The sequence below is a fragment of the Eublepharis macularius genome, chromosome 6 (genome assembly GCF_028583425.1).
Source record: "Eublepharis macularius isolate TG4126 chromosome 6, MPM_Emac_v1.0, whole genome shotgun sequence".
Lineage (NCBI taxonomy): Eukaryota > Metazoa > Chordata > Lepidosauria > Squamata > Eublepharidae > Eublepharis > Eublepharis macularius.
The window spans coordinates 23559492-24068569 of NC_072795.1; the positions used below are offsets into that span (position 1 = coordinate 23559492).

Genomic DNA, 509078 nt, shown 5'->3' on the forward strand with positions numbered 1-509078 from the left:
CCAAATTGCCACCCCAAGTGGCTTTAACCCCAATTAGAGAAAGTTTCCGAGTGCTTGTAAGTTTTAGTTTATCTCCCCCAACCATGTCCTTTGAACTGCAGTCTCCACAGCCATAAGCTGTTTTTTTTAAAGTCTGAAGAAAAGCACAGAACTACACACAAATGTAGTTTTGTCCTGAGAAGCAGATTAGGGCTGAGTGGGCAGGCCAGACACCAATTCCCCTCCTCATGCCTAAAGCCATCTACCTGCAAGTTCTGTTGTCACAGGTGCCACTTTCTCTACACGTTTGCTAGTCTCTGGGTTGGCAACTGGGTTGGCTCATCCACGTCCCTCATGGTGCTGGAATTGACCCAGGGTCCTCCAGTTGCCAACTCCTATCAGAGAAATGTTGTGAGAAGCAAACATTTTTAGAACGCCCTGGAGAAGACGAGTGCTCATGCATCGCCACTAAATTCTGTCAATAACAAAACGGGAGACAAATCTGGAGATTCCTGCTTGGAAAAACTGAGGATTTTGTGGGAGCCTTACAGTGCGATCTTGTGTAGAATCTCAACAGGCATAGATCAGAGTAACTCTGCTTAGGATCTCACTGTTAATAACTGATAATAACGTTAGCAATTCCATAACCTTCCATTTTCTCAAGGAGGTTTAGCATCTCATTGATTATTGTTTATGGTGCAATCTATGGGTATTTATACCCATCAGTATCTCAGCCTGCTTCTTATAATGTCTCTGACTCTTTGGGCAGTTGACCAATTAATCTCTGAGATGCCACAACATAAAACAGTATATAAAATGTCAAAGGAGTCATGAAATACTAGAGACAGTGACGAGAGAATCCAGCATTAATGATATCACAGTCTTTTTTTATATTGAGTGAAGATTTACTACAATTTTAAAAAAGTATTTTACACAACTCCCAAACTGTAAAACCAAGTCTTTTATTTGCAATTTATCTCACTTGGCATCTGTATTTCTTCCTTCTTCCAAGACAGGCTTCTCTCCCCTCCTGCTAAGTCCATCCAAAACCAGCAGAAAATGGTGTGAATGCTCCTGGCTTCCTTTGAAGTGAATTAACTACCTTACCAACCCACGTGTCAGGTTCTGAACAATGAAAGCGCCACCACTGAACACATGAAACAAAAATGAAATTAGCCAGCAGTAGGAAACTACAAACAGCCAAGGCATTCAATTGTTAGCCATTTGAAGGATTAACTTCTAAATCATGTAGAGCTCCCTTGATAGTTCTGCTAGTTGGGCACTCAAGGGTATATAAAAACACACTTTAAAGTAGAAATGTATTTCTTCACCTATAAACCAGAGATTTACTGGCGGGCTGTGATATTATTAATACTGGATTTTTCTCACCACTGTCTCTAGTATTTAATCACTCTTTCTTTGACTTTCTCTAGACTCTTTTGTGTTGGGGTCCAATACAGATAGTGCATATGGCCTCTCTGTCTTGAGACTGACGGTGCCAAAATGAAGACGTTTGTTTTAACAATGTGCCATTTAAAACAATTGTTGAGTAACTGAAATCTTGCATGCTGTGTGATGTCCAACCCAATTCCTGTGCAAGCTTATTTAGAAGTAAAATCCTGTGGAGTTCGATGGGATTCTTTCCAAGGGCCTCGGGCTGCCATTCTGTCATGTGAACACTTACCTGGGAAATTAGCATGTTGAACTCAGTTAGACTTACTTCTGAGTAAGCATGCATAGGATCAGGCTGCCTCTTTCTGTGGCTGGATTTTTTTTTTTAAATTCACCTGGCAGGCTGAATATCTTGCTATTATATTTTCATTTGATTGTTACTCTAAACTCTAATAATATATATGTGGCATATTGCTTGCTACTTTGTGTACTAGACTTGAACACACATATATCTAAAGGACTTCAGATTTTTTCTCTTATAACAGGCCCTTGAAGGCATGCCAGTATTATCCACATGCTGCAGATGCGAGATGGAGGTGGAAAAAACCCGACTTCCCTAAGACCACCTAGTACGTTAATAACAGAGATGAGACTGGAATTGGGCAACCTCTTAGATCACTTGCACGGCCTCTGACAGTGCCATCCTAAATAGAGTTACACCTTTCTAAGAGCTTAGGATGGCACTGTTAGTCACTGTGCTGCATTAGGACATTTTTAATCCTAGAGCTAAATTTTAATTGGCATGGCTACAAGGGCACACATTTCTTTTTGATGCTGTTTTAGTTCTGTGAAGTCCTGTAAACAACATACTCCCTTATGAACCTATCCAAACACTACAGTCACCTTTGGAGGCCCTTCTAAGATTAGGCAGGTAGCAACTCGGGTCTACCTCCTTAACTGAAAATTCACTTTTTCAAATGTTCTACATCAAATGTTTTTATTTTTATTGTATATCCTCCCTTTCTGCCCTCTTAAGGCCACCAAGGTGGCCAAAATATGCACCTGTTCCTTCAAGGGGAGTGCAGCCCCATCCAGCATGGGTGACACCATAAATCCTGGGCCAGACCTTTCACTCATGAGTAGAACTTCCATCTTGTCAGGATTAAGCCTCAGTTTATTCGTCCACATCCATTCCAAAACTGCCTCCAGGCACTAGTTTCAGGTTTTTAAAGCCTCCCTGGGGTTGGTCAGAAGTGTGAGATAGTGCTGAGTGTCACCCACATATTGGTGACAACTCAGCCCTAATTTCCTGATGACCCCACACAGCAGTTTCATGTAGATGTTACAGAATGGAGGGGACAAGATGGAACCTTGCAGGACCCCACAGGCCAAACGCCAAGGCGCTGTACAGCAGTCCCCCAGCACTGCCATCTGAACCTACCTCCAAGTAGGATCAGAACCACTAAAGAATGATTCCTCCCAATCCCAACCCAGAAAGATGGTTCAGAAGGGTACCATGATCAATGGTATTCAAAGCCACTAAGAGGACCAGGAAAATCAACATAATGGCACTTCCTCTGTCCGTCTTCTAGTGCACATCATTTATCAAAGTGATGGAGATGTTTTCCCTCTCCTATGCATATACAGTTTGTAAGCGCAGTTGCTCACATTAGTGCAAAGGCAGGGAGGAGGGGCCAATCCACTGAGTCACAGATGAGTTCTTCGTCCCCTAACCTGTTAAAGATGAGATGTTTTGGAGGTCTTTCATTCATTGGGTCGCCATAGGTCGGAAGTGACTTGACGGCACATAACACACACACACACAGATGAGGGGTGGGCCTACATATTAAGTCCCACAGTCCGTCCGTACATATTGATTTTTATCCACAATCTTGTATGTCCTGGACTACTGAAACTGGGGATAAAAATATTAAACTATTAAATATAGTTACCACTATGGGCTATTCTCAAGTGGCGTTGAGCACTGTTTGGCTATTCAAGGATAAGGCTATTCAAGCTTCTCTAATAGAAGAAAAAGGCACAGATTTTTGATAAGATGCTGGTGTAATTGAAATTAATTGATGTATTGAATAATGGCTAAGTTAAATAGTCACTAAAAACCTTCTGTTAGTTGGCAACTCTATTCTGTAAAGGAACAACTAGATTTCCAGGGTATGAGCTTTCAAGAGTCAAAGCTCCCAGAATTTTCAAGGCAAGAAATGTTCAAAAGAAGTTTGTCATTGCCTACCTCCATGTAGCACCTTTGGCCTTTCTTTGTGCTTTCCCATCCAAATACTGACCACAGTTGACATTGCTTAGCTCTCGAGGTAGATTGGTCTACCTGGACCATCCAGGTCAAGAACAGCAGTAATTACTTACACATCGTGTAATGTTCAAAAATATAGAAGCAACAATGAATGTGACAAGTGGACATTTTCTCTCATCTGTATATCGGAAAGAGTCTCTCTGGTCTATTTTGAAATACATTAGAGGAGGCGCCAATATTTGGGTTCATATACTATTTGAATTCAGTTGATTTGTACATAAACAAGAGTCATGATCATTAATCAATAGAGTCTTCCTTGATTGAGTTATCCAGATAAGACCCGGATATTGTTGTGTTTGTTCAATCAAAATGAACAAATAGGCTTGAATAACTTTATAGGAATTATTTAAATCCTCCCCCTCCCCAAAGAAAATTGTTCTACTGAGGCATCTCCTATCCCTTTCATTAATTTATGGAGACTTTATCGTGGAATGAGAGAAGGAACCTATTTATTATTATTATTTGAATTATCTGAAAAAAATCAACAATAAGCAGAGGTCACATGTTATTATTGATTGGCCTTGCTAAGCTGATACAAGTTTCCACCGGAGACCAAAGTATCAACCAGATATTGGCGTAATATGTATGCTGTTCCAAGTAGCTCCATCTTTTGCAGTTCTGTAGGTGTTATGTCAGAAAGCTGCAGTTTTTCCATATGAGTTGCAAAGCTTTTCGAGATGGTTCCAAGTGCCCTGATGACATTATTATTATTGATTATTATTATTATTATTGTAGTGATTTTAGGTGTGTGTATCTTTAAATGCTTTGTGTGGTACAGATGAAGAGTGGGGGTGAAAGAGAGGGATGAGTGAGCGAGCTGATTGGCTGATGACTGAGAGTGGGCGGAGTGAACTGCAGTTTTTAGTTACTGTGGGAGAGAAAAGATTCAGTCTAGGCAAAGCAGGCAACCTGTGTGCAGCCTGAGGGTGTTCTGAGAGAAATATTGATTCTAGTTCACTTAGACAACTTGTGTGGAAGTCTGAACTTTGTGTGTCTGTGAGAGAACATTCTGTCTGAAGTAGGCAAACTGTATGTGCACCTGAGAGTGAAAGTCTATGTGTATTTGATTGAGAAATTGATATCTGAAGCAAGCAAACTGTATGTGAGCCTGAGAGAGAAAGTTTATGAAGATCTGTGTGACTGAGCCTATGAAGAGAAACTTTAAGAGCTTATAACTAGCTTTGAAACCATCAAGCTTAATTCACAGTCTGAAACCGATATGCTTCTTGTAAAAATAAAAGTTTATTTTGTTTGTTTTTATTCATAAGAGAGTATTGGTCATTCCTATATATCCCATTCCTATCCTCAAGGCCAGATAGTCCCAAGAAGGAGCCTCACATTTGGGCATGTTATTAAAGGAGAACTTTAAGTTACTTTGGAAAATAATTCCTGGCGGCAGCAAACTATCCCGGGCGGGTGGGGGGGGGGGGAGAAGAAGAGGGTTAAAGGCAAAATCCAACTAACTACAAAAGAAAGGGCTCATTGTTGTTGTTGTTGTTATTATCATTATTATTATTAAATCCAAGGCGGATTACACAGTGCAAGTGAAAATACAATATAATCAACAGCTAGGACATTCACTGAGCAAAGTACAATAATGAACAACAGTTAGAACACTCAGTGAAAGAGATCCAATAGTGTATGTTAGCAGAAAATTTGAAAAACAAGCATAAAGCAGGTGATATTGATATTACAGGTGATATTGATTTAACAAAAGATTTAGACCATAGGGCTGTTTTTTAAAGGAAGGAAACAGGGAAAAGAAAACAAAATAAAAAGGGCAAAAAAAGGGGAAGTGGAACCACTAAGAAAAGCCAAACAAATAAAGTGCAAACAGAGAGTGACAAGCACACCCAGTTCCTGGATTGGTTATGGATGAGACGACAAGTATATGATGAAATTAATGACCCTCTGTCAACTTTTTAGATCTCACTTTTAAAGAGAATGGACCAAAAATCAATAGCCCCCAAACCACAAGTACTCCAGTGAACCAGTCTTTCATTTATCTTACTGCTGGCACTCATATAGAAAGTGCAGCCAAGCACAGCGTAGAACTTTCATTGGTAGCCCTCATTACAAGCAATGTTTGAACACTCTGACTAAAGGTCAGAGGTGTGCAGCATTGCCCCTTCGAGATGTACCTATTGGAAAACATCAACACTTTGGCACACACCATATTTATAAAAAATGCCTTTAAAAAAAATGTGTATCAGGTGTCTTAGGGCACACATGTTCTTTCCCCTGCCATGTTTCAGGCTGTATTTTCTGGGAGTGTTACTTCTGGCTTTTCTGTATTGCATGGAAAGTGACACATCTACATGTATCAAGAATGCCAGCATGCCTCCAGTACAAACTATCAAAAAGCAGTGGGAGGTGGCTGTTTTTTAAAATGATGTGCAAAACTTGTCCCTTCACTTCTGCAGCTATTTCCATCTTTGTGCTCATGCTTGGGACACTTATCTGCAAATAACAGAGAGATGGTTTTGCAACGCAGATCCGAATCTTTACCAATCGTGTCCCCCATGAAAAACACAGACGTCACTCTAAGGAGCATTGGAATAATTATCATGTATTGCATGCACGATTGGCTTAATGGCTGAACATCTTGCACAATCAGCAATCATTCCCCTCTTCTGTGGTCTGAATAATTTCCAACCTGCTGCCTTTTCTGGACACTTGGGGCAACTGCAGAACTACAGTTTTTTTCATCAGAGGCATCAAATCAAGGATAGTTGTGGCATTTCTAGGTTGTTTTTTAATTCCATGTTGTTGAAGGTGTTTTACTGCTAATAATGGGTGCACACATGTTCATCAGTGAGTAGTAGAATGAAAGTCATTTATGTGCACATTCAGAAAAATCACAGCTAACAGGGTGTTGTGTGACCTTGCAAACCCACCTAACGTTTGGTGGGAGCTGAGATCTGTACCTCAGCAGGTCTGCCATGTAAAGTCGAGTAGATGTTTCCATTGTAGCCAGTACTTCTCAAAATATTATGTCTCGGTTCTTTCCAGTGGCACCAGTTTGACAATTGCTGGTGTTCAAGTTGACAGGGCTGATGGAAACCATACTCTCCCTGACTCCCAGCCCCAAATATTTGAGCCTTGTCATACATCTGGTATAGAGGTGACTATTTATTTAAAGAAGTTTGAGAAAGCAATGAGCAAGATTTAGAATGGAGATCTAATATCGCAGGTAGCTAGACCTGTGGTGCCTACACAGCATGAATGAGAATGTACACATGTTGTTTTGAGATGTAGGGTTAGTAGGGCTGGGGGAAAGGGCCTTTGTGATAGCCTGCACTAGATCACTGGAGCTTAGAGAGCTGAACTTGTGTTCAAAGGCAAGTAGGGCACAAAAATATGAGGGGCATTTTTTTGAAAAGGAAAACTTGGGTTTACTATTGTTTTTGAATCATTTGCTAAGATTACCAGGTTCTTATTTGTTCTTCATCATGCCCACAGCATGATTTATGATGAAATGAGCTGACTAAATAACAAAATCTACTAATATAGATATGGTATATATCCTAGAGTATTTTCTTCCATTCTTCTGATGTATCATTGTAATAATTTTGGAAGAAGAGTTTAAAATTCTTGTAAGAATTGCACTTGCAGTTTAAACAAAACATCTCCTTCCAAGGGTGATATTTTAATTTTTTTAATGTTATAATCTGCCTTTCTAACAATCAACAGCAATGACATTCAATAAACAACACAATAGGGTATGCAAATTTGCAGAGATTTGAAAATAAGCAGAAATATGATACAGAGCTGAAACAATGCTGAAACAGAGCATAAACAATCCTAAAATTGACATATTAAATAATGGAGAACCTAACTAGTAGAATCATACTTACAGCAACAGACAATACATAAGAGCAGGGTTTTTTCCACAAGAATGTGGTGGAACTGCATTCTGGTACCTCTAGAAAATGGTCACGTGGCCGGTGACCATTAAATTTTGAAAAAAAAAACCTTGCTCCAGCTGACTGCCGACAGTCAGCTGGAGCAAGGCAAGAGTTTAAATCACTCTCCAAGCTGGTGCAGAGGGCGATTTAAACTTTTAAAAAACCCTTGCTCCAGCTGGCAGTCAGCTGAAGCAAGGGAGGGAGTTTAGGTTGTCCTCCGCGCTGGCACACATCAGAAAGGGGCATTTAAACCCAGTTGACTTGCTCCTAATTCTTTAGAGAAAAGCTTGGCCTCCTTATCTTTTGTTTTTATATTCTCTGTATGTTTTTATATCCTCTGGGGGTGGATCTGCCCTGCGTGATGATGTCACTTCCCAGAAGTGATGTCATCACATGGTCCCAAGAGTGCGCATGCACAAAGTGCACACGCATATGGTACCAGTTAGTTCCACCACTTCTTTTCCCAGAAAAAAAGCCCTGCATAATAGTACAATCTGCAATTCCTATCCCTTTACCAATGCATCTCTTTGAAACAACTTCCTTATAGTACAGCCCTCCTATCTGTGTAAAAAAGCTCTCTTGAATAATTTGGTTTTGCACAGTTTGCAAAAAGCCAGCAGGGTGCAAGCTTTCCTGACCTCTTCAGGTAGGCCATTTCATAACAATAAGAAACATTCCAAAATGTTTCTTAAGCATAAACTACACACACAAATAAATGTAACTGTAATTTAAACCCATTATTGCAAGTTCTGTCCTCTGTTGCCAACAGAAACAGCTCCCTTCACTCCTCTAAGTGACGGCCTTTTAAATACTTAAAGAGATCGATCATGCCTTCCCTCAGCCTCCTCTTCTGCAAACAGAACACTCTCAAGTCCCTCAGTATTTCCTAGTAGGACTTGGTCTCCAGGCCCCTCTCCATCCTGGTTGCTCTCCTCTGCACCCGTTCCACTTTGTCCATGTCCTTTTTAAAGTGAGGCCTCCAGAACTGCACACAATACTCCAGGTATACAGTAACTGTAGTCTGAGGATTCATTTTAAGCTGAAACAGCTGCTTCAGGAGAGGACATCTTGGACTGCAGGGCCCCAAATCCTTAGTTAATTCCCCACCCAACATTTCTCCACTATAAATTGTCCCCAATTTGGTTTTCCTTACACAAACTGTGGGGTGAGTGGATTTGGTGTGAAGAAACAGATAGGAAAAATGGTGGTCACCTCCCAGTTCACCTCATGTCTGTTTGGAAATAGTGATCATCATGAGACCTGAACATTTGAATCTGAACAGCTTAAACATGTCTGATTGTTGAAAATAGATGACAGTGCAGACACATTTGCACACTGCTTTGTCATATTTGCCGCCACCACTATTTCCAACTTTAAGGCACATTGTTAAAAGGGGAAGTACCCCCCCCCCAAGTTGGCTTTTGAAATGAGACTTACTACTTTGGTATCTCTGTGTGCCTTAAAAGGTAATAATTTGGTGTCCATCAGTGGTGACTGAACTGTGCAGGTTCAGATCTATTTGCACATGCTCAAAATGAGATGGCTAGACTCAGTCCTCCAGTTTACAAGATCTGAGCAAGTCTGTTGATGATAGGACATTTTGGAGGTCTTTCATTCATAGCGTCACACATTCTGGCATGGCCTCTCAAGAAATGTAATTCTCCCTTCCCATCCAGTAGTGGGTAGGGTGTCAGACTAAGATCTGGGAGACCCAGTTTCGAATCTCCACTCTGCCCTAAAAGCTTGCTGGGTGAACTTGGGTCAGTCCCACACTCAACCTAACCATCCCCCCAGGGTTGCTGTGAGAATAAAGTGGAGGAAAAATGTAAGCCACTGTTTGGGAGAAAGAAAGGGTATAAATTAAATAAATAAATAATACGTAAATAAATTTATATATTTTTAAAAAATTGTTGCATGAATTAAAGTGTTGCATCATGGGGCTTGCTGTGCTTCCAGTGCAGAATCCCTGTCCTGGCACATGGTGCCCTTACTGACAACTAAAAGAAAAAGCGGCTGAACTTTCCCAAGCAGGACAAACGTGCACAATGCTGATTATGATGCTGAGGCCACTAGGTGTGCAGAGCTTCCACACACATTGGATAATGCACTTTCAATGCTCTTTAGTGATCATTTGGAACTGGATTTTCGTGTGTGAAACAAAAGATCCACTTCCAAAGGATCGCTAAAGTGCATTGAAAGTGCATTATTCAACATGTGTGGAAATGGCCAGAGTGAACTGCAATTGTCTGCTCTACAAGTAGGTCCCTTTATTGACCTGACTATGACCCCAAGGGATACGCGCTTTCTTCTCTGGTGATTGAGAAGATCTTGCTAGCCAAACATACAGGCGCAAAAGTACTGCAAGCAGCAACATCTCTACTTTATTTGTATTTACTTCATTTATACCCCTTTTCTAAGAACATAAGAACATAAGCAAAGCCATGTTGGATCAGGCCAGTGGCCCATCCAGTCCAACATTCTGTCACACACAGTGGCTAGAAATCCAGTGCCATCTAAAGGACTGTCAGTGAGGCCAGGACACCAGAAGCCCTCCCACTGCCTTCCTTCCAGCACCAAGACAACAGAGCACCACCTCCCCACAAAGAGAATACCATCTATCTCCTGTGGCTAATAGCCACTGATGGACCTCTGCTCCATATATTTGTCCAGTCCCCTCTTGAAGCTGGCAATGCTTGTAGCTGCCACCACCTCCTGTGGCAACGAATTCCATGTGTTTATCACCCTTTGTGTAAAGTAGTATTTTCTTCTATCTGTTCTAACCCGACTGCTCAATAATTTCATAGAGTGCCCACGAGTTCTTGTATTGTGAGAAAGGGAGAAAAACACATCTTTCTCGACCTTCTCTAACCCGTGCATTATCTTGTAAACCTCTATCATGTCTCCCCTCAGTCGTCTTTTCTCCAGGCTAAAGGGCCCCAAGCGCCTCAATCTTTCCTCATAGGGAAAGTGTTCCAACCCTTTAATCATTTTAGTTGCCCTTCTCTGTACTTTTTCCAGTGCTATGATATCTTTTTTAAGGTTGTGGCGACCAGAACTGTACACGGTACTCCAAATGAGGCCTCACCATCGATTTATACAGAGGCATTATGATACCGGCTGATTTGTTTTCAATCCCTTTCCTAATAACCCCTAGCATAGCATTAGCTTTTTTTATGGCAGTCGCACACTGTGCTGACGTTTTTAGTGAGTTATCTATCATGACTCCAAGATCTCTCTCTTGGTCAGTCTCCGCCAGTTCAGACCCCATCAACTTTCTCCTCAATGAGGACCCCAAGTGGCTTACATTGCTTGCTTCTCTTCCATTTTTTCCTCACAACAACCTGTGAGGAAGGTTAGGCTGAGAGGGTGTGACTGGCCCAAGGTCACCAAGCCAAACATCCTGGCAGAAGGGGGATTCAGACCCGGAGTCTCTCACGCCATAGTACAACACTATACCATGCTCGCTCTCACATATAAGTTACAGATATAGCTTATTCGCCAAAGAATGGTTGAGTCCCAAAGCTGCTCATTGAGCAGCAATATCAAGGTTCTCTTGGCTTCTTCCCTCACCCCCTCTTTTTCCTCCAGGCATTTCAGTTGCCCCTTGTGTAAAAGGATGTAGGCATCCGTATCTGCTGCTCTCTTCATCCTATCTACTTCCTTGCAGAAAACATCCCTTCTTCCCCACGCTCTGTCCTCCCAGTGGCTTGTCTGCAATCCACACAGACATACTGCTCTAGAGGGCAGTGGGGCGTACAGGTTGCCAGCCTCCAGATGGAGCCTGGAGAGGTCCCAGAATTACAACTGATCTCCAAACTACGGAGATCAGCTCTCCAGAAGAAAATGGCTGCTTCTAAGGGTGGGCTTTATGGCATTATATCCCACTGAGGTCCTTCCCCTCCCCATGTCCCGCCTCCTCCAGGCTCCACCCCCAAATCTCCAGGAATTTCCCAGTCCAGAGTTGGCAATATTCAAACACCCTAGATAGAAACAGTTGTGGCTTCTGCTGTGGCAAGTGCATGTTTGAACTACCATACCTTATTTCATTTCATTTGTAGGCAGTATGAGATCAGACTGGTTACATTAAATCAGCAACTACCTCTCTGAATATAATTATGACAGCTGCTGTAGCATAGTGGTTAAATGGCTGGGCTATGAATCAGTGCTCTGCTAGTTCGACTCCCACTACTGCCATGACTTCTGCAGGTGGCCTTGGGTAAGCCATTCCTTTCAGCCCCAGCTTCCCAGCTGTATTGTGGGGACCATGATAACACTGACTTTGTTCACTGATCTGAGTGTGGCAATAGTCTGTCCTGAAGGGTGGTACGTAAGCACACTTGTTGTTGTTGTTAATATTTGGCAAAGGGTGCCTGCAGAAAGGGCATCTAGTGAGCTATCCCTACTGTCCAGATCTCTGGAGAGAGGGCATATAAATTCTGCAAATTAATCAATCAGTGTGGCTTCTACAAGGCTGGGTGTGCAATAACAGGCTGGACTAGGTACAAAAATCCAACAGTAGCCTCTCTCTGCAGGTGAATCCACTCCCTGGACTCTTTCTCATATGCACTCTACCCTGTCAGCAGCACCACTCTGTGTTTCATGTGTTGGATCTGTGCAACGTTGCCTGAAAAACGGACACGGCAGCAGTGGAGCAAGGTGCCCAGCAAACAGGATGGAATGGGGGCGGGGGGCGGGGGGGGAGTGGTGGAACCCTAGACCGCCTTCTTTTTCAGCATCACCCCCTTGCCCTCATCTACCACTCAGCGATAGAAGCTGCCATTGCTGAATGGCAAATGAGGGGAGAAAGTGTGGCGGAGGGAGAAGAAAGCCAGCCCAGCATACATTTTTCTCTTGCTCCTTTGAGCTAAGAGCCTCTGCTGCCTGCACCTGCAGTTCTGGGAGCAGGAAGCTGGTATGCATGGGAAATGTGCAAAGATTAGTATCAGGACAGTGAGAGACAGAAGTGACAAGAAATGAAATGTAACCAGAGTGTTTCTCTAGATACACCCTTAGGACCAAAAGGCCTTTCCTAGAACTCCATTTCCAAGACATTTCATCATATTCACCTTTATTTGCTGGAAAACTTACATAGGTATATACAGTCTTGGTCTCTTAGGAAAGCACTTTCAGTATTCCTCACCGACGACATTGCACTCCACTGTCTTTTCTATTTTCTGGCGCCCCCATCTTTCCGGCAATATATTTCCACATCAAGGCTGGAAAGCCCTCCTGTTCTGTTGAAAAATTTAGACCCGCTGCTGCAGTAATCAAAAAGACCCATAAAGTGTCCCTGGTTCTAGGAGGTGATGTGGGATGGAAGTGGAATGAGATATAAAAATGAATCATGAGGTGAGACAGTATTGCTCCGGCAATCGCTTTGAAATCTGACTTCTGCCAAGCAGCCATGAATGCTTCAGAAAGGTTTGCGGGATCCCAAAGAGAACTGCAAACTTCTTGGGAGGATGGTTAGGTGGGAGGGTGTCAGAGCCACCCAAAAATCAGTTGGCACACATCTCGGGGAAGTTCCAGGTAAACAGAACTTTCAGCTGGTGTAAAACTTACTTTGTTTAAGCCAGGTTTAAAAAACAGCTCACATTTAATGCAGGAAGCTGTCTGAGGTGTAAAGAATAGCTAAGTAAGTGAGTTGGACACAATTAATCTTGGTTTGTTTCGGCACTACATCTTTAGCTGCTGGAGGTAAAAAAAAATGTGCAACACCCTCTCCCTCTCCTAGCTCATAACCTGAGTGTTAAAACTGATGTCTTCCCCATTAGGGCCTCTAAACTCATTAGCACATGGCAATTTATCCTCTTTTATTTCTTCTCAATTATCCTATCATCCATTGTATCTGGATCTGATTACCCTTTCGCGGAGTCAAACATTATCTTGTAAATCATTTGCTTTAAGTCTAAGCCTGCCATTGCATTTGCCCAGGATTTGCTTAGGCAGGTAATAAATCAATTAGCATTAAACTGGTGGCATCATCAATTTTCTTTTCTTGGGACTGGGGTAGGGGGAGAGAGGAAGGTTGGGAGGGGGGGGGGAGAAAAGCTGAACTTTGCTGCACTTGGAGCAAATTTCTCCAAACTGTCTGGGCAGATATTTCATGGGTGTATTTAAAAAAAATTAATATTGATGTCTGTGCCAATGGCATTTTAACAATTCATAAGCTGTTATCATTAATTATTGATATGATTAACATTGATCTTGAGAGCAAAACACACAAAGCTGTCTTATTCTGAATCAGCTCTTTGGACTATCTGGCTCAATATTGTCGACTCCAATTGGCAGTAGTTGTGCATGGAAAGCATGAGTTTAACTGCTGAGCCAAGCTTGTCCCCTAAACATATACAAGGCATGTATATGAAGTTACTTCCAAAATGCTGTTATCTGGGCAGCGACCCCTGGATGCAATGGGGGGCAGACACTTTAAAAACCAGTGTTGCATGGTGTTGTGATGTCACTTCCAGTTTCAGACCTGGAAGTGACATCACGGGGCCAGTGATGCTCTGGGAATGTCCCAAATCTCTATGGTAAAAACCATAGAGATTCGGGAAATCCCTAGAACTTCATGCAATGCCACAGTATCACTTCTGGTTCCAAAACCAGAAAAGATATCATAATGTTGTACAGTGCTGGTCTTCTCTCTTTGCTCCTCCTACTTGACAGAGCAGCAAAGAAAGCACAGACCCTCAGGACAGGAAGTTGCCAGCCATAGCAAGCAACCTGGAAGCCTTACCTGAGATCCTTTAACTGGAGATGCTGAGAAATGAGGTTGGGATGCCCTCTCCAAATCTCTTGAAGATCCTCAAAGTTCAATTATATGATAATATCTGTGATAACGTTCTTAGTATATTTGCATTTAACGTGCAGCACTACTCTTCCCCTCCAGCCTCCATTCAGGTGAAGAGTCTGAACAGATCTGTTTTGATCACAAGCCTGAAAAGTTGTAGAAAAGGAAGCAAGTTTTTTTTTTATGGGGCTCTTGTACTGTAAAATTCTTGCTTTCTCTCTGCTTTTAAGGGTAATAAAATGTTGAATTTCTACTAGATATTTTAATATTGTGTAACATTGAGATAATTTTGGATGAAAGAGTGTTGTGTTGTTAGATCCTTTCTTAGGATCTAACTTCACATTACATTTTCCATGGACTCGGATTTATGCTGCAGGTAGGGTAGCCAATCTCCAGGTGGGGCCTGTTGATCTTCCAGAATTACAACTGAGCTCCAGATGACAGAGATCAGTTCTACTGGAAAAATCGCAGCTTTGGAGGGCAGAGTCTATGGCATTATACCCCTCTGAGGTCCCTCCCTTCCCCAAACCCTGTTCTCTCTAGGCTCCACACCCCAAATCTCCAGGAATTTCCCAACCTGGAGTTGACTACCCTAGCTATACCTTATGACAGAAGAGCTGCAGCAATACCAGATGACGCAACAGCCTCGGACATTATCCTTTCCTGGTAGGCAAAATTAGACTGATAACAAACATCATATGCTGCCTTTCTCCCTGATGAGGACTCAAAGTTACTTACATTCTCTTCTTCTTATTTGATCCTTACAACAACCCTGGGAGGTAGTTTTGGCTGAGAATATGTGCCTGGCACAAGGTCAGTCAGCATTGCTTTCATAGCATAGTGATGATTCAAACCTGGGGCTCTCAGATCCTAGTCTGGCATTCTAACCACTAAGCTACACTGGCTCTCATAACTAAGGGATGTTCTTCAACTCCCTCTGCTTTGTAAAGGATGGGATATATTCCACCAGCCAATCTGTGCTGCCTGCACTTCCCTATCTTCTTATTAGTAAACCTTTGTTTCCATTGCAAATAGCAGAGTGATGTTTTGGAGTTTGTCAGGATGGTTCAATTCCCTTCATTTAGAGCACTAAAGTAGAAATGGGCACGGACCACAAAAAACGAACCATGAGTTTCGTGGTTCGTGGGTTTTCACGAACCAGGAACCACGAACTGGGGCAAGTTTATGAACCAGTTTGTGGTTCATGGGGCTTAAATACCCCTTTCCGGCCACTTAGCAGCGGCAGGGAAAAGGGCATTTGACAGTTTAAAGGGCCCTTTCCTGCCTTGCAAGTGGCAGGTCCCTTTAAACTATCAGCTGGCAGGCGGCAGGGGGCATCCTGCCACCTGCCCCTTTAATACGACCCAAACGAACCAGTAGACCAGTTCGTGGAAGTTCGTGGAAACAAGCTTCCAATGACCACTGGTTCACGAACCACGAACCGTCCTGTTTCATGCATTTTTTTGGTTGTAATTCGATTCGTGCCCATCTCTACACTAAAGTACCATCATCAGGTGGCCAACTTTGAGATGCCCAGATTTATTTCCTGAGGAGTTATGCCTGCCACAGTCAGTTGTAACTTCCAGTACAAATATGGGGGGGGGGGGGTGGCTAGTGATCACCTGGGCCAGGATTTTCTAATTCCCATCATTTTGGACACAGCAACACCCAACATCCTCTTAAAGCTAGAGGCCAATTTTGAGGTTCCGTGCTTTATTTTCTGAGGAGTTATGCCTGCCACAGACAACCATAGCTTCCAATGCAAAAAAAAGGGGTGGCGGTGGTGGTATGGGATTATGCAGGCCGGGATGTTCCATGTTTGGCATTCTGATGATCATCACCCTCAAGCCAGTGGCCAATTTGAGCCTCATAGCTTTATTTGTGGATGGGTTGTGCCTGCCACAGACGGATGGACAAACAAGAGTCTTTTGTTATTATAGATAAACCACTTTGTGGACTTTTTTCTTTAGTTGAGAGTCTGTAAATAAACTAACTGGCCCACTATATAAAGCCTGCAAGGATTACCCTAATGACATCCCCTTGTCTTCCTTTGACATTTTGATAAAGTGCAATAAAAAAATCAAATAAGCTAGATCTAACTGTACATTTGTACTCCTAAAATTTAATAATCCACTCGTGTTTCTCTACTATCCCTTCCAGTTAGAGTTGCCAGGTCCCTTCACCCACCTGGCAGGAGAGAGGGACCTGGCACTTACCTTTTGGTTCTTCTCTTGGGTACATGCTTCCGGCAGGGTGCCATGATGTGATTTCCAAAAGTGACATCATCATGCCTGGTGGTGGATAAGTTCCCGTGGTTCACAGGGGCCAGTTTGGGGCCCTTGTAGGGTTGCCAGCTTCCAGGTGGTAGCTGGAGATCTCTCAGAATTACAACTGACCTCCAGGCAACAGAGACCAGTTCCCCTGGAGAAAATAGCTGCTCTGAAGGGTGAACTCTATGGCATTATATCCCACTGAAGCCCCTCCCCTTCCCAAACCCTGCCCTCTCCAGGCTCCTGCCCCAAATCTCCAGGAATTTCCCAACTTGTACCTGGCAAAAAACCCTCCTGCAATAAGCAGTTCCTCACTTGGTAACTGTGGGCTGGACAGTGAAACCATGGCTCCACCCTAAACGCTCACATAGAGAATGGGAGTTCTCTGGTTAGCAGCCAGAGCTGCCTATCAAGGTTTTCATGATTAAGACTGGTGTGTTCCAAAGGCAGCAAAATGTCTGCAGGTGGCTCCTACGTTGCCTAGGGAATTGATTGCTCGGCACTGGGATGTCTGCATTCATGGAGCAATGGACACACAGACCTGCCCAAAAGTCGTGGCTCTGTGAAAAATGCACCTCCCACAGGCCGCCTGTTCACAAACGCTGAACAGGGCAAGTTCATGTCAAATTTAGGTCTGTTTTCCGGTCTATGCCCACCTCTAATGGGGAGTGATGTCAGTGCATTGTTACACTGCCTAGCCTCCCCCCAGTTTCCCAGCTGAGTGTTGGCAGGAAGACTAAAGAACAGCAGGGATATGAAGTACAGTCAAAAACTCTTCAATTAATATATTTAGAATGTGTTAAAGTGCAAAAGTGCAATACAATACATTCAATAAATACAATAAATATATCAATAAATATGTCAGTAAATATTGCTATGCAAAATCAATTCAGGATTTCTGGTCAAGGGGAGAAGTTGTTGATCACAGGGAGAAATTGCAGGAGGAAACTTCACATACCTTGAAGTGAATGTGCATTTAATTTAATTTAATTTATTATATTTATGTGTTAGGGATAAGCCGTGACATCATCTCCCCACCCCAAACATTCCATAGATATATTACGCAAAGAAGCAGCAGCAGCAGCAGCAGCAAGGAAGGATTGATAGAAGATGGGTATGGAGTGAGGTTTTCATTGGCTGACCCAGAATTATAGGACCTCATCTTAAAAACTCATTGAAGCCTGAGCATGAGAATATTTCCCAAATATTTCAAGTCCTTTTTTTTATGTAATAGATAACTTTTGGGCCTAAGCTAGAGAAGGTTGGTGTTTTGTCTTTTAATTTTTTTCCTAGCACAAAATCTGGATGTCAGCTATGCACTTCAATCATAAATAATAAAATACTAATAAAAGAGAGTTCTGACTGGATATCCCAGGAGAGCCTGACCTCATCAGATCTCAGAAACTAAGCAGGGTCAACCTTGGTTAGTAATTGGATGGGAGACCTCCAATGAAGACCAAGGTTGCAGAGGGAGACAATGGCAAATAGGGTTGCCAGCCTCCAGCTGGGGGCTGGAGATCTCCTGGAATTTCAACTGATCTCCAGGTGACAGATATCGGTTCCCTTGGAAAAAATGGCTGTTTTGGAGGGTGGACTCTATGGCATTATACCTCTCTGAGGTCCCTCTCCTCCTCATACCCCACCTTCTCCAGGCTCCACCTCCCAAATCTCCAGGAATTTCCCAACCCGGAGCTGGCAGCTCTAAGGGCAAACCACCTCTGTTAGTCTCATGCCATGAAAATCCCACCAGGGGTTGCCATAAGTCAGCTATGACTTGAGAGCACTCTTCACCACCCCCAATAAAAGAGAAACAGATATAGTTTTCTTGAAAGGAAGGTGTAAAAAAGTAGAAAGTGAGGATGTTCTCATTAAAAGAAAAAAATCCCTCCCCTCAAGACAGTTTCAACTATGAAACCTTTTTCTAGGACTCTTAAAGGTCATTTGTTGAAGAGTTTCTTCTACGCATATGACAAATTATTCCCTTGGCACAATAAATGATACACAAGCCCTTTAATTATAATATAGTACTCAATATCTTGAGGCGTTCAAAATGGTGCTTGTGTATCCTATGCATTTCATTAAAACAAAAGGTTGAGGAGAATTATAAGACACCATCAACAAAAATACATCATGCTAGCCAAGGTTTGCTTGGTAACCTGTAAAAAATAACTTGGGCACTTGCTAAAGAAGTGAACATGATGGAGAAAGCAAGGAAGGAAAAAGAAATCTGCTGTGCTCCAAAAGGAAACCCTGAAAGCTTTGAGGAAGCAAGTGTACCATCTTTGGAATACTTAAGTCAAATCGAAACACAAGGGGTTGAAAACAGTGCACAGTGGAAACATCTTTCATCACTCTTCACTGTTGGGGTTTTATTTATCTATTCCTAGTATTATTTTGCAAAAACAGGCAGCCTAAAGCCCAAAATATGGTTTATGAGAAACGTATGGCTGTTGTCGTCTCCAGGACTGCTGAGTGACAACAAAGACCCCAGACAAAGTTTCCTCTCACACCACTTAACCTAAGCATTATGATTTGTGAAAATAAACCACACTTTCTCATCTGTATGGGCCCCCAGGGTATTCAGGGGTGCTGGAGTTTTGTCCCCTGTTGCCTCCCCTCTCAGCAGCTCTGCTCATCTCTGTGGTAAAGGTTAAAGAAGAGACACTGGAATGATCAGAGTTTATTTACTTCATTTATTTATTTACCTCATTCTCTTCTCCATTTGGTCCTCACAACAACCCTGAGAGGTATGTTAGTCTGAGAGTATGTGGCTGGCCCAAGGTAACTCAGCAAACTTCCATGGAAGAATGAGGATTTGGACTTGAGTCTCTGAGGTCCTTATTTGACACTCTAACCAATACAGCTTACTTCCATTTGACTGACTGTTGCCTGCAGAAGACATGGACATTCAGATTGTAATGACAGCAAATCATACATTTAATGAAAACTGAGGATCCAGACTAAGCTTTAGGAAGGCACTTCCTTCAACAGAAAACAATTTCCTGCCTCCCACTGCAGTGCTTCGATCTCAAAAAAAATAATGCTATTCTTAGGGAACAGGTGGGGTTGCCAGCCTACAGGTGGCTAAACCCCAACGAGAGAGCCACGTGTTAGGAATGGAAAAGCATAAGCCGTGGCCAACTAACTAGGAAGATATCAAAAAGTGTATTTGAAACTGGTTTCAGCAGTTAGTGATTGAATTTATTGTATTATGACCTTATTGGCGTTGTGATTTGCCCTTACATTAACTGTTGCACATATTTGTAATTGTATTTTGCTGTACTTTTTTTTTCCAAATCGGGCTGAGTTCAGAGCCTAAAAAGAACTCTAGGGTAGCCTGTGTTACCCCTTCGTTCGACAGGGTGGAGAGGTGTTTACCGGGGCTTCCTTAAAGAGTGGTATTGATTGTGACATAGGAATGATTATTGTACTTATTGTATAATTCACTGTGATAGATTTGTTTCAAATACACTTTTTGATATCTTCCTAGTTAGTTGGCCACGGCTTAAGCCTACAGGTGGCGGCTGGAGATCTCCCGGAATTACAGTTGATCTCCAGATGACAGACATCAGTTCTTCTGGAGAAAATGGCTGCTTTGGAGGGTGGAATCTACGGCGTTATACCCTGCTGAGCTCCCTCTCCAGGCATCACCCCTCAAATCCCAACCTAGGAAGCCTAGGAACAGGAAAGATGTGAGGGACGAATTGGGGATCTGCAACAGAAAAGGGAAATTGCCATAAATTACATCTTCCCTACCATCCGTGGAAAATTTAGTCTGGATCCAACTGTAAACATTTCTAGGGAGAGGAGGCAGCTGAGCTGTACTACCCAGCTTGAAAACAAGGCCTTAGACATTGGTTTTCGACTTGGATGATGCTGGGATGCTACATGATAGCATGGGAGGGAGGAGGAAGAGGAACCCACAAGAGGAAAATGTAGGGAAAAGAAAAGGGGACATGGTGGGATAAGTGGAGAGAAAAGCATCATTGCTTTTGTTAACGCCTTGTTAATGATGTGGTTTTTCTGTCAATCAGCTGTGAAATGCAACTGGTTGACAAACCTGTACCTGGTAAGATAAAGGACTAAATCAAATATTTATGGGCGGGGGGGATGGAGGAGAAGGATCCAAATCAAGTTTCGATCTCAGCGGAGTCTTGGATAAGAGAATTTTTATGATCCACTGCTTTTAGCCCTTATTTACCATCAAGGCCATCTTGCCACAAGCATGCTTTTTAGTTCTGACAGCTCTGACTTATGACCATTGTGGGATCCTATCTCATTAACTGAAATGGAAGAATAAAACATCAAACAATCATAAAAATAATTTGGCACTGTGAAACCACTTAGGAGCAGCTGTCAAACAGGTTGGAAGATAAAGTTCTAAATAAAAAAAAAAAAGATTCCTAGGGAGGGGAGCAATGTCCGGCCATATGCTTCCTCGGCATTATAGACTCCTTAATATTATGAAGTGCCTCCGTTTATGCAGAATAGGCCAGAGACTCCATATATGATATTGATTATGCCTTAACCCCAATTTAGTAAAGACATACTCCTCCTTTTCCCTAATCAGATATTGCACGAGCAGTTTTCTGAAAACGTCCCTAATGCCAAGACATATTTTATCTCCGAAGGCTGCGTGGCAGGAGATAGGGGCTTTGTCTTGCAGGCTCTCGTGGCTCTGAGCCCAGACTGAAGACAGCAGAGCCCCACTGGGGCTTCTCTTCGGCTGTTTTCATCCCGCAATTCAAAAGCATACATCTTTATCAAGCTGTTATTGTCAGGCAACGTTAGATAATTAATAGGCCATTTGTCAGCCTGCACAAAAACGTGTTAAAATCCCAAAGACAATCAGGATAAATATAGTTGCCCAATCTCTGAAGGCTTCCTCCCTCCCATCCTCTTTCCATCATGCAGGCACTGCAGGTAGATACTTACTATTAAACGAGACTCATTATTAATCATGTTTAATGTTAATTAATTAACCACCTCTGTGCATCCAAGGCTCTCTGTGATTTTCGGTTGTTTTAAGAAGCTAATTGTCAACTTAGTATTTGCATGTAAGGGTTTTTGTTTGTTTGTTTCGATTTATAGAAAATCTTCCTTTTCTTACATTTTGAATTGCCTTTCATGAATTAATTTTAAATGTACTCTCCTTCCTACACCTAAAAGTCAAATACATTAGTAATATGTATAAGTCTCTCCATACATTTGAAGTGCTAGTCATTATCTTTAAGGACCTAAATGGTGGGGCCAGGCCTGAACTGCCTCTTCCTGTGCTGGCCAGCCCACCTGTTAAGACCCCCCATCATAAGCCCTGCTCTCTAGAAACAGGGCCTTTTCAGTGGTGGTATATTTGTTTGGACAGTTTGCCTCTAGCCTGAGAACAATTTTGGTTGTAGGCTGCTAATATATATATATATATAGAGAGAGAGAGAGAGAGAGTAGAGAGAGAGAGAGAGAGAGAGAGAGAATTATATATAAAAATGCCATATATATTGTATATAAAAATGCCATATATACCATAAACATGTGAACATTTGTACCAACTTTTTTTGCTGGCGGTTAGCAGTGCAGTCCTAAACAGAGTTACACTCATCTAAGCCCAATGGATTTAGAAGGGTGTAACTCTGTTTAGGATTGCACTGTATCAAAGCTCTGACCTGGGAGTATGTTCCCATTAAACTGACTTGAAAGATTCTGGGCAGACTTGCATAGCATTGCTCTCTCAAGAATCTAATTAAGCTCCATGCTAATGTCTGCACGCCCCGCCAAATATTCAAAGCTGTCCCAAAGTCTGTCTGCATCCTAGGCAGGCCAGCCTGAGTGCCCCCTTTCCTCCTTGGGCACACCCTGAGCCAGCAGCTGGGTGGCTTGGGACTAGAAAGCGGTGTGTGTGTGTGTGAGAGAGAGAGAGAGAGAGAGAGAGAAAGAGAGAGAGAGAGAGAGAGAGAGAGAGAGAGAGAGAGAGAGAGAGAGAGAGAGAGAGAGAAAATCTGAAAGTATTCTAAGACAAACCACACATTTACCGAATGGAGGAGTGTGCAAGTTTTTCTTCACACTATCAATCCTTAGGTTATGGGAAAAACCCATTATTTCTTTGGACACACCTGCTCTTTCCTTTAAGTCCTTACTGCTAATCCTTGCATCAACTGGGGATGCTCTTGTGCATAAACACCTCTAAGTCCCCCCCTCACACACACCTCCCATTGGTTGCTGGGCCAGACTAATCCAAGAACTAAATGATTTCAGTTACCAGAGAAGAGGCAGTATCCTCTGGAGTCACCGCTGGGTTCTTAAGTTATCTGACTTGTATTGTAATGCACATTGCTTGTTGTTCATCCCCATTTTGTTCTTGCACAGACAAGTGCATTCTTTAATTGTGCACATCCCATAGATTTGCACAAGAACTTGCAAGAACTGATTGTGAGCAGACATCAAAGGTGAATAGAAAATCTAAGTAATAAATCTTAACTCGGTTTTTTTACTATGTGCTTTTTAGAAATTGGAGGTGATGGCAGATTGGCAGCCACATTTTTTGAGGGGGGGTGGTGCTGCTGCTGCTGCAAGGAAGCAGTCGGCTTATATGAGAAAGCAGTGTGATTGTGCAAATTCCAGTTAGCTTGGATACATCTGAACAGCTCACTGTACAATCAGCTCCCTGCTGGTGACTGGTGGTGAGCAGGATGTAAGCAAAATGGGCAAGTGATGTAGTGTAACTAGAAAAAATGTTTAATGTGCATTTTCTTTTGCTGAGAAGAGTTCACACACTTCATAAAAGCTTGTGAAAAAGTATTTTAAAAGGGGATTAGCTTTGCTGAGGTTACTTTGTTTAACACTTTAACAGTGTAAGACCCAACGTAAACAACTGTGCCTAGGATTTCACCATAGATATCGATGGTGCTTTTGCTTTCAGGGTGGTAGAGCTGGGGGAAGAGAAAATATTGTTTAACTTATTACCAGTGATGGCACAGGCTTGGTCTTCTCATACAGCCACAATACTCAGTCCTAAGAGCCTCTCAAATTATACATACTGCCATGGGGGGGGGCTTCCCCCCCATTCTGCTAACATCTAGCAGTTGGCTGCCCGGTCCCATGGACTATTGTTATTGTTGGATTGTGCATTACGTGTACCACTGCCTTCAGAAATTGTATTTTGGTTTTATTTTATTTATTTATTTCTTTTATCGTATTTATATTCTGCCCTCCCTGCAAGCAGGCTCAGGGCAGATAACAACATTAAAACATTTAAAACATTTCATTAAACATTAAACATAAAACATTAAAAACATTGTATAAAGATATTAAAAATAGCAGCACTCTTTTCTTGGTGTTTTATCTGTTTTTGAAGTCATATGTTTATGTTATATTACATGTGTTGTGCTCCATTCTGAGCTCATTGCAGGGAGAGCCTATTAGAAATGCAATAAGTAAGTAAGTAAGTAAGTAAGTAAGTAAGTAAGTAAGTAAGTAAGTAAGTAAGTAAGTAAGTAAGTAAGTAAGTAAGTAAGTAAGTAAGTAAGTAAGTAAGTAAGTAAAGTTCTCTACCTGAACTTTTTTTCCTGTTTAGAAAAAATGTTTCTAAGGGGTGTAAATGATGGACATTTACAAAATGATGCTTGGTGTGGAAAAGTAGACAGGGAGAATATTTTCTCCCTCTCCTAAAATATTAGACCTAAGAATCACAAAGTGCAGTTCCTGAGCACTCATTCAGCAGTTCAGCGCAACTAAAAGGGAGGCCCACCTTAGGTCCTGAGATGGTCAGGAGAAAGGCAGGTTTTGGAATACTTTGAAGAAATAAACCCTTTTGAACACAACTGTGAACTTCTGGAACTCACTGCTGCAGGATGATCAATAGCATAAGTGGTGACTTTCATGTTTGGAGGAAATTTTCTATGAATGCCAGTTAAAGGGAGAGGGCAATAACAGGTGGATATTTGAGCCTCTGTGCCCAGGCTTCTGTGTCCAGGCTTGTGGGACTTTGGGGGCATCTGGTTGGTCACTGCGTGAGACAGGATGTTTCCCTAGATCGACCATTGGTTTGATCCAGCAGAGCTCATCTTATATTCTTTCCTGCAGAATTTTGAAACGCAAACTACTCCGGGTGAACATATTCCTTGCCATTCTTTCATACCTTGTACCAACCAGAAGATGCTAGGCAGCCCTCAAGAAGCCATGGCATAGGTTACCAAAACAGTGCAGCTTCTCAAATGATGATTGATACAACAGCATACAAGCCAGAGGCGTAGATTTATGTGTGAAGTGTTGTAATATAACGTCCTCTTCTTTAAGTGTCAAACTGCACTCTTGGCTTGAACTCTCTTCCTTGGTATGTCAGGAGAATGGCATGTCTATATTCGTACTGCCAACCACCTATTCTTAGAGGTGACCTTAAATTTATCTTGGCATTGAGTATGAACTAGAGAGAGAGAGAGAGAGAGAGAGACTTTTTTCCAGAAACATCAGAATATTTTTAACTTTGCAAAAGGATGTAATTGAGAAGGGTGGGGGGAGTCATGTCCTTCCTCAAGGATTAGTGAGACTTACTAGTACATGCTGTCTTCGGCTCGGTGTCCAACTTCATTTTCATGTATCCGTCACTATGAGAAGCACTGCTTCTAAGCGGAGGCCTTCAGTCAAAGATCTGGCTGGCTTTTTAAGATCAATATGTGCTAACTTCAGGATGCCTTACTGATAAAGCTCTTGGCCAAATGCATCTCTCCTCTTTGATCCTTCTCAGTCCTCCCCCCCCCCCCCAATCCCTCTTTCAGATTTGTTCTTTTCATGCTGGCCTCAGTCCTTTGGCTCACCTCATTCCAGTAACTTTTTCTTTGCCCCCACACTCCCTTTTCGGGCCTGTTTTCTCAAGTCTTCAGCCTCTCTTTCCTTATGCCCTACTCTGTCTTCCTTGACCCCACCCTTCTTTAGGATCTGACCAGCTCAGTCAATGGCAGCCAGAGAATCTTCTCCTTGTCCTGTCTCTGTGGCATTGGGGAAGTGTTGCAAATTATTGCCAGAAACTTCACCACTGTTACAAATAATTTATGGTGTTATAGTATAGATGACACTGAAACTGTTCCACTTTCCTTAGTGCACTTTGACAATTCCTATTCTCCCTCTTTTTGGGGCTGTGTGTGTGTGTGAACTCAAGCCCAGAGGGAGGGGACAAGATGACTGGGTGTGCATCACGACTACCAGTCTGACTGAGGACCCATCACTGATATTCCTCTAATTCCTTTTGTTCATCTTCACTGACAGGAACTCATGAAGTTGCTTCATACTGAGCCAGACCATGGTCAGTATTTTCTACCCTGACCGGTAGCAGGTCTCCATGGTCTGTAATACCACGTCATACCTGACCCTGTTTATAATTGGAGATGCTGAGAATCGAACCCGGAATCTTTCAGTATTCAAAACAGGTGCTCTACAACTGAGCCACAGTACCATCTCATGCTTCTCTGGTGTTTCATAAGAACAACTTTCTTTGTTCGAGGCAAGGTCTTGTAGCAAATAAAGATGATTTCACCATGGCTCTGAGCCTTGGCTCATTCTTCACCACAGTAACCTCTTGAAACTTGGTTTGTTCCCGGTCCCCAGGTCTCTTTCTCTACTGCTCACTGTCTAGCCTTAACACTGGAGAGGTAATAATTCTGACTCCTCCTCTTTATGTCACATGACTCTGATGTCATATGCTTGTACCTCATTGGGTTCCATGCCAACACCTTGGAGTCAAAAGTGACGGAAAGATTAGTTGCACAACTTCAGAGAGCATGTGGGGTAAATCAGATGTTTGTCCAATTGCTTTTCACAATGTAGGTGGGGATTTGTATGTGGCTGTGCATCCAACTGTGCATTCCACTGAAAAGAACAAAGCCTAGACAGATTATATCCACACTTGGAGGCATATTTGGTTTAGTCTTGGCATTCCTGCCAAAGTGCACTTCAGTCCATGAAAGTTTATGCTAGAAAAACAACTATTGGATGCCATAACACTCCTGTTTATTTTTTCATGCAACAGAATCACATGGCTATCCCTCTGGAGTTGGTTCCTAATCTGGCAAGTGATAAACAGCTGGAAAGATGCTTCTGTACACATCTGTTTAGCTGAATCAGATAAGAAAATGTGAGTGGAGTGTGAAAAAGGAGACTAAAAGGAGGAAATGTTTCCTCTTTGTCCGGCTTCTCATCTTTAGCAGTAGGATATAACAGAAAAAAATAAATAAAGAACAGGTATGCTAAAAAATGTCATGAAATTTTTTCATGCGTCTCTAATCTATAGCGATTATTAACAGTTTTATCCAGGGGAACACAGAGCCTAAAATAATTCCCAGATCTTATCTGATCTGCCACTTTGCCTGTTGTAGAAAACAGGTGCTGAATTATGTCCTTTGACAGCAGTATTGGGTAATAGCCAAGAATATTCCCTCTCTCATCCTAATATGCATTCACTTACACCCATGGAGACTTTTAAAAAAATATCCAAACTTCTTGCAGTTGAAATACAGAGGTAGCACATTTTCAGACTTTTCTTGTAATCGAGTATAGGTGCATGTTTGAAAATGTATGCATGAATTTCATTCTGTTGAGGAAATACCCCAACAATACCCCTCCTTCTGTGGGTCTAAATTCCAAACAATCTGTTTATAAGCATAATTGTGTGTGAGTATAGATTCCTGAGCAGTCACACATGGAATAAAAAATAGATTCTGCACAGTATAACTGCAGGCCTTAAATTGTTTTATCCCTACTGAAGTGCTGATGTTGAATTACACGTAATGGCTGGATTGAGGAATGACCCCTAGCAAACAAAGACTTGCGCTCGAATTCAACTGAAACCAGCGTTAGTGATATTAGGGGCCCTGGAAAGAGAAATGCTGTCTGAAGTTGTGTTATGGTCTCTGACAATAAGGCCAGCAATACACTTCAATCAAATACACTTCAAAAATATTATTTATGAGGCTCCCCTGCCCCCCACCCTGCAGCCATATTTGGAGACAGTTTGGTTATTGCTTGTAACTGTAGTTCCTTATACTGTGGTTTTGGAAGAGTTGCAGACCACACATCTTTAAGGCACATTCACCCAAACGTGTTCCTGGAAACTGTTGGACCATCTACATCAGACGTTGCCAAAGACCCCAACGTAAGCCAGGACAGAGAGTCTAGGCTATCATAGCCCTAACTAATTTACATCTAGCTCCATGGCCCCCACCAATCCTAGCGTTAAAGTCCTTTCGAGGGAGGCTCCTATCTAGTTTAAGTTAGGTTCAACTACCACTCTCTTCAGTAAGGAGCCAGGCAGCTTGACCCATTTAAAATCCAATTGAAAAAGAAATGGTGCAAACCAGCCTATGTTAAGTACTGGAAGCCCCACTGGTTTCATTGGAACAGCTCCTTCTCAACTCTCTCCAATTCAAAACACACTTTTACTTTGACCGGATTCTGTCCAGATTCTCTAGATGAAGATAGACATGAAATTAAAACATGACTCATCATGGCAACATCACAAGGTGCAGTGCAAGCCTGACTTTCTCCCAGGTTCACAACCAAAACTCTGATTCCCAGCCTTCAGGCAGTGGCTGGAGATCTCCTGGAATTACAACTGATCTCCAGGCCACATAAATCAGGCCCCCTGGAGAAAATGGCTGCTTTGGAGAATGAACTCTATGGCACTATAGACCTCCCAAGAACCCGCCCCCCCAAATCTCCAGAAATTTACCAATCCAGAGTGGGCAACCCAAAACAACAGACGGACATACCAACAAGCCAAATGCTGATTCAGCCATCAAAGTTGCTCCTTTGTTGTAGTTGGTGTCTTTCTTTACTTTTAAATGTGCCCTAGCAATGTCCATAGACTTATCCATTCACTGATTACCTCTAAGGTCAAAAAACAGTTACCTTTTTAAAATACAAATCTTCTCTCTGGCTTTGGAAAGGGTGTCATGGTGATATCACAGAGGAGGCAACCAATCAGTGCTGATGTGAATTTGCATCTGCTTCAAGATTTTATTTTTCACAGTCTGACCTTGGAAAGGAAGAGGTACACTGAGACTGAACAGTCAGAATGCTTCCAAAGTGCACCTGCTGGTCAAAAAATGTTACCTGTCTCTTCAGCCACTGACAATCAACCTCAGCTCCCATCAGATATGGTTCTGCCACTGTTTGTCTCTGTCCACCAAGACTGAGCTGAGAAATGCCGCTGGGTGTCATTTTGGATCTTGAATTTTAAAAATCCCTGTAATGATGAAAGGGAGGTTAATAGGGAAGAATTAAGAGACAAGATTTGAGGAATTTACACAAGATAAAATGACATGGCATTAAAGCAGAATTAAAAAAAGACGACTGTCATGAAAATATTAAAGTGCTGGTTCTTAGAATGGATTTTGTAAAGAGTTCCTGAAAGTGAAACATTCAGAGTCATTTTAAGGATACGAAGGAAGAAGTAATAAATATCTGAAAGGAATTAGGCCCATGTATGGGGCTTGTCATAACATAAGCTTGACTGGTGTGCTGCTCCCATTGTCTGCCACCTCCAAGCCGCAGCAGGGGAAATTAAAAAAAAAAAACGTTACCAGCAGCCGAAGCATGATGATGTCACTTCTGGGGAAAACCTAGAAGCAATGGCAGTAGCTCTAGGAATTGCCAGAAACTCTGTGGTAAAACGTCATTACATTCTATGCCACCTCCTCCATCATGTCCCCGCCTCCAACACTCCTGCCAGTTGCCAGGCTCCTTACTGAAGATGCAGCATGAAATGGCAGATTGTGTACTGCTTGGTGCTTTAATGTTCATGCACTGATATTGACTTTAGGGATGATGCATTGACTCCTCATTCAAAGTTTTTACTGCTGGAGGAGACCCTAGGAATAATAATAAAAATAACAACATTTGATTTATATGCTGCCCTTCAGGACAACTTAATGCCCACTCAGAGCGGTTTACAAAGTATTTTATTATTACCCCCACAACAATAATCACCCCATCAGGTGGGTGGGGCTGAGAGAGAGCTCCTCGAAGCTGTGACTGACCCAAGGTCACCCAGCTGGCTTCAAGTGGAGGAGTGGGGAATCAAACCTGGTTCTCCAGATTAGAGTCCTGCCACTCTTAACTACTACACCAAACTGGCTCTGAAAGAAACCTGAAGTTGAACCTTTAAGTCTAGTTTAAGTGGGTAGCCGTGTTCGTCTGCAGTAGAACAGCAGGATTGGAGTCCAGTGGTACCTCAGAGACCAACAAGATTTTGAGAGTCAGAACTCACTTCTTCTGACACAGGTAGGAATGGAGATCCCTTTGGCTCAGGGGGTCTCCATTCTTACTTGTGTCTGAAGAAAGGAGCTCGGACTCTCGAAAGCTTGCACTCTGAAAATCAGGCATCCCCTGAAGGCCTGAGTCCACTTGTGGGGAGGGCGGGCTATAAATAAAATATATAATAATAATTTTAAAAGGCAGAAAAAGGGAGGAGTGAAAATATCAGGGACCATTAGGGACTGGTTGAGTTAAATGGGGCCGGTTGAAGTATGTGCAATGGGGGTTTAGGCTCAGAGAGTATCAGAGTAAATTAAAAATCCAATGGAGGTTGCGGTTCATTTAGAAGGGAAAAAACAATTCCTGCCTGATTCTGAAATAAGCGGTGTGCACCATTCCCTCATTCTTCTCCTATTTTTTATATCCTGACCCCTTTCTTATACCTGCTATACCAGCATATGCTTTCATCTGCCTCTAGGGAAGAAATCCCCCAAATATTGTCAATTCTTTAAGCTCCAGTCTGGACATTTGTCAGATGAGCATTATGAATGCATGAGAATTAACCTGTGTTGGCTGTACCATATAAACATGGCAGCAAGGATTGGCCCTGGTAGGGCTCCCCGTTGATGAAAATGAACATTTCCTCCCTGGAGCATAATGTTCTTTCTTCCTTAGCACCCTTGCTGTCATTTTCCCTTGTGCCGAAGATGTAGGCTTGCTGTTGTCTAAAGAGAGAAGACGAAAAAGTGTTTTCTCCCCCTCCCCTTTGGGATGTTAATTTCAAGGCCGAGTGATTTCAAGACACCAGGCTTTGCTGGTGGTATCACTCAAGGCTTGTGCGCAGGCAGCTGGGGACCATTTGTCTCACCTGTAGGCTACATAGCCTCGGAAGATAGGGAGAACTTTCTGAAAGCTTTGGAATGTGCACCTGCTTTGCTGTCCGTGTTTATCTTTTAATCCTCAACCTGGGTTTTCTTACTAGTATTTTCAGAAAGTGAAAATAAACTGTCGATTTCCGGCATAAGGCTACAAAAAGGATCAGGCTTAAGTGGTTAAGTACATTTAAGGCAAGTATTTTGAACATGACTCATAGCTTAAAAATAATGTTTGCATTGGCTTGGGGTGAGTAAATATACAATACAGATAGAAACCAGAGACATGCTTTTAAAAGCAATGCTATTTTTGAGTCAAAGGAGTTATTCTCTTTGTCAAAGGATGCTTCTTATTTGCAGGGGTTACTAAATCTTTGAGGGAGTGTAGGCGTGTTTGTTTTTTTAAAATCGTTCCCAATCCCCCTCTAGGGTTGCCAACCTCCAGGTAGGGCCTGAAGTTCTTCCAGAATTACCACTGATCTTTGGTCTACAAAGATAAGTTCCCCTGGAGGAAATGGGTGCTTTAGAGAGGGTGGTCTTAGAGTTACCAACCTCCAGGCAAGGCCTGGAGATCTCATGGAATTACAACTGATCTCCAGATGACAGAGATTAGTTCCCCTGGAGAAAGGGGCTGCTTTAAAGGGTGGTGTCTATGGTATTATATCCCAGTGGGGTCCCTCCTCTCCCCAAATCACACTGTCCTCAGGCTACCCCCCTCCCCCGAATTCTCCAGAAATTTCCAAACCCGGATTTGGCAAACAGACTCAGTCCATAATTTCCCTTTAATTCTCCTAGTCTCTGCCCCCCATTCCATCTTCTCCTGGCCTGCTCCGCTGCTTCTGTTTCTGTACCTTCTACCACAGGCATTGTGTCATAGCAACCCAGAGAGCCTCTCTGTTTATAGCAGTCTCACAGAGAAGAAAGAAACCGTTGCAATGACTTCTCTGATTTCTGTATTCCCCTGGTACCAATGTCTATCTTCCACCTGTCTGCTGGAGCAGGCCTGGCTGGCAGTATCACTCAAGACTTGCAGGCAGGCGGCTGGGGACCATTTATCTCACCTATAGGCTACATGGCCTCAGAGGACAGGGTAGCAGGTCTGAAGGCTTCAGAAAGTACACCTGTTTTGCAGTCAGTGTATCTTTTAATCCTCCCACGGGCACAGGCAGGCCTCTTGATTCAATTCCCAGTAGGCAGTGGTGAAGACAGTACAATGAGACTGGAGGAGAAGCAGATAAGAAAAGGTACCCCTGCACTGTTCTTGACATCTGCTGGGATATCAAAGGAATTAGAAGACTTTCTTGCTTGGAGCCTGAGAGTCCTGAACGTTGCTGTCTTCTTGGGCACTGCACTTGCAAATGTTTTTGGCCTTTTGAGTCTGATGAAGCTTAGGCTTGAGCTTTCCCCAAATGGAGCCTTTTGCCATTGAATTGTATGATGGTCAGCCGAAGCTGTCCACCTCACTCAGCATGTATGGACTTCTGCATTCTTAGGGTCCAATGTATACAATCAAACTGGCACATTGAAAACATGGTGATTAAAAGTTACCACATTGAATAAGCAGTTGTGTGATAGCTTTAGCATACACACTGCTAATGACTTGCCCTAGGCTGCCACACAGCTACCACTAAAAGGTACTACTAAAAGGGTGATGATGTAGTATTTAGAGCTGGGTTCCCCAACACGGTGCCCATGGGCACCATTGTGCCCACCAACACCTTTCCTGGTTCTCATGAAGTGTTTTTAGAAAGTGGGTGGGGCCCGATGAAGCTTTTGCTAAGCATGGCTTCTGATTGGCCACCGGAGATTGGCTGTGCAGATTTTAAAGAATACTACTTTGGCAGTAGCTGCTTCTACAGCTCGAGGATTTTCATTGTGTGGCTGGAGGTAAGTTGTAGCAGTCATTTTGTGGCTGGCTCTCCCTCCTGAAGCCGCCATTTTCTGGCAGCCATGTTGTCGCTATGTCTACCACACTGTGTCAGAAATTCAAATGTGCTAAAAAAGTTTGGGGACCCTGATTTAGAGTTTTGAATTTGGATCTTGGAGAGTCAAGTTTGAATCCCCACAATGCCATGGAAGTTCCCCTTTTCCTAGTCTTTCCCAATCTAACCTACACCACAGGGATGTTATTTCGAAGATAAAATGAAGAAGGGGGGAAATGGGGGGAAAGTGTGATATAAATATTGATAAATATATTGATAAATATTGATAAATAAATATAAACAACACAATAGATGAGCTTTAAGTTGCGAGATGGGCAAATGACAACCCAGGTGTTCCACTGCCACCTCTCTCTGTACAGATCCAGATAGCTCATATTTTGCCTATGCCAGTTTTGGTTATGATTTTGTACTGAGATCCACGGTACCCAAAATGGCTTCAATTGCAAATATGTTGTCTCAAGAAGATTGTGAACTGTAGCCAAAAAAGTCAATCCATCAATGACGTCTTCCATGCAAGGTCTTCGGGAAGGAATGAGAATAGCACCAAGCAGTTATATAATTTGCAATGCTGTCATTCATTTTAACAGAGCCTGTACAGGTATTGAATTCCCAACGGGTTACATCCGTTGCTGACTCCCGTGGTAATCAGTAATGATCTTCCAGCAGTTCCGTGGAAACTTAGAAGGGAACTTGATGGAAGAAAAAGAGATTGAAGGATATCTGAAACCTGGGGTTGGGGTGGGAATCTCTAGCCATTTCAAAACAAAAATAGTCCCGTGCAAGGGGAAAAAAATGTATTAGATTGATTGATTATTGTATTCTAATCCATATTAGAGCTTCAAGTCTTTAGGTGTGGCTCTTTAGTTCTAACATCTCATAAATTATGGCTATAATGAAGCAGTCATTTATCCTGAGCTGATGATAAATGGCTTGCCCTAGGAGAAACTAAAGAATAGGAAAGTAGATCATTTTCATATTTGGTGAAAACAATATTAAGTACCCAGGCCTGTGTGATTGCCCTAATAAATGAATAATCTGAGGTGAGGGGCTTGCAGTCAGTGTAAAAAATAACCTGAGCTTTCTCTGTCATTTGTCAGGCTTTGCTATGACAGCATGCATTATGGGTAAATGAGCAATCAGCAAGAACTCTGTTATGGCTGGGATGTTTTGGAAGAATTTATCATAGGCATTGCTTGGTACCTTTAGGACCTTAAGGCTTAATAGCTATCGTGCATGACGGCAAGAGAACACAGTTCCTATTTACCATCTCACGCTTCATTTCCACCGGATCCCCTTTATTTCTAAACCTGGCCTACGTATGTGTTTATGAGTATGACCTTCAATTAGCATTGGTGTTACTCAGATAGTGTTTTTCCGAACCTTCTCTCTCTCTGTGTGTGTTGGGATTATACTAAAAAGTCTGTTAATTACAACACTGCTAGGATGCTTGATGGAAGTCTCTTCTGAAGGTTTTGAGGGGGTAGCAAATATGCCTGTGCATATGAAACACGCACCTTGCATTGGACATCATTTCAGGCAGGAAACACAAAGGACATGTTTATCAGTGTGGTAGATGGAGTTGCAGACTTGGACTCAGGAGATCTAGTTTCACACCTCTTTGCTTCTGTGAAGCTATGTGAGTTACCTTGAGCTTGTTTCTTAAGCTAAAGGTGTTCTCAGGAGCACCTGGGGCTTGAACCAAACACTTTAGGACTAAGAACTCTGCTGCTTTATATGGAGAGCCACTGAGGCTGCAAAGATGATAGTTCCCAGCGGGCTTGAAAGCAAGATGGTACAAAGTGCTGGGACCAGAGTGGCTGAAGTGATACCTCCCATCTTCTGCTTCAAGACCCCAAAGACAGACAGTACCAGTAAGAAATGTAAGTTCATTGTTGGAACTCTGGTCCACTCATACATACACCTGCAGTAGGAAGCGCTATCAGTATTCTTGTCTGGTCAGCACAATCTGTTCATCCTAGTGAATAGATCCACCTTTTAGTTCCCCTGGTTACTTGTTTTGGCTTTCTTTGTAACCTTGGTTCCTGTCTTGTGATGTCTAGGGTTAGATCCAGCCATCTTTTCAGCTGATGATAAAGCAAAAAAAAAAAAGGTCTCCTTTGACTACCAAAAAAGGGTATGCTAGGAATCCTATGTTGTGGAATGGTCTTTCTGAGGCTATTAGGAAGGCCTTATGCTTCTACAATTTCACAAAACGTGCAAAACAGAAGGAGGGCATTCTCATAGAAGGAGTAAAATCTCTGGTGTAATGCTTCAGCTCAGGAAACGACTTTTTATTAGGGATAAAGTATTTCCTCCACTGATCGTCTTGTTGCCTGAGCAGATACTTTTGCATGGTTATTCCCCATTCTACAATCCCAGCACAACTGAATTATTATATTTTACTAGGAATCTTTGTTATCAAATGTTCTCATATTTTATAATCCATTCACTGATTGACTAAAAAGTTTTTTTTAAAAAAAATCATAATTGTAATCCGCTTTGGGTCTATAAAGGTCTATAAAGAACTGGGAGGGATTGAGTGAAAAGCTGACAGAATCCAACCCTTGTCTTCTGTTTCTCTGGTACTTACCTGTGAACTTTCTAATGACTGGTTTCTGCTGGGTGGCTCAGTATCATCTGAGCTTCTGCTTAAACAATGCTGATCCTTGTACCATTCCTTCTTTGCCAGTTAATGCCCACAAACATGGCCCTGAAACTGGCCAACATGTGCTCCTATAGCTGTTTAGCAAATATCTGGCTTTGTCTTCTTTTAATCAACTTGTAATCCTGGAGTATGTTCTTTTTCTTCTTTGATCTTTCTAGAATCCCTGCATTCACTTTGGGCATTCAGTGGTTCCTTTATATAATTGACTATAAAGTATGCTGATGTCCCAAGAAATTTGGAGCAGAGAGCTAGATTCTAACATGTCTCCAAACTGACAACATCTATATAGTGCCTTCAGTATTCACTAGAGGTGGGCATGAACCAAAATATGAACCAAAGCTCATCATGAACTGGGTCAGTTCGTGGTTCATGAACCGGCAGATCATAGGAGCTCATTTCTCACAAACCATGACGAATTTTAGCCTGGTTCATTTGGTCGTATTTCAGTTCGTCACTGCAGACAGCCTGGCGCCAATCAATCAGTTTCCTAGGCAACGGGGGGGGGGGGCAATGGGCTCTCTGTAGACCTTCTGCTAACCCAGAAATAACATTTTCACGAACTGAACGAACCAGTTCACGAACTGGGGCAAGTTCGTGAAAGTTCGTGATTCGTGAAACATGATGAACCATGAACCGCATGGTTCAGAATTTTCCCAGTTCATACCCATCTCTAGTATTCACCAACATTATATCCTTGCAGTTCTTACAACAACCTTGTAGGTCGGTTAGTATTATTACCCTTATATTGTAGATGGGGTGAGGAGGAAGAGTGAAACTGTAAGTGGCTTAATAAAGGCTACTTTGTGAACTCATAGAGCTGAAATTTGAACTGGAGTCCTCCAAGGACATAGGTTCATCCTCTTAGCTATTATCTTTCACCAGTTCCCAGTGACAGTCTGTTCTGTGTAATAGTCCTCCTTCCTTTGACCTTGAGTTCCTTTTCATTTATAATCATATTGCAGTTTGCAGTTATTTGATGCAGCCTGATTGAGGGGGGTGGGGAGAAAGTGAGAATACCATAACTGGGTATCTGTGCAGCATATTTGGTTTGGCCCAACCAGTTCACAAGCCCTGGAGAGTGATTGGAAGGAAATAGGTAGATGCATACATTTCATCTTGCTCTTTTTCTAAAGAATCTATGGTTTTTGCAAAAAATTTGGGTAAAATATCACTTTTATTGAAATCAGTCGGCAAGCACAATGAAGTATGTGAGCCTTCCGGTAATGCAGAATTCTTTCTTAGGCTGGATATTTCTGATGGCCAACTCTCACTCTGCATTTGTGTGTGTGGACACTCCCTTGACTATAGATACTTGAGTACATGCTCCACTGGACTCTTGTCAAGAATGTTTTTGAATATTCAGTGCATGCTCATTTAGAAAGCAGAGACAATCTTTAGATTTATTTATTTATTTGTGTTATCTGTTATGTGCCCTCAAGTTGCCTCCAACCTTTCGTGACCCCATGAATGAAATACCTCCAAAATGTCCCATTGGAAACAGACGTGCTCACGTCTTGCAAACTGGTGGACATGGCTTCGTTTATTGAGTCATTATTTATTTTTACATCATTTAAATTCTGCCTTTTTCTCCTAAGAGGATCCAGAATGGCTTCCATTTTTTTCCTCTCCTCCATTTTATCCTCATACCAACCCTGTGAGGTAGGTCTGTGTGACTGGCCAAGGTCACCCAACATGCTTCCATAGCAGAGTGGGGATTTGAACCTGCGTCTTCCACATCTTAGCCCAACACTCTAACCACTACACCACACTGACTCTTCTGACTGCCACACCTGAGCTCTTGAGAGCATACAGATGTTGAATGTTACACACACACACCCTTCATACTTCATGTGTTTTCCACTTAGGCATCCATGCCAGATTACAAAATATACAGAAAGAACTGGCATTGAAGACCTTCTTAGCCTTATAGAGAGGTTATTGTAAGGGTTTTGGGCTTCATATCCAGCCTTTTGGGATCAGTATCCCTGGATAAACATAGGTGTAGTAATTGCCTGATGTCTCCTTTTGTAGACTTGGAAAAGCAAGGTTTCACCTGGCCTTGAAATCCGGGTGATCTGTTGCCTGTCATAGGTCTGTATGAAAGAAGGCTTTATGTAAAAAAGCAAGGGAGAGAAATGTTGGAGGCAGATTTGGCAGCCATGTTTAAATTGTTTTGCTAAATAAAGTCTAGCCCATTTTGCTTGATTTCCTGTTCTGGGGTTTTTACTATTTCTTTTCATGCTTGTGTTTTTTAGCCTTGTGTGTGTCTCCTATTCCCCTGCGCGCCCCCCCCCTGTCTTTTGGGAGTAAGGTGAGATCATTGATCATTGTGTTGTGACTGAAATAATTTATATACATTGCCTGTTGTGTCTGCAAACAATTCCATACAGTCTTGCTGTCTGTCTTCAGCAGGGGCAACCCCAATTTTAGGAACCCACCACTGGAAATGCACCGTCCCTTATATGGCCTTCGGGGAATGCTGGTTGGGTGAGCTGCCAAAATTTTCCAGGGACATTTCACTTGTCTCTAGAAGTTAACTCTCTTAGTGGTGAGGAATTTATTTTGTCTCTAGTCTATATGTGTGTAAATGCACTTTCTTAAACAATAAGTCCCCATGCAGAGTACGGCTTGGCAGTTCTCGTATTATAGATGATGAGATTTATTTTGAACTGTTGACAATGTATTGAAAGACAGTGATATTTGTCTTGTATTTGGTAACCCAAACTAGCCTTTAAGGTCAGGCTACTGGAAGAATAAAGAAATTAAGCATGCGGTAAGTGATTGGAAAGAAGATGGAACAATGTATAATTGAAAAGAAGGGGCTCAGGCGGTGAACTTTGGTTTAAGGACTGGGGTAATACAACAGGATGCAGAGATGGCCCTTGGGATTAATGGCTGTAACAGGTGATTGGACAAGTTCATGGAAGATTGGGCCATCAGTGGCCATTACCCATAAGGGTTTCATGTTCTGAATGTCAATTGCTGTGGTCAACAACAAAGGGAGATAGGGTTGCCAACACTGCCTCAGGAAATGCTGGGAGATTTTTAGGGCAGTGCTTGGGATGGTGAAATTTAGGGGGAATGTGATGTCACTTCTGGGTGACAATCTAGGAATTTTCTCTAAACTCTATGGTAAAGACCATAGAGACATGGGGAAACTCCTAGAGCACCACTATGGTGACTGTTTTCGGGCCATTTTTTATCCTGCTCCTCAGTTTCTTGAAGGCAGTATATTGGGGCTAAGGGTGGAGGTTTACCTAACTCAAGCAGGAAGTGATATGCTTAGAAGGGGACTGTCCTTGACTTCTGTGCCCCTGCGCATGTGGCTTCCAGGGCATCTGGCTCCTATAAAAAACAGGATGCTAGATTATATGGACCACTGGTCTGATCCAGCAGTACTCCAGTGGGCTATGATTAAGATGCTACTCATGTATTATATGCAAACATTTCCTTTTTTCCATCTGTGAAGTGTTGGAGGATATGCAGTTTTTCCATTTAGTTTATGTTTATGTTCCATAAACATTTAGTTTATGTTTAATGTATCTTTGTTTTTTTATCAAAATCTGATGGTGTTTTTTAATAGGACACATGAAGTCAGGTGATAAATGGGAAGGATTTTTTTTACTTAATAAGGTATGTTGTTCCTAACCTTTGTTTGTAGCTTTCTCGTAAAATGGTTAAGGATTCCTTTGTTTCCCTTCATTGTATAGGCTCTTCTTCATTTCCCCTTATGTTTATGCAGGTGAGTATATGACTATGTGGAGAAATGTTAATGTGAAGTGGGCTGAGGTTTTGATTGGTGATATCGATAGAAGTAGGATCACTTCACACATTATATTTTTAAGCCAGACATTTGGAGGAATGCATGAGAAGGTAGAGGGTGGAATTTAGCATACTTGTCTGCGTCTAATTAAGAGATTGGTCTTCTAAAATCGCTTTATAATGCGCTTCTAGCTTGAGAACTGTTTTATGAGACTCATTTTTAGTGCTTTGTGCTGTATTTATGCTCTGGCAGGGTTTTTGATGCTAGGTTTTAAATAGTTTGTCCATTTTTAACAATTTTATGCTGTTTTCTTATCATGTCTTATTTTGGAAGCTGCCTCAAGCTGGTTCTCTGGGAAGGCTGGGTAGAAATTTCCTAAACCATGCATTCAGCAGAAGATTTATTTTATATTATTTACTTTGTTTATACCCAGTCTTTCTCCCCAGTGGAGACCCAAAGCAGTTTACATAATTTTCTTCTCTATTTTATTCTCATAACAGGTGAGAACCAGTTCGGTGTAGTGGTTAAGAGTGTGGGACTCTAATCTGGAGAGCCGGGTTTGATTCCCCACTCCTCCACTTGAAGCCAGCTGTGTGACCTTGGGTCAGTTACAGCTTCCAGGAGCTCTCTCAGCCCCTCCCACCTCACAGGGTATTTTGTTGTGGGGATAATAATGACATACTTTGTAAACCGCTCTGAGTGGGCATTAAGTTGTCCTGAAGGGAGGTGTATCAATAGAATGTTGTTGTTATTATCATTATCATTATCATTATCATTATCATTATCATTATCATTATCATTATCATTATCATTATCATTATCATTATCATTATCAGGTTAGGCTGAGAGTGTGTAACTGTCTCAAAGTAGAGATGGGCACGAACAGAAAAAAAATGAACATAATGTTCATTGTTCATTGCCATCCACGAACAGGGACTCACGAACAACCACGAACATGGCCCTGTTCATGAACATATTCGTGGTTGGCTGTTTGTGGGGGGCAGCAGGCTCTCCTCCAGCCATCATCCAAGTTTGGTTAAGATCCCTAGTGCATCACTCCCAGAAACCTGACCTGAGCAGGCACCAGGAAAGGTACCAATAATAAATAATAGCTTGTCCCAGAACCTGGCAGCAGCCCTGGAACTTAAAGGAGTAGATCCCTATCCCACCACACACAAAGAAAACTCAAGCTCCAATGCACTCTCTCTATCAAAATGCCAACAGCAACTGTCTCTCCTTCTCCACTGTCTGCAAACTAAGCCAGAGCTGGGAGCCCCCCTCCCCCCTGGTCTTTGCTCCCTTGTAACAAATTTGGAGCTCCACACTTGAAAGGAAGCCTATCAAGCTACCTGCCTATCAAGCTAAATTGGGCTTAGATTGGGGTTTCCAGGACAACAGCAGGAGTTCAGACAGAGTTCAGACAATCCCTGCCTAAGTTGCCAAGGGAATTGATTGCAGGTGCCAGACTGTCTGGCTCGACAAACAGCAACGAACAGCAACGAACGAGGCTTGCAACGACCACCTGTTCGTTTAGAATGGGGCCTCACGAACAGCTTGTTCATGAACAGCAGATTGGGCTGTTCATGGGGTTTTTTTTGTTTATATTGCTGTTCGTGCCCATCTCTGTCTCAAAGTCACCCAGCAAGTTTTTGTGACAGAATGGGGATTCAAACCTGGATCTGCCAGATCTTTGTCTAACACTTTAAGCCCTATACCACACTAGCTATGAGTGTGCAAATTATACACGTGCTATCTCATCAGCAGCCCTGCTAAAGGCAGGGTCCTCAGTTGGATAAACAGTGTACCTGCATGTACTTGTACATATGTAGAATTGGTATAGACCTTCCATGAGTGCATTGAGATCAGAGGGCAGAGCCAATAGGTACAGTCAGGTTGGAGAGTATTTCAAGTCTGTTTGTGAATACCATGAGCTTACATTCAGTATATCCTGAGTGGCAACCCTGGGTTTGCTGCCATGTAAGGTATGAAATAAGTCGTAATGTGTGCAGCGTCTAGAACATAGGTACAGTACTGATGGAGGTCAAGGTCAAAATGTTAAAATGTAAAGGCAAATTCACAATGTCATTTCCTTTTCTCATGTCTGTAATTCAAATCTGAAGCTTACATTGGTCAGAATGGACCTTCCAGCATCATCCAGGCTTTGACCCCTGTGAGGTTTCTGGTTGTCATGACTCCCTTTGCCGTTGAGGGTTAGTTATGACTCAACAACAATAACAACAACATTCAATTTACATACTGTCCTTCAGGACAACTTAATGCCCACTCAGAGTGGTTTACAAAGTGTGTTATTATTATCCTCACGACAATCACCCTGTGAGGTGGATGGGGTTGAGAGAGCTGTGACTGACCCAAGGTCACCCGGCTGACTTCAGGCAGAGGAGTGGGGAATCAAACCCAGTTCTCCAGATTAGAGCCCTGCCGCTCTTAACCACTACACCAAACTAGTGTCAGACTGGAACCTTAAATGGGATATGTTGCTTCAGCAATGTCTCACTAAAATGCAAATTTTAAAATAAGAAAGAGAAGCCAAAACAAAAATTTGCCCCAATTCAACATTTTCCACAATTTCAAGTTTGATTTTTATAACGTTCTGTTCTTGTTTTTGAATTTTTCTTTAATTAATTTGAGTGCATATGTGCTTCCTTTCTTGAAAACAAGAAATTTACAATTTTTTTTTAATGTTGGTAACAGCAACCAGCGCATTTAAGCAAAACCACATAATATAAATGCAATTTAATCTTAATTGGTTGTTGTGGGTTTTCCGGGCTGTATTGCCGTGGTCTTGGCATTGTAGTTCCTGACGTTTCGCCAGCAGCTGTGGCTGGCATCTTCAGAGGTGTAGCAGAGGTGTAGCTACACCTCTGAAGATGCCAGCCACAGCTGCTGGCGAAACGTCAGGAACTACAATGCCAAGACCACGGCAATACAGCCCGGAAAACCCACAACAACCATTGTTCTCCGGCCTTCGACAATACATTAATCTTAATTGTTTTAAACTTGAGAGAAGCTCATCTTAATGAGGTGCATCATATGCCTTGGAGTAAATGTTCTGCATTTGCTATGAAAATTGAACTTTTGTAAGAAAAATGAACTTCTGTAAAAAAAATCGAGACAGTCTTCTTGGACATAAGTCCCATTGAACGCAGTGAAACTTACTTCCAAGTGAACATTGCTAAGGTCAGGGTGAAACACCCTTTTCTGTCATGTGTGACTTTTTAAAATGGGAGTGCACAGTAATAAAAATATTTACTCAGAAGTAAATCTTGCAGACTTCAGTGGGGCATACCATAAAGTAATCATGCATAGAATGACTACCTTAGGTACTTTGTTGAACTATATATATATATATGTATAGGTTGTTCCACTATATATATGTATATGTTGCACTATATATATGTATAGGTTAGTGCAGAAATGAATTTATTTTCTTAGACTAAAGCCATATAGTAGGCAAACAACTTTGGAGCAACTTTGGATAATATTAACACTATTAAGAATAATTTGACTATACACCTTTTATATGAAGGGAATATCTTCAGTGTATTTAAACGTTTTTGCAAACGCAACCTCCTTGATCCTTCCCCCCCCAAATATTTTTTTAAAAAAATGCTACAAAGAGCACCCTGACTTGCAAATAAGTTCCGATTATGAAAATTAGGGATGTGAACACAGAATTTGAATTCTTGCCACTTAATTGCTTGTATTGATCATAAACAAATTCATTGAAAGGGGGTGAGGTGGGTGGTGGTTAGGGGAGGGTTGATTATACAAGCAATTCCCTGTACAATCCAGAGGCAAAATTCCTCCACTTGATGGGACTCTCTCTTTGACAGTTCTCCTAAGGTAGGTTATTTTGGAGAAAACATATGTTTCCATTTTCTCTCCCTCTGCTTCCCTTTTAGTCCCCAGGCTCCACAAGGGTCACAGCAACATTAAGGCTTTTGTCAGTGTGATTAATAGCTCTTTAGATCATCTTTAATTCACTCACTAATGACTGAGGGTCTTTCTGCTCTCCAAGTAATCGGGTGATGTATGAGCCGATAGTACACCTTGTGGCAGAGGTGAAAATCATTCAGGCAATGCAAATATTGTCACGGGGACAAATGTTTTCCCTGTTAATAAAAATTAATGAATTTTACCCAGAAGCTAGTTACAAAAGCTACGGCAGAAAGAGATCCAAGCTCAGCACAGGAGGGAGGGAGGGGGGAAAAACAACAACCGAGTCCCCATTTCTTAGAACCATTTGTTTTGTCTTTCAAGATATGTAAGGATTCGTATTATTAGTATTTCTGCATCTGCATAATAGATGAGACAGTGGCAGGTTAATTAAATTATACAAATAAATAGCAGTGTGACCAAATCTGTCTTTCAGTGGCTTAGGCCAGCTCGCTTGTTCATTCATGTCAATGTCATTATTTTGTTTCAGCATGTGGGAAAGAACCACAGATTTCTGTCTCCCATCAGAATGGGTCTGGACATTAATTATGGCATTTACTGATGAGCAAAATCCAGGAACGTTAGCAATATGATGATATACGTTGGTGATATAGCTGCAAATGTGCAATGAAATTTAAATTTGAAAAAGACACTGCCTATGATTCCTAAAAAGAGAGAGAATGAAACAGAGGAGAAAGAGATAAGAGGAAAGGAATGAGGAGTTGCAAGGGAGGATAAAACAAGCTTACGAGGTTTTATCACAATTATTGAATCCATCAAACTATGTGGGAGAAGGTCAAGGATCTATCTGACCCATCAGGGACTAGCCAGTTACCCTAAAAGAAGATGTGATGGCAACAATCATCATCCGTTGTTTGCCTCCATAATGTGAGTCAGAGGTATACTGTCTCTGGACATGGAGGTTCCATTTAACTGTCTGGCCGCTCTGATAAACATCCATGATGTAAACATCTTTCAAAGTCATTTATGCCAGTAGCCTTTGCCAGATTTTTTGCTAGAGAACGTCAGAAGCCAGTGTGATATGGTGGTTAGAATATCAGTTGAGGTTCTGCTGTCCAAATCCTGACTCTGCAGTAAAGCTTGGGTAACCTTGGGCCACTCATTTGCTATCAGCCTAACTACCTCACAGGGTGGTTGTGAGGATAAAAGGGGGGGGGAACCATATGTGCTGACGTGAGCTCCTTGGAAGAAAAGCAGAATAAAAATGTACTATAAAGATCTATTTCAAAACTAAAAGAGCTCTAAATACTTAACTTCCTCCCATCCTTTGGACACGGATATTTTAAAAAAAATTTCTGGTATTTTGCATTGCGATAGATTCAGTTTGCAATAATTTTGTTGCCTGAATGTCAAACTAATAAAGCACACCCCCTGCCTGATCTCTACCCACACAGGACTTTTCTTTAGTTCACACGGGCATATTCTCCCCCCACCCTGGGATCCACCTGCATTATCCCCTCTCCTCCTTGTGGTTGCCCAGTAAATTTAGAAAGGTGTATATTGTTTACTGATTTGATATATGCCAAGCCTAAATCTACTGTTCTTTTGGTTAATTTTGATAGTTCCCGATTCTTTCTTCCAATGACAAAAGCCATTGTCTCAGTGGACTGCTTATTTCTGAAATGATTCCCAGATCCTAGCCTATCATTTACATCTTGGAAAAAACAAAATGGCAAACTTTTAAGACAGTTTTACCTCTCTCTGCAGTGCTTATCTACAAACAAACATATTACTGGGGGGAGGCTCCACTTGATACTATTATTTCTGGTTGACACCCAAGGAGAATAGCTAATTTGTTCCTCATTAATGCCAAGGACAAGTGTTTAAGGGGCTGAATTATGCATTTATTTCCATTGTACCTCTATAGTAGCTTCTTAGAGTTTGCCCACAGAGTTCCCAGAACCTTTATTGCGTGTTTCATGTGATAGTGCTGATTAATTAATATTGCTCTTTTTTAAAACCTGAAAGATGTTGATGATTATATTCATTCCCTACCCCACCCCCGAAAACAGATGGACACTTATCTCCAATCAGGCTTCCCTTTTGTGTTGAGTTCATAGTACTTCTTCAGAAATTAATTCAAGGAGAACTTGACAAGTGACAACTAAAACCTTGAGTGTTTTCACACGTCTTTACCCTCACATAAAATTGTGTAAAACTCATGGAACAAAGATATCTTCATGGCACGATTTCTGATGTCACCCCATCATGATTTCATTTCATGGTGTGATGATGCACCATGAAGACGCCCTTATTCCGTGAGTTTTGTGCGATGTTGCACGAGTGTTAAGACATGTGAAAACGACCCTTGAACCCCAAATCTGATAGAAATATACGGGCACCTGCAACTTGGAAGTTGATGTCAGCCTTAGAACCACACAGATGGTCTTTTTCTTTAGGGTGATCTCAGCTCTGATGGCTAGTGTGGCTTGCCTCATATTGTCTGATTATCTACGCACACTATAAATATAATTTATTAATCTTTGAAAATCCAAAGTATTGGATACAAATACACTTAATTATCCAGAAGGCTCTAAAGTCTAATACACAAATGAAACCAGAGGCTTTCTTGTTGGGACTAAACGACAAACAGTTGGAAGTTACAAAAAAAGCACACTTTTTTTGTATATGACAACAGCAGCAAGACTGTTATATGTTCAAAAATGGAAGGCTACAATACTACCTACAATAGAGGAATGTCTAGAGAAGATGAGTATGCTGAGATAGCCAAACTTACGTCTCTGATTAGGGAAAAGTAGCTAGACAAATCTAGTTGCATCTGATGAAGAGAACTGTGGTTCTCTAAAGCTTATGCTACAGTAAAGTTGGTTAGTCTTAAAGGTGCTACTGGACTCTTTTCTAGATAAGTATATTTTTACCTGGAAGCCCCTTATAGACTTTTTGTGGAAACAGAGGGAAATGAATGGATGGTTTGTGCATTTGAAGATTAGGAAGTAGAGAAAAATGTTTTAGAGAGGAAGGAGATGTAGTCATTTAGGATTGATTTGTAGTTAAGATGTAATATTAATGGTAAGGGTAAATTTCAAGTTAGGATATAATATGTAATATTTATATATCTTTTCACAGAGAAAATTGTTAATTATTTCTAGTTTCTTTTTTCTTTCTTTTTTAAAAGTAGATATCTGTTTTTCCTTTCTTCTTGCTGTCTTTTCATTAACTTGGAAAAAATCTTTCAAATAAATTTTTTTATAGATACAATCCAAAGCAGTATGTTTTGGTTCCTCTAACCTCAGAATTCCAGAAAGTCCAGCTGATCAACATATGGCGCTGCCGTATAGCGAATCAGATCGTTCATCTCTCTACCTGTGCTGTCTGTTCCATTTGTTATTTGCGGCACAGGATCAAAATCGGAAGCACACTTCAGTCAACCTACATTCAAAAGTATACACTTCCTTACTCAGATCAGTGTTATCCTGATCAGTGTGTGGGCTGAGTCAAAGTCAAAACAGATGAAGTGCTGGGAGATCCTTGATGGGATCTTCCTAGCATCTTTGCAAAGGAAATTTCAGATATCCACCACCATAAATCAGATCACGGCAAGAGGAGATGGAGTATAATCCTTCCACCCCTGAACTGTTTTTCCTGTTAAAAACCTCCTATTATTCTTTGAAGGAAAAAAGACAGGTGCCTATTCCTCTTCTCCATTCTTAGGCTCCTTGCAAGAGGAGTTCCAGTGAGTGAAACTAGGGAAGGAGTAAGGGTTAAACCTCCTTCCTGTATGACCCCAGTCTGTATGGGGACTGAATTTTACTTGTAAAATATGCTGAGAGAAACATTTCTTTTCCTTTAGTTTGGTCCTCAGGATATTTGAATATAATTTTATTCCCTCTGTCGGGCTGGTCTCACTGTCAATGCACTGGCAGAGAGAAGTAAGGAGGAAATCAATGCTGCAAGGCACTTCCAGTGGCTATACAGTGGTGCAAGCATCAGACAAGGTGATTTAATTTTTTCAAATGTTCTCATGGCACACATTTTAGGAATCACTGGTCTACTCATGCCAGCGGTGTTCTCCAAGGTCTGGGATTGAGGTCTTTCCATGCTTTGCTACTTGATATCCTTTTAATTGTAGATGCCAGTTTCAATAACTGCGATATTCTACATGCCAAGTGTGCGCTCCACCACTGAGTGATGGCCCCTCCTTAATGAGGCCGTATATTGTAGCATTTGAAGTCACTCAAATTGCTGAAGGCATGCTGAACACAAAACACAGAACACAATTCAAGTTGCCATATTTTATGACTGAAAAGTAGATGAAAGGCTTTAAAAAATTGACATCCTAGCTAAGGTTCTTGCAAATTTTGTGTTGAACCTCTGAAAATTTACCTGGTTTGGGCTGCAATGGATACAGACTGTCAAGGTCACCTGGCACAGGTTCCTCAAGGGCAAGTCATGTCAGACTAATCTTATCTCCTTTTTTGAGAGAGTTGATACTGCAGTGAATCAGGGGAATGCTGTGGACATAGTTTATCTTGATTTCAGTAAGGCTTTTGATAAGGTTCCACATGATATTCTTGTTGACAAGTTGGTAAAATGTGGTTTGGATCCTATTACTGTTAGGTGGATCTGTAATTGGTTGACAGATCACACCTAAAGACTGCTTGTAAATGGTTCCTCATCCTCTTGAAAAAGAGTGACAAGCGGGCCTCAGGAATCTGTCCTAGGTCCTTTGTTGTTCAACATCTTTATAAATGACTTGGATGACAGGATACTAAACTGGGAGGGTTGCAAATACAGTAGAAGAGAGAATCAAGATTCAGGATGATCTTGACAAAATGGAAAACTGGGCTAAAACTAAGAAAATGAATTTCAACAGAGATAAATGCAAAAATCAAATGCATAATTATAACATGGAGGAGACTTGTCTTGGCAGTAGTATGTCAAAAAGGATCTAGGGATTAGACATGGGCACGAAATGGAAAAAAAACCAAAACAAGAGGTTCGTGTTTTGTCATGTTTCATGAATCATGAATCATGAATTTTCATGAAATTGACTCGTTTATGAAACGATTAGTTAGTTTCATGATTAATCAGAACCAGGGGCATTTCAACAGCTCCCTTCACCCAGAGATGCCAGAGAAAGACAAAGAAAGAATAAATAAGAGAGGCCTTAGTCAAGCTAGGCCCCAAAGCCAGGCACAGGCCAGAAGATGGGGGGTTGGGGGTTGGGTTGGAACTTGGAGGAAAAAAGGCACCATCACCCTAAAGACCTTCCCAGCAAGCTCCCAAATCCACTCTCCCTCTCTTCCCAAAAAGCCAAATGCTTCCTATTTCACTCTCTCTTCCCAAAAGCTCCCAAATCCATTTTCCCAATTCCAGCAACAATTCCTCCCTCTCCCTCTGTCTACTGGAACTGAACCATGAGGCAGAGAGAGCTGTGCCTTAAATAAGAAATGCTCACATAGAGCAGAACAGGAGCTCGCTGGTGGTTGGCAGACAGACCTGGCCATCAGGGTTTGTAGGGAAGAGATTGGTGTTCCCATGGCTACAGAAGGCCCATCTCCTCAGTTGCCTAATCCCCTGCCCTTTGCTGTATAGGGCAAATTGGGAGATCTCCAGTTGGCAGGGAGAGCTGCCTATCAGGGTTTTGAGGGCTAAGATTGGGGTTTCCAGGGCAACGAAAGGTCTGCAGACTTTCCTGGCCTCCATTGCCTAGGGAATCAATAGATTGGTGCCAGCCTGTCTGGCATTACAAATCAACCATGAAGCTTACAAATTGGTTCCAAAAGTAGTGGATTTCATGTAAAAAAAGTGGCCCTATGAATTATGTTTTTGCAAAGCACGAAACGGCCCGATTCGTCACAAAATTTGAGTTGTATTTCAATCTGTGCCCATGTCTGCTAGGGATCTTAGTAGACCATACACTGAACATGGGTGAGCAGTGTGAGGCAGTAGCTAAAAAGGCAAATGCAATTTTAGGCTGTATCAACAGAGGTCCAGATCACGCGAAGTGATGGTATCTCTTTACTCTGCTCTAGTTAGACCTCACTTGGAGTACAGTGTTCAGTTTTAGGTACCACCATGTAAGAAGCATGTTGATAAGCTGGAATGTTTCCAAAGGAGGGTGACTAAGATGGTGAGGGGTCTGGCGACCAAGTCCTATAAGGAAAGGTTGAAGGAGCTCGATATGTTTAGCCTGGAGAGGAGATGATTGAAAGGTGATTTAATAGCCCTTTTCAAGTATCTGAAGGGCTATCACATAGCGGATGGAGCAGAGTTGTTTTCTGTTGCCCCAGAGGGTTGGACCTGAAACAGCAGGTTAAAATTAAAGCAAAAGAGTTTTCAGCTAAACATTAGGAAGATGTCTTTACAATTAGAGCAGTTCCTCAGGAGGTGGTTAGTTCCTTGAGAGGCGGTGGGTTCGTCTTCCTTGGAGGTATTTAAGAAGAAGCTAGATGGCCACCTGACAGCAGTGCTGATTCTATGACTCAATATGACTGTACACAGATCGGGAGAGGGAGACTACAAAGGGATTAGCCGGTACTGGGCTCTGATGACCAGGGCTAGATCTTGGGTTCCCAGCGCCGGGGACAACCCAATTCCAGCTGCCCTCATGCGCGCGTGCAGTGCGCACATGCTCCCAGTGCTGCTTGATGATGTTACTTTGTGACATCATCATGCAGGGTGGCGTGCCGCCAGTGGAGTGGCAGCAGCACCGGCAGCTGGGAGGCCACCTGCGCCACTCGCCTGCCCGGCTGAGGGGGCAGCCAGCTTGCTGCACGCTTCCTGTCCTGAGGGGCAGGTGAATGGCGTGGGTGGCCTCCCAGCCATCTGTGCCACTCGCTTGCCCAGGAGGACAGGGAGCGTGCAGCAAGCTGGCCGCCCGCTCAGCTGGGCAGGCAAGTGGCATGCTGGGAGGCCGCCTGCGCCATTTGCCTGCCCAGCAGGACAGGGAGCGCGTGGCAAACTGGCCGCCCCCTCAACAGGACAGGTGAGTGTCATGGGCGGCCTCCCAGCTCTCCATGCTATTCACCTGCCTGGCTGAGGCGGCAGGTAGCTTGCTGCATGCTCCCTGTCCTCCTGGGCAGGCGAATGGTGCGGGCAGCCACTCAGTCGCCTGTGCTGCCGCTGGCGTGCTCCCAGCGGCTGACAGCTGCGCCTGGTGCCCCCTCTTTGGAGGCGCTGGGGGCAGACTACCCCCCTGCCCCCCTCGATCCAGCCCTGCTGATGGCCCTTTGTTACATGCTCAGGGTAATGCCGATCTCCACTTTGAGGTCAGGAAGGAATTGGTTAGGTATCCTGGAGATTTTTTCCTTCCTCTGGGTATACAGCAGCAGTCACTGGGAGAGATGAGGGTGGAGATGGCTGCATTGTGAATTTCCTGCATTGTGCAGGAGGCTGGACTAGATGAGCCTTTTGATCTCTTCCAAGTTCCAATGCTATGTTTCTATGAGCCAATCATGCATCTGTTTGCTTTGACAGTGAATGACTCAAACACCTACCAAACAGGTTTGCACCCCGCCCCCAAAACCTGAGTATGTACCAAAATGATGCACCAAAGTGCTGCTGATTTGTACAGATTTGCAAATATTAACATTGCTAAAGACATTGAACAATATCAGGATGAACGATATCAGGATTGTTTTTTAGATACTATGTTTATTTATAACTGATTTATATGATTTGTGACTGACTTAACTGTATATATAAAGTATTTCCTGCCTAGCACAGCAGTAGTGTAGTAAGAGGAGGAAGCAGAACTCAAGAAAAGTGCGTGAGAATGCACATGCGCAAAAAGTCAATTGCACTGTACTGCACCATTAGGAACGAATATGGTGAAACAATAGCCACAAATGGGCCAAGGAGCTGCCTTGCAAATGATGGGTAGGATATAAGCATCCCATAATCCCATTATGGGGTCCTTCCCATTATGTCATCATCACCCAGCAAACAATGAGGAGAACAACAATAATTCAGTTAAGTACAGGTGCAGTTAATCCTGTCCAACATTACTTTAGTAGCCATGGAAAAAGACTTCTTGCATTTCTTTGGTAGCCTATGAGGGAACCGTCGACATTAAACCTAAAGAGCAACTGAGTTACAATGTTTGGCCTTACTTTGAACCTTCTGTAATAAAAGCAAGAAATGAAAACAAAGGTAAAAAAACTATTGTTTTACTATGAACGCTTCCAGTAAAGGGGCCTGTTATCTAATGATTGGTACTAGATGGCTGGAATAAATCGTGTTGTTCCCTGCACTTGTGGCTGAAAAAGCAAAGGGAAAAGAAAATCAATTGGAAGCAGCAAGTAACAAATGACCAGTCTTAAGCAAGCATAAAAGGTGGGGGCGAGGAGTAGAGTTGTGAATACACATTGCAATATTAGGAAATACAGAGATGGCTTCTTTTTTCTCATAGAAAGTGAAGCCAAACCCCCTTCCCCCAGAATTGATAATATGAGTAGAACATGTTTGTAATAGGAGGGTCACCAGTTTTGCTAATTCTCCTGTCTATCTGCATCCCTATAACTTATCCCTCTTGCTCTGCAGAATTGGGCTTTCATATACTTGAAAATAGAATTTTTAAAAACGTCAAGAGCTCTTTTTAAAGAACTCCAAGCATTTGTCTGGTTTGGCCCTTAGTTGAATTCAAACCCATGAACCTTCTAGCCTCTCTTAGCTCTCTCCTTCGTACAAGGGAGTGATTATGCTTGGTAGATGAGGGTGAAAATGGAGTTGAAGTTGCTTATTTTTTTAAAACTGCCTCAAAGACCAGCGCTGAATATACTGTGTTATAGAAGGCTGCCATTTTGTTCAGAAGAAAGAAAGCAAAAAAACCCATGCAAATGCTCATCTTATTTCTTTAAAACGTATGTAAATTGCCCATTTGTTAGCACTGGGACTGAGCAAAACAGCAATCTATCAGTCGATCAATCAAACAAAACCTCACCAGGAGGCATGAAGTACAGAAAGCACATTGAAAACTTTCTCTTCCCCCCCAAAGAAAGATGGAAAACCGCTGGAATTGGTTAAAAATCAAATGACTCAGAGTGTAACAGCTCATGTTCGAGGAAAAGAGGCCCAACAGAAAATGCTTCTTTAGAGTCCATTGGATAGTTGCTGGTATAAGGGGGCTTTACTGAGTCACGGTTCATTTGCAGTGTCTGTTTCCTCTCTCAGGGAATGGTTTCTAACAGATTCAAGGAGACTCCAACCTTGTAGCATGAATAAAGGCGGCTCTGTGAGTTAAAGATTTGTTCTATTTAAACAGAAAAGTTGCCAGCCATGTTCCACATATTGTGCCCCTGCTGAAGAACAACCGCCCCCTTTCAAACCGAGGAAGAGATGAAGTCCTGTACAATAGGTACTGGCAGTGTGTAAACGGAAAGGTCACAATACGTGATTTTAGTAGAACTGGCTGCTGGCCTGTAAGACAAATCATGGCAGTACCCTGTTAGAAAGCATGGCTGGAGTCCAAAGAAAGGACATGCACGCTCGGGAGAGAAAGCTTTGCTTTCTATTTTTGCCAAAGCAGTTCCCACAGTCAAAGAGACAAGCCGCTTGGCATTGTCAGTGCTGTCACATCTGAGACCTAACCTGTTGTGGCCAGGAAGGGGCTGCGGTTGCTATTCCTTAGCCTTGCTAACCTCTAGATGAGGCCACTCCAGACTATAGAGACCAGTGCCTCTGGAGAATATAGAAGAAACTGAGGTCCCTCCCCAGGCACTACCCTCAAATCACCATGAATTTCCAAGCCAGAACTGACAAGCCTATTCTTCAGTCCGGAGTGCACAGTTCCCATCCATCGTTCCTGAAAGCCAGTTGCTGGGGGGACAGGGGACACACCGCAGTGCAACAGTCGGAGGTCAGGCAAGGGCAAGGATTTGGAATTTTGCCAGACTAAGCCAGAATTTATTTTAACACGTAACTGGGCATATTTTCAGCAGTGGGAAGATGATATCTGTATAGTGGGAGCTAAGCTGTTTGTGCAGTTTGGCTTTAATAAGGCGTACTAGGGCTGATTCCGCACACGTTGGATAATGCACTTCCAATCCTCTTTATACATCATTTGGAATGGACTTTTTTGGTGTGCGGAACAAAAAATCCACCTCAAATGATTTATAAAGTGCATTGAAAGTGCATTATCCAACGTGTGCGGAATCAGCCGTTGTTTCTTGAAAATAAAGAAGAAAAAGAAGATGATAAAGACACAAAAATTACAAGCATTTTCTCTTCTTTTCCCCTTCCTTCTTTCCAGCCTCTCTTTCATTGTTATTTTGTCTTCCTTCTTTTGGTTAGAAAAACATGCCAGTATGTGTGGTTGTGGATTATGGATGGTTGGGTGGTTGGAGGTGCTAGTACTGATTGCTTGTACTACAGTAGAAGAGAAAGCTAAGATGAAACTCTGGATCAGTCCTATGTAGGTGCTACATTCTACCTACAAGTTTCATGGCTAATTTTGCTCACCCGTTTCAACTTACCAAGCTCTAAGTGGGGGCCTAGAATTCTCCTGGAATGAGAACTGATCTCCAGACTACAGAGATCAGCTCCCCTGGAGAAAATGGCTGCTTTAGATGGGCGACTCTATGGCATCACCTCTTGCTGAGCTCCTTCCCCAAACTGCCATCTCCAGGCACTGTCCCCAAATCTCCAGAAATGTAAAAAACTGGAGTTGCCAACCCTATCCCCATAACGCATAACCATACACACATTACCCCACGTAAACTACCAGGCTTTCCTGAGCTTCAGACCATAAAGTTCCTAATTTAGTTCCTGGAATCCCTGAGAGTTGGTTTTCTTCCATGTTCCCTTTTTCAATTTCAGCCCATCAGATTAGGATTTTTAAGGGAGGTGAGAAAGATGACAACAGAACACATTTTCATGAACTACGAAAATAACAAGAAAGTCAGAACAAAGTGTAGCTTTGAAGAAGAAACATCTCAGATCTTGGTTGGATGGCTTGGATGACTTAATGAAGAGAAAAACTATTGCCAGCTGGTTTCCTAAGAAAAGGATTGGACCCGATGCTGCAAGTTGTGGGATCAAACCCATCATCAGATATGGTCTATGGCAGAGCCAGAAAAACAGATCTGTCTTCAGCACTGGCAGTTTCCTGTAATTGCTTCCTAAAAGGAAGCTGTCTTGGATATGATTTCTGCTGCAGTAGCCAATGAGGAAGTAACATTAGACCAGGTTCTCACACACAGAAACTTCCAAAGAAGAGGTTTCCCCCCATATCTGGAATTTGAACTAGTTTCTCAAAGGCTATGTTCTGCATTTGGGACTTATATCATCCCTGCTACTTCCTTTGGGATGTATATTATTCAAATTAAGCATATTCATATTTTTTTCTTATTTTGCCTTTAAGCAATGCAGGGCACTGAAAACTCACCCATCATTCAATGGCTAGAAATGTTATTAAATCACTTTCGGATTTAACAGATCACATCAGGCCTTGCCTGCACACTTTCAAGTCTACTTTTGAAGCCATAAGGACAAGAAAACTATTATTTTGAGAACTTAAAAGCTGAACTTGCTCACAGTTGTCGGGCTGCACATGCGTATTATAACAGAAGCTAACTCTTCATCTTAAAAGCTACACAGTCACGCTGAAATTTCTTACTGTGACATAACTGTCAACCAATCATGTTATAATTAATTGTCATGATGTTCCGATGTCGTAAGTGCTATAAAGGTTGTTCCGCTCAAAGGAGGGGCAGAGGGAACCAATTTTTTTGGCATCAACTTGCCTAAGATTCTCTTCTCCTCTTATTGCAATAAAAGTGTTGAAAATTACTCTCCCTACTCCGTCCCTTTGTGTCTAATTGGATAGGATGCAGAGGTTGAGGTGTTTCAGGCATAACATAGTTATGAGCTTTTCCTATGCTTGTGTGTACAGTAAAATACACTGAATCCCACATGTAACAATCCATCAATTATTTAGGCTAACTCATCAATTCACTCTACCTCACTAAAGCCTCAACAAGTCTAGTTAAGTATTTTCTCAATGGGACAAGTTTTGTGTATGGCAATGACAGGTATCTGCTGGGGCCCAAGAGGACCCACCATTTATCTCTGATGCACCATTATTCACCAGCAGACATTGCCACCATAAATGGCTTCCTTGATGTGTTTGTGTGTGTATTCATTTGCAGTGGCAATGGCTTGTGGTTCCTCCTTCCTCTGCTCCTCTGCCAGAAATCAGAGGAAGAAAAGGGAAGAATCAAACACTCCTAAAGAGTAGAGAGAGGGAGAAGCAGCAACTTCCTACTGTTTGGGTCCAATTGGATGTGGCAGGTGGGACTCTCTCCTGCTGCCCTTACAGAGGTTAGTGGTTAGACAAGTGAATATTGTTTCTAGGTGCCATTGTCGCATGGCGTACAGCTGTGGCTCAGTAGCAGAGCATCTGTTTTGCACGCATAAGGTCCCAGATTCAATCCTTAGCATCTTCAGTTAAAGTATTAGGTAGTAGGTAAGGTGAAAGACCCACACCCCAGAGAACAGCTCCAGTCAGAGCAGGCAATAGTAACATTGATAGACCAATGGTCTGATCCAGGATAAGTCAGCTTCATGTGTTTGTGTGTCTCAGAGCTAAACTACATGAGATGAATTACACAAGGATGCTGAAGTGAAGGGAGATGCAATGTTAGCCGGGAAGCATAGTTTGAATTTCACTTCTCTCTACAGAGATGGCAAAGATCGCTCCTTAGAGGGTTCACCTCTCTAGAGAGCCCCCTCTCAGGGCTGTTGTTAATAATTGACAGAACCTTTAGGGAGGCAAAGAGGAAATTAACAAACCATTTGAGGTGCAATCTTTGCTGGCTCTGTAGAGAGAGGTGAAATTCAAGCTGCGCTTCTTTGCTAACATTGCGTCTCCCTTCACTTGAGCGTCCTTGTATAATTTGTGCAGTTTAGCCCTCAGCTGCTGACCTGAGGCAGACGGATGAGCAGTAGTGGCTATTCCTTATGTCTCTTGGCCCTTCACCATGTGTGTGAGCAGATGAGTAGCTACAGCAACTAAGAGCAGCTTTTCACTGGCTCATCCTCTCAGGCCTCCGCTGTATAGCTCAAGTGACCCACTCCTGCCTTTATGCGGTGGTGGGAAAGTAGAGAATGGAGTGCCCACATGTGATGACATGAAGGGCCCCCATAATTTGGACCCAGCCCTGTTTCTAAGCAAAATTATAACTGACAGGAGGGAGTTGGTCCCTCTTCTTCAGCAGTTTTTCTCCTGGACAGCCAACACACGTTTGTTAATAGGATTGTGAAAAGTGAAATATTGCTGGGAAAGTTTTCAGGGGGGAAAAATGAATCAGAGGCACACCTCTCTGAGGCATCCTGAAATGTCGGGATCTGGCCAGGAAAAAGAAGCTGAAGACCTAGTTCCATAATGCAAAGTGTCAGGTAATCACGGAAGATCGGCTGGTGCTTGTTCTTCTCTGGGTTCTGCGCTTGGAGCACAAGACTTATTTGGGGGGACGGGGGGGAGGGAATCTGAAAGCATTTCAGAGGCATGTCATATATCAGCAGACTTTTCATTTTTCCTATTATTTAGGAAGTTCTCTCTTTTTTTAAAACGGTCATTTGGTTTTATGCCTTTTTACCCTTTTGCTGTATTTATTCAGGAGGAACAACTTTTCATGATTTCCCTTTGGAGTGCATGTTCTTGAGAGAGAAAAAAGAACTGATCGTTTGAGGATTCACAGACTGGTCTTTGGATCTTTGAGCTTTGTAAAGGCAATAGAAATCAGGCAGTATCTTTCTTTTTGATTTTTTGCAGATGTGTCTGTAGATCATAGCAGTGGGTTGAGCTTTTAGTCTGTCACTTGAACTAAGCGTGTAATTGATACGGCTGTCTAGGAATGAAGCTCTGCTTAAATGTTGATCTAGCCTCTTCTGAGTGTATTCGGCTGACCTGCCCATGTTGGGCTTTTGAAATTACCAGCTTGCTACTTTGCACCACAGTAGAGCATTGGAACTGGGAGTATGTTTGCCAACTTTGTTGCCAATTTTGTGTGTTGGGCCTTGTACCTGTGTCTTTAACAGCAGCTTGATCTGCAGATTTGATCACCAAGTTATGGAAGAGCTTAGCTGCTGATTTCTTTCATGTCACAGGAACACCAGGCTGGTTTTTTTCCAGGTTGGTCAGTAATGCTTTTGGGGAGTCGTGAGATCAAATCCTTGCTCAACTATAATAGGTCCTGCTATCGGATTTCCTTTCTTTTTATACGTCTTGTATTAGCCACTATTGAGGAAGCGCAGTTGGGCTATGGGACTAGCAAAGACAAGGTGGAATCCTTTCCACTATACCATTTCCCTATTTAAATCATGCCCCTCAATAGTGTTTAATAGTTGATATCCAAAATGGTTCATTGGTTGTCAACCTCCAGGTGAGGCCTGGAATTCTCCTGGAATGACAAGTGATACCCAAGCTACAGAGATCAGTTCTCCTGGACAAAATGGCAGCTTTGAAGGTTAGACACTGTGGCAGCATCAGATCCCTGTTGAACTCTCCCCTCTATTCCTCCTTCCCAGTCTGCATCTCTGAATCTACCAGAATTCCCCAGTCCACAGTTGGCCATCCTATTAATCGGGCATTATTTTGGCTCCTAGAGGGCTGGCTCCCTCCTGATTTAGTTCCTGGAGAAAAGGAGGATATGAATATATTTTAAATAAATATGCTGCAATTTGCACCGAGAGGGAAAACATTAAAGTACAAATAGCAGACTGGGAGGGGATTTGCAACAGGAAAATGGTACACTGAGAAAGAAATAACCCTCTCTTCCCTCAGTCCTAAGTCTGGGCTTTGTAGCTGCTCTTAAAAGCAGTTTCAAGAAATGGGAGCTTTGATCACTGTTCTTAAACATCTTTCTCGCTGAAGTTAGCCCTCACTTGATGGCCGTGGACCGATGAACCAATGGCATAGTGAGTTGGAAAGACTGTGCCAGCCTTACTCTCCTGACCTATGTATGTCACATAATTCATGTAACTCTTCTAGGAATTGATGCCAGAGGTACAGAAGCTGTTTTTTTGTCAGATTGGAATCATATGTGCTTGAGAGCCATCTCAGGTCCGAACATCACATGTTCTGAAGGGAATTCTGAAAGGAGACAGCTTGGCGGAATGTTGGACAAGTGATAGTTGAAAAGTCCATTGGACAGCAGTCGGAGAGCCAAGCTGCAAGACCAGGATGCCTACATTTCCCATCAAAACTTGAGGGAAGCTGACAGGTGTCCAACCTGTGTCATTTGTCACTTGTAGCTTGGCCCTGAGAGTGAATTCTGAGGGAGTTCTGGCTTTGGGCCTTCAGAATTTTCTGGAAGTAATTGCCTATAAGCTGCTTTTAATAGAAGCTGTGAGCCTGGATACGTGCCTCTTAGAAAACTGGAAACAACACTCCTGAGACTGAATGTGACAGCAATTCAGGTGGGAATAAACCCCACTGTGCCCCTGGTGTCATGTAGGCCTATTGGCAGCTCCACAAATTACAGTTGCTGTGGGAAATACTGTGTTTCTTGTAGCAAGCACCTAAAGCATGGATGGCATTTTTTAGGATTGCTAACACTGGCTTGGGAAATTCCTGGACATTTGAGGGTGGTTCCTGGGTGGAGTTTGGGAGGGAGTCAATGCATGTTCACTTTACAAATGAAACCAGGGACCCATATTTGGTTAAACGTGCAGTTTCAATCACATGTTGAGCTGTTCATGCATTGAGTATAACATGAGCATTATTCAGTGCATATGTAAAGAAATAGCTAGTGTGCATACATGGATTGTTTGTGCTTTCACTGTAACATGTGAACAGTGCTAGTTTGGGGATCCAAGCATTGATCCCTCCAAGCCGTATGTGTTAGGGTTGCCAAACTCCAGGTGGAGTCTGTATTATAACTACACTCCAGGTGACAGAGATCAGTTCCCTTGGATAAAATGGCTGCTTTGGAGTGTGAACTGTATGGCATTATACCCTGCTGAGGTCCCTCTCCTCCCCAAACTCTACCCTCCCTACGGTCCACTCCCAAATATCCAGGAATTTCTCATCCCAGAGCTGGCAACCCTGTTGTATAAACACTCATGTGCATGCAATAGGAAATCTAGCTTAATTAATCTTCCCAAAAGCACATACAAAGGTGTTCAGAGAGGCATAGCATCCTCACTCTCTGGGTGTGCTCTGTGAGGAAACACTGGCGTTTCTTACAGCAACTGAAATTTCCCTGAGTTTTTTCTTCTTCCTCCTGTATTAAATGCATGAATTTTCTTTGTAAAGTTGCATCCTCACAGGGTTTGGAGAAGAAAGGGATGGACTGTTTACCTCACATTTTAAGAGATTTCAATTAAAGGCACAGTGTCAGTTCCTGTGTGTCTGTGAGTGTAGTGGTCAGAGACTAGAGGCCTCCCCCTTTGATGGTAACATGGTTGTCAGGTGTGCAATCACTACTTCTTTGTTTTGGTGTGTAGTGGTTTAAAGGGCCAGCGTGGGGCTGAGGAGACAGGTTGAAATGGCCTTTCAGCTGTAAATGTCAATAGGTGACCGAGAGCCATTTATTCTCAGTTAAACCTACCTCACAGGGTTGTTATTAGGATAAAATGGGGGGAAGGGGAAATATATCCAAGTTCCTTTTAAAAAAGACATGATAAAAAATGTAATATAGTAAGGGCTGTGCTTTATAAGGCAGACAGATATAGGATTCTTAACATTTTTGTAATGTGTATAAAATATTTAGACAGGGAAGTCAAAGTGAGAGGGGCTGGGGATGGGAGCTGGTGCTGTTGTTCTACTTTGCCTTTATCCTTCCCACTTCCTCAAATGTTTGAATAGGCCTCTTTTCTTTTCAGCTTGCCTGCCTTTTCTTTAAAATGGGAACACTCAGGTTGTCATTGATAGTTCTAAGGCTATAATTGACAAAGCTTCTTTGTGCCCTAAGGTACCCCTGCACGAGGGGTTTGGTTGGCAACTAGATTTGGCTGTATTTTTTATCGAATCTGTTCTGATTTTTAACTCTCTGGATTTTTTTTTAAAAAATGTGTGCTTGGTGGATTATTTTTAACCTTGGATTGTTTTAAACTTCATGTTGGATATTTTATAAAGTTTCTGTGTCCTTATAACTTTGTGCTGCTTCATTAGCCACTCTGAATCCAAGGAGATACAAATCTCCTTGGGGTACAAATATTTGAAATAAATAAGGGTAAATAAAACCAGCTGTATTTCTGTAGATTTGACTGTGCAGAATCCACCCAGTGAATGCCTCTATCCATGTTCAGTACTTGCCACTTCATGAAAAATCTTTTGAGAAGGGTATTGAACTAAAGCATGGTAGGTCATGATGTGTAGACGAATTCAAGTTTTCAACCGCCCCCCCCCAGAAGATTAAATAAAGTTTCCCTCAGTTTCTATTAACTGCCATTAAACAAGGCTCAATATTCCAAGAGAAATCCATGCAGGACCCCCAGCTGACCCTCTTATTAACCTGCTGCTGGGTTAAATAGTTCTGGGTCTATCCTAGCATGCCACTGGTCTAATAAATATTAACAAAAACACAAAGCAGTATTACTCCTTCAGCCTAATCACACACAATCACGATTTTCATGTAAATATTTTGCCTCAGACAAGTGAACATTGCATACCTCCCTGATTCATTGCATTTGTGTTTTGAAAATGGATGTTAAAACATAAACATGTCTATCAGCATTTTTTTGAGGAATCAAATAATGGCCATTCCCATCATGACCAAAGTTTGAAGTCTATCTACAAATGCCTGATTAGATTTTTTCCCCGATAGTTCATTATTTATTGTGCGACCCCAGAAAATTACAACTCCCCCAATGGTATACATACCTCCCAAAATATACATAATTCTAAATCAATCAACATTTTCATTTTTTTTCTTTTTTACTGATGGGTTGGAAAGGGATCAAAACAGAGAGAACAAAAAGGGGATACTGTGGTTGTGTTAGTGAGTATGTAACTGAGGAGCCAATTTATACACAGGCTGGGTTCAGTTATCTTGTGTAACAGTCACACATGTGCCTTGATTCCCACACAAGAAGGGGCTTCAGTACTCATCCTGTCAACATTTTCCTTACCTGAAAGAAGACAAAAAGGGGAGTGCTATTTGGCTCATTGTATTCATGTTGGTTTCCCCAACTGCCCCCCTGAACAGTTTATTTTATTTTTATTTTACTTCATTTACATCCTGCCTTTCTTCCCACATTCAATTTATATAAAATTTATATTCTTTCCACATTCAAGTCATATACTGCCCTTCAGGATAACTTAACACCGCCTCAGAACTGTTTACAAAGTATGTTATTATTATCCCCACAACAATCACCCTGTGAGGTGTGTGGGGCTGAGAGAGCTCTGAGAGAGCTATGACTGACCCAAGGTCACCCAGCTGGCTTCAAGTCGAGGAGTGGGGAATCAAACCTGGTTCTTCAGATTAGAGTCCCGCCGCTTAACCACTACACCAAACTGGCTCTCCATCTTACATAGTTCTCCTCTCCTCCAATTAATCCAGTCACAACACTGTGAGGTAGATCAGGATGGGTAGCTGTGTTAGTCTGTCTGTAGCAGTGGAAGAGAGAAAGAGTCCAGCTCATACTCTACCATTGATTTTGTTAGTTTTATAGGTGCTACTGGATTCTTGCTCTCTTCCACTGTGAGGTAGGTTTGGCCAAAAGAGTGTGACTGGTCCAAGGTCACCCAACAATCTTCCATGGCAGAGTGGGGATTTGAACCAAGGACTCCTCCAGGCACGACACCATACTGGCTAGCTATTTTTCAGGTTAGAACAATGGCGCTGAGGGAAGGGATATCGGAAGCCCCACTTCCACATGTCCTGCAGCTGTGATCCAAATCAGGCACCATGTGCATAAGACTTGAGGAACTCCCGTCTGACTGTCACACAGGGTTGGGGCCCCTGGATCCCACCTGTGTACTCCGTAATGTGTAAATCAGCCTCGTTGGGTACATAGAATAGCAGTGGTGGTGAAGCAATGGCAGGCCTGGATTGGGGCAGAATAAAATGCGGACACAGAAGCTTTGGGAGAACAGGAATAGTTGCTGCAGTCAAGTGATGTGTGTGTTTATAGTTTCTGACCATTTTGACATGTGGCTGTAGCCTTTGGAGCTTTGGCTATCCTAGTATATATAAATAATATTAGTTGTTCCAGTTACTGATTCCAGCAACTTCTTAGAACAGGAGCATTTGGTAGCTGACACATCTGTGGATGTTTTAAATCATAAGGGCATCTACTCTATTCTGTTTTTTCAAGTGTTGGCCTATGAAGTTCTTTGTCATTCCAGACCCACCTGTCTGGGAACACAGAAATCGAAAACAGGAGTAACTCTCGAATTTCACCTTCATTTAATCCATCACAGAAAGCTTGTGTTTCTTTTTTCCCTTTTCTTCCCTCCCTTTTTTTGCTGTATAAAGAAAAAAAAAGGCAAGGACATTTAAACAAAGTGACACAGATCATCAGCAGATCAACTGAAAATGACAGCCCAATCAAACAAATGTATGTTGAGAATTTCCACAGGGCAGCTTTAGCTGCAGCCAAACCAAATTTGTTTAGTATACATAAGTTAGCTGCTTAGAAACATTCAGCAGAGATGCTAGCCAGATGATGACTCTTCTAGACAAACATCTATTGAACTCAATATCCCCATCCTTGACTGTGTTAGTGTTTAGATGTATATGATGGGCTTTCTTCAAAATATGACTTCATGTCAATAACAGCCAGGTACCAATTTGACCATATGTTGCTCAGGCAAAAATAATAGCTTGCTTTCAAAAGGTAGAAATCTCTGACTAGGAACAGAGAAGGGAATAGTTGTATTAGCCAACTATCTACTCGAGGCCATACCTTTAGGGGATTATATTTTCTGTGGTTGAAATTAATCTAACTATTTTAGTAGATTTGGTTATGCTGACTCAAACTAGAGCAGTGGTACTTACTAGGGATATATGATTTGGTGTATCTGATTCAAAAAATATACTTGAAAAATACTTTTATCAGTATTTTTTGGATCTATTTGGAAATCCCGATCATATCCAGAATTTTCAAATATTTCTGTCCCGATTAATCACAGCAATATCCAGGAATAACAGGGGCTGCCATTTCAAAGGTTGCAGCAGCTTATTTGTCTTACTTTTGTATGTTTCCCAGGGGAAAAAGAGGAAGGGGGATCAGAGGAGACTGTCATGCGCAAATGGCATTGCGTGTTATGGGGAACTTAACTGTCTGTCAGATCATGATGATTCTCTCATAGATCACATGAGAGAATCATTGTGATTGGACAAACAGTTGAGCTGTCCCTAACGGGTGATGCCACTCGCCTGTGAGACTCACTTCACCTCCATCCTTCCTACTTTTTTTGCCCAGAAAACCACCAAAGGGGGGAAATACTAGCGTCTGCATCCAGCTGCAGCATCAGGAAGAGGGTTTTTTTTTTTTTAGTGCATGCTTTCTGCTGCCTGCTGCTATGTTGTTCTGTTGGGATTCTCTTGTTTGGCATTGATTCTGTTGGGCTTTCATGGTTCTTTTTAGTCAGTGGTTGCTCTTGTGTGTTTGGCTAAGGGGTCTTTGCCCTGGAGAAAGCATTGGATTTCCCCCCATAGGAAACAGTGGAGAGTAGCTGGAGGCACCTTGTTCAGGGGCTCATAAAACTGGACTCTTTGATCCAATCTTTTCGAAACTTGGAGGTTCTTTAATGTACGGGCAGCCCTCACTCTGCTGCAGTGTTGGTGTAATATGCACAAAAAACAACTTCTCCAGCATCCTGGAAAGATTCCTCCATTGAGAATAATGTAAGAGTTAATTTCAGCTAAGTCATTATGGGCAGACATGTGTTGGTGCTTATACAGGGATGTGCACCCAAGTAAGATGAGGAATGTGAACAACTAGCCCCTTTATTTCCTCTCCCATCTTCCCTTTGATAATCCTGTGTCCACAACAAGAGATGAAGATTTTGCCCTTTGTGAGGACTGGCACTTGTGGCTGGGTAAGGATATGAGCATCCTGACCTAGGTAGCCTAGGCAAGCGTGATCTCGTCAAATTCAGGAAGCCAAGCAGGGCTAGCCTTGGTTAGTAACTGGATGAGAGACCTCCAAGGATGTCTTGGGTTGCTATGCAGAGATAGGTAATGGTCATCTCTGTTAGTCTCTTGCCTTGAAAACCCCAGCAGGGGTTGCCATAAGTCGGCTATGACTTGATGGCACTTTCCACCATCGCCACCTTGCTGAGTGGCCCCTGTTGTGCAGCCTTGTAGCAAAGCAAGGGCCACATGTCTTGGCTTGCTCCTGGGCCACTGTAACTTCCCATTCTGCCCCTGCCTAAAGTAGTAACAAAAACAACAACAACATTTGATTTATATACCGCCCTTCAGGACAACTTAATGCCATACTCAGAGCGGTTTACAAAGTGTGTTATTATTATCCTCACAACAAAACACCCTGTGAGGTGGGCGGAGCTGAGAGAGCTCCTAGAAGCTGTGACTGACCCAAGGTCACCCAGCTGACTTCAAGCGGAGGAGTGGGGAATCAAACCAGGTTCTCCAGATTAGAGTCCTGCGCTCTTAACCACTACACCAAACTGGCTCAAAGGTTACACCAAAGGTTAGGGCCTCAGTAGAGTAATGGCGCCTTGAAACAGAATGGGGACAGGGGAAAGGGTTGGACTTCTCACTGTTGCTTATCAATGGAGATTGCCATCATTATGGCAATGACAAGAGGAGGAAGTGGGGAGGAGAACCCAGCATGCTCTCTGCTTTCAATCTGCCTTGTCTGTCTTTGCATGGGACCGCTGCAATTTGCCATCCACATAGGCTTACCAACCTCTATGTGAGGCCTGGAGACTTATCGGAACCCCAAATCATCTCCAGACTGCAGAGATCAATTGCTCTGGAGAAGATGGCTGCTTTGGAGGGGAGACTTCATGGCATTATATCTTGCTGAGGTCCCTGCCCACCCTAAAACCTCACACTCCCCAGGAATGTCTCAACACAGAGTTAATAATCCTGCTTCCACTACAAGAGATGAAGATTTTGCCCTTTGTGAGTATTTTCACAAACAAGCTTTTAGACATGAGATCGCCTTATTTGCCCAAAACGGAGCAAAGACTGGCGAGAAAAAAAAACAAAGAAAACAAATAGGGCTGTAATAAATATACTTAAAAAGATACCATAGTAAGTCATGACATACGGTAGGCTCTTAAGATTCATGACTTTTCTAATCAGCTAAGTATGTTCTATTTATTATTGTTATGACCTTGGAGAGATATGATGATGGCAGGCTGGCTGAAAAGTAGAGGTATGTGTGGGGGGAGGGAGGGGGGAGGTCGGAATTTCCCACGCAAAATGAGTGGCGGAAACTATGCTTGCTAGAGTTTGACTTCTTTTTTAAAGCTAATGGCATTGTATGGTGAAAGTATCATTTGATAACATTTTCCTGATTGTGGACTGGTTTCTCGTTTTTAAAATAATTAATTCAAAAGTTTAATTGTGCTGTAGTGTTCTTGTATCCAAAGATAACTAAGGATCTGTTAGTGTGATATTTTAATTAAAGAGGGCCTCAACTAATTTTCCTTGGCTCTAGGATCCAGTTTAAAAACTTAGGAGCTAGACCCATTTTTCAACCACCCAGGTTTCGTATTTGAATGACTGTTTTCTAATTATTGCTACTACTAAAATTAATCCTAACCACAGTTTCTTGTAAATATGTTAAAGCAATGACAAAATTCTGTACTATATAAAATATAGAGGTAACCCTGGTTGTTATCATCACAACAAAAAGCTAACCTGTAATCCCTTTCTAACTTCTCACCAATTTCTCATAATTCCATCATTGCTTTAAAAAGCTGCATTTAATTGACTCTGAGAGCTAACACACAAAGCAGCTGGTCAAAAAATGGATTTATCTATTACCACAGAAAGGTATAAAGTTAAGTTTACATGTAAACAATGATTAGCACTTCATGTACATTTTTATGGCATGCAACAAAATAGTCGGATGCAAAATAATAAATAAGCTTTGTATTTCCACTGAGCAATGCCAAGATATACTAAAATAAAATAATTATTGAAAATACTAGTCATCCCAGTGAAATGTTTAGGTAATTTGGTTATCTGGCACCTGGGATTTGTAACACCCTGAATTAAAGACTTTCTAGTGGGTGATAGTAAGAGTCCAGTAGCACCTTTAAGACTAACCAACTTTATTGTAGCATAACCTTTCGAGGACCACAGTTCTCTTTGTCACATGCATGTGACAAAGAGAACTGTGGTTCTTGAAAGCTTATGCTACAAGAAAGTTGGTTAGTCTTAAAGGTGCTACTGGACTCTTTACTATTTTGCGACTACAGACTAACACGGCTAACTCCTCCGGATCTAGTGGGTGATAGTACAACAGCTATATACTTTGCAACTATATCTATGATATACTTTGATATACTATATACTATGATATATATATGATATATCTATGATATACTTTGCAACTATATCTATGATATACTTTGATATACTATATACTATGATATATATATGATATATCTATGATATACTTTGCAACTATATCTATGATATAGTTGCAAAGTAGGGATGCCAGTTCCCCCGACCCTCCTAGTGGGAGGGTGGGGGACCCAGGGCTTACCTCTTTGTTGTTCCTGTGTGCTCCTTGTGTGTATGTCCTCCCATGATTATGCCACTTCCAGGAAGTGACATCATTGCATGGGCATAGGAGTCTGCACTTCTCAGAGGGCTGATTCAGGCCCCAAATGAGCCTTATTCAGCCCGTTTGGAGCCCAAATCAGCCCACTGAGAAGTGCAGGAGCACTCTCAGGGGCAGCTCGATGTCATTACTCCCAGAGGTGACAACGTGCCACCCTGAGAGCATGCCAAGGGCAGCATTCCCCTACCTTTCCTCCCTTGCCAGTCAGGTGAGTGGCCACAAGGGGCAGAGGGTGGGAGTGGAGTATCCCTCTCCCCCAATGGGGGATTGACATCACTATTGGAAAGTTATATAGGGCATATCGCATGACTGAAAAGCAGTAAAGCAATCCGGTTTGATGGCAAGTTGGAATTCTGATGTGCTCTCAAATGCTATACCATCACCAGTGCTGGATGTATGCAGAATTAAAGGTTAGGGCCTCAAATTAAATAATAAACCTTCCTAAAATGACTAAATTACAATTTTAAAAAAACAATGCAATGGGCCCTATTAAACTTATCATAGCATAAGGCCTCAGTAGGTCTTAATCTGGCCATGTAAGAAATTAATATACACTTCTAGGGTCACCCAGTTTGTACATTATATCTGCCCGTGTGTATGGTATGGTTGCGTGAATCCTCTCTAAGAATTTCAACAAATATTTTCCCTCACTAATAAGTGGCATTGCATGCTTAAGAAACTTAGGCACTTTTTGCAAGGGTGAGATTTCTAAACAGTTTTCTGGAGATGGTCATAGAAATAAGAAGTACACGGTGATGAGAATCAGTTGACAAAGGAAATGAAATTGGTTTGGTATCTATTCAATAGATATAGCTGGAAGGTTTGCAGTTCAGAGTCAAATTTGTCAATCTCAACCTTTGACCCGGGGGTCCTGCCCCTTACCTCATGATGGCTGGAGGGAGAGCGGGAATGGCTGTGGTTAGTCTGTGGTGAGGGAAAAGTATTCAGACTGTGAGGGTCTCTTTCATCTCCAACTATCCTGTAAAGGAAGAACAAATAGTTCCAGCTGCTATGGTCACCTCATCACTTGATTACTGCAGTGCAACATCCAGTAATGAATTGCATATGTGAAAGAAGACCTTGCAAATAAAAATGTTTGTATTACTTCACATTACTTCAAATGCAATGCTTTTCACTGGAGTAGGTGCACTTTCCATTGCAAGACATCAAGCACTGAGCAAGCTAATGATGAGAAATCAGGTGAGGTAACTGGCCCTCAGATACCATTATTAAGCACTGGCCTCTGAAACAGAGTACAAATCCTCAAACTCTGACTGATATTAAGTGTTGTCTGTTGTTCTAGCTGTGAAAATATCCTGATGCCATAAACCAAGTCAGGTGATATATTACAATATTTTGTGTTGAAGTGAAAAAGAGAAGGCAATACTAATCCAAGAGCAACAGACAACAGACCTCCACAGGAGTGCAAAAAAGCAGTACCACTTATTTAGACCCAACACATTTTAAAGGAATAATGTATTTAGCATGCACTTGTGTGTGTATGTTTCATATATACCATTTTCATGTACAGTATAAAATACCTGTCATAACCATAGACGCAGGGCTTTTTTTCAGCTGGAACGTGGTGGAACAGAGTTCCAGAACCTCTTGAAAATGGTCACATGGCTGGTGGCCCCGGCCCCTGATCTCCAGACAGAGGGGAGTTTAGATTGCCCTCCGCGCCGCTGAGTGGCGCGGAGGGCAATCTTAACTCCTCTCTGTTTGGAGATCAGGGGCCAGGGCCACCAGCCATGTGACCATTTTCTCCGAGGGCAACCCACTGAGTTCCACCTCCTCTTTCCCCCCCCAAAAAAGCCCTGCATAGACGTATGTCATTTTGTAATATAGACCAATACATATAAAACTGAGACAAACTTCACTCAGTTGACACAAATACTAACAGTACTTTTTTATTCTGATGCTGTAAATCTGAATTACCTTTCACCTGTAACTTCTTTTAACTCCTTTGTAATTAGGATTAGCATTTCTCTGCTTCAACAAATCAAACAATTTTGGTTAGTTCTTACCAGCCAGCTCTTTAAACCACTGATGGCGCTTAGAGAGTTAAACTCCCTTTTGCTCTTGCCTAACAAAACTTCATGCCCTAGCCATTATTTCCCCAAACAAATTACGCTTTGCTTCATTATAATGAGGGCAACGCATTTGTGTCTCAGGACTATCCACTACCATATCCTGACATGTTAAACATCTCCTGTGGCTTACCATACACATCACAGATGAGGACCTCCTTCCGTTTTCTCATTATGCCAAATAGTGAAATGTGGAAATAATTCTAATCCTTTCGTCTATGCCTGTGGTAGTCTGAAAAATGTGATAAACTGAATCCAATTAAAAGTCATTACTGCTACAGTGCTTAGTTACCATCGCTAACCTTTGTTTTATAATTCATTCTATCTGTCTTTGCTGTAACTTGGAGGAATGATTATCTTTGATTACAGCTCTCTTTTAAATAGGAATTCTCTCGATTGCTTTGTAACATCTTGGGATGACGTTGTAATAATTCTTTTTTTTTTTTAAGTATGCTTTTTATTAATGCCAGGAGATAAAATTTAATTTGCTTATAAAATGTTTCACACGTTAAGTCAAAACAGTATTAAGCAGTGAATTATTGCAATGACATTAATGCAAGACCAAGTGCTTGATCTTTTCAATGGCTTGTCTATTGGGCTTGTTTGGTTTGGATACTTCTGTATTTTCTTTATAGCCTATATGAACATGGGTACCACAAAGAGCTCAAACCGTAGTAGTAATAGTAGTAGTAGTAGTAGTAGTAGTAGTAGTAGTAGTAGTGATGATGATGATGATGATGATGATATAACATTCAATTCATATACCACCCTTCAAGACAACTTAATAGCCACTCAGAGCAGTTTAGAAAGTGTGTTATTATTATTCTTATTATTAGCCTCACGATAATCACCATGTGAGGTGAGTGGGGCTGAGAGAGCTCCAAAAAGCTGTGACTGACTGACCCAAGTCACCCTGGAACTCTGAGGGCCAAGCTAGACATAAAGCGGACTTGTTTCATCCCCATGTCTGCTGATGCCATTTTTAATGGATTTGTAGTTCTTTAGCAGAGCTACGAGGCCCCAATCTAGAACAGGTGTGTGGGCTTGCTGGCCAGCTGGCTATCCTGGCAGTGTGGCCACCCTGCCTTGCCCTAGCATGTTGAGGGGGTGGGGAAGGGGAGGGATTGCCCCACAGTTCTCTGCCTGGCCACTGCTGTCTCTGCCAGCTTCTTGCCCAGCTCCCCCTCCCGCCGCATTCCAGGTGTCTGCGCAGCAGTGACTGCATGGCTGGGGGTGTAGGCTGTTGCATGTAGCCTTCCTCTGTCTCTCTCCTGGTTTCCCAGAAGAAAGATGGTGAGGTGGCCGTCGAGAGCAGAAAGATGATGGCAGCAGTGGGGCCGCATGGGATTTCTGGACAGCTTTCTGTATCCCTGCCGGGAAACCAGGTGAGAAGCAGGCAGGGGCAGGGTGCAGCAGCCTGCATGTGGCTCTATGTTAAAAAACTACAAATCTATTTAAAATGGTACCAGCAGACACAGCCATGAACTCATGGCTGCTGTCATGTCTAGTTTGACCCCGAGGTATGCATATGTTGAGGCAGGATGGCTTGCTGTCTATGATGCAGAAACCAGCTTGTCCCTCTGCCTGTTTCCCAGCCAAGTGGACTACAGGCAAAGCATTCTTTAGACTTAGTAATACTAAGCTTTTAGTTATTTTTGGTACTTTAACACACTTATTTGCCAATTTTCTGCCCTGAAAGGATACTAAAGGTCACCATGACATAAAAACCATGAGTTAGATCCCGTGGATCCATTTATATCTATTTAGAAAAAGTTATACAGAACCTGTCCAAAGAACTGCTTGAGATGGCTCACAAAGTAAAACATGATAAAATCATTAAAACAATCATTAAAATTAACAAACCATTAAAGCACAGCCATGAAAACCTTATCCAGGGCATAAAAACAGCATATAACAACATTCAGCAGCCTAAAATGATCCCCATAAAAGCAGCTAGGAGCATAATGTAGAAACAATTTAAAAAAAATAAAACCTATACGAGTCTCTGCAGCATCACATCTCTGCAGAGCTCCTTTCCCTTCCCAAACACCTTCCTCCCCAGGCTCCTCCCACAAACCTCCAGGAATTTCCCAACCCAGAGCTGGCAACCGTTGGCAGTGCATTCTGCCACCTCTGACGTCAGCACTTCATACTCCTTCATGTGAGGACCTCATCATAAATGGACAACTGCGCCAGTTACAAGGGAATCCTTTCTGTGCCAAGCAGGGCAGAATTGTACTGCTGTATTCAACGTTATTTAAAGCAAGGAGAAATCTGCTTAGTGTCTCTCAGCGGTGTTCAGGGTTCAATTACTTAATTAAATTGGATGCAATGGAGGCCCAAAGTGGCTTACAGCATAGTTCTCCCCTCCTCTATTTTATCCTCACAACAACCCTGTGGGGTGGTTACTGTTGAAGAGAGTAACTGGCCCAAGGTCACCCAGCAAGCTTCCTTGGCAGAGTCTGGATTTGAACCTGGGTCTCCCAGATCCTAGTCTGACACCCTAACTACTATACCACACTTGCTCTGACTTCCCTTGTGTTAAAAAGGCCTTGTAAGTGCCCCTGATCATTGTATAAAGGCTTCCCAGAGCTCTCTCAGCCCCACCCACCGCACAGGGTGATTATCGTGAGGATAATGACAACACACTTTGTGAATTGCTCTGAGTGGGTGTTAAGTTGTCCTGAGGGGCAGCATATAAACTGAGGTTATTATGATGTAGTGTTGTTTTCATGAGAACCTGCATCTGACGAAGTGAACTGTGATTCTCGAAAGCTTATGCTACAATAAAGTTGATTAGTCTTAAAGGTGCTACTGGACTCTTTTTGATTTTGCTACTACAGACTAATGCGGCTAACTCCTCTGCATCTATTTATTTAGAATATTTCCATGCCTTCTCTTTTGCGTCCTGCTTGAGGTGACTTACAATGAAAACCAAACCCTGCATAGCACCTTCAGCAGAATATGATGATGAGCTTTTTTGCATCCAGTTGGCACAGTAACCTGAACTGAAAAATTAAAAGCCAGTATGGTTTTATCTCACTTATTTCAATTAAAGGCTTATTTTGCTAGTTTCCAGCTGAATGCCTTCTGTGACAATATGTTGAACTGTTTGCAATATAGTTAGAATGTTACTCATTAATAAGATAATAAGAAAGTCAACAGTCGTATACACAGAACAAGAATCTAGAAGTCCAATGAGCCACTAAGCTGATGCTTTGAAGCACAATAACAGTGATTTGCAGCAGTAAGCATATTTTTGTTTGATTAGAAAACTTCTGTCTTTTCTTTTTATTAAAAAGTCACACTCGAGGTGGGAGAGAACAATTCAGAGCTAAGGTAACTATTGCATGTCAAAAAAAAATCCCAGAAACAAAGCAGTTAAGTGCAAACCACAGCAATTCTACATAATTTAAATTTCAGAGCAAACGGTTTTGTTTTGGTCATGGCCTACTAGATAAAGATCAGTACCTTGTGGGTAGGGTTTTTTGTTGTTGTTCTAGATATATATCTAGTATATAACATACCTTTACTTGGTGCAACACAGTTCCTCTGATTTACTTCTACTGATTTAGCCCCATGCTATATAAAGCCTAGGAATTGCCATTTTGCATCTTCTTTAGGGCCCCCATTGGTTTGGATCATACATTCTGAGATCTCTGCTCATGGAAGGGGTATTTTCCATCGTCTCCAGTCTCTTACCGTCTACCACCACCCCATAAGAAAGCCTCATTGCTCGTGAACATAGTGATGGCCATAAGCACAGGTTATTTTAAAGGGGGAACAGACAGATCTATGAAGATGAAGTCCATCACTGGCTACTAGCCATAGAGACTAAAGGGAATATTTGCATTCAGAGGCAGTAAACCCGTGAATACCAGTGGTAGGAAGCAACAATAGGAATGGTCTTTGCTTCTATGTCCTGTTGGTTGGCTCTCCAAGGTAATAGGGCCACTGCATGAAACAGGATGCTGGACAACTGGTCTAATCTAGCAATGTTCTTATGTTTAACCTTTAAGAATAGCATGGAATGAAGCAAGGGGAGCTGCATTTCAAGTGGGACTTCTGTTAAAATGAAGGACTCCTCCTTATAAGAACTCATGCTGGGGCATTTTATAATCCAGCAATCCATACATTTCCCAGAAGGGAGTCTGAAAGTCAAAAACGTAAGTATTCTGTTGAGCAAACTTGATCAACCAATGCAAAACTTTTACTAGTACTCCGTGGGTGATATAATGTGGTAGTTCAGCCCTGCTAACTGCCAATAATTTCTCAACAATGTTTATGATTGCAGCTGAGCTCTTAGCACAGGAGAAATACATACAGTATAAAGACGCTGACCAAATTTAGCTGGGTTGGAACTGTAAATAAAATGAGATTCAAGAACAGCAAATAAATTCAGTTTGGTTGTTGCCGCAGGAATTTCCATAGTTTTATATGGAATGCGGCGGGCTTAATTCCACATCGAGAGAGGCAGGTGCAGCTCCTGCTAACATCAAGGAGAACAGCACCCATGTAATTGAAAAGCAGAATCTGACCCGGAGTCTTTCAATATTGGCCCCTAATTAAAAGAGAGTGCCTGGCGCATGTCAAATGCCTTAGACAGTGTTACTCAATTAGACACAACTGACGCTATCCAGATTCCAGAATGCTGCTAGTTATTGTGCAAGCTGATATTGACATGTTCCAGAAACAATGTGGAGTTCTCCTGCAGTTAGCGTATTATTGCACAGTATAACTGCTAGCCTAGAATGACCGCTTTACTAATATAGCAGTGTTCTTTTTTTAAGCTGCAGCTGCACCCGGCTAGGCACAGGGGGGTTGTGTTCATTTGGACGAAGCGCTTGTGTTTACTTTCTCTGCTGTTCGTTATGCCTCTTCGGTAGCTCAGCTCTTTTGGGGGGTGATAGTTTGTCAACACTTTTGCAGGCCGACTAAGCTGTGTCAACCAGAAAGGCATCATGGGTGGTTTATGTACTAATAATGATGACGGTGGTAATTCCTAGTATTTAAATAGCGATTCTACCCTTCCAAAATGTTCAAAGCACTGTATTTCAGTAATCTTTAGGAGAAGAAAGCAGGCAATTACTGCTAATGAATGAACATTATAAGTTGAATTTTTAAATTGAACTTCAGAATTTTATAGTAGAATTTTGAATAACATTTCTTTCAGGGGTAAGTATGGCTACAATCCATTCCTGGGGTTAAGCTGCATGGAAAGAAGAATGTTGGCAGTCCTACACGCAATGCGAAAGAGAAATTTAGGGAGCAAGCTTGCTCCCTAAATTTCTATTCTGGCTTGCTCCCTACATTTCTCTCTTTTGCATTGTGTGTAGAATTGCCAACAATCTGGTGAAAAAAATGTCCTGCCTAGGGCTGCCAGGTCTCTTGGATTGGCAGGCGCCCTCCTGCCAGCAAACCTCTTTCCTGCTGCAGTTCAATGGGCTGGGAGAGGAGGGAATTGGCAGTGTCATGGTAATGTTACTTCTGGTACAAAACAGAAATGATGTTACCATGTAAGGGTAGCATTCACCTAAAATTCTATGGTTAACTTTGTGGTTAAACCATAGAGTTTGGGGCAAATGCTAGAACATCACCCCTGCATGGTGACAGCACTTCTGGGTCACGCCAGAATTGACATCCCGGCAGCATTGCACGTGATGTTATGACATTGCTGGACAGCATCCCGCCCCCCCCCCCCCACCCGGTGTGAACTGGTGACCATAGTGCTACCCATTTACTGGAAGCTTTGGGGGATGTTATTAATACCTGTGCAGCATGAAAAGCTTCTTCTGCTTATTTGCACATATTAAGCCTCTGTTGAAGGGCTGAGACATTTTTTCTCCAGGTTTGCAACCCTAATTGTGTGTGTGTGTTAAAGTTGCCAACGGAACAGGGGGGAAAGTCCTGTCCCTTTAATCAAGGAAACCAGCAGTTGAAGCTTTTCATGGCATGAAGATAAATATCATCACCTGGTATTTGCTGCAGATCAAACTGATATCAAAACATTGGCAGCCCTAGGGGCTGTGGATATGGGGAGGGCAGAGTCATCTCCAGGCTTTGGGGCGTTTGCTGTTTCCTCATTCATACAAAGACAAGAAGAGAGACAGTGGTTAATTATTAATATTTAGCACCGCTGCTGCTGCTTGCCAGCCCAGGTTCTAACTATGAACTAACCATTGGTTCTCCCTTGCCCAGCAAACAAGCAACAGTGATTCTTAGGACCACAGCAGTCACAACTGCAGAGAGATGGGGAACAGGGTCCTCCTGTGACATTTTCTTGAAAAGCAGGAAGTGGCTGAAATGATCCACGCTCTGGTCATCACCAGTCTTGACTACTGTAATGCGTGGTACATGGGGCTACTTGAAGATGGTTGAGAAACTTCAGTTAGTCCAGAAGGCAGTGGCAAAATTGTTAGTTATTATGGATTAAAGAAGCATGTAAGATGTAACTCCAGTGCTGAAAGGATCTCCGTTGCTGCTGGTTCATTTCTGAATGTCATTCAAGGTGCAGGTTTTGAACTCAAAAACTCTATACGGTCTGCATCATCAGTATTTCGTGGACCGTCTGCCTCCATAGCCTGGATGCTGCTTTCTTTATCTCAAGCCTAACTTCGTGTCTTCAGTGAAACAGATAGCCACGAGGATTAAGGCTTTTTCACTAGTCCTCCCCACCAACCTTTGAAATGTCCTCCCTTTCTCTCTGTCTGACACCATTATTGTCCATATTTTAGCACCAGCTCATTTTTTTTATAAACCAAGTTGCCTTTTATTAATGGTTTGCTATTTGGTTTATTCTCCCCCTTTTTGTGCCCTGCTGTTTGTTTGTTTTTGTTTTAATCAATTGTAATTGGCAGTTTGGGGTTTTTTTTGTTAATTACAGCTATTTTAGTTGCTGCTTTAAAATTTCCATCAAGATACATTGGTGCAAGTAATACTCTTTGTAACAAACAGGAGAAACTTTATAGATTTCAGCTAATGACAAAAATCTGATTTTAATCTTACTTACATATATACGTCAACCTTAAAGCAACTCCATTGACATTTTCAACTTGTACACCAGAGTGAGTATTATCAGAATTTGGATTCGTATAGCTCAATAAAATCAAACACTGTCTAGAAGGAGGTCATAACTCACACTGAGTAATATTAATGAGGTGAATAGTTTTCTGCAATTCCACAGGGATTCTGGCATATCTAACCAACTTCTCAGCACAAGTAGCAGTTTTTGAAATTGTATTTTCAACTCTTGAAATTGTATTTATTTTGTTTCATTCATATTAGGCTCACTTGACATGAATATATAATGCTGGCAAAATACCATCATTATAATGGTTGGAACAAGGAGGGAAAACGTCTCGTGGAGAGGCATTGAACAGTTTTTTTTCCTGGCCAGCACTTGTTTATCATAAGGTTTCAACAGGAGAGGAAAATTTACATATACTTCAAGTCTAGACCTACCAGTTCAGACATTTACAAATGTTGAAATTTCATGTTGAAATAGATGAACAGAAATAGATGAACAGATAGATGAACATAGATGCAGAGGAGTTAGCCGTGTTAGTCTGTGGTAGCAAAATCAAAAAGAGTCCAGTAGCACCTTTAAGACTAACCAATTTTATTGTAGCAGCTTATGCTACAATAAAATTGGTTAGTCTTAAAGGTGCTACTGGACTCTTTTTGATTTAGATAGATGAACAGTCAGACTCAGGTTTCTGATCAAAATTTAAAATACAAAATTTGGGTTCTAAAATTCAGAATTTTAATGTTAAAATGTGAAAGATTGATGAAATCCAAACCAACCACCTTTCCTCTACCTTGGTTTAAAATGGTTTTCATTGATTGTAGTCACAATTTATTCAAATGTATGGAATTTTATGTTCCATACTTTTCAAGCTTGTGCTTGTGACCATTCAGATCACTGGTATTTTAAAATGCTTAACTTTGGTTGGCTGTATGGGAGAAAAGATAGGAGAAACCCAGCTTAAAAATGGGCAGATGATTCCCTCTCTTGCATTCTCCCTTCCATGATCTCTGTGTGTGTTTTGTGCCATCAAGTCGTTTCCGACCTATGGTGGCGACCCTATGAATGAAAGACCTCCAAAACGTTCTTTTTCATTTTGGACTGGCTCATCATAGGGTTTTCAAGGTAAGAGATTAGCAGAAGTGGTTTACCATTGCCTTCTTCTGCTTCGCGGTACTAACCAGGGTTAGTTGAAGTGACACTGCCATTGTCTGTGAGAGATCCTCCGCCAGTGTCACCTTCCACTACTGCTGCTGCCCAGTAGCTAGCCTTCAAGGATTCTTCCACTCCCATCACCATTGGAACATTCAGTTGTCTTCTGCTGATGTGACCGTTGATTCCTGAAGGGGGTGGATACATCTTAGTCTGGTATCTCAGCTTTGACCATTCCACCTTGAGTGACTCTTCCAGAAGTTTAGACTCTTGACTAAGCCTGTGCTCCTGGCGGTGTTGCTCTCGGCTTCACTGACACACTCAAACCCCCTCACCACGTTAAGGTGTGTATCCAAGAAGGGCCTCCCATGATCTAAATTGGTAAAACTGGAATTTTTTGGAGGAAAAAAATCCCTTAACTCCCTTCCCCCCCTTCACAATGATGTGGGAAATTATTTTAAAAACAAAGTTTTAAAATAATGTTGTTACAGCCAGTTTACACAACTGTAAATCTCTGAGATTCAAGGTGCAGGTGATGGAATTGCTGAGGTGTTTGACTAGTTCAGGACTCCCCAGCCTTTTCAAGTCTGCGGGCACCTTTGAAATTCTGACACAGGATGGGTGCAATCGTAAAACAGCTGTTGCAGGAGGTGGAGCCAACCACAGAAGTCAGTTCCCACGGAGAAAATGGCTGCTTTGGAGGGTGGACTCTATGGCATCACGTTACCTGCTGAGCTCCCTTTCCCCTCCAACTGCCATCCTCTCCAGACTCCACCTCCCCAAATTTTCAGCAATTTCTCAACCTGCAGCTAGCAACCCTATGCTTTTGAGGTTTCCCATGTGTTTGGAAAGCACATGGTAAACATCTCAAAAAACTTAAGTATTAGAAGCGTCCAAGAGAGAAATGAGAGATTCTCAAGATACTGAGTTTCGTACCGAGTCCGGCTTTCATCACTGGCTTGGTGTGCTTTCGGAACTGCTGAAAAGTTACAGTTCCCGCCTTCCCTGGCAGTCAGTTTTATCTGCTCATCCCTTGCCTGTCTCCTTATTTGGCTTATTAGCTACTGCAGTGGAAGGTGACGGGGTAATGGCTGCTTTAAATTCCCCAGCTCTCACTCACACGCTATACCGTGGTCTTTTTATTGCCATTGGAATGGAAAAGCATGTTAAATGGTTAAGCATTTGTCCAACTGGAAGGAAGTCTGCCCCCCTCCTCCTGTTCCACACAGAAGCCCAGGTTACTGTTTAAGCTGACCCTAGGCTCCGGAGAGGTGAAATCTCTGGCATCAGCTTTGGCGCTGAGCTGCCCTATCATCTTCATCAGGGACATCCCAGCACTGGCCGTATGCATTCTTTCCTGCCAACATAACAACATTTGTGCCGAATGTGCACACACCGGTGTCCACCCTGATCTTTTAGTAGCAATTAACCTTTCCTTCAGGGTTTCCTTTGAAGCTTGCTCATGTTTTTATTACAAAATAGCAATGAGGAGTGGTTTTTTTTTTTTTTTAATGAAGGGAAATGTCTAAACTTCCAGGTTTCCTAATCTATTCTATTACCCCCAGTCAGACATTGCAAATATATTAACCAGATCCTAACAGGGACAATTTTATGATCTTAAAGAGTTCTGCTCAGAATTCAAAACTACAACAATTGTGTATACGAATGTGTCTTTCCTTCCTGCGCTTAGGTTTTGCGGGGCTTTTTTTCTTCGAGTGGAGATAAATTATGCCGAGGGAGGAAATTAAGGATGCTTGCTTCCTAACATCTGTTTTCATCATGGTTGGGAAGCAAAATACTTTTAGCACCCATGAAGAATTGCCTCCCATTTACAAAGGTAGCAGGATGCTTTCTGCCAACAAACAAAGCCTCTCCTTAACAGAAAGTGTGAAGGAGCATTTTCCTCGGACTTGTGCGGCCGTGGAGATTTGGAACATGTTTAGAACACAGTTATAATCAAATTAAATTATATGAATTATTACAGTTGCCTGGAAAACATTCTTCTCGGTGTTTTCCAAGTACTCATTTGCACCTGAATGCTATTTTTAGTGAAATGGTAGCAATTAGATGTTTCAGCAAACTAAGAAAAGTATTATATTTAGAATGGGTTGGGACATTCCTGAAGATTTGAGCCTGATGAGGGTGGGTTTTGGGGAGGGGAGGGAGCTCAGCAGGGTATAATCCAGTCCATTCTCCAAAGCAGACATTTCTCCAGGGGAACTGATCACTGTAGTCTGGAGATCAGTTGTAATTTCAGGAGAACTTCAGGCCCCATCTGAAGGTGGCAACCCCACCTTGATACAGCAGATTAAGGCTCCTCTGATCAATGACTGCCGTATTTATTAAACATGTAATTATCAGTGATGCCAAAGGCAGGAAGATCCAACGTTAAAAAAAATACTTAAGCATATGATTGGATCCAGAGGGCTTCTTGACAAATGGAGGGCACCTCTGCTTATGAAAGTGGGATCCCACATTTCCACCAGTTTTCCCTCCCAACTACAGAACTCTTCTTCACTGCAGCCCTTGCTGTTCCAGAGGTCCCATTGATTTTTGCCTGTGTATGTTTGCTCTCCAGTTGCAACTGACTTACGGAGACCCCAGCCAGGGGCTTTCAGTGCAAGTGAGGAGCAGAGGTGGTTTGCCATTGCCTTCCTCTGCAGAGCAATTCCGGTCTTCCTTGGTGGTTTCCCATCCATGTACTAACCCTGCTTAGCTTCTGAGATCTGAAAAGATCAGTCTATATCAGACTATTCCATCACCTGCACAGTAATCTTCAGGACCCCCTTTATCACAAAAAATGTTGTAGCTTGTCTGTTATCTGGGAGAAGCCATTCTACTTACAATTACACGTGTACTGAAGGCGCTGCATTGGATACTGATTTATTACTGCACTCAATTCAAAGTGTTGTTTTGGATCTGTAAGCCCTCACCATCTGCGACCCTCAGATCTGAAGGACAGCCCCTCCCAATATGTGCCCACCTCCCAGTTACACTTCTTGCAATAGATTCTCTTGGCTGTCGCTTTGTTATAGGAAAACGAGGCCAGTCACATCTCGCTCCAGGGTTTTTCCTGTGGACTAGTCTACCCTTTATGTAGTTCAGTCTTGTAGCCTATATTCAGAAAGAGTTATCAAAGCATTTTGTTTTCAGTTTTTGTAGTTTTGATTGGCTGTGTTTGTATTTTTTTGATGCCTGAGTTCTGATTGTTGTATTTTAGACTGATAGTATTGTGCTGTTTGATTTAAATCTACAATGCTGCAACATCACTTTCATCATGAACCCAGAAGTGATGTCATCATGTCGGTGTGATGCTCTAGAATTCTCTATGGTTTTATCCTGCAGTGATACTGCTTCTAGGTTCCTGCGAGATAGTGTGATGCCAATTTCCCCTCTATTTCACCCTTACCTCTCTACTGAGTGGTGGCAAAGAACTCAGGCTGTTGGGTGGGACATGTTACACTAGAGCTGGAGACCCGGCAGCTCTAGATCCAACCCAGAATTAGCATGGAATTCTGTGCTATAAGATGTGAGGATGGTCTCTAGCTTAGGTGGTTTTAAAAAAGTAATTGGCCTATCAACAACTACCAGCCATGACATCTAAATGGAATCTTCATGTTCAGAGGCAATACACTCCTGATTACCAGATGCTGAGTGAACAATGAAGTTCCTGTTGTTCTCATGCCCGGCTTGTGAATTTCCCAGAGACATCTGTCTAGCTTTTGGAGACAGAATTAAAGATGAGATAGAACTTTGGGCTGACCCTGCAGGGCAATGGATGTTTCATGCGTCAGCTGCTCCACACGAATGCAGATTTTCTGGAAAAATATGATTCTAGATGTGAATCAAGACATTTTCTGAACATTTTTCCAGTGCCCTTAAAAGAGCACGATCTGATTTAGTATATTTAATTTGATTTAAATTTAGTAAAGAAAATTTTAGAAGTACCTCATGTTAATTTTATATCCCAATAGCAGGTGATACGTGAACTGAAATATTTGATTAGGGGGAAAAACAAACAAATCAAGCGCAGTTTAAATGTTATATTCGTACAAATTCAGAGCTTTATGTGGAAATTATTTTTATTCGGATAACACATAAAAATTTAAAGACAACATAACATTTGCCTTTCTTTACATTGCTTACTAGTGCACTGTGGTAACATTTTCTGTGAGTAAACCCTATTGAATAAACTTCAATATATTTCTGTTCTTGCTTAGGATTTCTCTCTAAATGTAAGGGGAAAAAACTTAAAGGGACTGAAAACTATCTAAATACTAATTTAGCACTCCCAAAGAAGTGTGTATGATATGCCATGGGCATGGTTATCCACTTGTCTGTTTCAACATAATTTAACTTTCTTCCATCAAGGTCACAACAGCGACTTTTCCAGGGTATAAAGCTTTTATGAGTCAAAGTTCACTTTGTCTGATTTCTGTGGCAATACTTGGTGCAAATAGTTCTCTAGCACATTCACTCATCCTGCTCTTAATGTTTGGAATCCTTTTCAGACAATGAGTGTGTATATGAAAGCTTCCCTGAAATCCCTTTGGAAGAAACAACCGAAAATGGTGGTGAGCCAAGCGCTCTGTCACTCAGCCTTCATGAACAATCTTCTCCAGCAACATCGAGTGAAGCCTTCACACCAAAGGAAGGGTCTCCTTACAAAGCTCCCATATACATTCCTGACGACATCCCAATTCCTTCAGAGTTTGAGCTTCGAGAATCGAATATTCCTGAAGCCGGATTAGGTATATGGACGAAAAGGAAGATTGAAGTAGGTGAAAGATTTGGGCCATATGTAGGAGAGCATCGGCCAAGCCTTAAAGATCCCAGTCATGGATGGGAGGTAGGACAATTCTATATTTTACGTATGTGTATAATAGACAAATTTGTTTGCTTTTGTTTCATCTCTGATAAATGCAAATATTTTTGAAAATAAAACTTGGAGCATTTAAGCACCGGTAAGAGTGGACCCCATAATATGTTATTGAAAGGAAATATACTTGTACTGAAGAAGTCTCCATGGATTTCTCATTTTTCTTTGGGCCTTTGCAAATTCAGATGTCTTCTTTGAGATAAATGGAGGAGGAGTGGAGGACAGAGAAAGGACACTGTTATCTGAATTTGCCCTTGATTGTTTTGTGGATTTTTGGATTTTGATGATATTTTGAGTGTGTCGTGTAATGGAAAAAATAATGTATCTTTCCATGAAAACAGGTGGCATCCATTTGAAAAGTTTAATCATCAGAGTGAAGGAACTTTCCTTTTTGTATTTTGTGCGCTGTCTTGTAAAGCCATGATATTTTGTGAACAAAACTGACAAATATTGTTCTTTGCAATAATGCAGGCTGCAGGGAAATTACTGTAAATTTCAAAAGAAGTTCGAAGACTTCTTTAGCAATGCACGTGAGCAAATAAGTAGAGTTCCTTATTCTTAGGAGTTCTGAACATTATAATGCTTTATGCAAACTATGAGAACTTCTTAGAATTTTGGTGTAATCATTGCTGGGCATAGCAATGCATTTACAATCTCCCTAGCAACACTGGTCATAATTTATGCCACTGCAGGCCATGCATTAAAATGGCCTGCCTGCGCCCCATCCTGGAACTGTTAACCTTCAATTATCCTTCCTTCCTTGTCCTGTGGCTTGTGGAGGCCTTGTGGAGGCCTTTGATTTCTCCTCATTTTTACTGCTGCATTAGCCCTCTGCCCCGACATATAGTCTTTGACTTGTCTGAATCTTCCATGTCTCTCCTGTGATGCTTGGATGTGGCTGACACACCAAACCTGACCTGCCTGTTTGAGTCTCAGTTCTGTGACCTTCCTCCAAGGAATTGATGGGTCTTCCTCACTCAGGCCCAACTGTTGCTGGGCACTTTTGGTTCTTGTCTGCTCCAGTTCTTCCCTTTCCAACAAGAAAGCTTTGGTGGTGGGGACAATGAGGACTAGCATCTTCTCCTCAAACTCTGGTACTCTAGCTATTGTTGCTTTCCTTTCTCCCTACTAGAAGTTGACAGTTGGAATCAATCTTCTCTGTGTCCTTCTTCCTGTCAGCAACAAGGAAGCTTTGAGAGGCAAGAAAGTATGACTATGATAAAAGTCCCCTCCTGAAGCATCCTGCTGACATAACTGCTGTAACTTTTTTTCCCTCAGCATCGAGACTTCTTTTCTCACATCACACGCTGCTGGGGAGATGTGTGCTTCATAAGCATTTTGCAGAAAGAGAACTCCTCCCACAACTTGCTGTGGTAAAAATGGAGCAGCCAACAAAACGCATAAGCCTTATGGTATTCTAGTCAGAATACGAGGGACATCACCCCTGATTGGATTACTTTTGAGAATAGCTCCGATAATGAGGAACTCTTCCACGGTCTCTTTGCATATGTATAAAAGCCACAAGATGACTGCTGTATTGCTTTACGTCTTGATTCTTCTTATTTTGGCGTAGTAGAAAGGTCAGGCCTTCTCATCACCACACAAGTGCCTAGAGTGCCACCTTTTAAAAACAAATACATGGAATAAATAAATAGATGGAAGTGGTTCAAAAAATTCAAAATTCTACTCATTCATTTTTTAACTGTTTTCTCTCGTTCTCTAGTTTTTCTCTATATTGAACATGTGTGTGGGGGGGGGGGGAGTGTAATCAAAGTCATAGTTTGCCTTGGATAGGCCCTGATCTCAAGAGCATATTCTGGTACAGTTCTTATATGAGAAGCTCTGCAGCTGGTCAAACCTCTTCCCGTTTCCATTCCTGCTCTTTTATTCCTTTCACTAGCCAATGGAAGAAATGTTCATAATCGTATCTCCTTATCACTAATGTGAAGGTCCTTAATTAAGGCTTGACTCTGAACAGTCCTACCCATAAGCTCGATTTAGTCCAATGAACCCCTATTAAACCCCACTGATTTTAAGCACATGCTTATCTCTCCTGCTGAAATCAATGGGACGCAACAGTCCAGTCTGAACTGTTGCTCAGAAGTAAGTTGTGTTAATTTTAGTGAGACACAGTTTGCAGTAAATATGATTAGAGTTGCAATGATAAACATGATAGATATTGGGAAAATTACTGTATTAATATTATAAACAGTTAATGACACAAGTCATATTTGTAGGTGCATATGCCTTATTGAGCCAATAGTTAATACATGTATTTAGTTTGGAGAATGCATAACTTGAAGTGGGTTGTTTAAAATTGTTCTATACAGGAGACTCAGGAGAGTAGATGGAAGGATCTAAAGTGACAGTAACTGAAAGTTTTAAATCTTCATTGTGGAATATCATTGGACCTCACACTTTCCTAGCAAGGTCCATGAAAAGATTTGGCTTGGATGCATTATCCAAGAACATATCAAATGTGCTTGTTCCTCTCCTTCCATCTATGAAACGTTTTGTGGGACAACAAAGAATTTGTCGTGATGTACTGATGTGCCGGGTCATAATTAGAGTGCTGTAGAGCAGCTAAATGAAAAGCTATAAATTTGAATTTTATCTCAGTTTGTGGGTCTGAAGCTGAGCATCGTCTAATCAGGTATTGGTTGGCTAAAGCACCCGATCGAACAAAAGGTCAACATGCAAGGGCAGAAGGGCAAGCTGTTTTGCAGTTTGTCACAGGAGGTTTCAGTATTTGCCAGCAGTCCAATCCCATGTTGGAGGCCAAGTATCTGTAGTTCATTGAGAAAGAGAGCACTTCTGGACCAACAAAGAAAACAGATAAACAACAATTAGTTCAGCAAAAGAATACAGCATTTGTGACTGCACCAATCTTTCCAACCTGGGAAAGATGCACAGAGCCTTAACTTAAAAATGTTCTGAAGGAAGCCGTTACATACCTCTTTTATATATTTTCACAGATGCACACACTGTACTGTAGCTTGTTGAACATGTCAGTTCTTTCTTTGTTTTGTGGTTCTATGGATTTAATTGTTATATACACGGAGATACAGTTTGGAGGTGTATTGTATACTAGTATACTATTGTATACTAGCTCTTGGGTTAAGTATTAGGAACAGGGCATTGGATGTGAAATCTGTATATATAAAGGCAAGTGTCCTAACTGACTCATCAACACCCAGCCCAAACCCCTGGAACTAGAAACATGAAGTCTGGGGAGAAAATTTCTTTCATGATGTAAACACACACTAAGAAGGGCTTTTAAGAAATTCACTCCCTAAGGGGGGAAAAAGGAGTAAAATGTGTCTTCCCAAAGGGATACAGCTTCCTTGTGTGGTTGGCAGGCTGCTGCCCACTTGCGCCCTGGCCCACTGCCAGCTCGGCCACTCTTCCCTGATTGGGCCAGCTTTTCAAGGTCATCTGCATATGCGAGCTGATTGGGGTTCACAACATTCCACACCTCACCCTGCCCCCAGAGACAGTTGGAACACAGAGGTCATTTGCGTATGTGGCCTGATTGGTCCTTACCCCCACATTCTAAACAGTATGCAGTTGCTATTGGGAGTCATTGAATGTGTCCTGAGGTAAAATGCACCTCCCAGTCCTCCCCTAAAAGTTCATTAGGGTTACCAACTCAAAACACACACACACACACACACACAAACCAAAAAATGTTACATATCCCTAAGTATTATAACTGGATTTAAAGTACTTAAATACCATAGCAAAGCACAGGTATCAAGCTAGTATATATATATATAAAAAGAAAATATGACCCAAAGTTGGGGTAAATGGCTTGTACCATAAATTGGAGAGCTGTGGATACTTGTCATGTTTTAATTAATAATTTCCCACCCTGCTACAAGGTCTTTGGCAGTTTTTAAAATGAAAAAAAAAAGTTACATGGCACGGTTTAAAATATAGGAACTGCAAATGCCATCTACCAAAAGCAAGCCCGGACAGAAAGAACTGCTCTGACTTGTTCTTTGGCAGTTCACTAGAACAGGGGTGGCCAACTGGCAGCCCATGAGATGACTTTATCTGTCCTCCAAGACTTTTTGTAAGAGGGCAGCATCACTTCCCTTGGATGCTGTGTCACTGAGAGGAGAAGTCAATGAATTTTGTTCTTCACCCATTATGAACAATAGCTAAGAAGGGGCTGGAAACAGCAGATTGCCCTGTTACCAGATGATGGTTAGGTGAAGCTCCCAATGTCCCCACTCCTGAATGACAGCCAGCATGGTGGAGTGGCAAGAGTGTTGGACAAGGATCTGAGACTGCCGGGTTCAAATCCCCACTCAGATGTGAAGCTTGCTGAGGGACCTTGTTCCAGTTACTCTCTCTCTCTCTCTCTCTCCTTACCCTACCTCACAGGGTTGTTGTGACAGCAAAATGAGGAGAGGAATCACAGACACTGCCCCAAGCTCCTCTGAAGGAAGTTTGGGGTAAAAATCTAATTAATTATTCTGCCTAAAAGAGAATAACACCAGCTATTTTGGAGATGATGACATCACCTTTGGAGGTGCACCAGTGGACCAGCCCTGGGTGTATAGCAATGAGAATAAGAACTGCACCAGTATTCCAGATATATTCCAGAACCCACCCCAAGAGACATCTTTGGTACAAGCATGCCATAAGAGAATCTCAGAGTAAGGTTGCCTTCACAGCACTGGGAAATTCCTGGAGATTTGGAATTGGAACCTGGGGAGGGAAAGCTTAGTAAGGGGAGAGGAAGGGCCTTGGCAGAGTATAATATCATATATGCCAGCGATGGCGAACCTATGGCACGCGTGCCATGGCACGCAGAGCCCTCTCTGTGGGCACGCGAGCCAAGTCTCCAGATTGCTAGTTCCAGGGCTCATTTGGAGGGGGAACACCTGGAACGGCATTTTGAGCAGAGATCACATGGGTTTTGGCCCTGCCCACGTGATTCCTCTTCCTCAAGGCTGCCTCCCTGCTGCCCATCTTTTTAGCAGCAGGAAGCGGCAGCCGAGCAGCAGCCGGGCTGCTCGGGCTGGCTTTCTAAAGAAGAGTAAGCTGCTTTGATTTAACTTGCTTTACTTTCAGTTGTGGCTCTTGAGTGAGGGAGAGAGAGAGGGAGAGAGAGTGCTTGCAAGCTGCTGGTCTAAAGAAGGGTAAACTGCTTTGATTTAACTTGCTTTACTTTCAGTCGTGGCTCTTGAGTGAGAGAGAGAGAGAGAGAGAGAGAGAGAGAGATGTTAATTAGTTGGGACAACTGTATGAGTTGTTTTTTCTTAACTAAAACCTCAGTATTCAGGTTTAATTGCAGTGCTGGCACTTTGAAATAAATAAGTTGATTTTGTGTTGCAGTTTGGGCACTCGAGCTCAAAAAGGTTCGTCATCACTGATATATGCCAACCTCCAAAGCAGCCATTTTCTTCAGGGGAACTGATCTCTGTTTTCTGGAGATCAGTTGTAACTTCAGGATATCTCCAGGTCCCAGCTGAAGGTTGGCAAGTGTAACATGAAGCCAGAGCTGATTGAAATATGCAACTCATTCAGGTTTTTTGTGAATGATTGATGGGGGATACCATTAGCTATCATAAAGTTATAGCCAGATCACAGATTTATGCAGAGGTAAACCAGGTTTGCCACCTACTCCAGTGAGGAGCTACAGCCAATCACATTTCTATGACAAGTGTGCTTGTACAATCATACGTTTGCAAATATATGTCAATTCCTATGGTTTCCCCATAAATGATGTGGCAGCTTCCTTCATAAACACCCCCATCTGACTGTCTGCCAGTCAGCCAGCTGTTGAAGTCAGGAATCCTCAGGCTTCACTCAGTGCTAAATTACAAGAGACAAATTACACGAGGATGCACACGTGAAGGAAGTTGCAATATTAGCCAGGAAGCTGAGTTTTAAAAGACAGATCAGAAAGCTTTGTCAATTTCCCCTCTCTACAGAGCTAGCAAAGATGGCTCCTCAGAGGGTTTGTTAATTTCCTCTCTGCCTCCAGAAGGCCCTGTCAGTGTCACCTCCCCTTCTAGGGGGTGAAGAAGAAATAAACCCTCTGAGGGCTTTGCCCCTGTGTAGAGAGAGGAAATTGACAGAGCCTTCCGATCTAACTTTTAAAACTCAGCTTCCTGGCTAATATTGCGACTCCCTTCATATAAGCGTCCTCTAGTAATTCATCTCTTGTAGTTTAGCTCTCAGATGGGCAGGGAAGGGAATTATATCACCGTTTTCCTTCTCCTGGGAACAACAGTGTACTCGAGCTAACACTTCCCTTGCCTTCCTCCTCAAACCTCACAGGAACCTGCCTTTAAAAAATTGCCCTTTCCCATCTCTCTGGGTTTCTTCCCAATCCCCCCCAGCCCCCCCAGTGGCCCTTTCCCCAGCCTATCCAATGGGAAGGCTGGGAAGACTTTGCATCTCCCTGGCCCCTCCCACAGAATCCCAGCCTAGAGCGGAGCATCTGCTCAGCCCTCTACCTGGCCTACCCCTGCTGCTGCTGCAACTTCTTAGCAGCTCCTTCAGTGGCCTTGGGTCTGTGTTTACCCCAAATGGGCTGCCAAAGCACTCCTGTGGGCCTGGCTGTGATTGGGCAGCCTGTGCTGCTACAGGAGGCAGGTGAATCTACTGCATGGCTGGGAGTTGTTGCCCAGGGTTGGGCATGGGTGTCGGCAGCTGCCACTGTGACAAGGAAAGTGGCCTGGGGCTCTGGGGAGGCACCTGCAGCCGAGAGGCCAACAGAGGAGCTGCTCAGGCTTGGGAAAGGTGCTGCTGCTGCAGTGCTGGTGGGATTGGTGGGAAGGAGAACAGCATTGCCAGGCAGCGACAAATCCAGTTTTGCAGCCAAATGTGCATTTGCCAGGGAGCTGCAGCCATTTCTGGCTTTCAGGGGCTGCACTGAGATGTCAAACCCACACTGAGCCTGAATGTGCATGAGAACAGCCTCTTGCCATGGTTGCACATAACTTCCTTCTTGCAATGAAGGTATCCTGGTTTAAAATTAATTCTGGTTAACTGTGTCATATGAATGCAAGGATGTGGCTTAACTAGAGTTAGTTATGCCTGCCTTTGTATATTGCTAGGATTCTTAAACTGCATTCCTTGTGAACAGGAAAGGTAGGCTTGATGTCTGGATGCCGGCTGAGTGTTTCTGTATGATAATCATTCCCAAAACTGTTTGTCTCATTCACATTTATTTTTAGGGTATGAAACATGTTATGTATACATCTAAAAATGTAATGTGTGAATTTTAAAGTTCTAAAACTGCAAAAGATGGGGCCAGAGAAGATAACTTTTCACTTTCAAGGCTATTCAAGTTTTAATGGAATGGGATGAGACCAAATGAAACTTGTGTAAGCCACACAGGTTCACGTAAGTGAGGGAGAGAGAGTGTGATTAACTACAGTTATTTATAGCAGACACTGACACAAAATAATACATTTAATTTACTAAGGCCCCTTGAGGTTGGCACATTATTATTTTTTTTCAAAATATTCATAAGCATGAATCATCTCCTGAAACAATGCTAGAGCCTGGCTCACATAACTACTGGCATTTATCACGCTACTAATGTCATTTGGTCCAGTCCACCAAAAATTTGCTTGTCCAAGGCCCATTGGAATGAGATGAGATTGTGCAAAAACATACTTCCTGTTCTTGCAAATGCAGTCTATATGTGTGTGTGTGGGTGGGGTGGGGGGAAGCTTTGGAACATTTTTTCAGTGCTAGAAGGTCCTAAAATGGCCCCTGAAAACCAGTGCTGCAGGGGGGGGGGGTGTGGAAAGGCTTGCAAGTTTGGCCTGCAGAGGTGATAAAGAGAGGAAATGAGACCCAAGGGACTGTAATGTGTGTGTTCTTTGGGGGCGCATAACAAGAGGGTGAGGTGAGCATGGGGATGAAAGAACAGGAGGGGAGTTAGTCAAGGGCACAGAAATTAAAAAATCTTGGGAGGTTTGATGGCTGGAAGCAAGGGGAAAAATGAGCTGGGGAATGGACTCCAAACAGAATAAGAGGATATGGTGTGGTGGGTAACAGGATTTTCCCTCCACTATTTGTCCTAGGCTTTACTGCTTATCTTACTCTAAGTCTTAAGCATAGACTGAAAGTAAAGTGAGACACCCTCCACTCCTGCAAATGACTGGTTGTTAAACAGGCCATTGCTCTCCTCCTCACCTAAATGTGGTGGTGTATCTAATCACTTTGGGGGAAACAAAACTAGAGGAAAAGAAGATTGGGGGCTACAAATGCTTATGGGAAACTATGTTATAATGATGTCCTCCCATTGAAACGTTGTGTGTTTTGTTTTGCTTCATACCATGCAGTGGCAGCAGCAGGCAGGCAGGCAGGCACTTAGGCAGAAGGATCTTGCTTTCCTTATCAGCATTGTCTACCAATCGGATCTCAAGGGGAGAGAGCTGTTATGTTATATTATGTGGAGTGTGGAGAGTGCCGTCAAGTCATAGCTGATTTATGGTGATCCCTGGTGGGGATTTTCATGGCAAGAGACTAACAGAGGTGGTTTGCCATTGCCTGCCTCTGCAACCCTAATCTTGACAGTCTCCCATCCAATTACTAACCAATCCTGCTTAGCTTCTGAGATCTGATGAGATCAGATTCACCTGGGCCATCCAAGTCAGGGCATGTTATGTTATACCACTTAATTAACTCTGTTAGTGGGGCGGGGGTATGTGCACAATGCACATGAGAGCCTTCCCCCCCCCTCCAACACACTTGGGCAATGGCATTGACTTGCTGCCACTTGGGTCCTCACAAGTGGAGGAGTACCGACCCCTCTCCACCTATTAGCTTCAGAAACATTCATTTAACTTCATTGGTGGGAAGGGAGAATGTGCACTGCTTGGGCAATGGCATTGTTTTCCTGCCAATCAGGTCCTCACAAGCACTTCCAAGGGGAAGGGTCTTACAGCAGCTTCAGCCTCAGACCCTTGGTCAGCCCCTGCTGCTCCTTCTCTAGCTGCAGAGTCTGCCACCCACACCCACCCCTCTCTCCAGTTGGCCATGTTTTTCCCTCCCTAGCAAACTGGCCCAAGCCTGACTCAACAGGATGCACACGTCGTTGTGCCGATGTGCATGTCTGTTGGTTGCTCCTCTTCTTCAATATTGCCAACAGTGAAAGATAGGAAAGCACCTTTTTATTTTGAATGTTTCCCCCCAAAATACAATGACATTTATGTACATTGACGGGGAGGTGCTCAACCTTATAGGGAGGTGTTTTCCACTCTATGTTGAGGGTTCCTTTCTGCTATGATCTAAGACTGTATGCTCTTTTGTGGGAACAAAACTACAAAGCACAAGGCACCATGGCAGCAACAGGCTACAGCAGGGCACAAAGGTAATAATGACACTATCATCACTTAGAACAAGAAAAAAGTGAAAAAACAGGATTTTTAAAAAATGTTACTGCGCCGTTTGGCATACTCTCCTGATTGATTGCTGCCCTGGTCCTCACAAGCCCCACTACTGCTTTGCCAGTTTCCTGCCAGAATGTGTACCTGCCAATACTTGCCTTCTTCATGGTCTGTCGCTCTGTGTGTGTGTAGCGTACTTGAGGAAAAACTCAGTGGATCGATGGTTTAGAGGAAGGGGGCTAATGGTCAATGAGTTTTTGATTAAGTGAAAAAACAGCTTCCTCAGAGCCTCATTTCCCCAACACCCCGCAAAAGAACAGTGTGTGCATGCACGGCCAACACTTGCCTTGATGCCTTCACCAAAGATTCTTCACAGTTTGTAAAACCAAACCCTGTTGTTGTGTGTGCTCAAACTCGGAGGGCCGATGGAAGGAGGACTGTGCTCGGTGTGATTTTGGTGCTGTTAACTGCCAAAACAACTGCCTCCAAAGCCTCGAAGGTCTCATTGCAAAGGATGGGCCAAAACTCATGATAATGGAAAAAGCCAAATGGATTTGAGCCAAACCAGCAACACCCCTCCCACAAAACACTAACAATGGTAAATAGTTCGTTTGGAAACCCCGGATTCAAAACTGAAACAAAAATTTTCTCAGTGCGCACCTCTAGTAGAAATACAATAGCTGCAGTCTAAGAGCCTAATGAGACGTTACAAACTGTACGAGTTCACCATGGGAACTTGCTGCTATATGGTAGCTGCTAGTTTCTGGTGCAAGTTGTGAGTAAACATACAACAGGGTCCAATTCAGATGGGGGCAGTTGCACAGGACAAAAAAAAATTCCTGTCCCTTCCTGTCCTATGCTGTCCTGTGCTGCTTTTGGTGGCTGAAACAGCTTGTGGGGGGGGGGGCACTGATCAGGGGAAGCGCATTATTTGCTCCATGGGGATCCAGCATGTGCACTGAATGCTTGCATGTGTTGACTCCCCCAGGGAAAATAACACTCCCCACCCCGTGGCCCCTGGGCTGTTTCATCCATCAAAACTGCACAGGGAAGAAGGCAAAAATTCCTCTTTCTCCTGTGTAGCATTTATTCACAAGTTGCTGCTGGGAAGTAGCAGCTACAGTAAGCTGCAAATTCCCTTGTTAAACTCGTGCTCTTTGTTACATCTAGTTAGGCTGCGAGACTGCTTCTACGCAGAAGTTTTGCTCCAGTCTCTTGTCTGAACTGAAGTGGGGTCTTTTTGGAATACCTACTCAACATTGTTCACTTTCTGAGTTTCTCCTCACTCTGCTGAAATCTTTCCCAAATCTCATTTGGTATGATCATTTGGGAAAGATTGCATCCAAAGTTCCCTTTGCACACTGCATGGAACATTTTGGCAGATTCTCTCCACATCAGTGTCAGATTCCTGATGAAAGGAGCTTTGACTCTTGCAGAGCTTATACCCTGGAAATCTTGTTGGTCTTTAAGGTGCTACTGGACTCGAGTCTTGCTTTCCCTGTAACTGAAGCCCCATTAGCTCTAGCCTTTTCCCCTGGAGCAGCAGAGAATAAGTTTTCTTTCGAGTGAACTGTGCTACAGTTGATTGCAAAACAGCTGCAGAATTTCAACCAGAATGAAATATAAAACATTTTATAGGTGTCAGATTTTTCTAGCCAAAGGGCAAATCTTAGTAAGGAAATGTCTAGCAAACCAATTATAACCCATTGTTTAAGCCACACTGATGAAAGGAGCTTTGATTCTCGAAAGCTGATACCCAGGATATCTAGTTGGTCTTTAAGGTGCTACTGGGCCTGAATCTTGCTCTGCTACAGCAATCGATTCCATTGGCATTTTGCTGAAGAAGGGACAAGGGAAGAGCGTGAAACAGCCTGGCGGAAGGATGGGAATATTCTAACACTAGATAAAAAATTGGCTAAAGACCAGAGCCTCACAATTTTTTGTTAACAGAAAAATGTAAATATTCTTCAGCTTCTTAGGAAGATAATATACAAAAGCTTAAGCGGGGATGGGGGGCAGAATGATCATAAAACCAAATTAAAGAAATCTGACAAACAATCATAATTCTTCCCATTAAATAAAAGCATGATAAAAAAATTTATTATGAAACGACACATTATGCAAGCCAGGATTGGAAGATGAGTTCCTTGCGTTAAGTACAGTAGATGCTATTAAGGAAAACAGTCAATATGTCACTAAGGCACAGCCTGTAAAATTAAATTGATTTGGTAAATGTAAGTAAGATAGATCTGTTTGCTTTCATCATCAATTTTGAGGGGGTGAACAGGTGATGTCACCAACCTGGGAGCGATAAAGATGCAGGACCATCTGGAAAGCTTGGTGATGGATGGGCAACTGCTTTTGGATAGTGACAGTGCTGTGGCACTTTGTCACTTGGGATGCAGTACTTAATAACTTTTCAATACCATCATAATAAATTTCACTGCCTTATTAATATAGAAATGGTGAGTTATTACTGTGATGGCCATTGTAAATAATAAAGAGATGCCGCTGTCAAAAGCTGATTGTTCAGGCATGTTTCCTTAAGCAGTGCACTTGACTCAGGATATTCAGCGCATGGCTGTAGTAAGCAGAGTTTATTGTTCTTGTCAAATAAGAGGGAAAGGGTTCAAAACTTGCCCCAAAATTATATCAAGTCCCTCCTAATAAAATCATATTTAAGACATTCTCTGACTTTTTCTCCAAAGGGACATAAAAAAGGATGCTAAATCATCTTTAATAACTTCATTTAATGTAAAATAATATCCACAGACGATAGCATGTCTTTTTCTAACTGAAACAAAACATGTCTTTTGGAGGGTTTAGGGCATTTGTTCACTCATCACAACACTAAGAAAAGGAATGAAATATCCGCTTTTCATTAACTGGTTACCTTTGATAAAAACCTGCCGTTTTCTCAAATTGAGCAGGAGGGGAAAAAATAATTGAACAGATGTAGCTAATAGCACCCAACGACAAAGAAATATGGGTGAAATTATAACCATGTGTAACAAAATAGTGGGCAGGAAAGATCATCTGGGTGTGTTTGATGAAAGCTGAGGACTGCTTCATGACATGGACATCAGCCCGATGCCTTGAAAGAAACAAAATGTGTAGATAGATGGAAGGGGAAGATGAATGACCCAGATCCATCATTTAGCACTATTCAGCTTGTTATGCCATTGTTCCCTAGGAAGATAATTAAATCAGTGATGTCTTTCTTATTTGTTGAAAGGGTGGCCCAAACTTGTAAAGAATATCAAAAGCACCTCAAACATATTATTCTTTTTTGTGTGTGTGTGAAAAAAAATAGTATACTGACTTCGCTTTTCAGGCTTGGGCATTGTGAGCCTTTAATTAAATGTCTTTTCTTAGCATTTCTGTAACTGCTGAAAAGAGAGCCAGCAGTCTATTAACAGGCAATAAAGTTCAGGAAGCCGACAACTAGTTTCTTGGGTCAGAGGTGAAAACTGCATGCAAAATGAAACAAAGGTGTGTTTTGATGGCTCAACAAGCAGTGAAGAGACAGAGCGCAAGTACGCACTGTGAGAGTGTGACATTCTTAAAGAGAAGCCCAGGGAAGAACCCGCCTTGCTCAGTCAATTTCCAGTGAAATCTAACCAACAATGGCATTCGCTGTTCTTTCCAGCCAGAGGGTTGGCCTTTGGATGCATTGACAAAATATCAAGTAGTCCTTCTCCCCTCCACATCACATCCCCCTCCTCCATTTATGTACCAGGACTAGGGACTCATGGCCCCTGTTCCGCCATCCAGACTATCCCTGGGGTTTGTCAAGCCCCAACAGGGCCTCTGCCATGCCTCCCCCTCTTCTGTTCCCACAGCTGCACGAGTCAGCTCCTCCCAGACACTCAGCTAGTTTCTCGTCTTAACGTCCTTTCCCATCACACGTTGGAATGAATGAGGATAAGCATCTGTCTTTATGAGACTGACTACTGCAGGATCTCATTTTGAAAATTCACTGTGTGATAATTGGGGAGGGGGGTACAGAATCATAAAAGATGACAACCTCCTCTCAGAAATGTAATATTATATCCCATAGAGCTATAAGGTAGCAGAGGGTCTGGTGCTTGATGGTTCTGCTAATGTTTTGTTATTTGTCTTATATCCCAGTCCTATGAAGTGTGGTGCTGACTGGGCACAAGGAGTCTTGTATCAGAAAAACGCCCACAGCCTGTAGCAGTGAACTAGTTTTTGTGAGCCAGCCCAGTGGCTCCCAGGCAGCATTGCTCACTGAGGCAGATCGCAAAGTAGTTTTGGAATGTCTGAAGTGGATATGATGGGAGAGAGACTGCAGATTATGGACCCTTTCACATTTCCATTGAACTTTGTTGTTATCCATTGCTGCTCCAATTCATGTAAAGTGATGTGGGGGAGGCAATTTCCAACAATGTTTATAGTCATTTATGAACTGAATGTGAATTGCTGTGGTCATTTCAAACAGCTCCACTTTTTCTAGCACTAGAAGTGGCTACTCTCCGTCCCTGGGCCATCAGGACATTCACATTTTTTAAAAAAAAATCAGCACAAAAATATTGCTTTAGTGCTATAACATTGCAATGAGAGATGTTGTCTGAATTCCAACTTTCATTTTTTTAAAAAAGTAATTCTCTAGCCCCTTCCTTTGCAGAGGTATAATGAAAAAGGCATATTTTCACAATGGAAAGGGCTAGAAACTTGCTTTTTAAAAAGATGAAAGCTGGGAATTCAGAGAACCTCCTACACTTATCATTACAATACTGTAGAGCTATAGCACTAATTTATATGCATTCAAAAATAATGCAGGGGAATTGGGTGGGGAAATGCTGTTAGAAGCACTATGGACGTTTCAAATAGTGCTCCACTGTGAGTATTACATTTGTAAAAAAATATATGTTAGCAACCAGCAGCAAACCAGTTGTGTCTGGCACAAAAAATCCACCAGCAACCAGTATTCAAAATGGTTTATAAAGGCTGTGAGAAAAGGGCCTATATGATCACCCTAAAGATCTCTCTTTTTCAAAAAAGCTTTTTTTTTTACTTAACTGTTCTCTTTTTTTTTTTTTTTTTTTTTTGAAAAATTTTTTATTGGGTTAGAACATTTTTATTTTTACATTACAATCAATTTTCCCCTAATTTTTCGTTTCTAACCCCCTCCCTTTCCCCCCCTTTTGTTGACTTCCAACAGCTTTCCCACCCTCTGTCCCTTTTCCCTTACTTCTATTAAATTCCTCTGTCTAAAACAGATATACATTCTCCATTATATTAAGCAGTGCATCATTAACTCCTTTAATTATTATACACCCAAACTATACGTCTTTAGATAAACAATTTATCCCATTTTCCAGTTTTGAATAATTCTATATAAACCTATATATCATAAACCATAAAAATTTCCCACATTTAAATCAAACAATTTGATTTGTTCTCTATATATTACTCATTTCAACTTTTTATGGTAATTCTATATAACTCCTCAGATACTCAATCAATTTAACTCTTCTATACATTCAGTTTGGTGCATATAAATCTTGTCAAAGAAAGAAAATGTTGTTAGTTAGTCAATCCTCATGTTTAAACCTTATCATTAATTATTCTCTATCAGTTGACCTATACATATCTATATATATCTCAATCAATTAATCTAACTGCTTATAAATTCACATTTCTCTTCCTCCCCCGGTAAAGTCACCCCTCTCTTTTATACTTTTATTATATTTCAGTAGTTCTCAAACTGCCACAGTTTTCCTCCCACCTCCCATTTCTTCTCCAGGTATTGTTTCAGCTTCTCCCAGTCTGTGTTGAACTGCCCTGAGTCCAGATCTCTCAGTTTTCTTGTCATCTTGTCCATTTCAGCCATATACAGCAATTTGTAGATCCAATCTTCAATAGTTGGTACTTCTTGTACTTTCCATTTCTGCGCATACAAAAGTCTAGCTGCTGCAGTCATATAAAAAATCAACGTCCTATGATGGGCTGGAATTCCCTCCATTCCCAAGTTTAGCAGCAGGAGTTCTGGGTTCTTATTTATTTGAAACTGTAAAATTTCACTCATTTCTCTTATTATTTCCCCCCAGAACTGCCTAGCTACCTCACACGACCACCACATATGATAGAGGGAGCCCTCATGTTTCTTACATTTCCAGCATTTATTAGAAGTATTCAAATTCCCTAGCGCAATCTTCTTTGGTGTCATGTACCAACGATAGATCATTTTGAAAATGTTCTCTTTAATATTAATACATGTCGTTGTCTTCATTGTAGTTTTCCACAAGTATTCCCATGCCTCCATTGTTATTTCTTTATTGAAATTTATAGCCCATTTCACCATCTGTGTTTTAACTATCTCATCCTCAGTATACCATTTCAGCAATACTTGGTATACCTTGGATATTCTTTTCTTGTCTTCTTTAAGAAGGGTCTGCTCTAGTTCCGAGTTCTCTGTTCGTATGCCCCCTTTTGCAAAGTCTGAGTTATATAAGTCTCTGATCTGTCTATACTGAAACCAATCATAGTTAGGTGATAGTTCCTCTTGCGTCTTTATTCTAAGTTTAGATACTTCAATCTTAGTTATTTCTTTATACGTTAAACATTGTTGTTCATTATCCACAGCTCTCGGATCTATCACCTCATATGGAACCACCCACAAGGGGGTTCCTTCTTGTAAGTAAGTTCTATACTTCTTCCAGATTGTAAATAGACTTCTCCTTACAAAATGATGCAGGAACATCGAGTTGACCTTTACTTTGTCATGCCATAGGTATGCGTGCCATCCAAAAATTTTTTTATATCCCTCTAGGGCTAATAGTTTCTTATTCTTTAATGTCATCCACTCTTTTAGCCAAACTAGGCAGATTGCATCATGGTAAAGTCTCAGATTGGGCAGTTGCATTCCGCCTCTCTCCCTTGCATCTTGTAAAACTTTTACTTTCACTCGAGGCTTCTTGCCTGCCCAAACAAAATCTGATATTTTCCTCTGCCATTTTTCAAATTGTTTAGAGTCTCTGATGATTGGTATTGTCTGTAACAAAAACATTACTCTTGGTAACACATTCATCTTAACTGCTGCAATCCTGCCCAACCATGACAGGTTCAATCTATTCCATTTGATCAAGTCTCTCTCTATCTGAGTCCATAATTTTTCATAATTATTCTTGAACAAATCTATATTTTTTGCAGTCAGCTCAACTCCCAAGTATTTCACCTTACTAGTTACTTCACAATCCGTTGTTTCCATTAACAATTGTTGTTTCTGCTTAGTCATGTTTTTGCATAATATCTTTGACTTCTTTTTGTTAATGAAGAAACCTGCCAAATCTCCAAACTCCTTGATCTTGCCTATCACTTTTGGCATGTTCTCCAGTGGGTCTTCTACAATTAACATTATGTCGTCTGCAAATGCTCTGACCTTATATGAGTAGTCCTTTATTTTTATTCCTCGTATTTCCTCATCTTGTCGAATTTGTATCATCAGAATCTCCAATACTAAAATGAACAACAATGGAGATAACGGGCAACCTTGTCTTGTTCCTTTACTAATCGTCAATTTTTTGGTCAATTCATCATTCACTACAATTGCTGCAGTCTGGTCTCTATAGATTTCCTTGATTGCTCTGACGAATCTTTCTCCCAGTTGTAGCTTTTCCATAGTGGCAAACATAAAATCCCAGTTTAAATTGTCAAACGCTTTTTCAGCGTCTACAAAGAAGAAACCAACCTCTTTGTCACAACGCTTGTCGTAGTATTCAATAGCATTGATCACTGTCCTTAAGTTGTCTCTTATTTGTCTGTCTGGCAAAAAGCCTGCTTGTTCCTCCTCTATGACTTCCGAGAGCCACCCCTTCAATCTCTCCGCCAATATCTTCGCAAAAATTTTATAGTCATTATTGAGTAGTGATATAGGCCTATAATTTTTCACGCTAGTCAGATCTTGGCCCTCTTTTGGGATCAATGATATATTCGCTTCGCTCCAAGTGTCTGGAATTCTTTGATCCCTAAAAACTCCGTTCATCACCTCTTTTAGGAATGGTGCCAGTTCATTGGCCATTGTCTTATAAAATTTAGCCGTAAGTCCATCTGGCCCTGGCGCCTTTCCTAGATTTGCGGATTGTATTGCCATATTTATTTCCTCATCAGTTACTTCACTGTTCAACTTATTTCTCCAAGCTTCCGAGATCTCTGGAAGTTTGGTTTTCTCCAAATATGATGCTATTGATTCTTTGTTTACTTCTTTTTTATTATACAGCTTAGCGTAAAATTTATAAAAGGCTCTGCTAATGGTAGTCTGCTCCAAATACGTTTTGTTTTCTTCACAAATTTTATTTATTATTTTCTTTTCCCTTTTCTTCTTTAATTGCCATGCCAAATATTTCCCAGGTTTATTAGCACCCTCAAAAGCTTTTTGATTCAGTCTTTTAAGGTTCCACTCCAATTCTTTGTTACTCATTGCTGTTAACTGTTCTTGAAGAATTTTGATTTCCTGATGTATTTTCTTTTTCCCTGGTCTCTTTTTTAACTGTACTTCTTTGGCCTTTATTTTCTCCTCAATCTCTAGTCTTTTCTCCTCTTTCTTTTTCCTTGCTCTACCATTTAAGTCCATTAGTATGCCCCTTACAACCGCCTTGTACGCGTCCCAAACTTTACTGGTTGGTACTTCTTTATTCACGTTGTATTGTATAAAAAACTTAGTCTCTCTTCTCAGTGTTTCCATATTCTCACTTTCCTGTAACAGGTCCTCATTTATTCTCCAGGCTTTCCTTTTTCTCCTTTTTCCAAATTTCCACATAATTGGGTTGTGATCTGAGCCTACCATCGGCATTATTTCTACCTCCTTAGTCCATAGCGCTAAGTCCTTTGAGGCCCAGATCATATCAATTCTTGATAATGTAAGATGCCTTGCAGAATAAAAAGTAAACTGTTTGGTTTTAGGATATTCTCTCCTCCATACGTCTTCGAGAGTCTCTTGTTGAATCAACTCAAAAAAAAGCTTTGGCAATAGTCCTCTTTTCTTTTGTGCTTTTGTAGTCTTTTTGTCTAATTCCAAATCTGTCACTCCATTGAAATCTCCAGCAAGAATTATCTGGTCATATACAAGATCGTCTAGGTGCTTCCTTAAGTCCTCAAAGAAGCTTTCCTTTGCACCGTTAGGTGCATAAAGTCCGACTACCAACACTCTCTTTAAGTTCCAATTACATTCCACTGCTACAAATCTAGCTTCCACATCTCTCATAACAAATTTTGGCTGCAGCTCCTCTTTTATATACAACACCACTCCTCTTTTTTTCTTGTTGGAAGCCGCTACAAATTCTTTGCCCAATTTTCCAGATTTTAAATATTTTACATCCTGTTTTCTAATGTGGGTCTCCTGCAAACAAACAATATCACATTTTTGTTTTAGTAGCCAATGAAAAATATTTTTTCTCTTATTCGGTGAGTTTAGTCCATTTATATTCCAAGATAATACTTTACACTCCATATTCATGGTTTTGTTGGTAAGTCTTTTTCATTGTCCTTGATAAATCTCTCCATCTCCCGCTCAGATCTGATACGTTTTTTTGCCCCTCCAAACTCAAAGGACACTCCTTCCGGTAACTCCCATCTGTATCTGATATTCATGTCCTTCAAAGTCTGAATTAGCACTCTATATTTTTTCCTGTCCAATAACACTGATCTGGGCAGTTCCTTCATTATAATAATCGTCTTGCCATCAATCTCCAATGGATCTTGAAATTGTTTGGTCACAATCCTCTCTTTCATATTTCTAGTTGTAAACTGCACAATCACATCCCTTGGTAGTTTCCTCTGGGTTGCAATTCTCGAGTTCACACGATACGCCACATCTAGGATAGCCACAATTTCCTCCTCCTCCTTCCCCAGGTAATCAGCCAACACCTCAGTCATCTGTTCTTGCGCTGACTTCCCTTCCACTTCTGGCAGACCACGAAAACGAAGCTGCTTCTCCATGTGTTTAGTTTCTGCAACTGACATCCTCCCCTTCACCAGCCTCATCTCTGTTTGTTGCGTGTCTATTAAATTCTCCATCGCGTCTTCTACTGTTTTAACTCTCTGCTGCGTTCCTTGTAATTCACTGCTAATCGTTTCCACACCTTTTTTCACTTCTGACAGCTCCGACTTTACTGTCTGTGTAACTTCCTTGACCTCTTTAATAAGCTCCAATTTCGTGTCCTTAAGTTCTTTCATCATGTCTATAAGTTTTTTGTCCAAGTTTTCTATTGCCGATTGCCACTCTTTTTTCGACATCGTGGGGCTTGCTTTAGCTCGCTCCCACGAATCTGCTCTCTTCCTCAGCTCCGTGGCGTATAATTAAACGTTTTCCTTTTTTTTTTTTTTTTTTTAAATGTCCCAATCTGTGCCAAAATTAATTTTTTATATCCAAAATGTCGGGCGTCTTTTCTCTATGGTTTCTCTATGTTATTATAATCCAAGATGGCCTACTTCCTCTTCCGCTGAAGCCACGACCCTTCCACTTTCAAAGATGGCGATTCCCCACTTCCTGTCCTTTGGCAAGGGCCGCTTCCCTCCAGCCACTCTATTGTTGTTACGCACTTCCTGTCTCCCGTCTTCCCACAGCAGGTCTCGCGATGGTGTCTTTTTCCCACAGCTCCAAAACCACAGGTATTCAAAACAATAGTCCGATTTTTGTAATAACTTCTTTAAACTTAGTCTCTTTTAAAATACAACTCCTGCCGAGTCTTCACCTCCTTTTCGCTAGTCTGTTGCAGTTTAAAAGTCTACTTTCTTTCCTCTCTGTTTTTGTCAATCTGTCCCGTTTCAAGAGATAGCGATCTTTACCTTCTCTCCAGCTTTCTCGGGTTGTAATCGCTGTTTCGATCTTAAATTCTCCTCTCGACTTCCCTCCCCGATCGAAGCTTGGGTATGTAGGTCTTATGCCAGCCGAATTGGCCCCAAAATTGCCGCAGAGATTATAGCCGACCCGTCGCAAGGTGGGACCTCAAGGATCGGGGGGGAGACTCCTTGTGTAGAGCCCCCCCTCGTCCGAGATCTAACTCACCCTAGGGTCTTGAGCGTTCTTTGCCTGCTCCCCGCCTGAGAGCAGTCGGCCGCGGGTTATTTTCACCCCTCCGGCCGGTTAAAACGGCAATCCGGTCAGCTCCACAAATGGAGCTGCGTTAGACCTCCATGAATCCCAAACCGGAAGTCCCTTAACTGTTCTCTTTGATTGCATGGCAGCAGAAAAACACCTCCCACATTTATTTTATTAAGTGAATTTTTACTTCTTGCTTCCCCATAAAGGCCCTTGAGATAACTTATATAAATTACAATTTTAAAAAACTTTCTTTGAAAAAAACAACCATTAAAACTATTTAGTCAGCAATGATAAAGATCAAGAGAAACAATGAAGAAAACAGAGAACAGCAACAGAAGCAGCAAAAAACTACGAAAGCCCACAGAAACAAAATTATTGTAATCTTCAAAAGGGCAAGAAGAACTTAGGTGTAAGGAAGATGCTCTGACCAGAAAAGCCCTGTTCTTTGAGACCCTTAACCTCTAACTTCAGAAGTCTGAAGTATTTGAAGCAGGGAGTCATGTAAAGATTTCAGCACGAAGGAAAGTTCATTTACAGACAGGTGTTCTCTTATCTCTGATATTCCCAGGCTAGAGATCTGCAACCTATGGCTCTAGAGTCAAATATGGCACAGTACAGAACCTAATATAGCTCTTTCTAAAAGACTATCAAAGCTTTACAGTGTACTGGAGGGCTAGGTGGGATGTTCAAATAACCACTATGTGAAGGGAATGACAGGCAAAGGCCACTTAGAGATGCTTCATAAAAAAAAAAAAGGGAAGTGATAGAGGTGAACAATCACCAAATATAGATACTGTGCAGATTTCTGCCAGTGCACTAAAAGAGTTGCACAGAGTGTTTCTGGGTATATTTATTATTTATCGTGATCCCTTGTATAATAATAATATAATAACAACAACATACAATTTATATACTGTCCTTCAGGACAATTTAAAACCCACTCAGAGTGGTTTACAAAGTTTGTCATTATTATCCCACAACAACAATCACCCTGTGAGGTGGGTGGGGCTGAGAGAGCTCTGAAGGAGCTGTGACTGACCCAAGGTCACCCAGCTGACTTCAAGTGGAGGAGCAGAGAATCAAACCCAGTTCTCCAGATTAGAGTCCCATCGCTCTTAACCACTACACCAAACTGGGTCTCCAAATAAAGGCCACTTCCTAATAAAGGATTTGCAAATAGAGATGGGCACGAACCGAAATACAAACCAAAATTAAGCACGAACCAGGCTGGTTTGTGGTTCGTGAACCGCAGTTCATCAGATCCCATTTCTGATGAACGGCCATGAACTTTAGGCTGGTTCGTTTGGTTCGTTTTTTGGTTTGTGACTGCAGACAGCCTGGTGCCAATCAATCAGTTTCCTAGGCAACAGGAGACGGACTTCCTGCAGACCTTCTGCTGACCCGGAAGTGGACTGCTGCTGACCCGGAAGTGATGGTTTTCTGACCCGGATGTGCCGTTTTCACAAACCAAATGAATCAGTTCATGAACCAGTTCGTGAAAGTTCGTGGTTCGTGAAATTTGACGAACCACGAACTGCATGGTTCGGTTTTTTCTGGTTCATACTCATCTCTATTCGCAATCAGTATCTGGGCTGCAGAAACTGGATTATCAATCAAGATGTCAATTATCAGTAATATTATATTGTATATTTTCAAGTATGGAAAAATACTGGCCCTTTTGCATTTCTTGATCTGAATTTTGATGTTGGGTGATTGTTAATTATAAAAGGTTACTGACCCCAGCCCTAGACAGTAGTTCTTCTTTTGATAGTAAGGTAATGTTGATGATCCTGCTATTATGATGGACTGTTTTAACTTTCCATATAAATATTATTAACTCCCCTCCCATATCTGTAGGCTAAAATAAATGTCCTCCCTTTGACAAGAGAGGCAACACCCAATACTTAGTGAGCAATTACTAGTTAATGTGGTGGGACCATCATTCCTCATTCATCTCTGACTTGAGTTGCAATTGTGAACAGAGTTGAGGTGCAGGGAAAACTGTATCCCCTACCTAAGATCATGCAGAATCAAGTGACACCCCCTTTATAGCATTCCAGTTGCAGCACTACAGAAACCTCTTCAACATAAGTCACGGGGAACCAAGAGAGTGAATGAAAACTCTGAGGCAGATAGAGAATGTAACAGGTCTGGAAGTATTTTTCTCAAAAAACTACAATTTCTCATCTTCCTGTCATGATTCATATGGAGACACGAGAGTTTAGTAACTTTTTCAGTGCGTACTAGCCTTTATTTTTGGTTGAAATATAGGCACTTTCTTCTCACAGCACTGGGTTCAATTATATGACTTTCAAAATATGTCACCCCCCATACTTACTGAAAGTATACTGTGAAACTTTTCCTAACCATCTCTGCGTACTGTGCTCCCCCCCCCCCATCATATGGCATCACTGCCAGTTTGTACAGTTCTGGAATGATACGCTGCGGTTAGGAAGTTTAGGATTGACAGGTTCCCCATAATCTTCTTTGGATCGCTTTCTGTGGGAGAAATCAGTGAACCCATTTGTGTTCCATAGAAGAATTTTACGGAGATCAAATAAGATACTCTGTTGAGGCAGGAATTAAGCTTGATCTCTGATAGTTAACTGTGTTAGATTCTGAGGAAAGTTGTGATTCCCCTCTCAACAGTGTTTATAGATTCTAGCCTGCATTTTCTTCTATAGGTTTTAGTCAGATCCTTTCATTTCTATGGGTGATGGAGAGCCAGCAGCACTAGCAGAAATTTAAAGAGCCACAACCAGAGAATATCATTAAGGGGGCGGGAAATGCCATCCTAAGCAGAGTTACATCCTTCTAACTCCCTTGAAGCCAGTGGGCTTAGAAGGGTGCAACTGTGCTGAGAACGGCACTTTAAGTTTGCTTGACTCTTAGATCAATTCACATACACACACACTCAAACTTTTGGAAGAGGATGAAGTACTAGGTTGAATTTTATACTGAACACTAGCTTTTTTTTTTTTTAAACACCATTTACATATTTACACTTCTCTGAAAGATTGATTTAGGCTCCATCTCTGCTTATGTCCAAATCAATGAAGTCAAGTTTGAACCCTTAAAACAAGGGGATGATGGTAGTCCAAGCCAAGACAGTAACTCCAGGGAGCATGCATAAGGCAATTTAAACTGATTGAAATCAGGTTGCTCATTTATGTACTTGGGGTAAAATGAGTTGGAAATCTCATTGAAATAAATGGCATCACTCAAAGGCATGGCAGCTCTGTATATCCGTGCCTCCACATTCCAAGCTGCTGACCCTAATTGTGTTACTTCATAGTGAGGATCCACTGCCTCCTATAAGTCCAGCTATTGTCTGGGCATTCCCCCAGCCAACCCAGTTTCCAGCTGAAATAGCCACAGATGTTCACATTAGGTTGGACTTGGGGCCAAGCTACAATTGACGAATGACACTTGAACGGCAAGTGAACAGACTCGCGTGCATTCCTCCCTGTTCACTTGCGCAAGTGGAGTGCAAGTGAACAGGGAGGAATACGCGTGAGTCTGTTCACTTGCCGTTCAAGTGTCATTCATCACTTGTAGCTTGGCTCTGAGAGCCAAGCTACAAGTGACGCCTGACACAGGTTGGACACTTGTCTGCTTCCCTCAAGTTTTGATGGGAAATGTAGGCGTCCTGGTTTTACAGCTTGGCTTTCCATTACAACTGCAAGACCAGGATGCCTACAATTCCCATCAAAACTTGAGGGAAGCTGACAAGTGTCCAACCTGTGTCAGGCGTCACTTGTAGCTTAGCACTCAGTGATCAATAAGTGCAAGGACTGTGAATCTGACCCCCTCCTACACTCACACAGTGGTCTTTTCTAACTGCACTGACAGAAGAAGCAATAAGTTTTTTTTTTTATCTCCTTCCCCCTCCACTTTGGAGCCCTCCCCATGTCATGTAGTTATTAGTCCATGTAGGTTCCATAACCCTATCAACGTTCCCAAGGTCAGAAAGAACAGTCAGGTAGAGGGGCGCATGGGAAAGTTGGACTTTTGATCCTTACATAACAAGGGAACTCTTCTAATGTATGTCTCAAAGAGTTAATGAAAAGAACATTAACAATATGCTGTACTATCAAACATTTTAAAAGGGGGGCATTAAAAACCAATTTGCCTGTATTTGAACGGGCCCCCCATTTGTTTTTCTTTGAACCTTGGAAAGGATGTGCCTGATGTCCCTTAAAAATTCTCTCGCTGCCTTTCTCTCCCTGGCAGTGTTGCGAATGCTGATACTCCACCAATAGGGGGAAAAATGAGAGGGAAAGACGCCTTCGCTTTAGTGTCGGGAATTATAAATAATTTGATGCAACAGGTTTAAGTTACCCTTTCTGTGGTGAAAAGAAAAGCTTAGCATGATCCAGATTTTCCTTGGTTCCCTCCCATTCTTGAGCAGAGGAGAGGTATTCACATTTCTTTGTCTAACAGTTTTATAATGTCTTAAGAGATTAACAGTGAGTCTGAATGAGGGTTGGAGGATTAGGGGGGGGGGAAGCTCTTCCATCCAGTACCTTGTTTTCAGATTTTACATTTTTCTGCATTGCTGAGTGAGTATAGAAACCAAGAGAAGATAATACGGACCAGAGTCCCAAAAGTGTTTAGTGATTCAAAAAATTCAGATGACATGTCAGAACCGACAGAATGATGGAACATTATGTGGCAGGGCCTACTCTTTTTTTTTGGTCTTATGCTAAGCTTTCACCCTGAGTGAATGCAGATGTTATCACAGGATCCCAGACCAACCGTCAGTGAAATGTGACAAGCTGTCAGCAAAGTTACACTACGTTGCGTTTGTTAAAATATCCCAAAGCTTTATATACACACTTTTTATATAAAGTGCTTAGCTCAGTCTATCGGAGGTAGGAGAGGGGGGCTAGTGGGAAAGGGGGGGACCTCTTTGAGTAATTTCTATTTTGTCATCCATTGTATGATCTTGAACACTTAACCCTGCATTTTTCTTCCTCTGAAGGGTTATGCAGCTATCAATAATGTTTCTAAAATGAAAATCTAGTTCAGGGATTCATGGTATGACTGTTAACCAAATGCAGTGTCAGTCATTCTCGCAATGACTGAAGTCTTTACCAGGGTTGCCGGATCAACATTTCCCAAACAAGGAACAGGTTGGAGCCATTGTGTCTGAAATGAGGGGCATTCATTATGTTCTAGAGGACTCTGATATTCTGGAACCAGTGAATGAAAATTAGAGGTGCCCCAACAGTGACAGTATAGGGCACGTACAGAATTTGTTTGCCTTAGGAATATGAGTGATCATAACAAAGCAAAACAAAAGCAATTTCTTCCCAGTAATTGTTAACAATGCTCAGCCACTTTTATGAAATTGTGGTGCGCATTTGGTTCTCCAAGCAGCCCTTGCACTGCAATCCTGAACAGATTTATACCCTTCGAAGTCCATTGACTCTGCTTAGAATTGCACCGTTAGTTTATTTAAGTAACTCTACCAGAAAACAATCCTTTAATGTTCTATAGAACTTTCCTTTTGGAAATCAGTTCTCTGCAGCTTTTACCACTTCATTTCATATAAAAATAGTCAAGTCTTCTCAAAAGTACCATTATTGGTCATGAAAAACTAATGAGAGGGCGGGGAGGGGGGCGGGGAAGAAAAAATAAAGAGATTGAATGGCAGCCTTGCTGAAAGGTTGTGTGATGTAATTAAAACTAGATGCACGTAATAGTATGATTACGTAGGAAGGGGGAAAAGGAATGTTGTTTTTCCTGTCTTTATGAGGCCACTGAAGATCTATCTGTAGGTGTCTGATTTGCATGTGCTGCACCGTAGGGTCACTTTCATTTAGCAAAAAAGGGTAAAACAAAAGCAATGTGCATCTTTACATCTATGGATTATTTGTCTGCTAAAGTTCGCATAAGGATAGGCTCAAATAAGTTTTGTGAAGTGTAGATCAATGTTAGGATAATTTAATAGCTGGAAAAAATTATTTGCAGTGTCAAACCCTGTCTTGGAAACAATTAAGAAGCAGAATTATGGCAATACTAATTGTAGCACATTTCATGGATTGGTTTTTTAAGGCTATGGAGGAAAAACAATCAAATGAATAGCTCCTGGTTTGAAACTCATGAACCAAATTGCACACCTGTTTTGAAAATAATTATACAGATCAGTCACAAGAACCTCTGGCAGTGTGCATTTCTTTTCCCATTATTGTTAGCGTAAACTGAAATTTAATGAGGGAGCTGTTTGTAATGACGCAGACTCATACATTTCCCTGATACACGTAGTTGCAGTAAGTTTATTTTCTGTTAAATAATGTCAAATAACACACATGATTTAGAATCAATTTAAGCCTCCCTGGGTATGAGATGATCTTGTATTATTACTCCCCATACATTAAACGGCATTAATTCACTTCTCAGAATCGAGAAACATAACAAGCATTCGTTTAAGTCCAATTTAGGTTGGCTGCCAAGCCTATTACCAAACAATGAGCTATGGTTTAAAAAAATGAAATACAAAGACTCCAAGCAGATAAAAATCTCATACTCTTATTTAAGGTCGTTTTGTTGCTCCTCTAAGATGCTCCTCAACAATCACTGAAATTATGACTATTGGCGAAATGATTTAGAATATGTTTAGCTCCCTAATCGCACTCATGCTGAAGTTTTGAATTTCATCTGTCTGCTCAGATCTATTGTGATCTATTAAGTGGCTTCTCTCTCTCTCTCTCTCTCTCTCTCTCTTTTCAACCCAACAAACTGAATGCTGCAACGGCAAGGAGATCTTTTGTTCCTTTAATTCAGTCAGCATGGAAATGATTTTCTCATTTCAGGCCCTTTTCTGTCCTCTCTTCATTGTGTCAATAAAATAGAGTTGTGCCAAGCTCCTCTAATCAGCTTAGAGTGCTAATTCATTGCACTGGGATGCTATCTTGGTCTGGCTACAGGTGGACGCTATAAGGGGTGAGACTCCAAGGGAGTGTAATTGTCTGTCTCCTGAGGCTTGTTTGCAGAATAACTAAAATCTCAAGCTTGAGCTAAAGGGGGACGAGAGTGGTGGTGGAGGCAGGGGGGGAAAATAAACCCCAGTACAAATGCAAGGAAGTACACGTAACTGCTTCAAATGCAAGGAAGTACACATATAACTGCTATGCTACTACAACATTCACTAGCACAGCTAGAATGAGCATTTCTTTCTCCTTATGCTAGCAAAATGGGAAGGTATTTGACCTGGGGCAAAAATGGTTAAATATATACGTTTTAATGGTAAGGAGATGTAAAGATGGGAAGGGGGCTTTGAACACTATAGCCTGTTTGGAGTCATGGAAAGTAGTTTGGGACTAGCAAGGGCTGTTTACATTCAGAGCAGCTGTGGCTTGGGAGGTTTTACACTACAGAATACTTTGTGCTAGGGCAGCATTCTTTACATAGCATGAGAGCATGTTGATTATGGTTGCTGTTGGCCTGGGACTTTTTCAGTTTAGTTGAATGGATGCAATCAGGTCCTTGTAATATTAAAACAGATGTGAGTCCTAAAATCAATGGGCTGATGTCCCATTAATGCTTGGTAATCAGTGTGGTGGTGCTGTTTTAGGCTAACTCGTCAGGGTGACATGCCAAGAGAATTGAGGCTATCTTTAGATCCAAAGACACTGCTTCTCTATTAGAAAAAATAAGGCACAGAGTGAGCCCATGTCCCCTCCTTTGCTTCTTGAATGGGAGAGGCATTTGTCTTAGCCCTAATAAGAAGGGCACAAGGCAACATTCATACCTCATTGGGACATTTTAAATAAAATACACTCCAGAGTGTGACCGCACACAGCCAATTCAGCTCTTGGCATGCTCTGCCCTTCCTCATTCTTCTACTAGACATGGCTTACTCACCCTCTCTTCCTTTCGACCAGGCAGCGCAGGTGTGAACTGGTCACTTTGGAGCAAAGTGGGAATTTTTGACTCCAGCTAAGATGTTTTCTAGCCACTGCTCCAGATCGTTGGGTGGGTGCAGAGATGCCTTTGCCCATGCTGCACTGCCCTCTGCACAAGACCTTTCTGGGAGCTGAAGTCATAAATATCAGTAATTTTCCAGGATCTGATGTCATAATCATTAGCTGGCTAAATTCAGACTGAGGAGAGGGTGCACCAAATCAGGACAAACAACAGCCCTAAGATGTATATTTAAAAAGTCAAGGTGAGGCAGGGTGCTCTCAGATTCTGGGGACTCAAGGTGCAGTTGGTAGCTGATTTGAGATTGGTGTGTCCCTCTCCATTCCCATGCTTCACTGTGCAGAGTGATCAAGGCCAAGTTAGAAACTACATTTAAACCCCCATGCTGCTGTTCTTTAGTAAAGCTGTGTCCTTGTAAACCCAAAGTCATGTGTGACATGGGAAGTCTTGGAAGTAGGAAATCTTTTTTTCATAGACAACTTTGCTGTTAAAATAGCATGAATACGCTCTGATCTGGATCAGCTGTAATATAGGCAAGATGGAAGAAATGCTTAGTACACCATCCGGTCTGCTTATGGGCCATTGATGGATATTAGCAGGATCCTGGCATATGTGAAGGCCACTGCTTGTGCAGTGGATCCTTGTCCATCTTGGCCACTAAAATCATGTAAACACCACATAAATGAGCCCATGATGTTTATCAGTCAGTAGCCCAAGACATCTTCCCCTGATCACTCAAAGAGGTGGTCATCGACCCACTAATTTAAAACTATCCCTAGGCAAAAATTATCATCTGGTCTCTAACTGCTTTTGATTGAGGGAGCAGTAGCAGACCAGTTAGATTCCATTAAGAGTCCAGGGATTATACTGGATCCAGCATTGCTGCTAGATAAGGAAGTTAATGAAGCTGCTTTCCTCAAAGTCAACTCAGAGACTCCAGTGGGTGCAGAACACTGCAACTCAACTATTTTCAGGAAGAGGTAGGTGGAACATGCATAACATTCCCAAACTGCAGTCAATCCAGTGGTTTCCCATCAGTTACCGAGCACAGTTCAAGGTTTGAGATATCACATATAAAGACCTTCATGGCTTCAGCCCCTCATATCTGCAGCACTTCCTCTCTCCCTAAGAGCCAAAAAACACGTTAAGAAATACCTAGGTTCAGCACGTGTTCTCTTACCTCAAGGTTTGCTGGGATCTGTAGGCGTCCTGGAAGCTTAAAGTTTAGCATTTACAGAGCAGCAAAAAGGGAAAGGGAAATACAGGCGCCTGTATTTTAAGCTTTAAGCTTCCAGGACGCCTTTAAGCTTCCAGGACGCTTAGAGATCCTTTAAGCTTCCAGGACTTTAAGCTTCCAGGACCCCTACAGATCTTTAAGCTTCCAGGACGCCTACTTTAAGCTTCCAGGACTCCTACAGATCCCGGCAAACCTTGAGGTAAGAGAACACGTGCTGAACCTAGGTTTTTCTTAACGTGTGTTTTGGCTCTAAGCTCCACCATGGTAGCTTTGCTCATCTGAATAGGGCCTTCTGCAGGTACCACCCTGCACATGGGCACAATCAACACCTGTCCATACACATGCATTCTCTATGGTGATCCCAACCTTATGGAATGGCCTGCTTGACATGGTGAGGAAAGTTCCCACTCTCCTGGTTTTCCATAAGCTATGTAAAACTGAATTATTCAGAAGGGATTTTTTTAAAACAGGTAATAAGGCTGTGCTGTAAGAAAATGGCTCAGAGTGATGCTTTGGGAAAGGGATGGGGACTTTACTGCTTTATATGTTCTGTTGCTGTAAGAATAGTACTGGGTAGTTTTCACGTCATTTAATATGTCATTTCAAATTGCTTATGTTTTGTTTTAGCATTGTTTACAGTTCTGTATCCAAAGACCAGAGTCGCTATTCAGGACAGGAGCAGGCAATGGCAGACCATTTCTGTTAGTCTCTGTTAGTCTCTTGCCTTGAAAACACCAGCAGCGGTTGCCATAAGTCAGCTACAACTTGATAGTACTTTCCACCACCACCATTTGGATTTATGCTTCTTTTTCAAAGTTCTGTGATCCATACTCTATTGTATTGTCTATTGAATGTCCCAGCTGCTGGTCGTAATGAGTCTCAGTGAGAAAGGCAGACGTTAAGTAACATAAACAAACTTCTCATTGACTGTGAGTACTTTTCACACACTGATGCGTACCAATGTTCAGTTACACAGTAACAGAAGCATGAGTTTTGTGATGGATCAACACCATGGTAGTAACATTTGAATTGGTCCCCGAAGTGTCGTTCAACTGTGTTTTATGTAATTAATCCATGTTAACTGATACTGTGGGCCCATTTTCACAAACTTCACACCACATGGAAGCTATGAGTTTGAGTCAGTCTGTGCACGACAGGCACTATGCACAGAGGTGCAGATGATGTCTCAAGCAGAATTCAGCACAGATCAGATTTTGAAACATGGCTGCAACCTCTCAAGTGTGCACTAAGCTGATCCATGCTGAATCAATACTTTCTTCACTAATGACAACACACTTAGTATGTTCAAGAGACAGAATACTATGCTGGATAATGTACATCACACCAGATGGCTCAGTGCGTGCCACATGTTTAGGCCCAATTCCTACGTTATTTGAGCAGTAATGTATCCCGCTGTGGTCCTGTAACATAAGAAACTGTGAAGTCATGTGTGAAGAGGTGGCACTGCCTCTCCCATACGATTTCACCGTTGTTATCATCACACTTGCAAAGTACTGTGGGGCATTTAAAGTATCTGAGATACTACAATCTCAGTAAGATGTTCCGCTGCCAGTATTATCTTGATATCGAGGAGAGTGAGCCAATGTAGTGGTAGAGCATGAGATTAGGACTGTGGAGATACAAATTCATATCCCCACTCAGCCCTGAGGCTCACCGGGTGATGCTTGACCCAGTCACTCTCTCTTGGCCCATCCAGGGAGCTGGAAGGGATTGATACAGCGGAGGGTGGGAATGCTGTGTACATGGGTGGGATAAAAATGTGATATATACTATTACAGGTGGGACAATAATTTTCATCCCCATTTTGTAGATGGAGGGGAGGGGTTGAGGTTGGGAGAAGCTGGTTGTTTAAGGCTACCTATTGGGTTTGTGGCTTAGGTAAGATTTGAACCAAGGACTTGTCATTCCACGTTCTTAGATGAAGAGACAATTGGTGCAAAAGAAAAGGAATCTTCAATAATTGTACAACCTCTACATGTTTCACATGCAGCTTCATCTGGGAGAGATTATTTTTAGTTCCGTTCCCCTACATACACTTTAGCAGAGTCACAGAACTAAAAAGAGTCTGGTAGATTCCCTCTGATGAAGCTGCACACAAAACGCGTAGAGGTTGTACAATGATTAAAGATTCCTTTTCTTTTGCACCGATTGTCTCTTCATCTTCATTTTGCCTTGGGGCGCCCCCTCCCCTTTTCTTCATCCTACATGCTTAGCCTTAGGACTAAGCATGCTTGTGCCTTAGGACAGCGATGCCTCACCTATTACTGCTCAAGCTCATGGTCCTTGGCATCATCTTATATACACTGTGAGGTTGCTCAGAAATGCAAAAAGATGTACCTTTTGCATTTAATTGCTTCTGGACTGTTTACCCCTTTTCCCATTTATGCCAACATAAATCTTTTAGTCTTCATGATGACACATTTTTTTTAAATTCATTGTGAGACCCTTATCTTAGGGAGCCATACGGAATAATTATGTCATTGTAGAACTCCTTTCAATTTGGTATATAAGGCTGCTTCTTCGCCATGGTCACTGTCCCTGTAAAATGTCAGTAACTTCCTGCCAAGAGAGGTGCTCCCTAGAGATGCAGAAATACTTTAACTTTCTGGATTTTGTTTTGTTAAAAGGAAGAATATCCAAGCCTCCTCCTTTGTGCGCGAGACAAACTTGCCGCTATGATGAATCAAGACAGCTGCTGAGACAAAACACTCCCCAGGAAATCTTAGCAATTTTATGTTTCTTGTGAGTGGGATTTTTCTGTTATCAAAAACCTCCCATCAGAGGAGAGGAAATTAACTTCCTAATTAGACAGAGTCCAATGGAAGAGGTGGGGAGCAGAAGAGACGAAGAGAAATCAAAAGAAGGTTGATGTGCGTTTCAGGCTAATGATAAGAAAGGAAATAGTGGAACGTGAAAGGTCACTGACCTTATTAGACCACGAGAAAAGTGGTAACCCTTCAAAAGCTTTTTACCTTGGATAAGTTGACAATGTGCAAAGTTCTGTGGGTAGTTAGATATATAAGACATTGAACGAGCAGAAAAGAAACTGGAGAATGTTGCAGCCACTACCGTGGTGAATGTATATTTCAAAAAGCTGTGAGGAATGAATGGAAACACAGAGAGATCCATATATCTTTATTTCAGTAAGCTGTTATGATTCTCAACATGAGTGCTGTTAACCCACTATTGGTATAAAGCCAATGTCTCTTGTTTGACAAACTGTTCCTGATTTTTAATTGAAGCAATTGAATTGCCTAGAGAATGGGAGGAATAGATTAACATGAGTCTGTTTGGGGGCGCACTCAAAATGTGCTGAGTTTTCACCATCTGTGGACCTTATAATATAAAATCTAGCCACAAAAAACTAAATACAAATCAGAAGACCTCAAACATATGTTTTTAAAAACCTTATGCTTTGGCCATCAAAAAAGCTAGACAAAATAAAAGACTGGAAACAGTTGGGCCCGCCCTATAACAGTATACACAGTGGATCATTGGAACTTATTATCACAGGATATGATAATATGAACACCATAGCTGTTTCCCCCCTAAAGGATTATACAAATATATGGAAGACAGATGGTCAAGGTGTAGATTTTAAAGTTGCATGGTCAAACATTCATGCTTTCTTTTAATATCCTGTTTAAAGAAGAGACTGGACACTGGCCTGGGCCATTCCGTAATGAACGGAGCAAGTATGCCTTTTTCTGTCTTTAGGTATTTGCTATAAGTTTGTGCCATTTACTACGACTGATTTCAAGGCAATGCCTTCTTTTATCCATTGCAAACAAAATATTATTAACTTTCTACACCTCAAGGTGTGGCATTCCTTTCTATACCTTAAGGTGTGGTATGTAGTTCCAAAAGATAGAGACAGAGTTTGGGTGCATACTCAAGATGACTCGGTGCAAATTCATTATTCTTTATTGTCTTTCATCACTAATGGGTAGCTGTGTCAGTCTGTCAAAGTGATGAAATAGAAAAGAGCAAGAGTCCAGTAGCACCTATAAGACTAACAAAATTTGTGGCAGGGTATGCGATTCCCAAAACCAGAGTATCTGAAGAAGTTAGCTGGGACTCACTAAAGCTCATACTCTACCACAAATTTTGTTAGTCTTATAGGTGCTACTGGACTCCTGCTCTTTTCTATTTCATCACTTTGTCATACTCACAATGAGAATAGTTGAAGAGCAGGATAAGGATAGTCCCCCCCCTCCCTTAAATACATACTAATAAATGAAGGGAGGATTCTAATCCATATTATTGTCAGTATGGAATCAGAGTGGGTGCTTGCAATTTTTTCAGTTGTTAGTGCAGAGGACATGATTTAGTCAAGTGTATGCAAAACTCTGATTGTCAACCCACACCTTAAATTTAGCAAGATTAGGTTCTCTCTCTCAATTATTTGAAGAGGTGAGAGAAATTAAGTGCATGAAGAGTACAAGGGCTCTGCTCTTGAGGCCGACTATCATTTGGATAAGCTTTAATTCATTCCAAGAGAAGCCCTGGGATGGTGAGACGAGTCAGCTGTATGCACTCAGCCTGGAAGACAGTACTGGATATCCCAGAAGCGAAAGCACTGCATGCCTGAAGCCATAGGAGGGCTCCGCAGAAAAGCATTAAGGGTACTAAAGTTCCCAGAGAAAGAGACAGGCTGCCATCAGTGATTATATGTGGTTTGTAATAGTATCGTCCTGTTTTCACTCACTTCAGTAGGCCATTTCGGCTAGGCTAACAAGGCAGATGGTAATGAGAAACATGCCAAGGAGAGAGAAAAGAGAGTGCAAAAGAGAGGAGTCTAACCTATGCACAGGAAACAAATGTGATCAATTACCCCAAGTGTGGAGCTCAGAGATACCTTATCTTCAGGCTCCTTAAAATAAGAACTTGATTGTTACCAAATGCATCTCAGAAGCGGAGGATGGATAGGAGGCATTAATGGTCATGGAGTGGTGGGGTGGGGAGATGAAGTTACATTGGCTCAGGGAATTGTCATGGTATTTCAGTTCAAAACACATAGAAGGATTCACAGAGGTGGTTAGCGAGCAATCATGTTATTAACTTTAAAATCAGCGCAAGCCCCGCTGTTAAGCATTACACTGCTCTAAGTGCTTTGAAAAAGGCAATTGTTTTACCCTTAGCTAAGAGGTTGGTGCAGGTAAGGCTGTGGGTTGGAGGGCCGAAGGTTGGACAAGGCTGGCAACTCTGCATGTTTCCAGAGGCAAATGTAATTTGTTACAGTCTTCGGGCACAAGCCAAAAGGGAGCTTCTGTCTGTGCACCACCTCTCTGGTGCCTTGTGGAGTTCCCGTTCAATTCCCTCATGCTTAGCAAATAGGAGCTGTGGCTCTGTAGATCAGCACACACTTTACTTGCAAAAGCATCCCAGGTCAGTCTCTGGCATCTCCAGTTAAAGGGTGGTAGAGTGCAGGGGAAGAAATCACTCTGCCCGAGACCCTGGGGAGCCACTTGCAGTCAGGGTGGAGAGTAGCAAGCACCAGGGCTTTTTTCAGCTGGAACACAGTGGAACGGAGTTCCGGAACCTCTTGAAAATGGTCACATGGCTGGTGGCCCCGCCCCCTGATCTCCAGACAGAGGGGAGTTTAGATTGCCCATCGCGCCGCAGTGCGGAGGGCAATCTAAACTCCTGTCTGTCTGGAGATCAGGGGGCAGAGCCGCAAGCCATGTGACCATTTTCTCCGAGGGCAACCCACTGAGTTCAACTACCTCTTTTCCCAGAAAAAAAAACCCTGGCGAGCACACATCTGACTGGCCATAAGACAACTTCATGTTTTCATTTCACTGAGGTTTCTAGCAGGATGTGTTTTTTACAAGGAGCAATTTTTAAAAACTTCATAGATAATAGATGATAATAAATGATAATTAATGATGGTGGTGCTGATGGCCCAAGGCAGCCGAAATTTAGCACTTTAAGCCACTTCCTTTTCAATGGGAAGATGAAGCATACTGAAGTCCACAGGGCTGTAAAGTGTTTAACACGGGGCTAGATTGGGCTCTAGACTATTTAGGTAATTTAAAAAAATAATAGTAAGCTATGCAAAAAAACTCAGAGTATCAGGAATATATCAAAGGACAAGCAAAACTTAGTAATTTAGGGAGAAACTATGCCAACATATTGATTTCTGTGGAGGGGGAAATTAGGGAGTGACAGATCTTCACCCAAATATGCAAGATTAAGAGAGAGATTTATTCTTTTAATCCTTCAGCGGCATAGCTATGAAAATGTCTCTTCTTCCGGTTGCTTAAAGATGATTCTGTAGGGAGACTGGGTGGGTTTTATTTCCTCTCTGCAGGATGAGAGTGATAATGTTATAGTTCTGGGAAAGCCGTGGCTGAACTCCATTTGACATACAAAATGGAGCTCATTAGCTAAAGTAGCTGACAGACTGTGCTGCCCGCTGAAGATGCATGAGGAGCAAGCGAGAAATATGAAAGAGCAAACTCATGCTAGGGAATCACCTTGACATACAATTATGTGGCTCTGTGCTAGTTTTTAGCATTTGTCATATTTTCTTTTTTTTTTGGCAAAAATTACTACCATCCATAGAAATGTCATTCCCAGATGAATTGGAATACTGAGGGAAGCCACTGTAGGAAATAAAGCGCCTTCAGTCAATGTACCGACTCTTGTTGACATCTCAGGGAGTTTATACATTGGGCCCAGAGGCAATAGATAGGACCATAATCTCTGGAATTCTTTAATGCTATGCAATGAAGTGGTACTTCTGACAGCTCTTTGGATATATGGTGCTGAATTTTGATTCTTCTGAAGACAGGGGAAACTGATCTAGTGATTTTATTGAATGGCAGGATAAGCTCCTTAATGGTATTGTGAAGAAATCATGATGTGTTGGGGATTGGTTGAGTGGGACATAGGGTTGCCAACTCATACTTGGGAAATACCTGGAGATTTGGGGTGCAGCCTAGGGAAGGTGGGGTTTGAGGATGGGAGGAACCTCAGTTGGGTACAATAATGCTATAAAGTCTACCTTCCAAAGCAGCCATTTTCTCCAGGGGAATTGTCCTGTCAGCTGGAGATTAGTTGTAATTTGGGCAGATCACTAGCTACCATCTGGAGACTGGCAACCATAAGTGGGAGGGATCTGCACCAAAAAAGTGTGCAAAATACCGACGGTTGTAAGCAAAAAAGAAAGGTCCTTGCACCAAGGAGCTTACAATCTAAATCCTAAAGGTCTAATTCTTTCCCATGCATGTGCAGTGACTGTGTGCTGAGGAATACCTATATAGAACCCTGGTTTCCCTCCATATGCCCATATGTGTCTTTTTAAAAAAGTGTTGCTCATTTCCTAAAATGCAAATAAATGGCAATATGTCAGATGCAAACATCATAAATAAATGCAGATGTCAGGCTGATTTTAAAGCCATTCAGTTGAAAGCCAGACTTTGATCTCCTGCAAAACAAAACTGTGGATTTTCTAACTCCTTTGCACCTGCCATTTAGACCATCGCTGAAATCATAGGACACGAAAGCACTTGAAAGTGGAGTCTTTTTTCCTTTCTCTTTTTCTCACATACTTTAGGATAAAATTTGAACACTGCAAAAATTGTGAAGAATTAAGATGCTCTGTGTGCATGAACATGTATGCATATTGCATATTTTTTATCCAGTGCCCAACAGTGTCTGGCAGCCTCCTTTCCCTGAAAACTTTGTGGCATTTTCATTTGAATTTCACAATGTGCTGAACTGGTCATTAGTGCTATAGAAAAAGCTTGTTTTGTAACCAGGAGTCATTTTATCATCGTCCTGCCTTGTAATAATTTCCTAAACATGCATAATTTCTTGCAGCACAGTTGCTGCGCTTATCTGTCTAACATTTCTGGAAAATTTTCTTAGTTGCCAGGGAAGGGATACTTTTAAAGTTTGTTATGTGTGCTAACTGGAGTGGTACTCCCTACAAACCTGGAATGCATTTATTAAGTTCTGCACTTTAGCCTAAAGACATTTGCCAGTATGCTGGCTGCTTTAACATCCATGCACAAAAGTGGAATTTAACAGATTAACTTGCATTTGACCTACTTCAGCTCTCCTGGTAATGAGGGGTGCAGGGGCACAGAATTAATCTCTCTCAATTTGTGACTCTCAGGGGTGCTGCTAAATTTTAGAGGGCTTGCATTTTAAAAGTCTCCTGTTGTGCTGAAGAGTTTGTGGTGTTCAATGGAACTCAGTTCACCTTAGCAACTAAAGGGAAGGGCTAGTTGTATCTATTTGATTAATAGTGCAATCAAGCTGCGGTGTATCATTTAAAAACCCCAGATTTTCTGTACCTATGAAATAGTAACTTTTGCCTCATACAATGAAAATGAAAAAAACAAACAAGCCAATAATCAATTTGGATTGTGAATATTGAGAAAGATACATGCTTTCGCTGTTACGTTTGTTGAATGGGACTTACTCATGCTGCTGTGTACACTTTATAATATGAATGTGCTTCATGATATAATAAGAATGCATGTTTTAGCTGGGTGGAATTTAAACAAACTATGGTTTGTACTGATTTGTTTTTAAAAGTTAAAGAATAGCTGGGTGAATAGTGTAATAGACCTTTTTAGTGAAGAAATTTATATTCTTACAAGAGTGGCATTAAAGAATCTTCAATATCCTTTCTCAGTTTAGTTTAAAAGCTGTTTTATGTTCGTATCAATACATATAGGTTCTACATCTTTTTTAAAAAAATACTGACTACCCTTCAAATAAAACATGTTTTTGTAAAACCCATTAGCTACATGTCAGTTGTTGTCTAAAGCTAATTAGAAAATGGCAATTAATCATGGAAACAGACATATTAGGCAGCATTGATTGCATGTAGTATTCTCTGTTAGATAGACATATGGATGGACTAATAGATTGTGCCCAGATAAACTGTTTATAAAGCATGATCAATAGAGTTTTCGGAGTTTTCCCATTATCATTCAAATAGCCCTCTTTGTGAACACAGGATAATATGCATGCTGAGTATGTTTGCCACAGTTCTTGAGGCAAATGAAATTCCTTGATCTCTAAAGGTTTCTTACAGGACACTCCAAAATTGTAATAACATGTGGAATTTCATAACAAATTATCCTTTTCTATAAATTTTTGTAATGAGGCAGTACAATGTTTTATAGGCGCTAATAAATTCTATATGTTTGGCCTGTACCTTTTGTTTTGTTTTGAAAAGCGCTAGAAAGACTTCAAATGTAGTAAAAATTCTCTTTTTAAAAGATTAAACCTTAGGTTTTTCCTTAATGCTATAGCTACGTTGTTATGTGCTTATGGATAGTCATATTTAATGCAAGTGTATCAATTTAAAAAAGAGTCAAATGTAATACTTTCATAACTGTAAAACACCTCAGCATCAAAGGAGACTTAAGGCATGGTATTATGAAGTAAATATTTGTAGTGGACTCTAAGATTTTTTTAAAGGTAGGAACACATTTAGCTTTTAGTAACCTTAAAATGGCTGGGTTTTTTAGTCAGCCAAGTTAATAACATTTTATTTACAAAATAAGCTGATATGTGCTAGTTGCATGCCGTGTAAGGAGCCATTCATTTGGTATAGAATAAGGAAGGGAAAAATCCCCTCATACTCTTCCATATTCATCAATATACTGTGCCTAATGGATGGTGCAAGTTCTGTGATGGCTTTTATAAACATACTAAGAACTGCTGTTGTCAGAACTCTACATAGCAATGGAAAACTTAGGAAAGGTGTGTTGAGAGGGCATTTCCACTCTGCTTGCATGGAAATTACAGAGGCTGTGGAATTCTACTTTTAAATAGAATTATTTAATATGATCTTTTCCTTTGGAAATAACCTTCAGTGAACAAGTAAAGTCCCATGCTTAAAACAAGGGAGTCCAAAACTTTATGTGGAGGTAACACCCCACGATCTTTACTCCCTTGGGAGGGATTCAGAGGAAGTTTCCAACTCCACAGTTTCCAGCAGCTGCCAACATTGTCAGCCCCGATCTGTCAGAAAGGATTCCCCCCTGCCCCAGCCAAAAACTTTGAAGCTCCTTTCTGACATCCCCAACAAACTAATTGTTGTCTTCTGCCTCTGAGAGCCTCTGAAGTCCCAAAGAGTTAGTGTCTTCTCAAGAGATGAGAAAAGAGACTCGCAAAATCAATTTATCAGGCTATTACGCATTGTCATCGGCCAAAACAAAAACCCGCTAAAGACAGGAGAAAAAGTAGAAGAAATGGGTCTCTGAGAAAAGGTTACAAGACATCCATCTTCTCGTCTCTTCTGATTGTTTCCTTTCTTTGGCCATTTTCATACCCATTCCCCTCGACTAAAAGACACTTTATGACAAGCATTGTAATCTGTTTAGACCAGGGGGGAACCTCTTCTTTAGGACAGAATCTTTGCAAGGCCTGAGTGACAGCGGGAAGGGGGCCAAATGCCACTGTGGACATTAAGCAATAAATCATCCATCCCTGGCATTGGCTAGCTGGACTTGTCCCCACTTCCTGTGTGGCTACCAGTGCCTATATGTGACAAAACCACCATTGTCTCACTAAGTCGTGATCCTTGAATTCTCAGCGCCATGGTTTAAAGTTAAATTACAATGTACTGAATAAAGTTGGGAGGATATGGGGGAGGGGGTATATAAATCTAAGGTGCTGGAGACCAGCGCAAAACATTAACTGAGCTCGAGCAAATACTGCTGGTTATACCCTTCTGGATTTTATACTAATTTAAGTATTATACATAGTTTCAGAGAGACAGGTTGCTAGTTTGTTTTTCATGCTCTCATATTTCTGTTTACCTGGATTGTCGTAATTATTTTTGAAGTAATAAAGTAATGTAAGCTATTCAGTGTGATATGAATGTTAGACCCAACTGAGCAATGTTCAACATGGCATATATTAAAAGACAGTGAGCACGTGTTACTTGTCCAGTGGGATGCAAGCATGGTGGAGTTGGACATGAGCTGAAATCCATGCTATATGATGAAGTCCAGTCTGTTTTTCCAAGATTCTCCCGTGCTCTGATATATTTTGCAGAACTAAGATGGTGATAATCATTGTATATATTGTGAAACAACCATGTTTGATTTGAATGACAATCCCTAGAAACATGGTAGGTGTATGCATTTCCTCTTTCTCTGAACAAATTTGGCCCCCAAACCTCTTTGGGACATTCCAAAAAAGCAGGAAGAGAGGAAGTATGACTGATCTGAATTTCCTTATCTGACACTTATATAGGTCTTATTCAAAGAGGAAAGATGCACCTGTCCCCTCGGAAGACAAGAATGCATGTGTATCTCTCCGCAGGGGACATGTGCATGTCTTGCATTGCACTAAACTTGGAAACATGGGGAGAAGTGCAGACCCTTTCACTGCTTCTATTAAAAATACATGTTGTTCATTGCTGATTGCCTTCTTTACCACAGAGAAATGTAGAATTCAAGCTCGCTTTCCAGTGATGTGGCCTTTTGGTAGGAATGAATGAATGAATGAATGATTTATTACAGTCAAAGACCAGCACAAAAATATATCGGCTAGGTATGATATTCCTAAAGATCAAAACATATTAACATTTTAAAAATGCATTTTGTCTCATTGTTTTTATTCTTTTATCTGTCTGTCTGTCAAAATCATTTTATTGTTATTTTATTGGTTTTTTGCATCCCCTTGGGGACTCTAAGTTGAGTGGAAAGGTGAAAGTGATTTTTTATTTTGACTGTTCATTGCCTTGGGTACCCTAAGCTGGATGGAAAGGTAGCACAAAAATGTTAACAACAACAACAATGAATAGTAAACACTAGCAATGTTGGCTGGTGTGATATTATTCCACAGAAGCTTAAAAATCGGCCCATCTTTGTGTGAAAATGTCTTCCCAAGACCTTAGAAGTAGTATTGTTGTAAGGACAGGGTGAGGAAGAAATCTAAACAGTGAAGGTGGTGATACCTGAAACATTCCTAAGTCATATGAGCTTGCTGTGTAGAGTAGTTTAGTGGCTTGCCAAATTAGTTTTAAACTTTTAATGTAGAAGCAGCAATAATATGCACGTGTTGCCATGTGGCATGGCATATTCATTCTATGCATGATGGCTCATCTCAGAGCTTCTCTCTGTTGTGCATTCTTCATGTCATTTTAAAAAAATCTGTATATTCTTGGCTTGGTTTGTGTCCTGAAGGGTATGGCTTGGGCCTCTGTACAACTAGCAAACTTGGCAGAAATGGCAGTTAATCACCATTGTCCTCTCCTGCTGTGTATCTCATTGGACCCCTTGAGATGAAGGTCAAACATCTTTGGTATGTGTTGGAATGCCACCAAATGGCCGCATGACATTTATACAATGCAATGGGCATAAAATTGCAGTAAAGACAAGTAAAATAAATAACACGTCAAGCTTCTTCCAGTAGGAGGGGTCTTTTTTTTTTTTTTGGTAAGGATGTTGTCCCATGAAAGATAGCCATTTATAGATTGCTTATAATCAACATGAAGTAATTCATAGGAGACGGGGTAAAAGAAAGGATTATGGCAGGCTACGTCTTTAAAATTGAACAGCCTCAGAAGGTCAGTGAAAAATGAGAATATCACTGTGTTCATCACTGTGTCATTTCATTTCCATTGATTTTTCCCCCTTCTGTAGCCATTAAGGATGTTTCTTTTAGACAAATTAGCCATAGAATGCTAACCATATATTAATTATTGTTGATGCTGGCAAGATGGCCTGTTCCCTTTAGACTATCCCTTGCGTGAATACACTTCCTAAGTAGAAGATAAGGGAAGAACTGAGAGTGACTCTGGAAATAGAAACCATGAATTTGTTAAAATGGCCCGCACTTCTCTATTCTGTTTTTGAAGAGAGCAGTAAGTGAAAATCAGTGATTAACATCTGTTTCCAGATCCGTTTTTATTATGTAAAAGTAATTGCTAATATTATTTTCAGAATAATAGCTTATATGCATGGAGATATGAGAATAAAGATATCCTAAGTCCCTGCAGTAAGCTTGTTGTGACCTCCCTTAAAGAAAGAAACAGATTATCTGTCCCCCTTGCAAATGTCTACTATTCTGGAGTGTATAATTTTTTTGTTTGTTTGACTGAGTATGTTTTTAAAAGTGCTTTTTCATTATTATCATGGGGGGAAATGAGGGCATTTGGTTGCAGGGCTTTTAAATGTTCTTGACTGTTTTAGCAAGGAACTTGAATGTGTGCGTGTGTGTACGTGTGTGTTGTGGGGTGTACCGTAGCTCAGTCTTTAATAGCAAAGTGGAAGGACATGATTTCTATTCAATCTAGCCATGTGCGTTGCAACTACATTGTGCTGGGCCTATCATGCCTGATTGATAACAACTGGTTACAGTCCTAGGCTAGATGTCTTCTTTTTCTTTTTTAAATAATAATGTGCAGTGTGATTTAATGAAAAAGAAAAGCCTTCAAGGTTTTTTGGATTTCACAGTCAAATTGTTACAGAGAGTATATGAGACACAGGTTTTCCAGGCTTCATGACAGTTTTATCCCAGTTCATCATCTTAACTAAAAAATAATCCTATCTAACTTGAAATCCACAGCAGTCATAAGTAGAAAATAAATCCAGGCCACAGCTCAGACTTGTAACCTAACAGCTATCATAAATAATCAGAACCTATTTGAAGGTGGAAGATGGGACATTAGAAGCTATTTACACTACCACAGTGATCCCATCGATCAGTAACAGCAACCCGCAGATAAGACTCATATGATGTCATGGTTATTTATGGCGGGCATTGACAGTAAAACCACTATAGAACTTTCTCCTCGACAGCTTCATTCATTTCTGTTTGTGATGCATTTTGTTGTTAAAGAAGCAATCAATAGCAAATTCATGGTGATAAAAGTTATTACTGGTTAAATATGTGAAAAATTGTACCTGCTCTTGTATGTGTGCAAAGTTAAAGGGGAATAAGGCCAAAATTCAAAGTCAGAAAAGCATTTTTAATCATTTTTAATATGATTTGCCTATTGTGTTCTTATGAGATTGTGGACTCAGGAGGAGAAATGGTTTCAAACAGCCGCTTTGCTGTGGCTTCATTAGGTGTCTTTCAGTGCAATCCTAAATGTGTAAATCTCCCTGAGTTCAATGGAACTTGTTACCTAGTAAGTATTGCAACCTTTGGGTAACTTGTTTTCAGTTGTAGTTCTTCATCATCAACATAGGAATAATAATTATTAGATTTATATCACACCATTCTGTGTTTACAGAATTGGCAGTATTTATAAGATTCCCAGAAGTTCTTGTACAGACTAGACCCCATGTATCTTCAGAAAGGTTCTGTGTCATGTACCTTCAGTCCATAAAGCCATTATAAATTTACTCTCCCCCTCACCCCTATTTTCACTCTAACTCCTTTTAACACAGGGAGAAAAACAAAGGACAATTTCTGCGATTACCCATGCAAAGGTTTATCATGGAAGGATTATAGTATCAAGGGATGAGTTTCATGTGTAGAAGAGATCAAACAACAGCAGAGCTTTCTGATTGCCTGACTTCATACCAAACTTAGTATTTTTTAGTGGAAGCACTGAGAGCTTGGATCCAAAGTGCCCTTTCTGCTTCTGAGATTATGATTTTTGCTGGTTTTCCTATCTCATTGCAGTCCCCCTCCCTGATATTTCTTGACATCCACTGACCCAAGGGGGCACAATTTTGAGAGGGGTGGGGACAGAAGACTGCAGTAGAATAGGGAGGCAGGAAGGTCACCACTTATGCAGTATTAACTCTGCTTGCATAGGATCCAAGCACAAATATTCAGCTTCTGGGCATCATGTGATAAGCCAATGAATGATTCAGTGTCCTGACTGGATGGCTCTAATAGTTTTTGTTAATTTTTTAAAACAGTGTATTAATGCAGATCTCTGTGTTATACTTGCATGTACGAAGGTGCATTATTTTTGTCAGACTCTCTACTATGACCGTTGCAATCCTGAGCAGAGACTGAAATTTTCTATCCTTGCAACATCTTTTTTTAAACAGAAATATCAGGGACTGACTCTGGAACCCTCTATGTGCAGAGAAGCTTTTTAAATATATATGGACAAGCATCCAAACATGTAATCCTCTACCAGCAGTATACAAAGTGGTACTTTCCTAGAAGGGATGTACCAGGGTTTCCCTCCCCCCGCCCCCTGCCCTCTTGAATACCTACATAGGCTGCTGGATTTATTGGGCAGTGGGCATAAGTAGTTCTGATTGAAGCTGGAGAGTGGCTACTGAGAATGCTTTCTTGAAATCCCCAACCCCACCTCCATGTTTAGATGTCACCCACATAACGGGGGACTGGCACTAGAGGTCATGGCAGGACAAAGAGGAACGGTTTTGTGCATCAAAGCTAGAACCCAGAATTTTGTATGGAATGTTGTGCAGGCACTAGTACAATGGATTCCCACAGAGCTACCATTCTGGAAAAGCAGCCCCCCCCCCCATGTGTGCACCTGCTATTGATTCCAAGGTCAGCTCCTTGTATAATCGAAACATAGCCTTAGGTCACAAAGATACATTTTTTTAAAAGTTAATATTATGCCTTGTATATTTGTTGACTTAGTGGCTCATTCATGCTTTTCTTGTTGAGGGGCAGAAAGGAAGGAAACAATCATAAAAATCTGGGAGTAGGGGCAAGTGTATTAAAGAGATTGCACAGTTGCCATCCATAATGTTAGATAGACGTATTGCTTTGCTTCATTTGCCAGGGCTTTTAATGCAGCTTTTAACTACAGGCATCTTTGAGGTGAGGGTGTTATTTGGAGTTTTTGTTTGTTGGCTTTGAATTATAATGTTTTGAGACTTGTAAACCATCTTGAGCCATGAGAAAAGGGGAGACATAAATATTTTGATAAATAAATAAATGAATAAATGCATGATGCTGGGAATGAATTATACAATTGCACTCTTGATGCGAATGCATTTAATGATTTGGCAACAATCTATGCTAATCTATGATAGGGTTTGTCAAAACAGGAGAAGGAAGGATACATTCTTTAGTCAGGATTACAACCTTGGATGAATTAAGGTGAAAGCCTGGTCTACTCAGAAGTTAGTCTCATGCTATTCAGGGAGACTTACTCCCAGGAAGGTGCCTTTAAGATTGCAGCCTTAGTAATTTGTTACAAAGTTCTGTATCCTGCTCTGAGCCACAAGAGGAAAAGCTGGGATCAGAAATCAAAGAAAGAGATAAAATATTAATCCTTTATTGCAACGTTTCTTATATTGCTTGAATCTGAGCTCCCTTCTAAAGTTACTCTACCTTCCAGTGCTACCATGCTTTTCCATTGGCAGCCAGCTCTTTGGCTGGTGAGCCCACAACATTCTCATACACAGCTGTATGTATTTAGCCCACCACAAAAGGATCTGTGGACAGGAGCATTATAATCTGGCAATATCATTAGAAGAGGAACATGCGTCTCAGACTGTCTCTTAAAACCAGCCAACTATCATTAGTATAGCTGTTTTGGTGGCTGCAATGTAAAACCACTACTACTGGGATGTAAGTGTCTCTGTCTGCTATTCAATTTCCATTTTTCCTGGAACTTTACACTTCCCGGGAGCACCTATTTTGGTTCTGCTCAGTGAATGAATGACTTTAGTTGTAAACAATTCAGTGAGCCTATAGTAGGCATGCCAAGAGCACAAACCTATTTGGTTACAAAGGGGTAGCGGGGATCTTTGTTCATGTTGTTTGAGACATGATTAAGGACGAGTTACTGCTCCCCCACCACTCATGCATTCTTTTAAAGACTTATTTTCTAGGGTTTTTGTTTGTTTGTTTAGAAAAGCACTGTTTGGTGGCTGGTTGCACCCTTGGAGGTGGAGTTACTTCAGTTCATTTATTAGTGGAGTTGGCCAGAATACTCTGCCTAGGTTTGCAGTGGTACTCCTCAGGGCCGCTGGTATAGGATTGCACACTGTAAATCTGAAGCTCACTGGGACCTCCTTCTATGCACTCTTATTGCGCAGCTGTTGCATAGGGATATTAACGGTGCCATCCTAAGCAGAGTTACACCCTTCTAAGCCCATTAACTGCATAAACCCATTAACCTCAATGGATTTAGAAGCGTATAACTGTGATTCAGATTGCTATGTGTCAGGATTACATATAGCATACATTACATATTACATATTACATATAGCAAGCTATAAGCTTGCTATAAGTTAATAGCATAGCAAAGAAAAGTAAGACTATTCTTCCACCTCCAAGTGATTTCCTGCCATTTCTAACCCTTAGGTAAGTATGCATATTCAGGGCTCATTTCATAGAAAAAGAGCTGGAGGAACTCATTAGCATAACTCATTAGCATAACTCATTAGCATATGTCACACCTCTTGCCATCACTGGAAGTGTCATTAGTATAACTAATTTGCATATGCCACACGCCCTGACATCACCTATCCTGGCTGTTTTGGACCCAATCCTGGCCATTCAGGGCCAAAATTGGTCCCAAAATGACAAAAAGGGGCTGAAAATGGCTGAAAGGGGCACAAAATGGTCAGGATCCGGCCGCTGATGAGCAGGAGAGTGATCCACCACCCGTCAGAGGCCCGATCCAGGCCATTTCGGCCCCAATCCAGGCTGAAATGGGCCCAAAATGGCCAAGAGTCAGGTGGGCAGGGCCACCTGCCATGTGACCTCTTTGGGGAACTGCCGGAACTGCGTTCCTGTGCGTTCCCCCTCAAAATAAGCCCTGTGCATATTTATTATTTTTGTAAGCTGCGCTTCTTAATTAACTAGCAATTCAGCTTTTAACCCGGTGCAGGATCAGCAAGGATGATCTTTCAGCTGAACCTTTGATAGATCCCCTTCTCTATATTCATCCCAAAATGTTGTCCCTGGTGAAATCTGCTGGCAAGCTTTATTGTAATAGAGGTGAAAGTTGCCACCTAAACCTACACTTTAGGATGACTTTTCGTATTCCTGTTGAACGAAAAGCCGCTGAGGAATTTTGAGGCACGTCAAAACAGTTTTAATAAAACTAGAGCAATATCTAAGGGGTGCATGTTCCTGAATTTCTCCATTGTCACTTGAATTTTGCCTAAAAAGTGAAATTTTGAGGTAAATGTCTGAGGGCTTTTGAGAGGAAGGGAAAAAGTGGCAATAGGATGAGGGTTTTCTTGTTTGGGTTGTTCATAATGCAGACAAGAGATCACACCAGTGTCATTGAAAAGGAACCTGTAAGAATAGTGCTGGGATCACTGGAAGTCTTGCTCTTTGTGCTGGTGTAAGTGGTGTGTTTCTATGTTTGGGTGACATACTTTTGAGCAAAGGGACAGGATCCAAATGGAAAGTCAGAAGGAGGCATTTCAGAAAGGCTTTAGTGGAAGGTTACTATAATAATAACAGCTCTTATATACCCCTCTTCTAGACAGATTAGTGTTGTTATTATCCCCACAATACAGCTGGGGAGCTGGGGCTGAGAGGAGTGGCTTACTCAAGGCCACCTGCTGAGCTCAGGGCAGTAGTGGTATTCAAAACAGCAGTGTGCTGATTCACAGCCCAAGCACTTGACCACTATGCTTATAAAACTGCTCCAGTCCACAGCTCTTTTCCAGCTGTGAAAGCACGCTGAGTGGAAAGCAGGGACTGACAAAGCCTCACCTGCCTCTGCACACACACATCAGAGCTGTTTTCCCTTCCCCCAAACCATTTAGAAGGTGAGTGGGGGGGGTCACATGTCAAACTAGGGTTGCCAGGTCCGCAGACTTGGGGATTGGGGGTACGTTGGGGGAATTAAACTCACACGACCCCCCCCCCCACACACACACGTGCTTTGGCCGGTTAAGCAGTGGCGGAGGGCAGAGGCTGAGAGCAGGGGATCTTCTGCCCCCACTGGGGGACTGGGATCCCTATGTTAAACTCCAGAAAAAGAGGAAGGGGAAGAAAACCCTAAGGTTGTAATAATGGGGTGAGTTTGTAAAGTTTCCGTGTCTAGTTTTGAAGTATCAGTCTTTCTACAGGGAAGGGTTTAGGATGGTATTTTCTTATGCTATCAATTAAGGAGAAAAAGTTTAATTCACCTACGTATCCTACCCACATTTCTGGTGCTTACCTTACAGTTTAATATGTAGTTCAGGTTGGGGAAGGTTCTATAATTTCAAAGTGTTAATTAACATTAATCTGGTAAATAATATAATGGGGTCCTTTGTGGGATTTCACTTTTCTTTGGTGATAAAAATATTGCCCTTATTAATATTTCACACGTTTCATAGGTAATAACACTGTTTCTATGACTTCATACCGTTTCCCCCAAATGGTCTCTAGATTGTACTCAGGAAATGTTATTACAAGACTTTCTGTCATATTTTTTGAAAAGATGGTTTCCTCTGAATGGCATGGAACAGTGGGCTATTTCACTGGAATTTTAACTTCTCCATGGAAAAGGCCAAAGGGTCAGACATCACAGCTACTTTGCCACATAAACTACTTGTTGAAAAGAATTAAGGCAACAACGTGGGGGAAAAAATTTACGATAGCTGAATATTACACCAATGTTAATTTCAAACATGCAAGTTAGAATTATGCAGAAGAAATTGAGTAGGCGTTATAAAGGCCACCATCCTCCCCTTGCCAGTCTGTTGACGAGTACTTATTTCTGAGGCAAGTGGCTCCTTAAAGTTCAGGGCCTTTTTGGATCGATCCATAAGATATGCTGCAAGAAAACCACTTTGTTAATGGGATTTGACCTCTCCAGTACTGTGGTATGTAGAAGGCCATTTAGGGAAGGCAGGGAAGGGAAATAGTAAAGAGTCCAGTAGCACCTTTAAGACTAACCAACTTTATTGTGGCATAAGCTTTTGAGAACCACAGCTCTGATGAAGAGAGCTGTGGTTCTCAAAAGCTTATGCTACAATAGAGTTGGTTAATCTTAAAGGTGCTACTGGACTCTTTTACTATTTTGCAACTACAGACTAACACGGCTCACTCCTCTAGATCTATGACCAGGGAAGGGAAGTCACACTCACTGGTATTTCAGGCCATATGTGTATCTGTCAGGAACACCTATTTCTCTGATTACCTTACTGGTACTGAATCTGTACACTAAGGATAAAGCTAGATGCTTACAGATCATCCATCACCCTTTAAAGGTAAATTTATGGCAAGGATCAGGGGTCGAATAAGGAAGCACAGTTTTGTCTATTGAAACAATCGCACCGACCACAACTGGTTTTTTAAAGAAAAAAAAAAGATGGGCAAAACTGCATGGGAAGGAAGTGCTAATGTCCCTTTCCCCCAACTGCAGGGCTCCCATCTGAACTGGTGCCCATGTCGAGTACATTCTCAGTGATGCAAGTAGAGGCCCCTTGGCCGTCGACTGGGATGATATTAGATCATTTCAACCAACTCTCCGGGGATGAGATTGACAGGACCCTGCGAGCAGTGAGACCTACCACGTGCTCCTCGGACCCGTGCCAATCATGGCTGGTGAAGGCCAATGTAGATGGGTTACGGACTGCCTTGGAGGCCATTGTCAACATGTCCTTGAGCTCTGGGATTTTTCCTGAAGCCTTGAAGGAAGCTGTGGTTAGGCGTCTCCTGAAGAAGCCATCTTTGGACCCCACTGACCCGGTCAGTTACTGCCCAGTCTTGAACCTCCCGTTTCTGGGTAAGGTGATTGAGCTGATGGTAGTGGAGCAGCTTCAGGGTTTCCTGAATGATTCCTCATCCCTAGATCCCTTCCAGTCCAGCTTCCGCCGGGGACACAGGGTGGAGACGTTGCTGGTTGCCCTCATGGATGATCTCCACAGGCAGCTGGATTGCAGCGGATCGGCACTGCTAATACTACTGGATTTGTCAGCAGCATTCAATATGGTTGACTACGATCTATTGACCCACCACCTCCCTGATGTGGGGATATGAGGGACTGCCTTACAGTGGCTTGTCTCTTTTCTCCACGGTCGGGGACAGAGGGTGGCGCTTGGGGAGAAATTGTCATCCCGTCACTCGTTGGTGTGCGGTGTCCCTCAGGGGGCAATACTCTCCCCATTACTGTTTAATGTTTATATGCGCCCCCTCACCCAGCTGGTGCGAAGTTTCGGACTTGGGTGTCATGAATATGCTGATGACACCCAACTATATCTGATGATGGACGGCTGGCCTGACTCTGCCCCAGATGTCTTGGAGCGTGCCTTCGAAGCTGTGACTGGGTGGTTGTCTCAAGGTAGCTAGTTTGTAATACAAGCAGTGAACCTGCAAGGACTCACAGAGGCATCTCATTTTCCCCTACCCAACTATTTCCTCTTTCCCTTCCTTGAAAGCCCACACAGCCTCTCCCCTTCTCCTTCTCCCCTTCCCACCCACCAGCTACCTTTATATCTCTACCTTTATATCCCTCCTAACCTCCCCCCGCACCATATCCAGCTTTTTCTCCTTCTCTACCCATGGCAGCCTCTCCCTGGGAAGAACCTGGCCAAGATGCTCAGTGCTGGCTGCCAGGCCAGGCCCCTTTGCATGGTGGAGAACCTTCAAAGACTAGCAAGGACTTGCACCTCAGTTCCCCCTGCATTCCCTCTTCTTTCCTTCCCCCTGGCAGCTCCCTCTCCCTGCTTGCTTCTCTCCTTCCCACCTACCTTGTTCTGCCCCCCCATTATCAGCTACATTTATTATTTATTGATTACATTTATACAGCAGCGTCTTTCTCCACTCTGTGTACGTATATCATTCTCTTCCATTTTATCTTCACAACAACCCTGTGATAGATTAGGCTGAGAGTTAACAGCCACTGCTTCTATTATTTTGAGTTTTTTTTTAAAAAAAACTTTTTTTTTAAAGAATTCAGATTTTTCTGCAAACCTGGGGTTTTCTTAGGCCACACTGAGAATTAAATATATTGATATGATATATAAAATATATAAGCTGGTCAAAACCACAGAAAGGGAGAGCTAATGTATGTATATAGATATAGAGATAGATAGATATTGACAGATATTGATATAAATATAAAATATTTAAAATAAATAAATATTAATTAACTGCTCGAGGTGGTCTGGAGACTGTGAAAGACTGGATTAAATTAAACTAACTGAAACTTAATCCAGACAGACAAGACACAACTGTTTGTTAACTTAAGTTGCTCCAAAATGTAATGGCCAGTCTACTATCAGATGCTATAACTGTATCGCCCCTATCACAAAAGATATATACTAGCTACCAGCCCATCTGTTTCCAGGCACAGTTCAAAGTGATTATTCTTATATTTCAAGACCCTAAGTTGCTTGCAGTCTAGATATATGAAGAACTGGCCCTTCCTGTACTGTCCAGCCCATCAGTAAAGATCCTCCTCACAAATGGTCTCTGTGCTCCCGCCTTCAGAAGGGAAGTAGGAGGTGACTGGAGAAAGTACTTTTTCAATGGTGGCTCCTTGCCTGAGGTATATGACTCTAGCCCTCCCCTTTGAGTTTTCCTTGTGCGAACCTTACTCTCTTTTTGGTACAAAAATCAAAACATTTATTTTTATGTTGTCTAGCAACTAGCTGATTAGACATTTTAAAATGGCTTCTAGGCTGAGGATTGTTTTACAAGGATCATTGTAGGCTGCTAAATGCTGTTTTTATGCTCTGTATTTTTTTAAAGGCTTGGCAATTGTAATGATTTTATGCCATTTTAATGATTTTATCATGTTTTATTTTGTGACTTGCCACATACATTTTCTATCTAAATACAGGGCTCATTTCGAGGGGGAACGCACAGGAACGCAGTTCTGGCTGTTCCCCAAAGAGGTCACATGTCAGGTGGCCCTGCTCACTTGATTGTCATCCATTTTGGGCCCATTTTAGCCTGAATTGGGGCCAAAGCGGCCTGATCCTGACCATTTTGGGCCCCTTTTTGGCCATTTTCAGCCCCTTTCTGCCATTTTGGGCCCAATTTCGGCCCTGAATGGCCAGGATTGGGTCCAAAACAGCCAGGATAGGTGATGTCAGGGGGTGTGGCATATGCAAATCAGTCATGCCAGTGACACACTTCCGACGATGGCCAGGAGCGTGGCATATGCTAATGAGTTATGCTAATGAGTTATGCTAATGAGTTCCTCCAGCTCTTTTTCTACGAAATGATCCCTGACTAAATAAATAATATACAAGTGCTGTGGGTGGAACTGGGAATAGGCTTTTCACTTGTTCAAGAAAGATTTAAACTCCTGTGAAAGTCCAGGTTTGCAGCATCGGGTGCATCCAGATACTCAAATGTATTTGGACAGAGGTCTGAAGTTACCTGGAGTGCCTTTCACCTGAAAAGTTTAGTCTTCCAGCTGGTGCCGTTCATGGAGAAGCTGACTTGGCCACCATCCACATTAGATAACTCTAACATGCTCTGTGTAGGGTGATTGTCAAAGGAAATTTGGAAACTTTGGCTGGTGCAAAAAGAGGCTGCAAGGGTCCTTACTGGAACACACCAGAATTGTTCTATAAGGTAGTACAATTTCAGTTGCGTTCTGGCTTGGGGTCATAGTACCTGAAGAACCTCCTCTGCCTGTATCAATCTGCCTAGGTTTTGAAATTCACACATAGTGCATTCCTGGAGGAAAGTAAAGCCATAGCTGAAGTTAGGTTGGCTGAGATCTGTGGAACATCATAATCCCCAAATTGTGGAATCCACCCCCTCCCACACACACACAGAAAGTGAGATTATTGCTGGGCCTTCCAGAGTAATTTAAGCATTTGCTTTTCTGGAAAAGCTTTGAACCAAACTGAAATGCGGAGTTATACTTGTTGTTTAAATGGCTGGAGTTATTGTTTGTTTTTAGGTGATCTGTCATAATTTTTAAAAATAATATATTTCTTAGCTTCCTTGAGGACCCAGGACAAATACCTTTAAATGCATCCTTTCGTCATTCATAAATGAGCCTCTTCCATCACAAAAGCTATGGTTGAGGTGTTGCCAGCTACATGAGCTTTTCACTTTTTATAATACACATCTCTTTGTCTTGGGTGTATGACAATATATTGTGAACTGAGCCCTCAGCAGACATTCCATTCCATACTGTTCAGTTCATGCAAACTGGGATCCTGCCAGCCACACATACTGGGAGCACAATAGCATAGACCCTGTCCCATGTGAATTGCGCAACATGTGGATTTTCCATGTGATACAGCTTCCATTCATGTAAAACTCTGTTTTTTCAGGGTTCTGGTTTGTGGAGTGGAAGCTGTACCCACAAGGAAAACACACACGTTTCCTTATTCACATGAGACACTGACCATTCACAATTTGTGTGACTGTAATCTAATGTAACATCTGTGAACAGCTTTACAATTTCTGTATTGTAATTGAACACCTTATTCAATAATCTCATCATTTATAGCTTGATTCTGAACAAGCTTCAACAATATTTCTGATCTGCATCCTATCCAACTTTATTGACATGGTAGTTGGATTTTTTGGGGTTATTTTATGTCTGTAAGACCAGCCTTTCAGCATGACTGTTATTTTATGTGACCACTTTCCTACTATTTAATCACTATGTTCTGTTTAATATTTGGTGGCAGAGAAGAGTGAGGATTAATATAGTTTATACAGCCAAACCACTGCAGCTTCGAACTGCAAGAATATTGTATGATTCCTGCACACCAGACAATTTAAAAATCTAAACATATATATAGGACAGAAGAAATGCAATAACGTTTTCATCATATAAATTAGAATGCAAATGACAGCCATTGCATGCTTTTAAAAAATCCAAGTTTCATTTGTATTGAAATCCACCTTTGGGCAAGATACTTTGAATCTCATCTTTATTAGTTAAATGTTTGGAGAATCTATCCCTTTGGAAACAAATGAGCTGTTCTGCAAGATTATAGAGAGAATCTGAGCACAGATGAACCAAAGCCAGAGTGCTGTCTAAAACAATCCTGGACAAACAGTCCCAAAGTTTCCAAAAATGTTCTCTAATTCATATGTATATTCATTTGTACATATATGTCTGGATTTTTTTTCTTCACCTACTATAGAAGAAGATGGTAGGATCTGTAATTCTTCAATCAGGAATAGAGATGGGCACAAAATGGGGAAAAAACCAAAATGAGCGTTTCATGTTTTGTCACATTCCACGACTCACAAATCACAAACTTTCATGAAATTGTCCCATTTCCCAAAATGATTTGTTAGTTTCATGATTCGTCAGAACCCAGGGCACTTCAATGGCCCCCTTCATACCCAGAGATGCCAAACTTACAGGGAGACTTCAGCAGGCTCTCTTCCACCCACACTCCAGGTTTGGCCAAGATTGCAAAATGTTGACTGGAACCCACAAAGCTGGGCACCCTCACCCAACAACCCATCAAGAACAAATGCTCTAAATAAGAATATAAGCAAAGAAAATTAAATTAAAAAGGTAGGCCTCAGTCCCAGAGCTAGGCAATGCCTGGGGATGGGCGGGGTGGAGGAAAGAAGGCACCCTCACCCAACGATCTTCCCAGCAAGGCCAAGAGCTGAAAATAAGCAAGAGGCTTTTCAGTCTCTTTTAAAGCAGCAGCAAATCCAGCCCAAGGTCCCAATTCCACTCTCTCACTCCAAATCCCAGCAACAGATCCTCCCTCTCCCTCTGTCTACTGGAATTGAAAAGCACGAGGTAAAGAGCTGTGCCTTATATAAGAAATGCTCACATAGAACAGAACAGGAGGTCTCTGGTTGGCAGACAGACCTGCCTAACAGTGTTTGGAGGGGTGAGATCGGTGTTCCTATGGCTACAGAAGGCCCATCTCCTCAGTTGCCTAGGGGCTTAACCCCCCTGCTCCTTGCTGTATAGGGCAGAATGGAAGCTCTCACATTGGCAGGGAGAGCTTCCTATCAAGGTTATGTGAGCTAAGATTGGGGTTTCCAATGGCAACAAAAGGTCTGCAGACATTCCGGGTCTATGTTGCCTAGGGAATCAGTGGCTTGGTGCCAGCCTGTCTGGCATCACGAATCATTCACAAATTGAACGAATTGGCCCAAAAAGTCATGAATTTCGTGAAAACCGCAGCCCCATGAAACACATTTCGTGAAACATGAATCGGCCCAATTCGTCATGAAATTTGATTTGTATTTCGATTTGTGCTAATGTCTAATCAGGAACACCGTTTAGAATGGGCCGTTCGATAATGCAGTTATGATCCAAATCAGCAAAATATATGCAGTTTCTACATATAAGAACATCAATAAGATTATCTAAATTAATACTACAACAAATTATGAACTATCCTTGTTACTTGCTAAGCCACTCAAGGCAGAATCCATTTTCAAAATTAAAGGTTTCTAGACATGATCTACCTTCACATCTCTAGATCTTTGTTAAATGAATTAGCTGATAGGGATCTTTACTTAGCCAGACCTCTTTCTTAGGCAGAGAACTGGACATTCAGTATCTAGCAAAGACCAGTCAGGCAGTCATAAGGACATTTAAAACCAGCATCTGCATTCTCTTTGGGACTGAAATCTCATAATTCAGCTACATTGTCTTTGGATAACAGGAACACTTGATACCCAGTCCAAGAGAGATAGCAGAAGGGACTAGCAACTAAAAAATGTGTGCTTGCATGTACCGTTCTAAGTTAGGCAAGCTTAAGTCCCTCCAAACATAGTGAGAATAGACCAAGTCTATGAAAGTCTATTCAGAAGACCCCCAGTTCTGAGTGGGGCTTGAAAATAAGTTCAGCTGAAATCAATGGGTCTTTCTTCCAGGTAAACACATTTAGAATTGGGATAATGCATTTGCACCGACATTCCATTTGTTTGATTGAGACTTGAGCGTGTCTTACTTTTTCTGGATTGTGGCCAAAGGCTGCAATCTTCAAATCGCTTATTCCAGAAATTATCTGGAATAGCCCCAGTGACCTCACTGAGAGTTCAATGTGACGGTAATGTAGGATGACAGATAATAATTGGCAGATGTGATGTAATGAAGCTGGCAGAGTTGGGAAGGTGAGAAAAGGTCAGTCAAAGGAGGAAGAAAAATGTTATTTTGGAAGCTGTGTTGAAGAGGCACATAATGGATGAAGAAGGACGGTGATCAGATATAACTTTGAGGATAGCTGAGAAGCAAGTCACAAAGAGGCTGATTAAAAAATGCTAAAATGCAAAAAAGTGCTAAAAATGTAAAAAGCAGTGAAAAAGAGGCTTAAATTGAAAATAAGAGAAAATAGGAATTCAATAACCTTGTACTTATAAAAATACAAGGTTTGTATTTAAAAAGATGTCATGATAAACAATATAAAAATTACAAAGATCTCTCTCTCTCTCTCTCTCTCTCTCTCTCTCTCTCTCTCTCTCTCTCTCTCTCTCTCTCTCTCACACACACACACACACACACACACACACACACACACTCCTCAACCTGGTCATGAGCTCTCATGCAAATGCACTCATACTCTCTCTGTACTGTGACTTGTGGTTGTGTGATCTTGTGCAAGTGTAATTCTAATTCTAACAGGTAAACTATGAAATTAATTCAGATGTGGATTGTTTGAGGTAAGATTGACATTTGTATGTGAGCATGACGTACCATTTCATCTTTTAAAAGAAAGTATTATTAATCTAGAAACGTAGTAGTTTGTCCTTCACAAGTTAATTCTTATTTGTACCTATAGGAAAGTTGGTCCAGTACTGCTGAATATATGGTCTAGACTGGGCAGATTTTCCATTTCTGAAAACATTTGGTCATCTTAAAGCTAAATCAATAGCATTTATATTTTTACAGCATAGAAAAGAAACAAATATTTGTAGTTACTGTTTGTGGTTGCCATTTTTGTTTTGGTCTATATCAGGAATCCCATGTGGTCTCTTTTGGAATTCTTATACAAGGTGGTGGGTGCAACTGTAGAATGACTGGCACAGGAGCTGGGGCCAACCACAAAATGTTTGGGAGTAGGGTTGATGTTCCCCTGGTAGGGGTGGGGATTCCCTGCTCCCACTTTCTGCCCCCCCCCTACCAGTCACCTCGCTGATGGGGGGGAAGGTGGGGAACAGGCCTCCTGGGCACACTCCTGGTCTTATGTGATGACATCACTTCTGGCACCATCTTAGATCCACTGATAATTTCAGCAGATAGAAGTTTTGGGGAGAGGGTGTAGCATAGTGGTAGACCACTAAGCATACAGAAGGTCCCAGATTCAATCCCTAGCATCTGCAGCTATAAGGATCAGGTGATAGGTAATAAAAAAAACCCTCTGCCTAAGACCCTAGAAAGCTACTGCCAGTGTGAGTGAACAGTACTGTTTTTACAGGCCAATGGTACGATTCAGTATAAGGCAACCTCATGTGTCTGCGTAGCATGACTTCCTCTGCTTACCCTTTTCCCTAAAGCCTGAGAGGCTTCCCTCAGGAACAGCATGGGGGAAAGGGGAGGCTGTTGGTAATCTGTGAAAAATTTGGCTGTTTATTTATTTGATTTAAAACACGTTATCCTTTCTACCCAGATTGGACCCCAAAACAATGAATAGTTAAAAACATTAAAAACCAACTTTAAATATATCTATATAACAACAATTAAAAACATAAAAAAGAAAGAAGATCAATAAGGAATTGCCAAATGAAACATGAAAATTCTCACCCACTGGCAGAAGATAATGCTAAAGGGGGACAGATGAATCTCCCTAGAGAGGGAATTTCACAGTTTTGGTGCCATGACTGAGAAGCGCCTTTCTTGGGTTGCCAGCCACACAGCTAGCCCCAGATGATGGTGGCACCCACAACAGGGCCCATGTTAGAAATGGAACTGGTGATGTCTCTGGCTCAAACCTTCAAGACAAGAACCATAGAGTTAGAGAGATAGATAAGCTAGTATCAGTCTCGTTCATGCCTACTTTACTATCACTCACTTTCTCTGATTGGTAGAATGTAGTCCAAGGGAACTTCCTTCCTTCTTTCCTCTTCTTCCTTCCCTCTCTTCCCTGCATGCATCAGGAGAAGCAACATGGTATCTCCTCCTGGGACAAAAATGAAGCAGATGGCCTGTTATCAATCTGAAGCCATCCTAGTTAGCTAGATTAGTTAGTCACGTTTTCTCTCCACTGTACTTAAGTTAATGTACTTCTATAAATAAATAGACCATTATTGGTTCTTTAACTCAAGGGCGAGGCTGTCTGTGTGCAATTTGTAAAATAGTGTAGTAAATATTCGTTTAGGCCATACTGCTGTGCTGAAGCTCAGGAGGAGCACTCTGTTAATAAGGAAAGGAAGGGCTGTCTGTCTGGTCCAGCCATCCTTAACTAAACCCAACAGTCCATGAAGATGACTGCAATAGTTCATATGGGAGTAGAGGGTCCTTAAGGTACACTGGTCTCAAGCCGTATATTGCTTCAAAGTTTAATGCCAGCTCCTTGAATTGGGCCTTGAAACAAATTGGGAGCCAGTGCAGATGGAACAAAAATGATATGGATCCTAAGATTCTTGCTGCAGGTTCCGGATACTCTTCAAGGGAAGCCTCACATAAAATGCATTGCAATAATCTAATCTAGGTGTTGCCAGGGTATGCAGCACAGTGGCAAGATCTTTTTTAGGCAAGAAAAGCTGCAGCTGGTTTACTAACCAAAGCTGGTGAAAGACATTTCTCACTATTGCTTTCTCCTGCTTGCCCCCCTTCTACCTATGGCTATCCTCCTGCTGATCCAAGCTACAGAAAAAAAGATAAATAATATATAATAGAACATATCAAATAGCTAAATATTATTTTATTAATATAATAATCTCTAATAATTTTTCTCAATTGGTTCATTAGCTTTATTTTATTTATTTATTTATTTATTTTGACTTATAGTCTGCCCTTCCCGCGAGTGGGCTCAGGGCGGCTTCCAACAATATTCCAATAATAATACAATAAAAAACATTAAAACCACTTAACCCAGATGACATGAAAAAAAAAGTAGGCACCACTGATCAGATCAGGCTACTATAAAATCACTATAGACCATGGCCACCGCCATGATGTAACTCCGGGACAGCTACAGAAGGAGTACATGGCGGTCAGAAAGGGGGAGTCAAAGCTGGCTCCTAATCAAAGACCCAGCAGAACGTCGCCATCTTGCAGGTCCTGTGGAACTGTAATAGGTTCCACAGGGCCCAGATCTCCAGTGGGAGAGCATTCTACCAAGCCAGAGCCAGAAAAAAGGCAATGGCTCTAGTAGACTTTAATAACGATGATGATGATGATGATCCATTCTGGACAGATTAGTGCCATACTCAGAGCAGTGAACAAAGTTGACGTTATTATCCCCACAATACAGCTGGGGCTGAGAGGTGTGGCTTATCCAAGGCATCCTGCAGAGTTCATGGCAATAGTGGGAATCAAACTAGAAGAGTGCTGCTGATTCATACCCCAGCCATTAATATGCAAGTAAACTACAGCAGCTTACTTGCATATTGTCAAATCTTTTTTTTTATTGCCCGCCTTTCTTACTGAAACTCAAGGCAGATTACATAGTGTAAGTCAAATACAATCAACACCCAATAAAACTGAAATATTAAAGCAAATGTGAAAGAACTTAAACTTCACAAAAGGTGCAATTCATTCTTAATATTTTAAGACCACTGGAAAAAATTCATTATCTATTGCAGTGACTCGCTTAACCAAACTGGAAAAAAGAGGGATTTTAACTTGCAATCCTGATAATTTATCTGCATTCACATATTAAAATTGATTTTAGGGGAATTAGTTTTTGGGCCTAAAAATGAGAAATATAACATAAAATGTTATTAAAACACCTTTCACTGGAGGGAGCAGGGGTCTATTCAACTTTTGGAGTCCCATCAAGTATCTGATGAGTATCAGTTAAGAGGTACAATTTTATTGTATCTCCTCTAAAAATATTCTCAATAGGCAGATAAGGTCAAGCTCCATCTCCAGTGAAGCAGACTGATTTAAAGTGGCTGGGAATGTTGCCCGTGCTATTGAAATATGCCATTTATTCTGTTAGTGAGGTGCTTGTACAGATTCTAATCTCCCCGTGCCCAAAATGCCTCTTCTCTATTGAAACAGGTTGGGCAACATCTTCTCCACAAAGAAAACTTGAAACCAGGCCAAAAGCAGCGTGGTTATATAATTGCAATTGCCAGATGAATAGGCGCTCCACTGAGACCCGTAGACTCATCCTTTTGAGATTCAATCATCTGAATCAAGAAAAAAAAGGAGGGTAAACAAAGCATTGCTTCATTTTAACATGGGACTTGCCAGGAATGCTGCTCAGGGTGACTGCTGATCCAAATCAAATGATCAGGAAAGGAAATAAAATGTAGATGGAACTGGTCTGAACTGGAACTGAAACAGTATAAGGAATTTTTTAAAAAAAGATGACGGTGAAGTGGGCATATGCAGAAGGCTCCTCCTAGATCCAAGCAGAGGTGGTTGCTGACTTTTACTTTACTTTTTGGCCTTCATCAAAGCAGTTTTATTTTTCAAAGACCTCAGGGTAGCTCTATGAAAACCAGAATTAGCAGTCAACACACCTCGTAATTAGCATAAAGGCCTGGTTCAGTACAATAGGTCTCTTTCAGCTAATTGCCCCCTCCACAAGCGATTACCACAGGTGAGACATACAGCTCTGAAATAACCTTAGCTGAGATTGTATATCAGTTAGACAAAAGTGTCCCTAAACAGTAGTTATACATTACTCAAACTCTGAAATTGGCATTATTGCTTTTTCTCAAGGCTTACTTTCCTTTGGGAAAAAAGTGTCATGATTTCCTTCAGCTCACTAGACTTAACACATTTTTATCTCACCCTGTTTCCAAGGAGTTCAGGATAACCTACTCTGTGAAGTAGGTTCGGCTGAGAGAGTATGACTGTTCAAGTATTACCTGCTGAGCTTCATAACTGAATGGGGATTTTAACGCTGGCATTTTCTGGGTCTTCCTTACCCAACATGCTAATCGCAAATACCACCCCTTCCCATTGGAACATAATTTGATTTTCTAGAGTGGATTCAGAAAACAGCTGAGGTAGCCATGCCAACCAGAGGTGACTTTTTTACAGTCAGAAAAGGGTTCACAAATATAAATCCTGGGTTATAGTACAAAAAGTATACAGGAGGACTGGAGATGTCCATCTTCCCTTTCCATCTTGGAAAAGTGGAGTGAATGGGAATGCTACAATCTCATCAATGTCCCTACAATCTCCCTACAATCTCATCAGTATGGGATTGACTTTTCTGATATGTCAGAACATTAACTTGAAATACAGTCAAACATCTCATCTGTTTTGTCACAGCATGTGGTGGTGGGTATCCTATCTGGGCTTCTTTTTCAAGAATCAATTAGCAAATCTATAGTTAGATTTATCATGCAGTTTGTCAGTGCTGTTTTAAGTTAAACATTTGACAAATATTTAAATATTTTATTTTTGTAATTTGCTCTGCTCATAATTTTTGGATCAGTGAGTTTCCTTGGCTTTGTTTCATTCTTTCTCTGATTAACTGCATGGTGGCATCCTGGTCCACAGACTTTCCATACTGCTCTTTAAAATTTCTTTTTGTTCCTATTGTTTCACATGAAAATATCTGAGTGTGTATTTTCCTCCACTGTTCAATGTGATGTATTTCATATGTGTTTGGCTGAATGAATGCTGCAATCATACATTGTTTCTTGAGTGTGTCTCTGTGTGTGTCTGTGTGTGCGTGTGTGATTGTAGGTGATTGTTTGGAATGGGGGGATGAGAGTCAGAAAATATCAGCTCTGAGATCAGCTAGTGTCTGTGCATTTTCGCATCACAACCAGAGAGCTAAAGTCTATTACATAGACAAATATGTAATTATGTAACTAAAAGCATATTGGTGGTAGAGGGTGCCATCAAATCATAGCTGACTTATGGCAACTCCAGGTGGGGTTTTCATGGCAACATAGGTTGTTTTCCATTGCCTGCTTCTGCAACTCTGGTTTTCGGTGAAGATCTCCCATCCAATTGTTAACCAAGGCTGACCCTGCTTAGCTGCCAAGATCTGACAAGATTGAACTTGCCTGGACTATCCTAGTCAGGACAAATACATATTAAATATTTGTTTTCTAGGCTGAAAAATGAGGGGAGTAAAAAAAAAATTCACCCAAGTTCATTTCAGCTTGTCATGGATGGACTGACAGAATTCTCTACTGATGAAACTTAGTGTAGCAAGGGTGGACCGGGCAAATTATAGGCTAGTGTCTAATCTTTTGTTTGTAGGTAAGGTAAATGAGCTAGTGCTGGTAGGCTATCTCTGGACATACTTGAATGACTCATCTACCCTTGAACCTTTTCAATCTCTGACCTGCTTTTTGACAGAGATCGCATTAGTTCCACTGGTTTTCTTCTGACTTTGCTAGACTTGATAGCAGCTTTTGATACAGTTGTTCATGTTTGTTGAACCATCAGAACATAGTTTGAGCTTCTAGTTGTATTGTTCACAGCGGTTTAAGTTTTTTCTATTGGACCAGTCAGGGGATACAGAGATGTTTCCTTGGGAAATGAAGTGTGACATTTCTAGAGAAGTGTAGCATAATGTTCTTTTCTTTCTCCACTGCTCTTTAATATACACACGAGGCCTTGGAATAGATTATCTGGAGCTGTGGAGATGAGTGACACTATGTGCCGATGACGTCCATATATATTTTTCATTGTCTAAGCCTCCAGATGCAGCTGTCTGTGTCTTTAACCAGAAGCTGGAGGCCATGATTAAAACTGAACAAGATTAATCTGAACCCAAATGACAGTGATACTGGTTGGGAAAGACAGTGTTCTGAAAGGAGTAAAAATGCTGTTGGTGGATGGAATGAGCTTGATTTATCTAATCAAATGAAGATGTTGGGGTTTCTCTTGCACCAAGTCTGTTCTAGAGTACCAGCTTAGCAAAGCAGCTTTTGGCATCAAAGTCCCCTCTAGACAGCTGATCTGGCAACATCGATCCATGCTGTTATAACATCAGTGATGGATTACAGTGACGGATTTAATTGTGGGTTGCTCTTGAAGGTGTCCCACATACTTCAGTTGGTACAATATGTTTGCTGGTGAGAGTACATCACCAAGTAGATATTACACCTCTACTAGAACAAGTTGCTTATTTCTTTCCAGGCTCAATTGCCTGTAAAGCCCTTCATTCTCTGCTATCTATCGACATACATGAAGGACTGCCTCTCCTTGTATCAACCATGCACCACCAGAAATCCTTGTAACAGGAGTAGCTTGTTTGGTCTGCAGTAGGAAGATCTCACTCTTTTTCAGTTGTTGCTCACCCCTCCTGTGGAACAGACTACCAGAGGAAGATCATGTAAACTTTGTGAGGTGAAACTCTTTCAAAGATTTTTGTAGACTGTAGAGTGCTTTAGATTAATTGATTTTGGTGGTGAGGATAACAGTGGTGTGAAGTTGTTTTGTCTTGTTCAAAAGTTTTATTACAGTAACTTTTAGTTTCTAATTATTTTATTACGTACTTTGTTATACGATATATGTTCTAAGCTGCTCCCAACTTTGAACAGTGGAATTAACAAATGAATGAAATTAAATATGGTACAGTATTTGCTGTGTTGTTTTGAAATGTCCCTATTAAATTCCCTATCAAAAGTAAATCAGGTGTGAGCCTTGGTGGCGGTGGAGAGTCTTAGTTAGCATGTTCAAAAAGTAGCCAGTTCGTAACTAAGTTTCATTCATGATGGGAATCCTTTAGTGCAACAATGAGAATTTATTTTTATTTTATCTATTTATTTGATGTTTATACCGTTTCTCTTCAATTAAGAACCCGAAGAAATGATTTTTTAAAACACATCATCCTTTAAGTGAGAAGAAAAATAAAATAGTAATAACATTGAAACTCCTTGTGGTATTGGGATCAAATGTTGGTTAGGCAACATATAGTATGCAATTCCCCCTCCTCCTTGCCGCTGTTCACCTTAGAATCATACAGTTTTACCCACTTGAGGACTTCAGCCTGTGGAAAAACACCTCCCAAATCCATTTTACCGCATGGCAGAAAGCTTTCTTATAACCATATGTTTTCTGTGTAAATGTATGTGGTGACCTTGGAGCCATCCAAATCCCAGGACACATCTCAGTTGCTCACTCACACTTTTTTGGTGAATCAGAAGTAGAAATCAAAAGGCTCTTTGAGGATTACTGAAAAGGAATTCCACATGTGCGAGTGTGTCTACGCGCACACAGGGCATGCCTTTTCGAAGAATAATCTCGCCCAAATCAAATGAATAGTATCGGAACATGCTTTTAAAAGATTAAAACCCCAAAGATGAAACTGGAAAGGCTTTTTGAGTTTTTATTGGGTACAAGGCAATTTATGTGGTCCACCCTAGGACATTGCTTTTCAGATCAGTGTTATTGGGATACTTTTTTAACCTCACAGAAGAGGCATCCTTTTGGTACAGAAGCTGTCGATATTGGCAACACTGCTTTTTTTTTTTTTAAGTGTGATGCCCTCGTTGATGGAAGGCAATTGAATCTCTGCAAAATTGATGCTAACTACTAGAAGGGGCGTCTTACCAGAAAGATTGCCTTGCTGCATCTGCAGTGTCCTGCAATAAGGTTACTTTCCATCATAAAACTACACAGGCAAATACTTCCTCTTTCCAGCATGACCAGCAATTCAGGATACTCCTTATTTACAAGAGGGATTATTATTATTGTTGTTGTTGTTATTTATATCCCACCCTCCTTGCAAGCGGGCTTATAACCCCCTCCTTCAGAATGAACATCAGGAGAAATGTTAACAAAACTCCCTTCTTAATATTTATCTCAGCCTTTCACTCCAAGGGACAAAGGATCCTTTCTAAGCCCCTTCCCCTCAGCATAGCCAGTGAGAGGGGCTGTGTCAGAATTTTCTTTTGATGCACCACAGCCGCTGCTTCCTTGCAGAAGCTGAGACGTAGGTAAATAGAAGAGACCACAGAGGTCTATGACAGAACTTCCAGAGCTTTAGTTTGTGACCCACATGGTGAGGAGAAAGCTGTGAGCTCTTTGCCTGGATCTTGGGCCGCTCAGGGAGCCATTGGTACTTAACCCATCAGCTCTTCTTCAGTTCAAACTATGACCTCTGTTAAAAAGTTGCTGCTGACCAAGGTAATCTAGCGCATCAAAACTGCCTCAATAGAGACTCCTTCAAATGTCTGATAAGAAAACAAGGGAGACATATGGGATTCAAAGTGACCTGTGCCTCCTCTAGTTGTGTACACAAAAAATGAGTTAAAATTAGAACATGCCTGTAGCTAGGGTTGCCACATCTGCCAACACCTCCCCCCCCATAGGAGGACAGAGACCTGGCATCTACCGTATAGTTTCCCGGCTTGTGCAATGATGTCACTTCTGGGAAGTGACGTCACCACATGGGTCACGTCCTGCCTTGGGAGCAGTCCCGCCGAATCAGGCAATTGTGGCACACTGGAGCATGCCATGCCACCTGGGAGGGTGCCGCACCACCCAGAAGCGTGCACCAGGAGGCGCATTCCCCCCCCCTGCCAGCCAGGTAAGCGAAGGCAGGGTTGGAGGGTGAGAGTGGGGATCCCCTGCCTCTGGCAAGGGACTGGCATCCCTACCTGTAACAGCTCTCATTTATCCCTTTAATATATGGGTCCTGAGATGGATTTTGAAGTGGTGGAGAATTACAATGTTAGGTTACATTAACATCTTTATGAAAGAATTACATTATTATTTCTCTCATAGTTATTGAAAAAAATGCTTGGAAACCCAGTTTTTGCATTTGCCTCCTTTTTGTATGATTCTCTTGTGTTTTTAATCATGTTTTGTTCCTCATCTGTGATTTTTGAGGCTCCACAAAATAGCATGCAAGCCGACGAAAGCATTGAAGTCTCAGGAGGGGAGAGGGCCCTGTACAGTCCCTGAGCTGGTCTGACCAAAACCTAGGGAAGAGTCTCAGCTCAACAGCCAACATTTGATACAAAGTATTCCCTTAGTTATCATCCTTAACTCTGATTTTCTTATTCCTTTTAGCTAAGGTTAGTAAACAAAGATGATCACAAAAGTCTCTGAGTGAAATGTGCTTTTCAAGCCATTGGGTATTGGATTGAGAAGCTTCCCAAGTTTTGTCAGACATACTCATGGATCACGGGTTGCACATCGTGTGTTCTTCCCATGGTTCAGGAACATCCTTTGGCTTCCCCACTGTCTACATCCATAGTAGTTGGATTCCCACTTAGATAACAACAACAACAACATTTGAATTTTATACTGTCCTTCAGGATGACTTAACACTCACTTAGAGCAGTTTACAAAGTATGTTATCATTATCCGAACAACAACAATCATGCTGTGAGATGGGTGGGGCTAAGAGAGCTCCTAGAAGCTGTAACTGACCCAAGGTCATCCAGCTGGCTTCAAGTAGAGGAGTGGGGAATCAAACCGAGTTTTCCAGATTAGAGTACTATAAATCAGATGCACATCTGATTTACGCTTGCATCTCCTAATCCAGCAAGAAATGGGCACACATTGACTTTTGCAGTACTTTCAAGAAGCAGGGTCATAAATAGACATGGGCACGAACAGCAATACGAACGAAAAAACCTGTTCATCTGTTCGTAAACGGGCGTTTGTGAGTCCCCATTCCAAACGAACAAGTGGTCATTGCAAGCCTCGTTCAGTTCATTGCATTCAGCAGCCGTTCGTCAAGCCAGACAGTCTGGTGCCTTTCAATCAATTCCCCTGGCAATGGCAGGGACTGAACTCTTTCTGAACTCCTTCTGGCTTTAACCCTTCAGCTTCCAGCAGACAGTCCTGTTTTTGCCACTCAGAAGAGAAATAGACAGCAAAGCAGGGAAGGGGGGCCCATGGATCATACCATTCCCAGGATGCAATCTCTCTGAAACTTGGGGGGTCTTCAGAGGACAGAGAGGACTATGGCCCCTGCAAATTTGGTGGGTATTGGACATTGGGAAGGTCAATTTTGTAACCCCTCAAAGTAGCTTCCAACAGGCAGTACAGTTTTTGCCACTGTGAAGAGAAAATGACAGCAAAGGGGGCAGTGCCGGCAGGCCTCTTCATCCCTCTGACAGAGGGCAGAAGTGGCCCCACGGCGCCAGCTCTGCCCGCTGTCAGAGGGACAGAGAGAATCTCTCCATGCCTCTCGCACCTGGCAGCAGCAGCCCGGCAGTCTAGGGTGGGGCAGGGGCAGGGGGTGGGGGCTGGGGGTTGTGGGGTGTTTAAAGGGCCCTGCCCCTTGCCCCTCTGCCACCTGCCAGCTGATAGTGTAAAGGGATGTTTAAAGGGCCACGAACATGAACACCGAACATGTTCATTAAGGGGACATGTTCGCTTCTGTTCATTGTTCATGGATAGCAACGAACAACGAACATGGTGTTCATGTGTTTTTTTCCGTTTGTGCCCATGTCTAGTCATAAACAGCCTTCCTCACTAAGTGGGCCAGCAACATTTCCACATAGCCAATTTGTGAGAAGGGAATACAGAGTACTGGAGCCTGGTCCCCCAGGAAGTCTGAAGAAGTTGGTAGCCTTTGTTTATAGTTATCGCTTTCCCTGCTTGTACATCTTGTCGTGCTCACAATCACAGTAGGTGGAAGAATTTTTTTAAAAAATTCAGTAGTATATCTGAAAATAAACTATCCTTCTTCATGACACACACGAAAGGACCATTTTTTTTGAAAAATTCTTAGGTGAGGCAAAACAGTGTTCATGGTAGTGTGGTGTACTCACTGGCTACCACTTCATGAACAGCGTAACATCAAAAAATGTAAAAACATTGCATTTTACTATATATCTGTTCATTTTCAGCATCATTGGATTAGTATCTTTTTTATGAATTGTGGTAAGATGGTCATTGAGGTGGTTTCCAGTAGGCAAGTCTGCATTGAGAAAAGTCAGAAATGAACTTTTGTAACTGGCTGATTTTAATTGAGATGATTCCATAAGCCTTTCTCTGCTGCTTGGCTCCCCAAAATCCTCCGTGTGGATAACTATTTAGCAGTTCAGCCAGCCATTTCATGTTCAGTTCTGCAGATGTTAGACTTTTCCAGATTCTAAATATTTTCATGCCACTGTGGAAATGGTTGAGAATATTGACTGTTAATACCAACTTCACAATGAAAAGAATACTGGTTAATATTCTGCTTTACTATGTAATGTAGGAAGAAAGTCAAACATTTTTATAAAAGCAGCACGTTTTTGTATTTGAAGTAAAATAAACCAGGACTTTGTTTATCAATGTAATTATCCTCTGGGGAGGGAACGAGGAAGATGGAGGCAATTATTAATGACCTTGAATCCTAACCATTGAGAACTTCTGAATCAGAGGTTGATAAGAGTCCTAGCTCCACTTTAAATGAAGCTTAATTTTATTTTTTAGCTGTTACCAGTGGATGGCTACAGTGCCCATCTCTATTCTGTAATCCCCACATGTCACTTTGGAAGAGGTGGAGAATTGCATTCAGAATGTAGAGACCTTTGGGGGCAAGCTCCTAAAAAAACAGGGCTCTTGTTCTCAACCAGTACTGTTCCCCACATTTTCTGTTCAGCCCTAAGAGCTGGAGCTACACATTTAATATATTAATTAGCTGACTTTCTACCTTGCCGGAACTTGAGGCAGTTTACAATATAACCAGAATAACCATCTTGTGCTGAGTTGCTGTATTTGTACCATTTCAAGTTTTGTACTGAAAGATGTTACATAGTAGACTGTTCAACTGTGTGAAAACTTTCCCTGGTGCTTTAGGGCCATTATATCCATATTAGCTAGTTTTTTAAGGAGTCAAATTAGACATTATGCACAGAGGTATGTAAGATTGCCTTGGGGGGTCTTTTTGAACATAAAAAGGTCCTTCCATTCAGGCACCTGGAATTAATTGGGGAGGAGCAAGAAAGGGGAAAAAATGTTTAACCCTCTTTCTTTCTGCACCATTTTCCTGCTCCACATCATCCCAGAAAATGTAACTTTTTCCTGTTTAAAAATGCCTTATACAACAGTGCTGCATACATCTGCAATCTAGTTTGGCCCTTTTGGGTGTTTAAAGTACCGTCATGTTGCAGCCAGCTTTTGCCAACCCTGGCTGAATTTTTCAAGGCAAGAGACTAACATAGGTGGTTTGCTATTGCCTGTCTCTGCATAGCAACCCTTGTCTTCCTTGATGGCCTCCCACCGAAATACTAACTGGGGTCAACCCTGATTAGCTAATGAGATATGATGAGATCAGATTGACCTGGGCCATCAAGGTCAGGGCTTGGCCTTCTTCAGTGTAGAGAATTTTAAACATAGGAAGGCACTTAAACAAACAGTTTCCTATTGGCTACTTGGAATGATGCAGTCCAAACAGGACTGTACCCTATAAGTTTATGTATTCTGCAAATTATAAGAAACACCCAATAGTGTTGCATTGATAAAACATTCTCTGATTGGGACTGCTGTGAATACGGGTTGCCAACTCTGTGCTGGGAAATTCCTGGAAATTTGGGAGTGGGCTGGGCAGGGGGGTTATCTCAGTGGAGTATAATGTCATAGAGTCCACCCTCTGAAGTGCCATTTCCTCTAAGGGAACAGATCTCTGTAGCCTACAGATCAATTGTAATTCTGAGAGATCTGCAGGCAACACTGGAGATTGGCAACTGTCAGGTCTTGCGTAGCGGTGGGCATGGACTGGGAAAACTGCATGGACTGCCGGTTCATGGTCTGTCGATTTTCATGGACCACGAACTTTTAACAGACCAGCCTGGTTTGTGAACTGGTTCATTGATTTGTCAATTCTGGGGGCTCTGGCTCCGCTCCCTTCACAACCAGAGAGCCCAAACTTGCAGAGAATCTTCAGCAGCCTCTCCTCCAGCCACTCCCCAAGATTACTCAAGATTGCATTTCGGACGTCCAAGTTACAGACCCCCAAAGCAGCTGACCCAGGAAATTTCCATTAGATACTGGAGTCACAAATGCCAATTGACTCGCATTGGCTAGCAACACCAAAAAGTTGCAATGATGCAAAATCAAACAGAAAAGGCTGGGGGAAGAGCCCCCTCACTTGCCACACAGATGCCTTCCCACGCATTGCCTAAGGAAATAATCCTTGATCCTTACTGGCATACTGGCTACACAATGTCCCACTCTCCCTTGCAGACTGGGGGCTCTTTGTTTGGCAGGCAGAGCTGCCCATCAAAATTTCAAGGGCTAAGATTGGCTGCAGAACATCCAAGCCCTCCCTTGCAGAGCTGGGAGCTCTTTGCTTGGCATGCAGAGCTGCCTATCAAGGTTTTGAGGGCTAAGATTGGCTGCAAAATGACCCATGCAGAGCTGGGAGCTCTTTGCTTGGCAGGCAGAGCTTCCCATTAAAGTTTTGAGGGATGATTGGCTACAGAACGTTCCCACCCTCCCTTGCCAACTGAGGGCTCTTTGCTTAGCAGGCAGAGCTGCCCATCAAAGGTTTTTTTTTTAAAATAATAAATTTTATTTATCAACAAAACAATAAACAACTTCAACCATACAACTTGAACAGTAAATACAAAAAGTAATATATGGAAGTAACAATAAGATACTCTTCATAAATAAAATTGCTGACAGAATGCTATGATTTGCAGTTCTTACAGTTAAAGATATTATACAAAATTTTCTTGAAGCAACTTAGCTCATAACTAACTATCTAGTATTTTCTGATATAAATGGTTTGGAGAATTTGCTTCTGTCTTATCAATGTAGTCTAAGAAATGCCACCATTTTTCATAAAAGTTGGATTTGTGTGTTGTGTTGGTTAAATTGTCTGTTATTTTGTCTATGATAAGCTGATCCCATACTTTGGATAGCCAGTGGGAGATTGGTGGGGGTATTTGTTTTTTCCAAAAGTAAGCAATTGAAGATTTTGCTATAGTTAGTAGATTAATTATTAACTCTTTTTGCGAGGATGGTATGTTTTGATTTTGCCAAAGGTTTAAAAAGATTAAAAGAGGGTCCAGTGGTATTTTGTAATTCGTTATTAATTTTATCTGTTTTAGTATCTCTACCCAAAATGCATTTATTTGGGGGCATTGCCACCAAAGGTGAGCAAATGTGCCTATACTGCCACAATTTTTCAAGCACATACGCGAATAATTAGAGGTCATAACTGAAAGCTTCTTTGGGGTTAGGTACCAACGAGTGAGAATTTTAAACGATTGAAGTTTGATATTTATTGCTTTGGATTTTAATGTCGAGGAGGACCAAATTTCTTTCCATTGATACGATGAAATTTGGGCATTACAATCTTGTTGCCATTTGTTTTGGTATGCGTAATATTTTGGTTTTTGGGAGGTTATGATAGTTTTATAGATTTTAGAGATTAGTCCTCTTCTTTGATTAGTATTATTTTCCAAGAGATCTTCAAATTGAGTTCTTGGGTTCGACATAATGTCTTTCAGAGATATTTTATTTGCCATATTTGCCAGTTGTAGATATGAGAACCATGGAATGGTTGTGTTTAATTTTAATTCCAGTTCACTTTTTGTTAAAATTCCGTTTTGGGATGATATATCATATAGTTTTACGCCGTATAGGAATTTCCATTGTTTGCGATTAATTAGATTACAATCTGGTGGAAACCATTTTTGCAAAAGTATAGTTGAATTACGTGGTATCCTGGGCATTAATTTAGATTTGTAATGGTCTCATGTTTTAAGCAAACTTGTCCAAAATATATTGTTAGTGATTTGAGTTGGTCTGAGGTGATGCTTACACCATATTATCTCTTGGATTGGTATCGATAAATGCAATGAGTCTAAAATTTGTGACCATAACGTTTCTTCTGTAGATCTCACTATGTGTACCACATTTGAAAGATAAGTTGAATATATATTTCAACATCAGGGTAGTTGAAGCCTCCATTTTTGGGAGTTTGACGCAAACTTTGGAATGCTATCCTTGGTTTTTTATAGCTCCATAGAAATTTATTGAAAATTGTTTGCCACTGCCTTGTCAGTTTGCGAGGTATTGTAATCGGGATAGTGCAAAACAGGAATGTAAGTTTAGGGAGTGAGAAATTTTTGCCCATCAAAGTTTTGAGGGATAAGATCGGCTACAGAATGTTCGCACCCTCTCTTGCAGACTGAGGGCTCTTTGCTTGGCAGGCAGAGCTGCCCATCAAAGTTTTGAGGGCTAAGATTGGCTGCAGAATGTTCCCCCCTTCCCTTGCAGACTGGGGGCTCTTTGCTCGGCAGGCAGAGCTGCCTATTTAGTTTTTAAGGGCTGCAAAAGGTCTGCGGATGTGCCCTCCATTGCCCAGGGAATTGATAGATTGATGCCAGCATGTCTGGACTCATGGACAACGGACCAACTGGCCCAGACGCAGCAAAATTCGTGAAAAAGGTGAGTCCACGACCTGTGTGTTCGTGAACCACCAACTGGGCTGGACCATGCAGAATTTTGGTCCATTTTTTAGACTGTGCCCATCTCTACTTGCCAGGTATACCCCCCAAGCACTTCACTGCATCACTCAGGTGTATGAGTTAAAGTTTCTTTATTAAAGAAGAATATCAGTATCAAGATGGTCAGGCAGGATCATTGGGTGAAGTGACACAAGGTAGGAAAGCAAGGTTAATTATAGGGCAGACTCCCTGCCCCCAATGGGAAAGAAAGTCCGTTAGGATTTTGGCGCACTGGATCATGGAGCCAGGAGAGAGGGGAGGATGGAAAGGATGAGCTCTGCTCAATCTCTTATGAGGTTGATGTAGTCTCGGCTGGAACTTCAAGGCCACGTTCACAGGCTGGCCAGGAAATGGTAACCAAAACACCTACAAGATAAGCAGCTAGCAACCAGTCCGCAAAACAGGTTCCCTCTGCATGTTCTAGAGGTACACTACACTCTGCAGCAAGAAATTCATGACACATGGCAGATGTGCTGGAGGTGTATCTAACAGCAACCCTGTTGGGAATAAACAGAGGTCTGTTTCAGGGCGAGATATGTGATTGGTTTGTTTGGACAGACTGAAATGGTCATTCTTGGCACTGGGGTTCTCAGACTTTTCGTGACGTACACATGTTCAAACACACTCACTGTCTCCTTTGCAACACTGAACAGAAATATTTCAGAGGAAGGCCTGTTTTGATTCTGAGACTTATTTGCTCTTTACATTGAACTATAGGATCCAAACACAGATTTCTCATCATTTAAACTGGATAGAGTTGCTGACTCCAGGTGGAGCCTGGAGATCTCCTAGAATTACAACTGATCTCCATGAACGGAGATCAGTCCCCCTAGCAAAAATGGCTGCTTTGAAGGGTAGCTTATATGGAATTATACCCTGCTGAGGCCCTTCCTGTAACCCCATCATCTCCAGGTTCCATCTCCAAAACTCCAGGAATTTCCCAACGTAGAGTTAACAACTCTATGCTAAATAATTTCTGTTATATCAGTGGCTCTCCATGATCTCAAAAGGATATTATTTTCAGCCTTTCTACTTGAAATCCATGGAGACTGATCCTGGGCCCTTGAGCATGCAAAACATGTGCTATAATGTTGAACAATGGTCCTCCCTCATCTGGCCTTAGGAAAATTGACAAATAACACTGTGAGAAAAAAAAGGCAGAGATATACCTGCATGAAAGACACTCACCAGTGGGTGACGTGCATTCCTTCAGAATACTGGCATTGCCATGGGAAAGTTATTCTTCTCCAAGAACAAGCTCCTCCCATTACTTTTGTGGAGTTCCACCTCCAGTTCACGCCATTGTGTTCCGTACACAGCCCACCCCCTCAAGTTTTACTGGAATAGCACGGAGGACAAACGACAGGAACCGTCTTCAGTAACCTCTGCCTCACCCCTTTTAAGCTGTGAGTTTGAAGCTGTTTTTGTGTTGAGATATGTTTTTTCAAAACTGTCTTTTCAGCGTTATCATTTTTTTAAAAGCTTGTTTAACTTTTATGTATGCACTTGGCAATGAGTTACTATAAAGCAAATAAAACGATGTCCCAGCTGCCTGGAAGGAGTGATACAGCAGATAGCATTCACACCCTCATCTTTGTATTCCATTCCTTCAAGGATATCAGTAAGTAAACAGTACCGAGACGCTAATATGTTTAATAAAGAAACAATTTCTTGGGCTCCACATTGTAACTGTGGGAAAGGTAACGCATTTTGCCTATTTTTCACTCAGGTGTTTTTCACGGATACTCCCAAATTGGTATCATACTAGATAAACAGAGATTTCTGAAGAGTCTGGTATCAGACAATATCCTTACCAAGAGATCTGTAAAAAGTTACTAGTTGATTGACTTTTTCAGGTATTTAAATGCAGGTACGCTAAAGAAGGAGTTATCCGGTGATGTCTTAACATTTACTCTTTACAGCAATTGCTCTCAATGGTGCCAAGATGTATTCATGCTCAGAGCATCAAAATGAATGGGAGCTGCACCACAGTACTGTTTCTTTCCATCCATTTCAAGGGGGCTTGTGCAGGAAAACATCCCAGTGGATTGTGCTCTTTGAGAAGAGAGCTTCTTGAGGGACATACAGGATGTTGCTAGGGCAGTAGCATGCTCTTTCCTGATCACACCTAACATGCATCTTGGTGGGTAAGGAAACACTGTGCCAACTTCCCCTCCTAATCAGTGCAGTACAGCCTCCCACATGCCCATCTTGCCTAATTTTTATTTTGCCGTGCTACTCTAAAGCATCACCTAATTTGCAGTCTTTTACCTTTGAAGGGTCCTCTTCACACAAAACAGCAGGAGCAAAACAGCCAGCTTTACCTCTTCCAGAATCTCTCCTCTGAAAGTATTTTGTGGCTCCACAAGGACCCTCTCCTTCCTTCTTATCTTGCATGCAGTTGGTCAGAAAAATTCTTTTGCATAAGCCCCATTGAAATGATCAGGCACACCGCAGCACCATGAGCTGGTTGTGTCTGTTACTGCTTGGCACAGAGGGTGGTGCATAAGGCAATTATCCATTTGTTTATAGCAGAGTAAAAGATTATCAGTGTATTCAGTTTAAGATGAGCATCTTGTGTGACGGAATGGACTTTCAAAAGAAAGGTTTACTAAGTGCAGCATCCAGAGAGTAGAAAGTAAAGGGTTCAAAAAACTGTCTGAAGCAAGTTCATTGACAGGCTGTTCCCCCCTCTCTGTGATTGGCCAGTGAGAAGGTAACATTTGGTGCTGACAGAATAGTTGGAGGAGTTGAAGTCCGGAGTCTGACAAGGAGGGTCGGATTAGTACTTAGTGTACTTTGCATTTATTGTATATATAGGCCTTCACAATCCAAAACCATTAAAAAATGGAAAAATACAAGAATACATGCATATACATAAGATTACTGTAAAATGCATTTTACCTAAAATGTAAAAGTTAACATAATTAAAACCAAATGGTTTCTAGCAGCTTATAAATTGACAATCTATATCAGGTGTTGAGTCAGATTAGTAAATTACCCACTGTGTGAGGAAGAAGGGAAAGTTTGCCCTAACTGGAAGAGCTTTAGGTTGAAAGAAGAGTTTTAGATAAAGTATTTAAGTGTGAATGCCAGCCCTGGTTTACACAGACAAGATAGAACGGGGAGTGTGTTGTTGGCAGACGAAGTGGGTAGTGAAGAGACAGTGTTATGTCTTTTGTAGAAGAATAATTCCTGTCCAGTGTCCAAAAAGGGGGATTTGGGCTCTTAGGAGGACCCTGAGTCTGGTGTAAAGGGAAAAGAGTGCTATACTGAAGTTAGAAGAACATCTATGAAGAAATCTTGTTAATTTAACCTAAGTTTGAAGCTCACCTTTAGGAACTGTAAATATTTGAAACCAAACTATAAGAAGATTATTACTTTGACATATTCTATTCTACAATCAGAATTTACCTCAGCTTTTCTTTCCTTGCCTACCTATTTACCAACCCTGCCTGTTTAATAAACCTGCTGTTTCCTTTTGAACTTTACATATGCGCTAAGTGTGGGACAAAAAGATACTATCAAAGGCTGCCCAGCCACAGCTAACCATCATGACAGTTTTGGAGGAAAAATCTACCTCACAGTGGGGAGAGTAAGTGGGGCCTTATGCAATGTGAAGGTGTGAGTAGAGATCACAGCACTTTGGGGCTGAATGCTCCTGGCTGCATTGTGAGAAATCCTCTAAGATGTGCAGTCTCTAGCAAAAAGTAACATGACAAGGGAGCAGATGGAATGATGGGAAAGAAAAATCCAAAAGTGGGAAAAGGTGAAGGAGTTTTTAAAATCCTGGTGAAACCTAACTAATAGGTGGGGGGGGGGGAAAGAGATCTTGCTACATTCTTGGCCACCATTTTGAGGGCTGCCTAGTGATTAGAGGTGGGCTGGCCCGGTTCAGCATTCGCAGCGTTCACAAACAGGCAGGTCATGGAGCATGCATTTTTCATGGACACGACGACTTTTGGTCTGGTCTGTGAAACCAGACATCCCGGCGCCAAGCAACCAATTCTCTAGGCAATGTAGGGGAGTCACCTGCAGACCTTGTGCTGTCTTTGGAACACACCAATCTTAGCCTTGAAAACCTTGATAGGCAGCTCTGACTGCCAAGCAGAGAGCTCCCATTATTCTTTATTACAGCAAGCAGTGTATATAACACCCAGCGCTGAGCTGCAGTTTCAGTTTCCAGCTGGTTACCGAGGAAGGAACAGCTTGTTGCAGGAGTTTTTTTGGATTGTGCAAGAGAGAGGCTTGGAGCTTGTGTGCAACAAGGCTCTGGGAGCAAGCTTGTTGGGTTTCCTCGGCTGAGGGCTCACTCTTCTGTTTATTTTTTTTATTTCAATTCTTATTTGCTTGTGGGGTGATGGGCTAGCCTAGGACTCTGCCCCAGCCCAGTCTCAGAGTTGCAGTCAGGCTCTGGGAGCAAGCTTATTGGGCTCCTTGAGGGCTCACTCTTCTGTTTCATGTTTTTTCTTTCAGTTCTTATTTGATTGTGGGGTGGTGGGCTAGTGCTCTGCCCCAGCCCAGTCTCAGAGCTGCACTCAGGCTCTGGGACCAAGCTTATTGGGCTTCTTGAGGGCTCACTCTTCTGTCTCATTTCCCCCCCTTTCAATTCTTATTTGTGGGGCATTGGGCTAGCCAAGGGCTCTGCCAACTGCTGCAAGCCAATGCAAGTCAATTGGCATTTGCAGCTCCTATTCTATCTACTGGAAGTTTCCTGGGGGCAGCAGCTTTGGGGGTTTGTGACTTGGACCTCTGAAATGCAATCTTGGCCAAACTTGGAGGGTGGCTTATGAAGAGATGTGGGTTTGCCATCTCTGAGTGTGAAGGGTATGGCTCTAGGGTCCGCAGAAGTGATGGACCACGGTCCGACAAACCAGTCCACGAACAGGGAAGGGTCAGTGAAAACTTTGTGGTCTGTGGTCCATGAAACATGACAGACCACGGACCAACAGTCCATGTTTTTCCCCGGTTCGTGCACACCTCTACTAGTGATACCCTAAAAAGGCAGTAGTGGAAGAAGCAAGGAAAACAGTGGAAACAGAAGGGGTGGAGAAGGAAGTAGCTGCTGCAAGAGAGAGATGGTGTGGGAGGGAGGGAATGATGGAGGTTGCGGCAGGGAGGCGGTGGTAGAGGCTGTAAAGAAAGTAGGGATAAGGAAGAGGCAGCAGCGGGGAGAGTGAAGGAGAAAGGTAGCAGCGAGGAGGGTGGAGCAGGAGGAGGAAGCAGGACCAGTGGGGCACAAGCTGGAATTTCATCCCCTATGACTTCCTTGCAAGTTCCCACTTGTGTTTTATATTGACAACTTGTGAAAGTTTGTTGCAAGTGTCTTTTAATTCAGTATTTTGTAATGATTATGTCAAATGCTACCTTGGGTTTGTAACTAGAATAGTGATTTTAAAATATAAATAAATGATAAATGTTGAATGAAACTGCACCACTTTGGAATGCAGGAGGGCACCCCAGGTTTGAATATTCTTTTGCATTAAAAATTTCTGCAGACAGAATGCTAGCTTGGCAGAGAAAGAGCTTCTGCTCTTTCGCTCTCTCTGATGGCTGTGCTGTATACTATTTGCAAGATTTTTAGACGTAGCGAGGGAACATAGCAAAATGTGATTCTCCATGATCCTGTGCTTGCCGTCTGAAGTGGGGCTTTTGGTTCTACCATATCAACATTCCACCACCTTCTTTTGCGATATATCTGAATCAGACCTTGTACCAAGTTAAGGCAACGATCTAACCCCCCCTTCTCTATACCTATGTAGGGTATTTTCTTAACCTTATATGTTAAAAATTCCCCTAGTCTGACTCTAGTGGTGTTCCCAGGTCTGTTACTTGATTCTCAGAAAAAAGCCTTCATTTTCATTAAGGTAATGCATTTCATAGAGAAAAACCTGTTGTATTTTAAAACCTACAGTGTTATTTTTAAGGGAACCTCTCCTCACTGCTTTTACATAGCTTAGGGATTCCAAATCCATTTACTCAGATGAGCAACCTACCAGGACATTCCATCAAAGACTTAAAGGTCGCTGTAGTTCAACAGAAACCTTTCAAAAACAAAATCCAACGGGAGGCTGCTGAACTGGAATTCATATGCAAATTTGACTCTGTCAAGCTGGGACTGAATAGGGACTATGAATGGTTATCACATTACCACAGGTAACAGATTTCCTTTACAGAGGTGGGGTCTGGGGGAGCTCAGTGGTACCTGGCGTGGGCTTTCGGGAACCACAGATCTCTTTGTCAGATGCATCTGGCAGGGAGAGCTGTGGTTATCGAAGGCCCATACTGCATTGGAATTGGATGGTCTAGCTGTTTGGCTTCTACAAACTAACAGGGCAAACTCCTTTGAAGCCAACTGATACACACACCAAAAGGAGATGTTTACATATACTAGCAAAGGAATGTTTTGATTGTTCCCTCCCCCTCCCCTCCTAATTGCCTCTTCCCTCTGCTCTTCTGTGTTTGACCAGTCTCTGTATCAGGCATCTGAAGAAGAGAACTTGATTCTCGAAAGCTTATGCTAAAATAAAATTGGTTAGTCTTAAAGGTGCTACTGGACTCTTTTTGATTTTGCTACCACAGACTAACACGGCTAACTTCTCTGCATCAGATGATATAGTAAGCCTGTAAAGGCTTATCTCCTATCCAATGTAGCATCTCAGAAAAAGTTTTTCCCCCTTATACTGAAGGAGACCGTGAACATTTTTTTCATAGTTTATATGTTATGTGATTTGTTTAATGTTCTCATACCTTTGGCAAGTCTTAGAACATTATTTTTTTCCCCCCATTTGAAAGCCATCACCTTTTAGGTGATGCAAGGGAGTTGTTATATTTCTTTGTTAATTTTTTTCGCCTCAATATATTTACTTATCAATTCTATTTTCTGAATACTTGCTGAAAGAACAGAAGTTTGTAAATTATACAACCCTAAACAGTGAATCCAGTCGGTGGCAGCAAGCCCAGACAGTGTCAAATTTGTTTTTCCCTCTTCCTGGCTGGTTCTTGACAATTATTACGGATTACAGAAGTGTTAACATTTCTGTATTTAAACATTTTTGGTTGTTGTTTCTGTTAAGTGTACGCTGTGCTCTATTCTATCGCAAGTAGTCTTTCTTTAAACAGAGGAATGGTATCAAATTCTTGTATTTTTGAGGCTGAGAGACTGGGAGTTAAAAGAACCCTTGTCTCGTCTGTTTCTCAGTCCTGTTGTCTCCAGGGGTTGGGCACATCCACCCCCCCTCCAGTTTTTTGGTTCATTTGATTGGTTAAATTAAATTTGTTTTATATTTGTTGGTCTTCAATAGGAAACATATTTTTGGCAGTCACAAACAAATGTACACACACACACATTAAATTAGGATGAAATTCTCAATGATCATACTACTCCCTTAAGGGATCCTTCCTGCTAAACTTCTGGCAGATATTTGAAAACATCTCGATTTTACAGGGAATTAAAATATTTGCACAGTAGGCACAGCAAAACGTTTGGCAAATCAAGAAAGCAGGAAGCGTGGCAGTGGGCATCAAATATGTACACAAATGAAGTGCCATCTTGTGGGCACCAGTAGGAAGCCGTCTCTGTACCAGGCAGACCGTAACTGCTCCCCCCTCCAATTCTTGGAGAGACTGTTGTATGAGGTTTTCCTCAGAGAAATCTTCCACATGTTCCCATCTAATGCAGCAACAGAGGGATCTATTTTAAAACAAAAATGGATCATCTGAGTAAGAGGGAATTAAATCTTGCTTCTTCCCATACTTAATTTGGCTGTGCTGTGGTACTTTCAGGGTTTTTGCTACCCTAGTCGGAAGTAAGAGGCAGACACAGGCTTGGGTACTAAGGGCTACTTTATTAAAGCAACAACATAACATTCAACAGCGGCAACAAGGGGAGCTAACTAGCGGTACAAGTCAAGCCAGCGGTTGCTATGGGACCTTCTCCTTGAACCTGTCTGGGCGAGACCCACTGCCCTGGGTGCGAGCCATCCAACAGAGATGGCTTGGGCCTGGCCGGCCAGGTGAATGGTTCCCCCCATAAAGCTCCAAACACCCCAAGCCGTACAGCCTGAGGGAAGGACTTGTCTGGGAGGTCCCATCAGGCAGTCTGCCCTCACAGCTGGGCTGTGGAGCCACAGCTGCTCCTGACAGACCCCACTTCCCCACCAATGGGGATGTGCCAAGGGTACTCACCGGCCCGCTCTCAATTCCCAACTCTAACCTGCCACTAACCTAATAGGATATGGCCCACTAAACAAGTTACCATAACCACTGCAAACAGAACAAGGTAGGCGAAAACCCCCCTTCACCCAGGCCAATTGGCAAAAGGGGAAAAAAATCCTACCTGGTTCCAATCAAGGCAACCGGCTAATCCTGTCCTGTTACAGGGTGTGGAGGGTAGGCCGAGCTCAAGGGGCAGAATGAGGAAGGCTACAGGCGGAGCGTGCCTTAATGCTCCGGCTCCGCCCCTTCAGGTCCTGGAAGGGGAGCATTGCCTCCTCTCCTTCCAGGGCAGCAAAAATGCGGCACCCAGCCGTAATGGCTATGCTGTGACTGGGGTTGCCGTCTTCTCCCAGTCTGGCTCTGATACCAGACACAAGCCTTCGGGGAGGAAAAAAATTACTGAAAAAAAAATGGAGTACAACATGGTAAGATTAGGTGAGTTAAATCTTGCACTCCACTATAATTTTCTTTTAAAAAAATAGACAAGAATGGACACACGGATCTTTTCACCGCTTCTAGTATGACCATTAGCTTTGACTAAAGTAAAATTGCCTATCTTGTTTTTTCTCTTAACCAGCTCATAGGGGAAATTATCTGTGTGAACAGATACATGGAAAAGGTTAACTTGTCTGGTGTCATAGCCCTCCAAATCATCCTTTCTTAGGACAACTTTTAAAAAGAATTAAAGACAAGAGATCAGATCCCTTTGATGGTCCTCTTGTGTCTCATATGGGTTGGTTTGTCTGACTGGTGAGGTCTTTCACACTCGGTCTTTCCATCATCTCAGTACCTGGTTCACATCCCATGTTTTCAGCAGTTTCAGACTACCAAGGTAGTCACAGGATGCGACCACGCTCTTTGTCCGTTTTTTCTCCCTGCACACATAGTGTGACTTTAATTTTGAATCAGCTGTCCATTCGCGCTTGTTGCGATCAATGTCAGTATGAATGCCTCTTTCACTTTTCTCCCCCCCTCCTCTTTCTTGCTTTTTGATTGGTCAGTGTGGACCCCAAAGTCGCTCCCATCCTCAGCTCAACCCTGCACGCATTTGTGCAATTACATTTATTTTTAAATAGAACAAATACGCAGTAACGTTTGTGTTGTTTATCCTTCCTCCATAATCACATTTAATGGAGGAGCCTGGCGCCATTGTGCTGCGAGGCTGGGCCGTGGCCTGGAGCTGGGTCGCTCTGCGGGGCTGGGGGGGGGGGGGGAAGAGGCAGCAACATTCCAGCCCGCCTGCTCACAGCTGCCCCAGAGAAGCCGGGTTCAATCACTCTGTGAGGCTGGCAGGGAGGAGAAGAGGCAGCAACATTCTAGCCCACCTGCCCACTGCTGCGCTGCCCCAGACAAGCCAGGTGCAATTGCTCTGCGAGGCTGGGGGGGGGGGGGAGGGAAGAGGCAGTAACGTTCCAGCCCGCCTACTGCCGCGCCGCCCTGGAGAAGCTGGGTGCAATCGCTCTGCGAGGCTGGGCGGGGGGAAGAGGTAAGCTGCGCCAGGTGCTCTTGGCTGTTCTGTAGCTTTTCCAGCCAAAGTGGAGCAGGGTGCATCCTGGCGCCGCCGCTGAGAGCCACGGCTCATCTGCGCCCAGCAGGCTCCTGCTTTGCAGTCCTCCCTTTGCGAAAAGGTAGATTAAAAAGCTGGGGGGGGGGAACGGTAACATTAGTGGAGGTTTCAAGACTGTCCAGTGGAAGTTGACAGCCAGTCTTTGCATGAAGAGTCTTTGGGGGGAAATATCAGGACAATGAACTATCAAAGAACATAGGGAGGGGCGGGAATTCGAAGTCAAATGAGGTTGCAACATCACAGTGTTACTACGCATGCTCAAAGTTTTTAAAAAAAGAAGTGACGTGACATCCAAAGCCTGCAAAGCCCGCGACTGAACCGGTGCCATATATTTAGTATAAAAGGAACAACAGGACTCCAAATAAAACCGACACCTGACAGTATAAAATGCATGGGTGCAAAGCCGATTCAAAAGCGATCGGGGTGACATCTCGTAAATGGCGACTTTAACCATGAGTGTGAAATGGGCCTGGTGTCTTCGGCTGTTTCATAACTTTGACAGAAAACAGCCAGTGTAGCCTGCCATGGGTGGTGTGGCGTTAGCTCTTGTCTCTTATCCCCTCTCTCCAGTCTGCAGTGTTTCTTGGAGTCACAGGGGTGCAAACATTTGCCACTGTCTGCACCAGCAACAGTATTGGAAATGGGGGATTATACTGCTTGTCTCTATCCCTTCCTGTCTGCTATGCTGCCTGTATGCCAAAGTGCATAAGAAAAATATTTGCTCAGTTGCCACTGCTTGGTATTATTTCTAGGCATGATGTGTTTTAATAACTGATTTTTAAGGCGAATAGTATTTTATATGTTGTTTTTTGTCCTAAAGAACCCCCCAAACAAAACAACACCCCAAACCTAGTAGCAATTAATCCAACAAATTTACAATAATAATAATGTCATTCCAAGCAGATGTATACCATTCTAAGTCCATTGAAGTAATTGGGCTTGGAAGGATATAATTCTGTTTAGGATTGCACTGTAAATTTACAGTGAAAGGAAAGATTGTTTAACAACAACAACAACATTCAATTTATATACCGCCCTTTAGGACAACTTAATGCCCACTCAGAGCGGTTTACAAAGTGTGTTATTATCCTCACGACAATCACCCTGTGAGGTGGGTGGGGCTGAGAGAGCTCTGAGAGACGTGACTGACCCAAGGTCACCTAGCTGGCTTCAAGCGGAGGAGTGGGGAATCAAACCCAGTTCTCCAGATTAGAGTCCTGCGCTCTTAACCACTACACCAAACTGATACCGATACAAACATCAAGCACATCAAAATACCAGGCACCATCTTACAATCGGTCAGTTCAGTCCAAAGGCCTTCTGAGACAGAACTGTCTTTAATCTTAAGTGCAGGTTCCTCCAACTTGGGGCCTCTTCCCGGAGCATCTCTTAAGCCACGGTGAGGACAGGGCCGCTGTAGTCAACTCTCTCTGCAGAGTCATACACTTGCTACAAGAGATGCAATTTCATTAGATCTGCAATGTCTTCCAAAGGGCCTCTTCCAAAGGGTTAAACAAATACTTATTGTAACTTCATGGTTAACAGGACAAACCAACAACTGCAGCTGTAGAGAGATTAAGCAACCCCCCCCCCCCGCCCCCCAAACAGAGATAAGGCCTAGGAGAATGGCTCAGCTTAACTGAAACTGAGCTCCACCTCACCACCTACAGTGAGCCAAAAGGGCCAATACACTACAAATCCTAGCTTTATAATGTACTTAATTGGCTAATGAAGCCCTCCTATTAATTGTATTCATACACCATCACCATTTAAAGTCAGAGAAGAAGGCTTTAAAAATCTGTTCTGAACGACTGATTTCTTTGTTGTTAATGCCAAATGAATAATTAACCTAAAAGAATTTGTGCTCCGGTCCTCTCTCCCTAGTTTGTAAAAGTTCTAGGATGATTTAGGACTATAGTATGAGCATTATATAAATATTAGTGAAAGAATGAAGACAAAAATAAAAACAGATATGTCTCATGTTGTTCCAAATTCTTGAAAAGTCTGTATGTGGTGTTTTAGGGCTGATTTTTACACTGGTATGGACTGGGATGTTGAAATGGCCTAGGAGCAAGCCAAGGGGTCCCACCCTAGCTCAGTTTGGACCCAGCCTGCAGCAATAAGAATGATGGGGCTAGGCTAGGGCTGCCAGGCTCCCTCAATCTCCTGGTGGGGGACAGGGGCCTGGCACTTACCTTTGTGGAGAGGGGGGTACGTGCATGCTCTGTGTGTGCGTGCCCCCCCACAGGAGCAGTGATGTCACTTCGGGGGGTGACATCATCACACGGCCGGGCACTGCAGAACGCGCCCGAAATGGGCCATTCCGCCGCAGATCAGGCCCGGTTTTGAGGCGCTGCGGAGCGCAAGAGCCTTCCTATGCTACGCAGCGCCTCAAAACGGGCCCAATCTGCGGCAGAATGGGCCCATTTTGGGTGCTGCGGAGCACAGGAGCGTTCTTGCGTTCTGCAGCACCTCAAAAACAGGCCCGATCCACACCGCAACAGGCCCGTTTGGGGGCGCTGTAGAGTGCAGGAGCTCTCCTGCGCTCTGCAGCTGCTGAAAACGGGCCCGGTTTGCCATGGATCAGGCCCGTTTTGAGCACTGCGGAGCACAGGAGCGCCCCTGCTCTCTGCAGCGGTCCTGATCCGGGCCAAGACAGGCCTGATCCTGGTGGCTGCAGCATACAGGAGTGCGCCGTGCCGCAGGGGAGAGTGCAAGGAAGGTGTGCGCCCCCCCCACTGCTCCCTGGGCTAGGCTGGCCTGTGGCCTATTCTCACACTACCAGTGGTGGCTGTGTACAAACTGTACAAACCGTGGCACTGTCATCATCACCGGTGAACCTTGGCTCAGCTTGCTGGGGCCCTCCAGGACAACGGCCCATCTGGAACTTTCCTTGTTAGTTAAAGGACCAGGCTGCCCCTGTTTATATCTACATGCCTGAAACAAGTAAAAGGCCACGTGGTTACTGTGCTATGTGGGAAGTCATTTATCTGAAATCTGAAATTGTCACCCCCGCCCATCCTTACCAGCATTACCAGATTGAAAAGAGCAATCTAAGAGAAATGGCGTTTGCTGTTTTCAGTGAGGAACTTCTCAGTCTGTATCACGTTTCTGACTTCATAAGTTCAATAATGAGCTTTGCTGTAGAATCTTTTGAAAGGTTGTAGCCCTTGTGTTTGCCAAGCTTTCCCTTCATTTTCCTTCAATCCATAAATCATTTGCCTGACAAATATTCTTGCTTTCCTGAGGCAAAGCTGGGACATTTAGTTGCATTAACTGGCCTAACCTAATGAAATATCCCATTGCAAGATCTTGATAGACTAGAACAACTCTCTTTATGCAAGTATCTCTTCCTCCTTTATTGTCTGCTCTGTAGCCCAATGACTTGCCCGCTACCACTATTTTACATGCATTTGTGGTGTGGCTTGTAGAATCCTATAGTGACTTCTTGTTTTTCCACCTAGGATAGGGTTAGCAATGAAAGCAGATGAGTTTTGTGGGTAAGAATATCATAGACTGCAGTTTTGGGAACTGACACAGAGAACAGATCGGCATGGGGCTCATGCCACTTGCAGAATTTAGGGCAGTACTTTTTAAAGATTGTCAGTAGTTACTTTTCAGTTCAAACACACATGAATTTTATAAGAGCAAGTTTCGGGTCCAGCAGCACCATAAAGATTTCCAGGGTATGAGCTTTCAAAAGTTAGAGCTCTCTTAATCAAATATAAGGAGTGGAAAAAGCTTCTTCTACTAAAGACCAATACCCTGACCTGGATAGCCCAGGCGAGCCCATCTCATCAGATCTCATAAGCTAAGCAGGGTTAGCCTTGGTTAGTAATTGGATGGGAGACCTCCAACAAAGACTAGGACTGTAGAGGCAGGTAATAGCAAACCAGCTCTGTTAATCTCTTGCCATGAAAACCCACTAGAAGTCACCAGTGCCGGATCTAGATGCACGGGTGCCCAGGGCAAACTTTGCCCAGGTGCTCCGCATGCGCACAGCGTGTGCACCCCCCCAGCGCTGCATGATGATGTCACTTTCGTGACGTCATCATGCAGGGGTGGGAGGCATGCCTGCCTGTGCAGCAAGCTGGCCGCTCCAGCGCCCGGTGAGCCGTGGAACTGGTGACGGCGTGGGTGTGCGCTGGGGCGGCTGGCTGGCTTGCCGTGCACGCAGGACCTCCCAGCCCTGCGCTCAGCCACCTGCACGGCAAGCCAGCTGCCCCAGCACACGCCCTCACTGCTGCCAGTTCCATGGCTCACCAGGTGCTAGGGTGGCCAGCTTGCCACACGGTCGGCTGAGCGCAGGGCTAGGAGGCCCTCCGCACAGTTCACGTGCCCCACTGCCCTGTGCCACCCGCATGGCAAGCTGGCCACCCCAGTGCACAGTGAGCCGTGGAGCTGGCAGCGGTGAGGGCATGCGCTGGGGCAGCTGGCTTGCCACGCTGGTGGCTGAGCACAGGGCTGGGAGGTCCTGCATGCGTGGCAAACCAGCCGCCCCATAGGCGGGGCTGGCGAGGGTCTCCCAACCCTTCACTCAGCCTCCTGGGCGGCTGGCAGCCAAGCCCGGTGCCCCCTCTTTGGCAGCGCCGGGGGCAGGCTACCCCCCTTCCCCCCTCGATCCGGCCCTGGAAGTCACCAAAAGTCAGCTATGACTTGAGGACACTCTCTACCACCACACTAAAGACCAACATGGCTGCCCACCTAAGACTACCTTCATGAATCTTATAGTGGTATTTCCCACCAAAATGCTAGTGTGACTGAAAGTACCAAATATCTTAGAAGATCAGCTGTGTTTTTATGCTTATTTTATCATCGTGGGAAAAAATGAAATTTGAATGAGCAAGTGAAAGATAACTTCATACATCAGAGGCCTAATATCCATGATGTCTCCAAAGATCAAGAAGAAACAAGGCAATAATTCCATTTAGCTCAATTAACAGTTAAAATAATGGAAGCAAGGATCTGAGACACCCAGGGGGTTTTTTTTTGAGGCTAGATGTTCCAGGAAGAAAGAGAGGAAATTGATGTGTTTATAGCAGGAAGTTGTTTTAACTCGAAAGCAAGGTCAGTCTTTATCTAGCCATGTTTGCTGCAGATTTTACAATACAGTGGTGCACATGAATTAGGTTTGCTGCTAAAAATTCAGTATCATTCAGTTTTAGGAGAAAATGACCCTTGTTGACATGCACCTGAATGCATGAATGGTATCCACAAAGTGTGCTATGATGTACGAATGATGTGTGATTAGAAATGGCTGTTTTGGCTGTTGCTGGATGCTGCATTAACAATCTCTTGGTGCATGTGTGAACAGAATTGACAATTCTGTCTGATCGTTCTTTGCACATAATGCTTCCAGTGAGGAACAAGCAAGTCAGAATATCTTTGTAAAATGATAATTTGCTGCCATCATTAGGACCATTCTGAGAGTCATAGAATAATTTTGTTTTAATTTTGAGCCATTTCTCTCATGGTTGTTCAAGCATCAGACTTTAATTCTTGAAGGTAAAATATTTTGTTTATTTATTCATTCCTTTATAAATGTCTCATGCCTTTCCAAAGCTCAAAGTGGCTTTCAGTATGCATTAAAATATACCACGGAGCCCGAATGCGCAGAATGGTAAGCTGCAGTACTGCAGTCCAAGCTCTGCTCACGACAACCCGAGTTTGATCCTGGCAGAAGCTGGGTTCAGGTAGCTGGTTCAAGGTTGACTCAGCCTTCCATCCCTCCGAGGTTGGTAAAATGAGTACCCGGTTTGCTGGGGGTAAAGTGTAGACTGGGGAAGGCAATGGCAAACCACCCCGTAAAAAGCCTGCCAAGAAAACGTCATGATGAGATGTCCCCCCATGGGTCAGTAATGAATTGGTGCTTGCACCTTTACTTTCTTATCTAAAACAACAAATCACCAACCAATGCACATGCTGCTGTTTTAACATGCAGCACTTCTTCGACTACCGTTACAGTTTGTCTGTACCCTGTGATCCACTGAAACTTGCCCATTTGGGCTGAGCGTTAATTGTTCAGTGCCTCAAAGCTCTGTCATCGAATGCAGACTGCAGTTATTGTGAGAATACAGCAGATTTTTATCTCTATTGCCATGTACTAGTAAAATACAAAATACTACCAATTTGCAGTCATTTTGAAAATGTTTGTTTATAATGTGTTGTAGACCCAAGATCTGTTCTGCCAGTGGTTGAGCTTTCATCAGATGCAAAGCATCTCCCACTGCTACAACAAGGCTTACAGTGAAATCCGATACATAGTTACTCCAGTCTAAGCCGATTAATTTCAATGGGCTTAGACTGGAGTAACTCTTTTTAGGATTTCACTGTTAGTCCAGCAGCTGCTTACATTGGAGAAAGGCTCCACCATTGGCAGGAAAGTTTCTAACCAACCCAGTATTTCTAGAGTGGTGTTAAGCTAAAAAGACTTTTTCGGCAACTTACAATTTAAAATGTTAAAAATAACACCGTATTAAAGCATAGCAATTCAAACAGATTTGAGGCAGAGTGAAGAAGAATGTGCCTGGCAATCCCATCGACTGGAGTTCTGGGCAAGAGACAAGCAGAAGTAGTTTGCTATCGCCTGCCTTCCTCTGCCTAGCCACTGCAGTCTTCTTTGGTGATCTCCCACCCAAGTCCTGACTGTGGCTTAGCTCCTGCTTAGCTCCCAAGCCCCAACAAGAACAGGCTAAACTAAATTCTTACTATCTAGTGAAGATTAAGTTAAAATTAGGTGCCAGTTGGGAAAATGTGATGGAATAAAAGCATCTTTATCTCAAAAGAAGCAAGTGAAGGAGAAAGATGAACCTTGCGGAGAATTGTTTTCATAGTGCTGGAGAGACTATTGAAAGGGCCCTGCTCTTTGCGATGTCCTTCTTGCACCGAACTGTGATAAAATTCTGAGATCTTGACAAGTAGGAGGGTCCAGCTGAGACAATATACTCCCCAAGGTACTCCAGGCTCAGATAATTTAGAGCATTATAGGTCAAAACCAGAACCCTGGAACATATAGACAGCTATGCAGTTGTAGCACTGATATCTTGTCTGTGGACATGTGGCATCAGTTTAAACCAGTTATAGTTTTTCGACACTGTCTTTAAGGGCAGTCCCTTCTACAAAATGTTAAGCTAAATCAACTTGTCACTGAAGAACTGGGAATTCAATAATGTTGGGAAGAAATGATGGGTACTTTTCAGCATTTCTGAACTATCCGCATTTCAGTCTTAAAATTCTATGATCGTAAATTTTGGCAGCAATCCTAACTGACAGGTACCATCGTAGTGTTGAGAGAAATGCTTTTTTTTAACCAATAATGATAGATTAGAAAAATGACCCTTTCACAGTTATTACTAGGAACAGAGGCCAATTTTGCAATCAAGTGTTGAGATCATCTACGTATTATCTCCATTTTAGCTTACTGTTTTTGTCCAAGTTTATAATTGTCACCACATGAGGACAGCCAATGGTTTTTAGTGTCTTTCTCACAATATGTTTGAAACCTTGCAGATCCACACATGCTTTACAGAGAAACCTGCTTGTTTCATTATATGTATTTTATGATAAGAAGGCAGTGTAGTTTTTTTTTTAATCCATGTTTTAGATTTTTACTTAATCAGGGATGCTTATAGCGTAATGTTTCAGGAGAAATGCTTTCTGTACCATGTATTCCGAAAGTCAGCAGAAAAATATTGTTCTTGGCTACTGTCCTGATTAAACCAGACATTTTAATGTGCGTTATGATAGGTCATTTGATGGATAGTCACCTGTACCCTGTGATCCACTGAAACTTGGCCATTTGGGTTGAGTGTTAGTTGCTCCGTGTCATAATTTCCCATCTTTGCCTTGATTAATGTTTCCTTTTGTGATCTGAAGGGGAAATGTCTGGAGGTTTCTTTCTCCGCACAGCAACAACTTCAGGATTAAGAGAGGAGGATTTGAAAGAGAATGATGCATTTTGTGTGTGTGTGGGGGGGGATGTATAGAGCACACATGGCAGTAGGTCCATCGCCCTTTTTTTTGACTTAGCAAGAAAGAACTGTTAGCGAATGATCCGATAGGTATCTCTGGCTTTTCATATATGAAGATACCAAAAAAATGAAGATGCCAACAGTTGAATTTTCATGTGTGAGGTCATAAAATTTAAATTCTGCTTTGCTGTATAACAGTAGTCAGCAGCAGGATTAAGAACTGATTCGCACATGCCCATACATTATCCATTTGATGACTCACAGCTGAGCACATGAACCGCATCCACTACCTGTTCGATCTTGGATGACTTCAAGTCCATAGAATGAGCTGGAAACAAATTAATATGTTTCAGCCGCTAAAGTTGAGAGATTATGGGCTAAACCAATTGTTGGATGGGAGTCTTCCTGGGAACTATAATTGTGAGTACTCTGATTTTAATGGGGGGGGGGGATCAAATATAAAAGTCCTCAGTTGAAAGTACAGGCTTCAAGCGGTGACCATTCATCTGTGAAGTAGTCAGTAGTGGCTATTGACTTATGTATGGTACTTTAGAACTGAAAGTGACTTACAGATCACCTGATTTATCTTTACAGCCATCTGTAAGAGAGACCCTTAGCTTTATAGATGGGGAAACTCTGTTTGAATCCTTCTGGCTTTCCACAAACACATGTTTACAGATTTCAGTAGCTTCCCCATTCAGAGGTGTCTGGAAATTGGCAATATTGGGATAGCCAGGGCTTTTTTTCTGGGAAAAGAGGTGGTGGAACTCAGTGGGTTGCCCTCAGAGAAAATGGTCATATGGCTGGTGGCCCCGCCCCCTGATCTCCAGACAGAGGGGAGTTTAGATTGCCCTCTGCGCCGCATGATGCGGAGGGCAATCTCAACTCCCTTCTGTCTGGAGATCAGGGGGCAGGGCCACCAGCCATGTGACCATTTTCAAGAGGTTCCGGAACTCCATTCCACCACGTTACAGCTGAAAAAAAGCCCTGGGGATAGCCATAAGATACATGAGAGTCCTGTGGAGCTTTCTCTTGATCTTTTCTTCCTGTATAGTATGCAACTGTTCAGCCTAGAATTTTCTGTAGGAAACCCCCATGGTTTCTGAATCTTTGCCCTCCTGACGTTTTTCTGCTTAAAAGGTTCTTCTTAAAAGGTGAAGTGTTAGACATCCCCAGAACAAGCGAAAACTAGCATGGAGGGTGTGTGTGATTTTTAAGCAGAAGAAACTTCCATGGCAAGGTTTCAGAAGATCCCCTTCTAATACCAGTCTTTCTCTGCAGCTGGCCTCTTCCACGTCTGCAGTTAATGAAGGAAGAACTGAATGTCATGTGCCATTTTTCTGTGATGCATCTATTAAACACAATTCTTAGTTACATGAGAGGGCTGCGTTCAGGCAGTCACCCTTAGTTAAAAATATTTTTATAGAACTAGTTTTTAAAACTTACAAAAAGTATTTATTTTCCAAAAAACAAATTTCAGCACAACAAAACAGAAAAACTTCATATTAACTAAAATGGGAGACAATGCAGTCATGAGAACATTTTCCTGGGAGTAATCCGCATTGAATAGACTTTTGTAGGATTATGAATAGATTTGCTTAGGATTGCTCTTGAAATCACAAAAAGGAAAATATATTCTTAAATCTGCAACCAAAAATCAAATAATAAAAGAATGCAAACAAATTTAAATACCTTAAATCCTCTGCTAGTGTTGCCAGCTCCAGATCTGAAAAATTTACACCTGGGGTGGTCAGACTCAGCCATCAATCCTTGGGGGCAAAATGTAAAAACTGGAAGCAATGTCACTGGACACTCTAGGATTTCCAAAAAGTCTATGTTAAAACCATAGAGTTTTGACAATTCTAGAACATCCATGACTAGACAAGGGCACGAACAGAAAAAAACCTCCAAACAAGTTGTTCATTGTTCCTTGCCATCCACAACCAATGAACAACGAACAGTAACAAACATGACCCTGTTCACAAACATGTTTGTTGTTCGTGGCCCTTTAAAGATCCCTTTAAACTATCAGCTGGCAGGTGGCAGGGGGGATTCCCCCCTGCCGCCTGCCAGCAGATAGTTTAAAGGGCCCTTTCCTGCCACATGCAAGGGGCAGAGCCCTTTAAACACCCCAGAAACTGACCTTCCCAATGTCCAATACCCACCAAATTTGCAGGGGACATAGTCCTCACTGTCCTCCGAAGACCCCCCCAAGTTTCAGAGAGATTGCACCCTGGGAAAGGCATGATCCATGGGTTTCCCCCTTTGTTGTTATTTTCTCTTCACAGTGGCAAAAACGGGACTCTCTGCTGGAAGTACTTTGAAGGGTTAAAGCCAGAAGGAAAGCTACAAGGAGTTCAGAAAGAGTTCAGTTCCTGCCATTGCCAGGGGAATTGATTGAAAGGCCCGAGACTGTCTGGCTTGACAAACGGCTGATGAAGGCAAAAAAACAGGCTTGCAATGACCACTTGTTTGTTTAGAATGGAGCCTCACGAACGGCTTGTTCACAAACAGACAAACAGGCTTTTCGTGGATTTTTTTCCGTTCATAATGCTGTTCATGCCCATGTCTATCCATGACATCATTTCCTGGTTTTACTGGAAGTGATATCAGCACATCAGCACCCTCCCCAACTCCTCCCTCCCCATTTCCTTCTGCTGGCATTTCAGGTGCGGGTGGGCAAAGCACAGGTTTGCCTGGAGGTCTCCCATTGGGAAGCCTAGTGGAGCCTGGGGAGGGTGGAGAGGGGAGGAACCTCAACAGGGAATAATTCACCCTCCAAAGTAGCCATTTTCTCTAGGAGCCAAAAAGGACCATTGCAGAACAACCAACTTTTGTTTCCAATGTCGTTTTACTGATTTATCTCAGGCAACACCATAAACAACCAAGGTGGTGATGTCCGTACAGAGAGCGAACACCCACTGGGGGGGGGGTTCCTCCCGACGGGAGAATGGCAACGGGTATGCCCGGCTGAATATCCCGTTTCGCTATAAACACGCTTCTTCAAAAGCCTCCATATAATTGCCAATAAATTAGTTAATTGAAAAGCAGGAGTCGTCTACCATTAATTTCCTTAGAGGAGATCGAGAGAAGACAGAGGCTTTCAGCCCGAGATTGAATAAGGGAAATTAATGGTAGACGACTCCTGCTTTGCAATTAACGAATTTATTGGCAATTGTATGGAGGCTTTTGAAGAAGCGTGTTTATAGCGAAACGGGATATTCAGCCGGGCATACCCGTTGCCATTCTCCCGTCGGGAGGAACCCCCCCCCCAGCGGGTGTTCGCTCTCTGTACGGACATCACCACCTTGGTTGTTTATGGTGTTGCCTGAGATAAATCAGTAAAACGACATTGGAAACAAAAATTGGTTGTTCTGCAACGGTCCTTTTTGGCTCCTGCTGTGGTTAATTTCGTCTGTGACCGTTCCCCACCCTTGGTTTTTGGCCATTTTCTCTAGGACAACTCATCTCTGTCACCTAGGGATCAGTTGTAATTCTGAGACATCTCAGCCCCCTGCGTAGAGATTGGCAATCCTAACCCTGCCCCTTCTGAGATCAAATTACAGATGTTTAAGGGGTCAGATAACAGATCAGAACTGTTCCCTGGTCATTATTAACATCTCAATGAATGTATGTTAAGGAATATTTATTGAGTCTAAGCCAGACCACTTTGGGAATCCCAGTGTTTTCCAGGAAAGGCAGCAAAAGCATTCAGAACTCCGCTGCTTGATCTCAGTGCCATTTAGGTTGCCACTTCTGGCAGGGGACCTCCTTATGACGCTCTCTGTCCCTGCCCTCACTCAGTGGAGTGAAAGGGGGGAAATGGGGGGGGAGGAATGGTGCTAAATGATATCTGGACATCACTTCCTATTTTGGACATCATGATGTAACTTCCTGTGTCAAAACAGTAAGTTGTATTCCAGAAGTCTCTGTCTCCCTAGAACTCCTAGGGATTGCTAGCTAAGGCCTAGCATCCCTAGTGCTATTTAATCTTGTAGGTGAGCTGTTTCATTACACCTTCAAAGAAAAAAAATGGCTGCCTGTCATTTTTCATGTGGGGGAATTTTCAGTGTGCAAAACTGCACATGTGGAAGGATTAAACACCCTCTCCCTTCCTCACATGATCTCAGTCTGAACTGGGCCTCCGCTTGGCAGATAATTGACTTTAAAATATGCTGGTGAGATCCCAACATGGACTTGCCAAAATCTCATTTGTTTTGATCCTCATTCTTTCAAGCAAGAGTCTTGGATTTTGAATATCTGGCTACCACTGGTTTGGCTGTCCTCAGCTGAGAGTATATAACCCCTGAGCAGTACTAGGAAGATAATTCATTCCTTTGCTTGAAGATTGTTGTCACTGTAACAGTAGACCTGTCTTTGGCTTCACACTTCCTTGGCACACCTTGTTAGAAGAGATCATATCTTCAGTCATCGGGCAATCTCATAGCAATGAGTACACAGGAAGATTTGTGCTGTGTCTCTTTGCAATTCCACCTGTAATTTTTTTATAGTGTCTTGCAGGATTTCAGAGTTAAAAGCATTGCATCATTATTTTAAGAAGGAAGAACAAGAAGCCTTGTGACAGTTGAGCTGAAACAAGAACAAAGACTCCATAAAAAATGATCAGGTGGAACCCTGAAAAGATAAGGCATGAATCCTTCTGTGTACTCACTGCTATATGGTTATCTGATGATTGAAGGGATGACCTCTTCTCACAAGGTGTGTCAAGGAAGTATGAAGTAGAAATCTTATCTGTTGTTACAGTGCCAGCAGTTTCTTCAGAAAGGGGGGCATCCTTCCTTTATTGCTTCATATTGGTGCCAGCATTACACAATTTTTGAAAATACTTTTCATTTAAGGGAAAAAAAATAACACTGGCATAACTGTTAAGCAATCTGGGGTTGATTCAAGTGGCATCTTAGAGACCAAGAAGATTTTCAGGGTGTAAGCTTTCGAGGGCTTCTTCATATCTCCCTTCTCCTTCAGCTTACTTCCTCAAAATCTTTTTGGTCGCAAAGGTGCCTCTGGACTCAAATCCTGCTGTTCTACTGCAGGCAACATGGCTATCCATCTAAAATTATCTTCTGTCTAGACTCTACCTAAACAACTTGCACCCTGCCAATTTCAAATGCAGCCCAACAACCATGTACAGTAGTCTACCAGCTTGATAAAGCTTTTGGATTAGCTTCCGAGGGGCAGAGTAAAAGAGGAGGAGAGAGGTTGCCAAACACCTGGGCCGATTCCACGTGGCTTTCCTGAAGCCGGGACGTTGCGCTACGTTGCGGATCAGGCCGGGAAAAACGTGAAATATTGCGTTTTCTCGCATGAGTTTTGCGCAATGTTGCACAAAACTTGTGCGAGAAAACGCAATATTTCACGTTTTTCCCGGCATGATCCACAACGTAGCGCAACGTCCTGGCTTCAGGTAAGCCATGTGGAATCGGCCCTGGAAGGCCACAATACCTTGCTAGTTCTCTCAGTTCAGCTTGATGTACTACAAGATGTGCAGGCCTTACATAAAGCTTACATATCAGGATGACAAGATTAAACGATGAGGGAAAGAAAATATTCAGAGATGCAGGTGGTTGCTGGATAAATGTGTTCCGTAAGTCCCTCTGTTTTACAGCTCTTCTCAAGCTGGTCCTTCTGCACAGAATCCTAGTCCTACCACTCAGTGAGAGCTGCCTTCTGGTTTTTATGGGCCTGCTGAAGAGATTCTTGGTAGTCCCTTTTTCTGTATATACACAGGGCTTTTTTTCAGCTGGAACGTGGTGGAACGGAGTTCCAGAACCTCTTGAAAATGGTCACATGGCTGGTGGCCCCGCCCCCTGATCTCCAGACAGAGGGGAGTTTCGATTGACCTCCGTGCCACTGAGTGGCATGAAGGTCAATCTCAACTCCCCTCTGTCTGGAGATCAGGGGGCGGGGCCACCAGCCATGTGACCATTTTCTCCAAGAGCAACCCACTGAGTTCCACCACCTCTTTTCCCAGAAAAAAAAGCCCTGTATATACAGCTGGGTTGCTTGCAGATCCTTTTCCTCACTGCCACTGCCCATTAGGCATCACACACCCATACCTTTTTGGCAACCTAGGCCATTTCTGCACAGCCTGTTGTTCGCGCCTTTCCCCATGCTTTAGGTCTGTGTTCTGCTGAGTCGCCCTGACAACTTATCCTCGTCATGCAGTACACAGAAGCACCTGTGGGGTTGCATGAAAACCTCCAAACAGTACCAAAAAAAGAGGTTTTGGAGGGGACGTAGGGCACTTTCATCATTATAGCCTACAAGTGCCTCGCCTGCTTTTATTTATTTCTTTTACTTTGCACATGCATGATTTCGTGCAGCTACTGTTGCAAGCAGGCTTCCGCGGCTGAATGGAAATATGAAGAAGGAAGGAAAAGAGCTTCGGGGGCAGAACTGGGTGGAGATTGAGAGGAGTAGGAGGTTTCTTGAGAAGCGTTTTAAGCATTCCTATGCAAGAAAAATGCAAAAATGCAAAAAAAAAACCCCAAACCCACACAGTAAACATGCAACAAAAGAAAACATTGGAAAACATGCGGTCCTGGTAAATATGCAGAAGACCTGGTAAACAAACAATATGCATGTGGTTGGCAAATGATAACGTTTGCAAGCTTGGGGAAAAGCTGCTGCAGTTCCAGCGGTGAACCGTACCTCTAAAGATATACAGAAACAGCCCTCCTCAAGCTTTGGGCTGGCAGCCTAACTATTCTTCTGCTGACAGAAGGCACTTTTGATGCTAGAAGTGGCAGAAAGAGTAACTTTAGACTTCCTCTGTTCCCCCAGACCATTCCCAAGGGTGCATTGATCTCTGGTGGCAGGGTTTTGGGGCAGGACAAGCTGCCATCAAAGGTTAGAAAATTCCACAGCATGAGCATTGGTGTGCATGAATATAGTAATATGATCTCAAATACATTATATCTGGTCAGCCTCTGAGTCAATTGTGTAACAGCACAAAAATGGATTGTGGCCTACAACTGGCCCAAACAGAAGACTGAAAATCAGGCTTCTATTGGCTTCTGTTGCTCAGTGGTATATTTTGGTGGTGAAGAAACTCACACAGTAGGTTAAGTTGGCTGGAGGCCAAGTTAATGTATCTGGTTTCTGTAGGGTTGTCAACTCCAGCTTGGAAAATTCCCGGAGATTCAAGGGCAGATTCAAGGGGAGGGGAGGGGTCAGTGGGGAGGAGTCCACCCTGTGGAGCTGCCATTTCTCCCAGGGGAAATGATCTCTGGAGATCAGTTGTAGCTATGGGAGAACTCCAAGCCCCACCTGGAGGTTGACAACCCTAGATTTCTGAACGGTTTAACAGCCTTTTCTTAGACCAACGTTCCCCCAAATAGTTTTTCTGAGGTTCTGTAAATTTGGGGGATTGTACATTCATTGAGGTGATTCATTTAAGGAAATGTTAGATGAGATGTGGGATCCATGGATGGATCTGCCCAATGTTTTTAAAAAATAAACAGTAGCTATGGGGAGAGTGGAGAGTAATTCATTTTGAGATCCCAATAGTGTGTGTGTGTTGGGGGGGAAGGGACGTAACCATTCCCCTGTCATAGTGTCACTGATTGAAAAAGTCAACTCCTCTGCCCTTTTTCTCTTCTAGGGCTAATAACAGTTTAGGAGGTGCTAAACTGTGAACTGAGAGCCCTACCAACATGTGAACTGAGAGCCCTGCAGTTTACCTTTTTAAAAACTTTTGGGCAGATCCACTCTGGAGCGCCTCCTGTCTCCTCTTGTTTTTCCCCTCACAGTGCCTCCTGTCTTGATAAATGTATCTTTATGACTCATCTCACACAAGGCAGGGGAAAGTTTTGTGTATTTAAGCTCTTCCTGTAATCACTAGAGTTTGGAGTCAATGTGAGATACTCCAGTTCTTCATGTAACCCCTGCTGTTGGGCAGCCTGCTAGGGCCAGTTTAGTGCAGTGGTTAAGAGCGGGAGGACTCTAATCTGGAGAACTGCATTTGATTCCCCGCTCCTCCACTTGAAGCCGTTGGGTGACCTTGGGTCAGTCACAGCTCTCTCAGAGCTCTCTCAGCTCCACCCACCTCCACAGGGTGATTGTCGTGAGAATGATAACACACTCTGCAAATCACTCTGAGTGTGGCATTAAGTTGTCCTGAAGGGCAGTATATAAATTGAATGTTGTTGTTGTTGTTATTGAATGGGCTGCTGCAGATGCCCAGTGATGTTAGTTCTGAGGTTGGGCCTAAGCTCAGAGATACAATCATCTAAATGTCGGTTTCGGATGATGTGCTAAAAGTTGTCCTCCGTGTTTGGTGGGCTGCCATGGACAAATGGTTCAGCATCTAGAGTCAACGGCTCTGTTGTAGTTGAGACTTCATTCAGACATCAAGATAAACTGTCATTTGTTTTTAAAACTATGGTTGCCTCTCTTCTATATCTCAGCAGTGGGGAGGTCATCCCAGTACTGCTCTGTGACCAGGTGGCTGTCAAGGACAGTGCTACTGGAGACACTGTGCTTAATGAATTCGGACATCTTGATGAACCACAATTAGTACAAACTGTTTGTTAACAACCCGTGAGTCTCTCTGCATGAGCCATCTTACACAAGAACGCTCAGGTGTAGGGAGATGCAATGTTAGCCGGGAAGGGTAGTTTACAAAGACAAAGGCTGCTGAGATCACTCCTCAGAGGGTTTGTTAATTTCAGCTTTGCGGGGAGGTGAAATTGACAGAGCCTTTGGGCGGCGAAGATGAAGTTAACAAACTCTCTGAAGAGTGATCTCAGGAGGCTCTGTCTTTTTAAACTACCCTTGTGTAGAGAGGTGAAATGGACTGAGCTGAAGGCTCTACCTTTTAAAACTACGCTTCCTGGCTAACTTTGCATCTCCCTATATTTGAGCATTCTCGTGTAAGATGTCTCATGTAGAAAGACTCCCAGTTGCAAACCCACGTTTGAAATCCTGGTTTGTTGCCTGCCATCAGGTTTGTTGCTTGAGAGTGGCAGATTCTTCATATATGTACAGCTACACCAGATTTGATAAAAACAGCTTATTGTGATACCTTAGGGTAGCTTAGCATAAGCTTAATGAAGGATAATCATCTTTTTCCTAGGGAAAGACAGTTTCTAAAATGACACTAGCTTTACTGGCAATGACAAAAGATTCTTTAGAAATCTGGAGGCCCTGACTGGTGATTCATAATGCCTGGTACCTATTCATCCATTCTACACCTGATAGGAAAGGTGTGTGGCAAACAAGAGGGTAGTGTTGTGTTTCAGCATCAATGACTTATATTATTTGTATGTTTTTTCCTGCGATAGCTTATGTTACCATGAGTCATTACTTCCTTAATATTTTTTTTAGAAAAACACACAACTAAATGGGGATTTCAATAGAACTCTTAAGTGCCATTGTGCTATCTCTGGATAAAAAGAGCCATTAAGACGTGTCAGCGTCATCCAATAGAAAAATATTTCTGAACTTTGGATGCTGGAATGTTCTGGTAAGTTTCTTTTGTGTCACAGCGGACTGTAATCACAGAACTGTCAAGCAGTATCTCAGGTTTTACCTCATATTAAAGGTTTTGGTTTCAGCTCAATTCAAGAACATAATCATTTTACCAAGAGGAAGTGAAGGAATGTTACCACAAATGAGTGGTCTTCTCTAATCACACAATTGCCACAGGTTGTTTTTCTCTCTTACCTCCCCATCCATTGTAAACATAACTGTTCTCATCTTCTCACTCCAGCTATAGGCACACAGGCCGAGAATCTCCTTTCTCCTTTCTATAAGATGACAGAGGCCGTTTCCAGATGGCTTACCTAAAGCCGCTCCATGCCGCAATGTTGTGGATCGTGCTGGGGGAAACGCGAAATATTGCGTTTTCTCGCGCGAGTTTTGCGCGACGTCGTGCAAAACTCGTGCGAGAAAACACGATATTTCGCGTTTCCCCCAGCACGATCCACAACATTGCGGCATGGAGCGGCTTCAGGTAAGCCATCTGGAAATGGCCAGAGTGCCGAAGTGAGTGGCTGAGACATGGAGCACAGAGGCACAAACAGGACATGGGGGCTGAAAAGGAGGGAAGCAGCAAGGAGCAGGGAATGTTGACTTGAAAAGAAGGTCCATGTGCAAAGAGTGAGAATTACAGGAATGCACAGAAAATATAGTTAATGTGTGTCCGAAGCCACATAATGACGCACTAATGATGGTGCTGGAGAAGCATTCGTCTTATTTCAATCAGCACCACCTTCCTCCTTTGTCACGAATAGAGATGCTGTGAAGTTTAAGAACAAGGGATACATGAAATAACTTCTCCCTGCTCGGAATATAACTTGCATGTATGTATATATGTATGTATCAGAGCACCTTGGCCTGAACTTATTACTCCTTTTGCAATTTTTTAAAAATTAAAAATGTTGGCTTTTGCGATTCCTACTAGTTAGATGCTATAAGCTTGGCTTTTGTTGATGAAACAATTAAAGCTGAGATTCTCAGGTAACAGAATTTTAGGCACTGTATGACATTCCATGTTGATGTTGTTTTTCTATCCTTCAGAATACAGATTGTGCTGAGCAAGATCTTTAGCATATTCCAAAAGAATAGTATCTTTTTTAAAAAGTATCTAAAGATTGCCATTAAGTAATTGTGTCCAAAGCTTATCAGAGGAAATTCCATAACGTTAGTCATCTTTATTACAGGACACGTTGATTATCTTATTGGCCTTTATGATAGTGCCGTCTTCCTTCTAGAGAATTAACAACGTGTAAACATTCGAAATCTGGAACAGTGAGTTTGGTTTTTAAAAAAAACTAATAGAAGCCTGTGGCTTTTTGGTGATCTTTTAAACAAGTAGCTGGCATATTTGCTGGTTATTTTAGAATTTGTTATACACACAAAAAGTGCCGTTTGGTTTCTCTGTATGACCATGCAGTCATGTAGCTGCTCAAATGGAAAACTTTAATTGAAGCTTTTTTTCATGGAGGGAAGTTGTAGCCATTCCTGCAGTTGCGGTTGCCCTTGGTCATGCTGTCACTGTTATGGAAAGAACTTTTGTTGTCCCAGTATAAGTAGTCTATTTACACTAAACTTGTGTACTTGAATCTTATTCAGTAAGCACATGTCTACTTGCCTGTGTGGATGGGATCCATCTCTTGTATTCCTTTTCCTGTTGATGCTTTGTCTGTGGTAACTTCTTGTTCCTTTTGTAATTTTCTTTGGCTCACCTTTGTTATTAGCAAACTTGCCCATTCTTATCTGTTCCTACAGTTTTATGCAAATTCCTCTCGTATCTCTGGACAAGTCCATTCAAGTTTAAATCCCGTTGTTTCCTTTGCCCATTTGTGTCGTATCTAGTGCTTGAATGCTGACCTGGAAGCCACCCCTCTGTTTATGGATGTAATAATCTTTAGTCAGGGCGAGGCAGCCCTGATGTCACTGCTCCAGCCCATCTCTCACACAAAACCTCATCCTAGAACTATTTCTGAGGGGATAAAATTTCTGCTACCTGAGTCAAAGAGAGATTCTTACGTCTGGAGTCTGGACAGGACAGCAGTGCTCACAGTGGAAATTTTATATCATTTTTGATGGCTGGGAGTATAAATTGGATACATCCTGTTTTGGGTCAGCACCATCACTCTCACTAGGATCAGCTGAGAGGGATACAAAAAATCTGTGGAGTCTTGTTGTCATCTTGGGCCTTCATTTTAGAGCCCAAGTCATATGATTTGCTTTCATACAGAGTTTCATCTGGGTCTAGGATTTTCGTGATTCTGAATATCTCTGTTGTCCCTCTGTTTCACTGTATTGCTGTGAATATTTGGGTGTGGAAGCCAACCAACTTTTCACACTTCATGGGTTTTCATATATCAGTACTTGAAATCCATCCTGATCAGTACGAAATTGCACTAAACCAAAAAACATTCAAAATAGATATTATGTTGACATCGCTCATATTTATTTATTTATTTATGTACACACGTCTTTACTTCATTTATACTCCACCTGTCTCCCCAATGGGCACCCAAAGCATCTTACATTGCTATCCTCTCCTCCATTTCATCCTTACAACAATCCAGTGAGGTGAGTTGTTGTAAGGATGAGTTAGACTAAAAGTGTGTGACTGGCCCAAGGTCATCCAGCAAGTTTCCACCGCAGAGTAACTGCTACGCCACATTGGCTGTCATAGCAATTTATATTTATATTTAAAGGATGACTTTAAAATCTTAAAACATTCCCTCATTATATAACAGATTTGTACACAGAGAGCTACATTTATATGTTTTATAAGGAAGAGTCTTTGTGGGAAGAATATTTTATATAAGTTTTACTGAAGGGTCATTTTGTGGAGACAATGGAGGGCAAACAGCCAGCATCTCCGTTCTTCAACATGGACTCCCCAACAAGTCTTGTTACCAGAGCCACCACACCCATACACATACGCACGAAGCTGTCTTATACTGAATCAGACCATCATTCCATCAAGGTCAGTACTGTCTACTCAGACTGGCAGCAGTTTTCCAGGCTCTCAAGCAAAGGTCTTTCAAATCACTCATTGCCTGGGACCTTTAACTGGGGATGCCAGGTATTGAACCTGGGACCTCATAAAGCAGAATCTCTTCCACTGAATCACAGCCCCTCCCCTCCACCATGCCTCTCAGTTGCTTAATGTTGGCCATCCTCAATGGGGTTGGCTTTGGCCCTGCTTGTTGATCCCCAATATCTGACATCCAATCAAGGCATGATATGGTGATTAACTTCAGCAAGGCAGAATATGGATTGGCAACTTCCCAGTTGCTCTAAAGGATATTTGGAACTTTGTGCTATACTTTTAAACTATATGATTTTCAGCAAATAGAATTCACTAATGACCACAAGTTCAAAACATATCTGCTCACTTTAAATTGATTTAATTTTTACTGTGTGGGAGGGGGGGAGGTTGTTTTATTTATATCTGTTTGTTAATACACACCAATAGTCATTGTTTCCTTATCTTTCAGTGGGTCAGTGAACTCTGATATAAATCAAAACAGCAAAACTTTCTTTTCATCAATTCTATCTGGGAATGACCAGTACAGTTAGCTCACTTCATGGCCCATGTTAATCCATTCATTAAGGAAGATCTTCGCTTGTCAGATCATGTTCAGTTTGTTATTTGTGAACTGAGCATGTCAAAACCACTAGTTCATCTTCGTTCTTCTGTGCCTCCACACATGGGTACTGCGCACGCGCAGGCCAGCCGCCGGAAGATTTTTTTATATCGCTTTCCCAGCTCCGAAGGGGCCGTTTGGCGCGCGCCTCAGCGACCGTTTCCCGCCCAAACGGTCACATGCTCCTCAGCGGCCAACGGCCCCTTCCCTCAGTTCTCTTCTTGCCGCCGCTTGAGGAGAACGTTCGCTTGTAGCTCCGTGTTTTTTCCTGTGCCTTTGGATTGCTTTCTCGTGCTTGACTTGGATTCTGAACTTGACCTTTCTTCTGCTTCGTGATTTGGACTGACTGACTTGGTAGTGTATCGATCCGGACTGTATTTGACTTCGCGTTTTGGCTTGCCCCTCGGAATGGCTTCTACAGCCCTGTTTAAGCACTGTGCCCAGTGCCGTGCTAAAATGGCCCAAACGGATGGGCATAGCCTTTGCCTGCTTTGTCTGGGGGAGGAACATGTAGTCCCCACTTGTAAGATCTGCCAGGGCTTTACGCATAAAGCCAGGCAGGAGCGGTCCGCCCGCCTCAAGGCTTCACTGTGGCAGCGGGTCTTGGACGCCCCTGGGCCCTCCGAGGCGGAGAAACCTGGGGCCGCGGAGAAGGCTGGCCGAACCTCCACCCATGTCGGGAGCCGGTCGCGAGCGGGCTCTGTAGCCTCTTCAAAATCGGTGGCTACATCCCGCCCGGCGGACAAGCCTGCATCGAGGGCAAGCTCGGTGGCGAGGTCTGCGAAGTCCCCGCACAAGTCGGCGTCGGTGAGGTCGGAACCGGGGAGGTCGACTCCGAGGCCGGAACCGGGAGAGTCGGAACCGATACGATCAGCCCCGGCGTCGATCGAAAGGCCTGCGTCAGTCCCGGGACCGGAGGCTGCGCGAAAGGCGTCGACCAAGAGGACATCGGTTCCGAAAGCTTCCTCCGAATCGGTGCCGAAGAAGAAGGCTAAGAAGACCAAACATCGTTCTCGGTCCCCTCGGCGCCGGCCTGCAGAGGAGGTGGTCCTGGTGTCTCCACCTACGCCGTCGCCTCACCTAGACTCCCCTGACCGTCCCCTCCTTGAAGAAGAGGTGCCGGATCCCGGGGCCTATGTGGTCCTGTCGAGTGGGCGGCATTCGCCAACACCGGAATCGAGCCCGGCTCCGCGTCGTCGGATCCGAGAGGCGACCAGGGATCCTTCGCCTGCACAGTCTGCCCGTAGTCAGCGGTACTGGTCGGAGGGGAGTGTCGGATCCGAGCGAGTTGGATCCGAACGGTCTGTGGCTGCGCGTCATCGACAGGCTACAGATCTACCTGAGGCCTTTCGGTGCCAGTGGAAAGGGGCTCCGCCTGGCTTCAGATCGTCGGATCCGGGGCCGTCGTCGTCTAGCCGTCGTGAGTGGTTGCCCCCACCCTTCCCAGGAGACGAAGTATCAGCTCTTCCGTCTGATGAGGATGACGAGGATGTGGGGTCCGGCTACCACTCTGAGTCGTTCTCTGAACCATCCCCAGACGACAATGTTGGTCCATCCACCAGCTCTCCCTTCGAGGACCTGCGGATTTATGCAGACCAAATGGCCCGCATGTCCAAGGCCTTGGAGATTGACGTATCTTCCGTGGTCCCGAAGACGAAAGACAAGCTGCTGTGCAGAATCTATGGAGAGAACCCGGCTACAGTAGGTTTTCCTATGTTGGAGGGCTTGGAGGAGATCATCGACAAGGTCTGGAAGTCACCATCTGACCTGCCTGCCACGTCCAAACGCATCGAACAGATGTATAAGATCAAACAAGGGACGTGGCAGTCTCTCATCAAGCACCCTCCACCATCATCCTTGATAGCCGAGGAGATTCAACACAAGAGGTCGGGGTCCTCCTCCGTACCACCGGATAAGGAGGGAAAGAAAATGGACGCACTGGGTAGGCGTCAGTACTCAGTCGCTGCTTTAGCCCTCCGGATAGCCAACTATCAAACAATTATGGCGGGCTATCAGCTCTACCTATGGGAGAAGCTAGCCAACTATGTCACTGACCTCCCTGCTGACAAGAAGGCGGTGGTGTCGTTGCTGCAGACGGAGGCAGTACGATTATCAAAACAACAGATGAATGCTGGAAGTCATGCAGCTGACACGGCGGCTCGGGGTATGGCATCAGCAGTACTTCTGAGGAGACACTCGTGGTTGCGGTCAACTGCCCTCCCGCAGGAGGTGAGGGCCAAGATTGAACGTCTGCCCTTCGAGGGTGACTCCCTCTTCTCTACCACCACCGACGAGGCGCTTAAGAAGAAGAAGGAGGACCGGCAAACAGCTCGCTCCCTGGGGGTCACTCCGGCGGACAGGTCCACGTTCAAGTCTCGGTACTCGTCGAGGTATAATCCCTACCAGTACCGCAGCAGATACCAACCCCGTCCGTACTATCCGCAGTATCCTACTTCGCAGCGCCAGTATACCCCAGCTCAACACCAAGGCAGGAGGCGTAGGCCGTTCAAGCCCCGCTCGTCTCAACCTCCACCCCAGCAGAAAGATCCGCAAGGGGCTGGAAGGCAGTTCTGAAGACCCGGCCCTGCGGCAGCCCTGAACTTTTCGGACAGACTCAGTCCTTTTTTGTCTGAATGGGAGTCAATAACATCTGACTCATGGGTCTTAACAATTGTTGATAAGGGGTACGGGCTGGAATTCACTGAACTGCCGATGTGTACTTCACCGCTGAGTGCGGTGAATAATACCTTGGTTGAGCTGGAGGATGAAATTCGGTCCCTCTTGGCTAAGGGTGCTGTGGAAGAGGTGCCCTTTGTGGAGTCTGTGAGGGGTTTCTTTTCCCGGTTCTTCCTAGTCCCTAAGAAGGATGGGGGTCTACGTCCAATTTTGGATCTTAGGGGCCTAAATGCCTTTCTAAGGGTCACCAAGTTTAAAATGATCACACTGCCTGCTATAATTGCCCTTTTGAGGAAGGGGGATTGGTTCGCTGTCCTGGATTTAAAGGACGCGTATTTCCACGTGGGGATCTTGGAGGAGCACAGGAAATTTCTGTGCTTCGTTTACAAGCAGCGGGTATTCCGTTACAAGGTTCTCCCCTTCGGCCTTTCCACAGCCCCACGTGTGTTTACTAAGTGCGTGGCTCCTGTGGTTTCCTTTCTTCGAGAGCAGGGCTGTACCATCTATCCCTATCTCGACGATTGGCTCATAACGGCGAGCTCGGAGGCTAAGCTTCTGCAAGATGTGGCATTGGTGCTAGACACTTGCGAACGCTTAGGCCTCCTGGTTAACTTTGAAAAATCTAAGCTGACACCTAGCCGTGTTGTGCCTTATATTGGGGCAGTGTTCGACTCAGGGGAGGCCAAGGCTTTATTGCCTCCAGAGCGGGCACGTTCTTTGAAGAGACTGGTAACCCTGTTTAGACGGAATCGCTATCAGCCAGTGCGCATGATTCAATGCTTGTTAGGGCATATGGCTGCTGCGACTCCGGTGGTCCCTTTTGCGAGGCTGCGGATGCGCCCGCTTCAGAATTGGTTTGTGAGGAGATACAATGCTTTACAGCATCCTCCGACTGCTAAATTCTCTGTTCCCAGAGCCGTTATATCCTCTCTGAACTGGTGGTTGTCGGATGTTAATTTGTTTAAAGGGACCCCATTTGGTTTCCATCATCCCGAGTTCTCCGTAACCACGGACGCCTCTCTGCAAGGGTGGGGGGCTTTCTGTGGGGAGCTGTGTGTTCAGGATGTTTGGTCTGAGAGAGAAAGGGGTCTCCATATTAATGTGCTTGAACTGAGGGCTGTTCGTTTTGCACTTATGTCGTTCACAGCAATCTTGCAGAACCATCAGGTGCTGGTGCAGACGGACAACACTACCGCTATGTATTACCTGAACCAACAGGGCGGCACGGTGTCCATGATCCTCTGCAGGGAGGCCACGCTCATTTGGGAATGGGCAATCAGGAATGGGGTGACGCTTCGCGCCATTCATGTAGCTGGGTCGGACAATGTGCAGGCGGACACTCTCAGCAGGGTGCACATGCTGAATCACGAATGGGGGCTCAACGCAAAGTACGCTGGGCCGATCTTTCGGAAGTGGGGTCGCCCGAGCATAGACGTGTTTGCGACGTCGTCAAACACCAAGGCCGAGGTCTTTTGTTCTCGGGCAGGGAGCGATCCCCTCTCTATTGGGGATGCCTTCCAATTTACTTGGGCCCGGGGACTACATTACATGTTTCCGCCCGTCCCTCTCATACCCAGGGTGCTGTGCAAGGTGGAGAGGGACAACACGGACTGCATCTTAGTGGCTCCGTTCTGGCCACGGCAGCTCTGGTTCCCAAAGCTGCTGGAGATGTCCGGCCGAACTTACGTGGCCCTTCCGCCCCGGAGGGATCTCCTCCTACACGGGGAGCTCTTTCACCACGAGCCCAGGAAACTACACCTGACCGCTTGGCGGATTCGGCCCCGTCCCTAGGTTTCTCTGAGCCCGTCAGGAAGGTCCTACTGAACGCTAGGAAGCCCTCCACACGGCGTGCCTACAAGGCAAAGTGGAGTAGGTTTGAGGCTTGGGCTGCCTCTAGGAAGGTGGCGCCTATGGATAGCCCCTTGGGGATGGTCTTGGACTATCTCTGCGAGCTGAAAGACCAGGGCCTTAGTGTAGCATCTCTGAAGGTGCACCTTGCGGCCATCTCTGCGTTCCATGATCGGGTGGATGGCTGCACGGTTTTCTCTCACCATAAGTCTCGCCAGTTTTTGAAGGGGATGCTTAATCTTTACCCGCCTGTGTCACCCCCTGTGCCCCAGTGGTCTCTCTCCCTAGTCCTGGCCAGGTTGATGTTGCCCCCTTTTGAGCCTTTGGCTACGTGCCCTCTGGACTTGCTCTCCTACAAGGTGGCATTCCTCGTGGCGATCACTTCTGCCAGACGGGTCAGCGAGCTGGCTGCTCTTAGGGCAGACCCCCCGTTCCTTCGCTTTCATGCGAATAAGGTGGTCTTGCGACCGTGTCTGTCGTTCCTGCCCAAGGTGGTGTCAACCTTCCACCTTTCACAAGAGATTTCTCTGCCTGTATTTTTCCCTGAAGCTTCAACTAAAGGGGAAAAGGCCCTCCACAGTTTGGATCTGCGGAGGGCTTTGGCTTTTTATTTGGAGAGGACAAAGGTGTTCAGGAACAGTCCTTACCTTTTTGTGTGTTTCGGGGCGAAGGACAAAGGCCGCAGGGCGTCTGCACAGACGGTGTCACGTTGGATTGTGACAGCCATTGTGAAGGCCTATGCCACGGCTAAGGTGGACTGTCCTTTGGGTGTCAGGGCTCACTCCACACGGTCCCAGTCGACATCTTCGGCACTGCTCAAGGGTATACCTTTAGCTAATATTTGCAGGGCTGCAACTTGGTCGTCCGCCGATACCTTTGTACGGCATTACGCTGTGGATGTAAATGCCAATGAGGATGTAGCTGTTGCAAGGGCTGTCCTCCATTCCTTGTTTCCCTAGGAGTATGCTATGGTTAATATACTCCAATGGGGAGGTGAAGTCGCTGTATATGGTGTATATATATATATATTGATATGTATTTATACTTGCTGGATGTTGTGGGGTTGATATATTTTCTGTGGTAATATATGGGTATGTGTATATATGTTGTTTTTTGTGTTTTTCTTGTTGTATAATAAAATTGAGTTGGATTTCACCCCACCTTCCTTATTGTGTGAAGCTTGGTACTCTCCCATGTGTGGAGGCACAGAAGAACGAAGATGAAAACAGGGTTAACATACCTGTAACTTATGTTCATCGAGTTCTTCTGTGCCGACACACAACCCTCCCTCCTACCCCGCTGTGAACTCCAACACAGATCGCTGTACTATGGCTGGGCTATGGCTGTAGTCTTATCGGGGCTATGGCTCTGTGTGTTGGTTGAGCGGCGGCAAGGGAGAACTGAGGGAAGGGGCCGTTGGCCGCTGAGGAGCATGTGACCGTTTGGGCGGGAAACGGTCGCTGAGGCGCGCGCCAAACGGCCCCTTCGGAGCTGGGAAAGCGATATAAAAAAATCTTCCGGCGGCTGGCCTGCGCGTGCGCAGTACCCATGTGTGTCGGCACAGAAGAACTCGATGAACATAAGTTACAGGTATGTTAACCCTGTTTTCCCCTTTAGAAAAGGGAAAGTGATGTCCAGTGAGGTTGGAAGGAAACCAGAAAGTACCTGAAGGCCTCTGCTGATGTTCCATTTCCCTACTGACATGTTCACTTTGAACATTTGCGTCAGATTCATAAAAATGAAGCAAGCAGTTAGCTATGTATGGAATCTATGGGCCATGATTTATCTCATATCATGCTGGCAGGGAAAGGGGTAAGAATGGTAATTTGTTTTTAGTTGACTGGGTTTTTTCAAACAATTCTGGAATGCAAAACAGGATGAAAATTTACTAGCTGAAATATTTCCCCCTATAATTATTTATTATTTTCCAATTTTTAAATCAACTCTGATTTACTATAATTGGTCTTGCTATATTTGTGTGTATGTATGTTTATATTCTTACATAACTAAAGATATATAAGGTTGGATCCAGATGGTTTTTCTGTTGGTGAAAAATAGACATGGGCACGAACGGAAAAAAAACCCTGAACACCCAGTTTGTCGTTTGGTGCCATCCACGAGCAACGAACATGGACAAACATGAACTGTTCCTGGACATGTTTGTTGTTTGTGGGGGCCAGAACCCCCCAACCCCCCCACTTAGCCTCCCTCCCCTCAAACCCACTTACCTAGCCCTTTAAAGATCCCTTTAAACTATCAGCTGGCAGGCAGCAGAGGGGGATTCCCCCCTGCCGCCTACCAGCTGATAGTTTAAAGGGCCCTTTCCTGCCACGTGCAAGGGGCAGGTCCCTTTAAACACCCCACAAACTGACCTTCCCAATGGCCAATACCCCCCAAATTTGCAGGGGACATAGTCCTCACTGCTCTCCGAAGACCCCCCCCCCAAGTTTCAGAGAGATTGCACCCCGGGAAAGGCATGATCCATGGGTCTCCCTATTGGCTGTCATTTTCTCTTCACAGTGGCAAAAATGGGACTCTCTGTTGGAAGTACCTTGAAGGGTTAAAGCCAGAAGGAGTTCAGACAGAGTTCAGTCCCTCCCTGTCTCCGGTTGCCAAGGGGATTGATTGCAGGTGCCAGACTGTCTTGTCAAATGGCTGCTGAAGGCAACAAACAAGGCATTTAATGACCACCTGTTCATTTAGGATGGGGCCTCACAAACAGCTTGTTCGAGAACAACAGATTAGGCTGTTCGTGTGTTTTTTCTGTTTGTAATGCTGTTCGTGCCCATTTCTAGTGAAAAAGGGGGGGGTACCCTTTGACCACTAAAAAGGTTCTGCTGGTGATTTTGGAGCCTGCATGGTCAAAAACCGCATGGGACAGGATGTGTAATATGGAGCCACATGGGATAGGAAGTATAATGTGGAGTGGAAATGGGCAAAACTGAATGAAAAAGCTGTCTGGATCTAATTCATAACTACACAAAGACTCACACACACACATATAAGATGCATAGTGTATAGCGTCAGGGGATTTTCCAGGAATCTAATTCTGGTGTATAACCTGGCCAGCTGAGGCTTATCTGGGAGAGCGAGAAAACCATGCAAGGCTCTAAGCTGGCAAACCAGGCAAGTTTTATTTAGAACAGGGGTGGCCAAAGTTGCTTAATATAAGAGTAAACGTCAGATGTTTGAGAGCCGCAAGACATGATACATTGAAGTGACTTCAGATGAAGAGATGTGTTTGGGGGAGTGTCCTGAAAGTGACATCACAGGAAGGGATGGGGTTTGGGTGCACTATGCCAGAAATGACATCATCAGAAGAGGTGGAGCTTGGGAGGAGCCATCACCTGACCTTTGACTTGGAAGTGACATCACAAAAATGATGTCACATCCATGCTAGGCTTCACCTCCAAAGTCCCCAGGTATTTTCTGACCTGGCAACCCCAACATTTTTATTGAAAATATGAAAGACATGGAAAGAAAGAAGGACAAGGAGGGAGGGAAAGACATAGAAAGAAAAGAAGAAAGGGAGGGAAGGGAGAGAGGGAAATAAATTAAAATAAAATAAAATGTATGGCCATGGAGATACTCAGAGACCACCGGGAGCCACACAATATGTCTAGATGAGCCACATGTGGCTCCCGAGTCCCGAGCCACAGTTTGGCCACTCTTGATTTAGAACGATCATCCGATGCAAGCAAGACAAAGCAGCCTTACATAAACATGGATGGTAAAGTCTTTCACTTTTATGCAGTGTCGCAAGTAGCCCTGGCCCCCATTGTGGGGAGTCATTAAGTCGTAAATTGTGCCCTTCCTCTGCTGTTATCAATACATTTCTGTTAAGGATGTGTCAAGCTGGCAACATTCTGCATACCATCAAAAGAGATAAGGAGAGACAAAAGGGAGGACATCTCCTGTTGTAAAGGCAAGGGCTGTAAAGAACATCTCCTGTTGTAAAGGCAAGGTCACTTATGGTGCAGTCCTAAGCAAAATTACTCCAGTCTAAGCCCAGTGATCTCAATGGGCTTAGACTGGAATAACTCTGTTTAGAATTGCACTGTTAAGGTTCGATCTGCAGGGTCAGTAGAGTAAATCTATACTCACCCATAAGCCTTTGTGGAAGGCAGAACATAGTCTTCCTAACGTAATATTTCTAATTTTTCTCTAACATATAGTGCATTTTTAACTAAGAACAATACATAAGATTTACATAGAAAAATCAATTTATATTCATGCTACACATAAAATCAAATGAAGTGTAACAATCCTGTAACGAATGCCACATAAAGAATGTTGAATACATCCAGTTCCATATCACTTACCTACAGTGTTTACTCAAATGCAAGACTAGGGTTGTTTTTTACAGATATTCCATCAAAAAATGGGGCTGTCTTACATTTACATTCAAGTAATAGTCATGTGCAGTTATAAAAATTGATTTGTGTATAACATTCTTGGGGGCAGCATCTTACATTCAGAGTCATCATCCTTTTGAGTAAATACGGTATTATTCTTGCACATTGGAAAATAAAAAAGACGGTAGAAATGTGGCTAGGAGAAGGCCAAATGCATCCGATCTTTCCTTCTTGGCCAAAGACAGTCTGAAAGGGCTGCCAAGGCTCCACAGGCATTTTGGTTTTCTCTTTCTGATTTTCCCCCCATTGGCAGCTAAGGTTGACAGCTCTGGTAGCAATGTATCATAATTCAGTGGGGGTCCCGGGTTTTCAATCCCTTCATATAATTCACTTCCCAATTAAGGCAGCCACAACAATCCAGGCTTTTTGATATATGCTGAGGGCCCAAATGCCTGGAAAAATATCCTGATACAAGATGTAATACTGTAAATGTACATGCAGTGCATAAGGCAAAATTTATTTGTCTAATCACTTCTACCCACAATGAATGAATTACTTCATAACTTCAAAGCCTATGTAACAAATCCACCTCTGGGCTGACACTGCGCCAACAGAAAATGGATGCAAGTTATACCATCTCCCCAGATGTAATGGTTTAGTACAGCCCTCAAAATAAATGTTTGCTGTAGCATGGTTTCAAAGAGAGCAGGGTCAGGTAGGAGCGGTTATCAGGAATATATGGATAATTAAAAAATAGGCTGTACAAATATGTAGCACTTAGAACAGGCTATACAAATCTGCACTTTGACCAGTCTGAAGCATAATATAAATGTTGTGTGTACATGTGCCCTCAAGTCCCAATCGACTTAAGGCGACTTCAGCAAAGGGCTAGCAAGGCAAGTGAGAAGCAGATGTGGTTTGCCATTGCCTTCTTCTGCAGAGTCTTCCTTGGTGGTTACCCATCCAAGTACTAACCTTGTTTAGCTTTTGAGATCTGACAAGATCAGGCTATTCCATGCTGCCTTCCCTCCCATAATAAATGTTAAGTATTAAAATTAACAGAGAACCAGTTTGGTGTAGTGCTTAAGAGTGGCAGGGTCGGTAGAGTCAATCTCTGAGAGGGCATTAAGTTGTCCTGAAGGGCAGTCATTATCAGTAATAATAATAACAACAACATTTGATTCAGGACAACTTAATACCCACTCAGAGTGGTTCACAAAGTGTGTTATTATCCTCACAACAATCACCCTGTGAGGTGGGTGGGGCTGAGAGAGCTCTGAGAGAGCTGTGACTGACCCAAGTTCGCCCAGCTGGCTTCAAGAGGAGGAGTGGGGAATCAAACCTGGTTCTTCAGATTAGAGTCCTGCCACTCTTAACCACTACACCAAACTGGCTCCAATGGAGCAAGGAAAAGGGTGTTGACATGACTCAGTGGCAGAGTACCTGCTTTGCATGTTGAAGGTGCCAGGTCCCATCGCCAGCATTTCTAGTTAAAAGCATCAGGTAGCAGCTGATGTCAAAGGCCTCTGCCTGCTGAAATCCTGGGAAGATAGTGGCTGCCCATCAGAGTAGACAATACCGTCCTTAATGGACCAATGATCTGACTCAATATAAGGAAGATTCATGTGTGGAAAGTTACTTTCAACTCTAACGCAAAACATGAATGATAGAGAGCACCTGTAATACATGTAATCTGTATTTCTTCCTCTGTTCCATTTAGAGAAATATATTTGTCACGTTTATGCAATTTTGGTTTTGTTGGGTACTTTTATAAGCATTTCTCATTTTAAAAGCATTTTATAAGCTTTTCCGAGATTATTACTGTGTATGTCAAAGCCACAAGCAATCCAAACTAGTCATCAACACCAATTCTGCTTAAAGTGCCATAAAGAGGGAAGATGATATATTTGTTCAATTCTTTTTAGAGTACAATTTCTGCAAAGATAACCAAATGCAGTCCACTTGCTTCGTTGCTTTGAGCTGCTAATAGCACCCTACTCATCAATAAAGAACAACTTTTACAAATAACTTTTACAAAATTACAAATAACTAACAGTTAACATTTATGCCCACTCACCTTTTGTTTTCATACTTGGGTTTCCTTTTTGCAAATTATCAAAGGTGCCGGTTTGTAAACATCTCATAGTTCTAAAGGTCTTATCTTTGTTCATCCATTTGGCTACTCCTTTTGATAAATAAATAGAACTGATTTCTCTTTTCATATGCGTTGGCACAAATGTGAAAGGAAATTACAGTGGAAGCCAGTGCTCTTTTAATGCTGTAGCTCAAGTTCAAAACTGGCCAATAATTTCTGAAGTCTTTCATGTACAGGAAGGCTTCTTCGTTAGGGGTTATTCCTCTCTCTGAGCAATAATGGTTCCTCTTCCAATGAAAAGCATTAATAGTTGGCCCACTGTTTCTCTAGACAACATTTACTTTTCCAAGATGGACAAGGGTCTGACTTTCATGTAGGCACCCATATCTTTATAAGCCGAATGGTCTAGCTCCTCTTACAGTTTTGCTGATCTGGGAACAACTAAAACTACTTACTATTTTCAGCAAATAGTTTTGGTAGTCCCGAAGTACCTCTCACTTTCTGACCATTTCCCAGCACCCCTTGCAAAAACGTTTACTTAAATTGCCCTGCCACTGCCATTGAATGTCACTTCTGTCAGTGACATCATCACCAAGCCAGATCTAACCAGTTGTGCAGTACTGGGACACTATCCCATTATGATATCTGATTAAGTGGGACACAGGTCACTTAAGAAGAAGGAAGAAGCAGCAGGCAAGGACAAAAGGGGGCCAAAGTGAAAGCATCCAGGCAGAACAGTGGTGTTCAAGAATGTCAATAGTCACACAGCCTAAAATATTTTTCAGAATAGGTTTCCACTTGAGTACAGTACTGAAGTGGGAAAATATCATATTTTCCCAGAATGTAACACTTTCATTGATATAATCCAGTGCCCAAGTGATTTAACTTCTCTCCCAGAGCTCATGGTTTATTTACGTTTTTGGAGTTTCACGCAGTGCCCCTGGTAACCAAAATGAGAGCTTCGGTATTCCAGGCCCTTTAATGTGTCTGATGCCAGCACACCTATCTGCAATAGTGCCATTTAATTTTATTTAAATATTAAATTTTTAATATCCAACTCTATGTCCACAGTGAACCCCCAAAGGGACTTACAAAATAATATCCATTTTAAAAAAATATGTCAAGCTTTTAAATGTAAATAATTAAAAGCATTAAACATTTAATTCATTAAAAGACTAAAAACATTAGCTCTGGCACAATAAAACTCAACAAAACCAGCCAGATGTAACTAATTAAATCAAACACCTTCTTAAATAAAACAACTGAGTTCAGGTTATAAAGGATGGTGCCAGATGTGCCTCATGCTGGAGAGAATTACATTATTTTTATTTACTTCATTTATCCCCCATTGTTCTCCCCACTGGGAGCCCCAAATGGCTCACATTGTTTCCCTCTCCTCCATTTTTTCTCACAACAAGGTAGGTTAGGCTATGGCCCATGGCATAAGTTTGGCAAGCTTCCATGGCAGAGCTGGGATTCAACCCAGAGTCTCCTATGTCTTAGTCTAGCACTCTAACCCTTACTCTATGCAGGTTGTCAATCTGAGAAAGCCATACTGAACTTCAGACCACGGTGGAACATAAAGCTGGGCTTCACTAGATGATCGCAGTGTGTGGGTATGATTGGGTCTCCAGCCAACAGCAACTGGAACTGCACAGAACTCTAGAGCTGGGAAGAGTTTGCATGTTAGCTGGCTATATCTGTTAACAACACTAATCTTACCCCTCCCGCCCCCCCCCACCTCCAAATCAATCCATGCAGTGTACTGTGTACCAAATCAGATACTCCAGGCTAAGCAAATAAATTAGAGAACAAGTACAGTGGATACCAAGAACTAAGCCACTCGTCAGGGCTCTTTCAAGCTCACTTTCCAAAGTTTGGCTTTTCCACTTAAGTGGTTCTTATGGGACTGGAGTGATAGCAAATTTGCCTTCAATTATTCCGGGCTGATAACAAGCAGTTTATCAGTATTCACTTACAGCCAATATCAATAACGTAACTGTCAAAGGGTACAATCTCCTGCGCACATCCCATTGAAATTATGAGAGTTGCCTGAGAATGTTTCAGTCAGCTTGCTCGGGATATATGCTAACTGGCCTGTGCCAGCAGGAGGGCCTTATTTATCTTATTGCTACTGGTTTCGCTCTTTTTAAAAAACAAATCTGGCCATTCCGCACCAATGAGAAACAGAAGTGGATAGTCAATAATGGTTTTAATTGCAAAGATTTCCTGTGACACGTGTGTTAATGAATGTCAAAGCAATAACAGAAAAGACATTACTTGTTTAATGATTGATAGAATGAGAAAAAAGCATGAGGTATTTTGCAGGATAAATGACTACTGTTCTGTGTTCCTGTGCATTAACAGTATCAACACTTAAATCACATGGGAAGAGATCATGGCTCAGGTAGATGAATCAGAGGATCATAACCTGTTACTCAGTAACAGGTCAGTAACGATAATTAATGTGCATTTCATTGGATATTGCTTATTATGGAATAAAAGGTCGGATATTTGCCACTGAATTAAATAGAATTGGCACGGGCGTATAAAAGGGTTCCAGTGTTTTGCTTTCTCACCATTGTGGCTTTTATTGTAATATTTACTCAAATGCAAGACTTGAGTTTTTCATAGGTATGCCATCAAAAAAAGGAGTCATCTTACATTCACATATAAGTTATTCACATATAAGTTATATTCACATATAAGTTATTAGGTTGCATAATAATTTTTGTATGTGTATATTTTAAAGGGCTTGTATTGTCACCTTCCCTTTGAGTAAATATGATACATTATGTTCTTGGGAGGCAGCATAGTGTAATGGTCAGAGTGTCAAAATAGGATCTGGGAGACTTGGATTCAAATCCCTGTTCTGCCTTGACGTTTGGTTGGGTGACCTTTTGCCAGTCACTCTCAAACTAACCTATCTCACAATCTTTTTGTGAGGATAAAATGGAGGATGGGGGAGCAATATATGCTGCTTCCCTGAGCTCTTTGAAGGGAAAGATGGAATTAAAATGTGCTAAATAAATAAAGTTGACAAATACTGCTTTTTAGAACGTTGGCATTGCTTTCAAGCAGGCATGTAAAACTGTACCGATCTTTCTTACAAGCGATATCATCAACCATTTTACTAATATAAGTTCATATTCCAAGCCAATTAAATTGTCTGCTTAAAAAAAACAGACAAATGCGTTGCCTCAAGCTCCTAATTCTGCGAGAAAGATGTTTTATGAGGGTCAATTTAGGCTGCTAAATATTTTATGCCGTTTTTATTCTCTGGCTCGTTTTTTTGTAGTTTGTTAATTTTAACAAATTGAATTTTAAGAAACATTTTATCTGGTTTTATCTTGTGAATCACCTTTAGCAGGTGCTCTGGAGAGGCAGGATATATCTCTTCTAAATAAATAAATGCAAATTAAAAATGGTATAGAATTATTCATTTGGTAAAAAAAATCCTCAGTATTTATGCTTGGTTCTGAGCATACGAACAGAAGTTTCAGCTTTTTAAAAAAAGTCTGTAATATTGTAATAGAGAGAGGATGGGGGTGGGGTGGTAAGTGTGGGGAAAATGAAGCATAACCGGTCTCTGGAGAAGCAGCATATAAATTTTCTAAATAAATATAATACTGAACGGTAAGGGAAGAACTGTTAATCATGCAGGGCTGTGAAACTTGGTACCTGAGCAGACATTGTATTCATATTTTCAGGTATCTCCACTACTGGAACAGCTGCAGCCTTTTAAAAAAACTGTGATTTTTTTTTAGGGTGTGTGTGAAAGTCTACAGAAGATTTTGATCAGAGAGAAGAGACGGTCTAGTGTTTAAAATTTGCAAACACCACTTGAGCTAACTTCTGAACTGTGTACATGGGGTCAAACTTTGGGATAGTTGTCTTTATGCTGACTTTCTACCCATAGCAAAGAGCATAAAAATAGCAAAGAGCATAATAATGTAAAAAATAAAATAAAATTAAATGAATATATATAAAAATAATAAAAACAATTTAACAAAATACAAACATATAAACTCATAATTGGCAGATAAATGTGTAGATATTTCTGAAAAGGCACTGGAAACTGTTCCTCTGTGTCACGTGCACCTTAATTGTATGAATTGTATGAAGTATTGGATAACTCCTGCTCATGTACAACAAGGGCATACATTTTCTCATTTCATTTTTTATTGTGAACCCTGTCAGTGCACTGTATGTACATTTTGAGAATAAATGTTGCCCCTGAACCAATGCAGAGGTACCGCACTGTGGCTTTTACTTTTGCCCTGCGCACTTGGATCCATGCCTTTCCAATGATCCTTGCCATAAGTGATGTCTGTCACTTGGCTTCATTATGGAAAGCAACTCTCTTCCCTCTCAATGACTCTCTAAAGTTGCCGACGGTCCCAAGTTGTGGAATTTGCTGTCCCTGTGCTATTCCTCATTCTGAAGGTCAATGTGTTGCATTTCAGAAGCAAAGGGTTGAGAAAACACCAGCGCATTGTTTGTTGGAAACATGTTGAGGCACTAGCGGTGATTCTTGTTCAAGGAGCCTGTTAATGTGGTAATGAAATGCGCAAAGCAAAGAGGTTCATCCATATAAATGGCTAATTTAAATAATGAGGAATGAGGAAGGATGTGGCTCAGTGTCAGTTCTGATTAATTAGAACATAAAATAAATAACCTGCTTAACAGCACTGGCTGCTTCCAGTGGAAGGTACCCTATTAGTGGGAAATGAAGTTAATACCGCCAACAGTGTAATTACGGGTTTGTTAACTGGATCCATTATGATATTTTGTTAATTCCAGGGGCTTGTTAGCAGATACACAACATTACTTATTTACTTAATGATATCTCTAGCAAAGCTCCAAGGAAGATGTACACCGCTCCTTCCTATCACTTGCCTTCGCTTGAAAGCTTCCTCACTTGCAGCAACCCAATCAGGGGGATGCCAAGCACACTGACTAATTCCAGGGGCCCCTTGTTTGATGTCAGTGTTGATGTAATAGTCCACCACTGTGCAGTTATGAATAAGCACATTTATCTAATGCATGGCCACACAGGGAAATAACGAACAGATGTTAACAATAATTTTTAATGGCCACAGCTCTTTGGGTTTTTGAAATGTATGTTCAGAATGTATGGATGCTTTATTTATTAACTCTCTGAGCACTGTACACCCGACTGTATCTTGGCAATGTCTCTGGAGGGGTTCTGAATAACATTTAATAAAGTAGATCTATACTAGTAAACGAAATGCATCTTAAATTAACTAGACAGCTGGCCACAGGCTTTTCTAGTTTGGGAGTGAAAATGAGAGAAATACAAAATTCAGTTTTTAACTTGGAATTATGTTATAACAGAAACTTTATAATCAATATATTACCAACTTTCTGGGATCGGGTCAAATTCCTAGTTGATCTAAATCATCCTTTGCTAGGAATTCTGTACACTATGTGCTGAGGACTGTACTTATGTTACTGAGGTGAACAATCGCTGTGTATACACAGGGGGAATAAGTGGCATTGTGCCCAATACCAGCGAGCTCCTCTCACGCTGTACATAGAATAGTCTGTGCATAAACTCTTTCCAGTGCTAAGCTGAATGTGCATAAGAGTAAGAGGAGGGCCTTGTAATCCAGTTGTCTATCTTATGTATGTTGGCAGTGACCGACTTTGACTTGGATCCAGTGTTTCCATGAATGAAAATATTTTCTCTTGTGAAGTGTGACTTTCTTGCCTCCTGCTTCCCATTATAGCCTGAAATGCCCCTCAAAATGTTGTTTCTAAGGGTCTCCCCTGTCCCCTTGGAGCAGCATTTCGGGGGTCGGTTTGGGCTTCAGAGAAGGGGGAGGTGAAAAAGTTGCTGCGCATGGATGGAAATCCTTCTATCCATGGAAATCCGGTTGGAGCCAATCCTCCTTATGCTATGTCACCACAGGAGTCCAGTCAATTTTATTTCTTATAAATAGAATTAAAAAGTAGACTCTCAGAGTGATTGCAGCTCTGACACCTTTATAACTTGTAAGGGTTTTTCATTGAACTCATCTAAGCAGATACTTTACCTTCTACTTCCTATGTGCCCATCCTACATTTATAACTTCAGAGACAATTGGCAATCGTCAACAGACCTGTTTGGCATCTCACCACATGGCCTTCCCTTAAGGATCAAGTATGTCAGCCATTTGGTCACCTGGCTACCTCCTAACTGAGTTAATCAGAAAATAAAGTCAATGTAGCATAGGTTTTAAAAATAAAATAAGTTTTAAAAATGTTCTCCTTCATTCAGATACTTCCTATATGAGTTTGCTGCATGTTGATGGATCATGTTGCCATGTTGCCAGGCGAAGGAAAAAAATTGAGACTTGTCTGCTGTGGTTTTGTGTAAAATCTTATAGTCATTTAGTAACTCACCATGGGAAAAGTAGGATAAAACATGTTTTAAATAAAGAAATACATTTACATATTTGGAGGTATCCCTCTGCTCCCCGCCCCCTGGTATTACTTACTAAATTGGAAGGGATTCTGCATTATTACTTTGGTTTATTTGTTTCTAGCAATTCCTAGAGAGGAATTTTAAGATATTTTGGTACCACTTTTCCAGGGGAAAAAGTCCTGTCCAACGTGGTTTATTTGCTGCTCGCAAAAGAGAAGAGAATGAGGAACAGATAGACAGTATGTGGGCTAGAGGCCCACTGCTGAGATCTCACCAAGGGTAGAATCCCAGATCCCAAAGTGCCTTGGCTCTATGTCTTGAAGGAAGGATTAACAGATCTGCTGTCCATTTCTTTATTGAAAAGCTTTGTGATACTACATTGATCTCCACTTGTGAAGTACCAGCTTTTTGCAGATATAAGCAAATTTGGGTTTTTCTAACAGTAGGAGCTGTTAGAAATTCCACAGATGAAAATTCCCCCACATTATTGCAGTGATGGGGTGGGAGAATTATTCCTTCTGAATGCTCCTGCCCTTTAAAAACATGGCCTCCCAGCCCAACTTCGGACTGCGCAGGCCAAATATTGCTAGCCGTTGCCCATCCATAACAATCACTAAGGCTGATGTTTATATTTGTATACTTCTTATATGGACAAAATTAGCCTCTGTTCTGAGAGAGAGTGCACTCTTTCCACAAAGGTTTGTTTAAAAAGAAATGCTTGACAAACTATCCGAAAGCTCCCTTTTTGGTTTTGTTATGAGGTATGACATTGCATTTTTAGCATGAAGTCACTCCAGTGTTGTTATTATGATCTAGAAAGTCACTTTGAATTCAAATATGAAATGAGACCATCCATCATGTTAACAATTTAATTACCTCAGTATATTTTTTTTCCGGGGGAAACTAGGGGGAAGCCTATTATTTGTTGTGTATCTTATTACAGAGTCATTGCCTCAGGAAGTCCAGGGCTGTCAGTAGGGTAGGCCTTGTGGTTAGAAATGCCAAGATACGAAGCAGATAAGACATGCAGTCCTTGTGCCTTCTGTTGGGGTCTACTCTATTTTTATGTTCGCTTGGGGCCGTTACCTGTTAGATTCCCTCTAATCTTTGTTGCAAGAGTGGAATGGTGACTTGTAAAACTAATGAAGCATGACAAGGATATTGAAAGGGCCGAATAAAGTAGAAATGTGATATTTTCTATCTTCTGTGGACCCAGGAAATAGGACTCCTGTTGTTGAGTTGAGCTTGGGAAATTGCCATCACATTCCCCTACCAAACAAAAGTTGTTAGCTGTATTGTTTAGTGCTTATGGAAGAGACAAAGTAATCAGTGCAGGGAGGTTTATCTGATTGTCTAACCATCTGGTTTCCCAATGACTGGAGGTTAAGCATTGAGGAAACCAGGGGATTATAACTGGGGTGGTAGCAGAGAAGGGCAAAGAGCCAATGATTGGCTTTATTTTTTTAAACACAACATTATTTATAATGTATGCAATACTGTTATGCTCCCTTGAAACAACAAGGCAAATGTGATCCAGAGCAAGTTAGGGCCTAACTACACACCATGGGGACTGTTTTTCTCACACTGACCTGAGTTCCCCCCAAGACATTTCGCCAGTAACATTTGGTAGAAGAAACAAGTGAGGTAATGTCATAGTGTTCAATGTTTCCTTGTTCCAACTATAGTTCATTGGCTGCCATTTGCAGGTGGGCTGGGAACCTCTGAACACAATGATGTCATGTAATGTGTTTCATGTACCAATTTTATGGGGGACATGCATGGGTCAGCCCTTCATTGCACTTAGAGGCTGACAGAGTTATAGTGCAGATTTATCGTTTTTGTGAACTAGAGCCTACTTCATCAGCTGCCACAAGTCTCTCTCTCTCTCTCTCTCCTTTGCTCGGACAGACTGTCATGGCTGTCCTCTGGACTTTACATTTCATTAGGCCGAATCCTACAACTACCGTCTGCTACACGAGGAGCTTTCTGCACTGGCACAAACTTCCGTCCTGCAGAACAAACCTCCTCTCACTTAATGTAAGGGAACTGTAGAATCCAACCTGTTAAAATTAATGGGATATTGGTTATTTGCAACTAATTTGTGCCATTGATTGTAATGAGATTTCTCTGGATCGGTGCCTGCATAGTGGGAGTCCCACAAGTTGTTCAGTTTTTTTTATGTGACTGAATCACTGGCAAAAGTTGCATGAAAACGATTCAATGGATCAGTTTTACAACTGGATAACTTTTTAAAAAAATCACGGCCACTTCTGAAGAATATATTAAAAATAATATATGCATTTCAGCTGAGCTGAAGGATGCAGAAAAGAAGAGCTGTGTTAAATGCTCTTTCCTGCTTGCACATTTCATAGCATTTAATCCAAACTCTGAGGCATGTCTTGTTGTTTATATTCAGATTTGGTACCAGACAAAATTTCTTCTGTCCAAATATTCTGCACTGATGATGTTTTAAAAAGTGTGTGGGAATTGGTCATATCCCGTATTTCCTGGCAGAGCTGAAAGCAAAGGAGAATGTAGCCTCTCTCGTAACATTTTGTTTGGAATTCTATCAAAACGAGTGCCAAATGAATGGTGCAGAAAGGAATCGAGTTGTTACTTAAGTTCAGTAAAACTCTTTTAAAAATATATTAACACCACAAAGAATTTCACTAATAGGTTTGAAAAAATGTATTCTAATATCACCTTTTTTGTTTTAAAGAATGCATCGAAGTAACAGCTCTTTACCTGGCCTAAATTTTTTTCATATATATGCAAATGTATAAGTTATATGTAAGTTTCACAGTATGTATGATGGACTTTATATAGGTACTCTCTCCCAGTATTTGATCAGATATAATCCCTTATACTGTAATAAGCTGTATTTTGTTTAATTGTTAATTGATATTAGTATTAACTTCTTGAGTGTTTGTAAATTTTTGTGCGTTTAATTGTTACTTGTTACTAGCATTGACTTTTTATATGTTTGTAAACTTTTGTCAGTTTACTGTTTTGTAGTTTACAGTTGTGTTTTAGTTTTAATAAAATTTATAACAAAAGAAAAAAAGAAAACTTCTTTCTCCAAAGAAGCTTCACAATTTATGAATTTTTAAATTCTGCAAACCGACAACAATCTTAGTGCTAAACTAGTATATTTAACAATTTCCTGGGGCTCTCAGAATATTTATCTGCCCAGCACTGAGTTGCCAGGCCTCCCATTGTGGTAGAAGACCTGCCTCCAGCAACTCCCACTACCTGCTGCTGCTCTGTCAGCTGGCAGGAGAAAAACGCATTTAAAAATATCACTGGCATGATGGCTTTCCATTATTTCCAGGGGAAAACTGGAAGGGATGCCATGCCACTCTAGCAATTGCCAGAAACTCTATTGTTTTTCTTAGAGTTTGGCAATTCCTAAGAACTCCATTACACAGATAGCACCCCTGTGTCCCCACCTACACTCAAAGTCCAGCTAGCTGCCAGCCACTGGATGGTATCCTTAAAATATATTAGTTTCATTTGACATGGTTATCCTGACATCCTGATGCTCTCTGTGATAATGCACAGTGTGGCTTCTTTCTCTGGGCCTTGCAATAGCATCAGTGACAACCAAATGACAAATGACAAATTCCACTCTTACTAACGGGACAAATTCTACCCTCCTATTGCCACCAGTGGACAATATACTGTGTCATCTGCCTTGAGTCTCTTTGAGAAAGGTGGACTGTAAATAGCAAAAATAAAATAAATTATAAAAAGGTTTGTTGTCCATCTCACTATGGACTCCCATTTTACCCTCAATTTCAGGGAGGAATGGCAGTGGGATTGATAGGTCTGGATGGTGCCACTTCTTCTATGAGTGCTGCTGTGCTCTCACAACTTAGGATCCAAGCTACTGTGTGTGCATAGAGTGAACTCATTCATGCATGAACTAAATGCAGGTTTCCTGCTTTTTTAAAAACAATGCTGTGCTTTCCATGTTGAAAAAGCATAAAACACAATCAATGAAAGTTTTTAAAAAGTGTTTTAGCATGCCAGTACTTTCCATGAGCAACTTAAGTGCATCCAAAAGGGTGAAGCTTCTTCCAAGACTTTTCTGGGAAAAACACATCAGTCTGTTGTCCATTTGAGTCACTACGTGAGTCTCCATTGTTGGTATGAGGTTTGGAGTGATGTGTTGCTGTCTGTGGGATATGTGCAATTTCTTCATTAGTTCTCTGAAAAGGCAATCCCATGGAAATTCAAGTTCATTGGTGGGGGGGTGGGGTGGGGAGATTGCTGAGGTAAAGTTATATTGTAGTCAAGGGACCTCTTGAAAAGCCTAGCCTGCTGGCCTGTTCTGTACATTTACAGATTATAAATGAGTCACTTGTTTCTTTGTGAATTAAGTGGCAAAATTAGAAGGAACACATCAGCCATCGCCTGGTAGAGTTAAGGAAATTTTACACACACGCGAGCGCACGCACACTCATACACATGAGTTTTGGCAACAGGGAAGTAAGAAGACAAGAAATCTCGTGGTTTGAACTGAAATTGCACTGGAAGTTTCAGCACTTTCCCTACCGACAGTGGAAGAGTTTATTGGCTCGCTTGCTGAGGAGTATCAATAGTCAGCTATCCCATAGCAATGTAAATTTTAAAGGCACACACTTTTCTTGCAGTATGATTGCTCCAAAACATTGGATAGTTAAGGCAAACAAAATCCAATTAAGTTTATTGGATGATGTCACTGATGTTGGTGATGTATATGTTTGCAGATTTAAAAAAAGCAATCCCACTCATCTACGATTCCACAAACAGATTGTCAATAGCCAGATAAAATTTATAAGGGCTAGTGCTTTATTTTTCCACCTGTAGAATGAATTTAATTTTGTGAAGTGGAAAGGATGACAAGATGGGTTTATCTTTATTTTCTTTGGGCCCATGGTTTTTACAAACGATCTCCTTGTAATAACATTGGGTTTTTCAGAAATGTTTGGGAATGTATTTTGGGCCGAATTTTTCAGAGGCTAGCGAAATGTGCCCAGAAAGAATGCTGTGATTAAACCTTTTTCCAGTTCAAAATAAGAACTCATTCCCACAAAAAGGTTGTGCAATCAACTGTGTAGTGAATAGCCAGGAAGCGAGCAGTCCTGTTGAGGAAACAGAAGTTACCCATGCCAGCATTATCATGTGCAAAAAATAGTGAGTTGATGTGGAGAAATAGCTAGAATGTTGGATTAGCAGTGGGGGGACTCAAGTTCAAATATGTACTCAGTCCTAAAACTCACTGGTTGACCGGGGGCCAGTTACTCTTCCTTAGCTTAACTCAGCTCACAGCCTCATTGAGAGAGGATAAAATGGGAAAGGGAGAAGTGTGTACATTTTCCTGAGCTCCTCAGAAGATGGAAAAGATAGAAATGTTCCTCCATCTTGTTATACACATATGGCTTTCCCACTTCCTGGTTTACAAAGTGGGTATCCCTGGGTTTGACATGCTACAACAATCTACCATAGCAGAAAACACTAAAATTTGTGTACTATGTTAGGAACCATTTAATTTTGCTTTCTTTTTCTGTCAGCCTACAACGACATTGCTTTTTCTATACATTAAGATAAATGTTCCCAGGCTAAAGACAAATATAATCTTTTCAGATAAGACCTGCATATCTGAAAATAACACAATGTACCTTTTTACTTTTGTGCTGCTTTCTTTGGCTGAAGCAATAATAAAGTATTTAGAAAGAAAATACTATATCTAGAAACTTGCTGCCTTCACAAGTATCTGGAAGTTCAGAGATAGCTTGTGTTGTGTTGATGTGGTGATGGTGGGCAATAGTTTGTGAGATTCAGCCCCTGGACATAGTTTGGGTCTGGTCCCAGAAGCAATATCACAAACTAATGGAGCACCCATGAGTGACCTGCAATAGAAATAGGATTGCCAGCTCTGTGATTGACAGGGATATGATACGGCTGTTGGAGTTCTTTTGGGAAATCACATCTACACCCTCGAATGGATAGACTGCCCATCATTATACCTAAAAAGGAAAACTAATACATTAATGAACTGGACTTGAATTTATTGTACTTACCTGGATGCAACCTTCTATTAATTGACAACTGAATCCTGTTATTGAAATTAGGAAAAAGAATCAGTCTCTTATTGTATGAAAGGTTCATTGCAGTGTTACTGTCAGGGTTTTTTTTCTGGGATAAAAGGTGGTGGATCTCTATTATCACATGTGCGCGCACAAAGCACGCATGCCACCAGCAACACACGATGATGTCACTTCCAGGATGATGTCACTTCCAGGAAGTGACAGCACTTCCAGAATTACCTCACTTCCTGAAAGTGACCTCGCTTCTGGGAAGCGAAGTCATCATGCAGGGTGCAGCTACCCCCGAACCGCTCCCTTGATTCGAGCCCGCTCGCCTCCCCACCCCTTACCTGACAGCAATGTTTCCTCTAAGTGGAGCAGTGTTGTGAGTAGAGGTGGGCACGATCCAAAAAAAATTACTGATCAAGCTGATCAGGGATCAGTGCCAGCGACAACCCCAAATCACCGATCCACACCGATCATCTCCCATTTCCAATCCATGGATTGGGGGTCGGGGAGGCCAAAGCAGAGGGGTGCCCCGCTGTTCCCAGCTATGTGGGAAGGTGGGTGGTGGCAGCAATTGCTGGGCCCGGCGGGCACAGGGAGGCAGCGATGAGCCACCTCCCCTCAGGGAGGGGAACGTTCACACGCACACACACATCCTTAGAGCAGAGGGGGGGAAAGTTTTTAACCCAGCGACGAGCCGCCTCCCCTCAGGAAGGGGACATTCACACACACACACACACACACACACACACACACACACACACACACACTTAGAGCAGAGGGGGGGGGAGTTTTTAACCCGTTCCTGCCTCTCCAAATAGAGAGAGAGAGAGACACCCCGTCAACATGTTTCAGCAGGGACAGAATCCTTCATTCCTCCCCACTCGATTTTAAAAGCAAGCAGCCAGTCTTCCAAAAGCATATTTTAAACACATACACAGAGCCATGAATGAGGTTTTCCCACAAAATACAGTGTTTTAAAAGCAGGTTAAAAACAGAGAGTGACAGACAAAAAACAGCCATTCCTCCTACAAAGCCCCGTTTTTTTAAAAAGCAAAAAACGTTTGGAGTGCCCATGGCTACAGAACGCCCCCTTCCCCCTCCCTCCCCTGGCTGTCTTCTCCCAACTGGTGAGTGTGTTGCTGCTCCGTGGTTGGAAGGAAGCCCTGCTGATCAAGGAAACCTGGGCTTCCATTCGGGTTTCCAGGGCGACAGAAGGAGGGCAAACTCAGCTCAGGCATTCCCCTGGCTCCGTTGCCAGGGGAATAGATTGCTGGCGCCGGAGTGACTGGATCCCTGATCAGATACCGATCGACCCGATCAAGCCCCCCCCCCCAACTGCTGGATCAGTCGCTGTGGACGGCACCGATCCGCCGGGTCCCAATCGCGCGAACGCCATTATCATGGATATTTTTCTATTGTAATGCCGATCGTGCCCATCTCTAGTTGTGAGCCAGAAATCTACTTCGAGAGCAGCAAATTGCAAGTTAGATCAAGCCTTTTCCAAAACCAGAATCCATTTGATTAAAAGACTTTTGAATTAGATTGTCTGAGGCATTGGTATTGGGTGCCATCAATATTTTGATGACTCCCACTTATGCATGTGGTTCTCAAAAGCGTATGCCTCAATACAGTTGGTTAGTCTTAAAGGTGCTACTGAACTCTACTATTTAGCAACTACAGACTAACATGGAAAAGAAAGAAAGAAGGAAGCAAGGAAAGAGGGAGGGAGGGAAAGTCCAGAGAAGAGGCTGGGGAAGCAAGCAGCCGGGGAGAAGCTCTGCCCGGGGAGATGGCCCATGGGTCTTTGAGTGCTGGGAGCGGGGCCACCAGTCACATGATCTTTTTTCAGAGGTGCTGGATCTCCGATCCTGGGAGATCCTGCTGAAAAAAAGCCCTGGTTACTGTATTTATATATGTACTGAATATTTTTGTATAGGCTTTTACAATTACTATTTATTCTTATGTAGAGCACTGGCACTTTAATCATTATAAATAGCACTCTTTAGTAATTGTTTCGAGTGGTAATGACAACCACTGTCTCATGGGGTGGGGTGCTTAATCAGAAATGATGATGGAAGATCTGTGAACATTAGCGATCTCAAGTGCCCTAATTCTGATCAGGCCTCAGTGCTGCCCCACACTATTCCTCCTGGTGTGGTGTCTGCATGTTTTCCCCATCAGGCAAATAGTTACCCTTGGGGTAGTGCCTTGGCAGCTGTTCTTTGCAGATTTAGAAGAGCAGAAGAGCTGCACCGGAATAATTCAGAGAGATACTTTGGTAAAGGGACAGAACTGCGGACTACACTATTGTGTACTTACTGGGTAGCTTCTGTATCAGTTAGTATGTCATGCTAAATTGCTTATGCTTTGTTTCAGTTCTGTGCTGGATTTCTCCTGTATTCAGATTTGTGCAAAGCCATACCCTATTGCTTTGTTTATTGAATGTCCCAGCAGTTGATTGTATCGATTTACACTGTGTAATCTAGGGCTTTTTTTCAGCTGGAACGCAGTGGAATGGAGTTCCGGCACTTCTTGAAAATGGTCACATGGCTGGTGGCCCCACCCCTGATCTCCAGACAGAGGGAAGTTTAGATTGCCCTCCATGCTGTTCCAGCGGCGCAGAAGGCAATCTTAATTTCCCTCTGTCTGGAGATCAGGGGCGGGGCCACCAGCCATGTGACCATTTTCACCAAGGGCAATTTAAACTTTAAAAAACTCCCTCCTTGTTCCAGCTGACCCAAAGTAACATCATTGTGTGGTCCTGGGACTGAGCATGCACTTTGCTCACGTGCATGTGGTACCAGGGGCACTACCTCCTGCCAAGAGTTGCCCCCTGTGCTGGCAACCCACTGAGTTCCACCACCTCTTTTCCCAGAAAAAAGCCCTGTGTAATCCATCTTGAGTCTTAGGGAGAAAGGCGAATACATACATAAAAATAAATACATTCAAAGATCTCAGGTCACCATGTGCAGTTAAACCTTTAGCCTAGTATAAGGAATATAGCTGTTTGTATAATGAGCAAAGAATACATTAGGGATGGGCATTCAGAATATAACTAGACCAGTTCCGCGCTCTTGGCCTCTCTTCCCTCACAAGGCTCTTCTGAGGAGGAAATGGAGGTGTGGAGATGGCGAGAGATGCTTCAGACCCCTGCTGGGGAGAAACAGAGGAAAGTAGCATCCAGGCCGCCTCTGACCTGTGGGTGTTTAAAAAGAGCTTGTCTTGCAGGACAGAGAATCTTGAAGTGTAGGAAATCTAATTGGGATGATTGGACGTGAGATGGTGGTGGTTCTTCAGGTCAATTCTATATAAATGCTTTAATGAAGAATAAATAAAACCCTAGAGCTTGACTAAGGATGGGAAGGGAAGTCACTTTATTATAGTAAAGTATATATAAGGGGTATCAGGAGCACGTTCTCATTCCCTGAACTACAACTCCTAGAAGGCAACACCAGTAGGGTGTGCAAAAGGAAGCGCCAGAGCTGAAAATATACATAGAAATCGCTGTTTTGAATTATTACCTTGATTATCTGGAATGGTAACATAAATTCAAGATGCTTGCAATAATGAAAGCCCCTCCCCAGAAAAATCTGTTGTTTTTCTTCAAGTTCTGAAGCTTACCAGTCATGCAATAGGAGCACATTTTTTTCTCTGTATTGATTTCCTGGAAATGGCATTTCTCCCTTCCAGGCAAAGAGCAGCTGATTCAAACTGCAGACAGCTGCCATTCTCTTTTCTCCTGCTTCTTGTGAGCTGAAGATTTTTCCCTTGTAAAGTAGAAAAGCCTTGGCTTGCTCAGGTGCCCCTAAAATTCAAACTCCTGTTTGGTACAAGCCTCTTTTGCAGCCCTGAGCCCCTTGCTTGCACAAGTTGTAATTAGGGTTGCCAGGTGTCTGGTTTTTACTGGAATAGTCCACTATTTCAGCGGATTGTCCAGGGAAAATGTTCCCCAAATACCAGCCATCTCTCCCCTCCCCTCCTTCCTACTCCATCACCAAACCCAGCCACTCTGCCTCCTGTGGCTTGTCACCACTGCAGGTCTGGGGAAGTGGCCGGCCAGCCTGGGTTCCTGGCCTCCTGTGTGGCACCAGCAACAGCGGTCAATCTCCTGCAGCTGTGTGTTGCCAAGGGAGTGTATCAGTGTAGGGAATTGTATTAGTGCAATGATGTCATTTCCAGTAAAGAAAAATTACACATCTCCCTCATCTGGTATAATTTGGCAACCCCATCTGGCAACCCTAGTTGTAATTGAGCTTGCTGAGTTTAGCTATACTTTGCACTGGCTGAGATATGCTTTGCAGAAGCTGAGGTATGCTTTGCAGAAGGTTGATTCATTGCAGAGAGCCATTTAGCAACTGCTCTGGAGCTTATAAATTACTTTCTTGCACTTGATTAGGTCTGCAATTGCTCAGGTCTTTGCAAACTGCTTTTCTTCTAGGGCCATGCCCCTCCTCTGCCCCCCAGATCATTGCAAGGGAGGAGCCAGGTATCCAGTATTTTTACTCCATTTCACCAAGGCAGTACAAAAAATACTGGACTGTCCAGATGAAAACCAGACACCTGGTAACCCTATCTGCTGGCCCTATAGACCCCCCCCCCACTGGTTTCATTCAATTTGGTAATCATCTGTAAAGCCCTTCATGGCTTGGATTACTTCCCTCTCTTGATATGCTCTGCTACAACAGTGCTACTCATCTGAGCAAGGCCTTTTGAAGGTGCTGCCTTGCAAATAGATCAGATCAGAGGCTGCCTGAACTTGAGCATTTCCTTCAGTGGCCCCCACCTGAAGGAATAATCTAACTGGTAGGCCAGTTAGAGATAAAGAAAAGTATGACACTTCTCTCTATCTCTTAGCTACAAGTTTCTATCCAACTCCAACTCCTCCCTGTGTCTTTCCCCCCTTTCTCTCTCCCGCTGGTCTTAAAGAAGCAAGACCCTTCTATAGAACTACCCTCTGTGCAGGCTTGCAAGAGGCACACTTGTACTCCCACTCGTGTGCTGCTGGATTAACTGGCCATTTGAAATAGGGAATAATGATAATTAGATTAGGTTTTTATTTTTCTTCTGCTACTACAAAAATGCCAGTGAATGTGAATCAGCGTCAATAAAAGTAACTTTTATCTGTTACAATATACTGCCTTAAAGAGTATTTCACCACGTGTGATTCCATGCTGTCCTGCAAGTGCCACTTTGCTACAATACACTTTCTTCATAGCACATACTGTTGAGTGCCATTGGTGGTCACCCTAACCCTAGTTGGCATTACTATGTACAGCATTTACCCAGTCATGTTGCTGGCTCACTCACTTTGGGAGGGCTTTTCTTTCCATATATAAGCATGAACGCCAGAGCCATTCCAGCAATTGGGTATTAGGCTGGCCTGGTTGCAGGACCAAGCAATAGGGTTGCCAACTCCAGTGTGGGAAATTCGTGGAGATTTGGGTATGGAGTTTGTGGAAGGTAGAGTTTGGGGGAGGAGGGAGCTCATCAGAAGTGCAATGTCATAAAATCCATCCTTCAAAGCTGCCATTTTCTCTAGACTTAACGACAACAACAGTGTTCCATTTATATACTTATATACTTATATGGAGATCAGTTGTAATCTGCAAATGTCTTGGCAGTCTGGCAGATGTAAATCAGGAGAGAGAGCTGGAGGTTCTGGTCTAATTCCCTACCTTCCAAGAAGCCAAGGCATACACATTTCTAGAGCAGTTTCCCACTGCAATTTACAAGATATTGGAATGAAATTTAAATGAACAAACTCCAGCTCAGCTGAAATAAAAAATATGCTATTAGGTTCACATTTATGACATGACAAGGTTTAGGTTTAAGTTGGTCCTTAAGAGATACCTGAAGAAATCTGACCCCTTTTTTCTCCTTTAAAATTGGAAGCCCATTCCTCTAACTTGAAGGAGCCTGGCCCAGAATTAGTTGCCCATGCAGAGATGCAATGGTTAGTCTCCTCTGCTGTGTCTGTGTACTGGAGATATTGCATGTTCCAACCACACCTGATGCAGAAATGCACCATGGTTATCTGCCTTCAGTGGGGGCTGACTGGAAAGAATCAAGGCTGGAGCTGCCAAGATGCAAACTTAACTTACTCTATGGCTCTTAAGAGTCTTCAATTATTTAATTAGGTTTTTTCCCTTTGTGGCACATGAATATTTCTCTTGTGGTGCTTTAGTGTGCCCTAACACACAGTTTCGGAATTACTGTTTTAGGTTTCCTTAAAGATTTTTATGTTTTCTATTTTGGAAAATACAGTTCTGGTGACATGGATAACTACTCAACATGGTGGAGCAAAAAGGCTCAAGTCAACTCATAAGGTTCTTGTTGAAGAAACAGAGAGGCCTGTCTCAATACATAATTGCACATTGCAATTAAGAAATGATGTACTATATTGGAATTTGCATATCCTGATTGAATTAACTCTAATGCACGTGGGTTTCCAGATGTTTTGTGCAGCAATAATAGTTCATGCTTCTTCCTTGTTCTCAAGTCGCGAGACTCAGTAGAGTAAAATCATTTAAGATAATGGCATTTGGGTACATGTTGAAGAAAACAAAAGATCAATGGTTGCAATTTGCCATTGAGAGATCATGTGGTCTTCTGTTGTGCTAAAACAAAGTTTCATCCCTGAGCCTGGTGTTTCTATGGAAAATATGAATTGTGCCTGTTGGCAGAACACATAGTAGAGTAAACTAAACTAGGAAATTCCAGGGGGGAAAGGAACATTTGGTGCATGTTGGATTGTCTCTTGACTAAGATGCTTCTGCTAGCAAATAAGTAGGAATAAGAATGGAATTAAAAAATCCTATTAAGGCCCAGTTCAGGTTGATGTAATTTAAAATTAGCCCTGCCGTTGCATTTGCCTACCACAAATTACTTTTTGGATTAAACATAATTAATAGGACAAATATTGAAAATTAAAACTTAAGGTATACCTACCACTGTGGGAAACAACAAAAGTAAACCACAGAATTCCTTGCCACAAGATGTAGTGATGGTTAGGTTCTTAGGTGGTTTATATAAATGGAAATGACTAATTTATGAAGAACAGATTTCCTTTCAGTTGAGCCAGGACTGCTAAATGGAGCATCTGTGTGAGAACTCTGAGAACAGGGCTGCTGAGAGATATCTGCAGGGAAAGATTCCCTCTGGGCCTCTTTCACTTCAGCCAAATCCAACCCAGACATTATGCAAAAGTAAATCACATGACTTTCCCAGATCCATGCCCCACCCCCAGCAGGATGACCAGGAGCCTCAGAATAATGCCCTCCTAGCCCCCACGCCCACTGTCTCTAGCAGTGTACTAGATACTGGGTACTAGATCAAGGGTTGCCAAATCCCCTTACCCTCCAGGCGGGAAGGTAGGTACCTGGCACTCACATTCTCTGTGTTATTCATGCAGGGGTGTAAAGTGCACCTGCACGATGATGTCACTTCCAGTCGTGAGACTCTGTGAAACACAAGCGTGCTTCATAGAGGGCCAATTTGGGCCTCAAATAGGCCCAATTTGGCCTGCTTGAGGACCAAATCAGTCTGCGCAATGACATCATTGCCAGGAAGTGACATAGTCACGCCACCCTAGGAGTGCACCTGAGAGGCCCATTCTCACGCCTTTCCCCCCGCTGGCCAGTTGAGGGGTGGTGGGGCATGAAGGATGAAAGCAGGGGATCCCCCGCTACCACTAGGGGACTGGTAACCCTAACTAGATCCTTTCATCCTTTTGCAAACAGAACAAAAATCATTCACATTCTTGAGACAAATAACCTCCCCAGGGGCGGGGGGCGTCGGGGGGAGCGGCGCTGCCACGACCCCCGGGGGCCCCCGGCCCGCCGGAGGCGGGGCAGGGGGCGTCGGGGGGAGCGGCGCAGCCACGACCCCCGGGGGCCCGGCGGTCTTTGTCTTTGTCTTTGTCTTTGTTGCTTTTTGCTTGTTGCTTGTTGTTGTCTGGTTGCTTTCTCTTTCCAAATTGCCTCCACCCTTTGGACCCCAAATCAACTCAAAAGAAGTGGTATGCTTATGGGTACCTGTCTTCAATAAAAAAATTCTGGAAAAGGGGCTAGGCTCTATCTTCATTCAGAGCCAGTTAATTAATCTGGAAAGCTTTGAGCCCTCTTTGAATTTTCCCGCTAAGTGCATCTCCATGAGTAAGCAGACTCAGTACAAGCTACTGCAGATGTTTCATGAGTAAGAAGTTGGCTATGAATGAAGACTGCTGTGAAGCTCTCCAAGCAACCTCTGAGGAAAGGTCTGGAAGAAATGCTATTGTCACAAAGTAGAAAAATAAATAAGACTGCGTTGGCTCCTCCTTTTGGCTATCTTCCTCGTTCTGCAGTAGCGGGGAGGAGGAGATGTGCCTCCAACTTGTCTATTGTAGAGAGTTAGGATTTCAGTTTAATAGCACAGCTGTGAAAGGCCCTCCTCCTGAATGTTGGAGACCCAGTAGATACTGGACAAGATGACCTGGCCTGGATAGTCCAGGTGAGCCTGATCTCATCAGATCTCAGAAGCTAAGCAGGAATGGCCTTGGTTAGTAATTGAATGGGAAACAAAGACCAGGGTTGCAGAGGCAGGCAATGGCAAACCACCTCTGTTATTCTTTTGACCATCAACCAGAAGAGCCACATTACTTCCTAGCATGGGGCCTTCATCTCAAGGAGGTGCACAGACTTTTTGTTCCTCCAGCAGAAGATGTTTTAAGATAGGAACCGCCAATCACAGTCCTTACTGGGCTTTGCCCACTTTCCTGCCGCATTGAGGAGTGGTGCTCAGAAGGGCCACATGTGTCTCCTGATCGACGGAGTGAATAGCACTGGTATGACACATGCAAATGTCCTTACCTGAATAGCCCAAGTGAGCCTGATCTCGTCAGATCATGGAAGCTAAGCAGGGTTGGCCTTGGCTAGTAATTGGATGCGAGACCTCCAATGAAGACCTGCGTTGCAGAGGCAGGCAATGGCAAGCCACATCTCTTAATCTCTTGCCCTAAAAACCCCACCAGAGGTCACCATAAGTCAGCTATGACTTGATGGTGCTCTCCATCACCAATAATTTGCAACAAATGCACCAAAGATGAATTACAAAAATGGCAACAGTTTCAAGTGAGGAGATGACCACTTGATTTTTTCTTAAGGAGCACCAAAGACCAACATATGCTCCCTGTGCTGGAGATGCAAGTCAGGTATATCTGTGACTACTGAATCAAAAGGAGAAGAGTGATGGAGATGGTCAGAGAAGGAGACTCTTTTTTTACAACTGGTTGCCAAAAAGCAGCCTTGGGAGTCACTGTTGCTTTGGATCAGGGGTCATTTCGTAGAAAAAGATCTGGAGGAACTCATTAGCATAATTCATTAGCATATGCCACACCCCTTGACATCACCAGAAGTGCGTCATTAGCTTAACTGATTTGCATATGTCACACCCCCTGACATCACCTATCCTGACTGTTTTGGACCCAATCCTGGCCGTTCAGGGCTGAAATTGGGCTCAAAATGGCAAAAAAGCCCCAAATGGTCAGGATCGGGCCACTGCTGAGTGGGAGAGCGATCCACCACCTGTCAGAGGCCCCATCCGGGCTGTTTTGGCCCCAATCCAGGCTGAAACGGGCCCAAAATGGCCAAGAGTCAGGTGGGTGGGGCCACCTGTCATGTAACCTCTTTGGAGAACTGCTGGAACTGCGTTCGTGCGCGTTCCCCCTCAAAATGAGCCCTGCTTTGGAGGGAACTGATAGAATTTGAAAGACTAGTACTAACTGTCTGGGGGAATGCTTGTTCCCTGCCCAGTTTGTATATGTGACTACATTTTATTTATTTATTTGCATTATTTTATTTATTTATTTGCATTAAGGCAGATTACACAGTGTGAATCAGTACAGTCACCTTCAGAGGCATTTGAATAAACAATGTTTATAGGGTATATACGTGCAAATTTGCAAAACTTTAAAACCAGTAGAAATACAATACAGAGTTGAAGAAATGCTAAAACAGCATAAGTGATTCTAAGATTGAACATCAGAGGAACTACCCAGTAGGATCATACTTGCAGCAATAGTCCTAAAGTCACTCCCTATCCCTTTACTGATGCATCTTGTTGAGATCACTTTTATTACAGCCCTCCTATCTGAGTAACAAGGCCCTCTTGAATAATTCAGTCTTGCCTCATTTACAGAAAGCCAGGGCAGTGGGAGCTTTCCTAAAGTTGCATGCGATGCATGAGGAGGATCTCCTGTGGTGTCCAGTGTTAAAAGGAGTCAGAATGAGACTGATTGGACCCTGGGGTTACCAGTTCCCCGTCTTTCAGCCCCCACTCCTGCCCCTGCCTCCATTCACCTGGCCAGTGTGTGGGGGGGGGAGCACAGAGAATGGGCCCAGGAGCTCTTCCTTGTCACTCTGACAATTGACCTCATTCCTGGCACAACAAGGAAGGGAAGGCCCCTGAGGAGGGCTAGTTTGATGATACCAAGATATATATATGGTATATATATGGTATATATATGGTTGGAAGTTGCTTGGTGGATGCTGCCAGACCTGGCCCCAGTGAGTCCTCCCTCAAAGGCCAAAACAACCTGGGAAAGGGCTCTATCCCCCTCCCTTTTACTAACAGAAACCAGGCTGTCTGTTTGTGGTTGCCTAGCAATAGCCACTGAGGGCATTCATTTTTTTTTAAAGATTCAGGCACTGCTTCTGTTATTTGGAGGGGAGGCTAACCCCTCCTTTTTTTTTAGATTTCAGAGTTTTCTGCAAACCTCGGGCTTTTTTCAGGTCTGTAGAAAGACCTGTCGTCTTCCAATGGCTCCAGTCTCTGTATTTAAGTATCCACAGATTTGGCCATATTGAGTATTATATTGATTGATTTAAAAATCTCAGGAGATCCTTAGCATGGATTGCCTGGGTGATGAGTTATTCATTGCTAAATCTCCAGTATTCCCTGTCTGACTAAAGTTGCTGTTTTGAAACATTCTGATGTTTGTGGAGTGAGCATGTATGCAAGAACGTTTGTTTTACAAGAAGTGAAAAGTCATGGATGACTGTTACAGTGTCATGAGCATGGCTGGGGTATGATATCTGCGGGAGTGGGTAGTACTCACCCATTCTTCTTTCTAAAGGTGTTTGGACCATCATTTACTGAAGAGCCAAAATAATATTTTCAAGTTTGTCTTTGTATTTTATGAAATAGTCGCCCTTGGGCCCAACTTCATCTAAATGTTCATTCATTTTGGATGAATATTTCACATGCTCAAATGTGTGAGGCTCCTTGTTTGCTACATGTTCTATTCTATTCTATTCTATTCTATTCTATTCTATTCTATTCTATTTTATTCTATTCTATTCTATTCTGTTCTGTTCTGTTCTGTTCTGTTCTGTTTATTTAATTTCTAGCCTGCCCTCCCCGCGAACGGGCTCTGGGTGGGTTACATCAGAAATAAATTAAAACCGCAATAAAAACATAAATGTAATACAGCTTAAAATTTACAGTTGCAATTCCCAAGAAGTTGCCCCATGATTTTCATCAAGCTTTGTCCAAACACTAGATGGCCCTGTAAAATCATCCTCAGGCATATACTATTTTATCTTATTTTATTTTACATTTATACCCCGCCTTTCTTCCTCAATGGGGCTTACATCATTTCTGCTCCTCCAATTTATCGTCACAACATCCCTGTGAGATCGGTTAGGCTGACTGGCCCAAGGTTACCCAGTGAGCTTCCATGGCAGAGTGGGAATTCAAACCAGGGTCTCCCAGTCCCTAGTTTGTTAACTCTAGCCACTATACTACACAGCCCACTAGTGGCTTGCAACCTGGCAGGGGTCCTTTGGAGCTGCCAGATGAATGAATTCTGACCTCCATCTTGGCCTTATCACTTGTGACCCAGTAGGAGTAATGTGAAGGTATATTATGCATCAGTGCCGCTACCTGAGGTCTGATTTGCAAGATGTCATTGACTGTTTTTGTGGCTTGGCTAATCTGGAGGAGCCAAACAGAACCCAGGTCCAAGCCCAGCATTCAGACTGGAATGCATGCCTGTCTTTTTCCTCCTCCATGTTGGTATTAAAATGTCTGTATCAGCAACAGAAATGGTAGTTAAAGTGCACAAAATTAGTTTAAGATTTACATCTGAGAAATTTACAAGTGTAGAAAACATAGTGGAAAGTAAATCATAAGGCCTTTTTTAGCTTTATGCTTTTGTAGTATGGCATGTTGGCATGGCCTTTAAAAACAGCATACTACCAAGTACCAACAATTAGATGAAGGTCACACATACAGTTTGACCACAGTCACCACAGAAGAGAAAATAAACCTGGACAAGGAAGCTGTTTTCCTTGGATGTTGCCTAGAGCTGAGGAAGATTTTGAATTAAAAATAGAAAAGTGCCCACCTTTTCTGTATAAAATTTCACATGCTTCATTTGAAGTACCTTGGGTTTAATGCAGAAACAAGCTGTTGCGTCATCAGTGGGTTACTTTTTATTTTCTTTACAAAGTTTATGTAGCAGTTTGCCTGTGGGTGCCTATATCCTCAGCACAACCAGGAGCTTAATGATTTATAAAACTGTTCCTTTCAGTGATTATAATAAGTAGGGTCTTTGGAATTTATTTAAACCTAAAACCCAGACAGCCAGTTGGCTTGTTTTTAAAGAATTAACCTAGATCGATTAAGAATTCTAATAAATGTTTTTTAAAATGCCAATTAATCAGTAAACTACACTGAATAACGTGATAGAAAACATAGCTGCTTAGTAACCAGAGAGGATGTATGTCTGCTATCGACATTTGCTCGTAGGTAATGTTCTAAAATTGTCCCAGCCTTTTTTCCTTGAGTGCTTTTGATTATTCATAAATCTGTTGAGTGAGGTTAGCTTTATCACTCAGCTTTAATCTTCTAGAAGCAAACTTTGTAGATGAGATCTATTTACTTGAAACCAACTTGTTCCCCATAATATATACGTATTAAAGTTCTGAATAACTTTGTGGAAGAATAGTTCAGCTGCACAGGACACAATTTCTTATTTATTTTCTCATTAAGAAAAGTACAAGAAGATAGTATCATTGGACAGCTAATAGCAGACAACCATTAAAGAATGTCCTTCGGCTATTTGCACTGCCACTTTACGAAGGGTCTCCAAACAGTCTTTTCAGGTGTATTAGTCAGGAGAGATATCTTAAAAGTCAAAGGAAGACAAAGTTAATGTGTTTAGAGAAGGAGCTATTCAGATAAGGTTTTCTCCAAGTGTTTAGATTAGTTAAATATTAAAAAGATAGAGATAATAAGGTTGTTTGTCTTTATGAATTCCTTATAAATGGAGAAAGTAGCAGAGATTTTTTTCCCACCAGGATAATGAAAGTGTTAGTCATATCAAAGGTGTCCAGGCTGGGAATTCATGGGTGACTTTGATTTCATCTTGGCAAGTGATTATCTGCTTCTGTAGGTTGGAGAGCTCAATACAGCCTTCTACGGAAAGTGGAATCAGCACTGGATTTAACTGGGTAACACTGAGGCTCATGCTGAGCAGTATTATGGTACATTCCTGCTCTACAACTCTAGGGGTGTACATTATCCTCATGAAAATACATAGAGGCAGTCATAGAAAGACACGAGAGGTAGGGCTGCCAGTCTCCAGGTGGGGCCTCCCAGAATTAAAATTGATCTCCAGACTACAGAGATCAGTTACCCTGGAGGAAATGGCATCTCCAGATCCCAGAGTGTATGACATCACATCCCTACCAAGCTCCTCCCTTTACTCAAACTCCACCCCCAAATCTCCAGTCATTTCCCAACCCCATATTAGTAAAGAGTCCAGTAGCACCTTTAAGACTAACCAACTTTATTGTAACATAAGCTTTTGAGAACCACAGTTCTCTTCGTCAAGAACTGTGGTTCTCGAAAGCTTATGCTACAATAAATTCGGTTAGTCTTAAAGGTGCTACTGGACACTTTACTGTTTTGCAACTACAGACTAACATGGCTAACTCCTCTGGATCCCAACCCCAAATTGTCAATCCTAGACAAAGCTGTGCTTGGTGGGTGACTGCTTTGCTATAGATATCTGAAAATAACAAATGATTGCTTTTTTATTTGATAAGGCTTCATTTCCAGCCACTCCAGCCTTAATCCCTGCATGACTCTCCGTCGTTCTTTTGCCTGCATTGTCAACTTCCACAGCTTTAACCTTTACTGGTGTTATTGTGTTAGATTCCAGTTATCCTGATTTGTTACATGCCTGGTCATGACCAATCTAGAATATTTCAACAGTATCTGTGGCGTTTTGCAACCTTTATGTGGCCCACATATTGTAACTCTTGTAAAGGCAACTCACTATAAGTCTCTGAAATGGCCTGTAATATGCTACTTACCTGGTTCTTTGTTTATGTTTCAAAATGGTTCTCACTGCCACCAAAGGCTTTCAACTTAGACAAATTCTGTTTGTCATGTATTATAGGAAAGCTTAGGTATAGATAGTAGTATGGCAGTACTGTCAATGCATGGAAGGTGGCTCTGAGGTTAAAAAAAAGGGGGGGGGATCCTATGTTCCAAATGAAACAGGTGTTTTGCTTAACCAGAAATAGAATTTATTAAGAAGTACATATATGTAATGGTTGCAGAGTACTGATAAGTGCATCCATTTCAGAATAGGTTCATAAGCTTAGTGGTTTCAGGTTAGGTATAGATCTTTAAGTGTTTATTCACAGGCCCAGTCACAAAGAATAATTTTCCACACAGTTACCACTTAGGTTAGAAAAATAAACAGACTTAGTTACAAAGACTTATTTCCCACAGTTATTCACTAACAGAATAAAAACTCTCTTCATCCACACAGACACAGATTCACTCGAGCTTCTCCACACAAACTCACTGAACCTGACAGACTCTCTAAATGAAACTCTCTGACAGACTGAACTTGACTCCCTCCTGACAGACTAAAATTTTCCTCAGCCCTTGGACTAAAAATTGCAGTTCGCTGTGCCCCAAGGGTACAACTACCATCCAGTCGCTGCACTCTTTACTCTCCCTTCAGCCTAGGGTTGCTAGAGGTCCCACAGGCCAAAGGGGCTGCAGGGGGCATTGGAGCACTTACCTCCCATGCTCCCCCTTTGCACTAGAAAATCACATCATTTTCCAGCATGACAGAGGAGCTGCAGGGCACGCTGAAGTGCAGTTCAGTAAAAATTGCCCATTTGGAGGTGATGTTTACTGATCTGGGCTTCAGCATGGCCCATGAATCCTCTGTCACTGGCACAACAGAGGAGCACAAGAGCACATGCACATGCTTCCCCCCCCCGTGCCGTGCCCCCTGCCAGCTGGGGGGGAGCAGAAGGTAGGGGTTCCTCTGCCCCGGGTGGGGAGATAGCAAGCCTACTTCTGGCCCCCTCTGCTTGTTTTAGAGGCCTTCATTTATTTTTAACTACATTAACAAATATTCAAAACTCCCACATTAACCAGCAGAAACAAAACACAAACTATATTGCAAAATATTACAGTACTTTTGGTCAGATATGAACCCAGTCCCAAAGAATGATTTTCCTGCCTGAAATCTTCCAAAACACTGTGATTTTTGGTAGTTAATGGGAAAAGGGAGCTGTGCTTTAAAGCTGGATACTACTTGGTTGTAACATTGTTATGCTCACCTTCTGCTTTCATTGTTCACTTAACACAACCAACAAGTATGAATTAAATCTTTGCTGCATCCGAGTCAATATCCTTATGTCCCTGCCAGGCATTCCTGCAGAACTTTAGATCTCAACTATCTATCTAGAAGTTCAGTTTTAACAAAGTTTATCTTGCTTATCTTGAAAATGAGCCACTAAGGCTTACAAAATTTCCGAAGGAGCACTGAACTGTGCACAAAGTGCTTTCCTGTTATCTAGTGTCAGGGATTTTTTTTTTTGTGGTATGCGCCAGCACACAATACTGGCAACTCTTTTTGCGTTACCAACATGCTTTTTGACTGGTAAGCTTGGCCCCCAAGGTGATGAACACCATGAGTACCAGCATCTCTCTCTCTCTCTCAAAAAAGCACTGTCTAGCACATTCAACACTTGGGAATTTTATTTTTATGGACAACAGTACACCTTAGGAAACTGTAAATGTGAAAGTGAAACTTACCAAAACAGAGGAATGTTCAGATTTCAGAGTAGTAGGCGATGGAACTATCCTGAAGTGGCACTCACCTAGTGAACTGGAACTGTTAAAGTTGCCAGGCTGGCAGGTGGGTTGGCAGGAGGGTTGGCAGGAGGGTTGGGGGTGAGGATATGGGGCTGGCATTGCAAGCATGATAATGTCACTTCCAGAGAAAACCCAGAAGCAACAGTAGTAGCTCTAGGAATCACCAGAAACTCTGTGGTAAAGCCATAGTTTCTGCCAATTTCTAGAACCAGTAATGTCATTTCTGGGGTTTCCTGGGAAGTGACATCATCATACATGCAATGCTGGTGTTTTTTTTTTAATGTTTCCCTGCTGCCACTTGGTATGGTGGCTGGCAAGGGGCGGGAGGACTTGGTGGCCCTGGGAACTGCCTATATAAAGACGACTCAGTTGATTTCAGCAGCATATCTAGCATAATGTTTATTTGTTGTTATAGTTCATTGGGATGATTACTGCTCCAGATGGCTGAAACAGAGTAATACCCTTCTCAGTTCATTTAAATCAACTGTGTTTAGGATTGTGCTGTCTATCTCCTACTGCTACACCCTGGTCGACTGTATAACCATTTTCTACGGTGTGATAGTTGTTAGTAAACCACCTTGCATTTAAAACATTGGGTTGCACAAATCTGTGATAATGGAATATTCAGTTCCATGCTCACCAAAGAATGTTTACAGAACAGAATGAGTTGAAAGAGATCAGTGGTACAAAAAAGTCAGCCTGTTGAAGAAATCTGTGTATGCAAACTTCAGTTGTTCCCCTTCAGAGAAAGAAACAAATCTTGATCTCTTAAATATTTTGAGAGCTTATCATTGGGCTGAAAATTCCTATACTCTGATCCCTGACAGATGGTTGGCAAAACAGAAAGATTGCTTTTTGTGGGGAAAGGAGAGGGGGTCTTCAGCATCTGTTGATCTGAGGCTTTGGTGCAGTGCATACACAGTGTGATATCTGTGCATACACCCCCCAGAAGCTCGGTATTCCCTCTTTTTGCACGTGTGCGCCTAATTTGAAAGAGTGATTTGCAGGCCAGACCCTTTCTCCATGTGACACATTTCCATTGTTGGATCACTGTAGTACTGTTAAGCGAACAATGGCATTCTCATGAAATTAGATGTTAGGTTTTTTTGTTAGAAACAACATAATTGTCTGATGAGAGCAATAACTGCCCAAGTAGTACCTTTGAATGCCTAAAAAGAATATGTTGTTTTGACTGGTTTAAGCTGCCATCTGCTGGTTTGTTGTTTTCGGGCTCAAATGAATATTCCTTATTAATGTAATTTTCATTCATGTAAGCTTCAAGCAAGTGAAAAGGCATTTCTCCAGTAATGATCTGTTGATTTCCATGCAGAGCTAAGGTAACTTGCAGTGAATTTTTGTTTAAGACTAAGTGCAAATGTTATAGGCTAACTAGCCAGAATATTGGACCTCAGGAAATACAGTTACTTTGGGAAATGCTACATAGAGCAGAGACCCATTTAGTTACGTTTTACCTTATCCCTTTTATATCCCACTTTTCTTTTCCATGAAACCCAAGACAGGTAATATAAAAACATGAACCTCATAAGTAAAAAAATCAGAAAGCACAACAAAAATTATTTAAACAGAAGTCTCAATATAAACCAAGAGGATGAACTAAAGCTCGCCACATGCATACATGGCTCTGTGTGCAGGTCAAATAGAGAGGAAGCTCTCATGCTGCACTTCTGGAAAGGGCCTGGATCCAATCAGTTTGAGAGCCAGCACGCCGTAGTGGTTAGAGTATCAGATTAGGATCTGGGGACCCAAGTTCAAATCCCATCTCGGCCATGATGGAAGCTTGCTGGGTGATCTTGGACCGGTCACACAGACTCAGTCTATCCTGCCTTATAGCATTCTTGGGAGGATAAAGTGGTTGAGAGAAGAAATATGTGAGTGCTTTGGGTCCTGTCAGTCCTTGGCAGGTAGAATCCCTCAGGTCTCCACAGCAAACACGCAGGTGTATTGGTTGAAGTAACTTTATTAGAGATTCAGCAAGTTCAAGGTGCTCAGACAAGTGCATTGGCAGAAGTGACATAACTGAGGTTGGAGATGTTAGTGACAGGGAATGTTCCCGCCATCAGGATAAGGATCGTTAAAGTTTTTGGGCGTGAAAGAGCCAGGGGAGTTGTCAGGGAGAAGCTAGGTTTAGACTAGACAGAACAAAGAATGAAATCATCTCAGTTCCCAAGAAAGATACATTTCGAGCTGGCCGCAACCAGCCTTCAAGGACACTTCTGGAAGCTGTGGGGAAAGAGAAAGTAAATACTTGTGAGATAACCTACTGCCTTAACATCAGTAAGAAATTTCTCATGCCCTCAGAGGACCAGTACAGAACACAGAATGCATTCATGGCAGATATGCAGACAGGCATATATGACAGGTCCTTATTGGGAGAGAAAGGCAGTGCAAATTCTCTTCAGATGATCTCCAGAGTCAGTTTGATGTATAGGTTAAGAGCGAACCAACAAAGGGAACCCCCTGGCTATACAGACAACTCAGGCACAGCAACCAGGGTCACAAAAATTAATCATGCAAGGTTGATATAAATTTTTATATTATATCCAAAGTGCAAGAGTGCAAAAGTGCAATATATATCAAACAAGATTTAAAGTGCATATATATATATACAAGAAGAGGTAGTCTATTGGGTTGACAATAAATATATTTCTATATACAATAAATATTCTGGTGGTGGGAGAGTGTAGACAGATGGAAGCATGCACACGGAAAATGTCCATATGTCCAAGAGTGGAAAAAGGACGTGTCCAAAGACACCTAGCCATGTCTTCAGCATGGAAGAAAAACCAGAATTATTTCAACAACAGAGAACATTGGACACCCATTACACTACGTTATTTAACAGAGTCATAGAAATTTGGTTTTGGAGAGAGAGGGGGAGAGAGAGAATGAGTGAAGATATGGACCATCTCACCAATATCTGAATGAAAATGTGTGCATATGCTCATACTCCCCAGGGTACATTGCTGAAAAGGAACATGGAGCTGTGGCCTCAAGGGGGGAAAATCACATTGCATATAGATTTTAAAAAATGCTGGGCCCACTGTTAACACCAGTGCTTGCATGGACTGTTGGTACTCCTAAAACTCCGTTCTCTAATGTTGGACATTTCACTGTGGAATTTGCCAAGTAAAAAATGACTGCACATATGGACTGTCGGATTTTGTAACTATTTATTGTATATTTATTGCATTATTAATTGTAATTATAACATTGATTTATGCACTTTTGCATTTTGCACATTGATAAATTTGTGAAATAAGTATACAATTGCCTTTTGATTGTATTACTCCCGGAATTGTTTTTTCTCCTGTTCTGTTTTCCGGGTGGTCTCCCGTTGTTGCTTAGCCTCTAGGTGGTGGCTGGAGATCTGGAATTAGAACTAATCTCCAGGCCGTAGAGATCAGGTCTCCTGGAGGAAATGATTGTTGTGGAGGGTAGACTCTACGTCATTATACCCTGCTGAGGTCCCTCCCCAAACTTGCCCTTTCCAGCCTCCATCCGCAGAATCTCCAGAAATTTCCCAACCTGGAGTTGTCAAACCTATCACAGACATTAACCAGAACTGAAGCTTGATTTTACAGGAGGAAGATGAAGATGGGGGAGAAAGATGGACTTTTATGAAATTTTGAATGTTTCTGAAAAAGTTTACTAGAAACAATTTCCCATATTTCTCATAATATGGGAATTCGAAGTCACTGGTAAAATTTATTGGCAGTAGAGTCAGCATAGACAAAAAAAAAGTACTTAAATGGATGTCCTTCATTCAAAGTACGATTGCTTTGTGGGGGTGCTGCCTGATGTACTGATGATGACCATTAGCTTAGTTGTCTTTGAAAGAAGATTAGATAAATCAGTGGAGGACAAGTCCATCATTGGCTATGAGCCATAACAATTCAATGGAACCTCAATGTTCAAAGGCATTACGGTTGAGGGAGAAGAACGAGGGAGGCTTTGCTCTCCGTGGGCTGCTTGTAGGCTTTCTGGTGCTGTCTGGTTTGCTACTGTGTGACGCAAGACCCTACTCTAGATGAACGATTGGTCTGAACCAGCATGGCTGCTCTCATGTTCTTATTTGTTACTTCCTCACAGGATTATTAATGTACTTTAATAGCATTTATCATTAAAACCTGGGATTGCATAGTACTTAGAGCACTGGAACAACAAGGTTCAAATCCCCGCTCTGTCATGGAAGCGCACTGGGTGACCTTGGGCCCATCACCATCTCTCAGTCTAACCCACCCCACTCGATTGTTTCAAGGATAAAGTGGAGGAAGGAAGGAAGAAGGATGTAATAAACCACTTTGGGTCCTGATTAGGGAGAAAAGTGAGTTGTAAATTAAAAAGAAATAAAATACTCAATTTCCCTGCCTTTTCCACACTCAGATTTAAAAATAACCCATCTTATATTAAATTCTGAATTTGGATCCCAGCACGAGGAACCAAAAAATATGTACAATGGGGCCAGATACAGATAGCGAAGATATTTCTGCAAAACATCCCCCCCCCCCGCAAGCTAGATTTGCAGGAAAATTTCAAAAGGTTTTTTTTTAAAAAAAAAATGGAGGATTTTAAATCCTCCAGAATGGAAAATGCTGGTTGAGATCTTGCATATCTCACAGGATCACAGCTGGAATTGTACTATTGCCTAGTGACTCCAACAGAATAAGAGGCATTTAATTTGGAAAGGCAGAGAAAGTGGTGACTTGGGGAGGGGGAGTAGGAGCAAAAACAGCTATTGGATGGGACAGGGAGAGCAAGTAGCAATTAGGGAAGGGAAAGAGAGAGAAAGTGGGGTCAAGAAGGTATGGAAGACCCTCACTGCTGATGGCCACCCAAAGCAAGGCTTTTGCAGAAGATTCTAAAACAGTTCCATATTGAAAGAGGATTAGACAAAATCCTGCAAGATAAGTCTATAAATAGCTATCAGAGATGATAGCTACATTATTTTACGCTGCAAGAGATTAAGGTTGGCTTTGAAAACCAGTAACTGAGGGGTAAACCAAGATAGGTAGCCTGTAGCAGTACTGCTACAGTCTGTCTGTAGCAGTAGAAAAAAAGAGTCCAGTAGCACTTATAAGACTAACAAAATTTGTGGTAGGGTATGAATTGGGACCTAGGCTTCCTGTCTGATTACCAGTGCTGATTTCTGCACACCCACTACCCCTCTGCATACCCCACCCTATCCAATCAAACTTGCTATTGTCATTCACTGGCTATTATCATTCGGCTTTTGTAATCACTCCACTCTCCAAGATATAAGGACAGACCGACTTAAATTCTAGCTGTATCTGAAGAAGTGAGCTGCGGCTCACAAAAGCTCATACCCTACCACAAACTTTGTTAGTCTTATAGGTGCTACTGGACTGATGAATAAACATCACAAAAAACATGAGTTTTAGCTCAGTACTCATGGCAAGCTGCTGATACATGTTAAGAACAAATAAAATAAAAAATTAATATTGCAAACTTCATAAAAACCTGGAAAGGGCAGGAAACAACTTTGAAAAGCCTCAGATAGTTAGAAGCCATACCCCTTGTAACACAGAGATATATATCCACCTAGCCCCATCACTGCCTGCCATTTTATCCCATCCAAACAAATTATTGGCATCAACAGAAGACACCCAAGTCAAGTTGGTTGCAGCAATGCTCATTGCTTAGAGAGCCCCATAAATCTGATGACTGATGGGATGATGGCAAATAAATTCTCATTACCATGCTAACTTCGGTTCACTAAATAAATTAGTCATGTCGCCAATGTCGTCACTGCATTCCTGTGCCACAGCATCTGGGCTGCCACTGCTGTTCGGTCTTATGCTCCTCAAATCATAATACTCAAGGCAACTTCAAAGGGGGCACTGACAGAATTAATTACTTAATACGTGTGAAGTGCTTTGAGATCCTCAGATGAAAGGCACCGTATAATTACTTCTCCCTGCTTCTCCCGTTTGTGTCAGCAGCCAGCAGAGAGGGAAATGATGGAGTCCCAATGTGTTGGAACTGATTGCGTTGCCTTAATGGGGCTTGTGGTCGATTGGAAGGGATTACGGGGGGGCGGGGGGCGGGGGGGGGGGCGGGGAGAGATGGTAAAACCTGCTGTGATTTCAGCACTTGCCACTTTAAAAAAATAGGGTTGTCCACACTGCCCATAATCCACACATAAGGAGAAGGGAAAATGTAAAGCTGCACTCTTCCTTCCTTCCCAACCCTGCTGAAGATCACCTCCAGGAAGCATACATGCCACTATTGCGCATGTTGTTAAATGTCCTAAGATCATAAGAAAAGTCCTGCTGGATCAGACCAAGGATCCATCTGTTCCACCATCCTTGGATTCTGAGGTACTAAACTGCCCTCTCAGCCCTCCTTTTACTTCCTGGTTAAATGGACGGGAGAAGGAACATGATAGAAGGCTATGGAGATGGTACCCAGGCCTGCTTTGAAGTTCTTTGTGTGAGTAGTGGAGCCTTTTGAGTCATTGCCTTCTCATCTTTCTACTATCATGATCGCTAATGGGGAGAGAAAAAGGAAGGTAGAAGGAAGGAGACTTAATTCAGCCTAAGAACTATGCGCATTTGTTCTGCTTTTCTCAAGGACATTTCACGTGATCTGTTGAGCTGTCCTAGTCTCTCTTTGTTCTATTCAGCAGTCTGTTCCCTGGAAACCTTTTCCTTATATAGATAATGTTTAAGTGAATGTCTGAGCAGGAGTCTCTCTTCATTCTCCAGCTTCGAATTTCCTGACTAACACTTTCCTGACTAACACTTCCTGACTTATTCTGTCACTAGGTTTTGCTTTTTGAGTCTAGTGACTTGTTTTTAGCAGGTTATCGTTTCGTAGAATCCAACCTCCAAAGCAGCCATTTTCTTCAGGGAATCTGGAGATCAGTTGTAATTCCAGAAGATCTCCAGACCTGACATGGAGGATAGCAACCTTATTTACACATGAAATTCCAGCCATACATTTGTTACTCTCTAACTCTTTGATCTGCCCACCCCAAGCTCTCCTATATGAACCCATGCTTCTCAGTAACAACTGAATAGTTGAAGGCCATCTCTTAGTGTTCCTTTTGTTGATCTGGAGCAAGAAGGTCTCAGAAAGAATATCTATTGTGTAATGAATGTGGAAGCAATTGCTTGAACTATACTTTCTATAGTTGCTCAGGGTTCACCGAAAAGGAGGCATTTGCTTTTACTCCTAAACCTGTTCTTTCCTTTTCCATGTCAGCGGCTGGCAGCAACCACAACAGTGTTCTGATTGAGTAAAGATGTGAAACAGCCTATCTCTATGGATTCATTTGTTATATTTTACAGTGTGCGTAGCAATATTTTTATAGAAAATAAATATATATTGAAAGCTGCAGGATGTATGATTATTTATTCATGTATATTGTTCTCTGTGTTCATTACATATTAAAATATGTTTCACATAAAATCAATTCAGACTTTACTGAATGGATTACATTGCCTCTCTTTTTTATTCAGCGTTGTGTCTCATGGCATTCCTTTCCCATCAGCATGGAGTCCATATTTTATTGTAGTTAAATTTATTTGTGCTTACCTGTTTCATTGATTCAGTGGACACACTTGACCTTAGGCCTGCTGGGCTTCCCTGGAAGTTCTACCCACTTCCAGTGGAACACGTTCAGTGTTTGACACTGTCTGCACAAGTGGTTAAATGCTAGATTAACAGTGCCACCCTAAGCCAAAGGACACCTTTCTAAGTCTATTGAATGAGGCCTTAGAAGGATGTGCTTAAGATGGCACTGTAAATATAGGATTTTAGTGGTCTATATGATACCAACCCCATGGTAAATTGGGCTGTACAGGAACATGAGGTCATCCTCTTGTGTTGAAGGCAAGTCGGTCATGGAAGTGAGATACGCTCCCCTCTCCTTCTGCTCCCCAGCGCATACTAATCATGCGTATCATCTCAACTGGTTCTTCGCCATGTTAGCAAAGCCTCCACAAGGTAATTATTTTAGCTTGGTGGCCAATCAAGTGACTGATACTAAGCCTTTGACATGTCTTGAATTTGCTGTTCCTGGAAAACCCTAGACCAAGAATCAGGAGAGCTTTTAGTTTATTATTTATTTTAGAAATGTCTGTATCATAAGCAGAGCTGGGTGTTGCTGGCTGTTTTAAAAGCAGGTGTTCACATGGGGCACAATCCATAGAACCATGCAACTAGCTATACAATCCCAGCGGGGGCTTTTAACTTCTTTATTATGCAAGAAGTCCATTTTGAAACAAAGAGGAATGTTGAAAATCATTTTAATGGGGAGCAGGAAGTCCTGCGTTCCAATAGGAAACGCCAAGTCCTTCTAGGTGTGGGCAAGTTTCAGGTGCACGCTGATGTTTCCTGGATTGTGATCATAGTTTGGCATTAGCTTCGATGCATGATAGCTTTCCCCAATACCAAACTAAAGACAAACATCTGCAGCACTCAGAGCTGTAGCATTGACTTTTCTTCTATGTTTTACTTAGGCATGCACCTATTTAAGAGATATAAATGCTAATTTCCTCCACCCTGTAACTGCGGAAGCCTGATAACGACTTTAGGTTCTATGCCATGTAGTTTGTTGTACAAGCCAATAGCCAGTAAAGCCTGTGCTTCATACTCTCAGACTTAACCAAGAACAATGGCACTTTCTGCAACAAGAAAAACATTATATGCTAGCAGGCATGACTCCCCAGAGAGGAATTGGACAAACTAGAACAGTCTGTCAAAGATTACATCTAGATTTCTAAAGCAAGCATGAGAAGGGCTGATTTGGACACTTCTGATTAAAAATTAGACGTTGGTTTAAAAGTTCCAGGTAGGAAGCTGTGTTGGCCTGCAGTAGAACAGCAGGGTTTGAGTCCAGTGCCACCATAGAAACGAACAAGTTTTTAGTGTATAGTGTCAAATCTTCCTTCTTCAAATGCAGGGAAGAGTGGAGATCCCTATTGTATATAGTTTTCAGTAGTTTTGCAGAAATAATAGAGATCGGTACCTACATAAAAAAATAAATGGATATAAATCTGCAATTGACAATACTCAAAAAACAATGGGAGAACATATTAATCTTCCAGGACATTCCATTGCTGACCTAAAAGTGGCTGTCCTCAAACAAAGAATCTTCAATGGCAGATTACAATGTGAGATTGCCGAATTTGAGTTCATTTACAAGTTCAGAACAATGGAAACCCTGGGACTGAATAGAGACAGAGGAGTCTTATCTCCTTGCAGATGCTAATTTCTGCTCTAATCAAGCTGCATTCTGTTTTTACATCCTGAAGCTCCACTCATTCCTGTATCTGAAAAAGGAAGCTTTGACTCGAAAGATTATATGCTAAAAATCTTGCGGGTCTCTAAAATATCACTGGATTAGGAGTATGCATCAAAAATAGATATTATTCAGATCTTGGTATCTGTAATACCATAAATATTTGATATGACAGATATTTGGGTCCAAATATACTGGTATAGTATCTGGATTTGGTAATATTCAGGAATCCCAATTAATGAAGGAAACTATTGGGAGATGGAGGGCATTTTTCAAGCAAACTCCACCAGATTTGCTGAAAACCTAGTCCTTCCTGTCCACTAAAGACCATCCAAGTTTCAGAAATATTGGACCAAGGGTTCCAATTCTATGGCCCCCTGAACAAGGTGCCCTCAGCCACTCCCGTTTGTTTCCTATGGGGGAAGCATTTTCAAGGATTTCCAGGCAAAAGAACTGTAAGTAAAGGGGCAACCTCTGTCTAAAAGCCAGTCCCCAATGCAAGTCCCAATGCAAGCTGAGCCAATAAAGCCCACCAGAACCAAACTGAAGCAAGGGAATCCCGACAGAACCAAATACATGTACAGCTTTTAAAAATCTGGCTGGCTGCTATTTTCCTTGTTTCCAAGAATCATCTGGAGTGAACTGGTTTGATATTGGTTCTTTTTGGTTTGCAACAGTGTCCCTGATTCAGTTTGGTTCTGATGAGATTTTCTTTTTTGACATTAGGTTTTTTTGGATAGATTCTCTGGTTTCACATTGGTTTGATTCTCTGGTTCGACATTGGCTCTGGTGGTATTCTCTGGTTTACCATTCCCTTGCCTCAGTTTGGTTCCAGCGGGGTTCTCTTGTTTCAGTTTGGTTTTGGTGCGCTTTGTATTGGGATTTGTATTGGGGACTGGCTTCTGGACAGATATTGCAAAGATAGCCTTTGCTTGAGGCTTCCGTTTGCCTGGAAAGGCTTGGAAATGTTTTTCCCATAGGAAACAATGGAGAGTGGCTGTGGGCCCCTTGTTCAGGTGCCCTTAGAATTGGAACCGTGGGTTCAATTTTCCTGAAACTTGGGAGATCTTTAATGAACAGGAAGGATTAGGTTCCCTACAAATTTGGTGGAACTCGAATCCTGTTGATTTAGAAGTGAGTAATTTTGGAGGAGAATGTGGCTACTAATGTAAGAACGCTTTCCTAGGAGAAAGCCCCGGTGAATAAAATGGAGCCTACTTCTAAGTAGAAAGGCTTAGGATTGCTCCCCTTTGTGTGTTAGTTACATGGTCTGGCTTCAAAATATGGCAGTTCTTGGTTATAGAGATATTAACTCTCAAGAATCCTGATTGTCTCTGTGAGATCTATTGTATATAGTACTTATCAGTGGTTTTGCAGAAAACCGTTGTTCATTCTTACAGGTTTAAACACTGGATACATTATCACATTAGCTTTAATGATTCACGTTCTAGTCTGAATTTTATGTTTAATCTATGGCTCATGTCTGCTTGCACTCTTAAATGTGCTATGGTTATACCTTTGGGTGTTGAGAAGCAAAAGACAGGAGTATTAAGGACAGTGCGTGGTTGTTGTTGACCTGTCTGCTGGATCCAGTGTATTCAATGATGCCCCTGTGTAGTTATGTAACCCATATTATCATAAGCACTCATTGCTAGGTGTCTGTTCACTTGAATTGCTTAACGCATGATATAGACAGACAGCTGAACGCACTCATTGCCTTGGAGGTAATGTTGGGTATTATGGGAGTTCTGTCTGTGGTACTGAATCTGTCAATGGCTCATTCAACATGATGGCTCATTCCACAATCTTTATTTGATGTTGACAGGCATCGAGGGAAGAACATACGTTTGTAAACCAGTTTTAAGTCTTTTTATTAAACAAAGAACTGCCCCAGGAATTTGCAGAGCCATGAACAGATAACATAAGAGATTAACTGGATATTCTGATCTTTTTTTAAAAAAAGAATACTTAGCAGACTGTGTAAGTGGGAGAGTGTGTACCTTTGGAGATTTCTGGGCATCTGCCCTGAAAGAGCTGTAAGGTGCCTTTTGAAGACTTTAAAAAAGTACCATGTGTCATCCAGTCTGAGAGCACCGAGTACATCATTGGTGTTTTGCTTGTTGTTTTCACTAGGGTGGTTCATATTGCAGAACCACCCTAAACAGCTACTTTTAAAACTAAATAGCAGCTTATCTCGTTGCCAGTTTGAATTCCTACCAGGAAAACAACTACCAAATCCTCTGGCCATCGTTTCCTTTCCCCCTTATGCTGCATGCATCTCTTCTTTGTACCCCGTTCATAGCACGAACATCCCAAGCTTCCTATTTGTTATGCTACAATCAACCTGGCTTGCATGAAGAAAACTTAAAAAGAGGAGTGCCGTGTTGAGTGGTGGGTTTTTTTTGCACATTCTTCCCCAACCTGGTCCAGATGCATGTGCGTCCCAAGAAAATGAATGGTAGAGCAAGATTTTTGGAGGGCATCCGCATGTGACCTATTGGGTGCATCTCAACATCCTCAGGAACATTACAAGGGATGCTGAAACATACCTTGTGCCCTGTACATTGCAGCCACTTTAGGCAACAAAACGTTCTGAGCCAGCTCTTTTTGCTTCCCAATGCACTTTAACACCTGCTCTTATTCGAAAGTCTCTAAGTCTGCTGAACAGAATGGCAAAGGCTGAGAATGAATTCTGCTTTTTCCTCATTTTTATCTTTGTTGTCTGAAGTTATTCTTTGGCTTCAGTGCCAGCTTCAATTGGACATACTGTGTTTTTGTAGAACAGACCTACATAGCTCAAGATGGTAAAAATACAAGCAGTGTGTGTGAGAGAGTGTGTGGAGGGGGAGATTTTGTGCCTTCTCAGGCCTTTGGGACCAGTCTTTCTGAAGTCAAATGTCAAGAACTGTCGCTGCCCTGACAAATGAATCTTCTGGCAAGAGCAAGCAGACGTTTCAGTGCTCAGAACTGTTCGAAAGATTAAATTTCTTGAAGCGGTGTCTGTTGTAAACCAAGAATCAGAGCGCAAAAACTGTATCTGATTTCCAAGTTAGGACAAGGGGCCCCCCATTAGCAAATAAAATCAGACAGAAAGACTTCCATAAGTCTGGAGGAGGGTTACAGGGAAGGGAAGGTTGTCGAAATTGTTATGAAATGGAAATGTAATAGGGAGTGTGTATAAGATCCAGTAGTTGTATAAGACACAAAGGGTAGCCATAAGTGGGCTGTGGCTTGATGGCACTTTCCGCCACCATATTGTTAAAGGCACCGCCTGGAACGGGGCTGCACAACCTTTTTGGCCCGAGTGTTGACAAAAATCCTACCTTGACCTGTGGAAATGTGGATGTGGGGGGGGGGGGGTGGCTTAGGGTGCTACTGGCTCCAGCAGCACAACCAGTGCCTCAGTGGCTCTCCTTGGTTGCTTGGGTAGAGGCCAGCCTTGCATCCTGAGCTACGTGATCTGGCACTCCATTGTTTAGCATGCATGCTGGGGGTTGCCTGTACCTGACTTAGAAGAAACCCTTTCCACATAGTCTGACCAGCTTGGATGCAACCACTGAGACTGCGATTAAGTCCCTTGGGGTATACATAGAGAAAAAGTCTTTCTGGCCCCTAAAGGTGTTGAGATTTAGCAAGTGTTTTCATTTCAGTCAGGAAAGAGTTAAACTGTTTGTGTTACTTAGTTAGTAAACTTATTTGCATGTAACCACTTGGGGCTCAAGTAAGGATTCCCGCCAAAGAAAGAGGAGTCTCTAAGCTTAATGAAGTAGAATAAGGATTTTCTATTGGGCAACCTGTTTAGGGGGCGGGGGGCGGGAATTAAGTGAAGATATATACTGAAGTTTTATTGCTCTTTGGTCAGTCAGTATGTGAGTCTAAAGTTTACCTTCTACTAGCAAGTTACAGTCAGCTAACAATTTCTTATTTTCTGCCAATGTAACCCTACTTTTATCATTTATGTAGTAAAGTAATTTTACAGAGCTATACCGGAGTGTGTGTCTGTTCTCATTAATTCCAATGCACATTTCTGCTAAACTCTGCTAATTAAGTATTACGTATGAATCTCCTACAAAAGGCCACCACTGAAACATTAGAATGGAATGAAATCCAAAGAGGCATAACATATTCATTTCTCCTAAAACTTTATTGATTGAGGACTCGAATCCTGTGGAAGTGTAATGCTGTTTATTCCCCAGCATTATATTTTTTTTTATTTCTGGATGACTTACCCATAACCTTGAATTTCAAGTTCAGTTGAACAGACGAGGTATTTGTTTAGAGGGCAGAACTATTAAAGCCATTTTTTTCCTGTTTGAATTGGATAAAATTGTAGCAGATTCTTTACGTCACAGTAGCACCCTAGTGGTTATCATATTGCATTAGTTACATGAATTTTCGCTGAACATTATACAGTATATACGGCTTTCAGTAAATAGACCAGTCATACTTATAGTTACATAGAAAATGCCAGGAAATTCGCAATGACATTCCCTGCAGCTTTGTAATTCTACCCATTATTTATACTGGTTTGATTTGATTTTTTAAAAAAAATATTCTGGGGAAACTCTATGCTTGGTAGAATTTTAGCGCACTGAATGTTAGAAAGGTTTCAGCATGACCTGGAATGTAATAATAAATGCCTCGTTTCTTTTCAGTTACATGGCACAAATGAACATGATTAATTGCACACTGAAGAGGCTGGATGATAATATCCCTAAAAGCCAAACCAAATGAAGAAAGCTGGAGGAATGTTGGAAATGTCAGAGAAAAGTGGAAGGACAAAATGTCCATCAGTGTCAGAATGAGGACAGACAGCTTTAAAACAAAGAAGAGTAGATATTGGGCAAACATCAGGGAAGAAACAAGATGTGGCCTTACGGGAAACTGTAGGAGGGAGGCTACAGACAATCTGGAAAATTTCTCTTTGTACATCACCTACAGTTCCCCTTGCAGGATTCTTAGTGTTGCTAACCTTCAGGTGAGGCCTGGAGATTTCCTGGAATTATAATCTATCTCCAGACTATAGGGATCAGTTCCTCTGGAGAAAATGGCAGCTTTGGAGGTTAATAATGATGTCACAGGACTGTTGAGCTCCCTCCCCTCTCTGAAGTTAATCCTCCCTGGGCTCTACCCCCAAATCTCCAGGAATTGGCAACCCTGTGGGTTTTAGAAGTTCTCAGATATATGAGCGAGCTAATTTCCACAATGCTGTCTCTGTCTCCCCTTTAATTGACTCTCAACTGCTTTCAGTGCTGCGAGGCTGGTTGAATCCCCATCAGAACCTTTTGAGGGCCTTTCCCACTAAGTTAATGCTCAAAGCAATATTTTTTCTGTTTACCTGGGGAATTTCCTTATGCCACTTTGTGTGTGGCCTGGTTTTGCTGCATTTTGATTGGCACAAGCCATTCAGTTTATAATGAGATAAACTTATTCTTAGCTATAAGAGGCAACCTACACATGCAATACACATGCACAGTTGAATAATTTATTTTATTTATTTATGTCATTTATAGTCTGCCTTTCTCACTGAGACTCAAGGCAGATTACATAGTGTGAGATTACTACAGTCAATATCAAGGACATGTCCATAAACAATGCCATAGGGTAAATAAATGCAAGTTTACAAAGACATAACATTAGCAAAAATCTAATACAGAGTTGAAAAAATGCTGAAACAGCATAAGCAATTCTAGAACTTACATTAGACAACACAGAACTACTCAGTAGGGTCATACTTAAAGCAACAGGTAATACATAGGAACGCATACTTAAAGCAACAGATAAGACGCAAGGCAACATAGTGGTAAATAGAGGTGGGTACGAATTGAAATACAAACCGAAGTTCATCACAAACGGGGAGCTCATGTCCCATGAACTGTGACGAACTTTAGCCTGGTTCATTTGGTTCATATTTTGGTTTGTCACTGCAGACAGCCTGGTGCTGATCAATCAGTTTCCTAGGCAACAGTGGGTATGGGCTCCCTGCAGACCTTCTGCTGAGCTGGAAGTGATATTTTTTATGAACTAAACGAACTGGTTTGCAAACTGAGGCAAGTTTGTGAAAGTTCATGGTTTGTGAAATGTGACGAACAATGAACCGTACAGTTCGGAATTTTCCAAGTTCATGCCCATCTTTAGTGGTGAAGTCTATGGTCAAGTTTATGGTGAACTTGTTAGTGATGCATCTCTTTGAGACCATCTCCCTTCAATACAGCTCTCCTATCTGAGTAAAAAAACCCTTTTTACTTTAGACTGCAGATGGAGGATTGTGAATTTGGAAGAAGAAAAATTCCTTCCACATAGAAAATTATCAGTACAGAGAAAACACTAGGCCAGATTTATTCACCTCATGTGTTGTTTTTCTATGTGCAGAGGCGTTCAGCTAGAGAGAAGGTCCATAGTTGAGTGGTAGATTGTATGTTTGCATGCAGAACGTCTCAAGTTCAATCCATAGTGCCTCTAGTTAAAAGGATTTCTGACAGTACAACTGGTATTGACCTTGGTCTGAAACCTTGTAGAATCTTGCCAGCCCAAGTAGGCTAGAATGTCAAGTGGTTTGATTCAGTGGGTCAGATCCCGGAGAAAAACTCAGAAGAAGTTGATGGAGTTGATCGTTCACTGCCTTCGCCTTCCCCAAATATCCTGCCATTTATCAGAAATCTTCTCTGAGAGTCAAGAAAATAAAATGTACCACAGAACAGGGTGCTGCAGTAATGAGAGAAAATCAGGTAAAATCTCTTCTTTTACCCTCCTTGACTGATGCAAGCCAGTAGCAAAAGAAGGAGAAATAGGCATTGTTATCTGATAACTCTTCATCACTGCAGTGCCCTCTTTGAGGAAGGTGCCCTTTGTTTGCTGGGCTCTCCTAAATCTCAGACAGGAGCTTTGGGACATATAGCAGGCTACTTGGTGAAGGGCAATAAGTGGGGAAAGGTCTGCTCTAGAGATGGGCATGGACCAAAAAACCCCGAACTGCTTGGTTCGTGGTTCATTAATTTCTACAGAACACGAACTTAACGAACTCACCTGATTTCCTAACTGGTTTGAGGTTCAGGGTTCGGGGGGGCAGGACAGCCCCCTTCATGCTCAGAGAGCCCAAACTCACAGGGAGTTTTCAGTCCCCAGTCAGTAAGAAGAAAAAGAAAGCAAGAGAAAAGAAAAGAGGTTTTTCAGCCCCTTTTCCAGCAGCCAGAAGTGCAAGCCAAAGATCCAATCCCAATCCAAACACCACAGCCAGCCACCATGCCACCAAGCTCTCCTCCCTCTCCCACTCTAGAGAAACTGAAACCAGGAATCACACGGCTTCCCCTATTTATGGAAAAAGCCAAGAGCTTAAACAACACAGGAGCACTCTGGTTGGCAGAAAAACCTGCCTAACATGGTTTTGGAAGGAAGAGACTGGTGTTACCATGGCTGCTGAAGGCCCATCTCCTCAGTTTCCTTGGAGATTCTAACCCTCCCCCCCTTTACCTGGCTGGATAGGCCAGAGTGGGAGCTCTCTAGGTGGCAGGGACAGCTGCCAATCAAGCCTGGAAACCTCTGATTGGAGGCAAGCTAAAGACTGCCACCGTTGCCTGGGCCAGGGAGTGTTTGGCGCCAAAAGTGTCCGAACTGACAACGGAACGGTAAGAAAAGTTCGTTTGGTTCAGAAAAACACGGTCCCATGGAATGTGTGGTTCTTTGACTATGAACCGGCCATTACGTACGGAATTTTGTTCCGTAGTTCGTTTTGTGCCCATCTCTAGTCTGCTCTGCCAACTTCTTTAGCAAGCTTATCCGCAGCCTCCAACCCAGTAAATGGCAGTTTTGCTGTTCTGTGCCCTTAGCAGCTACCTGACAGACAGAAAATCTGCAAGTGTTCGTTTTCCCAACATGGGAGGCTGTGAGGAAAAGTTGCTGAATTTTGGCCTGTTGAGCATGCTTTGAAGCAGTGGGCTGTCAGGAAAAAATGTGGTGTACTTTCCTCACTGAGGACTATTGAATTTGAACGATTGTATTAGGAGATATTGGAATGGCTTTCATTTGTGCTTCCCTTTTAATAAAACACAAGCAGGAGATGGCAAAATAGGATTTTCTGTAGATGAAGAACTGTTGGATGACTCCATAGGTTTTGCTTCTGAATTAAACTTTAACCTTATAAATGCTTTCCTTACAAGAGCACCCAGTGTGTTTAACAGTGGTATAAAAACCAGACTGGTGTAAAACATGGACGTATGACTCATCTGTGCCAACTGAATCTTTTATTGTGTGTCTGCATGTGTATTAGGGATGCTATCAAATTTTGCAAGCTTGCTGGTTCAATTGAAAGATGTCTGTTTTGACTTTACTTCTCTTTTGCGTCAGTTGAACCTGTGGGTCTGTAGTTTTGTCCTATTTTTCTGTTTCCTTGTGCCAAATTTTCCTGTTAAAAGTATGCGTTCTACAATTATATTTGTACATCAGTAAATCAGCATTATACATTATACATATGCGTACAAATGACATACATTGCACATATTATTTGCTTTAAAAATGACTAATAGAAACAAATGAAGCATTTATAACAGCAATGAAACTTAGGGGATCAAAGTTACTCACAATGAAATATATGAAAGAAAAAAAGAAGCAAAAAGGGACATATTAATCCATCTCTGCTGTACACTCACACACACCACACTTAGAATTTGTTTAAAATTTTGTGCCATGTTTGCAGGGATCAGAAACAAAATAAACACCGTTTTGGAAGAATGGGTAAAACAGATGCAAATCTTATCTAGATCAGTGCCTGAAGCTCTGTGTAGATGGGAGGGGGAAAATTAAGGTGAACTAGCCACTGTTACTAAGAGTCAATTGACAGAATGCACGGGTCATTAATTTTGTGTCCCTTGTTTTGTCAGTTTGTTTTTGTGAGGCCTGGTAGAGAAAGTAAAGCCATTCAAGCTGAAAATTATCTGCTCTGTAGTTTATTTCCCCTCCCAGCATGCATTGACCCAAGGGAGTGGGCTTCAGGTCAACAGGCCCCCATTTTCCTTCCAAACACTTGGATTCTTGTGACTCTGATAACAGACACCGTTTTTGTTAGCTGCACACTTAATTCTGTCCATGGTCGGCTCTAATCACATGCAGATTTGTAGGTGCTGATAAGAATGAGACATTGCTTACCTATTTTAACTTCATTTTGAAACAGGAGGAAAAAATCTTTTTTGCCATTAAACACTTATCTCACACAACCTGTGTTGTGTAAAGAAAACGAAACTAAAGTTGATGAGGATTGGTTAATAACTCTTTACTCTCTTTTCCAAAGCCTCGTTCTCTTTCCCCCGTAACCACTAACTTCACCCCGTAAGTTCTTGTCCCATTTCTTGAGATATGTTGCCCAGATGTCCAACAACCATATCTACTGAATTCTCCCATTCAAGCTTTTTTTGAAATAGATGTGGCTGGCATGGGAGAACGTCCTGGTGAAGCATACTTTTTGTCAACAATAGGGCTGAAGAAGAAGAAAAGTACAAAAATAGGTTAAGCTGTAATCAGGGAATGGTTTTATAAGCAATTCCTTTGGATAATACTTAGTATTTATAGAACACTACTTAAAGGACTCAAAATACTTTACTGTAGACTCATGAATCCTTACAACAATCCTTTAAGGCAGGCCAATGTTATCATTTCCCTTTAAATGTGTATGAGAGACCTGGTTTTATGTGCTGGTCCCTTTAAAAATTAGACTGAAGAGGGGCAGGGCCTGTTCTATTGCGTCCACTGGAGTTACCGTCTCTGGGTTGGGAAATTCCTGGAGACTTAGAGGAGGAACCTGGGGAGGGTGGAGTTTAGGGAGGAGCATGGTGCCATGGAGTCCACCCTCTAAGGCAGTTCCTCCAAGGCAGAGGAACTGATCTCTGGGGGTCAGGGTAGCTGATTGGTCATAATTTTGGGAGGTCTCCAGGTCCCACTTGGAGGTTGACAGTCCTATGTGCCACCACAGTTGTTGAACTTGGGGCCACGCCAGATTTGTGCAGAGAGTTTCCTATCTGGAACTCCTAGTGATTTTTTAAAACGGGTATCTCAAGCAGGTAGAATTCCACAAGCTTCAGAATGGAGTTTTTTAAAAAAAACTGATGAGAGCTCCAGTGCATGTCTGGCTTGGCCTTCTGTCACTCAAAAGGATCTCATCTTTGTCTTTGTTACAAAGACCTGCAAATGCAGGTTTTCCAAAGGAAACATAGGTGATACAAAGGAAGCAGAATAATACAGGATACACATTGACAGAGAGAATAATAATAATATAGAGTTATAGATGGTATTTGTAGATAGCATGGAGGACACATTGTTGCTGTTAACAGCTGACCCTCTACATATCCTAAGCCTAAGAAATCAGCTGTGCACACATGGATCATATGTTGCCCTTCTCTGTGCAAAAAGATGTGCAGTCTACTTCGGGAAGCTCTGGAAACACTAAAAATGGCTAGAACTAGTACCAGAGCTCATCTGGCAAGCGGAGCAGAAAACTAGACCCAACTGACATTGTCCCAACTGGTGCAGCTCTTCCCTCCCCAGAGCTTAGATTGCACCAATTTGGGGCCCTAGAAAATAGCCCACCTCTTGCAAGGATCAGTTTGCCTGCATAATTCTGCCCAAACCGGACCTTCCCCGCTACCTTCAACAGTTCATGAAATGCTGCTGAAGTTACTTGTGGATATTGGGGCACGGCGATCAGTAGACAGGGGTCTGTTTCTGCATGAATGGAAAAAATAATTGGAGAAAAACTCATTTGTTATGTTAAGCGTTACAGAAGTGATGAATGGGAATTGCAACAAATAAATGGCATGAGAATCTGGTTTAGAGAATTCAGGGAAATCAGAGGAGGGTAGACACACAAGGAAAAGTGCTTTTTCTGAGCCTCCCTATGGAATTCTGTGTATCTTTCTGAGGGTAACACGTGCCAGCCTGTGCCTGCCCACTCTGTTGTTCTGCTGCTTGCCTTGCTTTTCTTGAAACGTGACCCTGTGTAATGATGTCTGCTTTCTGGCCAAACTTGTCCTTCTCTTCACTTTGTAATGTCTGCCTTCTTGAAGAGTCCAAATGCCTCCCTATGCCTGCTTTGTAATGACGCTTGCCTTGCTGGAGAAGACAAGCTCTTCCTGGTGCTTGCTCTATGAGAGTGCCTGCCTTCTGGGTCCTTCAGTTGTAGCCCATTTTGCCACGCAATGCTGCCTTGGGGGCATGTGTGTACAAGAGTTTCCTCACATTTCATAGTCTTTGTGTTAACTTACACTTAAAGCCAGGATCTTTTCTCCTATCTGTCTGAAATTTTATCCAAACTGGATTGAGAACAAAGAAATCACAGCCAGCAATGTGTTTCCCATTGAAACCAATGGAAATGAAAATGAATGTAATCAAGAAAACAAATGTGTGAGAAAGAATATTGCAAACATGAGTGACATTTTTGAAATTAAGTGGAAACACCCTCCCTCCTGTACATCCTTAGGGGTCAGTGACATTTCTGGAATAAGGTTTGGGTGAAGAAATTGTCACAAGTACTGAAGGAAGGAAGAAGAGACTGGAGCCACAAGGACAGGGAACAGAAGGAAAAGTCCAACTGGTGGGGAGTGAACTCCAATCCGCAAAGGAGGACAATTTGGGGTTGATTTTGTTTTGCTTTAAATTTGAGTTTTCAAACTCATCTGAGAATATAAGAAGGGATAGGTTTGGGAAGAGCGAATGTAGTAAGCACCAAGAAAGGTGTGGTGGTGCCCTCAAGTCATAGCTGACTTATGGTGACCCCGGTGGGGTTTTCATGGCAAAAGGCACTGTTGCATGCCTCTGCAACCCTGGTCTTCGTTGGAGGCCTCCCATCCAATCACTAACTAAGGCTGACTCTGCTTAGCTTCTGAGATCTGACAAGATCAGGTTCACCTGGGCTAGCCAGGTCAGAGCACCTAGAAAGGTAGTGTTTTTACATTTCAGGAGTAGAACTTAGGCTCGAGCCATTCCAACCAAATTCTGCTTCCACTTTACATGATACTGAAAACATTTCATAGAGACCAGCATCACAATTCCAATTTACTCAGGTGTAATGGACAGCATAATTTAGCCTCTTGACATCCCAGGCTGTGCTCACAATTTGGCCAGGAAACCCAAATGTTTGCTCATTCGTTACAGCCCATATGATTTTGGGCTTTTTCTTTTGGAAATCAAACTGCCACTGGGACTGAAAGCAGGTGACCCTTTTTATTAAAACGATCAACCCACACATAGTTGCTTTTCTCCATGAATGATACAGTAGTTGATGGAAAAGTAAGGAGATGGAGACATAAGATGCTCTGAGTTTGAGTTTTCCATATCAAGTGCAGCCACATGATACTCTCCGTCCCCCAGAAGTTGACCCATAATTTCCATTGCTATAGACAGGGATCAGTGTAATCATTTGTGTGCAAGAATTCAAAGATAAAATGGGAACCCTGCTACATCATTATATCAAATTATAGAGCTCCTCAGCAAACATGACATTTAGATGGGTGATTGAATTCCCCTTTTAGTTTTTTAACCCACAACAATCTTTTTAATCACTGGGCAGTATGCCAGAAAGGGGTGTATGTGGTCCAGTATTATTGTTAGGGCCTAGGGCCAACACCACTAATAAACAGAAAAGTGACATAATGTCTTTCATATAATGAGACAGCTTAATGCAAAGCACAACAGAAATCAGAGGAAACACACTGAGGAGAGCAATTAAGTGCTGGGATAATGTGCATCTCGCACGTCTAGTTGTCTTTATTCATAGGCTGAATTCCAGGATTAAAATGTTCGCACCACATCATTGTGTTATGAAAAATTAGGTCCACAGTTACTTTTTAAAAAAAAAACTTTTGAGGCAACTAACAAGCAATGAATTGAAGAATCTTGTAAAAAACATACCGAAATGGTGTTTAATAGCAGCCAAATGTGTACCAGTTTGACACTATCTTTTAAGATTTGGGATGTGCTGGTACTTGAGCTAGGAGCCTTCCTCTTAGAGTTGCCTGCTGTTGCTTGGGAAATGGAGATTTGAAGGTGATGCCTGGGAAGGGTGGAGTTTGGGGAAGGGAGGGATCTCACAGGGGATGTTACCACAGAGTCCACCCATTAAATCTGCTAATTCCTCCAGGGGAACTGATCTCTGTAGTCTGGAGATAAATTGTAATTCTGTAGTCTGGAGATCAGTTGTAATTCTGGAAGAATTCCAGCCCCCCACCTGGAGGTTGGTAACCCTTAGGTCGCAGGTCCTCCAGTGATGGCAGAGGATCCTTCATCTCTACTTCATCAGGCTGATGGTGTGATGTCATGTCTAGAAAAAATCTCTAGGAATCACTGAAAACTCTAAGGGTTTACCATAGAGTTTCTGAGGATTCCTAGAGAGGTGTGCTGTCACTCCTGGGGTTTTTCCGCTGACATTATGCCATTGCCAATAGCCACCCCCATATCCTTACTCCCACAGTCCCCCACTGGTTGCCACACTGAGCCTAACTGGAATGAGGGCTGGGGGCAGGACAAGGGGCATGTGGCTACAACCGAGAAGTGACAAAAAGTAGCTGTAGGAAACACTGGAAATTCTATGGTAAAACTGGTTGTACTCAAAAGAGGCTTAGAGAGATATTGCCAGCCTTGCTTTTTTACATTTGATTTGTCACCTGCTGCTGCTGAAGTGGTGGCAGGCAATTGGACTGGCCAGCAGGAGGACCCGCCATAATGAGAGGCCTGGCTATTCGCCTGATAAACCTAGGAAAACATACTCTCATTCCAAATATTGGGGACAGTATTGCTTCCCTGACATTTTGTCAGTTCCACCTGACAAAACTTAGCTATGAATGTTTCTGGGCAGTTCTGTTAGGTTCCTTTTTGGGGAACAAAGCTGCTTATAAAATTTGTAAATAAATTAAATAAAAATGCCTTTGTATGGCCAGCAGTGGGGACTCTATCCTTGCTTTGACTCATTTCTCAGCCTTACATGTGGCATCCTTTTTTCCTCTGCCATCTTCCTGCTTTTGTCTTCTCCCCAATTTGATGAGCTGCTGTTTGACTACTTACCTCTTGTTCTAGGAACCCTCCATGTGGGTTTTTCAGCTTAGACCCTGGATAGCAGCCTTTTCTGCCTCTGTGCTGACCCTTCTATGGATCTGCCCCAGTATTCTTCCTAGCTTTGATCCCAGTCCCACTGGGACTTGCATTTTGCCCTCCTGCCCAAAGGGACTCTTGCACACTGAGAGCCAAGCTATAAGTGATGCCTGACACAGGTTGGACACTTGTCAGCGTCCCTCAAGTTTTGATGGGAATTGTAGGCGTCCTGGTCTTGCAACTTTTAATGGAGAGCCAACCAGGATGCCTACATTTCCCATCAAAACTTGAGGTAAGCTGACAAGTGTCCAACCTGTGTAAGGTGTCACTTATAGCTTGGCTCTGAGCTTTCCATGTTCCAGAGTTAACAGTCAGAGACTCGAAATGACCAGAGCCACACTGAGATACCACTCTTTATGTTTGTGTGAGACTGCTGCCTTTTAAAAAAAATTGTCTTAATTTTGTATTGATGTAGCTGAATATTTATTTTGAAGAGGCTGAAACAATGTGTTAAATCATTTTCATGAGCCATTAAAACAAGGGGGGGAAAGGGCCGTTTCTGTGCTCCGAGCAAAGATAACACTTTTAGATAAACACCGTTTCCTGTTTTTTTACAGATCAAACTCAGACCTTTTCCCTTATGAAACAGATTAAGGTTTTAAAATACTGTATTTTAAGCCTGTGTTGTTACTTGTTATCTGCACATCAGCTGCAGAGTCTTAATACTTAAGAATGTTCTACCAACTTTTTTTTTAAGTGTTTGCTTTTATATAGGAAAAAAATTCTTGGCAAAGAAGTTAGAAAGACCAGATGGAGTAGGTTGTGCCACAAGACCCCCCCCCCCTTCCTTATTGATATCTTAAATTGAACATGTTCCATCTGTCTGCTCTCAATAATGAATAGCTACTTTTTGAAACTGTAAAGGTAACAAACTCCATATAGAACAAATTAATTCAAGCATGTAATGAAACGTGTGTGTGCTTTGATGGGCTGTGGTGTGGATTTTGGAATTCTGTAAAGGCGCACTGCAATCTAAACCAGTTCCTCGGAATCCATCTGGTAATGCTGGTGACAGGAAACTTGACTATCCAAGTTGTAGCTAGGAAACAGGAGACTACTGCTTTAATTAAACTTCAGACATTGTTCCTAGAAGCAGTTTGCTGTGTTTCTAGGAAAGAAAACAAATTCTGGAAAATATTTTTCTTTTCTCCTAAAAAGTTTTTTTTTCTTTTTCAAATGATTTTGGTGCCTGTGTCCCATTTACTATAAAGTTTCTTACAAGGCCATGCTAGGTAGATTTTTACACCCATTGATTTCTGCCTAGTATGGCACTGCTTATAGAAATATAAAACAGTCTCTTGAGCAAGAACCATACACTATAAGATTAGCTTCTCGAGAAGTGAGGTAGAGTGCCTGACTGAGCAATCCTATGCAGACTCCAGTCCAAGCTACTTGAGCTAGCCAGCATAACTGTGCGTGGATTTGCGCTGTTAAAGGAGAATTGGCTAGGATTCAAAGAACAAATATGGTCCTTAGGGAGACAATTGCCCCCTCCCCCCTCCATGCAATTGGTGGTTTCTTTTCACAGCATCAACTACTGCAGACGAAGAGACAAGCTGCTTTTTAAAGAAACTGAGCACTGTTCAAAATTGTCTCTTCTGCAGCTGGTGCATAAATAGATGCAACATTCTGGCTCCGTGGGAATTCTTTCTCGTATTCCTGGCTCTTCTTTGTAATTGGTCTTGTCTTAAGAAAAAAAAAATCCCCCCCCCCCCGCACCCACTTATTTTATGTCCTTTTTTATAATGATTTATGTTTCTCAGAGTTATCTTGATGTGTGGGGCAGCAAAAACTTGTGTACCAGATAGAATGCTGGTGTGTGATGAGCTGCATTCACATCCTTACTCCCCTTAAAGCTCATTGTTTGGCCTTAGGAAGATGGCTTTCTCTCAGCTTATCCTACCTCACAAGATTGTTGTGAGAATAAACTAAATGATTATGGCATATATGGAATACAAACATGATAAAATTCTTGAAACTTTCTTTCAAAGAAGTGTGAATGTTAGTATGAATTTGGGGATGACTTAATTTGGGAGCGTGGCAGACAAGAGAATCACTCATATATTTGCATGCCGTGGAAGATATAATGTGCCAGTGTAGAGATTCAGCCTCAACCGAAGTGGAATCCACATACAACAAGTGGACTACACAGAGAAGTTGTTTTCCAAGAATGTAAATGCTTGAATGAGGTTCCTTTGCCCTCTTCTGCAAGGTGGAAGCTGGGAGGGGAGGGTGGGGAAGAAATCTGGTATCTATGGGAAACACTTTATTTGCCTAATTAGAACGGGGAAAACCAAAGTCCAACTTAAGTTATTTTTGGACCTTCTGTGTAGTTTGGCTCAGACAAGTTGGCTCAAATGTAAGAACTGCTTTATTTTGAATCAAACCGTTGGTCAGCGTGGCCCAGGAAAGTCTAGCGGCAAGAGAAGAGAGACCTTTGGATCCATAGCGGAGCCCCCATGTGCTTGCCAGTGCACAGGCAAAGACACTGTCACATCATTAGGCTGAGTGTAATCAAGCTATTAGCCATTTTATCTTACTGAGCTTTAAGACATGAGTATGTGTGACACGAGACAACAGTATGAAGTCGAAAGAAGCAGCTGAAATATTACAGGGAACACTTTTATAGAAAGCCTCTTACAGTCCATTTCAAGCCATTTGTTAAAATGAATACACAACAGAAATGTATGTAGGGGCAGGTAGCAACAGCTTAATTGTCTGGGCTGAAGAACACACAATTGTTGTGCTTAGGGAATGGGGGAAGAGGGACAACCAGATTTTCTGGTGAGTGGAGAATGTGGGAAGAGGGCCACACCCTTGGCCTCATACAATAAATGCTACTTGACACACTTGCACAAATGGCGAACATATCAGACCTGCTGGTGTCTCTTTCCATTGAAAATTAAAAGAGGCTTCCAAAAGGCAATAGGAGTTTACTGGGACCTTTATGAAATCTCTACCCCATCATAGCTCCCTTCTCTTGCTCTTTGACCTTTGGGCCATTTTTTTCAGTGTATAATTCTCCCACAAATATCTCTAATGCAGAGCCAAGCTACAAGTGACACCTGACACAGGTTGGACACTTGTCAGCTTCCCTCAAGTTTTGATGGGAAATGTAGGCATCCTGGTCTTGCAGCTGTAATGGAGAGCCAAGCTGTAAAACCAGGACGCCTACATTTCCCATCAAAACTTGAGGTAAGCTGACAAGTGTCCAACCTGTGTAAGGCGTCACTTGTAGCTTGGCTTGCAGTGTTAGGAAAAGCAATACTCTTCTCTGTCTTTTATCTCCACAGCCTGGCTCAGGAGCCAGAACTATGGATCTAGTCTGTGGGTGTTCTTGAAAAATGCTTTTGCATCAAACTTGCATTATCCTTTGGTAATTTCTGCCACTGATGCACATTGCCTCTGCTCCCAAGGAATTTGTTCCAGTTGTAAAGGCAACCATACTTCTTTTAGAGGTATGGTCCCACATTTTCCTGTTCTGGAAAAGCTACTGCCCTGTGGCAATGATGATGGGTGTATTTCAGATCAAGCAAATAGGTATCAGGCCCCAAAAGTATACCCACATGTTGTTTCCTCCTTTCTTTAGGGAAGAGGCTATAGCTCTGAGGAAGAACACACACCTGTATGCAGAGGATCCCAAGTTCTATCCCAGTACCTTGGGTAGCAATTCAAGGAAAGAGCCCCACCTGACTGGAGAGCCACAGTCATCAAAGTAGACAGCACACAAGGAACACATAAAGCTGCCAGCTGAGTCAGGCTTTTGTTCTCTCAGGGACAGTATTGCCTGTGCTGACTGGCAGCAGTTCTTCATGTCCTAAGGTAGAAGTCTTTCACAACCTATTACCTGACCCTTTTAACTGGAGATGCTGAGGACTGAACCTGGAACTAGGTGCTCTGCCACTGAGCCCCAGTCCCTCTCCCGTACTGTGCTAGATGGACCAACTGTTTGACTCAGTATTAGATAATGGCCTCTGTGAATTATGTGTACTTGATTCAAAAAATAGATTCCTGCACATTCAAAACTGTTATAAGGAGAGTCACATGTGTATAACACGTGTCCACAATAACATGAGGGAAGCTGAAAGATGCCTTTAATATCACTTAAAAACATCCAGCTAGCTCTTTCAGACTGTGGGAGCAGTTGGTTTTGATTCTGTATAGTACTCTTACTGTGACGAGGATTTTTATCTGGTGTTGGAAATTACCCTTCCTTTATTTAAAAAAGTATTGATCTAGGCCGAACTTATTAAAGTCAAAAACAAACAACTCTGTCCTTTATGACATGTTGGCGTGCTTAGTCACAGGCTTTCATATATTAGATTCTGAAAATGGCACAATTTATGCAGTGACATGTCAGAAACCGGCATTGTAATTTCCCTTCTGTGTCGGGTCCCATCCCCGATGGAGAATTTAAGAAGCTTGTGGAAACTTAGGGGGTTTGCTGGGATAGAACTCCCCTGCTGCTTGGGTTGCAGAAGTCTTGCAAAAATTTAGTAAGTGAGAAGGAGAACAAAGATTCTTAGTTGGGGGGGGGGGGGGAAACTGGATTGCCTGTGGCTGGGAAGCTGATTGGGACAGGTAGGCACAGTGGGGTGTACAATAATGAGATGCATGGCAAATGTGATGCACAGATGTTAAGCCAACTGTAGCTATGGTTCCAAGAGTTGCGCATGCCACAGCCTTGCGCCTCAGGCTATGTCTACACCAGAACATTTGGAGCAGTAAACTACAGCAACATTAGGTTCAAATTAATCTATTACTCCTGAGCTGTGAAAATGCTGGTTGCTTGTTTTGGAATTACATTGCCTGTGGGCAAAATGTTTGAGGTAGATTTGAATGCACACTCATGGTTTGTGGAGCAGATGAAGAGGGGAGAGGGGAAATTGGAACAGTTAGGAAAATGGGGAAGGTGCACATTTCTGGTTTTTAAAAGGCTTAGGAAGGTATTACATATTTTTGCAGGCAAAGGTCTCCATTGGCCCACCTGCTGTGACTGAAATATCTCACATTGTCACAAAGGCAGGCTTGGAGAAACTTTTCAAATACTTTAGGAACAAGCACTTGAGGAAAGTAGCTTTTCCATCTTCTCAAGATTTGGATCCATTCATGGTACTGTCATGGTGGAACTCCAGTGATATTCAGTGGTGCCAGGAGTCCTAAAAAGAAAAGTTACAGGCCACACTCTATGGAAGTCTCTAAGGACTGTTTCACACATTACATAGTAAATCTGTACTTGCCATCATGTGTGTATTTGATAAGGAGCCCTTAACCCATGCCAGCGCTCTGCCAAACGTATAGCTGTAGGAAAATATAGCAGAGTTTGTGCAAAGATTGCAGATTGGAAGTAATGAGAATAGATTGACAAACACACACTCCAGTGTAGCTCTGTAAAAATACTTTACTAAAGGATAAAAATTAGGGTTACATTTGGAGAAAATAATAAATTGCTAAGTTGACTACATCTTGCTAGATAAGTGACTTAGAGTAGAGACAAGAAGAAGTAAAGTAGAAGTGAAGAAATGAACAAAGAGCAATAAAACTTCAGTATATAGCATCAATTAATTGCCCCCAATAAACTAACTGCCCAATAGAAAATCCTAATCTTACTTCATTATGCTTAGTGACTCCCCTTCCTATGGCGGGAATCTTATTCGAAGCTCTTAGGTTACATTCAAAGTATGTTTACTAATTAAGTAGGTAACACAAACAGTTTAACTCTTTCATGACTGAAATGAAAACACTTGCTAAATTCCCACAATAGCATCATCAACGTGCATGGTTTTTGTAGAGTACAAGAACATAGGTCTCTGCCCACAAAGAGCTTACATTCTAACATGAGAAACAAGGAATAAAACATGAAGGTAGAAGTGAGGAGAGACAGAGAAAGAATGTTTTAGCACAGTTTCAGTTGGGGATGGAGACTAAAGGGTTGTACCAAAGGCTTCATGGAGAAGATGTGTTTTGAGAAGTTGGAAGGAAGTTGGAAGGAAGTAAGAAGGTGGCATTATACAGGTGTTCTGCAAGGAAGCTCCAGCCAGGAGAAGCATTTAGAGACCCGAGGCTGATGTATCTGGTCTTGAGTAAAGATGCATCATGATGTGAATGCTGCTTGATACTCTTAGCCAGGGCTCATTTCGAGGGGGAACACACAGGAACGCAGTTCCAGCAGTTCCCCCAAAAGAGGTCATATGTCAGTTGGCCCCACCCACCTGACTCTTGGCCATTTTGAGCCCGTTTCGGCCTGGATTGGGGCCAAAACGGCCTGGATCGGGCCTCTGACAGGTGGTGGATCACTCTCCCACTCATCAGCGGCCCAATCCTGACAGCTTTGGGCCCCTTTTCAGCCATTTTCAGCCCCTTTTTGCCATTTTGGGCCCGATTTCGGCCCTGAATGGCCAGGATTGGGTCTAAAACAGCCAGGACAGGTGATGTCAGGGGGTGTGGCATACGCAAATCAGCTATACCAATGACACACTTCCGGTGATGGCAAGAGGCGTGGCATATGCTAATGAGTTAAGCTAATGAGTTCCTCCAGCTCTTTTTCTACGAAATGACCCCTGCTCTTAGCAAATGATATGTCAGTCTTTTGGGTGGTGGTGGAGAGTGCCGTAAAGTTATAGCTGACTTATGGTGATCCCTGGTGCCGTTTTCAGGGCAAGAGATTAACAGAGGTGGTTTGCCGTTGCCTGCCCCTGCATAACAACCCTGGTCTTCTTTAGAGGTCTCCCATCCAATTTCTAACCAAGGCTGACCCTGATTCGCTTCTGACATCTGACAAGATTGGGCTTACCTGAGCTATCCAGGTTAGGGTACATCAGTCTTTTTAGGTGTACATTTTAAAAAGTTAGGTATTCCCCTCAAGTAATATGTGAATCAGCCCTGAAAAGTTTGTGAGGTGCTTTTGACATTCTTTGAAATGCCTCTATTCACAACATGCATGTGCTGTGCTGTGTCCCATTCTCTTCCCGGCAGGCCACTGTCCAATAAGAGACCCAGCACACATCTCCACAGGCCATGATTTGTTCCTAATCAACAAAAGAGGTGTATGTACCTCTGCAAGGAAAATATCTAGTCAAACTATACAAATGAGCACTATTGTATCGTGTGGCTCTTGCTGAGTCATGCCAGTTCATCATGCTGCTGCATGAAGGGATGGCTGAACACCCCTTCAGCGGCAGAGGGTGGGGATCTTGGAAAACAGTACGACGGGGAGAAGTCTAGGTCTGTTTTCCTTGTCATGCTTTATATCTATATTTAGGAAAGTTTGTACACCACCCCCAACATACACACATTAGGGAGCATTTGAACTGAGTCGTGATCCTTCACTGGCAGACTGAAGTAGAACTTCCAACATGAGTTGCATGATATATTTCTGTTGATCCTGTTCTGTTCTTTATGTATGTTTGTCAAGCTTCTGGTTTTAGCGCATACTGCTAGTGAACTTCTGCTGCGACAAGTATCAGGGTGGAACCCACCCGTGGTGACGTGGCCTTGCCTGCTGTTATGCCAGTTCATATTTGACCAAACCATCCAGCATTTTCTTAAAGTTTTGGAACGTAATTATGACTGAGCTGTTAAGAACGAAACTGTTTCCTTCTTGTAACTTTCAGCGATCCTAGCAGAAGGAGTGAAATGTATTTGGGAATGCCTATCTTTCAGACTAGTTTTTAAGACCCCTGTCAATTAAATCAAGTTTTCTTCGCTCAATCAGAACTAGAACTGTTTGGAAACTATCTACAAAGGGGTATGTATATATATATATACCCCTTCGTGTGTGTGTGTGTGTGTGTGTGTGTGTATAGTTTACAATATTGTAGCTTTTCTTATAAAAACACTTAATTGAAATGCCTAAGAGGTGCCCTGCACAAAAGTCAATAAAAAACCTAGAATAGAGTTTATAGCGGTTGTCTATGTACATAATTAAATCCTTCAGGCACTTTAAAACTCGGCAGAATAAATGGTTATGCAAGAATGGCCTGCTGAGAGAAGAAATGCTTGTATCAGCTTTAAGCAGCTGGTTTATGCTTGGCTTTTTCTGTGTTGGAATGAGAAAGCTATTAGGACACTGGAAGACTGCAAGCCACATACAAATCATCTTTGTTACTGACACTTCAGGGAGTACTTTATGGTGGCTGTCAAGATCAATACAGGACTTGGTTTGCGCCTGCAAAAGTCAACCACCATTATTTCAAGAGGGGTTGTTAGTGACCAAGGCAACATCCGCTGCCAAAGAGCACAAAGGGCTTCGCGTGGTGTTCAGCTCCTTTGCTGCGATGGGAAGTTAACATTTGTGATAGGGATATGCCTGCGTAGGAATTCTGGGTCTGACAGTTTAGCAAAGGTTAATTGCTCAAAATGGTCTACTGCTGCAATAAAACGCGCCCCCCCCCCCCACACACACACACAAGAAAGAGAGGACTGTACTTGGATTGAGTTTCACCGTTCTGTAGGGAATTGGGTTTGAGGTGGTGGGATAGCTGAGGAAGTCATTCTAAAAAAAGAAGTGCTTAATTAATGTCCCCAATAGAAAAATCACAGGGTTTTGCTTCTTTCACTGGCCCTCAAAGTTATGATAAATGATAGCACAAGGAAAAGATAACCTACCATGAGAGTAAGATCACCAAGGCCAAATGCTAAAACTCCCAGCTGACTGTCCCATACACTGCGGCCTCTGTTCATGTTTATTTTTTCTGCTCACTCTTGGTTTCGTCAATCAGTATGATAGACGATAACTCCTGACTAGAGCAGCCTGCGTCCTGCTCTCTCACGGTGGGTAGCATGTTGTGGTTGGCGCCGTGCAGTCGGAGGATCACCCGCATCAGAAGCATCGGGGGATGAGGTACGGAGCAGTCTTCCAGCAGCCAGATCCTTGGAGAATAGGAGGCAGTGGTGTTATCAGCACCAAGTAGGATTGCCAAGAAAATGACCACACATTAGTAGCTTTGTTTGGGTTGAGTCTGGGAAGGGGGGCTCACCAGATTGAGACACTCTCTGTTAAATCATCCTAGTTTGAAGTGTGAAAAGACAGCTTGTTCCCAATCCCCCCCTCCCCAGATGCCTATTGCCCATGGCAATTCCATTAAGAGATTCCATGTATCTTTTTTCCCTCTTAAAACTCTAACACACTCTATTCTTTCTTTTAAATAAAGAGCAAAACACACTTCCATTCTGTTCTTACGGAAGCTATATTCTTGTGAGTTAAAAACAGCTTGTGTGTATGTGTTTTAAGAAAAACGCTTTATTTAAGAGATGTGGTTTTGAAAAAACACAACACAAAGCTGGAGTTAGCTGATGACATGTGAAATATTCTTCAGTAAGCCAACAACTCATCAAAGAGATGGAATTTCCTGAACAATATTCGTAGGGCACAACTGCCACTGCGTATCGGCTTAAGTGTTAGCAGCACCCACACAAATGCATATATGGTTATTTAATTGTTTTCTTTAGACGGTTTTAATTGTGTTTCTATAACTGGAGGGAAGTATTGCAGTGGGTCAGGTGGGCTAAGTCTGTTACAGAGGAACAAAAATAAAAGGGTCTGGTGGCACTGTTACAGACTAATGGAAAGACATAAGCTTTCGTCAACTGGATTCCACTTCTTAAGATGCACTCAGTATTCCTTCATCAATACACATTTACACATGCACACACATAGCCAAAGAAACTGTAAATTGTGGGCTCAAAAGGAAACTCAATACAGGAAGCAGTCTGTGATGTTTCTATGCAAAACTCAAATGTTCGTGGTAAGCTCAGGAACTGTTCACAACAGCAGCAATAGGTGATAACATAATCTTCTGAGACGATGTAGTAAACTAATTTTACATGCATGGTGTAAAAAGAACCTGTTGTCACAACTGAACCCAAGTTGGAAAGTCTCAAACTTCCTGATAAATTTTAAAATCAGCAGTTTACTGAAGAATGATATGTAGATCATATTGGTGATGTTTGCTTTAGTATTTGGGGATGGGCTTGGGAAAAACATCCTATCTGCCCCTCCCTTCAGTGGTAGGTCATGCAACCTGAGAATTACGTCATGCTGGATCGGACTTTCCAGGCTGCAAGTATGTTGCCCAGTGATGTCTTGGGGCCCCAGCAACCCTTCTACCATCTCACCAGGTTCTTGAGCTGGTTATACATTCTCATTTTCAATGCGCTTTTCCGGTCCATCTAGCAGGGGCTGCGGGGATCATTCTAGTTTGCCAAACTAGCACAACAGCCGCAATTTCTCTCAATGAAGGAAATAGCACATTCAAAATTCTTCTGATCAGTTGTAATGCAACTTTGGCCATTTATTTCCTGTCCAACATCACCTCCCCCCCAATCTTTAATTGTGATTCTTTGCTCAAGAAATGCTAGCAGAATATCAAATGCTTTCATTTTTGCTAGAGATTTCAATGAGATAAGAGGCTCCTTCTGCAGTCACTGTCCTCTTTTATCAGGTTCTGGATATATCGGTCCTAACGTGGAACAGCTTGAATAAAACACTTGGGGTGGGGGGCGGGGAGTGGAATTCTCACCAACATTCTCTCTAATAAATCCCTCTTCTGTGCAATCATGAAACTGAACACTGAAATATTAGTTTTATTCAAGCTAATTATCTTACTGCTAGCTCATGAACTCGTGGATTTAGGAGCTGGTCTGTTTCTAGTTATCCTGCCAAAGTTTCTGACTTGATGGAGGGGGTCTGCCTCATACTACTTGGCCTCCCAACCTTTGCAACCCCCCGTTTCCTCTCTTTTCTGAATCAGAGGTTTACCTTCTCCCCTCCTGCAAGAAGATTGAAAGCTTATTCGGCTACAAACTGGCTGCAGACACCAAATCATTGGTAGTTGTTTCAAAATAGATCTTTCTCCCTGTCCAAATATTCTCCTGAAAAATAAGGTAGAGACCATCGTGACTGCTGATAGAAAAGAATCTGGCTATTAATAAAAAGCAGACAAGGGGCTTGAAACAGGGCTTCCACTGTTACCAGTTAGACACTTTCTATTACTTTATTTAGTGCCACACCTGCAGCTGCTCACTATGTTCACGGCTGAAATAACCCAGGTCCCTGCAGAGAAAGTACTACATAGACTTTCATTAAATTAGTTGTGCTTACCATTTAAGCCTCACTGAAAGGGCAAAGTATTAGTTAAGTGCACAGGAGATAATAAAAAGAAAGAAAAGGGAGGGGGGATTTTTATGCATTAGTTTATGTTAAAACTGTCTTGCAATATACCCTGAATTATTAAGGCTTTGAATAGTTGACTAATTTGTAACAGCTTTCTAAAGTAGGCATTTGGACAATTTCCCAATAAATGTGTGTGGGTTCCTGCTTCCATAACAAAATTTCCAGATTACATAGCATGCGCATAGGATATGCAATCTGTGTACATTTAATGGGCAAGATCCTAGAGCTGCTTGAGTCTAACAATGCAATCCTAAACAAAATTGCACCCTTCTAATTCCACTGAAGACAATGGGCTTAGAAGGGTATAACTTTGTTTAGGACTGTAAATAGCTTCAAGAGCAAGATGCTGGAGAGGTCTGATTTTTTCCTCTTTTAAATCTGTGTCTGACATGCAGCTTTCAAACTTAATCTCACTTATGCTGTTTTCCCCACAATGTTTTTTTCATCCTGCTTGGACACGGTAAAGCGGTCATTTTGATCGCTGTACCATGTACTCAGATACGGGTTTTATTAACACGACCAGCATTTTAAGAAGTGGATCCATCTAAGTACATTGTGTATGCTCTGATGATAGCTTCACAAACCAGGAAACCTCCCCCCCCCCCAATCTCCAGTGTGCCACAATCAGAAAATTAGAACTAAAAAAACAAGGATTTAATACCAGTTTCTACTCAAGCTTGTGTTTTCTTAGAAAACCCCTTTCCACTTATCAAGGCATTAACAGTGCAATCCTAAATAGAGTTACTCCAGTCTAAGCCAATTGATTTCAGTGTAACTCCTAATCCTAAACAGATCTACTCAGAAGCTCACTCGGGTCTGTTCAGTGGGACATTCCCAGGACATAGATCCAGAGGAGTTAGCCGTGTTAGTCTGTAGTAGCAAAATCAAAAAGAGTCCAGTAGCACCTTTAAGACTAACCAATTTTATTGTAGCATAAGCTTTCGAGAATCAAGTTCTCTTCACCCAGCCCTTCCACCCAGGGCTTCTGAGAGAGAGTTTGGATCATGCATCTGATGAAGAGAACTTGATTCTCGAAAGCTTATGCTACAATAAAATTGGTTAATCTTAAAGGTGCTACTGGACTCTTTTTGATTCCCAGGACAGGGTGGCACTGTAGGTTTCAAACGAGAGAGACAAGGCATAGGATATCTCTCGGGTGGGCACAAGTAATGGGTCTAGAATGAAAGTAAGTTGGAGCTGCCCGACGTTCCTGCATGGATTTCCGTCCACGTGGCCATGTTAGAAATAGAAGTGGTGAGGATGTTGATGATATGTGACCAGGATAGATGGTAACAACTTGGGGGCCATCAGAGGTCCCTGAATTGGTCCTTGATTGGTGGGAAATGGATGCTCACATCTCAGTAGAAGCTCCCTCTCCTTCCCACCCCAGTGCTAGAAATGAAAAGGGGGAAGCTGATCCTCTGAAAGAAAGGTTGGTGAGATGGACACGTTCTTCGGTCAGCCTATCAGCGTTACCATGAATAAAATCATGGTTATCTTTTTAAAACATTAAGTACCAGAAGACTCCAATACGGCTTTGCCCATCCTTCGAAAGCACATTGTAGCCATAGAGGTCTTCTTAGATCACGAGTTCATTCAATGGATTGTTATTCCATTCTCCTCTTGTTACTCTGCTTCTTTGCAAGGACTCCGCCACTTTAGTGTGAAAAGAACCTTCTGAAGAAAAGTTCCATTCTCTGCTCAGATAGATGGAAAAGCACAGTGCTCGTTGAGACCAGCAAGGTGGCAGACCATGTGTCTATGTCACAGAGGGCAGGGCTCCAGGAAGAAAGTGAGAACAATTGGAGATGGTAGTTAGACTTGTACCCACATTGCTCCGTAGCATCTACTTATTACACAGCAGTGACTTAGATTAAGGGATAGGCTGTGACATCTTCCTGTCCAGTTTGATTGGTCAATGGCTGGGGGTGGGAAGTTTCAGGAGGATGGTGACCTTCCTTCCTTCTACATGAGATTATAAGTACAGGGATTAGGTGAGCAAGCTTTTGTGTCTTGTATGTGTCCATATAAAAACTGGGTGGTAGTGAGTGTTTCCAGCCTGAGGATTTCCCCTCTCCCTTCTTTGCCGATGGAGGAGTTTTGTTGGTCTCTCTTGCTGCTTTCATTGCTGTTATCTTGATGAACTGGCTATTGTGTCGTTCTCCTTTGCCTAGATGGTCTAGGGTAGCCCAATCTTGTCAGATCTCGACAAGATTATATAGTTATAAGATTATAGACTGTCGGGTATATTTATTGTTATGTATTGATGAAATTGAGCACTATGGTTGTTGTGGATTTTTCGGGCTATATCGCCGTGGTCTCTGAGAGATCTCTGTCTTTCGGTGCTACACCTCTGAAGATGCCAGTCACAGCTGCTGGCAAAACGTCAGGAACTACAATGCCAAGACCACGGCCATACAGCCTGGAAAATCCACAACAACCATCATTCTCCGGCCGTGAAAGCCTTCGACAATATATCAAATTGAGCACTCTTTGCACTTTATATATAAATTTATTATAATATTAACATTGTAACAATTTTGATTGAGTTCTCTGGAAAGGTGTTGCTTTGTAGGATCTTTGTAGTTTCCGGAGGAGCCCTTGGTGGTTTGAGATCTTGAAAGCTAAGTAGGGTCGACCTCGGTTAGTCATTGGATGGGAGACCTCCAAAGAAGGCCAGGGTTGCAGAGGCAGGCAGAGGCAAACCACCTCTGTTAGTCTCTTGCCTTGAAAACTCCAACAAGGGTCACCACCATAAGTCAGTCATCAGCTATGACTTGACAACAGTTTCCGCCATCACCGTTGTGTAGTTAATATTGGATTAGAACAGGGAGAACTGGGTTCAGATCCCACTCAGTGTGAACTTTGGCCAGTCATTCTCAAGGCTGATGTGAAGATAAAATATAGGAAAGGAGCCTCATATAAGGCACCTTGGATTGGAAAGGTGGGGTAAAAGAACATGATAATCTGGCTCTTACTTTAAAAGCATGCAACAGTGTCCATATCCCAGTTAATCACCAATCTCTTTCTCACCACCATTAACATTTATACGGTCCCTTCAAAGATGTAATGTGGACTTTTTCATGCAGACACTTAAGTCACTGGTAATGCAATCTGCAGCAGAGTCACATCTTTCTAAGCTAATTGAGATCGAAGGGTTTAAAAGGAGTAACTAACTCTTCTTTAGGATTGCACTCTGAATGTCTCATTTATTGATTATCAACCCCTTGATAGCTCACAGCTGGCTGCATAAACCAACTCTATTGAAAAACATTCTGTTCACAATGTATGAAAGTTCACTTTGAGATAGTTCATTCTCATATGCTAAGCACTACTTGACAGTCCAAGTGATCGCCACGCATGTGTGAACCATGCATTGCAGACAGGCTAAAGCACATCAGCTCTCATTTCTTAAAATTACACATGGGCTTTTTTCATTTAAGTTTGCAGGAAGAACAGTTTGGAATGACCTGAAAAGTAACATGCCTCGAACTAGCAATGCTGAGTGATCTGCTTGCATGTTAATATCCAAATGTACTCATGCCAAAGGCCATTTAGGCTAAATGAAGGCACCAGTACTAAGTTCCAGTAGGTGTCACACAACCCTTTGGTCTTAACTGCTCTAGGCTTTTAAGGTCAGGATGGAAACCACAAATTCTGAAACACTTAGCAAGATAAATTCTGTTCCACACTTGCCCGCATTCCGCTGGCCTCCTTGAAACTTGGCCTAATTTCCATTAAACGTTGTCGGGGCTGAGGTTCCTTTGTTCTAGCGAAACAGGGAGTTAAACAAACTGAATGTGCCCCTAACTTTATCAAATGTAGACAGGAAATTATCAGTAAATTGGGCCCATAGAATTAGAGGCAGGAAATAGAGTTCAGTGTCTCGGAACGGTAGCCAAATACTTCCTAATTGAAAAGCATGAGCAAATTAAGGAAGGCTGCTTAAGTTTCTCTGTTGAGCCCTGTAGCATCATGCTCTCTGGCTGCACCTATCGAGCTGACACAGGACCGATATTCTCACTATAAGTATAGGTTGCTGTGTACCAAATTGGTTTCTAACCTAGCTCTTGTTTGAAGAGATGTGTTAAAATCTCCTCCCTTATTAACTGGATCTGTCAACTTTTATATTTTTTCCTGAATATACAGTTTGCATTTTGGAAGTTAGAGGTTGTGTGAAAATATCAATATGTTCAATAGTGACACTTAAATGAGAAACGTGCTCTGTGGGCTGGAGAGAAAATTCCTTGGTGCTGCTGAATAATCTATCTGTTGCATTACTCTACCAATTAGCTAATGAGTTTAGGGCATTGTGTAGATAGTTTCAGATGCGTAGCTGTGTTCACCTGTAGTAGAAGAGTAAGATTTGGGTACAGCAGCACCTTAAAGACCAGCTGGATTTCTGGGGTATGAACTTCTGTGAGTCAGATACCTAGATTATAAGGATCCCTTTCTTTTTCCACTCCTCGTATCTGACACTCTGACTCTTGAAAGCTCATACCCTGGAAATCTAGTTGGTCTTTAAGGTGCTGCTGGACCCTAATATTGCTGTTTTGAGGCACTATGCATGGTTTTCCCCTACTCCATTTTACTCTCACAAGAAGCCTTTGAAGGCGGTTATGATGCAAAAAGGTGAAAGGCACCTGGATGAGTACGGATTTGAACCTGCGTTTCTCCAGTTCTAATCCAAAACTCTAATTGCCACACTGGATGGGCTGACCTTCAGCCTACACCTCTCATAATCCAGTGACTCTTTAATGGCTTCCTCCAACTTTTAGCTTCCCCCTCCACTTAGCTACCTATATAAGGATATTAACCAGGGCTCATTTCGAGGGGGAATGCGCAGGAACGCAGTTCTGGCAGTTCCCCAAAGAGGTCACATGTCAGGTGGCCCCGCCCACCTGACCCTCGGCCATTTTGGGCCCGTTTCAGCCTGAATTGGGGGCAAAACAGCCCAGATTGGGCCTCTGACAGTTGGTGGATCACTCTCCCACTCAGCAGTGTCCCAATCCTGACCATTTTGGGCCCCTTTGCAGCCATTTTGAGCCCCTTTTTGCCATTTTGGACCCAATTTCGGCTCTGAATGGCCAGGATTGGGTCCAAAACAGCCAGGATAGGTGATGTCAGGGGGTGTGGCATACGCTAATGAGTTATGCTAATGAGCTCCTCCAGCTCTTTTTCTACAAAATAACCCCTGATATTAACATTACTACTCTTTTAACCAGAGTATTCCCTAAAGCTGAGACAGCAAAGCAGTAAGATGCTAAGGAACTTTAACGTACTTTGGTGATGTTCAATGATCTCTTATATAGCTGCTAGCCATCTTGCATAAGCAAGTGCAAGAACATTAGAACCCATGCCCAATGCTACAATCCGGAATCAGCATGATTGTTAGCTGTCCTGACTCCAGTAGCCCCACTGTTAGTGGTGATATTATACCTTGTTTCACACTTTGACTCAGACATGTGAAATCCTATCACTTTATCAGCATTTCTAAAGGTGTTTCCAGTTATAGGCAAGTATGTAAATAAAATTCCCATACATTGTTTAAATTATCCCACGAGGATGATACAGTGTATCATCAACTTTGGCTTGACCCTCAGGACTGGAGAGAAATAAACAGGATGCATTACATTCTATGGGAATTTGTATGGATGAGTAGAATGAAATTATGGATGTTGGCAATCCATGCATCATTTGAGGTCAGCTAGGTCAAAACTCTGAGCTGGGCACTTCCCTGGTGAGTTGATAGTTTTATCTAAGTTCCAATAAGACTTGAGAAATTGTTAATTTACAGGTATAATGATTTTGTATATTAGTCAATTACTGTTACAGAGGCATAAACATCAGTAGATTGCCAATCATTTATTAGAGCACAGTCTACTAGGAACGGCTCCTGCACAATCACTGCTGATTTACTCATCCATTTGCAGACCAGTAGCTCAGCAGAAGTTCCTGGCTGATGATGCTCAAGGGCTGCAATCCTCAAATCACTTATTCCATCAATGCCAATGGGGCAATTGCAGAAGTTTGAAGACTGGTAGGCACTGGGGCTACTGAATAAAATGTCTCCTGTTTGCACGCCAGGGCATCAGAGCACAAGGACGCTCATGTCAAGTGTAAGTTATTTTGCCAGAACAGAGGCACTGTCATTGTTGGCTTTCCACTTGGGGGTGTCATTCAGGAGTGGTGTTTTTTTACTTTGAGCTCTTTTGCTTATTTGTCCTGTGATTACATGTATGAGCTTCCAGAATTTATGAGATCAAAGGCCAAGTGAAAGGCCAAGGTTCACAGGTCACGTGAGAGGCTAGCATTCACAAAATCAAGGAAACGGCAGGACAGTGCCAAGGGAAAAGGTCAGGAGTCAAGTGAAAAGCTCAAGACAGATGAAAGCAAGGAGTCTGCACATTTAACAGACCACACAACAAAATGCCCTTGTGCCAAAATATTCATTACCAAGTCGCCATCCAGTTCTCTGGTTCCCTGATAACAACCAGGGCCACAAGGGATGAACTGGTAAGAAGGCCTGATTCAGATAGGACTCCGAGGTAATGTTTGTAGCTCTTTCGTTTTAAGAAGGAAAGGCACAAACACACACGTGGAGAAGAAAATGTACAGAGGATCAACATGCTCCATACAGCATGGACTCACTATTTTGGTCAATAATTCATTCTAAATACAGTCAGTCTGGATGAGAATGCATGTAGTTTTGACTCATGGCTGAACCAAGCTTACGTTTTGGTTTGGGATAGGGTAAGGATGAAACATTCTGAGATTTTTCCTCAGGAAGGGTTATGTAAAATGCTGATTCAACTGAATGTTTTTATCTTCTAAAATCCACAACGTTCACTGATTTTTAAAATATGTGTCAACAGCCATGTGGATCATCTGAAGGAACTCAAGTCAAACTCAGACAGCAGAGATGAAATTCATTGAGTGACTTGTGAATCTCTAGTGGCGACATTAGCAGTTGATACACTCCGGGTCAAATTTGGTTCCCTAAGGGATGCTTTCTGACCAACCTAAAGGCAGTTAAAGTTTGGAGAAAGTATTATACGTAGTAGCAGAACTTGCTGGAGGCCAACACCTGGTAATGGGGCAGAGGAAATGGCTTAATTCCTTTCTTGAAGTGGCCCTCCAGGAAAACTGGATTATCAAGTAGCTGCTGACTTTTATAGTCTAATTAGCATAGGACCGCTTCAGTTGATTGAGTTCCACTTGATTCCCAGTACATGGTGACTGCAGTGCACACTAGGGAAAAGTCAACTGGTCAACTGAATCTAGTTTTGCACACCTCTGAATAGGACTGCTCCATGATCCAGTCTAAATTTTCCGCTAAGGGAAGGGGTTAAAATTCTGCCAGTTCTCTGTTCCTTCTCCCACCCACTCCCATTTGCCCATCAGGCAATTTCTGAGGGTTCAACAGAAGCAACATTTGGGTTAAATTGGCTACAGTGGTAAGGGAGAAGATATAACTGTTCTGTTTCATTGTTGGAAGTGCCTTCTGTAAGTGGAAAATTTCCAGTCTGTTGTCTTCGATTGCACTACAATGATAGATACAAAACTGTTTCTGTCCTAAACATTCCTCCTCATGTTTCATCTCACGTATCCCTTCCTGAGCCTCCCAGCTGCCTGCAGTGCTTGGAGCTTTGCCTGCATCATATATTGTTTTGACGTTGCAACCCATGGTGGTTATGATAAGCATTGGCTAGCAAAGCTCTTGCTGATATACCTACAGCTACATCTGTATTTCTAGCACTAGTTCCCCAGAAAAGGAAATATAACACAAAAGGGGAGTATAATATCCTCTTTAGGAGTCAGATTGACAAACCACTTATAAGTCATGCCAGGCCAAATTCTTTTCTCAAAAGCCACATCCAGATGGAGCGCATTGAAGTCAATGGGAGTTGTCCTTGCATATCTGAGGGCAGATTTTGACCCTAGGTAAGCAAACAACCAGTCCCACAGAACTATTTATTTTTCCTAAGTTTCTCTTCTCCTCTCCTAGATGTATTAATATCACATTCATAAATTTTGTTGCTTTGCACTTTCAAACGTTTAAGCTTTGCAGGCCCTGGGAAGAATGAAATATAGTCAGCCAATTTATGTGCAACCCAGGTTAGAAACTGAAAAAGACAGGGGGTATGGAAAGACGGAACAATATTTAGAGAGCTGGTTAATTTTAAATCCATTGGGAACCATAAGTCTGGGCATTAATGGGCTTAGGGTGATAAAAGGAGCAATAATAGTGTGCACATATAGATGGTATTGTCAGAAAGGAGCAATTAGTGGCAAAGAAAACATAGGTGTAGGCACATATGGTGAGCAGGTTAAAATGCAAAGGAGTGCTTGAAGAACAAACCATGGACTAAATATGCTGGGCTACTGTTTTAATCTATAGGCAGCCCAAACCCATCTCTTTTCTTTAGCTGCTGTGTTGCAGCAGAGATGATCAAATATTTGCCATTTTGTTTCTTTTTATATCCATTTATATTTTCTGCTTTTTGCTTTTGGAGATTCATACCTATTTTGTATGCATGTTGCACAATTTTTGTATGCAATGACATAATTTATATATATCAAAGACATATATAATGCTGATTAAATGATACCAGCTGAAAATGAAAGGTGTATGCAATTTATAGGGAAAATGCAACATGAGGAAACAAAAAGGTACAAAACCAGACTCACAACTTGCATTCGCTCAAAGAAGAAACAAAGTCAACAGATTTTTTTTTTTCAGGTCAAAAGAGAATGAGAAATTTGAAATCATTCTTAATTGCAGACCAAATCAAAAGAGAAAGAGAATGAAAAGAGATTGCCAGAAAAACCAGACTAAAGTAAGGGAAACACCAGATACATCATTAGGTGGCTGAGCTGTTAAATTTAACACTGCTTATTGTATAGCACACTGATAACAAATACATGGCAATATGCTGTATATACATGGTGGTGGTGGTGGAATTGACTTTTGCTAGTGTTATAATGGGATAAAATCATAAGCTACAAGCAATGCTCTTTCATTGATATAGCAAGATCCAGTCTGCACTTTCTCTCAGTAGATGGATAATTCACTTCAGAGTGTGTTTAGATGGTGATGGTGAACATTCATAATCAATACAAAATTGTCAATTACAAATACATATTTGCAAGAAACAATATCATCTGCCAGTGCAATAACTTTCATGTGTATATATATATATATATATATATATATATATATATATATATATATATATATATATATATATATATATATATATATATGAGCAAAAAATATAAATGGATATATCTGATCAAAAAAAAAAGTGACCAGTGATTAAACATCTCCCTATCCAATATATTACCATTAGGGGAAAAAAATTCCAGTTGTAGCAGAATCATGTCACCGTTGGGAAATTTTATTCTTTATGGTAGTGGATCTGTCTTTCGAGAGAAACATTAACCCTTTTAAAAATTTTATTCTTTGTTTGTTAAGGCTTAAGCCCAAAGTCTTTAGTGCTGAATCCAACATGAATTTTAATCTTCTGTGTAAGCAACAGTGCTTGTGGTGATGTGAATGTGTAGGATGTGTTTTCAAGGCTGGACTTGGAAGGGAGCGACCTGAGTGTCCAGGCTGAAGGCCAAAGGCCCAGCGTTTAAGCACGCCCTTAAGACCCATGTGTTCCAAGGCCACTTCATTGGCTTAAGTGTTTCTCTTCCACAGAACTACTTCCAGGGCAGGGAGGAAGATACCATTAAGGACTGAACTCTCCCTCCAGCTTTTCCATTGACCTTACAGAGTTGAAGGAAACTCTCAGTTCTCTCTTTGTCATCAAACATATAGAATTCCAGGGGGTTTTTTCTCCTGTGAGGCAGAAAACAAACATTTTGTGTAGATTTTAGTTTCACAGGATAGATTTTTTTTCATCTTTACCATCATCAAATGACTGTCACCAAAGGCAGTCAAACTGTGGCCAACAGGGCCTGGGATTGGGAAAGCCTAGCCCGACAGGGGATCCATCTAGACTTCTCCGTCAGCATGTGAAAAGGGGGGGAGGGCAATGGCAGTATTGGCCCAGGACTGGCAGAAAAGTCTTTCCCAGCCCTGCTACCTTTAACTGGTGTTGCCAGAGACTGAACCTGGGCCCTATATATGTGCAAAACATGCACTGTACTACTGAAAGCCAGTTTGGTGTAGTAGTTAAGAGCAGCAGGACTCTAATCTGGAGAACTGGGTTGGATTCCATACTTTTCAGCTTGAAGCCAGCTGGGTGGCCTTGGGTCAGTCACAGCTCTCTCAGAGCTCTCAGTCCCACCTACCTCACAAGGTGTCTGTTGCAGGGATAATAATAACACTGACTTGTTAAGTGCTCTGCATGTGGCACTAATCTGTCCTGAAGAGTGGTAGATAAGCACAAGATTGTTGTTGTTGTTGTTGTTGTTGTTGCTGCTGTTTATTGTTGAGCTATGGCTCAGCCTTGCAACATTTTTGGTACAAACAACTTCATCACCCAGGTTTTCTCTGAGACATCTTGCTTTTGCTTGCTTACCCTTTGTTATGTACTGGGTTGAGTTCGGGCTGAGCTAGGCTCCTAATGCCTTGATGTTCATTGGTTGTTACTTGTTGGCAGCAGCCAATCTGTCCACAGAAATAAAGACCAATCACAGGGCTGCAAATCAGTTACCTTGTATATAGTTAATGCAAACTGAGGATTCTAGTTGTGTATTTTCCTATTGGTTATTGCTTAAAAGGGGCGTGGGGTTTATGTGTATATATGGGCTCCTGTTGAGCCTCTGCTTTTATCTGTATGCTTCCAGTTCTCAATAAAGCTGTTACTATGAGCTGAAATCTCTATTCCTTTGAGCTGAAATCACAATACATAATACCCTTTATTTCAGTTCAGATTCTTCAGGCCACTTCAGTGCTGCATAAATGCTACCCCAACGAGGGGTGAGGGAGAGCGTACCATAAATATAACCCCCTTGCAGCCTTTGACCTGGAAGTAGCATTTACATTTCAGCTTCTTAAAGTTATACACCTGTCACAATAAAATGTAACAGACAGGTTGTAACCTTATCTACTAACTTATCGATTTGCTGTCACACTGAAGTGAAAGAAGTTCATAAGATAAGGTCAATACCGGCAAAATGGATTGCTGAGTGCTGTGATGAAAGCCAATGGCTGGTATGAACTTGTCTCTTCCCTGATGTTCCTTTCTTTGAGCGTTGAGTAGTTGTATGTTTGCTGCGCAATAGCAGATTTGAAAGGAACTCAAGAAGTATGGAAAACAACACTGACTTTTTCCTGAGGTGTATAAATGAAACAAGGTTATTCTTATGTGACTTACGTAATGTCACACATTAGAGTGCTTCTCCTGGGTCTAGCTTATTATAAAATTGTACTATTTATTATATGTAGGTCCTGTCTTTCTTCATGGAACTGAAGATGCCCACATAATTTATACAAGATCTTCCATCCCAAGCAGTGCCCAGAGTCAACCCTGCTTTGCTTCAACAAAGTTACTGTACCATGTAGCTTCAGAGTATAACCTAGGGAATTGTCTTATATCTAGTCAATGGACTGTCTTACCTTGGCTGGCAGTAGCTTTCCAAGGTTTCAGAAAATCTTTTCAAGCCCTTCTACTTGTTATCCTTTATCCAGAGATATCAGGAGTTGAACTTGTAACTTTATGCTTTGAAAACGTTGCTCTATCCCTCAACAGTTGCTCTAACCACAAGAGAGTGGTGTTGTTGCTACAGTGCTGGGATTTGATGTAAGAATCCATCTTTCAAATTCTTCCTGAAATGTGATGCTTATTCAGTGGCTTCTACCATTTTCTAGTCTCTGAGTCTTAATAGGAAATTTGAGTCTCACTGTACATTCTCTATTCAAAATAACAATAAAAGATGAGCAATGAAAAATCTTTCAGTAGGCCATGATTCAGATATTTTAAGAAGAGAGACATTGATTTGACTTTGATATTACTGAACTTTACAATGTCCTAAATCCCGTTTAGAACAAAATCACAATATTTGCAGCATTTCTTTGACTTTTGCAATTGATAAAAGAAAATTTAAATGTGCCAGGTATCTAATGAATTTTTGTTATATTTTGAGTTTTTTGCTTTTTTTTTTTAGTAATCTCTTTTAAGCATTCATGTAACCATTTATTTATGATGTCAAAACATTCATATTGTGTGTTCAGAGTGTTGTTGCTTTTTTAACAACTGGATTATTCATTCAAACCCATTATGGTTTTCCCATTAATTTCCTACTTAGGATTTCTAGATTACAAATAAATACTAACATAGCTGCTTTTTGTTTTAAAAAATTCTACATTTGAGCCACAAATGGCAATGATCCATAGGCCATTGCACACCCACTGTCCCATATACAGTACATCTGCCATGTATTTTAACAGGTGCTTGTCAACCCCCCCCCCCCGCCCCTATACTTTTGTAGGTTGCCATGCCTGGCTGGTGGTGAGCTGTGTTGGCTTGGTGTGGTGCAAGCTGTATGGGTCTATGTTGTATGGCACATTGGCACTTTGTTTATGGTAGACAGGATTTTGTGCACTGAAGTGCTGCCCTGGGTTAGGGGACTTGAGGATTTTTTGGTTCTCTCCAAGCTACATGATTCTAGGGCTCTGTACAGTTATTTAGCATTCCGCTGGAAATGCAAGAAGTTCCTTTAAAAGAAGATATATTGAGTTGGATGCATTCCATCTGTGCTTGCACATCGAACCTTCTTTTGATGCAAGAAGCTTATCTGCTGGCATCTAGGAAAGCTCTTTTCACCAGAGTGACAGTGATAGTGGAATGTATTTGTTTGTTTACAAAGTTTAGACCCTGCCTTTCTCCCCAACAGGGGCCGAAAACGGCTTGCATCATTCTTCTCTCCATTCATCCTCATAACAACCCTGTGAAGTAGTTGCAGGGGTGTAGCTGTGTTGGTCTGCAGTAGAACAGCAGGATTTAAGTCTGGTGGCACCTTAGAGACTAACAAGATTTTTGGAGGATGAGCTTTGACCCTTGAAAGCTCATCCCCTGAAAATTTTGCTTGTCTTCAAGGTGCCACTAGACTCAAATCCTCCTGTGAGATAGGTTAGGCTGAGGGTAAAGGCCCAAGGTCACCCAGTCAGCTTCCATGGCAGATTGGGAATTCAAACCGGGGTGTCCCAAATCCTAGTCTGACGCTAACCACTGCTCTACTCTCTCTCATATATACAAGATCCAGCACCTTTTATTCAGTTTAGATATCTGTACCCTGCTCTCAAATGTGTGCCCTAATAATGATGATGATGATGGTGGTGATGATTTTAGAATATTATTTAGAATTTTGAATAATAATAATAATTTTAAAGTACAACTGATTGACACCTTGAACATAATACACCAGGCATAACAATTGTGGGAAAAAATTGAAAAGTTTGGCTAATTGACATTGCAATTTTGGGAGATGCCAAAGTCGAAGAAAAAGACAAGAAAAAATAATTAAATATAGAGATCTGGCAATAGAAATCACTTGACTATGGATGAAGAACACAACAGTAGTCCCCATTGCCATTGGGTCACTGGGAACTATTTTGAAAAACTTCACAGCTTATATGGAAAAACTGCAGCTTTCTGATATAACACCTACAGAACTGCAAATGAGGGTGTTACTTGGAACAATGTACATTTTACACCGATACCTGGCTAATGCTTAGGTCTCTGGTGGAAACTTGTATAAGCTCAGCAAGGCCAATTGATGATGACAAGTGATCTCTATTATTGATTGCGTTGTGTGAAATTTGAATAATGATGATGATGATGATGATAATGTAGCTTACACCATCATTCTCCCCTCCTCCATTTTATCCTCATAATTACAACCCTGGGAGTTAGGTTAGCTGAAAGAGAATTACTGGCCCAGGGTCACCCAGTGAACTTCTGTGGCAGAGTGGGGATTCAAACCTGGGTCTCCCAGACCCTAGTCTGACACTCTAACCACTACACAATACTTGCTATTGGCTTTAAGCATCTTAACTCATAAAAAATTGCTCCACCTCGGATGACTGCTCTATGCAGCAGAAAGTTAGTACAATTACTCTGTGATGTTCAGAAATCGAATATCTAAGCCAGTCATGTGGAGTTTTGTTTTTCATTATTTCTTTATCCAAAAAAACACCGCTCAAGGAAACTTACAAAAGCACTTGTGAAGAAAATTTCATATACAAAATAAGTAGAACATCCATATTAAATATCACAGTCAATAAAAAGAAACTTTAAAAGGTCTTCTAATAATAAGCTATGAAAAACTACAGGCACAGAGCACATTATAAAATCTTCTTTCAGCAGTTATCAGCTCCTTCAACGGTGGTGTCTCCAAGATTAAAAGTATGCTTCCAATTGTGCACAAGCATTCAAGACGCCAGCCACATATGAAGGCTTTCCTTCCTTCTTGTGTTATGCAGCAGCCATTCTCTAAGCAAAAAAGCAGAACTGCCACAACACATTGATGAGAATCCTTAATTTTGGATGAGACGGTGATTTAGATGGTGGGGGAAATTGGGGGGGGGCAAGCAGAGCTGGTAAAGAAGTGATGGACCTGAGCTACAAAGGAACCGTTGCTTAACAGGTGGAGTGGGAGGGAAAGCGGCATGGTGTAGCCTAATTTCATCAGATCTCAGAAGCTAAGCAGGGGATGGGAGACTACCAAGAAAAACTGTGCAGAGGCAAACAACATCTTGCCTTGAAAGCCCCTTGCTGAGATCACTGTAAGTCAATTGTGACTTGACGGCATGTACACACCGAATGAGTTGGATCCGGCAATGAGTAGAAAGTAAAATGTACTTAGGGGAGTCCTGCTTCTGCAAGCAAGAGCACGGGGACTGCAGCTTCAGCATCATTTCTATCGATACAATATGCCTTGGAGCAGCGGAATGTACCACAGGCAGTTTGCATTGTTTCATTTAATTTGCTTTTGGAATTCTGTCAGAAGAAATATCCTGTGCTGTGTCTTGAGCACACAGAAAAGATAGTGAGGATACAATCGCTAGGTAGGGAAACTCTTGGGGATTGGGGGGTGGATTCTGCGGACGGTTGAGTTTGGGGAGGGAGCTCAGCAGGGATATGATGCCACAGAGAAACTTGGAAGCTGCCATTTTCTCCAGGGGAACCGATCTCTGTAACCTGGAATCCCAGGAGAACGCCACCTCCCACCTGGAGGTTGGCACCCCTAAGGCAATCACTTTCATTTTGCACAAGCAGATCACAAGAAGTACTTTTAGCACTTTTGCTTTGGGGAGGACTGTTGAATATATGGAAATCGTATTTGGGATCTAGCCCAAAGTCAAAAAGTTCAGAAACCTTTAAACTGACTTCTGGGACATGAGGTCAGCATCATAGGGCACTTGCCAAGGCTCTTGCCCAGCAGGGGGCCAAATGCCAACCTCTGGAGCCTAAGTAGCAGTGAAGACTAGGCCAAGGTAGAGAGAACAAAGAAGGGGGCAGTAGCATGGTGAACGGTCCACATCCATCCGAGTTGCCAGTTCTGGCTATTGGTTACATTTCTCTTTATAACCTTGTGCAAATAGCACTCTTCTTGATCTACTGAATATCCAGTGAAGCCAAAGAACATTATTGCCTGTGGTCAAAAGCTTAAATGATTAGACGTTTGGTTTGAAACTTGTGCAGTGAAAGTAACAGTGAAAACAGCACAAACACAAAGACAGAAATGAATGAGATGGCAAGAAGATGATTTGGAGAAAGACTAGAAAAGCGGAAGTGACCGGGCCATTAGATTTCACACTTTATGGAGAACTGTCTCAAATTTGCCATTGAATGTACAGTAAACAAGAAGCTACTGCTGGGCAACAGATCCCTAAATGGGGGAACTTGTATGAGATCTGTATGTACAAACTTTGTTGCATTCAAACCCTGTTTTTAAGTATGATCATAAGAATGTAATATGTGAAGTGGCTGTAATTAAGGTCGAATGGAAGCCACAGTGTGAATTTGGATAAGCTGAATTTCAGAGTTCCAGTGTTTGAAAATGGCATTTTGTAACATGACAGAGTCATTGCATTTAGGGATGTGCACCAAGAACATTTCTGTTTCAGTTTTGGTTCCAGAGGTTCTGGAAAAATTCCGTTCCATTACTAGTTTGTTCTGGGTTGGCTGGAGCCTCCTGGGAACTGATCCATTTGTTTTTTTTTCTCCCATGAGTTTTGGTCCGTTGTGCTCATAGTGGCTACACATGTGCAAATGCATGCTCTTCTTTTCAAGGGGTGGGGGTGGGAAAATGAGGCTCTGGGGCAGCTATTTTCATGCTTAATGAAAAACGGCATTAACTATTAGTTCCCCTCCTAGTCTAAACCATTGATCCACTGAGTTTTTCCTGAAGTACAATAACACACACACACACAAAAAAAACAAAGAACTCGTAGAAGGAGAGTATCTTTGGCCAGGGCAGTGGCAGTAGGGCATTCCCAAGTAGGAGAGCTCCAACCATTACAGTACAGCAACATTAAAAACAATCCGGCTTCATGTTCACTTTTTTCTTTTTCTGTAGGACCAATAACTTATTACCTTTGCACTCTGCTGTTGTCTGTTGGTTTCATGTTTCCTTGTGCTTTGCAGTTTTGTTCCCACCATGAGGGGTGAATTCAAATTCTTCCTTTTGATGCTCAGCATTCTGTTGCAAAACAGGGTGTCCTTTCTGTCAATCTTCTCCATCACCCAAGTGCAGGCAGGCAGGCAGGCAGGCAGGCAGGCAGGCAGGCAGGCAGGCAGGCAGGCAGGCAGGCAGGCAGGCAGGCAGGCAGGCAGAATGAATGAATGAATGAATGAATGAATGAATGAATGAATGAATGAATGAATGAATGAATGAATGGCTGAATTCCACCCACCCAAACAGACCTGTCTTCCCCATAAGTTTTCTTTTTACTGTGGAGAAAGTTAGGATTGTTTCTGAAAGGGTGGAGTAGGTAAATGTTTGACTCAGCCCTGAAAGACTATAGAAGCAATACTAAACAGGTCTACTCATACATAAACCCCATGTTATTCAGTAGTGCTTAGTACCAGGAAAGTGTCTTTAAAATTGCAGCCTATGATCAAAGTCTCCCTTCCAAATGTTTCTGAAGCTGATAGGAGGGGAGGGAAGTGATCTCCCCTTGTAAGGACCTGATTGGCAAGGAGGGAGAGAATGCCATTCCTGGGTAGCTACAAGGTGGGAGGTGGGGGGGATGCACTCACGCACATTGGTCTCATTTCCGCCTCCTGCCAGCAGAGTTAATGACTAAGGTAAGGTCTCTCTCCCCTTGGGATCTGACTGGTGAATGCTGTTAAGGAAAACAAGCTGTTGCTGTGAGAGGCGAGTCCAGTGTTTGTTTGCTGCTGGAAGGCGCAAAACAAAAGGAAACACAAAATTTTTGGTGGGAGAGACTCATTATAATTTAGTTTCACAGATTTGGTTCAGCATTCCAGAAGTTGCTTTAACAAGCCAAACAAGCAATTTCTGTGTATTTTTGGCTCATTTTGTCAGTTTTACAGACTCACAACTGCATTTATAATCTTGAGACTAGTCCATGGATAGAATACTCAGTTCTAGAGCAGAAGTTTTGCACATAGATTGTCCCTGATCCAGTCTCCAGTATCTCCCAATAAAGGGCATAAATGGCAGGTGTCAGAAAAGATTTTTTCTGCCTGAGACCCTGGAGATCTGTTGTTAGAGGTCTCTTTACATGTCACACAAACTCGAGTTTGATTTGTAGGAACCTCAACCTACCTCATGTTTAACATGTGACTGGAAGCTCACCTTTAAAACAGTGGAAGGGAGCGCAAATCAGCTCCCATGCAAGCACGAAGACAGGAGGTGCTTTTCATCCCCTTCTTTCTACCCCTTTAACTATCAGAGAAAGGCCATGGGGAGAGAACTATTTGCATTAGTCATGGTTCCGCACATTTGCCAAGACTCTTACCGTATTGTCTAATCACACTCAGGCAGATGCATGGAACCAGGAGATCATGTTTGAAGTTATAAGTTATCTTATAATTTCAAACATCAGACAAGATTATCTATATTTTAAACATCTGGGATAATCCAGGTGAGTCTGATCTTGTCAGATCTCAGAAGCTAAGCAGGGTTAGCCTTGGTTAGTAATTGGATGTGGGACCTCCAACGAAGACCAGGGTTGCAGAGGCAGGCAATGGCAAACCACCTCTGTTAGTCTCTTCCCATGAAAACTGCACCAAGGGTCGGCATAAGTCAACTCCACCACCATATAATGTATATAAAAATTGTTAGTACATTTTCACTACTTTTTATCTTAACACAGTCTGTGTAACTTTTTCATACATATGAATATGGTCGAATCCACATTACTCATTCTAATCGCATGTTCCCCGCATTCCCCACGCAATCCCGAGTGCCGGTCACATTACCTCATTAAATAGACGCATTTCATTCGCATTTCTCCTGAATATGTGGTCACAGGTTTTCAACGGGAGTTTCACGGTGGCCATGAATGGGCCAATGCACAATTTACATGGTTTTTTTAAAAACCACCCCACTTCCTGTCTCTCTGGCCGTTCCGAGAGTTCCTATTGGCTGATTCAACTTGCAAGTGCTCCGTAGTCTGCAAAAGACTGTTTTTGACTTCATAGCATTGGATTTATTGATTATGCTGTTTCTGAATCAAATCTGGTAGTTTGAAAAATCATTTTGGGGTGAATCCATCCTCAAGAACGGACTCGCGAAACTTCCTTTTTAACTGTTTTTTATTTTTTTTATTTTATATTACTGTAATATCGAAATTATGAAATATCGAAATAATGACACTCCAAGGAAGTGAAACTTCAGTAAAATTCAGGCACTGAACTGTCCTGCATAGGAAATGCCCACGAAAGCTTCCCACATGCTTCCAAATTTCCAAAAAAGAAACGGGAGAGAGCCATCAGTGCTGTCAGTGGGGGAAAGAGAGGCATCATTATCTTCAATGATGTTTCTTTATAAGGCAAGATCGAAATAACGGAAAAGTGCGCTCAAAAAAATAAAAAAAAATGGGCGGGAAAAAGGTCCCGCCCAAAAAACCGGTTTTCGAGCGGCCATGTGACCAGAGGGATGCGCGAGAAAGACAGATTGGAAGCAGGAATGTGAACGAAGAGGAAAAAATCGTGGATTGGAGGCAAACGGAAGATATCCGATAAACATGTGGGTAATGGGTGAATGTGGATTCGACCTATGTTATGGCTCTCAACCAATACACCCATCCTTGAATCCTGTCATCAACTTCTGTAAGATTGGATATTTCTGTCCTTCTCATACGCTCTCTGCACCTGGGCTACAACACTTACTGATATGGGTTAGATTGCTCTTCTAATCTACACAGTTGTGTTACTCCTCTGTTTCATGTTCTTCTCCAAGATTGTTTTGTCTGTGGCCACCAGATTCCCTTTGTAGCTACTGGGCAGGTTAACCTTGTTTCTGTGTGTAAAAACATCTTCTATGTTCATCTTCGTTCTTCTGTGCCTCCACACATGGGGTACTGCGCACGCGCAGGCCAGCCGCCGGAAGATTTTTTATCGCTTTCCCAGCTCCGAAGGGGCCGTTTGCCGCGCGCCTCAGCGACCATTTCCCGCCCAAACGGTCACATGCTCCTCAGCGGCCAACGGCCCCTTCCCTCAGTTCTCTTCTTGCCGCCGCTTGAGGAGAACGTTCGCTTGTAGCTCCGTGATTTTTCTTGTGCTTTGGATTGTTTTGGATTGCTTTCTCGTGACTGACTTGGACTGGACTTGACTTCTCTCTGTTTACTGATTTGGACGGACTGATCTCGGTGAGGTATTTGACCCGGACTGTGTGACTTCGCTTTTGATTTGCTCCCTGGAATGGCTTCTACAGCCCTGTTTAAGCACTGTGCCCAGTGCCGTGCTAAAATGGCCCAAACGGATGGGCATAGCCTTTGCCTGCTTTGTCTGGGGGAGGAACATGTAGTCCCCACTTGCAAGATCTGCCAGGGCTTTACGCATAAAGCCAGGCAGGAGCGGTCCGCCCGCCTCAAGGCTTCACTGTGGCAGCGGGTCTTGGACGCCCCTGGGCCCTCCGAGGCGGAGAAACCTGGGGCCGCGGAGAAGGTTGGTCGAACCTCCACCCATGTCGGGAGCCGGTCGCGAGCGGGCTCTGTAGCCTCTTCAAAATCGGTGGCTACATCCCGCCCGGCGGACAAGCCTGCATCGAGGGCAAGCTCGGTGGCGAGGTCTGCGAAGTCCCCGCACAAGTCGGCGTCGGTGAGGTCGGAACCGGGGAGGTCGACTCCGAGGCCGGAACCGGGCGAGTCGGATCCGATACGATCAGCCCCGGCGTCGATCGAAAGGCCTGCGTCAGTCCCGGGACCGGAGGCTGCGCGAAAGGCGTCGACCAAGAGGACATCGGTTCCGAAAGCTTCCTCTGAATCGGTGCCGAAGAAGAAGGCTAAGAAGACCAAACATCGTTCTCGGTCCCCTCGGCGCCGGCCTGCAGAGGAGGTGGTCCTGGTGTCTCCACCTACGCCGTCGCCTCACCTAGACTCCCCTGACCGTCCCCTCCTTGAAGAAGAGGTGCCGGATCCCGGGGCCTATGTGGTCCTGTCGAGTGGGCGGCGTTCGCCAACACCGGAATCGAGCCCGGCTCCGCGTCGTCGGATCCGAGAGGCGACCAGGGATCCTTCGCCTGCACAGTCTGCCCGTAGTCAGCGGTACTGGTCGGAGGGGAGTGTCGGATCCGAGCGAGTCGGATCCGAACGGTCTGTGGCTGCGCGTCATCGACAGGCTACAGATCTACCTGAGGCCTTTCGGTGCCAGTGGAAAGGGGCTCCGCCTGGCTTCAGATCATCGGATCCGGGGCCGTCGTCGTCTAGCCGTCGTGAGTGGTTGCCCCCACCCTTCCCAGGAGACGAAGTATCAGCTCTTCCGTCTGATGAGGATGACGAGGATGTGGGGTCCGGCTACCGCTCTGAGTCGTTCTCTGAACCATCTCCAGACGACAATGTTGGCCCATCCACCAGCTCTCCCTTCGAGGACCTGCGGATTTATGCAGACCAAATGGCCCGCATGTCCAAGGCCTTGGAGATTGACGTATCTTCCGTGGTCCCGAAGACGAAAGACAAGCTGCTGTGCAGAATCTATGGAGAGAACCCGGCTACAGTAGGTTTTCCTATGTTGGAGGGCTTGGAGGAGATCATCGACAAGGTCTGGAAGTCACCATCTGACCTGCCTGCCACGTCCAAACGCATCGAACAGATGTATAAGATCAAACAAGGGACGTGGCAGTCTCTCATCAAGCACCCTCCACCATCATCCTTGATAGCCGAGGAGATTCAGCACAAGAGGTCGGGGTCCTCCTCCGTACCACCGGATAAGGAGGGAAAGAAAATGGACGCACTGGGTAGGCGTCAGTACTCAGTCGCTGCTTTAGCCCTCCGGATAGCCAACTATCAAACAATTATGGCGGGCTATCAGCTCTACCTATGGGAGAAGCTAGCCAACTATGTCACTGACCTCCCTGCTGACAAGAAGGCGGTGGTGTCGTTGCTGCAGACGGAGGCAGTACGATTATCAAAACAACAGATGAATGCTGGAAGTCATGCAGCTGACACGGCGGCTCGGGGTATGGCGTCAGCAGTGCTTCTGAGGAGACACTCGTGGTTGCGGTCAACTGCCCTCCCGCAGGAGGTGAGGGCCAAGATTGAACGTCTGCCCTTCGAGGGTGACTCCCTCTTCTCTGCCACCACCGACGAGGCGCTTAAGAAGAAGAAGGAGGACCGGCAAACAGCTCGCTCCCTGGGGGTCACTCCGGCGGACAGGTCCACGTTCAAGTCTCGGTACTCGTCGAGGTATAATCCCTACCAGTACCGCAGCAGATACCAACCCCGTCCGTACTATCCGCAGTACCCTACTTCACAGCGCCAGTATACCCCAGCTCAACACCAGGGCAAGAGGCGTAGGCCGTTCAAGCCCCGCTCGTCTCAACCTCCACCCCAGCAGAAAGATCCGCAAGGGGCTGGAAGGCAGTTCTGAAGACCCGGCCCTGCGGCAGCCCTGAACTTTTCGGACAGACTCAGTCCTTTTTTGTCTGAATGGGAGTCAATAACATCTGACTCATGGGTCTTAACAATTGTTGATAAGGGGTACGGGCTGGAATTCACTGAACTGCCGATGTGTACTTCACCGCTGAGTGCGGTGAATAATACCTTGGTTGAGCTGGAGGATGAAATTCGGTCCCTCTTGGCTAAAGGTGCTGTGGAAGAGGTGCCCTTTGTGGAGTCTGTGAGGGGTTTCTTTTCCCGGTTCTTCCTAGTCCCTAAGAAGGATGGGGGTCTACGTCCGATTTTGGATCTTAGGGGCCTAAATGCCTTTCTAAGGGTCACCAAGTTTAGAATGATCACACTGCCTGCTATAATTGCCCTTTTGAGGAAGGGGGATTGGTTCGCTGTCCTGGATTTAAAGGACGCGTATTTCCACGTGGGGATCTTGGAGGAGCACAGGAGATTTCTGTGCTTCGTTTACAAGCAGCGGGTATTCCGTTACAAGGTTCTCCCCTTCGGCCTTTCCACAGCCCCACGTGTGTTTACTAAGTGCGTGGCTCCTGTGGTTTCCTTTCTTCGAGAGCAGGGCTGTACCATCTATCCCTATCTCGACGATTGGCTCATAACGGCGAGCTCGGAGGCTAAGCTTCTGCAAGATGTGGCATTGGTGCTAGACACTTGCGAACGCTTGGGCCTCCTGGTTAACTTTGAAAAATCTAAGCTGACACCTAGCCGTGTTGTGCCTTATATTGGGGCAGTGTTCGACTCAGGGGAGGCCAAGGCTTTATTGCCTCCAGAGCGGGCACGTTCTTTGAAGAGACTGGTAACCCTGTTTAAACGGAATCGCTATCAGCCAGTGCGCATGATTCAATGCTTGTTAGGGCATATGGCTGCTGCGACTCCGGTGGTCCCTTTTGCGAGGCTGCGGATGCGCCCGCTTCAGAATTGGTTTGTGAGGAGATACAAGGCTTTACAGCATCCTCCGACTGCTAAATTCTCTGTTCCCAGAGCCGTTATATCCTCTCTGAACTGGTGGTTGTCGGATGTTAATTTGTTTAAAGGGACCCCATTTGGTTTCCATCATCCCGAGTTCTCCGTAACCACGGACGCCTCTCTGCAGGGGTGGGGGGCTTTCTGTGGGGAGCTATGTGTTCAGGATGTGTGGTCTGAGAGAGAAAAGGGTCTCCATATTAATGTGCTTGAACTGAGGGCTGTTCGTTTTGCACTTATGTCGTTCACAGCAATCTTGCAGAACCATCAGGTGCTGGTGCAGACGGACAACACTACCGCTATGTATTACCTGAACCAACAGGGCGGCACGGTGTCCATGATCCTCTGCAGGGAGGCCACGCTCATTTGGGAATGGGCAATCAGGAATGGGGTGACGCTTCGCGCCATTCATGTAGCTGGGTCGGACAATGTGCAGGCGGACACTCTCAGCAGGGTGCACATGCTGAATCACGAATGGGGGCTCAACGCAAAGTACGCTGGGCCGATCTTTCGGAAGTGGGGTCGCCCAAGCATAGACGTGTTTGCGACGTCGTCAAACACCAAGGCCGAGGTCTTTTGCTCTCGGGCAGGGAGCGATCCCCTCTCTATTGGGGATGCCTTCCAATTTACTTGGGCCCGGGGACTACATTACATGTTTCCGCCCGTCCCTCTCATACCCAGAGTGCTGTGCAAGGTGGAGAGGGACAACACGGACTGCATCTTAGTGGCTCCGTTCTGGCCACGGCAGCTCTGGTTCCCGAAGCTGCTGGAGATGTCCGGCCGAACTTACGTGGCCCTTCCGCCCCGGAGGGATCTCCTCCTACACGGGGAGCTCTTTCACCACGAGCCCAGGAAACTACACCTGACCGCTTGGCGGATTCGGCCCCGTCCCTAGGTTTCTCTGAGCCCGTCAGGAAGGTCCTACTGAACGCTAGGAAGCCCTCCACACGCCGTGCCTACAAGGCGAAGTGGAGTAGGTTTGAGGCTTGGGCTGCCTCTAGGAAGGTGGCGCCTCTCGATAGCCCCTTGGGGATGGTCTTGGATTATCTTTGCGAGCTGAAAGACCAGGGCCTTAGTGTAGCATCTCTGAAGGTGCACCTTGCGGCCATCTCTGCGTTCCATGATCGGGTGGATGGCTGCACGGTTTTCTCTCACCATAAGTCTCGCCAGTTTTTGAAGGGGATGCTTAATCTTTACCCGCCTGTGTCACCCCCTGTGCCCCAGTGGTCTCTCTCCCTGGTCCTGGCCAGGTTGATGTTGCCCCCTTTTGAGCCTTTGGCTACGTGCCCTCTGGACTTGCTCTCCTACAAGGTGGCATTCCTCGTGGCGATCACTTCTGCCAGACGGGTCAGCGAGCTGGCTGCTCTTAGGGCAGACCCCCCGTTCCTTCGCTTTCATGCGAATAAGGTGGTCTTGCGACCGTGTCTGTCGTTCCTGCCCAAGGTGGTGTCAACCTTCCACCTTTCACAAGAGATTTCTCTGCCTGTATTTTTCCCTGAAGCTTCAACTAAAGGGGAAAAGGCCCTCCACAGTTTGGATCTGCGGAGGGCTTTGGCTTTCTATTTGGAGAGGACAAGGGTGTTCAGGAACAGTCCCTACCTTTTTGTGTGTTTCGGGGCGAAGGACAAGGGCCGCAGGGCGTCTGCACAGACGGTGTCCCGTTGGATTGTGACAGCCATTGTGAAGGCCTATGCCACGGCTAAGGTGGACTGTCCTTTGGGTGTCAGGGCTCACTCCACACGGTCCCAGGCGACGTCTTCGGCACTGCTCAAGGGTATACCTTTAGCTAATATTTGCAGGGCTGCAACTTGGTCGTCCGCCGATACCTTTGTACGGCATTACGCTGTGGATGTAAATGCCAATGAGGATGTAGCTGTTGCAAGGGCTGTCCTCCATTCCTTGTTTCCCTAGGAGTATGCTGGTTAATATACTCCAATGGGGAGGTGAAGTCGCTGTATATGGTGTATATATATATATATTGATATGTATTTATACTTGCTGGATGTTGTAGGGTTGATATATTTTCTGTGGTAATATATGGGTACGTGTATATATGTTGTTTTGTTCCTTTCTTGTTGTATAATAAAATTGAGTTGGATTTCACCCCACCTTCCTTATTGTGTGAAGCTTGGTACTCTCCCATGTGTGGAGGCACAGAAGAACGAAGATGAAAACAGGGTTAACATACCTGTAACTTATGTTCATCGAGTTCTTCTGTGCCGACACACAACCCTCCCTCCTACCCCGCTGTGAACTCCAACACAGATCACTGTACTATGGCTGGGCTATGGCTCTAGTCTTATCGGGGCTATGGCTCTGTGTGTTGGTTGAGCGGCGGCAAGGGAGAACTGAGGGAAGGGGCCGTTGGCCGCTGAGGAGCATGTGACCGTTTGGGCGGGAAATGGTCGCTGAGGCGCGCGGCAAACGGCCCCTTCGGAGCTGGGAAAGCGATAAAAAATCTTCCGGCGGCTGGCCTGCGCGTGCGCAGTACCCCATGTGTGTCGGCACAGAAGAACTCGATGAACATAAGTTACAGGTATGTTAACCCTGTTATCTTTTTGGTCCAATCCAGCAACAGTTCCCCTATATTTCTAGCTATATGCATGACAATGAGGTGAGTTTGAGTTTCCTCCAAACGAAACACGAATTTTTGTAGTATGTAAAGAAACCCTAGGATATACTAGGTGAGCCAGTGGGCTAAGTATATGTCAGCTTCATATATTCATATCATATCCATAATCATGGCAGTGAGTTTCTAGGAAAGAGATGTGGAGAAGGTTCACTGAAATACCATTTCAGTAGCAGAGCGCAAGGCAAGATCAGTGTGAAGAATTACAAGTGATACATTCCAGAGGGATAGCCATGTTAGTCTTATGGCACGGATTCGAAGTGGACTGAAAATAAAACGGCAATTATCATAATGCCACTATATAAATCTGGAAGAGGGAAATAAGCAAGCTCATACCCCAGCAAATTAAAAAAAATTGCAAAGTATTAATTTTCTTCATAGCTTGGAGTCCCCCGAGGATTCTTACCTTGTCTGTTGGTAGCCCTGCTTTGCTGCTCTGCCAATGGATAGTCAGCCATCCAGCTGGCTATTAGAAGTGATGGAAATGTCTTTGTTCTGTTACCAAAAGATGGAAACTATCAATAGGGAATGGTTATCATCATCATGTCCTGCCAGATGTTTCCAGGGAGGTTTGGCTGGCCAGTGTCAGAGACAAGAATAGTGGACTAATTGATCTTCAGACTCAACCAGCAAGACAGTTATTATTATTATTTTAAATGTCATTATGCCAGGAAATGTTTGCATCTTTGAATTATAGCCAAATTGTTCTGGAGGCTTTGGACACAATCCATCCAAAGTTAAGCTCTTTTTATTTCCCAGTGAATTCAGTCAGAGAGTTATGCTTATGTTTAAATCTTCCCCTTGAAAATTAAAAATTGAAATTTAGCTTTGAAAGGATCGTGGTCTTAGTTTTTAAGCAAAGTATTGACATAACCTACAAGAGCTTGACTTACAAAACCTGTGAAACTTCCATCAACTGTCTTTATGTAATTCAAATATGTGAATGTATATGATTACTCAACATCAGTGGCTAGAAAGGTTATTACAATTTTTTTTAAAGTCTAAAATAAACAAAACCATCTAGGATTCTCATTGTTTTCTAGGATAAAGCCCAGTTCTTTTCTAATAGAATTTTTCTTCCTTATTCAATTTTATTGTGACTGGAACACAATTATACAAACTGTAATTTGATTTTGAAGAAACCCTTTTTCAGCTTCAGTGGTGTGCCTTCCTACACAGGGCCGAGATAGATAAATGACCACAAGAAAACTTCACAAAATTAGTGTTTCCACTTAATGTGGCAATGAGCTCTAATTTGATTGGTAAAAAATTCATTTGGTGTACCTCTGCCCCTTTTCTGCTGGATAATGAAAATTTATATCTGTGTTTTAGACATCTGGGGAAGGCGTGACAGCTTTGGGGCTGAATGAAAGATTATACCACAGTGACCCCTGTCAGCATTTCCTCACACTCTGGTTACCCGAAACCCAACATCAGTCAAGCATATTTTTGTGGGATTTTTTTTTTTTTGCACCAGAGCAGACTCTCATTTTATTTTGGAAGGTTAATGACACTGTAAATCTAATAGGCCATTTTAGTGCCATCGTGTGGGTATTAAAAGTCACATGACTGGTCAGGCTACCATATGGACATGGTTTGGCATTGTCTGATAGTGGGAATGGCAGGCAGTTATGGGGCTATAAGAACGGAGCATGTTTCCAATTATTCACTGAGAAGGAGAACCGCTTTTGCATTAATTAATTGGAAACCTGTTAATGATTTTCTGTGCCTTCTCTGCTCGATTTCTTTCTTTTTTTGCATAAGCCCCCTTTTCACAGCCTGAAATTCCTGTGGTATAAATGATACTTAGTGAGATGTTGTGGATAAAATGAGAGCTGAAAGGTGAGACATCCCAATTTTAAATCTCTTCTTGGTCATGAACTTGCTAGGTGGGCTTAAAGCACTGTCTCTCATATTACTATGGAAATAATAATGCTAACTTATTTGTCAGGTTGGCTGTGCGCTGTGTTTTGGGCCAGTTTTTTTAAAATTGGCCCTGGCACGACCCATCGCTTCCTGGTCTCAATGGGAATGTCGTAGTCATCGGAGGGACGCAGGTGCATGCTCTTTGTGTGTGTGCCTGTTGGCTTGCTTCCCTTGTTCCTGAATACCTTTCCCTCCACCTGCCAGGGAAGCAGCTGGTAGGAGCAGGGGGGGTCTTCCACCATACTGGAGGAACTGGCAACCCTGGCAACACAACTTCTGAAATTTTGCTTTTGTGGTTTAGTAAGAAGTCTGCAGTGATGTGTGTGGTGGGCGAGCGGAGGGAGGGAGTGCTGAAAATCATCCACCCTTTCATGGGCAAAAGTACATTTCACAAGAAGAAAAAGAAGTTAGAGTCTGCTTCTGTATAATGGTACCTCTGTCATTTTCCTTCTTCTGTTTCAGTCTCTGACAACCTTAAATTTAACCAGTCCCTCTTCATTTTGACCCCCATAATTGTCTAGCATGAGTGAATACTGCCATCCTCCAAGGGACATTGGAGGCGATTTCCTGTACATGAATAGGAAGCTTTGGTACTAGTTGGCTGAAGAACTGGGTGTGTCCTGTCAGGGCTGGATCTAGGGTTGCCAGAGCCCAGGGCAACCCTAGTCTGACCCCTCGCACGAGCGCACAGTGCGCACGTGCTCCCGGCATGGCATGATGATGTCACTTCTGTGATGTCATCACTCAGGCGCAGAGCATGCCACCCGCGCGGTGTGCAGGCGGAGGCAGCGTGCGGGGCTGGGAAGCCACCTGCGCCATTCGCCTCCCTGCAGTACAGGGGGTGGCTGGCCACCCCCTGTCCTGCAGGGCAGGCAAATGGTATGGGCGGCCTTGCAGCCCCGCACTGCCTTTTGCCTGCCCTGCAGGACAGGGGGCGCACAGCAAGCCAGCCGCACCCTGTCCTGCGGGGCAGGTGAAAGGCAGTGCAGGGGGCTGGGAGGCTGCCTGCACTGCCGCCCGTGTGCTCCCGGCAGCTGGCAGCTGCTCCCAGCACCCCCTCCCTGGCGGTGCCAGGGGCAGACTACCCCCCCTGCCCCCCTCAATCTGGCCTTGTGTTCTGTACAAGGGGTTGGATGATTGTGTGGGAGAGCTCAGGGAAAGACTTGTCTTACTCAACCTTTCCATGCTCTTCCCCAGCAGTTTGCTTTGAAAGTCCTTTTTGAACAAAATACACCTCCGTACAAGGAGCTGCAGTGAGGAGAAAGAGGAAGGAACTGGCCTCAGTCACCTTCCTCTTCCATTTTTGTCAGTGGCTTACTCTGATACGAAACAGTCCATTGCAAGTGGCTGCCCAAAGATTTACTTATAGGTAAGATCTGCTGGTAGGAAGCTTTTCCCAGCCAGAAGTCCTAACATTCCTACGATGTGTCTTTTGACATCACATAGAGCATTATGTGGGATCGAGTGTATCTTTTAACAAGGAACTTGCTTCACTGTGACCGAACCAACTTTGAGCAGTGAATTGCTGGACCGCTCAGAAATTTTCCTGGAAGTAGTCTAGGAAAATAAGAAGTCTGAATATGCCCTCAGCAGGTATCATCAGAAATTTTTACTTCTCCATTTCCCACTCCAAGGCTATCCATATACAACCTTTATAAGCTTGGTGTGCACTCCACAGATTACTGGGATTTAGCACCTTGGAGATTCCATAGCTACCTGTAAAGTGATTTCTCCAGTCTTCTAGGATGGCAGGGAAGATATGCACAGAGCAAAACATTAGATGACATCACAGAAGGAACATTTTAAATGCATTAAACTGACAACTGTTTACACTCATACGATTAACACCAATTCACAACGATTTTTATTTGATGAAGTCAGTAGTACAAGTAGACTTTTTCTTTCAGGTGGAGGTGAACATGTCACAGCAGTAGCTTGAATGCAATTCTTTATTAAACCACTGGTGTCCCGCTTTTGCCTTGTCTCTGAGGTCGAGAGGTCTAAAACCATATTTAGAAGACTGGAAAACTAGGATGTATCCACATGACCCTTAAGAGCATAAGGAAAGCCCTGCTCTATCAGACCAGTAGTCTGGCTTATCAAGCATCCTCTTTCCAAAACTGCAGGTCAGATGCCCTGGCAAGCCCACAGAATGCAGCACAGAGGCCAGATCCTCAATCTGCTGTTGCCCTCAGCATTTAGCACTTAGAGGTGTATTGCCTCCAAACACGGAGGTCCTCCTGTTCAGTAACCATGTTTAATACAATAACGATCCATGGAGATCAGGATTTTGGGGATATGCCAAATTCCTTCTTGCTTAAACTACTGCCCCCATATTCCTAATCCAACTCTTTGTCCAGCAGTATGTCCATAACTTGGTTGAGTTCCTTTGTCAAATGCAGACTGAGAGGGCCTCGGCCACAGACATCACAGTTGGACTTCCTGATGAAAATCCTGCCCAGCTCTCACCACCTTAGGAAGACCATGAAAGGAACTTCTACCTCTGTCAAGAGCTGAGATCTCTTTGCACAACTGCCAAAATTGCAATGGAGATTTTGCCTCCTATCCACAAGAGCTGAGGGCTTACTAGCTCATTCCATCATGCAATCTAATTTTTATTTATTCTAATGCTGAAAAATAAAAGTTACATTGATGTCGCTGGGGTGGGTGGGGTCTTCAGTAGTATGCCACCATCTGGCTCACAGCCATCAGTTCTATCTCTTGTAAGCCTCAGGTTCCAGAAGCAAAAAGAAATCCCAGTATTATCCAAGGTGCACATCAGATGAAATGACTAAGCAAGGTTGGGAGAGGTGAACATGACAGATCCATAGGTACAAAACCATCATCAAACATTTAAAAATTATTTATCATAAAAAGAAATCAGCATTTATGTCTATAGTAAACTGTAGAAAACAGTTCTTCTGTTCAAACCTTTTTTAAAATGGAGTTGGCCACATGTTCTTTCAGAACAAAGGCTGCAGCCGATAACAAGCACAGCTTGTGCAGAGTCTCCTTCACAGGGTTGTTGTAGAATGGGGCTGCACAATTGTGTGTGCCACCATTTTCTCCTTGGAGGAAGGGTGGATTTAAAATGTGTGTGTTGTAGCGATGATATTTGGGGCACAAAAGGTACCAAAAATTCCTTTAAAAACCCTCTAAAACAACAACAAAAAACCAACTCATTTTTTATTTAAAACTTCTCAGAGTGGGTTATAAACCAGTCCAGACTGGCTATGCAGCTTATCTGGGATCAATGAGAAAAAGGATTAAAGACAGCAAGCTCCAAGTGTTGGATCCAGTGATCCGTGGAGACAAGAATCACAGATCTTTCTTTCATTTCTTTCCCTTACCCAGCCGTCCTTTCCAACCCAAGGAAAGCGTATTCCCCAGGGTTGTGGGACCCACATGGACTATTGATTGGGGGGAGGGAAAAGGATAACATTGCCTTTTCTCCTTCTTCTGTCAGAAATTCATAATTGACAATGTCGGTAATGATGGACAATCTTTCCTGAAAGGCACTGATCTTTCTACAGTCATCTTTCCCTGTTCAGTGAACCTAGAACACTCCCCCATCTGTGGAACCCTCTGCAATGTTCAAGGGTCTTCTTTGGCAGACATATTAATGTTGAAAGTAAAGATATGATGTTCGTAAACCACTGCCTTATGCCACTAGAATCAGGGTTTAAAAAAATAATCCTCCATATCAACCTTAACTAAACCGGAAGAGTGAAGATTAAGATATCCAGGAGGAACCCAGACTAGATTTGACATCCTGATGCAAAATTAATCAAATTGGAGCAGTCTGTTTAGGCTCTGCCACTCTTGCTGTCAAAGAATGACAAGCCTAAGCTATCTTATCTATGAAGAGTGTAGCAAATTTATCATGGCAGCCTGATGAAAACACCAAGCAATGTCACATTAATCAACCGGACTGCATATTGTCCACACCATTTTGTTCTGAGTTGAATGGTTCCTGCAGGTTTACATGACATTGCTTGACCTCTACCTCCTTTGCACCTGTTCTTCTGAAGAAGGAAACCAGATTTCAAGTGAATTGCTATTCATTTTGTAATATCGTCAGTGCAACAAAATGTCATGGTCCCTAGGAAGCCCACAAAATATAATGTACACATAAAAGAGAGCTTGATCTTCCAGAGCTCCTTCATAGGCTGTTTTCCCTGGGCATAATCTGGTTGTTCTCAAATAAGAACAAGTGACATGGGGGCTAGATAGTTAGAGCATTTAACTATGATCTAAGTGGCCCAAAATGTGTTAAGCCCGAAGCCAGCGCTCCAGAAAAACAGTGATACAAACTAAACCAGTGCAGACCTAATTGGGAACTCAGGTAGGAGAGTCCCTGGAACTCCTGTCTAAGAGCATGAAATAGGTACAATTTATAAATGTTTTAAAGAAAATATGGATTAAGAGCTTAAATTCTGAATGCATGAAGAGGCCCTATATAGAGCTCTCACCATCCACCTCCCTGCTACCACTTACTGAGCCAGTGCATGGAGGGGGGAGGCGGGAGAATAGGGCTCCCATTGTTGCATCACCCCAGGAGTGCTCCCATGCTTTGCAGAGGGCCAGTTTGGGCCTGTTTGGGGTCCAAATCAGCCCACTGCAAAGCATGGGAGCGCTCTTGGTTCCTGCGCGATGAAATTACTGCCTGGAAGTGACATCATTGCATGACACACACACACATCCCACTGAGAGTGCGCACATGTGAAGATTTTGAAAAAAGTGTGTGCCAGTTCCCCCCTCCCACTGGTAGGGTAGGGGGACCTAAATCAACAAGGAGCGGTAGGGTTCAAAGCAATATAACACCGACTAGGGAAACCTCCCAGAACCCAACAAACACACTACCCGGTGTATCAAATATTTACTTCATTACAATTGTACCAATACATGCAATAAATACATAACATAGCACTATACATATCAATACGTGTCTTTTTACAAACTATGATATCCAGTCCTCTTCCTACAAAATTCAGTCCTGAGTCCAATAGTTATTGTGGTCCTCAGTTACAACATCAGTCCAATGTGTCCTTCTGATCTTCAAATAAATTCCACATGTGTAGATTCTTTTGGCTGACACTCGCCCCCCAAACGGTCAACAGACCGGGAGATTGGCAACGAGCCTGCCAGCTTCTAAAGTGCTCGTTTCGGCAATTCTTCTTCACAGCCAATTATTTGTCCAGCCACAGTAATACCTGTAATAACCAAAAGCCACTACATGTTCACTTATTCCTTTATGCATATTTATAGCAAAAATTTCTCAATGCAACATGATTACTCACTGTCAGAAGTCCATATCCAAAGAAAGCTCCTGCCCTTTGCTCGAGCTACTGCTAATTAGCATGGATTACACCTGTTAGAGTCATATGAATTTAATACCATCAATTTACCCGGGGTAATTGAATGTTTTTCAACCTCCAGGATGCCTTAAAGGAACATTACAAAAAAACCACCCAATTGATTTCACTATTGAGACCTCTTGGGGCCAAACTTTCCATCCTATATATCCATCTCGCCTCAGCCCTCAACAAATCTGCTCGATTGCAATCGAGCAGATTTGTTGAGGGCTGAGGCGAGATGGATATATAGGATGGAAAGTTTGGCCCCAAGAGGTCTCAATAGTGAAATCAATTGGGTGGTTTTTTTGTAATGTTCCTTTAAGGCATCCTGGAGGTTGAAAAACATTCAATTACCCCGGGTAAATTGATGGTATTAAATTCATATGACTCTAACAGGTGTAATCCATGCTAATTAGCAGTAGCTCGAGCAAAGGGCAGGAGCTTTCTTTGGATATGGACTTCTGACAGCGAGTAATCATGTTGCATTGAGAATTTTTTGCTATAAATATGCATAAAGGAATAAGTGAACATGTAGTGGCTTTTGGTTATTACAGGTATTACTGTGGCTGGACAAATAATTGGCTGTGAAGAAGAATTGCCGAAATGAGCACTTTAGAAGCTGGCAGGCTCGTTGCCAATCTCCCGGTCTGTTGACCGTTTGGGGGGCGAGTGTCAGCCAAAAGAATCTACACATGTGGAATTTATTTGAAGATCAGAAGGACACATTGGACTGATGTTGTAACTGAGGACCACAATAACTATTGGACTCAGGACTGAATTTTGTAGGAAGAGGACTGGATATCATAGTTTGTAAAAAGACACGTATTGATATGTATAGTGCTATGTTATGTATTTATTGCATGTATTGGTACAATTGTAATGAAGTAAATATTTGATACACCGGGTAGTGTGTTTGTTGGGTTCTGGGAGGTTTCCCTAGTCGGTGTTATATAGGGTAGGGGGACCTGACAACTCTGCTTTGGCCATGAAGGTTACTATTGTCTACTCTGACTGACAGCAGCTCTCCAGGGTCTTGGGTGGAAGCCTTTCATGTCAACATATACCTCATTCTTTTGCCATCAAGTTTAGACTAGTTTTACATATTTCTGAACCCCTCTCCCCCCTTGCACTCTGGCTATGCTCTGATTTCACTCTGGCTAAGCCCTTGGAGTCAGTTCTTAGACTCTAGAATTGCAGAATTTTCTCTGTTTCAGGTTTTTCTGACTTAGACTAACTGTGAAGGTGGAAAGTGCCATCAAGTCATAGCTGACTTTTGGTAACCCCTGCTGGGATTTTCAAGGAAGAGACTAACACAGGTGGTACAATATTGCCTGTCTCTTCATAGTGACCCTGGTCTTCCTCAGAGGTCTTCCATCCAATTACTAACCAAGGCCAACCCTGCTTAGCTTCCAAGAGCTGATGAGATCAGACTTGCCTTGGCTATCCAGGTTAGGGCTCGCTAGAAATAGTATATGGATAAAAAACCAGCTTGAATTATTAGATTGGCACCATCTTGTATCCAATGCTAAATAAACTTGCTGTCCATTGCATTTGAGTTTTATTCTAGTAAGATCTTTTGTTGGTGATAAGTATTTATACTCCCTTATTAGTTCCCTCATACCATTGTTTGTTTCCTCTGCCCCATTTTAATGTACTACCAACTGTCGACCTTTATGGTAGATTTTCCAGCTTCCCACAAGCTCAAAGGGTATGCCTGTACAGTCTTGAGGTGCTGGAAACCCTAACACATTTTTTCTTGTCATGTAAATTCTATAACAATTTAAGAGCCTCTCTAATAACCTCCTTTCTTGTATTTTTCCCCAGCCATTGTGATGGTTACCATTTACTCAGTCTTTTGTCTGGAAATAAAAGTCACATTTCCTAGGTTGCTGTCAAATATATTTCAGCTGCTCTAAAAATTTGAGTTGCAGTAATGTTAGGATAGCTATGAAGTAAGCCTGAATAAATATATAAATAAATAAATATATATATATTTGTAACTAGAGGTATGAGTAATGAAAGTCACAAGCCCAGGGCTTTTTTTCAGCTGGAACACAGTGGAATGGAGTTCCAGAACCTTTTGAAAGAACTGGAGCGGTACAGAGGGCAATCTAAACTCCCCTCTGTCTGGAGATCAGGGGGGTGGGGCCACCAGCCATGTGACCATTTTCTCCAAGGGCAACCCACTGAGTTCCACCACCTCTTTTCCCAGAAAAAAAGTCCTGCATGAGCCATACAAATCACAAAAATAACTGTTTCTGGGTCTTACTAGAACAGAAATTCAGGTCTGAGCTGCTTAGTAATTACAAATCCTCTTCCTCACAAAATCTGTTTCCCCCCCCCCCCTGATTTCTGGTGTTTACCAGCAATGAAGCATGAGCTCACATTTCACTTTGAATCTGTACTGAATTTCTTCCTTCCAACCAGAGAACCAAAGAACATTCCCAGCCAATCACAAAGAGTGCTGCCATTCTCCTTCTCTCCGACGTTCTCCTTCACCCCTCCCTTCATTGTAGGCTTGAGTGAACCTTTTTTGTGTGTGAAAGTAGAAAAGTCTAATGGCAGAGGCCCGTAGTATTCGAACACTTGCCAACTTGCTTGAAATTTGGGGATTCTTTGAAGGGCAGACAGAAGATATTCTGCTGCAATTTTGATGACATTTGGTTAAAAAACATGATTGCAGCCCCTCAGAAGTCCCATTAGGGAATTAAAAAAATTAAAATAATGTAAGTGCAAAGATGGCTGAGGAGCTGCAACAGAAGCCTTCCTCAATTTCTGAAAGGAAACAAACAACAAACCATAACAAATGAGGAAGGCAAATGCAGAGTTTTCAATAGAAAGGTAAAATGTTTTTATTGTCAGTCGCTGTAAGAGTAGGGAAATGAAATAAATGCAGGCAGGTCTTTGTTTTTTAAAATGCTAATGGCTGCTGCTTGGCAGCCATTTTAGGAATTAGTAGAGAGTGTAGCTACACAGACAGGGATCTAATCTGGGGATCTGTTAAATTGCTCCCCACCACCACCTTTGTTCAATTTGCTTGAAATTTAGGAGTTCTTTAGATTAGACAGAGGATTGTGTTCTGTGCTATTTTGGTACTGTTAAGAGCAAGAACAGCTGCCCCACAGCCTCCAATTAGTCCCCCCGCCCCTTCCCCATTGAAAAGAATGGCCACAAAGATCATGAGAACGATAAAAAACTGATGAATTTCACCCCCAAGCTGTCAGTGCCCAACAGAAACTACCCAATCACATTTAACATTTCAATCAACAGCCCCAGACTCAAAACCACACTGAAAAATTTTCTGTGCCCTTATTCGTAACACCTCTGAGAACCTTTCAGTTGAGGGGTAGGGTGTAAATATTTTGAATCAAGAAAGACATAAAGCTATTCAGAATGCAGACAACTTCATGATTGTAACATGGGACATGCACATTAAAAGTAGTCCATAGATGATCCCCAAAAGGAAATTGGAGTGTATTCAAATCTCTCTTGGGTTCAGGACTGTTGTCTTTTCAGGTACAAATGGAGACTTTTATGAACTTGTGTAGACATTTTAAGAGAAGGCTGTTCCATCTCACATTCCACAACACAGTTTTGTTGGCCACCCAAGGGTAACTGGTTGGCCACTGATGGGCCACTAGTCTTATCGGGTAAAGCAGTAAGACCACTAGTCTTATCTAGTACGACCACTAATCTTATCCAGTCTACTGCTCTTGTATCTGCAGCTACTCTTGGGTGACAGCATTCTCATTAGTATTGAGGAATGAATTGTGGTCCACTCAGAGAATTATATGCTGATCATCGCATTTAGGAGTATTGGCTGCGTGAGATTCCCTCAGCCAAACAGTCCTACAGTTCACGTAGAGTCTACATTGATCTTGCCTCATAACAAACACTGCTTATGTGTTTTATAATTCCTTGTCAACATTCCTGAGCCTATACCAATTCAGATTGCAGGTACAGGATTGCATGTTGGAATTTACCCACCTAAATCTGTCTTTTTAAAACTAACATGATAGGGAGACATATTGTATGTCAGCTCTTTCCTTGGTGTGCTTAGTTGTATGTATTCAGGAAGGGTTTTTTCCCCTAATGTGAAGTATATAAGCAAACTGGTTCAAACCAAACAATGTACAATTTCATATGAAACATTAGGGAGGCAGCATTCTGGCGGAGAATTCTATGGCATCTTTCATATAGGAGAGCTGTTGATGAATACTTGTGTGTGTGTTAAGGAGGGGCTCACACTTTCTCTTGCAACTGTTAGGATAGTGTGTGTGTACCTGTATCCTCCTAACTAAACATTCACTAAATTAACACTTTGAAATGAAATGTGTTGCTCACCCAAATCCAGAAGGTAAGCTTGGTATTAAAGTGTCCTACATTTGCTCTTCAGGTTTCATGTTCTGAGAAATGGCAAGGTGTTAAATCATTGGAAACCATATTGTGACTTTAGCCGGCAGGATGCATTTACCTAAAAGTCATAAGCCAAACTCCCTAGATCAGAATAAAGTGTTAGGTGCCAGCTAGGGCAATATGCCAGCCTTGGAATTAAGCCAGATTATATCTGATGGGATCCGTATGCCAGATATCCATATTCCCTCTAGAGTGGTTTATTTTAATTGACTTGGCAAATTAAAAATATTAGGTCTTATACAGGATAGGCAGAACATTAGTCATTGTGCCCTTACTTTACCCTGAAAGGAAATCTATTGTTCTCTTGGTAACAAAATGGTACCTCATTGTGTGTTGGAAGGGGAGAGAAATAGTTAATGGTAGCAGGTAAGAAGGAACAAATTTAGCTGTCAAGCATGTTTCATGAGTAGATTTAATAATGAGGCTAAAAATGAATGAGCATAACATTAGCAAGGAAATCTTGAATTGGCTTTTTCTCATCCAAAGGTGACTGAACTTGGATAAACTGCCAACCATCTTTGTCCTGCAAAAGAAAGGACAGGAGGAAGTCGTGGAGCTAAGAATGTGAAATTGTTATAGAAACTTTTGAGCACCAAGTGGGGGGTTTCCATGGATTCATGCACAAAATTTTCATAAACATATCCTCTCTGCAATTCATATTAGCAGCACCCTTCTTTGGCTTTCTAGACCATATCCAATGGATTCCTTGGAAGAATTTCTAACCTTTGGAAGACAGAAATGGGCATTTGGCTTAATTGAACAGAAGACACTTTATGAGTCTCTCTCGAGTGCCATAGACTGGTGTTTTGAGTTCTTATTCATAACAAAGCATGTTCTGCGAGAAATGGCAAGCCTTAAGTCATTTAAATGAGGGAGAAATTTAAACCCCCAACATAGAGGTATGGGTAAATAAAATGTGCGGTTATGTTTCGTAACCACTAATGACAGAGCTGTGCTTGAATCACTGTTGTAAAATGGCACCATTGTTCCTTTCACAAATCCCAATTTTGGTGAATTTGTAACGGACCATAAAAATTCACTGGCCTATATCTTCACATGCAGGGCTACACCCCAGGGCTGTTTAAAAAGAACATCAACACAAATAATAGAGAAGCTGCACAGCAGTCCACCTCTATTCAAATAAAAACCAAACATTAGCAGGAAGTGGTCTTTTCTCCTCCCTTGAACTTCCATTTTTATATTAACAAATGAACCTTTGGTCCCCTTCTTGAGGTCATAAAGAGTACAGCTTGGAATTACCCATCCACAGGCCTGTGCAACTTGTGACCACTAAGTTGAGTTCAGCCCACCAACTGTGTATTAGGGCCTGCCAGATGCTCGACTGCCTACCAGATTTTTGTAGTCCAAGGCCAGCAACATAAAAAGGAGGTTTATTGAATCTGTGGTGGGCCACCATACTTGGTCTAGGCTACATTCAGATTCTTGGGTCATAACATAAGTTACACAGGTATGTCCTAACAATGTCAGATATATCATTTACAGAAAAATTCTTCATTTAGCGAGTTCTATCTTCAACCCTGAAAGAGAGAGGGAGAGGGAGAGGGAGGTTGCAGGTGGTCACATCTCATCTACGGTCTTCAAGACAGATCATGTCTGCCATGAATTTGTGGCTTTTATCCACTATCATCCCTACGCATGAATCACGGTTACTTCCAGGAATAATGCTGCAAACCGCATTCAGAGTTTTGTGACTGCCTGAAGTGATAGATTTGCGATTCAGGCATGTTTATTTCACTGAGGTTTCTGCCTAGCTTTGGATCATAGAGATCAGTGCTAGAACTGCCCACAACAGAACATTTATGGATATTGAAGTACACATTTGGACATAGAGAACAATGTTCAAGTGGAAATGTAAGTGGACTTAGCACAGTTCTGCTTCTGCAAGATCTTGTGCAATACCCAGCATGTTCCTCTCTGTATCTTACAGTATCTAAAAATTGCTCGCATAATGTCTTGTGCAAGTGGAAAAAATGGTTTCAGGTACGCTATATTTGACTTGGCACTTGCTTGTGCAAGGACACTAGCATGTGTGGAAGTCTTCTGGGAGATCCAAACCGCTGATCAGTAGATAATCTTTGGCATTCACCCATTTCAGTGATCAGAAAACAAAACTTCCTTACCATTTGGCATGATGGTAAATACCCAAAAGCTTTTATGTGCTTGCTTACTGCTCATCTGTATTTACCATTTGTGGGCAGAAATTTGCAAAAAGACGTTTATGGAATCTGACAGGGTAAGTTTAGAGATGTTAAATTTCTGGAAATTTTGAAGTTGCAGAAAAACCTAAGCATCTTTTAGTGACTAAATAAAATAAAACCCATCATTTATAACTTAGTATATACAATTGCACTATTTGGCATATTTATGGAATTTAAAGGTATAAATATCTTCCTTTTCTATCAGAAAAATAGCAAGTATATTCACTACTTGAAAAAAGGGTTGCAAACTGCTGCACTCTGTGCTACTACTGCACACATATTGTCAATTTTTATCATTTGAAAGTAGGGTTGCCAGGTTCCTATACCCTTCCCAGCAGAAAGGGGGTTATCTGGTACTTACCAGAATGATTCTCCTTGCACACCAATGTCATCTATGGCTGATGTAATTGTGGTGGCTACAGGAGTGCTCCCATTCTATGTGCTGGGCTGATTCTTTGAGAATTGACCCCTTTGGGGCCATAATCGACCCCAAATGAAGTGTGAGAGCACTCCCGCTTCTGGTGCAATTGCATCACTTCCGGAAGTGACATTATTGTGTCTGATGAGATCATGCACCTTGCTTGTGACTGGGTGCCTGCCGGTGGCGGGCAATCACTGGGTGGCTTGGAACCTCCTGCTGATCGCTGGCAAATGGTGAGCAAGCAGGCAAACTACCAGAAGGTTGACCGCCACTGGCTGGCATCTGGGATCCCTATCTGAGAAGTAGGAAAAAATAAATGTTGAAGGTAGAATATTTTGTAATAAAAAGAAGTGTATTATTTGGACAGAAACTCTTATAGAGTCACAATAGGTAAGATAGCCAGCACGTTTGGATACTAAGTTAAACTTCAAAATATTGGAAATACTCAATTGTTTAGTAATGTATTATCATAAAAAACATTCTAGCATATTATTTGCTAGCAAAATTATTTACATTGTATATGTCTATAGTTTGAGAGGTTTTTTAAAAACAGTATTCCCTATAATTTCTCACTTTTTTCCTTGGAAAAATTGAGTAAATCCTCATTTTTTGCTGTACATTTGGAATGAGTGAAATGCTTTGTAAAACAAAGTACTTCTGAGTCAAAATGAGAAAATACTTTATAGGAGGAATTTTTTAATATTCCTCCAAATTTTTTTTCCAATGGAAAAAGTCCTCAGATTTCACATGCTGTACATCCTGGATATGAAAAGCTTTGCCCTATGAAGCATTTTATTTAGTTTAAAAGAGAAAATATTTCATGGTAAGTTTTTTTCAGTGCTTCCTCAATTTTTCCCGTTTCCTCAGAAAAAATAAACAACCAATCACATATTCTTCCCCCCTGAACTTTCCAGGTTTTTTCTTGGACTTCATATCTCTAACAAAGTTACAACATCGAGATTTGTGTCCTAAAATAGATCATATCAAATCATACACACACACACAAGCTGGGAGCCTAGGAGGAATTCTGGAGTATGGCGACAGTTTCAAAATCCTATATTACCCATCACATAGCAGGTGTGATGATGTCACTTCTGGGGAAAACTCAGAAGTGATGATAGGTAGCTCTAGGAATTGCCAGAAACTCTATGGTAAAACCATAGGATTTCCAGCTATTCCAAGAACTACCTCCTGTCACATTGGAGTTTCCCCTGGAAGTGATGTAATGGCACATATGACACTGCCTTTTTAATTTTTTCTCCAGGAGCTTGAGGCAGGGGATTTCCTAGTCTAACTTGGGGAGATGGCATCCCTAATTGTCATCAAGCCATTGTTCGAGGAGTTCCCTCACTTTACACTTGTTATTTTACAAGGGCATACATTGGGACATATCGGGGAGGGGGGCTTTGAGTATGTAGACACCCTTTCCTTGTTCGTTGGTGCCCCAGTTGTGCTTCTTTGGTCGTCCATACAGGAGGCAGCCAGTTTACTGTTAGATATAGTGAGATCTAAGTCCAGAGATTCACAGGTCAGTAAGAAAGGCATCTGTGAACTAACATGTTATTTTTTCATAGGAAGCCAAGAATGGTAGGAGCAGCAACATGCAAATTGGCCATTATTTATGGTTAGCAGAGTGCAGCACTTCTGAAAACAATCAAGACTTCCTTTACAAGATGGGCTTTTAAAGGGAATGGAGTGTTGGTCAGGGCAAAGAACAGAATTATGGCATTATTGCCAGCTCTGCCATGTACTGCCTGCTGAAAAGCCAGATATTTTCTGACCTGTAAGAGTATTGCAGGTCCCAAGATGTATTGGAAGTGGCATGAATTGCGAAGGAGCTCAGAGAGCCCCCCGTCAATGCTCTGCCCAGCTTAACTGCTATCAGTCTCTTACTTTCATGAGCCTAAACTTCCTGCAGTCCCAAAAGAAAGATAAATAAGAGCAAGTCACTTTGCCCCTCCAGTCATAGACCGAGGAAATTATTTCAAATCAAATATATCATTGCAGGCAGGAGCAGAAATTGTGTGTTTTTTTCCTGGTGAAGGTGATCTCCCAGTTGACAAAGCACATGACTGGTTTTCTTGCTGGCCCCACCAATTAATGACCCTTTTGTAATGACATAATTGCAATAAGCTTGCTGTTATTTCTCCAGCACTATACCAGCTTTGCAGCAATTCTTATCGGATGCTTTAAAAAAGGAATAGCCTGATCCAGAAGCAGTTTATGTGTGGCTTTGCAGTTGGATCATGTTTGCCCACTGCAAACAGGCTTCTCATCTTTGCCATGCTTTGTAATTGTCTAAAAGATCGCCTCTTCCTATATGAACTTACCCATTCTCCAAGACTGAATCCACACATTGTTGGACAGGGATCTGTTGTTGTCATTCTCTTCTGGATTTTCCTTTCTGGATGACAAAGTAGCACATTGGACCTTTATTCCTTCCCAAGGAACTCATCTGCACTTCACTTTGCCTTCTTTGAAAAATGTTTATTCCAGCATGAGCTCATGTTCTCAGATGCTATGCTATACCCCAGCTGCTAACATATCTGGGGACTTTTCCTTAGCTTGGGAGTTCCCTTCTTGGGCCCAGGGGTCATTTCGAGGGGGAATGCACAGGAATGCAGTTCCGGCAGTTCCCCAAAGAGATCACATGTCAGGTGGCCCCGTCCACCTGACTCTCGGCCATTTGGGGCCTGTTTCAGCCTGGATTTGGGCCAAAACGGCCTGGATAGGGCCTCTGACAGGCAGTGGATCACTCTCCCACTCATCAGCGGCCCGATCCTGACCATTTTGGGCCCCTTTTCAGCCATTTTCAGCCCCTTTTGGCCATTTTGGGCCCAGTTTTGGCCCTGAATGGCCAGGATTGAGTCCAAAACAGCCAGGATAGGTGACGCCAGGGGGTGTGGCATATGCAAATCAGTTATGCTAATGACACGCTTCCGGTAATGGCAAGAGGTGTGGCATATGCTAATGAGTTATGCTAATGAGTTATGCTAATGAGTTCCTCCAGCTCTTTTTCTACGAAATGACCCCTGCTTGGACCAATTAGAACTGGAGCACAGATTCAAATTTAAATGAAAAAATAGATAAGTAGCATGCTGTTTGCCTCAGTAGGTAGTTTTGGAAGAAGTTACTGGTATAATATTTCCCCCATTGTTGAATTTTATAATAGGAGGTTGAGCAATGGATCTTTTGATGTATCAGACCTTGAGTGGTTATATTCTTATTTTTTATTCTCTATACCTTTAGAGTTTGTAAGCTGCTTTGAGTCCTGTATTACAGGAGAAAAGGAGCACATCAGGGCTTCTTTTCTGGGGAAAGAGGTGGGGGAACTGTCACCCAGGGCAACTCTTGGGAGGAGGTGGTATGCCTCTCAATACACGTGCACATGCACAGCACACACCCGTGCTCCTGGGACTGTACAATGGTGACATCATCATGCAGGCGTGGACACCCTGGGAGCACTCCTGGCCCAAAATGGCCCAGATCAGCCTGGAACAGGCTGCTGTCGCATGGAAGAGCACTCCCCCACAGGTCAGCAGCCCAAACCTGGCCATTTAGATCCAGGAGCCACCTGGATCTGGCCCAATCCTGGCTGTTTCAGCCCTGATCCTGGCCATTTTGGGTCCTAAATGGGCCCAAAATGGTCCAAACAGCCCAAATTGGGCAAACCAGCCTGCAATGGGCCACTGTTGGGCAGGGGAATCCTCCCCCACTTGGCACTGGCCTGATCCTGGCTGTTTAGGCTCCAATCTGGGCCATTTTGGGCCCTAAATGGCTGAAAAGGCCTGGATTGAGCTGAAATGGCCTGGCACAGGTCTCTGCTGGGTGGGGGAGTTTCCCCCGCCTGGCATCGACCCACTCCAGGCTGTTTTTGCTCCGATCCAGGCAGTTTTGGTGCCATTTCAGCCATTTTGGTCCCATATTGAGCCCATTTTGGGGCCATTTTGGTCCCATATTGAGCCCATTTTGGGGCCGTTTTGGCCCCGATCTGAGCCATTTTGGGATTAAATGGACCCAAAATGGCCAAAACAGCACCAAAATGGCCCGGATCACAGCAAAAACTGCCTGGAGCGGGTCCTTGCTGGTAAGGAAACACTTCCCTGCTCGGCAGCAGCCCAATCTAGGCTGTTTTGGGCTGACCGGGGGCCAAATGTGCCAAAATTGGCCAAAATAGTCCATTTTAAAAATATCCACGTGACACGAGTCACATGAGTATTTTTAAAAGGTGTCAGAACACTGTTCCGAGGTGTTCCGGCTCAAAAAAAGCCCTGAATATACTAAATAATAAAATACACAGGTTGCTAAGAATATGTGTAGACTTGGGGACCAAAAATAGAACACTAAAAAGTATGAGGGCACAGATATTATGATACTTTCCCTTTGGCCTCAATGTCTGTATGTCTTTCTTTTCTGTAGGTGTGTTATTTATTTGTAGATGCATTTGCTCGTTGGCCAGTGTGCAACCATTTCCCTAGTCTTTTAGCTAAAACTGCTGCCAACTTCAGTCTGTGAACAAACACCCTCATCAATTTTGCAAAGAGTTTCTAATGCTGTTGTACTTCTAATATATGAGAGGATCCCAGAGTTATGTCAGAGAAAAACCTTTTTCAATAGGGCGATGGATGTACTGTATAAAGTAGCATATAAATCATTTTCAAATTAGCATGCCTTGCATCCAGAGAAGAGAAGGCTGGTATGCCTGCATAAATTGCCTGGGAACACATTTTAGAAACCCATGTTTAATCTTAGCAATGAACATTTCAAAAGGCATATTAATATCTTCAAGGGGAAGAAATACAGTATATTAAGCAGTAGCCTATTAGAAACAGAATAGCTAAGGCTCTGTCAGCATTCCCATTACCACCCTTATTTCTCAACGTCTTATAAATCACTTAAAAGATTTCAGATCAGACTAAGTAGGCATAAGCAGCTGAAAAAATCAGATTTGCTGGAAAACTTAAGAGCCAGTATGGTATAATGAGTAGAGAGCTGAACTTGAAGCTGGAGGGGAGAGGTCAAATCCATAAAGCTTGCTGGCTGAACTTGGATCAATTACTCTCTCTCAACCTAAACAACCACACAGTATTGTGTATATGGTTGTCAGGCTGAGCCTGGCAACTAGTGGGAGGGTTGGAGAAAGGGATGTGGGGAGGTTGTGTGTGTCACTTCCAGGGAAAATCTGGAAGTGATGGCAGTAGCTCTAGCAATCACCAGAAACACTATGGTTTAACCACAGAGTTTCCAGTGATTCCACAGAGTTTTCCCTGGAAGTGATGTCATTGTGCACATAATGCTGATATAGAAGATCTCCCCTCCCATCCTGAAAGAATCACAAAGAATCACAATAATTCCGCTTCCTGGAGAAAGAGATCAGATAAAAAATTAAATCAATAAATATCCTTACAATATTGTTTCAAATCATATATACATCCCAAATCTTTAAAAACATAGTCCCAAAGGCATGGATTTATTTGATGCTCACAAGAAAACTCTTGGCCATTATGAAAGGGTTTCTCGGTAGTTTCTCCACAGCTATGGAATTCTCTTCAACCTCTAGCTAGCGTACAATGCCATCCTAAGAACACTTTCCTGAGAGTAAGCCCCACTGAATAGACTTGAGTGGGATTCTGAGCAGACCTCTTTAGGATTACTCTCTTAGGGATTCCTTTTGGAGGTCTTCTCATTCTTCTGCATTACAGTATTTAGAAACAATCACCAGTGGCAACTCGCTGCTGCTTTTCATTCGGCAAACTCCTTTCTTGTTATTTTATCCGGAATTTCCAGGTTTAATATATATTGCAAGACCATTACAGGACCAAGTAGAGGTTTATAAATTAAACTAATTAATAGTTCAATAGGAGTGTTTTGAGAGCGTGAAAGGTACCCCTTGGAAGCTGAAATAGAATAAAAGTGTCAGAGACAATTGTAAATTTATTGTCTGGAGGGCTGTGTCATACGTTGCATGTTACAGTGAATGTAATGCATCCACATTTTAGATATTGATCTTTAAGCAAGTTGTATGATAAATCACAGTGTTCCTTCCAGTTATTGTTTATCTTGGCCTCTCCTATGGATTCAAAGGGGCAGTTGCTTTATGCATTTGCTGCGAGGGACCAGCAGGTTTGGGGCTTATACTCCAATAGCTGCCTTATCAGGCACAGCCAGGAGAAGTCACTAAAAGTGACATGGTGTCAGTGAATTATGAGCAGATTGCATGGAAGCTAGAAACACTTTTGTTTATAACAGGAGGGGATGAGCATGTAGTCAATAAAGTAAATCAATAAACAGAACATGATTACAAAATAAGAAAAAAAAATGAGAACATATAGCCCTATACAATTCCTTTCTAGCTTTCAAAGAAATACATGTGGAAACACAAGCATTTATTTCTCATTACAGAAATGCAAATATATCTGGCCCAAGATGGCATTGCCTGTTGCATTTGAAAAGGTTGGATCCCACAAGTCTGTTTCCATTGTGTCGGCATGTTCCTCTGGCATTTATTTATTTGTTTACATTATTTATAGTCCACCTTTCTCACTGAGACTCAAGGCGGATAACACAGCATGAGTTCATACAGTCAGTTTCAAGGACCGTTCAATAAACAATGTATTAGGGTCTATAATCGCAAATTTGCAAAGATTTAAAAGCAGCAGAAATCCGATACAGAGCTGGAGAAATGCTGAAACAGCGGTATAAGCAATTCTAAGACTAATACATTAAACAACATAGAACTGTTACAACTCACATAGAGCATGGGTTTATGGAGTGATTGGGAGGAGAGTGGAAGCCTGGCTGATTTGCTAGGGCTTCTTAAAAGTTAATCCTTGTCCTAATCATTTTATGGCCTTCTGATTTCTCTCTCTCTCATTCACTTCCTCCTGATCATTTACAGCTAAGCTTTTGTTTATCCACTCAGATAGCACACAGTAGCACATAGTAGTAAAGTCTACAGTCCTGGTCTCTCTCCTGATGCATCCCTCTGACAAAAGAGCCTCTTCCATTCGGAGAACACCCTTTCCCCTGGACACTCATCTTTCAGTTGCTCTGTTGGGGAACTGCAGAGATTCAGCCCCAATCACAGGAAGAACCTGGCACATCTCTCTGTCCTACCCCTCTTTTGCTTCCCCCCGTTTGTATACCATTAAGGCATTAAAAAAGGTCCCCTGTGCAAGCACCGAGTCATTACTGACCTATGGGGGGATGTCGCATCACGATGTTTTCTTGGCAGACTTTTTACGGGGTGGTTTGCCATTGCCTTCCCCAGTCATCTACACTTTACCTCCAGGAAACTGGGTACTCATTTTACCGACCTCGGAAGGATGGAAGGCTGAGTCAACCTTGAGCCGGCTACCTGAACCCAGCTTCCGCCAGGATCGAACTCAGGTCATGAGCAGAGCTTGGGCTGCAGTACTGCAGCTTACCACTCTGCGCCACGGGGGTCAGTACCATTAAGGCATAGCTATGTTTAAAAGATCGCACTGCTGCTGCTGTGGCTGTTATAGGTTGGCCCTTTGCATTACCCAGCTGCAGAATCCACACAAGAGAGAGTTCTCCCAATTATGTTTGTACATTCTATACATTTTATAAGAACCCAAAGCAGAGGCTTTCTTAGGGTCCTGTGACTAAAGGCAGGCAGCAGAAGTAGTTAACAGGTAATTATCAGTAAAAAGTTTAAGCACAGAAGCTGGGTCCGACCTACTGGTTGTCAACAATAAAAACTCAGAGACTCCACAGGCCGCTGGGCAAACTGTCTGCAGGGATCCCAGTCAGCACTCTTAATGTAAATAAACAGCCCAGTGTTGAGTGGATAAACAAAAGCTTAGCTGTACATGATCAGGAGGAAGTGAATGAGAGAGAGAGAAATCAGAAGGCCATAAAATGATTAGGACAAGGAGAGATTAACTTTTAAGAAGCCCTAGCAAATCAGCCAGGCTTCCATTCTCCTCCCAATCACTCCATAAACCCATGCTCTATGTGAGTTGTGAAGGCTGTTAAAAAGGAAGGGTTGCCTTTAACAAGCACTTGGCAAGCAGGGATTCAACAGGTTTGGGCATGTTCCCAACAGGGAGAAGTGGTGAAGAGAGAAGCTGTACGTATTGGATTTCTGAATTTGTGCTGTTTTACTCCATGGAGGGTAGGTCAATCAATGGCTTCTAGCCATGGTAACTAAAGGGAATCTCCACATTCAGGATGGCAAATACCAGTGCTCACCAGTGCTAGGAGGCAACATCAGAAGATGGCTGGGGACTCCAAGCCCTTTGGTTGTGAAAACGGGTACTGCATGAGATGGACCACAGTTCTGATCCAGGTACTGCATGAGACGGACCACAGTTCTGATCCAGGAAGGGAATCGTATGTTCTTAGGCTGCAGCTGTTAAAGGCAGAGTGCCTCTGTCAACAGCAGAAGATGGGGCGTTTAAATATTAGATGGGTGGGAATGAAATGTAATGTATGGCTGAGTTAGTCTTTATGTAAAATAATATGAAGAAAACCCAGTTGCACAGTTGAGATTGATTTGCTATTTACAGAAAATGAGTTTTCCTCATGCGTGGTTTTGAGAGTTATGATAAACTGGTGGTATTTGGCCCTTAATTATATGTTTGCCTCACTTGGGCTAATCTCCCAGACTGGAAACATATAGTATTCATTCAGATGCTTTCGACACATATATTTGGGGATTTTTATTCCGTATCACCTTAAAGCTACTAGTAGGCCTATGCTTTGGGCATCAAATTGACACATATTTGGTCATTCAAAGTGAAACTGATTGAACACAAGTTAAATATTTGTTCTTTTAAATTGCCCTTTTAATGTTTTTTTCTCGCTAACCGAAAATTCATCTTTTTTTAATGGCAAAGAAATATCACTTCTGTTGGCATTCTGATTTACCATCTACCTCTGGAATCACGTTGAACCAGGATGCTGAATATATTCTCAAAGATCATTGTGACTCCTGAGGCTCTTTTGTTTACCCTGTGAGATCAATGGGAAGTAATGGTGAGCATTTGGGATGGTTTTTCTCAGGGCTTTTTTTCTGGGGAAAGAGGTGGTGGAACTCAGTGGGTTGCCCTCGGCGAAAATGGTCACATGGCTGGTGGCCCCGCCCCCTGATCTCCGGACAGAGGGGAGTTTAGATTGCCCTCCGCACCGCAATTGTTTTCATTTGATCTCACTCAGACTTGCGGTATAAATAGGCATGTGTGCCTTTCAATGACTTCATTAAACTCTTTATTCACTTGGATGCTGATAGTCTTTCTATGAGCATTCCATGGCCGATTTGGACTCACCTGGAGAAACCAGAGGAAAGGGGCTGAGGTTGATCCCACCATTTCCCAAGTGAGTCTGCGCATCTGTTAAACCTCGCAGGGGCTATCATGAAAGAGCCAAATGGGAGATGCAGTCCCAGAGCGGAGCCTTTTACTGGCCACACAGTAATAGAGTTCTAGAACACCAGCCCTTTTGCAGGAGATGCTCTTATAAAGCTAGAAGGTGACAGCACCCAAGAGAGAATGGAAAGGGAGAGCAGAGAAATAGGGGGAGTGGACTGGAGGGAGAACCCAGGAAGACTAAGTGTCTTTTTCTCCCCTATATGCTTGCAAAAGTCCTTATGCCACACAAATTATATGTGAAACTCCTCCCACTGTCCCCAGTACTGATATTTCAGTGTCTAATTTCTGAAAAGAGAAGAACTAGAGGTTGCATCCTTTTATTCACATGCTCTTCCTCCCAGAACGATGGGATCGGCTTACTTTGGAGAGGAAAGTCATTCTGCAAATGCTTGGCGGTGCCCAATTCTTATATGGATGGCTTAGTTGTAGACCATGTACTTGGAATTCAGGAAATCCCAGGTTCAATTCCTGCAATGTGAAAGACCCGAGGCCCTGGGGAGCTGCTGCCAGTCCAGTCCTAGATAATACTTACCTTGATGGACCAATGGTGTGATTCAGTCTAAGCAGCTTCCTGTGTCTGTGTGCTCAGAGGTGAGTCCTGCATTTGTAACATCTCTTAAAGCTGAGCCCCAGTTCAAAAAGAACCTTGCCTGTCCCCGGTCCAGATGCTGTGGAGTGTCCCCTTAATTTTACCCCTAACAATAGTCTGCCTCTTGCTTCCCCTAGGTTCGTTTAATCTTGCATTTTCTAAAGATTTACTTAATTCTCCCTCTTTTTTGGCAGATCTCAGATTTTCTAAGGAATGCTCAAGCTGTGTCCTCAAGCAAGTTAAAAGCAATTAAGCAAAAAGTAACAACTTTAGACATCTATCGTGTAATTTTAAATTACATGCTGGTTAAGAATTGGGACGTTGGAAGAGAAGAGCGCTTTGAGAGATTAGTTCTCAAATTTTGACTTAACAGAGTTTTTAACTGAAATAATATGAAGTGGGTCCTTCTCTTTTCCCTGACCTTTGCTGAGTTTAGACTAACCAATTATTATAGCAAAGCAGGGTATTGGAGAATTGCTTTGAATCCATCTGATCCAAATGGATTTAAGTTTGTATGGGGTTGAATAAGACGTTTGTTTAAAATAAATGACACCATGAAAAGAACAGTTCCGTAAAATAGACTATAGGACACAACACAGATCTGACTGGAAGACATCCTTACAAATTTTTTAAAGTGGCTGCTTCCAGTATATGTTTCTTTCTTAAGCTGCCTTGAACCGTGAGGAATGGTGGAGTAAAAATATTTTAATCAATCAGCCAATCACCACTAAAGACAGGCATGAACCACAAAAAAAACAAACCATGAGGATCATGGTTCATGGATTTTCATGAACCACAAACAACGAACTGGCACGAACTGGGGCCAGTTTACGAACCAGTTCATGGTTCGTGGGGTTTAAATGCCCCTTTCTGGCTGCAGGAAAAGGGGCATTTAACAGTTTAAAGGGCCCTTTCCTGCCTTGCAAGCCGCAGGTCCCTTTAAACTATCAGCTGGCAGGTGGCAGGGGGCTATCCCTCCCTTGCTGCCTGCCAGCCGACAGTTTAAAGGACCTGCTGCTTGCAAGCGGCAGGGCCCTTTAAACTGCCCAAACCCCAGCCCCACCCCACCCCCCCTGCCCCAGCCCCACACTTACCTTTCTCTGAGGGCCTGCGGCATCCTCCCCCTCCTCCTGCAAGGGGTGGGAAGGCCATTTTTGGCCTCTTCCGCCACTGCATGGGCCCGCAGGGTGGCAAAGGAGGCTGAAAACAGCCTTCCCACCCCTCAAACGGCCACCGTGGCTGCCATTTGAGGGGCAGGAAGGCCATTTGTGGAATGTGGAAATGAGCTTCCATGAACCATTGGTTCATGAACTATATACCGGCCTGGTTTGTGCATTTTTGGGGGTTGTAATTCGATTCATGCCCATCTCTAATCACCACCCAAAAAATAAGGAGGTAGAGGCAATATATAATAGTGTACAGTATAAAGTTTACAATTTAAATACATCTGCATATTAGCAAAGACTAAATAAGTATTTTAAAATAGTGATTATTGCGTTTGCTTACACTTTAGCTAACAAATGTTATCACTCTCTGTTTGAAGGAAAGTCCATCTTTAATATGTATCCTTCATTCCATATTATAGTTCCATATCAGAGCCAAAATAAGCCTGTCCTCCATTCTCATCCTTGCTTATTTAAAACTTGACCTTATTGATTAAAATTGGCCTTCTCCAATTAGTTGATTAGTCAAATGGTTAAAGCTTGAAATGTTACTTACACCATTTCTAAAAGGAACTCTGGCTTGGACTTCAGCAAATCTGCGGTAGACCAATAGACATCCAGTCACTCATGAAGTCCTCATCTAGGAGTATGCCATTCTGCATTCCCCACTGGTGGGTTTTAGCACTACAAATAGGACATCAAAAAAGCCACTCTGAATTTTACTTGTGATATCCATTATTCAGAATTCTGTGCTTTAAGAAAAGAAGTATACACTCTTCAGTGAGGGAATTTTCTTGACCTTTTCAGGCATGCGTCATTTTACTATGTGCTCTACCAGTGTCAGAGATTCAGTGAATGGTCTTGCATTATAAGGTTTTCTTGCTGGCAGTGCCAAGATTCTGTAAGTTCCTTTCCAGGATTGTGCAATTGGTCGCATCCATTTTTAGTTTTGGAAAAGTGAGGAAATTCTCTTTTTCTTCAAGTGGGTTTTATGGTGATGGCAATGTGCTGACAATTGTTTTTAGTTTTTGTTGATGTGGATTTTAACATGGTGGAACTGCCTGGTTTGTTCTCTTTTTTGTAGTTGTTACAAGTTGTGTGGATGGTTCTTTTGGGATTTTCTTATTTATGGTGTATTGTGGTTTTAACTTTTTCATTGATAGCTGCTTTGGAGATTAAACCTCTCTCCTCTAAAGAGCAAATTTTAATTTACAGCACAAATAATTAGTAAAAGAAATAAAGTAACCTGTACACATTATTAAAATTAAGAAAATTGCAATACAGTCCCTCTTTTGTATTGTCGAAGGCTTTCACGGCCGGAGAACGATGGTTGTTGGGGGTTTTCCGGGCTGTATTGCCGTGGTCTTGGCATTGTAGTTCCTGACGTTTCACCAGCAGCTGTGGCTGGCATCTTCAGAGGTGTAGCACCAAAAGACAGAGATCTCTCAGTGTCACAGTGTGGAAAAGATGTAGGTCATTTGTATCTACTCAGGAGGGGTGGGGTTGAGATGAGTCATTCTGTAAGAGTTTCCCAGGGTGTGGAATGCTAATGGCGGGAGGCTTCACTGTATCCTGAGGAGGGTCTTTTGCATATGGATTGGTGCTTGATGTGCTAATCTTCTCTGCAGGGCTATTGTCGGGTGTGGAGTGTTTTGTTGGCCTGGTGTTTTTCAGAACTGGAGCCCATGCTCTGTTCATTCTTAAGGTTTCTTCTTAAGGTTTCTTCTTTCCTGTTGAAGTTTTGCTTATGCTTGTGAATTTCAATGGGAAGCCATTGAAATTCACAAGCATAAGCAAAACTTCAACAGGAAAGAAGAAACCTTAAGAATGAACAGAGCATGGGCTCCAGTTCTGAAAAACACCAGGCCAACAAAACACTCCACACCTGACAATAGCCCTGCAGAGAAGATTAGCACATCAAGCACCAATCCATATGCAAAAGACCCTCCTCAGGATACAGTGAAGCCTCCCGCCATTAGCATTCCACACCCTGGGAAACTCTTACAGAATGACTCATCTCAACCCCACCCCTCCTGAGTAGATACAAATGACCTACATCTTTTCCACACTGTGACACTGAGAGATCTCTGTCTTTTGGTGCTACACCTCTGAAGATGCCAGCCACAGCTGCTGGTGAAACGTCAGGAACTACAATGCCAAGACCACGGCAATACAGCCCGGAAAACCCCCAACAACCATAGTCCCTCTTTTGTTTGCACATAGACTGAAGAGCTGCAAAGACCTACCTAGGAACTGGCCGTCCACCTTTTGCTACACTCCATCACTTGGCCACCATTTCCCCTGCATTCTGAAATGATATCAGGCATTGTCCATCAGCTCAAAAGGATATCTTAAGGTCTAGAAACTTGTTGTCCATCACTTCCCCTTCTTGACTGAAGTACAGTAATGGCAATTGTGTAATAATGATTCCATCACAAGAAATACTTCAGGGCAGGGCTTTTTTTCAGCAGGAACAGAGTGGAACGGAGTTCTGGAACCTCTTGAAAATGGTCACATGGCTGGTGGCCCCGCCCCCTGATCTCCAGACAGAGGGGAGTTGAGATTGCCCTCTGGGCAATCTCAACTCCCCTCTGTCTGGAGACCAGGGGGCGGGGCCACCAGCCATGTGACCTTTTTCTCCGAGGGCAACCCACTGAGTTCCACCACCTCTTTTCCCAGAAAAAAGCCCTGCTTCAGGGGATTTGAGCATGGATTTCCAGCACAATCTCTGTTTTGGCCTCTGCAGGGATAGACTGATGCTTTCATTTACCAGGAGAGTGCCTGGTGGGTTGATGCCCTGGAGGCTACTTGTGGCCAGGATGAAGCTGCAACAAGTGGTCTCTGCAGTGCTCGGGGGACTCTCCGTTTTTGTCCCCAGGCTGCTTGCTGTCTTTGTTCACTGTATGTCTCTGTGAAATTTTATACCAGTCCTGACAAAAGGAGCTTTGACTCTTGAAAGCTTATACTCCGGAAATCTTGTCGGTCTTGAAGGTGCTGCTGGACTTGAATCTTGCTCTTCTATTGCAGACCAACCCACCTAAAACTTATAACTGTAGGGATATATTCTTAAAACTTAAATTAGCAGAATTTAATAATAAGATATAATAAGAACACACACACTTCAGTGTTTAGCTCTAAAAAATAGTTTACTACACAAAACGATAAAAATAGGGTTACATTGGAAGAAAATAAGAAATGTCTTACTAGCTACATCTTGCTAGCTTCTAGACCAGACAGAGACTTCCTTCTGTTACATCCTAGATAGTAAAAGCAGACTAGAGAGTGAAGACAGACTGAACAAAGAGCAATAAAACTTCAGCATATCTTTCCACTGAATTGCTCCCCCAATAAACTCGTTTCCCAATAGTGAATCCTAATTCTACCTCATTCTATGGCAGGAATCCTCACTTGAAGCAAATAGATTTACTAACTAAGTAACACAAAGAGTTTAACTCTTACATGACTGAATGTAAACACTTGCTAATTCCCAACAATAACTAGGGTTGCCAGGTCCTCTTACCTTCCCAACAAGAGGGAGGACCCGGCACTCACCTTTTCATTGCTCCCTGCACAAAGCACATGCGCGCTCCCAGGGTGGTCTGATGACACCACTTCTGGGAAGTGATGTCATTGCACAGGCCCAGGAACATGTGCATGCTTTGCAGTGGGCCAGTTTGGGTCCCAAATGGGTGGCCTGTTTGGGGCCCAAATCTGCCCTCTGTGTAGCACAGGGGCGCTCGTAGGGTGGCACGATGACATCACTCACAGGAGTGACATCACACCACCTAGGAGTGCACCTGGGAGGCCTGTTCCCCTGCCTTTCCCCCCTGCCAGCCTGGTGAGTGGTGGGAGCAGGTCATCCTTTGCCCCCACTGCAGGACCTAGATCCCTACATATAACATCACTATTATCGTTTGAAAAGAAATGCCACTTACCCTTTAAAAAATGGTCACAGAAGCCTGGCATTGAGTAGCTGATTCCCACTTCAGTATCTGATTAATCCCTTGAAAGTGAGAGTCTGAAGAGAAATCGGGGCTTGTAAGCAATACTGTAAACAAGCTGGAACTGGAGTTGCAACTCCAGAGTGAAAAATTCCTGGAGATTTGGGGGCAGAGCCTGGGGCTGGTGGAGCTTGGGGAGGAAAGGGAGCTTAGTAGGGATGTGATAGAGCCCCCCCTCCAAAGTTGCCATTTTCTCCAGGGGAAATTACCTCTGTCATCTGGAGATCAGTTGTAATTCCAGGAGAACTCTAGACCCCATCTGGAGGCTGGTAAACCTAGACTGAAGAGATAACATTGCTTATGCTATTTTTAATTGTCTGATATTAGTTTGCTGCCACGCAATTTACAAATCTTCCATTTGGGCTTCAAGTTAAGCCCTGCTCTCTGACATTCTGTACATGCATGGAGCTCCCACTGCTTGAGAAGGAAGATGAGCAGAGGTGGGCTGGGAAGTTAAAACAACCCTGGAGCTAGCTGATCCAAGCAGCCCCTGTGGGTGCTAGCAACCCAGGACCAGGCTGAGCAGTCCCTGCAGTATGGCCAGCTCTCTCCTGACCAACAGTAACCAGCAATGTTGAAGGAGCACAGGCAAGCAGCTAGGTGAGAGCATGCAGGGGAGTGTCTAATGGTGAAGGCAGGAGCTGGATCTGGAAACTTGAGATCTCCACAAGAGACAGGCAGGTAGGGCCCAGAAAACTGGAGCTTAGCAATAAGTTCCTATGTAGGCTAAAGCCCTGACCTTGGTAGCCTAGGCAAACCTGATCTCAGTAGATCTGATAAAGCTAAGAAGGGTCGGCCTTGGTTAGTCATTGGATGGGAGACCTCCAATGAAGACCAGGGTTGCAGAGGCAGGCAGTGGTAAACTACCTTTGCTAGTCTTTCACCATGAAAACCACACCAGGAGTCATCATAACTAGAGATGGGCACGAACAGCAATATGAACCAAAAAAAGCCACGAACAGCCCAATTTGCTGTTCGCAAACAAGGTGTTTGTGAGGCCCCATTCTAAACGAACAGGTGGTCGTTGCAAGCCTTGTTCGTTGCTGTTCGTAAAGCCAGACAGTCATGCACCTGCAATTAATTCCCTTGACACCGTGAGACAGGGACTGCCTGAACTCTGTCTGAACTCCTGCGGTTGCCCTGGAAAGCCCAATTTAGCTTGATAGGCAGGTCTTCCTTTCAAGTGTGGAGCTCCAAATTTGTTACAACAAGGGAGCAAAGACCAGGGGGGCTCCCAGCTTTGATTTTGCAGACAGTAGAGAGACAGTTGCTATTGGCATTTTGATAGAGCACATTGCAGCTTGAATTTTCTTTGTGTGTGGTGGGATAGGGATCTACCCCTTCAAGTTCCAGGGCTGCTGCCAGGCTCTGGGCCAAGCTATTATTTATTACTGGTACCTTTCCTGCTGCCTGCTCAGGTCAGGTTTCTGGGAGTGGTGCGGTAGGGATCTACCCCTTCAAGTTCTATGGCTGCTGCCAGGCTCTGGGCCAAGCTATTATTTATTATTGGTACCTTTCCTAGTGCCTGCTCAGGTCAGGTTTCTGGGAGTGGTGCAGTAGGGATCTTGACTTGGATGATGGCTGGAGGAGAGCCTGCTGGCCCCCATGAACAGCCAACCACAAACATGTTCATGAACAGGGCCATGTTTGTGGTTGTTCGTGAGTCCCTGTTCGTGGATGGTAACGAACAACGAACATCATGTTCGGTTTTTTTTCTGTTCGTGCCCATCTCTAACCATAACTCAGCTATGATCCGATGGCACTGTCTACTTAGGCCAAAGCACAATGTGGTTGAGAAATGTTGAACCAGCAGCCAGTTGCAGGATTTGTAGAAGGAACCAAGACTTCCACCCTTTCCTGTAGGCAGGGCAAGATCTCTGATCATGCAAAGATCTAAATAGTTGTGTCTTCCTCCTGAGAGAGACTTTGGCTGTATAAAACACTGTTCCTAACCTCATTTTTGAACAATTGTTTAGGACTTTAATTTTTAAGAGCTGCAAGAACTGCAGTCCTCTAAGACAAAGCATTGCATAAGGCTACTTACTACAGTTCAAGAATATTTCTCCACTTCCTATGACCATTTTCTATATATGTTATTTTCAGCAGACAATTCAGTGAATACAGAAGATATAAAAAAGTGCCCAGACATGAAATCATCACCCTTTTCAATTCAGGGGAGCTGGGAGAGGAAAAAGCCCTCCTGCAGTTCACAAAAAAAAAAAAACCGCACCCCGAAAACAACTTTACAAAACAGTTCTCATTTGGATAACTATAGAATCCTCGCTAAATCTTGGGGATTTAGCCAGAGAACATATTGGTTCCAGCAGACTATGTAAAGTTAATTAAGGATGATTAATGGAGCATTTTCCTTCCAATGATATCTGTGACAGAACAAAGCTGTCTCAGGCTTGTCAAGCAGAATTTGAGTTGAATGAGTATTTATGTGATCAGATCTGAAGGGCTGCCTCTTGACAGAGCAAGGATTCATCAATCAATTGCACCGGCTTGCAGTGGTGGGAAATTGGTCTATCAGCATAGCTATACTCCCATCCCCCATTTTTTCATTCTATCATCCCTCCGGCTACAATGCATCTTTAGCTTGTACCTCTGACCACCTTAAGAGCTATCCAAGAGAAGTAAAAGCGAGAGCTAAAACATCTATTATGGAGGTGATTTCTCAGCTGTACTCATACAATTGATTTCTTTTAAGCTGAGGTCCAGCCGCTGTAAAATGATACCCTCCCATTCAATGAATTAATTTGTTTTAATAAAACTTTCAGCTTTTGAGCCTGATTTTTTTTAAAGTGCCTTTGCTTTTGCTGATGGTTAAAAAGAGCCACCTTCAAAAGAATTATACCCACTGGGTCTTCCTTTTGCTTCCTGATTGACCTAATCACTGAAATAAGCAAAAGCTCTTTATTTAAATTTCATTTGCTTATTCGATGAAAGACTTTAAGGCAACTAAAAAGCAGTAAGAGGACATTAAAATCAAATAAAACCAGTTAAATAAAAATAGTGAACATAATCAGACATGGGCTGATTCACCTGACTTTTTTTTTCTGAAGCAATAATGTTACAGTATCCATGACCAGGATAGCCCAGGTGAGCCTGATCTTGTCAGATCTCAGAAGCTAAGCAGGGGCAGCCTTAGTTAGTAATTAGATGGGAGACCTTCAACAATGACCAGGGTTGCGGAGGCAGGCAATGGTAAACCACCTCTGTTAGTCTCTTGCCATGAAAACCCAGCCAGAGGTTCAAAAAGTCAGCTATGACTTGAGGGCACTCTCCACCACCAACGATATCATGAGATGATTCCCCTTTTCATCATGCCTTTGTGAAAGCATCTCTGTGCATTAGGATTGATTTGAAAATGTATTTATTTTATTTCTATCCCACCATTCTTTCTATAAGGTGGGCTCCCAAGCAGCCTTTCGCTCAGGCACTGATCCATCCCAGACCTGCTTATCTTTAATAGGGGTGTTACTTCAGATGCTTTAAGAGCCAAGTTACAAGAGACGAATTACATGAGGAGGAGCACATGAAGGGAGTTGCAATGTTAGCCAGGAAGCTGAGTTTTAAAAGAGATAAGAAGCCTTTGTCAATTTCCCCTCTCTCTCAGAGCCAGGGAGATTGCTGCTCAGAGGATTTGTTAATTTCTCTTTGCCTCCCCAAGGCTCTGTCAGTTTCACCTCCCCTTCTAAGAGGTGAAGAGGAAATAAGAGGAACCTTTTGAGCAGCAATCTCCCTGGCTCTGTAGAGAGGGGAAATTGACAAAGCCTTCTGAGGGCTTTTAAAACAGCTTCCTGGCTAACATTGCAACTCCTTTCACGTGCTCCTCCTCATGTAATTCATCTCTTGTATCTTAGCTCTCAGATTATACTGCTTTAGGACGATGAGAAAACACTAGAAAGAGGCACTGAAGGTTAGAGGGCCAATTCATCATGCCAAGAACTGAATTTCCAAAATTATTACTTGATTCAGCCTTCTCTTTGTCTTCTACCAACCTATCCGTTTGCTGCTAAATCCAACTCAGAGAACACTTTCCAGACTATCTTAGCATCAATCCGCAGATGTAGGGAGTGCATGTACAGGAGCACAACATGTAATGTTCAGTCCTCCATGTGATTGTCACACTTTGGAGTGCACAAGGAAGAGCACCCATTTGAAAATGCCCTGACATCACAATCTCTTCGCACATGGAAACTGCGCTCATCAGAGTGAAGTTCTTTTACCATCACTTTTCTTGAATATGTTGCTTTCTATGTGGAAAGGAAATTTTTGAAGAAAGGGCATCTTCAAACCAAAGACTTCTCACCATTGGTATGAAGTAGTACATGAACCTCATTGTTTATTCCTCTTGCTGTTCTTATACTGCTCCTAGATGATGCTGCCAGGCGGGGGTGGGGGGGACATAAAATCAATATAAGCCTTATTATGATTATGATGAAAAAGATGCTCAAATTTAGCTTTCAGAAAGCGTACAGCTGGAAGAGTGTTCCATAGTTTGGGGGCAGCCAACACTACTTCTCTGAAATTGGATTCCTTGAAATACTTTCTTGGCCCACAGTTTGAATACTGCAGCAAAAGGGCCTGCTCCGATGAATGGTCGTGGATCTACCTCAAGAAAACTTTAAGAGTCAGCAAGGAAGAACTTCCTTTTAACTGTGAGATAGTCCTGAAGAAGGGGAAACAGGAAAAGAAGAGCTTTCTGCAATAGCATTCATCTCAGGAAAACCCTAGAGAAATTTGAGAAGCATCCTCCATTGTATTGACTCGAAGACAGCCTTGTTTCATTTGGAACAAGGCGAGGAGCACGTTCATGTCAAAGGCCATTTCTGGCATGCTGCACAAGGAAAAATCCAAGGTTTATAATTCCGTGCACAAATCATGTGAATAATCATCTGATTTCTGGCAACTCTTTTTAGTAAGTTGTCCTTCTGCAAAGATTATGGAACAGATTCCACCCTCCCTCTCTTGGCTAACCATGAGAGCACCATTTTGTATGTGTGCACTACACACAAACTCAGAATGTCTAAATATTTAACCAGTGTTATTTCAAAGCATTTCATTATTTATCTTCTTGATGGTTTACGTTATATCACATTCTCTCTGTCTCTCTCTTTCTTTCTTCGCGGTTGTGGTTTATCATGAGGCAGCACATCTGCAGCCACCGCCAAATTGGACCGGGCACAAAAGATGCGTTCAGATATCATAAACATGACAAAAGATAGATTACATTGAGCCTTTCTCCATGTTTAACCATTTTAATATGTTTCCTATGCAGAAGAGGCTCTAGATTTACTTAATATATGTTAGCACTTAGGCACATGGTTAGGAACATGACTCGGGTCTTAACCTATTCGTAAATAAATGAGGAGCTTCCTGTCTGAGTACAAGAAAGAGGGAGAATTTATGTCAAACAATCAGGAATTTAATACATGGCACTCTATTAGGATGTCCACTTTGTGTACATACTCTTAAAGGCATGATTACGAATAACTTCACTTCTTATAAACAACATGACTGGAGAAATTACTCACAGATATAACAAAAAGGGAAAGAAAGGTAGGACATTTTGAGCTGCAGCCAGTAAGGGAATTACTTCCCTGAAAAGGTTAAAAACCACTGCATTTATTTTGCGTGCCATAATATTTGTCCATAAAGGTTTAGTTTTCTTCAGAATCCAAGGAGAAGATGCTACACTGGGTAGATTTTAGTGAACTGGGTCCAAAGTTATATCATAGACCCAACACGTTACCTGACAGCTTTGGTTTTAATGTCAGACAAAATCTCTGAAGTGAACAGATATTTACTTCATTGTAAAAAGGAGATTTTCATTCTTTGATGGAGGAGGGCAATAGTATGACTGGTTCACCCCACTAGCTTTCCACTGATGTTAGCAGAAACAGGCAGTAATCAGTGCTGGAGGACATCATAAAATTAGATTCTAGAACCTTTTTTTAAAAAAGTCAATCATAAAGAACTTCTTCAGCCTAAATCCACTCAGAATTTTTTTTAAAAACTTTTAAAGCAAAATATTTGCTTCTTGTAAACTAAAGGCCATATAACTAATGGCTGACAAAGGAAGGCATGTATTGACATTTAATATGATCCATTTTGAAACTTGTGACTGCTTTTTTAAAGAAGTGCTAAATATATGTGTATGCAAATATTGAAGTATAAAATTAAATGTAAGTTTATTTCCCAGATAATGATTTGTAGCAAAGTGCTATTGGCCGATACACTGACATAGTCTGGCAGTAATACAAGTTAAACATAACAGTGTAAGCCTTTATGGGAATGGAGTGCTGTTCTTTTGAAAAATATGACCCATAGAAAGGCATTCTGATATTATTAGTATCATAATATTTTTAAATTGTTTGTTCCACTGTTGAAAAATGTAACTTTAAAAAAAATTAAAATGTGGTTTATGGAGTCCTTTCTCGTGGAATATCTGATATTGGCCAGACGCTAAATCATAATAATGAATTGCAGAGACCATGAAAGTTTTCATCCAGTATAGATTTGATTTAATATATGGAGCCTGCTTCACACATTATGGGTTTTTCTATATGGAGGCCAGCTCTGTAGTGGAGGGTGCGTGTCTTCTATGTGTCTATTGCCCGTGTGACAATCTGACTTATGATGTACATACAGGGGGAAGCAGTGGTCACGTATGCTTCCTGAATACCACATCATATTTCATTGTGATGGCAAGGTGGTATGGCATGGGCAGTCTTTCCCCAAGTAAAGAAAGAGTACAAAGAAACAATGAGGAGGTCTTGAGAGGTCTCTTTGCACATGAGGAAAGTCTGGGGTGATTAGGTTGCCAGAGATGAGAATGCAACCTAAGAAGCAGTGGAGAAATTCCTGGTGTGTGAAGAATTTTTCATAAACAGAGAGAGTTCTGCTGGCGAGTATCCTTGGAGTAGCACTTTGGAACTGCTGCTTTATAAGAATTGTCATATCATTTCTGTAAACTGAGATTATAGTATGAATTATGAGTGATAACTGGGTTAGAGGGAAATTGAAAGAAGGGAAAAAAACCATAAATGATGAAGGAAGATGTGAATACAGACTTAGACTTCCTTATTGTTAACTGCTGCGGTTAGCATGCATTGTCATGGTGGTAGCCACAGTTTCTGAAGGATATGCTTTTAGAAGTCTCTGTTCCTGAGAACTTCATGATGCACAGATTATTATTTCACTTAATGCCAGTGCAGTCCCTTTGATTTTGGAATAGGGTTAGGGTTAGGGGAAATTCCTAGAGATTTGGGGATGGAGCCTGTGGAGGGGTAATTTCAGGAAGGATTTCACGTAGAATCTATGGTATACCATACTGTCTGACCTCTGAAGCGCTGATCTCTTGTGTTGTAGCTACCAGTTGTAATTCCAGGTGAACTTGAGGCCCTACATGGAAGTTGGCAACCTAACTAGGGTTTTGAGGTCTCCCGCAATAGTGAGAGACTTCTTGGCAATCCCTATTGTGGCCTGCTGGTGACTAAAGGCAAGCAGGAATAAAACACTAGCAAAATGGGAGGGTAGGCTGACATCATGTCAGCACATGATGTCACTTCTGGTGAAAACTGGAGATGATGTTATGATGCTGGGGGGTACTCTAGGATTTGCCAAAAAAATATGGTTTGCCATAGAGTTTATGTGGACCCTAGAGCATCCCCCACATCATGACATCACTTCCCTTTTAAACTGGCACACCTCTCCCACCCCCCAAATACTCCCCAGGGGTTACAGTCTGCAGCCTGCCAACCCTAAATAGGGCATTGTCATTAAAATGGATTTCAGAGTTGTGCAAGGTGATAGATGGAGAAAGTGATACCTTTGATTCAGCCCTACTATAACTAAGAACCAATTCTGAATATCTGTTTTAAACATTTAGATCCTACCTATAGTCCTGACACTAGATTGCTTATGAAAAAAATTGCAATTAAAATATAACTGTTCAATAGAACCAATATTTCAATAAGTCTTTCAAGGGTAATCCTATTCACATTTACCTGGGAGTAAGTATTATTGAACTCAATAGCATTTATTTTTGAATAGGCCTGCTCATGATTGCTCCCTCAGTCTTCAGATCACCAGCATGGTATAGTGGTTTGAGTGTTACAGTGCAATCCTAAGAAGAGTTACTTGAGTCTAAGCCCATTGCTTTCAATGGGCTTAGAGCCAAGCTACAAGTGACGCCTTACACAGGTTGGACACTTGTCAGCTTACCTCAAGTTTTGATGGGAAATGTAGGCATTCTAGTTTTACAGCTTGGCTCTCCATTACAGCTGCAAGACCAGGATGCCTACATTTCCCATCAAAACTTGAGGGAAGCTGACAAGTGTCCAACTTGTGTCAGGCGTCACTTGTAGCTTGGCTCTTAGACTCAAGTAACTCTTCTTAGGATTGCCCTGTTAGACGACCAACTGGGAGATCCAGGTTTGAATCCCAACTCTGCCACAGAAGCCATTCGTTCTCTCTCCCCCTAACCCATTTCACAGGGTTATTTTTGTGAGGATAAAATGGAGGAGGGAAGAATGTTGCTGTGAGCTGCTTTGGGTCCCCATTAGGGAGAAACGTAGGGTGTAAAGAAATATAAAATAATTGCATTCTTGAGCAGACTAAAGCAAATGCTGAAGGCCTTCCACATAATGAATGCTTTCTACAACACACATGCACGTGCTTCTTATTTACAACATGCAGAGCTCATGTCTTCCCTCAAGGAAGTGTTTCTGTTGCAGGAATAACGTATTTTCTGAACATCTGCAGTGCAAGGGAAATGTGAAAGATTGCACATAAGTACATGGGCCTCTCTGTTGAATGCCCACATCGTGGTCAACAGTGGAAACGAACAATGCTCAGGCTGCAGCTCCACTAAGGAACAATCCTAAAGCAGGTCTACTCAGAAGTAAGTTCCATATTATTCCATGAGCTTACTCCCAGAAAAGTGTCTTTAGGATTGGCACCTAAGTGAGGGTTGTCGCTATCTAATATATGCCTGACACAACTCAGTTGCCCTAACTAGAAATTTTACTAGAGTGCAAGTAAATACTACCTACCATAATGGGAACAATCTAGCAAATTTGCAGAATTTTTAAGTCACTGAAAGGTCATCTGGAACATTCTTCCAATGAGGTGGGGAATAATGTTTTTAAAATAATAAAGTAAGTAAATAATAAAACTTACTTGCAGCGAAGCCCCAGTGGAACGTCATAATAGTTGTGATTCAGTCCTTCTGATGACATCCAGTGGTACTTAGTTGAGTGACTGACTTTTGCTGGATTAGGGCCCTTTGTATCTAGTAGATGGCTTTCTCTTTCTTTTTCTTTCTTTCTTTCTTTCTTTCTTTCTTTCTTTCTTTCTTTCTTTCTTTCTTTCTTTCTTTCTTTCTTTCTTTCTTTCTTTCTTTCTTTCTTTCTTTCTTTCTTTTTCTTCTGATTATTTTCCCCCAAATTGTCTTTCCACAGAACAGCTGCTTGCATTTAATTTCCACCTGTATAGGTTCTGTTTTCAATGGCAGAAAATGTCATTTATGCAAGGAAAATGCCCCAAGGTGTTGTTCTTTTGGAGAGGGAGTTTTATGTGTGTACATTTTTCCTACTGCCTGGTGAGTGTTCCGAGTGTAACTTTACCCCTCAATAAATAATGAAACAGGGTGGTACAACTGCTTGATACTTGGTAGATATTGATATTTTCAAGCAACAGGAAAGTGTCATCTGTTTTTTTTTAATTTCAGAGGACAATTGTTGAAAGCAAATTAAGTATGCTTTTGTGGTTGCTTTGCACCACTAGAAAAGGGACGTCAGGGCGTTTTGTGCCTCTCAGTCTCTCTGATGGCCACAAGGCAGCAGCTCGACTAGTGTCTTTCTGTCAGGTCTGCACTTAGGTGGCCCAGCACATGTCAGGTCTGCACATTAGGTGGCCCAGCACATGGGAGATGGCTGTGAGTGAAGCTGGACGGAACCAGGGACAGCTCTACAAGAGGCAGGGTCAGTTACAGGCTAGGATCAGAGCCAAGATGGGCCTAAATGAGGATACAGGCCAAAAGACAAGTAAATGAATAGGGAAGATGGTAGACTGTGAAGGTAGGAAGGAGGTCAAGGAAGGACAGGCAGGCAGGAGGGAGCTACTCAAGCAAGCTCAAAATCTGGCTGGTTTCCCAGGCAAAGATCCAGGCTTGGCCAAGAAGCATTTATAGCCAGGCCAGATTGGGAGGCACCAAAGCATAGCCTGTATTGGGTGGCAAGCGGTGTGGGTAGGGGGGTAGATCCATGCTGAAGCCTGAGAAAACTTTCTCATACACTGGCTTACCAGAAAACTCCTGATTTGAGTTCTAGCTGCCCCGGACACTTTCTATCTCAGTATCTAATGACTTTCAGAACCTGCTCCAGTTTTCTACTGGACGCAATCTCCAGCTGAATTCACAGCTCTCTAAGAGCCAAAACACACGAGAAGAAATACCCAGGTTCAGCATGTGTTCTCTTACCTCAAGGTTTGCCGGGATCTGTAGGCGTCCTGGAAGCTTAAAGTTTAGCATTTACAGAGCAGTAGGAAGGGAAATACAGGCGCCGGGATTTCCCTTCCCCTTCCTGCTGCTCTGTAAATGCTAAACTTTAAGCTGCCAAGACACCTACACTTCCCAACAAACCTTGAGGTAAGAGAACACGTGCTGAACCTGGGTATTTCTTCTCGTGTGTTTTGGCTCTAAGCTAAGAGTCCTCCAGTGAAGGCTGGTTTTGAATTAGCTGTGGGAAAGAATAAAATAAGAATACCAGGTACTTGTAGTACTGAAAGGCAACTGATAAGAACATTTCATGAGAACTTTTCATCTTGAGATATTTACTTTTGTATTATATCTACGCCAAGCCGTTGCTCATTGTGGCACTGCCATGAGAATCCTTTGGTTCAAGCCTCACCTCTGTTTGCTTCTATTCAGATTCTACATCTTCCTCTCTCTCCATTTCCAGTTTACAAATTCTTCACCCTCAAAAGTGTGTGGAGGCAATGGAAAATATCAGTCCAGGTTTCCTTTTGATGATTACAGGTGGTGCTTGCACAAGATAAAGGAGTGGGCAACGCCTCTCTAATTCATTCCCACTGTTCACTCTTCCTTCTCCTACTACCAGACTTTGGTTACTTCTAGTTTCATCCTAAAAGTTGTCTTTTCTTCCACTTGTTGGGCTTGTCATTTCCTCCAGACCAGCCTTTAAAGCTTTAGTTTTTATTTAGCCCATTGGATGGATGAGTGGATGAATGCTTTGGGCAGATATTCTTGGCTCTGGCATAGGCAGCGAGACCAGATGGACAGAATAACAATGATTTTAAGGGTGAATAATGGGTAAACCAGATATCGGGTTGCATAAGTTGGAGGAAGCATCTGCAGGCTGATCCATGTGACCATCCAGGTGCACAGTAGCCATTTAAAATATATACACATGGAACTCCTCAGCCCCAACAAGCTAGTCATATGCACCTGCTGCCAAGCACATGGTTTACCTTTCAATATTCAGTAGCTGGAAAACTACATTTGCCAATACTTGTAAAAACGGAATCAGGATATGTGGCAGGGTGTATACAGGAATGATTTGCTCTAGGCTAGGAGCATTCATCTTCGAGCTTTTGAAGCGGCCTTCCCAGACCACGATGGCTGAGTGACTGAAAGGTGTTGGGAATATTTAGGAAGGTGGCATGCTGGTGAGAGCGAGAAGAGGGACTTCTCTTTTTTGGCAATTGCAAATATACAGAGCAAGCTCAATTTATTGTCTTGAATCCAGCGAAGAATTTCCATGAACAGAAAGGGGGTGATTTTCACTTATTCCCCCCTCCCACAGCAGATTTCCCATGGATCCAGTACAAGAGTACAAAGTTTATTAATGTAGCCCTAGGCTGTAGCATCAAAATAATCATACAGAATTAATACATACATATATACATACCTAAAACATGACGTAAAAATGAACCTCATATGATGTGTAAAATTATTATTATAAATTAGCTAAAATTCTATTAGGAACAACCAAGGCTAATTTCTTCCTTACGTTTGTTGATAAAAGGATAAAACTAGGCTCCTTAAAGGTAACTTCTGGAATGGCATCGGCCAATAGAAAGTATATACAATCCTCCTCTGTACCAGAAAAGGTAGTAAGAAATGGGTGCAAGAATTTCTTACGGATGGACTCATGGCGTAACGTTAAGATATAGTGAACAATATTGTCTACCTGTTTTAAATTGCAGGAACAAATGCGCTGTTCCACAGGTAGTTTTGAGAATCTATCCTGGAGATAAGCAGACGGCTTGTTTTGAAAACAGGCTTGTGTAAATGCCTTTTGCAGGGAGGCATTGAGGGGGGGGGGATCAAGAGATTGAGAGAGCCAAGGCAAAATTTGAGATTGCCCAGCAAGGCTATATCTCAAAGGACATCCTGGGCAAAGATCCACTCATGCATTTCCCCCAGATCCCAATACTTAACTACATCCAGTGAGAGCAGAGAATACAATTGGGAAATAGTGGACAATAATTTAGACCACAGGTTCACGTCCTTACAGTAGTGGAAACAGTAGCTTACCAGGTGATCATCAGAAATATAGAGACGCTTCTTATAATATTTCAGTAGCTTCAAATGCACTCTGGATGTGATAGAGGGTAAACTAATCTCAAGTCTTAGGTAAGACGCGAGAGTTCCTGGGGGAGGCCAAGGGTTTTCCTTCAAAAGGAATTCTGAATGGTTTCTAGCTGGGGTAATATGGATCCAGTATATATGTTAGACTTCAGTAAGCAGAGGGAAGTGGGAAGTGTCACTCTTTGGATGGAAATGCAAGCCATTGCATGGTTGTGGTCTGAGATTTGCAGATTCACGTAGGAATAATTCCAGAGAAGGGTAGCCATGTTAGTCTGCTGCAGCAAAAATAAACAGAAATCTAGTGATACCTTAAAGGCGAAAAAGAATGTTTGCTGGACTAAAACCTTGTTAGTCTTTGCCACAACATTCTTTGTTTTTTTTATTATAGTCATAGGAATACTTGTCTTGAACCTTTTGTTTTGGCCTCTAATGAGACATAATGATTTCTGCTTTGTTCTAAGGAAAAAATGTAAGGCGCTACAAATTTAAACCATTCTCAGACCAGGTTCATTGCCCTGGCTCAGGAGCCATGGTTCTGAGAAGGCACTGCGAGGATCACTAACAAAGAATTACGTCCAAAATCCTTTAGGAGATGCCCTGACAATAAACCAGATACTAAATATGATATCCTGCAATATGGAAAGTTGTTGCTACAGCAAACTCAGCAAAGCCTTTTAGAAGAACAACAAGTTGCTTTTCATTTAATCTCTTTTTCAGCGGCTGTTCTGCCCTCCTCCCTTTCAATCAGAAATATATACACATTGGTATTTGTGTATGACAGTTAAGCTATTTCAGTATCCATGCCAGCTAGACTTAGTCATAGTAAATTGGGAATTGGAGAGACGTTGGCACACAGCACCTTGTAAAGGCTTTATACAACTATTTTTCCAAATGGAAATAGCATCAAACGTCTACATTTCAAGCGGCTTCGATAGGAAAGAGAGTGAGAGAGATAATGGCCTTTCCTAGTGGTCATATTATAGACAATGGAAACCAGGAAGGGCAGGAGGGGAGCAAAGAAAACGTCTGCTAAGAAAAGGCAGTTTCAGCTTTTGGGGGTCTGTGTAATGTAACTGGTTCAGTGTTTTGCTTTGTTTAAAATTAATGGTGATCATCCATCACCACAACCATCGATGTTTCTGGCTGAATACATTACTGGCAATTCTTAACCTCCCCCCCCTGCCTCCCGCCAAACCCTACGCACCAAATTTTCACTGGGTAAACAATGATGCTTTTAGCCCTAAAGGAGGACCTAAGTATCCTCGCTTCACATTCCTTGAACAGATTGTTGAGCACTCTCTTTATGTATTATTGCAACTGTATGCCGTTTAAGGCAATACAGGATGTGGATTCTGTTAACTATCTAGGTTTGACAAATATTAAAGGAGCAATCCCCATTACAAAGACATCAGTAGCAAAATTCCTGCAAAAATGAATTAAGTATCATGGACTAAAGATAGCACCTGATTTTATGCTGTTGTGTCTCTTGCTGTGGCACATGGCATACGAAAGGACCTTTGTAAATAGACAACATATCCACACTATAGAGTTCAACTAGGTTAATTGTCATTCCATCTTCACAAGGAAACCTGGGAGTTGTAGCTCAGGGGGATGTGAAAGGGATTAATACAGAATTCTCAGCACCTCACCAAACTACACTTTCCAGGATTCTTTGGTAGAAAAAAGTTGTAAGCAGCCATCTTGGCCCAAGCAAAATCCAGAAGAAGAAACAAAATCATGTAATATTTTTTAATGAGGGCAACAGTTAAACTTTTTAAAGATGCTAAGGATTTGCCCTACACACAGGGCTAGAATGGACCTTGGGTTGGATCAGGCCATCTTTTTCATTCAATCTTGCTCAATTTCATTCAATCTTGCTTAATTCCTTTCCACAGCCTGCATTGCTTTTGTACATTCAGGTCTCATGTTCACCAGCATAATCTTTTTTTTTTTTTTTAAATTTTTTTGGGTTAGAACATTAATATTTTTAATGTTTTACATTACATTACATTCAATTTTCCCCTAATTTTTCGTTTCTAACCCCCTCCCTTTCCCCCCCTTTTGTTGACTTCCAACAGCTTTCCCACCCTCTGTCCCTTTTCCCTTACTTCTATTAACTTCCTCTGTCTAAAACAAATATATATTCTCCATTATATTAAGCAGTACATCTTTAACTCTTTTACTTATTATACATCCAAACTATACTTCTTTAGATAAACAATTTGTCCCATTTTCCAGTTTTGAATATTTCTATATATCATAAACCATAAAAATTTCCCACATTTAAATCAAACAATTTGATTTGTTCTCTATATATTAATCATTTCTTCTTTTTATAGTATTTCTATATAACTCATCACATAGTCAGTCGTTTTAACTCTTCTATACCTTCAGTTTGGTGCATATAAGTCTTATCAAGTAAAAAAAAATATTGTTAATTACTCAATCCTCATGTTTAAACCGTTAATTATTCTCTATCAATATTCTATCAATTAACCTTTACATATCTATATATATCTCAATCAATTAATTAATCTAACTGCTTATAAATTCACATTTCTCTTCCTCCCCCGGTAAAGTCACCCCTCTCTTTTATACTTTTATTATACTTCAGTAGTTCTCAAACTGCCACAGTTTTCCTCCCACCTCCCACTTCTTCTCCAGATATTGTTTTAGCTTCTCCCAGTCTGTGTTAAACTGCCCTGAGTCCAGATCTCTCAGTTTTCTTGTCATCTTATCCATTTCAGCCATATACAGCAATTTGTAGATCCAATCTTCAATAGTTGGCACTTCTTGTACTTTCCATTTCTGCGCATACAAAAGTCTAGCTGCTGCAGTCATATAAAATATCAACGTCCTATGATGGGCTGGAATTCCCTCCATTCCCAAGTTTAGCAGCAGGAGTTCTGGGTTCTTATTTATTTGAAACTGTAAAATTTCACTCATTTCTCTTATTATTTCCCCCCAGAACTGCCTAGCTACCTCACACGACCACCACATATGATAGAGGGAGCCCTCATGCTTCCTACATTTCCAGCATTTATTAGAAGTGTTCAAGTTCCCTAGCGCAATTCACCAGCATAATCTTATTGGGTGTTCAAAGAGAAGCTCCTCCTCCTTTTTTCACTGGTGGAAAAGCTGGTCGGATCCAACCCTTAAAATGGAGTGGACTCTGGTTATATCATTTCTCAACTGTAAAGCTCATTGGTAGCTTTGGGCCAATAAAACTCACTCAGCCTAGACTACCTTATAGTGTTATTAAGAGAGAGAAAGGGTGCGGGGTAATACTTACCATCCTAGACTTTTTGGTGGAAGATTGCAATAGATAAATCTCTTCCCCTCTTTCTCACCCTGCTGGTAATTTGCTGTCTTTCACTATGGACTTTTCTTTATTACTTTATTTAGGTGATAAACAATTTGACAGTATCGTCCCTATTATGTTTCCCAGTTATTTTTATTTCCCAGAATCTTTATGACATCTGAAGGAATGTAAAATTAATGTCAGGTGGTTCATTTTTTAAAAAAATACACATACCTACATTAAAAAGTATTTAGAACTTTTAAAAAATGTCATTATTTTGGAATGACTGTGATTTTTCCTTTCTTGAGCAATTTCTGGTCCTTTCATCTGACCTCTCATCTTTTTTTAAGAACTGAAGCAAATGTGAAGAGGGACCTTTGCATTCCCTTCTCACTTTGAGTCTGTAATCCTTACATCCGATCAAAAAGAATTTTGCTGCTGACATTACTGTTTCCTTTTGTCACACTTCCTTTTCTAATGATGGCATTGTAATATATCCATCAATCAGACTTACTTGGGAGCAAACTCCATTGAACACAATAAGAATAGCTCCCAAATAAATGCATAGAGCATCAAACTGTAAGGTGGAATCTGCTAAACAGTTTGACGATGGGCCAGTCTGTCAGTTACTGAAGATTCATGTGCTTGATTCACACAAAGGAGTAAGAAGGAGTTGAGACAGCAAGGTTGTGATGTTCGATAGCATCCTTAGTTCCTATATGAAATGGCCAAGTTTATCATGTAGCTGTGCCCTTATAATATTCTTTCAAGTATTTACAGACACCTCCATGGAGAATATTCAACACAAAACCAGTGCATTAAAATAAAGACCACGTGTATGTATTGTCACCACACCCTGAATGTACTCAGGGTTTCCCATGAATATTTCACTCATTTCATTGGCTAACATAATATCCAAGATGTTGGTATCCAGAAAGACTTTCTGATATGTCCCCAGAGATTTCAGTGCAGCTATTAAAGCGGTGAGTAGTTCTGCCCACCCCCCTCAAAAAAGTATGACTTCATTGAGCCAACAGCAAGATACCATCTTGTCCTTTGTGTTTGTGCTAGATGACATTTTAGTCTTTCTCATGAAACAGGCAGTGTGGCTCCGGTTCCAGACGAGAATAGAACACCGGGTTCACCCTGTCTGCCTCTGCCCTCGCTCTAGTCTGTGTACCGAGATAAACATCTGATAAGACAGAGGAAGTTGGTCCAATGAAGGGAAACCAACTGCTACTTTAACTTCTCCCAGCTTAGTTCTCATTGCAGGGAGTATTGTTGGAAAGGCATTTCTTAGTGCCAGATATGCCTTTTATGGAAGGACACTTTAAATTTCTTTTCTTTCCCCTTCCACTGATAAGTGTAAGAGACAGCGGAAAAATTTATGTCAATACTCATTCTTATTTGTGGCAGCCATTAGTAGGACAAAACAAACACTGGATATGGTAATGTAGATGAATATATTTAAATATAAATATATTACAGGAATTCAGGGATGTTTGCAGAGATTGAGGACCTGCAAATCAATGTCATAGCCAAACATATGACGCAGAGTGTAAAATATGTGTACAGGGATTTTATATTTACATTATATTTATATTAAAGCATAAGTCTAGCTGACTACAGAGGAGATTAATTTTAACTATACTGTTGATGCAGAGGAGAGCAGGTACAGTACTGGAAAGCTTCGTTCAAATCCCAGCTAAATCATGAAGTTCTTTAGGTTACCAATTGTCTTTTCTCAACCTTACTCCCTCACGAGGTTGTTGTATAAATGGAATGCAATAAACAAATTATAATCTATATCCCACAGTATCCCATAGCTCAAACCAGCATATAAGCATTATGATAATATAGGATAAAATACAATAAATGCATAATAATCATGTTGAAGCAGACAGACTCAAATTAAGCTTCAGTGAAAGTATGGATTCATAAAAGTTATCCATATAATTTTTATGAGCCAGGAGATCTGCCTTCAGAAGGATTGGCTTGGCTGCCAATGGTTCCAGTGGTTTTTTTCTGGGAAAAGAGGTGGTGGAATTCAGTGGGTTGCCCTCGGAGAAAATGGTCACATGGCTGGTGGCCCAGCCATGTGACCATTTTCAAGAGGTTCCAGAACTCCGTTCCACCATGTTCCTGCTGAAAAAAAGCCCTGTGTGGTTCTAAATATACCTCACAAGTAAATGCCATCTCTTATTTTCCTGAGGGAATTTACACATATTACACTTTGAAATCTTCATTTTTTGTCAGGAATGAAGGTTTCAGCCCAAAGTCAAGGCTGAATGGACGTACAACCTTGGCTCCTTTCGCTTACCTTATTTCTTCATGCCTTCTTGGGCCAAGATGGGTGGAAAGGGGCTTTAAAAAACCAAAGTGGATTTGGTGTTTGAATCTCACCAATAAAAAAAAGGTTTGGAAAAACTGCATGTTGAGTTAATGTAAAGGACCTCAGTTTGACAAGAAAAGTGTATAAATAAACCTTCTCAAAGTGGTTGTGTGAAACTGTTCCATATTATATGTCTGGAAATTCTCTCAAATGCAACTGAAGACAGATGGATTTTCCTTTTTTTTTTTTTTAAAGCATCCAGAGTAATCTCAGACTACAACAGTATTTAAGGCCGATCTGTAAAAAAACACATGGTGGATTTTAGTAGCTTAATGGGGGAAATGTTGAAAATAATTTAATATCAGACTGCAAAGAGAACAAATGTTTTCTTTCTCTAAGCACGTTGTATTTGGCAGCCTTTAGAAAGCTTCTATGTAAACATAAAAAAACACAAATATATTACTGCCATTTCTGCCTCGGGCCCCAATCAACAAAGTTATTATTTCATTTAGGAAGAAACAAGAAGCAACATATGGTTATTTGCCTGAATCTCGTGCTTCCTTTCTCTTTATGTTCTTGAAAGGCCATAAAATAGGGAAATAAAAAAGTCATAGATGTGTAGTTTTGTTAACTTTATCTTCTGAACATTAAACATCATGTTTCAAATTTCTTATGGTACATAAAACTGTTTGGCTTTGCTGTATCATGTATACATGACTTCAAAAAGGGAAAGAGGCCGCTTGGTAGATGTAATAGGTGTGTAACAGCCGGTCTTTAGATCTCTCGTATTTTGTACAACATCCTCTAGTTCCCAAAGGTGCTTTTAACTTGATAACTGTGCAGCTATTTCTGAAATCATTTATTTTGTTGCATTGTGAAAGAAAACCGGGGTGGGGTGGGGGGTAATTAGAAAGCCTAGTCTCCCTTGCTTGACAATAACTGGTGTTGCTTATCAGAGTTCTACACAGTCTTCTGTGTTCCTAAACTTATTGCCTGGGAGTGAACTGGAAAATAGTGCCTTGTGATGTCATATAGTTCATACAAGTGTCATAGCTGCTAGGGAAAGCTGCTTTTAGCCTGTGCAAGGAGTAGGGGCTAGATCCTATGACCCATTTCCCTGTGTGTAACTCTGGAGGAACTAATTAATTCACATCAACTAATTCCTAAGGCAGATCCTCACAACCTTTGGCAACATGATGAATATTTTGGCACCTCCTATTCCATGGCATTAAAAATTTCATTAAAGAGACGGTGTAACTTTAATGGTCAGGGGAGACTTTCGATGCTAACTGTATAACAAAGTGGAAACACAAAGCATTACAAAACATCACATGTGAAATAATACTGGGAAAATGCCACATTTGGTTACATTAAGGGTGAAAAACATGTACCGTCATCTGGAAGGCCGTGGATGGAAAATTTGCATTAAGTTAGAACTCCATCAGAGCAAGAAATCCACACTCCAAAGCAAGACTCCTTACTTAGTGGAAGGAAACGTGGGAAACAGTCATAGTTTGGAGACAGAGGAGTTTCTTTCTCATGCAGATCAATTCCTAGAATCTTGTTGCTGTTGTGACAATAACAGTAACTCACATAATGATGGTTGATCTGTCAAGGGAAGTTTTCTTAAAACCAAACTAGAGGTTACAGTGGCCCTGGGTCCAATCCATGACTGCCGGTGCTATTTTAGAGAAGAATGTGGCCATTTAAAAAATGCTGCAAGAGACCAGTTCTGACAGGACCTGCAGCACAACAGGACAAGGTGATTTTTGTCCCCCCCCCTTTACCTTTTCAAGTGCTGAAACAGCTGTAGGGCACTTTCAAAATGACCTCATTCTTCTCTAAAATGGTGTCGGATGCCGCGGATTGGACCTGTGGCTGCCATAACATCGAGTATAGCCCTTAATCACAACATTTTCAACATGAGTAAAATAAATAACCATCAGCGAAGGCAGGCTCTGGGACAAGCTAGTACATTATTTGCTTTATTTATTTCATATATTTTCACCTCACCCTTCCCCCACAAAATGGCATGTGCTAAAATTCCCCACTGGTCCATCTGTTATGCCCATGCCGAGCTTAGATCTCTTTAGCTTGGGAGATGTTGCTACATCAAGTACCTTCAAATCATCAATCCTTTGCAGAAGGCACAAGAAGGTTATCTGTATCTATCCCAACATGTTCTTCAGTATGGGCCTTATTTGGAAAGATGAGGAGTAGGAGCAGGCCAGTCTGTATATTTGGGTAGTATAACCTCTAGCCTTGTTGGAGACTACCATGTTTCTGTTTGGGTCAGATCAGTTTAGGGTGACTGAAAATGCTGATATATTGTTTCTTCTTCTTCATCATCTTCATCATCATCATCATCATCATCATCATCAATAATAATAATAATAATGATGATGATGATGATGATGATGATGATGATGATGATGATGATGATGATTTATAGTCCGTTCTCCCTGCAAGCAGGCTCAGAGTGGATCACATCAGTTTAAAAGACATCAAATAAAACAGATAAAACTGGTAGCATAAAAACAGATACAATTTACAGATTCCTCTTCAGCAGGATTACAGATTCCTCCTCCTCACATTGCACAGTCCCGTATACAGCCACTCTGGGTCCGTGGGGGCTGTTGACAATCATCAGATGAAAACAACAACAACCAGGGAGGGGATGTGCCCCCCTCTGGTAAGAGGCCGAGTTGGAGGCCCACTTACCTCAGTCACCAAAGGCCTGGCATAACATCTCTGTCTTGCAGGCCCAGTAGAATGATAATAAATCCTGCTAGGTCTGAGTTTCCACTAGGAAAGACAGAGTTCCACTAGGCTGGGGCCAGGAACCACCAGTAGATGTCTGCTGAACGGCACAGCCTCCGGGGAATATAGGGTGAGAGACTGTCTTGTAAGTATGCTTGTCCCAGGCTGGGGTTTGGGCAGTTTAAAGGGCCCTGCAAAGTGGCAGGTCCCTTTAAACTATCAGCTGGCAGGCAGCGAGGAGGGACCCCCCCCTGCTGCCTGCCAGCTGATAGTTTAAAGGGACCTGCCACTTGCAAGGCAGGAAAGGGCCCTTTAAACTGTCAAATGCCCCTTTCCCTGCCACTGCTAAGTGGCTGGAAAGGGGGATTTAAACCCCACAAACCACGAACCATGAACCACGAACTGGTTTGTAAACTTGCCCCAGTTCATGCCAGTTCGTGGTTCCTTGTTCGTGAAAACCCACGAACCTCATGGTTTGGGTTTTTTTGTGATTCATGCTCATCTCTAATGCCAGTCTGAACTCTTTGGAGGAAAGTCAAGATAACAATGGGACTACCAGATACAGCCATGCATTCATCTGCTGTGATGCAGTTCACGAACAGCGTAACCCCTTCATTTGCTGATTGTCAGCAAAACCAAAAATATTTGAAACTCAGTCAATAGATTTGCTTAAAACCAAATTATGAACTTTACGTAAGCTACTGTTCAGATTCCTTCTCAATTCTGATTTCTGAAGCTTTTGGAAGTGATGCTGTCACCAGTCCCAAGATTTCTCAGAAAAAGATTAAATGGGCTGCAGGTTGTTCTCATCTAGTGAGAGTAACATTTAAGTCACTAAAGTTGTAGTTTCCCAAATATTCCATATTAGTTCAATTAGCCCATGGGATCCTATTGGGTTGCATGGTAATGCATGATTGCCAGAAGTGACACAAAAAACTCACAAACCTAGCATTTTTAAAGGAACATATCAGCTGTGATTTGAATTGATGTTGCAGTACAGAAAGAAAGGGGTTTTTAACTCTTTCCCCCATTCGGTTTCTTTAATCAAAATCTCCTCTCCTCCCCTCAACTCTACTACTGACCCAATTATTATTTCCAGAAGGGGAAAAGAGATACAACTTCTTTTTTAAGAGCTAATAGCAGCATGGGGAGGGGTAGAGGGGAGGTTTTAAACCCTTCTCACCCCACACCATAGTCCTCCCACACCATAGTCCTCCTGTCCTGACCCAAACTGAGACCTGATACGCTATTTTTTGTTGAAGTGTGCTGAGAAGATCTGTTCATAGATCTCCCAGCATCATGACTGGTTTGATTGTCATATGTTAATAGTACAACTTGATTGCTAAAAATATTGTGATATTCCAGTGCCAGATACCAGAGTTAATTATCATCTCACACCCTCCATGACGTCATCAGGATTTGGGTGTAAATAAGTGCCTTTGGCCTGTGAAAGGCAAATATTTGGCCAAGAAAATAAAGATAGTAGATGAGAACCAGAGAGAGAAGGGCATTTGAGTCTTGAGTGTCTGAGTTCTGGCCAGAAATCAAGGTAGTAGAGAAGGTTTGATAAATAAACTCTGACAAGAGACTGTAGAGTGCTGTGCAGATATGAATCAAAATTATAAAATCAATACATATTGATCTTTATATATCAAGTGAATAACTGTGGCCAACGTGCTCAAATTTAACTCATTTGGAAGTAACCCCAAGTGGAAAAGGAAATATTGCAGCAGCTCATTGGTTAGTATTCCAGAGGATAAAGGAATGTGTCTGGGTTTGATTTGAAAAAAAGGAGGCAGCAAGAATACTCTCTGTGAATAATTGAAAGGACAAAGAAGTAGAGGGGGATGTCTTATTCAGAATAGTAAGGATTCACTATCTCCTTAGTGGTAGCAGTAGGTTTAACATGGAAAAACCTGAGATGAAGTATATGACTAAATTGCAGGCTTTATATTCCTAATTCCTTGCCTTGGGGTTGGGTGTCTACAATAGCTCTTGGAGTCCAGTTAAATAATCTGTTCAGGCTTCAAAAACTTATTACCTTTGCTAATATTTGTTTAGGGCAAAATCTCACTGTGACAGGAGATGTCTTGATGTTGTGATTAACTAAAAGCATAATGACTTGAAATTTGCCTACATATGTGTTGTGGCTCCAATTTTGCCATTCACTCAGGAAGGAGACTAGATTGCTCTCTTTGGTGCATTAGACATTAACTTGAAGATCCCCGTGAATTTTCATTAACATTTGTCATTTTCTGTTACAAGCACTGATCATTTTTTGTGGCTGGAATGTGAAACGATCTCAGCTAACCAAGGTGTTCCCTTTTAGGATGAATGTTCTTACAAAGGGTGCCTCATTTTGCAGTTTAGGTAATTTTAGCTGATGTTTTATTTCTTTTGATTCTTATCGGGCTGCTTCTCCCCCTGGCCTTTCAACATCTGTATTCTGGGTCTGAGGTGTGTAAATGGAGAGGCACACTTCTTTTTTTGTGTTCTGGGTCATTTAGAGGCATAGGATTATGGCTGTAACATGGGGAAGGAAGATAAATCCTTCCATCCCAAAATGGTTTATCGAAACCATCTCTACAAAATTGCTGTTAGTTTCAGGGTCAAAACAGAGCTGAAGTTAGGAGATTCATGACTGGATCTTTTAGCTGCAATCCTTTTAGCTGCATTTAGAGCTATGCAGGATCAGGCCAGAAATGCATGGAGCAGGGAAAATAGGGATAACTCTACTCCCACACAGTTAATTAAAACTGAGTTCTGTATGCTGTCAGAGCTTTTTAAAGAAAAAAGACAGGCAAAAGATAAGAGTCCCTTTTTTCCTTTTAAATGGTAACCCTTGGACAACTGAGTTTTGATTAACAAAGAAGTGTCATCCTTCTCTGTCTGCTTTTCCTGCATGGTTCCCAATCTGAATTGAGCTCCCGCATCACTGTCATTTCCTCTTAAAAGACATGACCTCCATCTTGTCAACTGGAAAGCAGACAGGCACCTGTATCTTACTTTCTCTCTTTTGTTTCCTAGTCTAAAAGCAGCAGGATCCAAAGTGGCTTACAACACTGATCTCTGTTTTATCTTCACCATCCTGTGAAGTAGGTTAGGCTGAGAATGTGTAACCTGCCCAAGGTCACCCCATAATTTTCCATGGCAGAGTGGGGATTCCAGTCCAGGTCAAGTAGAACACTCTGGCCCTACTCTTTGCTGGCCTTCAAAGAAGGAGTACAAGAAAAAGAAGAGCAAGCACAGAAAGAATTGCCAGATCTCTAGGTCTGACCCCGAAATTCCAGATTTTAGGGTTCATTCTCATTGAAATCTCAAGGTTGTCAGCTTGGTTGCACACTTGATGACTTCTTCTCAGAACTTCTGTATATCTCTCCCAAGGTATCTGCTACACCTGATGACTGGAAATGGAAGATGATAATCTGGCATGCACAGCTCAAATGCATTGTTTGCTCTATCCATAGTTAATTGTCATATTATTTTGTGATTCTTCTGTTCAGTGAATAGACCAGATCTTCAAAGTAATGTGATTACAACTATATACATTCCCAAATACCATCAGGGACGAGGCAAACTATGCACAGATCTTTGGTGTCACTTAACTGTGGAAGGGATGGGAATGAGTTAGCCATTCTGAGCCCCCATCTGTCCACCAGGGCAGATCACAGCTGGATGAGGGTGATGGAGCATACAACACAGAGAAAATTGTGTTCCTGAGAATAAACAATATCGAAGGGGTGGAGGCGCTTGACTGTGCATCTTTCTCAGGGTTCTGTGGAAGCAAGTTGCACAGATCTCAGTGAAACCTTAAGCAGCAGGCCAAACTAAATTCAGCCCTTACCAGAAGGCCAAATCAGAGTCAGGTTTCCTCTGCTGCAAGAAGACTTCCTAATTACGCTAAAGGAACCACATGCATCTGAGTAAGGCTCTTTTCCTTTGTCATCAGAGGAAGACTGCACCCGAGAAATGTGTCACTGCTAGATGCACAGGTCTACAGGATCCCACACATAGTGAGAGATAATCTTTAGGTAGAGCTTCTCAGCACTTTTGAAGTGAACTAGCAGTCAGGCAGGACCAAGATTCGCACTGGGTTTACAGTGCAAGCGGAAGAGAGTGTTTAAGCTGTTCCCAGTGTGTTATTCCACCAAACTGCCAAATCAGAATTGTCACACTAAGGCCTTTTTTTGCATGGGTTATTTTTGCCACTTTCGGCCCCATACCTCTTCATGTTTTCTTCCAAATTCCAGATGCTTAACTCTCCCTTCAGATCTCAATGTGGCATTTCAAGGGTTCTCTTTTGAATTTTCTGCCTCCCTGCAGAAATGATCTTCAGCTGCTTGGTTGGGGCCCCCAGATTGGACAGGGCGCCACAATCTGCTGGGTTGCAAGTCCCTGCAAAGTTGCTATTTTTGTCGCCTTTTGGAAGGACCTGCTGCTAAGCACACATACTTGAAAACCAAGGGCGTTACATCTGTTCCCACACTTTGCGCACACAAACGAGATCATTCAGTGGTAGGTTCCTCTCTGGCTCCTGTTCTTCCTGTCACATGACTGTGGCATCACATGACTTCCTGTCATATGCTTGCAGCTTAGTTGGTTGGTTCCATGCTGCTCCTGGGAATCCAGCCCTGGGAATATGGTTGCCAGGTCCAGGTTGGGAAATTCCTTGAGATTTGGGAATTGGAACCTGGAGAGGGTGGGTTTGTGGAAGGGAGGGGCCTCTGCAGGATATAATACCATAAAGTCCACCCTCCGAAGCTGCAATTTTCCCCAGGGGAGCTGATCTCTGTTGGCTGGAGATCAGTTCTAATTCCAGGAGATCTCCAGCCATCACCTGGAGGATGGCAAGCCTACCTGGGGAGGTTAAAGATCACTGCTTTAGAGTGTTCCTAGTCCTTCATAAATTTTATTATGGTTCTCCTTAAAACAGCCCTATGAGATAGGCAGGTATTACAACACATAAATTGTTGCTTGCATTGATCAGAGGCAAGAGTGGCTTTCCTAGGTGAGTTCATAGCAAGGACAAGATTTCAATACCCTTCACAGCACAGCTTCATACTGTGCATATTTTACTCCATTCCTGTCATCAACTGGATTTACTTTCAAGTATGCCTATACGAAATTGAAGCCTTCACTGTTGTGGTGGTGCTAAACTGGTGCTATCAAAATTGGGCTTGTGTTGCAACAGGGTTGGTCTGGGCTCCACTCTGGATTTATAGCTAGCTAATAGGATTCTTATGTCATTTTTATTCACTCATCTTCCAAGGGCATTACATGGTTCTTTCTTCCCCATATTTTATCCTCACAACAAACCTGAGAGGTAGGTTAGCCTGAGAGAGAGAATGACAGACCCAAGACCATCCAGTGAACTTCATGGCTGAGTAAGAATTTGAACCTGGTATTAGTCTAAAACCCCAAACTAGAGAGTCAGTTTAGTGTAGTAGTTAAGAGTGTGGGACTCTAATCTGGAGAACCGGGTTTGATTCCCCTCTCCTCCACTTGAAGCCAGCTGGGTGACCTTGGGTCAGTCATAGCTTCTCAGAGCTCTCTCAGCCCCACCCACCTCACAGGGTGATTATTGTGGGGATAAAAATAATATACTTTGTAAACCACTCTGAGTGGGCATTATTATTATTATTATTATTGTTATTGTTGTTATTATTATTATTTATTATAGATAGCCTAGACAGCCTGATCTCATCAGATCTTGGAAGCTAAGCAGGGTGGGCCTTGGTTAGTAATTGGATGGGAGACCTTCAAAGAAGGCTTTGAAGGCAAGCGACAGCAAACCACCAGTGTTAATCTCTTGCCTTGAAACTCCCGCAGGTCGCTATGTCAGTTACCACTTGACGGCACCTTCCACCACCACCACCACTAGTGTAACCACTTCATTACGCTGGCTCTGTAATGAATGCCTTGTTAATAAGGTTTGAGTCCATTTATTGTGACCCAACAGACCTTGAGCACGCAATCCCATATATAATTCATCTCCAAACAGAAATGATATTTAGCACCATTGTCACAACTTGGCTTTGCAGTAATAATTCTGCAGCCTGCTCTGATCCTTATTTTGCCCTTAGCGAGGTTTCTATCAAGTCTTAGGCCAGTAAGTAGAAGAATTAATCATTGTAATTAGATCTCTTTCCATAAGAACCAAATTGGATGCCTCTTTCTCCCCGTGATGACGAGTTGATTCATCAGGAACAATGTTAGTCAACCACTTTTTTTGTGTGGAGCTTAAAAAAATCAAATTTCATCTGGCTTCTGGTTGAATGCCTAGTTATGATCACTTTCAATCGCATCAGCTTAAATATGGCTGTGTTTATTTGTGATGGATCTAGAGAAAACAAAGGAGATTTGAATTTATCTTGTGTTTCTTTCACGCACTCCAAGGAGGTACTATGAATTTTCTCAGAAAACTTTGCATTAAAGAAGTTTACAAATTTAAAGGGAGAAAAAAACCCACCCTGAAACGTTAGGGAGTACACCTGAAATGTTAAAACGAACACCTGAACATTCTAAAACAAGTGCTTGACTTTTATTAGGTGATAAATGTTTTTTAAGCCAAATAAAAGCCACAGGTGCCTAGGCTTGTTACTGGACATTTAGTTAAAAACTGAACTACATTAGGAATTGAGTGACAGTGGTCAGCCACTCCTCACAATTGCTTTGTCAGCACTCCATTTTTTTGTAGCAACGTGCTCCTACATTTCTATATTGTGAGAAATTCTTCTCGAATTTTAACGTGCAATGCTGATCTTACTTATATTGATTAGAATTGCTTTGCTTGACAGTTGACTATGACTTGAAAATCAAATGTGATTTGTAGATTCTGAAGGTTTGATATAGGACATGATCTAGGAAATCCAAGTTTATATTTTTCTTTGGCTATGAGCTTGAAACTGATTGACACAGCCATGTTTACAGTAAATCTCACAATGAGATTTATTGTATTTTGTTTCTTCAGTGCATTGTATCCTGCTCCAAGGAGGTTGGGCAGGGCAGTGTACCTCATTGTCTCTTTCTCACTACAGCCTTGTGAGGTAGGTTAGGCTGAGAGAAAGTGACTAGCCTAAGGTTACCTAGCAAACCTCATGGCAGAATGGTTAAGAGCAGCAGGACTGTAATCTGGATAACTGGGTTTGATTTCCCACTCCTCCACTTGAAAACAGCTGGGTGATCTTGGGTCAGTCACAGCTTCTTGGAGCTCTCTCAGCCCCACTCGCCTCACAGGATGATTGTCGTAAGGATAATAATAAACTGCTCTGAGTGGGTATTAAGTTGTCCTGAAGGGCAGTATATAAATTGAATGTTGTTGTTGTTATTAATGGAGATTTGAACCTGGGTCTCCCAGATCCCTAACCCCTAGACATGCTACCCCAATAACAACTACCTAGTTGTTTAATGTACCAGTATAGCTTCATCCCTAGGGAGGGAAGATAATGTGTTCTTCCAGAAATATAGATTGGAGGTCAGGAAAATAGTTTAGAGACTTATGAGATGTCCTGTTGCATGGCAAGTCCTCATAAAGTGGGCACTGGGGAACCTAACATAGAGTCATCCAATACAAGAAGTAGCAGTGCGGCTCGTCGGGACACCACCTTATTGTATGGTTAAGAGTGACGGGACTCTAATCTGGAGAACTGAGTTTGATTCCCCACTCCTCCACTTGAAGTCAGCTGGGCAACCTTGGGTCATTCACAGCTTCTCTCAGCCCTGCCCGCCTCACAGGGTGATTGTCAGGAGGCCTCTATGTAAAACCTTTAGGATAACTCATTTGCAGCTATGGAGTTAGATGTCATCAGTTTGCAGATGACACCCAACTCTATATCTTGCTATCCACAAGATGCAATACAAAACTTGGATCGCTTCCTGACAGCCATGGTGAAATGGTTGAAAAACAACAAATTGAAATTGAATCCAGGAAAGACTGAAGTGATGCTTGTTGGGAAGGCAGAGATCTTGAAGACATTGTACTCCCCACTTCCAATGGAGTTTGTCTGACCCTTGCAGACTCAGTTAAGAGCCTAGGGGTTACACTGGATCCAGCATTATTACTAGAAAAACAAGTTAAGGCAGTGGCAAAAAATGCTTTCTACAACCTCACTCTAGCCTGGAAGATGGCTTCTTATCTTGACATGGCTGACCTGGCCACTTAGATCCATGCTATGGTAACATCAAGACTTTACTATTGTAATGCCCTATACATAGGTCTCCCATCTAAGTTAACTAGGAGGCTCCAGTTAGTGCAAAATGCTGCATCTCGACTGTTATCAGGAGTGAGCAGGAGCATGAACATCATTCCCATCCTACAGTCGCTCCATTGGCTACCCATCAGTTACCATGCTCAGTTCAAGGTATTGATTATTACATACAAAGTTCTTCATGGCTTTGGTCCGGCATACCTATGGGACCGCCTCAATTCCTATGTTCCTCCATGTCAGCTTTGCTTATCTTAACAGGGTCTCCTGCAGGTGCCAGGCTGCACACGGGTGAAGTCAACAGCAACCTGTACACAGGCTTTCTCTGTGGTGGCCCCTATCCTGTGGAAAGACCTGCCTAAGGAAGTCAGAAGAGCCCCCACTCTCCAGGCTTTCCATAAACGATGCAAACCCGAACTATTCAAAAAGGCTTTTTACTCAAATGGGAGGGCTGTATTGTAGGGATGGGGTCTCAGATGCTTCGCTAATGAGTTAGGGACCATAGACTTCATCACTATATTGCCTTACATATTATCTTCTGCTTTAAATATGTACTCCTATGTACCACCAGTGCTCTATGTTGTCTAATGTTAGTCCTAGAATTGATTATGTTCTGTTTCAGTATTTTATCTACTCTATTGGATTCTTGCTAATACTATGTCTTTTAAACTTGTATCTATTTACCCTACGAAATTGTTTATGGAAATGTCCTTGTTACTGTATTGAAATGTAAATACTGATTGTACTAAGCTCATACTGTGTAATCTGCCTTGAGTCTCAGTAAGAAAGGTATACTATAAATGACATAAATAAATAACACTTTAATAATAAATAAATAACACACTTTGTAAACCATTGGGGGAGGGTGTTAAGTTGTTCTGAAAGATGGTATGTAAGCCAGTTTGGTGTAGTAGTTAAGAGTGCGGGACTCTAATCTGGAGAGCTGGGCTTGATTCTCCTCCCTCCTCCACTTGAAGCCGGCTGGGTGACCTTGGGCTAGTCACGGTTCTCTGGAGGTCTCTCAGCCCCACCCACCTCACAGGGTGTTTTGTTGTGGGGATAATAATAATATAGTTTGTAAACTGCTCTGAGTGGGCATTAAGTTGTCCTGAAGGGCAGTATATAAATCGAATGTTGTTGTTGTTGTTGTTGTTGTTATAAATTGAATATTGTTGTCAGGGCTTTTTTTCAGCTGGAATGCGGTGGAACGGAGTTCCGGAACCTCTTGAAAATGGTCACATGGCTGGTGGCCCCGCCCCCTGATCTCTAGACAGAGGGGAGTTTAGATTGCCCTCCATGCCGTGGTGCGGAGAGCAATCTCAACTCCCCTCTGTCTGGAGATCAGGGGGCGGGGCCACCAGCCATGTGACCATTTTCTCCAAGGGCAACCCACTGAGTTCCACCACCTCTTTTCCCAGAAAAAAAGCCCTGGATGTTGTTATAACAATTTTGCCTTCTTTGTGCTCCCAGGCATCTTTAAGCACAGCATGCCGTGCCACCAAGGCCAGTTGGGCATCCTGAAGTCTCACATGGCTCATGCATTTGGGAAGCCATATTGGGCATGTGCATCTTGCTATGTTGTGGTGAAGGCCACCTGGGGAATCAGGAAAGGAAAAGCATTCACTGTCTGATTGGGGGGCACTTTGTGGCTGGGGCAAGAACTTCAGGTGGCACCTCTTGTTGAGTTGTGAAGGCACAAGGCCCCGGGCTCTTTGGATATGCAGAACTATTTATGCGATTCTTTGGCCACAGTTTTCAGGCAGGTGGCACTGAGGAAGACTTTTCTGTCTAAGAAGAAGGAATTGTGGCTGGTACCAATCCTCTCCTCTCAGTTGCATGGCTGTTTAATGTTTGTTGAACTAGAACACATGTATCTGCAGCTGACAGAGTAGCTCTGTCGGATGCCCGTCAAAAAGGAATATCACTGTATAAATCCTTGTTTACACATGTGTGTTTCTAGGATAACTATAAAAACAATATGCAGATCCTTTGGTCATGATACTTGTTAGATGATCATTTAAGCGTTAAAAGGGTTACACCCGGAGAAGAAAAATGAAAAACATTTTTTTTAAAAAACTGTATTTCTTAATGAGACTGTCAGGAGACTACTGAAATAAACTAATTCTAAGAGAAATGCTTCCTGCCATCCACAAAACACTTACTCCAGAGCACTGATTTATTATTTTTTTAATTAACACTTTCTAATTGTATGAGGTCATCGTTCCTGAATTAAGACCATTTCTATTATGTGAAAAGCAAAACAAAATTATTTTCCCCCCAAAGTGGGGCTTTTTAAGACCTCCAGGCTCACTTTATTGACACTCCAAAAAGTCACCTCCCTCTAAAACGAAAATAAGTATTTGCTTTAGATTGTCAGGCTAAAGATTATTATGCACTGCTGCTTAAAACTTAGACAGACCAGAACCCAAAGCAGTACTAAATCCACTAGTTCGTTCGGAATTTAATTGAGTCAGGGGAGCAGCCAGTTGGCAAGAAATCATCAAGGGCAATAGCCAGATCTGATCATTTCTAGCATATTGGATTCCTGGACAATAATGGGGTGCTAATGTTGAAAGCCTACACCACTGTCCTGAAAAAGATGTTGTAGGAAATCAAGCCTCCAGCCGTCCTGGCAGAGCCCAGACTGACCCTAGCAAATGAAAATAATCAAAAGTAATTAGAAGCGTGCTGGATTACTCCTCGGAGATCTGAGCGAGAGAATAAACATGCCGGAGCCCTTCGAGCCACTGCAAAGGGCCCATGTCTGAGCTGTTAGGTGCCCTGACCTTGTCCACATAAAGATGTGATTTATGAAGTGCAGGGCACAGCAGCAGGGGCTTCTGTCTTCTCCAGAAGAACCAAATTACTGAGGTGGAGATTAACATGCTTTCAGTCGGGCCCATTTCCAGACCAAGGGAGATTCCGCCCCCCCTTTTTAGTTAAAAAGAAAAAAAGAAAGAAACTCTATAATTTTATCCCTTCTTCCAATGTCTTTGGGGCTGTGTAGAGAAAGGAATCCGGTAAGGTTTTTCTAGTTACAATTTCTTAAAAAGAATGGGTGGGGTGTGTAAATATAAAATTGAGTCGTGCAGGTTTTTCTGTTCCCTAGGAGATATTTTTTGTCTCATTTTAAACATGTGCAACTAATATAAGGGAAAGTCTGCTAATATTTGGTTTTTATTTTTGTCTTTTAAAAAGAACCTGCCAATAACATTTAAAAATCAAATTAGCTAACATGCAACCAAACTAGTAATCTTTCTTTCTTTCTTTCTTTCTTTCTTTCTTTCTTTCTTTCTTTCTTTCTTTCTTTCTTTCTTTCTTTCTTTCTTTCTTTCTTTCTTTCTTTCTTTCTTTCTTTCTTTCTTTCTTTCTTTCTTTCTTTCTTTCTTTCTTTCTTTCTTTCTTTCTTTCTTGAACTCTCACCTAGAAGTTTAGTTTATGAATTAGCTTTGCCTCCCCCCAAAAACATAGCTGTAAGACTTAAGGGGGAGCTTGTTATCCAGCGATTACGGTATTAGAAGAAGCAACAGCCCTGCTACCAGCTACTTGGTCTGATTCCACCAGCACCCCCTTCCCCTTTCAACGCTGTCCGCTTGCAGAGTGGCTGTCCTCCCCAGGAAGCCTATTAAAAGTGGACAGTGCAGTTATTTCATCTGGCTTTGCCTGGGCTGCTTTTCCTTTTTGCTTTAATGATGTGCTGGAATGCGCCATGCCCATAGGGTCTCCATTAGAGGAACTTTTACTTCTGGGACAGCCATGAAGTTTAAAGGCTTAAAAGAGGCATCAGTTTACATTCTGGTGGGAATAGCTAGCAGACTGCAGTACTTATGCCTTACTGCCACTTCTGTTATGGAGGCTTATTTTAAATAAACAATTGCTTAAAAAAAAACCTGAGGGATTACACAGCCGACGGCTTTCCTGGCAAACTTCAGAACCCTGAACAAATCCTGGAGATCAAAGATAATGATGAATCAAGGATCTCTTTCAAAAAGCAGAGGTAAAACTGAGCTGTGCAGTGCATATCTTTACTGCTCCTCTTTAGGAGATCAGCCAACCCCACATTAGGACATCCCCAGATTTCTCACCTGTGCCCTGAATTCAGTAGGTGTCCTTAGGCAAGTCACAATCTTTCAGCATCATCCTCACATCTGCAATACAAGGATAATGAAACTGGCCTGCCACGTAGGCTTGTTATAAGGACAATAACAAAATCATGTATGTGGCCCATTTGGAATGCTCTAAACCAGTATTCTGACGCTAAGTTCTATTATTGTAACAATTACTTCAAAGCTCTTGGTTTTATAGTATCTAGGTAAAGAGTTCTGGCCTGGACGCTGCCATCATTGATGCCTTTTTAAAAACATAATTATCAGTATAAAGAGCTCTCCACTGAACAGACAGACCTCTGCCTATTTGAGCTTAAAATAACAATTCCAGCAGTGTGGGAGGACAACAGAGGGAAAGCCAGGAATGGAAGAAAGGGAGCAATGGATATCTCTCTGATAACATCTCAAAAGTGAATTTCAAATAGAATAGGTATATGGCAATTTGCAAAACACTCATCTACTCACACATCTTCCTCTTATCTTTAAACAAAGAGATCTTTGATCTAAGGAAAGAGCAGGGAGCCAAGGCAGTACTACTACCACCACCACCACCACCACCACCACCACCACCACTACTACTACTACAAGTGGTAAAATTTTAGGCTAAAGATAGTAAAGTGTCCAGTATTTATTTATTTATTTATTTATTTTATTCAATTTATACCCCACCCTCCTCACAGATGGGCTCAGGGCAGCTAACAACATTAAAAAATAGTGAAGAATCCAGTAGCACCTTTAAGTCTAACCAACTTTATTGTAGCATAATATTGCATGCATCTGACGAAGAGATCTGTGGCTCTTGAAAGCTTATGCTACAATAAATGGTTAGTCTTAAAGGAGCTACTGGATTCTTCACTATTTTGCTACTACAGACTAACACGGCTAACTCCTCTGAGGCTAATGATATTGGCTTATTTATGTATTTACTTCACTTATACTCTGACTTTCTCCCCAGTGGAGACTGAAAGTGGCTTACGTTGTTCTCATCTCTTCCTTCTTATCCTCATAACAACCCTGTGAGGTAGGTTAGGCTGCCAGTGTGCGACTGGCCCATGATCTGCCAGTGAGTTTCCATGGCAGAGTGGGGATTCAAACCTGGTTCCCCCAGAGGCTAGTGTGACACTCTAACCCCTGGTCCTCTTCATTACTTCAGTACACAAATCCTTCTGTTACCTGGAACCAGTTTCTTGTAGCTTCTTGCATTAATAAGCTTCTGGCAGTAATAAGAGGCACCTTGTATTAGTCATAAGAAGTTCAACAGAGTACTAATACAACATTTCTCAGGAAGGGATTCATATGCCCCTGGTTCTGGCGATGAAGAAACCCTGCTGTCCAAAATTCTAATTTTGGAACTTCTTCCTGTTTTTAACACGTCTGTCAGCTCCATGAAGCAGGAAGACCCTCCAATAGACTTTGATGGTATCAGTTACAAACCCAAAAAAGTTTGGCAGAACACACTGCCATGCCAAGAAATGAATTAAAATGTGATGATAACATCTCTTGCAAACCCAAACTACCTGTCTGGAGAACAGGCTGCCTGATGCCTCTCTGCATGATTTACTGATCTGTTCTGTCCACTGGATATGGGTAATTCTGCCACATTTGCATCCAGTTGAGGTCGGATGATTCAGTCATTCTCGATGCAGAGACCAGGTAGAGGCACCTCAGAGGAGGCAGGGTCAGGACCGTGACTTATAGCGCAATCCTAAGGACAGTGACTCCAGTCTGAAATCCATTGATTTCAATGGGCTAAGACTGGAGTAACTCTTCTTGGGATTGCTCTTTTAGGGACATATATAGGAGACAGGTTCTTTGGTGATGAGCCAAAAGTTCCAATACTGTACACCCTACCAAGATGTTTGAGTCTGTGAATGTAAACCGTGCCTCCAATTTTAATTCTGAAGAAAAGTCTGACTTGGCTATCAGAAACATGAGAAACATTGATCTCATTGGTGATTCAGATTTTCAGCAGTTTGTCTCACTCCCCCATGCTGCCGCTGCCCCAGAACATACCCAGAAGAAGGAATCTCATGGTTTGCTTCCAAACAATGGTGAGATTCAACTTTGGAGGGAGGCTGCAGATCAAGGGCAGGAGATCCCCCATTTTGAGTTCAGTCCCTAATCATGTCTCTGTGCCTTTGCTTGCTCTTCTGTCTTGGTGCACCTAAACTAGAACTAGAAGCTGCAGCAATGGAAGCCAGGTCAGCAGAAGGCTTGGTGTGAGGGCTTCGGTCGTCATTCCCTGCCCTCAGAGCTTCCTCGATGCCATCAAGAAGGAAAGGGACACAAGGAGAGAGAGCCAGTCCACACTGACTGTTGTCCGAATTGTATCTTTTGACTGCCGTGAATTATAAGCAGCTCAGCTTGAAAAGTGAAAAAAGGAATACAGTAAACAGTGAAATGGAAGAGAAAGAAGGAGAAATAGCTATTTGAATGTTTGCTATAAGTTATTTATTTATTTGGTGTATTTATAGTCCACATTTCTCACTGAGACTCAAGGTGCATTACACAGTGGTTAAGGCAATGCAATCAATAGGATGAGACTTCTAATAAGCAGTGTAATCAGACTAGGGTTACAGAAATCTGAAACACGCACAGAATATTAGACCTGGTACAGAATGCCAGTACAGTGCAGAAAAATACTATCACATCAGCAGAAAATAATATAGTGACAACAGGGTAATATAGCAAACAGATAATGCCTTCTATGCACAAGGAGTAGAAAGAAGGGCTAGTCAGAGCAGCCTGGGGCTAACACAGTTCCCAGAGTCATCTATTCCCTAGAACAGCCATTATTCTGTCCATCCTTCTAGACTTCTGTTTGGTCTCTTACTGCTCTGCTGTGCTCAGGCCACTGGGCCAATGTACTATCATTCACACACAGGACTGTATTATTCATAAGGCTGACTAGGTTGAAGCCTAGGTGCCCTGGCCCATCAATATTTTTTGCTGAGGTACTGTTACCTGCACCCGAGGGCTCCAGTGGTTAAAGGCACTTTGCACTCTGTGCCACAGCATATGTGTACATATATATTTACACACACACACACACCTCTTTAATCTGTAGTGCCAGAGGGGTCCTGAAATACCTGAAAGCCTAGGGGCCTGGCCATGGGTTAATATGCTCCTGTCCACACGGTGCTGAGGATGAGTGCTGTTTGTGTGTGAACACGCCACTGTCAAGCTGGCGCCTGCTTTTGGGTCAGTAAAGCCACAGCAAAATGGCCCCGGAGGGAGGGGGAGTGGCCCAGGGGGGGCGCTCTAACCTCCCCCACCCTGTGCTGTTTTTCCAACTCAAAACAGCCCTAAGGGGTGCTTTTGCCATGTAGGGGGGCTTCGTGTGCAAGCATGCAGTGTACGTGCAGCTCTGTTGGGGGTCTGGGAAAAGGCATGAGGCAAAGGCTGGAACTTCTCCCCATGGCATGGTCCCCATCAGAATTGGGTTCTTGCAGTGCTTCAGAATTGAGATCCCATAGGGAACTCGCAGTTGCCTTGTGGCCACAAGTCCCCATGGCAATCAAGCGTCCAGTGGAATGTGTGCTTTGGGCGTCTCTCTCGTTCTCTACCAGCAGATCTTCCTCCTAGCTCCAGGCAATAATCCTCAGGTTAAGAGCTGAAGGACAAGAGAACTTCAGCACTTGCCATTCCCCAAAGGCCTCTGGGCCAGCTTTAAAATATTACCTGCAAGAAAGGGGCAGGACAGACACTCAGGTGCCCAACTTACCTTTCTTTGGCGGCTGTGATTGCATCACTCTTGAGACCTGACGCCAACGGGCTCCATGCTGCACTCAGCACCTTCTTCTAATGCTGGCATGGAGTTTTCCTTCCCTATTTTGCCCCTCTCTCCTCTTTGCTCCTTGTTCTGCCCACTGGTGCCTTATTTCTGCCTCTGTTCCTTGTTCCACATTGCCCCCTATGTGAGTGATAATCACCAACCCACTTGCCTCAGTAGCCTTAATACCTAACATTCTTGATCTTAAACAATGCCAGGACCACTTTAATCCTCATATGAAATGTCCCAGGTTGGAAATCCAAAATTTATTCCTAAAGCAATCCTAAGCATGCTGATCTAGAAGTAAGTGTGGTCGATGGCTTATTTCGCCACACTTCAGAAGTTAGCAGTGGCACAACCCCCTGTGCTTATACACCCCCCCCCAAAGCTGTGGGGTTGTTCCACACATCATTCGAAGGCTAACTCTGTTTACCACCAAGATTCAATGCAAGCAGAAGCTGCCAAGCATTTGCAGAATAACCAGCCCACCCCTGCTAAATTCATAGATTGATTGGTTGCATCTCGGCTGTACATCTTAGGGGCACATCTGGCATGATAATCCATCCTAGCCAACCTTCCAGGGCTCCTGTGAAGCTGAGCTCCTGAGAAAGGAAGATGAGATAGAAAATAGGCAGAGCAAGCCCAACAGAGAGCACTCCTTCGGTGCAATCCAAAGCAGTAGCAACGGCTCTGGATTGCACCCTTGAGAAGCAGCAGGCTGACGCCCTTCCATTCGGCCAGCGTCTTCGCCGCAGCATGGATGGGTGTGTATGTGCCATGTGCCCATTAAGTTACTTCTGAGTTATGGTGAGACCTCCAAAAGGTCCCATCATTAACAGCCTTGCTCAGATCTTGCAAACTGGAGGAGGTGGCTTCGCATAGCTTTGGACCTTCGGTTTGCATCTATTCACATCAGTCTCTGGACGTCCTTTCGGATTTAATCCGGTCTCGTCTTTAAGAAGGACCAGTAAATCGATGGCTCTGCGCCTCCGCTCGAGCGGGTTTAACACCAGCGCGCAACGCCATCTACCGGCCAGGCGCTCTGCAAGCTCTTCCCGTTCCCACCAAAACCAGGAAAAGAAATGAAGGTTTGTGCAATGCGTGTGCAACTTTCCCTCCCTCTGTGGCATCGTTATTTAGGCAGGGTTTGCACCAACCCGCGCACTTTTGTTTATTAAGGCGATCAAGACGTTTCCTCCTTTTCTCCGCGGCTTTGTTTCGAAAAGCAGAGAAAAGGTGCGCGGCGGGAGAGGAAGCTTCGTATCAGGACCAGCGATCGGGCCGGTGCGAGCTCCGGCAATCAGTTTCCCAGATTACTTGTATTTAATACACAATGCATCATAAAACAAATCCCTCATCCTGACAGGAAGAAAATAGAACAGCTCATAGCCCGGGCTGCTCCAATTTATGGCTAAATTAAAAAAAAGAAGAAGAAGGGGGAAAGGAGGGGGAAGAAGAAGACGACGGGAGGCGGGGGGGGGCACTAGCAATAGCTCCCGATTGAGCTCGGGCAGGAAATCGGTGAGAAAGGATGAGGAATCGGGGGGCGAAGGAGGTTCGCAGGCTGGGGGTTGTCTGCGAGATTCTCTCCGCAAAGGGGTTTTTGGCCCTGGCTCCGTTTACAACTGCCGGGCAGGGGGTGGAACAATAGCCATTATCTGAAATAACAGTTCAATGTCACAGATAACAGGCCCCGGAGACGAATTAATCACCATCTTTTGTCACTTTCTTCGGCGGCTCCCGATGACCCCTCCTCCCTCCCCTCTCTTTCTCCTCCCCTCCTAATCTATAGAGTGAGATTTAGATTTGCACTTTTGCAAAGGTGAGAGTGGCGGCACTTTGGATCGGATGCGGGCGGACGAAGTTCAGGTTCCCTGCTCGAGATGCCGAGGCGCCTGTTACCGGACGCGGCTATGCATCCAAACCGGCCCTGTCCCTTTCCCACGGGCCTCCTTTCGCGTTCGCTTTTGTGCGCGTCACCGCAACGGGTGGTTTAAAGGGCGCCGGCTCTGGGTTGCTTTGCTGTGGCGCACAACTTTCTTCCGCCACTTTACTCGGGTTTACCGGTTTGCGTTGCCGGTCACTGTATTTCAAACGCAGGTCCAAGAAGATAGTTGCCAGGCGTTAGGTAGCGTGTATTGGGGGGGGGGGGGACAAGGAGAGAATATTCGGTCCTAAATTAATCCGATCTCTGCACCCCACTTCCAGTCACTGCATGCATTTCAAATATAGACGAATCGAGCTCTAGCTACCACCCTTTTCTTTAAATGCCGCTTTTGTTTAGGAAAGTATCTCAAAAAGAGTGGCTATCGTGTTCCATACGAGATCGTTTTAAGCAATTGTCTCTGAAAGAGCGAAAAAAATGTCTTTGTAGGATTGCCCCAGGAAAGCTTTAGCTTTCTGGCTGTTTAAAACCCTGTCTCAGAAATGTGCTACCAAAATCTCATAATCCGAAGGGGCTAACTTCGGTTCTTCTAGTGATGTTATTTGTACCAAGCCCCGTTGCTTGCATTCACACGCGCCTCCCTATCTTTTCTTTTTAAAAAAATGTTTTATGAACATTTAGAAAACTGGCGAAAAAGGCCGATTGCTGGGGACGCTCTCTAGGTGGAAAAAATTATAATGAAACACCGATCGGAAAAGTGTAACCTTCCCTTCATCTGTCTTTTGCCTAGAGGGGGAAAATACTCTGTGTATATATTTTTAAAACTACCCAATTTAGGTTGCGTGCGATCCATTTAGGCAACCCCCTTTTGATTTTTTTCTTTTAAATCAGTTATTAGCATTCTCGACTTCATCTCCATTCATTACTGCTACTGCTTTTCTTTTATGTTTTTTTAAAAAAATAGCCGCTGATTTGTGCAAAGCTCTTCTTAAATAAACATTTCCCCAGATCAAGTGGGAGAGCCGCAAAATAAAACCGGAGTCCACTTGGGGCAGCCAGATGAGGCGCGCGGGGAGGGTGTCGTTCCCAGCTTCCCCCACCCCCCACCCCTTTCCCCTGCTCTGGGAAAGCAAAAGAGATTGAGGGGATTCCAACCCCCCCCCCCCAAATTCCTCCCCTCGGAGATCTCCCCATTGGCCGGCCGCCGATTCCACGGCTGAAACTGACATGCTTCCAGGGGACGGGCGCATCCTTAATCAGGCTGGCCCGGCCGGGACTTCTGTCGGGGCGACCTTCTTGTGACCTCTCTCGCCAGAGGAGGCTGCTGTCACTTTAACCATTGACTGAAAGGGGACCCTCCGTCTGGCTTCCGATCGCTTGGGTGAAGGCAAAAAAGAGAGGTGGGGAGGGGAACAGATACCTCTTCCCCCCCCCCCCTGCTCTCTCTCTCTCTCTCTCTCTCTCTCAGCCCACTCCCTCGTCTCCTCCTCTCCACTGCTGGCCGGAGAGATCCTTCTCATTAAAGAGACAGTCCCTGCGCTAGAAACGCTGGCTGGTTGCAAGGCGAGAGAGGAGGGGAGGGGACAGAGGAAGAAGAAGAAGGGGGCACGGGGCTTGCAGGGAGGGGGGTCCCTCTCTCCCAGACTGGGAAAGGGGCTCTCAGGACAGGGCTTTGCAACGGAGGGGGGGGGGGGCAAGAATCTCGTCTCTCTCGGCTCACACACACTCCCCCCTCCTCCCTTGTGAGCAAGCAGCGGAGAGAAGAGCAAAAGGAAGTTTTTTCCCCTCTCTTTCCCCCCCCCCCGCAGAACTTTTCTTGACTCACACACGCCGCCAACCCCCCCAGGCACCCGGAGGGCAAGCGAGGCGAGGGGAAGACATTAACACGCCATCTCCCCATCAATGGGGGACAATTAAAGCTGCCGCATCAGCGCCGTCCAGTCCCTTTTCTTCCTGGGGGAAAGGATGGGGGGGGAGGGCAGTCTGATCCCAGCACCCCTCCCTTCTCCGCCCGAGGATCCGGCGAAGTTTTCGAGTGAGGAAAGTTCGTCTCTACCGCCCCCCCCCCCCCCCGCAAATGCCGGAGAAGGAAATCGGACGCTCCGAGAGGCAAGTCAGGAAGCCCAGCCTGCGGGACTCCGCCAGGTTTCATCGACACTCTTCTCTGGAGAGCGGCGGCAAGCGAGCTTCGGGTGTGGGGGCTGCGTGTGCCCGGGCGGGGGCGGCGCTGGAGGATCGCCTCTTCTGGAGATGTTGCTGGCAACTGCTTGAAGGATTGATTGCCTTGGGGAGATTGGTTTTTCCCGACGCCCTATCCAAGTTTTGCCCCCTCCCCGGAAGATATTTGTTTTGTTTTGGGGGAAACGGCGGAGCTGAGGATTCGAGCTCGGCAAGGTAAGATGAGCCGCAGCCAGACGGTCGCTGAAGCCAACTAGTCATAACAACCCCAAAGTGCGTGTTTCCATGTGGCCCGGACGCTTCCCCCCTCCCTCCTTCCCTCCCTGGCTCCTCTTCCTGGGCTCCTTTGTAGATTTCACAGGCGGCGAAATTGACTAAGCTGATCTTTAGCTTTACGCCCGAGTTCCAATAAAGTTCCTGCTCTGCAGCCTGCGCAGGCGACTGTTTCTGGGGCCGGGGGATAAGGCGCTGAGAGGTGCGTGTCCGGGGAGGGGGCGGTCTGCCCTTCTGTCCCGGGAAAGGTGTAGCTAGTTGAGGCGGTTATTCACCTGAAACTATCTGGCTGAGCTCTAGAATCTTGCTCGAGTTGGGAGCTCAGGAAAAGGTTACTTTCCCAAACTGGGTCCGGTAGCACCTTAGAGACCCACTAAATTCCCAGGGTGTGAGCTTTCCAGAGTGAAAGCTCCCTTCCTCAGATACATGGAGTTGTAAGTATCTGAGTTTACCAAATCTCCTACTCTCAGAGAAAAAGAACAGGGAAGCTGCAATTGCAAGTCTGTTATTCTGGAGACTGTTCTTAAAACAAAGGAATTAAAAGACAGGGAGCCGTAGGCGAGCGCTGGCACCGTTGTCCTTTTAACTTCAGGTTTAGTTGAGGCGGACGAAGGTCAGGCCGGCAACTTCTGCCCTGTTGAATTCTCCGGAGAGAACAGGGGATGGCTTTTATTTCATCTTTGAGAAATCGGCGTGACACACACAGGCTCGCGCGCGCGCACATACAAAACATGTCCATCCCTGACATCAGATTGGGTGGGAGGGAAAGAAAGTGAAACGATCTGAAAAATCACTTTCCTGACCGCCCCCCCCCCTTCCCGAAATCGTATCAAGAAATTCTCAAAGCGGCTGAAAAGAAAGGCGGTAGGAGGGAAAAAGAAAACAGCCCCCTGGACTTGAACTTTACACTTCGGTTGCTGGATTAATTCGCCGGTGACACTTTTGAGTCCAAAGGAAGTGAACAGGAGCACGAATTATATAAAGGCATGGAGTCTCAAACTTTTTCCTCCCAGCTCTCCACGTGTCCCTTCTCCACCCCCACGCCCGATTTTCAGGACTGATTAATATACCTTCTGGACCTTGAATGGAGATCTCTTAGTAAATTCTTAGAGAGAGAAAGGGGTCAAAGGGGGCACAGAGGGGGAAGGGCAAGGGCTTAAAGTCCTGATCCTGCCCTGCATTTCTCTTCCCAATTGAGAAAAGGGCCCAAAGCAGATCAGATCGGCTCTGGCCCTGTTTCTTTGCTGTGTGTCAGATCTTTAATGCCTTTTTTGTTTTAATGTCTGTTTGTTTTTCTTCCTGGTAACCCAATCGGTTGATGAGGTTAGGTGGGTCAAGGATGGTTTCACCCTGTGAGTTGGGGAGAGGAGAGGGTCGCTTATGTGCTTCACAAACTCACAAGTCAACTTTTGTCCTGAAGAACAGTGAAGTCACTGCCAGAATGTACACAAGCTGCATGTGTAGAGACTCCAAACACCCAGAGTCATCTAATGAAACTGACTTTAAAGGGATTTCTTCTTGGGTAGTTTTCCTTTTTTTTGGTTCATTTGGTAAATAAAACAAAACTGGACAGCATCTTCGTTTGCTCTTTTAAGTGCCCGCTGGTTAACAAAACAAAACAGGAGGCGTTTATTTTTTAAAGTACTTCTTACCTTTTGCCTTCTCCTGTGTCCTTTTGAAGTTTCTGGGGAGTTAATGATCTAATGATACTGCTGGGTGAATTCTTTGCTAAAACCTGCTCTAGGGCCATGGAAATAGGCCCTCCAGTTTTTGACTGAACTTTCAGGTGGATCAAGATAAAGCAGGTTTTCCACTGAGTTCATTTAATTTCTGATTTGAAGTTGGTAGACGAGATTGTTTAGTCTTCAGTAGGAAACTTCTTCTAGGTTTTCATTAACTATAATGATAAACAGTACCCTGATTTTTAAGGTGTTCAACGCAGAGGCAAAAAGTTATCTGGAGATATACTCAAATTCTTCCCTTACAGAATGTTTTCTACCCCCTCCCCTTTTTATGCACATATCTGAGCAAATTTTATGAAAGTTTCAACTTCCAACCAGTTTTCTATGCAAAACTGGTTGGTTTATCAGATCATTAAAATGTATATTTTTGACCTGCTTGGCTGAAATCTTAGATTAGCCTTGGACTCAGAAAAATTGTGATAATGACTCATATGTATAACAATTAGACATTTCTCATAGTATTCATATAGCAAGTTCTTTTTGATATAACCCCAAGCAAGTTTGTTAGTTATTCACATAACCGAAATTGTTTAGGGAAATGTGCCAAGCAGTGCCATGTTTTGAACAAGTGTTTGTGTTTTATTTCATTTATTTTCTTTGGTGTGGCGTAAAAGGGGCCCCATTATTATCATCTAAACGCTGCAATTTGCTCTGATTAAAGAGGCATGATTTGAGCATTGCATGCGAATGGGATAAACAGAACATTAAGGGGAAGATTAATGCCTCAGAACCTAAACTTTATTTAGTGGATAGACTTTTGAAAGGGAAAAGCTTCATTAAACAGAGTACACATACTCAAAGTGCTAAAAGACTATATGTATGAAATGCATCTATTCCCTGATAAAAACTTCACGTTACAAAAACAATCACATTTTTTTTTTTGCATAGCAGGGAAGCCACATGCTTCCTTTATTGAAATGTTCATATAGCATGTGAAATGTTCACAGCATTTTTGAATACAGAAAAACATACTGGGAGAGGGTGTGTGCGCGTCTAGCAGATTGATGGTTCCTTTAATTAGCAGGCTTGTTTGATCTAATCAGGGTTTTTATTTTGGGGGATCTCATTGGAGAAACATATTTTGCCATAAAACAAGCTTGAGCCATTTCATTATTTTAAGAGCTGTAATGTATTTTTTCATCAATGTGGCACCACCAGACCACCACCACCCCAGCCGCCAACCCCAACCAATTTATTGTTTTGTATTCTTTTTCTTTCTAGATCTTGGATGAGTATTACAATGTGAAATTCTGCATTGACGCCAGTCAGCCAGATGTCGGTAACTGGCTCAAGTATATCAGATTTGCTGGATGCTATACTCAGCCCAACCTTGTTGCATGTCAAATAAGCAATCAGGTATGTAGCGAACATATTCTGGGCTTATTTTTAAGAGCTTTATGATGTCCTTGGGAAAATGTCAAAATAGCAGCCAATTGGTGTCATCTGTTTGTTTTATATATATGTATATGAAAAAGAAAAAGCAGAACAACAGGGCTGTTGTTGATATTTTTAAGTGCACGATAAGAGACGAGTTTCTCCTCCCCCCCCCCATTTGATTAATCTTTTTATAACTTTTATGTCCAGAGTGAGGCATATTCTAAATATTCTTTATACTTCTCTGAAGCAAATCTTTTCATCTTCTCGTATTTTCAAGCTTGTTTTAAATGAGATGTCTAATTCTCAGTTTAAAACTTCATTGCAATGCCATTTGGTTACAAAAGTCAACGAGGGAAGGTGAAAAATGCCTTCTCCAATATACTGCTTGTGTCAGCTACAAATGGATATTCAAGCCTATTTTCCAATCATTGCACTTATTAACATTTCCTTTCCAAAAATTATTACCCCCTTTTCCCCTTATAATTTACAGCAGCATTAGAAAGTTCCATTTGTAGAGAAATGGGATACTTATTATACTTGTTTTCTTTTAAAACCACTTCTGGGATGGAGCTGGAGAAATTACCAAAGGGTGTTTCACTTTGAAACGACATCATGCTGCCTTGCTTCTCTGTCTGTATCAATTGGTGAATATCAGCTTAATTTGTGAATATCGTATAAATGCAACGGTGGTAACTTTTAAAGTTAAGAGAGCTCAGTTAAAGATATGAATGCCACTAGATATAAGCAACCAAACCTCAGCATATGAAAGCTTCCAATGAATTTTCTTTCTTTCTTTCTTTTTTTTTGCATTAAGATGTTTCATATTAGTGAAATCATAGCTGTTGTTCATTGTAACCACCCTCCTCCTTTTCACCCAATAATTAAATCAACTGGGTTTTAAAGATTATCTTTAGCTCATTTAATTGCATGGACATGACTGAGGAGAGGGGGCATAAGCAGATACCAAGCTTCAATTAGAAACAACCCTTTTCAGTCTAATTGTTTTCATCTATATATTCAGATTCACGGGCTCTGACATTTGCAATGTTTTGCCGGGTTTTACCTCAAGCGGGATAGCTGGTGATTGCAAAGCTAAATGAAACTTTTTAAAAAAATGGTGGTCAGGTATCTTTCCAGCCCTGACCTTTTAAAGATCCGTGTTAAAACACAGAGAAGACTGAGCAAACAGAAGCATTGGGTCCTATTGGTTGTTGGTTTTTTTCCTCCTTGTTGAGCACATGGTTCAAGTAAAGAAGTAATAAAGGCCATTAGCAAATGAAATATACATTCCTAAAGTTGCAGTCTGGTTGGTAAAGAAAAATGATCCAACCTGAGATTGTACAGCCGCTCACAGAAAGGAAATGACTGCGTTGTGCTCAATTTATTTTTACATATAGTAAAGCTTGGCTAGGGGGAAAAAAAGAGCAAATTTTAGTAAATAAATCCAAGTGGATTTAAGGGAGAAAATAGCTCAAAGCCTGCCTCTTGACACTGTTCTAAAAATAATGATACGTATGTCAGATGGAAAGAGAAATATATTTGGAAAGTGCAACATTTGCTCAAATGTACGCACATACTTGGGAACAATCATCAGGGAAATTGTTACCTTTTTAATGTTTACATTTTTTACATTTAGTAATGGCACCTGCAGTCCTGCCAACAACCTTTTTTTTTTTTGAAAAAAAGTCACTAGAGAATAATTTATTTCTGCATCATCTTGTGGTGTTTGTAGCTCCGTATTTATATAACTGATTGTTCTTCAGTTCTGTAAATCAAAAATTAGTTGTCCTTTATATAGAACATTATCCAAGGTATGCTGGGAGCAAGAAAAACAGACACACAGTCATTCATATCTTTGTAAACAGTCAACAAACACACAGAGAGACATTCATGTATTTTACATGCATAGCATGGACTAGAAATTACCACAGTGGATTGGAAGTTTTACTTAGGGTCAGGGTACGTGTAAGTTAAGGTCACTTCATGCCTTGAAGCTGAACTACTTTCCCTGCAGTTAACATTTCCTACACTATTCTGGTCTCACCCTGAGAGAGGTGATAGTAAACTGAGAGAGACCAAACTGGAATTAACATGTGCTCAAATGTGTGTATGTATACACAGAGTAATGATGGCTCAGTTGAGCTGGAAAGGGGTGTGCTTTTCTTATTGTGATATGTATGGGTGTGATTTTGTGTGGGTTATAGGTATTCCTGTCCTGTCAACCGCCCTGATGGTTCAGTCCTGAGCAGTCAATGGGCTTTGAAAGGTAGTAGCTCTGTTTAGGATTGCATTAAGTCTGCATTCAGATTTGAGAGACCCAAATCCAGACTTTGCTTGGTCATGAGCTGCGCTAAACAGCTCTGATCTAATCTGACGAAGGGAGCTCTGACTCTCGAAAGCTCATACCCTGGGAATCTAGTTGGTCTTTAAGGTGCTACTGGACCCAAATTTTGCCGTGCTCAACGCAAGGTGAACATAGCTGACCCAAAGCATTTGCCAGCTCTGTTGTTATGCTTTGTTTCTCCATGAGGAATACAGGCAAATGAGTCCTGCCCATCACCCAACTGAACTCTTCCATTGACTGAGATATTATTAACTGCTGGGGCCAAGGACAGAGATACTTGATCAGCAGCAACTGTGTTAACCTCTCATTACTGCCACTCACCTGTAAAATTCACAAGCAAACAGAGAAAGGGAGCTGCTGCCCGCCTAATGAACTAAAGGCCTGAACTCACCTTTAGAGTGCTGGAAATGAAAGGCAGGTATGAGCCCTGAGTTTCCACCCTCTATAAGAGAGCTGCAACGTTCGGCAAAGCCTTTATCAATGAATGGCTGGAGAAAGAAAACAACTTTTGTTGTTGTCTGTTCTTAAGCCCTCTTATTTTGGCAAAACCAGTTGCTTCCTTTCCACTGTCACCCCCCCCCCCCCCCGATTTCTTGTTTAAGGTCAGATTTCATCACTTTGGATCAACTTTACAAAAGGGCCGAGTTCCTTCTTATTGCTATATAAATAAGCCTTGCTAAGATGTACAGCTCAGGAATAATGTGCTGCAGTTAAAACATGTATACCGAGAGCTGCTCAGATTTCATTTGATTGGAAGTGGAGAAGGACTTTTAAGAGTGGATGGGGATCACTCCCCTCACCCCCCCCCCCATAAAGTTGATCCAGAAATTCTCAACGTCGTCCTATTATCTCCTGTCATGTTTAATAAGTCTTAAAAGTGTGTAATTCAAGATGTTTGCAAATAATGAATTCCAATTATTAGTCTCTTGCTTGCTTCCCCCCCCCCCCCTTGCACCAGGGTGTTGGCTTTCATGATCTGTCTCAGGGATCTTGTCACCCGAGTTTCAGTGGAATGCAGTTTGCACTATAAAATCCGTTTGGACTTGATAGCAGCTTTAGCCAAGTGGTTAGACGTTTCTTCTTGTGAGCTGGGAGAGGTCTGTGTCTGCCTTTGTATACTCTCCTGTATATTTGATACCTGTTCCCCCCTGCCCCCAATACATGTACTAGTTGTTGGTCTGTAACAACTTTGCTCCTGCTGTGAGAACATGTATTTCAAATAGCTCTTACTTGGTGAATAGAATGTGTGTTCTTCATTAATGGCTGTAGGTATTTTATTGGTATATTCAGAATTTTAAGATCTGGAAAACTGGAATATTGAAGAGCCAGGCTGAGGAAGAAGGTACACAGTTCTAGCAACCTAATTGTAAAAAAGCTCACTTTCCAGGTGGTAGCGAAGTGTACATGGTTTTATGTTAAGGTATCCAGAATTCTCAGGGGAAGCAGGACTGTAAGCACACCTCATAGAAGTAGATAGCTTATACTGCTTTACAGTACATTAGCTGTTTTTTCATTCGCTATAAAACAAAGGTACCTTTTTTGATCCAGCACATGTTACGGGATACCTACAATGCCAAGAGTTAAAATTCAAAAAGTGTAGATGAGACGGAACTTGGAACCAAGAAAAGAAAAAACATTAATTCCAGCAAAGAATGTTGAGCAGCTTAGCCCTTTGCGTACTTGCTTGGAAGTAAATCCCGTTCATTTCAGTGAGTCTTACTCCCAGGTAAAGGAGGATAGTTATAACCATTGTAGTAAGCTAGTTTCAAAGACAATGTGCCTATAAAGTAGATCATCAACTCTTTTTTTTAAAAAATACCTAGACAGGGAATACCCTGTCTTTTTAGATATTAAAACCATATGTATTTATTTAACACATCTCTTCATATTATAGAGAATTATGAAAATACTATTCTTCTCATAATAAGAATATTATAAAGGTTTTTGCTTGCTTGTATTGCAAAATATCATCAATCATTTTAGAATGAGTATAGTTCCAATAGCATAGTGGAACTTTTAAAAACTAAAAAAGTATTTTTAAACTAAACCTTTTAAAGATTAACACTCTGTAGTAAGAAACTTCCCTTATCTCCATCCTCCTACAGAAGTCATAAAATGAGAACGTCCAATACACCCAGAAGAAAGTCCTAAGTTTTGAAATGTTGAATATAAATTGAAATCAAACTCTTGCAAATAGGTGATGAGTTATTTAAACCCATAAAGATTGTCAAAATCTAATAATATTCAACCTCAATCTGAGAAGTAAAAGTGCTTGGATTTTAACAGATACAAATCCCAATCCTAAACAAATCACCTGGATGTCAGCACTGTTGACTTCAGTGGCATTTGCTGGTACAGAATGTCTCAAATCCAAAACACAGTCAAGCATCTTTAGGTCCATTGATTTCAGTGCATTTAAAGAAGTCCAATACTGGTTTAGGACTGGAAAGCAAACTGGCCAAAATCTGAATTTACTGGTTTAACGGGGTTGTGAATTAGGCTGAAGGCTGCCCTCCAAACAGTGTCACTTTGTTCATTAAGCTTACTCAGGAGTAAGTAGGGTTTGTCTTTCAACCGCATGAGCAGTATTCTGGAGAATAACTACTCTGCTTCTATGAAAATTGATAAAAGATCTTGTACTTGGTTTAGGTGGTAATCAGTGGGACAATGGCAAATGTATAGCCATAAAGCGTGTTACTTAACAAATTTACCTCTTTCCTTAAAGCATTTGGAGATTGCACTTTGCACGCCCAAAGAAAATACTTTATACACATCTGTGTTACTGAGCAGTTCAAATATCATTTGGAAGAGGGGTAGGCAACATGAAACAGATTCATCTGGCCCACTGGGCCCCCAGACTCATTTCCCCGGGCCAAGAAATTGTGAGCTATTCAAATATGGAAGCACACCTAGAAGCCAATTGTTTTCGGGGAAAAGAGGGGGAAATATTTTCCAGATGTGGGCTGGCTCTTGCTCACAAGCTTTATGTTGCCCATCCTTGGTCTTGTCCTGAGATGGCCTAAATAGAGGGAAAGTTTTGCTGAAATCTGAAGTCTCTGGAAATCTTGCCAGTGCTCACCCAGAGACGTAGGCAGTGAGCTTTTAAGAGTCACAATCAGACAAGCATGCCATTCCCTCTAAGTGAAAAGAAATTTGCTGATAGGAGATTATCAAATAATCTTTGCAAGCATTTGAGAAATAATAGAGAGGATTAACGATGCCTATGGTGAAAATGCTAAGCTGTAATTCACTTAGTGGTTTTTGCCAACTCTCTCTCTTTCTTGTTAGTTTTTTTTCTTCACCTTTTACAAACAGCAATAAGGTAGACGGGGAGGGGGGGATTCACCTTGAATCTGCATAAGCCACTGGATTGATTAACTACTTAATAAAGTCTTTCCAGAATATCTTGCAGCTGAGTGTCTGCTTTGGAGTCTTTGGCTTTCATTCCACCTTTCTGTGGATGAACAGGTAGCTGCACCACTGTGGGCTAAGCCACAAATGGAACACCGTGGCACGAGGTGTTTGCAAGTCTTACCAAAGAAGTCTTGGGTTGTCAATACGATCATGGAGACTGAAAGTGTTCAAGGATGGCCTTAGGCACATGAACTGCCTAGAAGGCAAGGCAGGACAGTAAAGGGCAGAGTTAAGGACAGGGCAAGAGGCAGAGAAGGATGATTGGAGGCCTCCCTCTGCAAATGGCTGGAAAAATTGGGTTGTTCAGCCTTTGCATGTTCAGGCATTTTATAAACATTAAAATTCACAGAGAAAAAGAATATGGTCAGGTGTTTTTTTTTAAAAAGCACTTCAGTGGATATGATCCGAATGAGTTGTTTTACTTTTTAAAATGTCTATATTGCCTTTACAAATATATTGTCCGAGGCATTAACAAATAGAGCTAATCCTGGGTAATGGATTATGTGTTTTTCTTGGACCAAGGAACGAATCAAATCCACGAAGCTCACTCCAAGAGCTTGGACCAGTTGTTGTTCCTTTGCCTAACCTATCTCAAAAGACTGATGTGAGGCCAGAATGGGATCACTCCATATATGCCATTTGAGTAGTCCCATCCTAAGCAGAAGAGCAAGATTTGGGTTTAGCAGCACCAACTAGATTTCTAGAGTATGAGCTTTTGAGAATCAAAGCTCCCTTGAAAGCTCATACTTTGGGAATCTAGTTGGTATTTAAGGTGCTACTGGACCAGAATCTTGCTCTTCTACTACAGACCAACATGGCAACTGACCTGAAGCTATCCTAAGTAGCACTGGCACTGTAATTATTATAGATAACACATGACAAGAAAGGAACAAGCTCTTAAATAACAGAGCAACACTAGCCAAAAAAAAGTATTTATGTTTGTCCATTCCTGTATGGCCGTGATTGAATTAGCATTGTTCAAGTAGGTTAATCTGGCAATCAGTTTTAAACACCTGGACGCTGAATACATTAAAGCCCCCTGCCCCTTCAATCAACCAGAATGGTTTCCTTGGTTGTAATACTTGTATGCAGTCTTAAAAAAGATGAGTGTGGAGAGAGCAACCCTTTTGCAGGCTACTCTGCAACTTGGCACATTCTGGGGAAAGATCCCACTCCCCCAGCAAAAAAATACACAGGGGAGTTGTGGAACTTTAAAGATGAACAACGCTTTATCCCAGCACAGGCTTTTGTGAACTAGAGCTCGCTTCAGATGCAATACTGGGGCTCTTCTCTAGGCAGAACTGTTGTATAGCGGGAAATGAAGAGGCGGGCTCTAGACTATGAAAGATTTTCCTGGCCTGGAACAAACGGTTGTAAAAGTGCCACCAGAACACTGTTCACTTTTGCTGCAACAGATTAACATGGCTACCTCTCTGGAAGCCTTTTCCAGAAATCTTCAATACAATTCCCCCCCCCCCCCCCAGTAAATCCATAATGGAGCGATTGCGATCTGTTTTCAGATATAGTATTTTATGTTTCCAGCTGAGTATTCTGTCTTGCTGAGTTTTATTGTGTTGTGTTTTTAAAGTGCTGCTGTAAAAGGCCTGCAGCCAAGCCTTGGATTAGAATTTGAAATAAATATTGATGCTTGACTGAACTGTGCAGTTTGCATGAAGTACGCGCCGGACTAGGCATTGTATAAAGTTAGGTGGATGCTGTTGGGACAGGGTTAGTGCCGATCTGTTCCATGCCACACTGTATCTTTGTAAAAAAACAAAAGGGATCTCTTTCTCTCCTACGATTTCTCTGGCATAAGGTGTAGTACAGACTCAGCCTAAACCGATTAAGCTTGCAAAGCTGAAACATGCCATGGAAGTAACTGGAATAAATGGTATGAGCTTCAGCCTCCAGGTTGGATGCATGGTGCTGTTCATATTTTGTTCTGCTTGTCATTAAGAGGAGAAATGCCTTGCTGGATCAGAACAAGATCCATCCAGGCCAGCTTTCTGCAACCAGATGCCTTCAGGAAGTTCAGAAGAAGGTGGATTGGATCTCATCTTTTTTTTGCTGGGGAAAAGGTCCTGCTGACCACATCAACAAGATAACCCTAAGGATTGTGGGACCTGCTTGGACAAAAGCTATGTAGGATACGGCAATCGCCCTGCGAGGTGGGTGGGGCTGAGAGAGCTCGGAGAGAGCTGTGACTGACCCAAGGTCACCCAGCTGGCTTCAAGTGGAGGAGTGGGGTATCAAACTCAGTTTTCCAGATTAGAGTCCCGCCGCTCTTAACCACCACACTAAACCACTACATCAAACTGGATCACACCACCACATTTACTTTAGTGTAATACTGACCAGGTAACTAAGTTGTGTTTCTGTCAGATAATATATGCAAAGGAAGTAGTTCAGAGAGGTATGAAATTAACCAGGCCTTTAATAAGTCACAATCCACACACACCATTTAAATTTTGTTCTCTCCAGAGGAAGACACTTTGTCTTCTTTCTTGAAAATGTCCTAGTGGACAAGAGAAAATCTGCACTTGCCCCTTGAAAGATGGGTGAGGTCTTTCTCTTTGATTCCGAGAGAGGAAGAGACAAGCTTGTGATCAAACTGTACGTAACGCTGGACATCCACAGTCTCCTGATTGTTTCTTTTGAAAAACTTGAAAGAAGCTACATGGGGCTGGTAATTTATTCAGAAGCAGTGCTAGGGACAGGGATCAGCAAATTCCAGGCGCCAGGTCACCGCAGAGTCTAAACATTTAAGTGCAGCATGTAGCATTTTCAGCAATTATTTTATTGTAGTGTCTCTCAGTGATCCACAGTAGAAGTACAAAGCTTATTTATCATTTCACATCAGCATCCTTGTCTCCACCTGCCCCACTATGGAGTTCGTACCAGCTTGAGGGACAGGCAGTGATTTAAAAGGGAAGCTGTCCTTTTCAACATCCTCTTCCCTGACACCAGTTCCCTCATCAAATGAGTGGTCCTAAGGGCCTCCTCTCAAGTAGAAACCAGCCATGAAGGGGAAGATCCAGGCCACAGCTTTCTCTTCTAATTCGGTCCTCAGTGCAGGCCTGTTCAGACAGACCTATAGGTTCGGTTGCCATGAAAGACTGATGCCTGCTTTTTGCGATCTGTTCCATATAGCTTAGGGCATGTTTAGTCAGAGAATATACTGTTCAGTTTATTTTGATTTTGCGTGTGTTTGTGTGTGTACCTAGAGTGAACCCTTTCTTGATAACTACTTCCTTTTTTAAATCCTCCATCTCTCACTTGGGAAATTAAGGCTTTGGCTCAACCCTGAAAGTTTACTTCAAAAGCTAGAGTGGTTAACTAGTTAACACCATTCCTTTTTGTCCTCCAATAACAGCCAGGTAACAATGATGACTTGCAGTTTGAGGACTCCTTGGTTTCTTTGATATCTTCCTCCCTCATTGATCTAAGGATCAAACATAGACGTGCAGGTTTTCAAAGAGTTGGGTCTTGATTCCCCAGACTGAATTTGGGTTCTCCACAGCCACACAGCTGTGGGGAATGGCTGTTAAAAAATACAGTAGAATTCAAATGTTCTCAGAATGCCACCATGGGGAAAGGAAGGGCTCCTGCCTCCCTACTCAAGCCATTTTTCAAAATAGCAAGGGGCGGGGTCTCTCTTTTTGGAGTATTCTGTTCATGTGGAGCAGTAAAAACGGGGAACCCTGTGCTATTTTGACACAGGGAAACAGTTTGGGGGAGGGCAGAGACAGGAGCTCTTCCTTCCCTGGCAGTGGCATTTTAGGCCATTTGGGCTGTCCTTTAATGTTTCATAATCATTCCTCACAGATGCTGTGTAGTTGCAGGGAACCCGAGTTAGGTCTGGAGAACCCAGACCCAACTCTTTACAAACCTGCATGTCTAGTTTGACCCTCAGTCTGAGACTGAGAGGGAGTGGAAACTAGGGTTCCCAGGTCCCTTAAGTCCCCTGGTGGGAGACTGGGGCGCTGGCACTTCCCCCTGCGCCAGCTTCTGAGCGTGCATGCGCGCGTGTTCCTAATGTGCGCGGTGACATCACTTCCGGGATGTGACATCATCAAGCGGGTCAAAGGATGGCATGCACTCTCCAAAGGGGTGAATCACCCCCACCCCCGTGAGCCTGATTCAGCCCGAAACAGGCCCATTGCAGGGCGCGGAAGCGTGCCGTGGCGGGGGAATGGCAAGCCTAGTGGAAACGCCCCTTTGGTTCAGTCTTGGGGCCCATAATGGTTCCCTTTCTTGCCCTTCCTTTGTTCCTGTATTATTTTCTGAGGTGTTTGCTCAAATGTTTGTAGTGATTGAAGTAGTGGTTATAGTGGTAGAAGTGTTGGACTAGAATTTGGAGACCTCACACTCTGCCATGAAAGTCACTGGGTGACCTTAGGCCAGTCATTGTCTTTCAGCCCAACCTATGTTTTTTTTTACATTGCTTCATTTATACCCTGCCATTCTCCCATATGGGGACCCCAAACACCTTACATCATTCTCCTCTCCTCCATATTTTCCTCACAATAAACCCTGTGAGGTAGGTTAGGATGAAAGTTTGTGACTGGCCCAAGGTCATTCAGTGAGTTTCCATGGCAGAGTGGGGAATCGAACCTGGGTCACCCAGATCCTAGCCCATCACTCTAACCACTACACAACACTGGTTCTCTACCTCATAGGGCTGTAGTTGTAAGGATAACCATGGAAGAGGGCTGACCAATATATGCTGCACTGAAATCTTTTGGAAAATAGCAGCAGAAGAATAAAATCTAGCAAAGGAGTAATGTGGCAAACTGTCAGGGTGTCAGCTTGCTGGTTCAGGCACAGTTGTACTGATGTTGTAGTCCTTGCCCTACACTATCATTTTGACTGTGCAAGGCCACCAGAATACATGGGTGTTGTTTTGCCTTCACTAGCACCAGAAACAGTCAACCATGGACCCATTTCCCCCCCAGTCTTACTTCCCATTCACTAATGATAGATCTGGAGGACAGCATGTTCCAAAAGGCAATCTAACTTTCTACTGTACGGAGCTCAGCTTCTTCCTGTCCAAGGTTGTAAAGTGTGAAATGGACCTGCCTTAAGACACACCTGGCACAGCTTTCCCAGCTTAGTTGAATTTTGTCTTTTGAATGGGCAAGGAGGTAGAATATTCACTGGCTTCATCTTCTCGCATGCCATTGAGTATACGGAGGTCAGTGTTGATTTTTGTTTGTTTGTTTGTTTATTTATAATCCACTTTCCTCCTCCATGGGAACCCAAAACGGCCTCCATCATTGTTCTCCCCTCCTCTATTTTGTGATCCACTGATGAATTATCTTGTGGCTTAAAAGAAAAATCTTTCCAGCTTCTCTTGTACTATCAATGCACCTATGTACATTCTGCTAGTACAAGATACAAAGCAAAAGACAGATTAGTTAAAAATAATTTGGATGTGCATTGCAGCCTGTCTATGTTTCTATATTTGTTTTACAAATACTGGATATGTTAAAAAAGTACTGCATGTGTGAACATACTCTTAACAGCCTGCCAAGATTGACAACTTAAATAGTTTTTAACTTAGGCAAAGTAGTTGCCTGATTTCTTGGTCTCAGAATGTTGGCAATTCATTTTTGCCTGTGATTGTATACCCAGGTAGGTGCACGCACAGGGCACCCCACATGAATTAACCAGGATTTATTTGTGTTTAGGTTTGCAGTGTTGGAAGTACTAAATTCAGCAAGCTTAGGACTATGTTATTTGGAAAATGCTGCAGTCCAATTATGATGTTACCTGTATACTTTTCTCAGGTCCAACCTGGTATAAATAGATTTCAGATGAGATGTGCCTTAATTACAGCAGGTCAGAAGCTGTGAGATAGATTTTTGTATTCTGGATCGCCCTTTGGAGGATTGCAAAGAGGGTTGTGTATATATGTAAGAAAAGAACTTGGAGCTATAGTCTGCATAAGAACAAGGCAACCCAGTATAACCAGAATCCTGCTTGGTTAGATCGCTGTGATCAAAGTTGGCAAAAGGGACTAAGATGTTAAGAAAACCAGTTAGCAGCCCGAGAAGCCAGATAAGATCCATTCAGTATTAGGTCATTCAGGCTTTACACTTTGGGGTATAAGCCTCGCGCTATTAGCTATCATGCATTATACTCTGACTGATCAAAAGAGGGGGGAACTTGCACTGGAAGTGAGAGTAGCTAAAAGAGGGGAAATACGTGTGTTATGAATTCAGACTGAAGCCTATGATTTTATATATTTATGGCACTGTACTTAGTGAATGTGTGCGTATATACATGCACACGACGCTAATGGTTTCACACATTTCATATGAAAAGTCGGGGGAATTCCATCCGTGATAAAGATGAAAGGGTCACTTTGTAAAAGCAATAAAGTTGCCCCTCCTTACTTTATATAATGGTAACAGCAATTGCCTTTCTGAACACATATGTTGTGCTTTTATCTCTGTGAAATAGACATTTGCCATCATTCTGGAGAGACTATTTGCAGGAAAAAAAATCTGATTTGGGCATGTCTGGCAGTAGCACAGTCCCTGAGGAACTCTTTATCACTGTATCATGTGGTTCAAGGCTGATGTCTAGTCTCGCATCGGGAGGCATTCCAGATTTGATTCCAGATTTGGAATCTTGGTCTATTAAAATGAGCATTGAAGACACTTTTTTCCCCCTATGCAACATATTTGCCCTTAATGAGTTTCTTGGTTTGAGTTGAGTTTCCATTGGCAGTGGTATAGCTTGAGTTTGCTTGTTGCTGCTCTTGTTGTGTTGTACTGTTTCCCTTCCCTACCTTGCAAATTCTATATTGAAAGACAGGCTATACATACAAGCTAACGAAATAATCAAGCGTTAAATAGGGTTGCCAACATCCAGGTGGAGCCTGGAGATCTGTCAGAATTATAACTGATCTCCAGACTATGGAGATCACTTCCCCTGAAGAAAATGGCTGCTTTGGAGAGTGAACATTGTGGCATTATATCCCACTGAGGTCCCTTCCCTTCTCAAATGTTGCCCCCCTAGACTCTATCTCCAAATCTCCAGGAATTTCCCAATCTGAATTTGGCAATCCTAGCTTGCTACTGACAATCTGTCGTACTGATATAGAAATTAGAATGTTCCACTAACATAGATTCATATCCATCCTTCATCCATGAAGTTAATTGAGCCAATCAAACTATCTCAACTTGGCCTAGCTTGGGGCGGGGGGGGGGAGTGTTGTGATATGTAAAAGGGGGGAGGGGAAACCAATACTGTTCTGAGTTCTTCCGGGGATGAGTTGATAAAAAATAACTAGTTGTATGGTCATAGTTGTGTGTATATTCTGGAACAGTATCTTGCAAATTCAAAGTTTGGGATCCTTTTTTTAGAAAAAAGAAAAAGCCAAGTCTCTAGCCCTTTGGACTGTAAAGATAGACTTGAAATTGTAATGCCTGGTGAAGTCTCAGAAACGGAGGTAGGACATAGCTGAGCTTCCTGAGACCCCATGTGCCTAGTAACTATATATATATTTTTAAGTGAGGTGCTACAACTGGTTTGATTTGGCCCTGAGAAATTATAGAGCCAAAGTAGACAAGGCTTGGCCTTGTACATGGCAGCTTTACATTTTCCTATGAGGCAGTACTTCTTTTACTCTTCAGTAAATTTATGTAGCCATATATGAGATTAAGAAGCTGCTCAAGAAGAGAGCATAGCTCTCGGGCTTGTCTTAGATGTAACACCTTTCTTTTTAGAAATTCCTAGCTGGTATCCTTACCAGATAATATGTGTTCTATGATATCCAGAAGTAGCCAACTCATCTTTCTGACATGGAAAATGCCTGTTCTACCCGTCTATAGACCTTTCTGAAGTTTCAGAGGTCACCTTATAAATGTAATAGTCACTTTTATGAAGGGCCACTGTGCTCTAAGGTACAGGGCTACAGTTAAGTAGCAAATCATATTACTCACATATTGGGAAATATCATTTCAAAGACAAAGCACTATAGAATAAATACTCTTGGGCTTGTATCTGAGGATACGGAGAGCCTAATATGAATGGGATATATGTTCAAAGTAATTTATTGCCTCTTATTTTCATGGAGTACTCTTTTTGCCTCCAGTTGTGGCTGGTCTTCCATAGCTTTTATTTTTTTAAGCAAGACCTTTTCAATTATACTAGGTAAAAAAGGAATGTCCCTGCCTTCCACAAGAGAGTAATTCTGTATGCTTTCAAATAAAAAAAGAAGAAATATGTAACATTAGGAATGCCTGTTGACACCAAATTAAAACTGCCAGCAATATAATATGTTATGTAATTGCATCCTATTCTAATTGAAATCCAGTTAAATTGCAGTTTGGCGTAGGCATTTTTAGGCAGGTTATTAAATGGACTTTAATTTTGCTTGCATGTCAAGAAATAGTAAAGCTATCTACCCAAGATAGCTAAATAGAACTTCCTGGTGCACGAGCAGTATGCCTCTGAATTAAGGTTGCCAGTCCCCCTACCTTGAAACCAGTAGGGGTGCCCCTGGCAGGAGTGTGCCCCTTCTCATCTTTTTCTATGTTTGGGGTCAATTCTTAAAGAGTTGGCCCTGCTGACACTCCATTACTTCTGGTTTAAACCAGAAGTTGCATCATTGGGAGCGTGGATGCCACATGCTCCAGCCAGCCTCGCCACACCTTCCCCTTGCTGGCCAGGTGAGCAGTGAGGGGGAGTAACAGCTGAGGTGGGGCTCTTCCACCTCCACTGGAGCCTGGCATCCCTACTTTGAATAGCAGATACTGAAGACCAAAGGTTGGAGACAAGTGTTGCTTTTGTATCCTGGTTGTGTGAGCTTCCCTGGTTGTCCGCTTTTGGTTTCATCATACTGGACTCAGATGACCTTTGACACAGCGGAGTGGTTGCTAATGTCATATTTTGGAATTTTTGTGATTAACTGGCAACATTTTACTTCCTTACAAAATTGAACTTGGTCTCGCCTTCTTATCATTTCAAAGGGAAAAAATGCCTTTTCCTTTCCAAGTGACAAATTCTCCAGCTGTGAAAAGCACAGCAATGAATGAGTATGATGCAAATGATGACAGTTGCGTGCAAATAAAATATGTGAAATAGCTGTGCCCTTCCATCTCAGCATGCATTTCTCATCTGGACTTCAAGGGTGGATGTTGCCCTCTTTTTATGTAAGGATGAAGGATATTAGAATCAAATGGCTAGCTCCAACAGATCTGTTCCACTAATGGAGGCACTTTCCTCCAGCAGAAGGAGCCTTCCTCTGACACAAGACACTCAGAAGAACTCAGAAGAGCATCTTGCATCAAGGGAAGACTCATTCCATCAGTGAAAAGCATCTTCAGATCTTTCATATATTATTTGAAAATCTCCAAGCCTATATGCACACACAGCTGGTGCAGTGTACTTCATGGAGCCTGCTGCTTTGCACAACTATTGTCAGATAGAATTACTTCTGTAATTGCAGAAGTGTCAAAGCGTACTTTGCCACTGCATTGGAGTCAGGGGGCTTAGAAGGTTGTGGCTTGGCTTCAGACTGCACTGCTAGCCTATCTTCTTCAGTGGGCCCCAAAGACTGCTCTATCTGGAGGACTGCAAGGTCCCATGCTTATCAGAGGCAGTAAAGCAGTGTGGGAGTCTTTACGCAGCACAGTTGTGCATGCCAGCATTGGTGGACACAGCAACTGCTCCACTACTAAGGACCAATCTGTAAATTCTTTTGTAAGGTACCTAGATCTTGTCTTTACAGGAAGAATGTAGCTCCCTAACTTCTTCATGTATATGAATTTTTAAATATATCATTTAAAAAATCAAAAATCAAGCATCAAAAGATAATAAAAGGAGATTAAAACAGTATTCAATAAAAACAGCCAATAAAACGTTACTGTTTCCATCAGACATTCAAAAATGTGACCAAATGTCTCCAAATTTCATCTGAAGTACTGAAGAAATATTTTCATAAACTGTGAGGGACAATTAACCTGGGTCAGAGGTAGGGTTGCAAAACTGATCCTGGGAACAAGTGGGAGAGTTGGGGGGGTGACATGGGGGGCATGTGTCGTAGGCATCATACTGGTGCCACTATGTCACTTCTGGGTACTACCTAGAAGTGCCAATTGGTAGCTCTAGGAATTGCTGGAAACCTTATGGTAAGCGTTATGGTTTAAGAGCGATTCCTAGAGCTACTGACTGCCACTTCCAGGTTGCACCTGGAACAGATGTGCTGACATGGAGGACACTGGTGTTTTTTTGTTTTGTTTTTCTCCCACCACCACTCCAAGTTGCAACGGGCAACAGAGGCAATTGTTAGGAGGCCTCCCATTATGGCAGCTCTAGTCTAGCATATGGCAGCTCTGTCTTGCATATCCACCAATCTCACCTCTGCCAGCCTGGGCAAACTGTTAAACAATAAAGCCAAACATTTATAGAGCTTTCACTTTTCTTGGTCTTGTATTGGTCATTTGACATGTTCATCAACGGTTTGGAAAAGACTACAGTTTATGGAAACATTGCTCTGACTCTGAATATAGCCTGACAATCAGGTTCTATGTTTTTAATTTTACTATTGTGTACACCATATAATAAATATTTACTTTCAAGAATATTGCCAAACATTTATAGTGCTTTCACTTTTCACAACTGTTTACAACAGTTGTACAGGCAGACCCATATTGTTATCTTCTATACTCCAGATTGCGGGGGAGGGGTCTGAAGTTTGAAGAGAGCGAGTTGCCTAAGGCCACCTATTGAGTGTGTGTCAGAAACAAAATTTTAACTTAGGTTCTCCCAGCTCATAGTTCTTAACCAATTTGCTACTCCAGTTAAAGACCTCAGACCACAGTTATGTTCTTCTGGGAGTGGTGATCTTTCATGCCCCACTCCTAAGGCATTTGGGGCTTCTGAGGTCATCAACCCCATTTTGATGCAACAATGTAAGCATTTCCTTTTTTTCACTGTCTATATAGCATCAGGTGGTTACTCGCATATACGAATGATCCGTCATAGGTCAATCAGCGCAGGCTGACCTTTCATACCCCACTAACATGACACTTTTCAGTGAAGAGAAACCTCCAGCGTTCTGGTTGTTTGCTCATCACCACTGTAAAATCTGCCATTTGGAACTTCAATTAAATCCAAAGGAACAGCTAAAAGGAAGCATCTCGTGGCTACAGAGCACAGCCTGAACATCTTGCCCTCCTTCTTCCTACACTCTGTAAGTCAGCAGTTCAGTCATGTCTTGTGCTGATCAGCCCATAACTTACTATTCCCTTTCAAATGTTCCAAGGCCATTAGACTTCTGGAGAAAAGTCAGATTTAAATACATTTATCTTAATAAATGGAAAAGCAAGTGTTGCTTAAAGCAAATATTCAGTGCATGCAATGTTGACATCAGATTTATTTGCAGGACTTAAGAGCTGGCCTTACTTAAATCTGTTTCAGCCTCGGATCAAATGAATTTGGTCGTCCCAACCTGGCCCCCAGTGAATCGAAGTCCACATCACCCGCTCACAGCATCATTTGTCACAATTGGCAGTATCTGCTCATGAGAAAATTATTTTCTGTGCAGTAGGCTTGAGGTGCATTAGCAGAGCTGTATGGGGAAGCACACGGAAGGGCAGTGAGTGCTGTGGTCGGGATGGCTCAGTATGAGTCTTGTTTTCATAAGGCCCAATAAATAGCAAGTTAAAGCTGAGAATGAGCTTGAGCTCAGTTAACTCTGTGCTCTCCAGTTTGCCATTCATGTTCACTCACCTTTTCAAAAGTCCCATGTGAAAACCCAACCGGGCTACTGCCGTCACCATCTATTTTCTCCCTCTCTCTCTGAAATGTATTATAAAAGTTACTTGCCATGCATATTTACTGCAAAGAACAAGGAAGTGTCTCATGGGTGTTCTTGGAAAAAGGCACAAAAAACTGGAATGACTAAGGATGGAGGGAGGCTTACTATAGGTTAAGCATGATTATGCACAGTGTGGTAGAAAGCAGACGGGGAGAACTGTTTATAGATCTCTCGCAAGCCACCTAATGAAACCAATTGGCAGTACATTCAGGAAGGACAGAGTAAGTCCTTTTCCCATGCAGCGCTTATAGAATTCACGGCCAGAATACATGGCAATGACCACTAGCTTAGATGGCTTTTAAAAAAGAATTTGATAGATGGAAGACGGGCCTATCAGTACTCACTGTGATGGCTAAGTAACAACCATCATGTTCAGCAGCAGTATGCCGCTGCATACTAAGGTTGCCAGCTCCTGTTGGGAAATTCCTGGAGATTGGGGGGGGGGGGGAGCCTGGAAAGGGTGGGGTTTGAGGATAGGTGGGACACAACAAGGTATAATGCCATAGAGTTCAGCCTACAAAGCAGCCATTTTCTCCAGGGGAACTGATCTCTGTGGTCTGGAGATCCGTTGTAATTCCAGGAGATCTCCAGCCACTACCTGGAGGCTGGCAGCCCTACTGCATACCAATTGCTGGAAGACAACAGCGGGGGTGGGGTGGGTGGGAAGGGGATATTGTGTTTCTGCCCTCCTTGTGATTTGCTTGGGGAATCTCGGTTGTCACTGTGAGATGGGATGGATTTTTGGTCTGACCCAGTAGAATTTAAATGTCCCTATGTGCGGAGAATGGCTTATATAAGATGTGTTTTTGCATTCCTCATTCTCACCCAATCAAAATATGCACAAAACCTTTCAATGCACAGTTTACTTGCCCTATCATTCTTCCCATGGCATGTTGCATGACGAATCAAAATCTCCTAGGAGGACAAAATCACATTGTAATTATTCCAGATTAATGCATTATTCTCTGATACCAAACATAGTTACTGGGATTTGAACTTCAGTGATTTCAATGGATCTTACATCTAAATGGAGGGATCCAGGTGTAAGGCCTGATTCAGAAAGACATTTGTGCAACATGTAAACAAGGACTTTACCACTGACAACTTTTCAACAGGAACATTGCAGTGCTTGTAGGGTTGCTATCTTCAGGTTGGAAAATTCCTGGAAATTTGGGGCTGGAGATTGGGGAGGGTGTGGTTTGGGGAGGGACCACAGTGAAAAGCAGCCATTTTCTTCAGGGGAACTGATCTCTATAGTCTGGAGATCAGTTGTAATACATGGGGATCTCCAGACCGCACCTGGAGGTTGAAAACCCTAGCTGCTTGGCTTGCTCATATTAGCAGATGGCATTAAGTCAATGTTGTTGGTAAAAATAGCATCACTTGGCACGGAGGGTCTGTAGTTCAGTGGTAGAACACACACTTCACCTGCTGATTGCTAGAAATCAAACTGCAATTAAAAGCCAGCCATGCAAGGAAGGCTGTTTCTTTTTGCTCAGAAGGCAAATTCAGGCTGAAGGGAATTGAGTGGCCTACTACTTAGAAAAGAGAACAAAACTTGGACCACTCAAAACCGTCTCTGGATCAACATTCTAACCTTCTGACTTGATCACACTTGACCAAGTGGAGCGCAAGTGAACAGGGAGGAATACATGTGAGTCTGTTCACTTGCCATTCAACTGTCATTCGTCACTTGTATCTTGGCCCTATGTTGACTCCAAGACTGGACCTTTAAAGCCTTGAATCTGGGCCTATAGTACAAAGTGGAATGTCTCTGTCTGAGGTAGAGGTGTCATTTTAGTGCCAGTTGCTAGAGGGTACCACAAGGATACCTTGGGTGGCTGTTGCCTGTGTGATGGACTGCATGCTTTATAATGCCTGGAAAGGATGTACACACAAAACTGCAGGACTGTTAAGGGTTAATCCCTCACAGAATCAAAGAAGTTTGAGTGACAGGCTACTCCAAGGCATCTGATTGGGTGGCATGAGCTGTAAAGAGGAGGATCTGTTTTCAGGGAGTGGAATCAGTATGAAGAGTTGAGGGACTGGAATTGTAACAGAGAAAGCAGTTTTAACACTGACAGGAGAACTGGGGAAAGTGGGCAAAGAGGCTTGGGAAGTAGGTGCAAATTCCCATTCGGATCAAAGAAAGGGGATAGATCTTCTAAGGAGAGGAGACTTTCCCTATCCAGTCAAACAGGGAGGTTGCTCTGGACAATGAAGAGATCCTTGGTTGGGTGTGGTTGGAAACTGCCTGGGGAGACCTTCAGATTCAGTTAATGATTGAAGGAAGAGCTGTTTGAAGAGAGGGTGATTGGGGTACTAGAAAGTGGGTACCAGCATTCCTAACTTTAGAAGAGAAAGAGAAAAGTAAAAGAAAGTATTCTATAATGCTTGGGGAGAAATGACCAAAGTCTCAAAACAGAAGCCTTTAAGTATCTGTGAATAGCTTACAAATTGAAGTTTGTGCATGTCCTGATCTTACCTCAGATATATATGTTGAATATATATCGGTTGACATTGCCAACCTCTGATTTCACCTGACCCTTTTCCTCTAAAGTAAACAAACTAGTTAGCTATTTTTGGAATTTTAAAAACGCCTCTGGTACCATTTCTGTTGTTTAAGGATGAGGGAATGTCATACCTTGCTTGTGAGTCTCTGAGAGGCATCTGGTTGGCCACTGTGGATGCACCTTTCATCAGAATTCAGTCTAGATTTGTTTCTGGCACCTCATCATAACCCAAATAGTTTTAGGAACTGCAGTCAGAAGCCAAATCCCAGTCCAGATGTGTTGTGGATTATGAAGCTTGTGGCTTATCTTTCTGACTCCCCAAAATGTAATCCTGTTTGGCCTTTATATTTTTATCTGTGCCATCCTAAGCAAAGTTCTACCCTTCTAAGCCCCTTGACTTCAATGGACTGAAAGGGTGTAGCTTTGCTTAGAATTGTACAATATCTAGACGCGCCATTTCCTCGTCATGTTTAGGTTCCATCTTGGATGCTGAGTTCCTATAGACAAATTTCATGATGAATCAAAATATGTTAGAAAATGTGAAGTGAGGCTGGATGGCTTCAGTGCTGTTGTTGTCTAGGTCTTATATTCCCCTCCCCTCTTATTTTTGATTTGTTCAGGTTAAGTCAAACTGAACCAGACCGAACAAAGTCTGCAATATCAGTGTTTTCTTTCCTTTAAAAACAGCCAACCTTTTAAAAAAAAGCTTTTGGTGTACGTGTTAAGGCAGCATTTCTCTTTGCGAGACCTTGCTGTGAAGTTCTAATATGTCACCATTCAAATGTCAGCATGCTGTTGGGAAGGAAGCTAATAACTTAAACTTTTGAGAGCTGCCAACAAAAGAAGTAATTCAGATTGTGGAATGAATGCCATTGTGTTCTTGGGGGAAATAGATTTCCAGAACGAAACATGCTACTTGGAAGCATTTATCTTTGTGTGTGTGTGTGTGTGTGTGTGTGTGTGTGTGTGCAAACAGGCAGATAAGAGAGCTCTGGATTTGGAGACAACTAACAGTAGCTGGTGGCCCATGTATTTGATGATTAATGTTTTTCCCCCCTTCAAACTTTTGTCTGTGGAGGAGCAGCCACGAAGAAGCCCTCAACTCATTCTCTGGAAATAGTGTGTCACACCCAAATTTAGTCCACATCACAGTTTGTGGGATATGCCATCTTCAGGTGATGGATGGACTGGTTCTAAAAATAAACAAACCACAGAATTTCAAAAAATGAAAAAGAAAAGGAAGAAGCAAACAAATGTGAAGAAATGTAATACTCTTCATTAAGGTATTTGTAGGGTTTTTTTTCCTCCCAGTGCATAGTTGTGGTCAGGGCCTCTTCTGAGGAAAAAAAAACCAATTAGGTTTTAGAGCCACCTTCTGGAGTTACTATAGAACTGCATCAATGTTCAGTCAGAGTTTTATGCCATTGGCACAAGTGACAGAGGCATGAGTGTGTCTACTTTCTGAGAACTCCCTCTGGGGATTTCATGATAAAGCTGGGGCTTCTTCTTATACCCTTTTGTTCTCAGTTATTGTATCCTGCAAGTATTAATAACTGTTGCAAAGTTAGTTTTGCAAAATAGGAGGTTGATTTATTTTTCATTTATTTGGTAAAAGAACAGGCTAGCAAAAGCTTTTCAAAATGATTTTTTTTTCATGAGACAGAATTGTCACTAGCCCGATATATATTGTTCTTAGGCATTTGTGTTTCGCAGAGTTCCTGTCATAGCTTTAATGTGTCTGCACTAATGAGCCAAACAATGTCAAAATTCAGAGCAAGAGATCCATAGAGAGCTAGGATAGGAAAACTCATTTGCAGAACAGGAACTATACAACTTAACATAACCGATAATGAATAAGTTAACTGATAATCCATAAAGTGTCCACAGCCCGAATTCTGGCTTTTGTGAGTCCTTTATTAGGAAGAGGCACACATAAAGATCTCATAATAAATATACACAGGAGCACTTGGCACAATTGTTTTATTGCACTGGCATAAATCTATGCATGGTTCACGCTTGACAACTGTTCTATCATTTCCCTTTCTGTAAAGCATATCCCAAAAGCTCTTCAATCCCATGAAAACCTTTCCTTGCCATTCCTTTCAAATACTCGATGTGCTAGTGTCCCCACACATCTCCAACTCAGTTAAGCACCCGAACTTAAAGATTTGATTTTCTTTTTTCAAAGAGCCATATTTGATTCCATGCTGAAGCACATTTGGCTGCTGGGCCATAGGTTGCAGACCTCCGTTTTAGAGCATGCCTAAGAAAATAACTCTCAGTAATGCAGTTTCTAGGTAAGCCAATAAGAGAAAGAAAGCTTTTCTTCATTAAGACTATATGTAAAGACCTCAGCTGATCACAAATTAGGGGTTTCCTCTTGAGTGTATGATGGTGTTGAATACATTATTGATATTACTTCTCTTAAATTCTTTTTAGGGCCTAGCTATCTGACAAGGATTTATTCCACATTTGTGTGGGGCAGCTCTAGAAAAAATGGAGTTGCAAAGGCTTAATGAAGGCTGTTGTTAAGGGAGCAAAGATCTTGTTACATGCTTGTCATGCAATTCACTATGATGATGTCTAAATGTAAGCACCTGGCCAACTAGAATTTGTTAGCTCCCCCACAAATGGGGATTCCTAACCTGGATTATCCCCAGATTAGAATCCCAGTTTGGCAGAGGAGGGGGATACATGAAATTCAATTAACATGGGTACTCGTGTTTAGGTTTTGCAGCAAATAAGAGACATTCTCTGTTGCTTATCCACAGTTACGGAATTACTTTTCTTTGGCAATTCACCAACTTGTTGGTGGCTGAGATTGTTTATTTGGGACAACTTTTAGGAGTTACGGTTAAGCCCTTATCTCAGTGCATGAATTTTATGCTCTTTAATTTGACCATTTGTAATGTTTTCCCCCATTTGTTATGCACCTGAGACTTTAAGATGAAGTGAGTTTTATTTAAAATATTTTAATTATTTTCAGCAATGCCAGAAAAAGTCAAAGTGCAACAAGTCATGTGAACAGACAAAGCCACCTTATACCAAGTCAGACTATTGAGACATTTAGTTCAGTATAAGGATTGTCAGCTCTGGGTTGGGAAATTCCTAGAGATTTGGGGGTGGAGCCTGGGGAGGGCAGGGTTTGGAGAGGGGAGAGGCCTCAGCAGAGTATAGTGCCACAGAGTTCACCCATTTTCTCCAGTTGTAATTCTGGGTCTGGAGATCAGTTGTAATACTGGGAGATCTCCAGACCCCGCCAGGAATTTGGAATTTGGGCAGAGATGTGGTTTTCACAACAGTTACTACCTGAAATGCTTTAGGTAGAAATGCTAGGGATTGAACTCGGAGTCTTCTGCAATTAAACCATTTGTTTTATTGTAAGCTTATGGCTCCTCTCTTCTGCTTAGACTGGGCTGAGGCCTCAAGATGATGGAATGGTCCATATGTTCAGGCACTTCTCAGTGATATCCAGCTACTTTGCTTGCATAAGTTATTCTTTATGATTAATCCTGTTTTCCCAATTCTTACGACATATGGTTTGGATCCTATGACTGCATTCCCCTTGAGCTAGACAGCATGTGCTGTGACGCATGCTTCCTCTGCCACTAGGTCTTCCCTTTGCACAAGATCAGTGTTTTCCAATGAGCCCTCATGTGAGTGGAAGTGCTAGCAGCAGAAGAAGTGCATTCCACACCGGACGCTATCCAGTGCGCGTGGAATACAGTCATAGGGTCCAAGCTTCAGCTGGATTCTCCTTTGGTACTTGACTTCACACCGATTGCCTCCATGGAATTACCATTCACTTCTGCTGCTGTAAAAGGAGAGGAAAGTCAAGCCTTGTGTATTGTGTCCTTAGGTTGTACATTTGGAGGAAAAAAGAGTCGTATTTGAATACATCTGTCTCCCCAATGGCAGAAATTGGACTTTTCAGTCAATTGCCTATACAGTCCATATTAAAGAAAGATTTGTGAATTGACAGAGAGCAATAACAATCTTCTCCTTGTCACACGGTGTACTCCTCAACATATTTCTTGAAGGATATATATTTTTTCATTGCATAAGAACTCAAAGAGCATCAGTCTCAGTATAAATCTAGGAAATAAATCAGCATGTTTACACTGTGAGCATATGAAGCAGCTTACACTGAGCCAGACAACTGGTTCTCCTTGCTTGGTATTTTCTACAGCAGCATTCCAAGGTATTGGGTAGAAGATTTCCCAGCTCTACTGCCCAAGATCCTTTCTTAAACTGGGCATTCCAGATAATGAATCTGGGGATCTTTTGTAAGCAAAGCCTGGGCTGTACCATTTGAGTTCTGGAGAACTTGGAAAGCTTGCATCATTTTGATTGGTCTTGATAAACAAGTTGTCATGCCTTTTGTGTTTGGACTTTTCTTGGGAACCAGCACAGCTACATGTAACTTCTCTTTATTTATTAGCTATTTATTTCAAACATTTTCTTCATGCACCACAACTTGGGTTAGCATCAAATCCAAATGGCAACAAATCATCAATAAATCAGAACACGCACTAAGCTAAGGCCAGCTCCTAAACTCCTGTGCCCTTTACTGCAGTTACGGCTAATTTGGCCTCTTGTCTGTGCTTGAAACAGAAGACTTTGTAGAAACATTTGCAGAAGCATTTTCATAAAAATCTTATTTGGGTACTGTGTGCTTATCGCCACTCATTGCAATTCTGTTTTTTCAGATATATTACAGAGTAGTAAGAGACATTGAACCTGGGGAAGAACTTCTTCTGTTCATGAAGACTGAAGACTATTCCCATGAAACAATGGCTCCAGACATTCACGGTCAGCAATTCTTTATGGCGGTTACCAAATTTGATACCAGAAGTTCTCTAATAATAAATGCTTAGGGCAAACTTAGCTTCTCGCCTTCATGGAATAATATTGAGAATAATGACCGATTTGCCTTACAGAGGAGCGTCAGTATCGCTGTGAAGATTGTGACCAGCTGTTTGAGTCCAAGGCAGAACTGGTGGACCATCAGAAATTCCCATGCAGCACGCCTCACTCGGCCTTTTCTATGGTGGAAGAGGAATTCCAGCCAAAGCTTGACAAGGAGAATGATCTCCATGACATGCAAGACATCCAAGAGTGCAAAGAATGTGATCAAGTGTTCTCTGATGTACAAAGGTAGGGATTGGGCATTTTAAAAGGAAAGCAACTATGCAGAGGTGGTCAGGTTTCTGAAATACTTTAAGAGCTAGACCAATCCAGAGAATATCTAAAGCCCCTGAAGCTGCTTTATACATTGGTTCAATATTGTCCAGTCTGATTCATGGTCGTTTCCCAGGGTCTCAGGTAGAGAAAGGTATTTCCCAAGCCCTGCCACCTGAGATACTTTAACTGGTGATGTCAGGGTTTGAGCCTGAGAAATTCTGCACGTGAAACTTGGGTTGTACCCAGGGCTTTTTTTCAGCTGGAACGCAGTGGAACGGAGTTCGGGAACCTCTTGAAAATGGTCACATGGCTGGTGGCCCCGCCCCCTGAGCTCCAGACAGAGGGGAGTTTAGATTGCCCTCTGTGCCGCAGAGTGGCATGGAGGGCAATCTAAACTCCCTTCTGTCTGGAGCTCAGGGGGCGGGGTCACCAGCCATGTGACCATTTTCTCTGAGGGCAACCCACTGAGTTCCACCACCTCTTTTCCCAGAAAAAAAGCCCTGGTTGTACCCCTGAGCCTTGGCCCCTTGGCAGAGCAGAATGTCCAGTGGTTAGCAAGAGGAGCTGTGGTGTCCTGCAACTAAGGGCCAAGCTACACATGACAAATGACACTTGAACGGCAAGTGTATTTCTCCCTGTTCACTTGCCCTCCACTCAATCCACTTGCCGTTCAAGTGTCATTCGTCATGTGTAGCTTGGCCCTAAGACTTATTGCCCTTACATGTGATAAACCTACATATGACAAAGTCATTTATATATGTTGCAAAATTTCACTTTTCTGAGTGGAAAAAATTGGTCTAATTTGGGACAGAATTGTGTGTGTGTTTAAATTTTAGAGTAGATCCATATCCTGTTCATTCATCGTACAAATTAATTTGTGTTCTTTTAGAAGAAACTAGGTAGGTCATCATGATATGATCACTTACATGGAATTATGGTAATCTCGACAAAATGATGACTTTCTGTCACCTCCCCACCCCACCCTGTGGCCATATATGAAAGGATTTGGATCTGGAGGCTTCTCCTTATCAACAAGATCATTTAGTACAAGGCCAAGTATTTCCACACAGGTTGGAAGCAAAGGGAAGCAATTTCTTGAACATATCTCGAAAACAATCCTGTGAAAAATCAAGCACTGCCCTTCCTTGTTACAGTTGTGAGAATTAGGACACAATGCTGGGAATTAGGACATTAAGATGTATCTTTTGTGTTAAAGTGGAGCATTCATAAAATCATGAATCTTAAAGGGGGGATCAGGAGGACTGTAACCACCAGCCCCACCCTGCCCACCTCCATGCGCCAAAAGTTCCTTGTTGGCAGAACTGACAAATTATATGCACAAGATATCAGATCTCATATAGAGAACCTATGTATTTACTTCCTGTGCATGCATAAACACTGTATACAAAGGAATGTTAGGACATGGATATTAGTCTTGGACATATTACTGGAATCCTGATGCCCGCTTCCATGCATCAATTGTATAGAGTTTTAGAATGTCTGGAAAGGGTTGTGTTAACTGGTATCAAATCCTTAACTACTTACATGACAGCAGTGTAACAAAAGACCTCACTGTGATAATAACCCATGGGTATCTCCTTGCTTGCCTGACTGATAGCTTAGGACCATTAGCGGAAGCCAAACTATTTTATTCATAGAACTTAGTATTTTTAAGATGCCTTATTCAACTCTGTACTTGTCAACAATCAGAGATCAGCTGACCATATGGTAGGTCAGCTGATCACCTTCCTGTGTAGGTCTGCTGCCCGCATGACTACATAGCAGCCACAAAATAGTCCGTAAATCTCTAGGATGGGAGTGAATGCAAGGTCAGGACTCAGGAATGATTTTAGGGTATCGTTATGATCCTTATTTAAAATATTTAGCACACATCTAAATATGATAATTGTATCGGGCTTTGAGAGTAGGTGCAGCCTCAGAAATTAAACTTTGGTCCCAAGAAATATCCCTGCAAGAAAAACTCAAACCTTGAGGGAAAGCTGTCTGGACTTTACCCAGTGGATGGGTGACAATCGTGCTTTTCTTGAGCTGAAGACTCATCTTTCGGGAAGACCTTAAAGGGTATTAAAGGCTTGAAATAAAGTCCAGGGGAAAAAAATCAGATGAAGAGAAATCATAAATTGCTTTGCTAGAGTGAGAGAGAAAAGGTGAAAAATGATACCCAAGGCAGCCTGGCTGAAAAACATTTAAATTATTTAAAAGCTGATACATGACAGGAACAGTTGAAGGCAGAAGAATATAGAAAAAAGAATTCTAAATTTTAAAAAAAGCTGAGATGGATGCTGAGATTGCTGACATATCTGTAGGCTTCTGGGCATGTGTAATGACTAAGGATCCCACTTCCTATAGAACTACTTTAAACCTGTGTAGGGGGATAATAGTGAAAGCAACAGTAAATTCCGCATGAAGTATTATGGAAAAAAACAATCATATTAACTAAGATGAGAACCATGACTCGCTATGTACTAAATGTAATAATGACAGAGTTTAGAGTCTTTGAAAAGATTCGGAAGAAATTAATATCACTCTCTTCGGTTTATTGAGTGAAAAACAGTCAGTGCACTGAACGTAGCAAAGAAAAAGCGTATCCCATTGGATCAGCAGACATTGGAGGGGGAGAAGATACCAAGTCAAGCATTTTCTCCTTTTCATGTCACAGAAAAGGTGTGTTGGCTGTATTCTCCGAGGGTGCAGCACATACCTAAAGACGGTTTCACTCTCTCCTGACAGCTGCTTTTCACAACTGTTTTTGAGACCAGGAAGTCTTTGGATCCAACCCAATATCAATAAAACAAACTAAAGAGCTGCAGGCACTGAAGAACTAGCAGCAGATAAACAACGATACAAGAATACGCCCTGCTAAACAAAATTCCTAGTTTTAATAATATCCAACGAGGACTTGTTTTAAACAGGATTTTTCTTCAAGAACACTAGGAAAAAAGGTAGATTAGAAAAACCTCCCCCATAACTATCCAGCCCGCAGAGATTAAAGGGACTATCTGTATAATGAATATTGGTTTATTTTAATCTGTCTCCTCTCTGATTTAAGGAAGAAAGAAATCGCAACCAAAGTATTCTTTTTAAAATAATTAAGTTGTTTCATATATAAAATATATATTTTTGTTGCACTGTTGGAATTTTCAGTCTTTCTGACAACTGTTATGAATATTCTAGTGCACCTCCTCTTTTATTATATCCTGTGCAATTGGGAGATACATGTTTTCAAATTATGTATTCATTGTTATTCAGTAAAGATATATTTAAAACAACATTACATCCATTGGGTTTGTAGGATTAAATGTTCTGTTTATTCTTTGATTATTGTGACTTTGAGATGAAATAATATCTGGTATGAAACAACATCTGTTTTCCCACCTCTTTATTTCTTGGGAATAGCAGGAGAAATCTCTGATCGTCTGTATCCGAAGTCTCCCTAAACAACCCTCTATGTCTTTACAGCTTAGAAAAGCACATGCTGTCCCACACTGAAGAAAGGGAGTACAAGTGCGACCAGTGCCCCAAAGCCTTTAACTGGAAGTCTAACTTGATACGCCACCAGATGTCACATGACAGTGGGAAGCACTACGAATGTGAAAACTGTGCCAAGGTACCGTGAATTTATAGGGTGCCTGGGATTCCCCCCCACACATGTATCATGTTTCATGAGATCTAGAATTAAATTTAGCACTGGCTTTAACGTTGAAGCACATGATCGGTAGTCTTACATGATGCATTACTTGCTGGGTTGTACTGTTTCATGGGCCCTGACTTGGATACCCCAAGCTAGCCCAATCTTGTTGGATCTTAGACGCTAAGCAGAGTTGGCCTTGGTTAGTAATGGGGTGGGAGACCACTATGCAGAGACAGGCAATAGCAAACTGCCTCTGTTAGTCTTTTGCCTTGGAAGTTCCAGCAGGGGTCCCTATAAGTCAGCTATGACTTGATGGCACTTTTCATCACTGTTTAATATGACTGGCCAAGGGCTGAATATTCAAATGCTCCTTTACACAAAAAATATCTCCGAACACTAGATATCTGAGAGAACTATAGAACCTCCTCCCTGACATGACCCTTTTGTATGAGCAGGGAGATTTTTTTTAATGTGGGAGAGCATTCAAGAGTTAAGCCCACCCTACCTGTATCCTGAAGTGGTACAATCCAGCAACAGATACCAAACAGCGGGCTTCTGATCTGGTTCTTAGAGTTTGGGAGGAGGGTGGATTATGTACTTTACATGTATGAGGCCATGCTGATGCAACAGAATCTCAGCCTGAGATCTGGGAGAGTTGGGTTTGAGAAACATTAGTGGACAGATGAACGATTAGTTCTCACCTGACATATGAGAGCCGTTAATATTCCAACAGGAAATGCCACAGTACAAATGCCAAAAAAATAGTCATGTGACCGCTGGATGTAGGGCTTCTTGACACATGACACCATAGCATTTTGTACTACAGAATCCAGAATGTGTTGTGTCAGTTGCTTAGCCCTAACACTTTTATATATATAATGCATGAAAAGGATACTCTTATTTTGAATCTGGGACCAGTTTACGCATGGTATTCTGCATATCTAGAATTGCAGAAAATTAAATAGCTCTGTTTATGATTGAAGCATAAAGGGAAAAAATGATCAACTGGGAAGAGATTATAGCAGCTCATCTTGAGTGATACCATTTATTTGAGTAGCCATTTCATTTGATTAGAGCTTCAAATAATGCATATAATTTTCTCTTACTGAGATTGATTCCGTAAAGATTAACAAAACTCTTCAAATGATAGGTGAGATGGGGAAAATCCCCAGAGACCTCGTGGCCATGATCCAGAATGGCTTCCATTTTGTTTCATGCCCAAGGGAGTTGCAGCAGTCCAGAAATGGGAATGATTGCACGCATGCATTACACGTGCACACATTTTATATAACAGGGCAAGGGTGAGCCGTGAGTAAACAGTGTAGATAGAAACTCCTGAGTATTAACTGTGCATGGCCATAATTTAACATGGGTCCCCAGAATTAGGTATGAATCCAGATGTCAGAAAGCAGTAAGAAAGATAGTGAGTCACTTTGGTCAGCTTGATTGGAGTGATACTGAAGTATAAACAATAGAAGTAATATTGCCTAAATATAGTTCTTTCCATACTGAGTTCTAAGTCCTTTCAATGAGAAAATCAGGTGAAAGATGCCTTAAATAAATTAAGGAATAACTATCTTTGTTAGAAGAAACATTGTGTTATTCTTGAGGCAGCTCTTAGTATAATGGCAGTAAATTTTCTGTTCTGTGTTATAAAGTAGATTATTTCTACTCTACCAATATAAACTGGTTTGAGATTTGGTTGAGGTTATGGCATCTGCTCAAGACCCTTGAGTTGTAGTTTTGTAGTGGTCTCAAGAGTTTGTTACAAGAGGTTCCTAGCTCCTTAAGTTTCTGGGGGGGGGGGGTTGGTTGGTGTCTATGACACTTAAATGGACTTGATGTTGCTTCCGCTTAAACTCATAGATGAAGAAAAACTCTTGTCCCTCCAGTTTTGCCCATCTTGGTTCCCATACAGTCTTACGAAATTGCTGTCCCCCCACCCCTTGTTTGCATCGAAGTTTCTTGTTTAATCAGTACTCATTTCCTAGCAGGTTTTCACGGACCCCAGCAACCTCCAGAGGCATATACGTTCGCAGCACGTTGGGGCTCGTGCACACGCATGCCCAGAGTGTGGCAAGACATTTGCCACTTCTTCAGGCCTCAAACAGCACAAACATATCCACAGCAGTGTCAAGCCTTTTATATGTAAGTCTCCTGCTTAACCACTAAGCTTCTCTGCCTTTCTGTTTTCCAGCAAGATGTGCACTCAGATAAACATGCTCGCACTGTAAGATTAAACTCTCTCATTGAAATCAAAGGGTATACAAAAGCTATGGCTGGATTGGGGCTGTAATCAAAAGAGCCAGCCATTGGGTTTGGGGATGATCATAAACCATATGCCATCCTGGCAAATGATTTACTTATTCTAATCAGTCTCTGTTGTAACTGAATTATTCAGGAAGGATTAGAGGACTCATCTAGGTGTAATTTGGGACTCTAACCTGGCAAGTTGTGAGCAATATAATTTTAACATGTTGTCTTCATCCTCTCCCCCCCACCCCCCACCACAAGCAGATATTATGTTTAGTCTTCTCTGTACAAATGTAGAGATAATTTAGTTCCCCCCCCTCCAATTCAGAACGAAGAGACAGACACAAGGCTTGGGTATAAATCTGGGCCATTTATTGACCAACATTAAACTTAAAAACTTAATAAGAGCAAGAGCATACTAGCGGTACAGGTCAAGCCAAGGGGTCTCCCATGGACCTCCTCCTTGACCTGTCTAGGTGAGCACCCACTGCTCCAGGTGCAAGCAATCCATGTGCATGGCCGTAACCCAGACAGCCAGGTGAATGGTTCCCCCCTTAAAGTTCCAAGCACCCCAAGCCGTGGAGCCTGAGGAAAGGAATTGTCCAGGAGCTCCCACAGGCAGTCTGCCCTCTCAGCTGGCAGCTGTGAAGCCCATCAGTCGATCCCTGACAGACCCCAATTTTCCACCAATGAGAAGGTGCCGCTGGGTGCTCACCGGCCTGCTCTGTCTACCCAAATCTAACCTGCCAGAGACCTAGGAAACAGCTCCACCATTTCAAATACCACATCCAGCTAACAGTACAAGGTAGGCAAAAAACACCCCTCCCAGAACCAATTTGGGAAAAGGTGAAAAAATTCCTACCTGGCCCTGATAATCAGCAACAGCTAATCCTATACTGCCATAGGGTGCGGTGAGTGGGCTGAGCTTTTCCAAGCCGACTGAAACCTGTTGGAGGCAGAGCCGCTCTTTATAGGGCCAGGGCCAGCCTCCCAAAGACCCAAATGCCCTGGCATGCAAAACTGCCTCTCCCTGTGCGTGGGGAGGCAAAAGCGGCCCCTGGCTCGAGAGCATTTTATGTGCAGCCGGGTGTGCCATCTTATCATAATTTAGTTTAACATAATGAAATGTATTTGGGGATCTCCCTGGTGCTTTTAGAGGACAGAATGGGAAATTAGAATGGCCCAGGAGCAAGCCAGGTTGAATGGTTCCTACTGCCCTACAAGCCAGTGATGCTGGAGTCAAAAAGTTCCAACCAGGCCAGTGTGCCAATGATGGGTGTGTACTCACTGTCATTGGCACTACTGGCCAGATCGTAGCTGAATGGCCCCTGCAGCACTGACAAAGCTACCAGGGCTTGGCTCTGCATGTGCCTGGCCTGCAGTGACCCTCCAGGGCAGTGGCCCACCAGAAACGTTCCCTCTACGTCGAATAGCCAGTCTGCTCCATCCTGATGTCTTTTGTTTCTTGCAGTTCTTTAAAATAGTCCACCATTGTGAACACAACGGCTGTTCCCATGTTACAGAACAGCAGAGCTGTGGTCACATCCTCTTTGGCTTGAATGATTGGAAGCTTGCTGTTTCAGGGGCTAACTCACACAAAATGCCGAGTCAGGGTTTGGCACTTTGTAAATGAGCTGCAGGACCACACTCTTCCCCCTCCTCTTACTCACTGCAATTTCCTTTCTGTCAGCAATTATAGATTGCTGATTCATATATAATATCAAACTTTGGTTTGCTGCAAAAGTTAGGGAGTCTCCGTGCGCAAGGGAGGAGAGAAAATGTGTCGAACAGCAAAACATGGCATTCCATATGAACTCAGCCACTGCATGCCTGTGTGCAAATAAGTACATAAAAATATGTATATATAAAATCTTCATCCTTGCCACACATTACAGTGTTTTTTTTGCCTCAGTGCATCTATCTGCCTAGTACATTTTTATTTGACCCTTCTTCCACAGGGCTCAGGGTGACATACATGGTTTTCTCTCCTGCCCATTTTATCCTCACAGCAACCCTGTGAGATACGTTAGGCTGAGAAAGTGTGGCTGGCCCAAAGTCATCTGGTGAGCTTCACAGTGTGGGGATTAGAACGCAGGTCTACCATCTCCATCCTCACCCAGCACTCTAACCACTATACCACACTATATATCATGCCGATAACTGCTCTCTGCACTGTAAGAACTTTAAACATTATGGCATTGAGCTGAGCCCTCACCACAGGAATGTTGTTTTTGGTTCCCGTATAGATCAGCTTTTAGAAGAGATCGCTCTGGTATTTCTCTCCGCGTGTTTCATGTCAGAAGCCTCCTGGTATCTGAGGCTCCATGGGCAGTTCTGGAAATACTTTCATAACCTTGTTTTATATTGTGTGCTCTGGCAAGCTTCCCCCAGCCCAAGTCTAATTATGCTTTGAACCTTTTGTAAGTTTATTTATTTTTTCTTAATGTAGCCCCAGGAAGAAAAGAAGAGCTACTGGTGGATGTGACTAATAAAGTGTAAGAAGATTCCACTAAAATGAGCTTCCCTTTAGCAAACCACTGAAAAACCTGGACTCTTTCCAAATCATTGCTAATTTCAAAACAGGGCTCAAAAATCTTCCAAAGGAAGAGGGACGCTTTATACATAAACACAGCCTAGAATCCTTCTTGACCTAATCATAATGGAGTGTTTCATTAGCTGTCCTTCAGAATTAAGGTCATAAAAGCCCCATATCGTGTATCATCTTCCATCCTAATTAGCTCTCTGTAAATAAATTATATATAGCATTTATATCCTAAATGTCCTACCAATATTTATCTCAAATGCAACTTACAATTCTATAATGTTATATCTAAAATATTATATAAAACTTTCTAATTGTGTATATACAGGGCTTTTTTTCAGGGGGAATGTGGGGGAACGGAGTTCCGGAACCTCTTGAAAATGGTCACATGGCTGGTGGCCCCGCCCCCTGATCTCCAGACAGAGGGGAGTTTAGATTGCCCTCGGCGCGGAAGGCAATCTCAACTCCCCTCTGTCTGGAGATCAGGGGGCAGGGCCACCAGCCATGTGACCATTTTCTCAGAGGGCAACCCACTGAGTTCCACCACCTCTTTTCCCAGAATAAAAGCCCTGTGTATATATAACATAACAACAAAAAAACTATCAATCAAAATCTTAAACCAACAAACTAAAAGCAACCTTAGAGCAATCGCTAAGTGGAAGTCAAAACAACTCAATATTATTACTCAAAGAAAACGTAATTATGAGAAGGTAAAGGGAGTGGCTGAGACTCTGTTGTCCCTTTTATTTGGATCTTGTCCTCAGGCTAATTTAATTGTTAGGTAAAATAAGTTTTAGTGGAGAGGACCTGTCAAATTGTGACCTTCCTTCGGATACAAATGAACTTCCTGTTGTGATTGTCGTGTTTATTTTTTTCCTCCCATTAAAATTCTTCACTGATCACAAAATGGCCATTGTTGCCTCATGACTTAACAGGAGCAGCTATGCTTCCCATTGGGAGATTCCCGCTATGGGTCTGTATCATGCCAACCCCAAAATGAGCCACATTGTTGGACCTTTAAATGATTGAAAGAAGTTGAAAGAAGCTTGCGTATGAAATGTATGTGTTTGTGTAATTTGTTGTTGTCTGAAGTTTACACAAGGTGGGCAGGTGCAACTTCCCGCCCCCCCCCCTCACATTTACTCGTTATGACATGACAAATTGTGTTTGTGAATTTCTCACTCTCCCCCCCCCCCCCCGGCTTTGAGGTCTTCTATTCCATCTGGTCACGTTAAACCTTTCCAAGTGTGGGGGGTAGTCAGTAGTACTGGTAGAGGAGTCAAGAAAACAAGGTGCAGTGAAGGCTTGGAGAAAGCTGGTGCCTCAGAGAACACAAGACTTAGCCGAAAGGAAGCTGTGGGAGAGGGGGAAGGGAAGTTTGGAAGGCTGGGACAGTACTGTGTTCGAAGGAGCAAAAGGGACATATGATTATTAGTTTTGTTTAGTCACAGCAGTGTTGTGATTTGGCAATCTTACGGGGAGAATGAGGGCTAAGAAGACAGCGAGTGGGAGTGGAGACTGAACTAAATTTCACCTATGGATTTGACCGTCCAGACAATTCTTTGACACCAGATTTCTAGTCAACTAGAAGCATCTATAAAGTCCAGCTGTGCTGTTCTACAGCAGTCTAAATATTCCTGTTGCTGCCAAATCTAGATCCTAGGATTACGCATGTCTTCCCCACCCCCTAAGGCAGAATGTATCCTGAATTGGGCCTTGAGGATAAAAAGGTGCTTTGCCCTCTCCTAGAGGATTTCTAATTAAAATGCAATGAATGGAGTATTCAGTAATTCATTGCTACCTCTCTGTATGAAGGTCCTTGTATACCCTTTCTTGTGGAATGGTGGAATGGCAATGAAAATATTTACAGGCCCTCTCTCCTTTTCCCTTCCTTCGTGGTCATATCATCAGTAATAATTAAATATCCAAACCTTTAATCCATAATTAGTATAAACCAATATATTGGTTAATCTGGTTAACAGTTTCTGTCCAAATAAAAATGTTTATCATCAGCTACTCCATTCTTGGAGTCTGCAGCCCAATTCATATAACTCTGAAAGCAAAGTTGTAAAAACGAATCTTTGGAATACCAGGGGCTTCAGACACTGCATGAAACAATAAGGAGAAGAATGTGCAATTGAGCCACGTATCTATTCTCGGGTAGCATCTGTGGGGGAAATCTTCCCTTGATTGTAAAAAAGTTCCCTCCTTACCGCTTCTCTAATTCGCTTATGTCACCTCTAAGTTCGGGTCACCTTTAATCCTTCCCAAATTCCCTTGCTTGTCCCTCCTGTTCTGACACCAAGTTACACAGCATGTTTAGGTTTTCCTTATTATGCAGGTCTTTATGCTAAGTAGAGAAACATCTTCTAAAGCAATTTCAGCTTAGAAGATTTTTATGCTGGCTCCATTGCACAAGCAGGCCATGGAACCCAGACCCACAGCATGAAGGTGTGGGGTCAAATAGGAAGCCCATTTAATAGGGAGGGACTGGCCTGTAATCTCATATCAGCCCAATGGGACTTGCGGTCCAGGCTCTTGAGACCTGACAATCAGCTTCCTGTAGCTTTTGAATTAACTTCTTCACTGTACGGGAACATACACCATACATTCATCAAGGGAGCAGTTGAATGACTCTGTGTAAGCCTCGAGTCTCAATAATATATCAACATGATTTTTAATGGCTTGAAAAAATCCCTCTGAGGCCAATAGTCTGACCTTGGAAGGGTTGATTTTTTTAAAAAAAAATCATTTGCGTTTAGTCTTATTTAAAGCTAGCAAAAAGCATAATTAACTGGACACATTTATGAACATCCTTTTAAAGATTTGTGTATCTCTGCACAATATCACAGAACAGTTTTTAATACTGGTGAAAATAAAATAATTAGTGAACCGCTTCCAGCCATGTAAGGACCGTTCATGTGCTGCAGCTTTAGTTACATCTTTTAAAAAGAAAATTCAGATGCTCTGCCACTCTTTTAAAATTAAGTCACATGGAAAATGCTTCTCCTCTGGTTTTTTTCATTAATGTGTGCGGGCAAACCCACAAGCGCAAGTGTGATTTTTGAAATGCAAAGGGCGGTGGGGGTGGAGGGGGGAACCTTAGGACAATTATCAATAATTGCCATGTAATTACAGAACAAAAGAATTTAAGGATCACATATCAGGGTAGGATTTTCTGAGCGCTTGTGGCTGGGGGTAGAGGGTCACCTCGAGCAGAGATATCTGGTTCCCAGCAAAAAGGCCACACACCGCGCCGTACCTTCCCCGTCTGTTTATGGCAACTGTCTCTCGTTACAGTATGCTGCCCTAGCTTGGGAGAAAACTCACCAACACCATCTCACCAACACGAAGGTAATTACACACTGCCTGCCTTCATAAAACCTCCAGCATGCCCAAATAGAAACCACATGCTGGAACAGAAGAGACGGGGAATGTATTAAAAATACCACTTAACAGTGATTTGTTTAATAAGCAGAAAATATGCAAAATTTTCGCTCTGAGCTAATTTCTTCTTTACTGAACATCTGATTATTTAAAACATGGTGGGCAAGTTGGTGGCGGTACAGGTCAGGGGTTAATATGAAGGTTCTTTGGGTCAACATAGTTATAAAAGTCTAGAGGTAAGGAAGCAAGAGTTCTGGTTTGGAAACTTGAAATAAAGATAAATGTAGAATATAGAGGCTTATTAAAATGCTAGGGAGGGGGGATGCCACATTAAATATGTTTTGCTTTATTGGTCAACTGGTCCATATGCTCAGCTTCAGGCAAATGCTTACATGGAAATTGCATTGATAATTGCAGTCAAAGGGACTGATGGGGCTGTGATGGGATTGTGGACAAAGGAAGTTGCCTTATAATCAATCAGAGCAGCCGCCCATTTAGCCCAATATTGCCGGACTGGTAGAGTCATTCCAAAGTCTTGGCCAGAGAAAGATCTTCCCCAACCTTGGTAATTGAGATCGTTTTCTTTAGAGCAGCTAGATAATTAAAATACTTCCCCCCACCATCCCACGGCCACCTCCTTCACTATGCGCCCCCTCATAGCATGGCTATGCCAATCTAGAAATGGTGTTTGCTTCACCTTTTGCAACAATTCAGACTCCACCGTCTATTTCACAGCTTTTCTTCAGCCCTGCCAAGCTACAAGCCACATCTGTCCTACCTACTTGCGCAAGAACATAGGTATTTCTCTTTAAATCACAATGAATATGTTTGATTCAGTTTCAGCAACGCAACTGCACCATGTGCCTGCAGATTGTCCCGCAAACCAGTCTCAGGAACTTTGCTTTGCTTTAGGCGCCTGAATTAATGCCATAAAAATCAATGGCCAGTATGCTGCTGAAAGTTCAGATGCCTGTTGATAGAAGGAGACCATTTGCATAAAGTATGCAGCACATTAGGCATGGAAAGAAAGAAACGTTCCAAATTAAATTTACTGATCCAACAATTTAATTTCGACAAAATTCCAAAGATGTTTTCTCCTGACTTGAATGTGGCCCCAAATAAAGGAGAAAACCTCCGCCCTTAGAAGATGAATCCAAGGCTGCTTGTGGGCAAGATTTTTTTAAAAATGGATTTCTTTATCCAGAATATCCTTTGTGAATGAAAGATATCATACTGGAACATCAGCTAATATATGGCGATGGCATTCTTCTTGCGTTGTACAATTCTTTGGCTTTTATCCAGTCCTTCAAATGCTACTGTTGCTGTTGTCTGACAGATATCAGGGAAGCAGCTCATTTGAGCCACACAGGTGGAATCGGGGTCCTCTCAAACAATAGAAGCCTTTGTTGTTGTGATGGGAACAGACAGCTTCAGGGGTAAACATTTAAGACATGACAACAAGTAAGCAGGTTTCTCAAGGGTAAGCTTTGTAACAGCAGGAAGGTTAGCATCGGCAGTGGTGTGAGTGGAAGTCAGAGGACGTGATTATAGTTCATGGGAACCAAGAGTGCAGGATGGGATACATTCAATTCAGTTTCCTTTGCGGGCCTAAAATAGATCCATTGTAAATTATGTCAAGTCTGTCTGAAACCACGAAAATAATTGTTAAGAAGGTCTCAGAATTCACAATGTGCATTGTTGTGTGGCTTTGATGTGTGAAGGGCAAGGACCTATGATATAACACCAACCGAGCAAAAGTGAAGCTGCTGAAATGGAGGAAGTTGAGTTTTTAGTGTAATCGGGTAATATTACTTAGCACTGATTTTGAGGAAACTCTCCAGCATCAAAACTAACAGGGACCTGCCAGGTTAACACTTACTAGTGTGCTCCGTGCATTTTAGTAACAGGGAATGTATGACTGTGCCAAGCGTAGCAATTAGCATAGCAAATGTCTCCTTTGATTGAACAGAACAGCACTGCCTGATTTCTCAAAGTGGTTTAGTACAGAGTCATGTCTATTGATAACAACACAGGGACCCACCAACCAAGGTGTTTTCTATTCAGACTTTCATAGTCAAGTCATAGTCAAGAGCAACAAATGAACACACAGGTGTTTCTTGCATCTTCTTGTTTTATTTTGTCAATGCAGCTTGTTTTTAATTAGGGTCTCTATACATCCTTCTGGTATATGCTCAGTGATGTAAAAATCCTGGTCATGAGCAAAAGATTCATATGGGTTCCTGAGTTTTATGTGTCCCTTCCCCATCAGCAGCAGTGATCCATCACCAATACAAGCACCCTGCTGCTTCAAAAAAAGATTTAGCAGATTGAGGGCTCTTGACATCAGGTACATGCACAAGCGTTTTGGGTTTTGCTGGCCAATGCATATAAGCATTGAGGGCTGTAAAATATGAACATTAAAACATTTCTGTGCCAATGTTGACTTTTTTTATAGGTAATGATTGTGGGGATTCACTCATTCTGTTGTTTCATTGCCTAATTGGATTCTGGGACTGCCTTTTTAAATTCTGTCTGAACTCAGTTTAAGCTTACTGGGCCTCTTCCTAAGGCTTCAGTCTTACCAGAATCCCAGTGGTGATTATTTTTGAGTAAACTTATTTAGCATGGAGCTATTTTCATGTAAAATATCAGAGATTTTGGATTCTCTGTTTAAAGCAGACGGGTGGGATCAAAGGTGGCGGGGAAAGGGGAAGAGGAAAATGACCATAAATCCTGAGCTTTGTTGTTGTTGTTGTCGTTTACACACAGGTGAGGTCTGCCATAAATCCTATACTCAGTTTTCAAACCTTTGCCGTCATAAGCGTATGCATGCTGATTGCAGAACCCAAATCAAGTGCAAAGACTGTGGACAAATGTTCAGCACTACGTCTTCCTTAAATAAACACAGGAGATTTTGTGAGGGCAAGAACCATTTTGCGGCAGGAGGATTTTTTGGCCAAGGCATATCACTTCCTGGAACCCCAGCTATGGATAAATCTTCCATGGTTAATATGAATCATGCAAATCCGGGCCTTGCTGACTATTTTGGTACCAATAGGCATCCTGCTGGTCTTACCTTTCCAACAGCTCCTGGATTTTCTTTTAGCTTCCCTGGCCTGTTTCCTGCAGGCTTGTACCACAGGCCACCTTTGATACCTGCTAGTTCTCCTGTTAAAGGACTTCCAAGCACAGACCAAACAATCAAAAGTCAAAGTCCCCTCATGACACATCCTCAGTCACTGCCAGCTACCCAGGATATTTTGAAGGCACTAAATAAGCACCCACCTAACCTAGGTGAAAATAAGCCAGTGGAGCTTCAACCAGAGAGGTCCTCCGAAGAGAGGCCACATGAAAAGATCAGTGACCAATCAGAGAGTAGTGACCTTGATGATGTCAGTACCCCCAGTGGGAGTGACCTGGAGACCACCTCTGGCTCTGATCTGGAAAGTGACATTGAAAGTGATAAAGAGAAATGTAAAGAAAATGGTAAAATGTTCAAAGACAAAGTAAACTCTCTTCAGAATTTGGCTTCCGTAAATAATAAGAAAGAATACAGCAATCATTCCATCTTCTCACCATCTTTAGAGGAGCAAACTGCGGTATCAGGGGCTGTGAATGATTCTATAAAGGCCATAGCCTCTATTGCTGAAAAATACTTTGGTTCGACAGGACTTGTGGGGCTACAAGACAAAAAAGTTGGAGCCTTACCTTACCCTTCCATGTTTCCCCTCCCATTTTTTCCAGCATTCTCTCAGTCAATGTACCCATTTCCTGATAGAGACTTGAGACCGTTACCTTTGAAAATGGAACCCCAATCGCCAGGAGAAGTAAAGAAGATCATTAAGGGAAACTCCGAGTCTCCCTTTGACCTCACCACTAAACGTAAGGAGGAGAAACCACTTACTCCTGTAACCTCAAAACCAGCAACTCTACCAGTGACCAACCAAGATCAGCCTCTAGATTTGAGTATGGGCAGCAGAAGTCGAGCCAGTGGTACAAAACAGACTGAGCCTCGGAAAAACCACATCTTTGGAGGAAAGAAAGGAGATGACCTTGAATCGAGGAAGTCGTCATCAGACATATCTTTACAGCATGCAAGGCCTACACCTTTCTTTATGGATCCCATTTACAGGTAATATAGGAATAAAGAACTGTGGCTTTCTGAAGTCAAATTAGTACTTTCAGATGTACAGAAAACCCAACTGGATCATAAAAGCTGGTGTATGTTTTTCAGTAATAAAATTGCACAATATCTGAACATTAAATTAATGCAGCTCAGGTACTGGGAATTTATAAACATTTATTATCTTAATACAGATTAATTATATATCTTTGAAACAATTTTCCCATCAGAGGGGAAAAAAAGAATGTATTTAAAAATTGGCAGTCAAATTCAGCTTTTGTTTGCAAACTAGGAACGTCGATCTCCACTGCAATCAAAGGTGTTTCACCCAAGAACTCAAAACACGTTGTACCATAGCAACACAATGTGGAACTCAAGGGTAAAATTCTGCCTTTATTTACAATAGACTAATCTGCTGAATTGTTTTTAGTAATTGGAAGGGCTTGTACCATTCTGCTGTGCAGAGTGTTAATCTGGTGTCAAAGGTACTTGCATGGAAAACCGATTTTATTTATTGGATTTCTATATCACCCTTCCTCCAAGAAGTTCAGAGTGGCGTACGTGTTTCCTTCTCCCAGTTTTGTCTTCACAGCTTTTGTGTGAAGTAGGTTAGGCTGAGAGTTAATAGCCTGTATCCAGCCACATTCTGAAGATTTAAGAGTACTTGGATTTTCTTAAGAGGAGACAGAATTTTTTTTTGCTGATTCTTCCATTCTACTGCAGACGCACAAACTATTATCTTGGTTCTGATGGTAGGACGGTGGAGGATGGGGACATAAGGAGGGAGGTAGTGTCACAAGCGTGAGATCAGTTCTGAGAGAAACCCGGAAGCTATGGTGGTAGCTCTAGATAACCATAGAGTTTTTGGCCTAGAGCTACCATAATTGTTTCCAGGTTTTCCCCAGAAGTACCACCATTGTGCATTGGACACTGATGAGTTGTTTTTTTAATTCTCATGGTGCCGCTAGGAGTGGCAGCAGGCAACAGGAGCTTGGGACAGATTTCCTGCTCTGACCAGAGGCTTGGCACCTGTCATGTGACCCTCCCTCAGGAACAAAATTTCAAGCGGCTACAATGTGTGTGTGTGTGTGTGCGGGGAAGAATCAGAGAAATTGCTTCCCCCTCTTAAGAAAAGGGCAATTAAGTTTTCCTAACTGTATGGTTGGATGCAGAGGAGTGACTGGCCCAAGATCAACCAGTGAGTTTCATGGCACAGCAGGGATTAGAATCTCAATTTCCCTAGTCCCAGATTACTCTGACCTCTACACCACCTTGTTTAGTGCAATAGTTGAAAGCTTCCTGGTTTAAAAACTAACTATTGTGAAGTCTGCACTGGATCCTTTGTCAAAGTATTTTTTTTCTTTCATACAAACCAGCAAATCATAGTTTTAAAATCTGTCAGAAAGAAACAAACCACAGTTTGCTAAAGTGAACAATTCAGATGGCACAAGAAGTTGGGAGTAGTTCTAGCTAGAATTCCTTCAGTCTTGGAGCCGAGTGTGCGAGGAAGGGGGTGTTGTTACAGATGTCTGAGATTTGTTTGGTTGTTTGAATGCAACAGATGTAATAAATGAATAAATCCAAAGAGAAATGTAGAATCTTTTTCCAGAGTGTGAGTGTTTTGTAGGTGGATTTTCTCCCCGTTTTAAAAAAGTCATTAATTGCAGAAACTGCGTAACTAGCAAGACTTGATTGCTACCTTTATTTGGAATATTTTCTCCTCCAAACTGTTATTTATTGCATCACTTGTTCTCCATGGGTGTATCTGAGTGCATGAAAAAAAAAAACCTAGTTCCAGTCTGAACAGTTTTAGAGTGTAGAGTTTCTACCTCTGATTAGAGATATTTGGGGATTTTTGTAAATACCAAGTGAAAGAATTTTGTTACCTGTATTAAGGAGGTACTAGCTGAACAGTAAACATGAAGAACGTTGTTTCTGCAAGATTCCCAAGTCCAATGGCAGAATGGCGGTCTTACCCTCTTGCATATGCTCTCAACCTTGCTTGGCCACGAAGTAAGCTTCCATCCCTACCCAAGCTTGGAAACAACCATGGAAAATATGCTGACCTGTTGTATCAACTGGGAATGGTGCTCTTGTGCATTTGTACTTCTGCAGCTTGTATAAGTGTGCCATGAGAGAAAAAAATTGCTAGCATGCCACAAGAAATAAATCAAGTAATTAAAGACTCCCATGAACCATCTGCAACCCTTCTACAAAAGAGGCTGCCCCCTGCATCGCTGTGTGGTTTATTGCTGTAGCTTAACCTTCTCTCAGACAATCTCTGCTGAAGACAGGTAGTTCTGCTGGGTTTCTGCACTGAGTGTGACTGGAGAATTCAGTGATTCCCAAAACAGAGATGCAACAGAATTACTGAACAGAATTTACCTGTTGCATCTCTGCAAGTATCACTGCTACTTTTTTCAAATTAGGAAACAGACCCAGAGCAGTAACTCAAGCTGAGGAACAGAAAGTTCCTCCTAGCCCTTACTCTCACACATGGTCTGAAAGATTTTTTGAGGATAATAGTAAAGAGCATCTCTGGTTTTAATACACACAGATATATCTCAGCTGTCTGAAGTTTGAGAAACCCAGGTGAAGTGTTTGAATGATGTGAATCTGTCATAAATTTTGGACATTGGTTCAGAGGATTCAGATCTAAATTAAAAACAACATTCCAGTGAAAATACATTTTCTTTCACTACATAATTTCATTGGGTAATCGGATACATGGACCTTTAACTATTATGGAATTTGCTGCTTACTAATCAGCACCCCCTCACTCACACATACCCCACAAACACTAAAGAAGATCGATATATTGTCGAAGACTTTCATGGCTGGAGAACGATGGTTGTTGTGGATTTTCCGGGCTGCGACACTGAGAGATCTCTGTCTTTTGGTGCTATACCTCTCAAGATGCCAGTCACAGCTGCTGGCAAAACGTCAGGAACTACAATGTCAAGACCACAGCTATACAGCCCGGAAAATCCACAACAACTAAAGAAGATCTTTTCTCCAAACAACCAAATATGGATATGGACTCCAAAAAGTCTTATCACCAACTGCTCTAAAATTTTGGAAAAATAACATGAATCCAGAAGTAAATTTACTTCGAATTTAAATTAATGAACACAGGGATTGAAAATTCATTTGGAATACTAAGAATTCATTTACTTCCAAAGTAAACCATCAGGCATAAGAGTAATAAAGGTTCCATAGAGACCATTTCAGCCAAATCTTTCCTTTGATTTTGGAGACTGGTTTTCTTGCTTAGTCAAGTATATAGTTCAGTACTCTATATTTGATAACATAGCTATGCTCTTGACAATTGTGTTAGGGATAGTTATTCACCAGTTTTTCTCATGTACAATAATAGATACTTGAAATGGGAATGGTTTGGATCCAGATGATAATTTCTGTTAATGGAAGGAGGGAAGATTTTCACCAATCTCCCCTCTCCCTCACTGCAGACATCTCATTTGCCCTTCATGCTGTTCTGAGAGGTTTTCTGTCATCTAAGTGCAGCATTTGGGGGACCTCAGTGGGTTACAGAAAAGGCGAAGAAGCAGGGGGAAGATCCATTCCATTATTGGAAGTATCTTTGGAAATGATTACCAGGATCCACAATTCTAATAAAATTGATATAATCTTTTAAAGGATATTCTCAGCCACATTAGCACTAATGAATGTGGTATGCCTGTGAGAACTGCATCTCATTGATGGCTGTGACTTAGAAACTTTATCTGTCATTTCCTTTGAATGAGAGTCACTAAACGGGTACCCGTGAGTGAGACTGAGTCATCACAAGAAAATTCTCATTTTAACATTTACAGAGTAGAAAAACGAAAATTAACCGATCCACTTGAAGCTTTAAAGGAAAAGTACTTGAGGCCATCCCCGGGATTCTTATTTCATCCCCAAGTAAGTATTTTTATATTCAAGATGTTCAGATTGTAAACAAATATGTTGATCTGTAGAAAGCAGGTGCACAGGAATGCCTGGAATCTTAGTCATGGTCGGATTTCCTAAAACATACCGTTTTTTAATGATTGTGGAGGGGGAAACAAAAACACATACCATTGTTTTAAATGTCATGATGTTTTTCAGGACAATGTTCTGCCACAGTCTAGTGAAACGGACTGTGCTCTCCACATGTGCAGGGGGGCTTTGGAATTCTCTCTTTGAAATACCACTCCCCCTCCCCACCGATGCTGCAAGCAGATTGCTTCTGGAACTTAGGGCCAAACTACAAGTGACAAATGACACTTGAATGGCAAGTGTATTTCTCCCTGTTCACTTACCCTCCACGCAATCCACTTGCCATTCAAGTGTCATTTGTCACTTGTAGCTTGGCCCTTAGTTTCTGATACAGCACACCCAAGTCCACACAGTCACACCAGTCATGTTTAAATCTTTGGATGCACCTGAAGTTATTTTTTAAAGTTAGCTCCAAGCCAGTCCCCCTGATTTTATGCTTGTGCCCAGATGAAGTCTGTGTTCTTGCCACCTGTGAGCAAATGGTGAAACATTAATCAGTTTACTTCATGCCCTGTTCCTAATGTTACCATGAAAGCCAACATGGATGTATTTCAGGTGTGTGACTATGTCATGTATGCCAAAGGGTAAAAATGTACAGCCCAGGAGCCTTATTTATTTTTCTATACCACAGAAGTTAATGGGTTCATCTTCTGTCACCCCTGCCATCTTCATATATGACTCTGGGATGCACTATTTATTTATTTGCTTTATTTGTACCCCATCTCTCTCCCCAGTGGGGACCCAAAGTAGCTCACATTGTTCTCCCTTCTTCCATGGTTAAGTGGTTGGGTCATGATGAATCAGCACTCTGCTGGTTCGAATCTCACTACTGCCATGAGCTCAGTAGGTGATTTGGGTAAGCTATTCCTCTCAGTGCCAGCTCCCCATCTGTACTGTAGAGATAATAACAACATCTGTTTTATTTATTATTTATCAACACAACAACCCTGAGAGGTAGGTTAGCCTGAGAGGGTGTTCCTGGCTCAGGGTCACCCACCAAGCTTTCATGGCAGAGTGGGCGTTTGAACCTGGGTCTCCCAGATCATAGTCTGAGACTAACCCCTACACCATGCTGGCTTATTAGGTATAGTCTTGTATTGCTTACATGAATCTTACCATGTTTGACTGGTCAAGTCAGTATGGCTTCTGTTAGCTATATTAATACCATGACTTAAGCAAGAGTCTGGGGTCTTGGAACTCTAATTTGGTAGTATCCTCCTTGCTACTGTGACTTTTTGCACCTCAACAAAGTCTTCATTGCATCTGCATAGCCACAATGGTACAGGACTATGAGAGGTTGCCAACAACTGTGACCTTTACTGTGATAGTGGTGGCCCATAGTAATGAAAAAAATAATTTTAGGTACAGAATCAGGTAAGGTAGATTCTCATTAAATGAAAAGTAGTTAGTGAATGGCAAGTTTATACGGAGGGTCTGGCCTAGGCTGTTTGCTTGTATCAGGACAAGATGGAAAGGGATGTAGCAGATTGGTAAGGTATAGTTTGAAAGTGCAAGAGCCCAGATTCATTTGCAGGCCTCATATAATTCTCTGGTCAGAGGCAGTGTGATGCAATGGTTTCACCAGCTTTTCAGACCTGAGATCCACCTTGGCATTTTTTATATTTTTCCCTGTGTATGTGCATGGCTGCTGGTTTAACCCATTTTAGGTGAGTTGTGGTCCACCAGATGAAGACCAGTGGGATAGAATCTTAGAGGCAGACATAAGATATTTTTGCCACGAGGGTGCTAATAAACTACCACCCTACAGTAACTGACAAGGACTTATCTTATATAATAATCACCATGTCTCTGCACATGGGTGAAAGCATGGAGACCCACAGTATGATGGCACCAACTGATATAAGGAATTCCAAATAGTACAGGAGGGAGAGAAATCTGTTAAAACAGGTATAATGCTTTCATAAAAATCTGAGGCAGATATAATGGCTGGTATCTAAGGTCTCCCATTCATTAAGTGAGGAGGCTTCCTTTAATAGAGAGAAGTTTCCTCCAGTAAAAGAAGTTTCCTCCAGTCTTTGCTCCAAGGCAATGTGTGGGTTGACTCTTAGTCTTTTGTGTGTCAGGTTCTGAAATCCCCACTTGGCTATGAAGCTCAAAGGCTGGATCTAGGCCTAACAGAAGTTTTTGTAAGATTAAAATACTGGATTGAGCCACTTAGAGGATGGTAGGAATGTAAATGTAAAAAAAAAAAGTAAAAGAAAAGTAAAGTAAGGAATAAGACTTGGCATGAGGAAAACCAACATGAAGAATGTAGAAATGAAAGATAGCTGTATTTTTCCCCTGAAACAAAACTTACTTTGTGTGAGGAAAGTGCGCAGTCTCTTAACCTATAGTGAAATGGCTAAACCCTGTGGGGAAAAAAACCTCATCACATATTCCTCTTATATGCACCTTCACGTCCTGAGGGAAAATCCTGATGTTAATTTTTGGAGTGTGGGGGTCTTTTATGTGTGAGGAGCAGTTTCTTTCAAATAACTGTTGCATGTCGATAAAAAATAGAGAGACATAATACTTCAGGGGAAGCGTCTAGTTTAAAATGATTTTTTTAAAAAAAAATGTGGCTGAGATGTTCTATAGTAAATGCCTTCCCAAGTGGTTGGTTAAGTGCCAGAGCTATTTTCAGAGGATTAGTGTGTCATGACCAAAGTGGTGATGACAGGCTCAGAGCTGAAAGAATTAGGAGTATTCAATAGCCAAAGTTTTGAGGAAGCCTAACAGAACATGGATAAGGGGAACACTCTTGTTTCTCATATTTCTCCCCCATAAATCGCATTGCCCAGCTGGTAAACTGTTGCTTTGTACTAATGGAGGCTGTAGGTTGCTCTGCTGCAGTGAATACGTGAAGCTACCTTATGCCAAGTAGAGATGGGCACGAACTGAAATACGAACCAAGCCAGTTCGTAGTTTGTGAACTGGTGGTTCATCAGAGCCTATTTCTGATGAACTGCTACAAAATTTAAGCTGGTTCGTTTGGTTCTTTTTGGGGTTCATCACTGCAGACAGCCTGGTGCCAATCAATCAGTTTCATAGGCAACAGGGGATGGACTTCCTGCAGACCTTCTGCTGACCTGGAAGTGGCCTTCTGCTGGCCCGGAAGTGACGTTTTCATGAACCAAACAAACCGGTTTGTGAACCGGGGCAGGTTCGTGAAAGTTCATGGTTTATGGTTCATGAAATGTGATGAACCAAGAACCACACAGTTCATTTTTTTCTGGTTCGTGCCCATCTCTAATGCAAAGACAGAACATGGCTCTAATTTTTTCTGGCCTAATGCTATCTGCAGTTTTCTAGGGTCTTTTTCAGCATCTGCTAATTGGGGTCCTTTATATGGAGATGCTAGGGTTGCTAGGTCCCCTTAGCCTCTCAGCAGGAGGGGGCGGGACCCAGCAATCACCTTTTTTCTCTCCTTACACACACACAAAGTGCACACATGCTTCCAGCACAATGACATCACTTACAGGAGTGACATCATCACACAGACCCCAGAAGCACTCCCACACTTTGACCAGGCCAAAACAGGCCCCAAATGGGCATTACAAGATGGCAACCTGAGCAGTCACTAGTAAACTTCACTCTACCAGCTGCCACTGCCTTTAAACAATATATTCACTCCTACAGCCCACAGAACAGAGCCGATTTAACCTGTTTAGAGCCCAAATCAGCCCAGTGAGATGTGTGAGAGTGGTCCCAGGGCTGTGTGATAACTCCCACTCTTGGGAATGACATTGTCGCCCTGGCCTGGGAGTGTGCCTGGATGGCCTGTTCCCTCACCTTTTCTTCTGCCAGCCAGGTGAGTGGTGGGCGGGGGCAGAGGATGGGAGTAGGGGATCCCCCACCCCTACTGGGGGACCTGGCATCCCTAGGAGATGCCAGGGATTGAACAGGGGGGCCTTCACTGTGCAAACCAGTGTGCTTTGCTACTGAGCGTCAGCCCTTCTCCAAGGATCCCAAGATCTGCTGCCAAAGGAGACACAAAGAGTTAATGGCCAGCTGGTGAACAGGACTGCCTCGCAAGACTGCAGCTAGAGATGCCCAATGATACTGTATTTCTTGCATTTGAAAAACTGGGTGTTGGTAGCTTGTCTTAAAACATAAATTCTCAGTATCCATTGCCTCCACTTTCTGTTCCTCATCCACACCTTCTAAGGCCATAGAAGTGGAAATATTGTTTAAAAACAATGGCAGCTGGCAGACTGAAGATTATTAGTGACTGCTCCAGTTGCTATCTTGTAATGCTCACCCGCAATACGAACACAAGTATTACATCCTGAGTTCTTCCTTAGCTCAGACTGCGAGAAGAACTCCTTTCCCTCCTCCTGTCCCTTTTCCTTCTTCTCCCTGCCTCTCTTGCTTGTGGAGTGCTTGCTTGTGGAGATCAGCTGGCCAGGCTACCAATCTTACCTGACTCATGTATGGCTACAAAAAGAGGGTCCCCTTTCTTCTTTCTGTCCCTCCTGGCCTCTCCTTCCTTCTCCAATGTTTAATAGGTGGCTGGGGCACTTTGGGAGATGGAGTCCTCACTCTGTCCAATTGCATAAAGGAGAGGGAGGCTTTGAGGGGCAGGAGATAATATTTTTACCATCCCACCCATCAGCTGACTAGCTGCTGCATTGACCAGCTGGCCACCCCTATCACCAGTCACAGCAACCATCACCACACAAAGTAAAAGTGGGGGAGGGGAGGGGGAATGCAAGGGTATGGAATGGAACTCATAAAAAGCCCAGTTGTTTGCAGACAGCTATTTTCTGAGACCATATTCCAAATTAAGTGCATAATTAAATGTGATTAGTTTTAGGTGTTTAACCATGTTGGTCTGCATTTAGAACAGCACAATTTGAATCCAGTGGCACCTTAGAGATCAATGAGATATTCAGAGTGTAAGCTTTCAAGATTCAGAGCTCCCTTCTTCAGACTTGTGTCAGAAGAAGAGAGCTCTGACTCTTGAAAGCTTACACTCTGAAAATCTTGTTGGGCTCTAACATGCCACTAGACTCAAATGCTGCTTTTAAATGTGATTATGTCTCACAGGGTAAATTTGCACACAGAACAAATTGAGAATCCTTTTGGTGTGGGATCCCACAGGTATTAATTTGTGAATTAAAGCATAGGTATGAGCAAAACTTGTATGCTCAAATGCTTATTACATCTTCCTTCCCTTTTTTCAGAGGTGGAGTGGGAACAAGCAACTGTAGTTTTTGCACAATATGCCTGCAAAACACATCACCCGACATATGTGTTGGGTGGTAGGTGTACCTTCTCCTCCCCAGTGCAAAGAGAAATCAAGGGTTGAGTGAGTGTGTGAACTTGTCTGCTCTTGGGTATCTGCTTCTTCTTGCCTTCTGTCTTCTGTCGGTCTTTCCTTTAGAGCCCCTTTACACATTACAACCACCACACGGAACCCTCACCTGGTAATTGTTTGCAGATCAAAGCTGGCAACTCTACTCCCAGCGGTGATGGCTATGCCATTCCTGTGGAGCTTCTTGCTGTGTGGCTCTGACAGCTGTAGCTATGTCAGCAGATATGTCTGAAACAAAGGCATGTACAGCTTGAAGAAAATCGCTTCATCTCTGCAACAAACCTCTCCACACCAGTGACTTATCCCACACTAACAACTGCCTCCGATAGTTCATGTTGCTGTTGTAACACATAAACTGGCCTTGAGCCCAGAGCTGGTTCCCAGTTTTACCTGTTTGGCTGCCTCTTTTGATTGTTTCATGATGTGCCTTGACCCGATGCTCCTACTCTGCTTCTGCCCTGGACCTAGGGATCTCAGCCAGTGACTGTCAAGCCGTGGGAAACCATGGGGAAAGGGGGGGGTGCTGTTGGACAATGGTATTATACCACTGCTGGGGGAAACTTAGAAGTGATGTCACACCTGTCTAAGAATCACTGGAAACTCTATGGTAAAACCATAAATTTTCTTGGAGTTCCTAGAGCAATGACATTACATCACATCCAGGGAAAACACAGAAGCAATGTAATGCTGCCATCCAACTGCATTCCCCCTGCCCCCCGCTGGCCATTTGCCAACAGGTAACAACTGGGGGTAGGAGATCTCCCTTCCCTAGCTGGCAATGGGCAAGACTTTCTGGACGTGAAGCTGTTTTGCCTCCCCTGGATTCGATTCCCTCTTAAGTCTGATCCTGCAAAACCTGTACCCCAGCTCATATTCTATAAACCAGGTCTGTGCAGTTAGTGACCAACCAAGGCAAACATAACCAACTAGCAATGCATTGTGGTTTGCCAGGGTTTGGAGAGACAACAGTGTGTTAACATTAAAAGCCCCTTCTAGAGCAGGCAGTGAAACTCCTTTCTAATGAGTTAGAAATGCTGTCTTTTCTCAAAACGGATCTAAACACATTGTTTGGGACCATAACAGCAAAAAGAAAAGAAGTCTTTTGTTGTGCACCCTAGTGAGTTGAAGTAAGGTCCTCCCCAATCATGCAGATCTGCTTGTCTTCATATACCAAGAGCAGCTCCGTTGCTTGTTCTTGGAGGGGTTGGTAAGTCAGGAGCAAAGCACACTGAGAGGACTGTGGTTCCAAAAGCAGAATTTGGCCCAGTGTACAAAGTTATTAGGTCAAATGCAGATTACATGGTGAGGAACTTTCTAAAGATGTTTGATAATTTTCAAATAGACTTTGAGAAAACTGTTCGTCCGCTTGCCAACTGCCTGGAGAAAAAAAAGTTCTGTCCCTTTAACAGAGGTTTAATATAATCTTATTTACCATGTGATGTTGTTTACCTCTATGCCATGAAAACCTTCAGCTGCCCATTTTCTGTATTAAAAAGACAAGACAATTTTCTCCAGGCCTGTTGGCGATCTTGTATATTAGCACTGTTGTTGAAAAGTGGCCTCGAAAGACATTCTGCTCCCCAGCTTTATGTTCCTATGTTCAGAAGTTAGGTGATAGCTGTTAGGGACAGGGCTTTCTTAGTGGTGGTGCCACATTTGTAGAACATCCTCCCCACATTAACTTGTCGGATGCCTACTTTAACCAGCTTTAGGCACCAGGTGGTTGTAATCCTTACATTAATATAAGCCTTTATTATTTTGATGTTCTCTGTTGTTCTAATCTCTGTCAAAAGTGTGCAGCTGAGAAAATGCAGGATAATTTTTTAAAAATAATAAGTACAGTAGTCCATAATTTTCATTTGAAAATGCTAGCTTTGAAATGTAAAAATTCTAACGGCCATATTTGCATTTGTAGAATCCATAGTCCAGGGCAGACATAGTACAGGTTCCTCAACCATGGTTAAGATTTGGGAACTAGTCTTGAGAATGTATTCTCCAGTTTGCCACCATACTGTCCTCCTTGGATTGAATTCCCCTCTTCTACTATAAACTAAAGTTAAATGTTCTCACTAACTTTAACCATGCTTAATGCTCTCATGTGCATTGGCCTGATGTCTTTTCAAATATAATCCACCTCCAGAAGGGTATCCTTAGTTTAGCCTCCCATAGTAACACAACAGAGTGTTGTTGTATCTTAAGACCAACATACTGTATCATGAATTATACATTAATTGCAATAAAGGATCCAAATGCGGGAATAATGTGTTGTTTTTGTTTCAATTTTGCTCCCAGTTCCAATTGCCTGATCAAAGAACTTGGGTAAGTTTATTACTTATATTTTCAATCTAAAGTCTGTAAAAGAAAGTGCCAACGTGACATGAACAGTAATCTTCTTTACGGGAATATGACAACCTTGTTCCCGCTAATTATGTTAGCTCTCCTAATTTCCTAAACCATAATTATCTGCAAATACAACACATTACCGAATCTTACTTTCTAGAGACATGGAATTGTTATGCTGGTGTTCACAGTAACTTCAGTGCACACATAAAGCATTGTTGTGCTTATAGATCACCACCACCATAAAAACAAACAACTCCCACCCACCCAAATTTCCTTCTTATTTGTGCTCTGAGCATTTCTTAATGCCCGCTAATCAAATAACAGGCCATGATTCAAAGGCATCATGTTGAAAGTATCCTCTGCAGATAAATCTACAAAAAGGAATATCAATCTGTATTTTCAGATCCACAGCATTGATTTTACTCTGCACCTCCTTCAAATCTCTTACTTGTTTTATCTCTAACAGTAGAAACAAACAGGGACATCTCTGACTGAGCTTTAAGACAGCTCAAGTGCATGGACCACATTTGCACCTGAGGTCACAAACATAATATCCACAGGCCAGTGGGCTACATTTGGCTTTTATGTTTTTACCAGCACAATTATCATTCTAAGAAGTGGAAATATTAGAACAGTCCTTACAGGGCCAACGTTCTGTAACACTAAAAATCAGGTGAGAGGGTTTAGTGGTTAAGGTGTTAGATTAGTATCTGGGAACCTTGGGTTCAAATCCCCAGCCTTCCGTGAAGCTCCTGACCTTGGGCCAGTCACTCCCCTCAATCTAACCTACTTTACAGAGTTGTTGTGAGAATAAGTGCGGAATGAAACTGTACCAGAAAGTCTTTGTAGAAGTCAGTTTAAAAATTAAAATTTCAATGCATATTTTAGGCTTGTAGCAAGCTCAGATTTATGGTCTTAAATGACATCTCTCAGTTCCCAAACATAACCAACTGAAATCAAAATTAGGCCAGCTGCTTCTTGAGTCACTTATTTTTGTGGACTTTGCATGCCATTGTGAGGGGGAACCAAGAGTCTTATATCTGAAAAGTTAAAATATTTATTGTAGCATAAGCTTTCATGAGGTTGAGCAGATAGGCCTGCATGTATCTCACGAAATGGGCTCTGCCTGATGAAAATGTATGCCACAACAAATTTGTTAGTCTTTAGGATAATCAAATGATCTATTTGCAAAATGAACAACGTCCAACACAGAAAACTATTCTGATTGTGATAGTTTCTTTTTTTCTTCCCAGCAGTGAAACTTAAATGTCCTACCACTAGTACTATCTTCTTCTGGTTCCTCAGAACAGAAAATGGGCCAGTTTCTTACAATACACCATCTCAGCCCTTATCCACAACTTTGACCCGTGCTTTTTCCACTCACAGCTCTTTGTTTATTGAGAACTGACTGTGTTGAGAAACAAAGCAGCAACCATAGGCGGAGAAGTTGTGATTAATAGCCCTTAGAGGGTCCCAAAAATGGTACATGGGGGATATTGGGCAGGGAGTCTGTGCACTAGTGCTCACCACTCATCGATGAGTTACCACTGCCAGCGCCAGGGTCTCTGGCGCCTGTGGCAACCCCCCCGTGCGCCGCACGATGATGTCATCACGCAGCACAAGCCAGGGGCATTCGCCAGCGGATGGCTGGTGTGGTGGGCGGAGGCTGCTCCATGCTCCGCACGCCGCCCCGGCAGCAGCTCGTGGCTGCTGCGCCCGGCATGGGGCTGGTTGGCTGGCTGCAGCAGCTGCGGGCCAGCCACGCCAGCTCTGCGGCATGTGCCTCCGCCCCCAACACCCCCTCCGGCACCTCTCCAGTGCCCTCGCGCCCTGAGGCCATCGCCTACCTGACCTCAATGGGTGCGCCAGCCCTGTGAGTAACCAGCCAGTCCCACCCTCTTGAACATCAATAGGACAGAGCAGGTCATAGGACAAGTCTTAACCTATATAACAGATTCCAAATCTCACTTGCTCTTTCAGCTGAGCAGCAAGGAAATGTGAGCTCAAACAGTAGTAGAGATATGTCTTAAAGTCAGATTTGTCAAAATGATGTAGAAAGCATGGTGTGGGAGTCTTAGGCCATTTCCACACATCCTTAAGGGGACGGCCTACTTACCGAACGCTGCCAGCTTTCCCCCTTCACTCCACAGTCTCCAATTTCAAAATGGTAGCAGGCTGTTTGGCTTTTGTTTTTTTGGCGCCTTTTCTGAGAATGCACTTTCCTGCAGTCCCCAAAAAGGTGCCGCCAAAATGGAAGCCAAACAGCCTGCTACCATTTTGAAATCAGAGATGTGTGGAGTGAAGGGGGAAAGCCAGCAGCATTTGATGAGTGGGCCATCCCTTTAAGGACACGTGGAAACGGCCTTAATTTTATAAGCAAAAAGGGTGTGTGGGTAATCTCCTCATCTGTATGCCCTTTGGGGACAGACTCACGCCACGATACAATGCAAGGGTTACTTCAGTCTAAGTTTGTTGAGTTCAGTCTTTAAAACGTGGATCTGCTGCCACAATGTATAGTTTCAGCCTAAGCTTGTTGCCATTCACTGCCAAACATTTGCACTCTCTCAGCCTTGGCCAAGTTTGCTTTGCTCTGTTTTCTGAATCCTACCCCCACTGGCACACATGAAGCTGCCTCGTGTGGAGTCAGACCATTGGTCTGTCAAGGTCAGTACTGTCTACTTTCCAGGGTCTAGTCTTTCCCATCACCTACTAGCTAGTTTGTTGAGTTCAGTCTTTAAAACGTGGATCTGCTGCCACAATGTATAGTTTCAGCCTAAGCTTGTTGCCATTCACTGCCAAATAATTCAGTTAGCTAGTAAAAAAAACAGACTGCAAAGTTTCAGTGTAGTACCACTTGCTTTATCACACCTAAGTTTCTATATTTGTTAATTATACCATGCTATCATATTCAGGCAATTTGCAATATCTTACTTTACATTTCTTCTCTCTTGTGCCCTTCCAGATCTTTATTACCCTCCCTGTTGGTAAATATGTTTCATAAAAATGAATACAAATTCCCAACAAAGCACCGTCTCTTTCACTCCCTGTTCAAATGAACAAATACACACTCATATAGTCCTGCTTGCTCTTTATTGGAGAGACTCTTTAGTTCCTTCACAGTAACATGTCTAGTTTTATAATAATGTGATGGAGAATAAATTTCTGAACTTCTGGTTGTTATATTTCTTTTAAAAAACACTATTAAAACACTATTAAAACAAACATCTATAGAAATTTTCTTTCCCAAGAGTTATGGGTTGTTAAAGTCAGCCATTTTGTGATACCAGCACAAACAGACCTAATTTATAAAATGTTAGAGTCACATAAACTGTTGTAAAGCATCTCAAACCATCAAGTTAACATTATTTTAAAATTTGTTCCCCCTATTTCTGTCCCTGTTTCCCTGTTCCTAGCTAATAAATTTTAACTTGAATGACCGAGGCCTTGTTGATGGTATCAGATCCAACCTAGTTGTTTATAAATCCTTATTCTTTTTCCCGCTTATGGTAATGTCTGCATTTTTGGGTCTCAGCTGCGGGAATTGGGAGTGTATATAGCTTTGCGTCACCCAGCTGTTTATAGCCTCTTAGGGACCAAAAGGGAGGTTGGAGATACAAGTCGTTTCCTTTTCTAAACATCTGGATGCAGACAGAATCAACTCTTTACATATGTAAATCAAAATTGCTGCTCTGTATTACATAGAACTTTTTTAAAAATGTCACTGAACACAGATTGTGAGCAGACATTGCTTGGCTATATGGCAGCAAAACGAGATGATAAACTATTTTGCCTCCCCACCCCCCAACTCTAGTAATGTCTATTTTGTTGTTCTGAATTTCTTCCCTTAATGCGAGGTAAATTGTTGTTGGGTTTGGGAAATGGGGATCCATTAGTGAGAGAATTTTTGCAGCTCCAGACATCTATTCCATTCATCTCTGAGAGAGTGGGAAAGTATATAGTCAATAGGGTTATGATCCTCCAGGTGAGATCTGGAGATCTCCTGGAGATCTCCTGGTGGGAACTGATCTTCAGACTACAGAGACAAGTTCCCCTGGAGAAAATGGCTGCTTTACAGGGTGGACTCTATGGCATTATACCTCATTGAAGTCACTCCCCTCCCAAACCACATCATCCCCAAGCTCCACCTCCAGATCACCAGGAATTTCTCAAACTGGATTTAGCAATCCAAATAGCCACCCCTATTCTCTTCACTTTTCCCCTTATCCCAAGCTTTCCCTCATATCCACAGCTGCTGCTGCATCTCTGCATAATAGCTGGAACCACAATTTCCAAAATGGCTGTAAGGAAGAGGCAGTCATAGGCCTCATTACAGCCTTCCTCTTCAGCTGTTGTACCTCAACACCTCTGCTACATCATTCCTCTTTAAACAGATATCTTCCATTACAAGATGGTTCAGCCATCAGTGTAAGATTTGTCATGCTGTCCATGTGTTCCAAATATTCTTGTCTCCAAAAATAGCCATCCAGCTGATCCTTGGGAAGCAGAGCTAGGGTTACCAGCCTAGTTACCAGTCTCCAGGTGGTAGTTGGAGATTTCCCAGAATTACAACTGATCTCCAGGCAACAGAGACCAGTTCACCTGGAGAAAATGGCTGCTCTGAAGGGTGAACGCTATGACATTATACCCCAGTGAGGCCTTTCCCCTCCCCAAACCCCACCTTCTCCAGGCTCCACCCACCAAAATCTCCAGGAATCTCCCAGTCTGGACCTGGCAACCCTAATAGAGTGCAATAGAAAAAACTGTAGGCTATTTTGTGCTCTTATGTTTTTATGGTTTTACTCTTCCATATGTCTGTAAGTATACTTTAAGAAACAGCTATGGGCCTACTGGGTAGGAAAAGGTGGTCTTCAACTATTTTAATAAGTAAGCAATCCATTCTGTGTGGCTTTCTTCTGTTCCTGATCATCATAAGTATATTATCTGTGAAAACTGATGTTCTGTTCTTAGCTGGTTAATTATCCTCTCTGAATTTGACTAACCCCTTAAGCTCAAGAGGTCATTACAACTCCATGTGGTGGTAAATGCCTTTCATGTCTTATACAATGTATTTATTTTTAAGCTGCTTTTTCTTAAACATTATAGAGAGAGGTATTTCCTTTTGTTTTTCCTGTTCATAAATCTAGAGGTTTGAGAGAGAGAGAGAGAGAGAGAGAGAGAGAGAGAGAGAGAGAGAGAGAGAGGAATAATTCCTCTCCATTCCTATTTATACACTGTTCCTAGATTTATAAACTGTTGTCATGCTCTCTTCCTGGACCCAAGCCAAAAACTGTCGATATTTCGCTCAGTCATAGAGCATATAGCTCCACCAGTGCAGTCCTATGCAGCGTTATTACAGTCAACAGATTCCACCAGAGTCAACAAAATAACTCTGCATAGGATTTCACTGAATGTACACCAAGGTTTTAACTAATTAGGATTTGGAGAAGCTGGACAGGAAAATGAGACCTCTGTCTGTGTTCCTGAAGAGCTGCCACTGGTCAGCTCAGTTAGTTCTGGGCTTGATGAGCTATTGGTCTGATTCCGCATAAGATAGCATTTTCATAAAGGTGCACACCCAGGTGGCCTTAATTAGCATTGCTCTTTGTTGGAGCAAAGACCTTTGACCTGTTGTTCTCAATACCAGGGCTTAGCTCTGGAATGTGGGAGGTAAGAACTAGGGTGGGGGTATCTTCTACTTTGCCACTGAATCATCACACCCAGAAATAGCTGTTAAAGGAGGATAGACAGATTTATGAAGAAGTCCGTCAATGGCTACTAATGACTCCATATATAGAGGCAGCAAACTCCTGAACAGCTGTGCTAGATGGCAGCAGGCAGGGAAGGCCTTGGCCTCTGTGCTTGTTCATTAACCCTCCAGAGTAACTGGTTGGCTGATGTGTGAAACAGTATGCTGGACTAGATAGACCACTAGTCTGATCCAGCAGGCTCTTTTCATGTTCTTATGTAGGGTGAGGACTTCTTTTAGAGTAAAGCAGCAGGCAAAAGTGCAAGTTGTGAACTGATTCAGATCTTACTTAAGCAATTAACAATTAATAATCCTAGACAAACCATTCTCTCTCTCATCCTCATTGGTGGTGGAGAGTGCCCTCAAGTCATAGTTGACTTATGGCGACCCCTAGTGGGGTTTTCAAGGCAAGAGTCTAACAGAGGTGGTTTGCCATTGCCTGCTTCTTCAACTCTGGTCTTCGTTGGAGGCCTCCTATCCAATGATTAACCAAGGTCGGCCCTGCTTAGCTTCTGAGATCTTGACGAGATCAGGCTCACCTAGGCTATCCAGGCCAGGGACTCATTCTTATTATGGGAATAATAATACAGATCAATGTTGTACCTTTGTTGGATGCAAAGCACTGAATTCTCAATAAGTGCTTTCTTGACAGGCCAGGTTGGAAAAGGACTTATTGGCAGACCTGCCCCCCTCCCTTACATTTCTATTTTTAGAAACTAAGTATGGAGTTGTTCACATTCTAAATCGTCTGGATTTTTTGCTAGCTGTCATTTTGTCACAGCAATGATATTTCTGTAGGGTTTCCTTTCCCTTTAACTCTTGATATGTCCTCTAGACCTCAGTTTTGCCTGCGTGACCTTTCTTTGGTTTTCTTTGTCTGGGAACATCTGTTCAGATGCGGAAACAATGACCTTTTGCCTCAACTGAGGCAAAAAGCTACCCTAGTAGGCATTAAAAAGATTAAAGGGAGGCTGTTCTGATAGCTTTCAGTCTGCTCCAGTACTTCTCAGCAGCCAAGGAAGACAATACAAATGTGCAAAAAGGGCTGTAAGCAAGAGGAAGGAAGAAGGCTAATAATCCCCCCTTCCCTTCATTTTTATCAGTTCAGGGCTTTCTGACTGAAAAGTGAAGGGGAAAGTAATTTATTTTAATTGAGCTACTTGGGGAAGAATGGAATGTTACAAAAGACCCAGGACTGCCACTGAAAATGGCAGCCTTGTGTTGAGCTGGCTCCTTCTCCCTCTGAACTTTCCCTATGTCCTTGGTGGTGTGCATTTCTCTACCCTGCCAGTGATGTGGAGAAAGGTTGGGAATTATTTAGAGACATGAGGTCAGGAGGATTAGTAAGTTGTATTAGATGTGACAGAGGGAGAGCGGGAACTAATATGGAGTTGTGTGGCCAGTATCAATTGAATGCTGTTTGGGCAGTGTGTTTGGACAAATCCTGGTTTGTGTAGTGGTTAAGAATGGCAGGACTCTAATCTGGAGAGCTGGTTTGATTCCCCACTCCTCTGCTTGAAGCCAGCTTGGGTCAGTCGCAGCTTCTCGGAGTTCTCTCAGCCCACCCACCTCACAGGGTGATTCTTGTGAGGATAATAATAACACATTTTGTAAACAATTCTGAGGGGGCGTTAAGTTGTCCTGAGGGGCAGTATATAAATCAAATATTATTATTAAGGTTGAGGGTTAAATTGCCCTTTACTTTTGCATCATTACACACAGACACATAATTATCCTGCCACTTCCCCAAAAAGCAACAAAGCATATGTTGTACAACCCCTTTCCAAGCCTATTCTCTGAAACAAGTCTGTTAAAAAATTCTAAATTCAATAAAAAATAAATAGTTAAACAGTATGGAGAAAGCACCCTTTCTCATATTTTGTTGAGGGTTCATTTCACAAACAGCTAAATAAATTAGTAAATAGATAAAATGGGTCAATTTAAAATAGATGAGCTAATTTCCCCATTATTTGAACCAGTGACTCCCCAGTATGGCATCTGGGGTGCCGTAGTGCCAGTCAACATGTTTCCTGGTGTCTGCTTGATTCTTCCACCTTGGAGGTCTTGAAATCCAAAGAGTCTTGAAGGGAACAGCAAGATTTGGGTCCAGTAGCATCTTAGAGACCAACTAAATTTCCAGGGTGAGAGCTTTTGACAGTCCAGGCAAAGGGAGCTTTGATTCTCGAAAGCTCACATCCTGGAAATCTAGTTGTTCTCTAAGATGCTACTGGACCCCCAACTTGCTCTTCTACTGCAGACCAACATGGCTACCACCTGAAACTATCTTGAATGGAACAGAAGAAGTTCAGGGAGCTTCAGATTGCTTCCTACCAGATGACTGACCACCAGCAAAGCACTGAGCTGATCACAGACAGGCATATAACATCCCTATGCCATTAGCTTGGCCATTGACAGGCTTTCGTACATCTCTGGACTGGGAAACCTCTCCCTGTGGGAGTATTGCAGGGAACAAACCCTCCTGACCGAAAAATGAACACAAACAGCATTTCTTCTACAAAGCAAAGGGCTAATGCTGCTTTTTCCTTTGTGCAGGAAATGCTTCATAAGAGTCCAGGAGGCACCATCTTTGCATTTGTAGGGAGGGCCTTCTTCTGAGGCAGCTTTCTGGTGATTTGCCCTACTCCTGCGGCAGCCATTTTGTGGTGGTGCCCAGTACCCTTTCTCAAAATTTCAAAGGTGTGCCCAAGCTAAAAAGGTTTGGTCACCCCCCCTGCTCTGAATCCCAGTCGTAGTCTGGGGGGAGGGGAAGCAGAGATAAAAATGAGCCACATCATTCACTCTGGGTAAGGAGAAATGTGGGTTGCACGGGCTCATAGGAAGGATCTCAGGGAATATCCTATTCCCCCTGAGTACCACTAAAGAAGGTGTGGGTATGGTGCACTTACTGATGGGCATTGAAAAACAGCACTGAAGTTGTTGAAGGCACCATGCAGACTAGCAGAACCTGGCACCCACAAGTGTTGACTTCACCCTACACTTTGATTGGGTTCCATTATCCACTAAGCTGCACACCTGCATGGAATGACATCTATTACCCTGTGAGGTCCATCACCAACTCCTGACACCCATGCCCTCTCTTCAGCAGTGCCCAATGGTGTTCAATAGTGGGAACTGGGATATTCCCTGTAACCTGTCCTGCAAGTCACTGCTAGATATGGTTGTGCTCAACTACTCATGCATATCTTCTTGTTGCAGATAAAGTTCTTACCTAGTTTGTCTCTAATAAAGTTGGTCCATGTGGACCTGCCTTTTGTAACAGGGTTGTTCATTTAGTTACCGTATAATCCTTGTTCACCCACAGGCATCCTGTGGACCAATCAGGCTCACTTCAGCTCCCCAAATAGTCCTCTTAGTCACCCTGAAACCCTGCCATGCATTATCAATGGTATATGCACAGCTTATGAAGTGACGGTAGGAATGGGTCACCTTAGTTCCCTTGAACCCCCATTGCCATTGCAGGATTTTAGTCCAATTGCACCTTAGAGATAACAAGATTTTCAGAGTCTAAGCTTTTGACAGTCAGAGCCCCCTTCTTCAGACACCCACAAGGAAAGGGAGCTCTGAGTCTCGAAAGCTTACACTCTGAAAATCTTGTTGGCCTCTAAGGTGCTCTGGACTCAAATCCTGCTATTCTACTGCAGACCAACATGACTACCCACCTAACTATCCCCATTCCATATGCAATGGCTTGCCAGCGCCCCCAAACTTTCTAGCTGTGATTTTATGCACACCGACATAAGGGCATTTGGGTGGTCTGGCCCTGTGTATCTGAGGAGTGCTGCCTCCCATACATACCTCCCTAGAGATGTGGAGAAGGCCTTGATCCTTGTCCTGTTCTATGAAGAGCTAAGGACTGCAAGAGTAAGAGCTGATCATTATTTGTGGTGGATCCACACTACGGAATGCTCTCCTTGTCTAGGTGCACTGGGATCCCTTGTTACGGATTTTTCATCTCTCAGCTTTTTCAGAAAGCATTCCATGCAGATTGGGTTGTTTTGTAACATATGGCTGGTTTTTAAAAAAAAAAAAAAGTATTGAATTATTAAGTGGCTATTTTAAAACTGTTTTAAGGTAGAACTTGTCATGGTTTTCTTACAAGCTGTGCATTGCTTGCTTTTGTTGTGAGCTGCTATGGGTGCCATGTGAACAGCAGAGAATGCAGGATGTAGATATTTAAATACTTACAGCTTGGACTAGCTGTACCAACATGCATTATCAATGGTATATGCACAGCCTATGAAGTGATGGTAGTAATGGGCCAGTAACAGACACACACACCCCACTCCAGAACAGTAGTCCTGTTAGGGTAGCCCAGGCAAGCCATGCAGATAGGGTCATTAGAGGTACACATAATCAAACCAGCCATTAGACAGACCAAAACCAAGCCCTCAAGAACTCCATATGCTATGCTTGTAATTGGTTGATTACACTTTTTCAAACAGAAAAGGGAGCAGTGAGGAATGGGAATGGGGAACGCTGACCCAACCGCTGATTGTTTTTAAAAACCGCTCCATAATTAAACTGGCTTGAATATTTAGATATATATAAATAAGCGTTTATTCATCCTCCTAGATCTTCCTACCCCGGCCATAAATAGGCATCAACATAACCCCTGTGATACCAAGCAACTCAAAGGCAATAAGCTTATGGCCTTTGGGCTGCTTGGTTACTATCTTTGAAAATGGTATAAAATAAATGTAAAATTATTTATTTCCAGGAACGGTTAGGCAGCATTAAAGGCAATGGGAAATACAATCGATGATTGATTCTGGTGGGAGGGAAAGGAAAAATAAGGAGGATTGCAAAATAAATGTTACAATAATGCTGAACTCTGTAGGCCGATAATGACATTGCTCTACTAGGATGGAATTACCTCCCATCCCAACCAGCATCACCATTACATATCCCAGGCCCCGCGATCAGTACCCGTCAAAACCCTTCATATTGACAAATGCCCTGTCCACTTGCATCTGTGGAGAATGTTTTAGCAGCTGAGTGATTATGAATCAAACCCCAGCGCTTCCAGCTCTCACTGCTTCCCTCTGCTTTCCCATTTGTCTCCTGACAAGTAAATGTATCTTGACTTCCCTCTGAGATGTGTGGGTCTTTTTTTTTTTTTTTTACACAGCGTTTGATGAAAGACATTTGGCAAATTGGCAGTGGTACCCTGTACGTTGCAATTTGTACTGAACATTAGGAGTCTGAGCATGAAGCAAGAGGGCAGGCTATGGGCGAAAGGGGGAGAAAAATACCTAGCGCTAAGCAGGATGTGAATAGTCATTTCAAGGAAACAAGCCGTTATTTGGTTTGGACTGAAAAGATCAGGCACAAACCGAATTATTTTATTTATCCTGTATTTTAATATGAAAAATAAAAGCCAAAGCAGTCTTTTTCCATATACTTTTTTGTGTGTCACTGGTAAATAATATTGAGCTTGATGGAGTGGCTTTTATGTAAGAGTGATGTACGTGCAAAACAAACGAAGTCGATCAGCACCCAACCTCATGAGATGAGTCTCATTCATTAAATTTTAGTTTTCTCCAAAATGGCCTTGCTTAGGATAGGGGCTATTGGCTTATGCCAGGGTAGCACTAATGCCATTCAACACAACGGATGCTATTCCTCACATTTCATTCTAGTTAAGTAATCATTTTAGCTTTTTGCCAGATGAGATTAGCTCCTGCAGGGTGGTGCTATCCGTGGTGCAAGAAGAGGCTCTTCAGATAACCACTTGTGTACGGGAAGGCCTCTGTGCTCTACAGGAAAGCACCCCCGCTAATGGAATAGGCACATAGGATCTAACCCAGTAGCATTGTCTGATGAGGGCTGTTTACACGAATTTTTCATATGTGACAAAATCAAAAAGAGTCCAGTAGCACCTTTAAGACTAACCAATTTTATTGGAGCATAAGCTTTCTAGAATCAAGTTTTCTTCGTCCGATGCATGGTACAGAAACTGGTCAAATATAGAAGAGGAGGGGGGAGGAGGGGAGGAGAGAGAAGATGCAGTTGGGGGGGGGAGAGGGAGGATGAAACCAAAACATTCCTTTGCTAGTAAATGTAAACATCTCCTTTTGGTGTGGGGGTCAGTTGGCTTGGGTGAGGCTTCAAAGGAGTTTGCCGTGTTAGTTTGCAGCAGTAAAACAGCTAGACCATCCAATTCCTATGTAGTATAAGCCTTCGATAACCACAGCTCTCCCCGTCAGATGCATCCGGTTTCTGTATCATGCATCTGACGAAGCGAACTTGATTCTCGAAAGCTTATGCTACAATAAAATTGGTTAGTCTTAAAGGTGCTACTGGACTCTTTTTGATTTTGCTACTACAGACTAACACGGCTAACTCCTCTGGATCTTATGTGACATAATTTGTTCTGTTTATTGGAACACTTCTTCATTTACAGTTTTATTTGCCAGTGGTTATAATAATGTGATTTCTCCATTAAGCAAAGTGTTTTTTCAGGACTAAAACTTCTCTAACAAACCGAGCTTTAATTTATGGCCATAATTTCTACCACCATCTTACTATCTCATTGGTCAGACCTGTTCTGCTCTCTTGTCCTGTACTGAGTGACTTTATTTTCCTATGACATCCAACACAGAGCTAGCATTCAATAAATATTAAATCATTTCAGTAGTACTGGCGTTAGAACTATTAACCAGTCATTTCTACAACCTAAATTTATACCATGTTTCAGTCCATTTTTTGACAAAAACATGGAAATCCAGCTACCCTTCCTAGATGCAGTCTACCAGCCCACAAGCCTAGTGCTTATCTGGCAGCAGAGTTCCCTGAGAAGCTGGCTGGTGTGGGCTTGGAGGGATGACTCGCGTCACGTAGTGTCCTAAGGGTTGGTTTACATATGCATGCTCATCCCTCAATTTCTCTACACTTGATTACTCTGCCCTTAATGATTGTATCTGGGGTCATGGAAAAGTTCTAGCTCTCATGTTAGTTCCATGATGACTCATTCAGACATGCACGTTACCATGCAATTCCATAGTCATTACATGACAGACATGAATGTGTGAAACAGACTAGCAAAACCAACGTTGACTGATAAAACTCAGTCTTCTAATGATATCGAAACAGTGTCACCAAGAAGGTGTACGAACCTCATTCTTATTTGCATAGCAGATGTGTAGCCACTGTACTCACAGAGTTGGCATCCGTGGGGTCCTTGAAAGAGGTTGGAACTGGAAGCTCTTTGTATGCATGTGTTATCCTATTATCAGGAAGGAAGGAAGGAAGCTTTGAATTAGCCCAAGATGAAAGCTTACAGTTGATTTTCATGGAGCGAGATGATCGCTAGAAGACTGGCTAATAGCTACAAACATAAACTGATTTACAATGTCCCCTTCCTAAGGACTCTTGGGAATTAAAGTTCTGGGTGGAAGGCAAGAAACACTTAACAAAATTGCAGCATTCAGAGATCTTTGGAGATATGACAATAGTTCAGTAGGTTTGAATCCAGTTGATGTTTACAGATTCACATTAAAATTTTCCCTATATCAAAAAAAGCCATCAATTTGTGTGTGTGTGGGGGGGGGGAGACGATGACCCCTAATTGCTACTTGTGTCATTTAAACAGTTCTAACAGTTCTGTTATTGGCTATTTTGACAGACATAGATGTGACAGACTTTTTAAATGGGTATAGTTTGGATTTGGCATTCTCTGTGGTCAACAAGAACATCCTCACGGCGTAGTATTTTCTCCTTCTTGCAGATGTCCGCCATAGAAAACATGGCCGAAAAGCTAGAGAGTTTTAGTGCCCTGAAGCCAGAAGCCAGTGACCTCATACAGTCCGTCCCTTCCATGTTCAACTTCCGAGCCCCTCCCAGCACCCTGCCGGAGAACCTTCTACGGAAGGGCAAAGAACGCTATACCTGCAGGTAAACTCCCCAGGCGAATAACCCCCTAACAGGCTGTCCTAACATCTCTTTTCTTTTGCAAGCCACTGCTGTTTACTTTAGAAATTACCCAAGATTGGGATGATTAATAGGGATTATGATGGGTCACTGGCATTTTAAAAGGTTCTTTATTCAGCCAGACGTGGACATAGTGTTTGTTGTGTGTTTGTTTGTAATTACAGGAGAAATTTGTCCTACATTACTTTGAGCTTGATAAATGAGGCCTAAAGACTACATACGCAGGCTTGTTCCAAAATTTCCTCATCACTTTTATATTAATGCACGATCTTTTCCCTCATCGTTTTTTTTTCCTGATCATGTATTGCAAGACTGTTTTCCTCTTGGTCTTTCCTTTGATAATGCCAAAAGGAAAATTTCACAAGATCTGCAAATGATTAGGAGAGGTGTTAAAACATCTAAGTCGTCATTGCAAATATTTGGCTCCAATCAACCTCTCCCAAAGAAATCAATGAACGTTTTGTTTGGGAGTTGGATCAAGCACACAAGACCATCTGTGGTCTTTCAGGTCCTAAGTGGAAGACCATTTGCAAGACCTAAAGGGAGGCTTTCTTGTTGCCCTAAAAATGTAATTAATTTCACACATCGTTATGGTACAGATTTGAAATTGAAATTTTGTCAGAATTTTAAAAGTCAGTTTCTGGATAGTGGGCCTGACAAGTATTTACACTTTCTGCCTGCCCTTGTCTGAACAGTTTTGAGCCTTGCTTTTAAAAGTAATTTTAACTGCCTTTTTAATAAGTGGAAGGATGAGAACTTGCTCATGAGCATTCATATAGACTTTTAGAAAGAAAAAGAAAACACATGTCTGTTCTCTCATCCATGTTGGGTTGCCAACCTCCAGGTGGGGCCCAGCGTTTCCCCCCTCCTATATTACCATTGATCTCCAGAATACAGGGATTTGTGTCCAGGGTCAGCAGCCCAGCCCCTGGACTTGCCGGGAGGCAGCGGCAGGGGGCAGCCGGGAGGCAGCAGTTCAACCGCCCTGACCAGCAAACAGAGCCAGAACCTGCCTGTGCCAGGGGGAAGGGGTGAATTTCCAAAGCCTCAGAAGGCTAGAGGGGGCAAGGGGAGGCCAGCTAGTCCCACCCTCCAGGGAGAGGACAGGAGGCTAGGCAAGGCAGCGGAAGGGGGCAAGGACAGTGGAATTAGGGACCCAGCAGCTGCCCAAACAGAGCTCTTACCTGGCAGAGAAGCGGCCCAGGGCCACGCCCCAGCCTCCACCTCAGCCTGAAGATAGCAACCTAGCTCAGGAGATGCTCAGAAGCCAGCCCCTCCAGGTGAAGCTGCTGAAGGCATTCTGTGGGAAGAGCTGGGCAGCCAGCCAAGGGGCCACAGCTGGGCCTACCTTCAGTAATCAGCTCAGCCAGAGAGGCCTGGCAACCAGCCTACATGACACAGCTGTTGCTGATCCAGGCAGAACAGCCAGCTACCCCAACTGCAGCAGCTTGAGACAGCCCAGGCCAACCCTGGAAGGCGGGGCCCTATAAAGGCTGGCTGGGGAGAGCTCTGGGGTGGTTAGTGTGAGTAAGGAGTGATGGCGTGGAGGTGGAGCAGTGTGAGAATGGAGGCTTGGAAGAGAGAGAGAGGCTTGGAGGGGGAGATGGTGGAGGTCACAGAGGGTGAGCAGACCAGGTTGAGCAGGCCAGCGAGTGGACTGAGAGGGAGTCTGGGTGAGGTATACCGCCCCTCCTTCCACAGAGCAGGGTCTTGCAGCATCCCTGGCACCCCTCTGATGTCAGGACCAGCCCAGCCGGTGCCCCGCCCAGTGGCAGCGACAGCTAGCGCTGACAATTCGTTCCCCTGGAGAAAATGGCAGCCTCAAAGGGCAGGCTCTATGGTATATCTTATGGTGTAAGTGAAATTCAAGATGAAATCCCTTCCTGAATTCCACACCACCATATGCACCACTCCAAAATCTTTAGGAATTTCCCAGCCTGGAACCTAGTTCCACAATTCAAGAGCTATTTCTCCCCCTTCCCATTCACAATAAAATGGACTAGACCAGAAGCTGTTTGTGATCTTGTCAGTTTTATTCTCTTGATTAATATGATAGTAAGGGTAGCATCTGGAATGATGAAAACTGATCAAATAAATAAATAAGAGAGCAGCGGTTAAGAGAAGCAGGACTCTAATCTGGAGAGCCGGGTTTGATTCCCCACTCCTCCACTTTGAAGCCAGCTGGGTGACCTTGGCTCAGTCACAGCTCTCTCAGAGCTCTCTCAGCCCCACCCACCTCACAGGGTGTTTCGTTGTGGGGATAATAATAACATACGTTGTAAACTGCTCTGAGTGGGGTTTAAGATGTCCTGAAGGGCGGTATATAAATCAAATGTTCTGTTGTTATTATTACATTACATCAAGGCTCCAGTCTGTTCCATTGTATTTGGACACCTGTCATATTGCTATTACAGGTTCAGGTCAATTGCTGTAGTAACTGTAAGGGGAAAGTTGTACCTATTACTTTACAGAATAAATCCTCTATAGTCAATCAGTATTTCTCCACTCAAGACACTTCTGAATTCACCCTTCACTTGCATTCAGAGTGATCAGTAGACACATTTTCAGTCTCAGTGGAGTAAACCTGGTCTCTCCTGATGTCATGCATTGCAGTGGTTTCTGTTACGTGGTATCCTGGGAAATGTTAATAGGTCTTTCTGCTGTGCTTCATTCTGCTGTGTGGCAACATTTGGTGTCATGCTATTTAAGCTCAGGACTTTATCATGCATTTCCTATACTTTTCACCTCTAGTTTTAAAAAAAAAACATTCTGGCCATACATACATGTAAGTCATTTGTAACCTGAAAAAGAAGGAAAAAAAATAACTGAGTTTTACATAGCTTTCTTGCCCAGTTGCCCAGAAATGATTGCTACTTGCTACTATGGGCGTGCCCTTCAAAATTTATCATTTTAATTCTGTATTGGAAAGTCAGGCATGCCATAATTATCATTTTCTTTAAATATCAGAAGTATTGTGATATCAGAAAATTGAGTTGGGACAGTAATACTCCCAGAAATTAAGCGAAAATGATGAACGTGCCCTTTCCAAAATTTCCGAGCAAAATTATTATTTTTTTAAATCTTGCACTGCCCCCCCCACCCCAAGACAGCAGGCTTGACTAAGGAGGGTGGAGTGTACCCCAGATGGCCCCCAGTACATCACCCCTTTAAACACCATTTAAAGGACCACTTCAATGGACAGTAGACCTGGCCTTCTTCCTCGCTGCTCTGTCCTGAGCATAATTCCTGATAATTATCAGAAACGAAATATCAGCATTGGGAATATGGGAATGCCTTTTGTGCAATCAGATATTGCCAATCCAATACTGGAAATATTGGACATTGGGTTGGAAATATCTGACCACCCACCCCTAGCTACTACAGACAACTAGGTGAGTGATGGTTTGACAGATAGGGCAGATCCATTTTTGATGGTTCAGAACCATTTTGAATATCCATAAATGAGTATCCTTTCTTCTAAATAAAAGCACCGTGAGAGCCCCCCTAATGAACGAGGCAGTGCTTGGTCAGTTGTAACCCACAAAGGATATCCAAAACTAACAATTATGTTGAATAACAATGTTAAAGGACCTTCATTTTTCAAAACTTAGCCACAATTGGGAAGGAGACATGGTTCAGTGGCAGAGCCTTTGCTTTGCATGTAGAAGGACCCAGGTTCACCCCTTCCACCTCCAGTTGAAAGAATCAGGTTCTAGGTAATGTGAATGATCTCTCCCCGAGACTTTGGAGAGTCAATTTGGAACAGACAGTTTTGACCTTTATAGACAACAGTATAGTCAATTTAATGTGCTCATATGCACCATGTATTTTTTTAGGATGGCCAAATCATAACAACATAATTTGCCTTTTCAGCTCTACTATGGCAATAAGGCAGCATTTAGAGTGTGAGGAAGACTTAAGTTTTCGCCTGATGCAATACACATTAGCTGTCTTGACTCATCCTCTCCCATGTGAATTTATTAAGATGGAGTAATCTCAAAAGGGCCTTATCTGGACCAAATGTGCAAGCCATTATCCTATAGAAATGCTACCAAGGATTTCTATTTTGGGTAAACATTTTCTGGGAAATATTACTGATGTGGCAGAATTATCTGCTATTGCTATTTTGCTTTTCCTTTGCTTTTCTAGAGCTCCTATATATGCTTCTATCTTATTTTCAGAATGCTAGTGTATGTGTTTGTTGACTGGCATATTAGTTTATCGGATCTTTCTGAAAACATGTCACCTACCATCGAGGGAAGCCATTATAGAAGCATACCTTGATGGATTAGGTCTCTCGAATCGTGTCTGCTTTGATCTTTAGCGGATGGAACGATGCCACGTTTGCTGACACATTGAATAAGCTGAACAATTTAAAATCTGTTTACATCAAGCCAAGATTCCAAGCCTTTGATAAAAGAAGGGTTTTCCCCCCACAAGCTCTTTGCTAGGGAAGTGACAAAGTTAATAACCATAGAATGTCTGAATGAACATTATAAAGAAGGCCTGCTCTCATACATTGCTTGTGGGTACACTAGGAAATCCAGACATCGTCACCTTGGTTTCTGATTCAATATAATCATTGAACCTGATTTCAAAAATATTGAAACACGAATAAATTGAAACCCCATTCCAGACTGGCTTGAAATTAGAGCTGTGCCTAGGATTTCTCTGTATAACTTTAATGCAAAACATTAAAACTATCCATGTGAACCACTCTCTGATAACAGATACTGTGGCAAGATTTTCCCAAGATCTGCAAATCTAACCCGTCACCTGAGGACACACACTGGAGAACAGCCTTACAGGTACCCCAATGGATGCATGTTTGGGGAGGCAAGCGTGGGGTGGCTGCTGTGCTGAACCCAAGGGATCTATGTCAAGACTTTATCTGTCAGCTCTCCATGCAGGAGATGCTATGGCAGGCTTTTGGTGATCAGAGGGCACTGTAGTGTCTTTTGACTAAAAACAAAACAGAATTCAGGTTGTACAATGTACTACTTTAGAGCAAAACTGATCATAGTTTGTACTAAGTTGTATAGAGAGACCAGGTCCAGGGACTATGGGTTGCAGGATACCCAGAAACCTCAATGAGTTGCCATCATTTAAAGCTGCATATATGCAGGCTTGTATATGTTGAATGAATTAAAAATGGTTCTTCCAAAGCTCCCTGGCTTCGTAAATGCTAGTCATCCTAGTAACAGATGTTTAAGATAGCATTTAAAAACAAGATACGTTCCTGGCATTGGCAAGAATTAACATAGGTATATAACATAATTAAATCAACACTTGTTAATGGAATTCTTTTACCTATAATTCTTAACCAGCTCAGTTCTTAGATTGCTGCACTAGTTCAACAGGCAGCAGTAGCTATGAAGCAGCATGCAAAAAAAAAAAAAAGTGGCATCTTTCAGACAAGTATCCAGTCCAGCATGGGACACATGCAAAGGCATGCTTGCATTCACATTCTTTGTTGGATTGGAATGCATCGTGCATTCACATTGCATGGTGCATTCACATGCGAAGCACCTGTTGCGGTTGCTGTCTTCAGTGCATAGTGTTGATGTGGATGCACATTTCCATCTGCTGCATTGCAATGTGAATGGAATGAGGATCTGTGATCACTGCATAGGACTGTATGTGTCTTTCATCCAGCGCACAGATATATCTAGATTTGTCAAGATCACAGTGCTTTCTTGTGGCACACAAGAAACCATGTTTTCAGCAATTGCCAAATGGAAGCGATTTTATCTGCAACTCATTGTTTCTAACCACATTTTAATATACGTGTGGTAAAAATTCATTAAATTCATTAAACAGTTTTAGCTTATGTACAAAGGGGATCGTGAAAATCAGGCAAAGTAATCAGAACTGCATTTTCAAATGGCTAAAGGCCCATCCCATTTCATTCTTCATCTTGTCTAATTTATTTGGAGAGCTTGTTGCATTGCCACAAGCACATCCTCCTGTCCTGCTCACAAACATGCGCATCCCTCAGAACTTTTAAACAACTGCTGCAGGGAGGTTCCATTGATATCCATGGCACTCAGCAGGGAAAGCCTTCAGGAATATCACCCAGGAGAACAATGCACATGCTGAAATAAGAAGAGAATTTTAATTGTGCGTAATGGAACTTTCACTTAATAAAATCAATTGAAAAGAACTCAGCTCGTTTTCTAACAAAACAAACACAAATTGCTGTATTTTATGGCTTGCAAAGGAAGGAGAACAAGCTCATTGTTTGGGATAGATCTCTTTTTTTCCTCCTCCAGTCCTGAATTTATTTGGGAAGTAGGCTTGCATGTAATTTAATTCATGCTTTAAGAGGAGGTATCTTGAAACATGTTATGCTCCTCCACCGCATAACAGCCAGAAACAATTAGCAATGTAATGCATAATTTCTTCCCTGAATAATTGACTTAGCACACAATGTAACAGACATGTTTTGAAGTTCAAGAAAAATAGACTATTGGGGAGGTGGGGGGGGTGACAGTGATGAAGATGGTTGGCCAGCAGCCAGCCAGAGAATTTGGAATAGTTATAGTGGGTCTTAGTAATGGCTTAAAGGGCAATACAGTAAAGGCTTCAGGGACTCCAAATCACTGCAGCGTATGAAAATTGATGCCTCTGGTACCGGAGCGATAGACTAAACTACTCATGTTGGCACAGTATTAAAGATTTGAAATGTTTATTTCTGGGTTTGGGGAGATAACTGAATTTCCTCCAGGATTAGCAATTGAGCAAACTAATTCCTCAAGAAAAGATTTAATCACACAGTGTAATTTTGAATAAGGAGGAAAGTGGCCTTTCTACCTTATTTCAGCCTTAGAAGCAATTTCAGACTTAGATGTAATTTGTTTCATGTTTTCCTTCTTCTCAAAGTGCTTAATTGTACCGTATTGGAGACGCTGCTTTCCATACTTTACAAGCTTTGGTGCAATTCGGTTGAATAGATAGGAATAGATTGCCCTGTGTTATGTGCTGCTTCATCTGTTACTTCGTACATGTATGACTGAGATGCACTCTGCATGTGACAACCAGTAAGGTGTAGTGATGGGACAGCATGTACAGCTGGGGCAGCATGCGCAACTGGCTTCCGTTTGGTGTGCCCTGCACTTTCCCCAAATTAGTAATATGTATCTTCCCTAATGGACTGGCATGCCCATTCAGATATGTCCACTATGGAAGCTGCTCAAGTCTGATTTCTGACACGGGGAGCAGGAAATAGAATTGTGTATTCAGCCATTCTAGTCTAAAACAATGGCCAACATACCCTGTTTTGTTTTGCACCAGAAATATGAAGCAAGACACTCCTGAAATTTTGGGGCTGTTTTGGTTTTTTTCTGCAGCATTTTCAATTGGTAATAAACCTGATGTCCAACTGTGCTGCCACTGTTGAAAACAGTGGATGTATACTTGACCTTTGGACTTGGATGCCAGGTGTACTGCCCATTGGAATCAATAGGGCTAGACTCTGTCTCCAGGCAGTCAGTCTACTGCCCATTGAAAATAGTGGATGTAGACCTGGCATCCAGAGACCTGGTCTGAACCTGCTGATTGCAGAGGACAGTAGACCTGATGTCTGGATGGAGGCCAGGTCTATCAATACCTAATATTATCAAACTTTGAAATTTTACTCAAAACGGATTTCAAAAATGATAGTAATACTCCGAAAACTTCAGGAAAGTTATAATCATGACATTTCTGAAACAATAAAATGAAATTGAAATGATTTTTTTCTAAGTTCACACCCCAGCAGGAAGCATAACTCAGCAGAGCAAAATATATACAGTTCATTCTGAGAGATTAGTAAACTTGTAATTTGATTTCAGTGCTCTTCCTGAAGAAAGAACAAAAGAGAACATTCAAGGTTGCAGAAGGTGTTGTATTGCTGGAAGATCTGCCAGTAAAGTTTTGCAAGGTTCACTTTTAGAAGATGTTCAAACACCATTTGCTGTATGCCTAATCAATATCACTGGCATTTGATCATAATCACTAATAAGGTGGTTTATTAAAACATCAATCAATAAATGTCATTAGCAGAAACTTCCATGTTGGAAGAATAACAGTGCCATCTTTAACAGAAAAGCAAGATTCGGGTCCAATAGGACCTTAAACGCCAACTAGATTTCCAGGGTATGAACTTTTGAGAGTTAAAGCTTGCAGTTTTCTAATTCCATTGAAATCAACAGGCTTGGAAGGGTGTAACTTTGCTTGTAATGCCACTGCGTATTTTTTATAAGGAGACTCTGCCTCATTATGTTGAGGAAAACTTTACCAGAGAAAGCAATACGAATTGTATCATACGTGCAGTAAATTTCAGCCCATAAAAATGAACACATTTTTTCAAGAATTAGAGTAGTATTATGTTTGGTTTTTCAGTTTGATTGACGCCACTTTTTTTTTGTGATAGCATTTGGAAAAATTTGAATTCAAGTTATATTTCATACACTGGTTTCATGTTTGGTGTTTCTTTTCAGATGCAAATACTGTGACAGGTCTTTCAGCATATCATCTAACCTGCAGAGACATGTTCGGAACATCCACAATAAGGAGAAGCCCTTCAAATGTCACCTATGTGACAGGTGCTTTGGTCAACAAACCAACTTAGATAGACATCTCAAAAAGCACGAGAATGGCAACATGTCTGGTATGTATGTAACCATCTATTCTTTGCAAAGCAAAACATTTGGTGCCCGTGTTCATTGACAGTGCTGGGGAGTGTACTGGAGAGGGAGTGGGGGGCTTTGATCCACTGGAGAAATTTTGCAGATGTAAGGGTTTCTGCCTGCAGAGTGTGATGTTCCTGCTTCATTTGGGGTTGCAGTGGGGGCTGAGAGATTCTGGTGCATCCAAGCCTTTGTTTTGCCTTCCCGTGAATGCTTTTTGAAAGCAGGTGTAGATCTGTTTATCAATTTGCTGATAGCCTCTGATGGAGCAGTGAAACCAAGTTCATGGCATCACCACAGAGACAGTTTTGAGGATTTGGCATTCCTTTGGCACCGCACCCCCATGCTTTCCATTCCTGAACAATTACAGGGCTCTTCCTGTGATAAAAAAAACACTATGGTTTACTCCATCCTCAGACTTTTAAGCAGCCATGACTGTAATCTTAAATTCTTATCAGAAATCAAAATTTAGTGTTCCAAATCTGATTTGGTATTCATTATTTTGATCCAGAATTCCTGGATCAAAGGTATACCAAATAAAATTTTGTTTTTAATTCCGAATACCAAACCAAACTGCACACTCCTAGTTCTGTCAGTCCAAATGTGTGAGGGCCTCATTAAGAAGGCAGACCAATCCGTTAGGATGGTACAAACTACTTCTTCAGCTAGTCCAGTCAGTTTTTCACATCATGATTGGAACCAGAAATGGAGTCTTAACCTTTCCAAGCAGTACAGCCGTAAGTTCTCTGAACTTGTACCTGTGCAGATGACAATAAATATAACCTTAATAACTTCGCTGAACAAAGTACATGAACTGATGGGTGAATTGAATCCTGCAAGTGACCGTGCTTTGCCTTTCTTTAAAGGTACTGCTACATCTTCACCACACTCTGAACTCGAAAGCACAGGGGCCATCCTAGATGACAAAGAGGACTCATATTTTACAGAAATTCGGAATTTCATTGGGAATAGTAACCATAACAATTCAGAAGAAAGGTAAGCTGGATTTATTCAGCGATGCTTGATTATTTTTTTTACCACATTTCCAAGTCAGTTATTTTTCCAACTCATGTTCAAAAAGATATTGGATACAGTCCAGAGAAAAGTCCATTTAAAGCCAACAGGATTGTAACGCGAACATAGCCACTGTTGATTTCAGGAGTGCCTTAATTACACTAAACATTCCCTGAATTGGGTCCATTACCTACAAGAAATCCAGATTTGCACATCCATCTTAATTTTTTATTCCAAAAGACTATTTACTTTTACTCCTTCCACCCACCCTTCTTGAGCATTCTTCAAATACCCTGAGCAACTGTGCTTAAGCTTTCTTTTTTGAAAAGAAATCTCCAGCCTACCACATGATAGGCAGGCTTGGCTCATGATAACTATTCAACACAAATGTAAGGCTCTGCTCTGTTCAAACTGCTGCTCACTGCTACCATGAATGCCTTATCAGACTTAATTCGGTATATAGATTGAGTACATCTGTGTCTCTTTTTTGATGGATTTGCAAACAACATTACATTGGGAATAAGTACAAGCCTTCCACACCGCTGTAAGCTTGCATACAATAATGTACTAGGCTGAAAGTTCCTCCTTTCTTTCTTTGATTTGCTTTCTACTTTTGAGGGCAGAAATTGTATACAGCTGAAGAAGGGAGCTGAAAAAGGGAGCTTTGACTCTCAAAAGCTCATACCCTGAAAATCTTGTTGGTCTCTTAGGTGCCACCGGGCTCAAATCCTGGTGCTTACAGCTTGTGACTTTTACTTTTTCAAGTTTTCTTACTCATTTTTATGTTGTCGGCATATACCTAGCAGACATCTATTTGTGAAGTCACTCGATTATACATTACATACATATTCAAATTTTTTTCTTGCTTGATTGTTATGGGTCATTTTTTTCTCCATCTGGTCTCAACATGTCCTCAGATAGGAAGTCTAGAAGAAGAAAAGGTTGATGGGTCGTCCAGTGTTTCCTTTCGAAATTCAGCACTTCAGACTACTTTTGATGGATATTTCATACTTGGCAAATTACTGCATATGAAAAACTGTAATTAGCAAATCTGTTTGCTTAATCATGTGGCTTTCATTACTCTGGTTTCAATCCAAACCCTTTTTACTTCAAACGGTCTTCATCTTGCACAGTTTGCAATCTGGCAAACCCTGGTGTATAGTTCAGAATGTCTTATGACTGCCCAAAATGTAGTATCAGGGCACAATGATGAAAGATGCCAAAGATACCCACCAGTTGATGATCAGTTCAATTTTTTAAAAAATAATTGAAAATTCATATTTTCTTGACATTCTTTCCAAAATTACTTCCTTATGCTTAATGGATTCTGTAGTCCTTAGTGATGATTGGTTCATTTCGATTTTTTTCTCTTCTGTAACACAGATGATGGAATACAGATACTTTGACCAATGCAGGAACAACCTTTTAAAATTACCCATAAGATAATTGTTTTTGGGTAGTGCTGCATTATAAACAATGCATTGGAAAATCTAAAAACAATCAGATGAGAAATGATATTGACTTTTTTTTAAAGAAAGGGCTTATTTGACTTTAAGGAGTGGGTTGGATAACCTTGGCTGCTCCTGGTAAATGTGAACTAGGCTTTGAGTTTGAGTTACGATATTCTAGTAAGGCAATCTAATCTTGTCTCCTGCTATAATGCTAAAATCTTGGTTTACAGTTTTAAATGATGCCAGTGATTTTCATGAATAGCTCAACTCTAGCTCAACTCTCACTGGTTTCACTTTAGCCAAAATATTTGCACTTCGGTGTCCCAGCACCTCACACGCTACAAGACTGATCCCTGTGTACGCACATGGACACGTATGTGGCCAAGATCACATGAACACATCAGACCACTGTTCTCTCAAGGTCAGTGTGGTCTGCTGTGACTGGCAGTGGCTCTCCAGAGACTCAAGTAGAGGTCTTTTACCTTACCTGCTACCTGGCTCATCCAACTGGAGATGCTGGGAATTAAACCTGGGCCTTTCCATGCACAAAGCAGATGCTCGACCGTTGATCCACAACCCTATCCCTTCTTGCAAATAGATTAACATGTTGTGTATTTTATTTTACTTATTGGATCCAATCCCCTTTCATGAGCTCAGGGCAGTCTACACAGAGTTATTCCATTTTATCCTCACAACAACTGTGTGAGGTTGGTTTGCCCTCAATTGATGGCCCCTACTGTGAAATAGATTATGTTGCACCGATAGCCATTATGAGCATCTCTCTGTGGGGAGAAAAGGAAGTGGGAGGCAGCTGACAATGTGAATAATTTTTCCCCCAGGCCAGCAATGAATATGTTGGGAATTCTATTTCTCAGGATAATGCAATGTGGTAATCTAAGACTTAGGCATAATATGGAGAAAAACTATCTTCACAATTCTATCAGGCTGTGAATTGCATTTCAAGGGAGTACTGGCAGCTTGATGAACTGGATGGAGTAATATTGATTTTAATTATGGCAGAATTATGACCCGTGGGACAGCCAATGCAAAACAATATATAGAAAACAGAGCCTTCAAAAGGGCTCTCTCCATTTCTGCAACAGCCTATGATCTGATTATGTGTTGATTGATATATTTTTTTTAAAAAAAAGAATGAATGGAAGTCACTTTAAAGATGAAAAGACTTTGGTGGCAAGCCAGAACTCAGACTTGTTGGAGGATGAAGAAGCAGAAGATGAAGTAATGATGGATGAAGAAGATGAAGAAAGTGAGATAACGGGGAAGCCAGTGAAAGAACCTGTGGCAAGCAGCCTACATGAAGAGGCCACCGAGGGGGACTACGAAGAAGCAAATGCTTTGGAAATGAATTGCAAGTCTTCTCCTGGCAGGTAGGTTCTCATGCCAATGGCAGTCAGTTCTATGGGAAAATATTCCAGAAGTACAGGACATTCAGATAACATTGTGTGTAGATGGAGTGAGTGTATGCACTAGAATTTTAAGCTTTTTCAAATTCCCCTCACTCTGTTCTTTCCATTGTGAGCGTGCTACTGTCCCTGTGCCTTCAGCACAAGGTCAGAGCATATCCAGATACTGGGCAACTCTGATTAGTACTCCTTAGCATCTCCTCTTTAAAGGAGGCATTTGGGAAGTGCTTCTTGTCAATTGCTTAGCTGTCACTGCCATCCAACAGATGAATTGCTGCTGTACCAAGGATGGCTATTGCCACAAATTGGTACCATGTATGTGGAGTGGCAGTGGCTCAGAGGTAAGAGTATTTGCCTGGCATGCAGAACACCCTAGTTTCAATCCTTAGCATCTGCATTTTAAAAAAGAAAGGTTCAGGCAGTAGATGATGTGAAGGACCTCCACCAATGGCCCTGGGAAGCTGCTGCCAGTCTGTGTAGACAATGCTGATCTTGTATTGTCGAAGGCTTTCACGGCCGGAGAACGATGGTTGTTGGGGGTTTTCCGGGCTGTATTGCCGTGGTCTTGGCATTGTAGTTCCTGACGTTTCGCCAGCAGCTGTGGCTGGCATCTTCAGAGGTGTAGCACCAAAAGACAGAGATCTCTCAGACACTGAGATCTCTGTCTTTTGGTGCTACACCTCTGAAGATGCCAGCCACAGCTGCTGGCGAAACGTCAGGAACTACAATGCCAAGACCACGGCAATACAGCCCGGAAAACCCCCAACAACCATCAATGCTGATCTTGATGGACCAATAGCCGGATTCAGTATAAGGCAGCTTCATGGGTTCAGTGCAAATCCTGGGGAGGAAGGGATCACATAACTGTGACTTATGATACTGCTCATGTGGAGTGCACAGTTGGGTACAGTTTGATCTGAAACTTTTAGACATATCCCTGGAACTTGCATCTAAGAAACCAAATCTTGGGTCTAAGAAAACAAATCAAAAATGACCAAGGTCAACAGTGGGAAATATGGGGGGGGGGGGTGTATCTTAAACTTTAAAAATGGGACTGAAGCAAGCAATGGTCCACTTCCATGATGAAATGGTTGTTGATGATTAGTTCTAGACCTGCAAGGAAGTTTGGAATGGAGAAATACCTGAGCAATTGAAGACTTTTTTTAATTATAAATTTTTATTTAAATTAATAAACTCACAAACATAAAACAGGAACTACAATTGTACAATCATACATAATATACCTCTACAATCATCCAGTACTGCAATTGTCTACAATCATCTAAGTCATACATAAAACATAAACACGATCATCTACATCATACGAAGGAAATATAAAACAAACTACTATAATTTAAATCATATAGTAATCAATCAAATATGTATATAGAACTTGCTTATATACGTTCTTAATTTTTCACTTCTATTTAAATATATTTATTCTATTGAGGACTTTTCTTGAGGGTTGAGATTGAGATTAAAATTAGCCAGTGATTAGCCTAAACCCATGATTTTTAAGTAAGATGCAAGATGAGTGCCTTGTATACTCTGGATTGTGCCTAGCATTTCTTATTATGTAGGAAAGGCTCAGGCCATCATGAACTTACAATAATAATCTGTAGTGATCTTCTTTCCAAATCAGTTTGTCAATGTTCGGTCTTTTCATAGGTATAAGGAAGATGAATTTAATAAAACTGGACTTTCTGCTTTGGACCATATAAGGCACTTCACTGATAGCCTCAAAGTGAGGAAAATGGAAGAAAACCAGTTTAGTGAAGCTGAACTGGCGTCATTCAGCACCTCCCATCTGCCAGAAGACTTAAAGCAACCATTGTATCGCAAGTCCAAATCCCAGGTAAAGGCTATATTTCCCTCAGAATGTGCAGGAGATAGCAACCAATGGTTCTCAACTAAGACTCTGCTGATAGTGAAAATTGAAACCCCATCTCAATCTTTTTTGTGGTTCTGCATCCCAGTTTACGTGGCCCTTTGTTAGTGGGCAAATGTGGCACCCAGCACAATCCATCTAGCTATGAGGCAGTGGAGATAACAGTGGGGATCTCTTAACTATCAGGACCAAACCACAGACTTGCTTCCTTCTTCTCACCACGTATTTCCCCAGACCAGTTTACCCTGGTTAAGTATTACATTCCCTCCAAATTATTTGCCTCGAATGAGAACCACTTTCAAAACCTGTTTCCGATCATATTTATGATTTGAGTAACCTGGTTTTGAACACATCTTAAGAAAAGAAAATAGCGAGGACCTTTGTTGTTGCAAACTGCAGTTAATATCAGTGTTGAAATAATGGCAAAGTTGAATGGCAGCAATTTGTGTCAAAAGATGAAGGGGCTAGAAGTTAAGAGAGTGGATGATTCTCATTAAGAGATCTCCAATGTTATTTCTGTTCTGACCTTGCAGTTTATCAATATAGTAGATTAAGTTTGGGAGGAAAGGTGGCATGGTATAGCCCAGTCTTGTTAGATCTCAGGTTGGTATTCGAATGGGTGGCCACCAAGGAAGACTCTGCAGAGCAAGCCAATGGCAAATCATCTCTGCTCCTCACTTGCCTTGAAGGCCCCTTGTTGAGGTCACCATAAATTGATTGCAACTTGACGGCACACACACACACAACACAGATTAAGTTCACATGGCAGTGGATCTGAAGTGGTAATCTGTTAATCTGAAGTTAAATTGAAGCCACACTCTTCTGGAAAGTAGTCATGTGTGCTACCTCACACTCTGGTTGAAGACTTTTACAGTAGAGTTGACATCAATGGACTTAGAAGGGTGTAAATCTATGCAGGATTGCACTGCCCCAAGTGAGTCCTGTTAGTACTGCTGCTTCTGTTTAGTTTTTTTCCTTCACGGGAAGAAAAAAGTTGTAACTTTGTTTTCCTAATTTGCTAAACTACTTCTATAAAGTTGCCACAGGGTGTGTTCTGACATATCCATGTGGAATCTTTTATTCACTACCATACTATTAACATCCTCAATCAGGAAATTTACTATGGTTTTGAAATTAATTTATTGGTCAGCAGTGTATTTTATATTCAGATACCACTTCATCCTAGTGCAGTGTTTCTCAGACTGCAATCCACAAGAGACTGACATGAAGGTCTGGCAGTTGGACCCTCAATGGCTAAGAATTACATTTTTCTTCAGTTGAGTTCCTACTAGTTCTTTCAATGGGGACAGCGACAAAGAGGAAATAACTTTCCTGCCTGTCTCATCTTTCAGCTTCCCTCTGTACCCCCCACCCCCGAATGTAGCACAATAAAGCAAACAGAGGCAGCAATTTTCCAGAGGAGCTTTTTAAACAGGGCTGTAGATGGAAGGAAAGGTTTCCAAAAGTTTGTTGTGCCTGTGGAGTTCTGGATTCTGCTGTTTGTATCCATATGGGTTGCAGGGGAGGGTAAAGTTATTGAGAAGGGAGTGGAGTTAAAATATTTTGAGAAACACTGACCTAGAACATATCTCTATCAATTTTTCTGTCATGAGGTCCCATGAGATTAGTAGGAGAGTGCTTCGTGGTACATAAAGTAAAATGGGTTCCACAGTGGCTCCCAAATGGAGTCAAATATGTGAATATCATGGATTAAATAGGTTCTTCCAAGATGCAACGGTAGATCCAGGGCTTTTTTTTAGCAGGAACGTGGTAGAACGGAGTTCCGGCACCTCTTGAAAATACTTGCAATAATGCATGAAAATAATATTATTTCAAAGGATCCCATGTGTTTCTTCCTCGTTTCCCTCTTGAGCATCCCGCCACCTCTTTTCCCAGAAAAAAATCCCTGGGTAGATCCAAATAACATTGTTGAACATCCAATCTTAACCGTGATTTTTCTCCTTTGGCTGCAGGCGTATGCCATGATGCTTTCGCTCTCTGACAAGGACACCCTCCACTCGGCATCCCACAATTCCTCTAACATGTGGCACAGTATGGCAAGAGCCGCTGCAGAATCCAGTGCTATCCAGTCTATCAGTCATGTATGACACCGTCAATGCAACTGGATTGGGACCAAGTCCAAACTAGCAACGTGGCTCTTTCCTAGAAGACTATTTAAAAGACTGCGGAGCAGATGCCTTAGAAATCTGATGGGTCACATTTAAAGTCAGGTGACCTTAAACTGAACAATTTGAAAGAAAGAAAAAAACTATTTATTCTCAATATTTTGTTTTGCACAGCGAAGGCAGCTGCTGACATTTTGAGGATCAATGCGACTTTCAAAATACATGGATCAAATAGACCTTGATTAGAAAATATGTGTCTTCCACTCCACCTGCTTGGAGAGGGACTAATGGGTTGAGGCTTGTATTCATACACAATCGCGCACACACAAGCACTTCATTAAACTCAAATGGAATTGTTTTCCTTTTTTGTTAGGGGCGGGGTTAGCGTGTAGAGAAATTGGAGCAAGGATTAGGAACAGTTGCTTTCCTGTACAAATCCTCTTCATATATGCTTTATGCATTTAAAACCATTGAAGGAAAACAAAGCAGTTTTCTCAAACATACACCAGCCATTAGCCTTGAACACAGCGACAAGGAATTGCTTGCCCTCTCCTTAACTTTTGCCTTCTGACCTGCATTGTAAAAAAAAAAAAAACTCCTTAAAAATAAAAACTAGAAACCAACATGAGACAATAATGTAAGATGTCTGTGTATATTGTAAAAAAAAAAAAACGGGAAAATTCATCTTTTCAAGGAGATGAGCCTTTCAGCGTATGACTAGCAAAAAGACCACAGCCACATACCACTATAGTTCAAGTGTTTCCCTGATCAATGTAATGACATTTTAATTTTAGACAATCATGTCATTGTTCTGTTTTTTGTTTGTTTGTTTTGTTGGTGTTGTTCATTGGTTGCTCTCGATTTTTCTTTCTCTCTGTTTTGGTGTTGCGTGTACCATGTATTTATTTGTTGGCAAACAATTGTTTGTGGATTGAGAAAAAAAAAAGCACTCTTGCTAAATGTAGCACTGTTCTTCTGAAATCCATAGCACTGTTCCAGTCCCCCACCCTATCATTTTTCTGGGCACCCATGGACTTCAAAAGGAAAAAAAGGGGAGGCAAATGGATCTGCATATACAGACATGCAAACAGTGTTCGAAAAGATTTCTTACATTCCTCTTTTACTATTTTTTTTCCTTTTTAATGAAACTAAATGATGAATAGAGATGATTTAGAGTCTTTTTTTGTAATACAGCAAAATGATTCAAATGTATAAAGCATTCTGATTTTTTTTTCTTCATGAAAGCATGATTCTTCTGATTAAAAAGAAAAAAGAAAACTGTACCCAATATTTTATGCCGGTTGTCTGCGAGCTTGTGTGATGTTATGTTCATGTTAATCCTATTTGTAAAATGAAGTGTTCCACACCTATGTTTGAAAAGAAGAACCCCCCAATAAATAAATAATTAACTGTATTCAGTTATTTTGGGGGGCAGGGGAGGGAGGGGGTGGGTATTTTGCCCTATTGGTGAGGGACCAGATTTTAATTTTCCTTTTGTTTATTATCTCATTTTGAAATAACCAGCAAGTCAAGGTACTTTCTTTAAATGCTTTGTACAATGTAACTGTTACTCATTTCAGTACATTACTATGGGAGGATCAAATTAAAAAAAAATAAAGGATTACAAAAATGAAAGGATCATTGTCACTGGCCTTTTTAATGCTGTAGACAGATAAGTCCTTGTTTCAACAGCATTTCTGTGAAACATTCCCGTCTAGCAAGAATACCTACCATAGACTCTTCTTTTGCTAAACTTCACTCTGGTCCGGAGTCCATCAAGATGTCAAGGGCCACTCACCATCCAGAAGTGACAGACATAAGATGAAGTTTGTTCCTATTTTTTACAGCTTGATGAACACCTTGATAATACAGCATTCTGGCAAACAGACATGGCACACAATCTGTTCTAGGCTGCTTTTTTCTGGACCAAGTCAATGTGAATGTGTAACCCAAACAAAACAGACACAGTGGGATGCTTAACTGAAGCACCCTCTGTTTGTGACAATCTCCCTCTCACACACACATATACATACTAATTACCTTGCTGAAGCAGACCAACAACACATGTAAACTGGATGCCCTGAAGAAGTGCGCAAGTGTGACCTATTTAATTCAAGGAGCAATATCAGACAAATATATCGGTTTTTTTATTTAATGATTTATTTAAATTTTATTAAAATATTAATAGAGAGTGTTCATAGAAAAGAGTGTTTCTCCCAGCAGTTTCAGGCCCTCCAATCTCTCAGGGAAAATTGTGCCTTTTTTTCCTTATAAGGAATACCCCAACTCTTTAACTCCCTCTAGTGGACCAAGAGTTATACAAGCACAGCATGATGGTGGTAACCATCCCCTTTTGGTATGTCCGTTTCTGACCATCAGAAGTACAGTGTCTGTAAATATGGAGGCCATCACTACATTTACTTACTTACTTGATTTACACCTCACCTTTCTCCCCAATGGGAGATCCAAGGTGGTTTACATAATTCTCCATTTTATTCTCACAGCAACCCTGTGAGATAAATTAGGCTCAGAGTGTGTGACTGGCCCAAGATTACCCAGTATGCTTCCATGGCAGAGTGGGGATTTGAACCTGGATGTCCCAGATTCTAGTCTGACACTCTAACCACTGTATAACACTGCGTCACTGTGATAATAACAACAATAATATTTGATTTATATACCACCCTTCAGGACAACTTAATGCCACACTCAGAGATTTACAAAGTGTGTTATTATTATCCTCACAGCAATCACCCTGTGAGGTAGATGGGGTTGAAAGAGCTTTGAGAGAGCTGTGACCCAAGGTCACCCAGCTGGCTTCAAGCGGAGGAGTGGGGAATCAAACCCAGTTCTCCAGATTAGAGCCCTGTCACTCTTAAACACTACACCAATGGATTCTATAAGTGTTTATTTAATGGCAATCTGATCTCTTTTGAGTAATGCAAGTTATTAAATAAAGCATAACATTAGTATATATTTGGTTAACACATTTCATTCATCATCCAGTACTTTCAATGGCTACATTTAAAAACTAGCCATTCTTTCAGTAATACGTATATCAAGAAAAACTAGCTCTTCTGCTGAACAGTCTAGTTCATTATATATCATGTTAAGAATTTCCTTTTTCTTTCTCCTGATGCCAAACAATATCATTGGACCTCTAGGCCAGGATCTTCTGAGCAGAAACTGCTTCCATGTGTGCCTGGGCGGGGTGCTGTTTCTCGTTTTCTCTTCTGGCTGTATCCCTTCGCTCTTCAAAGAATCCTGCACTGAAATGTCTCCTACTGCTTTTGAGTGGCTACAGTGAGTAAGGATCATTGCTCTGGTACTGCACACAAAAGATTCTAGAATACCCAGTGGCATGTTGCTTCCTAATTCAAGTACATGAATGGTGGTACTTTTTACTTACCATCCATGGGATCAGAGGCTGCCAAAGAATGTGCTGATTTGGGGTTTATTACTACACGTGCTGCTTTTCTCATGTTTCCTTAGACGTGTGTAGACTAGACATGGGCACAAACTGCATTATGAACTTCAAAAACTCACAAAATTGGCGATCGCGATCCGGCAGTTCGTGATTGTCCACAGCAAATGAACCAGCGTTCGGAAGAAGCCTGGTTCGGTGCGTTTGGCCACGGTTCGGGAAGCCAGACAGGCACCATCAATCAATTCCCCTGGAAACGGGAAACGGAGCTGGGGGAATGCCTGAACTCTGTCTGCGCTCCTTTTGTTGCCCTGGAAACCCGAATGGAAGCCCAGCTTACCTTGACTGGCAGGTCTTCCTTCCAACCATGGAGCTGCAAAGCGGTTACAAGTTGGGAGAAGACACCCGGGGGAGGGAGGGGGAAGGGGTGTTCTGTAGCCATGGGCACTCCAATCTCATCCCTGCAAACCCTGATAGGCAGCTCTGACGGCCAAACACAGACCTCCTGCGTTGCTCTATGGGACCTCAGCTTATAAAAAGCACTGCACTCCTAGGCTGGCTTTCACTTTCAGTGAGCAGTGGAGTGAGAGAGCTGTTGCTTGCTACTTACTAGCCTTTGGGGAGACACAGAGAGAGTATAATTGAGCTTGGATTTTTGTGGGAGTTTTCTGGGGGCCTCGGATTGGAGAGGGTATAACTCCAAGATCCCTATTGCAATCTTGACCAAACTTGGATGCTGGCTGGAGGAGAGCCTGCTACACACTCCCTGTGAATATGGGCTCTTTAAGTGCAACGGGGGCCGTTCTGAGCACCACGAACTGGTTTGGCAACGGGAAATGTCCGTTGCGATTCGCGACTTTGGGATCGTCATCGGCACTGAACCACGAACTGTGGATTCGTTAAATTTTTTTGGTTCATGCCCATGTCTATTGTAGACTCTCTCACTTGGGTCTGGGACACTCACTCAGAACTGCAGCCAATTTGGGGGAATTAAGTTCTACCAGGGAGAAACCTCTTCCCACTTCCACAGCCTGGCTAGCTTGAAAAACTAACACAATTGCCAATAAGAGGAAATAGAACATGTGATTTTTCAATTCAATTCAAATACCTTTAATGGCATACATGTGATTTATCTATCCACAGTCTGCTGAGCTATGTAGAGTATGTTATCTGCTTTGAAGGTCCAGGAGGACCTCTGGAAGGGCTTCCGAAAATCCCAAAGAAAAGGTTGGCTGGTTCCAGAGATGAGTAGAGCGGGCGACCTCTGAGCCATCAGAGGGGATTAGGCTGCCTGCCTTTGGCTAGCCAATAGTTACGGGAGCTCGTACATAAGAATATCAAATAAATAAATGTAATGTTTAGGAATTCAGGATGAGCCCTGGGTGCGAATCTATGTGTTTCCTGAAATTGAATGAACAAGGAAGAGGATTTCCCAGAAAGGTAACTAGGCAGAGAGGACAGAAAGGGCTGGCAGTGTGGAGGCTTCACCCTTGTCTGTAGCAGGTTAATAGGAGACATTCAGACAGGGTCAGTGCAAGTCATGAAGCCCATTTGGCTGCTTGATAGCAATCATATTTGGTGCTCAGGAAGACTTGTCCTTGCAGATGAGATTACATTGATAGATCTAGGTGGGCGCAAGGCCTTGTGGTGTGCAGATCTCACCAATGAAACAGTCTCCCATCCAAAGTTATGGCCACTCATTAGCATAGCTTGAGGAGAGCTTTGGTCTGACCTTCTCCAAAGTATGGCATTGCTATCTCTTAAAATGATTTTAGCCAAAATGGAGTCAGAGCAGACAGCACACATCTGGGAAAGGGGTTCTTGGTAAGAGGTTGTTATCCTGAATCCACTAGAGTTGTTTAGTTGGACACAATTCCAGGAAGTTTTAGCCAGACAGCCATACTCATCACCTTGAGTCATTCTCTCAAGTCCTGGCTTATTTCCTTTGTAGGCTGATTCTGACCTCTACCCACTTCTGCATATTCAAGATAATGTCCATTTATCTGCACAATCACTTACTGCCCTGCCACAGGAAACAGAGGTGAATCCACTGTAATCCCATTTTATTTCCTTTGCTCTATCATTCTCTTTTCACTTTGATTTATGATCATGTACCAGAGCCTGAAGTGTGGTAAGGGGTTGTTATCTCAGGATAAATAATTGCAGAAACAAATTCAGAAAAGCATCTGATTTAGTTGCAGTTGCATTTGAATAAAGCATTTCCCAGCACCAAAAATAAATAAATATGAGGCCTTAATGGAGCCAACCAGCTACGATCGAAGGGCACATCCCTAGAAAACAAAGGGATTCTTAGCATACCCTTTCTCCTACCTGTCAGTTACAAAGACAAAGTATGCCTTCAAATGACTTCTAATGTATACTGTAAAGGATTTTCCATGCAGCAATGAGTACGCAGAGTGATATAAAAAAAGCCAAAATAGAGACTTGCCTATTACCATCCAATACATCAATTGAAGACGATGCCAGATGGCTTAGCAAGACAGAGCATGTAATCAATGGCTTCCTTTACCAAGTGTATTTGATGTTTTAAAAGGGCTGTGGTTGTCAAGCAGCAGGAAAGCTTTTTAAAAAAAAGGAATGCTTGAGACAGCTGTGGGAATCTGATGTGCTGAGGAAATGAGAGTTCAGTATTTGGCCACTTCATTCAAGTATGCCTTGAACAGCAAAATGGCTTGTCAGTTACCACTGTTTATATACAGAATGGCTGCCAAAGTCATGGAGCCTTTCACAGTAAAGTTTAATACTGAAGGCGGTGGTTCTACAAGCCGCTTGCACCTCACTAATGGCGGTGGTACTTTCCTGGGGGGGTGGGGGGGTGGGAATCTTTCATAAGTTCTAAATAATGTGACACAACTAGAGATGGGCACGAACTGAAATACGAACCAAAATTAAGCACGAACCAGGCCGGTTCATGGTTTGCGAACCACGGTTCATCAGATCTCATTTCTGACAAACTGCCACGAACTTTTAGACTGGTTCATTTGGTTCATTTTTTGGTTCGTCACTGCAGACAGCCTGGTGCCAATCAATCAGTTTCCTAGGCAACAGGGGATGGACTTCCTGCAGACCTTCTGCTGACCCGGAAGTGAACTGTTGGCAGGAAGTGACCTTCTGCTGACCCGGAAGTGATGATTTTTCTGACCCAGATGTGACATTTTCACAAACCAAATGAACCGGTTCGCAAACCAGGGGCAAGTTCGTGAAAGTTCGTGGTTCGTGAAATTTTTTTTTTTTTTTAATTATTATTTTTTATTAAAGAATTTTCAACATATAACAAGAATAACAATAGCAACTGCATAACCTTAACATGGTGCTATACATAGTCAAGCGAAAGCAAGAGAGTAATAACAGTAGTTTACACAGATAAGTTAAACAAGAAATGTACATCTTTGTCAAGTTCCGAATACAGTATAAGGTAGGTGTTAGCCTTGTAGGGGAAATGATAAACAAGCAAAACCGGCATATTACATAGCAATCCTATAGTTCAAATCTCAGGGTTTATAACCGTGTAATGAGGAAGCGAAGAGGTCAGCCATGAATTCTGGGAGAGAAAGTCCAAGAAAGGATACCATTTTGAATAAAACTGCGTAGTTTTAGAGGGGTTCTGCAGCAGTTTGATTCTGTCTGCTATCTTATCCATCATAAGGTGATCCCACACCATTCTGTACCACATATCAAGAGTGGGTGGAAAGTGTGATTTCCACCTGAGTGCAATCGCATTTTTTGCAGCCACTAGGAGAATTCTGATCAAATCTTTCCTTATTTGGGGAATTGCCAAATCATTCCAAAGATCCAGGAAAATAAGTTCCGGGCGGAGGGGTATCACATAAGTTGTGATATGAGAGATTTCACGGAGAATCGTCTGCCAGAAGTTAGCTATATAGGTGCACTCCCACCAGCAATGTGAGAAAGTACCTTGCTCTCCGCATTTTTTCCAGCAAAGGGGGGATCTGCCTGGGTATATTTTCGCTAGTTTTTGGGGGGTGAGATACCATCTGTGGATAAGCTTGTAGGTTTGAAGTCTCACACTGGTGACAGGGGAATTAATCAGTGCAGATGCCCAAACCTGCTCTCTATCTTCCTGAGATAGTTCTGTCCCGCAATCGCGTTGCCAGTTGCTCAGCAGTGCCTCATTGTTTGGTTTTTTGTTATCAATCAGTATGTGATAGAATTTTGATAGGAGGCCTTTACGAGTAAGTGATCGGGAGTCTAAAAGAGTTTCAAGTGCAGTTATCGGTTTGGCCATTATGTTTTTTATATCTAGAGCATTTAGGAGATATCTCAATTGGAGATAGAAGAACCAAGGGATTTCCCTGTCTACTCTAGCGTTCAGTTCTACTCTGCTTATGATACCGTCCTTAGTAGCTACGTCTAACAGCCTTAAGTCTCTTAAGTCTCCCCAAGGGCGTAGCGCTGTTATATTGTGTTGGTGGGGCATGCCCTTATGAGCCGTGATTACTGAAAAGCGAGATATAGCCGGGAGGAGGATCTTTTTGTATCTGTCCCAAAGTTTTAAAAGCGCCTTGAGGAATATATTGTGGTGTACTGAGGGGGGACGGAGGCTCGGCGCGGACCAGAATATTTCCCTTAATGTTTTCGGCTGGGAGAAGACTTGTAATATACCAGTCCAATCAGAGTGCCCGGTAGGATGCAGGATTTGAAGGACATCTGACAGCCTGGCTGCGTCGTAATAGAGCCCTATGTCAGGATAATTAAAGCCTCCTGCCGCCCTAGGGGCACACAGGACTTTAAAGGCTATTCTGGGGCGTTTGTTCTGCCATAGAAATCGGTTGAAAGTTGTCTGCCACTGGCTGATAATTGTACTAGAGACGTCGATTGGAATCGTTCGAAATAGGAAGATCAATTTCGGGAGGACAAAGGATTTTATCAAGTGGTATCTTTCATACCACGCCAGATTTTGCTTGTTCCATTTGAGCAGGAGTTGTTTAATTTCTTTAAGCTTTTGAGCATGATTCACTTGGAGCAGTTGAGCCGGATTAGAAGGGATATTTATACCCAGATAATGAAGGTGTGTTTTAACCCACTGGAAACCAAATTGCCGTTTTATGCTACTACATGTGGTCTCGGGTAGATTTACAGGCAGAATGGTGGACTTGCTAGGATTTATTTTCAAGCCAGACACTCTCCCAAAATGAGAAAGTTCGTCATTCAGAAATTTTAGAGAATCAAGTGGTTTAGTGATAAATAATAAGATGTCGTCAGCAAATAAGCAGAGCTTAAAGCTGCGGTTATTAATTTCAATGCCTTGAATTCCCCTATCAGTCCTTATTGCCTCTGCCAGAGGCTCTATAGCCAGAGCGAAGAGGATAGGGGAGAGGGGGCAGCCTTGGCGCGTGCCTCTGTGGAGAGGGAAGGAATCGGACGCTATATCATTTAGTTTAATTCTCGCATGGGGGCCCTCATAAATTGCTTTGATTATTTGTAAAAATTTGGAACCAAAGTTCATTTGGAAGAGAAGCTCTTGTAGGTATGGGATTTCAAGGGTGTCGAAGGCTTTTTCTACATCTAGTGAGAGAAACATGGACTGTATATTATGATGTCTGCTGAATGCCAAGATATTCAGTGCCTTGTAGATATTATCTGAGATGTCCCTATTGGGAATAAAGCCAATCTGATCCGTATGAATATAGTTTCCAATAAAGGAGTTAAAACGGTGGGCAAATATAGAGGTGAAGATCTTATAATCAACGTTTAGTAGGGAAATAGGTCTGTAAGATCCGGGGTTTGAAGAATCTTTACCCTCCTTGGGAAGCATAGTAAGTATTGCCTCAGACCAGGTCTTGGGGAGGGTCCCTGAGGTGTATACATCATTACAGGCCAGTAATAGGGGTGGGGTTAAGACCAGAGCAAACTTTTTATAAAATTCAGCCGGGTATCCATCTGGCCCTGGGGCCTTATTGCCCTTCAGTCTTTTAATAGAGTCCAGTAGCTCCGTAATGGAGATTGGGCTGTCCATTATACTGCTATGCGCCAATGTCAATTTCTTGATGTTTTTGTGGTTTGAGAGATATTGTCTGATCGCCATATTATCAGGTTTAGTTGATGTATATAAGTTCGCATAGAATGTTTTAAACACCTGTAATATTTCGGGGGATTTAGAGAATACCTGTCCTTTGGCGTCTTTTATGAGCCTGATGTATCTATTGATCTTTTTCTCCTTAACTTTCCAGGATATACAGCGTAGTGTCCTAGGGGAATGATTCCAGTGTTTCTGCTTTAGATACAAGAGGTTTTTTTGGATTTGGTGAGTCTCGAGAGACTCCAAGGCCTTTCGTTCGTGTAACAGCTGCTTATAGATTTTTTTGCCACCTCTTTCTTTGTGCAGGCGTTCCAATTGGTGGATTTTATCCATTATAAGTTGTTTTTGAATCCTTTTCTTTTTATTTAGGGCAGCAGACAAGGCTATCAGTTGCCCCCTTAATACAGCCTTAAGAGCATCCCATACTGTTTGGGGTGATATCATGTCTGTCTGATTGTCTGCAAGATATTGAGTGATATATTGTTCAATTTTTAACACATTGTCTTCATGTAACATTAGGTTCTTATTGAACGTCCAATGCCTCTCCCTTTCATGCGTGTTTTCCAGGGATAATTTACAGTCTACCCATGCATGGTCCGAGTAGTCTATGTTCCCTATATTTGAGAGTAGTACTCTGTCAATCAAGTCTGGTGACACCAGGATGAAATCAATCCTGGTGTAGATGTCATGACGGGCCGAGTAGTACGTGTAATCCTTAACCAGCTTGTTCATTTCCCTCCATATATCTACTAAATGGAATTGTGTGAATAGCGTGTGCAGTTTTGTGTCTTGGCTGGGATTTTTGGGAGCTCTTAGCATTTTAAAAGTTTTCTTACGGGCAAATGAAGATTTATCTAAACTGTAGTTTGCTACATAATTAAAGTCTCCTCCCAGTATTACCGGTCCCTCTTGGAATTTCTTCAGCTTTTGCAGAACCTCTTCAGTGAATTCCAATTGCTGTGCATTAGGCGCATAGATTGTAGCTAGTGTGAGTAGGTGCCCGTTTACCTGGCCCTTTATAAACAAAAACCGCCCCCTGTGGTCTCTTAGAGTGGCCTTATGCACAAATTGGGTCTTCTTGTTAAATAAGATGGCCACCCCTCGGGATTTTGAAGAGCCCTTTGCATGGTATTGTATTTGTATCCATGACGCCTTAAGCTCCGCCTCAAAGTTTGCGTGTAGGTGAGTTTCCTGTAGTAGGACTATATCCACATTAAGCTTTGCAAGGTTTGACAGAACTCTCTTTCTCTTCACTAAATTATTCAGCCCCCTCACATTCTGAGAAACAATATGAAGACTTGGTTGTGATGCCATCTTGAAGAGGGAACAGTCAGATTAGTAAGGATAACCCTTAGGGGGATGCCTAATATTTTGGATCAGGGATCGTGTATGTCTAGATCTTTAACGGGATTTTTGGAATGACTGGCCCAATATTCTATGGAGAGTTAGAGTAGTACGGTGAGAGATACCTTAAGTACTAAATAAAGAGTTGATATACAGATGCAGTAAGATTCAACGAAGAAGATTATTATCTGTTACTAAGCAATCAATCAATCAATCAATCAGAAATTCATTATTTTAAAAGTAAGCATACAATGAATTCATGGTCAAAGAAAAATCAATTAATCCAGAGTAATCAACAAAAACAATCATTCAATGAGTTCATGGATAGAAAAGATTAAAAATCATGGCATTTAGTATGATTTTAGTAGAGAATACCACGGTTGAGAATCAAGTCGCTATGATAATAAAATATAATATTTAATCAAACCCCTTTGACTCTTTGAGAACGTTGGCAATTAAAACAGATTATCAGCGAACAAGGTATAGAGCTGTGCTTTTAAAGCAGGCTGCAGTGTTAATTTTTCCTGACTAATGATACACTAAGGTTCAATCAACTCTGAGTGTTCAATAAATTATTCAATTGATTAGAAATTAATTAAAATTCTCTCTTTTTTTTAATATCCTATTGGGGGGCTAACAAACTTAATGGATTTACCCCTAATACTAAAACGCTAGCTTGCCTTAACTATCAATATGAACTATATACAACAAGCACACAGCACTTTACTATACTTTATAGTTTCCTAAGGTGCCCTAAACAGTAAAAACAAAAGAAAGGGAGAAGAGAGAGAAGAAAAAGAGAGAAAGAGGAGAAAAAAGAGAAAAAGGAGAAAAGAGAGAAATTATGTATATACAAATACAACAATTGTGTACTAAGAGAAGCAAGAATTTTCTTCAGTATATTGAGAACAATAACACTAAACTTGCTGAACAGCCCTCAGCAGCCCCTTGAGTATTCCTTGCAACGGGGCTGCTGCAATTAAACAGTAAGGAGGACTGTCTGTGGAAAGGGCAAATAGGGAAGCAACCCCTTCAATCCCACCTTACCCACCCCCATCTGCTAATAATCACAACAAGATAGGGACGTTCTAACATAACACATTCGGCCACGTATCTTACACTTGAAAGTCAGGTGTCCCGAACGGGTATTTTACTACTCTTCTGGGGAGACATTGGCAGGCTCCGTTTTCTCTTTTGCGTGTTGATTTCTGTCTCCATGGCGAACTCTATGCCTAAATCACGAAGGAGGCGAAGGCCGTCTTCGGGAGTGGGGATCAGCTGAGGCTTGCCGTTTATCTTGAGACGCAGCGTTGAATTGCGGGTCCAACCATACTCTATCCGGGCATTCCTAAGCTCTTCAGTTATGGGTTTAAACAGCCTTCTCCGTTCCAGGATCTCCGTCGGCAGGTCTGTGAAGACGCTGATCCGTCCGCCATTATGGGATAGGAACTTCCGTGCCCTTGCTGTTTCAAGCGTTAACTTCCTTACTCTCCAATCCGAAAAGACGGCCACAACATCTCTAGGGCCTCTTCTCTTGTCCGGATTTTTGGGACCGACTCTATAGGCTTTGGTTATAAGCATTACAGGGGTTTCCTTCAGTTGAAGCTCTGCTGTCAGCCAGCCCGCCAAAAAGTTAGGGAGGTTGGTATCCACGGCAGTATTCTCCTCTATCCCCCTAAATTTTAAATTAGAACCCCGCATTTGGATTTCCATATCCAGGATCTTATTTTGAATACGATCATTTTCTAATTGCAGGGTGTGAACCTCCTCCCTCAAAACGGCAGTTTGGTTGAGAGCCTGATCCGATTTTAAAACAGCAGAGTCCATAACTATCTTAAGATCACGCAATTGTTGAGATAGCGGCTCCATCAGATGAGTGATTTTGTCGGAGAAGCTCAGTTCAAGCTCTTGCAGTAAGGTTTTCAATGCTGGGTCGTATGAAATCGTTTGCGTTTTTCGCGCCTCAGCATTAGCCCCGACGGCCGCCATGTTATTGCTCGCTCCTTCCCCTTCCCCCTCAGCACTTTCGATCTGCGATACAGGGAAATAGCTTTGCAAACTTTTCCCTGCTTTATTATTATGTTTCTTGGAGGATAAGTCTTGCTTACCCTTCATGCTATGATGCGTAGAACGTTTTCTGAAGCTGTTAATGGGGGTTCGAGGTGGAATCGAAGCGGAGCTTCAGCTTTAGGCGTCCATTCCTCTCGGTGCCGACGCCACGCCCCTGGTTCGTGAAATTTGGCAAACCACGAACCACGTGGTTTGGTTTTTCCCCAGTTCGTGCCCATCTCTAGACACAACCCTCTCCCAAACAAAAGCTAAGCCATCCTAAAAGGTGGGCATCACATTATCCTGACAGACCACTTGTCAGCTAGCTTAAAACCATCCATATTACCATGGGTCTTCCAGAATCAACTATATATATATACTTTAGTTTAGAATGCTTCAGATGAAAAAAACATTCACCAAGTATTTGTTACTCATTTAAGAAAACAAGAGACCTCTAAAGAGAGCTGGTAGAGCTGGGGTTACCCTGTAGAATTGTAGCTTCTTTTCCAATTGCCAAAACCATTAAAAAAATTCCAGTGGAACTATTCTTGCTGTTCAAGCGCATGTCAACGTTGTCATTTCCCCTCCACCCTGTGCTTATCAAGGGCAACCAGGTGGGGAGAGGCTGTACTCAATGGGAATAAATAACATCTGGATCTTCTGAGTCTGCTCTCCTTTCCCTATGAAACAGCTTATACTTAGATTTCTTTTTTTAAAAAAAAGACTCAATGTACTTGTGACAAACTGCACATTTTATAAGGACTGGAAGGGCTGTATACACAGCTGCAGGATTACTAAGGGTTAATCCTTCACAGAAACAGAAAGCTTTGAGTAACAGGCTACTCTGAGGAATCTGATTGGGGAGCATAAGCTGGAAAGAGGAGGGTCTGTTTTCAGTCCTAGCTGAGAGGAATCCAGTGTGAAGGAGTTGGGAGACAGAGTCCTAACTGAAATCAGTTTAACACCAATAGGAGAACTGGAGGAAAGGTGGCAAGGAAGTTTGGGAGGTAGATGAAGCCTCTCATTCAGGCCAAAGAAAGGTAATAGATCTTCTAAGGAGAGCAAACTTCCCTACCCAGTTAAACAGGGAGGTCACTCTGGAGAGTGGAGTGATCCCTGGTTGAGTGTGGTTGGAAATTGCCTTTTGAAGACCTTAAGATTAAGTTAAAAACTGAAGGAAATCACTAGTGTTTGAAGAGAATACTAAAAGAAAGTATACTAGAGTATTTGGGGGAAACCAAGGGACCCAAAGCCTCACACCATAAGCATTTAAATATCTGTGAAGAGCATAAAAATAAAGTCTTAAACTTGTCAGTTATTTTTGAATTTTAAAAATGCCTCTGGTGCCATTTCTACTGTTTAAGAACAAGGGAACATCATAGTACCCATCCTTGGCTTCTCGATGCTCTGTGCTTAAAGATTACTTATTTATTTACTATGTCTATATGCTACTTTTCAGGTATGACAGCTCTCAAGGCACCATTAATAAAACTAATTAATCCTGAATGAAAATCATAAGAAAGTTGTGTGTGTGTGTGTGTGTGTGTGTGTGTGTGTGTGTGTGTGTGAGAGAGAGAGAGAGAGAGAGAGAGAGAGAGAGAGAGAGACTGTGAGATATTCATTCCTTCTCACCAGTTTTCTAGATGGTCTTGCTGTTGCAGTTTCCTTCTTCACAGGGCCTATGACAGGCTCTAAAGAAATAGGGTTCTTTCCCCTCCTCCCCCCAAAAGATGGTCCATGCAGAACAGAACTCTGAAGCCCAAATGTTACTCACCCCCATTGTGTGGAGCCTCTCTCCCCACCTAGCTCCCCTTAGTAGTTTTGGAAGGACAGGGTGGAGGGGGAAATGACAATGTAAACATGGACACTAACTGCAGGAATAGTTTTTCCCTTCTCAAAACATATGATAGCTGAAACATTGACAACACAAAGGCAATTTAAACTGGTTCAGTACATTGCTTTTCCAAATTAGTGTCCTGCATTAACAAAAGTAAGCTTTGCTTCATGACTGAGATCCAACACGTGTAATCGTTTAGAGTGCTGGGCTATGCTCTGGGAAACTCAGGTTCAAATCCCCGCTCTGCTATGGACACATGCTGTGTGTGACCTTGGGGCCAGTTACACACTCTTAGCCTAACCTGCCTCACAGTGTTGGTTTGAAGACAGAACTGAGAAGGGGAGAATGTTGTAAGCTACTTTCAGTTCCCAAGGGGAGACAAGTAAGGTATAAATGTTAAATAGTGGGTTCAGACGCTGAGTGATTCAACAAGCTCTTTATTCGATCAGAACATCACTGAAAAACTAGGCGGCAAGCCGCACATATATACACAACTTTCATTCCCAAATCACGCCCCAACTATCTTAACATCCAATGAGAATACGCAGAACAGGAACCCTTCATTTGCATCAACTATACACATTATAAGTTATTTACAGCCCAGTGATTGGTGTTTATCGTGCCGCCCTCATTGGCTGCTACCAGCAAAACACAACCAATGACAGTACAGGCTTCAATACTCTTGTTTGAGCTAGAAGCTTGACATAACAATAAATGAGGTAAATAAACAAACAAATCAATACAAGTGGTATCTAGGAGCATAAGCTTCTCCATTAAAAAGGTAGCCAGATGGGTAGCCAATGAGCTTGCCACGTTATCTTATTGTTTGTGTTAAACACGCAAACACAAACATTTCTCAGTACATGAGGTCAAAGGAAAGGTGCAATTTTTTTTCAAGACAGTGCTTTCAAAATGTTCAGTAACCAGGGAACATTTTCTGCCTTCAGTTGTTTTTCCCCTGAGAATGTGCCCTGGTACCATTGCTCTTTACAGAGGATGTGTAGGGCACGGTCAGTCTCATTGGGCTCCATTGTTTGCCTGTGGGAGCAACGAGTATGGTTTAGGACACATTCTACCCTCCTTTACATTTCTCGGGAATACTGTTTGAAAACTGTTTCCTGAAGGAGACAAACTGGAAAACAAGGATTTACCTCAGGGGGTTATTTGAGGTCTGTTTAAGATTGAACTGTAAAAGGATGTTTCATCAGCTTTCTCAGACTAACAAGTAATGAGCCCTCTAGTCTTCCTTCGGAAGTGAGTTCCACAACAATCAGGTTACCACCCAGGAGGCCCTGTCTCATTTGAGAAGGCTGAGACTCTTTGAGCAGCATCTGTTTTAAAAAAAGGTTCAGTGGAGACGGGAGTTTATTTGGGGTAAATGGTGTGTCCACAGTGAGAAAAGGTTCATGACAACTGTGTTAGAGTGTTCTGGAAAAATCAGAGTACTCGGACTTAAGGTTGCCAATCTTCAGGGGGCAGATGGAGTTCTCTCAAAATTACAACTGATATCATGACTACACAGATCAGTTCCTCTGGAGAAAACAACTGTGTTTATATACCACCCTTCTAGACAGTTTAGTGCCCCACTCAGAGCGGTGAACATAGTCAATGCTGTTATTATCCCAACAACACAGCTAGAGAGCCAGGGCTGAGAGGAGTGGCTTACCCAAGGCCGCCTGCTGAGCTCATGGCAGTAGCACCTTTTGAACCAGCAGAGTGCTGACTCGCAGCCCAACCACTTAACCACCATGCTACAGCAGCTAGTCTGGGAGAACCGGTGTGTGTGTGTGTGTGTTTGTGGGGGGGTGTCCTTCCCTTAAATCACCAGGAATTTTCCAGTCTTGAGTTGGCAGCCTTATCAGGACAGGACATCATGGTCAGATAAGTGAAACATCATGTTTCTCCAGAAGATTTTCCTGTGGAAAATCTACTTGCAAAAGATTGCACATTGAAAGTGCATTATTTAACATGTGTGAAAGCAGCTTTTATGTATGGCATACCACTTTCTGTGTGACCAACATGGCCGCAAGTCCCTACTTCTCATGTTACTTTTAATATAGATGACTGCTAGGAAATAAAGCTATTTGCAGTAGACCTCAATGTTCTGTCTCTTGCATCCAGGCTCTTAAAGGAAAGTGCGTTTAGGGAAAGTGGAGAATGGTCATTTTGCTAAATTATCAGTAATTAAGAACCTGATTTCCTAAGACTGCCGAAAAAGATTCTTAACAGCTGCGTCTTTTGAGCTGCAGCCCTCTGTCCACTAACATATGTTCACACAACGTGGAAACTGTATTCACATCTCCATTATCCATGTTTTTCAAAAAACAAAACACCACCAGCGCTCGAGGGCTGCTGAAGATTAGATAGCAGGCGATAGACCTGCCAGCATGCACATATGGAAATGTTCAATTTGTAATCTGATTACAGCACCAAAAAAGTCCCCCAAAAAACAAAAGCCCACTTGATACCTGTGGCAAATTCGTTTCATGGTTAAGTGCAGAAAATTCTCAACATCGTGTCAAGTTTCCTATGGCCGGCCAAGTCAACTGATGGAAGTAGCTCTTTAATTCCTGGGGTACCTCTTCAAACAGGCGTTATGTCAGACCCAATTTGAATCCACAGAAAGGTACGCTAATTGTTGGGAGGTTATGTAGCAGCATAATGCAGCCATTTAGCAAAACTGTACCCCTTGTAAAGGTTTGCATGCGAGAGACCAAGCGCTTGTCTTTGTTCTAGGGAAAGGATCATGGCAGACTTCCAGATCTTTTGGCACATATTTTGCTTTGGGGAGGAGGGTGGGGAGGCAGGGAATGACAAGGGACTGGTTTCTTCCACTTGGCTCCTTAAAGGAGGTCTGAGCAGCAGACAATCTGCTAAGGAACTGGAGAGGGGCAGGGAGGAAACCCGTGAGTAGGCACTGCAGTAGCATTCCTAAAGCAAGGATGCTTGATCTCTCACCAGTTCCACTTGCAACCTGCTCACAAGTTGCATTTACCAGAGTTGAATATTCTAGTTACTGTTCATCGAGGTCCCAACGGCATGAGCAATGTTCTTGAAGAAGACCCCTGCAGCTCTGCTTCAGCTGCCTCAGTTTTGGGGCTAGCACTTCACCCATCATCCATCCTTCTTTTTTCTGTACAACAAATGGCAACCCACAATAATTCAGGAAGATTTTCAGATGCATCCTCTACCTCCTCCCTGAATGTATCCACGGTGGCCTTCAAACTTATACACAAACGTCCTCACCTGCATGAATATATGCAATCTACTGCATACATTCACATGTGCATACACACACACAACCTGCACGTACAGCTCTAGTTTAAATGCATGCAACCCGCCCGCCCCCATTACTGATTGAACCTTCCTTATATTTCTGTAAAAAGCATTAGTGGAGTCCATTGGTGGATTCCATTTTGTTCCTGACTGATCCTCCAGTCTTCCAACAGTGTACAGACTGGGTTGTCAGACCGGATCTTGCACATATTGGAGATGTGTGGGACTGGGGAAAGGAGGTGTGGTAGGTAAAGCCTAAAGAAGAATGGAGGTTATCCAATAAATTTGTTACTGTGGTGACATTTGAACCAGGGATGCACCAGTTTACATTCTTGGCTGCTAGCTGAGTCACAATCCAGAATTACCAGCACATACAGAGAGAGGGCTTACACTAACTTTGGAGAGCACTGATTGCAAAATATGGTGCATATAAAGATTTTTTTTAAAAAAAAGAGGTGAGATTGGCTCAAAATGCAACAGAAAGATTGATGGCTGAGAGTTTTTTGGTTTGGGTTTTTGAAAAAAAGGCTATATGGAATCAGGCCAACAAAAATAACTAGGAATCTTGCAACACCTAAAAGGTTTTTGTTTAATTTTGGTGCAAAAGATTAAGACTGCTACCCCTCAAGAGTAGGTAAGGCCAGATGAGTGGATGGCAGCAGTATGAATATATATCTCCAAGTGCCCACAGATTTCCCCCCCCCATGCTGTACCAACTGCGTTGAGAAGAAAAAAAATCCATTCTGCCCCCTAGAGGCAGCACAAGGCACAACCACTGCGGGACTTCACATTTCCCAGACTCTGTAATTTAAGATCAGACATTGTGTGCACTGTAGATATCAGACCACGATCTGGTCTCCTAACACCACTGTTGCTTTCTGGGCATCATATGTTTCACCTCCAATCTATCACAGGAAAAATATCTCTGATCTTTGAAGAAAGATATCCAGCTTTAATTCAGCTTTGCCAAAAGAACAGGACTGTAGGAAACAAGCCAAGCAAACCTTGCTGGCTGAGAAAGTATAATCAACCCAATTTCCTCACAACAACAAAAAAATGTAGATAGTGCTCTCCCCCCTCCCTGGCCCAGGACCCAACCCGAGATTCATAAATAAGATCATTTCGGCACGCTTCATGACTTTTGAACAGAAAGATTTATTTCAATAAATCCTCTCAAATGGTGCCTCTCAGGCCAAATGCCCCCTGCTTCTGTTGTCTAGATTTCTCGTAGAGCCCTACAATGCCTAGTCTCCTAAGGGTTATCAGCTATGTCATGCATTATAAATGATCCAATCAGAGCAGTGGGAAACAACATTTCTATTTAATACCAGGAGAAACAGTGGAAGTAGGCGATTGATACCAACACAATGATGGGAAAAAGTGTCCAGAGGTGCTACTCACATAATCTCATTTTACAACATCTTGAAAATTCAATAGAAAAGGGCTCTGTTAACAATACCCCAATGACATGCTTCTGATTATTGTTCCAAAATGTTCCTCAAGACCCTGAACAATAAGAATGCACTCTAAATATATCTCGGCACAAACAATTTGTTTCTCCATGTTGATTTTTTAAAAATAAACTGTATATTGTTAGTCAACAATTGGTAGACCCTTCAAAAATCCATGCAGGCTGACTGCTGGTACATGTTGTGGGAAATGACATCTTGGGACAGGGGGAAAAAATTAACACAAAAAGTCTGGTTCACAATAGTTACAGGAATCCAACTATGTTCACACAAGTCTTATTGAAATCCTTTTAATTGCCCTTAAGGTTCCTACAGATATTTAGTTCACACAAAACCCTTGAAAATTTAGATCGTAGGCAAACTTTACAACAAATATAGAAGTGATACTAGCTGCTATTTGGTGCATTCTAAAAGAGTGTACATTATAAAAGGGAAGTTCATGGGTATGTGGTTGTGAGAATCAGAAGATTCTGAGGACCAGTCTTGCACAAGTGACCTCATGTACTAGTCTACGACATCCTGTGGCAGTTCGGATGCCGGATCTTTCGTTGCTTGCTTATTTTAGAATTAAAAATCAGCTTCTAATTCTTGTCTTTGTTATGGCCTCCTGCTTTTTGTCCTTTCCTTACTAGATTTTGTCAGTGCCCTTCTAGGATTGGGATGTGAGGAAAGCAGCATATCTGAAGGGTTTCCAGGAAAGTATGAGAGCTCAGAAATGGAAAGGGCTCGATTAATGCACAAGCTAAAGAAATGACAGTATAGGGTCTCAGATTATGATTGGCGTCTAAATTTTTAAAAAGTACAAAACTATCATTGGTGGGATAATGTTACGAAGCCTCTTAACGCTTGACAAAGCTTAGGGTGTCAGCATGTGTTAATCGAGCCCTGGAAGTTGATCATAAATCCATAATGTCCATAATCCTAGAAGCAGAATATATTGCCTAGTCAATCAGGTTGCACTTCTTAACAATAGACCCTGCTATCTCAATTTGCCATCTTATTCTTCCTTCTTTCCAAGATATCCTGAGCTCTACTGCCTTGTTTAATCCTGGTAGTATCTCTTTATGCTGCAACACCATGGTTATCCCCAGACCTATTTCCTAACTTTGAAGATCGATCTGGCGAAGTCAGAGTTTGAATCAAGAGTTTATAATATGTTTAGTCAAATTGACATGGACATAGTGGGTAGCCCCATGGTATACTCTATTTAAATAAAAACATTACCTGGAATATTAAATTGGTTAACTCAGTTACTAGCCTCTAAAAAAAGTCCTTTCTTTGTCAAAGTTTAAATGGATGCCAAGGCAGTTGTACCAATATCCTATATCTTGTCCTATTGTCTCCTGCGGGACAGAAAAAACTGACGATCTTATTTTTTAAATGTTCCATTAATACATTTGTTAGACATTACTTTCTCACCCAGATGCTGGGCAAATAAAACCGAAAACCTCACTTGGGGAAAAACATTGGCTAATAAGCACCAAAAAGCAACAACTCAGCCCACAGCCTAGACATTAACATTGTTCAGATCTCATGTCATTCTTGCTAAATCCCATTTTATGTTGAAAACTAGTTCATGGCCCTGCTTCTGTTGTTGTATCTGTTTGTTTGTTCCTTTTTTCCTATTAGGGCCGATGGCTGATGGACATAAATGATCTGCTTTTTCTAACAAATCTCACAGGCGTTTCATGGTGCTGGCAGGTATGCTAATCCGTGCTGTTTTCCATTTGAGATTTCATTGGGAAATCTTGCAGTGCAGCGAGTGAAAAAACACACACCATTCATATTTAAATTGCACCAGAGAATCCCGGTGTGTAAATAGATCTTTTGTGGGCAATTAAAATATTAGTGTAAAGGACTATCAGTAAGTATAGTCATCATGGTTTGTATACACTGGATCTCTATTTTTAGATTCCATTCCTGCAAATACTTAGACTTGTAGTTCATGTACTACTAGAGTTCGGTTCATGTACTAGAGATCGGTGTGGCTTTAATTGTGTTTCAGTTTCTGTTATCTCGTATCTCTTTCCAAAAATGCACATAACTGCCCTGCAGAGATTAAAGAGCACACAGAAACTCTCTATTTCTTTCTCTCTTTTGTGGGGTAACAGACTGATGCTTTTAAAAAACCTACTGTAAGCAAAAGATGTCAAAAAATCATTAGCTATGAATTAAATGTTGAATTCTGTTACAGAGTCAACTATGGAGAGTAAAATAAATGTGTCATGATATGAAATGAAATACTCTTTTTTTTATTACCAGCTCTTAATCTCCATGTTTATTATTGCAGAGGCTAATATGCACTTTTTAAAGGAGATCCAGAAGGTGTTTTGCGCAGCCTGACTGTCAGCTGCCATCCCCCAAATATATTTTATGCCTACAGCTTGCAATCCTATCTGGGTTTCACTACAAATACTATTTGCAGTGATTATTTTTGTTTGGCTGTGCTGAGACGTTAATTTTATAGATTTGCCAAAGATCTGTTTACAGCTGATATAAACACAGCGTCCAGAGTACGAAGGAACATCAGAAGAGAAAAGTTTCAACTTCTGAAAACACTTAAAGATGATCAAACATGGGGAATGTACTAATAATTGGGGGGGGGGATTTGACACAACTGTCAGGCGATCAACTTTGTTCTCTCTTGGGTATCGGGACACTGTGCTCGTTAGTACTCTCCAATAAACTAAAGCTTGTTTAAAGAAATAGAGTCCCCATTATGCAGAAACTCCAAAGAAGAAAAGCCATTCACTTTGGAATCAACCATCTCTCCAATCACTTGATGTTTCAAAGTCCTTCAAAGCACCTTATTTTTTGGCATCTGGTGTAGATCGTAACATTTGAGCTCTGCCAGCTGAATACATTTACATATTCACTGCACATTAAAAAATATGGGTTATTTTCCCCTCTGCCCTTTGGCTTGTATAATAAAAAGGTACAGGCAAAATAACTGGTCTTGCTCAAAGTGTAATTTGAATAAGAAAGTACAAGCCAAACTGGAATGTAACCCACTGAGACTAATGCGAGGGGATTCTAAATAATTATACATATTTCCAGTTTTGTAACCCTGATCCAGCGTCTCCAGGGGCCCCCGACTGCACCACCTCCTAAATTTTCATTCTCTTGAGAGTTCAGGCTTGGTTCCCATTGATCAGTTCATACAAACAGCCTTTTTCTGGCTCAGGAAGGGGCTTTGCTTTGAATTCCTAAATGGGGGTAAATAGATTAAAATCAAAAGAATATAAGGATTTTGAAACATCAACTTTGAATTCTGCTTTGAAAGTCAAGGCTCCACCCAGACTCCTCTGCCCAACATCTGAGACCTAGATCTATACCGGTGGAACCTTCAACTCCACATATAATAGTGAGATTTTCCATTTTGGTATTGCACATAAGAGAATGACAATCTACAATGTTCTCTGTGGATCTTCTTAGATCTGCTACAGCCTTTGATAAGCACTGAAAAACATTTTGCATTTATATTTTAACTGCTGAAAAACTGAAGACTGCAATCCTAATCATACACCCTTCTAAGTCCACTGCAGACTCAACGTTATAGCAAGCACAATACATTTAAGAACATTGAAATTCACATTACAAAATAGGAAATATGATACATTGCCTTTAAAGGGTAATGGACTTGAACTTAATTTATGCTGTTTTTTTAAAAAACACACACATAAAACTCTATTTTAGAGGCCGAGTCTTTCTGTTCTGGAATCACAATTAAAATAATTATAGTCATTGTTCCCTGGAGAAGGTGTGGTAACCCACATTTATTTGCTTATTTGGGAGATTTCTATGCCACCTCATCAGAGTCTTGTTCAAGGCAGCTTACAATGAATATAAAACAACAAACCATTAAAACAAGCCCGAGGCCATAAAACTATCCATAAAACAGGCCTGAGAGCAGCACCTCACCATTTATAAAAGATAAAACCCCTAATTAAGATAGCTGGGTAAAAGGAGATGTTTTGGCCTAGCACCTAAAAGACAGTAACAGTGAAATCCCAAGCAGAGGTACACCCAGCTAAACTGGTTTATTCTGATGGCCTTAGATGTGTAAAAGATCCAGTCCTAGAAACTTACGTCAACAAGGTCTGTTGGTCTGGGTCACTGGAGTATGGAAATTGGATCTGGTTGCACAGTAAAAGACTTCACAGATATTAAAAGGCACTTGCTAAAGAGATTTCATGTATCCACATGATCTTACACCTTGATAAGAACTGAACTAGTTACCTGCAGACGGATGAAGAGCAGATAGCAGCAGTGAACCTCTTGTGGCATCCTCCATGTTAGGATTTTTGAACTATGGCCTAGACTGTAGACACGAACAGTGCAATCCTAAGGAGAGTTACTCCAGTCTAAGCCCATTAACTTCAACGGGCTTAGGCTGGAGTTACTCTCTTTAGGATTGTACTGTAATTGCCTTGCAGAACACATCCAGCTTTAGCCAGCTATGATGAAATAATCAAGCTTAATCCATCGATTTTATGTAACCTGCATGATTATGGAACTCCTTTGTGAAAGAAGAGTTTGCTATGATTTTTTAAATGTAAACATTTATGAAAGTATGGGCTGCCTTTCCATTATTTCAAGTAGTTTAAGTATGTATTATTAAAATACATGAAAATGCATGAGATGGCATCATACTGACTGGGAGGAAACCCAGATTTTAGGCAGGGATGTTCAGACCCTAACCAAATGTTTCCCACAATGGAAAGAAAGACTTTTAGAGTGGAAGACTTATGGTATGCCTGTTCACAGTCTACAGTAAAGATTATCTGATGGCAGCTGTTAATAAATAATCTACGACTCTGGATTCAGGCCATAGGTATGCTGACTGTTTACCTCCTGATAATAGTCATTGGGACATGGAATAACAGCTGACACCCCCCTCGTACCATTCATGCTTTGAATGTGAGCGATCATGTAACATTTCAATAGATCTACCAAGCAGGAAACCCCACAGGTGTCTCTTCCTGGAATTCCCTTCCTTTTATGTAAAGGGGGTAGTTGCATAGGTGAACAATACAGCGGATGGATTATTGTTGTTACAACTGCATCAGTTTGGTCTGAATAGTTTTGAATTATTTAGCATTGTGTGGAATCTGTGGGAACATTTCGGCTGCACATCTGTAGAGGCAGTGGTGGCTGCCCAGTGATCTCAGACAAAACATATTATCTGGGTTAGCAAACTCAGTTCTTCTGTTTCTTTGCGTTAAAAAAAAGGCTCAAACCTCACCCCATGCACTGTGCAATTAGAAACACCACACCTCCCAGTTATCAAGGCTTGTGTTCATTTCACTTTCAGGCCTTACAATCACCTTTTGATTTAGGCCAAGCAAATGTTGGGGCCATTGCGTTTCATCTCGAAGTCAAATAATAGGAAACTGCTCAGATTCCTGGAGCCAGAGTGTCTCAGCAGCGGAGTGCCTAAAACAAAGGCGCAGAGGGCCATCGGGGTGTTTAATTTGTTTGTTGTTTCTAAAATGACTTTTATTGCATTGGAAGGCTGGGATTTGACAGACCTTAGAAACTGATTGCTTAAAAAAATTAAGCTGCAGAGGGGGTTTCAATAGCTACATTTCACTGAAGGTCAATGGGAATAGGGGACAAGGTTTCTAATTCAATGGCTCCACCACTATCCGTGGGGTTCTGCTTCTAGTTAAATGAAACCCACTATTTGCATATGCATTGTATGCTCTTTTATCTGATGGCCAATGACAAAATTCTAAGGGGCATAAGAACTTCTGGCATGACTCTTGGGCTCCATGCATGAGAAAAAGTGACATGAAAACTGATCGCCCACATAGTTTGCTTGCAAATGATATCTTCAGTTTTATCCACATTTTGGGACAGTGCCAGTTGAGTGAATGCAAAATCAGGGCGGTGTGCATCTAGCAATTCTATGATCACACCATACAATAATGGTCTTCAGCCTTTTTCAGGCCAGGACCCAATAAGCCTGAAAGCTGCTGAGTTGCAAGTATTTAACAGGAAGTCATGTAGTGTCATCATGTAGTGACAGGAAGAGGGCGTGGATAACCTCGTTGGTGTCAAGAAGATCAGTACTTTGGGAAACAGATCAAACATAGCAAGGGACAGGAAACCCTAACCAAGCACCACGAAATGCATCATAGGGAGGAACGAGCCAAGGGTCAGAGCCATGGAGGAATCCTCGTCAACTGAGTGACCTTACCTTGTTGGCTTCATGTCAGCAGGCGCACAAAGAGAGGCAGGAATCTTGCGACCCTTGCTGTGTGCACAGTAGGGCCTTCAAAAAGGCAGAAAAAGCGATTTCTAGATGGGGTTGGGACCCGGCAGAAAGGGTTCAGAGGGTTCCAGCTGACGGCTTAAATACTATTGCCGTACAAGCAAATAAACTGATATTAAACAAATGACTGCTGCTAATTTGACACCGATTTTATTGGTTTGGGTCCTTCCAATTAATTTCCACAGGGTTCTACAGCTGTTCTTTGAATGCTGCTGTTTGCTGTTGGTTGCTCTGATTGCTTTTTTAAAAAAACCATTTTAAATCTTTACCATGGGAGCCTGTGAGCTGAGAGAGAGGAGTTATGAATGTTTCAAATAAATAAATGAAAGCAGTGCTCCTCCCATGTTGTTTATCAGCAGCACTTGATGATGGGGCTGTGCTTTTCCCTACCTGGCATTCCAGTGCATACAAGTGACTAGTTCTCTTTGCTATGGCTAAGTCTGAGTAATGCAGGCAACGGAGCCAATCTCAATAAGAATATAAGAAGAAACTGGATGGATGTCGCCAAAGGTCCATCAGAAAATCAAAAGGGCGTTTGAGCAAAGTGCCCAGAGCACCTTTCTTTGAGAAAGTTTCTGGTCATGAATGTGTACTTTTCCATCCTCCTCCCTACATCTGGCCAGACTTTTGTTTTTACATGATTGGTGAAATATGAATGCTGTGGACCGCATAAGCAAACTTCTGCCTTTGAATGTGTATTTTCACTATGTGACCTGTCCATTAGGAGCTGGTTTCTGTATCATGAGCTTGAGTCTGTATCTGAAGGGGAAAGGTATAGCTGAACTACTGAAGTCACAAAGAAATGAATTTCATTCAAAAGATCTCTAACTCTGGATTTGGTCTGGCAGCTTAATAAAAACAGAAACAAAAGCCGCCGCCCCCCACCGCCCCAAGCACAAGTCAGTATGTGATATCAGCCAATGAGTGCAAGAGAAATTCAAAATTGCCATTGGCAGCCAAACTGGGGACTGTTTCGTTCATTTAACAATTGATGGGTTGAACTGGGTGGCTTTGGCTCCCAACCTCAATTTACCAAATGCAAAACTCTTATATAACCTACCGAGGTGTTGCTAGGATACATGTATTCATTGCTATCTATCCTGCTAAATATTTATTAATTCTGAGAAAGATGTCCCTTTTGTGTGCCCTGTATCTACTGAGGAGGTCTCTCCATGAATGTCCCTTGCATTTCACATTCTAGCTTTCAGTTCTTACCCTTCTGAGCTTCTTACCATATTGGTGTCTCTCTTACTTAGACCATGTCCAGTCCAACTGTCTCCCTCTATCATTGGCTTCCACCTGTGGGTGGAGACTTTTGTGTTTTGTTTGGCATACCCCCAGTAACTATTATTTGTCTTTCCTCTCTGTTTTTGGTGCTATGCATATGCATATTTTTTAATTTAGTCAGTAGATTATACATTTTAAATATCATTTTAATGTTGAAGTGTTTTGATGTATTGATGTTCATTGCCTTGGGAAACCTATTTGTGTGGAAAGGTGGCATAGAATTTTTTAAAATAAATAAATAGGCCTAAATGCTCTGAGGGGAGAGAAGGCAGCATAGTACAGCACAATTGTGTCAGATCTTAAACACTAAGCAGAGTTGGTACTTGGATGGGTGACCATCAAAGAAGACTCTGCACAGGAAGTCAATGGCAAACCACCTCTGCTTCTCACTTGCCTTGAAAGCCCCTTGCTGGGGTCACCATAAGTTAGCTGCAACTTGACAGCACATACACAAAAATGCATTGAAAAGGTCAGCCAAAAGTTATCCAGAAGTGAAAAGCAGTGGTAGCATATAGCTGTTTTGACAAGGAATGTATAGAAATGATCAAGATCATGATTACCACCTGAGGTAATCTCCTCAGGTAATAGCATTAATGAGGTGGCTATCTCATACCTCACCGACCACCAGCATCCTCTCACTGCCTACTGGTGATCATCCAACTACTGCCCCTACTGGGCAGTTGGAAGTGGAAATCCTCCTTGAACCCCTGGGTCTCTTTAAAATTAGCACAGGATATCTCTCATGCCAGTTCCCAAATTCCCACGAGACTTCTTCTTCTGTGGAGAATTTGGCCCCATGGGTGTGGTTGTTGTGGCAGCCAAAATGGTGGCTGAACTTTAGGAGAGGAAGTAAACAAGTGAGAATTTAAGAAGTCCTAGATGGGCAAGGGTGCTTACTGTGTTATTTTGAAAGAGAGCTGGGACACCCGCGGGGTAAGGAGGACTACCCCGTCTGGTACATGTGCAGGGGCAAGAGGGGGTAAGAGTGAGGGGGTGGGACTGCCCCTCCAGGCACAGCTGCCTGAGGCAATAAGGCATGTTGAGGCCCCAGCTGGGAGTATTGCATACACATTTGAGGAGGCATGGAATTTTCACGACTGCCTCGTTCTCATGGTGTGCTTGGTCCCTCAGGAGCAGAACTGGTACTGTAGCATCCCCAGTCATTTCCTCCACTAACTCTCACTAAACAGCCTTTGACATTAAGTCGAAGGTCTCGAACAACGTTCCCCATTTTTGCTCAATAGGGCAGTATTTTATGCCTGTTAACAAACAGAGCCAACCATTATTTGTGTAATTAATCACTCTCTCCATCTCTCTTCCATCGGAAAATAATTACTAAAAACAAACAGAAATAAAGATACTTATGTAATGGGAAAACCAGAATCCCAAGTGACAGCAGGATTTTTATCAGTGAAGGACTGTTTTTCCTAGCTTGAATTTGATTTAAGGCAAGTCATCCCTGCCTAAAGCAGGATGTCCTTTCTTGCCAGCTTGTCAGTGTTTTCTCCTCAGAGGATTCCCTTTCCATACTCAAAGGGGATTTCAGCGGCTGCTTCTCAGCTTCTGTTTCCTATTGCTCTCTTGTGGTCACTTAAAGGAATTACAAACTGAAGAAAAACACTCATTCATGAAACAAGTAGATGGGGCAAAGAATCCAGTCATCAAAATCTCACCACATGAGCAACAAGCTATCCTTAAAAAAATGGTGACCCTCAATAACATCAAGACTTGTCCAGGCTTAGGGTACAAAATGAACGGGATAACAAACACTGATAGTTAGTTAGCATAGTCATTTATTTATTTATTTATTTCAGCCTCTATTTCTGTCCAAAGGAGTTCAAAAGAATACTGAAGAATCAAACCTCAGTTAAAACCACATTTGGTTTGAGAGGGTAGCAGCAGCAAAAAATTAAAAAATTAAAAAAAACCATCACCAGCAATGTCTAATCCACCATGCCCAGGGCTCATTTTGAGGGGGAGCGCACAGGAACGCAGTTCCAGCAGTTCCCTAAAGAGGTCACATGTCAGGTGGCCCTGCCCTCCTGACTCTCGGCCATTTTGGGCCCATTTCGTCCTGGATTGGGGCCAAAACAGCCCAGATCAGGACTCTGATGAGTGGTGGATCACTCTCCTGTTCAGCAGCGGCCCAATCCTGACCATTTTGGGCCCCTTTTCCACCATTTTCAGTCCCTTTTTGCCATTTTGGGCCCAATTTCGGCCCTGAATGGTCAGGATTGGGTCTAAAACAGCCAGGATAGGTGATGTCAGGGGGTATGGCATATGCAAATCAGTTATGCTAATGATGCATTCCTGGGTGTGGCAAGGGTGTGGCATATGCTAATGAGTTATGCTGATGAGTTATGCTAATGAGTTCTCCCAGCTCTTTTTCTACGAAATGACCCCTGACCATACCCATCCTTTCTCTGGATAGTATCCCTTCTTTAAAAAAGAATTTGGATAGCAAAGGACACTATGGGAAATACAACTGCAACACCCAACAGCCTCAGCTGACTGTTGTGACTGCAAAAACAAAGCTGATTTGTGGAACATTTCTTCACTGATTTTTGATAAATCAAGAGACTTCTGTAATGAGGTGATGATGACAATCCCCAGTGACTACAGGATTTTACCCATGAGGAATTATTTTCCCAGCCTGATACTGATTTAAGTCATTGTTTAAAGAAGGATCTCCTTTTTGGCCATCCATATTTTAGTATCCTACCCATGGATTGTGAGTGACTAACAACAGCCAAAGAGGATTTGAGTGAAAGGCTATTTTCTTCCAGAAAGCCTTCTATGGAGCATCCTGCTTTGTCTTGGTTTCTTTCATCTTTGTCAGGCTCCAGTGTCACTATACACCCCACTCCCAGATGTGGTGAAGTTTCTTGTGCTTCTTTCTTTCTATACTTTCTTCACTGTTGCTGCTTCGGCGGAGCGAATCAAAGGCCTTTCCATCCGTTGTATGACATTGTATGTGATGGTTTGTTTTTGTTGGCATTCTTCTGCACTGTGCAATTTGTTGTCTGTAGGTTGATTCATCGTTTGGAAATTACTCAGAGTTCTGGCAGAGCTTGCAGTTGATTAAAGTCCAGAAGTTCCTGTATTCAACCCACTTGTGCTTCTTTTTCTTTTGTCCACTTAAATTTGTGCACCTTAAAAACCCATTAAGAAAAGGTTGCACAATTGATGCTTGCAATTGGGTTGATTTTTTTTAATATAAAGAATTCACTATCCAAACCTACAACACTGGTTCAAAAGCTAATCTCTAGTGCAGCCCCCGCCCCCCGCCCCCAATCCATAAGAAAAACTGTTTTTCTCCTCAAAGGGACACAAAGTGGCTTATAACAAAAAATACACTATATAAATAACCCAACGAACAACAAATAGCAAACTACATCTTGGCTTGCTTTGGGATTCATTGGCTAGCTCATCAGAGGAGACAGGAGGGAATTGTGGGGAGATGGCTGCCAGCTTGTAACATCCAGGCTGTGTTTGTCTTTCACCTGTGCAGGTATCTAAGCCTGGGCATTGCAGGAGGCAGGTGGTTTCAACCCTTTTTTCAAGTTGGCTGCCTTTTTGTTCACGTTTTCCTGAACTTTTTGAGAAGTAACCTGAACTGTACACAGTATTCCATATGTTTTCTGTTCTTTAATCAATTTCTAATCTACTAAAGGAACCGTCCTCTTGTTTCATTACTGGTAAGTTCATTCAAGAACATTTGGTGATAAATTTTGTCAAAGTATTTTTAGGCATTCGAGTGCATAGTGTTTACTGTTTGTTGATCCTCTGACAGGATTCCAAAAGATTAATGAGGAGGGAATAGCTTTTGATCGTTCCTCCTCAGCTTGTTCTTCTAGATGCTTCGTAAATCTAGCTTATAAATGCTTTCTACAAATTTGTGTGTGGCAGATTAACTGGCTTGTTAGTTCTTGGATAACTCCCTCCGTAGAGTGCGTTACAGTAGTCTAACCTGGAGGCTGCAGAAACGTGGTGAGGCAAATCTGGCAGGGTCCAGGAGTGGAGAGAGAGCTTCAGTATGGAGCATTTAAAATTCTCAGCAGTCACTCCCAACTGATCTTTTCTTGGCAAACATAATACCTACCCTGACCCTCAGAGAGCTTTCTACACATCACACAGAAAGTGATGGTAGCAGACCAGACTATGGTAGAATGGGTCAATGCTTCTCCACTAAGAAGTTTCCCTCAAGTAATAAATTAGTTCATCAGAGAAAAGGTTATGTTAACCCTTTCCCCCTAGTCTGCCAGTTTTCTATATTTATTTTACTGGGTTTATTTTAGGTATTTATACCCCATCCTCTCTGCCAAGTTGACTCTTGAGGCAGCTCACATTAAAGCCAAGACAATGAGAATGAGACACCAATCTTAAAAATCGGCCAAACACTTTTAAAAACCTGATAAAACCAAGGGCAACATGTGTAGTGGTTAGAGTGTTGGACTTGTATCTGGGAGAACCAGGTTCAAATCCCCACTCTGCCATGGAAGATCGCTGAGTGAGTTGGGCCATTACTCTCTCTCTAACCTACCTGACAGGGTTGTTGTTATAAGGGAAAAATGGAGGAGAGGAGAATGATATAAGCTGCTATGGGTCTCTGTTGAGGAGAAAGATGGGGTATAAATGAAATAAATAACTAAAAATAAATGAATGCATTTTTTTTAAAAAAAAAACACCTTCTCAGGCATTTAAAACATCTCAAAGCATTTAAAATCAGCATCAGTAAAGCAGATACAGGAAGATTTTTTATATGTGAAGAAGCAATTAGAATAGTGGTAAAGCAGTGGTAAAGATCAGAGTTCTGCCACAGCCCTTTTCGGATGTTATTTTTAGAGATGCCAGATGAGTGGCACCTGTGTAGATCCTCCCAATAGCCTGGCCATCATAACAACAACAGCAACATACAATTTGCAGTAGAAAAGAGCAAAAGTCCAGTAGCATCTATAAGACTAACAAAATTTGTGTTAGGGCATGAGCTTTCGTGAGTCACAGCTCACTTCTTCAGATACATTCGATTTATATATCATATTGTCCAAGCAGGGCAACACACATCTTTTGCATGCCTAAACAGTTTCAATATGAGTAAAATGACCTCTGGATTTTCCAGGGTTCTGGTTTAGGTCTAAGAAATCTGTTCATGTAGGCAAAAGATATCTGTTGCCCCTATTTGGCCAACATTTTTTTTAAAAAAATTATTACAAAATGGAAAAAATAATCCTCATACACAATAGAAATAAACATAGGTTTAACAGTAGTAAAAAATCTACATGTATAGACCCATAAAAGGTTTTCAAATATCTAAAAATTAATCCATCCAAAATTGTTGTCTATTTGCCATACGTACAAAAATAAATTAGTAAGTAACATCTTCCATCTACTGAATTATGGGAGGTCCTGTTGAGCCAACAGGGCAACTGTATGTATCAGGAGCATTGTGGGTAGCATGATATGTGTGGTTGCCAGGCTCCGGATGTGCATGGACAGAACATATGTAATAGGTCACCTAATTCCGTATAGTGTGCAGAATGTAGTTTTCTTTACGTTTTGTCGATGGTACAGAACCTGCTGTAGTACAACTCCATCTCATACATCCCGGGTAGAGATGGGCATGAACCTAAATATGACCCAAAAACCCCCACGAACCAGGCTGGTTCGGGGTTCGCGAACCAGGGTTCATGGAAGCTCCTTTTTATGGAACTTCCACAAACTTTATACTGGTTCATTGGGTTGTATTTACAGGGGCAGTTTAAACTGCCCCTTTAAGGGACTTGCAAGGGCAGGTCCCTTTAAACTATCAGCCGACAGGTGGCAGGGGGGGATCCACAGCGGCCACAGCGACCATTTGAAGGGCAGGGAGGCCAAAAACAGCCTCCTCTGCTGCCCTGGGGGCCCGCAGAGTGGCGGAGGAGGCCATTTTCGGCCTCTTCTGCCACCCTATGGGCCCCCAGGGTGGCAGAAGAGGCCGAAAACGGCCTTTGGGCAATTTAATGGGCCCTGGCACCGGCAGGTCCCTAAACTATCAGCTGACAGGTGGTGAGGGGGGGATCCCCCCTGTCACCTGCCAGTTGATAGTTTAAAGGGACCTGCCGCTTGCAAGGCAGGAAAGGGCCCTTTAAACTGTTAAATATCCCTTTCCCTGCCGCTGTTAAGGCCAGAAAGGGGCATTTAAACCCCACGGACCACGAACTGGTTCGTAACTGGTCCAGTTCCATGGTTCGTGGTTCGTGAAACCCATGAACCACAAACTTCCTGGTTCAGTTTTTTTTTGTTTTGTTCTATGCCCATCTCTATTCCCAGGCATCCTATGAAGCCTCGGGCCACAGGGAGAAAGCCACAATGTGGTTTTTCTTTACACAAGTGTCACTCTCCCTAGAAACTGGGGCAGGTAAATGTGGGAAGGCACTGAAGCATCATTCTTCCCTTATGGCTCAGGGCTGCTTCTTACCATGTTGCTGCTGGAAGCAGCTGCTCCACACATTACATTTCAAGTGTCTATCCACATCTGTGCCAAACACATGTTGGAAAGATACATTTCAGACTTCTCTGACATTAGGTTTCGTTGAGGCTCTGTCAAGAGTCCTACCTCAGTGACAAGCAATATGTGAAAGCTTCCCCTGAAGAACAGCAACAAAGAGTGCCAATTGTTGCAGACGTAATGAATGACAAAGGGACGACTTCAGAAACAAGAGGTTGGATTTAGAATTCCAGAAAACGAAGCAAGTTGGCCGAGGTATTTTTTATTATTTCTAACTTACATATTCTTCATCTCCAGAGACCAGCTCAAGGCAATCCACATAAATAATACAATAAAATCATTTTAAAAAGCAGCATTTTTGCATTCCGCAGCAGGCTCCTTTGTGGCCCTGAAAACCATTTCTGAGGGCCAAGGAACCCCATATGCAATATATCCAGGGGACTGTAATAAGGAAGCAGTATTTAGTTGTTTAAAGTATTTATATGCCTACCTTTTGCTCGAGCATCAGAAGACCCAAAGCATTGGCTGAAATTGTCTCCCATTTGATGAACTTTTACTCAGTTCACAGAATTTGAGACCATTGGAACCTTAGAGACCAACAAGATATAAGCTTTTGAGAGTTAAAATTCCTTTCTTAAGATAAGAGTGTGAATTTTTTTTTGTCCTTTTAAAATAAATTCTATTTGAATTCTTAAATGCTGGTAGCTGTTCTCTGTACAGAAGAAAAACGAACCAGGTGCAAAGTGAATAGATTTATTAAAGTTGTGTAGATCTACAAAACTTTAATAAATCTGTTCACCTTGCACTCATTGTCCCCCCCCCCCCTGTATACTGGGCCTTTTCCACACGGCTTACCTTGTTCCGGAAAACAGTGAAATCTTGCACGAAATCACGCGAGAAGACACTGTTATCATGCAAAATCGCGCGAGAAGACGCTATTATCGCGTGAGCAGATGCGGTAACAGCATCGTCTCGTGAGATTTTGCTGTTTTCCAGAACAAGGTAAGCCATGTGGAAACGGCCCTGGTGCGGCCATTGTTTCTCCTCTTGTTCTCTGCACCACATAGATTTCTACTGCTTAGCCATGCTATTTAAAATGGGTTCCACAGGAAGGGAGTAGACTTTTGGCAATCTACTGATCCCCTATTGGTGCACAGATGCAGGAAACAGTCCCTGCAATAACCAGGCGCTGGGCAACAGGAAACTTGGCACAAAACAGGGCCTTGGGGTGGCAAGCTGACACAGGGAAGTAGGGAGTCTTGGCCTTCATTGTGGGCAATTCTCACAAAGGCCAAATGGTAGCAGGTTCAAGAGAGGAGTGAAAGCCCCTCTAAGTGTTGGGGGGCACCAGGTGGACTGCCACTGGTTAATCCCCTTAACACCTCAGAGGGCAAGAAGGGGCAGTGCTCTTGGGTCAGTGGGGCTGTCCCACTGCATCATATTGCTGCTGGTATCTGAAGAAGGGAGCTTTCACTCCTGAAAGCCTACACTGTGAAAATCTTGTGGGTCTCTAAGGTGCCACTGAACTCAAATCCTGCTGTTCTACTGCAGAATCTACTTGAAACTCAGTTCACAGAGCGTGCTTCATCTGAAAATAACACACACACCCCTCCCAGCACGAGGAATGTTTCAGCTGCCGAAAACAGCACAGGAGAGAATCAGGCTGTGTTGCATGTTTACTCTCAAGTTGCCTTCACAAACTAGTAGCTACACTGTAGCTGAAAGTCCCCATGGCAAACTTGTGTAAAGTCTCGTTAGGCTCTCAGATTTAGCAAATGACATTTTTCCATTTTGGTCTCCAAACTAGAACAAGTTGCTGCTAGTTAAGACGGTGGCAACTCTATAATTTGCTGTCAAAATTGTAAAGTATTTGGTCAGTATATTTTACACATGAACCTTCAGCATCCTTTTTTGCTAAATGGGTCAGCTGAATACCTTGGTTATTTCCATTATCATTAGTGAAATCTTCGCAGGACCACAAGGGGACAGTATACTTCACCCCCTGCTGCATGGAGATGCCAGCTCAGACTTAAAACCGGGAAGGAGCGCTTTTATCCCTTATCAGGGTATTTTTTTAAATCCAAGAGTAGTGAATAAAAGAAATCAAATGCCTTACATTAATTTGTGAAATTAGTACTCAGTAAGGCTCCAAGCTTTTTGTCCAATCAATTAAACTTCATTAATTAAACTCTACTATTTAGGATGTTCAGGTGTAATGGCTCGTTCTTCAGCAACTTGGGTGGAAAAGAAACTAAAAGAAGGCTTTTCCACTCACTCAAGCAAGCCTTTATTGGCATATATAAAACTATAAGATTTCAAAGAAAGCTTTTTCTTCCCGTTTACAGTAAAGGATAGCATATATTTTGCATTTCAAGGTAACGCTAGAAAGAGGTCTCTTTGAGCAACAAAAATGACAAGCAACCAAGCCAGAATGTTCTATTGAAATGAGCCATTGATATTTCTTTTAAAAGCTGCATCACTTGTGGGAGGTGGCTAGGACAGTTACTTCACGAACCACACAATTCACTAAGGGCTGAGAGCAGACATTACAGTGGCAGAGAGCAACCACACATTTGTAACATTTGAATCAGGCCCGAGTGGAGCTGGCAGCAGAGGCCTCTGTCTCAAGAAGACTCATCCTCTGTCATCTGTCTCAGGAAGGACTCAACAGTAGTTCCAGTTCCCTGTAGTGAAGAGGTAAAGCGATTCAAGTGCTTGAGGCTTAATTCTCTCACTCTCTTCCCACCACACTTTTCTATTTAGAAAAAAGATGACTAAGGGGAACCTGATAGAGGTTTATAAAAATTATGCAACCGATGAAGAAAGCGGACAGAGGCTGATTCCGCACACGTTGGATAAAGCACTTTCAATGCACTTTAGCTATCGTTTGGAAGTGGATTTCTTGTTTCACACTCGAAAAATTCAGTTCCAAATGATCTCTAAAGAGGATTGGAAGTGCATTATCCAGCATGTGCAGAATCAGCCAGAGACTGCTTTTTCTCCCTCCCCCATAATACTAGAATTCAGGGGTGCCCGAGGAAGTTGATGAGCTATAATTCCAGGACGGATAAAATACTTCTTTGCTCAATGAGTAATTAACTTGTGAAATTCATTGCCAGAGGGCACATTTTTGAGGGCAAAGGGGCTGAAGCGGGTGGGGAGAGGTGGGAAAGCTCCATTCTGTGAACTGTGTTGCACTTGTGGATTGCTAGATCCTGTCCTTACTTCCAGCTGTGTATTTAATCAAGACACTAGAACAAGAGAGCAATCCTAAGCAGGTCTACTGGGAAGGAAGTCTCATTTTATTCAGGGAGGCTTACTCCCAGAAAAGTGCTTGTAGGATTGCACTGCAGTTGTCCTAGATATCCATAATTATATCTAGTCACAGAACCCCCTGTGATAACTTACGTGTTTTGCCCCAACATCACAGTCAATAGCTGTTCAGTTTGGCAGGTTAAAAGACAGCACCCCTAGACAATCCACAGTTAGGCTTACTATGTATTGTGGTTGCTGACATTTTGGCCAAAACCCAATTAAACTGAAATGCCATGTTTAAGTTCTTACAAGAATTGAGATCGTGTTGCCTTGGGATAATTTCACCAAGAGCTTTCTTCCACTGATTTGGGGCTTAAATAGTACTCTTAAAAAGGATATATCCTGTTGGTAGGATTTCATGTAGAGCCAGTTTGGTGTAGTGGTTAAGAGCGGCAGCACTCTAATCTGGAGAACCAGGTTTGATTCCCCACTCCTCCACTTTCACCAGGTGATTGTTGTGAGGATAATAATAACACTCTTCGTAAACTACTCTGAGTGGGTGTTGTTGTCCGAAGGGCGGTATAAAAATGGAATGTTATTATTAATTTTATGTTATTCTTTGATGTCAACCTGTACTAGCTATCTGATTCCCTAGGTCTGCGCCTTAGTGGAAAAGAAATGGCCTTGTTTCATCCATGTATCAGAACCTCATCAAAATCCCAGTAAGGACATGCCCTAGAATATTCCGTTCCACCCGACTCCTGAAGATACATAGTCAATAATCTACTTGCACTAGTTTACTTATGCTTAAATCAACAGGACTCAATTGGCATGTCCAAATATTCTTGCATAAGTGGTCTGTGGACAGCAGCCAACATTGGCTCCACCACTTAATAAGAGAGAGGAAAGAGACAGCGCTCCGAAATAAAACCTCATGATTGCATGTCATCCTCAATTAGACACAAGGATAAAAGACTAAAAATATACAAACACCAGTCCCAATGGATGCTCATCTACCACACTGTCTGCTTATCTTTAAAAAAAGACAGAAGATGATGTATTAATGGAATCCCACCAGGAAATGCTGATCAAAACCACCATTGTGCTTTTAAAAAATGACTAAATAAGTTAAAACAAACAATGCATACCAAATGCTCCCTCAAAGAGCCTTCCTGTCAAAAGTTTGGAGATACTAACAGTTCTTCAGCATCATTTACAAAATGCTTTCCTTTCTCTAAACATCAGAAGCATCCTTAATATAAACAACAGCTTCTCCAAGGAGCTGGAAAAGGCACACAGCTGAAGAGGGAATGAATCACTAACAGATTTGTTGTTGAGAATGTCCCTGATCTTTTGTCGGCGACCAGGTCTAGATATCCTTAACACGTTTTCTCCAGTCTCAGGAAAAGATTTACACTTGGGTCAAAGACCATTGGATTCCAGAGAAGGGAGAGCCAAAGCTTCTGTCTTAAGAAATTCCCTGGGATGGTGCCACTTTTTACCCACAAATAACAGAGGGTTCTGCATCAGAACTGCACCACTCACTAAATCAAGGCTCCTAAAACTATTTGTCCCATTCTTTAGGGAGACAGACATTGGCAGAAAAGCACAAAAAACAGATACATATTGTCAAGAACAAGATGGGTGAAACAAAGATGTAGATCAGACTTCATGCAAGGCCATCAGTTGATTGAGAAACCCCATACAAGTGACTTTAAAAAAAAAATGTTCAGCCACCAATGGTGGAAGGGTTGAAAAGGCTTCAGATGGCATGAACTCAACAAGAAGGCAGGTCCTTTTGTGAATAGTACCCAGCTTGTGTTACTTCAGGGAAGACTTTTGATTAACTCTTTCTTTTTTGCCATAGAATATTCTGTGTGTTGGATCCAAACTACCACAGGTGGAGCAACACTAGCAGAGCAGGACTTCTTAAATTCCCCAGTCATATTGAAGCCCATTGAGTCCTCCAAACTCCTGCAGGTTGAGAGACCCTTAGAAACAGCATGGGGGTGAAGTGGGAGAGGGGAAATGAATGAAAATCACAGCACCCTCCTCCCCATAGAAGCTTCATTCCACCACACTGGAGGAACACCAATCTTGCTTTGAATGGGGGATGCCTGAACACCTGCTTAAGCAAGATGCAACCATGAACAGAGAGGCAATTGTTCATTGGGCATGTTGGGGGTATACATGAGCAACTTGAGCACTGTACCAAGTTACTGTTGATGCATACTCTGTGCACATTAACCCCCCTACCTGTCACCAGTGCCTTGGTGAGCTCTACCACCAATTTTAATGAAGAAAGGATAAAAACAAGTTAAAAACTGTATGTTAAAATGGATGGAAAATGTTGGAGAAACCATTTCCATGAATCAATGGGAAAATCTAAGCACCAAATTTACAGATGTTCAACTGTTAAGAGAGAATTGATATAAAATGTTCTTCAGATGGTATATCACACCTAAAGACATGGCAAGAATCTGTAAGGATTACAGAGGACAGTGTTGGAAATGCACAGACACAACATTTTGTCATATGTGGTGGACATGTAAGAAGGCACAAAGATATTGGATAAAAACACATGAAGAGATGCAGACAATTTTCAAGCTTTGGTTTGAGTTAAATCTCAAAAATATGCTATTAAATATTCTACCAAGCAATATTACAAAAGAACATGGTTAATGTTTCAAGTACATGGTGACAGCTGCAAGATAGAGTACTATATGCAGCAAAAATGAAGACAGAATCTTGCCCAGATATGTCTGAGTGGATGGATAAAGTGTACAAATATGCATTGATGGCTAAATTAACTTATGTGCATAACAGACCAATATCGGAATTCCAGAAAAAATGGAAAGATTTCTTTGATTACGTAGCTCGAAGTTAAGAAAAATTAAGAGCAATTAATATGGAAATAAATTGACTATAATATAGAGACCTTAAAAATGTTGAGCATAAACTATGAAATAGATGACTGGTTAAAGATCATTGATATGAAATTTTAGGTATAAGGAATTAAGGAGAGGGAGAGGAGAAACATTCCATAAGTTAGTTGTGTTGCCACATATTCTGAATATACTTTTCTGTTGTAGTTCAAATTTAGTATTTTGTATTTCGTATAAGTTTCCAAGCACTTTCTATTGCTATTTGTATTTTTCTTTTTAAATAAAATTCTAAAAAATTTTTTAAAGAAAGAATAAAAACTATCAGTAATATATAAACGCTGTACAATTAAAAAAAGTTTTACCATTTTTGTTTGTCTATGCCTGACCAACTTTAATGACTGCCATTCTGTTTGGACCTGCAGCAGTTCACACATTTCTGCACAGCCCCAAGGAAGTCATAGTTTCTCACCCCTTCTATAATTTCATTACCTGATTCAACCATCCATTATTCTGGAGGGAAATTTATTTCACCAACTGTGCAAGCGCAAAAGTGGTTTCAAGGCCAAAGGTGACAAAGCTCAGCTGCCACAGGTACTGTGTGGCTGCAGGCAGAGTTGGGTGCTGAATAGCGAAGGAAAATGGATTCTCCATCAGATCATGGGTGATCATGGCTGCTGAAAATGGTTTGTTTGCCTGCTGAACATGTCGGCTATGAAGTTCTCAGCATCCCTCATTCCAAGTCATTGGCCCTCGTTCCAACTCCAACCCAAATATATTTTGTTTAATACCAACAACAACAATATTTTATTTAGAGCATTTACATACTGCTTCTCCAGGAGAATGGCTCAAGGCAACTCACAGCAACATCACATCAGATAAGAACAACTTTAACTTTACATTATAACAATAACCAGTAATAAAGGTGATTTGGTTAGCAATAAAACCATTCCAATGAGCGGCAATATAACAACCAATGGTAAAAACAACATAAGCCTTAGACAATGTTACAATTTTGGCCAATGTCTATAGAATGTCTCTTAAATTATTGTTATTATTGTTGTTGCTGCTGTTATTAATAACAACAGTGTGCGTATATACCACCCTTCTAGACAGATTATTGCCCAGCTCAGAGTGGTAAACAAAGTTAGTGTTGTTATTATCCCATCAATATGGCTGGGGAGCTGGGGCTGAGAGAAGTGGCCCACCCAATGCCACCTCCTGCTGAGCTCATGGCTGTTGTGGGAGCTGAACCAGCACAGTGCTGACTTGCAGCCCAACCACTTAATCACTATGCTACAGCAGCTCTTTGTAGATTTTCTGAACTTTTTGTGTCATGCACTTAATACAACAACTTGGGAGAAGGTCTTTTCAGATGTGGAAGCAAAACTGTGGGTTTCCCTCCCTAGGGAGATTCATTTGTCTCCTTCTAGTATTGTTTTCTACCGGAAAATGAAGAGGTTTCTGTTTTGCTTGGTGTTCTCTCAGGGACCCTCCTTCCCGTGCGTGTTTCGTTAATTGTTGTTTTTAATTTGTTAGTTTTGATGGTTTTTTATGTTATATTGTTTTTAATTTGTGTGTTTTATTGCTTTTATATTATGTTGTTTTTAATTTGTTGGTTTCGTTTTAATGTTTTGGTTGTTTTCTGCTTTGGGGGCTTAAGTTGGGTGGGAAGGTGGCATAAAATGGTTTAAATAAATATAACATCATGGGTGCGCTGCCACAGCTTTCTCTACTCCTCAATCAACACAACTTGAAATAGGGGCTTGTAACTTCATTGTAGTGTTGGAAGAGAATTTGGGTGTGAGCACGTTTCATTCATTTTTTGCTAGCTGCTATTCACAATTATTAAACTGTCAAACGTAACTCAAAGATGTCCAACATCTAGGAATACTCTGCTTAGACTAGTATTTTGTGACAATGCAATTAAACCATATTATCTTCTATGGACCCCCCCCCCCCCCGCCAAATTCTAGACATTGATTTATGGGGCTATGCCTGTTTGTAAAAAATTCTGAACTGGATCTCATTATAAGACTGCAAATCAAGCATGGCTTTACTATAATCAAGGATACTACAAAAGGATAAGAATAAAGCATGTTTGTAGCACCAGAAGCTGTGGCTGAAATCTAAAAGCACAATAACCTTGACTCTTACTCCAGCATCACTTGTACATTTATAATAAAAAAGGGGTTGGCAAGTCCGTCCATGAAGCTGACTTATATTGAGTCAGACTATTAGCTCATCAGTCTTAGGGCCGCCTACTCTGATTGGTAGCACCTCTTCAATGTCTAAGACAGGGGTCCCCAATCTTTTGTAGTAGTTAAGAGCGAAGGGACTCTAATCTGGAGAACCGAGTTTGATTCCCCACTTCTCTACTTGAAGCCAGCTGGGTGACCTTGGATCAGTCACAGTTCTCTCAGTGGTCTCTCAGCCTCACCATCCTCACAGGGTGATTGTCATGAGGATAATAATAAGATACTTTGTAAACTACTCTGAGTAGGTGTTAAGTTGCCTTAAAGCGTGGTACAAAAATTGAATGTTGTTGTTGTTGTTGTTATTTTGAGCTTGTGGGCACATTTGGAACTCTGTCACAGTGTGGTGGGCACAACAACAATATGGCTGTCACAAAATGGCTGCTGCAGAAGACAGAGCCTGCAACAAAATGGCTGCCACAGCTTACTTTCAATCACACAGGGAAGATTCTTGTGCTGTGGAAGCAGCTTCTGCCAAAGCAATGTTTTTGAAAATCTGCACAGCCAATCAAATCTCCAAAGGCCAATTAGAAGCCCTGCTGGGCAAAAGCCCTACTTTGCTCCACCCACTTTCTAAAAACACTTCGTGGGCACACGAAAAGGTGTTGATGGGCATAATTGTGCCCATGGGCACCATGTTGGGGACTCCTGGTCTAAGATGTCCAACATTTAGGAATACGATGTCCAGACTTGTATTTAGTGATTAGGGTCTGGGGGAAATCACATTTCAAATCCCCAGTCTTCCATGATACTTAGTGGGTGAACTTGGGCCAGTCACTCTCTCTCAGCCTGATATATTTAAGGGAGGTGGGGTGTAATTTGTAAGTATCAGATAGGGAAGGGAGAACCATATACACTGTCTTAAGCTCCTTGGAAGCAGGGTGTGATTTTTTTAAGGTACTAGAGACCTAAGAGAATCGAAATGAAAGCAAAACATCTGTTGGTAGCAATTTCCTCAATTTACATCAAATTTGCCATTTGCTTCCCCTCCATGTCTTCATATTAGGCATCTGGGAGATTTCTATGGGCACATATACATGCAAACTAAACATTTTAAGAGATATGAAGTTCTCTCTCTCCCGCCATGTTCTACTTTTCCTGTTTCATAGAAACCCCATTCACAAGTTACAGTGCACGTATGTACAATCTGAGGACAGTATTCTCTTGATTTTTGTTTATTCAAATGTTTATAGGACATTTTGGAGGTCTTTCATTCATAGGGTCGTCATAGAACAGAGGCAACTTGATGGCACATAACAACACACAAGTATTGACTAATTCTCATATTACGAGATATTTCACACTCAAGGGTTAATCCGTCATTTCTGAGGAGTTGCCATGATCACAACAGATTCGGCTCGGCACCCACGCATTTCACACTGTCCGAGGAGTTTCGAATCGGTGTCCTGCATTTTGTTTCACAAGCCCCAGTTTTGTTACGTGCTTTCTGGGCTTTGGAATTCACATCACTTTTTTTAAAAAAAAGTTTGCGTATGCATTGTAAATTTATGATGTCACCACTTGAAACTCCTCCCCTCCCTATGTACATCAATACTGCATCTCTGTGCAGCCATTTTCGCACCCTAACTTTTCATGTTTGAAAATAGCGCTGAGGGGTGTTGAGAGCTGATTGTCCCTGCCCAGCAAATTTTCCAGCCACCATTGGTCTCACGTGATCACGTGAACCCTGAATGGATGGGGTGTGGTGATCTTTTTGGAGAAAGACTCTCCATGTTTGTTTGAATGCCGTTTTAATGCTGGAACATTACTGTCCTTTAGAAATATTAAAAAAAAATACAGAAAAAGCTGACGGGGTGCAAGATTAAAGTCAGATCAGTTCCAGACCTCCCACCAAGCACCTCGTGTTTTGCACAGTTGAAGGTCTCCACCCCGCCCCCCACACCAGGGCTTCCTGCTAAGCTCAGCCTGAGTTCTTTGGGGGTGTTGCTCGGACAGAGGCTCCGGGGCACAGAGGGCGAGCATGCACACTTGCACCCCGCAACCCCGGCCCTGACCACCTCTCTCCAGCTGTGCACTCTGCTTTCCCTGCTTGGGCCAGGCTAGGCAGGCGCCCAGCTCCCTGCTGCTAGCCAGCCAGGTGGGCCAGGACACTTTGCCGCAAAGCCACCAAATGCTGAAATGTTTAAAAAGGGGGTGGACAAAGTGGTCAGGGAGGAGGAGAGAGGGTGTAGTCAGATCCGCACAGACCAATCAGCTCCAGAGGAAAAGGAGAAGGGTGGGGGAAGAGAAGCAAAAAGAGGACAAAAGTCTTCACATTGGCATTAATTTGGGCCAGCTGTGAGTCAGCAGCGGGTTCAAAATAACTTCGTGGTATGTCTGCAGGGGGGAAAATTGGGGATACTGCAGACTAAGAGCGGCACTGCGTCCCATGACTAGCTTGCAAGTGTGGAACCTCTGCAAACATGAGACATGAAACAGGTGCGGAAATGCTGTAAAGTATGAGTGTGAAAAGTCTCTATGTTCAATGCATGTTGAAGCCACACATTTATCCAGGGACTGGTCCCTGGTTTCATTTTAAAAGTGAATGCACCTTGGTTCTTTCTTACAAGCAGATGTTTACCCATATAGGCAGGATGTATGCATGTTTACTGTAACGTGATCTGGGTTAGAATGTCCAGTCAAATCATATCACATCATAATCGATGCTCCTCATAAAGTCTAGCTCAAGCTTCCTTCAGCTAGACAATTTGTACGTGCCCTGAGGTTGGGTTATTGGACAGATGCTCTTGAAGACTCCTCTATAAGGTGACAGCTAATTCAGGATATATCAACATTGTTCTAATTCAGGAGACTGAGATACCCATTTTAGCTTTTCCAGTCTCCACTGTAGAGTAGCATGGAGTTCATCAGCCCACACAGAAGTTCACCTTCTAGTTCAGGGTCGCAGCAGAGTGATCCTACATAAGAATTTCAGGAGTGCACCTCTCAATTACATGTAACAGAACCAAACTAAGACAGGGAGACTGTAAACTAGATGTGACACCATTCCAACAGAACTTAAGAACCCTGCATTACGTCGTGGACCAAGGACCACATAGCTTGGCATTCTAGTCACAACAGGAGCCAGCTGGCTGCTTGTGGAAACCAAAATGTAAAGCATGAATAGGATAGCCATTCACTCGTGCTTGAGTCCAACAGCTGGAACTCAGAGGTAGATAGCTTATGTACTTGTTCCGTCCCTCCATCCTGTGGGAGCAAAAGGTTATGCCAGGACAGGTGGCTAATATAGCTGCAGAAACCGATTCAGCTAATAAAATAAAATTGCATCCATTCCTTGCCCAGAGCTGTAAAATTGACTGGCACCTGTGTATCATGGAACTATCCCAAGAACTCAGATTTTGACCTGCAAAATTGGCCCAATTTCCACCTCAGAGCAGGGGAAGAAATCCAGAACTTGTACTCTCTAATTCTGTCCTAATTCTAAATGGAATTGTGCAGCTCACAGTTCAGCTAAGTACTGATTCATTTACCATCAACAGAAAATGGAAGAATGTCTTCTCTCTCGGTTGCCCATCTTACTTTCACCCAACCCTACTCCCCTCATTCTTCCTACTCAAGACCCCACTTTCCCCAGGATCCTGTCCTCAACCTTGTTCCTCCCTTCATCTTACTCTCTCCTCCCTCTTTCCTCAGGCAGCTGCTGCCTTAATGCACCTCCAGTTCCTGCTTCCCCTTTCTTGACTCTCATTTTCTGTTGCTCTGACTAGGCTTGCCCCCTCCAGATTGGGAAATTCCTGGAGATTTGAGGGGAGCGCATGGGGAAGGTGGAATTTGGGGGAGGGAGGGAGCTCAGCAGGGAAGTGATGCAATAGAGTCTACCCTCCGAAGCTGCCATTTCCTCCAGGGGAATTGATCTCTGTAGTCTGGACCTGAGCTGTAATTTTAGGATTTTTCCAGGCTCCACCTGGAAGTCAGTAGCCTGGTCTCTGACCCACACACTATTTATTGCAACATTTTATTGCCACAAAATCTTGTAGCTTTTGATGAGAGGGATGAATCTGTGCTGTGTCTTTGCACAACAGATATCCCAATCTTTCTTGCTGGAATACAGTCCATTCTCCTGTGTTTTTAAAAAATCTTTAAACCATTATCTGCTGCTTTCTTGAGACTTCAGATTTATGTAAAAATAGAAGCCCTGCGCATTGCTTTCCTGTTGCGTTAGGATTCTTTCCAACTTCTCAATTCCCAATTTAGATTACATGCCCAGAAACTAGCTCCAAACGTTTACTGTGTTTGAAGGTCGCAGCACTATTGATTGATTTCCAGTTATAATGTATGTTGTCCTAACATAAGGAGGGGTGTGGGCTTGCTTGGCCGGGTTTGGGGTTTTTCTCCCCCCGCCCTTAAATCTGGACTGAATCCAAAAATGTGAGGATCAAAGCATCTGGACTTGTTGCTTTTAAGTTTGGCACATAAAGAGGCTGGCAATCCCCGATGTGGTCTTGGCTGAGCAAGAGTTGTTTTCTTTCTCTGATGTAAAACAGTTGGGGACTCACAGACCCTCTAACACTTAAAGTGGACTAAATAAAAACTGGCGTTCCCGCTTGCCAAGTGCCTGAAAGTGCCAGTCCCCAAGGTTTTTCAGTTATTAGCTATGGCATGCTTGTCTCTTTTTTATTTTTAATTAAGTAGTTTCTATAACATTGGATGTTTGCTTCAGAAATAGGTAAACTCTTCATTTCACAAAACTCTCTGCTTAACTGTTTTGATCCTGCTTCACTCTGTTGGGATGTTTGGATATTATGATATTCAAGTTTCTCAGATACCTCCATGGAGCCAACATTGATTCTGGACTGCATCAAAAGACATTGACTGTTGACAGCCAGGAGTTGACTGATGCTGTAACCATACAGATGTGTGGCAAGATCATGATCAGGTGGTGGATTGATGGGAAGATTCATGAGGTTACTAAGATTGATGGCCACTTATTGTATGTGAATTGTCTTTAACAGCTGACAACAGAGCCATGTGGAGAAAGGATCGTTGGATTTTGTTGCTGATAAGGCTGCATCCATTCATGCTTGGAAGCAGCACCTGTCACCAGATGGGTCAGTTCAGATATTAGTTCCTCCATGCAGCCCCAAAATGATCCAGACTAGCCTGAACTCATCAAGAGCTTGGAAGCTAAGCACCGTCAGCCACAGTCAGTACTTGGATGGGAGACCATCAAGGAAGACAGGAGTTGCTATGCAGAGAAAGGCAATGGCTTATCTCTTGCCTAGAAAACCCCATGAGGTAGAACTTCATGAGGTCATCATGATTTGGTTGCAACTTGATGGCACCAGTCTGATGTAGTGGTTAACAGTGGCAGGACTCTAATCTGGAGAACCAGGTTTGATTTCCCCACTCCTCCGCTTGAAGCCAGCTGAGTGACCTTGGGTCAGTCACAGCTCTCTCGGGGCTCTCTCAACCCCACCCACCCTCACAGGGTGATTGTTGTGAGGATAATAATAACACACTTTGCAAAAAGCTCTGAATGCGGCATTAAGTTATCCTGAAGGGTGGTATATAAATCGGATGTTGTTGTTGTTATTATGCAGCTTTATAGGCATGTGGACAAACAAAATGCCTTATCCAAGCCATTATGCATCGTCAGTGCATGAAGCTGCCTTATACTGAATCAGACCATTGGTCCATCAAGGTCAGTATCATCTACTCAGACTGGCAATGGTTCTCCAGAGTCTCAGGTGGACATCTTCCACATTACCTTCTACTAGATCCTTTAAACTGGAGATGCTGGGGATTGAGCATGGGACCTTCTGCATGTCAAGCAGATGCTGTCACCACTGGGCCATGGCTCCTCTCCATGCATCACTGCACTGTTTACTGGAGAAGTTTGCACAGGAAGCTAAAATAAGTCCTGTGTTACACAAATTATCCACACATCTTCCTGACCCACATGGATTTGGCTTTATTGTTGTTTTTAATGATGCCTCCATTATGTGCAGTTTTGCATCATCTACGCAAAGTGAAAGAAAATTGAGGGACTCGCCCCCCGCCCCCAACCCTGGCTTCATTTTACATATTAGATATGTATTTACATATTTGACTCTCGCTAACGAGCAAAGTAATTCTACATGCAGGGTAGCTGTTCCTTATTTCTTGCCACCAATAGTTAGGAACAATTTTGGCAGTTTCAGAATCACTGTGGCATTCTTTCTCCCACTGTGATAACTGGAATTGCTGCATTCAGGGCCACAGTGGTGTGAGGGCCCATATCTCAGTGCAATATAGTCTGCATATCTGTGCATATGATGCATACGATTCCCATGACCATTGCTTGATATTTGGATGTACCCAGATATGTCCAATGCCCAATTTAGTGCATTGGTGGGAGGTGAGGCAGGGGCCCAATGTATGGTGAGTGAATCTCATTACAAATTTCCACTTCTGTTAGTGGAATAGATCTTCTCTACTTTCCCTCTCTCACAGCAGTCTACCGGTCTTGCTGAAATGCTGCCACAGTGTGAAACTGGGGCTGATTCCGCACATGTTGGGTAATGCACTTTCAATGCACTTTATCAATCGTTTGAGGTGGATTTCTTGTTCCGCACCCAAAAAAGTCCGTTCCAAATGATCTATAAAGAGGATTGGAAGTGCATTATCCAATGTGTGCAGAATCACTCAGAAGGTTGTATTTGGTGGGCAATGGTCTGATGCTGTAGGACTCCCATGTTCTTATACTCATTCAAGAGCTGAATCTTGACTGCATTTCCCACAGTTAGGACGTGAATAATATGGTCACCTATCAAGACATTTTGGGTGGCTACTTCCTGGCTCTGGAATGCCCCTTTAGCAAGTCTTTTCAAGAGCAAAGCAGAAAGCATTTGGAAGATGTTTCTCTTTGGCCAGCTTGCTGGTAGCTAGGAATAAATGTGTGGTTATATTTAGCCATATGTGCATATTGTTATTTTTAATATAATATTATGCCATGAACCTACAGGATAGGCAGCTGTATACATTTCAGCACATAAAATAATGGGCCTGGAGCCCTTCACCGGTGTTTGTCTGGAAGTCTATCAATTAATGCTGTCCGTCTCCCAGTACATGCTGTTTTCTTTTCATATTATCACTAGAAAAACATTGCACCAATACATTCTTTCCATATAAAATAAGTTAGTAAAATAGTCTGGTCCAATACTTACACCTAGATGCAGTATCAAGGCATTTTTTTAAACAAAAGAAAGTTTTTGATTATAGCCAAGTAAATGAGCCGATGTGCAATTATGTTTTGGGTGCAACGCTGAGCAGCAAGATTTTGGCATTTTGTTTTACTAGCTGAAAGCTCACATATGGTTTACATGTTTCCAAGCCGACATGCAGGGTAGAATAGCCAAAGAGGCAGTTCTCAACTTCACCCCAGTTTCCCTGCACTAAAAAAAAAAAAATCCACTCTGATATTAGAAGAATTTAATTTTACAGAATTCAAAAGGTGACTTCTGGTTATGAATCAAAGATGGATACTTTTTGAGTGTTATGCTAATAAAGCATAACAAAAGATATTTCAATAATAAATAAATGTCCCAGATGCATAGAAGTGCCAAACCAGTCATGAATGTGGCGAATATGCCAACATAATATTAATTTTATTTGCCAGTGTAAGAGCCAGTGCAGTTCAATGGACAGAGTTTGACCTGGCATTATGAAAATATGGGGTCATCGGTTTCTACTGCAGAATCTAGGACCAGAATTAAGCCACGATAAACTCTTATCTGAATTGCATCACTTCAGATGTGTGTGGGTGTGGGTGTGTTAAGGTTGCAAACTCTGGGGTTGGGAAATTTCTGGAGGGTTTGGGGGTGGAGTTTGGGTAAGGGAGGGGCTCAGAAGAGATGTGATGGCATAGAACCCACCCACCCACCCAGCCTCTGAAGCTGCCATGTTTTTCAGGGATACTGATCTCTGTAGTCTAGAGATCAGTTGTAATTCTGGGAGAACTCCAGGCCCCAAAGGTAAGTTGGCAACCCATATGTATGAGAGAAAGCTAATCTACATGTTACAGCAGTCCCACCCGGTGCCACCAACACCATTTTAGAAGAGAATTTAGTTGTTTAAAAATTGCCACGAGGGTGGCATGAGAGCACCGTGCAATCTTCTTTGCCCCACCTTTTCTAGAACCGAAAATGCCCCCATGACTATTTCAGCATTTGAAAAAGCATGTGGTGGGGGGGGGGTAAAGTCACATGATGCCACCATGCCACAGGCCACTCAGGACTGGGCCCTTGCAGCAATTTTTAAATGGCTAAATTCTCCTCTAAAATGGCCTTGGTGGTATATTTAGCTTGGGGAAGGGAGGGAGGAGAGGATGTTCTTTTCATTTCCCTTCCCCGTGCAGTTGGAAAGCTATCATGACAGGAAAGAGGTTTTTTTTTAATTAATTTGGAAAAAAGGAAAATTAAAATAAAGGACAAATAAAAATAAAAGTATGACAAAAATAGTAAGCATCCATAAAAGGTTTTCAAATATCTAAAAATAAGTCCATCTGCAGTTATTCTCTGTATGCCATGTGTTTGAATATTGACAAAGTTGTAAGGTTCTCAATCCAAAATGAATGGCAGGAGGTGACCATTTGTCTCTCCAATCTTACTACATAAAAGCTGAGCCATATTGGCTATGACTCACTATTTATCCTGGAGCAGACGCAAGGACGGCCCAGAGGGTGCACCTGTACCAGGATAAAAAGTTGTCAGGGTGGCCTGGCATGCTGTTGTGGCTGGTGTGGGGCCTTGGGAGGTTCACACCGGGCCTCTGTCCCACCTGCAGCAGGCCTCTGAGGAGCCACAGAGCCAGCAGAGAGGTGCAGCATGGCTGCACAGCTGCTGCGGAGGCAGCGGGAAGGCCGCGTCAGGGGGAGGGGCTCTGCATGGCCACTATGGGACCTTGGGAGGGCTGTGCCAGGCTTCTGTGGTGCCTGCAGCAGGCCTCTGAGGGGCCACGGAGCCAGTGAGGAGGCGCAGCATGGGAGAGCCCCGCCCCCACAGCCTTCCCACTTCCTTCACGGCAGCTGTGGAGCTTTGGGCAGGCCATGCCCATGTGGCCTTCCCAAGGCTCTGCTGCTATGTCTTTTCACAACAGGCTCTGTTAGTGTTATAAGTCTTTTAACTACAATAAGGGTATAACAACAACAACAACATTCAATTTATATACCACCCTTCAGGACAACTTAATGCCCACTCAGAGCGGTTTACAAAGTATGTTACTATTATCCCCACAACAAAACATCCTGTGAGGTGGGTGAGGCTGAGAGAGCTCCGAGACAGCTGTGACTAGCCCAAGGTCACCCAGCTGGCTTCAAGTGGAGGAGTGGGGAAGCAAACCCCTGCTCTCCAGATTAGAGTCCCGCGCTCTTAACCACTACACCAAACTGGTATAGAGGGTTTATATTTTTAAACTATTGGTTAGGTTTCAGGATACAGGTTAAAAGTACATAAACATCTTCAAAATTAAGATAAAGCCTTCACAAATTCAACCTCCACATTTACATGTGAGGAGAGTATCATGAAAATATAGCCACTTCTATGATGTGGAAATCCTTCTTTTTTATCTTTTGAAATGGAATTGAATCATTCTTTTATCTATATCTACAGCTATAGGTAGTCCCTTGTGCAAGCACCGAATCATTGCTGACCCATGGGGGGATGTCACATCATGATGTTTTCTTGGCAGACTTTTTACGGGGTGGTTTGCCATTGCCTTCCCCAGTCATCTACACTTTACCCCCAGGAACCTGGGTACTCATTTTACTGACCTTGGAAGGATGAAAGGCTGAGTCAACCTTGAGCTGGATATTTGAACCCAGCTTCCGCCAGGTTCAAACTCGGGTTGTGAGCAGAGCTTGGGCTGCAGTACTGCATCTTACTACTCAGTGCCATGGGTCTCTCTCTCTCTCTCTCTCTCTCTCTCTCTCCAACCTTATTTCCTAGGCTTAAGATATCAAACTAAATTGCAACTACCTTAAATCCATCCATCCAGAGAATAAAAACAACACATAAGATTAAAAAAGCCTACTTAACCATATTTGGGAATTAGATGAAGAAGGCATTGTGAACTACACTAGAGCTTAAAACCCAGATTAACAACGTAAGGATGAAAGTTAAGAGGAATGAACTGATAGAACCCTTAGGCCATTTTGCATTTCTGGTGACCTAGAGGCTTGGATCCTATGAATGAGTTCTGTGTTTGCTAGACAGTCTTTGCCACAAAGCGCACTGCCTTTTGCATTAGCTTTCCATTTGTGCAAGATCAATAGTTTTCAATGGGCCCTTTCACAAACAAAAATTCTAGCGCAAGAGGAAGCATGCTCCATAGCACAGACAACCTAGCATGCGGAGAACTGATCCACACCATTCAAGCCTCTGTTTCTTGATTTCTGCATTATACATTCAGGTTTGAAAGGCTCCTGTGCTGGGCTGATTCTGACTCATTCATGGTGGCCTATTCTCCATCCTTTCTGGTGCAGATCCTTTTATATTAATGTTGCGATGAAAATGCCAGCCATGATGAGATTCAGGTGGAAAGGATAACAGCAATACAGGAAGCACGGAGACAGTGGAGCTAATCTGTCAACACTTGAACAATCCATTACGAAGTCCAAATGGGAAAATGGGTTATGGAAACTGCAGTTCAAGACAAACGTTTCCAGTCACTGAATCTCTATTCATTAAGTGCTTGAGTGGTTCCAGGAACAACAGAACACAATGCAATAGTTTAATGCCAAGCACAAGAACGGCAATATGGATGTTCCCTTGAATCTCACTTGTGGCAATCTAAGATCTGCACCCCACTCTGTTTACCTGGTTTTGAGCAGCTGTGCTGGTCTCACCTGCTGAAGGTTAGTGAGAATGGCTTGGCTCTGATCAAACTGCTGCCACTTTCAGCAGTTACAAAAGGACAGGGATTAAATTTAGCATCCTCTAAAGTCTAAATACAACATTCAGTGCCACATTTGGGGGGGACCATTTCTGCAGCCCCTTTTTTATGTTATCCGCAGCAATGCCTATTTCATGCTTGCACCCAGCAATGTATCAGATGGATCTTTGATGTTTTGAGAATATTTTCATTAAAGTCTAACAAGTGGGGGGCCAACAGAGACTTGTGGAGGGGCATTTCATTTGACCCACCTTCACTATTTTCATTCCCTGACAGCCCTCATAGCTTCCCCCTTTCCTGCTTCCTTTTGTCCTTCCCACCCACCAGCCAACTTACCTTTATCTGCCTCCCGCATTATCACCTTCCTTCTCCCTTGCAGCCTCTACTTGGGAAGAGCCTCTATGGTCCAGTTGCGCAGTGGCAGCTATTGAGCCTAGTTGCATGGTGGGGAACCCATAAGGATTTCCCATGAATCTCATGTATGTATCTGGGATTCTCTCACAGGCAATTGCCCTGCAGTTTGCCTTATGATATTGTTTCCCATTTTATTTACTTAATTTATTTCCTGCCTTTCTCCCCACACAGCTTACATTCTCCTCTCCTCCATTTTATCCTTACAATGACACTATCAGGTAGGTTAGGCTGAGAGAGAGAGTGGCTAGCCCGAGGTCACACAATGAACTTCCATGGCAGGGCAGGGATTCGAACCTGAGTCTCTCAGGGCCAAGCTACACGTGACGAATGACACTTGAACAGCAAGTGTATTTCTCCCTGTTCACTTGCCCTCCACTCGATCCACTTGCCGTTCAAGTGTCATTCGTCACTTGTAGCTTGGCCCTCAGATTCTAGACTGACACTTAAATCACGACACAACACTGGCTCCCAAGCTGGGGGGAAATAGATCAAAACCATCCTGGGAGACATTTTTAGGGGCAAGCCAGTGAGCAGAAGGGTTAAACACTTCCTCTGTGACCACGCTTGCCTCTCCACACAGAGTTTCGCCTTGAGTGAATTGCATGAGAATTTTCGCACTCAAGGCTATTTATTCAATAAATAATAAAAAATAATAATAATATACTTTGTAAACCGCTCTGAGTGGGTGTTAAGTTGTCCTGAAGGGTGGTATATAAATTGAATGTTATTATTATGCTATTATTTATTTCTGAAACTTTTATTCCAACATGTGGTGCCACAGAAGCTTCAGGGTAATGCACAACGTATCATAAAATTATTTTAATAGCAAAAAGACTAAAGCAAATCAAACAAATTAAAATTAGCACTGCCCCTCACATGCATGCATGCTCATCTTCGGCAACTAAAAACAGAGCTAACCTTGGAATGAGTTCCCTGTAGAATGAGTTCCATACTGCAGAATTGAAGTTTCCACTATTTTTTTTTTGTTTTGATTTTTATTTCAAGGTTTTTTTCTTTATTTTTACAAACAAACATGAACAGATAGACCCCATTGCCCCCATCCCCTGCTGTGTAAATGCAGTAGCCCAAAGTGGATACTGAAAAAGACAGGAGGAAGGTGGCAGGGAAGGAAGTGGAAACTTACTCTGCACATTGTTGTTCGGCCAGTAACCTGCTGAAAATATAGCACAGGGTACGTCAGATCTCAAACAAGGTAAGAAACGCAATACTAGCTATGCTCAAATTTCTCTCCTCACCTGTTAAAGGATAGTTCTTTTAAAGTACTAAATTCAGTTCACTTAGTGACCTTGGGCCACACCCTTTCCCTCAGCCTAATCTACCTCATGCAGTTTTTGTGAAGGTAAAAGGGAGGAAGGGGGGACCAAGGAACTTTGAGTCCCTTGAGGGAAAAGTGAGATTAAAATGTATAAATGGGACATGGGACGGAGACATTGCTGGTCGCCTTGATGGACGATCTCCATAGACAGCTGGACCAAGGCGGGTCGGCACTGCTGATATTATTAGATCTATCAGCAGCATTTGACACGGTCGATTATGACCTGTTGGTCCACCGCCTTGCCGATGTGGGGATTCGAGGGACAGCTCTGCAGTGGTTTGTCTCTTTTCTCCACGGTCGGGGACAGAGGGTGGCACTAGGGGAGAAGTTGTCATCCCGCCACCCGTTGGTGTGCGGTGTCCCTCAAGGGGCAATACTTTCCCCTCTGCTATTTAATGTATATATGCGCCCCCTTGCCCAGCTGGTACGGAGTTTCGGACTTGGGTGCCATTAATACGCAGATGACACCCAATTGTATCTGATGATGGACGGACGGCCTGGCTCTGCCCCAGATGTCCTGGAACGTGCCTTTGGAGCTGTGACTGGATGGTTGAAGCAGAGTCGGCTGAGATTGAATCCCTTGATGACGGAGGTCCTGCATATGGGTCTAGGGTCCATGGGTGTGGGACTCCGGCTCCCTGCTCTCGATGGAGCACTACTTACGCCGGTGTCGAGAGTGAGGAGCCTGGGGGTGGTCCTGGATGCTTCCTTGTCTATGGAGGCACAGGTTGCAGCGGTTGTTAGATCCTCTTTCTTCTATCTAAGACAGGCTCGACAACTTGTCCCCTACCTATCGACCCATGACCTCACAACAGTGATCCAGGCAACGGTCACCTCCAGATTAGACTACTGCAACTCACTCTACGCAGGGCTTCCCTTGGGCTTGATCCGGAAACTGCAGCTGGTTCAGAATGCAGCTGCACGGGTGGTTGCCGGAGCACCAGTTATGGCTCATTTAACACCTATCCTCCGTCAGCTGCACTGGTTACCGGTTGAGTACCGGGTCCGGTTCAAGGTTTTGGTGTTGACCTATAAAGCCCTATGCGGACTGGGCCCAGCATACCTTCGGGACCGACTCTCCCCATATGTTCCCCGGAGGTCGCTTCGATCAGCCACTAAGAACTTGCTGATGGTCCCTGGCCCCAGGCAGGTCCGCCTGGCCTCTACCAGAGCCAGGGCCTTCTCAGTTCTGGCTCCGACCTGGTGGAACTCTCTGTCTGAGGAAACTAAGGCCCGGCAGGATTTGTTATCTTTCCGCCGGGCCTGCAAGATGGAGATGTTCCACTGGGCATTTGGTGGGGGCTAGGCTGTCCTCTCACTGGCCATACCACTGAAGACCCTCCACCACCCATGCAGGACAATGCTGCATTTTAATATTTAATATTCTACACCCGCCAATTTTAATGGTTTTTTATACGATGTTTTAATGTTTTTATAATGTTTTTACTGTTTTTAATTTGTTGTCAAACCGCCCTGAGCCCGTCTGACGGGGAGGGCGGTCTAAAAATGTAATTAATTAATTAATTAATTAATTAAATAAATAAATAAATAAAATAAGTTATAAACCTGTCCTCTGCCAACAGCTTTAACAGATGGGAAGGGCAGGGATGGGGGCTTCCCAAGCTCTTAAATAGAAGACATTTAGCAAACATGTCTGGTGAGGAACCTACGGTTCAATGGCAGAGCATCTGTTTTGCATCCAGAAGCTCCCAGATTCAATCCCAGCATCTCTAGTTAAAAGGATTGGATAGAATGGACTGAAAGGCCTCCACTTGGGATCCCAGAGAGCCACTGCCAGTCAGGGATGACTGATAGACCGTCTAAGGAAGCTCCAGTGTTCTAACGTGTCTGCCCTTAAGGATCAATGCTTCATTCTGCAAGTATGTTCTTATAACCGGAGCTGGAAGTATCAAAGAGATAACCAAAACACACACACACAACTGTTTTTAAAGCAAAATTGTACTGCTGGTACTACTCTCCTTCCCTCCAAAATGGTGCAATCCCTAATAACACTTTCCAGTAAATAAGCCCTATTGAATAGAATTCTAAGGGCCAAGCTACAAGTGACGAATGACACTTGAACGGCAAGTGGATTGAGTGGAGTGCAAGTGAACAGGGAGAAATACACTTGCCGTTCAAGTGTCATTCGTCACTTGTAGCTTGGCCCTGAGTAGACCTGCTTTGGATTGCTCTCTAAAGCTATCAAGCAGTTTGCCTCTCCAGCCTGTGATTCCCAGTGTGAAAAGTCGGCCCAGGATCCAAAAGGCACATAGGAGGATCTCTTTAATAATAACAACATTCGATTTATATACCACCCTTCAGGACAACATAACACCCACTCAGAGCGGTTTACAAAGTATGTCATTATTATCCCCACTGATGCAGTAAACTAGGTTCTCCACACAATGTTGAACATTGTGTGAAGAACTTAGTTTACTGCATCAGTGCTCATTTGTGTTTTTGGGCAAGTTTGGGTGGGTGAGCATTTTCGATAGCCCCTTATGGTTTGATTATTATCCCCACAACAATAATCACCCTGTGAGGTAGGTGGGACTGAGAGAGTTCTGAGAGAGCTGTGGCTGACCCAAGGTCACCCAGCTGGTTTCAAGCGAAGGAGTGGGGAATCAAACCCAGTTCTCCAGATTAGAGTCCCTTGCTCTTATCCACTACACCAAACTGGCATTCTTTGCTGTACACTAGTGGCCAAAATTGTGGAAACCTTTTGGAAAAAGTGCATTTTTGAGGTTTGATGGCTCATAACACCACTTTTTTTTGGAGCAATACCATAAAATTATATATCAATGGAAAGATAATTTAATCAAGAATGTAATGCAATCACTTTTATGAAGGAAATTTTTTTAGAACAGTAGTTATAAAGAAGAAAATTGAAACACATAGAAAAAATGAGTCATATAACAATTCTCACCATGTCAGTTAATACTTAGTTGGGTAACCTTTTGCTTTAATTACGGCCTTACAAAGCCTTCCCATGGAGTGAACCAAGTTTTTTAGTTCTGCAGCTGTTATAATGTGAAACCACGATTGCGTTATTGCTTCTATTAATTGCGGTTTATTGCTGGGTTGCTTCTCACTAACCAGTTTCTTTAGTCGGCTCCATAGATTTTCGATGGGGTTAAGGTCTGGGCTATTCCCAGGCCATTCCAACAGTGGAATATCATTATCTTGAAACCACTTTTTGCACACAGCAGCAACATGACATGGAGCTGAATCTTGTTGAAGTATAAATGCTTTTTTTTTTTTGTAAAATTTTTATTGGGTTAGAACATTAATATTTTTACATTACATTGCATTCAATTATCCCCTAATTTTTCGTTTCTAACCCCCTCCCTTTCCCCCCCTTTTGTTGACTTCCAACAGCTTTCCCACCCTCTGTCCCTTTTCCCTTACTTCTATTAATTTCCTCTATCTAAAACAAATATATATTCTCCATTATATTAAGCAGTACATCTTTAACTCTTTTACTTACTAAACATCCAAACTATACTTCTTTAGATAAACAATTTATCCCATTTTCCAGTTTTGAATATTTCTGTATGTCATAAACCATAAAAATTTCCCACATTTAAATCAAACAATTTGATTTGTTCTCTCTATATTAATCATTTCTTCTTTTTATAGTATTTCTATATAACTCATCACATAGTCAGTCATTTTAACTCTTCTATACATTCAGTTTGGTGCATATAAGTCTTATCAAGTAAAAAAAAATATTGTTAATTACTCAATCCTCATGTTTAAACCGTTAATTATTCTCTATCAATATTCTATCAATTAACCTTTACATATCTATATATATCTCAATCAATTAATTAATCTAACTGCTTATAAATTCACATTTCTCTTCCTCCCCCGGTAAAGTCACCCCTCTCTTTTATACTTTTATTGTACTTCAGTAGTTCTCAAACTGCCACAGTTTTCCTCCCACCTCCCACTTCTTCTCCAGATATTGTTTCAGCTTCTCCCAGTCTGTGTTAAACTGCCCTGAGTCCAGATCTCTCAGTTTTCTTGTCATCTTGTCCATTTCAGCCATATACAGCAATTTGTAGATCCAATCTTCAATAGTTGGCACTTCTTGTACTTTCCATTTCTGCGCATACAAAAGTCTAGCTGCTGCAGTCATATAAAATATCAACGTCCTATGGTGGGCTGGGATTCCCTCCATTCCCAAGTTTAGCAGCAGGAGTTCTGGGTTCTTATTTATTTGAAACTGTAAAATTTCACTCATTTCTCTTATTATTTCCCCCCAGAACTGCCTAGCTACCTCACACGACCACCACATATGATAGAGGGAGCCCTCATGCTTTCTACATTTCCAGCATTTATTAGAAGTGTTCAAGTTTCCTAGCGCAATCTTCTTTGGTGTCATGTACCAACGATAGATCATTTTGAAAATGTTCTCTTTAATATTAATACATGTCGTTGTCTTCATTGTAGTTTTCCACAAGTATTCCCATGCCTCCATTGTTATTTCTTTATTAAAATTTATAGCCCATTTCACCATTTGTGTTTTAACTGTCTCATCCTCGGTATACCATTTCAACAGTACTTGGTATACCTTGGATATTCTTTTCTTGTCCTCTTTAAAAAGGGTCTGCTCTAGTTCCGAATTCTCTGTTCGTATACCTCCCTTTACAGAGTCCGAGTTATACAAATCTCTGATCTGTCTATACTGGAACCAATCGTAGTTCGGTGATAGTTCCTCTTGCGTCTTTATTCTAAGTTTAGACACTTCAGTTTTAGTTATTTCTTTGTACGTTAAACATTGTTGTTCATTATCAACAGCTCTCGGATCTATCACCTCGTATGGAACCACCCACAAAGGGGTTCCTTCTTGTAGGTAAATTCTGTACTTCTTCCAGATTGTATATAAACTTCTCCTTACAAAATGATGCAGGAACATCGAGTTGACCTTTACTTTGTCATGCCATAGGTATGCGTGCCATCCAAAAATTTTTTTATATCCCTCTAGGGCTAATAGTTTCTTATTCTTTAATGTCATCCACTCTTTTAACCAAACTAGGCAGATTGCATCATGGTAAAGTCTCAGGTTGGGCAGTTGCATTCCGCCTCTTTCCTTTGCATCTTGTAGAACTTTTACTTTCACTCGAGGCTTCTTGCCTGCCCAAACAAAATCTGATATTTTCCTCTGCCATTTTTCAAATTGTTTAGAGTCTCTGATGATTGGTATTGTCTGTAGCAAAAACATTACTCTTGGTAACACATTCATCTTAACTGCTGCAATCCTGCCCAACCATGACAAATTCAGTCTATTCCATTTGATCAAGTCTCTCTCTATCTGAGTCCATAATTTTTCATAATTATTCTTGAACAAATCTATATTTTTTGCAGTCAGCTCAACTCCCAAATATTTCACCTTACTAGTTACTTCACAGTCCGTTGTTTCCATTAACAATTGTTGTTTCTGCTTAGTCATGTTTTTACATAATATCTTTGACTTCTTTTTGTTAATGAAGAAACCTGCCAAGTCACCAAACTCCTTGATCTTGTCTATCACTTTTGGCATGTTCTCCAATGGATCTTCTACAATTAACATTATGTCATCTGCAAATGCTCTAACCTTGTATGAATAGTCCTTTATTTTTATTCCTCGTATTTCCTCGTCTTGTCGTATTTGTATCATCAGAATCTCCAATACTAAAATGAACAACAATGGAGATAACGGGCAACCTTGTCTTGTTCCTTTACTAATCGTCAATTTCTTGGTCAGTTCATCATTCACTACAATTGCTGCAGTCTGGTCTCTATAAATTTCTTTAATTGCTCTGATGAATCTTTCTCCCAATTGTAGCTTTTCCATAGTGGCAAACAAAAAATCCCAGTTTAAATTGTCAAACGCTTTTTCAGCGTCTACAAAGAAGAAACCAACCTCTTTGTCACAACGCTTATCATAATATTCAATAGCATTGATCACTGTCCTTAAATTGTCTCTTATTTGTCTGTCTGGCAGAAAGCCTGCTTGTTCCTCCTCTATGACTTCCGAGAGCCACCCCTTCAGTCTCTCCGCCAATATCTTCGTAAAAATTTTATAATCATTGTTAAGTAGTGATATAGGTCTGTAATTTTTCACGTTAGTCAAATCTTGGCCCTCTTTTGGGATCAATGATATATTCGCTTCGCTCCAAGTGTCTGGAATTCTTTGATCCCTAAAAACTCCGTTCATCACCTCTTTTAGGAATGGTGCCAGTTCGTTGGCCATTGTCTTATAAAATTTAGCCGTAAGTCCATCTGGCCCTGGCGCCTTTCCTAGATTTGCAGATTGTATTGCCTTACTTATTTCCTCATCAGTTACTTCACTATTCAACTTATTTCTCCAAGCTTCCGAGATCTCTGGAAGTTTGGTTTTCTCCAAATATGATGCTATTGATTCTTTGGTTACTTCTTTTTTATTATACAGCTTAGCATAAAATTTATAAAAGGCTCTACTAATGGTAGTCTGCTCCAGGTACGTTTTATTTTCTTCACAGATTTTATTTATTATTTTCTTTTCCCTTTTCTTCTTCAATTGCCATGCCAAATATTTCCCAGGTTTATTAGCACCCTCAAAAGCTTTTTGATTCAGTCTTTTAAGGTTCCACTCCAATTCTTTATTACTCATTGCTATTAACTGTTCTTGAAGAATTTTAATTTCCTGATGTATTTTCTTTTTCCCTGGTCTCTTTTTTAACTGTATTTCTTTGGCCTTTATTTTCTCCTCAATCTCTTGTCTTTTCTCCTCTTTCTTTTTCCTTGCTCTGCCATTTAAGTCCATTAGTATGCCCCTTACAACCGCCTTGTACGCGTCCCAAACTTTACTGGTTGGTACTTCTTTATTCACGTTATATTGTATAAAAAACTTTGTCTCTCTTCTCAATATTTCCATATTTTCACTTTCCTGTAACAAGTCCTCATTTATTCTCCAGGCTTTCCTTTTTCTCCTTTTTCCAAATTTCCACATAATTGGATTGTGATCTGAGCCTACCATCGGCATTATTTCTACCTCCTTAGTCCATAACGCTAAGTCCTTTGAGGCCCAGATCATATCAATTCTTGATAATGTAAGATGCCTTGCAGAATAAAAAGTAAACTGTTTGGTTTTAGGATATTCTCTCCTCCATACATCTTCGAGAGTCTCTTGTTGAATCAACTCAAAAAAAAGCTTTGGCAATAGTCCTCTTTTCTTTTGTGCTGTTGTAGTCTTTTTATCTAGTTCCAAATCTGTCACTCCATTAAAATCTCCAGCAAGAATTATCTGGTCATATACAAGATCGTCTAAATGCTTCCTTAAATCCTCAAAGAAGCTTTCCTTTGCACCGTTAGGTGCATAAAGTCCGACTACCAACACTCTCTTTAAATTCCAATTACATTCCACCGCTACAAATCTAGCTTCCACATCTCTCATAACAAATTTTGGCTGCAGCTCCTCTTTTATGTACAACACCACTCCTCTTTTTTTCTTGTTAGAGGCCGCTACAAATTCTTTGCCCAATTTTCCAGATTTTAAATATTTTACATCCTGTTTTCTAATATGGGTCTCCTGCAAACAAACAATATCACATTTTTGTTTTAGTAGCCAATGAAAAATATTTTTCCTCTTATTCGGTGAGTTTAGTCCATTTACATTCCAAGATAATACATTACACTCCATATTCATGGTTTTGTTGGTAAGTCTTTTTCATTGTCCTTGATAAATCTCTCCATCTCCCGCTCAGATCTGATGCGTTTTTTTGCCCCTCCAAACTCAAAGGACACTCCTTCCGGTAACTCCCATCTGTATCTGATATTCATGTCCTTCAAAGTTTGAATTAGCACTCTATATTTTTTCCTGTCCAGTAACACTGATCTGGGCAGTTCCTTCATTATGATAATCGTCTTGCCATCAATCTCCAATGGATCTTGAAATTGTTTTGTCACAATCCTCTCTTTCATGTTTCTAGTTGTAAACTGCACAATCACATCCCTTGGTAGTTTCCTCTGGGTTGCAATTCTCGAGTTCACACGGTACGCCACATCTAGGATAGCCACAATTTCCTCCTCCTCCTTCCCCAGGTAATCAGCCAACACCTCAGTCATCTGTTCTTGCGCTGACTTCCCTTCCACTTCTGGCAGACCACGAAAACGAAGCTGCTTCTCCATGTGTTTAGTTTCTGCAACTGACATCCTCCCCTTCACCAGTCTCATCTCTGTTTGTTGCGTTTCTATTAAATTCTCCATCGCGTCTTCTACTGTTTTAACTCTCTGCTGCGTTCCTTGTAATTCACTACTAATCGTTTCCACGCCTTTTTTCACTTCTGACAGCTCCGACTTTACTGTCTGTGTAACTTCTTTGACCTCTTTAATAAGCTCCAATTTCGTGTCCTTAAGTTCTTTCATCATGTCTATAAGCTTTTTGTCCAAATTTTCTATTGCCGATTGCCACTCTTTTTTCGACATCGTGGGGCTTGCTTTAGCTCGCTCCCACGAATCTGCTCTCTTCCTTAGCTCCGTGGCGTATGTTTAAACGTTTTCCTTTTTTTCAAATGTCCCAATCTTTGCCAAAATTAATTTTTTGTATCCAAAATGTCGGGCGTCTTTTCTCTATGGTTTCTCTATGTTATTGTAATCCAAGATGGCCTACTTCCTCTTCCGCTGAAGCCGCGACCCTTCCCTTTTCAAAAATGGCGATTCCCTACTTCCTGTCCGTCGGCAAGGGCCGCTTCCCTCCAGCCACTCTATTGTTGTTACGCACTTCCTGTCTCCCGTCTTCCCACAGCAGGTCTCGCGATGGTGTCTTTTTCCCACAGCTCCAAAACCACAGGTATTCAAAACAATAGTCCGATTTTTGCAATAACTTCTTTAAATTTAGTCTCTTTTAAAATACAACTCCTGCCGAGTCTTCACCTCCTTTTCACTAGTCTGTTGCAGTTTAAAAATCTACTTTCTTTCCTCTCTGTTTTTATCAATCTGTCCCGTTTCAAGAGATAGCGATCTTTACCTTCTCTTCAACTTTCTCGGGTTGTAATCGCTGTTTCGATCTTAAATTCTCCTCTCGACTTCCCTCCCCGATCGAAGCTTGGGTATGTAGGTCTTATGCCAGCCGAATTGGCCCCAGAACTGCCGCAGAGATTATAGTCGACCCGTCGCAAGGTGGGACCTCAAGGATTGGGGGGGAGACTCCTTGAGTAGAGCCCCCCCTCATCCGAGATCTAGCTCACCCTAGGGTCTTGAGCGTTCTTTGCCTGCTCCCCGCCTGAGAGCAGTCGGCCGCGGGTTATTTTCACCGTTGAAGTATAAATGCTTCATTATCTTGGAAAAGATCACGTGTGGAAGGCTTCAGTTTGGGCTCAAGTATGTATTTGGAGCATTTATATAGCCATTTATCACGCAAATTCTGCCCACACCTTTTGATGTCATACAACCCCATATCATAACACTAACTGGGTGTTTCACAGTAGATGTAATGCAATCAGGATGCAAATCTTCTCCGATTCTTCTTCTTATGTATTTTATGCCATCACTACCAAACAGGGAGATTTTGGTCTCATCACTCCAAATAACACTGTCCCATTGTTCCGCTGTCCAGTTAACATGGGTTTTAGCCCAGTTTAATCTTTTCAACCTTTGTTTGAGAGATAACAATGGTTTTTTCGTGGAATTCTAGCATTAAAACCAAATTCTTCCCGTCTGCGCCGAACAGTCCTTGCACTCAACTTCACATTGAATTGTGCCATTTCGTTCTGTATGATTTTCGTTCTGTATGATTGCGCCATTTTGTTCTGTATGGTTTTCTTCTGTCACCTAGGCTCAGTCTCTCAATTTTTGTATCATCCCTTGATTGTGTGCACCTTTTCCTGCCTTTACAAGTCTGGTTTTGTAGTGACTGAGTTGCCTTATACCTCTTCAAAAATTTAGAAATGCCACCTTTGGTTAAGTTTCCACCAATTTTTCTTCTAATTTCTTCATAACTGTAACCTTGTTCACTTAATAGTACTATTTTACATCGCTTTCTGGGTGACCAGTCAACTCTTTGTGCCATTTCTTTAATTTTATTACGTTTTACAAGCTCACTAAATGAAAGAACACAAAACAAACAAACCAACTTGATAGCAATCACATAACACAATGACAAATGACCTCCTCTCAGCTCCAATACATGACATCAATAGCTGAATCCTACTGTGACCTGATTGGCTCATTGCCAAAACAAGATGACACCTGATTGGCTCTCTGAGGACTCATGCTCATTGGCTACATTCAAATGAAGGAAAGCTACTTCATATCAACCTAAGCAAGTTGTGCTTCCTTTTCCTGGTTATTTGGCTATAACATTTGATAGAATACAGATAATTGAACAAACTTTGTTGCATTACATTCTTGATTAAATGATCTTTCCATTGATATATGGTATTACTAAAAAAAAAAAGTGGTGTTATGAGCCATCAAACCTCAAAAATGCACTTTTCCCAAAAGGTTTCCACAATTTTGGCCACTAGTGTATATTGCTGTATTTGAGGTAGACACTGTTGCTTATTTGTTTTAAGGGCCGCAAGCCATTGAGATGCCTTGTGATTCCTTACAGGTAATGTTGCCATTTCAGAAATACAAGGGAGATACCACAGCTGCAGCCAGTTTTGCACAACCCATTTATAGCATGCCTCACGAAGTGCAAGTTCTCAACCTAGTGGAGAAAGAAATATAGAGATGTTTATGTTTTTGAGAAGGGATGACACCAGGGAGAGGAGAGGAAGCATTCCAAAACTGTAGAGTAGTGGGACCAAATCTGGCTCGCAGATAATGGCGTATATCCTACTGCCCAGCTGTACAAAGTTTGTAGCTGCCCTCCAATGGAAGAACCACTTAAGCTGGGGGAAGCTTCCTGAGGCTGCAAGAATGTCCTCCAGCCTAAGGTAGAATATGTGCTAATGTTTCAACTAAGAATATTGTCAGGAGGAGGCAGGTGGTAGCTGAAACTCTATCCAAAGGACTTGAAGGTGTCTCTCTGTTGGCTAGCAGGTGTGCTAGTCCGACGGTTCCTGGCTTTCCTCAAATCTTCTACACCACTGGTTGATTTGGATTGCCCCATAGTGTTAACTTTCCAGGCAGATAACACTAGATATGTCCCAGTGTCCCTTCGTACAGTTAATACAGCAAGAGAATATAGAAAGAAGTTCTGAAAATGGTGTGACCCACTGACTTTCCAGTATTGCAAAGCATTGTTAGCATTCAAACTTTACAAAGAATCTTTGCAGGATATGAATTGGGAGCCTCCTAAAAATTTAAGTCAGGAATAGAACAAGGTTCGTTTTCAGGAGACTTCAACTGTTTTGGTTCCCTTCGATATGTGTGTAAGGTTTACGCAACAAAGTGTCTAATATGCAATAAGCCATGCAATGTCAAGTTTCCCGCAATGTCTTGAGTTTCCTTACAGGTAATGTTGCCATTTCGGTAATACCAGGAATGTTTTGTACTTGCTCATGTAGGAAATCTAAAAGTGTGTTAGCTTTTTCTCCTCTCTCCCAGAATGATTGCTTTAGGCAGGTTTAAATAAAATGAAGTCTGTCTTGAAGGGATCTTGTTATTTTCATGTTTTAGCTTACTCAGTCCCTGATATGGAGCTGGTGATGGATGCTGTGCATATGCCATACAACAGGTGTGTGTTTTTGACTCAAGTTCT

At 42.4% G+C, this 509078-nt stretch overlaps 1 protein-coding gene across 6 annotated transcripts; it reads left to right on the plus strand.

Moving 5' to 3' along the window:
- Window positions 1-81835: 81835 nt before the first annotated feature.
- On the plus strand, window positions 81836-444147 carry MECOM (MDS1 and EVI1 complex locus). 6 transcript variants are annotated; one of them, XM_054982632.1, is made up of 17 exons: window positions 81836-81925; window positions 359498-359632; window positions 384467-384569; window positions 384698-384914; window positions 388422-388569; window positions 390585-390741; window positions 399545-400907; window positions 401191-401277; window positions 404732-404819; window positions 412546-412572; window positions 426090-426256; window positions 431023-431100; window positions 434773-434942; window positions 435828-435957; window positions 438578-438814; window positions 440519-440705; window positions 442712-444147. In XM_054982632.1, exons 3-17 carry the CDS (start codon window positions 384521-384523, stop codon window positions 442844-442846), a joined length of 3240 nt encoding a protein of 1079 aa, XP_054838607.1. In that variant the 5' UTR covers window positions 81836-81925; window positions 359498-359632; window positions 384467-384520; the 3' UTR covers window positions 442847-444147. The 6 variants fall into 6 exon arrangements, with proteins under 6 accessions (XP_054838607.1, XP_054838608.1, XP_054838609.1 ...); XM_054982633.1 differs by having other exon boundaries at window positions 390588-390741; XM_054982637.1 differs by having other exon boundaries at window positions 81839-81925; window positions 400520-400907.
- Window positions 444148-509078: the final 64931 nt, after the last annotated feature.

Bases quoted from the DNA above. Each gene is read 5' to 3' on its own strand.
- MECOM (XM_054982632.1), top strand. From the start codon at position 384,521: ATGAAGACTGAAGACTATTCCCATGAAACAATGGCTCCAGACATTCAC. The intron at 384,570-384,697 runs GTCAGCAATTCT...TTTGCCTTACAG, and splicing joins AATGGCTCCAGACATTCACG to AGGAGCGTCAGTATCGCTGT. The intron at 390,742-399,544 runs GTAAGTCTCCTG...GTTTACACACAG, and splicing joins CAGTGTCAAGCCTTTTATAT to GTGAGGTCTGCCATAAATCC.